Here is a 487,714-nt window from a genome sequence, read left to right on the forward strand (position 1 = left end):
GCGACATGACCTGGAAGCTATACGCCGGCTCCCTCGGCCAATAATGCGAGATGAGCGCGCAACCCCAGAGTCGGTCACGACTGGACCTAATGGTCAGGGGTCCCTTTACCTTTACCTTTACCTTTACCTTTATTGTAGCCAGTCAGTCACCATATTACTAACATCTTCTAATTTCTTCAGTTTTACCTCTTGCTCTGAAAAATCCAGAAGATCTCTGCATGTTCCCCAAAGCTGGTCCATGTCAATCTGTACAAAGAAATCGCTTCCTTGGGTGAGAGCTGCAAGCAGGTTTTTATATTTATCCCATACTCTATATAGATTATTTCTAACTACATGATTTGAGAAGCTATTATATATTTTAGCTTTACCATGCCATAGACATCCATGCCAACCAAATTTAATATCATACCCCTCTAAATCTAACAGCTGAGTGTTCTTCAACAGTATTCACTCCTTCAACCAACATAGACATGCAGCTGGAATATCATCACTTCCACCTGAAGTATTAAAAATTTTAAAAGATGATGCTGTTAAGGTGCTACACCCAATATGCCAGCAAGTTTGGAAAACTCAGCAATGGCCAGAGGCTTGCAGAAGATCAGTCTACATCCCAATTCCAAACAAGGGCAGTGCCAAAGAATGCTCCAACTACTGCACAATTGTGCTCATTTCACACGCTAGCAAGGTTATGCTTAAAATTCTACAAGGCAGGCTTAGGCAGTATGTGGACCGAGAACTCCCAGAAGTGCAAGCTGGATTTTGAAGGGGCAGAGGAACCAGAGACCAAATAGCAAACATGCGCTGGATTATGGAGAAAGCTAGAGAGTTCCAGAAAAACGTCTACTTCTGCTTCATTGACTATGCAAAAGCGACTATGACTGTGTCGACCACAGCAAACTATGGCAAGTTCTTAGGGCCTAAGCAGCCCTGCTTAGGGAAGTTTTTAATGTGTGACATTTTAAGGTATTTTAATCTTTGTTGGAAGCTGCCCAGAGTGACTGGGGAAACCCAGCCGGATGGGCGGGGTACAAATATTATTATTATTATTATTATTATTATTATTATTATTATTATTATTAGGTTCATGCCAGGTGCCAATCAACAGGCATGAAGAGAGGGCAGCCTTTGTATGGGCAGAGGCAAGCTGCAATTGGCTATGGTCTGTGGAGCAGCGGCAAACTCTCAGGAAGAGTGTGAAGACTTGAAGAAGACTTCGAATTCAGACTTGCAAAAGAGGCTTTGGCATCTATTGTTCATTTCCCCCACTTGTCAGTGTCAAGTGCCATGACAGCGGTGGCAGCAACAGAGGTGAGTCCCCCGCATATGTTTGGCACAGACCAAAACAACTCAAGTCAAATCTGTCACTATTTTTTTTATGAGAGAAACCTTTGAATAAGTAGGCCAGTCCCTCAGCTGTCAAAACAGCACCAGTGGACTTTGCTCAGAAGAAACAGACCTGTCTTCCATGGGAAGTTTTGTAGTCACACTAGTCATCATGATCAGACCTGGTTATCAAAGCTTGTTTGTTCATTAGATTTTGCCTATGGTATTTTGCCACCTGGCTATTGTATTACCACGTGGGCGTAGGAGATGCCTTCATGGCTCTCTTTTTTTAGAATTTAATTTTTCATGTGTCGTTTGCTAGCTTTACTCATACAGTGGTGCCTCGCTAGACGAAATTAATTAGTTCCATGGGTCTTTTCTTATAGCGAAAAATTCGTCTAGCGAATCCCATAGGAACGCATTAATTGAATTTCAATGCATTCCTATGGGAAACCGTGATTCGCTAGACGAATTTTTCATAAAAGGCATTCGTCTAGCGAGGTAACCTCCATTTGAAAAATCTTTTCGTTAAGCGGAAATTTCGTTAAGCAGGGCATTCGTTAAGCGAGGCACCACTGTAATTCAAATGCTGAGTAAGAAGCAGGTCTGCCTGGCACAGAGCACATCTCCTTTCCACAGGGCTTGGCCTTTTGACAATAGCATTATATTGTATTTATTTAATAAATGGCTGGATACAGTGACAAGACAACAACAGAATGATTTAAGACCATAGATAAAGAGATGGGAGAGAGAGAGAGTGTGTGTGCATTGGGCCCAAACCATCAAACTGAAATTTAATAGGGACAAATGTAAGATCCTACACTTAGTTTTCCCTTTTCTCGCGAGGAAGCCTATTCAGCATAAGGGAAAATCCCTTTAAAAAAGGGATAACTTGGCAGCTATGTTAGGCAGGAAGAACCAGTTGCACAAATACAGTGGCGTAGTAATGGGGGGGGCAGCAGGCTGGACGGGGCTGACCACCTCCGAAGTCGCCGCCATGGATGAGAAGCCCTGATGCAAGCGAGACTGCCTCACTCCGCGGCTTCTTCGCGGGGTTTGCCGCGGCGCATGCCTCCTGTGCATGCATGCGCGGCGCATGTGCGTGATGGACACCCCACCCCCTGGCGGGGTGCCTTCGTGTTTGCTGCCCCGGGCAGCCAGGTGGCTAGCTACGCTGCTGCACAAATGTGAGATGTGAAATGTGAGATGTGACATGTGAAAAGGATCTAGGGGTCTTAGCAGACCACAAGCTGAACATAAGTCAACAGTGTGAACCCTCCCTTTCCCCTTTATGTTGGAAGGGCTGCAGAAAGCTTGGTTCATTAATTCATGTTTGGTGGGAATGCCCCCATGCTAAAAACCTTTGGAATGGAGCAAGCATAGGCAAACTCGGCCCTCCAAATGTTTTTTGGACTACAACTCCCATCATCCCTAGCTAACAGAACCAGTGGTACCTGTTGCTGTTGTAACTTTCTGTTATATGAGACTGTATGTTATTATTCTGTCTGTTCTCTCACAGTCCACAGCTGAGATGGAGTTGAACTCTGAGAGCTGTCTTAAACAATAAATCTTCTTTGTTTAATGAGCTAAGAAGTCAACGAGATTTATTTCACAGGCGGAAAAGTCGGATAACGCTAACTGCTGCTACGAGCTGTTATCTGCATTTGGGAGGAAAAGTTTCTGGACTTTTGAACAGAGGCTCGAGCGAAAGCGGGCCGGAAATTGTCTGCTACGCAGCTAGAATTGTTTCGTAGGCAGATAGATTTCTCTGCTATCTATTGCCTCACAAAGCTGTGTTATTGATAATTGCCAATTAGACAATTGGACAATCTAATAGACTTAGGCTTCACCCTGCACCATAGAGAACTAGTAGACTTCTTAGTGACCACACCATGATTAGCGATAGCTCACCAAAGGAAGAACCAGTGAAATACCCCTGACTATATGGGAAAATAATATATGGATACAGCAATGTCTGAGCGTCTCACCAGACACAGGAGGGCAATTAAAGGCATACTGAATAGAGACACACTCCAAGGCACATGGGCCCCCTTCTTTAACTCTGTTAATGACCAGAATCAAGACCTTGTTATAGCAAATGCTAAATATTCTCAGTGGAGAGGTTACGCTAAGTAATATGTTTGAATGTTGAATTTGTAGATGTATCTCAACAGACAGTGGATAAACAACCACCCTGAGATATACTGCTGGGTAGGTGTTTGATGGTTATTGTATATGTATTGTGTCAGAGGTTCTTGTGGCTACTCTTGAGTAACGACGCTCCACACCTGCTTGTCTTTAAGGGTTTTTTATTATTATTGTGCATTCTACTTACAGTGCAAAGTCTATGGAAAACATGTCTGCTTAGTCTGAGTCAGAACCTCGCAATGGCTTCTTTCTGTTTCACGCCCAACATAACAGCTTGGGAACTCCAAAGCGCCTCCCCCTTGTCCTACGGGATGCCGTTCGCCTCAATTCAGGCATCGGGGGGGAGGGCCATCCTTCTGACTGCTTTCCCTTTATTTCCTCCCCCTCTCTACTCGGAGTTGAGGCTCTTTGATGCTGCTAGAGCCTTGTCCCTCCCTCTTCTCTGCTTCCCGACTCCTGTAATCTGATCCGCTACTGGACTTACTGCTCTGAGAGGAACTCGATCTGATGGGGGGGGGTGTTCCCTATAAGCCTTCCCCCATACATCCTGTTTTAAAAATCAATTTTAAAAAATTCAACAGTGTGATGCAGCAGCAAAAGAAGCTAATGCTACTCTAGGCTGCATCAACAGAAGTCTAGTGTCCAGATCAAGGGAAGTCATAGTCCCACTCTATTCTGCCTTACTCAGACCACACTTGGAATACTGCATCCAGTTCTGGGCACCACAATTTAAGAAGGATTTTGACAAGCTAGAAAGTGTTCAGAGGAGGGCAACCCAGATGATCAAGGGTCTGGAAACTAAGCCTTATGAGGAGTGCTTGAAGGAGCTGGGTATGTTTAGCCTGGGAAAGAGGAGACGGAGAGGAGATATGATAACCATCTTCAAATATCTGAAGGGTTGTCACATGAAAGATGAGCAAGCTTGTTTTCTCCTGCTCTGGATGGTAGGACACAAACCAATGGCTTCAAGTTACAAGAAAGGAGGTTTTGACTACCGGTAAACATCAGGAGGACATTTCTGACAGTAACTGTTTGGTGGACTCTCCTTCCTTGGAGGTTTATAAGCAGAGGTTGGATGACCATTGTTGTGGATGCTTTAGTTGAGATTCCTGCCTTGCCAGCGGTTAGACTAGACTAGATGACCTACAGGGTCCCTTCCAGTTTTATATTCCTGTGATTATGTGATTCTACATTCCAAATTCCCTCCAGTGGCGTGCAGTTTCTAATCTAACAGCTGCCAGTTGCTTCAGTACCAGATATATGTGGACCCAGAAGCTTATTAACCACTTAACCCAGAGCTTCCCAAACTTCTCATGTTGGTGGCACACTTTTTAGACATGCATCATTTTGCAACACAGTAATTCAGTTTTACTAGCAAACCGGAGGCTAAGCTAACTCCTTTCCAGTCCCAGGAGGAGCGCAGGGAGCATTCATGCAACAGACCTACACACTGCGGACGACACACTAATGTGTCACGACGCACAGTTTGGAAAGCTTTGCCTTAACCCCTTTTCTCAAGATAGATAAGAGAGCAAGCAGAGGTTCAGGAGTGAAGTTGCTGTACGATTGACTAATACAGTACTGGTAAAAATGAATGCCCACTAAGTGTGTCCGCCTTAGTACAAGCCCACCATAAGTGATCTATTAGGGTTCTTTTATCCTTACAGCTTCTGTAACACATAGGAGACAGGCTCTGATTTATAGAACTCAGCCAAACTGGAGTCCAAGCAAGGTGTTCTTGGTTATATTTTCCAGTGCTTTAATGGGCTTAGCGCTGAAGAACTGAAACCTAATTTGATGACTTTGGTGGGAGCCTTAATGTTGAAGGTGCCTACAATCCTGTTGTGGGTTTATATCCCTCCTCCTTTATCTAGAGTACTTATTTCCGGCTAAATCATGTGGCTTACCTTAAAGGCATAAGCCCCTGAGGACAACAGTTTTCAATTGGCAACTCACCTGCACAAATCGAATTACAGGAAAATCTGCAGCCCTCCAGACGTCAGATGCCAGGATCCCCATTCTTGCATTACAGCATGAGCTGGCTTTTCATGAGTCAGGCAATCAAACCACTGCTCTGGATGCAGGTGGATACTTTAGTTGAGATTCTTGCATTGTAGGAGGTTGGACTAGATGGCATGGTCCCTTCCGACTTTATGATTCTATGAATCTAAATGTAAGACCAGATCTTGAAGCTGAGGCTCCAATACTTTGGCCACCTCATGAGAAGAGAAGACTCCCTGGAAAAGACCCTGATGTTGGGAAAGATTGAGGGCACAAGGAGAAGGGGATGACAGAGGATGAGATGGTTGGACAGTATTCTCGAAGCTACGAACATGAGTTTGACCAAACTGTGGGAGGCACTGGAAGACAGGAGTGCCTGGCGTGCTCTGGTCCATGGGGTCACGAAGAGTTAGACACGATTACACGACTAAACAACAACAACAAATGTGAGACCAATTGCCTTTTTTTAAGGGATTGTTTCCACAAATAAAAAAAAGTTACGCCTGAAATCTTTCCTGCTAGGCCAGGATAATGAGACATTTAGGTTACCAAGGGTCTGTTTGAGGTGAATTTCAAATATCGTATCCTTTGCAGAATGTTGTCTACTTTTCACCTATATACCGGTACATATTTAATTAGTCATTTAAGGCTGGGAGAAATCAACTGCGGTTCTTTAAGTTATAATGTTATAATTGACTTTAGTCAAATATTTAACTGATCCTCAGTGGAAGGGACATTTGTATTGGCCAACTTCCCACTCTCCCCAGCAATGTTCAAATTCAAGACAGAGACTTCACACTTAGTATTGGCCCAGCAGGGCTATCTTTCTGCTGGTATTCAGAGAAAATAGCGCATGCAGATCTGCAGCAAAGTTCTCCAGCACTTTGGACAGCTCCATGTGGTAGTTCTGTGAACATTTCAACATGCACAACATGCACAACTGGACAATGCCAAACAAAAATATTACAAAATAGTGGGGAAGCTTTTGAATTCTCCAGAACTCTTTTTCAGGCTGAATGAGGCAAAGTAAGCGGTAGGGGGTAGCCCAAAAGTAGGTATACAAATGAATAAATGAAATTCACCACAACAGATTACAGTCATACTTCATGTTGTGTCTGCTGCAGGTTTCATTTTTCATGATACGAACGAGGCGGACCCGGAAGTGTTTACTTCCGGGTTTTGCCACGCGCACATGCGCAGAAGTGTTCTTCAGGTTGCGGACTTTTCGGGGTGCGAACGGCACCCCGGAATGGATCGGGTCTGCAACCCAAGGTACCACTGTATATGGGTACACATAACCGACAGACAAGAAAATGACAGTTAAATTTCAGACTGGCAGTCAGAAAGAATAGTGGAGTCAGATAAAAGGATTGTTTTTATTTACAGTGGTACCTCAGTTTTTGAACAGCTTAGTTCATATTTTTGAACAGCTTAGTTCACAAACAATTTGGAACCCGAACGCTGCAAAACTGGAAGTAGGCGTTCTGGTTTCCAAACTTTTTTTCGGAAGCTGAACATGCTCCGTTTTGAGTCCCCCTGTGTTTCCTGTTGTGCTACTAATTTGCACTCTCCCCCCCCCCCATTGTAATTCAAGCCTTCCGTTTCCTATTGCAGTGTTCTGAGCTGATATTTGGAGCTGATATTTGGTTCTTTTGTTTTTGCTCTTTATTTTGCATTTTTTGTTTTGAGGCTTTTTCGGTTAATTTGTTTTTGTGATTGTGTGGATTCTAGTTCAGCTACTGATTGTTGTGTGACTGTGGAAATGGATAAAAGCCCCCCCCCCCATCCAAACAATGACTATCATCAGTGCAGGTAAGAATTTTTTTAAAATTTTAATTTTTATAATCTACAATACTGTTTTATTTATTTTATAGTACAGTACATTGTTTATTGCTTTCATTTTATGGATCAATGGTCTCGTAAGATAGTAAAATTCATGTTAAATTGTTGTTTTTAAAAGTCTGAAATGGATTAATCCGTTTTGCATTACTTTCTATGGGAAAACATGTGCTTTGGTTTTGGAATAGACTTCTGGAACAGATTAAGTTTGAGAACCAAGGTACTACCGTACTGATATTGCAAATGATGATAGCAAACTTGAGTCAATAACAAAAAAAAGTGGCTTCTAAAGCAGTATATTGTTGTATCTGTATGCCTTGTCACATAAGCAGAGTGGGGAAATTTTTTGGCTCAACGAGTCAGATGCTTATCAGGATTGCCCTCGTGGGCCAAATTTCATGGGTAGGTGGGACATGATTGACAGGTGAATGGGGGTGCTCACTGGGCAAATGCATGACAATGCAAATCTCTTACCCCCTCCATCTTGGGATTTTAAAAGAGCGATGTGGGGAGACTTGCAAAGACTGTAAGACAAAAACTCCCACTGTCCTGCTTCAGTTGAACTGTGAGGGTTGCCTTAAAGAGCTTCTCAAAAGCGTTTATTGAAGAATCTATCCCCCTTCTCCTTTAAATAAAGGGGGCTGCTTCAAACAGTGATTTGAGAAGTGCTTTAAGGCAGCGCCCATGCTCATGTTTCAGCGGCTAGATGTTGTAGGTCTCAGAATTTGGGGACAAAGAAGCAACATCTGACCTCCACTCATGGGCGTAGGCAGGGGGCAGGAGGGGGAAGTTGCCCCCCTAGAAGCAGGGCCGCTGGCCAGCCTGCCCCGCTGCCCGCCGCCACCCGGTGCCGTCTCCCTGGCTGGCTGTGGGGCGGGTGGAGGGAAAGCCCCAGAGCTGCGCAAAGCGTTTGGCTGGCTTTCCCTCCGCCCGCCCCACAGCCAGCCAGGGAGAAGGGAGACGTCCCTTCTAGCCGGCTGGCTGTGGGGCGGGTGGAGGGAAAGCCAGCCAAAGGCTTTGCGCGGCTCTAGGGCTTTCCCTCCACCCGCCCCACAGCCAGCCGGCTAGAAGGGACATCTCCCTTCTCCCTTGCTGGCTGTGGTGCGGGTGGAGGGAAAGCCTGCTTTCCCTCCACCCGCCCCGGCGATCGCGGAAGGGGAGGAGGGGGTCGTAGCAGCCCGATTTCAGGCTGATCCTGGCGCCCCCTCGCCCCTGCCGATCGCGGAGGGGGAGGAGGGGTCGGAGCAGCCTGATTTCGGGCTGATCCTGGCGCCCCCTTGCCCCTGCCTGGCTACGCCCCTGCCTCCACTTTTGATCCTGGCTACACCCCTGCCTCCACTTTTGGAAACATAAATCCAGCAGTTACCCAGATCTGTCTCCAGCCATAAATGGACGTGCAGGTTCCTTGTTCGGCAGAGAAATTTGTGTGTTTAGATTAACTGGTGGACTTAACCAATCAGCAATAGATCAATGCTCTAGAGTGGGGTGGACAAATACCTTGCTTGTAATACTTGTAATACTTTCTACTAGAACCCCTAGGTAAAGGTTAAGGTCCAGTTGTGACCGACTCTGGGGTTGCACGCTCATCTCGCATTATTGGCCGAGGGAGCCGACGTATAGCTTCCAGGTCATGTGGCCAGCATGACAAAGCCGCTTCTGGCGAACCAGAGCAGCGTACGGAAACGCCGACTAGAACCCTTAGGTCCATCTTGTTCCTCAATTCTAAATGTGTTCTGGCACCTAGGACCAGATTTTTTACTAGAACCCCTCGCTCCAAGTAAAAAAACTGGTCCTAGGTGCCAGAACACATTTAGAATTGAAGAACAAGATGCCATCATAGCTGTCAACTTTCGGATTTGAAAATAAGGGATCAGCAGCAGGGCCGTCTCGAGCAGGTCGGGCGCCCTGGCGCTGAGGCGCGGAGATCGCTTCTGCGCCCCCGCCCTCACAGCACGGCTTCGCCGTGCAGCGCCCCCCCTGCCGGCCCCACGCCCTGGCGCCCCCGGGACTGCACCTAGAGCCGGGCCTGATCAGCAGCCTCACGTGTCCCGGGAACAGTCTACGGTATATCTAACAATCCAGGATAGCAGCGGGAAACGGCGCTGGAATAAGGGAGTTTCCCACAAAAAAAGGGAGGGTTGGCAGCTATGGAAAGGGCAGTGGTTCAGTTGAAGAGAGTCCACTTCACATGCAGAAGCCCCAGTTTCAATCCCTGCCTCCCTCTTTGACAAAAGTCTTTAACCAAAATGTCAAAAGCTGTTTTGAAATGGATTGAAATGGGTCAAAATAATTATGGGGGGGGTACATCTTGAGGAAGGGATGCACCACTGCCCCTTTCTAGGTGGTTGGCACCATCTCATACCAAAATGAGGCATTTGCCACCCAATCAGTCCCCTCCAACTGTCTTTTAATAGCTGAGATGGGCAAGGGTCAAGGGAACAACTCCCTCAAGCTGCTTGTCCATGTCTTCAGGCCACAATAATGAAACTGATCCCAAATAAGTGGACCAGATGGTACTCTGGAACTTCTTTCACACCTGTACTATGTGATGGTAGTCAGATGTTTAAGTCAATATGCAAAAACAAAAAAAACAAAAACCCAGATACTTTTATTTTGGAGCAAAAGCAGTCACACAGTGCCCTAATCAGAATACGCTCCAGATTTGGATTTATATTGTGCACATAATGCTTTTTAGTTCCACAGAATGTGTAAAATACCTTGCTTCTTGCTGCTCACTACTGTGACATGCAATACAGGGCTCATCCAAGCAGATTTTTCTTTTGTTCCTCTGCTTTCCCAGGGAAAACCAGCTGTTTACTTCCGATCAGGTTTTCTGCAGATGGATGTTTGCTCCTGTTCAGCAGCAAGTGTTATTGGGGAAATTGAAGGGACAACAGGAAAACCTCTCAGACTCGTGCCTAGAAGTCACGGAAGCAATTGCAGGAGAAGGGAAGTGTGGATGAGCCAAAAATCTGGATTGTATCGGCTAATTATACTCAGTGCAGTTCTGAGCTATTGGATCCAGTCAGGGCCAGACTGGAGCCATAAGTCACCATGGTCAGCAGCTTCTCTCCAGGGTCAACAGCTTAATAACAATCACAATCTGTTTTTTTTATGCTACCTGTAAGGGGGAGGGCTTATAGAGAACCCTCCCCTGTCATCCGAAGCAGTCCGTCTCCCAGCAGTCATGAGAGCGAAGGGTCTGATGGAGGGAGTCAGGAAATGGAGAGGGAGGGCCAGGGCCCTGGCAGCATCCAAGAGCCCAGACTCCATAGGCAGGAAGAGAGGGAGGAGGACAGGAATAAGTCAGACAGAAGACCCGTCCCCCCGACGCCGGAATTGAGGAGGAGGAGGAAAGGGAGGCGCTTCTCACTTCCGAGGCTTTTATGTTGGTCCAGAACATGGAGGGGGGCAGTGCAGGAATCTGACTTGAGCGGGTAGACATGGAATCAGCAGTCCGTTACACTGTAAATAATGTGCACCAATAAAAACGTCTGGAAGACAAGCATGTGGAAGGTCGTTACTCAAGAGTAGTCACTTCATCCCTGACACTACCCATCTGATTGGATTGCCCCAGTCACTCTGGGCGGCTTCCAACATATTTAAGCACAGTAAAACATCAAACATTGGGACGCGGGTGGCGCTGTGGGTTAAACCCCAGAGCCTAGGGCTTGCTGATCAGAAGGTCGGCGGTTCGAATCCCCGCAACGGGGTGAGCTCCCGTTGCTTGGTCCCTGCTCCTGCCAACCTAGCAGTTCGAAAGCACGTCAAAGTACAAGTAGATACCGTAAGTAGGTACTGCTCCAGCAGGAAGGTAAACGGCCACATGACCTGGAAGCTGTACGCCGGCTCCCTCAGCCAATAATGCGAGATCAGCGCCGCAACCCCAGAGTCGGTCACGACTGGACATCAAACATTACATCAAATCCTATGTAGCCTGAAAGCCTGTTTGCTGCCCCCTTTATCCCAAGTACTTCCCACCTCAATCTGGATGGGCTGATATTTCCCAGTGCTCAGACCAGTGCTGGCCACTCTGTTTTACAAAGCCCAGCACTGTGCCTGAGTTGTCACTGGCAACCGAGAAATCGTATGCCTGGAATAAGGACCTCCAACTCCTTTCCATCTACTGCATTGCAGGCCATGAAGTCTCTGTGGTGTATGCATCAGAATACCCGACAGACCCTGTTGCGGTGCGGAACAAATATCCAAAATAACATTAATTTACTTTCCACATTTACATTTATTTTCCGCCATACAGACCTGGAACCTTATAAAGGCCTTTGGCGAGCGGGGGTATTGTTTCTGTTTGTTGCTAAGTTATGCATTTTTGTGTTTTTATATAACCACCCTGTGATCTTTGGATGAAGGGCAGTATAGAAATTTTAACAACCACCACCACCCTTAAGGGAGATTCTTCAGTTTCTCCTTGCAGGCAGCTCATCAACAGCAGCACCTAATCTTTGCAGCGTTCGCAACAGGAGCAAGTTATCCTCCTACATTTAATTTCCCTTCACTCATCGGTTGTTTCCTTGGCTGTTAACTGGCTCTAGCTTTGCCTTCCTGCCTTCAGGAAACAGTTTATGAGTTTGTTCATCATTTAGTAGAAATGCAATTACTGTGAGTTCTGCCTGCTGGGCATCAGATTATTTGGCTTTAAAGGGAGAGCAGAGAAAGAGATTTGCAGGAGGAGATCCTGTGAATAATGTTTCTTCAGTGCTCAACTGGGAGCTTTTTCTATTTGTCCCATCATCTTTTTGCACCAGGACTTTCCTGATCAGTGCCCTAGCAAACAAGTCAGTGCCCAGCACACAGACTAGGACTGGTTGCTGGATTACAACTCCCACCACCCCTGACCATTCTCCATGCTGGCTGGGCCTGACTGGAGTGGAGTCCAACAGCCTCTGGAGGGCCACAATTTCCCCATCCCTGACACAATGTGGGTTTCTTGATTTCTGGTATCAAAACCTAAGTGTATACTTTTAGGCAACTCTTGCCTGTACTTGTTAAGGCTGCTTCACACACTGGATTTGGAGCAGGCATCCCCAAACTTCGGCCCTCCAGATGTTTTGGACTACAGTTCCCATCTTCCCCGACCACTGGTCCTGTTAGCTAGGGATCATGGGAGTTGTAGGCCAAAACATCTGGAGGGCCGCAGTTTGGGGATGCCTGATTTGGAGGATATGTATACAGTGGTACCTCTACTTACGAATAACTCTACTTACGAATGTTTCTACTTACGAATGGAGCTCCGTCTGCCATCTTGGATGCAGTTTAGATAGGATTTTTTCTACTTACGAATTTTTAGATAGGGTTACTTCAACTTACGGATTTTTTTCTCCCAATGCATTCCTATGGGATTCGACTCACACATTTTTTCGACTTACAAATGTGCGTTCGGAATGCATTAAATTCGTAAGGAGAGGTACCACTGTATATGCTATCAGTGCTGCACACTAGGCAGCCTCGATGGCAGATTTGGTTCTGTACCGGGATAGGGTGCAACTGAGGCAAAGCCTGGTTCTGTCACAGGCAGTCAGATGACGGGGACCAAGGCAGGCTGATACTCAGGATCCAGAGGAAGCAGTGCGGCCCTTTAAGCAGCATGCGCCACACAGCAGTCACAAAGGCCAGAGACACAGATGTAGTCAGAGACAGACCAGAAGTCACATGCCATTTGAGCTGAACCTGCCTGTGTGACTGCTCTCAGAGACAAGATGCACTCACCTAAGAGTATGTGCTTCAAACTGAGGAATTCACATTTCTATAGACCTCCTCCCCCCCCCAAAAAAAAACCAACATGATTTGCATTCAGGATTTATTTGAGAGACATAAGCCTCAGGTCTGCATTTGGGAATGTACCATATATTCCGGCGTATAAGATGACTGGGCGTATTAAACGACCCCCAACTTTTGCAGTTAAAATATAGAGTTTGGGTTATACTCGCCGTATAAGAAATACGACCCGGCGTATAAGACAACCCCCGACTTTTGAGAAGATTTTCCTGGGTTAAAAAGTAGTCTAATATGCAGGAATATACAGCACACATTTAGGGATAATAATAATAATAATAATAATAATAATAATAATAATAATAATAATAATTTTATTACTTATACAGTGGTATCACCTTCCCTACAAAGGTCCGTATAGTTAAAGCTATGGTTTTCCCAGTAGTGATGTATGGAAGTGAGAGCTGTACCCTAAAGAAGGCTGATTGCCGAAGAATTGATGCTTTTGAATTATGATGCTGGAGGAGACTCTTGAGAGTCCCATGGACTGCAAGAAGATCAAACCTATCCATTCTGAAGGAAATCAGCCCTGAGTGCTCACTGGAAAGACAGATCGTGAAGCTGAGGCTCCAATACTTTGGCCACCTCATGAGAAGAGAAGAATCCTTGGAAAAGACCCTGATGTTGGGAAAGATTGAAGGCACTAGGAGAAGGGGAAGACAGAGGACGAGATGGTTGGACAGTGTTCTCGAAGCTACGAACATGAGTTTGACCAAACTGCGGGAGGCAGTGGAAGACAGGAGTGCCTGGCATGCTATGGTCCATGGGGTCACGAAGAGTCGGACACGACTAAACGACTAAACAACAACAACTTCACTTTAAGAACAACCCTGTTTACAAACTATCCAGTTTATGAACTCCGCAAACCCGGAAGTAGTGTCTTGGTTTGCGAACTTTGCCTCGGTCTAAGAATGGAAGCCAAACGGTGGAAGGGCACCGGTGGCGGGAAGCCTTATTAGGGAAAGCGTGCCTCGGTTTAAGAATGGTTTCAGGTTAAGAACGGACTTCCGGAACAGATTAAGTTCGTAAACCGAGGTACCACTGTACCATACCCATCTGGCTGGGTTTCCCCAGACACTCTGGGCACCTTACAGCACATATAGAAACATAGTAAAATGTCAAACATTAAAAACATCCCAGTATAGGGCTGCCTTCAAATGATTTAGCTTTAATAATAAGTACCCAAATTGAATTTGCTTTCCTCTTCCCTCCCCATTGCCGCCTCTGCCCCCACCCCCTAATATATAGAAATAGTGATTCTCTTAGAGATCTTAGGAAGCCACAAGCTTAACATGAGCCAACAGTGTGATGCAGCAGCAAAAAAAGCTAATGTTATTATAGACTGCATCAACGGAAATATGGTGCCCAGATCAAGGGAAGTAATAGTACCACTCTATTTCATCTCTTTACCAGGCTAAGCGTACCCAACTCCTTCAATAGTTTCCCATAAGGCTTGGTTTCCAGTCCTTTGATCATCTTGGTTGCCCTTCTCAGGCACACATTCCAGCTTATCAATATCCTTCTTAAACTTTAGTTACAGGTAGGTAGCTGTGTTGGTTTGAGTCGAAGCAAAATTAAAAAATTCCTTCAGTAGCACCTTAAAGACCAACTAAGTTTTTATTTTGGTATGAGCTTTCGTGTGCATGCACACTTCTTCAGATACACAGATACACTGAAACAGAAGTAACCAGACCCTTATGTATATTCAGAGGGTGGTGGGGGTGGGAATGGGTGATGGGCTGATAGGAGTGGTAAACCTGTTGATGGCTGTTAACGACTGCTGATGACTGCAATAGGTCCTGCAGGGAAAAAGCAAGGGCTGAGGTGCTTCTTAAACTTTGATACCATGATGATGCTCCTGGCTGGTGTGGCCTTTCCCTGTTCATGCAAACATAAACACGCTCATGCAAATTGCCATATGTCACTGCCCCCAAAGCAGATGAGGCAAACGGGTTAATACTCTGTACAGTATTCTCCTCCTTTGGTTTCTGGGGTGCATCTTTTTTGTAACTCATTCAGAGATTGTGGGGCTGAACAGACTAAAAAATTGAGATGAACTGCTTTTTGCTTATTCGTTTATTCCAATGAAATAGTTTTACAGTTTTACATTTATTTCTAGAACTACATCTTACTTGGCAAAGTGGAAATGTACAGTACTTTATTCTCAGCTGTTACAAACACCAAGGTTCCGACAAATGTTAATGATACAAAGTAAGTTTACTGATTTCCATACTGGTTTAGAGACTATAGGACTTATTGTGGCGGACGCCTTCATAGGCAAAATTTGCCATCTACTACCTCATCAGATTTAGAGTATGGATGTGCTTGAGTTAAATTCCTATGGGCTGAAAACCAACTTAAATAGGTTGAAAGTGGAAGGTGCAACCCACATCCTGATTACAGCTATCTGTAGGGTTGTGGGTGTTGCTTTAAGATGACTTGCAAGCATGTTAGCTGAGCAACTAGCTGCTAATCCTGAATACTGTAGTGGTTTCCCACGCAGCTTTGAAAATGTTTGAACAGGGGAGATTATGTGGGAAGGTTACTCTCCGTGCCAGCCTCACCCACCCACGACTAGAACAGAACCATGCCACTCAGCCAGCCCTGATCTCATATCACATTAACCCATAGGTTGTTCTGAACTATAGTTTAATCATGTGATTGAGGAATGTGCTGGTACACGCTGCTAAAAAGACCGGGCTGTACCCCTTCCCTTCTCCTCTCTTCTGTGCAGTGGGGAGCACACAAACAGAGTGCTTGGCTTCTAGCGGCACCATCTTGCCCTCAGGATTGTGGGTGCCTGCCGCTGTAACATGAACGTGGACATCGCATGTACAATGCGCAACATCACATCATATTTTGGGAGGGTGTTGCTGCAGCCGGTGGTGGTGGCTCCTCTTCTCCTCTCTGCAGCCAGCGAGACACAGTGCCGTCGGATGCCGCTCGGGCACCCGGAGCGGCAAACATGATGTGCACCCGGGGGCAGGGTGTCACTACATGCTGTGTAGCGCGCATGCCTAGCGTCATACATACGCTGCATATGCACGCTACATAGCGGGGGGCCGCCGCTCATGTTGCCCCCCAAAGTACAGTGGTACCTTGGTTTACAAACACAATTGGTTCCGGAAGTCTGTACTTAACCTGAAGCGTACTTAACCTGAAGCAAACTTTCCAACTGAAAGTAATGGAAAGTGGATTAATCTGTTCCAGACGGGTCCGCGGAGTACTCAACCTGAAGCGTACTTAACCTGAGGTATGAGTGTAATTGGTTCCGGAAGTCCGTACTTAACTTGAAGCGTACTTAACCTGAAGCGAACTTTCCCATTGAAAGTAATGGAAAGTGGATTAATCCGTTCCAGACAGGTCCACGGAGTACTTAAACTGAAAATACTCAAATCGAGGCGTACTTAAACCAAGGTATGACTGTACGGAGCTGGGAGCGGCCCGCTCCTCCCTGGCTACACCCCTGGCGAGACACCCTGTTCTGTGGGGAGGAGCTTGGACTAATAGATAGACTCTGCCTCCACCCCACCCCCTCCCCGAAAAGGGTGACTCGCTAGCTGGCTGCAGAGGATGGAGCTGAACTGTTTTTCTCTCGGACGCAGCACTGCAGAGCCTCTCTGGCTTTGCTCATTGACTTTGCGGGTGCCCGCCCCCCGCAATGATATTATTGTGGGTGCCAAAGCACCCACGGGCACCTGGAGTTGGCTCCTAGGCTGGCTTCACATCACATGCGAATGAGGAGTCTTAGTTTCTGTTTCCTAGACAAATGATGAGTGGCAAGCCAGGAACAATCCCATCTGCTGACAAAAGGAGCGAGGGAGGGAAGAGAGAAGTCATATTTTCATAATGGAAATGTGCAGAGAAGTTCCCTTCGGATCCTTGTCTGGACTCAGGGATGAAGTTGGCAAGTTTGTTGACGACAACCAATTGTTCAGAAAATGCTCAACCTTAGATTGGTGAGGTGGATGGTCACAAAGTACTGTAGAAGGTTCTTCTCTGTGGTGGCCCCACAGCTATGGAATTCCATTTAATTGGACTTGTGTCAAATTTCTATATTTCAGGCTTTTCAAAAGGACCTCAAAACCTCCCCCCCCCCACTTTGGCTCTCAGGCATGGGGTTTATTGACTGGGTGGAAGAGTGAGTGAATTTTGGCTCTGTTAAAAATATTATGTGGAGTGTTGATCAGTTGCAGTTTCAAGTTCTATAATACTGTATTTCTAAAAATCTTTTATTGTTTTTAAACGTAATGTATTTTGCTGGCATTGTGCTGCCTGCTCCATTATGGGGGAAGGAGGGAGGGGGTTCTTTTTCTTATTGTACTTGGGAAGTTCTGTAAATATTGAGTCTTTAAGAAATAAAGAATATTTAAAAAACACAACAAAACTTAAGTTGCTTCCAGTGAGCATTTGCTCAGAAAAGCAGCCTAAAATGTTTTAAGCAAAGAGATGATGAAAACAACAGGCTACTCTGCGATTGGGCATGCTATTTTACCATCATGCTTTTTAAAATGCAGCCTTTATTGCATTATTATAAGCGCATTGTTTATATGCAATTAGTGCCCAGACCTCAGCATTGTACTTGGTAGGGCACCGCCCCTGACCTGGGAAATGTTCTAGAGGCAAAAGCCCATTAAAAGCAAAGTGGCCAGCCTCAAGTCACCCTGGCCCCAAAGAGCTTAGCGTTAGGAAAGCACAATTGGTGTCAAGTGAGGAGAAATTGTTTTCAAAGGTAAGTTTGCAGACTAGCTGGTGCCTAAAATATGAGAGATGCCTAGAAGCCCCTTCTCAGGTCCGTAGCCAGAAACGGTGTAAGGGGTGAAAGATAGGGAGGGAGATTAATACAGAACAACCGGAACCTAAACACAGGTAGCCCAATACGTTTAAAGTTCTTAAATTTCATTAAAAGTGTACAGTATATAAGTCCCTAATGCAATTCACCAGAAAACCAGAAGGCAGGAACAGTTTTGCATTTCATTTGCCAATAGTGGCTTTCTTCCCAAGCAAAATCAGCTGTTGATCCACTCCTCACACACCCCTGCAGTCCTGATCCTGGCCACCACCCCAGCTGCCATTTATTAAGTGAAAACTAAAGCAATGACAAACCTAGACAGCATCTTAAAAAGCAGAGACATCACCTTGCCTACAAAGGTCCGTATAGTTAAAGCTATGGTTTTCCCAGTAGTGATGTATGGAAGTGAGAGCTGAGCCATAAAGAAGGCTGATCACCGAAGAATTGATGCTTTTGAATTATGGTGCTGGAGGAGACTCTTGAGAGTCCCATGGACTGCAAGAAGATCAAACCTATCCATTCTGAAGGAAATCAGCCCTGAGTGCTCACTGGAAGGACAGATCCTGAAGCTGAGGCTCCAATACTTTGGCCACCTCATGAGAAGAGAAGACTCCCTGGAAAAGACCCTGATGTTGGGAAAGATGGAGGGCACAAGGAGAAGGGGACTACGGAGGACGAGATGGTTGGACAGTGTTCTGGAAGCTACGAACATGAGTTTGACCAAACTGTGGGAGGCAGTGCAAGACAGGAGTGCCTGGCATGCTCTGGTCCATGGGGTCACGAAGAGTCAGACATGACTAAACGACTAAACAGCATCAACAAAAGCATGCAAGGGCTAATTGAAAGCTGACAACTGAGTCAGATTGTGGCATGTTAGTTTTAGACCTAAGCTCTTGGGTAGAATTTAACATGAATGCATTCTCTTATATCATTAGAAGTAAATGGTTGAGACTCTCATAACAACATGTAAGCAAGTCTTGTTGAGAGCCCCCCCCCACTACAGCTCTGTCATGTTTTCTGCTCTAGAAAACATTATACACATCCCTATTATTCATTTAGAACATGCTAACAACGTGAGAAGTCAGTCTTGCAGGGTTAAACTTATGGTTAGCCACAAACTTTATTTCCATTCCCTGTTGACCCAGGCCAGTGGCCTGTTATCAGGGTCGGCCCTTCCATGAGGCCGCTGCCTCTGGTAGAAAATTCTGAGGGGCCGGAAATGGCCAGAAATGTGCCACAAAACCTGGCTGCCAGTCCAGTCAGAGTTTGTGCGCAGAACGGGGGGGTGCACCGTCCTGTCCTTCGCCTCATGCAGCAAAATGACTTGGGCAGCTCCTCCTGCCTCCTCCCTGTTGTTATTCTAGTCCACTTCACACAGCCGCTTCTGGCTTGCCAGGGGCAGAGGCTGCAGTTTGGCCCCAAAGGAAACAAGGAACCTGCTCCGCGCTGAGCTGCGCAGCATTTTCCAGGTCCCGTTTTACCTCCGGCTGCGGCTTCCAGAGGGCTTCCCTCTCTTCCCCCTGGGCGGCGCAGAGCACCGTGGACGGGCGCTGTTAGGAGACGGAATCCTCCCATTAAGAGAATTCGCTTTTCACGCACCCGGGGCATCTGAACGTCTGGCGTCTTCCCCGCAAAAAAAGAAAACACATAGATCGTTCAACCATTAGGGAGATCCAGGAAATCTGGACAGAGGAAAAAAGCCCACTGAGTCTTCCTTCCCGTGTCGCCGCGCCCCGGCCGGCTCGTCTCGGGACCCCACGTAGCGCGTGGCCGGGCGATGTGCCGGCTGACCTGCTCCCTTTCGACCCTGGTCCCCGCTCTGCCCCCGTCGAGCTTCGCCTGCAGCGGGAGCCGCCGCCGCCGCCGCGCACCCGCGCGCGCACATCCACGCGCTCGCGTGCACGAGGGGCTCCCTGCTACGAGCCGCTCGCCGCCCCGTCCGCGGACTTGGGCAAGCGGGGCGCTCGGCAGGGCGGGGTTCCCGAGGCGGCCGCGGGCTGCTGCTCCGACGCCGACGCCGCCCTCTCCTCGGCTCGCTGCCTCGAAGCGCCGGCGGGAAACAAACGGTGCCCGCCCGCCGGCGAATGGGCGGGAAGCGGAGACGGAGCCGCGGGCGTCGCGCGGGATCTTCGGCTGCACTGCAAAGGTAAGAGCCTTGCGGCAGAGAGCAGCAGCGGCCCCGCGGCGCTCCGAGCCCCTTCTCCTCCGCGCCTGCTCCGGGCGCGCTGCGCGGGAATGGGCGAGAGCGCGGCGGAGCGCTTCGCTGCCCGACCCGCCGCCGTGGCTGCGCCAAGCTGCCAGCTCGCTCCCAGCCGGAGGGGTCTTCGCCGCGGGCCCCGGCCTCGGTGGGGCTGCTGGCGAGGCGACTCCTGTCCCCGCTCGTCGCTCGTGGGCCCACGTGGGTGCCCTGGAAGGGGGGGGACGCGCGGGGTGTTCCGTTGGCTTGTACCGCATCCGATTTCAGTCCCGAGGGAAGCCTTCTGTTGGCGTTAAAAACATAATTTCCCCCCTCCCTTGGGACAGACGATGGGTTTCCGGTGTGAGTTGATGTGCTCTGGCGGTGTTGGGCTGCGGAGCTGCAGCTTCATTTGTGTTTCCCCGTGCATACACGTGTAGATGTGTTAAAAGCTGTCACGCGTGTTTGGTGTTGGTATGGGTGGCCGTGGAGTCTAATGCCAGAGGCTTGTCGTTGATTCTGATTCCTTGGAAGCGGGGGGGGGGGGTCCTCACTCAGAAATAGTTTCGAAAGGATCAAGGAATTTCTTCCCCGGTAGGGTGCCCTGCCTCTGAGTATTTTTGACCGTCTCAAGTGGGTTTTCTGTGGAAATCCCCACCCTCCCCTCATTGGTGTAGTGTAGACTACATTTCTGTGGACATAGTCGGGAACTGCGCTTATTTGAACACAGGCCCTCCCTGCCATGTGTGGTCTACTCTTCTAGCCTGTCCTAATGAGGCTCCTGCTGTTAAAATGGGGCAAGCCCCACAGCTCTAGGGGCAGACGTCATGGTGCACTTTCATTATGCCCACGTGTCTGTGTGTTTGCATGTGCAAGTGCTAGATTCACCCCATGTAGGTCGGGGGTTCTGCCTCTGCCAAATTCCAAAGGTTGCACTCTGCAAGCAGCCCCCATTTCCCCATCTGTGTTCTGCACTGTCCAGGCAACTACGGTAGTTATAGGGCCCCTCCCTAGGCACAACCAAGTTTGACTGATGTGTCCCTGGAGGTCTGGGCTTCTACCTTTTCCCACAGTGCTGGGCCCCCTTTTCAGCAGAGGACTATAAAGTCAAAAGTCTGGGCTTTAGGCCAGTTGACTGTGGTAGCTCCCCATTAGTTTGAATCCCCAGTAATATGACAGAATTGAGTTGTGTCAGATCAGATCCAGCCCATTCATTCCAAGCCAGTCTGCTATGCTGTGATTCTCAGAAAGTTCAGTTCAAAGGGGCAATTCTTACTATACCTGTTTCACTGCATGTGCACCCCTGCTCTTGGGAATGTCTCTGCTTTGAGAGTTGGCATTGCTCCGTGAACTTCAGACATGCTCATTGGCATTCCCAGTAGAGACAGCTTTGCCAGAGGCAAAGTGAGGTGGCTGCCCCCAGAGGGCACCATTTGAGGGAATTATTGGAATATGGTCAGGCATGGCTCAGGCAGAATCCCATGGGGAATTTTCCCAGCATAAACTCCATTGAAGTGAATGGAGAGCACCCCTCCCATTCATGTCTACTTTCTGGCGGATGGTGCCTCATATTAAGGAGTGGGTTGGGAGGTGTTTGTGGCTTTTGATTTTTTTTTATTGGGGCAAACATCTTAGGCCAGCTCTGCTTCCCACTTGCCCAGTGCTGTTAGCTTGGCTTCCTGGGCTGGTTGAGGCAGAAGGAAATCCACTTGTTTTTCTCCCTAGCTGTTGATAGAAGGCAGCAGAAGATGGCAGGAACATTATCTGCAAAGCAGGGCTACCCTGCTTTCCCAGAATGCCAGAAGGGAGCGTGTGCTGCATTGCAAACAGTGGGAGCCAAGCAGAGTCTCTTGCACAACAAACTCAACAAGGCACCAGCTCTAGCGAGCTTCATTGAGATCCCCTCCAGCCTGCAAGCAGAGCAGAGGCACACTTTCAGTTGCAGTGGTGCAAATGTAGGATATATTTCTCTTGAAGCTTTCCAGCGGGGGACAGGGGGCACTGAGCCAGCACTGACTATGCTGCTGTTTTCGACAGCTGGCTTGGGATTCCCTCATTACATTGCAGAAAGCACACAGAGAAAGTATACATGTTGTGGTGGTGAAGCAGGATCTGTGCTGGTATGGCTCAGTGGTGTAATCACAGGCCATGCAATGAACATCATGACCAAGTGAGGATTTGAGACAGGGGCACTGTGACTGCCTGGGGTGGGAAGTGAGAGATCAGGCTCAACTGATCCATCTGATTGCTTCACAGCTGTTGATTCTCTCTCTCTCTTCTCCATCCTACCCTCTGGTCAGAGGTCCCTGCTAATCTCTAAAGGCCAAAGGGGGCTCGCTCTCTACTATAAATGCTGCCAGAAATCTGCCTTAGCAGAGTTCAAGTGGCATTATATTGCTACCTGCCGTGTGTTGTGCTCGGTATTCTGTGGAAAATGGAATTACTCAGGGCAAAATATTGGTCTTTTCAAACTAAGGGAGGGGAAGGTCAACTGGCTCTCAGGAACATACAATACAAGGATTTGTCTATGTACAAAATGTCATCTGTTTGAACCAATGCATCAATTCCAGCTCAGTTGTCCCAACCTATCCATCAGTGCAAGCTCAACTGTTGCCTCTGCTGTTCCTCAGTTTTCCTTCTGGTAAACATGTTGTTTTGAAGTCTGGTTTCTTATGGCAAGAGGAGATACCGTATACTCAAAATACCATATTTTTCATGCCATAAGACACACTTGACCAAAAGACGCACCTAATTTTTAGAGGAGGAAAGGGGGAAAGCCCTGGGTTTTTTTTTTATGAGCTCAAAGTTGTGCAGCTTCTTGCAGCTTCTTTTGCAAATGGAGAAAGCCCCGTTTTTGGGTGGATCAGCTCAGTTGTGCAGCTTTTTTTGCCAAAGGGGGAAAGCTCCATTTTTGAGGATCAGCTCAAAGTTGCTTGCAAAGGGAAAAAATCCTGTTTTTATGGGGTTTAACTCACAGTTCTGCATTTTCTTTAGGAAAGGGAGCCATTTCTACAGTTTCCAGACAGATAATCTAATCAGCCAGTCGCATGCTGCTGCAGCCTCCCTCTGCAGAACATTCCACAATGGAGGCCTGGGCAAAGGGGTGGGGCCTGGAAGGGAACTAGAGTCCCTTATCTCCCTCCCCGATCTCTTGCAATCAGCTGCTGAGCGGGTTCCTTTCAACTCCCTCTTTCCCTCTTGTTAGCCTTTAGCTCTTCCGAAAAACAACAACACACAAACACAATCTGCTTTTCGCCCCTGGGCAATCCGGCTCCAGGGACCATGCATTCGCTCCATAAGACGCATAGACACTTCCTCTTACTTTTTAGGAGGAAAAAAGTGTGTCTTATGGAGCGAAAAAGTATGGTATGCATGGCTTAAGCATGGCTCTTTGGGGCTACCCACTCTCTGGGGCAAAAATGCACGTCTGTTTTCTGAATACTGCCTTTGGAAGGGAGGGGTGGGGGAACGGAATATGCAGCTATAAGTGAAATGACCCGTAACTCCATATCAAACTGAGAATGCATTTACTAAGAGGTATTTCTGATTAACAAAGTGCTCCAGCACACCCGAAGAAATCTTTGTGGCTCCATAATGAATGTATAAGAAATGGAAGAAAGGAGAAATCATGAAGGAAGAGTAGCCAACATTCGCAGCGGGAAGGTTAGGTGGGCAAAGCTCAGAATGAACTCAGGCTTGCAAGAGAGTTTAGAAATAATAGTAAAAGGTTTCTTTGACTAGGTTTGGAGCAAGAAAAAGTTCAAGCAAGTAGTAGGTCCCTTGCATGGAGGAGACAAGAGAAATGCTATTGGTTGACTTTGCCTCTGTCTTCACCCAAAAGGAAAGCAGTGCCCAACCTGGTGATAGCAGAATAAACAATGCAAGGAGGGAGCTGCAACCCAAGATGGGAAAAGATGTTGGAAGGGAACACATAGCCACGTTAAATTAATTCAACTCTCCAGGGCCTGATGAGTTGCCCTCTAGAGTACTAAAGGAGCTTGCAGATGTAATCACAGAGCCTCTGTCTATAATGTTTGAAAATCCTTGGAGAACAGGTGAGGTCCCCGCAGACTGGAGGTGGGCAAATGTTGCCCCCATCTCCAAAAAGAGGGGAAAAGAAGACCCAGGTAACTATTGACCTTCGATCTTGACATCAATACCAGGAAAGATCCTAGAACAGATAATTAAATAGTCCCTCTGTGAGCATTTAGAAAAGAATGCTGTGATTTCTAAGACCCGGCATGGGTTTCTCAAAAACAAGTCATGCCAGATGAATATCATTTATTTTTCTGATAGAAAATTTTTTGATCAGGGGAATGCTGTGGACATAGTGTCTTTCACTGAAAAGATTCCAAAGAGGTGTGAAATAAGGCTGTTCACACAACGTATAAATACAACATAAGCGCCAACAGATGAGTATAAACAACATACAGCAAAAAATGAGAGGCATACTACAAACAGGATGAAGGACAGGAATAGTTATTCAATATCCAGAGCTATCTATGTGCTTTTAGCACTGGTTCCCTGGGGATGCTTAAATCTGCTACTGATCCTTAAAGCAGTAAACCTTCCTTTCCACTGTGCTTTCACTAGGGAAGTGCAAACTAGACTCAGTGATGTTGGTACGTTCTGTAAATTACTAGTGGCAAAGAGCTATTTGTGAATGAAATAAGGATAATCCACCCTGGTTGTTAACATTCCTTTCCAGAAAAAGTCTTTTGGCATCTTAAAAATCTTTGCAAACGGTGTGAGGTTTTATGGACTTCAGTCTACTTCATTAAGATGCATGAAGGATTATTCTGAGTTACAGGTCAGGGGAGGGGGTGGAGGAATTGTAAACAGTGAGGTCAGAAGAAAATGAAATGCAGAAAAGTACAGCCAGTTGTAATTGTGCAATTATTGGTGGCAATTCACTAAATAGTTGTTGTCCTGGCAATTAACACATATAGTGCACTAAAAATATTTGTCTCGGTTCAATCCGCAAATGATAGTGTTGTAATTTGGCATTTTTGTGTTACAGTCTCATTTCTCAGCCTATAGTACCCACACAACGAAGTCGGGGGTGGGGGACAGGTCAACAAAGCCAGATGGGAATTGGGGAATAATCTACTACAGGACTGACCTAGAAGAGAAAATTACAGAAAACCACTTGCTGTCACTTACAGTTTCCAGCTGAAAGCACTCAAATGATCTCCCAACTTGCAATGTATTGCCAGGTGAAACCGCCATTGCTCTCTGGCCATCATACAGCTGAGGGAGGAACAAGCTAAAGCTACCTTGGCTGGGGTCGGAGCTCCTTTAAACTTCATGGGCCTGGGGACTCCCTTTCAACATCCTGATGTATCACCAAATCGCAATGTTTGGTGATATACAGGTATGTTGAAAACCTAACATTGTATGGCCCTAATACAGGCAATTTGAGTTTGACCAAACTGCGGGAGGCAGTGCAAGACAGGAGTGCCTGGCGTGCTCTGGTCCATGGGGTCACGAAGAGTCGGACACGACTAAACGACAACAACAAATACAGGCAGAGGAACTGTCCCCAAATCTCCCCCCACAATGCTTATGCAGGAACAAATAATGTCATCCACAACACCAGAAGTTCTTTTGGCTGCTCATCTTCCAGTGTGATGTATGGCATCATCTCCCAGCGTTGTCCTTCTGCATTCTACATAAAACAAACAGGCCAGTTGCTATGCTAAAGAATAAATGTTCACAAATCTGACATCAGAAACAACAGCATTCAAAAGCCAGCAGGGGCGGGGTGATTTCAGTCTCCTAGGAGACTGGTTTTCAACCCGTGTGCCGTGGCACCCTGGGGTGCCTTGAATGATGGTCAGGGGTCCCGTGGGCAACACTGGCCTCTGTCCCTCTTTCCTTCCCTCCCTCTTCTCATGACTCTGCCTCCCAAAGGCTGACATGGCTGTTTGTTGCAGCAGCCCTGGCCATAAGCTCCCCCGACAAATGGGGCTGGTCAGGGGGTGTGGGAGCCCAGCCAGCCACTTGCCATTGGGAATGGACAGAGAAGTCTAAGGTCCCTGTGGGGCAGTGTGAGAAAGCACTTCTCTATGGGGCAAGGGGGGCAGCTCAGAGACCAAAGGCAGCGGCGGTGGCTACCCAGAGGACTCCCAAGGAGAGGGGAGAGGAGGCTGAGGGAACCCTCCACAAGGGAGGGTGTTTGAAAAAGGGTGAGAGGCTGCCAGCTCTGCAGGGAAGGGGTGACATAACTGGGCTCCTGAGCCCCATTGGGGTGCCGCAGAAAGGATGTAGTTGGTCAAGGGAGCCGTGGACTATAAAATCCTAGGATACTCAGTAAATGTCCTTAGAGTGGGCATCTTGAACCAAGGAACTTCATACAGAGACTGAAGTATGAAACCACTGAATTACATCAAGCTGTTCAGTGGTGGAATGAACAGAAATGAAGGATTTTTAGCTCTTTAAATGTGTTAATTGGTTACCACTATCAGGATGTCTGAGTTACCAACAACTGTTTTGTTAATTAAGTAATTAAGCTGATGAAGTGAACTGTAGTCAATTAAAGCTTATACCATAATAAGTGTGTATGTCTTAAAGACTATTTGTTGCAGCAAGAAGAACAAAGATGGTTACCCTTTTGGACATTTCAATTACCGTAGATTGTTGTTCTCACTTAATCCTTGTCCTTTCCCTCAAATGAAACAAAACAAAGACCGAATCTCCGCATTCCATTCTCTGTCCCCCTTGCTGTCCCTTTCCTCTCTCTGCTTTGTTGTCTCCTACTTACATTTACATTTTAAGTGTCTTGGGGCAGAGATCTGTCTCTCCCTTTGCTTATGCAACTTTGTCCAGATGATGATGCTGTACAGATAATTGGAACTGCAGCTTTAGTAATACAGTACAGTTATTTGGAAGTAATTTCTGTCAAACTCCGTGGGGCCGCTGAATCAACCACTCCATAGAAATACAAGAGCTTACCTTGGGAGTTTCGAAGGCTACATTCAGATGAGGTTTTATTGAGTAGGGTGGCTGGATTTCTGTGGTGCCATGTTTATTCTGTGGTTTCAGGGAGGTGGTAGGACTTGAAACGACAAATAATTGGCAACTTTACTTTGATTGCATACAACTTCTATCATTGATTATCTCCCCCCCCCCCCCGGTTTTATATCCTGCCTTACAATGGAAAGTGGTTAAGCAACAGTGCTAATGGAAAAGACAATAAATGTGTTTGTTTTTCTAAATGGGTAACAGTATGGCTGTATGGCTACAGAAAAAGAGAGAGGTCTTAACACAACTACAAGAAGGTGCCATCTGCTAACTACCAGCCTCTGGATCAATAAAAGGAATGTGTGACAGCAAGTAGCTCAAATGGTCAGAGAAAAGCACTTCTCTCCCCTTCAAGCACAGGATAGGACATTAGGACACCTTTTCCCTGCCTTGTCCTCTTGTTCCATCTGAGTGAAGCAAGATCAGGCATGAGATTTGTTTTCAAATGCATTCTTTCAGCTCTGCAGCCAAGAACCAAGGCTCCAGAACAGCGTTCTGTCAGCCAGCCAAGCTCCTTGCAAGTAGCCCCCAAAGTCTTTTTTACAGCAGTTACTGCTTTCCTAGTGTCTGCTGGAGGGTGTTACGGGGCTTGCAACAGTGGGTGTAGCATAAGATGACAGAACTGGTTTTTATTAAATGTTTGCAGAGTAACTGGCATGTTCCACCATGGAGGCCTGGCTTATGGATTTTAAATGGAAATGATCTTCATCTGTAGATGATGCCTTTGCAGGCTGCAGTTCCCTATAGGTCTGTGTTACGTTTTAAGTGAAGAACAAATGATTTGTGCCACCAGCAGGACAGGGGTGGGTGTTGCTGCAATCTCTGTGGCTGTTCTCATCTGAGGAGGACATTCCTTCTTCTCCCTTTGGCTGCCTCCAGCCAGACAACCTGGCGGAAGCGATGACAAGTGACCAAGCAGACAGATCCAAGAGACTTGTGCCATGAACGGTTGCATGTCGGGCGGCAGGAGTTCAGTATCATCACTTAGTGTTTTCTGCCTGCCATGCAGCTTCCCCAGCTCAGTAGTCCCCTGACAGGAGAACCTAATCCTAAATGTCCTCTCCATATCCCTATGCTTGGCTTCATGACTGGTTTTGAGGAATAGGACAATAGACTTGGGCTTCTTTAGGAAAGTGGTAGTGGGGAGAGTTGGTTCCGTGTGTGTGTTGCTTGGCAACAACTAGCTGCTTTCTTTCTTTCATTCTTGCGGTGAGGGGAGAGGAAAGGAAAAGAATGCTCAGCGATCTGGCAAGTGCATCTTTCCAGTCTGCTGAGAGAAGGATGTTGGCTGTCCCTGACCTCAATCTTTGGAAACCGAGCCCTTCTGAACCCCAGCGCAAGGTCAGGAAGAGCCCACACCCATATTTTGAAGCTCAATAGAATGGTAGAGGCCCTCGGCAATAGATTTGGAGGTGCTTGGAAAGCCGGAACAAGACTGCTTCTGAGTGCCTCCAGCCCAGATCCCAGTGTAATGCCAGGGATGAGATCTTGCCATCTCTCTAAATGGCCTCGTTCCAGTATACCTGAAGGAGCATCTCCACCCCCATCTTTCAGCCCGGACACTGAGGTCCAACTCCGAGGGCCTTCTGGCGGTTCCCTCACTGTGAGAAGTGAGGTTGCAGGCAACTAGGCAGACGGCCTTCTCAGTGGTGGCGCTTGCCCTGTGGAACGCCCTCCCATCAGATGTCAAGGAAATAAACAATTACAGCGGACGCTCGGGTTGCGAACGTGATCCGTGCGAGAGGCACGTGCGCAACCCACAGCGTTCGCAACCTGCAGCACCACATCTGCGCATGCGCGGGTCACGATTTGGCACTTCTGCGCATGTGCAAAGCATGATTTAGCGCTTCTGTGCATGCACGAGCACCGAAACCCAGAAGTAACCCATTCCAGGACTTCCTGGTTCGGCGCAGTGCGCATCCCGAAAGCACACAACCTGAAGCGGCTGTAACCCGAAGTATGACTGTATCTGACTTTTAGAAAACATCTGAAGGTAGCCCTGTTTAGGGAAGTTTTAAATGTTTGATGTTTCATCCTTTTTCAAATATTATGTTGAGAGCTGCCCAGAGTGGCTGGGGAGGCCCGGCCAGATGGGTAGTGTATAAGTAATAGGTTGTTGTTGTTGTTGCTGCTGCTGCTAAAGTTGGGGTATGTAGACTTTTTGGCATAGGGTTGGTGACAACAACCAGATCTTGACTGGTGATAGAGGCTTAGCAGAATCTGTGGACCTCTGGGAATGCCAACACCTACTGATCCATTCTTACCAGGCTTCCCCCCCCAAAAAAACCCCCAACAACCGAACACACATATTCATAGTTGAGGGTGGGCGAGTAGTGACGAAATGACCACAAGATTAAGTGACCTTCCCTCTCCACCACTTGAATGTTCCAACTTGTCTCCTCTGAAAACAAAAGTAGCTTTTCCTGCAAGTAAAAAAGGGCTGTCAGAGTTTGGTTTGCAAATTACATTTGAATAGCAAATAGTTAGACCTTCATAGACAGGCACCCCCAAACTGCGACCCTCCAGATGTTTTGGCCTACAACTCCCATGATCCCTAGCTAACAGGACCAGTGGTCGGGGAAGATGGGAATTGTAGTCCAAAACATCTGGAGGGCCGAAGTTTGGGGATGCCTGTTCATAGAGCTGGATGTAACTTCACAGGGGTATACATGCACAGACCACGTGCAAAGCATACTATCGGGGCTCTGAGGGGGGTATACGTAGTTGGCAGGTGCAGTAACAACCCCCACCCTCCTGATGCTTTGTAGTATCTGCACTGGACTAATGTTTTAGGTCTATCTCAAGGATAACAACCACACATACTAAAAGGCCTGTGGAAAAATAGGCATCTTTGTTCTCTTCCCACTCCTGTGCTATAATAAAGATTTAATGCACTGTCCAATCCAGCAGTCATTTCCTTTTCTTGCAGCATAAATATTTAGAGGCCTTCAGGATTTATAGAAAGACAGATATAGCTTTCTGTTCTCCATTGGAGGAGATGACAAGAGGCACAACTGTGTCAGTTTAGGGCTCCGAGGAGGCTCAGTGGAGACAAGAGTGGGCCAGAACCAGGGATCTGGAGCCAGTTCGAAGGTCAAAGCTAAGTGGCTGGCTAACTGCTGAGTACTAGCCATAGTTATCCTGGCCAAAATGGTTGAGCAGGGAACGGCAGAGGGATTTTTCTTTCACAAACCATGTATGCTGGTCATACCCTGTACACAGAAATGGAAAGAAACCCGTTCATCCAAGCAAGTCTCTGTTTAAAAATCATTACAATCACCAATAAATTTATTGTGCTAGCCAAAGGCCATGACAAAAGCATGAAAACACAGTTTCAAATACTAAATGTAAATTAAGGTATAGAGGGCATCACTCCTTCTGGTGCAAGAGTTAAGGAGAACACCGCGACGCAGGTCACGGGGGAGGCTTTTGGGGTGCCCCGACTACTTTGCTGGCGTAAGAACAGACGTATGCCATTGCCGGATTCTGATTCGGAATGAGAGGTCATGTTTTAAGCTGTCTCTGCACTGTAAATACTTTGCACAATAAAAGTCTTTAAAGACAAACTTGTCACGGTCCGGTCGGTGGGTGTCAGGACCAGAGGCAAGATGGTGGTGTAGAAGCAGGAACAGGTGCAGGGCTGAGGGTCCAGCAGCAGGCAGTTGCAGGGTCAAGGAGCAAGGCAGAGACGAAGGTCCACGGGGCAAGAAGCAAGGCAAAGGCTCAAGGAACAAGAAGCAAGGCGAAGGCCCAAGGGTCGAGGAGCAAGGCGAAGGCAAAGCAAGGGTCCAAGGAGCAAGGAGCAAGGCGAAGGATCCAGGAACAAGAAGCAAGGCGACGACAAGGCGAGGGTCCAAGGAGCAGGAGGCCAGATGCAACCAGGCAGGGATAGCGTTGCTGTGGCAAAGAGCTGAAGGGAAATGCTGGGCTTTTATCCCTCCCAGCTCCTGCCACCAGGTGCAGTGAGGTATCAAGTGGCCTCACCTGGGTGACTACTCCTTGCCTCTCCAGCACAAGCTGATGTCTTCACCTGTGTGGCCACGCCTTGCTTCCCCAGCACAAGCTGAGGCAGGCCCCAGTCCTGCAAAGCACTACAGGCCCCAGAGCCTGACTCCTGCCCATACTCCTGACAAAACTGGACCCAAGCAGAGTTACTCTAGAGTAGCCACGACGACCCTCTGACAGGTATCGACTAAAACAGACAGAACAATCTATTTCAAAGAGACTATAACCAGGAGGCCTTCACTGCGATGCAAAGTGCCTTTCAGATTTAGACTGCCAAATCTCCTTTACAGTTCACAGCTATTTTCTCCAGTTCCTCCTTGCTGCCAACGCAGAAAGGGCCACTTTGTGAGTCACTAACACATTAGAGTCACTCGGTAATCGCAGAACCCACTCCATTGGGGGTTGACTGCTTCCTTGAACAAATAAGGGTTTTAGAAAGCGACTCCTTGGGTCTGTGTATAAGGGGCAAAATAACAAATAATGGATACTACCTTCTGCCTGCAATTGCCCGCTTATGCATAGTCTGTCTGCACATGGAATCTTGTTGTAAGGACTATCCAGCACAGCTGAGGGCATTGCTTGAAATCACAACACATTAAAGGCAGATCTTATAGGGACCCAGGTGGCGCTGTGGTTAAACCACTGAGTCTAGGGCTTGCTGATCAGAAGGTCTGCGGTTCGAATCCCTGTGACGGGGTGAGCTCCCGTTGCTTGGTCCCAGCTCCTGCCAACCTAGCAGTTCGAAAGCACGTCAAAATGCAAGTAGATAAATAGGAACCGCTACAGCGGGAAGGTAAACGGCGTTTCCATGTGCTGCTCTGGTTTGCCAGAAGCGGCTTTGTCATGCTGGCCACATGACCTAGAAGCTATACGCCGGCTCCCTCGGCCAATAATGCGAGATGAGCGCGCAACCCCAGAGTCGGTCACGACTGGACCTAATGGTCAGGGGTCCCTTTACCTTTACCTTTAAAGGCAGATCTTAATCTTTACCGGTAGTTAAGTAACTGCCTCTAAAATGCTATGCTTTCAATAGAGGGAAATACAGGAAACAGTTACAGTAGATGTTTTAATCTCTTGTAAGTCCCTTCTGGATTCTATCCGATAAAGCCGATCCCTTAGTTGACGCTTATCCATCTCCAGAACCTCATTCAGCTTCTGCAAGTGATAATACCCAAGATTCCCCGAATGTGTGTTCTCCAGATCCATGTAGGATATGGATGGAAAGTGCTCATTGGGTAGAGATGTAACTCTTTTCAGTAATTAATTAATTAATTAATTACTGAATTAAACTGTGCACAGTCCCCTCTTGCCTTTGTCCAACCTACTTCCGTTTGTAGAAGACCCACTGATGTTCCATTGGGTAAAGAGAATAATCTAAGAAATTGATTCTGCACTGTTTCTAATCCTTCGATTGTGTTCAAGTCATCTCCCCAAATTTCTGGTCCATATAACGTCTGGAGGATCACTTTGCTACTGAAAATTGTCAATGCAGGATCAAACAACTCGCCACCCTCCTTGAAATAAAACCACATCAATGCCCCTGTTGCCTTCTGTGCTTTGCCCTTTATCACTTCAATATCCAGGAAAGGGATTTGCTAAGCAGAATTCTGAGATATTGAAAAGATCGAGTTTGCTCCTGTTCATGATGGTCCAACATTCGTTTATCTGTGTTTTCCAAAAACCATGATCTTAGTTTTGGAGCAGTGTTAGAAACTGGGATAGAAAGACTATTCACCACATGGCTCTTGGAATGTGGGTTACGGGTGCAAAAACATAATGGCTAGCCTTTTGTGTAATTCCCCCTTGATAACTATTTTTAGAAGTCCAAGGGCAGGGCATGGTTTAATTAAAATGGAGAGGAATCAGGAGGTAGGGCTTGTGAATTTAATGTAGAGATTCCTTGCCCCACCCTGCCCAATGTTCGAAAATTCCATTGTTATAGGCACATTTTGCAACAGGGAATTTCATTAGCGCGAGCCGTTTCTGAGCTCTGGGTGCAGTACTACACCTAAGATTTCAGATTAAAACTGTAGAGTGGAAAGAAAGGAGGACCCTTTTTTGCCTCCCCACTTCCAGCTCCCCTCTGAAGACTGGAGAAGAGACTCCCTTAGGAATATTAGGGGGTGGGCAGGTAAAGGACTAGACCTTGTGAAAAATGAACATAATACTTTAGATGTAGTTCATTCATTTTCAGCTTTGTATTCTTGTTATAAACAAAAGCACACCTAGACATTCCATTGTTGCGCCTATAACCTTGAAAGTTTAACGTCCCGTTTAGCTCCTAGCTTGCATATCTCAGTTTCTAACACTGCCCCTGCCCATCTTAGCACTGTGGCCCTCGGGGAGTGGCTGGACTACAGCTCCCATCATTCCTGACTGTAGATCATGCTGGCTGGGGCTGATGGGAGCTGGAGGTCCCAGCAACCCAGGTTCCCCATCACTGCTTTAGCAAACGGAACATGCATTCTTACAAAACTTTATCACAACCATGAGAACAAGATGTGTGTTTCCTCTCTCTCTCTCTCTCTCTCTCTCTCTCTCTCTCTCTCTCTCTCTCTTAAAAAAATCAGAGTTGGAATGCTGATCCTGTTTGGGAGAGAAATACATTAGAGCTAGACCAAAGTGTCAAGGAAACGGTTGTAGCTTTTGTCTTCTGCTGCATTGTTCCCTCTGATTATTCCTGCATGGGCCGGGTGGTTGCTCCAGCTGCGCAAAGCCACATAAGGAAATAGGGAAATAGCATCTGTTTGGGATTCAGATAAAGTCTGCTATGCCAGCATATCACACTTCTCAGAAATTCCCCAGAGGTATCAGATAGGTTTCCTCCTGACCTGGCAGTCAGGGGAGCATTGGAAATACAGCAAGCTCTCTAGATCATGTGCAGATATTTAATTCTTTTTTGCCTGCAGTCTACTGCAAATCACATGCCATGCTGTTTATTGCTGGCTGGGCTGGCAGCCAGCCTATGAATGAGACTAGTCTTTCCCCCTTCGCTTTGTTGAACTACCTCTTCTCTCTAAACTTATGCACCCAACCAAAATCAAGTATCTGCTTCCTAGGTAAGTTAGCAGAGAGTCTTGCACTCAGACATGGGCATGCAGTCAGCTGCTGCATATCAGGGTCAGAGGTCTGGAGCGGCAATGCTAGTATTAGAAGAAGAACCTAGGAAGCTGTTTTATATGAGGTCCATCTAGCTCGGAATTATCTATTGCTCTGACTGGCAGTGGCTTCTGGGGCTACCTGCTCCTTTAAGAAACAAAACACCAACTAGAGATGTTGGGGATTGAACCTGGGAGCTTTCGCATGTGAGGCAAGCGCTCTGCCACTGAGCTATAGGAAGGACCGCACACTGATGGGTATTAGTAAGTTGATATATTAATTACATTTAATCCCCTACAGAGCCACGTGTGGGCTAACACAAAGAAAAATGACTTGTGCCTGTTTTAAAAAACCGCCATAAAGGCAGAGTTTAAATCCTTTCATTAGGTAGAATTTAATTGAAGCCTCACCCCTTTGCCATCCCTTCCCTCGCAGGCTTCCCAAAAAGCTCTTCCCTTAATTGAGGAGGGGCATCTTGAATATACACCTTGAATATATAACGTTGCCTGAATTTGCTTATTTTCCTGTTCCTTCATACACCCTTTCCTTTTCTACCATGTCTATTATAATATAAGACACTGTGCTATTAAAAAAATACATATAGATGATGTATGGAAGTGAGAGCTGGACCATAAAGAAGGCTGATCGCCGAAGTATTGATGCTTTTGAATTATGGTGCTGGAGGAGACTCTTGAGAGTCCCATGGACTGCAAGAAGATCAAACCTATCCATTCTGAAGGAGATCAGCCCTGAGTGCTCACTGGAAGGACAGATCGTGAAGCTGAGGCTCCAATACTTTGGCCACCTCATGAGAAGAGAAGACTCCCTGGAAAAGACCCTGATGTTGGGAAAGATGGAGGGCACAAGGAGAAGGGGACGACAGAGGACAAGATGGTTGGACAGTGTTCTTGAAGCTACGAACATGAGTTTGACCAAACTGCGGGAGGCAGTGCAAGATAGGAGTGCCTGGCGTGCTATGGTCCATGGGGTCACGAAGAGTCGGACACGACTAAACGACTAAACAACAACAATATTGATGATTTATAAATATAGTGGTACATGGGTGTAGGCAGGGGGGCAGGAGGGGGCAATTGCCCCCCCAGAAGCAAAAGGCTGAGGGGCGCAGGCGCGGCAGCCCCAGGCTCCCACTCCCGGCGCGAAGCTCCAGAGGCGTGCGGGGAGCGTAAGCGGAGGAGCGCTAAGCAGGAGTGGGGAGTGTAAGCGGAGGAGGCAGCCATAGGCTCGCGTTCCCCACGCACCTCTGGAGCTTCGCGCCGGGAGCGGGAGCCTGGGGCCGCCTCCTCAGAAGAGCTGGGCGGCTGAGGCAACGTAGCCCCACCCACATTCCCACTGTGGCCCCTCCCCTCCCACCCCTTGCCCCTGCCCATTGTCCCCACTAATTTTTATCCTGGGTACGCTCCTGTAGTGGTACCTTGGTTTACAAACTTAAAGTCCGTTCTTAAACCAAAGCGTTCTTAAACCAAGGCGTGCTTTCCCATAGCAGCGGGAGATTCAATTTACAAATGGGACATACTCAACAGGAAGCGAAGCATGTTCTTATTCCAAGGCAAAGTTCACAAACCAAAACACCTACTTCCGGGTTTGCAGCGTTCTTAATCCAAGTTGTTCATAAACTAAGCTGTTCTTAAACCAAGGTACCACTGTAATAGTAATAGTAATAGATAGATAGGTGTGCTAAGAAGTCAGAATATAAAATATTATATGGTTTCTGTAACTCTAGGAACAATATTGTTAGTTAGGTCAGTATTATAATAATTAGTGCTTTGCTGAAAACTACTGCATTCACCCAACCATTCTCCTTCAATTAAGCATAAAAGAAAATTGAAAATTATAAAGGGGATAATTTATGTGTGTGCGTGTGAAATTCTCATGAGGACAGGGTTTTTGATGCATTTGCCATACTCAAGGGTTGTTTGTAAGTGTCTTTCATTCTGCAAATAACTCCTCCCATGGGGTTCTTTCAGAGCAGGAGTGTAGGCACCCAGGGAGGCTGCAGAATGTTGTAGAATTGTTACAAGATCAACATAGCCCCTGAATTTCTAAAGTGCTCCTGAGGTAGAAGAATGAAGCCTCTTTTTCAGAGGAAGGAAACTTTCAAGAAAATGAACAGATTTTTGGCATAGTAGTACTAGCAGACCTTGTAGCTTAGGTGAATTATATTGGAATAATCACTTACAGTTCCTGGAATTCAAAGGCTTTATTCATGCAGGAACTAGTTACAGAGTGAGTGGAGATGAGAGACAAAGTAGCAAATATCTTCTCTGGAGAGAAGAACAAACAAAAATTGCTCATCCTTTAGCAGTAGAATTAATTTAGACAGAGAACTACAAAAATTGCTGGCTAAATTTCTATATAAACAGTGTCCTCTGGTGTTTAAAGTAACACATGCATTAACCATGAACTCAAGAGAAAGAAATGTATTTGCTTTTCTTCAACAAGTACTACTAATCTGGTGTGTGATTGAGAGTTTACTTCTCACTGAGCTGATAAGCCTGCATCTCAGCTGTAACACTTCAGACTGAAGGTGGAAATTCGCAATACTAAATGTTCCTGTATTTTTTTATTTATTCTTCACATGAAAAAATATCAGGAAGAAAGTCGGTTCCCAGTCATCCTGGCTTTGTATGGATAAATCAATGGATATATTAATAGGAGAGAGAGCTAACTTGGGTTTTAAAGCAAGGTTTGTTTTGGAGGATAAAGTTTAGCACAGTGGCTCAACTGAGGCTTGATCAGATACAATGAATCATACCTGCCAAGTTGCTGTCAGAGAAATAAGGGACCGGGCCGGAAATAGCAGACCGGAAGTAGCGCTGCCGCCATTTTGGAACTGGGCGGAGCATGCTCAGAAGTGACTTTTGATGCTGCTTTGCCCAGTTCCAAAATGGCCACCGCGCCAGAAGTCACACTGCAGCCATTTTGGAACTGGGCAGAGCAGCATCAAAAGTTGCTTCTGAGCATGCTCCGCCCAGTTCCAAAATTGCTGCCGCGCCAGAATAAACCGGGGAAAAACAAAAAAATCCGTTTTTCAGCTAGGAACAGCTGGAAAAACGGGGATTTCCCGGGGAAAACGGGAGACTTGGCAGCTATGATGAATATACAAATAACTTCCAAATTTTGAATTGGTGGATGGAAAGAATGGGTAAGAGAAAAGGACTTAAAAAAAGTGAGGCTGAAGAAAGAAGTGGAGTGGCAACCAGGAGACAGGGAAGAATTTCAGCAGAGAAATGGCGAGGAACCACCTTGACCATTTTGTATATGTTGTAAAGGCTGCAGCCCTATGGACACTTATCTGTACAGGAGGAACCATTGGATTTTCTGAGTAAACATGCATAGAATTGGCCTGAAAAATGGATAGACACAGGGATGGATAGACACTGTTTGCCTGCCTGCCTTTGTGTTTTGGAAAGCAAGCTTGTTCTGCTGAGCACAGTTGCGAAAACATTTTGGCCTTGCCTTCCCCCTGTAGCTTAAGCAATCAATTATTCACAAAATATCTCCTTAATCTTCTGCATAATGCATCGGAAATTGATTTAGAGGAAGAGGGATCTGTCATCTCCTTCCCAAGATACAAGCTTTCTGTAGTTGTTGGGGTTGGGGGTTTTGAGGACTTTTATATACTTAAAAACCAGCAACCCTGAAAGAGAGTTTTTGTCATGCAATATTTATGACATACAAATGGAGGGTGTGGGGGGGAGAGAGAGATGAATGGCAGGTTTGTTCCTTCTAGCCTCAAATATTTCGGAAGAGTGAAACTTAGCTTACTTCCTGATAAACTACCCTTGCTTCCTGTTTCGCCCCACAATTGCTGGAGGCAGACGCCCTAAGGATTTGAAAAAGAAAAATATAGAAGGGGAGCATAGATTGCTGTGGTCAGTTGAAACCAGAAACTAAGATAAAACGAAAAGGAGAAGGTAATGATAAAACAGAGAGGGAAGCAGGATGGTAGCGTGAATAATGATATTTGGCATTGAACGGTTGGTATACCAGACAGGACAGCTGGAAAAGGTCGGATACCTGTAAATATGTCTCTGAAGTAATGTCACATCGAAGCAAATTATTATTGGAGAAAATTGTGCCAGTACGATTTGAATATGGGAAACAATAAAGGTGTTTAGCACCCTTCCCCTACATATAAGGTAAGGTAAAGGTAAAGGGGCCCCTGACCATCAGGTCCAGTTGTGTCCGACTCTGGGGTTGCGGTGCTCATCTCACTCTATAGGCCGAGGGAGCTGGCGTTTGTCCGCAGACAGCTTCCGGGTCATGTGGCCAGCATGACAAAGCTGCTTCGGGCGAACCAGAGCAGCGCACGGAAACACTGTTTACCTTCCCGCCGGAGCAGTACCTATTTATCTACTTGCACTTTGATGTGCTTTCGAACTGCTAGGTGGGCAGGAGCTGGGACCGAGCAACGGGAGCTCACCCCGTTGCAGGGATTCGAACCGCCAACCTTCTGATCAGCAAGCCCTAGGCTCAGTGGTTTAGCCCACAGCGCCACCTGGGTCCCACATATAAGGTAGGTAAGTAATGTTTCAGTATTGTGGGTGAGAGCAAGAGGCTCATCTAGCAAGTTCATAGCAGAGGGGAGATTTAAATCAGGGATTTTCTGATTTTCAAGCTCTCTCATGTAATAGCTGCTGTGCTACACCAGCTCTCGAAATGCCGATTCCTTGCTCCTCAGGCAACGCTCGAAGCATCTTACATTAGCTAATCTGGCAGGGAGTGTTTGCAGCTGCTGGTAGCTGCTCTCAGAGTCATCCTTGCTGTGCCGAGTTCCCTGGAAGCGGCTGAAGGACTCCCTCTCCTTCTCCCACACCCAGCCCTGCCCAGCGTTTGTGCGTCATTTAGGGAGTCCCCATGCTTGGCTGCCTTCCAAGCCAGCATGCTTTGTCAGAAGCGTTAGCAACTCCTGCTTCTTGTTGTGAAGCTCGTGCTGTGATTTGTTTTCTCTCCCCTGTTCAAATGCCCCCTCTGAGTTGTGCATGGAGAAAGGCTGTGGGTAGGATTCCTTGCTTAAGGGCTCTATCCTGCCTGTCTCTATGGCTCAGTGAGAGCATATCCTACCATCATCCTACCATTTCTGAGAGGTTGGCTGTTAATCCTCAGCATTGTTTCAAAGGAGGAACATACTTTCAAAGGCAGAGACTTTCAACCGCAGCTGCTTGTTGAGCTCTTAGCTAAGCTGGTCCACAGCCAAAGTGGGTTCTAATTGAACATTCAGTGTGCTGATTCACATCCTATGGTTGCCACCCCATTGAAGCCCCTTGTAGTGGGATACTCTTGCTGGTTTGGTGCATCCCAAAGGGGCATTTTTGTGAGTTTTCCAGCCAAGGCTGGCTTCACACACCTGCTGTCATTCTGCTGTAATGGTACATATGACATTGAGACAGGCTTGTTGAGGGCGAGGGAGGTGACACTGGGTGTGGCAAGGGCCATGGGCCAAAGGCTGACATCATCAGGCTGATGTTAAAAGATGCCAAAACTCAGTGTAAGTGTGAGACCCAGTGGCATGTCTTTTCTGAAATAGCACAGGTCCTGTTTTCAGGGTCAGAGTTGAGTCTAGGACCTGAGTATGACGTGGGTTAAGGGGCTTTAAGCTTACTAGGTACACATCCCGCTGGGCTTCTTTCGGAGGCAATAAATTTATACCATCATCATCATCATCTGCCCCAGCAGCCTGAGGGAGAAGAATGAAGCCTCTTTCTCAGAGGAAGGAAACTTTCAAGAAAATGAACAGATATTGGCATAGTAGTACTAGCAGACCTTGTAGTTTAGGTGAATTATAGTGGAACAATCACTTACAGTTCCTGGAATTCAAAGGCTTCATTCATGCAGGAACTAGTTATAGGGTGAGTGGAGATGAGAGACAAAGTAGCAGATGTCTTCTCTGGAGAGAAGAACAAACAAAAATTGCTCATCCTTTAGGAGTAGAATTAATTTAGACAAGAGAGCTACAAAAATTGCTGGCTAAATTTCTATATAAACAGTGTCCTCTGGTGTTTAAAGTAACACATGCATTAACTATGAACTCAAGAGAAAGAAATGTACAGCAGCCTGAACCTGATAAAGACCGCTGTGCCTCCAATTTACTGTACTTTAAAATACCATTCACTAATTGTGTGAACTGCATAGTATACAGTTTGACTCTAAGGCTGCAGTCCTTATCTGCAGGTAAGCCCCAGTGAATTTCGTAGGACTTACTTCTAAATAGACATGGTTAAGCTAGCTCTATAAGCGGCTGCATAGCAAGCACCCTTTGGCAAAGCGATAGCTAAGTGATCTTGTGCCCCTAGCAGAACCGTCCAGATTGTGCCCCCTAGCCACGGACAAATTAGCTCTTCTTTCTGCCTCTCCAACCCCACCCCCCAAAATCCATTCAATTCACCCTCTATTAAAAACCTTTTCTTATGAGGCAATAATCAATATTTTTATTTATAGACATATTTGTGGACATATTTTTACCCGATTTTGCGCCCCAGCTCGTCTGTGCCCCTGGCGGGGGCCCATCTCACCACCCCCTAGCTATGGCCGTGCCCTTTGGGTGTCCTGCCTCAGGTGTCAAAATATTGTTAAAGGTTTTTGGGAGGAACCCCCTAAACATGAATGAACAGAATTTTGATTATTTGGGATGTGAAGGGAGATGTACAAGCTGCAGAGGAATTCCTAGGCTAGCCTATGCACAACAACCTGGCCAAGCTACGGCCATGAAGATACAATGCAAGGCTATTGGCAAGGCAAGGCAATGTTCTGCCCTTCTGCCCTAAGGTGTGAGCAGAGACTGGGGATTCAGAAGGTTGCCAGGTTACTGGGTGTGATGTCACAGGAAGGGTCTGGAGCAGGCACCCCCAAACTTCGGCCCTACGGATGTTTTGGATTACAATTCCCATCATCCCCGACCACTGGTCCTGTTAGCTAGGGATCATGGGAATTGTAGGCCAAAACATCTGGAGGGCTGCAGTTTGGGGATGCCTGGTCTGGAGCCTTTGGCACAAGGCTTGGAACAGCTGAAAAATGGCCAGAACAATCTTGGGCTGGCTGGCTGAAGGGAGGCGGGGAGAAATGCCTTGGACACAGCTTGTATCGCTGTGGAGAACAAGCCCCTCTTGAAAGGACCATGCTGCAAGATCTGGACTCCGTGCATACCAAAGGTGTATATATGTGAATAAACCCATATATCTTAAAGCTACGACAGCCTCTGCTGTGTCTTGCATCTCAAACAAGTGCAGACCTTTGCCACGGCTTGGCAGAGATTGGGAGTGGCGCCCAACTTTTGTAACAATCTCTTGAACTGACCCCAGCACTGAGCATCTCAGTCCAACTTGTACGGACCGAATCCTTTGCTGACTTTGCAGTAGAAAGCATCCACCTGCTACCTTAGCACCACCATTGCGTCCCACTTATGATTACTTTCCCCAGCCCCTATTTGCTTTATAGGCTGCTTAGGACAATGTGTTATTATGGGTGAGGAAGTCACCACTTAGCTACTCTGATGTGAGCGGACTGTGTGTCTCCTGGCAGCCAGCTTTCAAGGCTGTAGCTTGTTACTTCTGTTAATAGCTGTACTATTCTGAGAAGTCCCTAAAGGAGCTGGTTGTGTTGGCCTTGTGCTTGTGCTCTCTTCCTCTCTCTCCCTCTCTCTCTCTCCCTCCCCCCTCATTTTCTGTTTTATTTCTTAATACAGAGGTTTTCAACCTTTTTCAGTGCACAGCTCCCTTGACCAAGTACATTTTTTTCCTGCAGCACCCCTGTGAGGAAACGTGCTCCCAGCCTCAGAAGCCCAGTTATGTCACCCCTTTCCTGCAGAGCCGGCAGCCATTCACACTTTTCAAACACCCTCCCTTGTAGAGTGTTCCCTCACCCTCTTCTTCCCCAGAGGCAGGGCTGGCCCTATGGCCACGCTGGGTGGCGCAGGGCACCATGGCGCCGGCCCGCCAGGAGGGTGCCGCAAGCTGCGGCCACCCGCTGGCCGGCCAGTCCGCCGGTTCGCCGCACAGCTGCACCCATGGCACCCGTGCTGTGCCTGCCCGCCCGCCGCGCAGCAGCGCCTGTGGAAGCCGCGCTTCGCCTGCCTGCCCACCGTGCTGGGAAACGGGGCGGGGGGGGGGCGCCGGAGGGATCCGTCACTCCACGGCGCCAGGGGCGCTTAAGACGGCCCTGCCCAGAGGCACCATTCATTCGCCTGGGGAGCTTGTAGCCAGGGCTGCTGCAGCAGCAAGCAGCTGTGCAAGCCTTTGGAAGGCAGAGATGCCAGAGGGCATCAGAGGAGGGAGGGAAGGAAGGAAAGAGAGACAGAGGCCAGATGTTGTCCACAGCACCCCTGACCATCATGCAAGGCACCCTAGGGTGCCACAGCACACTGGTTGAAAACTACTGGGTAAAATGAAGTTCAAGAATGCTCAGTGGAGTGCCATCTCTTCCTGGCCCCCAGCTAGACCTGATCTGAGCAGGTGGTCCAAACACTTCCTCTTCTTCTCAAGCACCTCAAAGTGCAGCTAGGTGAGCACTTTGACATTTGCTCTGAAGTTAAAGGGACCCAGATGGTGCTGTGGGTTAAACCACAGAGCCTAGGGCTTGCTGATCAGAAGGTTGGCGGTTCGAATCCCTGCGACGGGGTGAGCTCCCATTGCTTGGTCCCAGCTCCTGCCAACCTAGCAGTTTGAAAGCACGTCAAAATGCAAGTAGATAAATAGGAACCGCAACAGCGGGAAGGTAAACGGCGTTTCCATGTGCTGCTCTGGTTTGCCAGAAGCAGCTTTGTCATGCTGGCCATATGACCTGGAAGCTATACGCCGGCTCCCTCGGCCAATAATGCGAGATGAGCGCGCAACCCCAGAGTCGGTCACGACTGGACCTAATGGTCAGGTGTCCCTTTACCTTTTTGTCCTATGTGGGGGAAATTCGGGGGTGGGGGGCACACCCATTGCCCTGTGGGAAATGGAGGGGAGGGAAAGTCAGCCAGAAACCTGGGCAGCTGATGTGGGCACCTCCAGCTTTTGTGGCCCAGATGTCCAGATCCAACATTTTTTTCAGGGTCATTATCAATGCGGAGATCTGCTGGAGGGTCCTGCCCCTGCTTGCTTCCCCATCTGAGTAGAACTCATGTTTGAGGTCTCGGCAGGGCTGCACCCCAGCAGATGCTCTGGGCAATGTCGGACACAGGGATAAGAAGCTAGATGCTGATGCCTAAGGATGTGCCAAGTTGCACCTAACAAGCTTACCCAGGGAACAGCCGGCCAACACAAACCTCCCTCACTCTCCTTTCAACACCCACAGATGAAATTTTGCAGAGTGCTTGCATAAGATGTAAAAGAAGAATTCAAGCAGCGTGAAAAGCTTTGTGTGGGATTTACAGTTCCTAGAAGGTGGAGGGGAAAAAATGTAGGAGCAGGAGATAATCTGGTTCTGCTGGAAAGAATATTATGGTTCAGCAGCAAATACTGGGGATCTTGTTTTGGAACTAGTCCAGGGGTCCCCAGACTTACCGCGCAGTGGGCCGGTGCCCACCGCGCCGAACGCGCGGCAGGCCAGAGGGCAGGGGAGTGCACGCGCAGCGGACCGGAGGGCAGGGGAGTGCGCGCCCGTGCGCATGCGCACACGCACACGGGCGGGGGAAAAATCGCCGAAAATCGCTTGTGCGCATGCGTATGGGCCTCCTCCGACCCGGAAGTGCATCGGAAATGACCTCTTCTGGGTCGGGAGAGGCCCATACGCATGCGCAAAAAGGATTTTCGGCGATTTTTTGCCGATTTTTCTGATCGTCGCCACACCGCGCGCTGTAAGATTGGGAGGCCGATTGGGCCGCATCCGGCCCGGGGGCCGTAGTTTGGGGACCCCTGAACTAGTCCTTCTTACAAAGTAATTGTTAAGAAAGGACATTTTTGGGTGAAACTTGGTATTTGGTACAGAATTTGAATCAGAGATCAATTTAGCCCCCCCCCTCTTTATTCTTAAAAATGGATTAGAAGAGGCCAAGGCAAGGATTTTGAAGGCACCAGCATTCAGGGGTTGGCATCATCCTGTGATTACAGTCATACCTCGGTTCAAGTACACTTCGGTTTGAGTACTTTCAGTTTAAGTACTTCAATGGGAAAGTTCGCTTCAGGTTAAGTACGCTTCAGGTTAAGTACAGACTTCCGGAACCAATTGTGTACTTAAACCAGGTACCACTGTACATGGTTAGTTGCACCATGTCCTAGGCACAGGCCCATAGGTAATGGGCACCCCTTCCCTCTTCACAGGAGGGACATTCTTTGCACCAAGTCCAGGTTTGGTAGAAAGTTCTGTTGTAGGGAGAAGTATATAAGAAAGCGTGTAAGTTCGCACCTCTCCCAGGCCACTCCTGTTCTACCTGTTCTACCCAGGGTTCCACCCTATTTTAGCTGTTTCACTTGTACATCTTCACTGGCAGAAGGCTCCACAGGTGTATTTGTTGTGTTCCACTGGCGCATCTTTCATGTGGGTGCTGCATCTTGAGTTTTGGCAGTGCCAGGGGACTTCTGCCAAATCCGAGAGCCTCTTAGCTGGTAGAACTCAAGTGCTGCACAGGAATGCTCCCTTAATCACCTTTCATGAGATCTGTGTATGTTGGAAGTCCATCTGTACCCTGCTTCCAATGGTCTCTCATATTTGGTTCCAGTCCTGGTTTTCTGTCCCAGTCTTACGTTTTCCTCCACCCTTGCTGTGTAGGTGTTTTATCTGTCTGTCCTGTAAAGTGTGGTGGTGATTCTGCTTCTCTTTTCTTGAGAAGTTGTACAGATCACAGGGCAAGTTGCGTTCCGTGTCGGGGGAGGCTGGCGAGAGGTGGCGGCAGGGGAAGGTTTTCCCACGCCGCCGCCTCTCGCCGCGCACAGCTGGCACAGAGCGCAACTTTGGAGACCTCTGAAGTTGCGCTCCGTGTTGGGAGGAGGCAGGCAAGGTGGTGGCTGGGAGAAGAGAGCTTCTCCCCCCGCCGCCTTGCACACAGCCGACATCGGACGGGGCTTCGGAGACCTTCTCCGAAGCCCTGTTGCATGCCGCTGCCAGTCCCCCAGAGCCTATAGGAACGCATTAAGTTTCAATGCATTCCTATGGGAAACTGGGACTCGCTAGACGAAAAATTCGTTACACGAATTGACCCATGGAACAAATTAATTTTGTCTAGCGAGGCACCACTGTAGTTCATCTGGCCCTGGAGACTTTAATACATCTAAACTAGCCAAGTATTCTTGTACTGCCTCTTTACTTGTTCGGGGCTGTGTTTCCCCTGCTGAATCATCTGCTCCGCATTCTTCAGGTCGGGCATTGTTTTCTTTTTTGGAGAAGACTGAGGCAAAGAAGGTATTGAGGAGTTCTGCCCTTTCTCTGTCCCCTGTTCGCATTTCACCATCTTCTCCTCTAAGTGACCCCACTGTTTCCTTGCTCTTCCTTTTGCTACGGACATACCCATAAAAGCCCTTTTTGTTGCTTTTAACCTCTCTAGCCAGCTTGAGTTCATTCTGTGCTTTAGCTTTTCTGACTTTGTCTCTACACGTGCTGGCTATTTGTTTGAATTCCTCTCTGGTGGTTTCCCCCATTTTCCATTTTTTGTACATATCCCTTTTAAATCTTAACTCAGTTAAAAGTTCTTTAGATAGCTACCCTGGCTTCTTTAGGCACCTTCCATGTTTCCATCTCATTGGTATTGCCTGAAGTTGTGCTTTTAATATCTCCCTTTAAACAAACTCCCAACCATCATGAACTCCCTTCCCTTTTAGTATTTCTGTCCATGGGATTTCACCCCGCGTTTCCCTAAGTTTTCTGAAGTCGGCTTTCTCAAAGTCTAGAATTTGAGTCTTCGTATGCTTGGTTGCTCCTTTCCGCTGTATAATAAACTCCGGAAGAACATGGTCACTCCCACTTAATGATCTTGCCACTTCTACCCCACTAACCAGGTCATCACTATTGGTTAGGATCAGATCTAAAATGGCTGATCCTCTTGTTGCTTCTCCCACTTTCTGGACAATGAAGTTGTCTGCAAGGCCAGTGAGGAATCTGTTCGACCTTATGCTCTTGGCTGAGTTTGACATCCAACAAATATCAGGATAGTTGAAATCCCCCATTACTACTATCTCACTTCCTTTTGAATGCTTGGTCATCTGTTCCAGGAAGGCTTCATCTGTGTCCTCAGTTTGGCTTGGGGATCTATAGTAAACTCCCACAGTGAGATCACTGTTATTTTTCTCTCCCTTAATTTTGACCCAGATACTCTCAATATGGCTTTGAAGTTTTAAATCCTGGATCTCTTCACAGGTATACACACCCCTGACATATAACGCCACTCCTCCTCCTTTCCTGTTTGGTCTATTTCTCTGAAATAGATTGTATCCCTCTATTACTACATTCCAATCATGAGACTCATCCCACTAGGTTTCAGTGATGCCTATTATGTCGTATTTAGTTTGCTGTACCAAGAGCTCAAGTTCATCGTGTTTATTTCCCATGCTCTGTGCATTAGTATACAGACATTGAAGACCATTGATCATTCCCCCATGTCTCTTATTTAAGGATTTTTTCCTCCCACCACTAAGTCTGCGTGCTGTTTGCTCCATTTGGTCCTTGACATTTGGGTGATCATCTTCAGCACTTGGTAGACTCCTACCTTCAGGACCACTGTCTCCCTCTCCCACATAAGTCAGTTTAAAGCCCTCCTGATGAGGTTTTTGAGTTTCATGGCAAAAATATTCCCCCCAACCCTTGTGAGGTGCAGCCCATCAGTTGGGACGGTCCGATCTGTGCCAGGCCTCTGAGATTATTTTTTCCTAGTCCTCAGGACCCTCAGAGGTCTTAGGCAATGCCATCCATCTGGTGGGTGGGGCATTTCTTCCTGTTGAGCAGCAACCCCTTCCCTTCATTACTCTTTTTGGATGTTGAGCCCTTAACATTGTGATGTTGTTTGGGTTGTTTTTCAGTTTTGTTCGTTAGGTTTTCTTTTGAGATTGTAAAAAACCACCCTAGCGATTGATAGGGAAGGCATATATTAATGTTTAAAAACAAATTAAATTTAAAGAAGGTAGCTAAATTGAACCCTAGTGCTCAGAAGCAGTGTGCCTCTGGGTGCCAGTTGCTGGAAGAGGAGAGGGGAAAACAAAAGTGGGAGTGGGCTGTTCTCTCCTGCCTGATATGGAAAGAGAGTTCTGGATTTGGGTCAGCTGCAGTGAGGCTCTCTCCATGTTCTTACACACTTGCGGTTGCAGCTTCCACTCCTGCCCTTCGTTGAGTCTTCTGCTCTGCTACAATGTGTGAGGGTGGGGGATCTGTGACCCTCCGGACTTTGCTGTTTGATTCCAACTCCTATAATCCCCAACCATGGGCATAGCCAAGGGGTGGCAGGGGGCAGCTGCCCCCCCACAAGCAAGTAAATATTGTAAATAGAAATACTTAACTAACAGCTTGGTTTTGCCCCCCCCCAACATGTTCAGTTTCTGTTAATTGGTTCTCATGGGAAACTTACAGATTCTTGCTTCACACAATTAACTCAAGGCAGTGTCAATTTACTCTTGGCAGAAAGCCAAGGTCTGCCTGACCTGGAAACTACTCTCTGATTGGTTAATGACCAGCACTGAACTCTATTATCTAGGAATGCTAGCACAGTTGTTTCTTGTTGGGTGTTAGTAGCTGCCAAGTTTTCCCTTTTCTCGCGAGGAAGCCTATTGAGCATAAGGGAATTTCCCTTTAAAAAAGGGAGAACTTGGCAGCTATGTAGGAGTAGGAGTGCTGCGTATGGTTGAAGAGAGAGACAGAGAGGATTTATTTTGCTTTGCTTTGTATGCAGAAACTCTGCTGGTTTTATTTTATTTTAATAAATCCTGTAAATAGTTATTCTGCATCTAGCCGACTAGTCATTTCCACCTCAACTAGCTTCTGCGCTGTGCAGGAAAACTCTGCTACGTTTGGGCTAAAGCCACTAGAGCTATGCCTGACGCTTCAAAATTCTAAGATAACATAAATCCTGGCTACACCAATGTCCCTGACTCTTGGCCATGCTGGCTGGGTTGATGGGAGTTGGACTTCTAGCAACAGCTGGAGGGCCGCAAGTCCCCCATCCCTTAAGTGCTTTGTAGGCATGTGGTTACTTCATAATCCTCCACACCTTAAACAGCTATTTATGTTGTTTCCTTGGCATCCTTTTTTGGTTTGCACTGTTTGGAGCTCTCGGCTTGTTCTGGTCTACTTTATTTAGCAGTGTTTGTGTGATTTGTCTCCTTCCACTGGATCTGTTTTGTCCTCCAGTTTTTACGATCTGCGAGGGCCTTCCCACACCGCCATATTCAGAACCTTTACAAATCTCTTTGAGGTGTCATGCAACTTGCTACGAATAAATGTTAAATATTTCAATGCGAACACCGAATTAATCAGGAGGCAGGCTGGCACTCCCATCTTCTCGTCCCATCAACCATGCAGAGAACTGTCTGGAGAGCCTGTTTGTTAAGACTGTGCATCTCCTACCACAACAGCTTGTCTATGCTCCTTTCAAGATACTGTCATGTTCGCATGTGCTCTGTGTCTGAAGCTGTCATTCACTTCATTTTAATGGAATGTGAGGCCACGGTAGAAATATGTGCTGCGTGCAGAAGCTCCCAAGTTTAAGCAAGCTTCTCTAGTTAGCTTTTTTTAATATAAAAAAGGAAGATCTCTGCCAGACACCCTGAGGAGACAATGCAAAGGGAGCCATGGTCTGACATGGTATGGGGTAGTTTTCATATCTTCCTAAAGGTAAAGGTAAAGGGACCCCTGGCCATTAGGTCCAGTCGTGACCGACTCTGGGGTTGCGCGCTCATCTCGCATTATTGGCCGAGGGAGCCGGCGTATAGCTTCCAGGTCATGTGGCCAGCATGACATAGCCGCTTCTGGCAAACCAGAGCAGCACATGGAAATGCCATTTACCTTCCCACTATAGCGGTTCCTATTTATCTACTTGCATTTTGATGTGCTTTCGAACTGCTAGGTTGGCAGGAGCTGGGACCAAGCAACGGGAGCTCACCCCGTCGCAGGGATTCGAACCGCCGACCTTCTGATCAGCAAGCCCTAGGCTCTGTGGTTTAACCCACAGCGCCACCTGGGTCCCTTCCTATATGCATATAAATCTAAGGTGTCGTCACGCTCTGCAGTTTGTGTGGCTGCCAATAGGCGGCTATGCCAACTGCACCATGAGGAGTGGCTGGCCGGCCCTGGCGAGCTGCTTAACTGAGCGTGGGGCAGTGTGGAGCACCTCCCCGCTTCTTTTAAACAAGACTTAATGGCAGATTTAATCTGGCAGCAAGATTTAACGGAGGGAAGTGCTCCGTACACTATTTCAGCAAGCTACTCTGTGAAGCACCTCCCACCTACTTTGAAAGGGACTTGGAGGGGCTTGGGGTGAGTTGTGGCATGGGGGTGAGGGGTGAGGGTAAAGGGAAGGAATTGGTCAGGCGTGGAGGAAGGGGGGTTGGCAAAGGGGTTGGTGAGTGGAGCAGACCTGGTTGTCCTACAATGGGAGCTTGCCCAGTATATCCTCACAGAACAGTCTCTAGGCCCTTTTGAAGTCTCACCAGTGCCAGATTTACATATAAGCTAAACAAGCTTTAGCTTAGGGCCCCATTCTCTTGGGGGGCCCCCAAAAAAAATTAAAGGGAAAAAAACCTAGATGTACATTTCAAAAATATAAGATAAAAAAAGAAATAAAATAAAACCTACATACAGTTAGAGCTTAATTATTATTTCACTATTAACATACTTCTTTTTAATTGTATTTCAGTTCAATGATTATGTTGATAAAATACATATTTTGTTGCATGCAAATGGCTTTAGATACCTATTAGGTTCATAAATTATCATATAGCATATATTCAACCCAAAAAAACAGCCACAGTTTGTTATTGACAAAGGACAACTGACATATTGTTGTTGTTTAGTCATTTAGTCGTGTCCGACTCTTTGTGACCCCATGGACCAGGAGTCCCCAAACTAAGGCCCGGGGGACGGATGTGGCCCAATTGCCTTCTCAATCCGGCCCGTGGACGGTCCGTGAATCAGTATGTTTTTACATGAGTAGAATGTGTCCTTTTATTTAAAATGCATCTCTGGGTTATTTGTGGGGCATAGGAATTAGTTCATTTTTTTCCTTCAAAATATAGTCCGGCCCCCCACAAGGTCTGAGGGACAGTGGACCGACCCCCTGCTGAAAAAGTTTGGTGACCTCTGCCATGGACCATAGCACGCCAGGCACTCCTGTCTTCCACTGCATCCCGCAGTTTGGTCAAATTCATGTTCGTAGCTTCGAGAACACTGTCCAACCATCTCATCCTCTGTTGTCCCCTTCTCCTTGTGCCCTCAATCTTTCTCAACATCAGGGTCTTTTCCAGGGAGTCTTCTCTTCTCATGAGGTGGCCAAAGTATTGAAGCGTCCCCTTCAGGATCTGTCCTTCCAGTAAGCACTTAGGGCTGATTTCCTTCAGAATGGATAGGTTTAATCTTCTTGCAGTCCATGGGACTCTCAAGGGTCTCCTCCAGCACCATATAAGCACTGACATATAAAGGGCCCCATTACCTTCAGTATCTTAGGGCCTCATCAAACCTAAATCCGGCCCTGAGTCTAACACAAAGGTAACCAATGTGGTGCTCTCTAGATGTTGTCCGACTGCAACTCTCATCATCCATGATCGTTGGGCATAATAACTGGGGTTGATGGGGATTTGGCAACCCAACAATACCTAGAAGGCAGCACCTAGAGGGATTATTGTGATCCTTGGAAGAAGGTCAGTAAAGAAATATTATTGTTACTATCATCATCTCTAAGGTACAGGATGCCCTAAAGGGCAATTTGATACACCGAAGAAAGCCAAACCCTTGGTCAACCCTGCTTCTACAATCCAATCTTCCCCATATATTTTGCTCTTTCTTGAATGGTTAATGAGGTGGTTTGAATACATAGCTTCTAAAGCTGGCATGTACTGGGGCCCCAAAGAGTTGCTTTAGCAGCTATTCTGGTTAAATAAATAAGTAATTAACCATGGTTAGCTGTTTTTAGATCTCTGCATGCAGAGAAAGGGAATGAAACAGCCATGAGGGCCCGTTTCATGCTGCTGAGTGAATACATATGTCATATTGTCAGAGGTTCTTGCGACTACTCTAGAGTAACGACGCTCTGCATGCTTGTCTTTAAACAGTTTTTTATTAGTGCATGCTATTTACAGTGAGCTGGGTATATAAAACATGTCTGCTCAGTCCGATGCAGAATCCAGCACTCCCCCCCCCCACGTGATCTTCTCCAACATAGTAGCCTCGGGACAGTGAATCTCCTCCCTCTCTTTCTCCTGCGTAATTCCGGAACCGGAGGAAGGGGTCTACGCTCCAGGCTTTCATTTTCTCCCTTCTCCCCCTCCCTTTCCTCACTCCTGTGTGGCCGGGGCTCTCTCATGTTGCTGGAGCCCTGGCCCTCTCTCTCCATTCCCTCACTAGCCTCCTCAGAGCCCTTGCTTCCATTGCTGCTTGGGGAGGAGCTACTTCTGATGCAAGGGGGCGGTTCTCTGTACTTTTCCCCCCTTACACATATATTTGAATGAGCCACTGCATATCAAAAATAAGTGACAGATACACTTGCATGTGTGAACCAGCAGCCATCAGTAGGGGGTGGGGGGACGTGGAGCCACCTTATGGCTAAATTTCCCTCACTGACTGTCCCATTGCTGTTCTCCCTTTCAGGCCCCAGGAGGTGGTAGCACACCCATCAATCAGTCGCCAGGCCCTACCTAGAGTCCCTTCAGCCCCAATGGCTGAAGTCTGGTGAATTGAAAAAGCTTCAGCAGAGACGGAATCCAAAGGCCGGCAAGCTGGAGGAGGACATGAAGAAGAGCTGCAGCGTCCTTGCTGTGACTCCAGACGAGGTGAGCAGGGCTGTCATGGTTGCCTTGCCGCAAATTGAGTTGGGTCTCCTGCCTGAGATGTTGTTGTTTTTCTACCCATGAAACTCGGGGTGGAGTGAAGATACGATTTATAAAAGCAAAGGCAGTCGCCAAGTTGATCCATAGAGAAACGCTCCAAAACCCACAGTTGGCCTTTGTTAGGGTCAACCCGAATGTCACAAAGAGAGCGCCAGATTTCCGGTTCTGTTGGTCTCTGAGGAAGCAGGGGATGGAGGGCGGGTGGTCAAGGGTGAGGGAGTGCAGTACAAAATGCACAAATTAGATCTGCAGGTCAAACTGGGCTGAATTGGTCCCTGCCTGATGGAGGCCTCTGCTCAGTTACATCTTGGATTCTCAGAGTGTTTCCTTCAGGTGCAGGTAAGCCCAGTGTCCTCCCAAGCTTAGCAGTTGCCAGTGTGGTGTAGTGGTTAAGAGCGGTAGACTCGTAATCTGGAGAACCGGGTTCGCGTCTCCGCTCCTCCACATGCAGCTGCTGGGTGACCTTGGGCTAGCCACACTTCTCTGAAGTCTCTCAGCCTCACTCACCTCACAGAGTGTTTGTTGTGGGGGAGGAAGGGAAAGGAGATTGTTAGCCGCTTTGAGACTCCTTCGGGTAGTGATAAAGTGGGATATCAAATCCAAACTCTTCTCTTCTTCTTCTTCTTCTTCTTAGCAGTTGCACTGGCTGATGTCATTGTTTGTCTACAAACCCACCAGATCCAGGCTTCAGGCAGGCTTTTTTTTTAAAAGCATTGTAAAGCATCATCTGTACATTTTTGATATTTTTTTAAGAGAAAGCTGCTTGGTGGTTTTTTTTTAAAAAATTATTATTATTAATTGACAACCATACACAATCTTAGGTACATGTACAAAGAAAAGGTAAAACTGATAATGATAGTAATAACAACCTTAAATAATAATACCGCTAAATACTGATTTAAACTTATACTTGTACATGCTCTTTTCTTATACTTTCTAGCTAAACAAAAAGACACCAAAGTAAACATCCAATAAACTAAATTATATCAAAACAGACTTCCCGCCGTTTCCCTATGTAAGTTACATTTACGACATTGAATGTACTTATAACCTTACTCTTACTATAATTTCTAGTACTTTCTTATAACATATCATACCGTTTTTCCTTGTTTAATAGCATTTAATTTACACAAGGGTCATTCAAACGCTGCCATAGATGTTATGTCGTTGTTATATTTTTGTAGGTATTTCTTGAACATACCCATTTTTGCTGTTCGTTGGATTTGAATGGGGAAATTTATTGGTGCCATCATAGGGGACAGTCAGTCGGTGATGTTTGCAGATAGTTTCTGCTGTGGACGTGCAGAACAACCTTCTGTCCCCCTCCCCCCAGATCCCAAAGATTGAAAATCATGCCTGGGATGCAGGGCGTGAGGGCTGTTCCAGAGTGGCTGCACTGCCCTTAAAATGCCTTTAGCTCAGTTGGTAGAGAATGATGAGACTCTTAATCTCAGGGTTGTGGGTTTGAACAAATAATGGGCAAAAGATTCCTGCAGGGGGTTGGATTAGATGACCCCTGTGGTCCCTTCCAACCCTACAATTTTATGACTCTATGGTTCTAATAAGGTTTGGTTGACGTAGGCTCTCCTTTCCGTATCACACGATGTATCTAAAATACCAAAAAATACCTGAATTTTTTACATATAAACTTTGTAATGAGAGAAACGAGTAGCAGATTTACCTGTCCCAATGGAGATGTTTTGGATATGGTATACGCTGAGAGCTATTTATTTCCAACTTTTGTTTTATATGCATATTTTTCTTTCTTTTTAAAGTACTGTACTTTATTGGCTGCCAGTCATAAGTTGTGTCACTTTGTTTCTTTGAAGTGTATAATATTGTTTCAACAGCTGTAAATTCCCCCCCCTTTAATGTCTTAATAACTTAATAAAGATTAATTTAAAAAATAGAATGGTTATGTCTGTCTTCACCTTTCAGGTATACACAAAGTTGTGAAATTAAACTTTGAAACTGACCCACTGAGGACTAAGTGTTTGGTGTTTTTTCACGGTCCCTAGTGGGGAGCAAGAACTGTTCACAAATTATTATTATTATAAACAGGGGCAGGGTATTGGTTAATGTGAGTATGCATTTAAGGCATTTTTTTGTTATTTGAATGTTTCTGCAATTGGGGAGACAGAAATGTTCGGGTTAACATGTAAAAATCAGGACATGGAAATTTGAAGCAGGGAGGCTAACATGTGACTTAGCTGAAGAACAGCTGTCATAATCCCTGACCATTGGCCACGTAGGCTGGGCTGCTGAGCAGTGTTAGAAACTGGGATAGAAAAGCGAGGAGCCAAATGGGTTGTGGGCACCGAAACAGAACGTCTAGTTGCCATCGGTGGGTGGGCTAAACACTTTTTATTTATTATTTTGATAAGCATGAACTAATACGCAATTCACATAAGTGACACATTGTTAATCTCAGATTTTTAGCAGAAATGGTTAATACATGTTTAATTTGGTGTTTACAATAAAAATATTGGCACCGTACTTCAGTTTTCAAAACGCTCTACTCTCTATTGTTAAACTCCTTAAATTGTCTATCCTTAACAGTCTTCGAGGCTTCAAAGCACATATTTCAGTAATCCTTGAATGTCAGCCTGTCGCAAAAAAAAAAAAAGGCACCCAGACCTTTCGAGGTGTTCGAAAATGGAGAATCTTTAGGCACAAAATGCTCCAGGCGCCCTGCTAATTTTGAACCCTGCTGATGAGAGCTGGGGAGATGCAGGTCCACCTCCTCATGACTTTAAAGGTCAAACAGGGACAGAATACCTTCCCAAAGTGGTCCACAGTAAATAAAGAAATTCAGGTTTTTTTTTTTAAAAAACAACAACAACCAAGCATTAAAACATACAATTTAAATCACAATAAAACAACTTAAATAAACAAGTCCAAATCTCAACTAATGAATCCATGACAGATGGCCATCCAGCCTCTGCATAAACACCTACAGTGGTACCTCTACTTACGAATAACTCTACTTACGAATGTTTCTACTTACGAATGGAGCTCCATCCACCATCTTGGATGTGGTTTAGATAGGATTTTTTCTACTTACGAATTTTTAGATAGGGTTGCTTCTACTTACGATTTTTTTCTCCCAATGCATTCCTATGGGAATTTTTTCGACTTACAAGTGTGCGTTCAGAACGCATTAAATTCATAAGTAGAGGTACCACTGACAAGGAAGGAGAGTTAACAACATCCCCAAGGAGACCTTTCTTCCGTCAAACTGCTCTTCCTGTCAGAATGTTCTTCCTGGCGTTTAGTTGGAATCTCCTTTCTTGCAACTTGAAGCCATACATTCGGGTGCAACCTTCCAGAGCAGGAGAAAACAAGCTTGTTCCATTCTCCATATGACTGTCCTTTAGATATTTGAAGATACAGTGTTACCTCTACTTACAAATAACTCTACTTACGAATTTTTCTACTTACAAATGGAGCTCCGTCCGCCATCTTGGATGCGGTTTAGATAGAATTTTTTCTACTTACGAATTTTTAGATAGGGTTGCTTCGACTTACGAATTTTTTCTCCCAATGCATTCCTATGGGATTCGACTTACAGTTTTTTTCGACTTACAAATGTGTGTTCGGAACGCATTAAATTCGTAAGTAGAGGTACCACTGTTGTATCTTATCTTAACCCTTGTGGTCCTTTCCAATTCTATACAGTGGTGCCTCGCTTAACAAACACCCCGTAAGACAAAATTTTCGCTTAAAGAAATGATCTTTCTAGCGGAGGTTGCCTCGCTAGACAAATTCGTTTTACGAAAAATTTGTCTAGCGAATCGCGGTTTCCCATAGGAATGCATTGAAATTCAATTAATGCGTTCCTATGGGCAATTTTTTCTAAAAAAAAAAATTCAATGCATTCCTATGGGATTCGCTAGACAAATTTTTCGTTATAAGAATAGACCTGTGGAACGAATTAAATTCGTCTAGTGAGGCACCACTGTAATGCTATAAAATTCTATGAAAATCTCCTCTCAGTCTCCTCTTTCCCAGGCCAAACATATCCAACTCTCTTGGGGTAGGCTTGGGAGTCGCGGGTGGGCGGCGCACCAAATGTCACCCCCCTCAGCGAAGACACCCGGGGCGCTCCGCCCCCACCGCACCCCCTTCCTCCGCCCCTGAGTGCAGAGCCCCCAGAGGGCAGCCCCCCCATTTCCTTCCTAGGGGTGGGAGGAAACCAGCAACACCTCCTATTTGCCAAGAGGCTGATGTGGAGGCGAACTTGCAGGGGTTGATGCTGAGGAGGTGGCAAATCTGTCCTCCAAGGAGCAGCCTGTTGCTGCCCCGGTGGATCCTGCTGCCTGAGGCAGTCGTCTCATCTTGCCTCATGAGTGTGCCGGCCCTGGTGAGTGGCCATAACGCCTTGCTAATCCATCTCACTTTAACAACTACAACTGCCTCATCGTCCTGGGTCCTCCACCCTCAGTCAAGTCCAGTTGAGCAACAGCCTCTGCCAGACCATGACTTTAAGAACAGCAAAAGCAGCTGGGAAAGAGTTCAGAATTATTATTTTATTTTTACCTTCAATACTTTCATAAGTGATGCGACCTCGTTGCTCAATGCCATCTTTTTTGCGTGGCTTTTAAAATGTATCGCAACTTTGCTGTTATTTTTTATTGATTACGATTTATTGTAATTGTTGAGACTGTATTTCTGCTTGTTGATATTGGAGAGTTAATTTTTGTGCCACATATTCTAATGCCTCATTGGAAATTATTTTTAATATCGGTTGTTATTTTAAGTCATCTTTTTATTATGGATTTTTAAAAATCAAATTGTTATAAGATCTTTGTCGTTTCTTCAGCTTGTATAAACGGCCTTGGGTATGGCAATGTAGAAAGATGATGATCTCTGGCAAGGATCTTCCTGGTAGGAAGAATGACTGCAACCTGAACTTCACAAGCTGAATCCCAGGTTTGTGGCAAGTGCCCACATCCATCCACAGCAGGTAACATTAGCAAAGAGGGAGATGGTACAGGACTGCCCTCTGCTGTCATTACTGCAGGAAGGCAGTAGATAATACCAAGCTATCAGGGCTGGCAAACTTTTTTATTATTATTATTTAAAAAAAGCAATTTATTAGATTTTCCAATTAAACACATTTAAACAAAAACAAACCACACATACAATCACAAACACAACAACACATAATAAACATAATAGACACAAAATTTCTCTTCTTAGCATCTTATCAATCATTCCAAATTTCTTTGCCCTGCCGATCTTTGACTTCCCTCCTTCCCCCCCACTCGGTTTTCTTATTCACTCCTATCTCGCAGTTCCTTTATTTCATCTACTTAAAATCCATTCGTAGGATTTATTTCAGTCCTGCAAGTGTCTTTAAACTTCTGCAGTTCTTCTCCATATAGTCCACAAATTTACTCCAGTCCTTTTGGAACCTTGACTCTCCCTGGTTTCGGATCCTGCTAGTCAGTCTTGCTAGTTCCACATAGTCCATCATTTTCGTCTGCCACTCTTCAATCGTCGGTAACTCCTGAGTTTTCCATTTTTGGGCTAACAAAGTCCTAGCCGCAGTTGTCGCGTACGTAAATAATACTTGATCTCCTTTCATTATCTCTTGTCCTATAATTCCTAATAAAAAAGCTTCCGGTTTTTTGGGAAAAGTATATTTAAAAATCTTTTTCATTTCATTATATATCATTTCCCAAAATCTTTTAACTTTATCGCATGTCCACCACATATGATAAAATTCACCGCCTTTCTCTTTACATTTCCAGCATGTTTTGCTACTCATCCTAAACAACTTAGCCAATTTTACTGGTGTTAAATACCATCTATACATCATCTTCAAGATATTCTCTTTCAGGGTAGTACATGCAGTAAATTTCAGAGTTTGATTCCACAATTTCAACCACGTGTCATATTCAATATTACACCCAAAATCTTTTGCTAGGGCTGGCAAGCTTTGTGCATGTGCACACTTGTCAACATCCAGCTGTTTTCCCCACCCCAAGTTTGAACTATACTGTAAATGATCATGGGGAGAACTGGATTAGCGCTTAGTGGTTAAGGCCGCAATCCTGTGGATACTGATCCAGGAACAACAAGCCCCATTGAACAGACTGTGATCATTTGCTTCTGAGTGAGCCAATGTGGTGCAGTGGTTAGAGCAGACTTCCTCAACCGTGGGTCCCCAGAAGTTGTTGGACTACAACTCCCATCATCCCCGGCTAGGTCAGGGATGATGGGAGTTGTAGTCCAACAGCATCTGGGGACCCAAGGTTGAGAAAGGCTGGGATGGAGTATTGGACAAGGACGAGGGAGACCGAGATGCAAGCCCAAACCCAGTCATGGAGCTCACTGGGTGTCTGAATCTCAGCCTAACCTATCTTCGGAGGGATGTTGTGAGAAAATGGTGGCAACGGAGGACTACGTAGACAACTTGAGCTACGTGGAGGAAAGGGGGGATAAAACGTAATAAGTGTGCATGGGATTGCACCTTAAACTATGGGAATTAAGGAGCCAAATTCAAAGAAAGGGATCTTTTTAAAGCACACCCGTTATATTTTATGAGTTTTATTGAAGCTAAAGGGAGCAGACATAAAGATTTTAAGGAATGGCGCCTTAGTTATGGAGTCCTCTTCTCAGGGATGCTCAGCTGGCACCGACTCTGTTATCCTTTGGGCTCCAGATGAACACATTTCTTTTCTCCTAGATTCTTGTGGATTTTTAATAGATTTTTTTTTATTCTCCATGATGCTGCTGTGATTTCCCCCCTCTACCACTGCCTTTATATTGCTTCTTTTGTTTGTAGTTATTGATTTTGGCTGTTATTCAGTTTGTATAACTTGCTTAATTTTTGGGGTGGGGAGGATGGTGAGCTACTAAGGAAACTTTTGACTGAAAGGGTACCTAAATTAATCCTTTAAATCAATAAAACAAGGCTGTTTGGGAGCCAAGGCTGGGCTGACTGTGGAAGCACCTCGGGATGGAGTGTTCTGATGTCGAACAGGTTTCATATTTTTTTCCATTCCTAAGCTCAGTTCACCCCATTTCTGCATACACTGTGATGATGATGATGATTTTTTTAAAAAGACTGTATGAAAAATCTATCAGCTCTAAAGAAAGCAAACCATACGCCATTACTTTTAAAGGGACAATGGGGTCTTAGATCTTGGAAATACCTACATTTATCATGATCAGAATACACTGGTTAAAAGTGTGGTACTTACTGTAACGACTTCAGCACCCTTTTCTAGAAGAAAAGCAGTGTTTCCATACTGTTGGATGTGTTGGATTTGCGACGTCATCAAACCTTTCTGGAGTGCTGTCTTCAAAGAAATCTTTCTTCTTTGGCGATCACTCGTAGCCAAGTAAGATTGTCTTCCATAAACACGATTTTAACAATGGGTCCGTAAGTGAATGTGGAGACCAAATCTGGATCCACGAGTCCTTCCACAGTGGGGACATTGGTTTCCAGGCGGGAGTTGATCACGGTGTGGATTTGCCAAGTGTGCCTTCCTCTTAGCACGTTTCTCCCTTGCGTCCTGAGATCGAGTTTCTTCAAAGCCCATGACACCTTTGGTAAAGGCTGTTCTCCAACTGGAGTGCTCACAGTCCAGTGTTTCCCAGTTGTCATTGTTTATACTAAATTTTTAAAGATTTGCCTTGAGACAGTCTTTAAACCTCTTTTGTTGACCACTAGCATTACGCTTTCCGTTTTTAAGTTTGGAATAGAGTAGTTGCTTTGGAAGACGATCATCAGGCATCCGCACAACATGACCAGTCCAACGAAGTTGATGTTGAAGAATCATTGCTTCAACACTGGTGATCTTTGCTTCTTCCAGTACACTGATATTAGTTCGCCTGTCTTCCCAAGTGATGTGTAAAAATTTTCGGAGGTACCATTGATGGAATCTTTTGAGGAGTTGGAGATGGCGTTTATAAGTGGTCCATGTTTCACAAGCATATAGTAAGGTTGGTAGTACAATAGCTTTGTACTACCAAAAAAAATAAGCTTGATATGTAACATAACAATTGAAATGTCTCTTGCACCAGCACTACTTGGGTTTACAGCCCCACCCTTTCTAGGTTACCCTAATGATGACCACTTAGCCCAGGGGTCAGCAACCTTTTTCAGCAAGGGGCCGGTCCACTGTCCCTCAGACCATGTGGTGGGCCGGACTATATTTTGAAAAAATAAATAAATAAATAAATTCCTATGCTCCACAAATAACCCAGAAATGCATTTTAAATAAAAGGACACATTCAACTTATGTAAAAACACACTGATTCCTGGACCATCCACGGGCCGGATTGAGAAGGCAATTAGGCTGCATCCGGCCCCCGGGCCTTAGGTTGCCTACCCCTGACTTAGCCTTTCCATTGACAGCTGCCCATATGGAGATAGAGTAATCAAATGAAACGTCCTTACATAGGATGACAAAAGTCTGTAAATATATTGGGGAAAGTTTTTTTGTTTTTTATTGTTGTAACAATTCTTTTCTCAAAATCTTCTGTACCATAAAAAATAAATAAAAACGTTATTTATATTTTTTAAAAAAGAGTGCCAGTTTCATAAGGTGATCCCTAAGTAAACTGCCGCCAAGCTGTTAAGAGCTATACTATCTACTAATACTACCTTAAGCCATGCCCATTTATAACACAAAGTCTTGAGCGAACCAAATGGTTGGGCTGAGTGGCAAAAACTCCTTGTTCTCCTTAGGTGTAATTGCATGCCTTTATAAGTCACCTGTGTGATTTCAGGTCCCCACAGATAGGTGGTCACCTGACATAACCCATATTACAAGCATACCCGAAGCAGAAAGCTGAAACGGATAAAATGAAAGCGCAATTGCAGCCGACACAAGTTGGTGAGCCAAACTGTAGGTGCTCCTTAGCGCTCTGGTTCTCAGATTCCTTCCAGGTCCTCTTGCATGAGGTGTTGGGATGCTGAGATGCTGCTTAGAAGGGTCTGCGTGCGGTTAAGGCAGATCGAGTGGGAGACCTCAAGATTCCTGTGCTGCCTCTTTTCCTTTGATCTCTGTGCTGACCTGTCCTTTGAAGTCCAAGGGATGTATGCATCCCGGTTCACTTTCGTCTCTCCCCTCACACTTTTGAGGTCTTTATGGGTGCCTTTTGAGAGCAAAGAAGGCAACCTGGCTTCTTTGCCCCTCCAGCTGGTTAGTTATCCAGAACCCTTTCCTATGAATTATGCACTTCCCTTGATAAACACCAGTTTCATTATTTTATACAGTGGTACCTCGGGTTAAGAACTTAATTCGTTCTGGAGATCCGTTCTTAACCTGAAACTGTTCTTAACCTGAGGTACCACTTTAGCTAATGGGGCCTCCTGCTGCTGTCGCCATGCCTCCGGAGCACAATTTCTGTTCTTATCATGAAGCAAAGTTCTTAACCCGAGGTACTATTTCTGGGTTAGCGGTGTCTGTAACCTGCAGTGTCTGTAACCCTAGGTACCACTGTACTAAGTCTCAGTTTTCAAATTAAAGATGTGCTCCAAAGATCCATTTCACCAAACTTTACTTCTGCTGTTGCGTACAAACTTCAGAGGCCAACAGGAGATTCCTTTGGGCTTACCATTTACCAGGGCATCAGGGATGTTTAGTTCCTGCACCAGGGATAGACAGTGGGCTGGGCTGTGGGGGGCCAGGCCCAGAAGTCAATTGATCTGCCCCTTCCACCCAGCAACCCTATCCAATCTCTTAAGGCGCAGCTGATACTGTGAAGACTGTGCCACTTGCAAAGAGAGAGAAGAGGCTTGTTTTCAAGAGTTGAATAAGGAAACGGAGAGGTCCTACCAACCCTGTCCAAAGAACAGCTCAACCAGATCAGATCATGGGGCGGAGGCCATTGGGGTGGGGATGCTTTCTTTGGCTTCATTAAGGCCTCCCCAGATCAGAATGTTTATTCGGCTTTACGCCCATCATAAAACACAACACAACAAAATAAATCAAATAAAACAGCGGACTCGTTCAAGCCACAAGTAATATAACACAATTCACAGCTCACAAGGACAAATATTAACAATTAAAAAAGAAAAGTTTAAGATTATGATTAAAAAATTTAGGCACCACGCTAAAATCAATATATGATGTCATTATAGAAAATTCTTATAACTATAAATAATCTGCTAACATTCCATTCCGTCTCTTGTACGAGAGGATGGCTGTTAGGAATTTAGCAACCTGTAGAGTAATATAAGGATCCACATCTTGAAGAACCCAGGCAAGCTGTAGGTCAACTGGTTTGTCAGCCATAGGCTGGATTATGGAATTTAGTATACTAGCACGAGCCGAACTGTACACAGGGCTTGTGGTGGGGGCAGAAGTAAAAGTATAAGGCATGGGGTTAAGGGAGGTCACTACCTGACAGTCTCTCCAAAAGAGTGGAATTTGCGAGGGGATAAAAAGCAGTCTCAGACTCTTAAATGAAGCTCAAGCAGTAGAAATATGACACGAAATGAGATTTCAACTGAATATTAGGGGGAACTTTCTGCGGGTAGGAGCTGTTCAATGGTGGAATGGTTAATCTTGGAGGGTGGTGGGCTTTCCTTTCATTGGATGCTTTTGGGCAGGGGTTGGGTGGTAATCTTTGAGGGATTCGATAGTCATGGTATCTGCATTAAGGTTACCAGATTTTTTTCAATGAATCCGGGGACACATTAATCTACATGTTCGGGACGTTGATGCTGCAGCGATGACGGTGGCAGAGGGGCCGCCGCCGCCTTGACCTCAATCACCATGTATCCCTTTCCTCTGAGGTTTCTATCTCCTTTCTCCATGAGCCCAGGCAGCCCCTGAGTTGTTGGTTGTTCGGGGTGGTGGTGGAGGTGAAGCAGTGCGTGGTGGGTCAGGCATGGAAGGCGGAGAAGGAGGGCCGAGGGCAGCTCGGGCAGCGCGATGCCTCCCTTCCCATTGGAGCAGCCCCATCCCAACTCCTACTTGCGTGCAAGCAGGAGGGGGCGGGGATCCCTCAGCTGGGAAGGGAGGCTTCCTGTTGCCTAACTGAGAGATCCCTGCCCCCTCTGATAGGCAGCATGAAGCCTCCCTTCACAGCTGAGAGAGCCCTGCCCTGCTTCTGCTTGCACGCAAGTAAGAGTCGGGAGGCTGCTCCGATAGGCAGCATGAATCCTCCCTTTGCAGCTTAGTTGCTGGGGTCAGGGAAGGTGGAGGCAGCCCGGAAGCTGCATCTTAGTGCCCCTACACCACCATCAATCATATGGGGACTTCTGAGCAGCTCCTGAAGCCAGCCAGAGCCAACTGCTCTGGGCTGCTGAGACTGCCACTGCTGTGTTTCCCGGGGACATTGGATGGAATCCGGGGACATTCTGGGGATGGAATTTGTCCGGGGACTTATTCGCAAATCCGGGGACTGTCCCCAGGAAATGGGGACGTCTGGTAACCCTAATCTGCATTGCAGCCAGTTTGACTAGATGACCCTTGGGGGCCAATACCAACTCCACAATTCTATGATTTTATGCTGGCACTAAAGACTCAGTTCCTGTCAAATGAGCCTTCCCAACATGGGGAACGACAAGCGATACTCTAGCAGATGATTGCAGTGATCAAGCTGGAATATAAGGGTTCAAGTGGTTGGTTTGTAAGCACTTAGAGAAAGATTCTGTGATTACAAAGACTCAGCATGGGTTTCTGAAAAACAATTCAGGTTATGAGAAAAGAGCATCTGATTAATCATCAGGAATTACTTTCAGACACTAAGAGTTGCTTGACAGTGGAACAGACTCCCACAAGAGGTGGTGGATTCTCCTTCATTGGATGGTGGGATGGCCATCTGTCATGTATGATCTAGTTGAGATCCCTGCATTGCAGGGGGTTGGACCAGATGACCCTCAGGGTCGCTTCTAACTCTACAATTCTGTGATTCTATAATTGTAACACGTGACGGGATGGAAATCACTGCTTTCTTGCTTCCCTTGCCCTACTCCGGCCTCTTTTGACAGTATCCCTAAAGCCGGTCCAAAGGTTTTAGTATGGGGTAGTTTTTGTAGGCTTGCTCTTAAAGTTTCTGCCTTTTGGTGGCCCTCTGTGTTTGAGCGTTGCCTCTCGCTTTGCTCACAGATCATCATTCTCTTTTCCTGTGCCGCTTTTTCCTTTCTCTTTCTTTTGTCCCTGGCACCGTGGAAATTCCCCGGGTTTTGCTTTGGTACAGCAGAGGGCAGTCCTCCCCACCTTCATCCTCTCGCCTTCTTGCTGTAATCCTTTCATATTGACTTAACTTTTCCTTTAATTTGCCTGGCTGGGTTCCCTTGCCATTTAATTACATTTTCTAATTAAAAGGGTCAAGCTTGACTCCAAGTCAGAACTGGGAGTGCTGTGATAATTGTTCTAAGTTGCGTCGCCGCTCCTTGGGGCACGCCTGGGGAAACAGGGGCATCTGAGCCTCTGAAGTGACTGACAGTGGAGAATTGTTTTGGTTCCAGCCTCAGCTGCCCAATGCGCTCCAGGCTAGCGAGGGCATCTTTGCTATGTATGTGGCGAGTCTTCTGGCACATTTGGGGCACTCTTAAGAGCAGTAGAGAGGGAGACACACAGGCTTGTCCTCTCAGCACTATTCAGAGCCACCTCCATGAAAATGAACAATGGGACAGATTTCGGTGGCTCTGTAACTCAAATTTAGGCATTTCTACATCCTTTCATACATTACTGTTTTTGTGTACAGCAGGCATGCTAAAAAAGAAAGAAAGAAAAAGTCCGAAGAGAGGAGGAGACTGTTTACTCTCATGAGCCCCTAAAAATCCTTAAGGACTTGACTTCAGTTGTAGGCATAGAATTGGAGAGTTGGAAGGGACCCCAAGGGTCATCTAGTTCAACCCCCTGCAATGCAGGAATCTCAACACACATGAGATCACACTTGCAAATCAGCAAGGGATGAGGGAATCCCAGCTTCATGGCATGAGTCATGCAGCCAGGATTTTACATGGTACCCTTATTCAACTTTTTCACACTGAAAGGTGATGGGGAGGGGGAATAACTAACATTATTTGGGCTGCACTTTTTACTTTGATAGCAGTTGCCAAGGAGGAGAGGGGACTGAGCAGTTATCTGTTCCAGGTGATGCTCTTTGATCTAGGGATTAGGCTATGGCTAACGGTTGGGTATGTATGGGAAGTTAGGGGAGGAGTAGTAACTCTGCTTGTGAACATGATGTGCTCCTTTTGGGGTAGTTTGTCCATCTTTGGTCCCCACCCTACATTCAGCTCTCACTTGTGGCTCCCAGAAGCTGTTGGCAAGTGAGGGTGACCACACCCCAGAAATGGCTTCGCCTCAAACCCTCGGCGAGCTAAGGGAAGTCTTTGAATGCAAAGACAGCCTCCAGTGGACTGAGCGGACAAGACCAATAGTGGGTCCAATAGCCAAAAAGGCAGTTTAGGTTCTGCATATGCTGTAGAAGGAGGTGAAATGCAGGTGTGGCTCGTCAACTTGGAAAGGTAGCCCCTCTAGGAGAAGGAAAACTCTGATCCTAAGCCTTTTGCTGCCTTGCAGCCATATTCATTCATGAGGAAGCCTTCGGGAATAAGCGCCAAGGAAAAATCTGTACCTGCTGCCTTGCGGGACATCATTGGGAGAAGAAAAGGCTAAGGAGTGAATCCTACGCAGATCCATAGTGGAGTCCTGAATACAGTTGGATGGCAAAAGAAGAAAATGAAAATATGCAAACTGTCATCCACGCATTTTGCAGCTGTATGCTTGCAATTTTCAGAACGTAACTGCGTTTTGAAGCTTGAGACTCTAATTAGAGGTAGAGCAGGACTTGCTGCTCAATAGTGGCACTGACTTCATTTACATTCTTCTACCAGGATTACTGAGCACTTTTGGCACAACCAAGACAGAGTGTTGGAGAGCTTCTAAAAACGAACAAGCAAACGATTGTACAAAAAGAAGAAAAGCCTATGAAGAAATGGAAACGAAACTGTATTGGAGTTACAAAATAATAAATGTATGTCACCTGTTTCCTCGAGAAGCAGCTTTATGCATACGATTCTGAAGCTGCCCACTTTTTGATACGGCCCTGTCCACTACTGGGATGCAGTTCCTGAGAGCTTTCCACCAGAGTGATGTGAGTCATCATCTGAAAAATATTTTCCCCCTCCTGTTTTAAGTGATGACGCAGTTCACATATGCCAAGACCATAGTGGGATGGAGCCTATTGGGAAATGCCAACCAGAGCCTGTTGTGAACATTTGCATGGTAAACATTTTAATGTTGAAGAACCAACTGCCCGTCTCCCACTCCGGCACACCACACCACCATGAGTTTCTGCTTGCTTTGGGAAGGACTGTCAAATATTGAAGCTGTTGCAGGTGTCATGAATTTGAATACCTGCCCATTATCAAGGTTTTACACAGCACACAGTTTTTGCTGAGATGCTGCCTTTCCATAGCTTAAAACTATGCTCAGGGCAACTTGCAACATGAAAAGATCCACACAATTACAAAAATAACAATAAATAAATACATAAAAAAGACCCAACAAAATCAAATAATTTCCACGTACACTGTAGTAAGATCTAAAAATGAAGATACAAGAAATTAACAGAAATAACAGCTACAACAACAACAACAAAAAAAACCCAAATAACACCCCAGCCCAAGAGTCTGCTTTTGTAGCTGGAGTCAGTCAGGTCTCTGCCCTCTCAGGCCAGGTGGGGAAAGCCTGCCAGGCAGGGAGCAGGTATTCCAGGACTCCCAGCCAAGATGCAAAGGGAGGTTTTGCCCTTAGAGGCCCCCTGAAAGCCAGCTTGTCATCGCCAAGGAGCTCTGCTAAGCAACCAGCCTTCCCACAAGGTGGACAAGAGGCAAAAGAGAACTGTGCCTCTCACAGAACAGATGCTCTGAAGGACGCAGGTGGGTTGCTGTTTCTATGGTGCAGCTCTGAGGTGGTGCAGGAGATGATGCCAACAGGGTGTCTTGCCACCGTAAGAGAATACTGCCCTGAACATCTGTCACACACGTGATTTCTGCAAGTGGGATTTTGCACCTGTCTGAGCCTTTTAATAAAGAGATTACAGCTCATTTGCAGAGTGAAAGGGGGGGGATGAAGGATAGTTTCCTAGCCTTCCAGGGAGGCAGGCTCACTGGCCACCTCTTAATTGCTTTCTAATGTAAAATTTGCAACATCCTCCTAAGCCCTTCAAAGTAGATTACAACTTTGTGGGCCATTTATGTGCCATTTCCCTAAGGAAAAGGCGACCTTGGCAACTTGGTCGGCTGACCGTTAAGGAACATTCCCTGCTTTCCGACACCTTGCAAACCCTAAACTCCACACACAACAAAACCAAATTCATTTGTGAAAAAGCAGCAGGGAAAGAAGCAAATTAAGTTCAACAAGCTAAAGTGTTCACAGAGTGCTTCACATACTGTACATCACTGCAGTTACAGTTACATCTACTGTACATCAACTCTGAATGGCAGGTTAATTACAGGAGTAGCCAGCATGATGACCTCCATGTTAAAGGTAAAGGTAAAGGGACCTCTGACCATTAGGTCCAGTCGTGACCGACTCTGGGGTTGCACGCTCATCTCGCATTATTGGCCGAGGGAGCCGGCGTACAGCTTCCAGGTCATGTGGCCAGCATGACAAAGCCGCTTCTGGCGAACCAGAGCAGCACATGGAAACACCGTTTACCTTCCCGCTGTAGCGGTTCCTATTTATCTACTTGCATTTTGACGTGCTTTCGAACTGCTAGGTTGGCAGGAACTGGGACCGAGCAACGGGAGCTCACCCCGTCACAGGGATTCGAACCGCCGACCTTCTGATCGTGTTACCTCCATGTTACTGGACTACAATTCCCTGCCCTGGGAGTCCTCATAAGGGATCTGGTCCTGGAGGAATAACTGTGAGGGGAGAGACTTCACCAGGGAAGGCCTACTTCCACCTGCCTTGCCCCACCCTCCATTCTCTGCTTCTCAATTTGTATTGTATTATTTTATGCACTGTTACTTGCCGTCTTTTTTATTGATTATAGTATAGAAATTATTTATTGTAATTGTTAAGAGTGGATTTCTGTTTAATTTTTATATGCTGATATCATTATTCTATACTATTCTAATGATTGTTGAATCTTCCTTTATTTGATGTAAAGGTAAAGGCGTAAGGGGACCCCTGACCATTAGGTCCAGTCGCAGACGACCCTGGGTTTGTGGCGCTCATCTCACTTTACTGGCCGAGGGAGCTGGCGTATAGCTTCTGGGTCATGTGGCCAGCATGACTAAGCTGCTTCTGGCGAACCAGAGCAGCGCACAGAAACGGCGTTTACCTTCCTGCCAGAGCAATACCTATTTATCTACTTGCACTTTGACGTGCTTTTGAACTGCTAGGTTTGCAGGAGCAGGGACCGAACAATGGGAGCTCACCCCATCGCGGGGATTTGAACTGCCAACCTTCTGATCAGCAAGTCCTAGGCTCAGTGGTTTAGACCACAGTGCCACCCGCTTTACTTGATGTAGGTTGCTTATTTTAAAGCTATGCTTTATTATCACATTTTTGTATTGCATTAGATTGTTATAAGGTTCTTTGTTTCTTCAATTTGTCAACCGCCTTGAGTATCGTAAGATAGAAAGACGGTATACAAATTAAAAGTGGTGATGATGATCATCCTTGACCACTGGGGCCGAGGGGAATAGACACATCACAAAGGCTGCCTTGGGTTCATACTATTCTCTCTCTCTCTCTCTCTTTCTCCCCCCTCCCCCACACAGCGGAATCAGAGGAGGGGAAGGGATGGGAGCAAATACAAAATAATAACTTGAATTTTGGCTAATGAGTGTTGCCATAATTCATGGATTCTGGCTTGCAAGGTACCGTTGGGAGGAGACTGGTGCCAGCTCAAAACATTTTGCTGCCTGAGCAGCAAAAGGACAAGTTGGCACCATCACCCACCCTATTCCATGTGCAGACGCCAGGCAGGGCAGGGCAAGGTGCGTGGGGCAAACAGGTCTGTGTCCCACCTTAACCCCTAATTCTCATGTGCCACCTTCCCCCCCAAGCAGGGGTGCCAACTTGAATAAAATATGGGGGGGGCAAGTAAACCGCACCCCGCATAATAATTGATCAGATGATGGAGCGCACCTACACTATTTGAATGGCAATGCCCATCAACTTGGGGGAGGGAGCCCCCTCAAATATTTGTGGGGGGGTGAAGGGACCTTGGCCCCTAGGAGTTGGCTCCTATACCCCCAAGCACTAGCTGCCTAAGGTGATGAGAAAGAATAAGAATACAAAGGCTGCTTAATTTGTCCCTGCCAGGTCATTCCCAGGGACACCCAATTTCCTGCTACACATAGCAGATCACAAAGCAGAATTGCCTGGAAACCCCACTTCTTAAATGAAGTGTTTGGAAGCCAGGGCTGTTGGTTGGAAGTTAATCGGTTTATGATCAGATTACTAACTAATCCTTATGTAAAGGGACAACACTGAGTAGCAATGAGACTGTTACTATTTTCACTGTCAGGCGGCTGTAAGCTGCTTAGGCAACAGAGATACTTGGCTCTTTGTTACAATATTTGCACTTTATGCATAATGAGTTACTCAGGACTGTCCATTGATACAATTCTGCAAGGGAAATATAATCACATCTATTAAAATTAAATTTAACTAACCTTTTGGAACATACTCTTAGGTTATGTACACATTATATTCCAGACCCTCCAAGTGCCCCTGTTTTCCAGGGACAGTCCTGGATTTACAGAAGCCGTCCTGGTTTCTGATTTGATCCCGGAATGTCTCGCTTTTCCTTAGGGCGTCCCTATTTTCATCAGAGAAATGTTGGAGGGTATGGAGTTATGTGACCCCTGAGCCAAGGAGATAAATAATATACAACCTTTAGAAAACATCTGAAGGCAGCCCTGTGTGGGAAGTTTTTTTAATGTTTCATGTTATATTATGTTTATATGTTGGAAGCCACTCAGAGTGGCTGGGGCAACCCAGTCAGATAGGTGGGGTATACATAATTAAATTGTTGTTGTTGTTGTTGTTGTTGTTGTTGTTGTTGTTGTTGTTGTTGTTATAGAATAGGGTGTCCCTATTTTCATTGGAGAAACGTTGGAGGGTATGTACATTCTGCATCAGTCTCTACAGCAGGCGCTGCAACCTTCTAACTGTTTGACCTCGCCCCTAAAAGCTCACTCCTCCATTGTCTCCCAAGACAGAAGGGTGCCAACCAACCAATAATTTACTCTTGCTTCTGTGGGCTCCTACCATTGGTGATTAAGCCACAATCCATATGTACCCTGCAGTTTCTTGAGAAGTGCTTCTATTGATGTGATTTCCCTAAAACCAGCTTCCATCCAGTTTGAAAATGTAAGCTGCTGTTATCTGAGGTGTGTACATTTCAAGCAGCTGTTGTGCACATGTGCAGATGTCAGTGCCTGTGCAGGTGGCAGAATCGTTGACTGGGCGTCTGGAGGGAGGGGGGTTGTACGTGCCAGGAACAAATCAGGTAATGGATCATTCAGTGAATTAATTCCTGCCCCCCACCCCCGATAAAAACGCAGCCTGATAATGCATCGGGGGAAGTGATCCTGCTGCAAGCCACTAATGTGTACGCAGTCAAAAACATGTTACTGGTCTACAAAAGAATAATAACTTAGGCTTTGTCACGCTCAGAAATAGACAGCAAACCTGCGACTAGGCTGTGTCATCTCAGATTGCAAATTGTTGAGGAAGGAAGGAATCCCTATATGCTTGGGAGAGGCTGGGTTGGGGGCAGGGCCATCTTAAGCATATCCGGTGCCCTGGCGCCATGGTGCGACGGATCCCTCCGGCGCCCCACCTGTCCCGTTTCCCAGCGCGGCGCCCCCCTGGCAGCCTGACGCCCTGCGCCACCCAGTTTGGCCACCTGGTTGGGGGAGCTGATCGAGCCCACATCCTCCAGGTTCACCAACTTTGTAGTATGTATACATTAAATCTATCTATCTATCTATCATCTATCTATCATCTAGAAAGCCTGTGATTATTCTAGTTTTCTTCTAGGTGATTTAAGCAACAACAAACAGGTTAAGAATTTTAAAAGAGTGCCATTGGATTGTGCCAAAGGCCTATCTAATCCAGTACTCTGGAACCCACAGTGGCCAACCAAGTGCCTTTGGAAAGTCTGCAAGCAGGATATGGATGTCCCCTCTGCTGGTGTTTTTCTCTAGCCCCTGATATTCAAAGGCGTAGTTCCTCTGAACCTGTACCCCTCTGAACCCCAAAGCAAATAGCTCTTGAAATCCATGAGTTTTTCTGATCCTCTTTTAAAGCCACCTAAGCTAGCATGTGTCAGTGTGTCCTGTGGTAGAAAATTCCACAGATTAAAAATGTGTTCTGTCAAGGAGTACTTCCTTTTGTCTCTTGCGTATCTCCTGCCAATCAGTTTAACTGGATGACCCTGGGTTCTACTAGTTTGAGAATGGGAGAGAAACATTCTGTCTGCCCAACGTAATTTTATAATCCTCTGTCATGTTGCTCTTCTTCTTCTTCTTCTTCTTCTTCCTCTTCTTCATGAAAATCTGTGTGTGTTGGAACTCTCTGTGGCAGCTATTCATTCATTTTCCTTGTGTGCCCTTGATGTCTCTTCCTCTGTATTGGCAAGATCCATGCTGGAGCTGCTTGGGTGTTGGCCAGGGACGAAGGGGGTGAGTGAAAATCTATATCAGGAACAAGTGGGGAGTGAAGATGTACATTGGGAACAAGCAGGGGAATCACGTCAACCTTACCTGATAGTTGAAGTGGGAATCAGAGCCCTTTGCGGGGTAAAGGGACTTGCTCTGAACCACACCAGGCAGAACCCAGGATGACAGCCCCTGCCATTTCCAACCTAGGGATGGGAGGAGACCAGCAACGCCTCCCATTCATGAAGAGGTATTGAGGGACGGTGCCAAGGAGGTGGTAGAGCCAGCCTCCAAGGAGTGCCCTGCAGTTGTCACCAGCAGCAGGCAATGAATTCCTTGGAGGCCAGATCTGCTTCCCCTGTGGATGCTGCTGCCCGAGGCACTCGCTTCTCCTTGCCCCATGGGTGAGCCAGCCCTGGCGAAAGCCCCAGCAAATTATGCAGCTGCCTGTCAGGATCCTGCTTTCTCCACCTAGATATCTCTGTGAGTGATAGGCCTGAGGGTTTGTTTCTGCGTGACTTGGAGGGATTCACTGCCTGCCATGTCCTCATTAGTCTTGATTGGCATTCTCGAGGGGATTGATTGAAAGGCCAGGACTGAGAGGTTAGAAAAAGAGACTGAACAGAGGCTGGATTTCAAGTAAAGAAGGTGGTACTGTATGTTGTTAATAATAGTTAGGACCCTCTCAATTTATTTACTCAGAAATGTTGCTTTTTATCTTACCATTGTCTAATCCTGTTTTCTATTACTTTTGTTGCTGTTCTTGTCATATATATTGGGAGTGAGGGAAGATGTTAGGAGAACCACAATTCTTCTGATCTGATAGAGCAGGGGTTCCCAACAAAATTTTCTCGAGGACCCCTCATCGAGCCGCTATTGTGACAAGGACCCCCATTAATTCCTAATCCTAAAATTAAAAAGTGAAGCCGACGCGCGCAAAGCATCTTGGGGAGGTGAGTGTTTAGAATGTGCGCGCTGCCTCTTTGCAAAACAGTAGTGTTTGTAAAGCGCCACCTAACGGCATACAGCAGAACTACTGCCTCTATCTAATTCTAGTTTTGCGCTAGACTCTGCTCATGCAGGAAGCGGCCAAAACAAAATATCTGTTATCATACGAAATATATTTAATATATTTTTAATATATTTTTTATTCTAATAGCATCTTGCGGACCCCTCTGGCATAGCTCATGGACCCCTGGGGGTCCACGGACCACCTGTTGGGAACCACTGTGATGGAGAATAAATATGACCGCTCTCTTCTTCCCTGAAAACAGGAATGAATACCTGGTCCTAGGCTATTCCCACACGAGGGAACAGCTGCAGCCAACAGAGGGCCTTTTGCAAAGATAGGTTTCCCTTGAGCAAAGCTGGCTGGAAGATTCTCATTTATTATTTGGGGTTGAAGTCAAATGGCTGTGTTAGTGGCACTCAAGTGAGCTCCCTGGGGCGTAAGGCTAGGGAAAGTTTATGGACGTTCTGGGCTGCCCAGATGACAAGACCTGGCTGACTTGGCTTTGCTGACATGGTCCAAAGGAAAGCAGAGCAATACATTTGGCACCAGCCTGGCTGCAGGCACCACCCAACTGCCTTAGGGACTCCTCTCCAGATTTGTGCAGGGTTTACTCCTTAGCCTTTTGTTCTCCTGAATATATGCTGCAAGGGCTGTGCAGGTTCTATAGTGTCTGCTGATCAGAAGTATTGCTCCAGTCTCTTCCCCAAAACACCCTCCGTTAATTTAGACAAGTTTTATATTGTTTTGGTATTGGGCAACAACAGCAATATATTGTTTAAAGGGAGTCCCCAGTATTTTCCCTGAGATTCTAAGATGGATAAATCTGAATTGATAGAACAGCAAAACATTCACATCAGGTGTGTTCAGTGAAGTGTAATTGTTGGGGTTTTTAAAATGACAGTTTTATGGGCATTTATTTTTCTTGGCTTGTAATGGGAATATTGACTATGATTGTACATTATGGCATATGCATCATGTTTGCTGATGGGTCTGCAAATGAGATTTCTACTGATTGTGTCCATTCTTTTCACTCTTGATGCCTGCTCAGTTTTAGGGGGAAACAAACCTTAGTGGAATATCTCACCAGTTGAGTGAAATTAATGTAACCAACAGCCTAGTCCTAGATATCTTTAATTAGATGTTTGTTTATCAGAGTTTAGTGAAATGTATGTCTTGGGAAATATGTTTAGGATTGAACCCTTGCAGGCAAAACCTGTGCATGTTTGTTGTTGTTGTTGTTTAGTCGTTTAGTCATGTCCGACTCTTCGTGACCCCATGGACCATAGCACGCCAGGCACTCCTGTCTTCCACTGCCTCCCGCAGTTTGGTCAAACTCATGTTCGTAGCTTCGAGAACACTGTCCAACCATCTCGTCCTCTGTCGTCCCCTTCTCCTTGTGCCCTCCATCTTTCCCAACATCAGGGTCTTTTCCAGGGAGTCTTCTCTTCTCATGAGGTGGCCCAAGTATTGGAGCCTCAGCTTCAGGCTCTGTCCATCCAGTGAGCACTCACGGCTGATTTCCTCCAGAATGGATAGGTTTGATCTTCTTGCAGTCCATGGGACTCTCAAGAGTCTCCTCCAGCACCATATTTACACCTAACTAAGTACAGTGGTACCTCGGGTTAAGAACTTAATTCATTCTGGAGGTCCGTTCTTAACCTGAAACTGTTCTTAACCTGAGGTACCACTTTAGCTCATGGGGCCTCCTGCTGCTGCTGCCGCGCAGCCACACGATTTCTGTTCTCATCCTGAAGCAAAGTTCTTAACCCCGAGGTACTATTTCTGGGTTAGCGGAGTCTGTAACCTGAAGCATCTGTAACCTGAAGCGTCTGTAACCCGAGGTACCACTGTAAGTGTACATAGACTTTCAATTGTAATCCCAAAACTGCTATTCTTATTTAGTACATTTATTGTTCTTTATTCATTGCCTGTACAGTATTTATCTTTGAAGACGGTTATTATATCTCCTCTAAGCCACCCTTTCCCCAGGCTAAACATCTCCAGCTCCTTCAACCATTCCTCATAAGGCTTGGTTTCCAGACCGTTGATCATCTTGGTCGCCTTCCTTTGCACATTCCAGCTTGTCAATATGGTGGACATAGTATTCCGGGTGTGGTCTGGCCAAGGCAGAATAGAGTGGTACTATTACTTCCCTTGAGTTGGACACTAGACTGGACACTAGCCAAGTGTCCCCCATCTTATATTTGTGCAGCCGGTTCCTCCTGCCTAAGTGACAACCTGACATTTGTCTACACTGAAATTCATTTTGTTAGCTTGGGCCCAGTTCCCCAATCTATTAATGTCAAATTGCCTTCTGTGGCATTAGCTATCCCTCCCAGTTAGTAAGAAATGGCTTCAGCGAGACATCTTGGAAGAAATGGAAGCCAGTGTGCAGAGAGTTAACAAAATGTGGCGTCTATCAGACAGATGTGATCACCCAAAGCAATTTCAAATGTGTTTGTGGGTGAGAGGTTGGATTGCACATAATTACACTATAGTCGTACCTCGGTTCAAGTATGCTTCGGTTTGAGTACTTTCAGTTTAAGTACTCTGCGGACGCGTATGGAACGGATTAATCCACTTTCCATTACTTTCAATGGGAAAGTTTGCTTCAGTTTAAGTACCCTTCAGTTTGAGTACTCCACGGACTGTCTGCAATGGATTAATCCACTTTCCACTACTTTCAGTGGAAAAGTTTGCTTCAGGTTAAGTACGCTTCAGGTTAAGTACGGACTTCCAGAACCAATTACACTCATACTTTGGGTTAAGTACACTTCAGGTTGAGGACTCTGTGGACCCGCCTGGAACAGATTAATCCACTTTCCATTACTTTCAATGGGAAAGTTTGCTTCAGGTTAAGTACAGACTTCCAGAACCAATTGTGTACTTAAACCGAGGTACCACTGTAGTAAGGAAAAAATAGCAATGAATCCCCACATGGATTTCATTAATTTATTTCTTTGTTAAAAGTGTACCTCAGCCCACCCTCCAAGGAGCTCAGGGCATTGTCCTCCCCCTACCCATTTTATCATTACAACATTACAACAACCTTGCCAGAGTTAGACTCCTCATGGCTGAGTGAGGATTTGAACCTGCATCTCTCCTGTCCTACAGTCTGACACTTTCCCTATTGCACCAGACTGACTCTCATATAAGTGGTTCATATAATGGATGTGTATAGACTTTTGCTTTAGGCACACATTGCTGCCAGGCTCCATACTGAGGGTTTCTTTTAAGCGCATACTTAAGTTTCTCAGCTTGCTACCGTCAGTCACCTCATCCTCTCAGCGCCTGTGCCCCACTCCTGCGACACCTGTCACAGTTAGCTAGTAACAATTTTATTGTGGAGCTTGACCACCTGCAAGGTGGCTGAACTGTTTCAGCTCTCAGACCAGTTTCTGAAGGGGATACATGAAACCCCCCAAAAAAGTATTTGGTGGCTTGGAGCAAGCCATGCTCGCCTGGCTCAGTTTCCCCACCTGTAAAATGAACAAAGTAGGGATTTCGACAGACCATTGTTATGAGAGTGTCTCATGAGGATTGTAAATAACAGGAAACAAACTTTTCGGACCCAGGAGTGGACTTTAATTTCAGCTTGCAATATGGGACCCACTATTAACTTTTTACCATGTATGATTGTCTGTCTTCAGCGAGAACAGTGAGACAGAATATTCAAAACAAAAATGGTCATTATCTTGGGGGTGGGGGTGGGGAATGTTATTCTATGGTGATATTCCCGTTCCATTAGGAACTGGGCAAAAATCCAGAGCAGCATGCTTGCCAATTACCAAAAGCTTTTATGTTGGATTAGCCGTCTTGCTTTGATCAGTTTTAATTGGCCAATTAAAATTGTACAGTAATAAATTAGACATTTAATGAAGTTAACATTTTCGCTTTACTATTTAGCACAGTTTATTGTTTGGAAACAAGTTCCTGGAGCACATGACTCAGCTGGGGTGGTGCCCTTCCGGGCTCCAATGAGCAATTGAGGAGGTCCAGGGGGGATTGTGGGCAGAGAGGCAGCAGCACTCTCAGAAATGGTGCCTTGCATGCAGCTGTCAACCCTTGGCAGAAACACTGACTGAGCCACTTCTCAGTGTGCCACTTCTGAGATGGCCAGTGCCTTACTCCCTAATAATAACGTGCAAATAAGGGATGGATAAAACGGTTTGGAATTGGACTGCATACAGGAGTTGGTTTGGGATTTCCAGGGGCTGGTCACCAGGCGGAGGAGGGGGGATTTTAGAACAGTGGATAAGTGAGATGCTAGAATGTTAATTGTATAATTTTAGTGAACAATTAAGAGGCTAAAGGGAATAATTAGAGTAATAAGAAATTTGTTATGTGATATAAGTAATTTTTATATAAGGTATTATTTTAAGAATTAAATGGAGATGTTAATAATGAAAAATTGCTAAACAGAGGTTATAATTAGACTCGGGAAGGGAGGAGCGAGGAAGTCAAAGTTATGATAGAGTTACGAACATTAGATTGGTTCTTTTTATGTCTTTCTTCTTTGTTTCTTTTTTCCCTTCTTTTTATTTCTTCTGTTTTGTTTTTTGCCTTTTTGCAATTCCCCCCCCCTTCTTTTTCTTTTTTGATGTCTGTTTATGATATGATGTAAGACGGGGATGTGAATGGAAATTTTAAGTTGAAAATGTTAATAAATATAATTTTAACAACAACAACAACAACAACAACAACATTTTATTATGTATATGCTGCCCATCTGACTGGGTTTCCCCAGCTGCTCTGGGCAGATCCCAACAGAAAATAGTAAAAACACAATACGATACACAATACAAAAAGAATGGGCATCTTCCTTCTGCACCAAGCCGCCCTGGAAGAGGATTGTCAGACCTTTGCCTCAGTGTCTGCCCTTTTCCTGGTTCAGTAGGCCAGAGTAGCCGTGGCGAACCTTTGCACCAAGCCATGCCCACTTACACCTGGCATGCTGCATGACATTCGTTAAAGTCCTTATGTTCAAAAGAATTTCAGAGTGATGTACAGAAAAAAATAAATCAAAACACAATAGTAATGAAATGCAATACAACAGTTTCAGAATACAGTGGTACCTCAATTTTTGAATGTCTCCGTTGACGAACGTTGCGGAACTCGGACACCGGAAACCCAGAAGTAAATGCTTCCGTTTTCGAACGCTTCCTGTTTGAGTTTTCCGTTTTGAGCCTTCCGTATTGAGCATTCTGTTTTTGAATGTTTCGGAATTCGAATGGTCTTCCAGTACAGATTACGTTCCCAAACTGAGGTACTACTGTACTATACAAAGTAGAGGTCCAGTACAATACAAAAGAATGTAAAAGTCATGGACAAAATAGAGATCAAATGTAAAAGAGATCAACCAAAATGAAAATCAGTGTAGCTGAAATGCATTTCTTTTTTAAAAAATCGAACAATATACTTACTACATTGGATTTACGGAAGAGGGAAGGGTGTGATGGCCTTATCCTTGCCTTTTTTGCCAATTGATCTGGAAGCAAAATTAAAATTAATGGTGAGGCTAATTCCACACAGACACACTCATGTGGATACCCTCCCTGTCTACTTCATCACGACTAGAACTCTCTCCACTGGCTCTCACAAGATGGTCTGTCCCCAGACCATCATTATTTTGTGCAAGGGATTCAAGGTGTGGGGCAGGGCTCCCTGCCAAAAGCTGTGGGAGGTTTGCAAGCAGCATATATCATATATCAGCTGATCCGCAGTGATAGCAAAGCACGGTGCACTTGCAAGTGCCTGCCATGCAGGAAAAGGAAAACTCACCTGTCCAAAAGGCCTGCTGGGGTTAGGGGATGCGAGGGTCCAGCCCACTGGCTGGATCCAGTTCCTGTCCCTAGGGACTATAGCCTAAGCAAAACTATTTGAAGGCATTTGGACGGTGGGGAAATGCTTATGTTTCCGAGCACAATTCGAAGTGTTGGTGCTGACCTTTAAAGCCCTAAATGGCCTCGGTCCGGTATACCTGAAGGAGCGCCTCCACCTCCATCATTCTGCCCGGACACTGACTGGGCTAGCAGGACAACTGGAACACCTTCAGCTTAATTGGGAAACCAAGGAACCACAATTACCGTGTTTCTCCTAAAATAAGACACGTCTTATATTCATTTTTCCTATAAAAAAACACATCGCGGCTTATTTTCGGGGGATGTCTTATTTTTTATTAAGCATGGTACAGCATTGTTACCGTAAGTATGTTACGGGGCTTTCTTGCGCCGCCCGCTGAGCCCACTGCTGGGTCCCTGGGCTTGACGCGGCGCGGCGCGGCGCGGCTGGGGCTGCTGCTGACCCCCCAACATGTCTTATTTTGGGGGGATGTCTTATATTTTTTTGCCTTTAAAAGATCGTGCCATGGCTTATTTTAGAGGCACGTCTTATTTTAGGAGAAACACGGTAGCCATTGTGAGCACCAACTTCAATAAACGATGGATGCGGCAGTAGAGGTTTTATCCTCATTTTATTTATTTCTTCAAGCTACAGCATATTTGCAGATATTTACAGGCTGCTGTGTGAGTGTTACAAATCCTCACTCAGCCACTCAGTCTTCTTCTTGTCTTTCAGCACAGAGGAAAAAACCACACCCTGAGTGCAGAGAAGAGAACTCAGAGACAGACTCCCTTTAAAGAAAGAGTCACCGCCCCCTTTCTCAATTATCATCAGATCCCCAATTCTCACAGTGGGAGGGGTGAAAATGCTAGCACCTGCATGGGGGGGGTGTTTAAGTAAGACTCCAATAAATGAAATAAGGCTTGCACTAGTTAAAATTTCAAGAGGAAATGCAAATAGGTATCAAAAGGCAAGAGACACCCAGAGACTTGTAATTCAAAATACTGTATCTCTGGACAGGTTGCAAATAATGTACTCATTTAACACCTCCTTTTTTGTTATGTTTCTGTTATGTTTTGTAGGTGGGGTTTGTTTGTTTTTGTAACGGATTGGGCAAAATCTGAACTTTAAAAAGATTGGAGTCTCTCTTCCTCTTGTCACTGGAAGTGAACCATGTTGCAGCAGACCAAATAAAGGACCAGCCTCGCCAGCCACTCTGCTTTTACTCAGTGCTTTTCTTCTAGCAAAAAAGGTGCCAGTATTCCCTTGAGTACCTCCAGGGAAAAAAGCACTGCTTTTACTTAACCTGGTTTCTGCCTCCGATTTTACTAAGACCACTGAGTGAACATTAAGGGGACACAAGTCCCTTGAGCAGGGTTGAGGTGCAAAGGAAATACCTGATTTTTATAACAATCTGGACTGTTGTCAATGCATCCATAGAGCATGGTGAGTCAAAATTCGCCAAAAAACCGAGCATAACTTGGGTGGTGTGTCACTTCGAGAGAAAAAAACACCATAATTTCACGATATTTATAGTTTAAATAACAAAAATGTATAATTGTAATATATAACTGTATTTAATAAACAAAAAACCAATTATTTAACCAAACCAAACCAAAAAAACCTTATTTATCACAAAGTGCCCAGAGTTGTTGAGCTTTTTGGGGGGGAGCTGCTGACCAAAGTTTGGGAGGTTTTTGGGGTGTGTGCAAAAGTTGCTTTGCTTTTTTGGGGGGGTGCCCCAAAGCTGCTGCGCTTTTTTTGGTGGGGGGGGAAGAGAACAGAAATAAATGGTGAATAATACCTTCACTGGAGCTAAAACGCAGCACCGACATAGTCTGCCAAAGCGCCAAAAAACCCAGCACAGAAAGGGTTAAAAAACCAATCTTTGGCTACCAGCAGCAGCAACAACAACAAAGGATCCGGGTTTTAACAGCAGAGACAAGCTGTAGTGGAGACAAGCTGTAGGAGGAGCGGGAGAACAAATGGGGGAAAAACAACAACAACAACAGTGTGAATGGGCCGATGGGGCGCATGCCAGCAGTGAGGGCTCTGCGTGTCACGTCTGACACGCGTGTCATAGGTTCACCATCACTGTCATAAGCAAAGACATCTTCTGAACCTTGCTTCCAGAGCGCAGAGTCTACTCTGTCTCATGCTGTGCTAGGGGAAAAAAGAGAACCGATAAGCTGCTCTCCAAAAAGCTGGAGGGAGGGGGAAGAGAAAATGAGAAAGGAAAGCAGGGAACAAGCCTGTTATGTACTGAGCTGAATCCTAGAACAATAGGATTCAGAATCAGCGGGAGCTACCCAATCCAACTCCAGGTGGAAGTGAATCCGCAACCTGATTGGCCTGCTGGAGCAGCCAATCAGGCGGCTGGCAGAAGTGAATCTGCTACCTGATTGGCCTGTAGGAGCAGCCAATCAGGCTGCAGGCAGAAGTCAATCCACAATATAATTGGCCCACAGGTGTAGCCCTGAAGTAGCCAATCACGCAAGGCCCATTGTGTAAATAATGTATATAAGCAGATGGTTTTGGGAAAAGAGCCATTCGTCTTCTCTTCTCCTCCTTGATGACTATGAGCTGCGTCTTCTCTTCTTCTCCTTGATGAATATGAGCTGAATAAAGAGCATGAAATTCACTCTCGACTCCGAGTATATTTCACTGGCGACGAGGATGGGATCCTGCTGAGCTGACCGCCACCACGCACTGCACTGCAGCACCGCCACCTGCTGCACCGCTGCATCGCACCGTGCATCCAGGCTTCAGCTCCAGGACCCAAGGAACCCAGAATGGCAACCGACAGCAGCTTCTTGCCATTCAAACCAGCATCAGGAGACTGGGAAGGGTACGCCGCCCGTTTCAACTTCCTCCTGCAAGCGAAAGAAGTCACCAACGATGCCATGAAGAGGGCGACATTCTTCAGCGTCTGTGGAGAGGAGACGTTTGAAATCGCCCGGGCTCTCCTTGCACCTAGAGATGTCGCTACCGTCTCTTACAAAACAATAATGGAACGGCTGAAGGAGCACTTTTCACCACAGCCCTCGGTGGTAGCTTGCCGAAATGCCTTCTACGCAAAGCGGCAAGCCCCGGGGGAAACCATAACTGGGTTTGTGACCTCCCTCCGCCAAGCCGCCCGGTTATGCAACTTCTCAGAGTTGGAGAACATGCTTCGTGACCGCCTCGTCGGTGGCCTGAGGGACGAGATGTTGCAACGACGCCTCTACGCCAAAAAAGACCTCACGTTCCAGATTGCTCTGGAGGAAGCCCTGGCAACCGAAGCCGCCGAGAGGTCAACGCAAGAGGCACGACCGGCCCCGCCATCCCAACCGAGGGTCTACCACGAAGACCTCACCGACGAATCCGAATCTGACAGGGAGGAAGTACACCGAGTACAGCGGCGCACTCAAGCAGCACACACACCACAGCAGCCTCGACGAGAAGGAGGGAACTGTGCAAGCTGCGGGGAGAACCACGAGAGGAGGACCTGTTGTTTCCGCAACGCAGAGTGCAGGCAGTGCAGAAAATTGGGACACATCGCCCGGGTGTGTCGGGCTCGACTCACCCGTCGACAAGCATCAGATGACCGACCCAGGAGCCCCAGGTCACACGGCACCATGCACCAAGGCAACTCGACGGAGATCACGGACTACCAGGTATTCCAGTTGCCCCATCCCAGCACAGAGAAAATTTATATAGAGGTACAGATAGAGGGAGCCCCATGCCGCATGGAGCTGGACACGGGTTCAACTCTATCCATAATCTCGGCCCGAACATTAAGGGAACTGTGCCCTAATGGGGGTCCCAAACTAAGGCCGGCCCCATTCACCCTCCGGGACTTCCAGAAACGTAAGGTCCCTACAATGGGGGTGGGGACCTTCAGGGTGCAATATCGAGGGCGAAAGCAACAATTGGACTTGCTGGTAGTTAAGGGCCCCTACGTTAGCTTACTGGGACTGGCATGGTTTGGACCTCTGGGGCTAGCCGTTACCGGGGTGAACCGCACTAGCTTACAAGTGGACGTGGACGCCATATGCAAAGAGTTTCCAGGGGTTTTCGATGGGGCATTGGGACGATATACAGGACCCCCCATTGCCCTACAGCTAGACCCCGCTGTACGACCCATCAGGCACAAGGCCCGCCGGGTCCCGTTCGCCCTGAAACCCCGCATAGACGAGGAATTGGACCGGCTCGTGGAGCAAGGAGTGCTGGAGCCGGTGCCCAACGCCCCCTGGGAAACTCCAATTGTCACACCCGTCAAGCCTAACGGTTCGGTCCGCATCTGTGCAGACTACAAATGCACCATAAACAAGGCTCTCATGGCCCATGCATACCCAGTGCCAGTGGTCAGCCATGTCCTCGCCACCCTGGCTGGGTCAAAAATCTTTGGCAAACTGGACTTGGCCCAAGCGTATCAACAGTTGCCTGTGGACGAAGCCACAGCAGAGGCTCAGACGATTGTGACGCACAGAGGGGCATTCAGAGTAAAGCGGCTGCAATTTGGCGTTAGCGTGGCACCAGGCATATTCCAGAATCTAATGGACTCTCTCCTTGAAGGGATTCCTGGCGTCACCCCCTTCTTCGATGATGTACTGATCGCCGGGCCCACACCAGAGGAATTTGAGGACCGCCTCCGCTCCGTCCTGCACCGTTTCCAGACGGCGGGCCTCAAGGTGAAGCGGGAAAAGTGTTTACTGGGAGTGCCGCAGGTGGACTTTCTGGGATTTAAGGTGGACGCAGAAGGGGTCCATCCAACCGGTGACAAGGTACGGGCCATTTGTGAGGCCCCAGCACCCAAGAGCAAGCCCGAACTTCAGTCATTCTTGGGACTATTGAACTTTTACCATGCCTTCCTTCCCCATAAGGCAGCAGTAGCGGAGCCCCTACACAGACTCCTAGATAAAAGGGCCCCTTGGGTGTGGGGCCAGCGACAAAGGGCCGCATTCCAGGCAGTCAAGGACTTGCTCGTCTCGAACTCGGTCTTGGCACACTTCGACGAGAGGCTGCCAGTGGTGCTGGCATGCGACGCCTCTCCCTATGGCATCGGCGCTGTCCTGGGACACCAACTCCCGGATGGAAGAGAGGTGCCGGTGGCATACTTCTCCCAGACGCTTGCTGCAGCCGAACGAAACTACTCACAGATTGACAAGGAGGGTCTGGCAATCGTGAAGGGCGTAAAAAAATTCCATGATTTCTTGTACGGGCGGCCCTTTACCATAGTGACTGACCACAAGCCGTTGCTTGGCCTGTTTGCCCCCGAGAAGCAGACCCCCCAAGTGTTGTCTCCACGTGTCCTCAGGTGGTCAATTTTCCTTGCCGGCTACCAGTATGCACTAATCCACCGCCCTGGGAAGGCGATGGGCCACGCAGACGCACTCAGCAGGCTACCACTACCAGAAACAGGCCCCGACCCAGCGCCTGCGCAAGAGGTTATGACCCTGGAGCTGCTTCCCGACCGACCCATTCAGGCACAAGAAGTTGCGCACCATTCCACAAAAGATAGGGTCATCTCCCGGGTCCTGGACTGGGTGTGGCGAGGATGGCCCAGCAGCAGCCCCGGGCCAGAATTCGCTGGCTACACAAACCGCAAACATGAACTGTCGGCCCACAAGGGGTGCCTGTTATGGGGAAGCAGGGTTGTTGTTCCCCAGCCCCTCCGCAAAAGGGTCCTCACAGCCCTACACGAGACACACCCAGGGGTAGTGAGGATGAAGGCCCTTGCCAGGAGTTATGTGTGGTGGCCGGGGATTGACAGAGAGATAGAGGCCTGGGTCCAACACTGCCAGACCTGCCAAGAATCCCGCCCGGATCCCCCAAGGGCCCCAGTCCAGCCCTGGGAGTCCGCCCGACATCCATGGTCACGCTTGCACGTGGACTTCGCTGGCCCCTTCCAGGGAAAAACATTCTTCATAGTGGTGGATTCCTACACCAAATGGCTGGAGGTCGCACTGGTACCGTCCACTTCTACGGCGGCAGCCATCCGGGTACTACGTAAGCTGTTTGCAACCCACGGGCTCCCTGACACCCTCGTCTCGGACAATGGAACCGCATTCACGTCAGAGGAGTTCCAGACCTTCACAGCGCAGAACGCCATCCGCCACATCCGCTCAGCACCATTCCACCCTGCCACCAATGGCCAAGCGGAGCGCATGGTGCGGACCACCAAGGACAGCCTCCGCCGCATAACACAAGGGGACTGGGAATACCGCCTTGCCGCATTTCTTCTAGCACAGCACAGCACCCCAAGCACAACGACGGGCCGGAGCCCAGCTGAACTACTCATGGGCCGGCGCCTTGCAACTAGACTGGACCGACTTCACCCCGACAGAGCTCAGGATGAGGTAGTGGTGGGGAAAGGCAGGAACCCCCGGGCATTTGTGGCCCAGGACCCAGTGTATGCAAAGAATTTTGGGGCAGGCCCAGCATGGGTACCCGCCACAGTCACCAAGGTGACCGGTCCCGTGTCGTACGAGGTACTAACGGAAGGGGGGCAATGTTGGCGCCGCCACTGCGACCAGCTACGGCGACGATTCCCAGGAGGAACCCGGGAGGAGAGCGGGACAGAGGGGTCCCAAGGGGACAGCAGGGCAGTGAGGCCTGTAGAGCGAGAGGGGTGGGCAGGGGAAGCAGAAGCAGTAGGCACAGAGGGGCGCCCCGAGGCTGGAAGGACACCGGAACCAGAGTCACAACCTAGTGGTTCAGTGGCGCCAGACCAGACAGCCCCGGCACAGCCAGCAGCCTCGGAACACGAGCCAGAACCAGAACCCCTGACCAAGGAACACCCCAGGCCACAACGCACACGGAGGCGGCCAGCAGACCTTGGGGACTACGAATGCAACTTCCCGGGCAGGACTGGAACTTAGAGGGGAGGGGTGTTATGTACTGAGCTGAATCCTAGAACAATAGGATTCAGAATCAGCGGGAGCTACCCAATCCAACTCCAGGTGGAAGTGAATCCGCAACCTGATTGGCCTGCTGGAGCAGCCAATCAGGCGGCTGGCAGAAGTGAATCTGCTACCTGATTGGCCTGTAGGAGCAGCCAATCAGGCTGCAGGCAGAAGTCAATCCACAATATAATTGGCCCACAGGTGTAGCCCTGAAGTAGCCAATCACGCAAGGCCCATTGTGTAAATAATGTATATAAGCAGATGGTTTTGGGAAAAGAGCCATTCGTCTTCTCTTCTCCTCCTTGATGACTATGAGCTGCGTCTTCTCTTCTTCTCCTTGATGAATATGAGCTGAATAAAGAGCATGAAATTCACTCTCGACTCCGAGTATATTTCAAAGCCTATTTCTTCTCTTCTCCTTTTTTTTTTACAAGAGTGATTTCCTAGCTCAAGAGAAGAGAGGCCCGTTAGTCCTGCTGATGTTATTCTATGGTTGAAAACTTGCAAAGAAAGTGAGGGAAGGGCTGAGCAAGCCTGTGGCAAGGAGTCCGCTCTTTCTCTCCCCATTCCCCTTTCTGGCTAACAGTAAAGAAATAAACTCACCCCGATGATCGTAGAGCAGGGATTGTCAGGTTTTATTGGTGACCCAGAGTCCGAGCCACCATTTTATTAAAACAGCAAGCACCTAACCCTCCCAGAAGAAATCTTGTAGGGAAACATGTGCGGGTACCTTCTAAGGAAATTCTGTGAAAGGAGAGTAAGTGTGCTGTGACCATCTTGTATAGTTTCCTCTGCTATTGAGGAATACTCCCTGCTGTTATTAGACAGCAACAACACTGATGTGTACACGTGCTTGTGCGTAACATCCACATTGTGTGACCTTTACCTTTAAAGGGGAACTTCCAAATTCTCATTTGAAGCAAAGGCATCCTTAAAATTCACACTTATTCAAACTTTGCAGTAAAGTTATGCAACCAACCAATGTTTTACAACAGCATACAAAAATGCATTATATGAGGGGAAAGTGAGAGAACCAAAACCGACAGATCCTTCCATTCCTAAACTTAGCTTTATCTTGCCTGCTTGTATCCATACCTGGCAGGCTGAGCCTGCACTATATAGCTCTTAAGTTTCCGAAACCCTCTTGAATGGAGTAACCCTCTCCCTCTTCTCCTCTGCAGAAGCCCAAGGACACATTGGACCCCAGCTGGTGCAGCCGCTCCTACACTTCCTCCAACATGCTGGGTGCCGACCTGCGTCGGGGACGTAGACGCCTCTCCTCCGGCCTGCAAGTCCCACCATGGAAGCCCGTAGACAGAGCACGCTCACCAGAGCCTGACAATGTCCAGCGGCCGACTACTCTCCCACTACGAATCCCTCCACGAATTTCTATCACCCATGCTGACCCAGACAGGTAAGGCAAAGGGAGATTGTGAAGCAGGGGTGCTGTGTTACTGAGAGAGCAAGTGTGCCGGTGGACATCCTACAGATCTGAGATGCTAGCACACGGAGAATATAAAGGATAGTTATTTGCTGTGTTGCCTTTGGAGCTCCTGGGAAGAGAGGGTTGGGAGTGACCTCTGTAATAATGTGAGGGCAGGGATCCAGCAAAAGAGTTGCGGAAATGGTTCCCCCATCACCCCTGTGTCCCGTTCGTATGTAAAAACTTTTGCTACCGTATAATCAGCATATAATTTACAAGGAATCTCTGGATCCACAAACGGCCAACAGAGGTGGGTTAGAAATTCAATTGCAGACTTACGTTCATATGTGGTGGGGGTGTAAATATGTATAAATTTTTGCCAAAGGGTGTTTAAGGGGATAACTGAAATCACTGGGTTAAAGATGACCGAAAGTCCAGAGGTAGCATTATTATCAATTTACAATGGGGTGGGAGGTTCACAAGAAGGTTATTGACAGCTGCACGAGTTATTATAGCTAGGAAGTGGAAGGGGCAAGCAGAATATAAAATGGAAGAATGGTATAAAGAGGTGTGGGATACAGCTATTTAATTATAAATTAACATGTGCTATTAAAGTAAGATGGGGAATATGCACGAGAAATTATTTTGAGGAGATATGGAAGATGTTTGTAGAATTTGTACTGTTAATACAGAAAGGGGGTCAAACCATCGCAAGAGGTGTTGAAATTTTGGGAGGTTGGATAGTTACAATGGAATGGTCTCTGCGGTGGGGTACACATTTTTATCCTTATTTATTTATTTTTTATTATTTCTTTGTCAAAATAAAAAAATCATTTTAAAAAAAGAAAGAAATTCAATTGCACATTACGGGAGAAATTTCATCTTATAAGTTTGCTTGTTAGTGGCAAGATTGGTGGTGGTGGCCATACTGAACAGAAAAGAAGCAACAGGACCCAAAACCTTACTAAGCCCAAACAGTCCACTGCATAGGATGTCAATAAACAGTGTCTGGTTGCAGTTAAGAAAGAGCAGAATTGATGCAGCAATCCTGGCCTCCGACTTCCATTATCAGCATCAGCTTCTGTTCGTGTTTGCTGAGGAGAAGTTCTGGGATTTGCTCCCTCTTCTTCAGCCAGGCTGTCGAAGTTATGGAGAGATGCTTAGATGGTAGTTCAGATAAATATTCGGGGAAGAGTACAGACTTGGATTCTCTTGTGTTGGCCTATCACAGTAAACTGTAGTTAATGGTTTACTGTGATAGGCCAACACAAGTGTCTGTTCCAGGGCGGATCTAATTCGGCTCGCTGGTTGGTTTAACCGGCTCCCGTGCCAGTTTATTTCCTGGGATAAAATCCTAAAAACTTCAATCAAAGCTCAACAACTAGTTGGCCCTTTGGTTGGCCCTCACAGCCCTTCACTTCATCAAATCTGGCCCTCTTTGAAAAATGTTTGGACACCACTGGTTTACTGTGAATGAACCTGGTTCAGATGTAACACAGCCAAGGATCGTGGTTTGTTTCTCAGCAGGAAGGAGCCATGCAAGGAATACTGGCGCATGAATGGTTAATCCATTAGCTATGGCTAATGAAGCTGACTCAGCTAGCCCTGGCCCCAAGAGCTCAGACCTCCTCCTCCTCTTCTAGGCTGTGATACACCCATTATATTCATTTGTTTATCATCATCAAATGATGAATATATACTAGGATGCTTTTTGAGATGCTCCTGTTGGAATGTAAGTTCTTAATAATGCTAAATCTCTTTTCTTTGTGATTCCCGTTTGGTTGAGTCCAAGTTCGTTTATCTGTGTTTTGCTCTGGCATTTAAGAAACTGCACCCAATTTTCTTCATATGGTTTCTAAACCCCTTAGCTAGTACATATTGTAGTGAGTTGCGAGGTGTGTGTGTGTGTGTGTGTGTGTGTGTGTGTGTGGCCTGCATGATTCTCAGGTCCCTTCCAATTGCTGGGGTCCTGGATCCAGCAAGGCTTAAAATCTAATGGAGGATCCCGTTGTTGAACTAGCCACCTAGCTTCTTGGTGTGTTAATGGGCCTAACTAAACATGGTTGCTAGTATAAGAAAGCAAGTGGCTCTGTGGCAGAGAGCAAAGAGATGGGCCCCCTCCCTCACCTGGCTGATAGAGAGAAGGACAACAGCTGGAGCAATGTATAAGAGAGAACTGGGCAAGAAGCAGGCAGAAGCCAGTGGGTGAGACTCATGCTTGATTTCTGCTGGAATCCAAAGCTATGACTATAGGACAGGGGTTCCCAAACTAAGGCCTGGGGGCCGGATGCAGCCCAATCTCCTTCTCAATCCGGCCCACGGATAGCCCAGGAATCAGCATGTTTTTACATGAGTAGAATGTACTCACTTTATTTAAAATGCATCTCTGGGTTATTTGTGGGGCATAGGAATTCGTTCATTTCCCCTCCTAAAATATAGTCCGCCCCCCAACAAGGTCTGAGGGACAGTGGCCTGGCCCCCTGCTGAAAAAGTTGCTGACCCCTGCTATAGGAGAAGCAAGACCTCTCGGGGTGTTGATGCTGTGAGCCCCTCCATCCTAGGGCCATGTTGTATATATGTGTAAATAAACCATATATCATAAAGACACCACAGTCTCTGCTGTACCTCATTTCAAGGAAACTGAACCCTAGGCATCATGCTATCTTGACCTGCTTTGAGAATATGCAACAATATTAACACTATACCTCAATTAGATGTACAGCAAAAGGAAGACTTGGACAAGGTTGCCATTCAAGCAGAAAAAAGCAACTTGGATGGAGTTTATTTTCTTTTGATCCCGTTGTTAGAAATTTTATTTATTTATTATTAAGTATTCTGCCTCTGGAGTGATTCAAAGAGTTCAAGTCCCAGGCCACTTTCAGGTGCCAGAACTTTTGGTGCCAGGAGTTGTTGGTAACCGCAGGTACTGGTGGTGTCAGCCTAACCTTTGCCCAGGTGAGCAGAGTGGGCTATGGTAAAGTAGAGTGTTGCTAGTGCAATTCAGAATAGGATTCCTTGAATGAGAAGGTAGTTGCTGCTTTGAGCAGCAGCATACCTGGATGGATTGAGGCCAATACTGGATGACTGGGGTGGGGGAGACTTGGAATGGAATTCCGTGGGTAACTCAGTTGTGCCCCCTGCAAGACAGGCATTAAGAATTGTTTGTGTGCTCTCTTTTGTTTCAAAGAGAGGTGGTAGATTCATAGAATTGTAGAGTTGGAAGGGATCCCAAGGGTCATCTAGTCCAACCCCCTGCAATGCAGGAATCTCAACAGAAAAAGAGTGTTTTCTCCCTCTTCCTCTTTGTATGCTCACTACACACATCAGACCATTAGGGTTAATCCAGAGAGATTTATGATTAAATCTGCCTCTGAACTTCCCAACCACACCATCTGTATTAAGTGGCTTATTCAGATCAGAGATATACATTTCCCTGTGACAGAAATTCCCTTTAAAACCTCCTTCATCTCCTTAACTTCCCTCCCGCTCAAGCCACCATTCCAGAGGGGGCCTGTTTAATCCTCTGCGTGATGATCTCCTCTTTGATAATCTCCTGTTTGCTGTGCTTTGAGGGAGCTCTGAGCCCAAAGCCAATGCTGAAAACATCTCAGCCAAAGGATCATGATTAGTTTACAGTAGTACTACTGGCAAGCCAGGTGCCCCTGACCTTATATCTGTGCACTTCTACCTAAGTGTAGAACCTGACATTCATCCCTATTGAAATTCATTTTGTTAGTTCTCCAATCTTCTAAGGTCACCTTGAATCCTGATTCTGTCTTCTGCTGCATTAGCTACTTTCATGGGAAAGGCAATATTAATTGCATCATAGACATCCGCAAAGGGCCGGCCCACCCATGAGACAAGATGGAGCGACTGTCTCACACAGCAGGATTCACAGCAACAACAGCAGATCCCAGATCTTTACTCCCTCCTGGTTCCTGTGTGTGTGTGGGGGGGGGGTTAGTTTAGGACAGGGGTCTAAATCTGGCCCACAGACGATCCGGGAATCAGTATGTTTTTACATGAGTAGAATGTGTCCTTTTATTTAAAATGCATCTCCGGGTTATTTGTGGGGCATAGGAATTCGTTCATATTTTTTTCCAAAATATAGTCCGCCCCCCCCCAAGGTCTGAGGGACAGTGGACCGGTCCCCTGCTGAAAAAGTTTGCTGACCCCTGGTTTAGGAATTCAAACTGCTAGGTTGGCAGGAGCTGGGACAGAGCAACAGGAGTTCACTCTTTTGCGGGGATTTGAGCCGCCGACCTTCCGATCAGCGAGCCCAAGAGGCTCAGTGGTTTAGACCACAGCGCGCCACAACCCCATAGTCACCTTTGACTGGACTTAACCGTCCAGGGGTCCTTTACCTTTTACCTTTTAGTTTAGGAATACACCAGAAATAGTTACCAGCATGGTTGGAAAAGAAATAAGAATCATATACTTTTAGGATTGCTATGCAGTGTCTGGTGTGTGTATACTATGGGAATGTTAGGGATGTGGATTAGGATATATTATTAGATAGATCCTATCCAAGCTTGTGTTAGCAAGCTTCCAATATCAGCAGAGTGACATTCCCCTTTTGTGCGCAGCAAAGCATGTGCGTTAGATTCGCTAGAATCTCTATAACAATATTACACTTTATAGTTCAATATTACACTTCCTGGCAAAGGTCCCCTTTGTCCCTCTTAAAAGAAATACACAACACAGTGTTTATAAAATAAGATAGAGTTTACTTACAGTTTCATCCTGAGTTACAGCATAATCTCAGAAAGGCAGGCTTGCTTAGAAAAGTTACAAGTATATATATATCTAGAGACTACTTAGTAAAGTAAGACTCCATTTGGTCTCACTCTTGGCTGCAGGCCTAGAGTGAGAACCATGCTAACTAGAGATTCTCTGGAGATGTGTCCTCATCGAAGGAGGAAGTAGCTAAGAGAGCGAGTGATTGCAGGCTAGGGGCTTATCTAATCCAACTCATTTGCATGTCTGAGGGAACAGGAACTGACCTGTAGTCAGGTGTACCTCCAGGTGAGTTCCTGTTAGTGGACACTCTAGGAACTGTTGTGACTTGTCTGCCCCAGTGTTCCATCCCACATATACATTGTTTATAGTTATGAGCAGGGCCAGGAAAGAAATTAAAGCATTGAGGAAGTAGTGGGCATTGTTATGTATTATGTATTAAGTTTGACTGCAGTACTCATTCTGGCCACTGTGGCTGCAGTTCTCACTCAGGTCCACAACATGCAAATGAAGGATTGAGACTGCTGTTCATGGATTGGGTAACTAGGGGAAGTTTAATAGAAAAAAATTCCTTCTATTTTGCTTCGACTCAGACCAACACGGCTACCTACCTGTAACTAGGGGAAGTTTGTTACTGTTGCAAGTTACTGAGTACTATATAAGCCAGCCGGCTAAGCTATTGTTCAGTCCAGGACTCAGAGCTGAAATAAAGAGCTGGTTGTTTTAAGAGCTGTGTCTTCATCCGTCTTTCCCACGACTCAACGGGCATGGAAAGAGGAGTAACAGAAAATGACAACTGATCCACTGCCCGCCCCCAAACACTGAAACAAATAGTTTACAGCCCCAAGTGGAGCTGTTTGGAGCTGCATTTTCCTGAATTTACAGGGGGGAAGCATCGGGACCGGTGTTGTCTGAAGGCTAACATCATTTGGACTACACAAATCAAATGGGACTACAAACGGCTGCAAACACGCAGTATACTCCTGTGCATTTGCTAAGTGTACCTTACAATGTTGCGCCAGCCACCTCCATCACCCTCTTGTTAGGGCCAAGCCCCATGTGGTAACACAGCCGTTGTGCATCTGCATTCCTCATGCCTGCATCTGCACTCCCCTGCTTGAGCTGCATTCCGTCCCTGGCTTTGCCCCCTCCAGTTCTGGCAAGAACTTGTCAGAAAGATAACATTCTGGCTTAGCCACAAAAGAACTCTGGCGGTCTGCAAATCTGCTGGATTGCTTGCTATTATTTTACCATTGTGCGGCACAAAGGCGTCAGAGTTAAGATGGTGATTATCAATAATGGGGTGCCTTTTGGATTCCCAACTAACTGCCATGCAACAGATCTCGTGTCTTAATGCTATGCAATTATAGCGAGCAGCATATGCCATCATTAGCACTCCCTGGTGTGCTGGAGAAGGGGTATTAGCTAAAAGCATGCTTATTTTTAGAAGGTCCTTTAAATGTTTCTTTTTTCGAAAGAAAACACCCATAAATAGTCCTTTAGTCCCCAAGAGCCCTATTAGTTGAAGCAGCATGATGTGCCCTGAGATTAGTATTAATGTGCAGCCCACTTTATAAGCTAATCTGGGAATTGTCTTTTTAACACTAGAGGAATATATCCTCAAAGCTGCACATTTCCCAGGGAGTAAGCTGAAACGAAAACCTTGGAAGAGTCTCAGGCTGTGTTTCGCTGCACTATCATAGGTTGCTGTTTTAAGGGCCTCTTCACACATTATATGTTTGGAGGCACACCTGTGATAAGGGACAAGAAGTGTTTTTCAGTCTGAGGGTGGCATTCCCTCATGAACCTTTCAGGGGCTGGATGACTATGGTGCAGGGGTGCCAACTTGAATAAAATATTGTAGGGGCCCAGATAATCTTTTTTAAAAAATTATTTTATTTTATTACTTTTCTATTTAAAGGTAAAGGGGCCCCTGACCATCAGGTCCAGTCGTGTCCGACTCTGGGGTTGCGGCGCTCATCTCGCTCTATAGGCCTAGGGAGCCAGCGTTTGTCCGCAGACAGCTTCCGGGTCATGTGGCCAGCATGACAAAGCTGCTTCTGGTGAACCAGAGCAGCGCACGGAAACGCCGTTTACCTTCCCGACGGAGCGGTTCCTATTTATCTACTTGCACTTTGATGTGCTTTCGAACTGCTAGGTGGGCAGGAGCTGGAACCTAGCAACGGGAGCTCACCCCGTCACAGGGATTCGAACCGCCGACCTTCTGATCAGCAAGCCCTAGACTCTGTAGTTTAACCCACAGCGCCACCTGGGTCCCTATACTTTTCTATCTAAACATATATAATCACATCATTATTATCCGCTTTACCTCTTTGGCTCTTTAGAGCCTGTCAACCTCTTTCCCTCTCACCTCTTAGCTTTCAAAATTAACCTTTATATCACAGCATATTATATATTTTCCAATTCTAATAAGACTTATCACAAAATACCTCAAAATTTAAATAAATGTAGAAAGGTAAAAAAAATTCTCATTACAAGTCTTCAGATACCCCTACTAGTGTTGTTAATTGTTTACCATGATCTTTCAAATATTGTATAAATTTATTACAGTCTTTTTGGAATACTTGATCATGTTGTTTTCGGATTTTTCCCGTCGGCTTCGCCAGTTCCACAAAGTCCATCGTTTTCATCTGCCATTCTTCTTTTATTGATACTTCTTGCTGTTTCCATCTTTGGGCTAAAAGGGTTCCTGCCGCTGTTGTTGTTGTTGCATACAAGAACAGTCTTTTATCTTTTCTTGGTATCTCTTCACCTGCTATACCCAGTAAAAAGGCTTCTGGTTTTTTTAACAAAGGTGTTTTTAAACATTTTCTTTAATTTGTTATATATCATTTCCCAGAAAGCCTTTAGGAAGGGCCCAAATAATCAATCACAAGATGTGGCACACATACACACCCCATTTGAATGGCAATGTCTATCAATTTGGGGGGCCTTGCCCCCCGAATATTTTATTGGGAGTGAAGGGACCTGAGCCCCTAGGAATTGGCTCCTATGCTTTGGTGGATGGGGCCAGAGGCAGACATGACTCTTAATTTCTCCATAGGCAACATACCAGCCAAGTGGAAGTCAGAGGTTTTTCACCCAGCCGCAAGATTTGGCGAGCTTTGGTGGGGCAGCACCCTACTTGCCCTCCTGGACTAGCCTCAACTGGTTTTCTTAATAGCAAAGCTGAAGATTATATTTTCGGTGGTATACCAGGTAAAAGTAAAAAGCCAATAGAAGTTAAATTGCATAGCATCACCTAGTGGTTGGAGGAAATGTATGGTAAGGGCTGGATTCAATGAAATCTATAGTGGAAGTTGTGGGATGGAACACTGGGACAGACAAGTTACAACAGTTCCTAGAGTGTCCACTAAGAGGAACTCACCTGGAGGGACACCTGACTAAGCTCAGTTCCTGTTCCTCCAGATATGCAGATGAGATGGGTTAGCTGGCAGAGAAAAGCCCCTAGCCAGCAGCCATTCACTCTCTTAGCCATTTCTCCTTCCATGGGAACACATCTCCAGAGAATCTCCAGTTAGGATGGTTCTCCCTCTTGGCCTGCTGCCAAGAGAGAGACCAGATGGAGCCTCACTTTACTGAGAGGACTCCAGATGTACATATTTGTAACTTTTCTACGTAAGCCTGCCTTTCTGAGATTATGCTGTTAACTCAGGATGTCATGTGAGTAAACTCTATCTTATTTTAATACTATTGTGTCGTGTATTTCTTTTAAGAGGGAAAAAGGGGGTTTGCCAGGAAGTATAAAATTGAAATATAATATTGTTGCAGAGGTTCTAACAAACCTAACGCTCACGCTTTGCTGCGCACAAAAGGGGAATGTCACTCTGCTGATATTGGAAGCTTGCTAACACAAGCTTGTATAGGACCTATCTAATAATATATCCTAATCCACATCCCTAACATTCCCACAGAAGTCAGTGCAATGGATCTCACTAGGGCAAAGGGGTTTCCTCCCCGTTGCTCCCTCAGATCTGCTCTGGAGAGTCAGGAGAACCCCCAGAAAAGAATGAGGCAGGGAGAGTGATTGTTCCATCTGGCAAGCAGAAATGCTTTCACCGATGGAGCGATCAGAAGCACTTGGTGTTTTAATCCTTCCCTTAAATTAAATTAAATTAAAGTAAAGTAAAGAGTGTGCACTGATTTAACACAGTGGGACTTACTTTTGAGTAAAAACTCCATGAAGTGGTTCACAAGCCAATAGCCCAATTCAGACATCACCACTGTGTTAACCATAGCTCGGAAGTGAAACAATGACCGTTTGCCCGACATGAAAGGGGAGGTGCATTTTGCGCAGTCGCATGCAGCCCCCCTGGGATCCCTGAGGCAGTTCTGGAGTTTGGAAGCTGGCACTGCCTACCTGAGGCTGGAGGCTGGAGTCGCCACCCACTCAGCTAGCCGACCAATCCAGCCAAGGGGAGGCGTGCCAGGGGGATTGGCCAGGTAGGTTCAGGTAGGCTTACCTGCACACAAAGAAGAGGAGCCATTCCTGGGAAGCAGCCTACGGATTCAGAGCTTGCAAATAATTAGAAAAATGTAGAGCTGCTTGTTGATTTTCAATTTCTCTCTGCTTAGCACTTCTTTCTCTAGAGTGGTAGCCTCCAGAGGTGGAGCAACAACTGCAATTATTGTTCAGACATTATGTCAAACCACGGTGAACACAAACCGTGTTATGTAAACCTTCTTCTAACAAAACTTTCTGATTCTGGTTTGCTGGATTGTCAATTCAGTGCACCTTCCGTGACCAAACTCCATTCACTTTTTTTTTGCTTAAGCTTCCAGCTCATTAAGCAAAGTTAATATTATGCTAAGTATGATTGTAGTAACGAGGCCCATGGTGATGCTCAGGAAATCGAAGCAGGCAGCAAAATGTCACAAGTCATTTGTGATACTTGCATCTTGTCAGCACTTAATCCAAGTACAGTAGCAGGTTGTTTAAATTGTCAGAGAATACAACCAAGACTTTCAGAAGCAGATGAAAACCTACCCTATTCCTTCCGTACCCAGTTCCAAGCCTTTATATTTATAACATCAGCTTGAACTTCCCAGGCACACTATGCATCTAATGTAGCAAAAGAGTTAATTTAATAAAAGCTTATAAATTTATCATATGAGGAACAGAAGCAAAATGAGAGCTGGGTCTGGAAGCTGAAGGGGGGGGGGAATCATGGAGAACAGGCAGATTAATGGCAATGAGCCTTTAATAAGAATTAATTAGGTGCATCCCCCCCCCCACTGGCTGCTGTCTCAAAAGTATACATACATTTGCTTGTGTCAGCAGTTCCAAATGGAGTTTTTAGCTGGAATTTAGGAAGTGCAACCCCACAAATGTAGCACGGGAGACTCAATCCTGAGGCAGCATTGCTGCGTTCCTAAAAAGTAAAGCACACAACCAAAACTCTGAAAGTAGCTTCATTGGTTTTCAAGTGAAACCAGAACTCTTCCTGCTGGGACTTATGGATATACAGTTAGAAAAGATCTATGGAATTTTGTTACAATATATGATTATGGCTGTGAGACTTTTGTATGCACAAAAATGGGAGGACACATCCTTACCAACAATGGAAGAATGGCTGCTAAAACTGGTGGACTTAGTTGATATGGCAAAACTGACATGTTTAATCAGAGAAAAGTCATTGTTAACATTTGTTAAATATTGGAATACTCTCATAGACTTTTTGCGTGAAAAACAAAAAGAAAGAATGACATCTGGATTTGAGGATTGAAGATAATGTTTCTTTATAGAAAGTGATTTTGTGGGGTGTTGGATTTGATGAATAAAGTGAATACTGGTATATAGCAGACAGATGAAGAATGGGAAGTTCTGTATTTTCTGAATCTTACTTTTCTATCTTACTATTTTAACCTTTTCTATTTTCTTTCTTTCTTTCTTTCTTTCTTTCTTTCTTTCTTTCTTTCTTTCTTTCTTTCTTTCTCTCTCTCTCTCTCTCTCTCTCTCTCTATTTCTCTCCCCCCCTCACCTTTTTGTGTTTTTATTGTATCCATATAAAAGTCTTGGTTTGGTTTAAAAAATGGGAAAGATAGTAAGTTTTTCCTCTATAAACAACATTTTTTTAAAAAAGAATGTAGTTCCCTGCTGCACTACAGCTCCAGGTTTTCCTTTTCCTTTTCCTTTTCCTTTTCCTTTTCCTTTTCCTTTTCCTTTTCCTTTTCCTTTTCCTTTTCCTTTTCCTTTTCCTTTTCCTTCCCCTTCCTTCCTTCCTTCCCTCCCTCCCTCCCTCCCGCCTGCCTGCCTGCCTGCCTGCCTTTGCCACTGGATAGACACTGATAGCAATGGCAATATACAGAAACAAAAATCTCAAAGTCTACAAATGAAATACAAAATGCAATCTATAACCACAAAACCATTATGGAGGCGATTGAAATGATAAAGTATCTGTCACATATATATCTTATCTAAATCTTACATCATGGTTCTAAGCGTATTCTAATCAGTTGTCCATAGTTGATTAAGATACCAACCCAGCACACCCCCTCCTTGCCCCTTCTGGTAATGCCTTGTATTCTCCAGGGACCTTTGCATATTGAATAAAATCCTGCCACACAGCACTAAAATTATGTGGCTATGCTTTTCCTTGTACAGTGGTACCTCGGGTTACAGACGCTTCAGGTTACAGACGCTTCAAGTTACAGACTCCACTAACCCAGAAATAGTACCTCGGTTAAGAACTTTGCTTCAGGAAGAGAACAGGTTAAGAAGAGTTTCAGGTTAAGAACAGACCTCCAGAACGAAGTAAGTTATTAACCTGAGGTACCACCAGGGCCGTCTTAAGCGCCCCTCGCGCCATGGTGCGCCGGATCTCTCCGGCGCCCTCCCGCCCCGTTTCCCAGCACGGTGGGCGGGCGGGCAGGCAGGCACAGCGCGATCTCTCCGCCGCCCTCCTGCCCCGTTTCTCAGCGCGGTGGGCGGGTGGGCGCAGCGCGCAGCTGCGCGGCGGTCCGGCCGGCCAGCGGGCGGGCGCAGCTCGCGGCGCCCTCCTGGCAGGCCAGCGCCATGGTGCCCTGCGCCACCCAGCCTATACGTAGGGCCGGCCCTGGGTACCACTGTTGTCTTTGTCCATGGAGTTTTTTTGGCAGGGATACTGGAGTGGCTTGCCGGTTCCTGCTCCAGGTGGATCATGTTTAGTCAAAACTCTCCACTATGACCTGTCCATCTTGGGTGGTCCTGCATGGCATAGCTCATAGCTTCTCTGAGTTATTCAAGCCCCGTGGACTGCAAGAAGATCAAACCTATCCATCCTGAAGGAAATCAGCCCTGAGTGCTCACTGGAAGGACAGATCGTGAAGCTGAGGCTCCAATACTTTGGCCACCTCATGAGAAGAGAAGACTCCCTGGAAAAGACCCTGCTGTTGGGAAAGATTGAGGGCACAAGGAGAAGGGGGCGAAAGAGGACGAGATGGTTGGACAGTGTTCTCGAAGCCACCAACATGAGTCTGACCAAACTGCGGGAAGCAGTGGAAGACAGGAGTGCCTAGCGTGCTCTGTTCCATGGGGTCACGAAGAGTCGGACACAACTAAATGACTAAACAGCAGCAACAACAACACCACTGTATCTAACATGTGGATAAAGTAATTTCCACCTGATACTGCTATGCAGTGGTACCTTGGTTCTCAAACGCCTTGGTACTCAAACACTGCAAACCTGGAAGTAAGTGTAAAGGTTTGCAAGCTTTTTCAAAAGTCGAACATGCTCCACTTTGAGTGTTACACTTCCGATTTGAGTGCCACACTTCTGTTTTGTGTGTTTCGCTGAGGTCTGTCTGTTTTTGCTATTTATTTTCCGTTTTTGTTTTTGTGGCTCTTTTTTGTGACTGTGTGGAACCCATTTCAGCTACTGATGGATAGATTGTGTGACTACAGTACATTGTTTATTGCTTTCATTTTATGGATCAATGGTCTTGTTAGATAGTAAAATTCATGTTAAATTGGTGTTTTAGGGGTTGTTTTTAAAAGTCTGGAACGGATTAATCCATTTTGCATTACTTTCTATGGGAAAGTGTGCCTTGGTTTTGGAATGCTTTGGTTTTGGAATGGACTTCCAGAACGGATTAAGTTTGAGAACCAAGGTACCACTGTATATCATATGTTTATCCATAGCAAGTCTTTGAAGACGCATTGTTGAAGTTTCTCCAGTTCTCTACTAATGTTTTTCTAGCTTCCACCAATAAATGTGCTATCAAATCCTTAGAACACCATCTTACGGTATTAGATCCTGTAAATATTGATAAAATAAAAAATTAATGGAGTGACATCTATCAGTGTGTTTGCCATTTTTATCACTTCAACATGAAATAAGGCCCAAAACTTTTCAACATGCGGGCATGTCCTCCACAAACATAAATATACCCTTTTATTGTAGTAGCCTTGCCAGCACTTGGAATCGACAGAAGGCATAATATGTGCCAGTTGGTTCGGCGTAGGATACCACCGGTGTAAAATTTTGAGAGGTATTTCTCTGGTGTTAGCTGATATTGATTTAAATGGTTTGTTTAACCATAAATTACTCCAAGTGGGGCCCTCTATATTGTTTTCAAGATCACCTTCTCCAATCGAACTTAAACCTGTGAGACAGCCTAATTCAGTCTCCAGCCATATTGTAAATAAATCTGAGTCTATGCCTTTTCCACTACCGTATTTCCCCTGTTCTGCTTCCATTACTTGCCTGTGTTTTAATAACTAAATCATTTAACTGATGTATTATTATTATTTTTTGGGGGGGGAAACAACTCAGGGACATATATACGAAGGACACCCAAGGATTTTTAATGGGGAATATATTTAGTGCTATATATAGAATGACAGTTGCAATTCCATTTCTTTCTCCAAATGGGCGAGTAGAGACGAAAGCATGGAGGAGAAAGATGAGATGATGAAGCCTTTCCTTCTGGGCAGGAATCCTGTAGATGGAGTCCAGAGGGAGAGGACAAGCAACCGGGCAGGGGTGACATTGGCAAGGAAGAGAGCCAGTGTGGTGTAGTGGTTAAGAGCGGTAGACTCGTAATCTGGGGAACCGGGTTCGCGTCTCCGCTCCTCCACATGCAGCTGCTGGGTGACCTTGGGCTAGTCACACTTCTTTGAAGTCTCTCAGCCCCACCCACCTCACATGGTGTCTGTTGTGGGGGAGGAAGGGAAAGGAGAATGTTAGTCTCTTTGAGACTCCTTCAGGTAGTGATAAAGCGGGATATCAAATCCAAACTCCTCTTCTTCTTCTTCTACTCAGGAAGAGAGGGCATGGAGGGCATCTAACCCAAGAGCTCCTCAAAACCCAATGAAGCGTTGAGCAACCTTGGCCTCTCTTAACACGTGACAGTTGTGGGATTTCATGGCAGGGAAGGGCAAGGGGGAAGATTTAAAACTGTAGATGGCCATGGGGCTTTTATTGTTTTCTTCTTAGGAGCCTCCGTCACATTTTAGCTTCTAGCTTTTTATTGATCTGAAATAAGCACACACAAACCTCGGGAGGTACCTGCATTCGGACAGGCTTGTGCCTGTTAATGTTTCCAACCCTGGTGTTTAAGGTACAAGTTTCAGAACCACTCACACGTAGGAGGAATAAAAGGCAACCTTCCACTGTTCTCCTCGGGAGTTGGCCCAGGGAGCACTGATATATGCGTCCTCCAGCCCCCTGATAACAAGCTCTTTACTTCTTACCCTCCTTGCATAAATGTGACAAGGCTCATTGAACGTGATGAATGGCGTTTTGCTGAACCACAGATGCAAACCTCTTAGGAACTGTGCTCTTTCATCTCCAGGCAACTGGAGCCATGGCTGCGATTTCCTGATAAGCCTCGATAAACTTCCATGTGCAGAGCACCCTGGAAACCTCTTGCCAGAAGGTTCTTGTTCTGGAGAAGCTAGTTTCTAGTAAACTAGTTTGCGGGTCTTGTCAAGAAAAATTGGACCACTAAACCCGAGGCTGACCCACCTGTTAAGGAAGTTGAGCCCCTTACCTCAGGTGGTGGGTGAGAAGGGACAGCAGATCAGTGTCCCCCAAGCCCCCCATCATTGCCTCCCACCTGCAGACCCGCCTGCCACCATTTTGCTGGCTGGCTGGTTAACTGCCTGACTACTGCTGCTGCTGACCAACCAGCAGCCTGCTCAGAAGCTGTTGTCTAGGCCTCTAGGAAATCACCCCAAGTGGTGGCACTACTCCTTAAGCCCTGTGTTCACCACTCCCACGTGCTTTGGTGTTTTTTCTCAAAGTGAGGCATTATGGACAAGGTGGAGCTGTTTAAAGTTTATTACTATGGAACTTGAAAATGTGCTTGCCTACTCAGCACCCCAGCACCTGACCTTCAGATCTGTCTGTTGGACAATGTGATCTGCGCTTGAGAATGCCAGTCCATGGTGACTCAGACTTGCCCCCATGGTCTGTCCATTATAGCCAGGCTGCACTATGTTTGCACCTGAACATAGAACACAGAAAGTGTTCTTCTTGAGTGCAACTTTCAGCCCAATCCAGTGCATGTGTCAGTCAACTGGGTTGTTTGCCCGACTCCCAAGAAGACGTAAGAATACAGATTGTTTGCACAAATGTGTGTGGAGTGGGAGTGAAGATCTGTTACACATGTAAGCATTTGTAAGGTGGGTTATTATTATGGGTCCCTTGTGATTTTGGGGGGCAATTGAGGATACATCTAGGGTTTCAAGCTTGGTAATTGGTATATATCTGCCGATATTACTCAAGGGAGTCTTGAACCAGCTGATCAGATGCAGTCAAGCCATATTGCCCGATTTATTTACCTGAATCAATCGCAAAATTTCTTTTATTGAATGTGAAACATTAGCAATCCTGCCTTTCAAAGTTATGCACAATACCCACCTACAATACTTCCACCAAACCCTACACTGCTCACAGGGACTGGATAGGGGGAGCCCAGATCTTTTCAGGGGCTACATTTATAATTCAAAATGAAGCATTAAGCCAAAGCAGCACTTCACATTATATTTTTGGTGTGTGTTCCACTTCCACCTAAATACAGCCAAGGCTCTTCCTGAGACCTTTCAGTCTTTAAAATCTGGAAAGATGCTTACCTTTTGCCAGGCATTCACTTTTCTTTGACATTTCCACCCTCTTAGTATTGCACATAGTTACCTGTGCCTTTTTGGGTGGCTGGGTGGGAGGGAGGGAGGGAGGGAGGGAGGAGGCAGCGTTGGCAGATCTTGAGTCAACTTTGCTAGCTAGCAGCACAATCCTAAGCATATTTATTGATGACAAAGTCATGCTATATTCTACGGGGCTTGCTTCATCTTAGTTTGTCTGCTTAGTATGTACAGCCATATGATATTGTTGTCTTTCTTCCATACACAAGGAAGGGGATAAGGAAGGAGTGGCTTCCATCTGCTGTAATATTCGCTCCATCTGGGGATTAAGTGAGGATAGCAGAAGCATGGTCAGTGCGGCTGAAGGAGGATGTGGTGACCTTTCTGCAACCTCCATCCATGCCCTGATGGCCTGGGGGAGCAGATTGGCTCAGGGCATGGGAAAGGGAGAGAGAGAAAAGAAATCCCCCTGCACATTGTATAATAGGTCCTACTTGCAGGCTTCCCATGAATATCTGGCTGGCCACTGCGAGAACGGGCTGCTGGACCAAGCAGGTCCTGATTGTGGGAGTTGGGGATTCTCAGCTGGGCATTCCATACCCTCCAACATTTCTTAGATGAAAATAGGTAAAGGTAAAGGGACCGCTGACCATTAGGTCCAGTCGTGACCGACTCTGGGGTTGCGCGCTCATCTCGCATTATTGGCCGAGGGAGCCGGCGTATAGCTTCCAGGTCATGTGGCCAGCATGACAAAGCCGCTTCTGGCAAACCAGAGCAGCACACGGATATGCCGTTTACCTTCCCGCTGTAGCGGTTCCTATTTATCTACTTGCATTTTGATGTGTTTTCAAACTGCTAGGTTGGCAGGAGCTGGGACCAAGCAACGGGAGCTCACCCCGTCACAGGGATTCAAACCGCCGACCTTCTGATCAGCAAGCCCTAGGCTCAGTGGTTTAACCCACAGCGCCACCTGGGTCCCTTAGATGAAAATACAGACCTTCTAATTCTACATCAGGAAATTTCTCCCGCATTTGATCTCGCTGCACACCTAGACATCACAGTGGTCTCTCATCCTGGGAAAACCAGTGGAAAGTATTGTTAAAGATAAAATACCCAAGCATAAGCAAGCCTTGCTAAAGCAGAGCCAGGAACAAGAGGTTGTTGTTCTTGTTGTTGTTTTATTTGCTTACTTGCTGCCCATCAAACATTAAAAACTTCCCTATACAGGGTGCCTTCAGATGTCTTCTAAAAGTCAGATAGTTGTTTATGTCCTTGACATATGACAGTAGGGCAGGCATCCCCAAACTTCGGCCCTCCAGATGTTTTGGACTACAATTCCCATCATCCCTGACCACTGGTCCTGTTAGCTAGGGATCATGGGAGTTGTAGGCCAAAACATCTGGAGGGCCGCAGTTTGGGGATGCCTGCAGTAGGGCGTTCTACAAGGCGGGTGTAACTACCGAGAAGGCCCTGCCAAGAAGATGTTGATCTAGTGTGCGGCAGTCATGAAAAGGGCAAAATCTATGCTAGGGATCATTAGGAAATAATGCACACACACCCCCGTTCCTTCACTCATCCCTTCTTCCCTGGGTGGGGACGGGGTGCCATGTTGTGGTTTGCCTCAGGTGCAAGAATTTATTGGGCTAGTCCTGATAACCACTACAGAACACTAGCTCTCTGTTTCATCACTTTTGTTGTTGTTGTTTGTCTTGTTTTCTTTAATTTCCATTGTTCTTGTGCATTAGTAATTCTGAACGATTTGCAATCAGCTCCATTCTCTCAAATATGATCCAGTTGTTGAGGCAGGTAATTCCTCCCTATTTCTGAATGCTTATGCTTTTACCATTCAGGCCTTACGGTGCACAGCAACCCAACAATAAGCCATCACTGGCTTGCTGAGAGTGTTCGGTATCATGCTGGATCTGCAGCAATAGAACAACATTCACGTTGGAGCAGGGATAATGCTCTGTGACTACCAAATATATGCTCTGACTCATTTTGCCTGGGCAATTTAAAGGGAAGTTTTAATTTCTGATGATAATAATAGTTCTTCCTAATGTGACATTTTCATTATTTTATAGAATGCATAATGAAGTATGAGACATGTGGCAGCTTTGGAGATGCTATGGACATTGGGTTTAAATCTTTGCAAAGAACTGGGAAAGTGGTGTGTTTGCTTCTGGGTGGCTGTTTTCTTCTCTCTCCTTCTCCTGGGGAGAGGCTGCAATGTAGATTCAGGAACAGATAATCAGACTGAGCCAGATGAGGTCTAAACTCAAGAATGTTGACAAGAGCTAAACAGCTAAGTCAGGATCTGAATCTTGCTAAATCTTTCTGTTGTCTATTGTAGCCTTGCTTTGCATTTAGAATTCTTCCCATATGACACACACACACACACACACACACACACACACACACACACACACCAAATCTAGGCAGCTATCAGCTGTGGACCCGAACAAGGGTGATTGTGTGAACCAATGTGATCACAGTTTTGCAGGAATTAAAAGAGAATGTGTGAACAGAGAAATAGGTTTGCACAGATGAAGCCACCCCTTCACAGATGTCCCCATCCCCAAAGAAGACCTGCATGTGTGAGTCTAGAAGTCTGAAGGGGACTTCTGACAGGATAGGTAGCCATCTGTTATGGATGCTTTAGTTGAGATTCCTGCATTGCACAGGGTTGGACTTGATGATCCTTGGGTTCCCTTCCAACTCTTTGATTCCAAGAGCCAACGGACAGCTTTCAGCTGAATGTAGTTAGAAGTATCCATGTGATCAGGGACCCGCATTATCAGTATTTCGTGTGGAGGAGACATTCTTTAAAGCCCTAAATGGCCTCGGTCCAGTATACCTGAAGGAGCGTCTCCACTTCCATCATTCTGCCCGGACACTGAGGTCCAGCACCGAGGGCCTTCTGGCGGTTCCCTCGTTGTGAGAAGCCAAGTTGCAGGGAACTAGGCAGAGGGCCTTCTCGGTGGTGGCGCCTGCCCTGTGGAACGCCCTCCCAACAGATGTCAAAGAGGAAAACAACTACCAGACTTTTAGAAGACATCTGAAGGCAGCCCTGTTCAGGGAGGCTTTTAATGTTTAAGAGATTATTGTGTTTTATTTTTCTGTTGGAAGCTGCCTAGAGTGGCTGGGGAAACCCAGCCAGATGGGTGGGGTATAAATAATTTATTATTATTATTATTATTATTATTATTATTATTATTATTATGTTCACCGGATTGATATTAGAAGCTCTCTTCAGACCTTCCCGAGTGGGAATTTTGGGGTGTGAAATCTACATGGGATGACAATGTCAAGGGCTGAGCCGGAGATACGCAAAGAAGATAAAATTCCTACCAGAGAAGAATGGCAGATGAAGTTAATGGATTATGCTGAAATGGCTAAAATGACCAGAAGAGTCAGAAATCAGGAACACCAAAAATTTAATAAGGAATGGGGAAAATTTATATCTTATCTTAAAGACCACTGTAAACAGTTAAAATCGTTAGTAGGATTGGAATATCACTTGTAGTTTAAGGGTGAATTCTGGACATAATGGAAGAAGTGAAGGGTTTGGATTGTCATAAAAAGATGTGGGAGGAACTGATTAATAATAGAACCCACATAGGGGAGGATGGAAGTTCAGGAGGTTCCTTGGAATCTTGTTTTTATTATTTATTTTTGATATATCTCTGTAAAATTATAAGTTGAAAAATCAAATAAATGATTTTTTTTTAAAAAAAGAAGACAATGTAAAGGGCAGGGCCGTTGGACCGGCCTCTGTGCTCCCATGCACATTGACACACACAAAAAGCTCTCCACACACTTGGCTTGAAAGCCTGAATAAAGATATAGAAGTTGGTCATTCGGTTTGACCAACTCTAATGGGAACAAGGAACATTATTTTAACTCAGTAACGGTTAATACTGTGTACACACCAAGCAAGTCCAACAGAGTTCAATGGAGCTCATCCTCAGGAAAGTGGGTACAGTACTGCAGGCCTCGCAGAGTTTTAATTTGTGGGAAGTGGATTGAGGATTAAATCTATTGATGTAGATCTAAACCTCCTATCCCATGTGTGTGGGAGAAATACAGAAGTAATCTGGCTGTGAAGCCTTTTCAGCAAAATTACTTATAAAATTTTGCAGCTTATTAAAGCTTAGGAATTAGGCAGTTATTCCTTGTTATGCCCTTCTATTTGCAGTCCGTTGAGCTCCACCTCTTCACTCCCGTTGCATAGAATGAACCACACGTTTTTGTAGGATAAATGGAAAAAGGATTTATTTACATTTCAATGCAGGCAGCAAATACAGCAAAATAGTAAGTGCAAAAGATACTTCTAAGTTACAGTAAAATTAAAGTTGGTAGGCTTAGGTAAGATGGCTGAAAGCAGGAGCTTTGGAGGCATGGTGAAAAGAGAGAGTATTTTTTAAAGGGAGATGGAAATATAAAGGATGGTCTCCTTTGTACCATACGCAGAAGATCATCTCTAGGAAGTTCAAGAACTCGCTTGTGTACTTGGCTTGGGCTTGTCTAGCAAAACATGCATTTGTGATTTTGGCTGCAAACCCCATAGAATTAACTTTTTCTCAGTTATTGCAAAGAAATTGCATAATGGGTGAGGTTTTGTTTTGTTTCTGGGTAGCTTTCAAGAATCTATTTATTTATCAGCAAGGTTCCAGTACACATGAAACATATTGTTTACATTTTATCCATTATAATTCAACAATGTGGAAGATGTTTTCTTATTTTGATCAATTTCCCATGCATAAACATGATGTAAACCCAACAAATGGACTACAGGTATCTTGCTTTCTGTCTTTTGAACATCTTGGCATTCTTTTTAGACCTGTACAGTACTTAGCATGTTCTGTTTTGTGTAACATATGTGTTTTATATATTTCACCGCATTATTGCCATGCTTTGTTCCAATACATTAATATTGTTTGAATATATTCTTTGCGAGTGTAATTTTTCTTTTGCTTCTCAGCTTTTATTTCATTCTTTCTGGGGGTGGGCCTTGTTTTTTCTTATTCTGAGTCAGACTGTTAGATCATCCAGCCTGTTATAATCTACTGACTGGCAGCAGTTCTACATTATCTCAGGCAAAAGTCTTTCCCAGTCTTGCTGCCTGATCTCCATGGCTGCCTTCACGCTGTACCTTTAAAGCATATTCTGTCCCTCCTAGAATCCCGGCCACTGTAGTTTCACCCATCACAGAGTTACAGGGAATGTGCTTTGAGTGCACTTTAAATGTATTGCGTGCCCAGAGCTTAAGGACTGAGCCTGGCACTGTTATGCAGGTGAAGCTTGCGCTCTGCCAGTGAGCTTGGGCAAAACACCTCTAGCAGGTCGTCTAGTGAAAAGAAAGGGTTAGTGGATTATTTTCACAGAGGCAGCAGGCAGGCACACTTGGGTAGAATTGCTCACCTTCTGCAGTTCTGCGTGGGCCCAGAATCAGGTGCAGAAACTGCTCTCTAGGGACCCTTGGTTTTGTTTTACAAAAACATTTCTAGACCTCACGGACATAGAACACACAGGAAAGTAATAGGTGGCTCAAAAATGTTCAGGGCATAAGGTAGAAAAAGCGAATCTTGTGGCAGATTTATGAGAGAAATTGAAAATAAGTATGCATCCAAAAAATAGCAAGGAGAGACAAGAGGGTCTTCTTAAATGAGCAATGCAAAGAAATAGAGGAAAACAATAGAATGGGGAAAACCAGAGATCTGTTCAAGAAAATTGGAGATATGAAAGGAACATTTCGTACAAAGATTACCATAATAAAGGACAAAAGTGGTAAGGACCTAACAGAAGCAGAAGACATCAAGAAGAGGTGGCAAGAATACACAGAGGAATTATACCAGAAAGATATGGAGGTCTTGTACACCTCAGGTAGTGTGGTTGCTGACCTTGAGCCAGACATCTTGGAGAGTGAAGTCAAATGGGCCTTAGAAAGCACTGCTAATAACAAGGCCAGTGGAAGTGATGATATTCCAGCTGAACTATTTAAAATTTTAAAAGATGATGCTGTTAAGGTGCTACACCCAATATGCCAGCAAGTTTGGAAAACTCAGCAATGGCCAGAGGATTGGAGAAGATCAGTCTACATCCCAATTCCAAAGAAGGGCAGTGCCAAAGAATGCTCCAACTACCGCACAATTGCGCTCATTTCACACGCTAGCAAGGTTATGCTTAAAATTCTACAAGGCAGGCTTAGGCAGTATGTGGACCGAGAACTCCCAGAAGTGCAAGCTGGATTTCGAAGGGGCAGAGGAACCAGAGACCAAATAGCAAACATGCGCTGGATTATGGAGAAAGCTAGAGAGTTCCAGAAAAACGTCTACTTCTGCTTCATTGACTATGCAAAAGCCTTTGACTGTGTCAACCACATCAAACTATGGCAAGTTCTTAAAGAAATGGGAGTGCCTGATCACCTCATCTGTCTCCTGCGAAATCTCTATGTGGGACAAGAAGCTATAGTTAGAACTGGATATGGAACAACTGATTGGTTCAAAATTGGGAAAGGAGTACGACAAGGTTGTATATTGTCTCCCTGCTTATTTAATTTATATGCAGAATTCATCATGCGAAAGGCTGGACTACATGAATCCCAAGCCGGAATTAAGATTGCTGGAAGAAATATCAACAACCTCAGATATGCAGATGACACAACCTTGATGGCAGAAAGTGAGGAGGAATTAAAGAACCTTTTAATGAGGGTGAAAGAGGAGAGCGCAAAATATGGTCTGAAGCTCAACATCAAAAAAACCAAGATCATGGCCACTGGTCCCATTACCTCCTGGCAAATAGAAGGGGAAGAAATGGAGGCAGTGAGAGATTTTACTTTCTTGGGCTCCTTGATCACTGCAGATGGTGACAGCAGTTACGAATTTAAAAGACGCCTGCTTCTTGGGAGAAAAGCAATGACAAACCTAGACAGCATCTTACAAAGGTCCGTATAGTTAAAGCTATGGTTTTCCCAGTAGTGATGTATGGAAGTGAGAGCTGGAGCATAAAGAAGGCTGATCGCCGAAGAATTGATGCTTTTGAATTATGGTGCTGGAGGAGACTCTTGAGAGTCCCATGGACTGCAAGAAGATCGAATCTATCCATTCTGAAGGAAATCAGCCCTGAGTGCTCACTGGAAGGACAGATCGTGTAGCTGAGGCTCCAATACTTTGGCCACCTCATGAGAAGAGAAGAATCCTTGGAAAAGACCTTGATGTTGGGAAAGATTGAGGGCACTAGGAGAAGGGGACGACAGAGGATGAGATGGTTGGACAGTGTTCTCGAAGCTACGAACATGAGTTTGACCAAACTGCGGGAGGCAGTGGGAGACAGGAGTGCCTGGCATGCTATGGTCCATGGGGTCATGAAGAGTCGGACACGACTAAACGACTAAACAACAACAACAACAAATGCATCAATCAAGAACAGAATAATATAGGAATGTCTGGAAGTAGGAGAGGGTGGGGGGGAAAGGGGATAGAGGACTTTAATTTTAAGAAAAGGATAATATGGGAATTTCGGGTATGAAAGAGAGAATGAATGCGAGAACTAGTTAAAGATTTTTTTATGATTTAATTTATGATTATGTTTATGTTCTTTATGATTTAATTTTTAATTGCGATTTATGATTATGATTAATGATTATGATTATTATACGATTACGATTATGTTTATGATATGCATGATTTTGTTTGTTTTTTCTGTTTTTGTTCTGTTTGAAGTTTTGTTGCTGTATGTTATGATTTGGACATTTTTGTTTATTTCTCGGTGTGATTGTGAGTGTATTTTTTTAATGTGCAATTCAATAAAGTTTATTTTAAATATATATTTTTTTAAAAAAAGTTCAGGGCATGGGATTTCTGTGCCCTTGCTTTGTGGCCTTCTGTCAGATTGCCCTGCAGTTCTGTCAACCTGTCTTTCATGCACACATGCTTCTCTTTCTCTTGCAACGTATGGTGACTTGTCAGGTGCTGAGGAGGCCAGAGTGCTGCTGGCAAGTGCCGTAACTAGAGAGCAGCCTGCCGCCTGCCAGTCTGGTGGTTGCCCCTATCGAGGAAGCAGAGCAGAGGGCATATGGAAGAGAGCCTTGTGTTGCAGGATCTAACTTTCTGGGATCACCTGGTTCCCAGCCCTAGGCGAATTAGGAGGTGCAGCCATCCCAACACAAACTACATGCTGTTTCTCTCCTATGGGCAGTAACCTTTCCTTCCTGTATGCCGTGGGTCTCATCCTTGGTTGGTGTTCTCAGGCAGCATTATGCCTTCCTTCCTTCCACTGGAGAGAACGACTGCTGTTCTTGTGCTAGGACTTATTGAATAATTACACAGCGGAAGCTTGCGCTCCCAGGGAGGGTTGATTGGAAAATGGTCTTTTCTGCTCAATTAAAAAAGAATTGGCTGTTTGTGGAGAGAATTGGGGTGGGGGTGGGTGGGAAGGGAGCCAGCAGAATGTCCATAAAGCATGGGGATTGCCAGTCAAAGTGGATACAGCTAGTATTCTTTCAAACAACTAAATAAATTAGATTTCTGGTTTCACTGTAGTTGCAAATCGTATGTTGGAGACTGCAGGGTCTGCAATTCCCATCATCCCTGACCACTGGTCCTGCTAGCTGGGGATGATGGGAGTTGTAGTCCAGCTGTTGCTGGAGACCCAAGTTTGGGAAACCCCGCTGTAGAGCCCGGGCAGCAAACCTAGAGCCCTCCAGATATTGTTGGACTCCAGTTCCCATCATCCCTTATGGTTGCCTATGCTGCTTGGGGCTGATGGGAGCTGAAGTTAGGGTTGCCAGACTCAATAGTGGACAGGACCTCTGTGCCTTTCATTGCCCTGCTCTCTTTTGAGTCTGGAAACCTTAAAGAGAAACCAGCAGACACTCTGTTTAATTTCCAAGCAAAGGGTCTGCTGGTTTCTCTTTAAGGTTTCCAGACTCAAAAGAGAGCAGGGCAATTAAAGGCACAGAAGTCCTGTCCTCTATTGAGTCTGGCAACCCTAGCTGAAGTTCAGTAATATCTGGTGGGCTACAAGCTGTCTTTAGATTGAGGTTCAAAGAAAGGGCATCAAATCAGGCAGAGCATACCCTATCATGGGTCTTTTTGAGCTGCCAGGGCCACAGAATCCATTGTATTATCGCAAAGTGTTTTGAAGCCCTCAGATACCTTCAGATACCTGAAGAAGTGTGCATGCACACGAAAGCTCATACCAATGACAAACTTAGTTGGTCTCTAAGGAGCTACTGGAAGGGGAAAAAATTATTTAGTTTTGTATATGCAGGGATTTTGGTTTTTGTACTGAGGACCACTCCATCATACAAGTTGTCAGTTGTATTGAGACTGGAGTTCAAATCCCTTCTGAACTGTAATCAGTCCCAAAGGTTACTGGGTGGCCATTGGCTAGCAACTCACTTTCGGCTAAGGTTGTTGTAAGAATAAAATGGGTAACCGTGAAGAATAACTTGATCAGAATAAAAAACGCAGTAAAGAAACTGTGTAAATATAGATAGAGCAACAGTTCAGTAATGCTTGTAATATAACCTTCAATATACCACAAAAAAACGCCTTTCTGTGAATCTTGCTTCTTCACAAACCTGAAATGGTATCCGTGTCATTGATGGAAACAAGTGTTCTAAACAGCTGGGCAGCTAAAACGAAATCTAGATGTCCTCTAAAGTTTTGTTGGCTACAAAAGGATAAGAATGTCAAAATAGGGGAGGGGTACAAGTTTGCAGGCGTTCTGTTTGCCCAACATGATCAGCACCTTGGAGAGCTTCCAAGAATTCCATAGTCCAGAATTCCTTGCATATATTTCATGTGCTTCAGTTTGCAGGTGATCTGTGCAGTGTAAGGCAACAAGTGCACTGAGAGGAAGCTGTTGTGAGTGACTGATTCACAGCTGTGGAACTCTTTTTTTAGTAGAGGTTTTTCAAAAGTGGAGCCTGAACAGAGCCCACCCACCCCTCATACAAGAACATTACTCACACGTTTAAACGAACACGCTTAACTTGCCCACTTTTATTTAGAAGTACAAACAATCCCAAGCCCCCCAACGTGGAACATGGTCCCAATCCAGAGGCCCTTTGTCAGTTTCTTCCTGAAAATCACTCCCTCCTGCCCGCTTGTTCCCGTCCCCGCCCCCCAATGCTGCTTTATTGCAAACAGCACCTTTGTGCGCAAATGGCAGCCAGAGAGGTGATTTGCAGCCCGATGCAGGGCCCCAATTCAGATTGGCAGCTCATCACGACCCTGCAGCTGCTTTTTCTCCAAGGCAAAAGCGGCCAGGTGAAAGCTTGCTTGCTTAAAAGCTTGAATAAAACACTCGTGAGATTTGGCCCTTAGAAGGGCCTTTTGTTTGGATTGAGATTGTGACGTGCACAGAGCCATAAACAGTGTGCCACCCACACACGGCAGTTGCAAAAGCAGTCATGGTTTTTTTGCGTAGTTTCAGTCCCCCACTCCAGTTTCCCAATTCTCGGTATTTATATTACTTTTTTCCCCCTGAAACTGCAGTATTCTCCAATAACTTATTGAGCTGAAGATGGTAGCAAGGGTAGAGAAATCCTCCATTTCTCTCTTCTGTTCTTTTCCTTTCCCAGCAGTGGGAATGAGCAATGTTGTCCCCCCTGCCATTTGCCTAACCTCACAAGTTGCCATTCATTGCCAGCCTCCATCTCTTGAGAGCCCAAGAAGCACCTCCCAAGGTCAGAGCCTCTCAGATAATCCAGAATGGTGGCGCAAGCTAGAGAGAATCAAGGAGTGATTCTCTCTACAGTCACTGAGTCTGAATAGCAACCTTTTATTCGCTCCCTGAAGGAGATGGATAAATAGATCTGTAGCCTCTTCCACCAGCTTAGCAACCTCGCAAAACCATTACACTGCAGAGTGGGTATTGATTTCATTCCTATCGTTTACCAGCTCCTTTGTCTGCCAGGTGGTGCATTTAGAGAAAAAGAGGATTTAAGCAATTCACAAGGGCTCATACCTGGCTCAGGAGGAAAGTCTTCCCTTAATGAGAAGTTGACCCCGGCTGAATTTGGGAGCAGCTTCTAAGGCTTTAGTGAATCCATGGCTTTCCTGAATATTATTTTGCTTGGCAATATGCCTGCAGAAGCAGGGGTTTGGGAGGAAAGGCTTTGCAGAAGACAAAGTTTGGAGATTAATGCTCATCTGTGGTATTTGAACCATAAATTGTCTTCCTGCAGAACATGTGGGCCCACCTCATACATGACGTACAGTTTTGCATGCAGATTCTTATTTTGACAGGAAGCAGGGCACTGTGTGATCTGTGGACCAGCCTCTTTCTTGATGCCTTTCAGATATTGACAATATACACATTATTTTCCATGTGGAGTTATATCCACATAGGAAAAAGCAACTAACAAACTGCCCATTGGGCTATTGTCTTCCAGCTGCAGCTGAAGTGATAACATGAGAACTGGCTTTTTCATATCCCAGCCCTAGCAAATTTGGCAGGGTAGGAATTTTCCTGAAAAAACACTTTGGATGGCCCAAAAATCCTTCTCAATATTGTTCGGCACCATTGTTTCTCTTGGATCCTGCTTCTTCCTGAATTAGCTATATTTTGTCCAGCTGCCACTCTCAACTGGAGTTGTCCAAGTCTCTGGGTATCTCTGGCACGAGAACCTAACTTTTCCTATTTTATTTCTATGATGTTTTTCTGAGCTGACTCCAACATCTGACACTCTCTTCCTGACCTTCACAAGGCAGGTCACACCTGCTGATGGTTCAACTGTAGGGAATGTAGGGAATAGTGGCACATTTATAGGAACAATGATGTTGCTCAAAATTCAACATAGCATAACAAAATTCTTTTCTCAGCTACTGTTTACCACAAGTCCAGTTTTGTACTGTAGCAGTGAACCAGGAACATACACAGAAAGGTCTTGTGTGGCCATGTCCTTAACAGGACTGAAAATAACAACAACAACAACAACAACAACAACAACAACAACAACAACAACAACAACAACAACATTATCAGCAATGATTGGTTTGTGGATTTCTTTCTTTCTTTCTGATATTATCTCACACATAATGTGATTATTAACTAGGTAGATTCATTCATGTGTTGAATTCAGGCAGAAATAAAAGGAAGCCATCAGGGGAGACAGTGGTGGTGAATAATGTTGGGGTAAGGTGATATTTTCACACCTTAAGTGCTTCTCAATCGTCCCAGTACTTTTACAGTCTTTGGCTCCAATGGAAGACAGAAGCAGCTTTGCTCATTGGGCAGCTGAGTTGCACGTGGCCTGCATATTTCACCTTAGACTTCTGTAAGAACTTATCCACACTTCCTTTTGTGCAATGTTTCTAGGCATAGGTCTGGGCTTTAAAGCTCTGTGTCTGAGCGGTATTTTATTTTATTTTGTCCTGGTGCTTTCCCTGGGATAACCTGCATTTTAACACAGAACTGGAGAATTCTCACTATTATATTCACCTCTTTCAAGGCTGGCACTGAAAAACAGGTGCTGGGGGGCTCAGCATTGCTGGAATGCAGCTAGTCAGCAAAATCCATGCCAGGCTCCCTGCCCTCTTCCCTGACAGACACATGGTATTATTATTATTGTGATTAAGTCCTGTTATTTATTTATTCACTGGGAGGTGATTTCTGAATGGCAGCTGCCAGAGGAACTCATTTATAAGCAGGGAAGTTCTATTAGACCGTGCAAATATTGGATAGATTCAGCAGAGTTACCTCTTTGCGAGCCGAGGCACCAAGAGGACCCCCCAATAACTCACACAGACACCATAATTTTTGTTAAGGTTTTTGGCATTAAAATTTGGCCGCAACTTTTTTTATTAAAATACAATCAATTAAATGTGAGTGGTTGCTTAGTCATTGGTTCACAGCCATCTGTCTCCCGCCTGGGACAGATCTGACTCCCTCTAGCCTAGTAGGGGAGTCAGTAAGTAAGCACCCCCTGAGAGAGGACGGGGCAGGGGGCACAAGCCCTTCTTTGTCCTCTCCCCAGATGCTCCCCGAGGCTCATGCGTGGTCCTGACCCCTAGCGGGGATAAACAGACAAACATGTGGAGCCCGGGATTCCTTTAAGGGAATACTTCTATATGGCAGCAGCAATCACATGAGGGTCAGGCCCAGCCAAAATCCGTACCCCTCGACCAATTATTTGAACCAATGACTAACCGCAACCTTACAAGTTGTGACTAGTTGCAGTATGGTAAGCCAAAACCACCTGACATCGGCCAATCAGTCAAGTGGAAAAATTCCTACCAGGCCCCTGAATACAGGCGACCCCTAGACAGGCACTGCAAGGTCAGGCAAAGGGGCCTAAATAAGCGGAGGGTGGGCGGGAGATTCGAAGCAAGCAGCAAAGAAGTAGCACAAACTGCTCGTTCAGCTTAAACCAAGCAAGGGCTGTCAATCAACAAATAGCAACAAGGAAAACCCCCCAGCAACAATTAAACCACCAATCAAAGCCAAATATCAGGCCCACCCCCAAGGCCCTGGGTCGTCTTGTTAGCCCTGCCGCAACCCATGCTCTCTCCTATGGAGAGAACCTGCTTTTCCAGATATTGAAACTGAAGCTGTACAGCAGAAGTCCCTCTCTGCCTTGATCCTTGCTTTGCATCTATCCCCCTGCCAGGATTGTGCTACCTGTACCAAATGGCACACGTGGCTTCGGATAACCCTCCTGCCACTGGGCTTAGAGGCCATGCATGAAGCCCAGATTGGACGAGGATTGGAGAGGGAAGTGAGCGCATAGGCAAGCTGCCTTGGGGCTGTGACATGTGTGCGTCAGGGCTGCCAGTGCTATATTAAGAGCCGTGCATCGTGTACTTGCGCTTTTAGAAAGATGGTGTTCTCTTTCTCAAAAGAGGATTAACAAATTAATGAATAGCCATCTTAATGGAGTCCTGGGCCTACCTAAGGAAGTGTTCTACATTTTCTCCCATGCCCATGGCCCAATTTTTAAAGGCAAGCCAGATCTTCTGCCTCTCATTGCCCAGGCTTTACAGTGATATGCCATCTGTAACCAATGGGAATCCAGAAAAACAACAACATTTCCCTTGTTTCTGGGTACACAGAAGTGTGTGGAAGTGTGAGCATGTTACTAAAGGTAAAGGTAAAGGGATCCCTGACCATTAGGTCCAGTCGTGACCGACTCTGGGGTTGCGCGCTCATCTCACGTTATTGGCCGAGGGAGCCGGCGTACAGCTTCCAGGTCATGTAGCCAGCATGACTAAGCCGCTTCTGGCAAACCAGAGCAGCACATGGAAACGCCGTTTACCTTCCCGCTGTAGCGGTTCCTATTTATCTACTTGCATTTTGACGTGCTTTCGAACTGCTAGGTTGGCAGGAGCTGGGACCGAGCAACGGGAGCTCACCCCGTCACAGGGATTCGAACCGCCGACCTTCTGATCAGCAAGCCCTAGGCTCTGTGGTTTAACCACATCGCCACCTGGTTACTACCAGTAGTTAAAGTGCTAGAGAGGAGGCTGAACAAGATCTCCAGCTTTGGGGGCTGGCCTACAGTACCTTGCAGAGTTCCTCCTCCTAGTACATCTAGAATTGTGCAAGTGAAAATTAGAATACCTACTCACTTAACTTTGTATAATTTATACACTTTGCAGAGTTCCATTTTTTTCTTAGTGTAATGTAGATTTTTATTTTTCTAATATATACAGTGCCCTGCAGTGTGGCTACCTGATAAAGCTGTCTCTTGGGTAACAGGTTGTAAATGGTGAAACATTAAGCGCAGAGACCGAAAATTTTGGGCTTGACTTACTAGCCATTATTTGTGGTCACTGCCAACAGAACTCGAGAGGTGATTATAGAAATCACCGACGTACCTGGTCTACAACCAACTGGGGGCCTGGAATCTGAGCTTACTTTAAATATATATTTTAAAGTAAGTTTCTAAGCTTCCTGGAAGGAAATGTGAGGCAAAATGTTCAGGCAAACTTCTAAGCAATTTCTGCAAAAGAATCCGCCTGACCTTTCAGTGTTTTAGGCAATGAGTGAAATCAACCACCCATGTTTTCCTCCATGGGGAACACAAGAAAGAGGGTCTGTCTCCTAACCCCCCAAAAATGGCTTTTACTGACAGGCATGATTGTCCTTGTCAGAAGGTGAAAAAATACTCACTGCTGGTGACCAGGCAAGTGGATTCAGGGAACCTTGAATTAAGCATTAGATAGCATTTCCTTCTTTGCAAGATCATGTAGTATAAGATGGTGCTGACCTTTAAAGCCCTAAACGGCCTTGGTCCAGTATACCTGAAGGAGCGTCTCCTCCCCTATCGTTCTGCCCGGACACTGAGGTCCAGTGCCGAGGGCCTTCTGGCGGTTCCCTTGCTACGAGAAACTAAGTTACAGGGAACCAGGCAGAGGGCCCTCTCGGTAGTGGCACCATAGCTGCCAAGTTTTCCCTTTTCTCGCGAGGAAGCCTATTTAGCATAAGGGAAAATCCCTTAAAAAGGGGGATAACTTGGCAGCTATGAGTGGCACCCACCCTGTGGAACGCCCTCCCACCAGAGGTCAAAGAGAACAACAATTACCAGACCTTTAGAAGGCATCTTAAGGCAGCCCTGTTTAGGGAAGCTTTTAATGTTGGATGGATTTCTGTAATTTAATGTTTTATTGGAAGCCGCCCAGAGTGGCTGGGGGAACCCGGCCAGCTGGGCGGGGTATAAATAATAAATTATTATTATTATTATTATTATTTGGATCTGGGTTCAAATCTGGACTGAGTTCTGAATATTTGGAGTATCTTTTGATTACGTAAGTCATTCCAGTGGGAATACCAATGACCAGTTTCCTCATGGGGCTCTTTTAACACTTCATATCCCTACTGTTGAAAGCCCTTTCATGCTGATACTGTAGTCCAAGACGCAGTCACTTGGGAATAAGGCCTGTTGAACTGAACAGGAAGTAGACAAGCATCAGCTTTGCTCTGTGCGCCCCATAAAAAATTGTGAATAGGTGACAAATGGCATTATCAGATGAACGAAGGCTGCTGGCATTAGGGAAAGAGATTTAAAATCCTCAGCAAAATATACCCTGAGCTTCAGCCATCAGCAAATTTATGGTACTAGCCACAGACCTCTGACAACTTTTCAAGCACTCCAAATATATCAGCAGGAAAGTGGAAATAAATAAACAATGAAAAAGTTAAAGACAATTTGATTATGTAAAAAATCTGATAGAGGAAAAGCCAAGTTGCACTAAAACTGAATCAAGCACTTTCTTAAAACTCTCAGGCATGACCTGCAGCAGTCAGTATGAGAAGGTAGAGGTCTGTGACTGGCTGCCTCTCCCCCTTTTGACTGCACCTGCTCCATGGACTTGAGGGTCCCCCCCGCCGCCGCCTTCCTGCCTTAGTACTGCATATGTTGTTTTGGATGGGCTGTAGGTTTCTCCGAGTTTCCAAGCACCGCTGCCAGTGCTTCTTTCCCTCTCTCTAGGCACCTTCTCTGACAACAGCAGATACATACAGTACTGCGAGGGGGAGCATATGGGAAGCAAAATTGCTTCTGAGCAGAATGGGATTTGCCAAGGCACGTGATCAAAGGGTGGGCATTCTGCTTTGCTTCATTGAGAAGAAATCGCCCAGTTTAAAATTAGGCTCCTGCAGAGCAGTCAATGTGCAGATGCTCCTGTAGCTGGCAAGCAGCCTGCGTGCTGCTCGCCACTTCCTCGCAAATACGTTTCTTATTAACAGGTTGCAGGCTGAAGCTTCAGACCCTTTGACTAGCAAAGTCGAGACGCCGGTGGCATCTCGTTTCCTTCTTGTGGTGTTTGCCTTTCTTTTGCTCGGAAATTCAAAATCCTGGCACCGGATCCTGCTTGTAAGGCTGGCCATCCCTTACGCAGGACAGGCAGCCAGATGACTCAGGGTGCAGCCCGTGTTGTATTCCAGCGAAGGCATGAAGAAAAGTGCAAGCAGCTCTGGTCGGAAGAGTACAATGGTGTGGTGTTTGTGTGTGTCAGTGTGCTGCCCTCATCTGAAATACCTGCCTATCAATGACAGAAGTTAGTGGGTGTTTGGGGCATTTGAAGATGTGATTGCTAAGGGGTAAGGTTGTGGCCTTGTTGCTGTGTACATTCATAGCATATGAAAGGTCCCAGGGTCAGTTGCTGGTGCCTTCATGTAGGGCTGGGGGGGGGAGCCCCCTGCCTGAAACCATTCAGAGCAACTGGCTAGTCAGCATAGACCAGGGGTAGCCAGTGCTGTGCCCTCCAGATGTGGCTGGACTATAATAATAATAATAATCATCATCATCATCATCATCATCATCATTATTATTACAGTATTTATTATTTATACCCCACCCATCTGGCCGGGTTCCCCCAGCCACTCTGGGCGGCTTCCAACAAAACATTAAAATACAGAAATCAAACATTAAAAGCTTCCCTAAACAGGGCTGCCTTGAGATGCCTTCTAAAGGTCTGGTAATTGTTGTTCTCTTTGACCTCTGGGGTGGGAGGGCATTCCACAGGGTGGGTGCCACTACCGAGAAGGCCCTCTGCCTGGTTCCCTGTAACTTGGCTTCTCGTAGCGAGGGAACCGCCAGAAGACCCTTGGCGCTGGACCTCAGTGTCCCATCCTCCCTGACCATTGGCTGCGCTGTCAGAGCTGGTGGGTGTTGTGTCCAACAGCATGTGGAGGGCCACCATGGGAGGTACAGTAGATGGAGTAATGGTCCATCTGTATGAAACTGGCACCAGGTTCCAAGTGGGCTGCCTTTTCCTGTCTCCAACCTCCCTCTCTGGGAGCCTTTCTGGGTGCACAAAGGAAGTGCCATTTGATTTTTCACTGGGTTCTGAGAAGTATCCAGGAAGGCTCTAAGGTTGGCACTGGAGAATTGGGCAAGTAGCTGAGGAAGGGGCAGAAACGAGGGCTAAGGTTCTTCAGGAGGGGTTCTCCGTCTGAAGCCCCAGACGGGGAGAGGGGGGTTCGGACCATGGCAGGACCGCTAGCGGTAACCCTGGGGGAGTCCCTAGTTGATGTGCATCAGCAGGGCTCCCCCTACTGGTGGTTAACCCTTCCAAGACTCCTGCAGACGGGCAGGAGTGGTTTCCAACCACTCACATTCTGTAACCAATAAAGTTGTGGCCTTTTTTGCCCATTAACCTAAAATACTGTTTCATGTGTCTTTATTCCACTTCTCGGGAGGGTTTGGGACCTTGCCATGCAGGAGGGGTTCTGGTAACGTAGCAGGTTTTGAGGAAAGAAAGAAATAAAGAGAGGGCAGTACTCTGCACAAGCTCAAAAGCGCTTTAGGTTCTGTGCCTCTCCCATCCTACAAGCACTTCATGCAGGGAAATGTTGTGGACTTGTGAACCACATCCTTCTTCTGTCTCCTCTTTTTCTTCTTGATCCCTCCTTCTGAGTCTACTTTGAGCTTCTTTCCTCTTATTCTGGAGGCTTTAAACATGTAGATTCTCAAGGCACATGAAATATGTTGAACAAAAGTATCCTCTAGACGTCTATTTTTATCTGGAGGGACAGAAATAGCTAAATCGCATCCTGGAACAATTTCTGCTGTCACCTTACCATGTAATGCTTGATTCCCTGCGTGGGATCCTCTTGAGCAAAAATTGATTTAAAGTGAAGCCATGTGTGTATGTGAAGTTGTCTTGGGAGTGAAGTTGTCTTGGGAGAGTGGGCAATAAACCTGTTTTGATGAGACTGTATCTTAGAATTGTAGCATTGGAAGGGACCGCAAAGTTCATCTAGTCCAAACCCCTGCAATGCAGGAATCATTTGCTTCCAAGCCTTTGAAGTAGACAGGATTTTACCAATTCCCTGCAGAATTCAGGAGGGGCACACCCTGATTCTTGCTTGTATTAAATGTGCAGCCAGTATAGCCCAAAGCAGGTGGCCCATCTTACTCATTTTCAAGAGTGGAAGAGGATTAATTGTAGTTAAATGGAACCTCCATGTTCAGAAGTAGTGTACCTCTGAATACCAAACGCTGAGGGCAAATAACCGGGGAGGGCTCTTGCTCTCCTACTCTGTTTGTGGGCTTCCTGAAGCAGAAGTCTGTTGGGCCATTGTTGGAAACAAAATGCTAGATTAGATATAGTCTGATAAGATTAAGAAAGACAATCCTTATGTGGGATACTGACAGAGCTGAACCATGGAAAGAGTTTAGAAGGAAAGCAATATTGTTCACAGACAGCTCTCATTTATTTCAACGAGGGTTGTGAAGGAGAGCTTCCCAGTATGCTAGCTAAGAAGAGGAGGGCTCCCATTTTGGATTTTCCACTGAAATATATCTCTGGCTGCAGAATGCCACCCCACTTATGCTGGTGTACACAAGTCGCCATTAAGCTTTCCTTTTCTCCTATCTGATCCTGCAAGAGACACGGATCGCCATTGCCAATATGGTGGAAGGAGGGGGACATGCCACCGTGCTATTAATAGCCACTTTATTGCTCAATAATGACATTATTTGATCATCACGCAGCTTCTGTGCCAAAGGCTGTCTCTTGGCCACTCGCAGCTGCCCTGCCTTGAAGGCTGGTACTATTTTGGCAGTATCCCTGAACCTTTTCTCTGCTTGCACACCAGAGCTCTGAAGGTGGCACAGCAAAAGCAGCACTGAATCCCAGCAACTGGGTCACAGCAACAAAAGCTGGAAGGACACATTTGGAACCAATGCCCTTGGTTCAGGGCCGGCCCACCTATGAGGCAAGGTCAGGTGACCTCCTCAGTGGCAGAAGATCCCAATGTCAGTACTGTATTTATTCCCTGCTTGTTCCCAATGTACTTCTCCACTCACTCCTTCCTCCCTGGCCGTGTGTGTGTGTGTGTGTGTGTGTGTGTGTGTGTGTGTGCCATTTTGTGCTTTGCCTCAGATGCTAAAACGTCTTGGGAAGGCCCTGCACTGGTTTATAGGCTGCTAAGATCAATTAATTCCTGCATGTGTTGAGGACCACTTCTTAACATCAACAGAATCAAGCGATAAAGCTTTTTTTTTCCTCCTGGACTGCTGCACATGTGTAACAAGGGAGTCAGTTGAATATTCCCTTATTTGAAACAACAACACCCCCCCCACAGAAAAAAAATAGAGCAAATGGCTCAGCCTACCTTCTTTCTCATCATCATCATCAAACTCAAGGTGGCTTACAAATAAAATAAGAACAGCTAAAAACATGGGTGGGGAAAATAATCAAACATTAATAAAATCAAAACTATATATCTATTAAAAACATACAGATAAGTACAATAAAAACAGCACGTCAGTTCTAAAAGCAGTCCGTTCCAAACCCTGTTGGGACAAAAAGGACAGCAAGGAAGGAGCCAGTCTGACTTCTCTAGGGAGGGAGCTCCAGAATCTTGGGAGCAGCCACCGAGAAGGCCTTTATTCCATATGCCCTTTTTCTATGTGTTGGGAGCTACCCCCCACCCCACCCCACACTTTAAAAGAAGATTTTTATTTTATTTTTGCGGGCCACTCCTCTCACGCTAGGAAGTGTTTTGTTATTTACTTCTCCCAGGGTGGCCGCTCACCCTCTGTCGCCCCATACTCGGGAGAGCACCGTTATGCTCCACATGCTTTACCCCAAAGCAGGAAATCTATGTTTCACTGAGACTCGGGAGGCGAACCAGGACCGGGAGTTCTGTTGAAATCCTTACCCCTCATTTCTGAGGGTTAAGACTGACATTGAGACAGCCATGCGAAGGAAGCTCCAGGTCAAGTGTGGACCCAGAGGGAAGGGGGGGCCTGATTGCCTTGCTGGAGACAACAGTTTGGGATTAGATCCAACAGGTGCCTGCGGAGCACTCAATACATGATAATACCTAAGCATGAGGGCACCAGTATTCCTCCACTGTTTGTCCCTAGTGTGTTAGATCCAAAGGTATACTACTCCTGAATGTGGAGGTACCACTTAGTTAAGAGGAGGAGGAGAAGAGGAGCTTGGATTTGATATCCCGCTTTATCACTACTCTAAGGAGTCTCAAAGAGACTAACATTCTCCTTTCCCTTCCTCCCCCACAACAAACACTCTGTGAGGTGAGTGGGGCTGAGAGACTTCAAAGAAGGGTGACTAGCCCAAGGTCACCCAGCAGCTGCATGTGGAGGAGCAGAGACCCCGTTTCCCCAGATTATGAGTCTACCGCTCTTAACCACTACACCACACTCTCTCAGTCCCAACTGGCTTTTGTTGGTGGCTACACTTGGGACAGCGGGTGGTGCTGTGGGTTAAACCACAGAGCCTAGGGCTTGCCGATCAGAAGGTCAGCGGTTCGAATCCCTGTGGCGGGGTGAGCTCCCGTTGCTCGGTCCCAGCTCCTGCCAACCTAGCAGTTTGAAAGCACATAAAAGTGCAAGTAGATAAATAGGTACCACTACAGCGGGAAGGTAAACGGCGTTTCCGTGCACTGCTCTGGTTCGCCAGAAGCGGCTTAGTCATGCTGGCCACATGACCTGGAAGCTATACGCCAGCTCCCTCGGCCAATAATGCGAGATGAGCGCGCAACCCCAGAGTCAGTCACGACTGGACCTAATGGTCAGGGGCCCCTTTACCTTACCTTTTACACTGGGGGGGGGGGTTGCGGAGTGGAAGAGGAAGACCAAGAGGTGCCCAGCTCCCCCCCCCCGCAATAAACTGGACACTACTGATCAGGGCCGGATTTAGGTGTGATGAGGCCCTAAGCTACTGAAGGTAATGTCCAGCTGTCCTTTGTCAACAAATAATTGTGGCAGTTTTATGCTGTATGGACCTAATAGGTATCTAAAGCAATTTGCACATAAAAAATATGTATTTTATGAAAGTGATTGTTGAAGTGAAATACAATTAAGAAGTATATTTTTGGGGGGGGGGCAAGCTATAGCTTGTTTAGCTTATATGTAAATCCGGCACTGCCAGTGCTGATACTTAACGCAGCAAGGCTGATTGTCCTTAGGCCTTTGCTGACGGGAAAAGCTTTCTGTACACGCTCAGAGGCACTCTTGTTCTTTCAAGTACGTCGAGGGGGGTGGACCTGTAAGTAGAAAGGGAGCCGGCTCGACATTGGACGCGAGAAAGCGGCGAAAACTGGCGCGTCTTGGGCGCACGCAGGCAGCCGCGGGCGGGGCTCTCCTGCCGCCGCCGCCGCCGCCGCTCCGGCTCCGTGCTTCGACTTAGTCCGCGCGCGAGCCGGCTGCCGCGCAGGCGGAGCCTTCCTCGGGGAACCGCGGGAGCCTAAGGAGACGCCCGCCCACGCCCGTCTCGTGGCGCCGCCGCCGCAGCCGCCTCGCCAAGCGGGGGATGCCGTGAAGGCGGCGACCCTCGACGCGTCCCCTCCGCCTCCGCTGGTTCCTCCCTCCCCGCAGCCCCGCCGGCGGCGCAGTCCCTCCTTCCCTCCGGCGGCGGCGGCGGCGCCTCAGACGCGCGCAGCGGGGACGCTCCGTCGGCTCCAGGCGCGGGCTGAGCTCGGTGCGTGTTCCGGCAGGCGCCGCCAGTCTCCTCCGGTAGCTGCGGAGCATGGAGGGGGCGTCCGGAGCCGGCGCGAAGGGCCCTGGGCGGCTGCCTCTGCGCTAAGCCTCGCTTGGGATGGTGGCGGCTTCTTGGCGGAGTTTGTGAGACGCTTCCCCGGGGCTCGAGGGGCGGCGACTCGGGTTGCTGGCCGGAGACCGAGACCGAGGCGCGCTAACTCCGCCGCCGCGGCCACCCCGCGACCTGCCCGCCCCCGCGACCGTGTGCCTCGGCAGCTCCGTCCGAAGCCGGCGAGGAGCAGCAGGATGGAGCCGCCGCCGCCCTGCTCGAAGAAGAGCCTGTCCCTGTCGCTGCCCGTGCCGCGGGAGGGTCAGGCCACCCTCAAGCCCCCGCAGCACCTTTGGCGGCAGCCCCGGACCCCCATCAAGATCAAGCACCGCGGCTACTCGGACACGGAGAGGCACCCGCACCGGCAGATCGAGAGGGCGGACGCCATGGACACCAGCGACCGGCCGGGGCTGAAGAAATGCCGCATGTCTTGGCCGTCGTCTTTCCACGGGACCACCAGCAGCGGCGGCGGAGGCGGCCACGCCGGCAAGCGGTAGGCTCCGAAGCGGGGCGTGGGGCGCGCGTCCGGGGTGCTGCGCGGGGAACCGGGGACTGTTGCAACCCGAGGGAAACGCATCCGATTGCTGCTTTCTACTGAGCTCCGGGTTCTTGCCCCCTTCGTGTTTTGACGGCGTCACCCCCTTGACCCGCTCCGCAGATTTTTTGGTTCCCCTGAGGCTTGTGCTTGATTTCAACAGTATTGCCCATCCGTGGGGCTTAGCGTTGCCCATCGCCTGGAGCGTTTGCATCTGGGGAAGCGATAGCTGCTCCTTAGAGAAGTGGGCAGGAGTCCCTTTGCACATGCCTAGAGGCGCACTCCTTCTTTCACAGCTTCCCCCGGTGCAATCTTAACTCCAGCTGAGCTCTGCTTTAGTAGTGTCTTCTAAAGTTATAACCTGCCCAGCACAGAGCACCAGTAAGGATGGGCTTTAGCTCAGTGAAGGTCTCAGCTTCAGACCCCAACACCTGCCAGCAGATTTGGGGAAAGATTCGTGCCTGAAACCCCGAGGAGCTGCTGCCAGTCAGTATATACCTAAACCAGGCATAGGCAACCTTGGCTCTCCAGATGTTTTGGAACTACAACTCCCATGATCCCTAGCTAGCAGGGCCAGTGGTCAGGGATCATGGGAGTTGTAGTTCCAAAACATCTGGAGAGCCAAGGTTGCCTATGCCTGACCTAAACGGAGGAACAGTACAGAGAAACTTCTTGTGTTTGTGCAATTGGCACAGGGCCTGAACCCTAGGCAGGTATAAAATTGTGTTTATCCTTTGGCAATCTCAACAGCCTTAGCTACCTTCTCGCTCTCATCCATACAGTTCATGAAAACAATAATAATGGCTCATAATGTCTTTCCTTCAGGAGAATTAGTAGCAGCTCCTTCCTCTCTCATACAACTCATCTACTGGTTTCTGTGGCATGAAACCAGCATTTCCAAATGACCCTGTTCTTTATTTTAATTAATAATAACAACTCCAAGCCCCATTCATGTATCGTGCGCGAGAGAGGCATGTAAAGCGAGAGGCTCAATGTGCGGAAAAGAGCAAACCCTACAACCTCCCTCTTGAGAACAACAGTGGGGGGAAAGGACTTGTTGCTGGGCTGGCTGGTGGTGGCTGGAGCCCCCACATCACCTGCAGAACCCCACTGGCTCCTTACCCCTCCTTTAGGAAGAGCTGGGGGGGCGCATTGAAGGCATTACCCCACAATCACCAATTTGTCAATAAAAATATGGGCAGCTGATTTCCTTGCTTTCCGAAAGTAGTGGAAGGTTTTTGTTTAGGGCTTGTTAAAGGAAGTTCAAATGGGCATGAAGCCTCCCTGTCCCTTCCTCAGAACTTCCTGTTTTTAGAAGAGAAAGCGTTGAATCGTGCTTTTTGCTTTTATTGTTGTCTGTGGCCTCTTTGGTTCAGCAACTGCCCTTCTCCCACAATGTGTGGCTTCCTTTAAAATCCAATTAACATCTTGTAACAGGCTGAACAGGAGGGTGGGGAGAGAAGGCTCTCAGGAAATTGAAATCTGATGGAACAAGTTGTCTTTATTTATTTTGTGGTAAAATATGAGCTCTTCCAAATTCATGCAAGCCTTATTCCACAGTAAGTTAAATGTCAGACTCTACTGAAATTAGGGCTGTGTATCAGGAGCGGGGAAGCATAGCTTACTAGTCTCTCAAATTTCACTATTTTGTAATGTTCATCTACACAACTCAGTCTGCAAAGCTTTACTCATCATGGAGGTAAATGTCTGCTAAATGCCTGTTTGAAAAGTCAAACCAAACCAGTTAAGCCCACTGGTCATCCCCTATAGGTTAGGCTCCGGGAGTTATGCCTAGTTGGTTGCTTCAAAAAGCAATGTTAGTTCCTGTGGCTGACATTTTAAAGAGTTCTTCGGCAGGTGGAACTGTGCGGAAAGGCTTGAGGAACCCTGTGCTAGTCTTGCCATGATTCATATTACCTGTAAGCTGATGGGACTGGAGTCTGTTGTCAGGGCCACGCAAGATATTTTGACACCGGAGGTGTACCACAAAATGGTGCCCCCCTTCCCCGCCAGGGAATAAAGGGTGAGTGAAAATGTACATCAGGGTCAAGGTGATTGAATAGTCCACATCTCTTCAACTACTCAGTACTAGCTGGTTTCCGTCATTCATACCTTCTGCACAGCTCACTCTTAGGAATTATTATTAAATTTATATACCACCCTTCATCCGAAGATCACAGAGTGGTTTACAAGTGTAAAAACACAAATTACGGAACATAATAACAAACCACACCACCCACACATTTAGAAGGCCATAGATTGTTTAATCAGCCAAAGGACTGGGGGAAGAACGTTTTTGTCTGGCGCCTAAAGATATGTAATGGAGGTGCCAGGTGAGTCTCCCTGGGGAGAGCATTCCACAAACGGGGAGCCACCACAGAAAAGACCCACTCTCATGTAACATTAGCAAGAACTGTAATGGAATCTAAAGGCTCGTCAGTTCCAGACCCACCCACTGCAGCAGGAGTCACTCGTCCTAAACTCTTTCTGAGAGATGCTGTGCTGCTGAGCATGCATTTAAAGGGATTGAATGATTTTCTCACTAGGCAGATTGCTCAGCTGTTCTTGCAGACTCCCTCTAATGTTGAATGTGAAGGTGATTGCAGTCTACCTTCTAGTCGGTTGCCTTGCCTCATTGATCAAGGACACTCTCTAGAATAACTTCAATCATGGCATCAGTTGTGTTTTCTGTGTGGAAGGAATCCTATATATAATTTGCTCACCTGCCCCTGCTTGGCTTTCCAACCAATCCTTCCCCGTCAGCCATTACCAGTAGCTTTCTAAGCGTGCAGTAGTGAAAGTACCTTTGCCTTCCTTTGAAGGGGGTGGCTGCCCGTACAACCCCTGTGTGCTAATTCTTGTTGACAAGCTTCCTTGCCTTCCACTTTTGTCTGATGGGCAGCTCCAACATGGGAGCTCCAGCTGGCACAAGACACTGACATATGTCTAGATGTAGCTGAGAGAAGAATTGGAAGAAGAAGATGAGGGAGGGAGTTGATGAAGTAAGAGGACTGCCATATGGCCACAGGAGATTGCATCCAAACATGAGTTCTGGTTGACTTATGGGGAGGGGGGTGTCCTTCAGCCTGCTTATCCTTGACACATTGCAGAGAGCTGCCTTCTGCTTATAAGTTAGCAAAATGTACAAAGCTCATGCCAGTCATATGCTTAGGTAGGTGGTGCAAACAGTTGTGGGTATGTCTTGCATCAGGGCTGAAAAATTATTTAAGCTGTTTGGAGCACGGAATTATGGTCTCTGATTAATAATACTAGTCATATGTAGCTTTTTGCTTTCTATAAGCTAAGGACAGTGGGGTTGTTGTCCAGTTGGTGCACAGCAAGCATATATATTGGTCTGTTAGCCAACTACTGTGGCATGAGGCAGGTATCCTAAAGGTGGAGACTTGGTCTATATACTCACCGATGAACCATTGAAGACCAAATGTGGTCTTCTAACCAGTAGGTGGATATGAATAATTGTGTCCACTTAAAGTCACCCAGTTCATTTCCCATTATTGGATAACTAGAGAAGCTGGGAATAGTCTAACCTGCAGCAGTGTGGAAGGAGGGAAGGAAGGAAGGAAAGAGGGAGGGAGGGAGGGAGGGAAGGAAGGAAGGATTTATTTCAAAGTGTGATTATTGGACATAAAATCTTACGTTTCACATATCAGTTTGTAGTCCTTGTGGTTGCAAACTGATGTTTAAAAGCATGTTGGCAATACCTTGAAATCTTAGAAGCTGTGTAGGTGATATTTTCTAGTGGTTAGGCAGATGAGTTTAAGTACATCTCTTTGCTCTTCCCCATGGTTAGCAAAACTAGATCACACTGGGGTGATATGATAGCCATTTTCAAATATATAAAAGGGTGTCATATAGATTATAGAGGAGGGAGAAAGGTTGTTTTCTGCTGCTCCAGAGAAGCGGACACAGAGCAATGGATTCAAACTACAAGAAAGAAGATTCCACCTAAACATTAGGAAGAACTTCCTGACAGTAAGAGCTGTTCGGAAGTTGAATTTGCTACCAAGGAGTGTGGTGGAGTCTCCTTCTTTGGAGGTCTTTAAGCAGAGGCTTGACAGGCATATGTCAAGAATGCTTTGATGGTGTTTCCTGCTTGGCAGGGGGTTGGACTGGATGGCCCTTGTGGTCTCTTCCAACTCTACGATTCTATGATTATATGATTCTACACTATACAAAATAAAGGCATTCAAATTTTCACACAGAATACAAAATTCAGCTGTTTTTTTATGTTGAACTTAGGTTGCTTGGGCAAATTTAATTTCTTTTAAGGCATGTGTACATACAGGTAGAACAATATAGTATTTGGGTCACATTTGCTTAGAATTAGTATCTTGCAAGTTTGAAAATTTTAAAACACAATTTCCCTATTGTCTCCTCTCCAGGCCTTCTCCTTCAGCATCTTGTAGAGTTGTCCAATTCTACTAGTGCTTCCCTTGTCTGTCTGAGGGAACAGAGACAGCTTGCTCTTGTAATCCAATGTACCGTATTTTAAACAATGAAATAGAAATTATTTTGAAATAGGCTGCCTTTGGGCTGGCTGAGAGCAGACATCTACTGCCCACAGATAGTCATTAGTTGTAATAGAGCAGCGCTGGCATTTTAAAATGTACGGCTGTGAGAGAGTAAAAGAAATTTAAAAAGCCTCAAAATTTTTCAAGTAAAATTCATCTGAGATTTCAGCAGCAAATCAAAGTGTATAGGGTATGTGGGAATGAGAACATTGCCTCCAATTCCCCTTTATTAATAATTTTTCCTATGATTAACCTTTCTCCCCCCCCCCCACCCTCTTAACTACCTCCAACACCTTAAAGACAATTTTGGAAGAGCATTATGCCCCAGAATGGTGTTCAATCTGTTCTTTCTTCGTACATTAAAAGTTCAGAGGACAGAATTCCCAAATTGGGCACTTTGTGGCAATCTTCTCCTTAACAGCTTGAGCTGTGAACATTGCTAACGGGACACACTGATTGAAACAGATGTGTAACAGGCTTTGTGTAAAAGAAACCCCCAACAACAACCCCTGAGTGTTAGAATGCTGGTTGTGTCCCTCAAACTGCCACCCCTCTTGTTGTGTGGCATTTTAAAGTGATTTCTGCAATTGATTGAATCATACAACACAACTGTAGTTCATGTTGTCCTACTTCATTTTTTTTAAAAAAACACAACAAAAACCTAAAGTTGTTGCATGTGCGAATGTACCTAGCTGTTGGGGCGCAACATAGATGACTGGGCGATCACAGGACAATTAGCACCCTTGGAATCCAAAGACATATGAGGGAAATGATAGGGGGAACTCAGGAGTCTGCCTTACATGAAGTCAGACCATCAACTTAGCATTGCCTACATTGGCTGGTAGCAGCTCCCCGGTGGATCAGGCCCAGAGACTTCCCCAGACCTACTTAGAGATGTTAAGAATGGAGACTGGAACCTTCTTGTCCACCAATGTTCTAGCACTGAAAGGAAGGGCAGTTGGCTGCAATTATATAGCACACTTGAATTGTTCAAAAGGCTTGTGTAATTACCTCACCAATAATTGCAACAGCCTTGTAAGGTAGGCCAGTGTTGTCCTCTACATTTGCAGATGAGGGGCCAGTAATCAACTGAGGCTTGCCTAAGGCCACTTGGCGAATTCATGGCTGCATGTTGGTTTGAACTGGGGTGTGATAAAGGACCCCTCAGCTCTCATATTTGAAAACTCAGGTCCTGAAAGACTTGAATGCATTGCAGTTGTTCTGGTGAGGATCAGTTGAAAGATTTTTTTCAATGCTTTTTATTGCATTGTTATGTAAAGTATGATTCATGCATGGGTGAAGGCTATTTTAATACAGTTGGCCTATGGGGAAAGAAAGAATATCAGCTATCTCGTAGGCCTAACTGATATTGCCTATGGTGAAGCATTCTCTGTGACACTTCGAGGACTTTGCACAGCCTGCAATTTTGCTTGGGGGAAAATGGGACTACTGTAGTTAGTTACCCCATTGGACTAGTCAGAGGTGGCTTGATTGCAACATGAAATACCGGTATCTATGATAAGGGCACGGCTTGGTCTGGCTGAATAAATGTTGGTGGTCTCGAGTTGGAAAGTCCAAATAGACCCCCTCAGGTTGATTCACACAGGGAATAATCCTCCAGGCTATTTCACAGATTCAGTTCACTTCCAGAGAATTTTCCCGTGGATTGTGCCCCAAAGAGCCTATACTGCTCTGCCATTCTGAAATCGAACATTTCAGACAATTTCTCTCTCTCAAAGAAGAGCAATAAGACCTGCAGCAGTTGTAGGTACTTCCAGAAGACTGTGGGAGAGACTAACTATTACTGCCCCCCCCAGCGTTTGCCTTTTGCTACTGTCAGCCTCCTCTGTATGTTATCTAGTCCAGGCACCCCCCAACTCTGCCCTCCAGATGTTTTGGGACTGCAATCCCCATCATCCCTGACCACTGGTCCTGTTAGCTAGGGATGATGGGAGTTGTAGTCCCAAAACAGCTGGAGGGCAGAGTTTGGGGATGTCTGATCTAGTCTATATGCCAGCTGTATATCATCTACTCCCCATCTCTTAACTGTATGTAAGCCAGGCTGCTTGGAGTGGAGCAAGTCCAGTACCAGAACCAGAACATTGTCAGCTGATGCTTGTTCTGCTTAACAACAACAACAATTTTTTATTTATATCCCACCCATTTGTCTGAGTTTCCCCACCCACTCTGGGCAGCTTCCAGCAAAATATAAAACACCAAACATTAAAAACTTCCTGATACAGGGCTGCCTTCAGATGCCTTCTAAAAGTTGCACAGTTCTTTTTCCTCCTTGACATCTGATGGGAGGGCACCATTACCAAGAAGGCCCTTTTTCTGCTTCCCTGTACCTTCACTTTCTGCCATGAGGGAACCACCAGAAGGCCCTCTGAGGTAGACCTCTGTGTGTCTGGGCTGAACAATGGGGGTAGAGATGCTCCTTATGGTACATAGGTATAGGTATATTATGTACTTCAGCCTAGATTGTGGGTGGGTTTCCCTCCCCCTGTAATAATTGAATTTATTCTGTGTTTGCTGATCTTTGTCATTTTTTTAAGTTTACCGACCTGCTCTGTATTTTGTATATTTGTAATTCTATGTTCTGTATTTCTAGGCTCTGGAATTGCTGTAAGCCACTTTGGCCATAGCTCATTGTGGGAAGCAGCATATAAGTAAACTCAGTCAATCGGGGGGGGGGGGCGGCGTTTCTATCATCAGCTTTAAAAAAAAACCTAAAAAGAAAAAGACAAGAAAAGGGAAATGGAGGGAAAGGGTAGAGGAGGGAGGCTTTTCTTTGAAGACCAGAACAAAGTGGTAAGCTCTCATAGGGGCATAATTTTCCTTTCCTGGGCATGTTCTTGCTTGAATAGCAGTTGGTTCTTCCACTCAGTGGTTAGGGGTGGCTGATCCACAGTCCATGGGCCATATATGTTCCCCAAAAAGTTTTATGTGACCCCCCCCAAGAACCCCCCCATTTTTTAAAATATTTTTTTTTAAAAAAATTGCTCTTAAATGATTGACAGCTCTTGTGGTTCTGCTTCTGTGAGTTCATGTTGCCCAAAGGTGAGTCCATTTGTTTCGTTTGTTTTCTTGAATTGAATAATATATTATATATTATGATTTCAAGTACAGTGGTACCTCGGTTTATGAACACAATTAGTTCTGGAAGTCTGTTCATAAACTGAAGCGTTCATAAACCGAAGCAAACTTTCCCCTTGAAAGTAATGGAAAAAAGGGAAAAAATCTGTTTGGATTTGCAGAAATCAGTTTCCTTAAGAAATAGGAGTGTCAAACGATATGTAAAAACAGAGATAGCATGGATTGAATATACACTCTGCGACAAAAAGAGGAGAGTATGCTGATGGAGATAACAGGAAGTCCAAAGATAAAATTTACTTTCTTTTCTTTTCTTTTTTTTCTCCTTTCCCTTTTTTTTCTCTGGGAAAGGAGGATTAGAAATACGATACGAAAAATTGTAACAAACAAACATAAATGTATATGTGTATGTATATGTATGTATATGTATATGTATACAAGCATGAAGAACAATGTTCAGGTTTGGTGATGGGGAAAAACGAATAAATATCATTAAAAAAAAAATGAAAGTAATGGAAAGTGGATTAATCTGTTCCAGACGGTCCGCAGAGTACTTAAACTGAAGCGTTCATAAACTGAAGCGAACTTTCCCATTGAAAGTAATGGAAAGTGAATTAATCCGTTCCAGGTGGGTCCGTGGCGTTTGTAAACCGAAAATTCATAAACCGAGGTGTTCGTAAACCGAGGTTCCACTGTAGTGTAGATTTGCTTGAGGGAAAGCCTTTGGAAAGCAGCCCCGAACTGCAGTTTTCACATGGCCACGGCCACTTTATCGCGCCAGATGTGGGACGCAGAGAGCTAACCATGAGTCAAGGCAACCAGCCCCACTTCCTCTTGCTTCTGCCTCAGGAGCAGAAATGTCTGGGGTCAACCCTGAGGAATGCTTGTTCCAAGATGAGAGTTGGTGTAACTGTAACTGTATGTGCAATATAGTTAAGTCGACATCTGGAACAGTTGGGATGAAAACTTAAATTAGAATAGAAGCTGTATTACCCAAAACCAGGTTTCCTCCTCTTTCCCTTGAAAAGCTAATTTAAGTTTTCATCCCAACTGTTCCAGATGTCGACTTAACTGCTTCTCTGCAGTTATCTGTACTGGGCAACTGGGAGGTGCAATTCAAACACATAACTGCTGGGCGAAATAAAAGATTCATGAATATAATGTGACGGGTATAGGGCTCCGTTGAGTTGTTTATGACTTAATTAGGAGCCTCTGATTATCGCCCGGCGCGCTTCCTCTCCGCTTCTCTGCTTCCGTAGAACCGGGCTGGCAGTAAAACACACACACAGCAGAGTTCTTCTTCTCACACAGCGAAAGCTTGTATAGCCATTGGATAAAAAGCCTCTTAAGAACACACAGAGTCCAAAGTGTTCTAATAACTACTTAAGTTTATTCTAGAGAGAAAATAACAAACAACCTGGTGAGAGCGCAGACATCTTGCGACCGTCTCCCAGGCAGAAACGAAACCAACTGCTACATACAGAAACACTTCTGGTACATTCTGTAACATGATATTCCTCAGTGGTCAGGTGCTACAGTACACAGTTAACTCTTTAGTTACTTGTTACTCATCACACCCCCTCTCACCTGAACACTGGGGATAGCGGGTATCCAAACTTACCCCAAAACCAACCCTTCACAGAATTCCCCATGCCGTTGGAAACTCAAGGGTTTTGTGAACCCATCTGCTAGGTTCTCTTGGCTTGGACAATACCTCAACTTTACCAAGCCTACCTGTATGCTCTGACATACGTTTCGGAAGCGGATGTCTAAGTGTTTGGTTCTGGCTTTGAACTGTCCAGACTCCGCCAGTCTCAAAGATGGTTGATTGTCGCCCCAAACAGTGATGGGCTGGCTACAATCACCCCAGATTTCCTGGACCAAACATCTGTAGTACTCCAATTCAGTGCATGTCGCAGACAACGCACAGAATTCGGCTTCCGTGGAAGACATTGCTATTAGGCTTTGCCTGCGCGACCGCCAACCAATCAGGGCATTTCCAAACTTGACTACCAAACCAGTCACTGACTTCCTGTCCTCCTGATTGGCCCAATCAGCATCTGCAAAACAAGTGAGTTGTGGCTCACCTTGCGCTGACATCTCCAAACAATACTCTTTGGTCTCCTGCAAATACCTAAGCACTCTCTTAATGCCATTCCAAGCATGCATGCTAGGTTTCGATGCTTCTCTACTGAGCAAATTGACTGCAAAAGCAATATCTGGTCTGCTCCATTGTGACAAATACAACAGACTCCCTAGCGCTGACTGAAACACTTCAGGACTCTCAAACGCTACTTTGTCCTTCACTTGTGACTCTTTCACAAAGTTTGTCTCCATGGGTGTTCTGACCCCTTTACAGTCAGACATTCTGAACTTCTCAAGCAAATGTTCAATCTTGCCTTTCTGACTGAGCAAGAAACTTCCATCCTCAGTTCTGTCTATCTGCACACCCAGATAAACATTCACTGCACCTAGATTCTTGAGTTTGAACCTCTTGCCTAGCTCTTTTGCAAACTTCTGCACTTGCATCTGGCTCTTTGCTAAGCAGATCAAGTCATCAACATAGACAAGCAACAGTTCTTGCTGTTCTCCTTCACCTCTGAGATACAGACAACTGTCAGCTAGACTCTTCCTGAAACCTAGGCTCTTCAAAACAGAATCAAGACATGAATTCCAATTTTTAGCTGATTGCTTCAGACCGTAGATCGACTTGTGCAGCTTCCACACCTGACCTGGCACGTCACTCTCAAACCCTGGAGGAGGTAACATGTACAACTCCTCCTGGAGGTCAGAGTTCAAATAAGCGGTGTCCACATCAAAGTGGTTGACCACTAGGCCTCTCTGCGCTGCAGTCGCTAAAAGCATCCTGAAAGATTCCGATCTCGAAGTCGGACTAAAGACATCTGTGTAGTGGATTCCTTTCTTCTGAGTAAAACCTCTAGCCACTAATCTAGCCTTGTACTGAGGCTCTCCAGTCACTGTGGGTTTCAGCCTGTAGACCCACCTACAACTGACTGCTTTCTTACCTTCTGGCAACTGTGTTAGGCTATACACACCAAGAGATTGCATGGAGTTCAACTCTTTCTCCATTGCAACTTTCCACTTCCTAGCTTCCTCCACTGACAACTGTTGCACCTCTTCAAAGCTTTCAGGCTCACACACTGCTAGGTTCGCCCATACACTGACAGCTGAAAACCTTTCAGGTGGTTTACCTTTCGTGGTGCGTTTTGAACGCCTTGGTCCCACATCTTCCCCCTCTAAATCTGAACTGCTTGTCTCTGACTGTGGCTCTCTCGGACTAGCAGCACTGTCAAGAGACCTACTACGCTTTGCAGCCCCCTCTGGGCTTGCTTTGGGTGAAGTGGGTGACCTACCACGTTTGCTGTACTTCCCAGGCTTGACCTGGGGTGAAGTCGGTGCGCTTCTGACTTCTTGCTTCACTTCCCTAGGAGCTACACCACTTGGACCAGCTGCCTGACTTGGATCTGGTCCTGCAGCACCTGGAACTCCAGCATCAGCCACCTGAGTTTCCTCTTCCTGGTCAAAACCTGAAGACCAGTCAAGAAGAACTTCGGGGTTAGCATGAATGCGTCTCCAGCCCTCTTGTTCACAGAACGTAGCACTCCTGCTAATGTGAACGCGGGTTTGGTCCCCCTCTGCTGGTACAAACCTCCAAGCCTTTGAGTTTGGTTCGTAACCACAGAAGATCATTTTTCTGGATCTTGATCCTCCCTTTCTGCGCTTCTGCTTTGGAATTAGAACCCAAGCCTCACACCCAAAAGTTCTGAAATAGTGCACCTTCGGAACTTTGCCATACAACATGTAGTAGGGTGTGTTGTCCACAACTGAATTAAAAGCGCGGTTTGAACAATAATTCACAAATTTATAGCATTCCCCCCAAAACCTCTGGGGTAGTCCTGCATCAAACAACGTTGCCTCCACCAGTTCAGACAGCGTTCTAAATTTCCTTTCAGCTAAACCATTCTCCTGTGGACTAAAAGGAGTGGTTTTTCTGTGCCTAATTCCCTTGCTTCGGAAAAACCCTTGTAGTTCTGCACTCAAAAACTCTCCCGCCCTGTCACTCTGAAAACACTGGACAGTGACGGAGAACTGTAGTTCTACTTCGGCTACCCACTCCTGTATCACTCTGGCAGCCTCCCCCTTCTCTTTCAGTGTTATGACCCAGGAAAAATGACTGAAATCATCCAGAAGACACAAAACATATTTTGAACCACCTAAACTTAACGTTGACATAGGCCCAGAAATATCCAAGTGCACTAACTGAAATGGTTTTGTGCTCTTCCTCTCAGACCTCGGATAAGAGCATCTCTTCGTCTTCGCTTTCGCACATGCTCGGCATTGCAGGTGTTTTTGACATGGCTTGAACCTGCAACCTTTGACAAAATCAGGGGCTTTTTGCACATAAGGAAAAGACATATGACAATATTTCCTGTGCCAAGCATGAATACAATCCTTATGGATAGCGCCCTCTGTGCCCTTTGGGGTATTGGCACTTTTAGCCTGAGCATCACCAGTGTTACTTCCACCTGCTTGCCCCCTCCCATCTAGGACAAACAGACCATCAGACCCAACAGTAACGCTTACCAGCTCAGCCCCATCTCTGGCAATTTTGCAAACACCATTGGCAAAACTTATTTCAAAACCCTCACGCAATAAGCAAGACACACTTAAAAGACCATTTTCCATGCCTGGTACAACATAAACATCAAGGTTAGTGTCTAAGCATTGCATATAAAAAACACCCTTGCTTTTAATTGTTCCAGAAGAACCATCAGCAAGATGCAGGCTCTTTTCATCTTCAAGTGGCCTGCAGTTCAGGATCTGTCCTGAAGGCGGTACAAGATGATGGCTGCTGCCTGAGTCGATAATAAAAGCGAAACTGTCCTGTCCTTTGTTTCGAATCGTTGCTAAGGCAGCAGAAAGACGGCTGACAGGCTTATCTGGAGTTTTCCCACGTCCTCTGCCTCGGCGCTGCTGGCTGGTCCCATGACCACATCCACTGGGTTGCCTGGCACCTGGCTGAGTGACCTTGGCTGCTTCCGGAGCTGGGCAGAATCTCGCTACGTGCCCCGGCTCCTGGCACCGAAAACAAAGCCTTGTTGCGCACGCACTCACAGTGGATTCCTCAGTGCTTTTTACTGCACCCCCACTGGCTTCTCTGCGCCCACGGCCCCCCTTCTCAGCCGATTCTTTCTGGCGTCTCTGTTCCTCATCCGCCAAACGCCCAGAAACGTAAGCAATCGTGAGTTCAGATTCAGGCATTGACTCAAATGTTAAACACAAATGTTCATAGGCGTTTCCCAAACTAGACAGCAAAATATAAACTTTTTCCTTCTCTTTGAACACAAGCTCATGCCGCTGCAGCTTATGGAATGCATCAATCACATTGGCAATGTGCTCCTTAATGGGTTGCCCTGGTCTCAGTCTCAACTCAAAGAGATGCCTCATAGCATGCAGCTTAGCTCCAGCCGTTTTTCTCTGATGGACCCTTTCCAAACTGTCCCAGGCTTCCTTGGCATTTACAGCATTTTGCACATAGGGCAGTTGTGTAGCATCGCAGCTCATGGCAATGGCACATAGAGCCTTATTGTCTTTCCTGGTTTCTGCTGCAAACCTCTGTGCTTCAGCTGCTGAATTATCAGCGACAGGGGTTGGAGGATTTAACACACAAGTCCACAAATCCTTTCCTAGCAACCACATTCTGGCCCTTTCTCTCCACTCTGCATAGTTGTCGCCATTCAACCTCTGGAACGGCACGACAAATGACTCCTGTAGCTGCTCCGCCATCTTGTCCACCCCCGGGCTCCGTGTCTGTGTACTCACTCAGAATAGCTCACGTTGCTCCTCCGGGTAGACTGCGGATCCCAGCCTTCTGGTACAGGGTCTTCCTGCTAGCGAGTGCATCTATTGATTGCCGACTGCAAAACAACAGGTTTCTCCCAGCTAGCTCTTTACACCGGCTTTCTCCAAGGCTTTTACAGCTGCAATCACCTTTTATTGCTTTGGTGATTGATTAGGTTCTATGACCCATAACCTGTGACGGGTATAGGGCTCCGTTGAGTTGTTTATGACTCAATTAGGAGCCTCTGATTATCGCCCGGCGCGCTTCCTCTCCGCTTCTCTGCTTCCGTAGAACCGGGCTGGCAGTAAAACACACACACAGCAGAGTTCTTCTTCTCACACAGCGAAAGCTTGTATAGCCATTGGATAAAAAGCCTCTTAAGAACACACAGAGTCCAAAGTGTTCTAATAACTACTTAAGTTTATTCTAGAGAGAAAATAACAAACAACCTGGTGAGAGCGCAGACATCTTGCGACCGTCTCCCAGGCAGAAACGAAACCAACTGCTACATACAGAAACACTTCTGGTACATTCTGTAACATGATATTCCTCAGTGGTCAGGTGCTACAGTACACAGTTAACTCTTTAGTTACTTGTTACTCATCACATATAATTCCTTCCATCATAATGTAGGAAACCTAGACAACTAAACAGATAAAAAGAAATGTTTTATTTTTAAAGCTTACCCAACCCCCTACTTACTGTCTACTTGTTTTTGTTTAAGGTAATTTATCCTGCCATTGCACTGTAAAAACAATGTTTGGGATGACTCTGAGCCTTGATTCTGCGGTCAAGACTGCATTGACCCCCATCTGCATGTCACAGTAAACTGTAGTTTATTCTGATTGTGGTCAAGAGAGTTCTTTGGCTTCCCTCTGCTCATGCACAGAGGTAACAGCCACATTCCCTGGTTTTACGGGGTGTCCAAATCTAGAATTGTGTTTTGTTTCTCTCCAACAGACTGATCAGTAAGCAAAAAAAACCATGCATCGCCTACAGATTGTGACTTGCTGTTAGGACGTTAGAAGAAGCCAGAGATTGTGGTGTTAGGAGGGAAGAGTGAAAGAGCCTTTCGGGGGGACATTCGTGGCAAGCCATTAACTGTGGTTTACCGCGACATGTGAACTGAGTCATGGCCTGGTTGGAGTGGTAGATCAGGGTTGTGACCCTTGAGCATTCTACTCGGGGCATGTAAACTATACTTGGCTGAGCATGAGGGCTGGCTTCTGGCTGACATGGCTGCTATCTGGAAAATCTTGAAGTCTGCTAGCAGAGAAGCAGACTGGAACTGAACTGAACTGAATGAGGTAAACACAGCCATCCTGTTGATAGAGACGCCAGAGCTCCATGTGCCTGCAGATCGTTCATTCTCTTGTGGGGGGAAACATGTGCTGGTATTTCCGAACGGTTCCTGATATCCTCTACAGATAAGAGAGTTGCAGCTTAGTACACCTGGAAATAAATGTATTAACTGTGGGAATGTTAGGGATGTGGATTAGGATATATTATTAGATAGATCCTATCCAAGCTTGTGTTAGCAAGCTTCCAATATCAGCAGAGTGACATTCCCCTTTTGTGCGCAGCAAAACGTGAGCGTTAGGTTCGTTAGAACCTCTGCAACAATATTATACTTCAATATTATACTTCCTGGCAAATCCCCTTTGTCCCTCTTAAAAGAAATACACGACACAATAGTATCAAAATAAGATAGAGTTTACTCACATGGCATCCTGAGTTAACAGTATAATCTCAGAAAGGCAGGTTTACGTAGAAAAGTTACAAATATATACATCTGGAGAGTACTGAGTAAAGTGAGGCTCCATTTGGTCTCTCTCTTGGCAGCAGGCCAAGAGGGAGAACCATCCTAACTGGAGATTCTGTGGAGATGTGTTCCCGTTGAAGGAGAAAAGGCTAAGAGAGAGAATGGCTGCTGGCTAGGGGCTTTTGTCTGCCAGCTAATCCATCTCATTTGCATATCAGGAGGAACAGGAACTGAACTTAGTCAGGTGTCCCTCCAGGTGAGTTCCTCTTAGTGGACACTCTAGGAACTGTTGTGACTTGACTGCACTTAACCCTTTGCATCCCATATTAACTGCTCTGAGTTTGTGTACTCAGAGCTGTTTGGTTTTGCATCTTATTGATGTGTAGGCTTTTGGAAAGTGCAAGTGGTTCAATGAAAAAAGAAGTGAACTACCCCAAGTGAAATTCTGGAATTACAATTTCTGGTGCACTGTTCAACAGCGTGTGAATGTCTCATATGCTTGCCATGTACACATTTGAACTCCATCGTAGGAAAATTGTAACTTGCTTGTACTGCATGAAATTGAGACAATGCCATATATGTGAACACTGAGGGCCCAGTGGGAGTTTATGGGCTTTTAATGGTGTTGGGCAGGGTCTTGTTCTCTGCATCAGTGTCTCAGCTATGTTGAATAGGAATAGTGTCAGTGAATAACAGCAATCTGAAAAGTTTCCATTTTAAGGGGTAAATTTCACATGCTATTCCCCCACCCCACCCCAGCCCAAATCACAACATGGTGATTTGACACAGCATGCTTGCCATTCCAGGTTTGAAAAATCTTGCGGTCCTAACTCAGTGAGTCAATTTAATAGTTTATTGATTGCTGTCATTCAGCAATGATTCCCATCTTGCAGGTATGAGTTATCTCCAGACTGAATCAGTGAACTCTAATTAAAAAGACATGTACTTTTCATGTTTATATTGGATAACCCACTGCCAGTCTTTAGTGTTGGGAGACAACGTTGGAGTTAGCTGACTAACTATCCGTTACGTAAGAAATGATTTATAAAGAAATTGGAAGTTTGTTGACTTTTCGGCGACCAGTTATCTCTAGTGAGGTAACTGCATTTTGCCCCAATTAGGTACAAAGAAACCTGCTAGTTACCTGTGGCAGAATCCTAAAGATCTGCTGGTGCATGTTCAGGTTTTTGTGTGCTGTTCGAATTCTCTCTGGTGAGTGCCAGTCACTACATTGTGCATCTTCTGCTAGATAAATTGGTTTGGTTCAGATTGTCATTTGAGGATTAAGTGATCTTAGCAAAAACAAAAGGAGGAAAGGATAGAAAGGATCGGTGATTTCTTTGGCTGCCAAGTTGGCTTACCTTCCAAGTCCCGGACTGCAGAATCCGGGACCGGCAGCCGTGTGACACTGGAAGTTGCGTCGACGTAACTTCCAGTGTCGCTTTGCCCTTCTATGGGCACCAAAAATGGCCGCCGCCGGCTTCAAAAGTCGCATCTACGCATGACCGGAAGTTCGTTGATACAACTTCCGGTGTCGCCCCGCCCATCTATGGGCACAAAAAATGACCGACACTGGAAGTCGCGTCTACGCACTTCCGGTCGTGCGTAGATGCGACTTGACTTTTGAAGCTGGCGGTGGCCATTTTTTGTGCCCATAGAAGGGCAAATCAGAAAGAAAAAAATGGCAGGAGAAAAATGGCAGGAGAAAATAACAGAGAAGAACGGGAGACGAAGTGATACAGGGGACCACCGGGAAAAGGTAAGTAAAAACAGGGGTTTCCCGGGGAAAACTGGGTACTTGGCAGCTATGCAAGTTGGTTAGAGGATGTGGCTTTTTTAGGGACTTCTAACTAGTAAATATCCAGAGTTTACATGACGAGAATGTGGGTTTATTTCTCCCTAATTTTCCTCTAGCCACCAAAGCGTTGTGTTCCCCCCCCCCAAATTTCCCCTGATGCATTTGTGGCTGCTGGTATCAACCAGCCAGATGTTAGGTTTTTTTGTGGCTTACCTAGGCATTTTAACATTCTCTTTTTTAATGATGCCCTCTTAATGCATAGTAATCCAAGAAAGGCTGTACAGGAACAGGATATACTTCAGCACCCCAGTATCAGGAATGGGATGGGGGATGACTGCAAGAATTCCCTGGTTTCCATCCACACATGTGCAGCGTCTGATCTGTGTTAGAAATTAGCCGGGTGCCAGGCTTGTTTCACTATTAGCGCTGGTGCAAATGCGACCACATGGAGATCTTTGGATGCCAGGTTGGCTACTGACCTCTCAATCTGGCTGCCTCCTCCAGCTTTCTTAAGCAGGTAAGCAGAAGAGCTTATTTATTGCATTTATATCACACCTTTTTTGTTGAGGACTACATGGTTCACTCCCCATCTCAGTTAATCACTACAATGACCCTGTGAGGGAGGTTAAGAGCCTGTGGCTGGCCCATGGTCACTCAGCGAGCTTCCTGACTGAGTGGGGATTTGAATCCTGATCTCCCAGTTCCTAGTCTGACACTCTAACCCAGGCACCCCCAAACTTTGGCCCTCCAGATGTTTTGGCCTACAACTCCCATGATCCCTAGCTAACAGGACCAGTGGTCAGGGAAGATGGGAAATGTAGTCCAAAACATTTGGAGGGCTGAAGTTTCGGGATGCCTGCTCTAACCACTATAAACCACATTGGCTTCCTAGAATATGGCACCCTTAAATTTTTTAATACATTTTCCAAAATAACAATCCAACATTTTCCAATTTACATTTCCTTGGTGTTCAACGTCCCCTCCACCCTTCCATGGCTTCCTCAGATTATCTATTACTGCTGCACATTTTAGATATTCTATACCATTCCCCCCCACCTTATTGTCAGTATAGCTTTTACTGCTGTCCTTACTCCAAACCTGCTAGTGTTTTAACATGTTTACAATAGTTTTTTTTAATAGTCTACAAACATTTTCCAATCTTCCTTGAAGGCAGTCTCATCTTGCTCTCTAATTTACTGGTTAAGCTTGCTAATTCAGTATATTCCATTCATTTCAACTGCCACTCCTCTTTTGTGGGTAATGTGCCCTCCTGCCATTTTGGAATATATAATATTCCCGCTGCGGTAGTCACATGTAGGAACAAATTCCTTAGATTTTTGGGTACATCTGCTTCAATTGTCCCTAGAAGAAAAGCTTCCAGGTTTTTTTGGGAGAGTTTTCTTAAAGATTTTTTTTATCTCATTGTGTATCATCTCCCAAATACCCTTAGCTACTCTACAAGTTCACCACACTTGGTAAAATGTACCTTCAGCTTCATTACAATTCCAACAAACCCCTGATTCTGACATATGCATCTTTTCTAATTTACTTGGTGTCAAATGCCATCTATAAATCATTTTCATAGAATTTTCCTTCAACCAAATGTCACCTTTCACCTTGGCTGCAGTCACCACAATGGATTGTCTAGGTACCATTTTTCCTCCTAGTGAGATTTATTATTAGTAATATGATGATGATGATGATTCATTCCATTTTGTATACTTTATATTTGTGAGCTGAGAGGGTTAATAGCTCAGCATGTCGTCCTGTGCGTCACGGGGCTTATTCCCATGTAAACAGGAAGTTGTACTTTCTCTGCTATCTATCGGACAATCTATCAATATTTTAAAGAGCAAAGCTCAAAGCAGTTCACAACAAATTAAATTAAAACATCAAATAAAACAATACAGAACAAAAGTAATTCAAGCGCCAAGGAAAATATATCAGATCTTAGTGACCCTTTGCTTTCCCCCATTGCCAACTTGGCACCCAGAGATCTCCATGTGGTTGCAGTTGGATCCTTCAGGGGTTGAACTTAGCTCTGCTTTTTTAAGGGGTGAGTCAGGTCCTTTCTTGTCAGACGGACATCTGGAGCTAGTTCTGCAGTGGGCCCAGCACTACTTAGGGCTTCACCTGGGTCTGTTATCAGTGCAATTTGTTATTGGCACCCAGATGTTGGAAGCATAGTGGTCAGAGTGTTAGACTAGCAGGAGTCAGCAAACTTTTTCAGCAGGGGGCCAGTCCACTGTCCCTCAGACCTTGTGGGGGGCTGGACTATATTTTGAAGGGGGGGGGAGAACGGATTCCTATGCCCCACAAATAACCCAGAGATGCATTTTAAATAAAAGCACACATTCTACTCATGTAAAAACACCAGGTAGGCCCCACAAATAACCCAGAGATGCATTTTAAATGAAAGGACACATTCTACTCATGTAAAAACACCAGGTAGGCCCTACAAATAACCCAGAGATGCATTTTAAATGAAAGGACACATTCAACTAATGTAAAAACACGCTGATTCCTGGACCGTCCATGGGCCGGATCCAGCAGGGCTAGGCAACCTAAGGTCAAGGGGCCGGATGTGGCCCAATCGCCTTCTAAATCCGGCCCGCAGACAGTCCGGGAATCAGCGTGTTTTTACATGAGTAGAATGTGTCCTTTTATTTAAAATGCATCTCTGGGTTATTTGTGGGGCATAGGAATTCGTTCATTTTTCTCTCTCCTAAATATAGTCCAGCCCCCCACATGGTCTTAGGGACGGTGGACCAGCTGAAAAAGGTTGCTGACCCCTGGACTAGGACCTGGGAGACACTCAGCCAGGAGGTTCACCTTGGGCCAGTTTAAATAGTCCCTCAGCTTAACGTACTTCACAGAGTGGCTGTGACCATAAAGTGGAGCGGAGGACTTACCACCTTGAAGGTAAGGTGGGAAATAAATGTAATAGTAAGTAAATAAGCAGGGTGTAGGAAATGCTGCTTAATTATGGACTCCTTCCCCCATAATTTCACATAGGAAGCTGCTCCTTCCCCCATAATTTCACATAGGAATGTGGAGATGCCTTGATTCCATCCTCATGTTGCAGTATCTCAAGGGGTGGGACAAAGTTGCCCCCACAGCGGGCAAACAGGGATATCTTAAAGGCGTGAGTGTTTCTCCAACACTTCTGGAATTAACTTCCCTTTCTTCATTCTTTAACCTATCTATACCAGCCACACTTTCCACTTTAACTGACATAAATGAGGACTCACAGAAAGACAAATCAACAGGCTCTGCAACTCATTTGGAGAAATCTTGGACAGGGTCACCTCTCCATTACCAACAATGTCCTACGTGTCTTTTTGTACATTTTGATGAATGTTAGATGCCTGCCTTGCTGCAAGAATTGTGGGCAGTCGGCAGTTATGTATTAAAACAGTTGCACAAGCCAATTCTGTGTGGATTCGCTCTGTTTGCAAAACAACATGCAGTGGCTTACTGTCAGCTGCTTATACCAGCCCTTGACAAAAGCGTCCCTGTTGTCTGTAAAATGTTGGAAGGTGCATGGGTTCCACTTCAGATGTTGCGATCATACATTGCTTAAAGCCATGCTAAGCAACATGCAGAAGTAGGTTGTTCAGAGTAGTCATGAGTTCAAATAGGTTGTACCTAACTCCATGTGTTGTGTAAAGCTCCAATGGGAAGAGAACAACCCCTAGGCCAGCAATGTATGCGATGAGGTGAGCTCCCATAGCTCTGTACCAGCTCCTGCCAACCTAGCAGTTTGAATGCACACCAGTGCAAGTAGATAAATAGGTACCGCTGCAGTGGGAAGGTAAACAGTGTTTCCATGCGCTCTGGTTTCCATCATGGTGTTCCGTTGCACCAGAAGCGGTTTACTCATGCTGGCCACATGATCCAGAAAACTGTCTGTGGACAAACGCAGACTCCCTAGGCCTGAAACGAGATGGTCCATAGTCGCCTTTGACTGGACTTAACCATCCAGGGGTCCTTTACCTTTACCTTACTGGAGTTAGGAAAGGCACAAGAGTAGCATGTTCCAGTGCAACAGATGGAAAAGTTGCTCTTCAGGACATTTCATGAAAGACCTTTTGATATTGGCAAAACCATGGTCCAAAATGTGTTGAAATCTGTCCACAAGGTGGACAAGTGATTTTGGATTAACCCTTATTCTGTGCTCTTGTTACTTCAGAATCAGTTCATGAGTTAATCCAGATCTGTATTTCTAATCCCTGACAAATTCCTAAATGTATCATTGAGAGCAGGAAATGGGTCCAAGTAAAAAGGGAAGTAATTATTTAATACAAATGCAGTTGATATAAAGCATGTCTTTTACTTCAGAACTGTTGTTTAATCATATACTAATTTATGTGGATCTAATTACATCATTGGATAATCAATTACCCTGTGACATTAGGTAAGTTTTTTTGGTCAGGGTATGATGAGGGTTTTTTTAAAAAAAAAAAACTTTATTTTATTTAAAAAGACCATATACATAAAAACAAAACACACAAAAATAACATATAATCGAAATCAAATAATATCAAAATAATAATATCAAATCATAATAAATCATAACAGATCATACTCAAATCAAATATAAATTAAATCATATTTAAATCATATATAAAACAAAATTTGAATCATGCAGACAAATTAACATTCAAACAAAACTGAACAAAAATAGAGACCCCAACCTTTAAGCTTAAAATATATAAGCAAAAACAAAAATAACTCACAATTAAATAGGTAAATAAATCATATCTAAATCATAACTGAACACAGATTTACCTAATAAGCATACTCATTCTAAAAGAATAACACAAGAAAAAAAGATCAGGGATCTTGAGCCCTCTCTCTCTCCCCCCCCCCCAAAAAAAATTATGTAAAGATTGGAGTTGGTGACTGGAAGTCAGTTTTTTTAAGAGGGTTTTTTAATACTTTTTTGTTCTTGTTTTTATTATGTATTTTGTGTTTCCACATTGTATTTTTATGTTGCAAACCCCCCTGGATCTACAGATGAAGGGCGGTATAAAAGTGTAATTAATAAATAAATACCAATGCACAACTTTTTGTTTTAGTCCGAATCTATTGACCACTGTTGTCAATTGAAGAGGGGCTGACAGGGGTGCTGGATAACAAATGCCAAGGAGCGCTCCTGAGATCTGGCCCATTGTGGCCATCTCACTGCAGCGGCTTATAGATCCTATTTGTTCATGGAATCATTTCTTCACGTGACATGTTCCAGGCGTGGGAGTCATGTTGACCTTACCCCATGGAAATTGGAAAAACAACAAGAACACAACACCCCACAATAACCTCCCTGTGGATAAGCACATATTCAGTGGGGAAGGTGTTGTGGTTGTATTTCTGGGAAGCTGCTCTGTCATTGATGCCTTTATCCTTGCGGAACCTCCACTAAGCTTCTGAGAAAGTCCAGGGATTCTCAGAAGGCGGTTCAAAGACCAGGGTGTGGGTGGGATTCAGTGTTACACTATGGTGAACATCTCATAAGGACAACACTCTGAGGTGTACAGTGGTGCCTCGCTTAACGAATGCCCTGCTTAACGAAATTTCCGCTTAACGAAAGGTTTTTTTCTAGTGGAGGTTGCCTCGCTAGACGAATTCGTTTTATGAAAAATTCGTCTAGCGAATTGCGGTTTCCCATACGAATGCATTGAAATTCAATTAATGCGTTCCTATGGGCAAAAAAAAATCAATGCATTCCTATGGGATTCGCTAGATGAATTTTTCGTTATAAGAAAAGACCCGTGGAACGAATTAAATTTGTCTAGCGAGGCACCACTGTATAGTGGTTGGATTTCTGATGGTCAGCTTTTGAAGGCACAGGAGAACCTTCGGGTGGTGGGGGTGGGAAGGGAGCTAGAGGGGGCAACTATTGGCTGTTTGTGCTTTATCTGATTATTTTCCTCTTTATTCATTGCAGCCTTTAACAGCAAGCCTTGTCAGTTGACTTGAGAACCCCCTGCTCTTGTGCCTTTAACAACCATATAATGTGCAGAAATAAATTGGGATGACTGGATGGCATGGGAACCAACATGATCCCCTGCTAATGCTACCCAGCAAACCAATTGTTGCAAGCAAACAGCAGTGGCAGGCCCCTAAAGTTGGCCATTCCAATAAAGAGGCAAGAGTGTGGTTAGGAGAAAATGATGGGTGACCTTTATTTCTAACCTTAATTCACTTAATAGATTATATACCGGTATTTAAGAGGCATATGTAAGGTTGCATGTGAATTCTTGCTCTTCTAAATGATGTGTGATATCTTAGTAATGAGGTCCCTTCTTTTTTGTCCAATTAGTTTATCGTTTTTAATGTCAAGGTTGCCTTGCCTGATGAGAGAGTTTGTGGGCATGGGCTTCTCAAAATGTAATCAAATTAAGTTAATAAAACATATTAAACAAACAAACAAACAAAAAAAGAATGCTTAAGTGCTTTTCATGTTTGCTCAAACACCAAAATGCTGGGAAATTACACCTGTTAAAGGCCATGTTCCTCCTTCTATAGTGTTGTTGTTGTTGTTTAGTTTTCCACCCTTCACCATAAGGCCTCAGGGTAGGTTGCAACATTAAAAATGCTTAAAAACAAATAATCGTAAGAATAAGGCAGGTCCTAAAAATATAGAAGCATCATTTAGCCAATATTGATATTCTATGGTTGTTGTGGTCTTTTAACAGCTATAATTTCCTAGCATTTTGGAGACTGAGTGAACATGGAAAGCCCTTAATACAACATGTCAAACTGAAAGGTTTTCTTTTGTAAATTGAATATAGGTTGTATTTGTCCCAGTAGCTCTGCAGAACTCCTCTAGACTTTTGGCAGGTTAACACTGCAAGTTGAAGTCTTTCGCATCTCCCAGACCTTTTATAGATGGTTTGGTGAACAATGGTCTACTGAATGAGAATGGGGTGGTGTTTTTTTTTTTTAATCTTCAGATTCCAAGAACAAATTGGCCCCTTGCTTCCTGGTTACAGGGAAAGCTGTGATAATTGTTTCAAGTTCTGGCCTCCTTTCTCATTTTCTTTCACTAATAGTGTTTAGTGCTTCTCTAGGTGCTTTTCTTGCAAAGGTCACAAAATGCTTTGCTGGCAATTAAGTTTTCCATCCCTGATATGTGACGTGCAGAATTTTCTAATATGAGGAGAAGGAGCTGGGAAGGTAACTGACTTCACTGTAGTGTTAAGTCTTTAAAGCTACAGGATCTGTGTCTAGGTCACTTCTTCCTTTTCCTTTTTATTTGTTTCAAATAATAATACACAACCCTATAAATGTGAAGTAAAATAAATAAATGGGAAATACAAAACCCATCATTTAAGCCTATCGTAGCCCACCAACTCCAATCTTTACATCAAATTGTCAAGACTTCTATATTTGCTAAATCACTTGGCTTGTATGTATTCCAAAATTGCACAAAAGGGGTCCAGTTCTTTTTGCGGAGGGAGTGTCTGATGTAGTAGCATTTCTTACCCACGTTGACTATGGATGCAGAGAGACACAGACATCTACACGGTAAGCTGTTCTAAATATTATGGTAGGGCTGTGGGTGAGGGAGTAGAGAGATGGGGTTCTACATTGAGGTAGCACATAGGTGGGAGAGCCAGTATAGTTGGGCTAGAAGCTGGAAGAGCAGGGTTCGAATCCCCACTCAGTCATGAAGCTCCCTGGGTGACCTTGGGCCAGCCACTGCCTCTCAGTCTAACCTCCACCACAGGGAAGGGGAGAATGATGTATGCCATCTAGAGCTCTGTGGTGGGAAAGTGGTATAAAGGTAAAGGGACCCCTGACCATTAGGTCCAGTCGTGACCGACTCTGGGGTTGCGTGCTCATTTCGCATTATTGGCCGTATAGCTTCCAGGTCATGTGGCCAGCATGACAAAGCTGCTTCTGGCGAACCAGAGCAGCACACAGAAACGCCGTTTACCTTCCCGCTGTAGCGGTTCCTATTTATCTACTTGCATTTTGACGTGCTTTTGAACTGCTAGGTTGGCAGGAGCTGGGACCAAGCAACGGGAGCTCACCCCATCACAGGGATTCGAACCACTGACCTTCTGATCAGCAAGCCCTAGGCTCAGTGATTTAGCCCACAGCGCCACCTGGGTCCCTTGACGAATGGCTCCTCTATACGAATGTAATAAATACACACATTAAAATTCCTGTTGAAGTTGTAAGTCAGGGGTAGGCAACCTAAGGCCCATGGGCCGGATGCATGTTTTTACATGAGTAGAATATGTCCTTTTATTTAAAATGCACCTCTGGGTTATTTGTGGGGCCTGCCTGGTGTTTTTGCATGAGTAGAATGTGTGCTTTTATTTAAAATGCATCTCTGGGTTATTTGTGGGGCATAGGAATTTGTTCCTTTCCCCCAAAAAAATATAGTCCAGCCCCCCACATGGTCTGAGGGACGGTGGACCGGCCCACGGCTGAAAAAGGTTGCTGACCCCTGTTGTAAGTCATGCTTGCCATCTCTGACTCAAGTAGGCAGTTAGGTTAGAAAATTCAATACTAAAAAAAAGTGTATGCCACTCATTTAAAACAGATGGGATGGACACGAATGCAGCACCCCAAGCCTCCCTTCTGGCCCTTGGGCCCCTCCCAGCCACATCTCCTACTGGACCTGCCCTTGGCATGTCCCTGCCTGCCCCTCCCTGACTGAAATATTTCTTCTTGAAGTCTAGTAGGGCCTCTTCTTGCTTTCCTGGGTGTCTGCTAGAGAGGGGGGATATGCCAGAATTAGCCAAGAGTACAGCGGTAACAATTTGCATTCATTGCCACTCCCACTTCTGCCTCTGACCCCCATTCATAACTACCATGTGCCCAGAAGAGAATGTGGTCCTTGGGTGGAAAGGTTTCCCACCTCTGAATTGACAATATTTATGGATGGCTGGGATTATCAGCAGCTATTAGCCATGAAAGCTGAATTGAAAACTCATATACAGAAACAGTAGGCATTGAATGTCCAGATGCTGTGGTCTTGTGAACTTCCAGGAACATCTGGTTGGCCCCTTTTTGGAGAAGAACACTTTTGCATTCTGTATATTTTTGCCCAGACTTGCTTTCTGTTTTTGCAGAATAGCCAGAATATGGAAGGAAGCTGTTGAGTTACATGTAACTCCTCATCAGGTAGCCAATTCTCAGCAGTATAAAGAGCAAAATTGATTACAAATGAAGGACGTGATACAATAAGAGGATGGATTGGTTTGTTGCCCAGATGCCTGCATTTATTTTTGGGTTGAAACAGATATATATACTCTGTATTTCAGGAATACAGCTGAGAGACGACTTCTGAGAAATAAAAATGGACTTCTATGGTATTCGATATGGCTGAATTAATTGGCTGTGTAACTTTGAATTTGTCATTTGTCCCTGGTTCATTTGTTCCAGCAGGGGTTTGAATGTCTCCTGCTTGCAAGCATACAGGAGGCATGGCAAGCTGAATGGCCTTTGGTCTGTTTTCAGCAACGTGTTCTTTTTTAATTTTTAAAAAAATAAGTTGCTATTGAATTTTTTCACAAAAACATAAACTACAAAGTAGTACAAAACCACCATAGTGAGAAAAATTGTATGGACAGTGATGCAGTATTAAATAAAAAAAGTTAGCATTCTGAAATCACAGGCCTAGTTAGGCCTATTGAGTGAAGCTGAAGTGAAAGATATGATGATGAAATTCAGAATGTTTTATCTTTTTTATTAGATACCTTATAAATTGAAGCCATATCTTGGAGAACTTGTCTTTGCTTATTTCTCCCCTTGCTTTCTGGCAACTGTGTTAATTTCTCATTTAGAGCCAATGGCCAGCAGTGTTAGAAACTGAGATATGAAACCTAGGAGCTAAATGTCACCTTTAAACCTAGGTTATGGGCGCAACAACGAAACGTCTAGGTGTGCTTGTTTATAACAAAAATACAAAGGTGAAAATGAATGGCTTCAAGTGACAAGAAAGGAGCTTCTAAATCAGGCATCCCCAAACTGTGGCCCTCCAGATGTTTTGGCCTACAACTCCCATCATGGGCGTACCCAGGATCAAAACTAGGGGGGGCAAGGGGGGGCCAAGGCACGGAAGGGGAGGGGCCACAAAGTGGGCGGGAACGGCGAACTCACGCTCCGCCGGGCTGTGCCCCTCCCTAGAAGCAGGGCTGGTGGGCGGAGTCGGAGCCCAGCCCAGCGGAGCACGAGTTCGGCGTTCCCGCCCACCGCGCCACGCTCCCTGGTTCCCGCCGTGCTTGGCCTTGCCTGAGGGCGCGCCGGGGAGCTGGAGGGAGGGTGCGGCGCGGCGGGAATGGCGAACTCGCGCTCCGCCGGGCTGTGCTCCGCCTCTGCCCACCAGCCCTGCTTCTAGGGAGGGGCAGCCTGCGGCCCACTTGCCCTGCGGTGGGTACGCCCTTGTGGGGGGGGCAGCTGGCTTCTAGAGTAGGGCAGCTGCCCTAACTTGCCCCGTGGTGGGTATGCCCTTGACTCCCATGATCCCTAGCTAACAGGACCAGTGGTTGGGGAAGATGTGAATTGTAGTCCAAAACATCTGGAGGGCTGAAGTTTGGGGATGCCTGTTCTAAATAAACATCAGGAAGAACTTTCTGATGGTAAGAGCTGTTTGACCATGGAACAGGCTCCATAGGAAGGTGGTGGATTCTACTTCCTTGGAGATTTTTAAGCAGAGGTTGGATGGCCATTGTTTGGATGCTATGGTTGAGATTCCTGCCTTGCCAGGGGGTTAGACTAGATGACTTACAGGGTCCCTTCCAATTCTACAGTCCTGTGATTATGTGATTCTAAATTCCAAATTCCCTCCAGCGGCGTGCAGCTGCCAGTTGCTTCAGTACCAGATATACGGTATGTGGACCCAGAGGCTTATTAACCCCTTAACCCAGAGCTTCCCAAACTTCTCGTGTTGGTGGCACACTTTTTAGACATGCATCATTTTGCGACACAGTAATTCAGTTTTACTAGCAAACCGGAGGTTAAACTAACCCCTTTCCAGTCTCAGGAGGAGCGCAGGGAGCGTTCATGCAACAGACCTACCCACTGCGGACGACACACTAATGTGTCACGACGCACAGTTTGGAAAGCTCTGCCTTAACCCCTTTTCTCAAGATAGATAGGAGAGCAAGCAGAGGTTCAGGAGTGAAGTTGATGTACTGTACGATTGACTAATACAGTACTGGTAAAAATGAATGCCCAGTAAGTGTCTGCCTTCGTACAAGCCCACCATAAGTGATCAATTAGGGTTCTTTTATCTTTACAGCTTCTGTAACACGTAGGAGACAGGCTCTGATTTATAGAACTCAGCCAAACTGGAGTCCAAGCAAGGTGTTCTTGGTCATATTTTCCAGTGCTTTATTGGGCTTAGAGCTGAAGATCTGAAACCTAATTTGATGACTTTGGTGGGAGCCTTGATGTTGAAGGTGCCTACAATCCTGTTGTGGGTTTATATCCCTCCTCCTTTATCTAGACGGAGTACTTATTTCCAGCTAAATCGTGTGGCTCACCTTAAAGGCTGACCAGCAGTAGCATAAGCCCCTGGGGATTACAATTTTCAATTGGCAACTCACTTGCACAAAATGAATTACGGGGAAACCTGCAGCCCTCCAGATGTTGGATGCCAGGATCCGCATTCCTGCATTACAGCACGAGCTGGCTTTTCATGAGTCAGGCAAGCAAACCTCTGCCCTGGATGCAGGTGGGAGTGCTGGCATGATCTGTGTTGGTGCCTTGGTCAGTGTTCATCCTGGGTGTTTGCAGACCCTTCAAGTGTCCCTATTTTCCAGGCATTTCCGGATTTACAGACACGGTCCCAGTTTCTGATTTGATCCTGGAATGCCCTGCTTTTCCTTAGGACACCCCTATTTTCATGGGAGAAATGTTGGAGGGTGTGGAGTTATCCGACCCCTGAACCATCTCAAGGCAGCTCTGTCTAGGGAAGTTTTATTTGTTTATTTATTAAATTTGTATACCACCCTTCATCAAAAGATCTGAGGGCTGTTCAGAAGTTACTAAGTACAAGTAAAATATTAAACCGAAACAACAATGTTTAATGTTTTATGTTTTTATATACTTTGGAAGCCATCCAGAGTTGTTGTTGTTGTTGTTGTTGTTGTTGTTGTTGTTGTTGTTGTTGTTTAATAGGATGTCTCTAATTTCATGGGAGAAATGTTGGAGGTTACGACATTGTTCTAATCCTGATGTTCCTGCACAGTGTTTCAGGCTGGTTCATTTCATGCCTCTGAACACCAGAAGGGCTGTGGCGCTTCTGTCCTGCTTGTGAGCTTTCCATGGACATCTGATTCTCCACTGTGAGAACAGGATCCTGGACTATTTGGGCCTTTGGCTGGATCCAGTTGTGTTCTTTTGTTATGTTCTTATGGATGCCTATTTACGCAACTGCAGCTGCAACTGACACAGAAGTGTCTCACTGGGAGGAAGCATCTCTGGGGCCAGACCGAGCACTGAATGGTAGGCAAAGAGATCTGAACAATGGGGCAGAGAGTCCACCCAGAGGTTCTGCAGTGGAAGCCCCACAGAAATGAACAGGAACCACACAAGAGCATGCAACATACTTGAGAAGATTGTGCCCTGTGTGTGTTGGTGTGTGTACCTGCCAGTGGGCGGGCGTGGGGAATTCACTGCTCCAGATTTTCTGACTGGGGCACCAGAACATCTTTCTTAGCCCTGAGCCACAGTCAAGCATTCAGGGCTTCAATAAGAGCTATCCCCCTTCTCCACACCCTTAGGCCCCCTCTGCACTATGGATCCAAAGCAGTATAATACCGTTTTAACAATGGCTTCCCCCAAAGCATCCTGGGAACTGTAATTTATTGAGGGTGCTGAGAGTTGTTAAGAGATCCTTATTCCCCTCAGAGAGCTATGGTTCCCGGAGCTCACTGGGAAAAGCAATTGATGGTAAAACCATTCTGAGAATTGTAGCTCTGTGATGGGAATGAGGGGAATTGGAATATTGGATTACAGGTAGGTAGCCGTGTTGGTCTGAGTCAAAGCAAAATAAAAAAATTCCTTCAGTAGCACCTTAAAGACCAACTAAGTTGGTCTACAACTAAGAGATCTACAGCCTCTCCTGGACAATGACAGCTCCCTTTCTCAAGCTCTGGGAGGAAGACCTTTCATTGCCTACAGACAGCCACCCAATCTTAAACAACTCCTCACCCACAATAATACAACCACCAGACTTAACATGGACACTGGTACCAGAGCCTGCAATAAACCCAGATGCCAACTTTGCTGCCACATACACCCGGACAACACCATTACTGGCCCCAACAACATCCAACATACCATCTCAGGACTATTCAATTGCTCATCTTCTAACATTGTGTATGCCATCAAATGCCAACAGTGCCCTTCAGCTCTCTATATTGGACAAACAGGCCAAACCCTACGCCAAAGGATAAATGGACATAAATCTGACATCAGGAACCATAAGACAGAGAAACCAGTAGGAGAACACTTCAATCTCCCAGGACATTCTATACAAGATCTCAAAGCAGCTGTTTTATTACAGAGAAATTTCAGGAACAGACTGGAAAGAGAAGTTGCTGAATTGGAACATTACCAAGCTTAAAACCATGGAGCCACCTGGGATGAATAAAGACATCGGATTCTTACCTCATTATGCATGATCAAGCTTTCTTTAGCGCCTCAGCCCTTGCTCCCCCCCCCAGGACTAATTGCAGCCATCAGCAGCCGTTAACAGCCATCCACAGGTTTACCACTCCCATCAGCCCATCACCCATTCCCACCCACCCCCACCACCCTCTGTATATATATAGGGTCTGACACTTCTGTTTCCAGTGTATCTGAAGAAGTGTGCATGCACACAAAAGCTCATACCAAAATAAAAACTTAGTTGGTCTTTAAGGTGCTACTGAAGGAATTTTTTTATTTTGGAATATCGGAATAACTCTCAGCATGCTTTACAGACTACAGTTCCCAATATGCTTTGGGGAAGCCATGACTCTTCTAAAGTGGCTTGGTGCTGCTGTAAATGCAATTGTGCATGAGTGATTAAGGCAAAGCCTTGATATACCTAACCTTAACCCAACCAGTGCAAGGCCGTATGCTTTCTCCCCACCACCCAAGCATTTAGTAGTCCCTCGGTGTTTGTAACTTTCAGAAGAGAGAGTATGGGGAATGCTAGCTGCGATGCTGAGCCCACGCACCTCTCCTAGCACAGCCTCCTGCTCTCCTAAATGCCAAGGCGATTAGCTTCCTGCTATTATGTAGCCATGACGAATCTATACCGAGCAATGGGTGTGTGTGATTCAAGAGCTAGGCAGAGAAACAGTAATTTTTGAAGGGTTCTTCCCAACCTTGAAGAATGGCCAGGAAAGAACGTCATTCTTGCCTTACCTTTCTTTTTAGCTGCAAGTCCTGTTTCTTCATGACTGACATCTATACAGTATAGCCAGTAACAGCCTGGAAGCAGATGAACTAATTGTTTTCCCCTGCACAGCCAGACAAGGTGTGAAAGAGGTGTGAAAGGTGGGGTGGAATGTTGTGATGAACGCTGCAATGTAGCCTTTTCTGCTTCTGCTTCCAGTGACTGTGAGAGGGGATATATAGGGAAAGAAGACAGACCAGAGGGTGATCTCACCCCCGTCCCGCTGGGATGAAGTGAGCCAACTAGCCAACTACTTACTCGCTTGTCGCAATCACTTCTTTAAAATAAGCAGTGATATTTTTGCAATCTTTCTTCTGCCAAGGAGCCTTTTTGCACTGCCAAGGATTCTGGAGGGCAATTTCATGGTAAACGCAAGCAGAAGGTAGACCTACCGGTAGTTCTCTGGGTGATTTGCTGTAGATTTGCAGAGGTCTCTGACTTCCAATGCTTGCACAATAGCAGCTGCACCTGACCAAAAAAATATCTTTGGCTTAGCTGACCTTTTGCTAATTGTTTCTGTCTTGGTCTCTGCGTTCCTCACTTGTAAAATAGGAGTATTAAGTGGTTGCCTTTGACCCAGATTTTGTGCAAGTCTCCTGGCTGGTTTTACAATCAGTGATCTGTCGTAACTGATTTCCCTTTGTATATACAGGTATTTCCAGCATATGGTTCTTGAGGCGCGGGAAGTCATTGACTCTGCCTTTAGTTGCATTATTATTATTATTATTACTACTACTACTACTACTACTACTACTACTACTACTACTACTACTACTACTATTTGTATCTTCCTCCACTCCCTGAGATGCCATTTTACACCTGGCTCTGGTGGGTGGACCTTGGGGGTCTAATAAAAAACAAAGTGGACCCCACAAGTCTGCCCGTCTCTGCTCTGTGGGACACAAAGAAATGGTCTTAACTGCTGTAGGGAAAGGGTAGTGGTGGTTGTGGAAAAATTAATGGCCTGTCATTGTAAATGCACAGTGATAACTGCATTTACACATACACATGTCCATGAAACACCAAATCCCTTGCCTATAATACCAGGTAATGCAATAGTTGCCCTTCTGCGAATGGCCTGAATAACTCAGTTAAAATGGTAACAAACGTGTATAGATTTGTATTTACAGTGGATGCTTTCACTTAGCCGTTTCCCCAATGAACCCACCAATTTATTGATGAAATACAGTGGTACCTCGCAAGACGAATTTTTCGCAAGACGAATGCGTATTGCGATCTGATGGTGACTCGCAAGATGAATTCGTTTTGCGAAAAATTCATCTTGCGAATCGCGGTTTCCCATGGGAATGCATTGACATTTAATTAATGCATTCCTATGGGCAAAAAAAGAAATTTCAATGCATTCCTATGGGAAACCGCGATTCGCAAGATGACTTTTTCTCAAAACGAATTGACTCGCGGAATGAATTAAATTCGTCTTGCGAGGCACCACTGTACCACTTTTACCAGTAAAACCTGAGCTGAAATAGTACAGAGAGCCATGCGGCAGCCATGTCTGACCCCTTGATTCCTCCAACCACATAGCAGGACATTCTTCCTTAGCCTCCCCTCTGTGAAACTGGTTTAGCAAACTGGTTTGATAACTTTCCAAGCAGTCTTGTCAAAAGAGAAGATATATATGCATGAATGAAACAGGTCTGTGACCATGGATTCTGTAGTCAAGGTATTCACCATTCCTAAAGAATGGTTTAGACTGGCCAGGAATCTGAAAGCATTATCATACAGACAGGAGACAAGTCATAGGTGAAATCTCCAAACATATAAAAAAAAAACTCTGTGAAAATGCTTTTTTAAAAAAAGTTTTGAAAAATACATTGAATTTTGCATAGCTTATATAGTGTCACATTTGTATATTGCACTTTACAACACATTTAAAATGTTTTATTAAAAGGGACCCAGGTGGCGCTGTGGTTAAACCACTGAGCCTAGGGCTTGCTGATCAGAAGGTCGGCGGTTCGAATCCCTGTGACGGGGTGAGCTCCCGTTGCTTGGTCCCAGCTCCTGCCAACCTAGCAGTTCGAAAGCACGTCAAAAGCACGTCAAAACTGCTACAGCGGGAAGGTAAACGGCGTTTCCATGTGCTGCTCTGGTTTGCCAGAAGCGGCTTTGTCATGCTGGCCACATGACCTGGAAGCTATACGCCGGCTCCCTCGGCCAATAATGCAAGATGAGCGCGCAACCCCAAAGTCGGTCACGACTGGACCTAATGGTCAGGGGTCCCTTTACCTTTACCTAACTGAGTCCATAGTCTCAAACATTGTAGACTGCTTCTTTCTGTAACACTTGTATGATGCTTTTGCATGGGCATAACCAGGACTTGGTTTTGGTGGAGGAAAGCTTTATGTTGGAGTAGGGGCGGACCAGAGTTAATTGCTGTGCAATTGATCAGTTAGTTAAGTATTTTTATTTATTTAGTCCCCCCCCCCGCTACACCCATGTGCTTTTAGGTGGTCTTTCACTAAGGGTTGGGGCAATTTCTAATCTCTTTAAAAGTTGTTTCACACCTTTGTTCTGGATCCCCTCGCCTCCTTGCAAGGGGGGGCCAGTGATCTCTGTTGCAACACAAAATAAAGATCTTCCTTGCTTTCCTCAACTGGTTCCTGCTTCCACTCATTCTTAACTGACTGATAATGGACTTATGGGATACCAGGTCCTTCGGTGGGGAGTTGGGATGTAAAAGCCAAACCTCATTTCCCCCCTCTTACATGACGCTGGGAAAACTGTTTGCCAGTGTGTTGCTATTGTTCATGTTGAAGGAATATCTTGACAGGGCTGGCTCTAGGCCCGCCTCCGGTGGCGCAGGGCGCCAGGCCACCAGGGGCGCCGCTGCGCCCGCTGAGAGGCACGGCTGAGGCTGCCCCAGGCGCGTCTCCGCTGTTCAGCGGCTTCAGACCGCTCTCCGGAGGCGCGCGGGCCTGGGGCCGCCTCCGCTGCGCTCAGGGGCGTCGTAACAGGGGGCGGGCAGTGCCCCCTGGCCCAGGGCCGGCCCTACGGCAGGCTGGGTGGCGCAGTGCAGCTGTGCCCGGGGTAGCGGCGCTGCGCGCGGCGCCCGCCCACCACACTGGGAAACGGGGCGGGGGGGCGCCGGAGGGATCCATTGCGCCAGGGCGCTGGGCATGCTTAAGACGGCCCTGTATCTTGATAAGATTTGAAGGACCCCTGCCCCCTCAAAAAAATTCAGCAAAGTGCCTAGCCTAATCTCTGCAGCAGGCTGTTGAGCAGGATTTGAGGGTCCACAATATAGAACACATTGTGGGAATCCTGTGTGGCTATTTACCAGCGAAGGGAGAAACTCCCTCTGGCATCTAGAAGGCAAGCAACAATGCTTTTGTTTTAAGCTGGGAGCAAATGTTCAATGCTAGCTAAAGCATATATGGAAACCTCTTATTGATTGTGGAACATTCTGAGTGAGCAAGAGATGGGTTGTTGTTTTTTTTAAAAAAAATCCCTTTCCTTGTCTTAAAATAATTGAAGGGCCAATTATAAGACCAATTATAAATAAGACTAATTATAAGACAGCTCCACCTTGTGGCATCCGCTGTGGCATGGAGCGCGAAGACTCGTTCTTATCGATGCAACAGTCCTCTTGGACTTGGGGAAGGATAATCTACATTAATGGATTGAAATCATAAATCAAAGGAAAGGTTTCCATGTTCTTTTCATTATTTCTTCATTGACTTGGGCTGGATTTAATTAATGCATCTAAAGGTGTAAGCCATTTCAGATTGTCTCACCTGCTGCTTTGGCTTTCTTTCCCCCTTCCAGTATTCACTATAAGCAATTTTACATCCTGACTAATTTAATCTTCAATTTCCAATGGCGTAATCATTGTGTGAAATGAAATCCAGAATATGTTACAGCTTTGCTTCTCAGGAAGGAGGAGATTAACTTTTGGGGGGCAATGTGTATTTATTTCAGGAGCATGAAGTGTTCTCTCCTCTCTCCCTTGGGAAGTTCAGGTTCCACAGAAGAATTGTGTGGCTGTTGGAATTCTGTTTTGCCATATTATCAGTTTGGGAAGGAATCTATTTTAGACCCTACTGCTCAGCAGGCTTGGAGCATAATAAGCTGATTCTGCCAAACCTCAGCTTCCAACATCTAAAGTTATTAGCATGAATTGCTCCCTTTCCCCTTTGCTCTCAGACTATAATTTTGGGGTGCAACTTTTAGAAAGAGCTATATGCATTTAAAGTTGCTGGATAATGAAAACAGGCAGCAAGGAATGTGAATTTCTCCATGATCTGGGGAAATGTAAAATAATCAGGTGCATGGCTTGATAGAAAATAGCCGTAGACATCCAGATAATATCAGTCAGTGGTGTGTCATTAGGGTGACATCTGGATTTCTGGTCACCAGTCTTAAAAAATAATACAAGAAGGAGCAAATGTTTAGAAAAGGGCAACACAAATGATTAAAAGAAGTGAAGCATGAAACTTCTTCCATAAGCTAAAAAAAAAAAATCTTAGAATACTTAGCGTAGCAAAGAGAGAATAGGAAAGATATGATATAAATAAGTATAAAATCCCAAGCAAGTTGAAGTGGATATGGAAATGGAATTAGGGTATGCGTACTGAAGTGGGTGGAATGACAAAGGCAAGTGCCTCTAGTGTTTTGAACTTGGAAAAAAATATTTTGCTTTGAGAATCCCACTTATCTGAAGCCACCATTAATTGATTCTTTCTCTCTCTCTCTCTCTCTCTCTCTCTCTCTCTCTCAAACTTGGTGAGAGATGGCATGTGCTATTTCACATCAATGGTTGAATGCATTTCATCAGCCCTGACCCATGAAAATTTGTATTGATGTCAAATTTAGTCCTAAGCAACCTGGCAAACAAACAGTCACATAGCTCTGAGAGCACGGTTTGGGAGTTGTGGTAGAGTCAATAGCATGAGAGAAGTCACTGTGGGCTCTACATCCATATTGTATTTTCGCCGTTTGAATGACAGGCAGGCATAGCAGTGAAGAATGTTTGCTTCTCCCTATATTCTTTATGGCATGCCTGCTTTTAAAATGTTGCATGCATGCTTCACCTATTATTATTATTATTATTATTATTATTATTATTATTATTATTATTATTTTAAGTCGCTCTTTTAAAAGTTGCAGATCAGCTCCAGGGATCCAGAGAGGTGTTTGGGCGAAATTGTGTGTGGCAGCCAGTTGGCACCATCCAGAGCTGGCTTTTGGTAGGGCGTCTTAGAACCATGTTCCCAATCATCACTGCTAGGCACAATACGAGGGAAGGGCCTTGTCTGTACTATATATGGTGAGGAAGCTTACAAACCAAACTCACTGCTCTACAAAAGTTACATCCTTCTCTTCAACCAGAGGCAAACCCTTTGAGAACTTTTATAGCGTAGCATAGTGGCTAAACCTAAACTGTGAACCCAGAAAGTCCTCCATTCTTGCTCTCAGATTAGTCTCTGGCTATTCTCTTCCTGTGGTTGTTCTCCCTCTTTTTGTTTATATTTTGTCTTTTTATTACCTGTGTTATGTTTGATTTCCAGATGAAGGGTGATATATAATACACATAATACATAATAATAATGCCAGGGGCCATAGAAAGATTATGAGGCTGCTTCCATTTTACAGGTGTGCAGCAGCATCCCGTTGTCTGCAGGTAAAGGTAAAGGCTAAGTCCAGTCGTGAACGACTCTGGGGTTGTGACGCTCATCTCGCTTTACTGGCCGAGGGAGCTGGCATTTGTCCGCAGACAGTTTTTCCAGGTCATGTGGCCGGCATGACTAAGCCGCTTCTAGCGAACCAGAGCAGCACACGGAAACGCTGTTTGCCTTCCCACCAGAGCAGTTCCTATTTATCTACTTGCACTTTGGTCTGCAGGTAGGGGCTCCCAATCCAGGGCTGCAGCTGGTTGGTGTTCTGGGATTGTTGATGGGTGCAAGGAGTTCAGTTTTGCCTGGAACGGTTTTTTCCCATGGAGACTTTGCAAAACAAGCTGTGAACCATTTTTTAAAAGGTCAATCTGCTTACAAAAGCAGTTGTTTGCTTGAAGATTTGCGCAGGCTTTAAAAGTGGTAGCAACTTCCTAAATCTGTGCATCACAGAGACCAGAAACCTGGGCCGCACATAAGGTACTGCTATGCCATTGTTTATTAAACCATTAGGTTTTCTGAGCCTTGTCTACTGGTTTAACTGGGTTTTTTTTACCTGCCAACAAACCATGACCTTGAGCGTTCCCTGCTATGTTGTTGAAGAAGAAGAGTTTGGATTTGATATCCCGCTTTATCACTACCCTAAGGAGTCTCAAAGCAGCTAACATTCTCCTTTCCCTTCCTCCCCCACAATAAACACTCTGTGAGGTGAGTGGGGCTGAGAGACTTCAAAGACGTGTGACTGGCCCAAGGTCATTCAGCAGCTGCATGTGGAGGAGCGGAGATGCGAACCCGGTTCCCCAGATTACGAGTCTACCGCTCTTAACCAGTACACCACACTGACATGGGATTCATCTAATGAGTGCTGTCAGTGGAAGCTCTGGGCAACGACTTGTGCTTGTGCAACAGGCTCCCCCCCCCACACTGTGCACCCTCTGAAATTGGCTTGTGGAGGAAGAGATTGGGAGAAACTCCGGAACAGCTCATAGAGGAGGAGTTTGGGGATCAAGCCAAACTGCTCCGTGATGGAACTATCACCTTGGTGCAAAATTGAATGTCTCCCCTTACTGTGTTTTAACAATGGCTTTATGTTTAAATGTCAACCCCTCCCCCCCTTCCTTACTCATTGTTTGTTTGGCCACCCCACCCAACGCCAAAGTCATGAAAGACAAAACAAGCTTTGGAGAAGCAAAACATAGTTTGTTTGGTTTGTGGGACAACCTGTGGCTAACTACAATGGCTCGTTGAGCAAACCATGATTTAAATAAGGGTTTCCCTCCCTTTTGGGGTCCTGGGACACATTTGGAAAAATAATAATTTGTCATCATCGTCACAAAATATCTATGTCATCACAGACACAAGCAACACAAACAAGTAACACCCCCCTCAAAACACAGGCAATTTAAAAAACAACAACAACCAGGCACTGCACACATGGCACAAAACATGCCCCCACAAAATAGCAGGCACTGTTCCCCACCGAACAGAAAACACATACAGTACAACCAAAAGCACTCCATACACCCAAGCAGCCAACAACAAAAATGTACCCAACAATGTCAAGGCAGGTAACACTTACACAGTAAGAGCTGTGTAACACTGACAGTAAGAGCTGTTCGGCAGTGGAATTTCCTACCAAGGAGTGTGGTGGAGTCTCCTTCTTTGGAGGTCTTTAAGCAGAGGCTTGACAGGCATATGTCAAGAATGCTTTGATGGTGTTTCCTGCTTGGCAGGAGGTTGGACTGGATGGCCCTTGTGGTCTCTTCCAACTCTATGATTCTATGATTCTACACACTTCCTCAAAACAAAACTTCCAGGAAAATGTGCACCCTGGCTCTCTTGCTTCCCCCAAATGAACTGTTCATCAACAGCGTTTGTATTTTTCTTCTCTAAAGAGTTTTATAGCAGGTAGCTGGAAGGTCAGATACTGGCCTCTTTCCTTCCCTTGGAAGAATGCTTCTGAATCCATATTGGGGACCCTAAACTGTGGTTTAGCGTTTTTTGTGAACCAGACACCTAACTAGGTTGTCTCTTTTGCTGCAGACCAGCACTAGTAGAACCATTTCAAAAAGAAGAAGATACACCTTTGTCACTATTTTGATTTAAATAATAATGTGAATCGACCAGGACCCTGTTTGATCTTCATCTGAGGCACTTCTTTGTATGCCTCCCCCAGGAGAGGTCTGGAGGTGGCAACAGGACACCAGGCCTTTTCTGCAGTGGCTCCCTGTTTATGGAATGCTCTCCCCAGGGAGGTTCGCCTGGCACCTTCGTTACATACCTTTAGGTGACAGGCAAAAACATTTCAGCCAGATGTTTGGCTGATTAACATTCTATGGCTTTTTTAATGTGTTTGTGGGAGCGGGGTTATTGGTTTGTTTGTTTTTGTTTTATTATGTATTTTGTGTTCTTATTTTATATTTTTCTGTGAACTGCCCTGGAATCTTTGGACGAAGGATAGTACACTAATAATAATAATAATAATAATAATAATAATAATAATAATAATAATTCTGTTTTAATATACAACACTCCCTTTAGAATTGTGAGATAAAGAGAAACTTACATTAGAAAAACAACAATAAAATGGAAACTACTCTTCTTTCTATAACCTTCATACTAGACGCATCCCACAAAAGTTCTGTGTTGGGAATCTAGCATTATCTTCTAGTGAGGTCTTTGTCTTAGCCTAGCCTGCTGCATGCAGATCACTGGGACTTCAAATGTCTTCCAAGATAAGATGTTCTACACACCTTCTCTGATTGCCTGCTTATGCCACGAAAAACGGAGCCATCAAAGCCATTCCTTTGTTCTGTGGATTCTGACAGCTATATTCATAGACATTGCATATTCAGGTGCCTTAGATACTCCCCATTGTTAAAGCTAGCCACATGTGTAACTGAATGTATACTGGTAAAAATCAAACTCCATGACCTCACGATCATTGGAACCATTCAGATAATTGAGTGGGGTGGGGGTGGGGAGGGAGTTTGGAATGGGCCACAAATCATTCATACGTTTCATTTGGCATCCTTATGAAAGATATGTGTTGAGCAAATCTCTTGCTTTGCTGTCAGATGCTGTCAGTGCTACTCTTGAGACAAGAGATTGCAATTAATTCACGCTATTCCTGCTCAGACTGTTGGGCTGAATATGACATAACTCTTTAAGGCAAGGAAGTTCTGCACTTCATTTTAGCACCTAACGTAACTTGACTAAATTGACATGACATACATTTTAGCCTTCACCAACACACATTTTGCTATGGGATTTGTTATGCGCTTAGTTTCTTTTTTAAAGTACATTTTTTTGCTTATCTAATGTGTTGCATATTACTGTCTCTGGTATATAAGCAAGTACAGTACTCCTAGGATCTGAGCTTGACAAAAGAGAGAATTCAGGTCTCAGTCCCACCTTCATACAACAAAATGGGTAAACACAATGTGATGTGCATATTGTAAATCACTGGTTGAGTAATTAATCGCGTTGGACATGCACAAGAGAACATCAATAGTTGTATCATCATCTAATCTCAGTATTGTGTAACATTAAGCGTATATTTAAGCCTGGATATAGAATTCCAATAGTGTATTACTGTATTGGAGTTCTGTATCAAGCCATTAAGCAACTGAGCAACTCTCTGCTTGTTCTCCCGGGAGAGCAAATTGCAATAGCATTTAAGAGGTGAATTTAAGTAGGTTCGGCCTCAGTGTGTGGGATTATTATTATTTATTAGTCACCTTCTAAACCACCAGCTTGGGTGATTTACACATAAAACAATTCAAAACAGTTAAAAACATAAAAGCAAATACATTTAAAACAAAACTAACAAATGGACACTTGTGGTGAGGATCCATTTGTCCAGCTGGGAAAGCCTGTTGGAGCAGAAAAATGTCTTCAACTCTTTCTGGAAGATAGTAGTAATCTAAATACTGTACTACTTTTGCAGGATTATTTGTTTAGTCATGGGTGTGATGATCTCGATTTGTATGACTACTAAAAGAAACTTTGCCACGACCATTGTGATATCAATGGACTTGTCGTTCAGAAGATATTTGGTATGGTAGGCTTCAGATTGACCCAGCCGATTTGCCAATAGTGTTTTAATCAATAGTTCTCTAGCTTGATCATGGTGTCCGCAATGCAATAAAATATGCCTCATACAATCGACGTCCTGAGAGCATACCCAGATCCTGTTTTGATAAGGGATGCCTTCTGATCGAAATAAAGGTGAAACTTGGAAAATTAAAATATCATCGAGGATGTCTTGGGAGGAATTGGTGGTGTTCAGGTGAGTTTGGGATGGCATAGGTACCTCGGGTTAAGAGCTTAATTCGTTCCAGAGGTCCGTTCTTAACCTGAAACTGTTCTTAACCTGAGTACCACTTTAGCTAATGGGGCCTCCCGCTGCCACCGCGCCACCAGAACACAATTTCTGTTCTCATCCTGAAGCAAAGTTCTTAACCTAAGGTACTATTTCTGGGTTAGCGGAGTCTGTAACCAGAAGTGTCTGTAACCTGAAACTACTACAGTGGTAACCCGAGTTACCACTGTAGTAGTAGATGCATGAGTTGACTTGCAACCGAAGACTTAAAAAAAAGACATTATGGCTGATTTAAGAAATGCAACAAAGGGATGTCTTGGGAGGAATTGGTGGTGTTCAGGTGAGTTTGGGATGGCATAGGGTACAAAGTTGCTAGTCTAGAGCACCACAATGAGGTTTCCAGCTCAAAATATGATACCTGAGGCTAAAACAAAGAGGTGAATATTGAATGCTGAAGGAAAGCACTGGTGTGTCCATAGTTTTTCCTTGCTATCTTCTTTGTACACAATCTCTGCCCAGAGCTGCTCTTTTCTCTTCCTCCTATTTCTCCTACCTCCCCAGCAGCATTTCTGAAAAAAATAATAATGTTGTTGCCAACAGGATTGGAGAAAACGAGGCAGCAAGAAGGGTGGTGGCGGCAAAACAGAATCTTTGCATGAAAGCTCAAGAGATACTGTTTCGTGTTCTTTAAAAAAATGCAATTTTAAGGCAATTTTGTAAAACCTTGGAGATAAGCAGTAATGCAGAGTAGCCATTTGGGTGACAGTGATTTCCCATTATTCTGTTAATGAAATGATTACAAAACATAATTGAGGGCTGCTTTAAATGAGTCATCTTTGAGTAACTTTTGGTCCATTACCTGCTGCTTGGGAGCCACTGCCTTGCAGAAACTTTGCCTGTCCTGATATCAGAGCCCCCTTCCCTTTTGGAGCTGGGGGTTGCCTTTAATATCTAAAGGTGTGCAGGTGCAGAAAGTGCATGGCTTTTCCAAGCAGCTGCCAAATGTTCCTTAGTTTTCACATTCAGATCTGACAAGGTATGACAATGTACAATGGAAACCCTCAAATGAACAGTAGAAATGTGCACTGATGTGGGGCCTCCCTGCTTCCAGCTGGGAGTGGAGAGCACAGTCCTCTCCATAGCTGCCAAGTTCTCCCTTTTTTTAAGGGAAATTCCCTTATGCTGAATAGGCTTCCTCGCGAAAAAAGAGAAAACTTGGCAGCTATGGTCCTCTCACCCTCTTGTGTTGTAACTTAATGCTAAGCAACAAGCAATGTTAAGCTTTCATATGGAAAGCAAATAGACAAACAATATCCTCCCCTTCCCCAGGAGTGTTGGTAAGTCCAGGTACACAAGTTACCTGGCAAATGCTATGGTGTTTTAAAAAGAGGTAAGCGAAACTGCACCGTAAGAGGACTTGGGAGGCGACTTGCATATGGAGATAATGGTTCCGCACCGATGGTGGTGCTGGGAGGGTGCTGCTTGCAAGCACAACTGCTCACTGAAACAGAAAAGGAAATCAAGCTTGAGCTCCATTACTTTCATATCCTGTGGACAGTTTTGTTCTTTCAAACATAAAAATACATCAAGCTGGAGCAGGTGCATTGCCTAATAAGATCAAAACATCTAGCCTAGAACCTTTGAAAGTTATGCTTGACCTTCCAGAAAGAATAGGCATGTGGGCTTGATATAATGGAATGGAGCAAGGGAGCATTCATAGCTCCTGATCTGTGGAGAGAAAGACAGTGGGGGTTAATGCTGAAAATGTGGAAGGTGGAGCAAAGTATTTTTTGTTCCATAAGACACACCTTTTTTCCGCCTAAAAAGTAAGAGGAAATGTCTGTGCGTCTTATGGAGCGAATGCATGGTCCCTGGGGCCGAATTGCCCAGGGGCTAAAGGGAGATTGTGCTTTTATTTTTTTAAAAGAAAGAGCTAAAGGCTAACAAGAGGGAATGAGCACATTGAAAGGAAACCACTCAGCAGCTGATTGCAAAGAGATTGGGGAGGGAGATAAGAGAGCTAGCTCCCTTCCCGGCCCCTCCCGGCCCCTTGCCAAGGCCTCATTTGTTGTCTGCAGAGGGAGACATGTGACTGGCTGATTAGATTATCTGTCTGGAAACTGTAGAAATGGGTCCCTTTCCTTTGAAGCTGCTGAACTGTGAGTTGAACCCCATAAAAACAGGATTTTTTTCCCCTTTGCAAGGAAACTCAGCAACTTTGAGCTGATCCTAAAAAATGGAGCTTTCCCCCTTTGCAAAAAAGATGCACAACTCTGAGCTGGACCCCCCCCCAAAATGGGGCTTTTCTCATTTGCAGAAAAAGCTGCACAACTTTGAGCTGATCCTTTAAAAAAATGGAGCTTTCCCCCTTTTCAAAAGAAGCTTCCTCAGATATTTAATTGGGGGTGGGGGAGGCAAAGGCACCTAGGCCTCTAGGAGTTGGCTGCTCTGCTTAGGACAATTCAATAAAGCAAAATATTTTTTTCCTTGTTTTCCTCCTCTAAAAACTAGGTGTGTCCTATGGTCGGGTGCGTCCTATAGAGTGAAAAATACGGTGCAAACGCACAAGGCACTCCTGAACTCCCAACCATTTCTCCTTTCCCTCTAAATCCAAGGAAGCTGTCTGTGTTCTAAATCAGTGATAGACTGGATGAGGGTGAACCAGGCTAGCTAGGGCTGCAGCTGCTGCCATGGCACATGATGATGTGCTCTTTCTTGCAAGGATCCAGCTGCAAGCAGTTCTCAGACAGGGTCCCTGCAGCACAGCATTAAAACAAGTTCTGGGCAGGAGAGGGTTGCTGGTGTCCTCTAGCTTGTTTGTCCTTTCTTCCTTCCCTATGGGCTCCAGGTAGGATCTAGAGACATTCTGGGGAAAGGGAAAGATGTCATAAGATGCCTGCGTGCCACTTCCTAGTCACTTCAGCAGCATCCTCGGTTAAAAAGATAAACCCTCAAAAAATTCATTTAAAATGGGAAGGGCAAGGGGTCTGGGCATGCACCAAGGAGCTGTGTGAGATTCCCATGGTGCCACATTGGGAATCATAAGGCAGCCCTGTTCAGGGAGGCTTTTAATGTTTAATAGATTATTGTGTTTTATTCTTTTGTTGGAAGCCGCCCAGAGTGGCTGGGGAGACCCGGCCAGATGGGCGGGGTATAAATAATAAGTTGTTGTTGTTGTTGTTGTTGTTGTTGTTGTTGTTGTTGTTGTTGTTGTTGTTATTATTATGTGGCTTGAGTGGCCATTTTGCCTAGAATATACACCCCCCAAATGTTAGTTGTGTCCTAATAATAATAATAATAATAATATATTTATACCCTGCCCATCTGGCCGGGTTTCCCCAGCCACTCTGGGCAGCTTCCAACAAAATATTATAATACAATCTTCCCTAAACAGGGCTGCCTTCAGATGTCTTCTAAAAGTCTGGTAGTTGTTTTTCTCTTTGACATCTGATGGGAGGGCGTTCCACAGGGTGGGCGCCACCACCGAGAAGGCCCTCTGCCTGGTTCCCTGCAACTTGGCTTCTCGCAGCGAGGGAACCGCCAGAAGGCCCTCGGCGCTGGACCTCAGTGTCTGGGCAGAACGATGGGGGTAGAGACGCTCCTTCAGGTATACTGGACCAAGGCCGTTTAGGGTTTTAAAGATCAGCACCAACACTTCGAATTGTGCCCAGGCACAATACACTTCTCTTGCATTCACAGTTTGAATGCAGGAAAAACAAAGAGAGAAAAATGCATGTATAAGAATGCTGTTTGAAGGTGCACAACGCAGGGTGACTTTAAATGAAACTATAGATGGAACATCAGGACTTAGATTGAAACGTTATAAAAGTAGGCCATGCTAGAAATAGACTTGCATGGTACTGAGTAAATGCCAATATTCCACCCGGCTGCAGAGCAGAAAGAGTGAAAGGAAGAGGGTTATTCTATCACAGTTCAGGAACCTCAGGCCTAGGGGCCAAATGTGGCCATGCCTCTCTGGATTCTTCGTAAGCTCTGCATCTTCTCCAGGCCACACCCCACAAAAGCCCCGCTCTGCCATTCCTAGCCAAAGGCGGCAGATATTAGCACGCTTGGGTTGCTCGCTATATTGGGCTCTATCGCTGGCTCTGAGCATGGTGTTTGGTAGCTGGAGGTTTCTTCCTTAGGGATTGATTGTTAAGTGAATTAATTCCTCTCGCTCTTGCTGTCTTGTCTCTCTGTTTCCCACCTCTGAAGGCTTCCCTTCACACACACTCCAGGTTTCCCATTCTGATCACACTTCCGAAACACTTCTCTAACTTAACAGCTTTGCTTTACTGTATCTGATCTGGGGGTGGTGACAGCCACCATGAAATTATCTAACTTCTGAGAGCACTGGCTGGAATTGAATTAATCTATAACCTGCGGAGTGGGGGGGGGGAATAGAGAGATAGGGAGAAGGAAGAATGTGCTGTTCCTGTATCTCTATCGCTGTCTCCATCCTTCAGATTGCTGTAGGACTTTATAGACATCAGAGGCTTAACTCTGTCCCCCAGAGCTACTTGTCCCCCTAATGACATGCTGGGAATGGGGAAATTGTGTCCTCTGCGTTATGCCGAAGGTCTCTAAATTTGCCTGTGCAGTCTTGTCTCGCTCACATATGCTTTGGCATATTTGCATACTTCCTTCCTTGTGCATGCAAACAAAATGTATCCTTGGATCCACAAGCGCAATCATGTAAACCCTCGCAGGTGTCCAGGCTCTTTGCCATAGCACACTTGGGCATGCTTTGTATTCTGCGTAATCTGCTTGGCATTCACATCTACTAAATCAGACGCGGAGGCTGCAAAAGAAAGTAGTAGATAAGAAGTAATTTTCTCCCCTAAAGGTAAAGGTAAAGGGACCCCTGACCATTAGGTCCAGTCGTGACTGACTCTGGGGTTGCGGCGCTCATCTCGCGTTACTGGCTGAGGGAGCCGGCATACAGCTTCCAGGTCATGTGGCCAGCATGACAAAGCCGCTTCTGGCTAACCAGAGCAGCACACGGAAACGTTGTTTACCTTCCTGCTTGGAGCGGTACCAATTTATCTGCTTGCACTTTGACGTGCTTTTGAACTGCTAGGTTGGCAGGAGCTGGGACCGAGCATCGAGAGCTCACCCTGTCGCAGGGATTTGAACCGCCGACCTTCTGATCAGCAAGCCCTAGGCTCTGTGGTATAGCCCACAGCGCCACCTGTGTCCCCAAAAGCAACAAAAAAAGCAATGCATTCTTTGAATGCATTGTGGCACTCAAAGAAGTATCTCTCCCTTCTCCTCCCTCCGTCTTTCCACCTTCAGCAACAGCTTCCTCTCTGGAACAAACAGTTTTATTACTTTGGCATCTCCTGGTATTTACTCTGGAAACAGAAACCAACCAGGAGCACTTGCAAATCTGGTCAACGACAATAGCCTTTTCACAGTAGCCGTCTTCATGTGTTACTCACGTTTTGGCTGCGGGAGCATGTTGGAAGGAGACTTGGGGGTCCAGCATTTTGCTCTTCATCCAAAATGATGCTGCTCCTGCAGTCCCCCCGCCATTGCCATCATCCCCCCCCAAGCAGTACACACATACGCTCACACCATTGCCCTGATTGCCTGGAGTGGTCAGTCAGGTGCATGAAGAGTCTCCTCCACATCTAAAGGTTCAAACTCAGGACGAAAGGGAGAAATGTGCTAAGAGGAAGGCACGCTTGGCAAACCCTCACCGTGATCAACTCCCACCCGGAAACCTATGTCCCCACTGTGGAAGGACGTGGGGGTCCAGAATTGGCTTCCACAGTCACTTTTGGACTCACTGTTAAAACCATGTTTATGGAAGGCAATCTTACTCGGCCACAAGTGATCGCAGGAGGAGGAGGAGGACTGTTAAGTATGGTATGACTGAGCCACCATTGCTGATTTCTGGTCAGACAGGTTGAGATAAGACTGAGTGGAGCAAAACTGGTAGTGCCATGTGACTTGCAAAAGAGCCAGGTAGAAGTTGGCCCCAAGTTTCTCTTACTCTACCTATCTGGGGCTTTTTCCTCTGGAAGTCTTCCTTGTAGTAGTAGTAGTAGTAGTAGTAGTAGTAATAATAATAATAATAATAATAATAATAATAATAATAATAGAGTTTATTATCACAAGGGCCAGTTGCACAAGGAATGTAGCTGTCAGAAAGTAGGGTCTGGGCAATAAGAGGGCTCCATACGCAATTCTGCAAAAGCATTTTCTGTAACTCTTCAGCACCTCCCTCCCTTCCCTTGTTTCTTTTATCTGCGCAGTTCAGGCTCATTTGTTCTTGGGTCGCTGTTTCCTCCTCTTTGGGGCTTTGTATTTTCTGCCATGCTCTCCCCTGGGCTGAACTTTTGCTCACTCGCCGTTAAACCCACTCCCTCCTCTGATTGAAATCCTTCCAAAACCCATTTTCTTTTCATAATTTTATAACAGCCTTTCCTGGACCACTCCTAGTTTTCTGCCACCTATAACCTCCCTTCATGCACAGTTGCACAGCTCCTTTCTTTGTTCAACGCTGCCTTCAACCATTGCCATATCTGTAAATCTGCTTGGACTCTTGACACCCCACAGTGTACAGTATTTTCTACACACCTAATGCACCGTCGGTGCTAAATAATGCCGGATGTTTAATTTATTGGAAAGATGGAAGAGCGGCAAAGGAAAAGAGTGTCTTGTTTATTATGATATAAATGCCATTTGGGAAGACTAGGATGCAAATAGCATCTGCAATGATGTAGGAGATTGGAGGGCTTGGGAAGGAGTTGCAGAGGGAAGACTAACACTGGATTATTCTTGCCTCGTTTCTTCACAAAAACAAACTGCAACACAATGGAAATGTGGTGTGATCTTTTTCTCTTGGGGTTTTGTTCTCTTTTTGTAAGCTGCTTTCAGCCTCTGAGATAGGGTGGCTTAAATTTTTCATATATGAAATAATAACTACATAGTCTGCAAACACCATTGTGACGGCAACATGCAAGTTCTCTATTTGAAAGGAAGAGGGTTGTGTTATTGTCTTTTTAGATTAGGGATGAGTAAAGGCAAAGGTAAAGGGACCCCTGACCATTAGGTCCAGTCGTGACCGACTCTTGGGTTGCGCACTCATCTCGCGTTATTGGCCGAGGGAGCCGGCGTACAGCTTCCGGGTCATGTGGCCAGCATGACTAAGCCATTTCTGGCGAACCAGAGCAGCGCACAGAAACGCCATTTACCTTCCCGCCGGAGCGGTACCTATTTATCTACTTGCACTTTGATGTGCTTTTCGAGCTCACCCCGTCGCGGGGATTCGAACCGCCGACCTTCTGATCGGCAAGCCCTAGGCTCTGTGGTTTAACCCACAGGGATAATTCTTTTCACACAGAAAACTAGTATGTCTGAGCAAAGATGCTAGTTTATAAATATAATTATTGTTTATTTCTGTACCTCCCTTCATCTGAGGATCCCTGGGCAGTTTACAGTATAAAACACAAAAATACATAACATAATAACAAACAAAACAAAACAATACCACCCCCTCCAGTTTAAAATGTCATAGGTGCTTTAATTAGCCAAAGGCCTGGGAGAAGAGGAATGTTTTTGCCTTCCACCTAAAGGTATGTAGTGAAGATGCTCTTGTGAAAGGGCAATCGTAGGGTTTGGGTTGGTTTGTATAGAGAGAGGGATGGTTCTTGAGGTATTCCGGTGCTGTGGCTTTTAGGGCTTTATAGGTCAGAACCAGCCCTTTGAATTTGGCCCAGAAACAAATTGGCATCCAGTGCAATTGGACCAGGATTGGTATTATATGCTCAAACCATCTTGCTCCAGTGAGCAACCTGATACCTTAATTTTGCAGGTTTTGAATTGTGCAGAGAATGTTTTTGGTATGGAGGATCGTATTCTATTGTTTATGTGGTGCAGCCCTAAAAGGGGTGCACTACCCGAGTGCTGCCCAATATTAGGGTCTTTTTTATTTTCCAGTAATATTTTATTATTAATGTTTTTCATACTACAGTATGATAACAGCTACAAAAAAATACAAATAGAATAAAGAGAATGTGGAATCCTCTCTCAAGGGTAGTTCTTAGACCTTACCACCCACAAGAGGTAGTAAAGGTAAAGGTAAAGCGGCCCCTGACCATCAGGTCCAGTCATGTCCGACGCTGGGGTTGCGGCGCTCATCTCACTCTATAGGCCGAGGGAGCCGGCGTTTGTCCGCAGACAGCTTCTGGGTCATGTGGCCAGCATGACAAAGCTGCTTCTGGCGAACCAGAGCAGCGCACGGAAACGCTGTTTACCTTCCCGCTGTAGCAGTTCCGATTTATCTACTTGCACTTTGATCTGCTTTCAAACTGCTAGGTGGGCAGGAGCTGGGACCGAGCAACAGGAGCTCACCCCGTTGCAGGGATTCGAACCGCCGACCTTCTGATCAGCAAGCCCTAGACTCTGTGGTTTAACCCACAGCGCCACCCCCTCCCAGATCTCACTTGGGATCTTTCCTTTCTCCTCCCAGCCTCTTAACCTGGGAGGCTGACATTTCCCTGCCTCCCCTCCCCCGGGTCTTCAATCAACCATCTACCACCCCCATGAGTATACAATGCCTGGACCTTAATAAAGGCCCCAAGCAGAAGAAGAAGAAGAAGAAGAAGAAGAAGAAGAAGAAGAAGAAGAAGAAGAAGAAGAAGAAGAAGAAGAAGAAGAAGAAGAAACAAAAAGGGAAAGAAAGGGGGGTTCAATCTTTGCAGGGAAGGGCATTTGGGGTGTGCATTCCTGTTAATGAATGGGTTTTTTGGTGTGTGTTTTTACTGGTTTTGAGGTTTCAGGTTGAGGGGTATGATTTATTTCTTATTTATTTAAAAGAATCTATCTAACTCTTAACTGCTGAGTGTAGGCAGTTCCTTTGCCCAAGCAATAAGCAATAAGCAAGTGGAAGAGAAAATGCATAATTTTTAAGAGGCAAAGTCAAAACCTATCTCGGGGTAGCATGCAGGTATAATAAGCAAGCCTTGCCTTTCTGTCTATTAGGGATGATCTGTTGCAGTGTGAGTGAGTCATCCAGGCCAAGATAGCAGTAAAAGAATGTGATTCTGGCAGAATTCTGTCTGGGTTAAATGAAGGTTTCCAATGACTGAAGTAGCCTTTCTGCGAGAGAGAAATATTGCGAGTTTCGAACTCTAGCATTGAGGGGTGGTGGGATCCAGATGGGGCTTAGAGCAGCCAGAATGGGGCTAAATGGAAGAAGGTCATGCTCCTTAGCTTTGAGTAGAGCATGCAAAACTGAAAATTGTCAACTTGTTGTCTGCAAGCTCCTCTTCCTCCCATCACCTTCCCATCTCTGCCTCCAGTTATACTGGCTAAGGTGCTCTGATGTCACAGAGTGTTCTACCTTTATAAGTGAAAAGGTCCAGTTACACAACTCTGCCAAATCACTAGTACTCACACAACTGAATGGGAAGTATAGTTAGACGGGGGGGGGAGGGGGCTCACTCAGGGATGTGTGCTATTGCTGAGCATAACTGAAAGATGGGTATTTGAGAAGGCATGGAGGCACACAGTGCTGGTTTGTGAGGTAGAAATGACAATTACAGTGTTTCCTACATCTTTTGATATCTGCCCCCACAAGACTAAAATTGGAAGAATGTTTAAGTCCTGCACTTTTTTTAAAAAAGTGCACATTTATTTCTCAGCCAGCTTCCAGATCGATGGGCAGACATGCTCCCTACAACTGCAGAAGGAGCTCAGTTTATACTTCTTATTGTGGGACTGTTAGGGATGTGGACTAGGATATATTATTAGATAGATCCTATCCAAGCTTGTGTTATCAAGCTTCCAATATCAGCAGAGTGACATTCCCCTTTTGTGCGCAGCAAAAGTGTGCGTTTAGGTTTGTTAAAACCTATACAACAATATTATACTTCCTGATAAATCCCCTTTATCCCCCTTAAAAGAAATGCACGACACAATAGTCTTAAAATAAGATAGAGTTTACTCACATGACATCCTGAGTTAACAGCATAATTCTCAGAAAGGCAGGCTTGCTTAGAAAAGTTACATTTATGTACATGTGGAGACTACTTAGTAAAGTAAGGCTCCATTTGGTCTCTCTCTTGGCTGGAAGCCGAGAGAGACTCTAACGCTAAGATGTTGCTTCTCTGAAGTGTGTGGTCCAAGAGAGGGAAATGGCTACTGGCCAGTGAATTTATCTGCCACCTTTCGCATCTCATTTGCATGTCTGGAGGAACAGGAAACTGAACTTAGTCAGGTGTTCCTCCAGATGAGCTCCCTTTTGTGGACACTCTGGGAACTGTTGTGACTTGTCTGCCCCAGTATTCCATCCCACACTTCTCAGCATCCTGCTATCCCCTTTGCCCAGCTAGTCAGAAGTCAGAGATGAGGTGTTTGTCTTGGCTTCTACCCCCGAGAGGTGGGGGACTCTCCTTCCCTGGAGGTTTTTAAGCAGAAGTTAGGTGGCCATCTGTCATGTATGATCTAGTTGAGATTCCTGCATTGCAAGGGGTTGAACTAGATGACCTATGCTATAGAACAGGCATCCCCAAACTTCGGCCCTCCAGATGTTTTGGACTACAATTCCCATCATCCCTGACCACTGGTCCTCTTAGCTAGGGATCATGGGAGTTGTAGGCCAAAACATCTGGAGGGCCGCAGTTTGGGGATGCCTGCTATAGAATCCCTTCCAACTGTGCAGTTCTATGATTCTGAGATTCCTTGATGTCTGATAGCCATAACAAAAGTTGCACCAGGGACTCTGGATGCCTTTTTACCTTCACCCTTGAGCAGTGTTAGAAACTGAGATAGGAAAGCTAGGAGCTGAATGGCACCTTAAACCTAGGTTATGGGCGTAACAACAGAATGTCTAGGTGTGTCTTTTCGTTAAACTTGACAGGCACTTGAAGCATATCTCTTGTTGCATTCATAGAATCATAGAGTTGGAAAAAACCTCAAGGGTCATTGTTTCATAGTCCACCCCCCTGCAATGCAGGAATCTCAGCTAAAGCATCCATCACATATGGCCATCTAAGCTGCTTAAAAACGTCCAAGGAAGGAGAGTCCACCACATCCCGATGGAGTCCGTTCCACTATCGAACAGTTCTTACCGTCAGAAAGTCATAGAATCATAGCGTTGGAAGAGACCACAAGGGCCATCCAGTCAACCCCTTGCCTAGCAGGAAACACCATCAAAGCATTCCTGACAGATGACTGTCAAGCCTCTGCTTAAAGACCTCCAAAGGAGGAGACTCCACCACACTTATTGGCAGCAAATTCCACTGTCGAACAGCCATGGGCGTAGGCAGGGGGGGCAGGAGGGGGCAGCTGCCCCCCCTAGAAGCAAAAAATTAATGTATTTTACAGACCATAACCAGCACTTTCCCCCTCCAAAAACTGAAGTGGAAAGGGCTTTGCTTTAGCAAGAGCAGCTACGTCTCCGCTTGCTGGGGGGGGGGACACACAGCTGTAACAAAAACACATCAAATAAATAAAGCAAAGTGGCTACCAGAAGTTAAGCAGTTAAGACAATGGAGCAGATATCCCCAGGCAAGTTTCGATAGCTGACCAATTCACCCTATTGTTCTTGAGTGGGAGTTGTTAATGAGCATTCAGGAATCACATTAAGAGTTCTATTGACGATTTAATGAGGGTGCAGAGGATTCAATTTGACTAAGGTGGCTCTGCAAGGCTAAAAGGAAGTGAATAAGAAAGGGGGGGCTGTAACTTTGACAGACACAGTGATGTTTATAAAAAGCACAGGTGTTCCAGCCTGCCCCTCCTCCTGCATCTGTATACTGTAAATCAGGGGTGGCCACCTCCCAAGAGACTCTGATCTACTCACAGAGTTAAAAACTGGGAGTGATCTACCCCCTTTTGGGGGGTTCAGGTCAAAGCTGTTGAGTTTTTTTAAGGAAGGGAAGCCCTGTTTTGGAGGGTTTAGGTCAAACTTGTTGAGCTTCTTTTAGGAGGGAGGGAGGCCCATTTTTGTTTAGGGCTTCAGGTCATAGTTCAACTTTTTTAAGGGAGGAGGAAAATTTTGGGTGAGCTTTTTTTAGGGGTGCCAGTGACCTACCAGTGATCTACCACAGACATCCAGTGATCTACTGGTAGATCACAATCTACCTGTTGGACGTGCCTGCTGTAAATCAAGCAGAGAGAAAGCTGCTTACAAGACTCCTCTTGCTGCAGAGTTCCAGCATCACAGCGTCACCCAGAGGCACCCACAAATATGAGTTATCCCTCTCTCTATTTCTTCCTTCCTTCCCTCCCTCCTCCATCCTTAATAAAATACTGGGGGGGGGCAGATAAGCCCCACACAGAAAGCCCATCAACATGGGGGGGTGACTCTTTCAAATACGGTATTTACCAGTAATTTGGGGGGGGGAGGCACCTAGGCCTCTAGGAGTTGGCTGCTATGCCTAGGAGTAGGACAATTCAAGAAAGCAGAATGATGCATATGCTATGGTAATATATCAATAGAATCATAGAATTGTAGTCGGAAGGGACCACAAGGGTCATCTAGTCCAACCCCCTGCAATTCAGGAATTTTTTCCTAAGGTGGGGCTTGAACCCAAGACATGGTTGAAATATTATGCTGATATGCAGCAATGCCTCGGAGCTGTCGTGACTGCGGCCATGCCTTGCCTCGCCCTCACCCGCCCTGCCACCCTCTCTTGCCTGCCCGACCCTCCCGTCCTCTTGCTGCAGAGTTCCAGCATCACAGCGTCACCCAGAGACACCCGTAAATATGAGTTATCCCTCTCTCTATTTCTTCCTTCCTTCCCTCCCTCTTCCATCCTTAATAAAATACTGGGGGGGGGCAGATAAGCCCCACATAGAAAGCCCATCAGCATGGGGGGGGGTGACTCTTTCAAATACGGTATTTACCAGTAATTGGGGGGGGGAGGGGAGAGGCACCTAGGCCTCTAGGAATTGGCTGCTATGCCTAGGAGTAGGACAATTCAAGAAAGCAGAATGATGCATATGCTATGGTAATATATCAATAGAATCATAGAATTGTAGTCGGAAGGGACCACAAGGGTCATCTAGTCCAACCCCCTGCAATTCAGGAATTTTTTCCTAAGGTGGGGCTTGAACCCAAGACATGGTTGAAATATTATGCTGATATGCAGCAACGCCTTGGAGCCGTCGTGGCTGCGACCGTGCCTTGCCTCGCCCTCGCTGCCACCCCCTCTTGCCTGCCCGACCCTCCCATCCTCTCCAGCCAAGCAGGGTAGCTGCCAACGCTGCCAGCCCCAGAAGCACAAGGTGGCCGCTGCCGCCGCCGCCACAATGTCATTGGGCCCACTGGCCCTGTAGCCCCGCCCACATTCCCACTTCATGGCCCCTCCCGTGCCTTGGCCCCGCCCCTGAACGACCATGGCTTGCCCCCCCCTAGTTTTGATCCTGGCTACCCCCCTGCGAACAGCTCTCACTGTCAGGAAGTGGAACCTTCTTTCTTGTAGTTTGAATGCAATGCAAACATTCTTGAACTGAAAGGTTGTTCAGTTTTATGCTCTTGTTGAGCTGTAATGGTAACTCGTAGCATTATTTCTGCCTGTAATTTCATACCCCCACTGTGGCAGCACCATGTCTCGCCAAGCAGCTTGATACATATTAAATACCTGATTACTCTCTAATTGGAGGATTTGATGAAAGGCACACGTTAAGAAGCCCCAAGATTAGTTTATTTTAACAGCGAAATAAAAGCTCCCTTCCAGCTTCCCGTTTATAACACCGGCAGGAAAATAAACAAGACATAAACAGCGCCTGCTGATTAACTGATATCATCATGGTGGCTCACGATTGCTTGGCTGCAGGGAAGATAGGTAGATGCTGCTTGTAACGGGATTGTGAGATTGGATTGTGTTTGAGCCTTTGGGGACAAAGTTACCCTAGGACTGCAGGATCAAAGGGAAGCAAGCTCTGGCCTGTGCCATTGGCCAGGGCTTCAAGGAGCACAGGGAAGCTGTACCCCAACACCCCAGGAATAACAACATGATAAGAGGGAGGCCTGCCTGGTTCCATCCATAGACCAACAGAGCAGCCAGCTATTCCAGAGCTTGGTTTCTCTTCCCTTCTTATTCCTTGTTCCTTTTGTATCCTATCTATTAGATAGAGGCAAGGACTGTTTTGTTTTATCCTTTAATACAGGGATGGGAACCTGTTGCTGGCCAGCTGCTATTGAACTCCAAGTCTCATTAGCCCCAGCCAGAACAACAGCATTTCCCCAAAGCAACAAGCAACAGCTCCCCAAAGGTCTTCTCCAGTCCCCCCATGAGATGCTAGGGATTGTACCCCAAACCTTCTGGAGCTCTACTACTGGGTGTTTACCTTCTCCCTTTGAACTGTGATGTTCGTGATAATATTGCTGTCCCACTACTGATCAGGTGGCAAGTAACTAGTTAGGTAGCAATCTCTTATGTTCATTTCATGCTTCTCTGCAGATGTCAGCATCGTTCTCCCTAAAGGTCAGTACTAAAGGTTATCAGATGTGCTGTTGGCTGGCTTCGCTGCCCTGCATATTCTGCATCAGCATTCAAAAATCACTAGGCACATTTTGCACCTGGCTTTCGGCCACCCGCAACCAAGCGAAGATGCCCAGGTGCCAGGATAGTGCCTGATGTCTCTACCATCTGGAGTTGCATGCCTGGGAATCCTGGGATCTGTAGAATTCTGTCCATGATATTTTATCTACACAATCAAAACGAATTTCAGGAACCAAACATGACTTTCGAGCTGTCTGTCCCCAAAATGGCAACTAGACATTTTGTTTTGGTGACTGTAACCCTGGTTTAAGGGGGCCATTTGATGCCCAGATTATATATATCTGAGTTTCTAACACTGCTCTGCATGTGTGAGTGATGCTCCATCCAGGCTGTTGCATAGCTCTGGGCAGACTTTGGGTGGCTTGCATTGCGAATCCATTGGTGCCTCATTAGCTGAAGTGTAGGCTTCACGGCATGAGTTACAATTACAGTAATCATTCTCTCCATTACGATAGTGCTTAAAGCAGCATCAGAGATCTCCTTCTCGACTCTGCCTTTTGCAGAACAATTGTGCAGACCTGACTGTTGCTTCTCATTTATTATTTTAAGCTATAATATGTGGGATCAGGGGAGGTTCATCTGAACCTCCTCTGTCTTTTCTATGGTGAGAAAGCCTCTAGTGTTCAGATTTCTTGTTGACAAATGATGTTGTTAATTCAAATGCCGGGTTTTATTAAGCTGAAAGCTTAATGATGATGCACTTTCATCAAGAGCTTTTTGTTTTGTTTCGCAATTATACTTTCCAATCTCAGCCAAGGGCCCAAGGCCTTTGGTCTTGTATCAGCTGCGTAGAAGATAATAAATAATTCGTCCCATCAATAATTTTTAAGATGATAATGTAGGTGGTGCATTTACAATTGTGTGCTTTATCCGTTGAAATGTTTAAGAAGTCTTTGAACTGATAAAGACACTTGCCCATGTTGGTGGAAATAGTATCTGGACAGTGATAATGAGTAAACATTGGAAACCTGCCCTGAATGCAGAAAGGACTTACAAACTGCTAACCTTTTCTCACTGGAAAGCCTTCTACATATGGTTTTTCATTGTAATCTTTATGTCGACCTTCGTCAACAATTCCTGGACCGGCTCTGCATCCCCAGAAGGAGACCAGAGCGGGAAATCTTACAATTCCTTTTGCTGGGGAAGGACCAGGTCCTCACCAAGATGGTGGCTCAATATCTTAATTTACTATTTTCTCGTCGTTATACCCTGCAGTTGTCTGAATTATTAGAAGCCCCATTGTCGTGAAAGCGGATAGCGGATTATTCCCTTCTCTCTCTTAACACAGCGTTTGCCACAGTGACAGTTTTAATCTGTTATTATTTTGTCTGCAAGTTTGTTTGATGCCAATAAAGGTTTTACTTACTTACTTACTTTTCTCACTGTTGTGGGTGGTGCAGTGTTAGAAATTCCCCAGGTGCATTTTGTGACTGGCAATTGGGTCCAATTGGGTCCACATGGAGATCTTGGGATACCAGGTTGGTGACTGACATCTCCATCTGGTTGCCCACTCCAGCTTTCTTAAGAAGGTAAGCTGAAGCGCTTATTTACTACATTTTTATCCCACCTTTTTCTCCAAGGAGTACATGGTTCACTTCCCCCCCCCCTCAGTTAATCCCTACAATGACCATGTGAGGGAGGTTAAGAGACTGTGACTGGCCCAAGCTCACCCAGTGAGTTTCACGACTGAGTGGAGATTTAAATCTTGATCTCAGAGTTCCTAACCCGACACTCTAACCACTACACCACACTGGTTTCCTAGAGTTCTTTTGCAGTGGGGCAGCTATAAAAAATAAGTAGGTAGGTAAATGAATGAATGAATGAATGAATGAATGAATAAAGGGAAAGCAAAATGTCACACAGAGAAGGATCTGAAATATTTTCCTTGAATCTTGAATTTGTTTGATTCTGTATTGTTTTATTTTATGTTTTAATGTGTTATAAACCGCTTTGAGTTTTTTTCTTTTCAATATAAAGCAGTATAGAAATGAAATGAAAAATAATAACTCTAATGGGGGGGGGGGAATGTCACCTAGACATTCTAGGCTTAAGATGCCACTCAACGATTAGCGTTTGTATATCTGAGTTTCTAACACTGGGCTGGTGATGCAGAGCTATCCTTAGTTGGTGGGGTGGGTTTCCATTATTATAACAGAAAGTGGTTTAATCAAGGGTAAATATTTATTTAAACTTTTAATATAGTTAAATTTGGCAGGCGTGGTCTTCTCCCTTGCGTCAACTACCGCAACAAATAATTCGAAGCAAGCATTTATTATTTCTGTGCAAAGAAAAACAAACTTCTCTGAATGGGTGAGGCTGTCTTGAAGACCTCAGCTGTTTGATATAGGCCCAGTTCGTCAAGGGACCACTTGCATTCCTTCTCATTTAAGAATTTAACGTGACACATGGTGCTTGATTGCTGAGCAGCTTGTTGGAAAAAAAGTTTGCAAAGGTGAAGGGATCGGCAGAAGTGCGCCAACTACATCAGCCTAATGGTGGCATATGTCCGCCCCAAATTAAACTCCAGCTCTCCTCAAAACATGCAGATTTCCCCACGGAGAAGGGAAAGCTTTCTGTACCATTTGTGAAATAGGACACAGCCTTCTTAGAATTAAGATGAGCAAGACAGTGGGTAATGCTTGAGTGGTTCCAAGAATTGCCACCGATCCTTTGCCCCGCAAAAAAACACGACAAGAAGTCTTTCTGCCATTGTGGAGGCGATTCATTGGGAGATTAAAGAGGAAGCATTTGTAAGGCTTTGCCAGCCTTGCCTCCCACAGACTTTAGCTGCAGCTTTTGAGCCTCCAGAGTAAAATCTAAATATAGCAAGGATCAAACCCAGGCTGAGAGAGGAGAGTTTCTTAGTCCTTCTGTGTTGAGCAAGAGCTCTGCGTTCTTGTTCATTGTCCTCTGCTTCTCTCTTCCCTGCTCTTGTGCATCTTTTGTAGAAGCTGTCCTACTGTGAGACAAGGTTGCGGCTGCTACCAGGGGCCTCAAATTTGTCTGGGTATCCTTCAGGATGCAGCAGAATGGGAGGTGTCCATATCTGACCCGGGAGCGTGGTCCATCAGGAAGTTCTCTTGTGCCTTAAAGGTAAAGGTAAAGGGACCCCTGACCATTAGGTCCAGTCGTGACCGACTCTGGGCTTGCGCGCTCATCTCGCATTATTGGCCGAGGGAGCCGGCGTATAGCTTCCAGGTCATGTGGCCAGTATGACAAAGCCACTTCTGGCAAACCAGAGCAGCACATGGAAACGCCGTTTACCTTCCCACTGTAGCGGTTCCTATTCATCTACTTGCATTTTGACGTGCTTTCGAACTGCTAGGTTGGCAGGAGCTGGGACCAAGCAACGGGAGCTCACCCCGTCACAGGGATTCGAACTGCCGACCTTCTGATCGGCAAGCCCTAGGCTCAGTGGTTTAACCACAGCGCCACCTGGGTCCCCTCTTGTGCCTTACTCCTTGGAAATGACACTTGCACAGACGCACTCATGCCAGTGGATCATGCCACTTGTTACTTGCTGTGGGTTCAATTTGGATTTTCTGCCTTGAATGCCGAAATATTTCAGCCAGCACTGACACTTTACTTTATTAATGGTTATGAGTCAGGAATTTCCTAGTATGGATTCATGTCTTCTTCCATGGGCTCTCTAGGTGGCCTTGGGCAAGAAGAGATGCTATTTTACCTATCCCACCTGCAGTATGGAATTTATTTTGTTTTCGTTAGAAGGTTGTTGTACGGATTTCCAGAAGATAATGCATACAAACTGTTGTGTATTGAGTCAAAGGATTTTATATCTGTATTATTATTGTCTGTATTTGCATTAGGATAAAGTAACTGCCTTTTGGTTCCAGAGGGTACAGCTACTATTGGTTCATTTAAGCTGCTGTATTTGGATCCTCTGTCTTATTGGTTTCCTCCAAAAGGCAGCACTGTGATTGCCTGATATTGTTCCCTCCAAAATGTATCCCTTTCTAGCTAGTTTCCTGTCCCTATAAATGTAGCCTTCCTGCCCTCAGTCAGTCTTGTTTACTTTAATAAAGAAGTGTTACTAGAGAACAGTCTCCACACAAACTGTTTAGTTTTATTCCGTTCCTTACAATAAAAATTGTTATTGGTTACTATAACCATTCTGGTGGTTACATGGGTCTTCATAAAATACGCCACATTTTAAACTGAATTTGTAGAGAAATAGATTTTTTAACCCACTGCATCTTTGAAAGTTCTATCTGGGTATTTAAAAACCTAAAACTTTTTTTTAAAGTAAGCATAATACATAATTTAAAATAACTGCCACCAAAACAACAACACAGCAACCCACAGTCCGTTTTCAAGGGTAAGTGCCAGGGACACAAAAGCACAGAAGGATGGTTTGCTCAGTATAAAAGGAGGCATCATTACTTTTATCAGGAAAGCAGTCCTAGTATCTGCAGCCACTATAGGAATACCCTGAAGGAGCATTCTAGCAGGACTGTGTGGAGTACCTGGGGAGATGGAGTCCCATCAAACCCATGCAGAAGTAACAGTTTTAAAGGTCAGAGGTGGTTTAATAACTTTTCTGTGAAGCACAGCACATCTCCATTTCCTCCACCCTGGTTATGCAGTTGTGCTTGCAGAAACTTGTTGCACAACAGATTGTGCAATTGATTGCATACCCTCCAACATTTCTCCAATGAAAATGGGGATGCCCTATTCAATAATAAGAATAATAATTGTTATTACTTTATTTTATTATTTATACCTCACCTATCTTGACTGGGTTGCCCCAGCCACTCTGGGTGGCTTCCAGCATAAATAAGAACATAATAAAGCAGTAAACTTTTTTTAAAAAAACTTCCCTATACAGGGCTGTCTTCAGATGTCTTCTAAAGGTTGTAAAGCAACCTATCTCCTTAGTCCAGGAATCAAATAACTCCAAACCCTCCAACACTTCTCCGATGAAAGTAGGGACATTCTAAGTGCAAGTAGATAAATAGGTACCGCTCCAGCGGGAAGGTAAACGGCCTTTCCGTGCGCTGCTCTGGTTCGCCAGAAGCGGCTTAGTCATGCTGACCGCATGGCTCGGAAAAAAAACTGTTTGCAGACAAACGCCGGCTCCCTCGGCCAGTAAAGTGAGATGAGTGCCGCAACCCCCGAGTCATCCACGACTGGACTTAACAGTCAGGGGTCCCTTTACCTTTTTAAGGAAAAGCGGAACATTCCGGGATCAACTCAGAAAGTGGGACGGCTTCTGTAAATCCAGGACTGTCCCTGGAGAATAGGGAGGGTCTGCGGTTGTGTAGCAAAGTTACCAGCAACCTGCTTATGCATTCGCTTGTGCAACAATGTTCTGTTGGTGCAAAACATCTTGCCAGAGGAACACATATACTACTAATAAGTGACTAACTTGGAGCTATGTTGGATACAACCCTTGATCGCTATTATTACTGGGCATCTTAGAGGCCATAGTTGAGCAACTTTGTAGTGTGTACTCTCTCTTTCTCTGTTATTGTTGTCATATACAGTGGTGCCTCGCTTAACGAATGCCCTGCTTAACTATTTTTCCGCTTAACGAAAGGATTTTTTGAGCGGAGGTTGCCTTGCTAGACGAATTCGTTTTACGAAAAATTCGTCTAGCGAATCGCGGTTTCCCATAGGAATGCATTGAAATTCAATTAATGTGTTCCTATGGGCAAAAAAAAATAAAAAAAAAATCAATGCATTCCTATGGGATTCGCTAGATGAATTTTTTGTTATAAGAAAAGACCCGTGGAACGAATTAAATTCGTCTAGCGAGGCACCACTGTACCAGTGTAGACTCTGGCAGGCCTTCTTCTCCCTTGCTCCAGCTCCTTCTTGCTTTCTTGCTCTGCAATGTTGGAAGGCTAATGAATGCATACTTAGCTTTCAGGCACATACATTTTTTACCATGTAACTGCTGAGCAAACAATAGCTAATTAGTTTCGTGTTTTGTAAAGTGCTGGGAGATCCTAGGGGATGAAAGACACTTCCTGCCGCGTAACACTTGGGCTTTACCATGTAGGAACGGACACCTCTTCTTGTCTCTCCCCCTCCCCCAGCGCAAACACTTACACAGAAACGGGCTGTGAAGCTTAATTAATTTTGATCTTCCAGAGCACTGGCAGATAATACGCAGCACTCACTGTTGGCAATGAACTAGCAGTGAATAATGAAAGTGCAAAGCAGCATCTTTATCAGGTCAAAGCATCACTGTGGAGTTAATGTGCAGCTTAGCGGTAGCCTTGTCAACCACTGAAATTCACCAAGCAGTTCAAGAACAGTTCCCTTGGCCTATCTGCCAGCCGCTGTGATTAGCTGTGATTATCTTCGCATTTCTTGGTTCTTTGAGGGCAAATCTTGTAGTTCCTACAAACATGCCTCATGCATCCTTGTCCAAAAAAGTGGGGTGATAACTGTTTCAAGCACCAACAGAAATGGCTGTCTCAGGTATTGCAATCTCTCCCGGAAAACCTCCAAAATCTGAAACAATAACATTTGTATAATGAAGTGAAAGTACTTACAATAGAATTGAGATCTGACCCTTTTGTTGCTGCTGCTGCTGTTTTCAAGGTTATTTTGTTTTGTATTCTATGGAAAATGGGAATAAAATATTTTTAAAGAATTTCACGTATAATAATAATAATAATAATAATAATAATAATAATAATAATAATAATAATAATAAAAAATTTATACCCCGCCCATCTGGCCGGTTCTCCCCCGCCACTCTGGACAGCTTCCAACACACATCAAAATACATTAAAATATCACAGACTAAAAACTTCCCTAAACAGGGCTGCCTTTAGGTATTTTCTAAATGTCAGGTAGTTGTTTATCTCTCTGACCTCTGATGGGAGGGTGTTCCACAGGGTGGGTGCCACTACCGAGAAGGCCCTCTGCCTGGTTCCCTGTAGCTTTGCTTCTCGCAGTGAGGGAACTGCCAGAAGGCCCTCGGCGCTGGATCTCAGTGTCCGGGCTTAACGATTGGGGGTGGAGACGCTCCTTCAGGTATACAGGACCATAATAGCCATCCACTTGCAAATTTGATGTACACTGAGGCTAAGCCGAGGACCGGGGCTTTCCTAAAATCCCCAAGTGAGGTTGTGGCTGTGGTGTGATTTGAAGCATAGGCTTTTCCTCTTGTGCTCTTAGCCATCACATTAGCACAGCTCAAACAGATGTGCTTCACTGACACCCGGTGTGGACTTTGTTTTGTTTTGTTCGAGCCTAGGCAACCTGTATGCTGCGTTTTGAAGTTTGGAAAGTAGCACACCTTGAGAGCTAGGTTTGCATAGGTAGGCTGAACTATAGCCAGATATAAAATACACTCTGAGTCTTAATTATGTAACTGGCTGTTTCAGCTTAGCCATCCTGGGTGAGCATCCTTTGAAAAGCAAGCAGATACCAGCTAGCTAATGAAATGGAAGCTCCTTCAAAAAACAGGAAGAGGGCATAAATAACAGGTAGAACATATGTGCCTGGAGAATTCCAGATCCCTGGCGATTCCAGTTAGAAGTATTTGGTAAATTGGGCATAGCCATGATTTTTGCTGGGGGGGCAGGCTTTTGTTAGGGGAGGGAGAACCCCAGATTTGTATGGTCGGGTAACATGATGGGAAACACCTTTGACCGAGACCCAGAAGGCCACTGCCAACTGGAGCAGAGACAATACTTAGCTTGAGCAGCAGACTGCAGAGAGGCAGCCCATTGGTGCCGTGAATGTCCATATCTCACAATGAAGAGCTATTCATTCCTGTCATTTGCAACGAGATTGCCTGTTTTTTATCAGACAAGCAATGAAGGATATGAGTATTTGGTAGCTACAGACAACAGTAGTTTGGCTAGTGCTGCCAGATGCCTTGAAATCTGTTAGGCTGAAGCTGCTTTTGTGATTCATGGCAAAGTAAACGGACTTCTGACAATGAAAGAATGTTTGCTTGTATGATGTCGCCAGATTGTGCTGGCATGGAGCTAGGAAGCCTCTATGTATATAGCATTAATTTCCATGCATTCACTGTGTCTACGAAATGACACTTTGCACTTTGTTTACATAGGTACATTTTTAAGCAATTACATTAATCAACTAAGGCAATTGTTGTATTACTTAATAATGGGGTAATAGAGAAAAATGGGATTTATTTATATTCACTATTGTTCTTGTGAACATTGATAAGATGTATCAGACTAATTTATTCACAAATATAATAGTATTTGCTCTGCAGCTTTCATAAGAAGTGGTGTTCAGTGTATTTTTCTTTTTGTTAATTGCAAATCTGGTGTTCTTTGAAACTGTTTGAGCACTTTCTCCTAATCTTCCTAGCAAGTTGCTCCTCAGCTTTGCGATTAACCTCTACATGCTGCTTCCTTTCTCGTCTTACAGCAGGACCATTGCTTAAAACCTGACCTCACTTTTGTAGTAAGTCCAGCTAGGGCAGTAACCCTATATATTCGTAACAAGCTCTGAAAGGGGAAAAAAATGAAAGTTGAACACATCACCTTTTGAACTACCCCTTTGTATCAGGATTTAAGTGGAGAGTGGGAGGCTCCCTCTCCTAAACAAGTACGTTACTACTTGTAAGGAAAGATGTCACTTAAAATCATAGAATTTTAGAGTTGGAAGGGACCCCAAGGGTCCTCTAGTCCAACCCCCTGCAATGCAGGAATCTCAACTAAAGCATCCATAACAGGTGGCCATCCAACCTCTGCTTAAAAACCTCAATGAAAGGGAGAGCCCACCACCTCCTGAGGAAGACTTGCTACCCGGTCAGACAACTCTTATTGACAGAAAGTTCTTCCTGCTGTTAAGTTGGAATATTCTTTCTTCTAACTTGAAGCCATTGGTATGGGTCCTACCTCCAGAGCAGGAGAAGACAAGCTTGCTCCCTCTTCCATGTGACAGCCCTTTAGATATTTAAAGATGGCTAGCACAACTCCTCTCAGTCTCCCCTTTTCCAGGCTTAGAATACCCAGCTGCTTCAACTGTTCCTCATAAGGCTTAGTTTCCAGACCCTTGGTCACCCTCCGCTACATACGTTCCAGCTTGTCAATATCCTTAAATTGTGGTGCCCAGAACAGGGCTCACTATTCCAAGCATGGTCTGACCAAGGCAGAATAGAGTGATAGTATTACTTCTCTTGATCACTTCCAGTTCTCAGAGACCTCACATCAACATTCTATATCAAGCCAATGTTCCAGACCCTCCAAACTATAAAGCACAACGGTCAAATATTCAAGAGTCAAAACCTTAAGTAGTAATTTCATATTACTTTGTTTCAATTGTTGTTGTTTAGTCGTTTAGTCGTGTCCGACTCTTCGTGACCCCATGGACCATAGCACGCCAGGCACTCCTGTCTTGCACTGCCTCCCGCAGTTTGGTCAAACTCATGTTCGTAGCTTCGAGAACACTGTCCAACCATCTCGTCCTCTGTCGTCCCCTTCTCCTAGTGCCCTCAATCTTTCCCAACATCAGGGTCTTTTCCAAGGATTCTGCTCTTCTCATGAGGTGGCCAAAGTTTTGGAGCCTCAGCTTCACGATCTGTCCTTCCAGTGAGCACCTAGGGCTGATTTCCTTCAGAATGGATAGGTTTGATCTTCTTGCAGTCCATGGGACTCTCAAGAGTCTCCTCCAGCACCATAATTCAAAAGCATCCATTCTTCGGCGATCAGCCTTCTTTATGGTCCATTGAACTCAGCATATCACATTAGATTTGAGGAATCACATTTCAATGGTGTGATAAGACCTACCTGTCTGTCCATCATCGCAGGAACCACAGCTGCTGGAACACTTACAGGCTTATTATTTTGTTTTGTTTCACAAAATTTATATTCCGCTTGATTATAATAAAACCTCAATGAGGTTTAAAAGTTTATCCAATAGTACTCTGGCATATGTAAATGCTTTCTTCACGTCAGCAAAAAGGGTGGTTTCATCTTTTCGCACCCGTAAGTCCAGCATTTGTTCTTTTGCAATTATGTGTGCCAAAACATAACAAGCCAAAACCAGAAGCTACGGTTTCTCCTGCATATCTGTGAATCCATTGATTGCTGGCTGAATGCAAAAATCACAATGGAGGAATAATATGACATTGTAATATTGAGGGAGTTTTTTGAGCCTTGCTTATTATAATGACAGTGATAACACATTTGCAGCTGTATTGTAACATCAGACCATTTTGCTTTTGCTTGTCAAAAAATCCTCCCGGTCCATGCCCTGCCTAAGAAACAGATTTGTAAATGAGTGTTACATCCTGGGATATATCGGGGTGTGTGTATGTGAGGGAGCAGGAATTTAAATTACATTTTCTCAGAAGACGATATTTTGGAATAGCTTGATGTTCCTAGTTAACATCAGGTCTGATAGGTGGGGAAGGATGGGGGGGGAGCTGTTGCCTCTAACTACACCATAATATGGAGTTTTTGTGACCCTGATCCTTTTTCTGGATTTCGTGAGATGCCTGCTGTGTTGTGTGGTGGAGACAGGACAGGTTGTTCTCTGCAACTGCTCAGTGCTGGCTCACCTCTCCAAGATGCAAAGTCTTTTGAATACTGACTCATCTGAACTGCAGCTATGAATGGATTTTATAGCAGATGTTGCAATGTGGCACTCCTCCAGACCTTGACCATACAGCATACTGGCATATTATATATTAAATTCTCAAACACAATAGAAAAACAGCACTCGAGGGCTGCCGCAATTATGATTAAATAATTGACTTACCCTCAAACCTAGAGACTTGCATGTGCAATCTCTCTCTCTCTCTCTCTCTCTCTCTCTCTCTCTCTCTCTCTCTCTCTCTCTCTCTCTCTCTCTCTCTCTTGCAGACAATCAGTGAATACATGCCCAGACTTTATGAACTATAGTCTTCTCATTTCAAACTCTTTTTCTTTCTTTTTTCCAGTCCTTTTTTTTTTGGAAGAAACACATTTTAATTGTGGCAAGCACAAAACCACCTTGAGCTATCCATCTGAAATGTGGCAGGATCAGTCCCCTCCTTAGGGGCTACTATGTATCCAAATTCCATGCCCTTAGGTATAAAATAACAAAATTATGGGCATTTTGGTATTGCAATAAAAACTAATGGAATTTTCAAAGTGTTATGTCCGGTTCACAATCTGGGACAGGTCAGAATGGGTCCAGATCAGTCTGGATCAGACCAGATCTGACCTGGATTTGCAAATCAAGGCCACACATTGAATTGGGTTCGAAGGGTCTGTGCACGGCCGTAATGAAATGCAGCCTACAAATGACACATGAGTGGGAGTTACGTAGTGTAGCCATATTGCTGTTTGCTGTTATTCTAAAAACTAAGAATCCGGCCATATGCATCCTCCAGCATTGGTGGTTTGTGCCCTTAGAATGGAAGAGAAAGAGATAAGAAATGTTAGGAGGGCGGGGTTGCTAACTTGTCCCAGTGCCGGCTTTATGTATAAGCTAAACAAGCTATGGCTTAGGGCCTCACTCTCTTGGGGCCCCCAAAAATTTTTTAAAGAAAAATACCTGGATGTACATTTCCAAAATATAAGATAAAAAACAAATAAAATAAAACCTACATACAGCAAATGGCTTTAGATATCTATTAGGTCCATAAATGGAACACGGGTGGCGCTGTGGTCTACTGAGCCTAGGGCTTGCCGATCGGAAGGTCGGTGGTTCAAATCCCCACGACGGAGTGAGCTCCTGTTGCTCTGTCCCAGGTCCTCCCAAGCTAGCAGTTCGAAAGCACATCAAAGTGCAAGTAGATAAATAGGTACCGCTCCAGCGGGAAGGTAAATGGCATTTCTGTGCGCTGCTCTGGTTCGCCAGAAGCGGCTTAGTCATGCTGGCCACATGGCCCAGAAAAAACTGTTTGCAGACAAACGCCGGCTTCCTCGGCCAGTAAAGCGAGATGAGCGCCGCAACCCCAGAGTCATTCGTGACTGGACTTAACTGTCAGGGGTCCTTTACCTTTACCTAGGTCCATAAATTACTATATACTATATATCCAACACAAAAAACAGGCACAATTTGTTGTTGACAAAGGACAGCTGGACATATAAAGGACCCCATTACCTTAGGGCTTCATCAAACCAAAATCTGGCTCTGAGTGTTCCTCATTCTCAACCCCATGTAGGCGAGTGCTGCGCCACTGAGACCATGTGGTTGGGAGCACTGAAATCAGAAGATGCCTAAACTGGAATGTGGCGATGGGAGGACACCTGAAGAAGAACTGTCTTTATGCACCTTCTTAAAAAAATATATGCAGGCAGCACCTCTCTTCTCACACACACCCCGGCCCCCAACATTTGTGTTGCTCAGAAATACTGTTCCTTGCAATCAAAGCATTGGTTCTACCTGGGCCTTATACCTGCGTACATCAATACTGTCCTAGGCAGTATACCTCTCCTTTTTTTTGCTTTTTTTGTTTTGTTTGTTCTTTGTGAAAATGTAATCAAGGTGTTGTTTAAATTGCCCACAACCAGGGTGCCGCTTAGCCAAACCTGGTTGTTCATGGAGCATGGGTGTCATTCCATTTGCTATGCTATTCCTGGTTGTGTTAGGTGGATCGCGTCCCACCTGAATGGCTAGTTTTGAAAATCAAAACTGGTGAATATCCAGGGTAGGTATGGTTTACAAATAACTATGGCATTGGCTGGGGCAGGGAGAGGAGGAAGAGGGCGATGTTGCTCATCACACAGACAGGCATTCTGTGGATGTCTCTCTCGCTCACAAAACGGCAAAAGCTGTGGCTGAGCAATCAGACAATTTTCCCTAGCTACAAAATGTGATGTGCTGAATGCTTAGAAAATGCATTATCACTGCAACCAAAGAGAAACTGGACACTAACCACATTCTATGCAGCAAATAAGTAATTGTACATTTTTATTAAGTGAAAAAGGGACCCAGGTGACACTGTGGTTAAACCACTGAGCCTAGGGCTTGCTGATCAGAAGGTCGGCGGTTTGAATCCCTGTGATGGGGTGAGCTCCCGTTGCTTGGTCCCAGCTCCTGCCAACCTAGCAGTTCGAAAGCACATCAAAATGCAAGTAGATTAATAGGAACCGCTACAGCAGGAAGGTAAACGGTGTTTCCATGTGCTGCTCTGGTTTGCCAGAAGCGGCTTTGTCATGCTGGCCACATGACCTGGAAGCTATACGCCGGCTCCTTCGGCCAATAATGCGAGATGAGCGCGCAACCCCAGAGTCGGTCACGACTGGACCTAATGGTCAGGGGTCCCTTTACCTTTACCTTATTAAGTGAAAAGGAAACAGGGGAAAGGCCCTAAGCACAGTTGGCATTTTCCAGAGTCTTTGTCCCTGTAATCCCTGTCAAAGACCTAGAGTCTGCTATGGGTAGCAAGGTTTGGGTTAGCCATATATCATACAGGAAGCTATCTCAGGGGACAGGTCACCATTCATCCCTATGCCTCTACTGGGCAGAGCAGGATGCCTGGGGGTTTACAATAGTCAGGGAATAAATACTACCATGTGCTAAACCAGGCATGGGGAACCTGTGGGCCTACCAGAAGTTGCTGGACTGGAACTCCCATCATGCCTGATCAACTGGCCATTCTGACTGAGGCTGATGGTGCAAAAAGCAAGACACCTGGTTGCAGTTGTGACTGGTAATTTAGAGTGCTTTGGGGTTGTGGCAGATACCCTCAATATTATTATTATTATTTTTAACAGCATCCCAGTGGTTCTGGCGAGGAGTCACATTTCTTGGCAAATATTTGACTAAACGTTGTGATCTTGGATGAATTTGGATGCTGGCATCTCTCACTGGATTTATTAGAGCAACCTAAATTTATAGTTAAATAGAGAATGAAATATACTGGGTTGTACCCAACTACATTTACTCAGAGTGGTGTTGTTGTTTAGTCGTGTCTGACTCTTCGTGACCCCATGGACCAGAGCACACCAGGCACTCCTGTCTTCCACTGCCTCCCGCAATTTGGTCAGACACATGTTGGTGGCTTCGAGAACACTGTCCAACCATCTCGTCTTCTGTCGTCCCCTTCTCCTTGTGCACTCAATCTTTCCCAACATCAGGGTCTTTTCCAGGGAGTCTTCTCTTCTCATGAGGTGGTCCAAGTATTGGAGCCTCAGCTTCAGGCGCTGTCCATCCAGTGAGCACTCAGGGCTGATTTCCTCCAGAATGGATAGGTTTGATCTTCTTGCAGTCCATGGGACTCTCAAGAGTTTCCTCCAGCACCATAATTCAAAAGCATCAATTCTTTGGCGATCAGCCTTCTTTATGGTCCAGCTCTCACTTCCATACATCACTACTGGGAAAACCATAGCTTTAACTATACGGACCTTTGTCGGCAAGGTGATGTCTCTGCTTTTTAAGATGCTGTCTAGGTTTGTCGTTGCTTTTCTCCCAAGAAGCAGGCGTCTTTTAATTTCGTGACTGCTGTCACCATCTGCAGTGATCAAGGAGCCCAAGAAAGTAAAATCTCTCACTGCTTCCATTTCTTCCCCTTCTATTTGCCAGGAGGTGATGGGACCAGTGGCCATTACTCAGAGTAGGCCCATTAAAACAGATGGACCTCATTAATTAAAGGGTCTACTCTGAGTAGGGCTCATATTGTTTACAACCCATGGATCTGCAAGAGCTACATCAGGCATCCCCAAACTTCGGCCCTCCAGATGTTTTGAGACTACAATTCCCATCATCCCTGACCACTGGTCCTGTTAGCTAAGGATCATGGGAGTTGTAGGCCAAAACATCTGGAGGGCCGCAGTTTGGGGATGCCTGAGCTACATGCATCAGCTTGTGATCTGTATGCCTCTCTGGGGTAACAGGGATTGCCTTTAATAGTTATATGCTTTGTTTATTTATTTTTACGAACACCTCAATACAGGGAAGCTGTTTTGTTGTCCCATTTCAATGTGTTATCTTTGATGCTTTGGGGTGGCAGGTTTTCATTTTTAAAGATAGATGGTTCCCCCTTGTAGTCTCACTGAGGCAGACGGGAAGTAGTCACGCAGGTGTTGTTTTATGGTAGTTATTATCAGACATTCAGTGAATGTATAACCGATCCTCTCATAAGTCAACAACTGACACCTCATGCATCCTGTCAATATTTGAGCAAGGAAAGCCATCACTACTTACTTTGCTACCACAATGTGTTGTCTTTTGTCTGCCTTTATTTCCTTTCACTTTGGTCACCTTTCCCTTCCCTAACTTATTCATTCATAAGAAAATTCCTTCAGTAGCACCTTAAAGACCAACTAAGTTTATATTTTGGTATGAGCTTTCGTGTGCATGCACACTTCTTCAGATACACTAGAAACAGAAGTGTCAGACCCTATATATATACAGAGGGTGGTGGGTGGGAATGGGAGATGGGCTGATGGGAGTGGTAAACCTGTAGATGGCTGTTAACGACTGCTGATGACTGCAATTGGTCCTGCGGGGGAAAAGCAAGGGCTGAGGCGCTAAAGAAAGCTTGATCATGCATAATGAGATAAGAATCCGATATCTCTATTCATCCCAGGTGCTTCCATGGTTTTATTCATTCATGAATCTGTTGTACATATTTACAATGCAATTGATGTGATTCCCTCCACCCGCCCAGTATATTATTGACCCGTCTTCTGTTTAATATGAAATAGATTTCGTGCTGCATAGTTCGTTCAAGCCGTCAAGGCGGCTTGCGGTGACGATACTAATGATTCAGAAAACCCAGCACCAGCAATTAAATATGTAAATAAAACATGAGGAATACTCCACGAGCAGCTTAAAAACCAATAAAGGTATTATAGGTGATCAGCTACAACAGCAAGATAGTAAAAAACCAATTGCTGCTCCCTCTTCAAGCCTTCTGGATTAGGAAGGTTTCCCTGTGCCTCTTCAAAGCATGAAGCAGAGCAGACCTGACAGGCTTTGAACAATTTAAACCATTACGAACAAGATTTAAACCAGAGATAAAGCGCAAAGAAATCTGAGAAATCAAAACTTTAGTATTCTAATCAAACACAATTAAAAGTCAGGCAAAACAACAATACCTTTTTTTACTTCTCGACTAAAAAGCCATCAAGGATGGATCTAGACCAGGCTTCCTGAACCTCGGCCTTCCAGATGTTTTTGGCCTACAACTCCCATGATCCCTAGCTAGCAGGACCAGTGGTCAGGGATGATGGGAATTGTAGTCTCAAAACATCTGGAGGGCTGAGGTTGAGGAAGCCTGATCTAGGCTAACTTATTTCAGGAGGGGATTCCATAGCCAAGTGGCTGCTACAACGAAGCCCCCAGTGATGTTGATAATTTGTGTTGACGGTGACCATGTTTCAAGCCAGTGGCAAGTGCTCTGTGCGCGGTCAAAATTTGGCACAACTCCCTATGCCAGCCCTTGCACTACTAGTTCCTAAAGGTGAGTAAGGAGATGCCTGGCTTTGGCAAGGAAGCATGAGGGCTCTGGCAGGGTCTTAAAGCCCCTTGCTTACTGGGCTTTGAGCTGGTGCCCCTCGCCCTCCACAGCCCTAAATCTGCCCCTGTTCCAGCAGTGGTGAATGTTGGGGTGTGTGTTTATTCTGCGAGTCTAGGGGAAATGATTCTTTGCAGATTTCTTTGGTAATATGCCCCACTTGCTCCCTAGCAACTGTTTTTAGCATAGCAGCCTTTAGCATTTATTTAGGAAAACACCAAGTTAATCAATTTTTAAAAACACAGCGGATGCATTCTAATACACTGATTTAGCTTAGGCATTTAAATGTTGTTGGTGAGGACACACGTTTTTATGTCGAAATATTTATCTAAAGAGCTTTAGAAAGCGCATCTGACAAAGAGTAAATGCAACTTGGTTCCATGGAAATTTGCTCAAACATGCAACCATTATTTGATCTTTTTTTTTTGGAAGATCCTACCTGTTAATTGAAGGAAATGGTTATTGCATGTAGTGTGACATGATAGCCCTGTTTGGGGCTGGCGTGCTATCTCTAATCATTTGACACCTGAAGTAATAAAGAACTTATTAAATACTGAGCCCGAGTCAGGGAAAGGAAATTACATTCTAGAAGCCTCATTAACATTGACAGCCTCTCCAAATGGGCATCTGTCAGGAAAGGTGAGAGTTCAAAGGGAAGCAACAGAATAGGGGTGGAGATTTCAATATCCAGTGGTACGCTGGTTCTCGAACGGCTTAGTTGCCGAACAAATCGGCTCCCGAATGCCGCAAACCCGGAAGTACGTGTTCCAGTTTGCGAACGTTTTTCGGAAGCCAAACATCTGACACAGCTTCTGCTTGAGTGCAGGAAGCTCCTGCAGCCAATCGGAAACCGTGCCTTGGTTTTCTAATGGTTCGGGGAGTCGAACGGACTTCCGGAATGGATTGAGTTTGAGAACCAAGGTACCGCTGTACATTTCAGCTCAAAGGGCAGCAATCTTTGGAATATGGACTCTTTGATGCTGGGTTTTTCCCCACTGCTTGTTTACAGCTAAGATGGCTACAGAATTGAAGCACTGAGCAGTCATATTTCATTGTTCATAACATGCCACGCAGCTCTCTAGCTGTGGAGGTGAGTGTGAGAGGTCTATTCAATTTTAAAGGTGCAGGCAGAGTGCTAGGAAATACTATGCTAAGAATACTGCCTCCATAGTTGGTTCTGGTTACGTTTTCCTCACAAGCACATCTGATTGACCACTGTGAGAAGAGGATGCTGCACTAGATCGGCCTTTGGCCTGATCCAGCAGCCGCCTCTTATGTCGCTAGTCAGACCACGGGTACATTTAGCCTGATGTTCTCTATATTGCCAGGTAGCAGCTCTCCATTGTTTCAGAAAGGGGTCTGTCCTAGCTCTACCTAGAGATGCTAGGGATTTAACCTGGGACCTTTTGCATGCAAATGTGCTCTGAAATTTCCTCCATCCTGTTAACAGAACCATGACAGTTTTTATGTAAGGCGCTGTAAAAGAGTTGGTTCATCAAGACTCCAGTGTTTTAGGGCCTGCTCATGTTCAAACTGGGCTCGTAGAAAAATAGCTTGTGGGAGTCATCGGCACATCACTGAAAACTTTTCAAACGGCGAAGCTGTGCTAGTGGCCCATGAGTGACGCAGCCAGGTCACCATGAGCATATATCTTGAGCCTTCAGATTTTAGTTGCGAACTAGTCACTCTCAAGGGCTTCTATGTCTCACCAGCTCCAGACTGCACCCAGATGGAGCGAAGGAGTGGCAAGTGTTACCCTTTGCGATTTTAAAAAGTTCAAGTTCTTTTTCACTCTCATCATATGCCCAGAACTGTGTGTAATTGATGCTTAAGGAGAGAAAAAGGGAATCAAAATTTAGTACCAAGCTAAAATCTGTGAGCTGTATAAATTTTGCAGATTGTTTTGACTGGCCTCCGGTTTCCCCATGGATTGAGAGGGCGTCCACTTCACCCACATTCACTGCCCTCCCTTTCTTGCCTCCTGTGGAAGCTTATATAAATAGACACTTTAAGCAGGCAGAAATATAATTATATTTATTAGTTTCCCCACAAGCTAATCTTCTTCCTTTTTCTGCCGCAGCAGTTTGGCAGCTATTAATCAGGTCTCTGATTGCTAGCCATACAGTCTTCTTTTGGCAGGGCATTTCCAGGACATAGTTCTCCTTTCCAGGGAAGTGAGCCTGGGGTCCTCCAAATGTCCTTAGACTCCAGCTCCTGTCATCGCTGACCAGTGACCAGGCAGATAGGAGTTTGTGTCCAACAGCAGCAACAACAAGAGGGCCACAGGTCCCCTACCCCTTCCTTAAGCCCTGCTCCTGTTGCGCCATTGCCTACTGAGAAAGAGGAGACTCTGCTTCTTTTTAACCCAACAGAGATACACCTTTGTCAGTGCTGTAGCTATGGGGGAGATAGCTAGGTTTTTGCCCAGGTAAAGCCTTCAGAGGGTCGCCATTGAGGCTTCCAACCTGTGTGTGTGTGCACAAATGCATGGGGTGGGGTGCCAAATTGGGTCTTTGACCTAATAGGCCTTTCTTGAAGGCATGATGAGAATTGTTGTTGTTGTTGTTGTTTAGTCATTTAGTCGTGTCCGACGCTTCGTGACCCCATGGACCATAGCACGCCAGGCACTCCTGTCTTGCACTGCCTCCCGCAGTTTGGTCAAACTCATGTTCGTAGCTTCGAGAACACTGTCCAACCATCTCCTCCTCCTTCGTCCCCTTTTCCTTGTGCCCTCCATCTTTCCCACCATCACGGTCTTTTCCAGGGAGTCTTCTCTTCTCATGAGGTGGCCCAAGTATTGGAGCCTCAGCTTCAGGATCTGTCCTTCCAGTGAGCACTCAGGGCTGATTTCCTTCAGAATGGGTAGGTTTGATCTTGCAGTCCATGGGACTCTCAAGAGTCTCCCCCAGCATCAATTCTTTGGCGACCATGAGAATGATGAGAATACTGTACACAGAAGTCTTTTTATACAATATGAAATCCAGTTTCTAACATTTGTCATAACAGTACAATTACTTAATATTGTATGGTTGGCATCCGTCTGCCTCGGGAGACAATGGAGGAGTGCATCTTTGGGGGTGAGGTCAAGGTGTTGTTGCAGAGCCTGCTGTGACTGTAGAGACTGATAGGGGAGGGACAGGTTTTGTTGCAGCTGGAGCAGATGAAGGCATCCAGTTGTGCTGCTTCAGATGCACCAGGGAGTTTCTTCTCCCTGTGTTCCTCCCAACCATCATTTCTCCTCTATAGATACTAAAGTTGACTGCCTGTCTGCTGGCACTGCCGTCGTCTGCAAGGGATTCCCACATGGCAGAGTTGATGTTGCCACTCTTCACATCACGTTTGCAGACATCTTTGTAAACACTATATTACACATTGCTCCGAAGCTTAATGCCAGAAGCATTACTGAAAGTGTGTATATTTTTATTTCCAAAAAGATAATTATACATTCCCTATCCATGCCACTGCTTTCATGTTCTTGTACATTTTCATATTTTCAGCAGATACAAGTTTTAGTTAATCATGTGCTGTTCGTCTCTTTAAAAATTCATTTCGAAACACAATATTTCAAGATATTTCTTAAGAACTATTTTTTAATATCTCTCTCTTATCAACAAAGGAGCTGGGCTCCAGAGTTGTTGCTGTCGTTTGTTAATTAATTAATTTATATACCTCTCTTCATGGGACTAGATAAAGTCCTACTGCCTCCTTGTGTCACCTGACCTCTGCTGCGCAGAAAACTGCAGTACCAACCTATACTGGTGCTGCAGTATAGTGGATTGCAAAGGCAGTGAAATAGGCAATTAATAGAGAGCACGTAGGAGACTAGGGTTCAAATCCCTGCTCAGCCACAAAGCTCAGTGTGTGACCTTGGGGCAACCACTATCTCTCTGTCTAATTTAGATTACAGGGTTGTGGTGAAGAAAAATTGGGTGGGCAGGGACCATCTACACTGCCTTGAGCTCTTTGGGGAAAGGTGGGATATATAAATATAGCAGGTAATTAAAATAGAGAGCAAGCTGTCGCTCCCTTGGCTTATAAGGCAGAGTCAATGTGATGCAGCAGTTGCAAGAGTCAGACTAGGATCTGGGTGAGTAGGGTTCAAATCATCATTTAATCACAAAGCTCGCTCAGTAACCTTGCATTAGTCGGTATCTCCCCTTCTCACAGGGTTGTTGGGAGCATAAAATGTTGGGTGTTTGTGCAGAGGACCATGTACACCAACTTGAGCTCTTTGGAGGAGAGGCAGTGTAGGAATGAAGCTCAATTGGAGAAGGTTTGCAAATGGAAATTTGGTAACAGCAGTCCCTGTTATGAAGGACCAGGTCACACAAAACCATATATAAGGTGTTGATGGTGGAAAAGGAGGAGTCTTTCCACAGTCCTGCCCCTCCCTCCTCTGCTTCTTGCTTCTGCTATTTGCCTCCCCTCTCCCTTGGTAATTTTTTCTTTGGGTAATCAGTTCTTCTATGATCCACGTTACATTAAAAAATCATTAGCTGTGATAGATTTTCATGTCTGATTATTTCCCCTCATATTTAACAAAACTCGCACTCTTTCTTGTATTCTGATGTAGCCATGCAGAGATTTGAAGGAGTCATTGCCACATATGGAGCTCTGTAAAGATTAACTGTCTTCCCCGGCTTTTGATGGATGTGCAGGAGATAATTTTGGCACAGTGATAAAGTTGGTTAATCTCCCCTCTTTTTCCTCTCTCCTCCTTTTTCTTCCAAGTTTCAGATGAGTCACCTGCTTCCGTTTAAAAGTGATTCACATTTGTTTTAAAAAACGCCCGGATAATATCCCGTTTACTAGAAAATCCCACGCCAGCCGGCATGATGCACATTCTGCCTTCCAAAAATACTGGTTGAGGAGGAGGCAAGGCGCTGTTATTCCCCCCCCCCAAGCCCCCGGCTTTCCTCCCTGCGTGTTGAAAATGCCGGAAGGAGAAGGTGCTGCATCCTGAAGCTTGTCTTTTATTTATATATTTTTATTGGAACTTGCGAGACTGACGGGTGTGTCAGAAAGAGTGGTGATTCTAATGATTGAGTGATTGATTGATTGATTGCATGGTGGCCAGTTAGATTTCCTGATGCAGGCTCTCTGAGTGTTCTCTCTGCAGACAACTTCTGATGCCTCTCATCAGCTGCTAATTACAACCTGAGCTACATACGAACAAGCCCAATCAATCAGTTGAGAACACACACAGGTCCCCAACAATGGAGAGCAAAAAAGAGACACCGCTATATATAAGGTATCACATGCAGTGCTTTAACCCCTCGGCATGGCCTGGCCCAGCGCTCCTCTCCATAAGCATTGCTCCTTCCTGGGAGAGGAACACTGCACCCCCCTGGGAGAGGGGTGCCTGCTTCGTGCTTCCTCAAGAATCCATGCTCAGGGCCACGGCCCCTCTGGCCCCTCCCATGCTACATCCCGATCCGCCCCCCCCAAAACCCAAACCTGTCCCTAGAAGCTTATAGTCTAAATTTCAACCAGGAGGGAGATAAAAGGGAGACGGGAGAAAGGCAGTGACGCAGGTGGCAAAAGATAAACAGGAGCAAATGGAGTTAAGCCCTTCCAACTGTTTCATCTAAATCAACCTTCCTTTTAGGTTACAGTGACTTGTGTAAATGGGAAAGTGTACTAAAAAGCCACACAGAAGCATGTTATTCACGCATGGCTGTTTCTAGAATCAGCTGTCACTACTAGCAACCCACAAGCTGCCGCTGTTCCCTTCCTCGGGGCATGTGACTTAACTCTAGTGGCCTAGGCTAATGGCACAGTGCTCTATGCATGCCATCATATGTATCCGTTAAACAACTGGGGGCCATACAGAGTAAAATCCAAGGCTAATCAATGTTAATGGCTCCCTTCTCCCTCTAAGCATGCAGCCAAACATCTCTAGAAAGGCTCTCACAGCAGGGGGGGGGTAGTTATTGGGTCTTCGGTATTTTGCAGTTTCGTAAGTTGCATTTTATGTTCTGCCTTGGATGCTTGTGGAAGAAAATAGAGGTATACACTGTGGCGTAGTAGGGAGGGCCATGGGGTCTGGGTGCAGAATGAGGGGGGGCATGACTCCCTGCATGTGCCTCCCTTGCTCCCGCTCACCAGCTGATGGGCGGCCCTGTGCGCTGGGCAAGGGTGAGGAGTGGAGAGTGAAGAGCACCCTCTGCCCCCCCCCCGCCTGGTGCGTGAGCATGGAGGGAGCCCTCTGCATTTGCCCAGTCTCTGCCACTGACAGGCAGGTTCTTGTGTGCTGGGCTGGGACAGGGTGTGGAGGGTGCTCTGTTCCCGTGGGGGGGGGCGCTCACACACACCCGCCTCGGGTGCTGGGGGGGGTGCATTATGCCCCTGAGTATACACATGTTAAATAAAATGAACATGGGTTGGATTTTGATTCCAACTCCAGTAGAAATGCAAGAAACTTTATTTTATTTCAAAGAAATCGCTACAGTTTCTTGTTGTCGTCGTTTAGTCGTGTCCGACTCTTCGTGACCCCATGGACCATAGCACGCCAGGCACTCCTGTCTTGCACTGCCTCCCGCAGTTTGGTCAAACTCATGTTGGTAGCTTCGAGAATACTGTCCAACCATCTCGTCCTCTGTCGTCCCCTTCTCCTAGTGCCCTCCTAGTGCCTCAGCTTCAGGATCTGTCCTTCCAGTGAGCACTCAGGGCTGATTTCCTTAAGAATGGATAGGTTTGATCTTCTTGCAGTCCATAGGACTCTCAAGAGTCTCCTCCAGCACCATAATTCAAAAGCTTCAATTCTTCGGCGATCAGCCTTCTTTATGGTCCAGCTCTCACTTCCATACATCACCACTGCGAAAACCATTGCTTTAACTATACGGACCTTTGTCAGCAAGGTGATGTCTCTGCTTTTTAAGATGCTGTCTAGGTTTGTCATTGCTTTTCTCCCGAGAAAAGTTTCTTAGAAAACCTGATTCTGTTTTGTTTTCTACATGGGTGCTATTCCTCCTCCTCCTCCTCCTCCTCCTCCTCCTCCTCCTCCTCCTCCTCCTCCTCCTCCTCCTCCTCCTCCTTCTTCTTCTTCTCTTACTCAGTGCACTTGTAATTATGTACTTCTTATCTTTCAATAAAGAATATAAAAGAAAACCTGTGGTGTTCTTCCTGTCCCCTGTGTAGCCCCTCATTGAGAACTGTCCATGTTCTGGGTTGGGGCAAGGGGGCCTGTAGTCCTCTAGATATTGGTTGGACTCCAGCTCACATCAGCATGACTAATGGTCAGGGCTGATGGTACCTGTAGTGGTACAGTTTTATCTGGAGGGCTCCAGGTCCCCCCCCCGCCCCGTCTGAGAGCTTGTTCCAATACTGCAAAGCATTTTTCTTTTCCTCCTTACCTGTCGCAGACTGGTTGGACACAGAAGAATGGTGGGAAGAACCAGCTGGAACACCACCACCCCCTCCCAGGAAAAAGGCTCAGAGCCTGGGGATCAGTAGTGGGACAAGGATGAGTGGTCAGAGGGAGAAGACCGGGAACAGGAGATGTCAGAAGCTGAACAGGTAACAGGGCTTAGTGAGTGGGGGCAGAAGCGGAAGCAGGAGAGGAGTCAAGCCACGAGATAAAGATGAGCCCAGAAGCTCCCCTTCCCCCTGGTCTTCCAGAACCAGAAGTGGCATGAAAAGGGCAGAGGAGAGATTGGTGACACACAGGGGCAGTCTCCAATTGCTTGGGGTAAACCATTAGGCAGCTGTGGGGAAGTGGGAACATTAAGGCTCCGCAAGGGCTTCACGAGGGCAAGACCTGCAGGAGACGAATTGCTGCGCTCATTAGGCCTGCCACTCCTCTGCAGTTCCTGTTTTTGCCAATAAAGAGTTAACACCGACTTGCTCAGTGTGATTTACTGCTGGCTTGCGCCTGTCATTGACCCTGTGAATATCTCCTCCGTTTGCTCACAGCGGATGGTGGTGGTGTATCATGTTGCTTGGTATGATGTGTCGTGGAGGGTTATGAAAGCTCCAGCTATGGTGTTTGGTTTGATCCGGTGATGGGTAGATCACACCTTCCTGTTGGCAGTGGTGGTCCTCGGAGACGTTATTGTGTGGCTCTGTAATGAAGACAAATTACCCTCCAGCATAGCATCTATTCAGTTAGGCTAATTGATTCTTGGCCTCATTAGCCTCCAGGGTCAACTTAGCATAGAAGGCACTAATGGATGACTTTCCCAGGCTGTAGTCAGATATCACTCGGTCGGGAGTTGAAAAATTATTTCACATTTTGGGCTGCATCAGGTTTCTATGAGCCAACCTCAAGAGTTTTGGCTGCAGCCCTATGAGATGGGAGTGAAGGGTGATGATTGATTAAGATAATTAATGATAGGTCACACTGGCTTTCTCACCTGTGGTGTGAGTCTGGCTTCTGCCCATCTTCACTGTTTGTGTTGCAGGTAAAAGTAAAGGTAAAGGGACTCCTGACCATTAGATCCCATCGTGGCCGACTCTGGGGTTGCGTCGCTCATCTCGCGTTATTGGCCGAGGGAGCTGGCGTACAGCTTCCACGTCATGTGGCCAGCATGACAAAGCCGCTTCTGGTGAACCAGAGCAGCACACGGAAATGCCGTTTACCTTCCCACTTGGAGTGGTACCTATTTATCTACTTGCACTTTGACGTGCTTTCGAACTGCTAGGTTGGCAGGAGCTGGGACCAAGCAACGGGAGCTCACCCCGTCACAGGGATTCGAACCGCCAACCTTCTGATCAGCAAGCCCTAGGCTCTGTGGTTTAACCCACAGTGCCACCTGTGTGTTACAGGTAGGCAGACAGAAAATCAAATATTGTATCGTCTTATAGCCTCCCTTCATTTTTCAAACGGGTTACTTTAAAATAGCAGTCTTTAAATTGCTGCACGTATTTATTCACTTATACTGTACTTTTTGCCTTGCTTAAAGAATAAAACTTTGTTTTTATCTCTGAGCTTGGAATGTGTCATATGGGACAGTGAGGACTTGTCAAATGGTGCTGTCTACCATTGCAGAGTTGTCTGGAACCATGAGGGGTAGGAAATTTCCATTTGGGGAGCAGCTGCAGCTTAGCAGAAGAGTGTGCAGCTGCGTGCAGAAGGCCTCAACCCCAGTAATTTCATTTTTAGTTTGTATTCCACCCTTGCGTATACCACATGACTGTATTTAAGGTGGCCTACAACCTATAGAGGGACGCGGGTGCCGCTGTGGTCTAAACCACTGAGCCTAGGGCTTGCCGATCGGAAGGTTGGTGGTTCGAATCCCTGCGACAGGGTGAGCTCCCATTGCTCGGTCCCAGCTCCTGCCAACCTAGCAGTTCGAAAGCACGTCAAAGTGCAAGTAGATAAATAGATCTACTTCTATTACCTTCCGGCGGGAAGGTAAACGGTGTTTTTGTGCGCTGCTTTGGTTTGCCAGAAGTGGCTTTGTCATGCTGGCCACATGACCTGGAAGCTATACGCCAGCTCCCTCGGCCAATAATGCGAGATTAGCGCGCAACCCCAGAGTCTGTCACGACTGGACCTAATGGTCAAGGTTTACCTTTTACAACCTATAGAGGGACGCGGTTGGTGCTGTGGTCTAAACCACTGAGTCTAGGGCTTGCCGAATGGAAGGTTGGCGGTTCGAATCCCCGCGACGGAGTAAGCTCCCGTTGCTCGGTCCCAGTTCCTACCAACCTAGCAGTTCGAAAGCACGTCAAAGTGCAAGTAGATACCGTAAATAGGTACTGCTCCAGCGGAAAGGTAAACGGCGTTTCCATGCACTGCTCTGGTTTCTCCAGAAGCGGCTTAGTCATGCTGACCACATGACCCGGAAAGAACTTGTTTGCAGACTAACGTCGTCTCCCTCGGCCAGTAAAGCAGGATGAGCGCCGCAACCCCAGAGTCCTTCGCAACTGGACTTAACTGTCAGGGGTCCTTTACCTTTACCTTTTACAACCTATAGAAATGACAAAAGTATACCAAAATCACATTGCCACCCTATAACAGTATATAACTTTAATTAAAAATAAATTTACAAAATTGCAGAAATCTTATTTCGCATAATAGCACTACAAGTTAACAAAATATCTGCAAACAAAAGAAGCCCCATCAGTTGCAAGAAACTGAATAACTGGGAAGAAGCGTCTCTAGATAAAAGAATCTCATATGTTGGTAGCAGAGGCTTAGAAAAGACGTGATAGCTGCTATCAGTCTGAGCAGACAGTAACACTGAATAAGGCAACATAGGGGCAGCTGTGTATGTTGCTATGCATATGTTGTTTTATGTTTCAAAAATATTAATATATAATTCCTCAGCCTGGAGTCTAAGCTGCTAGGTTTTGTGGATGCAATGGTGGCTTGTTGCTTGTTTTAGTATCTCTCTCAACAAAACAACAACAATAATAATAATAAAATTTTATTTATACCCCGCCCTCCCCAGTCAAAAACCAAGCTCAGGCGGCTGACACCAACAGAATTACAATAAAACATAAAAACAATTAATTAAAATACGGACTAAAATACAGTGCAGCCTCATTTCAAGTATTCCATAAATCCAAGCCATGAGGGAGGAAAAACACAGGGGTCAAGCTGAGTCTAACCCAAAGGCCAGGCGGAACAGCTCTGTCTTGCAGGCCCTGTGGAAAGATGACAAATCCCGCAGGGCCCTGGTCTCCTGGGAAAGAGCGTTCCACCAAGTTGGGGCCAGTACTGAAAAGGCCCTGGCTCTAGTAGAGGCCAATCTAGCCATTTTATGGCTCGGGATCTCCAGAATATTGTTGTTTGTGGACCTTAAGGTCCTCCACGGGGTATACCAGGCGAGGCGGTCCCGTAGGTACGAGGGTCCCAAGCTGCATAGGGCTTTAAAGGTCAAAAGCAGCACCTTAAACCTGATCCTGTACTCCACCGGCAGCCAGTGCAGCTGGTAAAGCACTGGATGAATGTGATCAACAACAACTCCAAAGCACTAAAAACAAAATGAAGCCCATGTGCAGGTGATGACCACTTTGCGCGTGTTCAGTTGATGTGCGGCCATTGACACATGGGTCATTTTGGGCCCAGAAGAGTGTCCATGGCGTGGACCAGCTTGGCTTATGCACACTCTGCTGATGCGCACAAATGAGAACGAAACCCCTGCACAAAGGGGGAGTTGCCTGTATAGCAATTCTGAGATCACAATCTCAGCAAGCCACACATAAGAAAGGAGGCTGAACAATTCCTTTGGCAAATGATAGTATCTGTATACAAAGTCATACCTCAATTGGCAGCAGCTACCTCAAATACCGCAGCCACCTTAGTTTAGCTGTTTCTCCTCTGTTATTTAATGAAGAGGCAATTGTATGCTGGATGGGCTAGCTCAAAACCTTCTTTATACTGACATCAGTTGACCTTTTCTGGCAAAGTTATTGTGATGATGAAGCAAGCAGTAATTAGATCCCCAGGTGGTGCCCATTGCACAAACATTCCTAATGCTCCTCACAGCCTGCATTGTCTGAAACACAAGGTTGTAAAAAGCTCATGAAGGAAAGTTTGCATCCTTCACAAAAATGCTTCTCATTAGCCAAAGAAAATGTTTTTCAGTAGTGAAGTTTCTAATTACCTAGTTTGGCAAAGGGATATACTCAGCTTGTAACACTGGGCTGTGTATTTGCACTTTTCGGCAACTGCATGTTAAACAAGCCTCTGAGCATGTTAGGCCAGATTTCAGCAGACCAGGTGCCCAAAGGCTCCCATCAGCCCCATCTAGTGTGGCCAATAGCCAGGGATGCTGGGAGTTGTAGTTCAGCAGCATCAGGAAGGTGGCATATTCTCCATGCCTGCCCTAGGTGAATCTCTCTTCACGAGCTCTTAAAAAAAAGAAAAAGCATTATCAAGCCATCTAACCAAGCAGCCTTTTTTGGGGTGAGTATGTTTGTATTTGGGTGAATTTTATCAGCATGCTGAATAAACATTTCCTGAGATAGATCATAATTACTGAGCCAACTCTGATTCAAGCTGAGGAAAGTCAGCCATCACGAGTTTTCAGTCAGTGAATCCTTTTGCATGCATTGTGTCTTGGCAAAAATTGAACTAGACTAATAAGACTACAAGCATGAAATCACCACAGTTGTGATTGACCCTCAAGTAAATAAAATTCTTTTCATTAAGGTTGGGCAACCCACTCCAGTGCCTTCTGAAGCACAGGAGTTCATCAATATACAGTGCCTTGTGTCCCATATTAAATGCTTTCCAAACTCATCTAGAAATCTAGCCACATGACATGCAACATATGGATGTCCCCCATTTTTCTTAGCAAAGAGATACTGCACATGGTCTTCACTTGCTAAAAATAATAATAATGATGGATCACTGCCTTGTCATGGTGAAGGGGCTTGATTAACTCAGAGAAGCTAAGAGCTATGCCGTGTAGGGCCACCCAAGACGGACAGGTCATAGCTGAGAGTTTAGACTAAATGTGATCCACCTGCAGACGGAGCTGGCAAACCACTCCAGTATTTTGCCAAGAGGACTCCATGGACAAAGATAACAGGCATATAAAAGTTATGACGCTGGAAGATAAGCCCCTCAGGTTGGAAGGCGTCCAACATACTACTGAGGAAGAGCGGAGGACAAGTACAAGTAGATTAAGAGCTGATGAAGCAGCTGTGCCAAAGCCGAAAGGTCGCTCAGTTGCGGATATGCCTGGAAGCAAAAGGAAAGTCCAATTCTGTAAAGAAAAATATTGCATAGGAACCTGGAATGTTAAGAACCATGAACCTTGGAAAGTTGGATGTGGTCAAAAATGAGGTGGCAAGAATAAATATTGACATCCTGGGCATCAGTGAACTAAAATGGATGGGAATGGGCAAATTCAGTTCGGATGACCATCATATCTACTACTGTGGGCAAGAATCCCGTAGAAGAAATGGAGTGGCCCTAATAGTCAACAAAAGAGTGGCGAAAGCTGTACTGGGATGCAATCTAAAAAATGATAGAATGATTTCGATACAAATCCAGGGCAGTCCTTTTAACATCACAGTAATCCAAGTTTATGCACCAACTACTGAAGCTGAAGAAAGTGAAATTGACCAATTCTATGAAGACTGACAACACCTTCTAGAAATGACACCAAAGAAGGATGTTCTTCTCATTATAGGGGATTGGAATGTTAAAGTAGGGAATCAAGTTTGGCCTTGGAGTTCAAAATGAAGCAGGGCAAAGGCTAATAGAGTTCTGTCAAGAGAACAAGCTGGTCATCACAAACACTCTTTTCCAACAACACAAGAGACGACTCTACACATGGACATCACCAGATGGGCACCATCAAAATCAGATTGATTATATTCTCTGCAGCCAAAGATTGAGAAGCTCTATACAGTCAGCAAAAACAAGACCTGGAGCTGACTGTGGCTCAGATCATCAGCTTCTTATAGCAAAATTCCAGCTTAAACTGAAGAAAGTAGGAAAAAACACTGGGCCAGTAAGACACAATCTAAATCAAATCCCTTATGAATACACTGTGGAAGTGGGGAACAGGTTTAAGGATTTAGATTTGGTGGACAGAGTGCCTGAAGAACTATGGATGGAGGCTTGTAACATTATACAGGAGGCAGCAACAAAAACCATCCCAATGAAAAGGAAATCCAAGAAAGTCCAATGAGGCCTTACAAATAGTGGGGGAGAGGAGGCAAGCAAAATGCAAGGGAGATAGGGAAAGATACAGGAAATTGAATGCAGATTTCCAAAAAAATAGCAAGGAGAGACAAGAGGGCCTTCTTAAACGAGCAATGCAAAGAAATAGAGGATGACAACAGAATGGGAAAAACCAGAGATCTGTTCAAGAAAATTGGAGATACGAAAGGAACATTTCGTACAAAGATTACCATAATAAAAGACAAAAGTGGAAAGGACCTAACAGAAGCAGAAGACATCAAGAAGAGGTGGCAAGAATATACAGAGGAATTATACCAGAAAGATATAGAGGTCTCGTACACCACAGGTAGCGTGGTTGCTGACCTTGAGCCGGACATCCTGGAGAGTGAAGTCAAATGGGTCTTAGAAAGCACTGCTAATAACAAGGCCAGTGGAAGTGATGATACTCCAGCTGAACTATTTAAAATTTTAAAAGATGATGCTGTCAAGGTGCTACATTCAATATGCCAGCAAGTTTGGAAAACTCAGCAGTGGCCAGAGGATTGGAGAAGATCAGTCTACATCCCAATCCCAAAGAAGGGCAGTGCCAAAGAATGCTCCAACTACCACACAAATGCGTTCATTTCACACACTAGCAAGGTTATGCTTAAAATTCTACAAGGCAGGCTTAGGCAGTATGTGGACCAATAACTCCCAGATGTGCAAACTGGATGTCAAAGAGGCAGAGGAACCAGAGACCAAATTGCAAACATGCGCTGAATTATGGAGAAAGCTAGAGAGTTCCAGAAAAACATCTACTTCTGCTTCATTGACTATGCAAAAGCATTTGACTGTGTTGACCACAGCAAACTATGGCAAGTTCTTAAAGAAATGGGAGTGCCTGATCACCTCATCTGTCTCCTGCAAAATCTCTATGTGGGACAAGAAGCTACAGTTAGAACTGGATATGGAATAACTGATTGGTTCAAAATTGGGAAAGGAGTACAACAAGGTTGTATATTGTCTCCCTGCTTATTTAACTTATATGCAGAATTCAACATGCGAAAGGCTGGACTGGATGAATCCCAAGCCGGAATTAAGATTGCTGGAAGAAATATCAACAACCTCAGGTATGCTGATGACACAACCTTGATGGCAGAAAGTGAGGAGAAATTAAAGAACCTTTTAATAAGGGTGAAAGAGGAGAGCACAAAATATGGTTTGAAGCTCAACATCAAAAAACCAAGATCATGGCCACTGGTCCCATCACCTCCTGGCAAATAGAAGGGGAAGAAATGGAGGCAGTGAGAGATTTTATTTTCTTGGGTTCCATGATTACTGCAGATGGTGACAGCAGTCAAGAAATTAAAAGACACCTGCTTCTTGGGAGAAAAGCAATGACAAACCTAGACAGCATCTTAAAAAGCAGCGACATCACCTTGCCAACAAAGGTCCATATAGTTAAAGCAATGGTTTTCCCAGTGGTGATGTATGGAAGTGAGAGCTGGACCATAAAGAAGGCTGATCGCCGAAGAATTGATGCTTTTGAATTATGGTGCTGGAGGAGACTCTAGAGGGTCCCATGGACTGCAAGAAGATCAAACCTATCCATTCTGAAGGAGATCAGTCCTGAGAGCTCACTGGAAGGACAGATCCTGAAGCTGAGGCTACAATACTTTGGCCACCTCATGAGAAGAGAAGACTCCCTGGAAAAGACCCTGATGTTGGGAAAGATTGAGGGCACAAAGAGAAGGGGACGACAGAGGACGAGATGGTTGGACAGTGTTCTCGAAGCTAAGAACATGAGTCTGACCAAACTGCGGGAGGCAGTGGAAAACAGGAGTGTCTGGTGTGCTCTGGTCCATGGGGTCACGAAGAATTGGACACGACTAAACAACAACAACAACAGTTCTTTAAGTCCTTGAAGGAATTAATAAGACCTGATGCTGACTGTTAGAAGGAGTGAAATATTGTTTCATTTGGATGATCAAATCCTGGCTAAATTAGCCAAGATATACACAAACTCTGTGTCTGTTACTCCCTTTGCACAAGTAAGGAAAACAAACCAGGAAGACACAGTTAATTGTAGCTTCTCATTTATGTGCAAACTGGAAAACTGTGGTGAATAGCTTCCCAACAAGCCAGGGAGTTTGGGTGCACCTTAAACCAGAATTTCAATCAATCAATCAACCTTTATTACGGTTCAGGGACCCAATAAATCATTACAAGGCAATATACAATTTAAACCAGAATTTGATCATCCCAACCAGGTCAGTGTTCAAAACAGGTTGCTACAAAGCTCATCAGTTTGCTATCACCAAATGTCAATAAATGCATCCTTCTACCTCTCCAGTTACTGAAGACTCAGTAAACCATAGCAGCCAGCTCCTAGGAGCCAAGGTGCCTTTTCCCCCTCCCCCAGCATAAAATATTTGAGGGGGTCAGCCCCCCAAAAGTTAAGGGGAATTCACATTCAAATGGTATGTGTGAGCCATGTCATGTGATCAATTATACATTTTGTTACTATTTTTATTATATAGTTTCTGTGTTTCATATTGTAATTTTATGTTGTGAACTGCCCTGAGATCTATCGACGTCGGGCGGTATACAAATTTAATACAATACAAAAAATAAATAACCTAACACATTGATGGATTGACCTGTTAAAAGCTATCTCATATGGAATCCTTGCACAGCAGAAAATGTCACTTGGGCATCTCATTTACTCAAGTTCAAGCCAATCACTTACAAGAAAAGATCAACTGCCACCCTAACTCATTGAATAGTCGGAAACGTATTTGCAGCCACATATCCCACACTTGTCCAGACAGTGCATTCTCTGAGTGAGCATCATTGCATCTTATAGGACAGTGTTTCCCAAGCTTTGGTCACCAGCTGTTTTTGGACTACAATTCCCATCATCCCTGACCACTGGTCTTGCTAGCTAGGGATGATGGGAGCTGTAGTCCAAAACCAGCAGGAGGCCAAAGGTTGGGAAACACTGTTATAGGAGAATGGGGCAGTCAATAATGGTTTTGCTTTGTTGGCCCCTGAGCCAGGTGTTGCTAACATGTCGATCCCTAGATGACGATGAACTTAGCTCCCTTCATCCTTGAGCACTGGGCATGTTGACTGGATATGATGGGAATCGGAGTCCAACAGCATTTGGCAGCATCACCTAAGCCATGGGTAGGCAAACTAAGGCCCGGGGGCCGGACCCGGCCAAATCGCCTTCTCAATCTGGCCCGCGGACAGTCCGGGAATCAGCATGTTTTTACATGAGTAGAATGTGTGCTTTTATTTAAAATGCATCTCTGGGTTATTTGTGGGGCATAGGAATTTGTTCACTTTTCTCTCCAAAATATAGTCGGCCCCCCACAAGTTCTGAGGGACAATGGACCGACCCCCTGCTGAAAAAGGTTGCTGACCCCTGAGTGTAGTAGTGTTGCAGAAAGGTGTGTGGGAGCTCTTCAACTCTAAGAGGGAGCAGGATTCGCCATGGGCTCTGCTATTCTTTTGCAGAGGCAGGGGCGTAGCCAGGATCAAAACTAGGGGGGGGGCAAGCCATGGTCGTTCAGGGGCGGGGCCCCGAAGTGGGAACGTGGGCGGGGCTACAGGGCCAGCTGGCCTGATGATATCGTGGCGGCGGCAGCGGCCACCTTGTGCTTCTGGGGCTGGCAACGGCGGCGGCTACCCTGCTTGGCTGGAGAGGACGGGAGGGTCGGGCAGGCGAGAGGGGGTGACAGGGCGGGCGAGGGCGAGGCAAGGCACGGCCGCAGACACGACGGCTCCAAGGCGTTGCTGCATATCAGCATAATATTTCAACCATGTTGTGGGTTCAAGCCCCACCTTAGGAAAAAATTCCTGCATTGCAGGGGGTTGGACTAGATGACCCTTGTGGTCCCTTCCGACTACAATTCTATGATTCTATTGATATATAGCCATAGCATATGCATCATTCTGCTTTCTTGAATTGTCCTACTCCTAGGCATAGCAGCCAACTCCTAGAGGCCTAGGTGCATCTCCCCACCCCACCCCAGTTACTGGTAAATACAGTGGTACCTCGGGTTACGAACGCGATCCGTTCCGGGTCACAGTTCGTAACCCGAAAAGTTCGTAACCCGAAAAGGGCCCGAACCGCCGCTTTGCGCATGCGCAAAGCGCTATTTCCGCTATTTTTGAGCTTTGCGCAAAGGCGTGTGTCGCTTCAGCGCACGTGCGCATGGTGAAAATACTTCCAGGTTTGCGAAGTTCGTAACCCGGGTTGTTCGTAACCCGAGGTGTTCGCAACCTGAGGTACGACTGTACTGTATTTTAAAGAGCCACACCCCCCATGTTGATGGGCTTTCTATGTGGGGCTTTTCTGCCCCCCCCTCGTATTTTATTAAGGATGGAAGAGGGAAGGAAGGAAGAAATAGAGAGAGGGATAACTCATATTTGTGGGTGCCTCTGGGTGATGCTGTGATGCTGGAACTCTGCAGTAAGAGGACGGGAGGGTCGGGCAGGCGAGAGGGGGTGGCAGGGCGGACGAGGGCGAGGGAAGGCACGGCCGCAGTCACGACAGCTCCGAGGTGTTGCTGCATATCAGCATAATATTTCAACCATGTCGTGGGTTCAAGCCCCACCTTGGGAAAAAGATCCTGCATTGCAGGGGGTTGGACTAGATGACCCTTGTGGTCCCTTCCGACTACAATTCCATGATTCTATTGATATATTACCATAGCATATGCATCAATCTGCTTTCTTGAATTGTCCTAGGCATAGCAGCCAACTCCTAGAGGCCTAGGTGCCGCCCCCCCCCCAATTACTAGTAAATACTGTATTTTAAAGAGTCACCCCCCCATGTTGATGGGCTTTCTATGTGGGGCTTATCTGCCCCCCCCCCCCGTATTTTATTAAGGACGGAAGAGGGAGGGAAGGAAGGAAGAAATAGAGAGAGGGATAACTCACATTTGTGGGTGCCTCTGGGTGACGCTGTGATGCTGGAACTCTGCAGCAAGAGGAAGATACTGGTACGCCTGTACAGGAGCCTTGCAAGCAGCTTTCTCTCTGCTTGATTTACAGCAGGCACGTCCAACAGGTAGATTGTGATCTACCAGTAGATCACTGGATGTCTGTGGTAGATCACTGCTAGTTCACTGGCACCCCTAAAAAAAGCTCACCCAAAATGTTCCTCCTCCCTAAAAAAAGCTGAACTATGACCTGAAGCCCTAAACAGAAATGGGCCTCCCTTCTTCCTAAAAGAAACTCAACAAGTTTGACCTAAACTCAAAAAAACAGGGCTTCCCTTCCTTAAAAAAACTCAACAGCTTTGACCTGAACCCCCCAAAAGGGGGTAGATCACTCCCAGTTTTTAACTCTGTGAGTAGATCAGAGTCTCTTGGGAGGTGGCCACCCCTGATTTACAGTATACAGATGCAGGAGGAGGGGCAGACTGGAACACCTCTGCTTTTTATAAACATCACTGTGTCTATCAAAAGCTACAGCTCCCCCCCTTTTCTTATTCATTTCCTTTTGCAGAGCCACCTTAGTCAATGCACCCTCATTAAATCGCCAATAGAACTCTTAATGCGATCCCTGAATGCTCATTAACAACTACCACTGAAGAACAATAGGGTGAATTGGTCAGCTATCAAACCTTGCCTGAAGGGATTTTCTGCTCCATTGTCTTAACTGCTTAAGTACCTGTAGCCACTTTGTTTTATTTATTTGATGTGTTTTTGTTACAGCTGTGTTCCCGCCCCCCCCCCAGCAAGTGGAGAGCTGCTCTCGCTAAAGCAAAGCCCTTTCCACTTCAGTTTTTGGAGGGGGAAAGTGCTGGTTATGGTCTGTAAAATACAATAATTTTTTGCTTCTAGGGGGGGGCAGCTGCCCCCTCCTGCCCCCCCCTGCCTACACCCATGTGCAGAGGGCTGCAGATGGAGTTTACCTTTTCCCCCTAGCTATGACAGATTGATTGTGACAGCCAGACATGCATTGTGGTCTCTTTATTGATTATGCATTTTCTTCATGCACGACTTTGCCATCTGTGATGGGGGATCAGAAGAGCTCTGGCTGTGATGGGCATTGGCAAGCTTTCAGACTTGCTGAAGGTGTCGTGGAATCCAGTTCTGCTGTGTCTCCCCACCTTTGCCCTCTTTCTCATGTCAGGTCTGCTCCGCCAAAGGGGGTTATATATAGTCTCATGAAACTTTATTCAATTTGTAAAACATTACAGAAAGCAAAAAAAGCGAAAACCCGTACATAGAATAAAATACATCAACCCAGGAAAAAAACAAAAAAAAGACACAATTATTTCCCTCCGTCTCCCCTTCCCCCTCCCGCCCTCTTCTCTTTCTCCCTTCCCACCCTTGGTGCATTTTATATATTACAGCTGACCTTGTACCATTTCAACCTTCAACCTTTCTTTGTTATTACCAAAATCTCACCCTTTGACTCTGCTTCCTAATTCCTCTGCCTTTTTCTGCAACTGAATTGTAACCAGGCCAGAGTATGCATAATTAAAACAATTACATACAGTGATACCTCTACTTATGAACGTGATCCGTTTCGGGGTGCTGTTCACACCCCAAAAAGTTGGTAAGTAGGGCGCCGTGCATGCACGAAGCGCGGTAGAGTTCATTTGCCCATGCGCGAAACATGCAGGTCGCTTCTGTGCATGCACATGCGGCGGGTAGGTCAGTCGGTTAGAGCATGGTGCTGATAATGCCAAGGTTGCAGGTTCGATTCCTGTAAGGGACAGCTGCATTGCATATTCCTGCATTGCAGGGGGTTGTACTAGATGATCCTCAGGGTCCCTTCCAGCTCTACAATTCTATGATTCTATGAACCCGGAAGTAAACACTTCCGGGTTTGCCGTGTCCGTAACCTTGAAAGCCACAGCACAAAGCAAACGTAACATGAGGTATGAGTGTATTCCTTCTCTGTTCAGTCCTGCCTTCACTTCTTCTGTTGTTTCCCCTGTGTCAGATTATAGATAGCAAGTTCCTCGGGGCAAGGACCTGTGCTGTGTGCACGCTAAATAATAAATAGGAGCCCCATTGATGAGGCTTGCATGCTGCATTCCTTCTTGCTATGTTCTGAGATACTGAGAGTAACCTACAAGTCAACCTACAGGTTGCATTAATTACATGGAGAGCAGCCAAAAGTCTGCTATTTGGCACTCAGTATGTAACGATGGAGAGGCCAAGTAACAAGATCCCCCTTTAGAAACAAAACTTAGTTTAACATGTAAAATCTGACCTATAAATCCAGCTTCCCCTCCCCCACTAGGGCAGATGCTACGGAAGCAGCATTGAAAGGCGTGAGCTGTAATAAACCCCCGGGAAAGAAGGGAAAAATTACTGTCCTCTGTGCTGCAGCCTGGGCAGCACTGGAGAGGTTAGCAATTTGCTGTGCAGCCCTGCCCAGGCAATTTGTGCTGCGCATTGTTCTGGCTTTCTATTTATATTGTATATCATCAAATCCATTTTGCTTTTTAGCTTCACCGCTCAACACAGAGTAGAGCAAATTAACCCTCCGAAAAGGCTGTTTGGTTGTCTGTAGTGCCTTCCACTCAGCCATTTATCAAAGACATACCTGCTTTGACTGTCTAGTAGTGCAGTCGGGTTATGACAGCACTCAAAAAGACCTAATTTTTCAGCACAGAATCATATTGAGACAACCTCTGATTACAAGGAATTTACAGCATAAGGAGAGGAGAGGAGAGGGAAATGACCGTGGATGGGAAGGGAAATAGTAAGACAGAAGAGGCCCATCTCACATAGCTTCCTGCTGCATCCTTCTCCAGTCCACTCAATGAACTTGGAGCGTCTCCACCCCCATCGTTCTGCCCGGACACTGAGGTCCAGCTCCGAGGGCCTTCTGGCGGTTCCCTCATTGCGAGAAGCCAAGTTGCAGGGAACCAGGCAGAGGGCCTTCTCGGTGGTGGTGCCTGCCCTGTGGAACGCCCTCCCATCAGATGTCAAAAAGGAAAACAGCTACCAGATTTTTAGAAGACATCTGAAGGCAGCCCTGTTTAGGGAGGCTTTTAATGTTTAAGAAATTAGTGTGTTTTAATGTTTCTGTTGTAAGCCGCCCAGAGTGGCTGGGGAAACCCAGCCAGATGGGCGGGGTATAAATAATAAATTATTAGTATTAGTATTATTGCACATTCCAGGCCAGCTCACTGTGTCATTTGCAAAGAGCTTGTTGCTGTGCAGAAACATTTGCCTGTGCGGGGGAATTGTTCTGGAAGAACCACGTTCCAAATCGTCAATGCCCTTCTTAAATTGTGCCCACAAAATCTGAATGCAGGCAGATCTTTGCTTCAGGATTCATTGAAGGTACAGTTGAGCTCCGGTTACCTAGTGGAGGCATATGAGGCTATCACCTTGCTGAAGCTAAGGAAGCCTGGGAGGCATGGTGCAAGGTGGAATGCAAATGAAAAAAAAATGTTTTTCATCTTTGCATAGCAACCAAATATCAGCCTCTAGGATAGTAGTGGGTTCTCGAACTTTGGACTGGCTGCTCTTGGGGGTGGGGCCAGCCTACCTTTGAGGCACAGTGAGGTGAGCACCTCAGGTGGCAGGATCCACAGGGGCAGAAGATCTGGCCTCTATTGAGTGAATTGCCCGCTGCTGCTAGTGCCCTACTCAGCAGCTGCTCCCCGATGCCACCTCTATGGTGGCACTGCTGGTCTCCTCCCACCCTCGTGGATCTTCACTCATTCCTTCTTCCCAGGGGGTGTCATTTTTTGCTTTGCCTCCGGTGCCAAAATATATTGGGTTGGCCCTGCTTGGGGATCCTCCCCATTGATTCATCTTGAATGTGACTCCTGACATGATACGGGAAGGGAGATAGACGCCTCTTTGCTTTGTCTAGTGATGTTTCCTCATGCATAGAGTTAGAAATGTCTTACTTGCTCCTCCTTTTAAAGCCAGTGCTGTTTTCGAGCCCTTATCCACTGATCTGTGCACACTACTGTACTCGGCACTTTTCTGAATTTCTCTGCCAAGGAACGGGTGGTTAATCCAGATTGGGGGCCAAAGTTAGACCAAGTTTAGAAGGAGAGGCTAGGCTCCAAAGGTTGTGAGAAAATGATTTTCGTCGCAGGGGCTTTAGCATCCTCTGAAGCAGCAGCTTGACTTTAGGAGAACAAGCAACAAATCCCTTCTGCTTGGATCCTAGTTCTGCCTAGGGTTGCCACACGTCAGGAATTTCCCGGACATAGCCGGTATTTGGCCCTCGTAAACAGCATCCGGGCAGAAATTTTGAAATACAGCAACCCTATGCATGGGAGCAGCAGAGGCAAGATTTTTAGAAGAAGCTCCAAATAATGGGAGTAAATAGGATTGGACCACACTGTGTGTGTGTGTGTGTGTGTGTGTGTGTGTGTGTGTGTGTGTGTGTGTAATCCAGGGGTCAGCAAACTTTTTCAGCAGGGGGCCGGTCCACTGTCCCTCAGACCTTGTGGGGGGCCGGACTATATTTTGAAAAAAGAAGAACAAATTACTATGCCCCACAAATAACCCAGAGATGCATTTTAAATAAAAGGATACATTCTACTCATGTAAAAACATGCGATTCCCGGGCCGTCCGCGGGCCGGATTGAGAATGCGATTTGGCCAGATCCGGCCCCCGGGCCTTAGTTTGCCTACCCATGGTGTAATCTCTTGCTTACTGCACCTCTGATCTGAGTTGTACCCTTGATATGTAAATGTGGATAGTCACATGCACACGTGCCAAAAGTATACATGGCAGCCATGTGCTTCTTGCCTGTCAGTGGCTGCGGGAGATTCTGAATGATAAATGTCACAGGAGGATGAGGGTGGGAGGAGCAAGAACAAGCCTTTGAGTAAGCTTAAGGAGTTCCCTTGCACTTGATTGATTTCTCAACAAAGCAGAGCTGTTTATTTGCCATCCATCACCCTGATCAATCGGCCGCTGTTCTGGGAGATTGCTTGTGTTGCAGACCTCCCTCAAGATTAATTACCAGGAGTCCAAGGCAACAGCCCCAGCACCCACGGCCTGAAAAACGCTTTCAGCCCTCAAATCAATCGCAAACTGTTTTCTTCCTCAAGTCTCGGCTATGAAGGCACTTCCTTTTTTCATTTTAATAACTGGATAAGCATATTGAAGGGCTAACAACAAGTAGGATTTCCTTGTCTATAGAAGGCGGGAATCTGCTTCCTTCCTCCCTGCCTCTCTTCTTCAGAATGACACTGAAGTTGGTTTCTAGACCCCAATTTCTTATTCAACAAAAAGGTTCAGAAACAGACTGAATAAGGAATTGATATTTGCACATTTCTGCTCCACAAAATAAGTTTGGGGTCTCTCTGAAGTAATTTCCTATCTACTTGGAGACCAAAGCTCCCACCTTTCCCAACCCTGCATCATGATGGGAGCTCCTTCCCTGTAATGTGATTCCATGTCATGAGCACCCTGTGGAATTCAAACAACCATGTGGGTTGACAATCACAGCTGACAATCATCCTTTCCCTCATAGAAAGTGAATTGCAAGTGTCCTGACACATTTTATTTTCTGAGCCCTTGAAATGTTTCTGAACAGAAGCTTCACTGCCACAAGTCTACTATAATATGGAAATGTGAAATCAGTTGGTTTCCAGTTGTAGAAACACTTTCTTAAGAATTGCATTCACTATATTCTAATGAACACTTTACCATCGCTTTGTATTTTCTTGTAAGAATTTACTTTTCAGCACACACACAAAATCCCACTTAAACATGCTATCTTGAAAACATACAGTACTTGTCTCCAGAGCAACACTCGTTTAAACTTTGAGTAAGAATTGCTATCCTTATTTATCAAGACAGATTTTTGTGACATTGATCCAAACTGGTTGGCATTTATAGAATGAAACTATTTGCGTTAGCCATCGCCCGTAGCAATAAAAAAAAAAGCGTTACAATGTACACAAAACACAATAAAAGTCGATTATAATAAAACACAGTTTAGGGTCCCAAATCAACAGTCAAACAGTGGATCTTATTCTGATTGCTCCAGCTAAAAGCCTCGCAACCCTTGCTGTTGTCTGCTCTTCCCGATCTGCCATGAGAAAAGACACTATGGCAGTGGTTGGGCAACTATCACTACCGATTTATTTGGCCTTTTTAAATAGCCATGAGTTTTTAAAATGGTAATCCTTCCACAACTTCAATCTGAAGTGATACTGTTCATTCTACTCAAACTTAATAATAATATTTTAAAAATTCCTTCCAGTAGCACCTTAGAGACCAACTAAGTTTGGTCTTCTTCTGTTTCAGTGTATCTGAAGAAGTGTGCATGCACATGAAAGCTCATACCTATGACAAACTTAGTTGGTCTCTAAGGTGCTACTGGAAGGAATTTTTTGTTCGTTTTTTTTGTTTCGACTACGTCAGACCAACACGGCTTCCTACCTGTAACAATTAATAATAATATGTGTTTGTGGGGCAGTGTTATTGGTTTGTGTTTGTTTCATTGTGCATTTTGTGTTCTCATTTTTTCATTTTTATGTTGTGAACCACCCTGTGATCATAAAAATAAATGTTTGCAGGACGCTACCTCCTCATTTCACAGCATATTGGTCAGTCATTCCCACAAGAATGCGCTGCTGGATCAAACCAAAGGCCCATCACAGTCCAGGATCTTACTCTCAGGGTGGTCAACAAAGTTTTCCTGAGACAAGCCCGCAAACAGGGCCTGAGTGCAACTGCAGCTATTCCTCCCCATTTGTTGAACAGGAGGCAGCTGCTATTAAGAGGCATGTTGCCACTGACAGCCGTATCCTTCCTGAATTTGCCTAAGCCCCTTTTCAAGCCTTCAAGTCGGTGATCATCACTCATAGCTGCCAAGTTCCGGCCTGAGAAATAAGGGACTGGACCGGAAGTAGCAGACCGGAAGTAGCGCTGCCGCCATTTTGGAACTGGGCGGAGCATGCTCAGAAGCTACTTTTGATGCTGCTCTGCCCTGTTGCAAAATGGCCGTCGCACCAGAAGTCGCACTGCAGCCATTTTGGAACTGGGCAAAGCAGCATCAAAAGTCGCTTCTGAGCATGCTCCGCCCAGTTCCAAAATGGCCGTCGCGGCAGAATAAACCGGGGAAAAACAAAAAAAAAATCTGTTTTTTCGGCTGGGAACAGCTGGAAAAACGGGGGTTTCCCGGGGAATACAGGAGACTTGGCAGCTATGCCATCACTGCATCTTGTGGTAGCAAATTCCACAGTTCAACTATGCACTGAGTGAAAGGAGGAGGACTTCCTTTTGCCTGTCCTGAATCTTCCAACATTCAACTTCATTGAATGGTCCTGAGTTCTAGCATTATGAGAGGAGAAATAACCGCCCACTCTGATTTTCTAAGGACATTATTAAGAAGATGTTACTGGGAAGTGAGTAAAAGAAGGATAGTGACAGGATTTCCTTGTACAATATCCTGATTTAGGTGAGCAGCTTGCACAGGCCTCGCTTCTTCCATAAGTAATGCCTTCTTTGCTCAACTGTGCTTCAAGGAAATGCAGAATAAAGAAGCCTCATTGTCAGGATAAGCTCCGTTCTGGCCCTCATGCTGGCTGGCTGACTCAGAGCATTTTGGGAACTTTCCACTGAGGATTGTCAGCTGTTTATTATACCATTTGAAACAATAGTTAAGCCCCACGAATGTTGCACCCTGCTAGGAGGCCTTGGGGAGAAAAGCTATGCTGAATATGTGTCTGTGTTAAAGGAAAAACCCTCTAAACTCTGGGACTAGAATGAAATCCACAAATCCCTCCTGTTTTCCCCCAAAAAACCTCTGCTTTGAAGTTTTAGCTTCACATTGTGTATAGACTATGTGTATAGTTATAGACTTAAAAAGGTAAAAGTAAAGGGACCCCTGACCATTAGGTCCAGTCGTGACCGACTCTGGGGTTGCGCGCTCATCTCGCATTATTGGCCGAGGGAGCCGGCGCATAGCTTCCAGGTCATGTGGCCAGCATGACAAAGCCGCTTCTGGCGAACCAGAGCAGCACATGGAAACGCCGTTTACCTTCCCGCTGTAGCGGTTCCTATTTATCTACTTGCATTTTGACGTGCTTTCAAACTGCTAGGTTGGCAGGAGCTGGGACCGAGCAACGGGAGCTCACCCCGTCACAGGGATTCGAACTGCCGACCTTCTGATCAGCAAGCCCTAGGCTCTGGGGTTTAACCCACAGCGCCACCTGGGTCCCATAGTTATAGACTTAGTCGTAACTATATGCTATGCTACGGTAAATGTGTAATGCGAAGCTACAGCCTTTTATTTGCTTCATTAATTGATTAAGTGTGTGTATGTGTGTACGTGTGAGTTCCAGTTCTGATTCGGACTTTATTGCCGTCATTGGCATCCATCTGTTTCAAGAGACAACGGAGTGCGTCTCCAGGGATGAAGTCAAACTGCTGTGTTAAGACTGGGCAGTATGTATGGCGACCTTGTGCTTCTCAGATGACAAGACCCACCCCCTCTCAGCCTCACTGATGTGGCCCAAAGGAAAACAGAGCAAAATGTTGGGCACTAGCTTGGCTGCAGGAGTTGCTGGAAGGAGGCGCACAAGGCGCCATCCAGCTGCCTTCGGGTCTCCACTCCGGATTTGTGTCAGGTTTACCCCTGAGCCTTTTCTTCTCCTAAAGGCATTCCACCGTTGTCTTTCTCCATGGAGTTTTCTTGGCAGGGATACCCATGTAACTAGTCCAGAAAGCATTGCCCTAACTCTGAACTGGCTGGCTAGCTGGCTATCTATATCTATCTATCTATCTATCTATCTATCTATCTATCTATCTATCTATCTATCTATCTATCTATCTATATCATCTATCTATTTTGCTTTCAGTAATGTTGGGTCCAAACCTAGCTATGTAGCATTGTGATGTTCACTGTGTGATCCTTGACTGGCTGTTAGGGGTCAGCAAACTTTTTCAGCAGGGGGCCGGTCCACTGTCCCTCAGACCTTGTGGGGGGCTGGACTATATATATTTTTTTGGGGGGGTTGAACAAATTCCTATGCCTCACAAATAACCCAGAGATGCATTTTAAATAAAAGCAGACATTCTACTCATGTAAAAACATGCTGATTTCCGGACCATCCGTGGGCCGGATTTAGAAGGTGAATGGGCCGGATCCAGCCCCCGGGCCTTAGTTTGCCTACCCATGGGCTATGTTCACTCAAGGGAGAAAGCAAAGTTTCAAAGCAGCAATATACAGAGAAGAAACAATTCAGTGATTAACTGTTTTATATAGAAAAGTGGAAAATTGCATCATATTTTGTTAGGGAGGTGATTGGAAACCTCAAAACTGAAAGAAATATTGGCGTACAGCCCTTGTTTTTAACCCATTTCTTCATCCTGCCATTTGCTTCTCTTCAAGCACCGACAGGATCACCACCTGTGGAGCTTTTCTTCAAATGAAAGGCATTTCAGAAATGGAAGGGTTCGTTCTTATACGCACCCCTGAAATGTCAGCTGCTGCTGCTTCCTGTCTCTTAGAGGAGGGAATTTGCACTATTATTATGCACTTTTCCCTTTGTCAGCTTAATGCGACCGCTTGCTATCCCTGTGACATTTATCAGATGTAGAGCTATGGGCTGTTGTCAGTTTCCTAGGGTGGCTCCTTCCACACCTGCAGTATTCTCTGGATATAATCTCTGGCACACCAGCCTGCACTAGTAGATCAGTACAAAACAGAAAAAGTGTGAGATTTTGAATGAAAGAATGGATGTAGCTCCAGTCTGTTTAAAGCAAAATTTTAACTAGATCACAGGGAGCCTGAGATGCTGCTAAAAAAAGATTTGTCAGAGGAGTCGAACCTGAGGAAAAGTGAGGGGGGAGAGATAGCAAACTCTCAGAGACTTAAATGGCAATGAATGACTCATTCTGCGCCAGGCTGGGCGGTGGGGCGGGGAACACAGCTCTTTGTTTATCATGGTTAGCTAAATAGCACCCAGTGGCTTAGGACAAAATGGGCCCCTCCGAAAATACAGTACTTTTGCTAAAGACTTGTGCATTTTCTGGGCTTAGTTACATGATTGGTGGGGTTAGGAGATGTCATTCTCATGCTGTATGAAATCTGCATGCAGTCTGCCTTGGCTTGCCTCCTGAAATCTCCTTTTGGAGTGTCCGCAGTAATGCAACCTGTTTGTATGGTTCAGTGTGGTTGAGAATGCCATGCCTATGGGCCGCACACTTAATTAAAGTTCCATGTTGTTAATTAAAGTGTTTGCAATATAATTAATGTTATTTAATATACCAAATTAGTTTGTGTTTGTGTGCATTTATTTATTAAACAAATTTAATACACAATCTTGGGCTGAGTTACTAACAGCACGGAAATGTGGGAGAACCCAGGATTGGGGGGTGTGAGATAGAATCTGGCCCCTGAAATCCTGCCAGGATTTCATAATCCTTATCTGAGCATAAAGAAGGCTGATGGCCGAAGAATTGATGCTTTTGAATTATGGTGCTGGAGGAGACTCTGGAGAGTCCCATGGACTGCAAGAAGATCAAACCTATCCATTCTGAAGGAAATCAGCCCTGAGTGCTCACTGGAAGGACAGATCCTGAAGCTGAGGCTCCAATACTTTGGCCACCTCATGAGAAGAGAAGACTCCCTGGGAAAGACCCTGATGTTGGGAAAGATGGAGGGCACAAGGAGAAGGGGACGACAGAGGACGAGATGGTTGGACAGTGTTCTCGAAGCTAAGAACATGAGTCTGACCAAACTGCAGGAGGCAGTGGAAGACAGGAGTGCCTGGCGTGCTATGGTCCATGGGGTCAGGAAGAGTCGGACACGACTAAATGACTAAACAACAACAACATCCGAGCATAAGTCACAAGTCTGAGGTCCCCTTTATTTCTTGGTGTGTGTGTGTGTGTGTGTGTGTGTGTGTGTGTGTGTGTGATTCCTCTGCCCATTTTTTTTCCAAACCTAGGAAAGCACTTTGGGAAAAAGGCAGGAAGACTAGGGCCGGTCCTGCATGGAGCCACCAAAAAAGGCCCACCTGCTGCTTTTGTCCTGGCCATAGCTGCCAAGTTCTCCCTTTTTTTAAGGGAAATTCCCTTATGCTGAATAGGCTTCCTGGCGAGAAAAGGGAAAACTTGGCAGCTATAGTCCTGGCCACATGTTGGACTACTTGATCTAAAGAGTAGGCCAGGCTAGTTCATTGTGTGGCTAGCTGCCACAATAGGGTTTGTTTGTTTGTTTGTTTGTTGGTTGGTTGGTTGGTTGGTTGGTTGGTTGGTTGGTTTTAAAAATAATCCTAAATGCATAGTTCCTAATTTTCATCTGCAAAGTGAAGGTTTAACTCCTCCCTCTGCAGCCACAATCCCAACAAAAACCAAAGCCTGTTCTAAGTGTGGATCTCATTATACGCACACATCCAAAGAGTAGGAAGCATGCAGGGCTTGTGTGGTTCAAAGTGTAAGAATCAGATGCCTTCACTTGTTTATTAATTATTTTCTAAAAATTGTATCTTGCCTATTTTCAATTTTTTTTAAAAAAAAGGAACTTACAACCATAAAATATAAAGCAATATAGAAGCAAAACCATATTTAGAGCGCTGTATTTCCCTTTGTGGTGTAGGGCTGGACTAGCATCCCTATTAAATGCTGAAAACATGTGCCACCCTGCTGCATGAAACTAAAGGTCTGACTCATTTAAGATGCCTGCAACAGCGGCCGATCAGATGTTTTTAGGAAGCTCACAAACAGGACAGTGGAAGGCAGCAGTACTCTCCCTGATGCCTCTTCCCCAAAACAACTGGCTTTTAAAAGTCATTTCTGAGTGCCTTCAGATCAGAACCTATCATTGCTAATGCATTTGCAATCTTAGATGGCAGGGTTTTTTTTTTAAAGGAACAGCTTATGCATTTCAAATATGACACTGGAGATTTATCTCATTATTTATTTTCCTTCCATCATGAGTTATTGCAAAGGCAAGAGCCCTGGTCTGATTTGCACAAATATGCACAAATATATTTTGCTTGTTAATAATCAAAGTTTGTTCAAAAGGCAGCCCTTTACTCTCAGGCTGGCCCTTCTTCTATTTCACCCGGGCACCTCATTATAAAGGAATGGCGATGATAAGAGTGACAGCTTGGCCTTACGCAAAGTTTGGCCTCAGTGGTTGGAGTGTACAGATATGTCAGTAGCATGGACTAGATTGCCAGTGGAGCCAGTGGGTTCCAAAAGCTAGATGGCATTGGTTGCTTATCTCTCAGCCTCGGTTTTCCATGTGTAAAATGGAAACAGCAGCAACTGTTCTAACTAACTTGTTATGAAGACAAGTGCAAAAATATTTAGCATGTTTTGCAAATTATGCTGTTGTTTAGTCGTTTAGTCATGTCCGACTCTTCGTGACCCTATGGACCATAGCACGCCAGGCACTCCTGTCTTGCACTGCCTCCCGCAGTTTGGTCAAACTCATGTTCGTAGCTTCGAGAACACTGTCCAACCATCTCGTCCTCTGTCGTCCCTTTCTCCTAGTGCCCTCCATCTTTCCCAACATCAGGGTCTTTTCCACGGATTCTTCTCTTCTCATGAGGTGGCCAAAGTATTGGAGCCTCAGCTTCACAATCTGTCCTTCCAGTGAGCACTCAGGGCTGATTTCCTACAGAATGGATAGGTTTGATCTTCTTGCAGTCCATGGGACTCTCCAGAGTCTCCTCCAGCACCATAATACAAAAGCATCAATTCTTCGGCGATCAGCCTTCTTTATGGTCCAGCTCTCACTTCCATACATCACTACTGGGAAAACCATAGCTTTAACTATACGGACCTTTGTCGGCAAGGTGAAGGTCATCATCACATCACCTTGCAAATTATAAAGAGCAATTTGAGTGGTAAATATTTGGGTTTTGGTGGGAAAGCCTGTTAAATAAATATTGCAATATTGTATAGTGATATGTAGCTGCTAAATGCAAATTAGATTTTTTTTTAAACGGTGTTGGTACACTTTCATTTGAAGTTATCAAACATGGTGATGATTTAAGTGCACGTGTTGGCTTGGCTCCAGCTGCGGTTGTGAAACTGCAATGAAAACAATGTACTACTTTGAACATCTGTGTTGTAACTTTACACATGATAATACTGAGAAGCCACAGCCATCTCAAGACTCCTCAGTAACATCAGCAGTAGAGACAGCGGGGCTGCCCCAAATACTTTGGGGTAGCTGAGGTGGAAAAGCCAAATGCCAAGCCCCACTAATTAGCAACCTTGCTGAAATGAACAACAGCATGTGCCCCATGTGTTCAGATTTCTGCCTACCTCCCCACCATCCTTAATGGTACCTAAAATGTGCCAGCAGTTGTAGCTGCTGCGTCATACTTTGTGGTGGGGCTGCCTCGTGTGTCCTGCCCACACAGGTAACCCCAGAATAGCCTGAAGGGCGGCCACCCCAAAGGAGATTCAGACAGAACAGCCCTCCCCCATTGTGTGTGTGGGGGGGTGAAGAGATGTAAAATAATCCTATTCCTATAAACATTTCATGCTGAATTCAAAAGAACTGTTTTTGTCTGGTTTTGTTTCTTCCTTCTCACAGTCCATTACGTGATAACTGGTTCGTGCTCATTGTAAGTGGAATGTGGAGCAAGAATTTCATATCTTGTGCCAAGCTGAGGAAAAATGACTATGCTAAAGAAAACAAGACTTACTCAGCCCACAGTCAGCATAAAAACTTCCCACAACTATCTCCTGTTGTTGTTGTTGTTGTTGTTGTTGTTGTTGTTGTTGTTGTTGTTGTTGTTGTTGTTTAGTCATTTAGTCGTGTCCGACTCTTCGTGACCCCATGGACCAGAGCACGCCAGGCACTCCTGTCTTGCACTGCCTCCCGCAGTTTGGTCAAACTCATGTTCGTAGCTTCGAGAACACTGTCCAACCATCTCGTCCTCTGTCGTCCCCTTCTCCAACATCAGGGTCTTTTCCAGAGAGTCTTCTCTTCTCATGAGGTGGCCAAAGTATTGGAGCCTCAGCTTCAGGATCTGTCCTTCTGGGGAGCACTCAAGGCTGATTTCCTTCAGAATGGAGAGGTTTGATCTTCTTGCAGTCCATGGGAGTCTCCTCCAGCACCATAATTCAAAAGCATCAATTCTTCGACGATCAGCCTTCTTTATGGTCCAGCTCTCACTTCCATACATCACCACTGCGAAAACCATAGCTTTAACTATACGGACCTTTGTCGGCAAGGTGATGTCTCTGCTTCTTAAGATGCTGTCTAGGTTTGTCATTGCTTTTCTCCCAAGAAGCAGGCGTCTTTTAATTTCGTGACTGCTGTCACCATCTGCAGTGATCTCCTATGCTCCCCCCAAGCCTGGAATGGCTCACGCTTGAATTGCTGAGTTGCAATTTACATTTTCCTCTAGTTCTACTGTGCTACACTTTATTTGTGGTAGGCCAGGATGTTTTGCTGGGGCTGGGTGGAATTTTTGTTGTTGTTGCTGCTGCTGCTGCTGCTGTGATGGTTTTGGTTACAGTGAGTTGTAGTGAAAGATTTAGAATTCCATGAAAATCCTGAGAAATGAATTTTATCTAGGCAAGTTACAATATGGTCTTGCTGGGCTCACATGAACTCTCCTAATCCCACCTGCCCTTCTGAATAAGGGTCTCTTAATGAACATTGCATGAACTCCAGTCTTTGTCCCTTGTGGCTCAGTGTGGAAAACAAGTGTATTCTCACTGAGGTGGTAAATCTGTGTCTAGACTGTGCCGCTTTAGACTGCAAGAGGGTGTGTGGGCGGGTGGCAGTTTGATGATGGAACAATTTTCCATATAGATAGGTTGAGAGAAAGGTAGGCTTCTTCCAAACATATTTTCAATATGCAGGGGATTTTTGTTTGGCTGTATGTGTGTGAATCTCCACCTGCGCTTTGCATTTGCCACCTGAGTAAGAATTAGACTCATGTTTAGCCTTTCTTTCTCAAGTTCCGATTTGGCCCTGCTAGTTGTTGTCCTTTGCAATAATTTCAATTTTCTCTGATTTTCTTATATCTGGTGCTATTAGATGCTCTGCTGTTCGAGGCATACATCTCCCCCAGGGCTGGTCATACAGTTGAAGTATGCCAAATCTGTTTTGTGGTCTTTTAATAATTGACATTTTTGCTTGCCCAGCAACAGTTTCATAGAGCTTGGACATCCTCCCCCCCCCCATTTTGGGAACACAGTGTTTATGTGTAGCTGGAGAGAAATCTGGACTGATCTTCTGGAGAGAAACAAGAAAACAAGGCTTGCAATATCTAAACAAAAGCTTCCATCATCGCGAAGGGACTCTGTGTTCCTTATGAAAGCATAAACATTTTGTGGAGCATGGAAGTTTCTAAAAAAGCAATGTGGGCAGCTAGGAGCTCTGCAGCTTTATGTTAACGGTATCATTGGTCTGGCAGTGCAAATACTTGTAGCCTGCATCACAGATAGAGCGGGCATATGGTTGCTGTACCGAGAAAATCTAAAATGCAATACTATGCAAATTCTGCTCAAAACGAAAAGGTGATTGGACAGATTAAGCATAATCTGACACAATTTCGGTGTGTTATTCGGAACCCAGAATCCACAAATGCTAAATTCCTTAGGTTGAGTTCTGAGGTAAATACTGGAATTGTTTCCCAAAGTGGGTGATGCTGCCCCTTGGGAGAGCTGGAACAATCCAGGGGGCGGTAGTAGCCTTGAGTGCAATTGGAGGGGCATTGAATAAAAATAAGGGGGCGGTGGAAGCACGCTGATTCCCGGACCATCCATGGGCCGGATTTAGAAGGCGATTGGGCCGGATCTGTCCCCTGGGCCTTAGTTTGCCTACCCATGTGTTATGACACTTACCATCAGGTTGGGTGCTGTTGCGAGACAGCGGCAATGCCTCCTCTGGATAATCTGGCTGTCGTGCTGGAGGTGAGGGGTTTTCCTGGGCTTGGGTGAACCCTTTTCAGCTTCACCCAGGCCTGGGAAGTGACCAACTGTAGGCAGGCTGTGGGTCCCTGGGACGAATTGGACTGAGTCGGCAGGCTTCACTCTGGTCCGCCCCATGGGTTTTTAATCCCAGGGCCTAGTAGATTTCCAGGGGGCACTAAGCAATTATTATTATTTTCTGAAAAGGGGGCGGTAGGCCAAATAAGTTTGGGAACCTCCGGGACAAATAAACAGCATTAAGAGCTCTCAGATAATAAATAAATAAATATTATTTGTACCCCGCCCATCCGGCTGGGTTTCCCCAGCCACTCTGGGCAGCTTCCAATATTAAAATGCATTAAAATGTCACACATTAAAAACTTCCCTAAACAGGGCTGCCTTCAGATGTTTCCTAAATGTCAGGTAGTTATTTATCTCTTTGACATCTGATGGGAGGGCATTCCACAGGGCGGGTGCCACTACCGAGAAGGCCCTCTGCCTGGTTCCCTGTAGCTTTGCTTCTCGCAGTGAGGGAACTGCCAGAAGGCCCTCGGCGCTGGACCTCAATGTCTGGGCAGAACGATGGGGATGGAGACGCACCTTCAGGTATAGTGGGCCGAGGCCATTTAGGGCTTTAAAGGTCAGCACCAACACTTTGAATTGTGCTCGGAAACGTACTGGGAGCCAATATAGGTCTTTCAGAACTGGTGTTATATGGTCTCGGCGGCCGCTCCCAGTCACCAGTCTAGCTGCCGCATTCTGGATTAGTTGTAGTTTCTGGGTCATCTTTAAAGGTAGCCCCACATAGAGCACATTGCAGTAGTCCAAGCGGGAGATAACTAGAGCATGCACCACTCTGGCGAGACAGTCTGCAGGCAGGTAGGGTCTCAGCCTGCGTACCAGATGGAGCTGGTAGACAGCTGCCCTGGATACAGAACTGACCTGCGCCTCCATGGACAGCTGTGAGTCCAGAATGACTCCCAGGCTGCGCACCTGGTCCTTCAGGGGCACAGTTACCCCATTCAGGACCAGGGAGTCCTCTACACCAGCCCACCCCCTGTCCCCCAAGAACAGTACTTCTGTCTTGTCAGGATTCAGCCTCAATCCATTAGCCGCCATCCATCCTCCAACCGCCTCCAGACACTCACACAGGGCCTTCTCCACCTTCACTGGTTCAGATTTAAAAGAGAGGTAGAGCTGGGTGTCATCTGCATATTGATGGACACCCAGCCCAAACCCCCTGATGCTCTCTCCCAGCGGCTGCATGTTGATGTTAAAAAGCATGGGGGAGAGGACAGAACACCCCACAAGTGAGGGCCCAGGGGTCTGAACACCCCACCACCACCACCACTTTCTGGACACGGCCGAGGAGGGAGAGGAACCACTGTATAACAGTGCCCCCAGCTCCCAGCTCCTCTAGATGGTCCAGAAGGATGTCATGGTCAGTGGTATCAAAGGCCGCTGAGAGATCCAGCAGAACTAGGAAACAGCTCTCACCTTTGTCCCCATCCCGCCGGAGATCATCAACCAGCGCGACCAAGGCAGTTTCAGCAGTTTCAGGTACAAGAGAACAAGACTGAAGGATACAGGTAGGTAGCCGTGTTGGTCTGAGTCGAAGCAAAATAGAAAAAAAATCCTTCATTAGCACCTTAAAGACCAACTAAGTTTTTATTTTGGTATGAGCTTTGGTGTGCATGCACACTTCTTCAGATACACTAGGAAGTATCTGCTAGTGTATCTGAAGAAGTGTGCATGCACACCAAAGCTCATACCAAAATAAAAACTTAGTTGGTCTTTAAGGTGCTACTGAAAGACTGAAGGATGTAATAGTTATGAGTTATCAAGACTTGGCACTAATGGAGAAGTTAATGCATGAGATCAGGGTGGTGATGTGAAAGACCTCTGCTTTAGACTCTGGAAATTCGGAGTAGTTCATATTTGGCTGGATAGGCAAAAATCGGTTGGCCTGGGTAGGCAAATAGCCTGGCTACTATGGACTATGGGCAGTAGGCAAGTAAACCAGCTCCTAGGCATGATAGCTATGTTCTACCTCCAGTGTCAGGGGCAGTATACCTCTGAACACTATTTGCTGGGAATCACGGCTGGAGAGAACTCTGTCACACTTATTTCCAGCCTTTCATGGGCATCTGACTGGCCACTGCGAGCGCTGGACTCTGGACCAGATGGGCTTTTTGGTCTGGTCCAGGAGGGCTCTAATTAGATTTTGGAAAGGGCAGCTTCCTGTGCTTTGACAAATGCTTTTAAACGAAAGCTCTGGCAGGGCACCCTGCCTTTACAAGAGCTGCATGATTTGCCCTTTCTTCCCACTCCCTGCTGTATGTAGCTACAGTTCTGCCTATCCTTACGCCCAGAGGTTTGCACTTCTAAGCTGCTGTGTGCGAAATGTTCCCGTAAGGCCCCTGCAGCAAATGCAGATGCCACAGGCCTGAAGGACGGAGACAAGTGGGGGCGATATAACGGCTTCTTTTGAAGTATATAACACCAAAAGTCCAAGTGGACTTCCAGCCACTCCTTGGCACTGAAAACGAGGCAAGGATGGAGTGCTGTTGTTTCCTCTTGACAGTAAAGGTCACAGGACATGAATAGTTGCTTGTTTGCAACACAGCCAGCTAATGGCTCCTCTATGCAAATTGTATAGAGTCTCTGACATTTCAAGAGGGACCCCCCACCTCTTCCTCACTGCTGACCGACAGTTGCCTTTTTATAGCATCCCACTTAAAGGTTAAGATGATGCCTCAGAGAGCAAAGTGGGATGCAATGCACAGTGCATATCAGGGCAAATGTGTGTCTGATGAGGGGCTATCATCTTTATGACATTTCTTCCCACCCCTCCAGCCTTTAGTTCATTCACTTGATATACGGTGAGAACGGGGCAAATAACACTTTTCTCTGTACACATTATTTGCTTTCTTGTATATAAAAAGGAACACTGCCTCTAAATGTCAGAATGCATAGGTAGCTGGAAAGGAGACATTTGCAAGTTTCTTGCAAGCTTGTGTGTTTTAATTGTGATATGTACCTGCTTTAAAAAGAAAAAAAAGGGGGGAACACTTTGGTGGGAAGGGAGGAGGTCTCTTGACCACTTCCCTTCCACCGCTTGTTTCCTCCAAATCACAAACTGGTGATAATTGTGTTCCTTCTGGATTTGTTTACAAGGAAGTTAGTATTGGTTAGTGTGTGGTGCTGATAATTCCAAAGTTGCAGGCTCAGTCCTCTTAAGGGATTGCTGCACATTCCTGCATTGCAGGGGGTTGGACTAGATGATCCTCAGGGTCCCTTCCAACTCTGCAGTCTATGATTCTATGATTCTACTAACCCAGAAGAAAATGGCACATGCTGAGCAAGGAAGGCTCTAATTGCCTTGATTCTGCTCCCAAGCATTTGAACACTGGTGCTCCAAAAGCTCACCCAGTTCCTAAGCACCCTTTCCTTTGTTCTGTGGAGAGGGAAGGGGCGTGGACAGGCGGGACAAGCTGAACTACACATGACAGAGCTTTCTTTACTCTTTTTGAAGTTACAGATGGAGAGAGAGTTGCATAAAGTACTTTGGTGCTTGTGCTGTGTGACTTATGTGGAATGGGGTAGGGGGGAACCTAAAAAAAGTGATGGGAAGAGAATAGAGCTCATTGTTTTGCTGCTGCATCAGGATGCTGTCAGCGGTTCCCGGCTGGTTTCCCAGGAAATTATAAAGACCAGGGAAGGTTTCTTACCGTCCTTTTTTATTCAGTATTTACGGAGAGCAGCTATAGAACCCAGCCTTGCAGTGGGCAGGGGAGACAGAGAGGAGGAAAAACCAGGGAGGGGAAGGTTGATGGGATGTTCGGTAAATAAAAAAGACAGCTGGTTAGCCTACGTAGGAGAAGAAGCTGGGTGTTGGTAGAAAGGCATGCCTGGTAGATTAGTATGAAGAGTCATGCAAATGTGACATCAGCAGTTACCCTTGCTTATGTATTTGGGATTTCAGAGTGCATGTGTGAGCTTCCACTGGCACAGCTATTGGTGCTCATGGATCTGCTGCATGCATTTTAAAATGTGCTTCCAAGATGAACAGCTCTGCAGATGACCATTCTGCTGAATCAGCATGCCAAACAAAGAGAATCAACATCAGGGCTGTGCAGATTTCCATGCTGGTTGCTGTTCAACCTGATGGTGTGCTAGGACAGGTGGGAAAGTACCGTAGCTGTCACACCAAACAGTGGCTGTAGCTTCAGACTCCCAAGCTAGTGCCAGGTCCTTGTTGGTACCCTCAGTAGGTACTTATTTCCTAGTTGATTGCTCCTGCTGCTCCCATACAACTAGTGCTGGGCAGCAATACTGAGGTTCTCATATCGTGTTTTCTGTCCCTATATCTGATTCAATCCTCTAGCTGTACCCTGAAAACAAAAACTAAGAAGTGCCCTTTCTTGGTGTGGTCTGACTTGTGCATACTTGTCACTTATTCTCAGTAACAATCCTCAACTAGAATCCTCAGCTGTGCTCCAGAAAATGTTGCATTGTGGGTGGTGTGTCAGGGTACCAAGTGTGCACCTAGAAAGGAAGTGTGCATTGCCTCTGCTGCTTTTCTGTGCTTGCCAGCTCTTCAGAGCAGATGGTTGGAAGGAGTTTGGAAGGAGCGATTACCAGGCAATTTTGAAATCGGTGACAGAGCTGGCGCGAAATCATTAATGAGTGTGCCCAGTGTGCATGCGTGTGCGTGTGAGAGAGAAAGAGCGCACACTGTTGTTATAAAGCTCCATCATTTTTGTTCTTTCCAATCTGTTTCTTTTGAGGATGCAGGATAAATAGATGCAGAAGTAAACAAACAAAAGACCCAGCCTGCTGCACCAACCTGTTTTTCTGGGAACGTGTTAGATTTCTCCTGCGTGGCTTCTGATGTGAAATGATTGGAAGGGGGTTGTGGGGATGAGGGTTTTTTTTTAAGTACAAAAACAGCCCTAAATGGAGCTAAGATCAGAGTATGTACAGAATCTGTTCTACACACATAGGGATTCAGGAAGGGTCACCTCGGATATTGCTACCAGACGGTTTGCTAAGATCCTTGCAAGAATTTTGCCGGCCGCAGCTAATAGAGAGATGCCTCGATAGTTTCCACAATCAGTTCTGCCACCTTTTTTTAAAGAGATTGATAATTTTGGCATCTCTAAAGTCTGCTGGGATTTCTTCTCTTTCTACTCTACCACACTTTCTACTCCAGGGGTGTCAAACTCAAATTCATCGGGGGCCGCATCAGCAGTTTGGTCACCCTCAAAGGGCCGGTTGTATCTGTAGGACTATGTGTCCACTCTTTATTATCATAAATTATTGTCACTGCATTCAATTATTACTGTTTTTTTGTAATAATGTAAGTAATAACTAGCTCTGAAAGCAGAAACATAGTCAGAATAATGGCAAGTAGATATTCAAATGTACAATTATTGTACAATTTATTGAAAAATGATTTTTGGTAACTGCACTGGGTGGTGGAGGCTCGCTAGGGTTTCATGCAGGAGCTTTGCAGAGCTACTGGTACCTGGAGATGCTGGGGTCCTTCTGCATGCAGGACAGATGTTCTGCCAGTAAGCCACCACCCTTCACCAAAGGGACTGGCTGAGGTTGACTCACTGGAGCTGCTCTCCTGGTTCCAGGGTTTAAGGGCCAGAAGTATAAAGCAGCATCCTATGTTTCTGAGGAGAGGGAGAGGGAGGGGAGGGAAGGGGAGAGGAGGGGAGGGAGGGAGGAAGGAAGGAAGAAAAGAGGGAGTGGGAGGGAAAGAGGAAGGAAGGAAAGAGGGGAGAGAAAGAAGAGTAGGAAAAGGAAGGGAATAAAGAAGGAAAGAAAAAGAAAGAGGGAGAAAAGACGGAAAGGGAGAAAGAAGGAAGGAAGTAGAGAGGGAAAGAAAGAATAAGAATGAGGGAGAGGAAGAAAGATGGGAAGGACGGAAGGAAGGAAGGAAGGAAGGAAGGAAGGAAGGAAGGAAGGAAGGAAGGAGTGGGAGGGAGAGAGGAAGGAAAGAGGGGAGAGAAAGAAGAGTAGGAAAGAAGGAAGGGAATAAAGAAGGAAAGAAAAAGAAAGAGGGAGAGAAGACGGAAAGGGAGAAAGAAGGAAGTAGAGAGGGAAAGAAAGAATAAGAATGAGGGAGAGGAAGAAAGATGGGAAGGACGGAAGGAAGGAAGGAAGGAAGTAAGGAAGAAAAGAGGGAGCAGGAGGGAGAGAGGAAGGAAAGAGAGGAGAGAAAGAAGAGTAGGAAAGAAGGAAGGGAATAAAGAAGGAAAGAAAAAAAGAAGGAAAGAAAAAGAAAGACGGAGAGAAGACAGAGATAAAGAAGGAAGGAAGGAGAGGGAAAGAAAGAATAAGAACGAGAGAGAGGAAGAAAGAAAGGGAAGGGGGGGGCGCCTTGATTCAGCGGCAGAAAAGAGCGCGAAGGGACCCAGGGGCAAAAAGTATTTCCCGTGCAGCATGAGGCAGCGGGTGTCCGTCTTAGCAGACGTGCGTAAAGCCTCAGAGTTGCACGTCCATGAGGCTGAGCCGCTGCTGAGCTCACGTTCATGAGGCTGAGCCGCAGCAGGAGGAGGAGGAGGTGAGGCAAGAGGAGGAGGAGGCGGTTTGTCGGTCGGTGCCCGGCAGCACCATACAGAGTGCCGAGCCTCTGGGACGCAGCAGTGCTCTGTAGCACTTTGAATCCTCCTCCTCCTCCATGCGGCGCTGCTGGGTGCTTTGTCTGTGCTTCAGCAGCAGCAGCAGCAGCCGTTTCCAGGCGCCGAGCCGTGGCAGGAGGAGGAGGATTCAAAGTGCTACAGAGCACTGCTGCGTCGCAGAGGCTCGGGACTCTCCGTGCGGCGCTTCTGGGCGCTGACCTGGCAAGCTGCCTCTTCCTTCTCCTGCTGTGGCTTGGGGCGCTCCACGCAGCGCTGCTCCGGCCGCCTTTCTACCCCCCCCCCCAGGCCCCAGCTGTTTGTCGGCGCTTTGTCAGTGCGGCACTTCAGCAGCAAGGTCCTGCTGCTGGGTCCCGCTGGCTGGGGCGCTCGGCGGGCCACATGACAAGGTCTGGCGGGCCGGATTTGGCCCCCGGGCCTTGAGTTTGACACCCGTGTTCTACTCTATTCCGAACTTAAAAATGGAAAGTGTAATGCTGGTGGTCAACAAAAGAGGTTTAAAGACTGTCTTAAGGCAAATCTTTTTAAATGTAGTATAAACGCTGACAACTGGGAAACACTGGCCTGCGAGCGCTCCAGTTGGAGAACAGCCTTTACCAGGCACCCCCAAACTTCAGCCCTCCAGATGTTTTGGACTACAATTCCCATCATCCCTGACCACTGGTCCTCTTAGCTAGGGATCATGGGAGTTGTAGGCCAAAACATCGGGAGGGCCGCAGTTTGGAGATGCCTGGCCTTTACCAAAGGTGTCATGGGCTTTGAAGACACTCGATCTCAGGACGCAAGGGAGAAACATGCTAAGAGGAAGGCATGCTTGGCAAATCCACACCGTGATCAACTCCCGCCTGGAAACCAATGTCCCCACTGTGGAAGGACGTGTGGATCCAGAATTGGCCTCCACAGTCACTTACAGACCCATTGTTAAAATCATGTTTATGGAAGACAATCTTACTCAGCTACGAGTGATCGCCGAAGAAGAACACACATAGGGGAAGAAGATGAATCTTGAGGTGCATCTACACATCAAGAATTTAAACAGGGGAGGCTAGAAACTGTAGTGCTGTAAGGGTGTCTACTGATTCTACTAGAGCCTCAACAAACTACAGTTTCCTGTGGTTATTCTTTTCTTTTCTTTTCTTTTGTTTTCTTTTCTTTTCTTTTCTTTTGTTTTGTAGGGGATGCCATGATAGTTGCACTGGTAGTAATGTACAGTTATGGTTTCAAATTGGTCTTAAAACCCAGAATACCTGGCAAATTTAAATCATAGGAGTTTGGGTTCTCGGTTCTGATCTGCTCATCTCCTCTCAGAGTGGCTACTGATGTTTCAGCTCAATCTATGTTGCTGCTTGAGCAGCACAATCCCAACCTACCTGTTAGTCAAGCTTGACCACAGCCAATTTATTGTTACGGGCCACCCCAGTCCCTGCTGAGCCGTGCACAGGATTCCAGGGGTCTTGGCCCTCAACCAGGGTCTGTGCTCCTTTGGAGAATTGACGACGCTGCAGAGACTGTTGTAGCTCTAAGAAATAATATTAATTCACATATTTGCACTTGAATTTAGATCAAGGGAGTCCAGATCTTACATCTCTAGAAGGGCTTGTACCCCATAGCAGGGCAGCACTGGAGTGTGAGGCATCTCTTGCCGCCTGCCTTCAGCCTGCCAAGATCTTTCTGCCCATTTCTCAGCTATTCCAAGCCTCCTGCCAAAGGCCTCAAACTCTTCCTGTGTGGCAGCTTTCCAAATCCCCTGTCTCTCTTCACACTTCAGGGGAGCGGGGAGGGCAGTTCTCTTCGCTTGCCAGTGGCTCTCAGTGGCCCTGTATTGTTTCTGAATGGCCCTATCTTGGCCAGGTTGTTTTGCATAGGCTAACCCAGGAATTCCTATGCAGCTTGTATTTTTCCTTCATATTCAATGCAATCAAAATCCTAGCATTTATTAATTTATAGGAGGGTTTTTTTTGGGGGGGGTCCTTCCCGCAAACCTATAGCATTATTTTGGCACTGGAAGCAGAAAATCCCACAGACACCTCTCTTGTCTCCCCAGGAGCTAAAAATACTACAAAAACAATGAGCTGGATAACAATTTACTGCCCTTTGGGGAATCGTGCACCTCTCACAGATCCTAATACAACAAGATTAAAAACCTTTGACACTATCCAGGAAGAATTAGACCTTGCAGCAACTTGGCAATTCCTACAGCTGAAATGCAGCTTAGTGGAAAAATTAAGACCAGATGTGCTAAGTGCAGCAGCAGACACCACAGATCTGATGGAAACTGAATGCTCTGTAGAGTTCTCCAGAAATGTTAACTGAGCCACCTATATTTTTCCAGTATGCAACACAGTAAGCCCTGATGTAGACCCTATCAGCAACAAATAGGGTAACAAACTTAAAACCAAACAAACACCTGCACAGTGGCAAATGGTGCTAACGCAACATTAAGCCAGCCTGTAAACCTGCAATGTTAGGCTAAGGTTAATCCAACGGAAAGTATTGCACTGAGCCTCTTGGACACCAGCATGCATTAAGCTGGTGGGCATTGTGCCCACAGATGAGCACTGGCAATGTGAGCAGCCACAGGCAGACGTGATACATGGAAATGCCCAGTTGTATAGAGTTGTTTTGGAAAGAAGTACATACCAGAATCAACTTGGTTTGGGACATCAACTCCTTGGAAGATAGGAAGCATCAGTGCTATAACCAGTGGCATACCTGTCAAATGGGAGTTGTCAGGACGGGAGGGAATGGGTTCATTAGGTAATGTTAGCAGCAAGATGAATAATCATCCCAGCTCTGCAAATCCCAAATTATGCTGGGCACAGTTGTGCAAGATCTTCTGTAGCTGGCAAACCATGATAAAATCCTGTTTAATAATCTGCAAAATGACATAAGCTTCCAGGAGAGAATTTGGAGAGAATTCCTGGAGCTGTAGAGTTGGAAGAGATCCCAAGGGTCATACAGTCCAGCCCCCTGCAAAGCAGGTATTCCCCAAGTGATTCCTGCAACCCAGAGAATTGGGGGACAGAATGCAGAAATTGGACCCTTTCCAACTTACCCTTTCTGACTCATTTGTATACGTACTTCCTTCCTCACTTGGCTAACTACCTCAGTGCTGTTTATTCACTTCGGTCCCCACCTGATTAACTACCCATTGTGTATCCATTAATGAATCTAGTTGAGATTCCTGACTCTCTGCTGGCTCTCCCCAGACCCTCTTTAACTGCTACAGCCTGTGTGGTCCTCTCCAGTCTTTGATCAACCAAGTGGGGGCAATAACATCCTCCTCTGGATTACACAAATGTGAAGGAAAGGTGTGGTGAAAGGGCTTTCCCTGGATCAAGTCTCACAGATTCAGTGAGTACACCTCAATCGACATTCTGTGGTGGAGTCCCCTAACCAGAATCTCAAACCTGCTTCCAGATTTCCTCAGAATTTGGCAGTGACCCTTTGTTGCTTCGATAATGGTCCTGTGAAAAACAGAGGCTTGAGTGGCTAAGTTCCAGTTCCTGGTTTGGAGTAAGGGCTGGTGGAATCCAGGATGGTTGCTAGATGTTTCTCTCCACAATGAGTGTGATATAATGGGTTATGTGAAGGAAGGTCAGAAAATGAGAAGTTCCAGTTCCTGATCTTCCTGCGTTTGGAAGTCAAATAGGATCACAGTGAATTAAAGTGGCAAGAATGAGAATTAAGTTGCCTTGCCCTTTGCCTCTGGCAGCAAAACGTCTTGGGCTGGCCCTAAATGTAGCAGCATCACTCCCTGTGGGCAATGCCCACTTCGTCTGAGGTTAAAACATTGTGTAAATTTGTGTCCAAATTGCAGTTCATGAAGGGTCGCCACAACTATTAAACCGTGGCTCCCCACAGTGCTTACTACATCCTCCCGCTTCACTGAAGTATTAAAGCCATCCGTCAGAAGCTGCCAGACGGCGCCATTAATAATGGATTGGCAGCACAAATTGTTTGTCTGGAACGGATACTCTGGAATGACAGAGGCAAAAAGCCTGGCCAGGGCAACTGTGCAGAGAGAATTATCTAGGGTGGGTCGGTCGTTTTAAAACATGCCAAACTAGATGTGCCAGCTCTGCCCATGTTGGTTTGTTCATCAGCCTGCCCTTGCCATGTATAAAGGAGTGGGTGGTGGGGAGGATCTGACTGCCCAAGGACCATGAGAGCTGAAGCCTCCAACAGTTCAGTGCTCCATCAATTCAGGCTTTTATTTCCATTTAAAAATAATGTATTTGCCACAGCATATATTTCAAACATTCTCATAATCTTAAAAACCATAAAACAATACATCATGTGTGTTCAATAAAATCACCCCAGACTGCTTAGAAGTTATCGTTTTTCTTTTGGCCTCTTGCTATCCGCAGTTTCTATGTTAGCTTTTCCAACAAAGCTGTCTGCCAGACCACTTCATACCACTTATCCATGGTCAACAGTTGCAATGTTTACAATCAATGAATATACTTTATTCGACCGATAGTCAGAAACAAAAAAACATTTCTCAGTACAAAAATAAACATATAAAACTGAAGGCATCAGAGGGATACATAAAAATATAAAAATATAAAACTGAAGGCATCAGAGGGATACATAAATGGGGTATGACCGCGCTACTAAACCTCCTACAGATAACCCACATCCAGACATTCGATTATACGTTTCCGACACTTGAGCGCCAGGAAGAGGAATTTAGCCACTGAGAAGGTTATTTTCCCAGTGGGCTTGTTTAGCAAATATGCTGCTTGCCGTTCTCTTGGTCGGGAACTAAACTGAGATAAATACGGGTCTATAAGATATTGCCTTAAATCATTATAAAAGGGACAACTCAGTAGAATGTGTTCTGTGGATTCTACCTCACCCAAGGCACAATGGCACATTCTCTGACCGTATGGGACTCCTCCAAATCTTCCCCTCAAAACCGCCGAATCAAGGACATTCAGTCTAGCCGCAGTAATTAGTCTGCAGTATTCCACGTAGTGTATGTCTGCCAGGTAACGGGCTGGTGCAGACCGATACACCTGCTCCCCTAAAAACATCCCAGATTTCACGCGGGCTATGTCCTCCTGTCTGGCGATATCCCCCAATCTCTGAGCGATCATCGCTTTAGCGCGGCTGTATGTCATGGACTCAATATAAAGGGAGGACAGACCACACTTTTGCACTTCCTCTACCACTTCACTTTCCCATGGAGATTTAAAATTATCCCTCAGAATCAGGGGGGCCAAACCCATCGGTCTGAAACATAGTTTGAGCCATAGCCATAATTTCGCTTTCAGGGCCATATATGTAAAGGCTTGGCAACCGGTCTCCAATCTCATGATTGCACCCGCAACAGAAGGAGGGATCCTGAGAATGGCCCTGAGGAATTGTGATTGGATAGATTCCAATCTTACAAAGTCCCTCTGCGAATGTTTACAATGTTCTGGCTATGGTCGTTCTCGTTGCGGTCAATAAATGGGTTATAATATCTTTATTGATGAATCCTGACTGTACAAATTAAGCAATGCGAGTCCTGGGGACATAGGTACTGTCTGCCTTAAAGATATATCTTCAAAGACGTTTTCCCAGAATTTTTCTATTTATGAACACTCCCACCACGTATGTCTGTATGTCCCAATAGTGGGACACCCTCTCCAACACATAGGAGAGCTGTTGGGCTTTATATAAGCTAGACATCCATGTGTTAAGTATTCATGTGCGATTTTGAGGGCTCCTTCTCTTGTCATTTCTGAAATAGATTTATACGGGGCTTTGATCCACTGTCTATTCCATGCCTTGTTTTTTTCTCCTTAGCTCAGCTCACTCCCAGCTTTGTATCCAGTTTGGGAGAGAAGTGTCTATGGCCATGAGCTGTCTGTCGGGGAACAGGTGGCTAAGGCAAGAGAAGAGAAGAGGAGGTTCAGTTCCTTTGACCTATGGGCACTCTGTTGCAAAACTGTCTTAGAACATGCCCACCCCACACTTTCCATGTGAGTGGATCAGACAAGTGAACAGGACTGCCACATCACATCTAGGTTGGCCACAAGGCAGACAGATATGAAAACATATGCCACCTTCCTTCTGTTCTGTCTGCTTTGTGGCCAACCAAGATGTGATGGGGCAGCTCTGTTCACTTGTCTGATCCACTCACATGGAAAGTGTGGGGTGGGCATGTTCTCCCCCAACCTGGATACAATGTTGGGAGGGAAGAGGGAACAAGCTTGGTTTTCTCTTGCTCTGGACTCGGAGGGTAGGACCTGAACTAGTACATTCAAGTTACAAGACAGGAGGTTCTGACTCTGGTAAAGATGTTGCATCTTCTCAGCACTTCTGGGACTTCTCGTGCATCTTAGCTACCGGTACCAGCCCAGCCGCCTGCTAAAACTCTCTTTTCACCTTCTGAAGGGTGACATTTATACCGTAGTAGAACGCTGTTTAACTATTAACAGCGAGTGTCTTGATAAAGCAGTCAACATTGCTGTTGCCCCTGCAAATGTGGCAGATTAAATATATCCCACTATCAGCTTCCCGCAAACCAGGGAGATGCGTAAAGTGATGAATAGTGCTTGTAAGTAATTCAATTGAAAGATGTTTAAGGAGCTGCTCTTAGCACTTCTCAGGTCTGTCTGCAAGAGCGGGGAGCCTCAGGCTGCTCCCTCTGGGAGTTAAGATTTGGTCCTGCATAGACAGGCACAAAACAAACTTTAATCTCTTGTCTGCCATATTCCTCCAAGGAGATCACAGGAATTAGAAATAAAACCTTCCACAAAATATCTCTGCACTGGTCACCTGGCTAATATTTAATTGAACCAAGGTGCTATGGAGCTGTGATGATGAATTCATGGGGAAGGAGAGGGGAAACTCAGAAGTTGCAAGAGAGTCTTCACGTTCACAGAAGCAGTTTCTGATCATGCTTACCGTAGTACCCCATTTTTCTTGTCCCTGGCCAGCCTGGAGTTTGCATCTGCTTCCCAACGCAAAAGGCTGGGAATGGTTCTCACAATGGTGGGTAAATGTGTGTTTGAGCTGTGCCATTTCAGACTGCAGGTGAAGGCTTAGTTGATTGAATGCTCCTTCATAGATTCAAAGTTTCCCTCCACATAGAAAACTAGCATGTCAGGGAGAAAGGTTTTAGCATAGCCTTTTCCTTGGCATACCTCTTTTCTATGGGCAGGTAATGCGTTTGTATGGAAGAGCATTCCATTAAGTGAACCTGCAGGCTTAAGTGGTACAGCCTTGGGGGAAATTAGGTTTTAGTGTCTGGAATTAGATGCACATTCCACATGCACATATTATTGCATTCAATAAGATGTTAACACCACTCCCTCATTCATTTTGCTGCGTGCAGAGTTCTTTTGGCAGGAGCCGTGGTACTTGGTTGCATAAAACAAGACCCTAGCCCTCATGGTGGAGCAAGAAGCAATGTCCTGAAAGTAGACTTCAGTTGCCATTTTCCAGCTATAACACAAAGGGCCATAACACTTTCAAGGAACAGAAAAGGGTCAGATTCAAAGAATTGGCCCTAGCATAGCCCTGCCATGGAGCTGCGTGAAGCAAGCTGGATTCAGGCTGCACCATGGAGCAGGATAGAGGAGGGGTCTGAATGATGCGGCAGGACTTGTGCTGGTCCTTGCATGTGGGTGGGAGGCACCTTGTGGGCTGGGTTCAGCAGCCTTGGGGCCATCCACCCTAAAGGCATTTTGCAGCCCTAAGCAGCCTCGGTACCCCTCCCCGCTCCCCCGCTTGTCATGGAGGGTGTTGGGGGACAACTCTCTGCTCTCCTGTGGCAGTATATGTTTTGAGAGTGGTGCCCCACCACTGTTGGTAAAGAATTCAAGGCATCTTGATGGACAAACCACTCAGATCCTGTCCTGCTTGATTTGTGTTGTCTTCCACCAACTTCAAAAGGTGGCTTGCGCAGGTGGGCTGGCCCTGACTGCTGAAGCCAAATCACAGCCTGTGCCATAAATGGAGGGAGCACTTTCTTTCCATGCAGAAGGTCTTGGTTTCCATCTCCACCATGTCCCCTGCCTGAAACCCCAGAGAGCCTCTCCCTCTCAGTGCAGACAATTCTGAGCTTGGTGGACCAGTGGTCTGGCTTGGTATGAGGCAGCTTCCTATGTTCCGATGCCATGCCAGAGTGCTTAGTTACAGAAACATGGCAGCAGCAGCACCATTCATAATAGTGGGTAAAAGTGCAAGGGCAGCATAGAGACCAGGAAACCCCAGCCAGATTTTGGCTCTGCCAGGAACTCCTCACTGAACTCCTCACCTAGAATCATAGAGTTGGAAGAGACATGGGCGTACCCAGGATCAAAACTAGGGGGGGCAAGGGGAGGGGCCAAGGCATGGAAGGGGAGGGGCCACAAAGTGGGCGGGAACGGCGAACTCGCGCTCCGCCGGGCTGTGCCCCTCCCTAGAAGCAGGGCTGGTGGGCGGAAGCGGAGCCCAGCCCAGCGGAGCACGAGTTCAGCGTTCCCGCCCGCCGTGCCGCGCTCTCTGGTTCCCCGCCGCGCTTGGCCTTGCCAGAGGGCGCGACGGGGAGCTGGAGGGAGGGCGTAGCGCGGCGGGCAGGAACGGCGAACTCGCGCTCCGCCGGGCTGTGCTCCGCCTCTGCCCACCAGCCCTGCTTCTAGAGTAGGGCAGCTGCCCTAACTTGCCCCGTGGTGGGTACGCCCTTGGGAAGAGACCACGAGGGCCATCCAGTCCAACCCCCTGCCAAGCAGGAAACACCATCAAAGCATTCTTGACAGATGGCTGCCAAGCCTCCGCTTAAAGACCTCCAAAGAAGGAGACTCCACCACACTCCTTGGCAGCAAATTCCACTGTTGAACAGCTCTTACTGTCAGGAAGTTCTTCCTAATGTTTAGGTGGAATCTTCTTTCTTGTAGTTTGAATCCATTGCTCCGTGTCCGCTTCTCTGGAGCAGCAGAAAACAACCTTTCACCCTCTTCTATATGACATCCTTTTATATATTTGAACATGGCTATCATATCACCCCTTAACCTTCTCTTCTCCAGGCTAAACATACCCAGCTCCCTAAGCCGTTCCTCATAAGGCATTGTTTCCAGGCCTTTGACCATTTTGGTTGCTCTCTCCTGGACACGTTCCAGCTTGTCAGTATCCTTCTTGAACTGTGGTGCCCAGAACTGGACACAGTATTCCAGGTGAGGTCTGACCAGAGCGAAATACAGTGGTACTATTACTTCCCTTGATCTAGATGCTATACTCCTATTGATGCAGCCCAGAATTGCATTGGCTTTTTTAGCTGCTGCATCACACTGTTGACTCATGTCAAGTTTGTGGTCTACCAAGACTCCTAGATCCTTTTCACATGTACTGCTCTCAAGCCAGGTGTCTCCCATCCTGTATTTGTGCCTTTCAATTTTTTTTGCCCAAGTGTAGTACTTTACATTTCTCCTTGTTAAAATTCATCTTGTTTGCTTTGGCCCAGTTGTCTAATCTGTTAAGGTTATTCTGAAGTGTGATCCTGTCCTCTGGGGTATTAGCCACCCCTCCCAATTTGGTGTCATCTGCAAACTTGCTCAGGATGCCCTCAAGCCCATCATCCAAGTCATTGATAAAGATGTTGAATAAGACTGGGCCCAAGACAGAACCCTGTGGCACCCCACTAGTCACTTCTCTCCAGGATTAAGAGGAGCTATTGATGAGCACCCTTTGGGTTCAGTCAGCCAGTTACAAATCCACTGAATGGTAGCATTGTCTAGCCCGCATTTTACCAGCTTCTTTACAAGAATATCATGGGGCACCTTGTCAAAGGCCTTGCTGAAATCAAGATAGACTATATCCACAGCGTTCCCTTCATCTACCAGGCTTGTAATTCTGTCAAAAAATGAGATCAGATTAGTCTGACATGTCATTGTCCATCTCAGCCTTAACACACACATACTCAGTCTGTAACAATATTGCTCTGCCTCATGGAGCTCTTCTATGGCTATGAAAGGAATATCCCAGCTGGCTCCACCAAGAGAAATGTTGTCCATTTTGATTGGCAGCTGCTCTCCAGTGTCTCAGGCAGCTGCTTCTTTCCAACTTGTGCTATGACATTCCCCTTTAGCTGGAGAATTGGAGTGGATAAATAGAAAGCATGTCTACAGTGCCTACAATCGTTCAAATGGCTTTATATGTGTTCTGGGAAGGAGCTATGGCTCAGTGGCCCTTATATTACTCTACAGGTTGCTAAATTCCTAACAGCCGTCCTCTCGTACAAGAGACGGAATGGAATGTTAGCTGATTATTGATAGTTATAAGAATTTTTTTTAATGACATCAGATATTGATTTTAGTTAGGCGCCTAAATTTTTAATCTTAATCTTAATCCTTCAAGATATGTTTTTTGAATTGTTAATATTTGTCCTTGTGAGCTGTTAATTGTGTTATATTATCTGTGGTTTGTACGAGTCTGCGGTTTTTATTTGATTTGTTTTGTTGTGTTGTGTTTTATGATGGGCGTACAGCCGAATAAACATCTTTGCTTTGCTTGCTCAGTGGAAGAACATGTTTTTCACACGCACAAGGCCCCATGGTGAATTCCTGGTATTTTCTGCCACAATGGGGACATTGAGCAATCTTTTCATTTGGCTTGTGTGACTTAGCGCACCATGTACACCAATATGTATTTCCTGACATATTGATAACGGCACCAGTGATTAATGTGGTTTATAATCCTTTCTCTAGCTATTCATGCATAAGTCTTCCTGAAGTCAGTGGGACTTACCCACAGGTACCAAAAAACGAGGTTGTGCCCATAATAATCTGTAGTAGTATCATATGTGCAGTTAAAACCTTGAGGCATTTATATTGCACTTTTTGTGGTACCCAAGTGGGCATGCGGCATCCTTAAGCATTTTTGAAGGCATGGCCACTAACCTTACTCCCTGCTCCTCAAATAAGGACTTTGCAAAACTGCGAAGCGTTGATCTCCCTGGCTTGGTTCATTGGGAGCAAAAAGAAAGTGTTCAAAGCCAGGATTTTATCTGCCTCTGAATGCGCTGCAGTGGCAAGCAACTCGAGCAATTTGTGCCCTTAATTTCTGTAATAATCCATTGTGCACCATTCGCTTTGGATAAGTCCCAGGCCAATGTTAGAGCCACTCTGGCCGATGGATTAAATCAAGCCAGGCCTCCAATCCATCTTTCCACTTCCTCTGCTTGATGCTTTGTTGCTTTCATTCGGGCAGATGGCTGCATTTAAAGCTTAGCGTTCCGCTTCCTGTGCCACACACATTCTCCCCAGCCTGCACACACCCCAGGGCTGTTAATGCAATAGTGTGATGGCTAAGCCAACTTGAATGTCTCGGTACTAGGCTGAAGAATTTAGAAACCAGATGGCATAGATCAAGCCTCCACGTTTTGGGACTGTGGTAGATGCACCACCTGACCAAACGCTGCCCCTCTAGGAGCCTGGGGGGGGGGGAAGCAGGGGGAAGCTGAAGAGGGAGAGATACAGGCAACTACGTTTGCACACAGAAAAGAATTACCAAGACCTCAGCATCCTCTGTAGCAGGAGTGAAAAACCTGTGCTCTTCCTGGTGTTGTTGGGCTATGACTGTTTTCTTGCTGGTGTGTTTCTGATGTCCATTAACAGTCAGTGGGCCACAGGTTGTTGTTGTTTAGTCATTCAGTCGTGTCCGACTCTTCGTGACCCCATGGACCACAGCACGCCAGGCACTTCTGTCTTGCACTGCCTCCCGCAGTTTGGTCAAACTCATGTTCGTAGCTTCGAGAACACTGTCCAACCATCTCGTCCTCTGTCGTCCCCTTCTCCTTGTGCCCTCCATCTTTCCCAACATCAGGCTCTTTCCCAGGGAGTCTTCTCTTCTCATGAGGTGGCCAAAGTATTGGAGCCTCAGCTTCACGATCTGTCCTTCCAGTGAGCACTCAGGGCTGATTTCCTTCAGAATGGATAGGTTTGATCTTCTTGCAGTCCATGGGACTCTCAAGAGTCTCCTCCAGCGCCATAGGTTCTCTATAGATAAACTAGCAGCTCTGTGCAATGGGTTGTTTGGAGCTCTTGCTGACTGAACTTCTGATAAATAGTTTGATACCTATCGAAACAGGTAGGCCTCGGTCGCCTCTCCGTGTGTGCTATTTTTATTCTCTTCTCTTGGTTAGAACAGTATCTTATTGGCTGTATTGACATTTCTTTCAAGAGGACCAATAGAGCATGAAGAGAAGCTCTTGACTAAAGAGCATGTTACATTCAGCTGTAACAGAAAAGGAAAACAAAGTGATTCCTCGCGGACAGAGTTTCAAAGGCCTCTTGGGAGATTCTGGATGCTGCCTTAAGTTGTAGCCCTTAAACTTTGTTGCAGGGCAGAATATTCTCCTGGTTTGCGTTGTTGACCAGGAGTAGCCCATGTGGTATCCTCCAGATGTTGGTTGACTTCAACTTCTCTCAGCCCCAGCCAGCCTGCCCAGTGGAGAGGGATGCTAGCAACATTGGCATGTAACAGGAAGCCACAAACCATAGTTTAGTAAATTAGCTTGTACAGGAAGTGCAAGCACTCCCTGTTTACCTCTCTGTGGGAAAACAAACCATGGGGCACAGGACTTAGTGATGTATCCCAACTGGTACTTGTGGTTCATGCTCCCTGCTGTATTTGGTTTTTTTTAAAAAAGATTTTTTATTGGATTTTATATAAAGAAAAAAAGAACCATGGAAAAATACAAAAAATAAATAAGGCAATTTCAACAAATCTTATTCCCCAAAATTCTTCACATATCAATAACAATAAAATAGAAAAATAAAAAATAAAAAGGTAAAATAAAAAATAAAAAATTCAACTATATAACTTCAAATCTAAACATTTCGGACTTCCTCATTCCCCCTTCTTGAGTTCTAAATAGTACACTAACTCTTGCAGTTCCCAATTCTAAAATCACATTCTTTTTTCCAAGTTGTAACTTCTTTATTGCTAATAACCCTTCACACTTCACAATGCTATTATTTATCTACTAATCTCTACCCTTTACCCAAAAATATTCCAATTTATCTATCAAAATCTTTTACCCTATTGTTCCACCCACAAAACCGAATCTATCCCCCTTTCCTTGGAATCGGTATCTCCAGAGGCATCAGCCAGTTCCTTAATGCATTCCGAATTCAGACCATTTTTTATCAGTCAATACAGATTAATGCAGTTCTCCCTCAACCCACTCCTAATCTGTCCCAATCCAAATTTTGCCGAACCCTTTCCCCCCTCTTCTGTAATTCCCACGCTTTATTTCCATTCTCATGCTCTTTCTGTCCCCCACCTACTTGCTTCTTCCCCTCTCTCACTGGGGTATTAACCTTTTTGTTCCCCAGTGGGGGGGCTTTTGAATTCCCATCCTGGTGCTCCCTGGTGTATTTGAAGGTAGGTGGATGTGATGATTTGGCCCAAGATGGCTACTGTGTTGCAGGCATATGGACTCTGCTGCTAAAGTGCTGCTGAGACCTGGAAACAGCTGTCCTGATTTCTTTGGTCTTTATGTGTGAGCAGAGCCAAGCTGCATGCCTGTGGTTGTGTTGAAAAATGTTAGTATGATCAGGGGAGTCACTGCAGCCATATCCATGTGCTGGCTGCCCGCTTCACATATGTTTCTCCATGTAAGATGCATTCTGAATATGTATGCTTATATTTATGGAGGTGGGGAAGTAACTTGGGAACATTTTCTGGCACTCGCTGACCTAACCCTGAACAAAAAACTGATTTTGGGGGCTCAAATGTGAAAAGGCAGAAGGGACCCTTGCGCTGTTATTCTGCATAGCACATTAATTGTTGATAGTGCAAGATATATAATAAAGTGTGCGGTCCCTTGTAATCCACCAAGGTAAATGTAGCCCGCCAGCTATATTTGCGACTCACCAGGAACATGATAAATTTGTTTTTGCTGCCTGTCAGGGACTGCCAAAACAGCAAGGTGTGTGTGCTGTCGTACTTTACAGGCTACAGTTCACAAGAGAAGTGCCTCATCTCTTACTTTATGTAGATAGCATTTTAGAAATGCCAGCTACAAACAGAGGGATGATTCTACTTTCCACAGCCTTTAACCCCATTACACCAAAATGCCTCCGATTCTCAGAGCAGTACTGGTTGCAAGTCGCTTCAGGTTGCCTTGAGCAAGTTAAAGCAACTAATAAATTTTAACAACAACAACAACACTGACAGTTGAAACACCTGTTGGCATTGAGAAGAGGGCTCTGGGGAACGTATTCCCCTGCTCCACAAACCAGCAAGAGCGCTGGGATCAGAGGAAGTACTGGTGAATGGGTGGAAGAACTGGAACATTGTAAAACTGAGTTGCATTCATGAGGGTCTGCTCTTTACTTTACTTTCCCACCTCCTGTACTTGCAAAGACATTTTTTTTAAAAGAATAACATTTTTTTAAATACCATGATGGGTAGCAAAGGGCAGGATGCACCCCTGCTTTGGTCAATGGAAGCAAAATGGAAGTGGGGCCCTAGGCAGCACCCACCAAAACATTGCCATGCATGTCAACAAACCTGCCCACACAATGCACCTGAGGGTGCCGCACGCAGGTAACATGTAAATTTATATTGGATTGTCTTCTCTTATTAGATTAGGGTAATATGAATTAATGGTTCCCTGGGACCCCCTTTAAAAAAGAGATCTGGCCCAGCACTCTGTGCAATGCTGGACGACTGTGTCTGTGTGCTGTGTTAATTTCCTCCAGTGCCTCAGGGTGACACTAGGTCTTGTTCTTCCGGATAGATTACCGTATTATACTCAACTGGCTAAGATTAAACTGTGAGTGAGCCTCCTTGGTGCCCAATCTCTGCCCCTCTCCTGCATAATACCACATTGTTAGGAGAGAGACTACAGGCAATGGCCTTACGGGGCCAATTCAGGCTTGGTGTATTAATAATTTACTTCAAAGACTCCCCAGCATCATTCTTTCTATTTTAATAGCATCCTCTTGGATGCTGTTTGTAGCTCTGTAATGGGCTGAAGGGATCCATTGCAACAGCAAATAGGGCACTTGGCGCTGGGATGGGCAACCTCTTGTAGGTTTCATGCTGTTTAATAGCTCATTAGTTCTGCAAGGTAGCACTTTTCTCTTCTTCTTTTTTAATGCATGGGAGATGGAGAAAAGAGTCAGGAAGCAGCTGGTGGAAAACAGCCTTGCCTCTATCCACCTTGTGCTATTTACCAAGTTCCTTCATAATCACTCTACTTCTGCTTACAAGTGGGGCATCTGACAAAGATCCCTGCCGAGTGAATTGTTGCCTCCAAGAAGCTTTTTCTCTCTCCCCCCCCCCTTTAAAGATTTTGGAAAGCTGGGATTATCTGTTTAAAAATAGTGCCTCCCAAATGCTTCAAGCAGGTGCTTTTCTTGTTTTGTCCAAGGAGGTCCTTATTAACTCACCCCAGCCCTGTTTTTAAGTGAGCTTTCCAGTTTGACAGCTGTCATTCTGCACTTTGGAAAATATCTACCGTGTGTGGCTCAAGAAGATTCTAAGGATACATTTTGATGGGTTCTTCAAGTTCTATTTTCTTTTAGATTGCAATGCAATGAGCAAATATTAGGTCATTTTTGTTGACCCACAGGCGATACATATAGCACTTAAATCTGGCTAGGAGCTAAAAAAAATGCTGAGATCTGAACCTCGTTTTCAGTGCCAGCCCTTATCTTAGGGTGGATAAGGAAAGTGCACCTGAACATGCACCCCCCCCCAAAAAAAAAACAGTTTTGGGGTCAGGGCTTCCAGGTCAATGCATCAGAACTGGAATGCAATCTCGTTTCTAGTTTTAGAAGCACATCTCTTCATAACAAGCCCTTTGTGGCATGTAATGATCTGCTTGGTATTTTCTTGTCTGCACATTTAATAGCTTCGGTACATAGAAGGTCAATCAATCAAAGTTTATTGCATTAGCCATATAGCCATAGCACATATAAAAGATCAAACAGGCAACTGTCGCACAACAACATAGAACAAATACAACTATAACATTAAATATAAAATCCAGCTGAGTGCAACTGGTAAGATAAAAGACAAGGCAAGGCGTGTCGACTGTGAGTATAACAGGGATTTACATAGGATGGGACCCAGGTGGCGCTGTGGGTTAAACCACTGAGCCTAGGGCTTGCTGATCAGAAGGTCGGCGGTTCGAATCCCTGTGACGGGGTGAGCTCCCGTTGCTTGGTCCCAGCTCCTGCCAACCTAGCAGTTCGAAAGCACGTAAAAGTGCAAGTAGATAAATAGGAACCGCTACAGCGGGAAGGTAAATGGCATTTCCGTGTGCTGCTCTGGTTTGCCAGAAGCGGCTTTGTCATGCTGGTCACATGACCTGGAAGCTGTACGCCGGCTCCCTTGGCCAATAATGCGAGATGAGCGCGCAACCCCAGAGTCGGTCATGACTGGACCTAATGGTCAGGGGTCCCTTTACCTTTTTTACATAGGACTAGGGCTGGGCCAGTTAGCCAAAAAGGTGGCCCTGAGTTTCAGGGCCTGTAAAATATAGGTGGCCACATCACATGAAACCAAGGGGTTGGCGTCCACCAATAGGTACTTCATGCGGTCAATGTCCCGTGCGATGGTCGTCGGGATTAAAGAGAGAAGCCTGGATCTAACTGAGGCATATAAAAGACAGTAAAAGAAGAAGTGTATATAGTCCTCAATCTTTCTCTCATTGCATGGGCAGAGTCGAAGGTTCAATGGTGTGTTGGAAAAAACGGCATGTAAGAATGCTGTGGGGATGACGTGGAATCGAGCTAGTGTGAAGGTCCTTCTTAACATGGGGTTTGTCAATTCGCTCAGATAGTGGGCCAGAGATCGTAACTGCCTTCACGTGGGGAAGCCATGTAGAGAGTTTGGCCGCTTTAGATTGTGCTAGATCGAAAGCTTCATCCCTAGCTAGGATCCAACTGCGGATTTTATCGTTTGTGGCATGTAATGATCTGCTTGGTTTTTTCTTGTGTGCACATTTAATAGCTTTCTACATAGTTTCTACTATGGGTGGCAAATTTCAAAGATGCAATACATTCAGGAGTGAGCAACTCTGAACGCAGTCAGGCCTCTGCCTTTTCCGCTTGAGTTCAAAAGGCAAGCCTCTGCTGAGACTTAGGGCTTAACCACACTGACCTTTTGCCTCACTCTTTCCAGCCAGAGGTCCATGCTTTAATGCTCCGTGTCCAAGCAGGGAGGGGTTTTTTTTGGGTGTGTGTGTGTGATTTCTTTTTACCCTGAGTTTTCCCTGTGAAACCCCGCTCTTTAAAGCTGAATCGGAGCTGCTGTAGTAAAACTGTATAAGCTTTCAGATTACAAAGAGCCCTTTTGCTTGATGCTTTTGTGTGTCTCTTAAACATGCACCCTCTTATGCATACAGTGGTACCTTGGTTCTCAAACTTAATCTGTTCTGGAAGTCCATTCCAAAACCAAGGCACGCTTTCCCATAGAAGGTAATGCAAAATGGATTAAACAGTTCCAGACTTTTAAAAACAACTCCTAAAACAGCAATTTAACATGAATTTTACCATCTTACGAGACCATTGATCCATGAAATGAAAGCAATAAACAAGGTAAAGGTAAAGGGACCCCTGATCGTTAGGTCCAGTCGTGGACGACTCTGGGGTTGTGGCGCTCATTTTGCTTTACTGGCCAAGGGAGCCAGCGTACAGCTTCCAGGTCATATGGCCAGCATGACTAAGCCACTTCTGGCAAACCAGAGCAGCACACGGAAACGCCTTTTACCTACCTATTTATCTACTTGCACTTTGACATGCTTTCAAACTGCTAGGTTGGCAGGAGCAGGGACCGAGCAACGGGAGCTCACCCCGTCGCGGGGATTCAATCCACCGACCGGCAAGCCCTAGGCTCTGTGGTTTAATCACCCGCGTCCAATAAACAATGTACTGTACTATAAATAAAAGAGTATTGTAGATGATAAAAATTTAAATTAAATTTTTTTCTTCCCTGTACTGATGAGTCATTGTTTGGATGGGGGGCTTTTATCCATTTCCACAGTCACACAATCAATCAATCAATCAATCAGTAGCTGAACTGGGATCTACACAGTCACAACAACAAATTAACTGAAAAAGCCTCAAAACAAAAAAATGCAAAATAAATAGCAAAGACAAAAGCACCAGATATAAGCTCCAAATATCACCTCAGAACATTGCAATTGGAAATGGAAGGCTTGATTTACAATGGGGGGTGTGTGCAAATTAGTTTCCTACACAGGGTGACTCAAAACGGAGCCTGTTCGACTTCTGGAAAAAAAGTTTGAAAACCAGAACATCTACTTCCAGTTTTGCAGTGTTTGGGTTCCAAGTTGTTCGTGAACTAAGCTATTTGAAAACCGAGGTACAACTGTACTGTTTAAAAAGTGATCACCTTACAACATAAAAACTAATGGAGCAATTCTATCAACTGTTTTCAAATGCTGCAAATTCACCTCTTCCCACGCAAAGCACATAAAAAAGTGAGAGCTGAGAGCTGCTTCTCTGGACTCAGTACACCAACTCTAGTCCCTGCAGGCCCTGTGATCTATGGGCACAGCTCTAGTCTTGAGATCTTTCTCAGCAACTCAGGCATCAGTAAAGCATATTGATTGCCTGTTCTTATATACAAGCACAAAGCCACATTTTCTGGTACAGATGGAGCCTTGGGGAGGTGGCTGCTTTTAATCACTGTGCATGCCCAATCAGCCCACGCAGTCCCCCACCTTGCAGCCATATACTGTAATGAAATGCCTGCGATCCTGGCACCTCCAGAGACCGAGGAGGAAGACAAGAAAGCATTCAGGCAGCTGGAAAACTTCTGCTCCACAAACTTAAGGGAGAAACTTCTAAATGGTTTGATTTGAAAGCATCCCAGGTTTCTGAAAACACAGGTGAGCCTCCTTGCAGAGGCTTGCAAGGTGTTCACTCAGGGATGTTCGGGCAAGTGCCTCGTAGACAACCCTCCGCCTCTCACACATGCAACTGCCTGTCTTAACTGAGCCACAAGAGCACTTACAGCACCTGGAAACAACTCGAAGCTATAAAACTGAGCTATTGTCCCTGCCCTAAGCACTTTAACTGAAACCCATGGCTTTCTGTTGTGGTGGTTAATGGAATTGTAGAGTTGGAAGGGACCCCCAAGGGTCATCTAGTCCAACCCCCTTCCTTAAAGAAGCAGTGTTTCTATTTAGGTAGAAAGGGAGCTGTACATTCTGCCACTTCTGAGATGGGAATTGATCATAGCTGCCAAGTTATCCCTTATTTTAAGGGATTTTCCCTTATGCACTTACTCGTGAGAAAAGGGAAAACTTGGCAGCTATGGAATTGATAAACACACAAATAGGGTTGCCAGACTCAATAGAGGACAGGACTTGTGTGCCTTTAATTGCCCTGCTCTCTTTTGAGTCTGGAAACCTTAAAGAGAAACCAGCAGACCCTTTGCTTGGAAATTAAACAAAGGGTCCGCTGGTTTCTCTTTAAGGTTTCCAGACTCAAAAGAGAGCAGGGCAATTAAAGGCACACAAGTCCTGTCCTCTATTGAGTCTGGCAACCCTACGTGACACAAAGGAAGCTGTCCTAGTACAAACAAGGAGAACCTTTACTACTACTACTACTACTACTACTACTACTACTGTTATTAATTTGTGAATCTGTCTCCTGCTCCTGCACGCTATCAGCTATAATACAGTAGTTTACCTATTACCTCATATTGTAAAACAAAGAAACCCAGAGGAAGCCTCGTGAGAAACACAATTTGAAACATGAAATGTTTTAATTCCGGCATCCCCAAACTTCGGCCCTCCAGATGTTTTGGACTACAATTCCCATCATCCCTGGCCACTGGTCCTGTTAGCTAGGGATCATGGGAGTTGTAGGCCAAAACATCTGGAGGGCAGCAGTTTGGGGATGCCTGTTTTAATTCTTGCCTAGCCTATGGCAGTCAGTATTAGTAGCTGTTAAACCTATGCTGTGAGATAGTGTATGATCTTTGCACTGTTTAACTGCTACTTCACTTCATCCTTTAAACTTCCTTATCCTGCTGTTCAGCTGTGGCCTCTTTCAACCTCCATTCCTTACAATATAGTAGCTAACCTCTCAAATGACTCCTGGTGTCCTCCCATCTGAAAGCTTGGTTTCAGCAGCAATGCCTCCTCTGATTCATTTTGTTTGCAGGGAGATTAAACAATGCTGGCTATTTAATGAGCTTCCCAGGAGGTTAGAAGATGACCTTGCGTCATAGCAAGTGCTTTGCCATACTTTTCAGTGCATTTCCCTGTCACTTTCCTGACTGCAATAAGTCTGATCTCTTGGAGCAGCTGGTTTGTTGACCAAGACCTTCCAATCTACCATAATTGCCCATTTGCTGGCGTGTGGTTGCATCTGTAAAGTGACCCTAGAGTTTTATGAAGCCAGGAAGGAGGCATCTATTTTATGTTCTGGGTCTCCAATATTTTGGCATTCCACTTTATATTTAGGGTTGGTCCCTAAATGAAATCACAGATCAGTCATACATTTCCCACTTCCCCTGAAAACTTAAAGCTATATTATGAGGCAGCTTGTCTTGTATGGCTTAGAGATTAGATTATGTTGGAAGGTTACAAAGTTACTTTAAAAGAATAAAATGACACTCTTTAAATAGCAAGCCTCATTATTTGAGACAACCTTGTCATTATAATCATATTTTTTGTTGAGGATGTAATGCTCTTACCATTTTCTGTTTACTGTTTTCTTAATTCAGAAAGAGACTATTTTTAGAGCATAACTTGGGTACACACAAAAAATTCTCTGTGCCCATACACTGCATGAAATCAACACTGCTTTACTAATTTAGATACAGAGCCTTTTCTAACTCAGAGCAGATAATGTAAAATAAGCACTCACTATCTCCCAAGAATGAGCCTGTCCTCCCCCTTAGCTTTCATGTTCCCCCTTCTTCCTCCAGCTTCGCTGCAAAGAGATCAGAAGTCCCTGCTTCTATTTTATATCAACTGCAGTTTGCCACGAGCTGAACCAACTGAGGTTCATCTTAGCTATGATTTCTGGAAATAAGCCAATTTGAGACTATGGTTTACAAACTACAGTGGTACCTTTACTAAATCCAGTCTATTATAAGTCCATTTTGGACTAAGTCCAATCGCAACCTGGAAATGAGTGCTCCGGGTTGAGTCTTTTTATATATATAAGTCTGGCTCCGCTGCTGTTCTAGGGGCTGCTTTTCATCATCTGGTTCCTGTTGAGTGTGTTTCGTTTGTTAATTGAATCCCTCGCTGCTAATCCGAGGCTTCCTGTTGAGTCTGCCAGCTGTTGAGTCCCGAGCACCCACACAACACAGAGGTGATATTTGGAGGTTTTGTTTTTGCAATTTTTTGCGTTTTGGTTTGTGTGGCTTTGTCGGTCTTTTGACTGTGACTTTGTTTTATGAGGCTGACCTGTGACTGTGGCTTGTGGCTTGGTTTTGTGGAACCCAGTTCAGCTACTGGTTGATTGTGTGACTGCAAAAATGGATAAAGCCCCCCCCCCCAAAAACAACGACTATCATCAGTGCACATAAGGAAAAATAAATAAATGTTAATTTTTTTCATCTACAATACTGTCTTATTTAGTTTATAGTACAGTACGTTGATTATTGCCTTCATTTTATGGATCAATGGTCTCGTTAGACAGTGAAATTCGTGTTAAATTGCTGTTTTAGGGGGTGTTTTTGGATCAATCCATTTTCAACTACTTCCTATGGGAAAGCACGCCTTGTTTTAATTCTGCTTTGTTTTAAGACCGGACTTCCGGAACGGATTACGGTCTTAAATCAAGGTACCACTGTATGCTTAAGATTAACCACAGTTTAGGATTTGAATGTAACAGGCACACAGGCACTAGGATAGGGGGCCTTGAACAGCTTGGAATCCAGGCACTTCCAATACTGCCTGGCTCATGCCTCAGGAATTGCAGCGGGAGCCCACATTGCAGCCCTTCAGTGGTTATTATGGCTCCTCTGGTGGTGTTGCAGGGCAGGGTTTTCACCTAGAATCATAGAATCGTAGAGTTGGAAGAGACCACGAGGGCCATCCAGTCCAACCCCCTGCCAAGCAGGAAACACCATCAAAGCATTCTTGACATATGCCTGTCAAGCCTCCGCTTAAAGACCTCCAAAGAAGGAGACTCCACCACACTCCTTGGTAGCAAATTCCACTGCCGAACAGCTCTTACTGTCAGGAAGTTCTTCCTAATGTTTAGGTGGAATCTTCTTTCTTGTAGTTTGAATCCATTGCTCCATGTCCGCTTCTCTGGAGCAGCAGAAAACAACCTCTCTCCCTCCTCTATATGACATCCTTTTATATATTTGAACATGGCTATCATATCACCCCTTAACCTTCTCTTCTCCAGGCTAAACATACCCAGCTCCCTAAGCCGTTCCTCATAAGGCATCGTTTCCAGGCCTTTGACCATTTTCGTTGCCCTCCTCTGGACACGTTCCAGCTTGTCAGTATCCTTCTTGAACTGTGGTGCCCAGAACTGGACACAGTACTCCAGGTGAGGTCTGACCAGAGCAGAATACAGTGGTACTATTACTTCCCTTGATCTAGATGCTATACTCCTATTGATGCAGCCCAGAATTGCAGTGGCTTTTTTAGCTGCTGCATCACACTGCTGACTCATGTCAAGTTTGTGGTCGACCAAGACTCCTAGATCCTTTTCACCTGTCAGATGGCATTTGTGACTCCCCCACCCCCCATAGCTATCATTTCATCACCAGCTAAAAGCGTATCTGTTCACCCAGACCTTTGAGGAAGAGTGGTTGGTGTTGGATTTCTGCTCTCTCCTTTTCTTTGGGCGTTGGTCAACTAAATTTTACACAGAGTAGACCTACTGAAATCAGTGGTCCTAACTTAGTCATGTTCAGTTCAGAGCAGAGTAGGTCTACTCTGAATAGTAGAGGAGGATTTCGGTGCAGGCATTTCTGTTTGCCAGTCCCCCCCCCATGCTCTGTTCTACAGGTTCTCCTGACCCCCCGGGACAGGTTTGGGGGAAGGGGACACGGAGGGAGGAGGCGGGGAAGCCCCTTGCACTAGCTGGAGCCCTTCTGCTGGCATCTGCTAGCACACTGGGTTTGCTGGATCCAGCCCTTTGTCTTCAAAAATGACAGCACTGGGAAATATAAGGAATGGTATGGGGTGTGTGTGCTTTTTTGGGGGGGTCACTTTATTTGTTGTTACATTGAGGCTGGGCATTTAGAACAACCTAATAAACAAAGTAAACCTAATAAACATGTATGGAAGTGAGAGCTGGACCATAAAGAAGGCTGATCGCCGAAGAATTGATGCTTTTGAATTATGGCGCTTGAGGAGACTCTTGAGAGTCCCATGGACTGCAAGAAGATCAAACCTATCCATTCTGAAGGAAATCAGCCCTGAGTGCTCACTGGAAGGACAGATCCTGAAGCTGAGGCTCCAATACTTTGGCCACCTCATGAGAAGAGAAGACTCCCTGGAAAAGACCCTGATGTTGGGAAAGATTGAGGGCACAAGGAGAAGGGGACGACAGAGGAGGAGATGGTTGGACAGTGTTCTCGAAGCTACGAACATGAGTTTGACCAAACTGCGGGAGGCAGTGCAAGACAGGAGTGCCTGGCGTGCTATGGTCCATGGGGTCACGAAGAGTCGGACATGACTAAACGACTAAACAACAACAAAGAAACAAAAGGTCAGACTGGTCAAAAACCAGTTAAGTGATACGGTTCTGGCATGGCCCTTGTACTTTCACCCTTTTGATGAAGCCAGCAACTGCCCAATGGGACCAGAAAAAAGTGCAATTCTGTAAGTAGTTCCACAAATAAGCCACGGTGGTGGTTGTTAGTACCTATTGTTGGTCCCTTCCTTTGATCAGCCTCCCTCATCCTGTCAGTGATTCATGATGGCTGATGAGCTGTATTAATAACCTGTCAGCCCACACCTTTCCCTGCTCTCTGTCCTGTCACCTAGCTGCCAGCTACAGCTGCAGGCTGGCATTTGCATAATGCAAAGTAGTTTATTTGGACTGTCTCTCAACGCCTGTGGGTTTGTGTGAGTTGTGAGCCTGTGCCACAGACAGGGAGCAAGTTAGTTGGAGGGAAGAAGATGGGTGACTTCCGGCCCTCCCCTCCCCTCCTCTCCCCTCCTCATGGTCACCCAATTCTGCAACAAAAAAATCCAGCATTAGTGATGCTCCAGAGATTGGTGAGATTCATTTTTTCTCTGTGACAGCATTAGGAAAATGTGAAAATGTTAAAATAGCGAGAGCCCCTCTTCCCCCCTTGCTCTCTTTCGTGCATTTTCCCATGCCAGATCACAGCCTTTCCCCCCTGGTCTGATACTGTCTGGGGGAGAGAGAGGGGGGGACAGGGTACATTCCCACCACCGAATCAAGGGGACCACATACTCTCTTGTACTCGGATTCACATCCCACTGAAAAGGAGGCAGTACATCAACATGCAGATGTATTTCAGAGCATGACAGAGTGTCGAATTGGTTGCCTTGGCAATGGAGATGTCTCTCCCCTTCCTGGCTGGCATCAGCCTCCTGGCACAAAACATGCATCCTGGCCCTTGTGGCTGTAGGGGAGGGAGGACTGTGGCCCTCCAGGTGTTGTTGGAGTGGCTGGGGCTGATGGGAACTGGAGTCCCAAAACACTTGGTGAACCGGAGATCACCCATCACTGTGTTAGATCCGACTCCTGTGCAATACTGTATATTAGGACCTAGGATTTCTCAGTCTTTGCCTCAATTAATAATAATAATAATAATAATAATAATAATAATAATAATAATTTATTATTTATACCCCGCCCATCTGGCCGGGCTCTCCCAGCCACTCTGGGCGGCTTCCAACAAAATATTAAAATGCAGAAATCCATCAAACATTAAAAGCTTCCCTAAACAGGGCTGCCTTGAGATGCCTTCTAAAGGTCTGGTAGTTGTTGTTCTCTTTGATCTCTGGTGGGAGGGCATTCCACAGGGTGGGTGCCACTACCGAGAAGGCCCTCTGCCTGGTTCCCTGTAACTTGGCTTCTCATAGCGAGGGAACCGCCAGAAGGCCCTCGGCGCTGGACCTCAATGTCCGGGCAGAACGATGGGGGAGGAGACGCTCCTTCAGGTATACTGGACCGAGGCCGTTTAGGGCTTTAAAGGTCAGCACCAACACTTTGAATTGTGCTCGGAAACGTACTGGGAGCCAATGTAGGTCTTTCAGGACCGGTGTTATGTGGTCGGTGGCCGCTCCCAGTCACCAGTCTAGCTGCCGCATTCTGGGTTAGTTGTAGTTTCCAGGTCACCTTCAAAGGTAGCCCCACGTAGAGCGCATTGCAGTAGTCCAAGCGAGAGATAAATAGAGCATGTACCACTCTGGCGAGACAGTCCGTGGGCAGGAAGGGATAAACAGCTGCCCTGGACACAGAATTGACCTGCGCCTCCATGGACATCTGTGAGTCCAAAATGACTCCCAGGCTGCACACCTGGTCCTTCAGGGGCACAGTTACCCCATTCAGGACCAGGGAGTCCTCCACACCTGCCCACCTCCTGTCCCCCACAAACAGTACTTCTGTCTTGTCGGGATTCAACCTCAATCTGTTAGCCGCCATCCATCCTTCAAGCACTCACATAGGACCTCCACCGCCTTCACTGGTTCTGATTTGATTTCTGATCTGATTTCTGCCATATTCCCCAGTGCTGCACAAACTAGCAGGAGCGGCCCATGCCATTGTGCCATCTGAGGTGAAACGGGAGTGTGCCACCTCCTGCCCCTTCCTCCCTTCCACCCCACCTCTTGCTGAAACTTGACGAGAGGGGGGCATTCCACGAGGCCATGTTGCTTGTCTTCTCTGCCCCAGGGGCTAGGAAGTTGAGTGGCAACACCGAGCACCGGAACACACACATTTCACACAACGCTCCGTAGCTGCTGCGAGAAAATGAGAGGTTTGATCGCCGTTTCGTTTCAAGGACATGTTCCAACCGAGCAAAAGAACTCAAGGAGAAGCAGAGCACAACCTGAAGAGGGCGGGTGGCCTGGGGAGCACCCCGGGGGCCAAGTAGAGCAGGCTGAAGGGCCACACCAGAATTCCTGAGTCCAAGCGCCAGCTCAATGCTGGGACGGTTTTGTCTCGCTTGTGTGCAGAATCCACGAAGCCCTCCTGACACTAGGATCAGCTAGGATTCTTTGCCAAGTGAGTCGGTGGGGCTTTAGCTGGCTGGGAAAGAGCAGGGGGAGGGGAGGGGAGGGGAGAGAGTGAGTCAGCCAGCCGCTGACTGCTGGGAGCTTAGGAAGAGCCGCAGGGGCTGTTCAATAAATCATGGCAGCAAGATGTACCCTTGGAAGGCGATGGCATGACCTTTGTGGTGACAAGACAAACAGCAGCTCTGGCTTTACCTGTCAGGCCGCATCCACCTCAAGGGGATGGCACGCTTGGTTCTCAGAAAGAGGGTTTTCTGCCGCCAAGGGCACTGGCCTCTCCTGTCCATCGTGGTCACGAAGGGCCACAGTTCCTTCCTCCTGGTTAGTCGCTAGAGCACAGGAGGATGGAAAGCCAAAAAAGCAACAGTTCTGTGCCTGGTCATCTTATAAGACAGGACTATTTTGGTTTTGGTTTTTTTGTATATATATAAAAAGGTGTTTCCTGTCATGGGGAATGGATATGCTTCGAGACATGCTGTCTCCCTAAAAAAAAGCCTCGTGTGGCGTGCTTTGTACATGTGTGTTGTGCATGCATTTGTGTAATTTATCATACTTAGGTGTCAGAGGTTATTTACGGCTACTCCTGAGTAACGACTCTCCACAAACTTGTCTTTCAGAGTCTTTATTGGTGCACATTATTTACAGTGTGATGAGCTGTCGGTTTCATGTCCGCAATTCCGTGTCAGAATCCGGCACTGCCTCTTTCCGCCCCTTGGACCAACATAAGAGCCTGGGGACAGCGAATCTCCTCCCTTTCCTCCTTCTCCTTAATTCCAGTGCCGGGGGAAAGGGTCTACGCTCCGTCTTTTCCCTCTCCCCCCTTTCCGTCTCTCTCTCTCTTCCCGCCTGTGGAGCAGGGGCTCTTCCCTGCTGCCGGAGCCCTGGCTCTCCCTCTCTGCTTCCTGACTCTTTCCTTCAGACCCTGCGCTTCCATGGCTGCTTGGGGAGGAGCTGCTCTCCTGATGATAGGGGGAGGTTCTCTATACTCTCTCCCCCTTACATTAGGTATGCACGAAATGGTGGCCCTCCCCACTTTGGTTGGCTACACTATTGCTTGCGCCCTGTGCACTACAAGCACATGTGGCAGGTTGACTAAGAGGGAATGTGGCCCTTAGGCCAAAAGGGGCTTCCCATCCCCAGGCTAATGTGAAAGACACTCTGCATCGTGCTAAGAGACACTTAGTGGTCACCAGAGGGTTGGGTTGTTTTTTTAAAACCAATGGTGGCAGAATTAACATTCAAAGTCTAGGGTGTTTTTTTGCTTGTTTATTTGAGACCCGCATAGGATAACAGACACAGCTATAACAAACTGCAGAAGAAATATGGGACCAGGATAAGAGCTGTATGAAGGGATGGGGTTTATTGTGGGGGCAGCTGCGCTACTACATCCCAAAATGTGTGCCACACTGTGTGGGATATATAATGTGCTGCCCTCCATATGTTGTTGGACTCTAGGTGTCACCATTCCTGGTAATTGGGAGTCCGCAGAATCTGCAGGGCACCACACGGCCCACCCCTGACACACACATACAGACCCAGCTCTGATCCCAGCCTCAGAGACCCTGTTTTTTTACTTTTAGAAATTCCCAGATTATGCAAGAACCAGGCCTAGAATCAAGTTCTGCAGCTGGTGTACATTTGGGAAAATTCTGTTATTTAATTTGTATGCTATGAAAAGTGTACACAGTTGCACAATGTGTGTGTTTCTTGGAGACTTTGCCTTCGGAATGAGAGCATATCTGGTATGCCGTTTCAGTGCTTTGTTCACTTTTTTTGTCAAGTAACTGGAAGAAAAATGATCTGAGTCTTAGCAAAGCATGGGGCATGAATTTTGGAAAGGACCTTGGTTCAGTGTTGGAGCCCATGCTATGCATGCAAATGGTCCCGAGGTCAGTGACCAGCCTTTTGAAGTGGGACTGAGAAAGTGCCCTGTCTAGATCTCTGAGCTAGACAGACCAATAATCTGATTTATTATAAAACAGGGAAGAAGATGAATGAGGGGAGAGCGACAGAGCAGAGGACTTTTGAGAGGGACTTGCAGGTGTCCTGAGTACTGAAGTAAGTCTAGTGTTCTGATCAAGAAAGGTCATAGTCCCACACTCTATTCTGCCTTGCCCAGACCACACCTGGAGTCCTGTGTCCAGTTCTGGGCACCCCATTTAAGATTTCCTCATTGACAAATGGAGTGGGAGTTGGGTATGTGTAGCCTGGAGAAAAGGGAACTAAAAGGAGATGTAGGTCTTCAGATATCTCAAGGACTATCACATGGAAGATGGAGCAAGCTTGCAAGAAAGGAGATTCCAACTCAACATCAGGAAGAACTTTCTGACAGTAAGAGCTATTTGACAGTGGAACAGAGTGGCAGACTCTCCTTCCTTGGAGGTTTTTAAGCAGATATTGGATGGTTATCTGCAGGGCCGTCTTAAGCACCTTTGGCGTCCTGGCGCCATGGTGCATCGGACCCCTCCGCCGCCCCGTTTTCCAGCGTGGCGGGTGGGCGGGTGGGCTCAGCGCGCAGCGCGGTCGCTGAGGGCGCTGCTGCGTGACGGGCGGGTGCGCGGGCTTGCTGCGCGGCGGAGCGGAGCGGCCGGTGGGTGGGCAGGCGCGGCTGAGTGGCGCCCCCCTGGCGGGTCGGCACCGTGGCGCCCTGCGCCACCCAGCCTGACCGTAGAGCCGGCCCTGGTTATCTGTCATGGATGCTTTAGTTGGAATTCCTGCGCTGCAGGGGGTTGGAATAGATGACCGTTGGGATCCCTTCCAACTCTACAGTTCTGTGATTCTATTATTCTGTGACTCACTGAGCTGGCAGTCACTGCCAGTTCCATCCCTATGTTAAGAGGTGCTTGAAATTGTTTGATGTGATACTGATTGGCTCCCAGAGATATTGCCACTTCCTGGTCATGCCGTCAAGAGCAAGTGGCAGCCTTCCTAGGTGCAAGCAAGGCATGGCATTTGCGGGTCAGAAGCCACCCACACTGGAATTATCATTTGGGAATGCAAAGTGCCTTTATCACCCAATGAAACATGATGTAAAATGGCTGCTATCTGATACTTCTCTCTTGGGCTGCTTGGCAAAAACACAGCATATAAAAACATGCGCGCCCAAAAAACATGGAGGAATTCCCTCTCCCACCTTATGCCTGGATTAGGCACATGGTGCTTAAGCAGAATGAGATGCATATAACTCAATGTTTAATATTAATATTACCATCCTATATAATAATCCTATAGTAGGATCCTTATGGAGCCAAAATGTCACCACCTGTATATCATCCACAGGCTTGGAGAAACCTCAAAGTTTCTTCTTTTGACTCGCATCTCCCATGATATTATCAGCATTACTCCGGGCAGTGTATATCATGCTTACGTTCTCCCAAAACATAACTATGTTGGAACGGGGTGGGATACCTGTTGCCCCTACAGGTGTTGTGGAATACAGCTCCCATAACTGCTAGCGATTGGCCAATGGCCAGGCTGACTGGGGCTGTTGGGAGTTCCCAGCAACACAACTTCACCTGACTTAACGAATTTGCTGTCACAAGCTGTCATGACGGCTTTTATACAGGATTAGTGAGATTTGCAGATGGTTAGGTCTATCAGCGGGTATTAGCCATGAAGCCTAAATGAAAGCTCCATTTCTACAGAGGCAAGATACCTCTGGATAGCCAGATGCTGGGAGCCTTGCATGTAAGCTTCCTGGGACATATGGTTGGCACTGAACTAGCTAAGGCTTTGGTCCAGTCCAGCAGGGACTGCTCTTAACACTGTTGATATCTTTGATCAGTCTAGTTGTTTTTGGAATAGGCAGGGTATGGAAGGAAGCTGTTGTATTACATAAGCTTCCTCACCAGGTGGCCAATTCTTTAAAGAGCAAAACTGATTACAAATGCCATGATGGACGTGATACAAATAAGAAGAGGATGCATTGGTTTGTTGTCTAGAAATGCATGTATTTTGTTTGGTGCTGAAACAGAGAGAGAGACCCTTTAAAAAAAAGAAAACAAAGAAAAAACCTATTCACAAAACAAGCTGCAATATTTGTTTCTCTTGAAAAGCAGAATTCAAGCTGCACAAGTTTGTGAAGGTCTTCTACGAGACTGAATGCACGATTTAGGCTTCTTCAGTCGGTGGCTTTGCCATTCAGTTCAGATCAGTGACGCTGTGGCAGCGAAGCACAGCCTTCAAATTGTCAAAAGAATAATAGAAACAAATTTCCCTGCAGAGGCAACCTTCCCATGAAGCTGGCTCATTTCTGTTAGCTTTTATTCAGGGCCACAGAGTAAAGGAGGCATGTTTTGGGCCCATGGGGCAGAACCCACCAGAATACTGGCCTGGGCAATCCCCGGAGAAACGAATAAGAGCTGTGCAAGAGTTCTACATACACAGCTCCTGTTCATCTTAATGTTGTGGTTCCCAACGTGGGGCACACGCCCCATAGGGGGTGATTTGATATTTAAGGGGGGCAGTTCGAGAATGAGTTAGACCAAGTTAATGATCTTTTAGGCTTCTTCCACGTGAATAGGAGTTCACTTTTTGAATAATAAGAATTCTATGTCGGGAGGGGGGAATCAGGATTTTAGAGATGCTTAGGTGGGGCATGGCCAAAAAAAAAAGAGGTTGGGAACCGCTGTCTTAATGGAACTTACTTTTATAGGGGAAACGTCCAATCAGACCTCATCAATGTCCATGTGGAATTAGGGTTCTCCCACGCTCCCTCCCTCCGGCAATGTGTAAAATGTTTTCAGCTTTCCTGTGCTCCACATTATCTGGAGCCCAGATTCTGAACCATTCTGATTTTGAATCCCTCTCCTCCGATGTGTTCCTCTCAGTTGTGTAGCATCTTCAGACTGGATGCCCACATTATGAGCACATTCAGGGCAAAGCATTCCTGGAGAACATCCATTGCTTCTTTAATATATGAGAGGCCGTCTGCTAATGCCAGCTCCTCTGCCATCGTGCCGTCTAACCCACATGATAGAAGAAACCAGAAGAATACATTCTTATGTGCCAGGCATCCCCAAACTGCGGCCCTCCAGATGTTTTGGCCTACAACTCCCATGATCCCTAGCTAACAGGACCAGTGGTCGGGGAAGATGGGAATTGCAGTCCAAAACATTTGGAGGGCCGAAGTTTGGGGATGCCTGTTATATGCTGTTGGGGAAGGACATTGGGAATTGACTACTGAGAAACTTTCTAAGGCTGTGATTCTGCCATGCACAACAGCAAACTCTGCGCCTTCTCTGCAACAGCTTTGTATTGTCAGGATTCTGCAGGGGAACAAAGCTGCCATTTCTGTGCTTTCTCATCAAGGAGCCTCAGCTGAAACAAAACACATGGATTTAATGGAACCCTGCCCACCAGTCATGGGTTGGAGCAGTGCTGGAGGGGGTGGTGGTATTTCATCAGCACTTTGTTAATCCTTTCAACTGCTTCCTATTACCCTTAGATTAGTGGCTGGAAAACAATGTGCTTTCTTTTGGAATTGAATCTCTCCCCCCCCCCACCCCACCCACATGAGCTTCTCAGAGCACCCCACCTCTTCAGTGGTTTGATGTTATTTACACAGTGGCTTTATCTGGCCTGCAAGAAGAAAACAGGACACTTGAAGAGTCGTAATTTGAATGGGCACCTTTGGGGCCTGTATCCTAACCCTGGAAGGAGGAAGCCGCTGCCTGGACTGAGAGACAGAAAGGGAAGCTTATGTGTGCACTTTGATGTTGAGTAGAAGACAAGAGCAGCCTCTACTGGCAGATGCTGTTACTTCTTCTTGTTGTTGTTTAGTCGTTTAGTTGTGTCCGACTCTTCGTGACCCCATGGACCATAGCACGCCAGGCACTCCTGTCTTGCACTGCCTCCCGCAGTTTGGTCAAACTCATGTTCATAGCTTCGAGAACACTGTCCAACCATCTTGTCCTCTGTCGTCCCCTTCTCCTTGTGCCCTCAATCTTTCCCAACATCAGGGTCTTTTCCAGGGAGTCTTCTCTTCTCATGAGGTGGCCAAAGTATTGGAGCCTCAGCTTCACGATCTGTCCTTCCAGTGAGCACCCAGGGCTGATTTCCTTCAGAATGGATAGGTTTGATCTTCTTGCAGTCCATGGGACTCTCAAGAGTCTCCTCCAGCACCATAATTCAAAAGCATCAATTCTTCGGCGATCAGCCTTCTTGATGGTCCAGCTCTCACTTCCATACATCACTACTGGGAAAACCATAGCTTTAACTATACGGACCTTTGTCGGCAAGGTAATGTCTCTGCTTTTTAAGATGCTGTCTAGGTTTGTCATTGCTTTTCTCCCAAGAAGCAGGCGTCTTTTCATTTCGTGACTGCTGTCACCATCTGCAGTGATCAAGGAGCCCAAGAAAGTAAAATCTCTCACTGCCACTCCAGTATCCCTGCCAAGAAAACTCCATGGACAAAGACAACAGGCTGTTACTTCTACGGAGTTATTAACCATGGTTTCCAAACCTGATGTAGAATTATTTCCCCCTAAGGGTGGAGGGGCATTTCCCAAAGGTTGTGGAAGGGCGTGGGGGGCCCAACTAGTCCCCCTTCTTTCAGCCCTTGGGAAAAGTTGCTGTTACTTCACCATGTATTCGGGTTCCTTTCATTTTCTTCTTGCTGTTACAGAAAGTTTCTTTAAAATAGCTCTGGTTTCTAGCTCTCTGCTTCTCTGCATTTTCTTTTCTTGTGTGCTTTGCATATGCTTTGTTCTGTTGTCTCCTTGGGGATTCTTGTGACCAAAAGGCAGCACAGCCTTTCATATGTCTGACTGATCAATAGATTTGGTACAACTGCTTACACTCGTATCGATCAAAGATAACATTGCGTTCTTGGATCCTAATGGGGTTTAGAAGCTTTTAAGAGAAGTTAGTCAAAGTTATTGAAATAACTAGAACAAACATTTCAGTGTCTTAAGTCGTGCAGATTTGGGGCCTTATCATCTTTGGTTGTGGAGGGAAGAGAAGATGATACCACAAAACAAGTCGTGCAAGGTTCTTCCTTTGTCCCTAAATCACTTTGGATGATGAGCCGCATGGGAAGGAAAGCTTGTGCAGTGGTTAGAGAAGGATGGGCTGAGAGGCAAGATTTTCGAGTTCTCTGAGCACTACAAGGGAAGTTCTTTTTTTTTTAGTACAAATATTTATTAATTTTCCAGAAAGAAAAAGAGAATTGACAAAAATTAAAAACAATATCGAAAAGAAAAAGGCAATACAAAAATACAGGAAAAAACAAAAAAATAAAAAATAAAAATATAAACCAGTACATCTTATCTTCATCACAGTGTAAATTGAGACCTCCTCGGGTTCCCGTCCCTGTGGTTCTTATACACATTTCTAAATAGCAAATTCTACCTTCAAATAATCACCTTTTATGATACCTCTCTTATTTTCCTGTTCTAAATAACCTCTTCCACTATTCCACAGTTTTATTTACCACTTAATTTCTAATCTAAAATATTACTTTAGCATACTTTTTAAAATACAATTTAAAATCTTTCCACTCCTCTTCAATCGCTTGTTCTCCCTGGTTGCGGATTCGTCCGGTCATCTCAGCCAGTTCCATGAATTCCATCATCTTCATCTGCCATTCGTCAATCGTTGGTAATGTTTGCTGCTTCCAATATTTAGCAATCAAAAGTCTTGCTGCTGTAGTGGCATACATAAAAAAGATACCTTCTTCTTAGGGATCTCCTTTCCTACAATGCCCACTAGGAATGCCTCTGGTTTCTTAACAAATGTGCTTTTCAGCACTTTCTTAAGTTCATTATAAATCTTATTCCAGAAGTCATTCACTAGTGGACATGTCCACCACATGTGGTAAAATGATCCTATTTCTTTCTTGCATTTCCACTACAAGGGAAGTTCTGTTGTTTTTTTAATGGATTGGAGCTGATAGGCTAGATAATTGTTCTATTGGCATTTATCAAAGAAATATTAAGAGGTCGCTTGATCTAGTGTTGACTGAGTGTTAGACTTAGCTCCCATTTATGCTTCGAAAATCACTTTAGGACACATCCCAGCTACCGGTACTTAAACTTTCACAAAGTGAAGGTTTCACACGCTCTAAAAGTCTCCATGCTTCCAGTGACTAAGCATAGGACTGACTCTTGCCCTTCGCCAAGTTCCAAATTGATACAAATCCATGATGATAATATTGGATGCAGAGGATCAATGAGCTACTTCAGACAGAGTACATCCATTTGTAAATGATACCAATAGTGCTTCAGGATTGAACTGCAGCTTATAAATACTGCAGGGCTCTTGACTGAATTAAAAACAGCAATCTTGTACATTTTGAAAGCTCACTCTGGCCTCAGGCATGGGACAACCCCCCCACCCCCACCCCGGCAAGTCTCCGTTAACTTCTACTGGAAAACAACTCGGCCTGTGCTCAGTGCCCATAGCCTGGCAGTGGGAAGGTCTGTGACAGTGGCATTCTTAAAGCCTATCTGTGCATAAATCAGCAACAGCAACAGGGGGTTCAGGTTAGGGGGGGCAGAACCGAGTTTTCTGTGACCCAATTGGTCAGTTAGTTATTTTTCTTTCTTACAGGTAGGTAGCCGTGTTGGTCTGACGTAGTCAAAACAAAATAATAATAATAATAATAATAATAATAATAATAATAATAATTCCTTCCATTAGCACCTTAGAGACCAACTAAGTTTGCCAACCTAGCAGTTCGAAAGCATGTCAAAATGCAAGTAGATAAATAGGAACCGCTACAGCGGGAAGGTAAACGGCATTTCCATGTGTTGCTCTGGTTTGCCAGAAGCGGCTTTGTCATGCTGGCCACATGACCTGGAAGCTATACGCCGGCTCCCTCGGCCAATAATGCGAGATGAGCGCGCAACCCCAGAGTCGGTCACGACTGGACCTAATGGTCAGGGGTCCCTTTACCTTTACCTTTAAGTTTGTCATAGGTATGAGCTTTCATCGAATCATAGAGTTGGAAGAGACCACAAGGGCCATCCAGTCCAACCCCCTGCCAAGCAGGAAACACCATCAAAGCATTCTTGTCATATGCCTGTCATGTGTGCATGCACGTGTGTACCTGAAGAAGTATGCATGCACACGAAAGCTCATACCTATGACAAGCTTAGTTGGTCTCTAAGGTGCTACCGGTAATGGAAGGATTTTTTTATTTATTAATAGTTTATTTTTATTTATTTACTTGAATGGGAGGAGTCAGTCCATGGACCCCGTCACATTTCTGGGGCTGGAAACACAACATGGCTGAATGTTTTCATAGCAATGTAGGAAGCTGCATCTCCCCAGCTTAGACTGTCTCAGAACTGGCAGGGACTCTCCAGGGTCTCATAAAAAGGCCTTTCCTCACCATCCTGCTTCCAGATCTTCTTAAACTGGAGAAGCTTAGATTAAACCTGGGACCTTTTGCAAGGTCACTGAGTGGTGGCCCCTTTCTGGCTGTGCTCTGTGCTGACGAGTGGGGGGTGGGGAATCCATTGAGGCCCTCGTGTCTGTAAACCAATAGTGCAAGAGAGGTAAATGGGAGCAGTCGCAACTGCTCACCCCTGATATAAGAGATCCCAATTCATAGGTCTTCATGCATTATCACTAAAAGCACTTTCCCCAGTGGTTCCAGGGTGAGGCAGTCAGGGAGTTCTGCCTCCTGGTTGACAGAAGACTTTTTAGCAAGGGTTTCCGTTCAGGTCATTGCTTAAAAAGCAATGACAAACCTAGACAACATCTTAAAAAGCAGAGACATCACCTTGCCTACAAAGGTCCGTATAGTTAAAGCTATGGCTTTCCCAGTAGTGATGTATGGAAGTGAGAGCTGGACCATAAAGAAGGCTGATCGCCAAAGAATTGATGCTTTTGAATTATGGTGCTGGAGGAGACTTTTGAGAGTCCCATGGACTGCAAGAAGATCAAATCTATCCATTCTGTAGGAAATAAGCCCTGAGTGCTCACTGGAAGATCCTGAAGCTGAGGCTCCAGTACTTTGGCCACCTCATGAGAAGACTCCCTGGAAAAGACCCTGATGTTGGGAAAGATTGAGGGCACTAGGAGAAGGGGACGACAGAGGACGAGATGGTTGGACAGTGTTCTCGAAGCTACGAACATGAGTTTGACCAAACTGCGGGAGGCAGTGGAAGACAGGAGTGCTTGGCGTGCTCTGGTCCATGGGGTCACGAAGAGTCGGACACGACTAAACGACTAAACAACAAACCGTTCAGGTCCCAGACCAACCCTAGTTTCTAGCATGGCTTGTATTTGAGCTGCTGCTGCAGCAGCTGTTATTCTAATTGTTAACCAGCACAGGAGCCTCACTGGGGAAAGGAAGTGGTGCCCCTGGTTAGAATTAAATGAAGGGTGAAATGAGGTTTAGAGTGGAGTTAAAGGCACTAATTGGGCTCAAGGTTCATGGAGAGAGCAGGGCCAGGGGTTCCAATGCAGAAAGGGTGGTTGAATAGAGTCCTCAAGAGCTGCCTCTGGAAGCAGATTTAAAGAGCACCCTTAGACAAGTCCCTTCCCCTTCTTCTGCCCCCAGATCTGTGGTTCTTAAGTGGTGGCAGCTTTGTTCTGCTCCAGTGACGCACTTTGAGGCTGTTGTGAGCGCAGTGACTCAGCTCTTGGGTCCATGCGCTGGCTGCTACCTTCACCACTGTTGCGGAGTTTCAACAAAAAAGGACTCTGCCCTCTTTGTCAGGAGGCCTGCTCCTAATTGTGCCTCCAGAAAGGCTGAATAAAGGGAAACAAAGGAGACACCTGTTTTTCATAAGCATCTGTGAAGATGGTAATTGGAGGGAGCCAAGAGTATTAATTGCAGAGTATAGTGCATTGTTAGCTTGGCAGGAAACCTTCCTCTTGCTTTGTTGCAACACCCAAAATCAAATCCCTCTGCTGGATTTTGACAGGGGCCTTCTTTGTTCCTGGCTGAAGTAATCTCCATTTGTTTACCTCTGCCTCATCTCAGGTGCTGTCTTGGGGCCAAACACTTTGGGCAGTGTGCAGAATTATTTCACTAGCACTTTGCAGGGTGTGTGTGTGGGGAAGAGTTGTGGATTCAAAAGAAGACCCTCACTGCGCATGGTCAGGCACCACAAAGGGAAAGTGCATACAGTCCAAACCCAAGGGGGGGAAAGAGGTTGAAACAAACACTTCGCTGCAAAATTCCAAGCAGAGATTGTTTGAAACTAGGAGAGGAGTCAAGAGGGAGGCGAGGGAATGTCATTTGCGGTTCGAGGACCCCCCCCCCCCCGTGAGAAATGAAGACACAGTGACACATGGTATTTGAGTTAATGGGTAGAATAAGGCCACAACTTTATTGGTTAGAGCAAGTGAGAGGTATTGGCTTAGGCATTGGACACCCTAACAAGCGTGACTCCACCCCGCTCCGTGGGGGGTCATATCAGGTTAACACCCCGAGGGAGGAGCCTGTTGATGCAAATACAACTGAAAGCTCCCCCTGGTGTCACCGGGGGTCGTGCCATGGCCCTAGCCCCCAACAGGGCATCGGACGGGATCCATGACCGCCGGATCCCTTAAGGGGATACCCCTATAAGAGGAGGGTTGGATGATGGCCAAAACCAGTCCTCAAACACACCAGACAACTCCATATTCCAATGCCGAAAGAAAGTTGTGACAAATTGCTACGAGGTAGGCGAAAAAACCAAGAGGCCGGTGCCAATTAGCCAACTGGATAAAAAACTCCTACCAGGCCCCTTGGGCAACCAAGGCAACCAACCGAAGTCCATAGCAAGGTCAAAGCACATGCACAAATGGAAGACCTAAAGGGAGGGTGGGCGGGAGATCCGTCGAGATGCCGAAGGAGAAGGAGGATTCCCTTGCTGCCACGCCAATTTAAACGTCTGCAAAGCCCGCCCCCCAGCCGGCCCTATTGGCCAGCCAGAGGCTTGGTGCAGCAACAGGGATTGGCTGCAGCAGGGGGCCGATACACGCCCCCCGCTTGCCGCGTGGAGCGTGTCCCGCCCGCAAAGTCTCCCCTCGTGGAGGAGGAGAGATCTTGTGAGCCCAGCAGCTAGGAATTGGGGTAGGTCATCATCATTTTTGCCCTGCTGGTGGTGTTTGGTGGTTGTTTCCAGAATCAGCCCAAGATATTTTGCTGCTGGAGGTGAAGGGACAGGATGGCTCCCCCATTTCATTTTAAAAAGTTGAATAGATAGGCAATATAATCATATTTTGATGGTGGTGGAAATACATTATCCTCCCGAGGACATATAGCCACCGCTCCCTGCACCACCCCTGCCCAGCACCTGCTGCCTGAGGCAGCTGCTTCACTCTACCTAGTGGTAGGGCTGGCCCTGGCTATATCTTCTCTCAACGTGGTGGTACTGGTTGTCTGTTTTCTTCCAAGTGATTTCACAGCTTTCAGACACTGCTCATACAGTACTTAGCTTTGTCAACAGGGCTAAAGATGGTAGAACAGTCAAATTGGAACTTGCCGTATTTATGCGAATCTAATACGACACTGAATCTAATGCACACCTCAGTTTGCAAAACCTTGAAAGAAAAATAGTATTTGCTGGTGAATGTGCACCCTAATTTTCACGACGTAATTTGGCCAAAAAAGGCACGTATTACATTCGAGTAAATACAGTAAGTAGCTGGAGAATCTAGACAACAGATGTGTGTCTTGTATATGCCTCGGCATCAACTTGGATTCAGGTGAGAGCAAATTCGCAGAGCCAACTGTTATGTATGCGATGGTCTGTGTTCGCCTGAGCTTGGGTCTGAACTAGGATTCTGAGCCCTGTGTTCTGATTCGATACATGATATCCAATCATGTATTATTTCCAGGGTTTGGGCTACTGGCATTGGCTCTTACATTCTTGAAGGCCAACATGATTGGCCGTCTAAACCTTCAAGAATGTAAGAGCCAGTGCCAGTGGGGGGTGGCTCAGGCCTTCAGAAATATATATAAGCAGTTGCTTTGCCCTTGTTTGACTGTTCTGTTCTGTTAGCTCAATAAAGTCTCTTGCTGTAATCACAATGTCCTGCCTCATAGAAACCCACGTACACTTTACTGGCAACGAAGGCCGGACGTCAGGCTGGGTAGGCTAGACAGAGCTGAAACCACTATAGAGGGCGAGACCATTGCCAAGGTGCGCTCAGGGCAGAACGTTGTGGCCACTCAGGGCCACATTGATGAATTTGACAGGACGGTCCCAGGACGGTCCCATGCTGCTAAGCTTGAGTTCTACCTCGCAGCCAATAAGGTCACCAACCTGGGGTTCATTCAAGGACATAATGGAGAAACTACAAGAGCACTTTCCACCACAAGCATCAGAAGTAGCCCACCAGCAAATGGACTAAGCTCCAACCAAATCAGTGGCAGCTTTTGCCATTGCCGTTTCCTTGATCTGGAGACTGTGCTCCATGGCTGGTTTGTGTGTGGCTTAATCAACAAGGAAATGCAATGGCGCCTTTTCACAAAGAAGGACCTGACCTTCCAAGCCACGTTTAATGAGGTGTTGGCGTCCTAGGCAGCAGGTATAAGCATCCAAGAAGTTTGACAGTGACGGGCCAACCCTTTCATTTATGCGGATATAAAGGGACATCTTCAAGTGGTATAGCTACTCAGTTGTTCACTAAGAAATAAATGTTTTGGTCAGTGCTTCCAAGGGCATCAGGGTGATTTTGTGGGAAATTGCAGTCAAACATAACTATGCATGAGTACTAGTTAGTTTATGAATGGGTTAAGACCATAGAGTTAAATTCCTAAACTCAGGTCACGCCCCCTCTTTTCCGATGAGGGAGGAAGCAAAGCCTTCTCTTCCTGTTCCCTCTTTCTTTGCGCAATGTAACTGACCAAGGAAGATGTGCCTAAGTGAGCTCCAAGCTTAGAGCATGTGTTTGAAGCAATCTTGTTGTATTTTCTACCTAAGAGTATTCTCCCTGGGTTCTCCTTGCTGCTGCTTGGATAAATGCATGAACCTGACCTTTGGGACTTTTGTAAGTGTTTTAAACTTACTTAACCGTGTGTGGTCTGTTCATTGTAAGAGGGGTAGAAAGAGGGGTGCTGTACACAAGCAAGTGGGATATGAAAAGGGTTTAATAACAAACGTTCCCGCACTATGGTGCTGCTTGACCTTTGCGAGTTAAAACTCTGCTACTGGGGACTCTCCCCTGCTGAAAAGGCACACAGCCATTTTTGCACAGTTGTTATTTACCCCACACATGTGGGTCACAGGGATTCGTTTTTTCCTCCCACAGATTTGGCAGGTGTGCATTGGCACCTATTTATTACTACAATTAAAAGTGGTTTTGTTAAGAGTTATTTAATAACATATATCACTTTAAATATACAAGAGTGTCTCTAGCTCTATTGTCGTTTGCCACTTTGCATCACAGTGCTGCCATCACCACAACCCACACCCCAGTAGCCCCAAAGACTGCTGTACATTCAACAAATGTTCTGTCTGCACGTCTTACTTAACTCCTTTGCTGGTTGCTTATTATGAGACTTGCTTCAAGTTCCCAGGAACATTAAATTGCTGGATATTAGCCAGCCTTTACACATTCCTCCCGCCCTGCCCACCCCACCCCCCGCAGTTTCCTGCTATGACAGTAACTCATAGAGACAATCATAATGAACAAGATTAGTCACAGATGATTTGACTACATACGAGGCTCTTAGGTCATTGATTTCTCCTCTCCTTTAAAAGCCCTTGACAGATGAATTACTTCTGGCCCTCCTGGGAGCATGTTATAATAGTGATGTGGGCAGTTGTGTCTTTATTTGCCCTCAAACAGCCATTATCACTTGAGCAGTCCTGCTCTCTAAGCGCTCATTAAGAATTACATATTAGACTTTAGTATTCTGTGTTAAAAAGGAGATGTGCTCCAGGAGATACTCAAGCGAAGTGGTGGACGGTGGCAGGCCAACTGATCACATAAAGACAGCCTGGTATGAGTTGTGTCTTTAGCAAAAGCTTGATGCAGGTGGAGTTCTTCTCTGCCAACTTGGTGCCCTCCATATGTTTGGGGCTGCAACTCGCTCCATCCAGCACAGCCGGCACCAGGATGTCAAAGGCTGTTCTAATCCATACTTTTCTGTATTTAGAAATGAGAAAAGGGACGCTCTTGGTACGCTTTGCCATGACTTTCATTTTGGCACCAAGCAAAAAACCTATAATTTTGCCCAGGCATTCATGGACTAGTAGTGGTCTGCTTTGTGGCTGTTAAAGGTAAAGGTAAAGGGACCCCTGACCATTAGGTCCAGTCGTGACCGACTCTGGGGTTGCGCGCTCATCTCGCATTATTGGCCGAGGGAGCCGGCGTATAGCTTCCAGGTCATGTGGCCAGCATGACAAAGCCACTTCTGGTAAACCAGAGCAGCACATGGAAACGCCGTTTACCTTCCCGCTGTAGCGGTTCCTATTTATCTACTTGCACTTTGACGTGCTTTCGAACTGCTAGGTGGGCAGGAGCTGGGACCGAGCAACGGGAGCTCACCCCGTCACAGGGATTCAAACCGCCGACCTTCTGATTGGCAAGCCCTAGGCTCAGTGGTTTAGACCACAGCGCCACCTGCGTCCCGTGGTGCCATGTGGTCTGCCTGAAATACCACCCTTCTCAATGCAGGAGATTCTGGAGGAATTGTACAGAAAACAGAGAGACTGAGGACAGGATGGAGAGGAGGAAAGTGAGAAGTCTGGAGGGGGGGGGGAGTAGTGGCTGCCTTCACCCACAGAGCTGCACATATCCAACAGCCAACCCCATTGCCAGGGGGTATGATGACAGAGCTGGAGGCCTACGCTTGCATCCTCAAACTCCGCAGCTAGAGAGAAACTGAGCCGGTTTTCAGGTTTTTTGCCTGCCTCTTTTAAGGAAGCATGTGGGCTGGAGGCAACTGCACACTGGTTTAGGGAAGCTGGTGCGTTCCTCCCCTACCTCACGACCATTCCACCCCAGGTGCCATAATTCCCCCCACAACAAGGGCCGGTGGTGCCCGCTTTGGCCCCACACCGTGGGTGCCCAATGCGTGGGTGCCGCGCTGCGCCATGCTCCAGCGTCGCAGCAGCGTCTAGACCAGGGTCTGAGCCTCTGCCTGAGAACAAGGGGTAAGGCGGTCGCAGAGGGGCAAAGGTTGGGAGGCAGTAGCGCTTGGTGGCAGGGGGCAACTGCAAGGTGGCAGTGGTGTGCGGCAGTGGCAGCGGGGGTGGGGTGGGGCTGGGGGCCAGGCACACACAACAAAAATCTTTGAGTGTCCGGGGGCCCAGGGCCCCCTGGAGTGGGCACCAGTAACAAGGGCTGGTGGTAGGGAACGTGGGATTACATTTGCACTTGGGTGCCCTGTTTCAGACTGCTCTAGATGTTTGGGTGAGGTGTGCGTCATGGCTCTTGGTTTAACAATCAGTTTACCCACACACTCGATTTTTAAATTTCATTACTTTTCCCCCCGGTTTTGAATTTCCCTCCCCCAATATGGCACCCAGCTGGTTGACCAGGGCAGGTATGAGGACGTCTGTCCCCACCTTAGCTTCTTGGGAATCCTTCCTGTTAGGATTTTCCCTCGCTGGAGATCTGACCTGTTTGGATCGCAATGGTTAGGAGAGCAAACCTGTGTCCTTCCTTCCCACTCCTGCCTTTCTCCAATCTCCCCACCCCCCCCCCATGCACATCTTTTCAGAATCTCTTGAGCAAAAATCCCTCTGGGCAGCTCCTCAGACTGCGCTCCAGGCGTTCCTCAGAGAGCTCCATGTACAGTTAGAATCATAGGATCATAGAATCATAGAGTTGGAAGAGGCCACAAGGGCCATCCAGTCCAACCCCTGCCAAGCAGTAAACACCATCAAAGCATTGTTGACATATGGCTGTCAAGCCTCCGCTTAAAGGATAGCTGCCAAGTTATCCCTTTTTTTAAGGGATTTTCCCTTATGCTGAATAGGCTTCCTCGTGAGAAAAGGGAAAACTTGGCAGCTATGGCTTAAAGACCTCCAAAGAAGGAGACTCCACGACACTTCTTGGCAGCAAATTCCTCTGTCGAACAGCTCTTACTGTCAGGAAGTTCTTCCTAATGTTTAGGTGGAATCTTCTTTCTTGTAGCTTGAATCCATTGCTCCGTGTCCGCTTCTCTGGAGCAGCAGAAAACAACCTTTCACCCTCCTCTATATGACATCCTTTTATATATTTGAACATGGCTATCATATCACCCCTTAACCTTCTCTTCTCCAGGCTAAACATACCCAGCTCCCTAAGCCGTTCCTCATAAGGCATCGTTTCCAGGCCTTTGACCATTTTGGTTGCCCTCCTCTGGACACGCTCCAGCTTGTCAGTATCCTTCTTGAACTGTGGTGCCCAAAACTGGACACAGTACTTCAGGTGAGGTCTGACCAGAGCAGAATACAGTGGTACTATTACTTCCCTTGATCTAGACGCTATACTCCTATTGATGCAGCCCAGAATTGCATTGGCTTTTTTAGCTGCCGCATCACACTGTTGACTCATGTCAAGTTTGTGGTCTACCAGGACTCCTAGATCCTTTTCACATGTACTGCTCTCAGGCCAGGTGTCTCCCACCCTGTATTTGTGCCTTTCATTTTTTTTGCCCAAGTGTAGTACTGTGTAGATGTGCAGGTTGTCTTGCACATGGATCCCCTTCACAAAGCCGACTGAACTTGTGGCCGGCAGGAAGTATGGCTAGAGCATGTGGCCAGTCCCCCCCCCCCGTGTCCCCTTACACATCCTGTGAGCCCACTACTCTGAGCCGGTCAGAGCAGGAGAGAAGCGATCCCCGCCTGCTCAACCAGACGCATTTAGGTCCACCAGTCAAAATGCAGCAGTCAAGGCAAAGCGGAGACATTTCTTCCGCTGTTTACGAAATGGGTGTAATTTCAGAGCCTGTTCCTCGGACAGCACTTTTGGCTCCCCTGTTGGTGCAGTGATTTATTTGCTACAGCAGGTGGCAGCACCGTCTCACCGCAAAGTCACATTCCATGGCACTTTGTCAGCTGTGCTGAAATGTTTTTTGATTGCGTATGAAAATCTTTCTGTTTCTTTAATTGAACGTGGTGTGCTTTTACTTTCTGCTCAATAGCCACGTAGAAAGTAAGAGTCTTGTCTCCCGAGCATTAGCCTACTGACCCCCTGATAGAGTTGTTAAAATGCAGCCAAATTTTTTGCAAATGAAACATTTTGGACATACAGATGCAGCGATGATTAAAGCCTCACCTGCTGAATTTCTGCTTGTCAAGCAGCAGTTAAAGGCACAGGAGCCTTCCCTGGAAAAAAAATGGGCAAGCTCAGGCTGTGGGTGAATACAGAAATTTTAGTTATGAGCTTCCTGCCCTCTCCCATACTATGGTTTGTATGGGCCTTGTTTGCTATTAAATTCCTCACTCACTTTGCGTTTGTTGTTTGCCCATCTAGACCAAGGCCAGTTTTTCATTCATTATTTCTTTTCTGAATGGCTCGGTATAGAAATAAATATTTTGTTTTGGGACGTCAGGAGGAACAAAAAGTAGAAATTATTTCTAAAATACTTTTTATAGGAGCAAAATGAGAGCAGATAGGCCCAGATACTTCCTTAATATATTTGTACTATTGTACTTCAGGCATGTGACCAAGGCGTGGGCATCAAGCAAGCTCTGCAGCCCAGAAGTACACAGTTGTTGCTAGGTTAAAGGTAAAGGTAACGGGACCCCTGACCGTTAGGTCCAGTTGCGGACGACTCTGGGGTTGCGGCGCTCATCTTGCTTTACAGGCTGAGGGAGCTGACGTTTGTCCGCAGACAGTTTTTTCTGGGTCATGTGGCCAGCATGACTAAGCCACTTCTGGCGAAACCAGAGCAGTGCACGCAAACACCGTTTACCTTCCCGCTTGGAGCAGTACCTATTTATCTACTTGCACTTCGGCGTGCTTTCAAACTGCTAGGTTGGCAGGAGCTGGGACCGAACAACGGGAGCTCACCCCGTGGCGGGGATTCGAACCGTCGACCTTCTGATCGGCAAGCCCTAGGCTCTCTGGTTTAGACCACAGCGCCACCTGCATCCTGTGTTGCTAGGTTAGCGCCCCCCCCCCCAATTAAGTGTTATCACATTGCTAAAATGCTAACACTGTTTGATGTATGAGGTGAAAACAAGCTTTGTTGCTGCACAAAACCCTTTTTTGGGTAACTTACAGCCTTCATATAAGTTCGAAATGCCAAGACAACTCAATAGAGTTTTTTCTGTTGTTGTTTGCTCTTGGCTGCCCCTTCAATAACCTTACCTGACAGTCACCCACTTTCCAGTTTCAGTGTGCATTTGCTCATAATTGTATATAAATACAAACCTAAAGAGCAGGAGAGAGCTTTATTCTAGCATATATCTACCGGACATCCAACTGAGCCCTCTTCCTGCCTCCCGATTCCCAGGCTGCTTCTGATACCAAGGTGGTTTGAACAGCTGCCTGCCTCCCAACTTGGCTGCTTCTGTAGATGTGGGTGACAGCACCATGGACTCACAATAGCAAAGTGTGATGTCACAAGGCAGGGGTGCAGCTGGAGCAGGAAATGCGAGGGCAGGCCCAATGTCCTAGCACAAATATTACATGTTCCATACTGCAAGTGATGGTGGATTTTAGCAATCAGGTAAGAAACTGTCGCTGAGATTATTTAAAACTTGTGCCACGGGGAGCGAGGAGCTCAGATAAGTAGAATATGGAATTGGTGATCAACCCTCAAAGTCTCATTTCCATCACTGGGACCTAAGCACACACTTAAAGCACTAATTTGAAAGTGTGTGCTATATTTCTCAGGATTGCATCTATAATCATATTCCAATTGAACCCCTAACTTCTAGAGAATTGTTGTTGTTGTTGTTTAGCGTTTATATAGTGCTTAGTGCTGAAAACACTTCAGAAACTTTTAGCATTTATGTAGTGTCGAGTGCTCAAAATGCTTCGCGTAAGCATTATCTTTGCAAAAGCCCTGTATGTTAGGACAGTATTATTATCTCGTTATTGTTAGCTGGGAAGGTGGCTACTGAGGCTAAAAAAATGAGCTTACCTACGACGCGGGTTGCGCTGTGGTCTAAACCACTAATCCTCTTGGGCTTGCCAATCAGAAGGTCAGCGGTTCGAATCCCCACGACGGGGTGAGCTCCCATTGCTTGGTCCCAGCTCCTGCCAACTTAGCAGTTCGAAAGCACATCAAAGTGCAAGTAGATGAATAGGTACTGCTCCAGCAGGAAGGTAAACAGTGTTTCCATGCGCTGCTCAAACTGTCTGTGGACAAACGCCAGCTCCCTCAGCCTGTAAAGCGAGATGAGCGCCACAACTGCAGAGTCGTCTGCAACTGGACTTAGGTATCAGGGGTCCTTTACCTTTCTAAAAGCCACCTAGTGTGTTTTTGGTAAATGTGTTTTTTTTTCCTGCGTTGAAATAAACCTTACCAAATTACTGGAGCTTGGGGTAACTAAAAGCCCTATCCTTGTCTGTGTACTCAAGACTCATCTCTTCTAACGGAGGAAGGTGTCTCCCTTCCCACTGACTGTTTTCCCACTCTAGTCAGCCCCCACCCCACCCCACCCCGGCCCCATAGCATTTCTTCCCACGTAGTTTCAAATGCACCATGAAGTCACTCTCTCTCTCAGCTTCAAGCCATGGAGCTCCCATCTACAACAGGAAGCTAAGAACTGCTAGTCAGCATGACAATACTGAATGAAATGGGCTTGGTATTGAGTAAGGAACTTTCCTATGGGAAGTCCATGATAGGATGTGAGGGCAAAATAGTCCTGTCCCATTGTTGTTCCCCAAATACTGGGTACTGAGCAGCACAACCTGCCTCTGCATCTGGATAGAAGGCATCTCGTCAAACTCTCTTGCCTTACAGGTCTGTTACGAGGCTTGCTAGGAAATGATGCCTATGTCGTGCTTTCAGCATTCTAAAAGGGCTATATAAATGCTAAAGCAGGCATCCCCAAACTGCGGCCCTCCAGATGTTTTGGCCTACAACTCCCATGATCCCTAGCTAACAGGACCAGTCGTCGGGGAAGATGGGAATTGTAGTCCAAAACATCTGGAGGGCCAAAGTTTGGGGATGCCTGTGCTAAAGTGTGTGTGTGTGTGTGTGTGTGTGTGTGTGTGTGTGTGTGTGTGTGTGTGTGTGTGTTTTAATCTTTTAACTTGCTATCTGGCAACCCTAATGACTTGCCCCCAAGTTGAGGGCCTTCTTATCTTTTTCATAAGCTGGTTAGGGCTGAAATAGTTTCCTTGGCTTTCTCAGCTTAGGGTGACCAAGCTGAAAAAGTGAAGATCCAGCAGAGAGATAGCCTGCCGGATGGAGGCAAGTAATGCTGTGCCTCAGAGATACAATCTGTGCCCCCAAAGACCTTGCAAGCTGTGAAAAGGCTGCTGGCCTCAGTCTATGTGAATCTCTTCTGATGTTACTGTTTTGGCGGACCTTCCTTCCAGTCACTCCTGGGATGAAAACGGTCATGCCAGAAGGATTTGCACTTCCTTGTTGGGTGAGATGCAGAAAGGTTAAGAATCCCGAAAGCCAACAAAGGCCAGTTGGGTCCACCAGCAAATAAAATCCCTTCCTCTGTTACAGTTTTCATCCCAGGAGTGACATGCATGAAATAAATAACCACAAGTACAGTGGTACCTCTACTTACAAATAACTCTACTTACGAATGTTTCTACTTACGAATGGAGCTCCGTCCGCCATCTTGGATACGGTTTTGATAGGATTTTTTCTACTTACGAATTTTTAGATAGGGTTGCTTCGACTTACGAATTTTTTCTCCCAATACATTCCTATGGGATTCGACTTGCAATTTTTTTCAACTTACAAATGTGCGTTCGGAACGCATTAAATTTGTAAGTAGAGGTACCACTGTATCAGAAAAGGACTTGCGTGCCTCTATTCACATGGTATCTGCAGTGGAACTGAGATCTTAACTTTTCTCCTTCCCCCACATGGTGCCTTTGACCACAAAACCAGACCTTTCATGTGCTGCTGCAATTTGAAAAGGAGAAATAAAACTCCTGCCAGCTCTGGGTCAAAGCTGCATGTTTATTTGGTTCCCCCCCCCCCAGTGAGGGGATTCAATCTTGCACGGGGCTCTGACCTCCCTGCCTGTTGCTGCCTGCAACTGCCTGCCTGATTGTGTTGGGAGGGCCGAGAGATTAAGATAAGCATTTGTGATTAGCATTAAGCAACACACCAGAGAAGGGAAGTCTGGCATGAAACCCACACGGCTGGCTCTTTCTGCCCATGACTCTTCTAAGGCAGCTGCCGCCTTGTAAGCCAGCTCAGTTTTTTTGTGCGTGCAAGTCTGGATGGTCTTTCTGCTTTCAGGGACCTTCTCCTCGCTTGGCAAGAGAAAGAACATGGTGGGCCTGCTTTGCTGATAGCCAGGCATGCAGGCAGAACAAATCTGGATTGTAGAGACTTGAGCAGGAAGGAGGATATTGCTGGCTCTCTTGGCAGCCTGGATTGAGAGCACGATAAAGAAGAGGATTTTATGGGCAGAAGGAATTCCGTGCACCTGTGACCTCGAGAGCCCCTTTCCTTTGAAAGTTTTACAGCGGCTTACTCTCCCTTCCTCCTTCCAACTCCCCCCACCCATTAAAACCCAAGCAAAACCAAGAGCCCTCTGGATGCATCGCATTGACTAGAAATGCTGCTTCCTGCTACTGCAGCTCCAACACACTCCAGCTCTCAGAAGACCTGGGGAGGAGCCTGACTTCTCCCCTTGCCTCCAGGACAGTCAAGCGGAGCAAGGGAGGTGGGGACACACTGTTTTGCCAGGGCTGATGCTTCAGCTGGGTACCTAAAAAGTGCATCCATCGCATCTCCCTCCAGACTGGACGCATTATGACACACCTGTGGAGCCCTTGCCTTTGGCCTGCCTGAAGAGCTTGTCCCCGAGACCAGCAGAAGCTTTGGCCAAAGACTGAGCTGCACCATGGCTTCCGAAAGACACCCCAACCTGCCCAGCATTCCCGAAGACCCCTCAAGTAACACCGATGATGACGAGGCCTTCCTCCCCAGTGAGTCCAGTAACTCACAGGCCTTAGCCAAACGGGACTCCCTTGGCAGGGGACCCAGCTCTCCAGCTTTGCCTGCTGTCTATTCGCCCAACTACCTCATGAAAATGAAGATGAACAGGAGCGTATATGACTTTAGTCGGAGAATGAAAATGGTGGGGTAAGAACTTGCTTTAACACCCAGAGCTCCTGGTGACAGGGTATGGGGTGGGGTTAGGGACTGTGTTCCAACATCCACAGGAAGCAATTTAGGAGGCTCCCTGAGGCCAGAACACACACAAAAGATGGACAGCAGCATCCTTGAGGCCTGCTTTAAAAAGCCCACATTCTGAAAGGTTGGTTTTTTGGGGGGCCTTGGAATGATATACAGGAAACCTTTTGCAGTGTTTTGCTGGGTTTGTATGCCTTTTATTAGGTAGTGTGAGAGGGTACTCTCTAGCTTTTGCAGAATTAGATTTTTTAAATGTCATACACTGGTATGGGGGGGGGGCAACAAAGATATTTGGTAGGTAAACATGGCTGGAGGCTGTGCTCATTGTGGTCTGAGTGACATGATCTAATTAGGTGTGTGTTGTGGGGAATAAAGCACTGGGTTTGTGTGTTATAGCTGTTTTGCTGTTTAAGCAGGGCTATAGTAACCAGGTGGCGCTGTGGGTTAAACCACAGAGCCTAGGGCTTGCTGATCAGAAGGTTGGCTGTTCGAATCCCTGCGACGGGGTGAGCTCCCGTTGCTCGGTCCCAGCTCCTGCCAACCTAGCAGTTCGAAAGCACGTCAAAATGCAAGTAGATAAATAGGAACTGCTACAGCGGGAAGGTAAACGGCGTTTCCATGTGCTGCTCTGGTTTGCCAGAAGCGACTTTGTCATGCTGGCCACATGACCTGGAAGCTATGCGCCGGCTCCCTCGGCCAATAATGCGAGATGAGCGCGCAACCCCAGAGTCGGTCATGACTGGACCTGATGGTCAGGGGCCCCTTTACCTTTATAGTAAGAGGCTCCAAAGAGCTTCAATGAAAGGTGCATCCCACCCTCCTTTAGCAAGGCTACCAAGGCTACTCCTCTCATTCCTGGATTGCACACTCTCTTAGCAGTCCAGTTCTGCCTTTAGCCCTGCAGCAAGGAGTCAAAATGACAGCAGGAAACCACACAGAGCAAGCTGGAGTTAACTCTTTATTATCCAAAAAAAAGAGGATTTGCACAGGAGTGTCAGGTCTAATGAGCGCAGCAACTGTGCTCCAGCAGGTCTTGCCCTCTTGAGGCAGTTGCAGAGACTGAAGGTCCCCACCTCCCCATGGCTGCCTGTCCCCTCTTTAGGATTCCCCCCCCCCCCAAAAAACAATCTGAGACTGGGCCTGTGTCAAGTTAACTTCTCCACTTTTTTTCATGCCTCTCCTGGTTTTGGGGGACCAGAGGGGAGGGGGAGCTTGTCACAGCAGAAGGGAAACAACCATGTCTCTTCACCAGCCTGATTCATCTCTGCCTCTTACCATCCCTCCTCTCCCACGTCAGCTTCAGCTTCAGCCTCCGAGTCTGGACCGTTCTCTGCCACAGACTCCCCACGCTCACTAAGCCTTGTTACGTCTTCAGGTTCCGACACTCCTTTCCCCTGTCTTCTCCCTCCAACCACTCAGCGTTGTCCCACCCCCATTTCCCAGGCTCTGCACCTTGTTCCCCCGGGCATTCCCCAGCTGGTTTCTCCTGCCCTTTCTCTGTGTCCAACCAGTCCATGACACCAAGAGAAAAAATGCTTTAAATTGCTGCATCTGGAAAAGGAAAGTGCCTAGATATTAGGGGTGGGTGGCCAATAGAGTTGGGGTAGGGAAGAGACATGCAGTGGTGTCAGAGAAGCAGGAGCCTGTTCAGGCTTCTGAAACACCCTTCCCTGACCAGGAGGAGACGCTTCCCCCCCCCCAAGGGTTCCAGTAAACCCAGCCCTGTTTGGATTTCCAGGAAAGAGGTATGTTTTCTTTCCAGGAGATGAAAGCAGAAATAGGATTCTCAAAAATGCCACCTTACATACAGGATACCAGATATTGCATTTGCACAGTCATATGGTAGATTTATGGAATGTGCAGTACTCTCAGTCCTGGAAGACTCTCTAAATAGCAGGAAAACTGGGGCGGGCATTTACAGAGAAGGCTGTGCATGCTCACTCTAGTCCAGTCCCACCCCATGACAGAGACAGCAGTTTTATTTTTGCACAAAACAACTGCTTTCTTCAAAAAGCCCTACTCCAGGCATCCCCAAACTGCAGCCCTCCACATGTTTTGGCTCCCATGATCCCTAGCTAACAGGAACAGTGGTCGGGGAAGATGAGAATTGTAGTGCAAAGGGCCGAAGTTTGGGGATGCCTGCCCTACTCCTTTGTGTAGGACATTGGAACCACACGGGGGGGGGGGCATTTGATCAAATGCCACACTAAATGATATTGAGCTGAAGTTCATGAGAGCTCCTTTCAAAGGAGAGCCAGATATCAGTGAAGCCAGGGATATTACTCTCTCTCTCTCTAGGACCAGGAAGACTTGCATGTTATCCTTGCAAGATATCATAGCCTAATATAGCATACTCTTGGAGGGTGGGGCCTGTGAACAAGGAGAAGAGTCAATATGGAGCAAATGACAGCTACCTACCTACCTATTTATTTATTTGATTGATTTGTTGTTGTTGTTGTACACTTTGGCTGACAGTATTTTTCTATGATAGGCTGGTGACTAGGGTTGCCACTTCTAGCATTGGGTCATCATGTCTGCGGTGGCTTGTCCTTTACCGCAAGATCCAGTTTAGCACCTTTCCTAATGAAAACCCAGCTTTGCTAACAATTATCGTGCTATCTCTTCTCTCACCTGTAACTTCTTTGCCAATCCTGGGCTTCAAAAGGGTGAGGTGGACCCCCATGTCCATCAGATTTGCAAGGGCAGTGGCAGCCATTGCTACTGATACAACAGGCATATAACCAGGGGGTGAAGGTGGCACTGTGGTCTAAACCACTGAGCCTCTTGGGCTTGCCAATCAGAAGGTTGGCTCTTCAAATCTGTGCGACGAGGTGAGCTCCCGTTGCTCTGTCCCACCTCCTGCCAACCTAGCAGTTCAAAAGCATGCCAGTTCAAGTAGATAAATAGGTACCGCTCCGTCGGGAAGGTAAACGGCGTTTCCGTGCGCTCTGGTTTTCGTCACGGTGTTCCATTGCGCCAGAAGCGGTTTAGTCCTGCTGGCCATGTGACCCGGAAAGCTGTCTGTGGACAAACGGCAGCTCCCTTGGCCTGAAGCAAGTTGAGCGCCGCAACCCCATAGTCGCCTTTGACTGGACTTAACTGTCCAGGGGTCCTTTACCTTTACCTTTTTTTAAAAAACCAACTTGAATAAAATATTGAGGGGGGCAGGTAAACCCCACCCTACATTATTGTCAGGGGTTCTTGCGACTACTCTAGAGTAACGACGCTCCGCATGCTTCTCTTTTAACAGTTTTTATTAGTGCAGTCTATTTACAGTGAGACAGGTGTGTAAAAACATTTCTGCTCATTCCGATGCAGAATCCGGCACTGCCCCCCCCCACGTGATCTTCTCCAACATAGGAGTCTCGGGACAGTGAATCTCCTCCCTCTCTTTCTCCTGCGTAATTCTGGAACCGGAGGAAAGGGTCTGCGCTCCATGCTTTCCTTTTCCCGATTCTCTCCCTCTCTTTCCTCCATCCTGTGTCGCTGGGGCTCTCCCATGCTGCCGGAGCCCTGGCCCTCTCTCTCCACTTCCTGACTAGCCTCCTCCGAGCCCTCACTTCCATCACTGCTTGGGGAGGAGCTACTTCTTCCCCTTACAATTATTGATCACAAGAAACACACCATTGGAATGGCAATGCCCATCAACTTTGCGGGGTCCAGCACCCTCAAATATTTTATTGGGGGTGCAAAGGCTCCTCAACCCCTAGGAGTTGGCTCCTATGCAAGTAACATGATCTGAACATCTTGCTCCACGTTTCTAGGCACAGGTCTGGGCTTTCCTAGTTTGGGCCAAGCACTCTTTTTCCCTTCACTGCTTTCCCCACAAAACCTCACTCTTTACTGTTGAATCGGAGCAAATGGCCATCCACAGAAAACCCAACTTGTCCTTTGCTTCGATTCAGCAGCAAAGATTGGGTTTCCCTGAGAAAAGTGGTGGGGTAAAAAGAAAAGAACTGGAAAGTGCAGCCTTGTGCCTAGAAAGCATGGGGCAAAAGGTAAGCGCATCAGTTTGCATCTGCTGCCATTCCTGAAGGGTCTTTTGAAAGGCAGCTTTATGTAGAATAGTTCAGTCTCAATGTCCCTAGCACATGGATGGTGGATTCAAAGTCTGCTCTTTCAAGATGAGCTGGAATGCCAGCTAGTGAAAAGTACTCCTGGCCACTGGTCTACCACTTGGCCATTAAACCACCAAGTCTAGCACTGCTGCCCAACTGCAAACTTGTTCCTTCAAGGGGTGTGCAGTCCTGTCCAATACCACTTGCAAACACCCAACCGCCTTGCCTGTACAGTGGTACTTTGGTTCTCAAATTTAATCCGTTCCGGAAGTCCGTTCCAAAACCAAAGCGTTCCAGAACCAAGGCGTGCTTTCCCATAGAAAGTAATGCAGAACGAATTAATCTGTTCCAGGCTTTTAAAAACAACCCCTAAAACAGCAATTTAACATGAATTTTACTATCCAACGAGACCATTGATCCATAAAATGAAAACAATAATCAATGTACTGTACTATAAAATAAATAAGGCAGTATTGTAGATGGAAAAAATTAAAATTTAATTTTTTTTCTTACCCACACTGATGATAGTCATTGTTTGGATGGAGAGCTTTTATCCATTTCCACAGTCACACAATCAATCAAGCAGTAGCTGAACAGGGTTCAACACAGTCCCAAAAACAAATTAATCGAAAAAGCCTCAAACACAAAAACACAAAATAAGTAGCAAAAATAAAAGCGCCAAACTTAATCAGTTCCGGAAGTCCATTTGACTTCCAAAATGTTCAAAAACCAAGGCACAGCTTCTGATTGGTGCAGGTGCCCCGGAAACAATTGTCGACAGCTGCATCGGATGTTCGGCTTCTGGAAAACGTTTGAAAATCAGAACACTTACTTCCAAAGCATTTGAGAACCAAGGTACCACTTTATTGTGCCTGGATTACACTTTAGCTTGTTCACTCTAATCCAGCCCCAAACTGTTTCCCAGGCGCTGGTTCAAGAGTTCTGTCTCCTCCTTGAGAGTTGCTGGTGGAAAGAGCCGGAAGGGGGTACAGCTGGGTGTCTCCTGCCGAGAGGAGAGCCAATACAGCTGCCAGGAGGAGGTGTAGAATCCAGAGTCCATACAGAAGAGTATTTTCTCCTCAGCTTAATTAGAGTTTATGCTGTTCGCTCAACTCCCATATCCTCCAGGCTCTACCTGTGACCTGCTGCCAGATGCGATGCCATCTGCAATATGCTCCTAGATTCACCTCTGAGTCTCGTGGTCTGAGCCTTAGAAGATTTGGCAACCCTTGAGTAGGGATGGGCAGATCAGTCTGGCTTGTGTCAATTTCACATCTGCTGCATTCATCAGTTCATTCTGTCCCATTTCCACATTACTGTAGTTTGATAGATACTTGAAACAGTGTTTCATCTCAGCTTCCACTTTAAAAAGAATCCAAGTACAGTGGAACCTCGGTTTACGAACACCTCGGTTTACGAATTTTCGGTTTACGAACGCCGCGGACCCATCTGGAACGGATTAATTCACTTTCCATTACTTTCAATGGGAAAGTTCGCTTCAGTTTATGAACGCTCCAGTTTATGAACAGACTTCCGGAACCAATTACACCCATGCTTCGGGTTAAGTACGCTTCAGATTGAGTACTCCACGGACCCGTCTGGAACGGATTAATCCACTTTCCATTACTTTCAATGGGAAAGTTCGCTTCAGTTTATGAACGCTCCAGTTTATGAACAGACTTCCGGAACCAATTACACCCATGCTTCGGGTTAAGTACGCTTCAGATTGAGTACTCCACGGACCCGTCTGGAACGGATTAATCCACTTTCCATTACTTTCAATGGGAAAGTTCGCTTCAGTTTATGAACACTTCAGTTTATGAACAGACTTCCGGAACCAATTGTGTTCATAAACCGAGGTACCACTGTACTGCAGGCCAATAAAGTTGGAGAAGTGCAAAACTCAAAGGTTAATTGCAGTCCAACCCATGTATTATTATCCCAAGAGAGGTGAGTTTAGGTCTGTTCGCTTAAAAATCCAGAGCAAATCAAATTCCCTTCCCACATCCACCCTCCAACCCCCCAACACCCCCCCCCCCGCTGCTGGATTGGTGTAGCTTATTCTAGAACCCAAAGCACCAAAATACAGTGGACCCTTGGGTTACGTTACCTTCAGGTAACATAACTTTCGGGTTGCGAACGCATCAAACCTAGAAGTGTATACTTCCAGGTTTCGCCGCATGCGCAGAAGCGCTCTGCACACTGTGCATGTGTGCAGAAGCAGCTCCTGTAGATGCAGACGTTTCAGGGTACGTACAGACCCCCGGAACTAATTAAGTTTGTATTCGGAGGTTCCACTGTATGTTGAATGGAACCCAGTTCTTACTTTTAAATCTCTGAAAGTAAGGACTGGGCAGTGAGGTACATGAGCCAGATTTGGTGGGTCAGGGTGGGGGATAGACAGAAGAGGCGATTTTGTGAATTTTTCTCAAGGATACAAAAATTGGTCGGGGAAAGCTGCTCTTTCTCTGTAACGTCACAGGTCTAAATATAGTTCCCAGAGCCTGTGGCATGTTTTGTTCAAAAGGGCTAAGCAAGAGGAAGCGAAAGCTGTGGCCAAAGTAGAGGCATCTACGGAAGGGTGGCTGCTTCCTCCTCCTCCTCCTCCTCCTCCTCCTCCTCCTCCTCCTCCTCCTCCTCCTCCTCCTCCTCCTGCTCTTTTCCGGCCCAGGCAGGCCCGGTCTCTTTAACAGCAGCCCTGGGCTTTTCCTGGAATGAAGATTAAAGTGACGTGGCCTGCAAGCAGGCAGGCGGCTGGTGAGGCGGTGAAGCTTCATGTCCTAAGTTTCTGTGTATCGGGCTGCTGGGTTAGCAACAGGGTTGGCAACCCTGATTTGTTTCCCAAAACCTGATATATTTCAAGAATTTCTGTGGTGCTCAAAAGTTCTTTAACCAGAAGATACGGGACCGCCTCTCCCGGTATGCCCCGCAGAGGACATTAAGGTCCACACATAATAACATACTGGAGATCCCGAGTCACAAGGCGGTTAGACTGGCCTCGACCAGGACCAGGGCCTTCTCAGTACTAGCCCCGACCTGGTGGAACGCTCTCTCTCAGGAGACTAGGGCCCAGCCGGAGTTGTCATCTTTTCGTAGGGCCTGCAAGACGAAGCTGTTCCCCTTGGCCTTTGGACTGACTCAGTCTGACCCTGGTGTTACCCTCCCCTAAGGCTTTATCCTGCAGATATTTGTAGATTCCTTGTAGATTCCTAATTTTAAAATTGAATTTTAACTTTGTACTTAATCTGCATTTTAATTGAATTGTTTCTTTTATGCTTGCCATGATATTCTTGTTGTTAGCCGCCCTGAGCCCGGTCTTGACTGGGAAGGGTGGGGTATAAATATGATGATGATGATGATGATGATGATGATGATGATGATGATGATGATACTGGTCTAATTTATAAAACACAGGCTAATTTTCTTTATCTTATCCTTGGGGTCCAAGATGGCAACAGCTAGGTATTATTTATTATTATTATTTATTAAATTTATATACCACCCTTTATCCAAAGATCTCAGGGCAGTTCACAAGATAAAAATACAGGATAAAAGCACAAATAAATAGAACCGAAACGAAACAGTAACCCCCACCCTTCCCACAAGCACATTTAAAAGACTATAGAATATTAATTTGAACCAGCTCTGTCAGCTCAGGCAGGGAGCCAAAGGGCAGCGAGGTGAGTGGTAAACCAGCAGAATCCCTAATCTGTCCTGATTGCCCAATGCGTACCATGGTGGACACAGCTAGGTGAGACTAACCCCACCCTGCTCACCCACCCAGGTCTCGGCGATACATGCCAAATCGACCTCCTCATCCCCAATCAGATCATGGATGAGAGGGAGGTCTGAGCATCTACAGACACGAGGGCTGGCTGATAGGACAACCACAGTTGTCCAGGTTGGAGGAGGGGCGGCTGGCACATGGCACAATCACCCACTAACTGTGCTGTGTACCCCTTACCCAGCCTGCCCCAGCTCCCGCACCATACCTCCCCCTGCCCTGAACTATTGCAAACAAACAAACAAACCCAGCTCTCCCCCAGTTCCTCTCTTCCCAGGCATATTTTTCAAGTAAAACAACACCAACCCTGAATTTAAAAGAATGCAAGTTTAAAAACCCACCCCCCTTAAAACAATAATCTTACCACAAGGGGGTGGCCCCACACCCTCATTCCACCCTCGAAGTGCTTCCCCCAAAGGGACGATGAGTCTTTGGGGGCGGCCCCACCTCCAAGGCCAACTGGCTTTATAGCGCTCCCCCAGCTGGGGCAATGAGGGTGAGGCCGTCTCCATACATGCAGGTGTGCATATTTATTGCTAGGATTTTTTTGAGGTGGTGGTGGTTCTATTTTAACAGATTTTTTAAAACATACCTTTCTAAAATGCACTGGGGCACAACTCATTATTTCCCGTGTTTTGCCTTGTGCTTTACAATTTAGTGGCACTGTAGGTTTGCCGATCAGAAAGTCGGCGGTTCAAATCCCTGCGACGGGGTGAACTCCTGTTGCTCGGTCCCAGCTCCTGTCAACGTCAACCTAACAGTTCGAAAGCACACAGTGCAAGTACAGTGGAACCTCGGTTTATGAATTTTCGGTTTACGAACGCCGCGGACCCATCTGGAACGGATTAATTCACTTTCCATTACTTTCAATGGGAAAGTTCGCTTCAGTTTATGAACGCTTCAGTTTATGAACAGACTTCCAGAACCACTTACACCCATGCTTCACGTTAAGTACGCTTCAGGTTGAGTACTCCGCGGACCGTCTGGAACAGATTAATCCACTTTCCATTGCTTTCAATGGGAAAGTTCGCTTCAGTTTATGAATGCTTCAGTTTAAGTACTCCGCGGACTGTCTGGAATAGATTAATCCACTTTCCATTACTTTCAATGGGAAAGTTTGCTTCAGTTTATGAACGCTTCAGTTTATGAACAGACTTCCGGAACCAATTGTGTTCATAAACCGAGGTACCACTGTAGATAAATAGGTACTGCTCCAGCAGGAAGGTAAATGGTGTTTCCCTGTGTTGCTCCGGGTTCGCCAGAAGCGGCTTAGTCATGCTGGGCACATGACCCGGAAAAACTGTCTGCAGAAGCGGACAAATGCCGGCTCCCTTGGCCTTTAAAGCGAGATGAGCGCCGCAACCCCAGAGTTGTTCACGACTGGACTTTATTGTCATGGGTCCCTTTGCCATTTACCTTTATGAAGTTTTGGCATACTGCTTCTGGTGCTCACACACTTAGCTTTGGAAAACCTTAGTTTGGAAGAAGCAACACTTTGAAGTATGCAACGTATATCTTTTGCCTTGCTGTCACCTTCAGTGAAAAAAGTTTTGCAGACTTTAGAAACAATGCACAAAGCAAGTTAAACCTGTTTGCTAAAAGCAAAAAGATGTACAGCTTGTGTACACACCATAAACAGTGACTACTCTTTTTAAACTGCCTTCAACTCCTTGGAGCGGGGGGGGGGGGAGGGAGTTGCCTGCAGTTTCAGAAGGTCAGATGTTTGCTATAGACGAGGGAGGAACTAATTTTTATTCCTGCTGACACAGGCCTAAGGGTACTGTTACTGATTTTAAAGATCAGGTAAGAAAACGAGATGGGACGCAGGTGGCGCTGTGGGTTAAACCACAGAGCCTAGGGCTTGCTGATCAGAAGGTTGGCGGTTCGAACCCTGCGACGGGGTGAGCTCCCGTTGCTTGGTCCCAGCTCCTGCCAACCTAGCAGTTCGAAAGCACGTCAAAGTGCAAGTAGATAAATAGGTACCACTCCAAGCGGGAAGGTAAACGCCGTTTCCGTGCACTGCTCCGGTTCACCAGAAGCAGCTTAGTCATGCTGGCCACATGACCTGGAAGCTGTACGCCACCTCCCTCGGCCAATAACACGAGATGAGTGGCGCATCCCCAGAGTCGGTCACGACTGGACCTAATGGTCAGGGGTCCCTTTACCATTACCTAAGAAAACGAGAAGGTCCCTATCCCCACACTGGTTCTAGTAGTTTGCAGTTAAAAGCAAAGTCACTCTTTTGTAGTTGTGCTATCCCTGCGCTTCTATAAGCCATACTTTGCTATTCAAAAGACATCTTATGCTGCAGCATGTAAAAATGGTAGGCTGGACATTGCTTTAGCATTCACGTGTGTGCAATGACATGCTCAATATGCATTAGAGCAGTGTTTCTCAACCTTTTTTGGGCCACGACACACTTGTTCCGTGAAAAAAATCACGAGGCACACCACCATTAAAAAGTTAAAAAATTTAACTGTGCCGCCCTATATTATAATTATGACTGTAAGAAACGCTTGCCAAATATTGCTTTCCGGCGGGTCAGCGCTGTATATTGGCAGCCGCCAGGCTCGTTTGCACTGAGCTTTGGGAAAGAGGAGGAGAAATATTGCTTTCCGGCGGGTCAGCGCAGTGTATTGGCGGCCGCCAGGCACGTGACAATGCAAATCGCCCTTCTCGTCGCCGCACGTCGCGGCACACCAGCCAGCGTCTCGCGGCACACTAGTGTGCCGCGGAACAGCGGTTGAGAAACGCTGCATTAGAGTGCAGATGCAAGAGAAAGCCCGCCCACCCACTCCCCAGACAGAGATTTAACTTCTATATACCCCATGGAAGAGTCTGACGCCTGGCAGGTCTGATGCAGATGTTTGCATAATAATGCTTTTTCTCAAAAGCCAGATTCTCCCCACAAGGGAAAAACAGAGAGCAGGGGTGCTAACTTTAATAAAATATTGGGGTGGGGGACCCCAAGGGACCCCTTGGCCCTTAGAAGTTGGCTCCTGTGAGAGAGAGCAGGGCAGAAGAACAGGGACCATTGAGACTGATTCTGCCGCACAGCTGCTGTTTTGGAGATACTGGGGATAACTGGGAGTCACTTCAAAGGCCTTTGGCAGTCTGTGGATTTAAATATAAGCAATTCCCATACAACACACCCAGGCAGAAAATGGGAAGCTTGATGATGTAGAGCAGGCATCTCCAAACTTCGGCCCTCCAGATATTTTGGACTACAATTCCCATCTCCCCTGACCACTGGTCTTGTTAGCTAGGGATCATGGGAGTTGTAGGCCAAAACATCTGGAGGGCCGCAGTTTGGGGATGCCTGGTTTAGAGGTTGCATTTACAATTCAGCAGTATACAAATTCATATACTGTATAGTAAGACTATAGTCTACACTTTTCAACCAAATGTGTAAGTGTGAGACAATGGCCTAAGATAGAGCAGCCTTGGGAAAAACCTACTATTTGTTCTTCCCCTGGTAAAAAGGTAAAGGTATAGGGACCCCTGTCCGTTAGGTCCAGTCGCGAACGACTCTGGGGTTGCGGTGCTCATCTCGCTTTACTGGCCGAGGGAGCCGTTGTACAGCTTCTGGGTCATGTGGCCAGCATGACTAAGCCGCTTCGGGCTTGCACTTTGACGTGCTTTCAAACTGCTAGGTTGGCAGGACCTGGGACCGAGCAACAGGAGCTCACCCCGTCGCGGGGATTCAAACCGCTGACCTTCAGATCGGCAAGCCCCTAGGCTCTGTGGTTTATACTACAGCGCCACCCGCGTCCCTTCTTCCCCTGGTAAATTATGTTTAAAAGCCAGCCATGCCTAGTCTCTGGCCTGTGCTAGCTACTGTGTCATCTGTATGGACTGGTGAGGGGTTTGCTTGGGCTGCAGCCCTGTGCTCTTTGTGCAGACCCCTGGGATTGGGTGCACTGGAGCAGCACCTTCTCTGACACCCCTGAATTTGAACCATGGAGTGTTAGAGTAGCACCTTGCTTCAGTGTCAGATCAGCCCTGGGTGCTGTGCCCTGAACCCTGCGGTTGAAGATTCCTGGAAGAGATGGCTACAAGGAGTGAGAGTGCTCCTGGTCTCCGGGAAACAGCAAGGGCTGTCATCATAAGAGTTGACTCCTAGGGGCCGAGATCCCTTCAACTCCCCCAGTAAAATATTTAAGCCCCCCCCCAATTTAATGAGCATTAGCACTTAAATTGTGTGCATGTGCTGTGTCATGTGATTGATTATGCAGGGCGGGGCTCACCTGGCTCCCACCCCAATATTTTATTCAAGTTGGCACCCCTGGGTGTCATCAGGGGCGACCAGAATGGGAGGCAGGTGGTATAAACAAATGATTAGATAGGTATAAATAAACCTTTACAAATATTTTGGGCAATGCAAAGCATAATATTAACCGAAAGTGAATAGCTTACCCTTTAAAAAATTGTCCATAGCACCTTAGAGACCAACTAAGTTTGTTCTGGGTATAAGCTTTCGTGTGCATGCACACTTCTTCAGATACTTCAGGTATACCCAGAACAAACTTAGTTGGTCTCTAAGGTGCTACTGGACAATTTTTTAATTTTTTAATTTATTTCGACTGTGTCAGAGCAACACGGCTACCTACCTAAAGCTTACCCTTTAGTTTAAGAAACCCTCTCTGATAACGATCACAGACATAATGTTTCGGGATGTTGTTGTTTAGTCGTTTAGTCGTGTCCGACTCTTCGTGACCCCATGGACCAGAGCACGCCAGGCACTCCTGTCTTCCACTGCCTCCCGCAGTTTGGTCAAACTCATGTTGGTAGCTTCGAGAACACTGTCCAACCATCTCGTCCTCTGTTGTCCCCTTCTCCTAGTGCCCTCAATCTTTCGCAACATCAGGGTCTTTTCCAGGGAGTCTTCTCTTCTCATGAGGTGGCCAAAGTATTGGAGCCTCAGCTTCACGATCTGTCCTTCCAGTGAGCATGTTTCAGGATATAGAAAGAGTTGACAGCCCTCGTGATAAGACCAGTGGACTTTAAGCTCACCGGCTTTGTGCCTTTAGACAGCAATCCTGTGCGCATTTTTGTTTTGAGCTCAGTGGTACTTACTTCTGAGTAGTCATCATGTGTAGATTGTGCTGAAGGGTTTATATGAAGCTCCTTGATTGTGGCAATTGATCTAATGTAGGATGAGATGCCCCTTTGCATTTTCTGTATTGTTTTAATATTCGATTGGGAGCCGCCAAATAAATTAGTATTATTATTATTATTGCTTCCTTTCTGCCATTATAACTAGGAACCAGGGGTGCCATCTAAGGGGACCCCCCCCCCAATTCCCACAGTGTCCAGATGGGCAGCTATTGCTGGGCATGAAGCCCACCCGGCTGCTGCCAGAGCCACAAGGACTGCCAGGCTGCCAGCTGGCCTGTTAGGACACATGCGCCAATGCAGAAGGGTAGCTTCCATGGCTCCTCCTCCTTCTGCCACGGAGGGGAAGCAGCCCCCGGCCTGTGGCAGGGGCAGGAGGAGCCATTGGCACCGCTGGCAATGGAAACCGAGCTACCAAGCAGCATCCGGATGTGACGGTCCATAGCTGCCAAGTCTCCCATATTCCCCGGGAAACCCCCGTTTTTCCAGCTGTCCCCAGCCGAAAAAACGGATTTTTTTGTTTCCCCCCGGTTTATTCTGGCGCGGCGGCCATTTTGGAACTGGGCGGAGCAGCATCAAAAGTCGCTTCTGAGCATGCTCCGCCCAGTTCCAAAATGGCGGTAGCGCTACTTCCGGTCTGCTACTTCCGGTCCAGTCCCTTATTTCTCAGGCCGGAACTTGGCAGGTATGATGTGACGTCGTGACGCCACACATGGCATCATGACATCACTCACGATGTCAGCCCCCCAATCTCGATAGGAGCTCAGTGAGTTGCTAGTAGTGATTTGTTTTTAACCAGGGCTGTGAAAGCGTTTCAAGCACATTCTGCCGCTGCTCAGAGAATTGCGGGCACCAGAGCTGGTTAAGGGGTTGCTGGGAGCTGTAACTTTGTGAGGGGTAAACTACAATGCCCAGGTTTTTTTGAGACCACTCTCCCGGGGCTTTCCGAAAGACTGCCAACCTGAAGCCAGCCCTGAGTGTGTCCGCATACCCGCTCTGTAAATTCCCCTGATGAAGACAGCATAGCTGCCAAGTCTCCCGTTTTCCCCGGGAAATCCCCGTTTTTCCAGCTGTTCCTAGTTGAAAAAAACGGATTTTTTTTGTTTCCCCCCGGTTTATTCTGGTGCGATGGCCATTTTGGAACTGGGCGGAGCATGCTCAGAAGCGACTTTTGATGCTGCTCTGCCCAGTTCCAAAATGGCTGCAGTGCGACTTCTGGTGCGGTGGCCATTTTGGAACTGGGCAAAGCAACATTAAAAGTCACTTCTGAGCATGCTCTGGCGGCAGCGCTACTTCCGGTCTGCTATTTCCGGCCTGGTCCCTTATTTCTCTGACAGCAACCTGGCAGGTATGAGACAGCTGAAGTGTGTTGAAGGTTGGCCATTAAACAATCATTGTGTTTTACTGGCCTTTCCTATTGTGTATTTCCTTTCAGCAGTCTAAATACTACCTTTTCACCAATATAATGCAAGGGTTAGAGTGCTAGACTGGGAACTGAAAGACCAGGATTCTAGATCAGCAATAAAGCTAACTGGCTGCCACTGGGTCTGTCACAGTTTCCCATGCTAACAGGGTTAGGTTGATGATGTAATCATGTATGGCCTCCCTGCAGGAAAGGTGGGATAAAAATGCAGGCCCTCCAAGTGTCCCTATTTTCCAGGGACGGTCCTGGATTTACTGAAGCCATCCCGGTTTCTGATTTGATCCTGGAATGTCCTGCTTTTCCTTAGGACGTCTGTATGTTCATTGGAGAAATGTTGGAGGCTATGGAAATATAACAATACATACATTTACAGTACATATACATATACAGTATAAATAAAATCCTGTATCCCCTTTACTTGTAGTAAGCCCCATTTAACAAAACAGGACTTACTTTGGAATAGACATCTATGGAAATTGGCTATTGAATTTGTTTGTACTGGTATTAAACACTGTAAGCCTTTTTGTCCCGTAAACAGCCTTAAAAAAAAACAACTCATAAAATTGACAACAGTAGTAGTGTCCTAAACTTAAATCACAACATAAATTGTCCTCTTAAAGTGATTTCTAATATTAGCTTCTCCATCTTAAGATGAGGAATATTTTTTGATCAGTAAGTAGTTGTCATTTTTTAAAAAATACAGGTTTCTGTAAATTGTTTTCCTTCTTTTGCAGCCTGATCCTATGCATGTTTACTCAGAAGTAAGTCCCACTGAGTTCAATAGGGCCTACTCCCAAGTAAGTATGTATAGGATTGTAGCATTAATCTTAGAGAGTTGGCTTTTATTTTATTTTTATTTTGCTGGCCATAGATGCAAATGCACACGCACAGTGGGAACCCTTAACATCACCCAGTTTGTTACTAACTAACTAAAAACCCACCACCACCAAGAGGCCGTGCAAATCCAGAAGGAAATTCTCCTTAACAAGCCAACTGAAATAAAGGGGAGCTGTAAAGAGGGCTCAGGTAGCAGAGCACCACTCTTAAAGTTGGAAGCTCTGATCCTTATGCAGTGATTGCAGTCTGGGCTAGCTCCAAGTTTCAGGGGATCGCCCCCCTTACAAAGCACCCCTTGGCATAGCTGCCAAGTCTCCCGTTTTCCCTGGGAAATCCCCGTTTTTCCAGCTGTTTTTTCCCTGGTTTATTCTGGTGCGGCGGCCATTTTGGAACTGGGCAGAGCATGCTCAGAAGTGACTTTTGATGCTGCTCTGCCCAGTTCCAAAATGGCTGCAGTGCGACTTCTGGCACAATGGCCATTTTGGAACTGGGCAAAGCAGCATCAAAAGTCACTTCTGAGCATGCTCCGCCCAGTTCCAAAATGGCGGCAGCACTACTTCCGGCCTGCTATTTCCGGCCCGGTCCCTTATTTCTCTGACAGCAACTTGGCAGGTATGCCCCTTGGTAAGCCCTCAGGCACAACTTTCTCCTGACCTGAGGACGAGAAGGCCCTCTGCCTGGTTCCCTGTAACTTGGCTTCTCGTAGCGAGGGAACCACCAGAAGGCCCTCGGCGCTGGACCTACCTCAGTGTCATTTCTAACTGGAGACTGTTAATTGCTTTAAGAAAAGAAACCCGCAAATTTGCACAAATAACAATAGCATCACGTCCTGTTTGGCTCACAATCTATCTGTGCCTGCGAAAGTAGTGGCTCAGGCTAAAGAAACTGTATATGGTCTGGAATCCTGTTGGTCCCTTGAATTCCTTCCCTGCACTCTCTGCCATCTGCAGTGGCGATGCTGAAGCACAGCAGCAAGTAGGGTTGCCAGACTCAATAGAGGACAGGACTTCTGTGCCTTTAATTGCCCTGCTCTCTTTTGAGTCTGGAAACCTTAGGGAGAAACCAGCAGACCCTTTGCTTGGAAATTAAACAAAGGGCCTGCTGGTTTCTCTTTAAGGTTTCCAGACTCAAAAGAGAGCAGGGCAATTAAAGGCACAGAAGTCCTGTCCTCTGTTGAGTCTGGCAACCCTAGCAGCAAGCTGGCTGAGAAGCTGCCTCCCTTGGCTAGCAGCCATATTGGGGAAAAACTGCACTGGCAGAATCCCAGGTTCAAAACCCCTGTTGCCTTACATGGACAGATCTTGCTTTAAAAAAAAAAAAGGATCAGGCCTTACTCTGCAGAATTTACTTGAGGAGTAGCAGGGACAGGAGGCACGATGGATTATTTCCCCCTTGCGGACTGGGAAGATGGAGGTGCAGGGGGCAGGATGGAAGAAACATCTAAGCCCCAGTTTTCCTAGGACATGTTTTCAAGAGGGTTGGTTGCCTTTTGACCTTTCTTGGCAGCCTGAGAACAGTATCTTTCCTTGACCATGGGATAGTGAAGCCAAGAGCATTCCCATCATTCTGATGGTGACAGAAAGACGTCAAACTGGAATCTGTTAGGGCGTTCCAAAAGTTTCTGTGGATATTGCATGTGCATCCTCCTGACAGCGTGTCCTTGTTAGGCAACAGCTCCTGCTTGGGTACCCAAAGTTTCGGCAGGTGCAGTAATAGTTTTCTGTGGACTTCTGAAATATTAAGGTCAAATGTCTTCCTACAGCACACCTCATGTGCAAATATCTACTGTAGTGATTCATACAATAACAATCAATTTCTCTTGATGTCCACTAGGTGGCAATGTCCCCCTTTTTTTCTGGCTACAGTATTTTGTGTGATGACATAAATGGGCCAAACTGCTTCCAGAGGAAAAGCTACTTTGCAGAGGGCACACTTGAGTGAAGAAAATCCAGGAAATGTGTAATTCTTCCCCTGCCAGCACTTCTCCACTTCAAATCTCCCATTCCAATAATATATATTTTTTATTCAAATTTTATTGTTTTTCTTTTTAAAAAAATAATTTTTATTAATTTTACCAAAAATAGAACAAAACAGACATATCAAATTCATCCACCCTTTCCCACTACCCCCCACGAGTCTCCCCCCTGCCACGAGAGATTCCCATGCAGAGCGAGCAGTTGAAGGTGGTCTATTTTGTGGCTGGGTTTATCCCCTCCCCCCTCCTTTCCCCCTGAACCCACCTCTGCCACCAGTGGACCCTAGGGTAAAGAGAGAAGACAAAGGAGGATGTCTAAATTTTATTGTTTTTCTATTACAGAGTCATTTACAAAACGTGTTGTTGCCTTTAAACAAAATGCTAGGTTTTTTAAAAAAGTATCGTATAAATAATACGTTTTAACAATACAAAATAATAGGCTAGGCAGGTTAGATATAGGTATATAATTCTGATTTTTATATTCTCCATTAACTTAAAAGTTATTGACATTTCTGCACTTTGAGCCATGTCTATTTTCCAAGATAAAGCAAAGATACAAGAGAAAGAGAGAGAGAGAGAGAAGAGAAGAGATAGGGAACAAAGAAGGGGGTTACCATTCCAGTAGTATTGACAGTTCCTGAAATAAGAATAACACCACCTCAGCTCTGATACCAAGAAGTGCCATGGATAATAAGCTAGGTATAGGGTTGCTAGTCTTGTGGCCTGCAGGTGTTGTTAGGCTTCCAGCTCCCATTAGCTCCAGCCAGCATTGGGGGGAGGGCAGTGGTCAGGTATGACAAAAGTTTGTCGTTGACATCTGTCTGTCTCGGGAGACAATGGAGGTGTGCGTCTTCGGGGTGTGTGTCAAACTTTGCATTCCACCAAGATCTGGAGGGCGCTGTGTTGGCAACCCTTGGGCAGGTACCTTGGAGAGTCTTGGAGTAGAACCCTCTGGGTCCAAGACAGCAGCACCCAGCAGATCTGTTAGGGGCCGGGTGGGGTGGGGGGCAGGACTCTGCCTGCAAGCCCCGGTTAGCGTTCACTTGCCCGCTAAAGTCACCTAGACTTAAACTGGGAAGCAAGAATGCCTTTTCAGCCATGCAAGTGCCTGCAGGGAAACTCGAAAAGAATGATAAAAGTGGGACTGAACTTTGAAAAGGAGAGCTCCAGAGTGGGGAACATTCTGCGTGAGGGCCCTTTTGGGTTTCCTCATAATGCACTGGGATTACTGCCGTGATGAAGAGTGGGCAATATAAAATAAATAAACAAACAAAAGCAAGCAAACAAACAATAAATAAAATAAAATAACTGAGGCTCACATCATCAGAGAGTCTACTGTTTTAATATTCGATTGGGAGCTGCCCAGAGTGGCTGGGGAGACTCAGCCAGATGGGTGGGGTATAAATAAATTATTATTATTATTATTATTATTATTATTATTATTATTATTACTGTGCATGTCTGCTCAGAAGTAAGGCCTAGTATGCTTAGTGCCATTTAGCCCCAAAGTAGGTTTAAAAAAGGCATCCCCAAACTTTGGCCCTCCAGATGTTTTGGACTACAATTGCCATCATCCCTGACCACTGGTCCTGTTAGCCAGGGATCATGGGCGTTGTAGGCCAAAACATCTGGAGGGCCGCAGTTTGGGGATGCCTGGTTTAAAACAATGCAGCCATATGTCAGTACTGTATTCAGCAAACCAGGATATTGGTCCTCAATAAATCAGGTTTGGGGATGAAATCTGTAGGTCATGGGTAGGCAAACTAAGGCCCGCGGGCAGGATGCGGCCCAATCGCCTTCTCAATCCAGCCCGCGGACGGTCCGGGAATCAGCGTGTTTTTACATGAGTAGAATGTGTCCTTTTATTTAAAATGCATCTCTGGGCTATTTGTGGGGCATAGGAATTCGTTCATCCCCCCCCAAAAAAAATAGTCCGCCCCCCCCACAAGGTCTGAGGGACAGTGGACCCGCCCCCTGCTGAAAATGTTTGCTGACACCTGCTGTAGGCCAATATTTTATTTTATTTATATCTCATCCTCCCTCCCAACAGTGGCAAATATATCTGTGGTAAAAGAGTAGGTTTTTTTATTTAAAAAAAATAGAAATGTATTTAAAACATTTAAAAAAACAAGTGAAAAGATTTTAAAACAATAAACGCGGTAAAACATGAAACAGATTTTTACATAGGTGCATCATGGGCGCATTTGGTTTCTTCTGTGATAAGCAGATTGTTTCCCATGTAATCCCTGTTCAGGCATTCAGATCCTACACTATTCAACACTGCAGGGGTGAGCATGCCTAGCTCCACCTGCTTTGCTTGTCACGGGTCCCATTGCCCCCCATGAGTTGTAGGGCTGAATGTCTACTTCCCTGTTCATGGGGATTCCCCATGCAATTTGGAGCCCTGATATTATAGAATCATAGAATCGTAGAGTTGGAAGAGACCACAAGGGCCATCCAGTCCAACCCCCTGCCAAGCAGGAAACACCATCAAAGCATTCTTGACATATGCCTGTCAAGCCTCTGCTTAAAGACCTCCAAAGAAGGAGACTCCACCACACTCCTTGGTAGCAAATTCCACTGCCGAACAGCTCTTACTGTCAGGAAGTTCTTCCTAATGTTTAGGTGGAATCTTCTTTCTTGTAGTTTGAATCCATTGCTCCATGTCCGCTTCTCTGGAGCAGCAGAAAACAACCTTTCTCCCTCCTCTATATGACATCCTTTTATATATTTGAACATGGCTATCATATCACCCCTTAACCTTCTCTTCTCCAGGCTAAACATACCCAGCTCCCTAAGCCGTTCCTCATAAGGCATCGTTTCCAGGCCTTTGACCATTTTCGTTGCCCTCTTCTGGACACGTTCCAGCTTGTCAGTATCCTTCTTGAACTGTGGTGCCCAGGTGAGGTCTGACCAGAGCAGAATACAGTGGTACTATTACTTCCCTTGATCTAGATGCTATACTCCTATTGATGCAGCCCAGAGTTGCATTGGCTTTTTTTAGCTGCTGCATCACACTGCTGACTCATGTCAAGTTTGTGGTCTACCAAACTTCCAGGGTTTGGGAAGCCTCAATGAGCAGAGAAGACTCTACACTGCAGAAGTCCGCCTTCCCAACAAGTAGAAGGTAGTGAAACCCTTGATCTCCTCCTCATTGGCTTGAGTCTTGAATGCTTGGAGATGGGTGTCAACTGGTCTGCACATTGGCTTGAGTCTTGAATGCTTGGAGATGGGTGTCAACTGGTCTGCAAGTTGCAAAGGATTCATGCTTGGCCAGGTCTCATTTGCATGTGTGAACTGAGAGTGCCATTTAAATCACATTTCTGGAGGTGATTGATAGTGGTGACCAAATAGTCTTTCTGGGAGGTTTGCCCATTGCTACAGATCTCATTCAGGCAGAAACCCCAGTAAGTTTCCAACTTCTCCAGGATTCTCGGGAACACAGTTAACATGGGTTTTCCAGTCCTGGAATAATATAATGCGCATTAGCAAGAGCTGTCCACAAGAGGGCATTGCAATATAATTTGTTGAACTGCATGTGAAGTCCCATATTGCGGAGGTGGGCAAAAGGTAGATTGGAACCTGCTATTAGATTACTGGGTGATTTGTAACAGATCATCGAGGGATTATGACTTCCACTCGCTAGATAATGGCAACAGGGAAAAGGCCTGGGGGAAAAAATCTGTAAGGATCCCGAATCAGTTGCAACTCACAGATTGACTAGTATTTATATATGCAGTTTGTTCCGCTGTGTGACTCATGGTGTGTGGCAGGTGCTTGCCTCCACCTCTCAGCCACCATTTCAGATCTGGCTCCACTTGGTGGGTCTTGGGGTTCTAGTAAAAATAAAACCCAAAGCAGATCCCACAATCATGTAGCTTGCAGCTGCTTGGTGTTCTTCTTCTTACCTTGTAGATTTGGGCCGGGAATGCTTAAATTAGCTTCCTGAAAGATAGCTGTTAAAGAGCCTTAGACTGTCATCCCTGATGGGTTGGTGTTTCAATGTCTTCATCGTTATTTTCTTGGACCCTGATACAGAGCCTAGGGCTTCTAATAACACCTAAAACACCAGATTAAGGTAAAGGTAAAGGGCCCCCTGACCATCAGGTCCAGTCGTGTCCGACTCTAGGGGTGCGGCGCTCATCTCGCTCTATAGGCTGAGGGAGCCGGCGTTTGTCCGCAGACAGCTTCCGGGTCATGTGGCCAGCATGACAAAGCTGCTTCTGGCGAACCAGAGCAGCGCACGGAAACGCTGTTTACCTTCCCGCCGGAGCGGTCCCTATTTATCTACTTGCACTTTGATGTGCTTTCGAACTGCTAGGTGGGCAGGAGCTGGGACCGAGCAACAGGAGCTCACCCCGTTGCAGGGATTCGAACCGCCGACCTTCTGATCAGCAAGCCCTAGACTCTGTGGATTAACCCACAGCGCCACCTGGGTCCCACATTAAAAGCTGAATTACAGCCATAAACTAAAGATTCTAAAATGCAATGCAGTAATGAAAAGAATCAGCAATACAATTCTCAGCCTACCCCTCTCATCGTGCTAAAAAAAAGTAGGGGGGGGGGCTTTTGGAGCAAGAAATAAAGAGCGAAGATTACACATATAAGTTGAATTTGGGGTTTCATGATGTGAGAGGCTTAGATTTGTGTGTGCGATGGTTTCCATCTCTTTGGCTTAAACCACCTGCTAATCTGAGATGGTAATGGTGAGAGTTTTCTTTCTGTCCTGTCCTCCGGCCCATGACGATGGTTTGAAAAGAGGGCCAAGCATGGAAACTGCCTGTTTCCAGATCCATCCCAAAGTTGCCCTGCCAAGCCAGGGAGCCTCTCCCTCTTGCGTGTTTTGGGGGAAAGGGCAGCAGGGAGAGGCAAGGAGTGTGTGTGTGTGTTCTCTGGATTTAGCCCAGAGGCCTGGGAATCCTGGAGGGAATGCTGACCAGGCTCAGAGTAAAAGCACAAACAGTCAGAGCAAGAAGGGTGCAACTTCACACACACACACACACACACACACACACACACACACACACACACACACACACACCCTCAGCAGCCCACCCATGTTCCAGTCAACTGGGATGAACTTTCTTTCTGTGGGAAACGTTCTTATCCCCCTTCCCATAACTGCGCAGCCGAATTTGGACAGTTGAGAGGCTGAAGGAAATGCTTTGCAAATGTAGGGGCTCCCATTGAAGCTGTGGCACTCACTGGCTCTGCATGTTCAATTCAGGTTCTGCCTTGCAGAAATAATGACCCAGCTTCCACGTTTGGTAGCTCTATGGGTTGGTCAGGGGTGCAAGGAGTCCTCGCAGCGGGAGCAGGAGCCCTTGTAAAGCATGCGCCATGGCAGGACAAGCATTTAAAAAATTTCTTCCCCTCTTTGACCGTGGAAAGGTGTGCAGTTGAGACATTAACTAAAGGAGACATTATGATTCCAGAAAAATCACAAAGAAAAGTGTTACAAGCCACTGTTGTGGCAGTTGGAACAGGCTCTAAAAGCGAGGAGGGAGACATCCGTCCAGTTGGTGTAAAAGTAGGTGAGAAGGTTCTGCTACTGGAGTATGGTGGAACAAAAGTTGTATGTACTGGATGACAAGGACTATGGTATCAGGGCCGGCCTTACAGCCAGGCTGGGAGGCACAGGGCGCCAGGGCGCCGGCCCGCCGGGGGGGGGGGGCCTCGCAGCTGTGCCCGCCCGCTGGCCGCTCCGCCTTGCAGCAGTGCCCTCAGCAGCTGCGCTGAGCCCGCCTGCCCGCCGCGCTGGGAAACGGGGCGTCGGGGGGCGTCGGAGGGATCCGTCGCACCAGGGCGCCAGAGGTGCTCAAGACAGCCCTGAGGACTATTTCATATTCAGAGATGGTGATATTCTTGGAAAATACATGGAATGAACAGTTCATCTTGCTGTGTTATCCTTAAGTTTTCATTCCACAAAAAGTGCTCAAATGGTTCTGTTCCATCATGTAAATAATTTCTTTATTTTCTAATAAATGCAAATTCTCCCAAATTACCAAGTATCATAGTGACTTCAAAATAAAACAATGTGTATAGCCAAAATACATTTCTTACTATCTTAAAAAAAAATGACCCAGCTTCAGCTATGCTTAAGGCATACAGAGAAGCAGCAGCCACAACCCAGGGCAACCATGCCAGATGGGCGGGGTATGAATTATTATTATTAAAGAGGCCCACAAAAGTTACTCTGTCCTGCAGAAATGCTTACTAGCCTGCTAGGGGCTGGCAGAGGAAGGAGGGAGGGAGAGTTAGGTACCTCTTCGTAGCAGCCCACTGCATTTCTGTGTTTAACGCAGCCCACTTAACTTGTATGCCGTGTACGGGTGACGGATGATGCACTCTATCCTGCCTTTTCCACCAGTATGCTCACTTGCTTTACGGCTACCAGGCTAGTGTGTAAATGCAAGGGTGGGCCAGGATACCTCAGGGACCTGTGTCATGTCTGGCTGAAAATTTGGCTTTCTTGGAAGCTCAGCTTTTATCTTGAACACAGAGCACATTTCTGATGGCTGTAGAGCAACATTTGAAAACATTGCTAGCACGTTCCCTGCTAAGTGCTGCTTATATTGGTGGGTTTGGCGTTTCTGGGCCTTTTGTGGCTTCTGACTATGCCTGCCTCCCACTGCTTTTCCCAGACATTTTCGGTGGAGGGTCTCCTGGCTATGGAATATTCTACCTAGTGAAACTCACCTGGAATTGTCTTTTCAGCACCAAGTTAAGACTTTTCTTTTCTCCTGGACCTTTTGAGTTCCGGTTTTCAGTCTCTGCGTATGGTTGATGGTTTTCGTTTAGCATTTGCATGGCTATTTTAGTTCTGTGTTGTGTGTCATATTTTGTTACAATGGCTTTGCATTGGGTTTTGGGTTTTTTGCTTGTTTGCCTCTTAAGCTCAAGGTGGGGTTTTACTGTAATATGGTTCTGTTATGTTTTCATTCTTTTTCATCTTTGCATAATGCCTAGAGAATTCATTTCATGGGGCATTTCTTATATGCAGTAAATAAATAGATGCAATACCCATTACAGTAGGTGTCTTAAAGAGCCTTTAGGGCAGGAGGAAGGAAATACTTGTGCTATTACAAGCATACAGGAGTGTCTTTATTTTCAGCTGTGAAAAGTTTTCTAGAACACAACAGAATTGTTTATGTGTGTGCAGGCAGAATATGAATAGCACTCAGATCAACTGCTCCTCTCCAGAACTACCCCCTAATTTGTGTATATTTCTAACCCTGAAGATAATCCAACATTACTTGAAATCCATTGAAATCTGCATGATTTTCTGTGTAAAATCTTTCTGAAGCACCCTTGGGACTTTTGTTTCTTTTTTCAGTAATTTATTTTTAAGAAACGTGATGGTACATCCCCCTTTGACCTTGTTGCTGGATTTCTTTCCTGCCATATCCCCAGGGGCTCAGCATGGATTGCTAAAGTGCTTTCTCACAATTTATCCTTATACCAGACCATATGAGGCCCAGAGACGGAAACTTTCCCAGTAATCTGGATATCGGAGGGTGGATTCACATATTACCTTTTTAAAAAGTTTTGTCCTAATCCCGCCCCCCCGGTGTACCTCTGAAAACACAGGGTAGAATTAAAGGGACCACTAGGTGGGACAATGGGACTTTCCGCCTTCCCGCCCCCCTCTCCCATGCCCCTCAAACCTGTTGTGGGGTTTCCTAAACCCTCTAGAGTAGATTTCCACACCCTTCTATATTTCTGCCATAATCTTGCAGACTGTACACAATATTATACTGTCCCTGAGATGAAAGAACTTCTTTTTAGAAGCCTGCTGAGAGACACTCTGGAAATGGGGAAGCGTATAAGTGGTACCTCGGTTTATGAACACAATTGGTTCCGGAAGTCTGTTCATAAACTGAAGCGAACTTTCCCATTGAAAGTAATGGAAAGTGGATTAATCTGCTCCAGACGGTCCGCAGAGTACTTAAACTGAAGCGTTCATGAACTGAAGCGAACTTTCCCATTGAAAGTAATGGAAAGTGGATTAATCCGTTCCAGATGGGTCTGCGGAGTACTCAGCCTGAAGCGTACTTAACCCGAAGCATGGGTGTAATTGGTTCCGGAAATCTGTTCATAAACTGAAGCGTTCATAAACTGAAGCGAACTTTCCCATTGAAAGTAATGGAAAGTTAATTAATCCGTTCCAGATGGGTCTGCGGTGTTCGTAAACCGAAAATTCGTAAACCGAGGTGTTCGTAAACCGAGGTTCCACTGTACACTGCTTTTACAGCACAGTATATTATACGCTGTGACTTAGCCCCATTTTGCCCTGGGTGTTGTTGTTGTTGTTGTTGTTAAAACTTTTATACCGCCCTTCATCTGAAGATCCCAGTTGTTCACAACAGAAAGATACAAAATGAGAACACAAAATACATGATAAAACAGAAACAAACCAATAACCCTCCTCCCACAAGCACATTTAAAAAGCCATAGACAGTGATGAAAATGTCAAAACCTGAAGCGAGTCCTTTGTACTATCCTCCTGTTGTGGAGCTCTGATATAGCTTATCTCTTATATAGCTTATCTATGATGCCAGCATTTCCCACCAATACTTGTAGTGTGTCTTTAAACCTAGTTCATCCAAGGCCAAACAGCACATCAACAGCACATCACTCTAATGCTGATCCATGAAAAGGATTCCTTCTCCTTCTGAGCAGTGAGTTGGTTGAGCAATTCTAGGGAAATTACAGTCCTCACTTATTTGCCTTGTTAAAGACCCTGGTAAACAGAGGTATTGAAGTGTTTTGGGAAAGGAACTTGGTGTTTTCCCTCTACGCCTCTCCCTTTTCTCTGTCTCCGGGGCTATGAGCTGTGGGATGTGGAGAATAACGTATAACAGCACAGGAAGAAGACTGACTGGGTGGGGGCGGGATAAGGAGGCAGGGGGGTGGGTTTTGTTTGCTTTTAAAGCAAAAACTATGATGCACAATGAAAGGAAGTGACTCGCTAAGGCTCACAGAGTGACTCAGTGGCAAAGCCAGGAAATTGGCACAGGAGGTAGGCTCCAAGCTCCCTCGTTTTTCACTTTTGTTCTCAGAACCAGAAAATAACCCAACCACCCTTATTACCTGATTTTGAGATCCAATCACTAAACTTTGAAACCCACAGGTGCTCATTATTTGTCCACCGTGAACACATTCTGGCATGGTTTTTCCCCCTGCCCCCACCCTCAAATCTCCTGCTCCTCAAGATAAGTTGGACAAACTACCTTAGACCTCAAATTTTTATTTCCTTTTATGCCAAGTTTCAGTGATGGGGCCATGAAAAACCTAGGGTTGCCGTATTTCAAAAAGTAAAAACCAGGACACCCCAAAAGTTGTTAAGATATTTTTTTAGACAAACTTCAAAACACCCCCCAAAAAACCCACATCAATTCCACCTTTGAAATCCCAGGAAAATCCAGGCGTATAGCAGCTCTAGAAAAACCAGGAGTGCCTTTCAGCATATGCAGAGTGCCGCCTTCTCTGTTACTGCAGCCCAAAAGTGCAGAGCAGGACTGGGTTGGAAGACATGGCTTCAAGACTCCTTGTGCATAACGTACAAACTTAAGCCACAGGAGGCTAATCAATCGCACACCCTTGTCAGCGACTTCCGAGAACTGCCAAGCCAAGCCTAAGGCACTTCCTGCTGGTGGAGAAGCATAACTCGCAGGTGCCAATTCAGCCCAGGAAAGCTAGGGAGTGAACACAAACCACAACGAGATAGCCAGCCAGCCTGCCGGCCGGCCTGCTTACCTCCCTCTAACAGGGGCCGTCTTGTGTGGCTCCTGGGCTACGGCACCACCACCAGAAGCCACACAGCGGAGTGGGAAGGCCAGGCTCTCAGGCTGCCTGCTCTCTAGGAGAGACACTCTCCCAGAAACAAAGCAGAGCCATGGCGTGAGATTGGCTTTCCACGTGGATTAGACAGGTTGCTTGGCAAGCTCTGCATCCCACAGGGGGTCAGTCCCCCTGATGCCTCTGGGAAGCAGGGAAGCAGGATATAAAGGCTGTCAGCCACTATTGCTTGCTTCTAGTGTCTGGTATTCAGAGATGCTCCTCCTGCCCAAGGCTAACAGCTGTTTTTTGCTTTTTCTCTTCGGTTTCCCCTGCAGCTGGTTTCCCCCCAAAAATCAAGAGCTATCCTTAGTGGGCTCTCTTGGGGTCGTAACGTCTATGTTCCAGCAATATATGAAGAAGCCTTTTGCCTTTATACTCAGATTTAGGGTGTGTGTGCTAAGAGTCTGGTGTATGTTTCCTAATGAAGTTCTATGTTCAGAAGCCATGCAAGGGACATTCCTATTTTTCCGCCTCACACGGGGAAGCCCTTAGCCTTCTCTACCTCTAGTAAATAAATGGGTGGAACATCCACCCAAACCCCAAACTGGAGAATCTGGATTTGGGCACTAGGAGAACATAAGTTAATTCTTTCCTTTTCTCTTTTTTTTCCCTTCCCAAAACCACTTTCTTCATACTCTCTCCTTATTTGCTTCTTTATCTTTCGTGACTTTCTGAAGTGGTAGAAAGAATTAAGCGTAGAAATCAGAGGGAATAGTTACAGATATGCCATGGCCCCTGGGTTTTTTAATTTGTCGGTTTTTCTATGTATGGGTAATGACCCTGTGCTTATTGGAAAGGCCATTTTAGCTTGCTGGCTAAGAAGCAACATGACAACATTGTTCCGAACATAGAAAATGGAACATAAGCAACTCACATTTTAATAGTCAGAGCAACTCAATCTATTATTTTTGTTTTATTGTATACCCATTTTGACCAACTGGTTTATTTCTTCCATTGCAAGGTGGTGGTGGAACATTTTATGATGTTTTCTACTGTTCTGATAACTGTATTTTAATAAATATATATTTTAAAATTGTTAATTTTCTGTGAGCTGCCCATAGAACATAGGTTATTTGAATGCCAGGTGCTGGGGATGAACAAGAGGGGTTGGCCAGTGCCTTCAAACACTCACTCCTTAGCAGAGACCAGGGGGCTGGCTACTGCTGCAAACAGATTTCGGGACTAGATACACCTTGATCTCAGTGAGACAAGAACATTTATTACATGCTTAATCCTCACTGTGCCCACAGACATTGTAGGATAAAATCCAAGGTAAAATCCAAATCTTTGCCATTCTTTGAAATACTCCCTTAGGGTGTCTTCTTCTTCTTCTTCTTCTTCTTCTTCTTCTTCTTCTTCTTCTTCTTCTTCTTCTTCTTCTTCTTCTTCTTCTTCTTCTTCTTCTTCTTCTTCTATCACTTGTAGCCGAGTAAGAGTGTCTTCCATGAACACAGTTTTAACAGTGTGTCTGTAAGTGACTGTGGAGGCCAATTCTAGATCCACATGTCCTTCCACAGTGGGGACATAGGCTTCCGGGCAGGAGTTGGTCACTCTGAGGGTTTGCCAAGCGTGCCTTCCTCCCTTTGCCAAGTGCGTTTCTCCCTTTTGTCCTGAGTTCGAGCGTCTTCAAAGCCCATGACACCTTTGGTAAAGGCTGTTCTCCAATTGGAGCGCTCGCAGGCCAGTGTTTCCCAGTTGTCGGTGTTTATACTATGATAATCAGGCATTCGAACAACATGACCAGTCTAACAAAGTTGATGTTAAAGAATCATTGCTTCCACACTGGTGATCTTTGCTTCTTCCAGTACACTGGCATTAGTTCGCCTGTCCTCCCAAGTGATGTGTAAAAATTTTCGGAGACACCATTGATAGAATCTTTTGAGGAGTTGAAGATGGCGTTTATAAGTGGTCCATGTTTCACAAGCATACAGCGGTGTATTGCAGCTGATTTCAGATAATGGGGAACAATGGTATGAATGCTCACCATCAGTAAAATGTTCGGGTGTTTGAACTGTGGGCTCATCCAGACTCCCTTTCGCACCATGCTTTTCAGGCACAAGCCTGCACTTTAAAGCTCCCTGCCCAAGTTTCTTTTTTATTTGACCTGGTGCTTTTTCCCTGGGAAAACCCACATTTTACCATTGAATTGGAGCAAATGGCAATGCATGGAAAACCCAACTGCTGTTTGCACAAATTCACCAGTAAAATGCGGGCTTTCCCGGGGGGAAACGCCAGGGACCAAAATAAATAACAAAACTGCTCGCAGGTAGAGCTTTGAAGCCTGGACCCCGTGCCTAGAAACATGGCACAAAAGGAAAACTGGATGAGCCTTGTATGAATGCCCAGGTAGAGTAGTTGGTTGAGAGTAGGTATTCCGGTGGACCAATCCAGTGTGCTCTGGGATTTTTATTGGATTGGCTACATTTGCTGCAGTTAAGAATAAAAATAAAAATCCCAGAAGGATGGAATGCAGGAGGAGGGAGGCTGCTTGCAACCCTGGCTTGTAGAAGACCTGGAAGGGGAGGTCCTTGGGTTGGGTGCAACATGCCTGGATAGCTCAGTTGGCTAGAGAGTGGTACTGATAATGCCAAGGTTGCAGGTTTGATCCCTGCATGGGACAGCCGCATATTCCTGCATTGCAGGGGGTTGCACTAGATGATCCCTGATCTAGTAGGTTGTAGGGGTACCGAAGGTGATTTGTGTCTTGCAGCAAGTGGGTGTTAAGAGACAACGCTGTGCAAAAGCATTCAGAAAACCTTTTGATTCCAGCTAAGGGGTTAGGATTTGGGAAGCTGTTTGTGACTGCTCAGAGGAAGGAGCACTCTGGACATGCTCAGTAACACTTACTTTCCTTCACATGCCCCAGAGCTCAGCTCAGTACTGAGAAGGAAATTCTGGGGGAGTCCTGACCTTAGCAGCTGGATCTGCTTGGCCAGGTGACCACCTAGGAGCGCAAGGCGAGGAGGGCTACAATCCCTGGGGGGAACTCATAGGGAAATAAGCACCAATGGACAACTTTCCAAGAAGGAAGGAACGCAGGAGGGAGGCTGCCTTGCAACAGGTTAGCCAGAGGTTCCCTCCAGCTGACCATTGTCATGCGTAACTCGTGCGTCCTGTCCGGCCGTGGCTCCCCCGGGGTTCAGCCCGGAGCCGGGCGGATTCTACTTAGATGCCGGAGACTGAATCCGGGGGCTTTTGCGCGCGAAGCCCCGGGGCGAGGGCCCTTCCCTTCCAAGGATCCGCGCAGAGCCTGGCGACGGAGAGGAGAGTGGCATCCGCGGGACTGCCCTGGTTGCGCGTGGCGCGGGCGCCGGCTCGCTCTCCGCCCCGCGCCGCCCTTGGAGAATCCGGCGCCGGGGTTTGCAGTCGCCAGCCCCGCCCCGCCCCGCCCCGCCCCGCGGGAGCCGCTCCGCTTTGTGCGGATTCGCGGGAAGATCCGGAGCCCCGCGGGCCGCCCCGGCACACTCCGGGCTACTCGGGAGCGACTTCGAGGGCGCTTTTCCACCTCGGTGCGCGCTTTTCCCCCACCCCGGATCTTTCATGCCGGCCCCGGCCTTCGCGGCGCCTCGCTTCCTCGCGCTGCCGCCGGGTCGCCTGCGCGCCGCCGAGGCGGACATGCATTTCTCCTTCAGCGAAGAGGACATAAAGCGGCACCGGCTGCTGCCCAAGTCGGTGAGGTGGGTGCCTTGCTCGGGGGTCGGCTCGGCGGGGGCTTGGAGTAAAGTTCTCGCACTCCAGAGACTTTCTCCAGCTCCCGAGCGATGGCAAGCCCGGGAACCTCTAGTCGGGGACAAGGGACATTTCCTGGCCCTGCCTCGGGGTGCGGTGGGGATCCTAGAAGTGTCCAAGAGTTGGGACCGCTTAGCGTGGAGTGGCAACCTCCCCTGAGCACACCCGCGGGATCGCGTGCTGTTTCCTGGCACCTTTGTAGGAAAGGAAAAGTTTCCTGGAGGGGTGTGACTCGGGCTCCTCTGTGGCGTTGCTGTGGACGGTGGAGGCGCATCTTTGGGGTTGGCACCCATAAACATTCCCAAGGGCAGTTGCAACCCCGCAGGCTCTGCAGCTTTGGCCCGAGGGTACCTGTCAGATTCTCTGACGCTCTGGACAATATCGCCTCTCCGGATGACGCTCTTGCATTGTTTGTGTGATTCAGGAGTTGCACTCCTTGCCCTGGGTGCCTTATCTGTCGGTTGACTGTATTGTTTGCGGCACATTATTTCCAGTGGTGTGGATAGCCTTGCGGGAAACGCAGTGTGATGAAGTGTGGAGCAAAGTGCATGAAATAAAATGAGTATCTTTTTTGGCCAGGTCAGAGGCATTGGCATTGGGGGGGGGGAAGCTGCCCCCACACCAAGTAAAACAATAGAAATGCTTAACTAACTGACCAATCACATCGGTTCTGCCCCCCCCATGAAAGTCCTGGGGTTGCATGCATTGTAGTGCCCTCCGTTTTGGAGCTGCCAACCCATGCAGATCTTGCTGCTACCTATGAAGCCCTTTTGGGATCCTTACCAAGTGTCTCCCTGCAAGAGCCTCGATCAGTTTCCATGTGCCCATTAGAAGGAAGGTATTTAGGGACGGACACATCTGTCTGCGCTTGTGTCTGCTTCTGGTTTTGATCTTTCTCTGAGAGGTTCCACCCTTTTCCTGCACACATGCTAGGCAGGAAATCTCCCGGCCAAGTGCAAAGGCGAAGGTCTGTCTGGCAGTGGCTGACATAAGGCAGATTCAAGTCACATCTGCCACAGGCCAGTGGGCAGCACAGCTTGCATCCTCCCCTCTCCAGCCACCCAGACGCTGCATGACCCCTCCCTGTCTCTCTTTGAGGCTTTTGGGAATGTGTACAAAGAGCCTTGTTTTTTCCTTCGGGTCTCCTTTTCAGACAGCGCTGCTGCCTTGCGTAAAAGTTAGTTTGGGACTCCAGATAGTGCGTCACCGTTGGCATTAAGTGTCTGGTGCAACTTTTGCATCGGGTGGCTGCATGATACAGAACATCATGATAAAACAGCCCTTGTTTCAGGGGTCATGTGAGGGCAAAGGAAGGGATCGGAATTATTGTAGCTGCGCCGGCAGCTCTACGGTCCGGAACAAGCTGAAAGTTACACGACCAGGAAGGCAGTGGCAGCAGCAGGTTCCAATTGTGGTCCAGCGGATGAAAGAGCAGGATTCAAACCCCACCACAACCTTGGGCACCCTGGGTGGCCTTAGTAAAGTCGTCATCTCCTAGCCTCAATTCCCCATCTGCAAAAGGGAAATTCCAGGGGCTTGCCTCATAGGGCTCACTAGGATACAAATTTCTTATCTTTATGCTTAACTGAGGCTCACTTCTTTTATTCTTCCTCTTTGCAACTGTCTTCATGGGCCAATAGGTATCCAAAGATTCTCAGGGGTGCCCCTGGAATGCAGGGAGAGTCGCCCTGCAGGAGTAGCTGCTAGCTTCTTCTGCCTTGTTTCTTTCAGAAGTGCGGTTAGTGGTGCTTTCAGCAAGATAATCATATCCTGGGAGGGGGACACCTTTGACATTTTGATACCTGAAGTGGATGCCTAGTTTGCCTCCTGGATTGGCTGTCCTGGCTTTCTGACACTCCTATTGGACTGCTTTGGGCTCTTCTCAGTGCCTGCCTAGCATGGTATCTGATGATGGGGTCTCTGTAGGCTTCATTATTGCTGCTGCTGCTGCCGCCACCACTGCCACAACAACAACACAGACTGCTATTAGAGTCATGGGAGAAGCTTGGGGAATCAAACCCCCCACCCCACCAAGTCCCAGTAATCTTCTTCTTCTTCTTCTTCTTCATCATCATCATCATCTTATTATTATTTGGTGCACTTTCAATTTGTATGGTAGAAATATGTTCCAATGAAAGTGTTCTGTGGCATCTGACAAGCTAATCAATATATTGCGGGTATGTTAAAGAACTCGCTTTGTTTGATGCAGCAGTAAAACAATGAGATTTTCAGCAAGCGGGTGTACCTTCCAAGTATTGGGTGGTGGTCAGTTTCTATTTTTCAGGTAGAGATAGGGAGTGCAGGCCTTGATGATGGCTTGAACTTTTCAAGGCAGCAAGAGAAAAGTAATACCATAGATCAGGGGTGTCCAAACTTTTTTCAAAGAGCGCCAGGTTTGATGAAGTGAACATGTGTGAGGGCCGACCAAAGCTGTTACAGTGGTACCTCTACTTACGAATTTAATGCATTCCAAACGCACATTTGTAAGTCGAAAAAAATTGTAAGTCGAATCCCATAGGAATGCATTGGGAGAAAAAATCTGTAAGTCGAAGCAACCCTATCTAAAAATTCTTAAGTAGAAAAAATCCTATCTAAACAGCATCCAAGATGGTGGATGGAGCTCCATTCGTAAGTAGAAACATTCGTAAGTCGAGTCATCCGTAAGTAGAGGTACCACTGTATTAGGATTTTAGTTGTTGGCCTTCTTTTGGAGTTTTACCCCAGGAAATAAACTGCCACAGGGGCCGGATTAAACCGACCGGTGGGCCGAATTATACCCCCGGGCCGGACTTTGCACATGCCTGCCATAGATTCTTTAAAAGGAGCTGAAATAGGTGTGCATCACGTGAGAGTCTGAGGAATATGAAATCTTGCTCTTGAGCACAATCTGCTGGCAAGTTTGCATGTACAAGGCCCATTGAAGTGAATGTGAGCTGAGCCAGAGCACATAGGATGCACCAATAAGCCCATTGGTGCATCTTACGCACAATGACTTCCAGGGAGACCATGCCCCTTGTCTTTTGGAAAGAACAGTATTGTGTTGGTCACTGACGCAATTTGTGTAGAGGCTGACTAATTGCTAGAACTTCGCCTCGAGAGATATTCTGGATGCTCCCATTGTAACCAAGACTGTCTTTCTTTCCAGCAAAGGATTGCCTGTAACCTCCATGCTGTTAAAGCCCACCCCACCCCACCCCCGAAAAAAGGGCTTGGGTTTCTTTTTGCATTGCAAAGCATATTATTGCCCCCCATGCGATGGTAAAATAAATTCTATAAAGCCACACTGTAGGGAACAAGTCCCATTGAACTCTTGCGTGGGACTAGATTCTCCCCAAGGCCGCTGTGTGTAGGGAGCTCTAATGGAATTGGGTCTCCTCTCAAGAAACTTTCTGAATGGTGCCCCTGAATCTGGATCAAGTTACTGTAGTCTTTTGTCTCTTTCCCTCACTGGCAGCATTTCTTGGCAGCCACATAACCAGTGTGGAGGGGAGTTGTCATTGCTACATTGCATGCTCACTTTTGCCAGGACAGAAATGTCAAATGGGAAACCGGAGAAGAGTGGCTATATTTAAGCTCAGGGGAAGCGACCTGGTTTGGTCCTGCTGCATCCCAGTCCTCAGGGCTTCTCGGTTTCTCCAGCAGCTGGGTCAGGATCAATCTCTTGAGAGCCAACTATCCTCTGCTGGCATTTGTTCCTCCGTGTTCTGCTCCGAGCAGTTTGAGAGAGACCTTGCCTTGGATTCCTGTTAGGTTAGAGCGTGTGTGAAAGGCTTGTTTGATGCCTTGCTGCAATTGTGGGGAAAGGCTTTTGGGTTGCTGCCCCCACTGACTCCTGCCTGACCTCTGGTGTAGGCGAGAGTGTGGGTCTCGACATCCAAGCCAGCTGAGATGGAGCCAAGATCCCACTTGGATTGTGCCCAATGGTACTTATGATGACGCACTCAGCTGGAATTGCCTGTGGTATCCCATTAACAGGCAGGCCTGTAGCTAGAAATCTGGTGATGGTCGGGCCTCAGGGTACATTGCAAGTGGTGCGGTGTGGACAGACATCGTAAGTCAGTGCAAAACCTAAGAACAATTAGAGTTGGCATAAGGAAAAGCAGTAACTTTTAAGGGAGTTGCAAGTAGAGTGGTCCCACTGTTGTCTCTGATCAAGCAGTAAGTATTCTTGCCATGAGTTCACCTTTCAAACCAGCATCAGCTATGTTGAAACAGCTACAATCTCTATCCTTAAGTTATTAAATTGAGCAGACAGAACACTGGAAAGTGGGAGGCAACTCACTGAGCAGTTGGGGAGAATTCTACCTATAGAACGTCATTTCCTTCTGTCTCCATAAACAACAGGGTTAGAGACTTTTACTTTTGCACTGGGGCTGATGGGAGGTGGACTCCAACAACACCTGGAGTGTTACAGGTTGCCCATCCCTGAATTAGACAACAGAGCAGTGAAGGTAAAATTCACCTTTGCATGACACAGTAGGCTAGTTTCTACACATGCTCTCAACACCCTCCTCGCTGTCCTCCAGCCAGACAAGAAAATGGCATTATTGGAATCAGGGCCGTCTTTAGCACATCAGGCGCCCTGGTGCAGGGATCCCTCGGGCACCCCCCACCCCCACTCTTTTTTTAAAAAAAAAAACTCTGCACCTCCAGCTCTTCCCCTCCATTAAAAAAAGAGAGAGGGGAAAGCTCTTACCTTCCCTGGAGGAGCGCACCGTCTCCCCCGAGCTGGAAGGCCTTGGGGCGACGCCTCGGCTGAGCTGAGAGCCACAGGGCCGGGAAGGGAGAGTGCAGCCTGCAAAGAGGCCTGGCGTCCCGCCCCGCGGAGCCAGCAGGGCAGCGGGGAGAGTCCTAGACTGTGGGAAGGCATCCGAGCCTTCCCACCAACAGGAACGCCAATGAAACGCAGCGCCGGGGTGAGGGATGACCCTGGCGCTGCAGAGCGGAACAGGGTCCTAGTGCCCCTGCTCCGTTCGCTTAACTCCCTGAGCGGAGATTCTGAGCGGCGCGGCTGGCGGAGGGAAAAGGGAAGCCGCTGCGCAGCTCCTCCACTTGCTGGGGCGCCCCCCCTGAGCGCCCTGGCGCCCCGCGCCACTGGAGTCAATGGGCGAGCCGGCCCTGATTGGAGTTCAGTGACATATTCAGCCAGGCAGAAGTACTCAAGAAGAATGCAAAACAGGGCAGGTGAGAGGTGTGCCCTGGGTAGAGTCACAAAGGACAGAGGGTCTGGCGGGCGGGTGGGTATTCAGCTTCCAGGCCAGAGTTTTCCCCACACTAGCCTAGCTGTAATGGGTCCGCTAGACCCCCAGTTGAAGATGTGTAGTTTAACTCGGAATAAGACAGTTTTCAAAAGTGAGTGGCAGTAGGGACATATGCACTTTGCCCTCTGCATTGCAGCTTAGAATCTGAAACATCTTGAGTTCTCCATTCTTAATGATGAGATAAAAGGTAAAGGCAAAGGGACCCCTGACCATTAGGTCCAGTCGTGACCGACTCTGGGGTTGCGCGCTCATCTCGCATTATTGGCCAAGGGAGCCGGCGTATAGCTTCCAGGTCATGTGGCCAGCATGACAAAGCCGCTTCTGGCAAACCAGAGCAGCTCACGGAAACGCCGTTTACCTTCCCGCTGTAGCGGTACCTATTTATCTACTTGCACTTTGACGTGCTTTCGAACTGCTAGGTTGGCAGGAGCTGGGACCAAGCAACGGGAGCTCACCCCGTCACAGGGATTCGAACCGCCGACCTTCTGATCGGCAAGCCCTAGGCTCTGTGGTTTAACCACAGCGGCTGGTGCTGCAGCTGACCCATAGCAAGCTAGCAGTGGAAGTTAGGCCTTGTAAGGGCTCATCCAGACTTCCTTTTACACCACACTTTCCAGGCTTTAAAGCTCCATGTCTGAGCAGTTGTGGGGTTTTTTGGGGGGGGGGGTGTCCTGGCACTTTCTCCAGGAAAATCCACATTTTACTGTTAAATTGGAGCAAACAGCAATCTGCAGAAAACCCAACTGCCATTTGTTACAATTTAGCAGTAAAATGCTAGGGGAAAGTGCCGGGACAACACACACACACACACACACACACACACCCTCTCTGCCCTCTGGCATGGAGCTTTAAAGCCCCAAACTGTGCTTTGAAACACAGCACAAAAGAAAGTTTGGATTAGCCCTTGTCTAGCAAACACCAATGGTCTGTTTTGGGTCAAAGGCAGAAGTAAGTATGAGGGCCCTTTGACCAAGGAATCTCATTTCTTTCTTCTTTCAGCTCCACTTAGGGTTTTTCTTTCAGCCTGTCTTCTTCCAACAGACAGGATTGCTTCAAGCTTACTGATCAAACACAAAGGCTGAAAAGGAGCCAATATTCTCTCTTTGGGTGGTTTTGCTCCAGCATTAGTTCCTTGTTATGTGTGAACTTTCCCCCTTTTTGCATTGCAGTGACTTGGTTGCATTTGAGTTCCAACAGACCCGTCTCCTGGCCTGTTTGCCACACAATTTCAATGGAGATTTGTCTTGGGGCTGCTTCTTCTTCTTTGGCGATCACTTGTGGCCGAATAAGATTGTCTTCCATGAACAGGAACAGGGTCTTAGCAGTGAGTTCGTAAGTGACTGTGGAGGCCAGTTGTGGATCCACACGTCCTTCCACAGTGGGGACATTAGTTTCCGGGCAGGAGTTGATCATGGTGAGGATTTGCCAAATGTGCCTTCCTCGTAGCATATTTCTCCCTTTCGTCCTGAGTTTGGGCTTCTTCAAAGTCCATGACACCTTTGGCCAAGGTGGTTCTCCACTTGGAGCGCTCTCAGCCTCATCTCCAGTTCTGCAAGATCTCTTAAAACAGGACATTTGTTCTTCGCTTTAATTAACCCCAGGGGTGTTAATCTGTCTTAAACAGGAAGCTGGGCAGAAATCTGCCTAGGAGCATGGTTGCTTTCCATTTGGGAGTAGCTTTCTAGCCATCCCTTGGTGAGAGATTGTTTAGTTGCAAAGGATGTCCAGCACATGCATTGCATGGTGCTCATTACCTGGCATTTGAGCACCTGGCTGGGCCATATGCCACAACAAGTGTACAGTTTTGTTTATGCTCCTGGATATACGGGCTTCTGTTCAGCCAAGTATGTGTCCCAGAAATCCAGCACCTATTGACCCATCTCATGCATTGGCACGTATTCTCGACACAAGCATTATTCTAGTCTTAAATGCACACTCATTCACACTGACAGCAAAAAAACGTATTATTCTACCCGAGCCTTCAAAGGCCAAAATCCTGCCTTTGCTTTGTCTGTATACCTTTACCTACCTGACTTTTAAACCTGCCTTAATTGATGGTTTGCTGTTGGGGATGCAACTTTCTCTCTCGGTTGCAGTGGCTTCGATGCTAGGGAGTTGTTTGTAACGGAAGCTGTAATTGTTCTGTCTGATTTTCATAGGAGAGCTGCCTGCTGAACTACGGTATCAGCTCTCATTAGCACATTCTGAATCTCTGGACTGAGTGGGAAAGCAGAACCCCTTTTGCATAACAAGGAGGTCCCGTGGGAGCCAGGAGTGGCACAACAGTGGAGGGACTTGGCTGCTTGATTGCTCTCTAAGGGAGAAGCAGGGCATCAGAGAACCTGTTTACTCTGCCTCCACGTTCATTTACTTGTGGCTCCAGCTCCAAAGCATTCTGCAAATATTGCCACCTTGAGCTGCAACAGAAAAGTCAAGGAGAGTTGCCCACATTCTCAGCGAGTAAAATGAAAGAATGCTTAGCATTGCTATCACACTTCTGCATAGCCAAAGTACTTTGCGTGCTCTTATATTGTTGCAAATCATAGAATCGTAGAGTTGGAAGGGACCCCAAGGGTCATCTAGTTCAACCCCCTGCAATGCAGGAATCGCAGCTAAAGCATCCATGGCAGATAGCCATCCAAACTCTGCTTTAAAACCTGCAACGAAGGATGCGTAGTTGAGATCTCTTTTCTTGTAACTTGGTCATGGATTCAGGTCCTATCCTCCGGAGCAGGAAAAAAGAAGCTTGCTCCATCTTCTGTGTGGCAGTATTTGAACATGGCTATCATACCCTCTCTCAGTCCCCTCTTTTACAGGCTAAACGTACCCCCACTCCTTCAACAGTTCTTCATAAGGCTTGGCTTCCAGACCCTTGATCAGCTTGCTTGCCCTCCTCTGCGCACATTCCAGCTTGTCAATATCTTTCTTAAATTGCAACGGCCAGAACTGGACACAGATCTCCCAAGTGTGGTCTGACCAAGGCAGAATAGAGTGGTACTATTACTTCTCTCGATCTGGGCTCTGGGCTCCTGTTGAGGCAGTCTGGAATAGCATTAGCTTTTTTGCTGCTGCAACACACTGTTGGCTCATTACAACAACCCTATAAGTTGATGAGTAGGCTAACAAATTTCTTCTTCTTCTTCTTCTTCTTCTTCTTCTTCTTCTTCTTCTTCTTCTTCTTCTTCTTCTTCTTCTTCTCCTCCTCCTCCTCCTCCTCCTCCTCCTCCTCCTCCTCCTCCTCCTCCTCCATATAGCAGATGAGAGCCCTGAGGTTTGGAGTGTAGAGGGATGCCTAGTGAGTTCAGGGCAGAGGAGAGATTTGAAATGGAAACTTGACTGATTTGTAGCTTGGCCAGAAGATATTAAGAATGTGTGGGTGCCCTCCCTTAGGCTTTCCAGATGGTTATGAAATGTACCTCCCTTCATCCCTATTCATTATGACCATGCTGGCTTGTATTGATGGGAGTTACAGTCCAAAACATCTGAAGGGGACCAGGTTGTGGAAACTGGATTCAGGAAAGTTTGTGACACTTTGAGAATGTGTTTCCACCAGCTGTCTCCCCTCCTTTTCTTGATCACTAGCAGGCTCCTCCAAACCCACCCTTCTTGCCTGGCCGGCTGTACCAAGGTAACGTCCAACTTGGTGCCCTAACCTTAAATGAACTCTCTGGGTAAAGAGTTTCTGCGCACCACAAGCCTTCCGAAGGAATAACCACACCCAATACTAATTGGAAACAGAGGCAACTGCAGATTTTGCCAGCATGAGTCTCTGCTTCACTCAGTTGAGTGTTTCCAGCATGTGCCCTCCATAATAATAATAATATATACACTATACTGGGGTTGCCAACCATTTGGGGGGGCCTGCGGGGAATATTTGCAAGTGGGAGGAACTGTGGTGGGCATCACACGTACGCCACAGCCAAGCACATGCGGCAACCTATTCTGCTGCCTTGCAATACGGTACATCCTCACGTGCCTACAAACTCAGGGGAACATCTCACAAGCTGCCTCGCGGTGGTGTTTTTATAAAGGTGCGTGCATCCCAAGCAAACCAGGCTGATGACGCCATAATGCTGCCCTTGAGTATGTTGTTGTTGTTTAGTCGTTTAGTCGTGTCCGACTCTTTGTGACCCCATGGACCATAGCACGCCAGGCACTCCTGTCTTCCACTGCCTCCCGCAGTTTGGTCAGACTCATGCCCTCCATCTTTCCCAGCATCAGGGTCTTTTCCAGGGAGTCTTCTCTTCTCATGAGGTGGCCAAAGTATTGGAGCCTCAGCTTCACGATCTGTCCTTCCAGTGAGCACACAGGGCCGATTTCCTTCAGGATGGATAGGTATAATGACCATATAAAGTATAATGACCATATAAAGCCAAGTGGAAATGCTATTTAGCCGATAACGCGGGCCAAAAAAAAAAAAAAAGCCCACTTTGACCCTGAAGGGACATGCAGGGGCTTGTGGCATGTAGGAGGACTTGCCGCTGCACCTGCTGTCCCTTCATTACATGTGTGGTTTTATTTAATTTTTTAAATATAATTTTCATTTATATGTATTGCAACAATTATTCAATCATAGTTTTAACATTCCAAACTCCGACGCCCCTCCCCTCCTTTCTGTGGTTTCTTTACATTTCTTTTCACCTTCCTGCATACTCCAAAGGATCTCAACATATTCTTTTATATATCCATTCCCATATATATCCCATATATATTTTGAAACTGCAGGCTTTTACATTAATCCTACTAATGTCTTAATCCGTTTACAGTTCCTTTGTAAATACTCAATAAAGCATTTCCATTCCTTTTTTTTAATTGTTATCTTGATTTCTTATTCTCCCAGTAAGTTTTGCCATTTCTGTGTAGTAGTAGTAGTAATTTTATTTATACCCCGCCCATCCGGCTGGGTTTCCCCAGCTACTTTGGCCAGCTCCCAACAGAACACTAAAAACAGAATAAAACTTCAAACATTAAAAACTTCCCTAAACAGGGCTGCCTTCAGATGTCTTCTAAAAGTCAGGTAGTTGTTTATTTCCTTGACATCTGATGGGAGGGCATTCCACAGGACGGGTGCCGCTACCGAGAAGGCCCTCTGCCTGGTTCCCTGTAACCTCACTTCTCGCAGTGAGGGGACCGCCAGAAGGCCCTCGGAGCTGGACCTGTAGCCCATTAACTTCTGTATCCATTCTTCTCTCATTGGGACTTCTTCTTCCTTCCATTTTTAGGCAAATAGCATTATTGCAGCTGTGGTTGCAGCCCCTACATTACATGTGTGGCCTCCATCTGCCAACACCACACGTTGCTAGCAGAAGCTGGAGGCTGCATAAATAATAAGCTGTTTTAAAATGCTATTCTCTCTCAGCTTTCCTATACCCTGTGCATGGCCAGGGTAATAATTTTTAAAATATATATATATATTTTTATTGGTTTTTCCATGTTGTTGTTGTTTAGTCGTTTAGTTGTGTCCGACTCTTCGTGACCCCATGGACCGTAGCACGCCAGGCACTCCTGTCTTCCACAGCCTCCCGCAGTTTGGTCAAACTCATGTTCGTAGCTTCGAGAACACTGTCCAGCCATCTCGTCCTCTGTCGTCCCCTTCTCCTAGTGCCCTCAATCTTTCCCAACATCAGGGTCTTTTTCCATGTATACATCCTCTAACAATATTTCTCTAACAATTTTCCATATTCCAAATATGGACGAGGGTAAATGGCTGGAAACATTATATAAATGAGAGACTGGGGAAAGTAGGGAATGTTGAAGCAAAACACAAGCAGATACTTCTTTCCTACTCCTTAACATTTTTCACCTGGGCACAGCACTCTCCCTCAATTCCCCCTTTCTGCTTCTCTGATTGCAAAATGGTTCAAGCAAGGTTTGTTAGCAATCTGTCCAAACAAACATTTTAAATTTAAGAATGCTTACCGTCTGATTATTTGATTTATACAATTTATAAACTGCTTTTCACCTCAGTGTGATGCCAGAGTAGTGTCCGACACGAAAATAACAATGAAATAAAAACTAGGTAAAAATAGCAGTAGTAGTGCACAGAGACCTAAAACCCCAAAGAAAAATGAATCAAGCAACGCAGAGCCTCCGAGAAACATTGTGTTTTGATTCGGCCCATCAGTGATGTCATTGTCATGAGTGTTTCCAGGGGGAAGGAGTGGCACAGTTGGCACAACAATGACTCGAGAAAGCCCTGCCCGGTCCAGTGTCGCCATGCATCAAGTAACATTTCCCAGTGGTGGAAGAAGAAGAGCCCCTGTTGGGGCTGACAGTCCATCAAGTACCTAGCTTGCACCTTGTTCAGGGGGTTGTTATTAAAAGACCTGTAGCCCATTTAGATCCTGCAAAATAGCTTCAGTAGCACCTTTCCATGGGGTCACGAAGAGTCGGACACGACTAAACGACTAAACAACAACAACAACAACAACAGCACCTTAAAGACCAACTAAGTTTTTATTTTGGTATAAGCTTTCGTGTGCATGCACACTTCTTCAGATACCTATCTGCAAAATCGCTGTTGCATGTCCTCACACTGAAGCAGCAGGCAATCTGGTAGCAGCGTCTTTTCCTAGATCATCTTGAAGGGTAGCCCACATTGAGTGCTTTGCAGTAATCAAGGCGGGAGGTGAGTAGAGTTTCTTTTAAAATCAATTTTCAGACACAAAACAATGAAGAAATTCTTTCCCAAGTCAGTGTTGGCCGTGGCTGAGGTGTGAAACCCACATGTCCTCAGCACCAGAAGAGAAAAAGGCAATGAATGACTCCTGGGTGTGATGTGGGTATGACCTGACTTTGTCACTTGCTTGCCAGTGTAAGTTATTGCCCTTTCCCCCTCATCTGTCTGTGCGCTGATAAGGCCCCCATCACCTTCTTTGCTCTTACGTTGAGATGGTGTCTCCTTAGTCTTATCTGCTTCCATTCCCTCCCCTGTGGGAATGACGTAGGCAGCTCTTGGCATCTGCGCCTTAGCACTCTCCGAGAGGAATTTCTGACTAAGTCAGCAACAAAAGCACGTTCTCACAAAAGCCGTGTGTGTGTTTGTTTCAGCAGAAATCCCTTGTGCAGTGTGCAGAAGTAGCCAAGTTGGGTCTCCTCCGTTTGCTGCCGAAAGGTTAGAGCAGGCATCCCCAAACTGCGGTCCTCCAGATGTTTTGGCCTACAACTCCCATGATCCCTAGCTAACAGGACCAGTGGTCGGGGAAGATGGGAATTGTAGTCCAAAACATCTGGAGGGCCGAAGTTTGGGGATGCCTGGGTTAGAGCAAACAGTTCGAAACGGAAGAAAAGTGCTCTATAGTTAAATGGATATTGGCCTGAAATAAGAGTACCTGTGGAATTTTTAATTTAAATTTTAAAAAAAAACACCAGTTCTGTTCTTGGGTGGAATGAAATTGGGCTAGTACCAGAGGTTGCCATTGCTGGGCACTTGCCAAGTTGCCCACCCAACTGGGGCAGGTGGGCGGGCTGAGCAACAGCCTCTGCTTCTGTTGCCCCATTCCTCTGGGCGCCAATGCAGACTGAGTCCAAAGGAAGAGAGGACAAGCAAACGGGCACTGGCCACAGCAGCATGGAAGAGGTGAGCCCCTGTAGGGAGGGTTTCTACTGAGGGCACCTTGCCCAAGACGCTTCCCCTGCCAAAAAATAACCCAACCCCTGGAGCTATCGCTGAAATGAGGCACGCATTCTTTCTCGCCCTTCTGCTTGCACTGTGCCAGTTTGTCACACTCTGTGCAAAGCTCTTCCGTCCTCCAAGGAAAATCCAAACAGAATGAATGGAAAGCACCTGCTCCAGAGGAGCTACAGTTTGATCCTTTTCCAGGCAAGCAGTACAAAAGGCTTGCTTCAATTAGGAACCTCTTATCTGCCCATGAGTCAGACAGACAACCTCTAAAGCGTCAGAGTGCATTCCTAGAACTCTTACCCTTTGAAGACAATGTAAAATCCCCAGGCTCAGTTCGCATCTGTGCACCTCTTCTTCCTGCACTTCGGTTCCTTTGTTTATGAAATTGGAGTTAAATTTCTTATCAGCAGGACTGCAATGGGAAGCACGGGACTCCACCCATTAGTGTCCCACTCCTGCAGCCGATTGCTTTAAATGCTTATACTCCACCTTCTTTGGCTTGATGGTCTCTCAGCCCAGGGAGAGACCCAAATCCGCTTATGCAGATTGTTGCATAATGTGTTTTGGTCTTGCAGGTCACCTGGGCCACCCACAGCCCCACCTCCTTGAGCAGAGGCAGGGCAGGCTAGAGATGCTCACATCTCTAATACGAAGATGGATGGGGGGGGGTGTTTTCAGTTTCATTAATTTCATGAAATGTTAGTTGGTTCTTTGAAACGTGCTCATCCTCCACTGTTTGAATTTGAAGGAAACTATATTGGAGGCTTTATACTTGGACTGTTGACTGGTAGCTTGAATCGGTACCTTTGCCCAATATGGAAGGCATGGGGATTCCCTCCCTCTCTAAGGGTTGCATAGCAATCCTGGGGAAGCCAACATGTCAGCCTTCTGAAGTGCTCTCTCTGTAAGAGAATATAGGCCTCCTAGTGGCTGCCCTGGGACACGGGTGGCGCTGTGGTCCACACCACAGAGCCTAGGGGTTGCTGATCAGAAGGTCGGCGGTTCGAATCCCCGCAACGGGGTGAGCTTCCATTACTCAGTCCCAGCTCCTGCCCACCTAGGTGTTTGAAAGCACGTCAAAGTGCAAGTAGATAAATAGGTACCGCTCTGGCGGGAAGGTAAATGGCATTTTCATGCGCTGCTCTGGTTCACCAGAAGCGGCTTAGTTAGTCATGCTGGTCACACGGAAGCTGTACGCCGGCTCTCTCGGCCAATAATGCGAGATGAGAGCCACAACCCCAGAGTCGTCCGCGACTGGACCTAATGGTCAGGGGTCCCTTTACTATTTAGTGGCTGCCCAGCTGCTTACAACTGATCTACTCCACCGAAAAAGCTCAGCTGGAGGAGGGCACATGATGATCCAGACCTGTTTGATTCCCAGCATTGAACTGAGGGACATGTTTAAAGCTGCTGTGATTCTAGGTTAGTTTCATGGTTCTTTCTATCATTTCTTAGCATGGTTTTTGTTGGAGCAATGGATATATGTCAGGAGTGAATCCAATAGGACTTTAACATCAAGTTGATATCACCACAGCTGCATGTTCCTTACATTTTTAAGCATCCTTTGTTTTTAGGAGTCAAGACACACACATGTCCATTACAGTCTTTTCCAGGATTTTATATTTAGGAATTTGCTGCTTTCCACTGGCATACATAGCCCCTGATTCAGAATACCTTTAGATCCCCACAACAATATTTTTGTCTAAAGGCCTGAAGAGGTTACTGGGGGGCACATATTCTGGGTTCCAGTCTCCCTAGCAGCTTCTGAGATGTTGCAAGGGATCCTGAGCAGTGGATTGTATGGTGAATTCGCATTGCGCTGGCAAAATTCCTAAGGACTGAACCTGGCTGATCATCTCGAAACAGGAAGCCCTTGGTAGGGGTAGAGAATACTGCAAACATTTTACAAAGGAAAAGCAAATTGGAATTAGCAGATTGCAGTGAGGACAGAGCAGAAAGGTAGAAATTCTAGTAGCTAGAAAAATGGCCCGGAAATGCCAGAATAAGGACCCCTGGGTGCCACGATTCAAGTTTGGGACAAGAACTCTTTGGTGAGAGAACCCAAGCAGAGATTTAAAATTACAAAATATGCAGCAAAGTAAAGCATGGAAATATAGCCTATTGGACCTTTAAAATATACCCTTCTAAGTTCCTTCCAAAGTTTCCCTACATTTACTGTGTAAGAATAATGCAACGGTAAACCCTGCAAGGATCGGGCATGTTGCTGGTGTTGATTCTGCCTCTTCTTTGGATTTGAGTTCTTCTGTTACTGACATGCACCTATCAAATCTCTCTTGCGCACTGTCCTTCATAGCAGAGGAAGGAGCTACAGTATTTGAAAGTAAGCTTACCACTTGATGGATCTGAAACACCCTCCCCCACCCGCTGCAGTCAGACCGGGCTCTTGTTTTTTTTGGGCTTTCTTCCATTTCCTAGGACCCTTCTGAATGTGGATGTATTGAAATAAAGCACTGCGGTCAAGCAAGCAATGAATTTCAGGGGGAGTTCACATTTCCTTTGCCTCTGTAATGGATATCCAGTTGCAGAGACACACGTGTGTGTGTGTGTGTGTGTGTGTGTGTGTGTGTGTGTGTGTTTACGTCCCGGAAGAGCTGTTCTCTCATCTTTAACCGAAACCAAAATAGGCTGGAAGCACAATAAAGAGGAACTCCCTCCAACCCCTTTCCTTCTGGGAGGGTCTGATGGACCTGCTCTGTACCCTCTTGAACGTCTAAGCCTTCTCTTTAGTTGTGCTGGGGGAGACCCTGCCTCCTCATGCCCCCATCCCGAGTCTTGGTTGCAGAGTGGTGAGTCAGCTCCTTACTGCTGCATTTCTCAATTTGATTGCACCAACATCCTCTGAAACGCCTCTGGGCGGGACAAGGGAAAGAGGCTGCTTGACTTCTGCAGGTATCTGGGTCAGGACAGCAGGAAACCCAGACCTCCTCCTCCCCAGCAACAGGGAGGGTGACCTGTGTACACATGGCATGCACCATAAACTGCGTAGCCACCACATCATGGCTCTGCCCAGCCTCCATGTATCCATCGGAAGGTTAGTTGGGCTGTGAGTTATCTGGGCTACGCTTGGCAGGGGGAACTCCACTGGGCAATGATTTTGCACTTGTTCGGTATGTGTGTTGTGGTTGTTTTGCGCCTTCCTCTCTGGCCATTCTGCTGCTGCACTGCGCTGAGCTAAGCCACGGTTTGGTTTCATGTGACATGTGAACCAGGCCAGTATCTCATGTCTGTTGGTGGGTTGACCAACTCGGACTGGGGTGGCAGGGAGGGCAATAGACCTGTGTAATGGTATGCCCGAAGGAGCAACAGTGATTGAAAGACCTTGGAAAGCTTGGATATTAAGGAATTGGTGGATCAGAATTGATGAGAGGAAGTTCTTAGTTTTTGAGAGGGCTGTAGGTTGGGATCAATAGGCATTAGCAAACTTGTTTGGCCCTCCAGATGTTGCTGGACTACAACTCCCATCAGCCCCAGCAAGCATGGCCAGTGATCAGGAATGATGGGAGTTGTGGCTCAGCAACATCTGGAGGGCCAAAGGTTCCCGCTGTGGCTGCAGGTGGCATTTTTGCATTATGGCCTGGCCATGGTCATTCCATTTTGCCATGGCCATTCCACGGCAGCTTTCAAGTCACATGGGTTTCTCACACATGGGCAGGATGAGGGCACTGTTTAACCTCTGCACAGTTATTTGCTAATGCAAACATCTCCAGTCACTTAAGGGGAGACAGTCCAAACCAGGACAGATTTGACAGTCCAAACCAGAGTTTCCCAAAGCTGTGTTTGGACTACATTTCCCATCATCCCTTACCACTGGTCCTGCTAACTGGGGGTGATGGGAGTTGTAGTCCAAAATCAGCTGGATACCCGAGTTTGGGAAACCCTGGTCTAAACTGAACTGTAGTAGATTTAGTAGCTCAAGTACATGCAGAAAACAGTGGTGTACTGACCACTAGGGGGAGATACAAGCAGTGATTAAGAAATGAGGAAGGAAGAGAGAGAATCCGTCAAGGCTGTACTTGTTTATGCTGTGTGTTGGCTGAAAGGCCCAGTTTTTCATCAAGGAACTCAGAGTCCTGTACTGAGAAGTCTAAAATTCAGTAGCCTCAAAGCGAATAAAGCGAGTCAATAAAAACTGGTGCAGGCCTTACTCTTGTAGAGGCATTCTCGGCCTCTGTCCCAAACCCGGTATTTGAGGTTTCTCAGAGTAAGGTTTGGGGCAAAACTAAGCTTTATGTGATAGTGAGAGAGGCAGGGTAGGGCAGTGCAAATAGAGGTGACATGGGAAGGAGGTGGCCATATGGGAAATGGAAGCCATTGTATACAGTATGTGACTTGGAAGCAATGGCCTGCTTGCTTTGAAAAGTATACAGTGGTGCCTTGCTAGACGAATTTAATTGGTTCCAAGGGTCTATTCTTATAACGAAAAATTTGTCTAGAAAATCCCACAGGAATGCATTGAATTTTATTTTATTTTATTTTTTTGCCCATAGGAACGCATTAATTGAATTTCAGTGCATTCCTATGGGAAACCGCGATTTGCTAGACGAATTTTTCGTAAAACAAATTCGTCTAGCAAGGCAACCTCCTAGAAAAATCCTTTCTTTAAGCGAAATTTTCGTCTTATAGGGCGTTCGTTAAGCGAGGCACCACTGTATTTCCACTGAGGGCCAGCAGCTTGCTTTTTAATTTTTATTATAAAGTAAGTAAGTAAAGATTCTAAGGATCCAAAACTAGGCTGACATTGTGGCACAGTCTGACAGTCAACTGCTTACTCATTCCACATGGGTGTAGCCGGGGGGGGGATTGCCCCCCCCCCAAATCAATCAAGTAAATAAATAAAAATACTTAACTAACTGACAAATCGCATCACAGATAGTTTAGGTTCTTCCCACCTCCAAAATAAAGGTCCTGTTCCCCCCCCCAAAAAAAATCCTGGCTACACCCCTGTCACTCCATTAGATGACCAAAGTGGCCCAAAGAGGGAAATGAGGAATTGAATTGTTTTCACCTTTGTAGCGAACTCACTGCAAGTTTGGCTTGCACACTGCTCTAGAAGGCTGTCCAGCTTGCATCTGACTTGCTTACACATAGCATTTGGTCATGGAATGCTCTTTCAGTGGAATTTACCCACGGTGGCTTACAAGATTTTTTTTTTATAAAAAAAACATTTATAGATCTGAAACAATTTGTACAATTGCCATATAAATGGCAAAACAGCCATGTCCAAATGAAACCAGTCTTAAAAGTGTTAACAGTCATTCATCAGCCCATCCTGAGTGTTTCATAGGCTTGCAGCTACAGGTGGAAGGACTTGTTAGTCTAATTTTTTGAATATTAAATTCAATTCTCCACATTTCTGCAGAAATTTGCTATTTTTATATTTAAAAAAACCTCATAAAAATTCTTTAGCATTTTTGTATGAACTTCTCCTAATTTTTGCATGCACTTTTGTTGGAGAACTGAATTGCAAAATTTGGATAAGTGCAACTTTCGGAGGGTAGCTGTGTTTTGGTTCACATTTTGTTTCAGAAAGTGAGAGTTTGCTCACTGAATCACCCAGCCCTACTTGCAGGCTTGCTGTGAAGTTGCTTGGTGGACTTCCATGGGGAGGCAGTTCTTTAAAACAGGGGTTCCCAACAAAATTTTCTCGAGGACCCCTCATCGAGCCCCTATTGTGACAAGGACCCCCATTAATTCCTAATCCTAAAATTAAAAAGTGAGAGCCAAATTAAGAGTCTTTTTATATTTTATATTTATACGTTTTTTACAGTTACGATTTAGGTTCAATGGACACTGACAAGATCGGTTCGAGAGTCATTGACTTACTTGCTTGAACATCAAATGCATTATCTTCCTCTTCATCTGTAGGCCTTTGTCGTTTTAACGAACCACTTTTTAACCAACGGTCCAATTTTACCTACGCAAACTGTAGCTTCTGCAAAAAACGCTTTGTTTACAAACACTACTGTTTTGCAAAGAGGCAGCGCACGCCAGGGAGGAGGGAGGGGAATGGAGAAGACAGGGTACCTGCGCAGTAGCGCACAAATTAAGCCGACGCGCGCAAAGCATCTTGAGGAGGTGAGCGTTAGTAGAATGCGCGCGCTGCCTCTTTGCAAAACAGTAGTGTCTGTAAAGCGCCACCTAACGGCATACAGCAGAACTACTGCCTCTATCTAATTCTAGTTTTGCGCTAGACTCTGCTCATGCAGGAAGCGGCCAAAACAAAAAATCTGTTATCATACAAAATATATTTAATATATTTTTTATTCTAATAGCATCTTGCGGACCCCTCTGGCATAGCTTGCGGACCCCTGGGGGTCCCCGGACCACCTGTTGGGAACCACTGCTTTAAAACACGACACCACTGCCCAAAAGGCTCGAGCTGATCTTGTTGTATGGACAGAAGGAAGACTAAGCAGACCAGCTGGGCACAGCCAAGTCTGGAAATTCAATAGCCCAAAAATGGAAAACGAGCGAGGTCCCAACCGAAGGAGAATGGCAACTTAAGTTGACAGAATATGCGCAGCTTGCAGACTTAGCATATAGAATAAGAGAACAAGAAGAACATACATTTAGAGAAGATTGGAAAACATTTATTGGATATTTGTGTACAGCTGAAAACACTGGCAGCATTAAGATAAATTCAACAGTGTAAATAAGTTATGATGGGTGGAATAATGAAACAATGAATGGTATAAAAAAATTCTTCAGTAGCACCTTAAAGACCAACTAAGTTTTTATTTTGGTATGAGCTTTCGTGTGCATGCACATGGAAGCTCATACCAAAATAAAAACTTAGTTGGTCTTTAAGGTGCTACTGAAGGAATTTTTTTATTTTGCTTTGACTCAGACCAACACGGCTACCTACCTATAATGAATGGTATGGTTTCTGTTAAATATGCAGGGATTTGTGATATGTAAAATGAACCATGAAAACAGAAGAAGAGAAGTCATTGATATTTTAAGGATGTAAAAATGAGTATTTTAAATTGTAAAACAGAAAATTTAATATATATATATATATATATATATATATATATATACAAGTCTGGAAATTCTTTCCACCTCACAATAAAGCAGAGATCTCCCTTTGGCAGCTGCGGGAGATTGTGTGTCTTTTGCATGTTTGCATATCAAGAAGGCCATTTTCTGTTCTTCCTTGACATATGTCCTTTTCTCCTCTTGCAGTTTCGAGGTGGAGAATGGCCCGTCACCTGGGCGCAGCCCGCTGGATCCCCAGGCCAGCCCAGGTCTGGTGCTTCACCCCAGCTTTCCACAGAGCCAGAGGCGGGAGTCCTTCCTGTACCGCTCGGACAGCGACTATGACATGTCTCCAAAGACCATGTCACGCAACTCATCCATCGCCAGTGAAGCGTGAGTTCTCCTCCGTTCTTGGAAGGGCTGCGTGCCCAAGTGCAAGCATATTCTCACCCTAAAGCGACAAACTGAAGAGGGGTTGTGGCTTAGTGACAGAACCCGTGCTTTGCATGCAGACATCCCCAGGCTCAGTCTCTTGGCATCTTCAGGTAGTGTTTACCTAATCGGAAACCTTGGAGAGCCACTGCCAGTCTGTGTAGATTGTACTGAACGGATAGATCGAAGGCAGCTTCTTATCTTCCTGCTCGTAACCCTGTCTGGCAGCAGCACAGCTAGCAGTAGGGTCTCCAGGCAGGTCTGGGGGTGTCCCTTGTCTGAAATCCTGCTGCTGGTCAGGGTAAGACATTGCTGATCTAGGTCGCCCAGTAGCCTGGCCCTGTACAAGACTAGGTTCCAAGTTGCCAGATGCTTAGGCCCAGGTGCAAGAGAGTACCTTTCAGGAGGGCTGAAAGCTCCCAGGCATGTTGAACAGTAAAGGGCCCTTTGTCAGATGGAGGATTTGCCTGTTGCAGCACAGGGTCCTCCTGCCCTTCACCTGCAGGGTAATAACTTAACTGCTGGGCTGAAGATAGTGCAACCAAATCCTATCTGCATGCCTGTGCAGGATTTATGACAGGTAGGATGAAAGACACAAGAGCAGCCAAGTTTTAAACTACCCAGTTTTCTAAAATGGTGATGGGCTGGTAGCAATGTCCAGAATATAGATTGGAATCTCATTAACAAGCCTTTTGCTCCATCTTCATTAAAAGTATGTGGCTTCTTCTTCTACTCAGCAAAAAGATCCCTTAGGCTTGAATTTTCATTTGCTATACATTATCTAAGCCTTCTGCCAGGGAGAGTTTTGGAGTGTGGGGTTTGAGTTTTGCTGTGCTCTGTCATCCCTTCCCCACAAGTCACCTGTACTCGTGTTTTTTTTATCCTTCACAGACATACTGAAGACCTGATAGTGACACCATTTGCCCAGGTATGTCCCAGGTCCCTGTGCGTGCTTAGGTGAGAAAAGTCAGCTTGTCACAGTTGTGTGCTCTGAAAAATTCCTGCCACAATACCTTCTTTAGGCTCCCCAAATTAAAAAGTAGCTTAAGCTTTGAAGCTTTATTTTTTCAGGCTGAAGGTTAAGCAAAAACAAAACGAAAATAAAGCAGGGAGGGGTGATGCTCAAGAATATCTTTTTCGCCCCCCCCTTTTCTTGTTTGTTCCTTCGTTTAACATTCAGCTTGATGAGGGGGTTCTAGTGAATTCAGATTCTTGCATGCTAATTCGTACTTTGCAGTTCATTGAGCTTTGCTATTTTCCTTAAAGTGTAAGAACACCCAACAATTTATTGTTACAATGATTAGCAGTGCTTCTTTTCTTTTAAATAAAAAAAGGTGCTGGTACTCACCATGAAGTTTTTACAGTAAGTGCCACGCTTTAAACATTTGGTGGGGAAAGGCTACAGGTACTACATACCGCTGAGTACCCCCAGGAAAAAAAGCACTGGGATTAGCACATATTTTCTTTCCCGCACAAATACAGAAACAAAGAATATGACTTCATGGTGTAAGCGGGGCGGGATGTAAATTTTATTTTACCCACTTCTGAAAGCTTTTAAACAGGCCAAAATACTGAGTTGCAAATTCGCATCCTAATATTGCATGCAGATGTTTAAGCCCTCATCTCTTCAACAGAGACCAAATCAAACCAGACACTGGGGCTGGGGTAGCGGATGCTACTCTCTCAATTTTATATCTCTCTCTGGTCCACCTATGGAGATGATGAATAGGAAATGAAGCAGGAAGACCAAGTTTTCTTTTCTCCTTGTCCTATTCTCTTATCTGCGGTGCAAATAGTTTAAAAGAGTTCTTCATAATTTGAAGAAATCCTTTTGCCATGCTCCTCGGTACAAGGAGCCATGCACCTTTCTGTTTGGGTACAGAAAGCACTTCCCTACCAGCCCACATTTTTGGCCTCTGGTACTTCCTGGTGAGAGTCAGCCTCAATTTTGTAATTCATCCCACCCCGCTTGTTGTTCTGGGGTCTTCTGTTGGCTGCAAAGAGCAGCTTCATAGCCCTAATGCTCTGTGCCCATTGGCTTCCTATAGGTCCTGGCAAGCTTGAGGAGCGTACGTAATAATTTCTCCATCCTGGCAAACGTTCCTACGCCGACATCCAACAAGTAAGTGTGTGCCAGTTCTGGGGTGTCCAAGAAACACCTAGATGTTACTTGTTTGCAGTTTTAGTTCTTGTTTGGTGCATCAGGCCAGGTGGCACTTGCTGTGCTCAGCTGGATCTTTTCTCTTCCACCACCAACCTACTCCCAAAGACTGCGCCTAGTTTGCTCAGTCCCCTTGTGGAGGGGCTAGAGAAAAAGAGGGAAACGCTGTGTTGCATCCAAACATTACAGCTGACTGTACCCTGCACTGAGATTATGCATTGATAAATGGCAAGTTAAAATATTTTAAATGAAATCTCCAGGTTCAGAGGCTGTGTTCCCCTCAATGCCATATGCTGGAAAAGCCGAGTCAGCAAAGTTTGGGAGGAGGCGAGAACTGCTTCCCACCAAGTCTGGTTTAGTGTTAAATCAGCTTCTGGCTATTCCTGGAGTTTTTAACTCTGAAATGCCTGTACCCCAGGAACTCAGCTTTTATTTTGCGGTGGGGTATACCTTCTTGGTGCCCCAGTCCAGGCCTTGTAGTTGACGCCCTTCTGTTCCTTAAGAGCTGGAGCCTGAGCAGATGCTGTAATTGCACATAAGTCTCTGTATTTATTTTCCCTTGCCTGCCTCTCCTCCCTTCCTCCCAGAACTACCGTACTGTAGGGGTTTAATTAATAAATTACGTTTCCGAGCACAATTCAAAGTGTTGGTGCTGACCTTTTAAGCCCTAAATGGCCTCGGTCCAGGAAACCCAGCCAGATGGGCGGGGTATAAATAAAAAATTATTATTATTATTATTAATATTATTATTATTATTAATGCCAGAGGCAAAGTCCAGAGTCATAGAGTATAAAGCAAGAATGAAAGCCAGCCTCATTCAGACATGCACAATGCATGCAAACCAATATAACTAAACACATACCATCTGCCCTGCTTCAGCTAAGGTAACACCAATGTTACCAATGTATTTGTAGTCAGTTTTATGGCAATTGATTCTCCAGTTATTCTCCTGGTACAGCAGGCTAAGCTGTATCTTCCTCCTAGCAGACATGCAGTTATACCAGGGGTCAGCAAACTACAGTCCCCGGGCCAGATCAGGCCCACCTGGGTCCTAAATCCAGCCTGTGAAGCCGGAACCCGGCGTGAAGCCGAGATTCCCGGCAATGGCAATGGAAGAGGCCAAGCGGTGGCGGCTCTGCCACTCAAAACGCTGTGCCTGGTTTACCTCAGCGGTGTCTGATTGGCAGAGACGTCCCCACACCGCGCTGAGGTAAACCAGGTGTGGTGTTTGATTGGTTAGAGCTGCCGCTGCTCGGCCTCTTCCTCCCGTCGCCGCTGCCACCCTGGTGCTCCTGTGGGCCAGAGAGCAGAGCGGACGAGCTTGCTCTGCCTACCCACTAGAAGCAGAAGCAGCGGTGGTGGCGGCGGCAGCGGCAGTCCCTGGGAAAGTAAGCGCAGCGGCTGGGGGTGGGGAGGAGGACTACTTCCCCCCCTCGCCTCTTCTTCCAGCTCTCCCCCCCCCAGTGCCGCTTCTCTGGCCCGCCACAAGGTCTGAGGGACAGTGGACCAGCCCGCTGCTAAACAAATTTGCCAACCCCTGAGTTAAACTAAAGAGGTAGGAGGCCTTGGTCCCTCAGAGATCAACTGAGACCAGGTTGCTGCTCCCTTCACATCCCACTTAAAACCACTCACATTTCCATCTCAGTGGGTTGGAATGGATTTTGGGTCCCACAGTATCTCCCAAGTTCATTTGCTGCCTGCAAACTTGCAGAGGTGATGTCTCAAGTGGCCAGGGGGGTGGGGTGGGGGGACACGTGCCAGAAAGGGTGCTGCCTGAACCTGATCATCTACCTTTTCTCTCTTCTGTTCCCCTTAGGAGGTCTCCCATGGGCAGCCAGCCAACTGTTTGCAGAGCCACGCTCTCAGGTAAGAGGCTGCTTAGTGTCTAGTACCAAGAGGGTTCTGGTTCTGGAGGAGCAAACAAGGGAACACACACAGAGCCAGCCTCATAGGCCTGGCATCAGGTTTCGGGATCCATGAAAAGTTTAGTGGGTTCCTGCTCCCTCTCCAAGATCTGCAGCTTGCACGATATATCATATAAATTGTCCCTCAAAGGTCTGGACATGCGTAGAAGCAACTTCCGGTGCAGGCACCACCCAATTTCCGGTGCCCAGACATGGGTAGCACGGCACTGGAAGTCGCTTCTACGCATGTCCGGACATGCGTAGAAGCAACTTCCGGTGCCGCTCTGCCCAATTTCCGGTGCCCAGGCATGGGCGGAGCGGCACCGGAAGAAGCGACTTCCGGTGCCATGCTACCCATGTCTGGGCACCGGAAATCGGGCGGTGCCAGGACCCAAAATGGAGCCTCCCTGGCAGGTAGGAAATCCGGGGGATTTACGGGGTTTTTTTCCAATCCGGGCTGCCAGCGGGAAACGGTTTAAAAACGGGAGACTTGGCAGCTATGCCCATTTTCTGCAGTCCCAGGCAGGCAGTGAAAAGAAAAAATCTATCAGGCCCCTGGTGATTTCCGATAGATGACTGGCAGGTCATAGGCTTTGAGACCTTTGGGGGCTTCAGTTGTTTAAAAGAATATAATAAGAAAGAAGAAAACCTCTCTGGGCCAGTGCTGCCTGCCCTGAATATCCTAATATCCTATGCCTGCCCTCAATATCCCTTGGCAATGTGTTCCCTAAGCTATCTGCAGGTGAGGCAAGAGGAACAGAGCTGGCCAAGGGTGAACTTCATGCTTCTCCGTCACTTAAACCTGACGGGCTGTTTTCTTACCCCACTTCTCTTGCAGAAGAAACATACCAGCAGATGGCCAAAGAGACCTTGGAAGAGCTAGACTGGTGCCTTGACCAGCTGGAGACCATTCAGACGTACCGCTCTGTTAGTGAGATGGCATCCAACAAGGTAGGGCTCAGAGCTTGCTTGGCCTGTTCTATGGCTGCCACCCTGGCTTCCAGAATGGTGCCAGCGCCTCCCTTTGCTGCAGCGTGCAGTGCCCTTGTTCTGTGTTTCCATTGGTCAGTCATGCCCACTTGCACAATACTCCATTCCATCAGTGGCGGAGCTTCATGCGGAGTGCAGGCGGGGGCGGGGCTGGCGCGCGTCCCGGGGGTGGAGTGCGCCGCCTGCGTCGGTGTGGCGTGCATACTGGGGGCGTGGCGCACCGCCCGCATGGGCGTGGCACATTGCCTGCATGGGCGTGACGTGCATTCTGGGGGTGTGGCGCGCCGCCTGCAGGGACATGGTGTGCGTTTTGGGGGCGGGGACAGCCGCGATGGCACCCTACCGGGATCGTGCTGCCGGGGACGGCGCACTCTCATCACCCCCCTCTTCCTACACCCCTGCATTCCATTCCCTCTCCCACATGGTTTTCAGTTTCCCTCCCCACTGCAACGGTCAGCCAGCATTCCAAGCCCACTGAGCATGCTCAGTCCTCGCCGGGCTGTTTTGATGCCTCTTGAAGGGTTTTTTTTCCTGAAACCCCACCCCCCCGACACACACACACAAATTTGTACTTCTGCAAACTTTGGAGTCACCCCATGCTTGCTGATACCTCCTTCTTCTGTGGTTATATGGTTCTCTTTTAGCTACTTAAGAATTGGCACCCAGAGAACTAAGTTGATGCGTGCTTTTCTCTGTCCCAGCTCATAACACTCACATCCATCTCTGTAGGTATAAAATAGGTGATGCCTTTTTTCCCCTGTTGCCTTTGGTTGCCTCAATGCTCTAGGGGCCTGGCTGCCCTGGGGGCCAGGATCTGCATGCTCTCAGCCCTGCATCTTTATGGGATCGCATTTGGGAACAAAAAGGGCAAAATTCTTGGGTCAAATTGGCAGCCGCAGTTGATCTAGTTGAGCACAATTCATACTGCCTGGGGGCAGATTAAGAGCAGGTCTGTCCCAGGAAAGCCCCCTCCAGAAATTTCTCTGAGGACTATGAGATTTTTTTAAAAAAAAAAAATCCACTGGAATAATTGTATTCTGCAGGCCAAATCAGACATACGTAGCGCGCGCGCACACACACACACACACACACCTACCCGTCTTGGTCCTTAAATTGCAATGTAATAAATTTCAGTCTTATTTATTAAGATGTTCATATCTGTACTGTACAGGGCAGTTCACAAATGATAAAGCTATAGCTATGGATGGGGAGAGATGGAATCATACATTAGCAACTGTTGACATGCAAAAAGGTTTCTGCCTCTGGTTTGTGCACGGCATAGTTCTTTGTTTCCTGGGCCACAAGAACTATTATGCTGCTCCTGCTATTTGAGTCTTTGCTGAGTAGGGCAGATATGGTTTTAAAGACTGTTGCGAAGTGCTACATCAAAGTGCAGGAGCCGGGAGACTCTCACTTGGGGGAGATCATTCTAAGGCGATTTGCAGGGCAGGGAAATGCAAAGTGGAGAGCTGCTTTGCTAAGAAATTGACAGATGCTGCTTTGCAGGATACATCCTACAGGAGAAATGTGGTCGTTTCTAGATACAAACGGATGAATCCAGATGAGTGAGCTCATAGTCTGGTGTGTGTGTGTGTGTGTGTGTGTGTGTGTGTGTGTGTGTGTTTAGTTGTGTGTTTGCTTTATGTTTCGAGATAATCGGCCTGTGAATCCCTGCTGCAATTGGTGTACTCTCCCTTTTAGCTATATCTCGTATTGTCTTTTGTGAAACTCCGGATTATGTACACAGAATTCCCAGGATGTCTCTCATCCAAGCATTAACCAAACCCACCTGTTTAGCTACAACAAATCCACTATGCCATGCGCCTTTTATATATTCCCAAAGGTCTGTTCTCCCCAAGGCCCCACTCCTTTTCTCTTTGCCACTTCCTGTCTTAAGAAGTTTGTGCTTGCGATTGAACAATCTGAAATTATTTGCGAAAAGGGCTGATCCGGATGCCAAACACATGTGGGGTGTGAGAGATGGAGGACACAAGAACAGCATATATCTGTGTTTTTCTCTCCAACCCCACTGGATCTGCTGGCTCCTTAATGTGTGTGTGTGTTGGGGGGGTGTTATAGCATTGGGGATTAACGTTAAAACCCTCTCCTGTATCACCACTTTCCCATCTTCAGAGCAGTCTCATTCGTTCACACCTTCTTCCCTCATGGAGTCCCTGGCAGCATGTGTAATGGCTGGACCAAGGCCTGCTGAGGTTCTTCAATTTGGTGATCTCATGTGCCTTCAGACTGTTGCCCTGGGACTGAAGTGTGCAGTCATGCAGTAATTAGCAAAATGAAAACCTTATGAGATCCTAATAGCAGATCACTCGAGTCAGGTCTGGTTTGGTCATAGTTTACCCTGTTGTGCAGCAGGCTTCAGCATGGACCTCTGAAGAGTCGCCGCTGGCCGGACGAGGGGAGGAGAGTCTCGAGCTGGCTGCTTGACACAGAATTTCAGCTTTCCAGCAATGCTGCTTCTTTTGTAAGAAGAGGAGCTAGAGGAGCATTTGTGGTGTTGTTGCTGCTGCTGCTGTTTTGTTTTGTTTTGTTTTAAAGTTAGAAGTTAAATTGGTTGACACAGAAGGTGCCTGCTGGAATCTTCTTGGGAGGAAAAGGTCCCCTCCGCTGACCCTGAATACCAGTTGCTAGCCATCACAAGAGGGAAGAATGGAAGTCCTGCCTGCAGGCTTCCGATAGGCATCTGGCCAGCTACTGTGAGAGAGGATGCTGAACTAGATCCAGCAGCTTCTTGTATTCTTAATGAGAGAGTGGCAGTGCACTCATGTCCTGTTTGTAGGCTAGATCCAGCTTGATCTAGCAGGGCTCATTTTATAGCAGACATGTTCAATTGGTCGACCGTGATCGACAGGTAGATCTCCTGGTAGATCGCGGGATCCTTATCGATCATGGGCTTAGAATAACTTCTGAATTAATTCCCCCCCTCGCCCTCCTCGCTCTGTCCCTCCATCACGTCTAGTGGCTGGAGTTTGTTGTTTTCTCATTGCAATGCGGAATACGTTGATCGACTTTAGCGCTGCGTGCGTTTGTTATTTGCGGAGTGTGAGATGAGCGAAGTTTGTCATTCTCCCTTAAGAAAAGCCTAACAACTTTGGTCTCCCCAAGAAAAGTTCAAAAAGCTTTGCTCTCCCCCCCCCCCCAAAAAAAGCTCAACAATTCTGGTCAATCCTCAATGACAATTGGTAGATCACTGCCAGTTTTTGTACACTGGGAGCAGATCTCAGTCTCTTGGGAGTTGGACGGGCCTGTCTTATAGGATTCTCTGATTAAGAGGACTCTGGCAATCTTACTGCTTTATATGGCAAGTTAGGATACCGCCCTGTGAGCCACTATTTCTCAGCCTCAGGCTCCAGTTTGTTGATAATAATGGTAACCTAACTTAATATGACTGTTGCAAGAACAACTGAGAGACGATGCGTGGCAAAATCTTCGACGAACATTTCAAAAATGCACTATAAATGCAAAGTATTATTATTACTTGCAAGTAATCACCCCAGCCTGACATTTGAAGTGTCAGCTTTTTCAGGCAATGCTCCTCCTTATGTCCATCTAGGCACTGGTCAGAACTTTTTGGAAAGTTCCCCATCACAGCTCCCATTTGTTTTAGTGTAGCTTATGCAAGGAGTGTTTCAGAGGTGAGAGGTGAGCTCCAAGAATCCCTCACAGTGTTGCACAGACGGTGCCAATTCACAACCCCCCTGATCTGAGAGTTATTTCCCAGCATTCTTTTTGTGAAATTGCAGTGAATTCTAGGTGTCCCTCATGTATAGTAAGTAAAGGGACCCCTGACCATTAGGTCCAGTCGTGACCGACTCTGGGGTTGCGGCACTCATCTCGCTCTATAGGCCGACGGTGTACAGCTTCCAGGTCATGTGGCCAGCATGACAAAGCCGCTTCTGGCAAACCAGAGCAGCACACGGAAACACCGTTTACCTTCTCGCTGCAATGGTACCTATTTATCTACTTGCACTTTGACGTGCTTTCGAACTGCTAGGTTGGCAGGAGCTGGGACCGAGAATGGGAGCTCACCCTGTTGCAGGAATTCAAACCACCAACCTTCTGATCGGCAAGCCCTAGGCTCTGGTTTAACCCACAGCGCCACCATGGTGCAATTGCTTGGGGCAGCAAAAATGTTTGGAATGGCCATGCTTCAGGAAGTAAAGCTGCGTAGGTTTCGTGTCCTCCTTCCACAGAGAGATGCATGCCTGTGCTTAAGTGAACCAGCATTTATTCTAGCTGGTATGTTTATGTTGAAAATGGGTCACAGTCTGCTCACCTAAAGCTCTGGATACCTTACAAGAGGTTGTTTTCCCCTGAAAAGAGCAAGGGAGAGAGCTAGCAAAGAGGGTGTTGAGGGACTGGGTAACGTTTCAACCAGCCTTTTCTGAAAGGGGAGCAGGTTTGCCGTTAAAGTGTACCTTCTGCCCACTTTATGGCAATGGGTGTATGCAATCATGTTTTGTATTCATGGCACATAGCAGCGGATCTGTGTAGGCTGAGCTGGGGTCTTTCCATCCTTGTGCTCAGATTGTCCTGCTCCAGCAGTGAGAAGGGAGAGCAGAATGTCCCTCTGAAGGGTCTCTTGTCCTGCCTCCGTGTTTTTTATGCTGCCATGTCTAGAACGTGGAGCCCCAAGGGCAGGGTGCCCTCGAGTTGTGGGTTGCAGGAGGCCTAATGCTGAAAGCAAAGGCACTCAAACATAGCTCAGGTGTATGAACAGAAAAATTAGAATGCCCACCGCTAGCATTGGGGGTGGGGGTGGGTGCTCTTGGGATATGTGCATGCGAGCAAGGAGCGAGAACACATTCACCCCTGCAGGTATTTCTTCTATCCCATAATAGCCCTTCAGGCAGTCTCCTGGTCCTGCACCAACTTCACTTTCCCAGGTGTGTTTGCAAGGGAGGGGCAGTGTTTTATGCACTTGGGATTTCCTTCCCTCCCAAACACACAAAAATGCTGGGACAGCTGCCTAGATATATAGGAAGCAAAACCAAGGTTGAAAGCTAGAAGTCTGGTTGTCAGGAGGTTTTGACACGCTTAACCAGAATAGGTCTGGATGGTTGTGTGAATGCAACATGACAGAGTGGAGAAGCTGGTAAAACAGGCTGTTGCTGCGACTGGACCTAGTGCTCTTAGCTTTTCCCTCCCTCCTCCCCCCTCCCATCCCCACCAGGGCAGTTTTCTTAAGTCCCTCACCTTTCTCAAAGCTTGAGATAAAACTGCTACGAGCCATGAATGTCAGACTGAGGTGTCAGCTCTCCGAGAGAGTCCGTGTGTTTTCCTTTCTGCCTCGTTTCCTCCTCCTCCTCCACCACCACCGTGCGAAGCAGAGCTGGGTTACCCGGTCACCTTCCGTGGAGTCTTCCGCCAAGCCCGCCAGGCGTTCTCTGTTGCTGCTGCAGAGGAGGGGAGGCTAGAGCTTCAGAAGCTTTTCTCCTTTCGAGGCCCGGACCTTCCTCTCGCTTCTCTCTTGCCCGGTTTGTTTAGCCAGCTCTTTCTGAGGTGCTCCTTTAGTAACCACCTCCCCCCTCCTCCCCCCCTCTTCCCTCATTTCACTTCCACTCCCCCCCCAGCCGCCGCCTCTCTCTCATTGCCACCTGACATCATTTCCCATCTACCCAGTGCTGCAGTGAGAGAAGAGCGCGCACACACTCACACACAAACGCCAAGCTGGGGATGCAGCTGAGGCTGAGGCCGTGCAAGGAGGTTCCGTCTCCGTGGTGACCGCTGCCCTCGCGCCCGGGAGGAGGAGGTGAGGAGGACGTGCCTCCTAGCAATGCAGCTCCTGCCTTGTTAACTGGATGGCTGCCATGTGGTACCCAGAAGCGGCTGGGAATCTCCAGCCGGCTCCACCTGGAAGAGACCGTTCCTCTTTGCAGTGACTCCGCCTGCTGCCTTCTTCACGAGCGGCTGGACTTTTTTTTTCTTTGCCTCTGCCTCCTGTGCACCGAAGAGAGGGGCTGTGTGTTTTGCTCGTAGCCGGAGCAGCATTGCACTGTGGGTATTTCCTTCCTCATCCGCAGTACAGCCAGAGACGGTGGGGTTTCCTCAGGCTTTGGCCTGCCTTGCCCACCTCCCCGATCCACGGTCCCCTTCTGGGGGCATCAGTGAGGAGCAGCAGAGATGTGAGGGTCCTTGTGCAGGGCGGGTTGGCCAGCAAGAGCCATGCCAGGCCCCAACCCGCTCATGGAAGGAACAGCTCTGTGGGATTAACCCCTTCCTTTCCTACCAACACCAAGGAAAGGGGGCGCCACAGATCGGCCGCTCACCTGGAAAGAGGGAAGACCACGTCGGTGGGTAACCCAGAGAGCTTCTGCCGCCCACTGGCGGAGAACGGAAGATGCCCTTAGTGGATTTTTTCTGTGAGACCTGTGCGAAACCATGGCTGGTTGGCTGGTGGGACCAGGTAATCTGCATATACCTGGGGGGGTGTGGGGGGTGTGGAGGGATGAAATTGGGGGAAGTATGTCTTTTTGTGGGGGTGGGGTGGGGGAGAGAACTTTTCGATGGACAATATCTGATACCCCACCACCACACGGGCAACTGGGGTGGCTTGCTGAGGCAGGTTTAAGGGCGACCAAGAGACGTCTGGTAGCCAGAGCTTTGTTGCCTGCATAATGTTGCTAAGAGTAGCGGGAGAAATGCCTGAATGCCGGAAGGCTCCTAATGCAGTGTGCATCCTGGCAAGGTCAGAAATGGGCATGACTAGTTGGGAGTGCTGCTTGCAACAGCCCGGTCCCGGGAGCGTGGAGTACTGTGTCTGCCAAGAGATATTGGAGGGGGCCTGTGTCCTTCCTGCCTGCCTACAATGTCAACATTCGGGCTGTCGCTACTTCTGTACTGTCCGTTCTCCCCGTGGCTAGAGAGATGTGCAGCCATGGTAGACTCTGATGCTCTGATTTTGTGAGCCTTGGAAGAGAGACCTTACACCATGTGTCTGCTGCCCTGTGTCTATATGTGTCGCATGGACCAACTCAATGGAGCTGTGCATGGCCAGCTACCCTGTCTCTGGAACATGGGATTTTGGGTGGTGCCTCCTTGTGAGTGTGTGGGTCTGTGGAATTGCAGGCGCTTACGGGACTCTTGTCAGTTTTGTTTATTTCAGGTTATGCAGCTTTTTAGAAACACTGCCTTGCCCCGCAGAATTGTGGATATTTTTTCAGGACTGCGTGTCAAGTGTGCTTGTAGAGGTCACAAGGAATATTGGTGTGCATGGATGCTGTTCGTTTCCCCTGGCTTGATTGACTTACTCACTTTCGCTGGATGTGAATTTCAGACAGTGTCTTTTCTTGCCTTTGTGCCTTGGAAATAGAGTGTGTGCACTTTGCACAGGGGCTTGTGCGTAGGTTCCGAGAGGTAGCCCCTTACGTGACGAAAGCTGTTGGTCTTTGGGGGTTGAATGTCATTGTGCTTTTGTAGAGGTCACCCTAAGAATGGCGTTTGAGTCTAGGAAGGAGGCTGTGTGGCTTTGAGTTACCTGCACAGGTGCCTCAGGGGAGCCAAAGGTTGTCAATGGAATTGTGTGCTTTCATGAGATGTGGCTATGTTGAGGAGCCTTGCTGGGATGGTGGGTCTGCATGAGAATGCACCTTGCCAGAAATCTGTATGCATGTGTGCACACGTGTAAACTTGGGTAGAAGTGTTTGCTAAACTGCAGTTCACATGTGTACCATTTTATGGGTGGTGGCAGAAGACACTACAGTACTTCGTTTCTCCTTGCGATAAGTCACCTGATGTAGGTCAACTTCTTATTGGTTGGCCATTGGGCCCCTGAAGCTACAAGGGGGACTTGCTCAAGCCCATGGCTAAGCTACAGTTTGAATGCTAGCCCTCCAGACCATCCAGGAGCCAACACTGGCCTTCACTGGGGCCTTTTTAATTCCCATTTTCCCTTGTCTTTACAATGGCAGCTGCTGCAGGAAGGAGGTAAGATAGTGGAGAGCAAACAGAGCTTTGATGTAAACAAGCCTGCTAGGATATCTCAGTCGGTAGAGCATGAGACTCTTGAACTTAAGAGTTTTGGGTTCTATCCCCACGTTGGGCAAAAAGACCCCTGGATTGCAGGGAGTTGGACTAGATAGCCCTCAGGGGCCCTTCCAACTTTACAGTTCTGTGAAGCCAGTGTGGTAGGGAATGCTGTTAGAGTGGGCAGATCCCAATACACAGACGAAGAGCCCATAGCCCTCCTGGTCACAAGGTGACTGACTGCTGGCCAGTGTTAGGAACTCAAGTATATAAACTAATTCCCAAATGGCACCATAAACCTAGGTTATGGTCGCCACAACAGGATGTCTAGGTGCCTTTTTTGGAGTGGATTTGTTATTATTATTATTATTATTCATTTCATTTCTATACCACTTCATATTTCAAAGGAAAAAAAATCTCAGAAGTGGTTTAAAAAGGTAAAGGGGCCCCTGACAATCAGGTCCATCGTGTCCGACTCTGGAGTTGCGGCGCACATCTCGCTCTATAGGCCGAGGGAGCCGGCGTTTGTCCGCAGATTGCTTCTGGGTCATGTGGCCAGCATGACAAAGCTGCTTCTGGCGAACCGGAGCAGCGCACGGAAACGCCGTTTACCTTCCCGCCGGAGCGGTCCCTATTTATCTACTTGCACTTTGATGTGCTTTCGAACTGCTAGGTTGGCAGGAGCTGGGACCGAGCAACGGGAGCTCACCCCGTTGCAGGGATTCGAACCGCTGACCTTCTGATCAGCAAGCCCTAGACTCTGTGGTTTAACCCACAGCGCCACCTCAATCCAGAATAAAACAAATTCAAGCTTTAAAGAAAACATTTCCGATTCTTCTCTAAGTGACATTTTTATTCCCCCATATTTATTTATCTACTGAATTAATATAGCTGCCCCATAGCCACTGGCGGAGGAAGAGGTGTGCAGGGGGAGTGCACCGCCCCCAACAGATGATCCCGGCTGGGTGCCATCGCGGCTCCCCTCCCCACCCACCCGCGCTGGGCACCCTGCCCCCAGGATGCGCACCAGCCCCGCCCCCGCCTGCTCTTCGCGCCCCCCCCCCCGGTGCTGGAGCATGAAGCTTCACCACTGCCCATAGCAGAACTCTAGGAAGCCAGTGTCGTCTAGTGATTAGAGTGTCGGACTAATAACTGGGAGATCAGGGTTCAAATCCCCACTCAGTCATGAAACTCACTGGGTGACCATGGACCAGTCACAGCCTCTTAACCTCCCTCACATGGTCATTGTAGGGATTAATTGAGGAAGAGGGTGAACCATATACTCTTCGAAGAAGAAAAAAAAGGTGGGATATAAATGCAATAAATATGCCCTTCTGCTTAGATGTCAGTTGCCAACCTGACATCCAGAGATCTCCATGTGGTCACAATTGAACCTGTGCCAGTTGCAAAATATGCCTGGCTAATTTCTAACACTGCTACTGGCCACAGGTTGCCCATCGCTGCCTAATTGGGCATCAGTTCTTGTTTGCTTCAGATGAATTGCTCATGGCGAATATCCCACCCCCCAACAAAAACTCCCGCTCCTCTTGAGTCACAATGATTAGGGGTTCAGGCTCTCAGGAGGAAAAAACCAAGACCTCCCCTTAGATCTGGTGCTCTATTGACACCAAAATAAGAATCCAATAGAGCATGGCAAGTTTTATGGCCTGGTTTCAGCAGTGCTCAGTTCTTTCAAGAAATTAAAAACAGTGTCTTTTTTAAGACGGCAAGTGTGAAGGTGTCCCCTGCCATTCTGTGGTAGCTGAAACATTCAACAAAACAGTGGTACCTCTGGTTAAGAACTTAATTCATTCTGGAGGTCCGTTCTTAACCTGAAACTGTTCTTAACCTGAGGTACCACTTCAGCTAATGGGGCCTCCCGCTGCCACCGCACTGCCGGAGCACAATTTCTGTTCTCATCCTGAAGCAAAGTTCTTAACCTGAGGTACTATTTCTGGGTTATTTCTACTTCCATTTCTACTACTATTTCTACTTCCACCCTCTAAGCCAGTGATGGCAAACCTATGACACGCGTGTCAGACGTGACATGCAGAACCCTCACTGCTGGCACGCGCCCCATCGGCCCATTCACACTGTTGTTGTTGTTTCCCCCCCATTTGTTCTCCCACTCCTCCTACAGCTTGTCTCCGCTAGAGCTTGTCTCCGCTACAGCTTGTCTCCACTGTTAAAACCCGGATCCTTTTTTTTTGTTGTTGTTGCTAGTAGTCAGAGATTGGTTTTTAACCCTTTATGTGCTGTTTTTTCTGGTGCTTTGACAGACTATGATTGGGTGTAACAGCGTTCGTTTTTTTAACCCGTTCTGTGCTGGCTTTTTTGGCGCTTTGGCAGACTATGTTGGTGCTGCGTGTTAGTTCCAGCAAAGGTATTATTTGTCATTTATTTCTGTTCTCTTCCCCCCCCCAAAAAAAGCGCAGCAGCTTTGGGGCACCCACCCCAAAAAAGCAAAGCAACTTTTGCACCCCCCAAAAAACCTCCAAAACTTTGGTCAGCAGCTCCCCCCAAAAAGCTCAACAATTCTGGGCACTTTGTGATAAATAAGGGGGGTTTGGTTTGGTTTGGTTAAATAACTGGTTTTTGGTTGATTAAATACAGTTATATAGTACAATTATACATTTTTGTTATTTAAACTATAAATATCGTGAAATTATGGGTTTTTTCTCGAAGTGACACACCACCCGAGTTATGCTCCGTTTTTTGGCGAATTTTGACACACCAAGTTCAAAAGGTTGCCCATCACTGCTCTAAGTAGCAGTGGCACAGGCGGGGGGGGAGTGTCAAGTGAGGACCCCCACCCACCAATGGCTACAGCTTGTTGTGAGCTCCTGTACTGTAGTATCCTCTGCTCTTTCAACATTTCATCTACTTCGCCACTGGTCTCCAGCCTCCCATAGCTGGAACCTGTCTTTTACCATGAAGTCGTAAAATGGGACTTGGACTTGCTTTTAATTTTTAACAGTATATATCTGTCTTTTAATTCTCCCACTGGTTCTTCTCCTTCCTTCTTTCTTTGGAGACCCTTTATACCGAAACAGAAAAATTGCAGCGGTGCCGCTGGATTCCACCTCCATGAGGTTGCAGGCCAACGCAATGTACCACACTAGTTCCTTGGTTCTAAGCAAAATCTCTTCCTACCCCAGAAAATGGGGGACAGGAAGAAGTGTCACTGCCAACATACTTATCAATAACCTCTTGGAACTCCTGCTTGCTTTTGACCTCTAAATCCCCTTCTATGTTTGTGTCAACTCCTTTTTTTATCAAATTGGCCTCTCAAGTCAGCTTCTACCTGCTGATCTGCAGGTAGTGTGTACCCCAAGGTTTCCCCCCACCCCATCCCCGATCCCTCACTTCCTCTAACACAGTGGACTGTGTTTTTCTACTGTGAATTTTGACCTAGCTTGCTATGAGCATCACCAGACTGCAGAACCCAACATAAGCTATGTGCTCTCTTAGTATTTCTGGGAGTTTTGCCTCCCTGCTCCTACCTCCCTGTATATACCTGTCTGAGCGTCAAGGCATGCAGTCATGGGGAAAAGGCATACAGTTTCTATGTGTCTCTGTTATTTTATGCCTTCTGCATGTTCATTGGATTCCATGTGGTGAGGAAGTCTTTGCAGAATGCAGCTGTGTTTCCTTTTTGTTTGGGAGGGTTCAGGGGGAAGGGGAGGGGATGGTTGTATCATAGCTGCCAAGTCTCCCGTTTTCCCCGGGAAACCCCCGTTTTTAAAGCCATTTCCCGCTGTCATCCCAAATGGCGAAATATCCCGTAATTCCCCCAGATTTCTTCCGGTGCTTCTCTGCCCATGTCTGGGCACCGGAAATCGGGCAGCGCCGGCACCGGAAGTTGCTTCTACGCATGTCTGGACATGCGTAGAAGTGACTTCCGGTGCGGACGCTGCTGATCCCATATTTTTCTAACCGGGACTTGGCAGCTATGGGTTGTATATGTGGTGATGAGGGAAGGGAGAAATGTGCTAAGAGGAAGGCACGCTTGGCAAATCCACACCGTGATCAACTCCCGCCCGGAAACCAATGTCCCCACTGTGGAAGGACATGCGGATCCAGAATTGGCCTCCACAGTCACTTACGGACTCATTGTTAAAACCGTGTTTATGGAAGACAATCTTACTCGGCTACGAGTGATCGCCAAAGAAGAAGAAGAAGATGAGGGAAGGAGAAATAGAACTGCTGTGTTCATAAAAGGAGATGCTGCAGGTCTTTCCAAATGAGCCGTCAAAACTTGACCTGGGCACTGCTTAGTTTTTGCAGTTTAGTCACTCAGGGCCCAATTCAAGTTGCAGCATGAGAAGCAGAATGTGGGGAGGGAAGAATAGCATTGTTTCGGTGTGAACTGCTGATCCATTGCTAGCCTCTTATAAAATTAAAGACTTGCAGTGTTCTAGTGTGGCAGCACACAACCTTCAAATAACTAAACTGACTTAACTGCTCCTGACTCCCAGTTCTTAGCATCCCACTCTGTGCAGTGGGGTGTTTAGGGGAGGAGCAGTATCTCTGGTGAGGGACACGTCATGCTCCTTCTGGGGTAGTTTGCCCACCTTTGGTGCCCACCCTGCATTCAGCTCTCAGCTGTGCCTCCTAGAAACTGACAGCCCCCCCCCCCCCAGAAATGGCTTCAACTGGCCAGCTACCCCAGGTTACCATGGGTGTTAAACCCTCAGTGAGTCGGGCGAGTTAGGGACTTGTCTATCCCCTGCATGCGAAGACAGGCTCCGGTGCATTTCCGAGCACAGTTCAAAGTGTTGGTGCTGACCTTTAAAGCCCTAAATGGCCTCGGTCCAGTATACCTGAAGGAGCGTCTCCACCCCCATCATTCTGCCCGGACACTGAGGTCCAGCACCGAGGGCCTTCTGGCGGTTCCCTCGTTGCGAGAAGCCAAGTTGCAGGGAACCAGGCAGAGGGCCTTCTCGGTGGTGGCGCCCACCCTGTGGAATGCCCTCCCATCAGATGTCAAAGAGAAAAACAGCTACCAGATTTTTAGAAGACACCTGAAGGCAGCCCTGTTTAGGGAGGCTTTTAATATTTAATAGATTATTTTATTTCATTTTCTGTTGGAAGCCGCCCAGAGTGGCTGGGGAAACCCAGCCAGATGGGTGGGGTATAAATAATAAATTATTATTGTTATTATTATTGAGCATAATGGGTCTAATGGTCAGGAAGGCAGTTTCTGCATGTGCCAAAGAGAGAAATGAGGGGCAGGTGGGGCTCACCATCCTGGGAAGGTAGGTCTTCTAGGGGAAGGAAAACTCTGATCCTAAACCTCCACTGCCTTGTGGCCATCCTCATTTGTGAGAAAGGCTTCAGAAGTAAACCATGTGGAAAAACCTATACTTGCTGTCTCCTGGGACATCTTTGAGTGAAGAAAGGGCCAAGGAGTAAACCCTACACCAGCGGAGTCCCTAAGGCGGTTGAATGGTGCCTTGTGTGCCTCCTTCTGGCAACTCCTGCAGCCAGGCTGGTGCCCAGCGTATTGCTCTGCTTTCCTTTGGTCCACACCAGTGAGGCTGAGAGTCTTGTCATCTGGGCAGCCTGGGACCTTCATACACACTGCCCTGGCTTGCGCCCCAGGGAGGTCACTTCGGTGCTGCTAATGCAGCAAAAACAACGCGGGAGACAGCAGTTTCAGCAGGCCCTCTGTCTCTTCATCCCGAGGCGTACCCTTACGTGGTCTCCTGAGACAGGTGGATGCCAACCGACCACTCTGTGGTTTGGGCTCTTGGAGAGAGAGTGTGTACCAACATGCACACACATGCACACTTCCTTTACGGCTGTCTGCTCCTACTGCAGGGCCAGCTTGATAGAGGATAGGCTGACGCTGAGCTCAGGTCACCACCTGTTCTGATGGTGGGCGATAGGAACGGTAGTAGAGAGGAACCACGCCAAAGGCTTGGATTGGTACAGAGCTTTTTCCCTCATCTGCCAAGCCAGAGATTTGGGATGTGATAGAGGCTTGTCAGTGTTGGCACCCGTCTCCCTTTGCACACCATCGATGTGACACCACCTGATACACATGCGGAAGGCGTTCTTTATGCTTGCTCGCCCCAGCTGCTGCCCGGCTCCTGGGTTCCTGGGCTGCCAGGCAGAAGCTGGGACAAGTGAAGGCAATGATTGCCCTCCCTCTTCCCAGCCCCCACGTGGCGGCCCCCTCAATTTTGGGGGTGGCACAGACCCCTGCCCCCAAATATTGGAGGGCTGGAGCCCCTTGCGCCCCATATACCCCGCACTCCTGATTACAAGATAGCCCACTGTGGCTAGTTTACATTTAACTGGAACGTTGCATGCCCCTTATCCAACCCACTTGCCCTCGGACAGGATGTTGCACTCTGAAATATTCCCAAAATACAGAGGGCGGCGTTTGAAAGTCATGCTGTTGGTGTAGCTGTTTGGACAGCAAGATGTCTTGGACGCTATTCTCTGATTGCTGGGGCTCATGAATGCACCTTGGGCACTTCCTACCCATGCAAACCAGATGTGCCAGGTGTTTCAGCCTGCTCTTGATCTATTCTGAGATACTGGGCTCTACACTAGGGATGGACAAGAGGTGAATTGATCTCTGGGTAACTTGTAAATCAGCGAAGGTTTCTGTTCAACAGTAGCAACAACTATACTGTAAGTCTCTCTCTTTGGCTGCTGAAATGAAGAACATTTAGAGTGGAATTTTGTATGAGAAGACTGAGACGAAAGCAAATTCCTGGGATGAGCATGTGCTCAGAGGCATCCTTTTACCCTTCTTTAATTCTTAACTTTACGTTTGCCCCGCTGAACCGCTTTGCAAGTATTTGGCTTCAGTTTGTGGGTCCTGTTGAAAAGAAAGAGGGTAGTCTGCCCACCTCTGCTCTCCAGCTTGCACAAATCTGGTGCCCTCCGGATGTGTTGGACTCCCACTAGCCAGCATGACCAATGGTCAGGGATAATGGGAGTTCTAGTCCAGCAACATCTGGAAAAGCACCAGGTTGAAGGAAGCTGCCTGGACACTTCTGGCATTCCAAGGTTGGGTGATTTTAGAAATTGGCTACACATGCCTTTCCTCCCTTAATAAGTCATACCGGTAGCATTTTTTTCTCCAGAGAAGACAATGAGTAAGCTGTATTTCATAGTGTTTTGCTTAAGAAGCTTACTAAATGATCGTTTTATAGGGCAGCAGAAGCACAGCTTTGCCCATTTGGTACATGGGACCGAGATATTGACTCTTAAGGAAGAGCTTCTGTTTCAGAGGAACCCCAATTTGCCTAGCCCTAGATCCGCAGTATGATTCGGAAAGTGTGGTATATTGGGAAATTGATATTATCTTTCCATATTTTGTTGTGTTTTGGAGTGTTCTCTAGTATGTGGCTGCATAAGCATCTGCGGCAGCTGGAGAAGGGAGGTATGTACTGCATACTTTCTTCTTTGGCAATCACTCGTAGCTGAGTAAGAATGCCTTCCATAAACACGGTTTTAACAATGAGTCCGTAAGTGACTGTGGAGGCCAATTCCGGATCCACATGTCCTTCCACAGTAGGGACATAGGTTTCCAGGTGGGAGTTGATCACGGTGTGGATTTGCCAAGCGTGCCTTCCTCCTCTTAGCACATTTCTCCCTTGCATCCTTCAAAGCCCATGACACCTTTGATAAAGGCTGTTCTCCAACTGGAGCGCTCACAGGAAAGTGTTTCCCAGTTGTTGGTGCTTATATTACATTTTTTTAGATTTGCCTTGAGACAGTCGTTAAACCTCTTTTGTTGACCACCAGCATTACACTTTCCATTTTTAAGTTCGGAATAGAGGAGTTGCTTTGGAAGACGATAATCAGGCATCCGCACAACATGACCAGTCCAACGAAGTTGATGTTGAAGAATCATTGCTTCCACAATTGGTGGTCTTTGCTTCTTCCAGTACACTGGCATTAGTCCGCCTCTCTTCCCAAGTGATGTATAAAATTTTCCGGAGACACCGTTGATGGAATCTTTCATACTGCATAGTGCTGGTGATGTCACTAATGACATAACTGCTATTCTCAGGCACATGTTGCCAACTTAAGTGGCACTCAACCTGCAAAAGAGAATTGCGTTGCAAAGTATTGCTCAAGAGAAGACTCTAGATCAGTCCCCCCACACAATACATAGAGGCAATCAGCTTTCCCACTTGACTTTAAGACTTCCAGGGATACCCCCACAGATATGAAACAGAAAATGGCGTCCCCCAGACTTGGCTGTTGATGCTTGCCAGTTTGAGCATCCTTGGAAATCCCTTTGTATAGACTGAGCACTTCCCTTTTTTGTGCCTTTTTAAAAACAAGGAGAGTGGGAATAGCAGTACATCTCCCACATATGTATTCCATACTTCACCCTCACCAATTACTTGTTAATGGTTGTTGTGGTTCTAGGACCCGCCCCCCACGAAAAATAAAGACACAGTGACACAAGGATTTAAGTTAATGGGTAAAATAAGGCCACAACTTTAGAGCAAGTGAGAGGTATTGGCTTAGGCATTGGACACCCTAGCAAGCATGACTCCACCCCGCTTAGCGGGGGGTCATATCAGGTTAACACCCCAAGGAAGGAGCCTGTTGATGCAAATACAACTGAAAGCTCCCCCTGGTGTCACCGGGGGTCGTGCCATGGCCCTAGCCCCCAGCAGGGCATCCGACGGGATCCACGACCGCCGGATCCCTTAAGGGGATACCCCTATAGGAGGAGGGTTGGATGATGGCCACAACCAGTCCTCAAACACACCAGACAACTCCATATTCCAATGCCTAACCACCAAATATCGAAAGAAGTTGTGACGAATTGCTACGAGGTAGGCGAAAAAACCAAGAGGCCGGTGCCAATTAGCCAACTGGATAAAAAACTCCTACCAGGCCCCCTTGGGCAACCAGGGCAACCAACCGAAGTCCATAGCAAGGTCAAAGCACACACACAAAGGGAAGACCTAAAGGGAAGGTGGGCTGGAGATCTGTCGGGATGCAGCAGAAGAAGGAGGATTCAAATGCTGCCGCGCCACCTTAAATGTATGTAGACCCCGCCCTCGGGCCAGCCCTATTGGCCAGCCCAGAGGCTTGGCGCGGCAGCCGGGATAGGCTGTAGCAGGGGGCCGATACACGCCCCCCTGCTTGCCTGCAAAGTCTCCCCTCCCGGAAGAGGAGAGATGTTGTCTTTTAGTCAGGGGTTTCTTTCCTCCCCCAAACAGCTTAAATATGGCAGGAGTGGGATTTGAACGGACTGCCTGCTTAATGCCATAATAATCCAATCCTGAACCTGTTCACTTAGAAGTAAACCTCATTGACTACTAGAAAAGAATGCAGAATCAATCCCCTACCTTCCTTTCTAGTATTGGGAGACAATTACTAATATTGTATTTGATTTGATTTTCTCTGGTTCTTTTATACCTAGTTCTTTCAGCCTTTTCTTGCAAGACGTGCCTTTCTGGCTCATCAATAACCCTCTTGAGTCATGCCCAGAGCAGAGACCTTCAAATAAAATCATGCCAGCATTGAAAAATAGCAGTATTATAGCTTCCCTAGTCTTAGGAATAGTGCTGTTATGAACAGAGCCTATAATGATGGCGTTGGCACTTTGTATTTCACAAAACTCCACTTTTGGACAGTTTATACCAGGGGTCCCCAGACTTACTGGCGTTTGGGCCGGTTCCCACTGCGCCGATCACGCGGCGGGCCGGAGGACGGGGGGAGTGCGTGTCTGTGCGGGCCGGCAGGCGGGGGAGTGCGCGCCCGTGCGCATGCGCACGGGCGCTTACTGGCGCGGCGGCACGCTTCCAGGGTGGAAAAAGCGCTGAAAATCCGTTGTGCGCATGCGTATGGGCCTCCCCCGACCCGGAAGTGCACCAGAAATGACCTCTTCCGGGTCGGGAGAGGCCCATACGCATGCGCACAGAGGATTTTCGGCGCTTTTTTCCCGACCCGGAAGAGCGCTACCGCGCTGCGCGCCGTAAGAGCGGGCAGCGGGGGTCGTCGCGGGCCGGATTGGCAGGCCAATTGGGCCGCATCCGGCCCCCGGGCCGTAGTCTGGGGACCCCTGGTTTATACTTTCAGCAGCATCAAATTGTACAGGTTTTTTCCTGGACTAGATTGCTTCAGGCAGCGCCAGAGTGAGCAGCTGTATACGAAATAAAGATGTTACAAAATAAAGATGTTGATGAGAAAGCCATGCTGAGCGCTTCTCCCTCTTGGTAGTTTTGTATGTACAGTAAGCCTGACCACTTGATTCTGGTGAGGGTTTACTGGCCTCAGCTGACTCAGGTTCATTTTGTTATCAAATGTGACTCTTACAACCTTATCAGAAGTGTTGCTTCCTAGTCAGATTCCTCTCTTACAATGGTGCATTTTGTTTTTCATACCTATACGGAACACTTTGCATTTGTCCTTGAAAAAACTTCATTTCCTGTCTGTGTGCCCAGCTCTTCAGTTTTTGAGAACTTTTAATTTTTAACTTATCCTCTAGGCTGGGGCAGTGGAGCCCGTGCTCCCCACCCCCCAGTTCCTGCTATGCAACAACTCCCATCAGCCCTGACCATTGAATCATAGAATCATAGAGTTGGAAGAGACCACAAGGGCCATCCAGTCCAACCCCCTGCCAAGCAAGAAATACCATCAAAGCATTCTTGACATAAGCCTGTCAGGCCTCTGCTTAAAGACCTCCAAAGAAGGAGACTCCACCACACTTCTTGGCAGCAAATTCCACTGTCGAACAGCTCTTACTGTCAGGAAGTTCTTCCTAATGTTTAGGTGGACTTTTCTTTCTTGTAGTTTGAATCCATTGCTCTGTGTCCACTTCTCTGGAGCAGCAGAAAATAACCTTTCTCCCTCCTCTATATGACATCCTTTTATATATTTGAACATGGCTATCATATCACCCCTTAACCTTCTCTTCTCCAGGCTAAACATACCCAGCTCCCTAAGCCGTTCCTCATAAGGCATCGTTTCCAGGCCTTTGACCATTTTGGTTGCCCTCCTCTGGACACGTTCCAGCTTGTCAGTATCCTTCTTGGAACTGTGGTGCCCAGAACTGGACACAGTACTCCAGGTGAGGTCTGACCAGAGCAGAATACAGTGGTACTATTACTTCCCTAGATCTAGACGCTATACTCCTATTGATGTAGCCCAGAATTGCAGTGGCTTTTTTAGCTGCTGCATCACACTGTTGACTCATGTCAAGTTTGTGGTCTACCAAGACTCCTAGATCCTTTTCACATGTACTGCTCTCAAGCCAGGTGTCTCCCATCCTGTATTTGTGCCTTTCGGTTTTTTTGCCCAAGTGTATAGTACTTTACATTCCTCCCTGTTAAAATTTATTTTGTTTGCTTTGGCCCAGTTGTCTAATCTGTTAAGGTCATTCTGAAGTGTGATCCTGTCCTCTGGGGTATTAGCCACCCCTACCAATTTGGTGTCATCTGCAAACTTGCTCAGGATGCCCTCAAGCCCATCATCCAAGTCATTGATAAAGATGTTGAATAAGACTGGGCCCAAGACAGAACCCTGTGGCACCCTACTAGTCACTACTCTCCAGGATGAAGAGGAGCCATTGATGAGCACCCTTTGGGTTCGGTCAGTCAGCCAGTTACAAATCCACTGAATGGCAGCATTGTCTAACCATTGGCTGTGCAGTCTGGGACTGATGGGAGCTGGAATCCAGCAACAGCTGAAGGGCCACACGTCCTCCATCCCCACTCCAGACTCTTTGTCATTCGCCACAAATTTGTGTCATTTACAGAACTGATAGCTGTACAGTCATACCTCAGTTTAAGTACGCCTCGGTTTGAGTATTTGCAGTTTTAAGTACTCCACGGACCTTTCTGGAATGGATTAATCCACTTTCCATTACTTTCTCTTTTTTTAAAAAAATCAATTTTTATTCCACTTTCCATTACTTTCAATGGGAAAGTTCGCTTCAGGTTAAGTACGCTTCAGGTTAAGTACAGGCTTCCGGAACCAATTACACTAATACCTCGGGTTAAGTACGCTTCAGTTTTAAGTACTCCACGGACCGTCTGGAACGGATTAATCCAGGCATCCCCAAACTGCGGCCCTCCAGATGTTTTGGCCTACAACTCCCATGATCCCTAGCTAACAGGACCAGTGGTCAGGGATGATGGGAATTGTAGTCCAAAACATCTGGAGGGCCGAAGTTTGGGGATGCCTGGATTAATCCACTTTCCATTACTTTCAATGGGAAAGTTTGCTTCCGGTTAAGTTCGCTTCAGGTTAAGTACAGACTTCCGGAACCAATTGTGTTTGTAAACCGAGGTGCCACTGTACTCGTATCAAGCCTCATTCCAACCTGATCTTGATCCATATGTGATTTCTCCACCAATCTGCATATTCATTTTAAAATACAGTAGTTTCTTCTAGTTCAGTGCTCCCCAACCTTTTTATCACCGCGGACCAGTCAACGTTTGATAATTTTACTGTGGCCCGCTGAGGGGGGGGGGCGTTTATTGTTTATATTTTATTAAGATTGTTTTGATTTAATAATTTTAATTTAATTGTATTTAATGATCCTTAGGCGGCCCGGTACCAATTGATCCACGGACCGCTACCGGTCCGTGGCCCGGGGGTTGAAGACCACTGTTCTAGTTCATATCTTCCAGACTTCCACGCCTGGCTCTCATGAGGGACTAAGGCCTCCAAAGAATTGCACAAATAGAATAGAATAGAATAGAATAGAATAGAATAATTTATTGCCCAAGTATCAACCATTGTTGTTGTTGTTTAGTCGATTAGTCGTGTCCGACTCTTCGTGACCCCATGGACCATAGTACGCCAGGCACTCCTGTCCTGCACTGCCTCCCGCAGTTTGGTCAAACTCATGTTCGTAGCTTCGAGAACACTGTCCAACCATCTCGTCCTCTGTCGTCCCCTTCTCCTTGTGCCCACCATACTTGGCATTTTGCTTCGACTACTGTACATTGCAATGTAAAGAAAAAACGTACCTCATACAAACACTATTCCCCTCCCAATACAACAGCACAGAGGAAAAACCCCATACCACCATATGTACCTGCGAGGTGTTCCTTGCCTGCTAAATCATTTATTTTTCAAAACAGGAAGTTAGGATGGTGTAGGATGTGTACTTTAACAACAATAAAAAGTTGAAAGCTGGTTGTTCATAACCCATTTTCTTCAAAATGTTTATGAACTTACTTATTGTAACATCTTTCCCAGCATTGATGCTTGCAGGTGCATAATTCCATGAGTAGTTCTCCCTTCCCCCTTTTAAAAGATATGTGTTCTTGTGCTTCTCTTCCGTCTTGAAGGGCCAGGTATGTTTCCCATGAATTGTCAAGTATGGCAGCTATTATTTCTGAGATTTGCTTACTTAAGTTTCTAATTCGTTTTGATGCCTGAGGTAGAAAACTCAACTGTTAGTTACCTCCACCCACACTCCCTTCTCTAATTAATATGGGACGCAATCTGTCAGGATGTTTGCATTGGCATGAATGGGAAGTGTGCAAGAGCATTACTGTGCAGTTCTTCCTGTTCATTTCAGTGGGGCTTGTACAGGAGAGCTTCCCCATAGTTTGCTCCTTGTAACAGAGATCAGTCTGCCACCCTTAATGGGTGTAGAATCCTCTGGGATTCCTTGGATAAAATGCTGTCTTAACTCTGCTGAGTTAGACAATTTAGATTGTCTAGGTCAGTGTTTCCCAACCTTGTGCCTCCAGCTGTTTTCGGACTACAATTCCCATCATTCCTGACCACTGGTCTTGCTAGCTAGGAATGATGGGAGTTGTAGTCCAAAAACAGCTGGAGGCACAAGGTTGGGAAACACTGGTCTAGGTGATCCTTTATTTCACTGACTTTTTGTCTTTATCTGTGAAGTATTGCTGCTTTCCTTCTTCATCAAGATGGAAAGCATTCAAGCTTCGGCCGGCAGCCCATTCCCCACAGCATGGTTTCAACCTATAGTAAAAGGTGTACAGTACTCTTGGTAAACCAGACTGGAGTATCTCCTCCCCACAAGCCCATAAAAGGAAAAAACCATAATCCCTGGTTTATGTCTGAACCCAAAACATTACGGTTTGTTTCACTCTCAACAAACCACTGCCAGCAGGCCAGGAGAAAACCTTAGCTACAAATCATGGTTGGTTAGGAGCAAAACAAACCTCACATCCAAACCAGTGGTATCCGCAAAGCTAGGAGCCGTATTTTTGCTTCAGTGGTGTTTCTCATGTACCTTGACCTGAGTTGAGCAAGTTCTAAAAACCAGTGTTGTCATTTCCAAAGAAAGAAAGAAAGAAAGAAAGAAAGAAAGAAAGAAAGAAAGAAAGAAAGAAAGAAAGAAAGAAAGAAAGAAAGAAAGAAAGAGGGGTGGGATAATATCACCCCTCTCACCCTCATGCACATGCCTAACTAAGTCTTGTACTCTTGGTATATTCAAGCGTGGCCAGTCTTCAGATACTGTACTTCAGATATTTGTACTGCCAGGTTCAGGCCCAGGGTCAGCAACTGACACCCTTATGCAGGACCCAGTCAGAGGCCCTGACGCTTAATCTGAGTCCCCTTGGTGCTCAGCTACAACCTGCCATTTTAAACTTCCCCACACTACCCTGGAGCAACACTACAACCGAGTGCTTTGTTAACCTACAGTTTATGAAAGTGCAGTCATGGTATTGCGGGGGTCTAACCCGCTTAGGGGGACCCAGGTGGCGCTGTGGGCTAAACCGCTGAGCCTAGGGCTTGCCTAGAGTCGGTCACGACTGGACCTAATGGTCAGGGGTCCCTTTACCTTTACCTTTAACCCGCTTAGGAAAACAAATAATGGGGTGGAAGGAAGCGCCAGGTGATTTGAACCGTTCCAGCCCCCCCTGCAATGTAGGAATCTCGACTAGATCGTACATGACAGATGGCTATCCAACCTCTGCTTAAAAACCTGCAAGGAAGGAGAGTCCACCACCTCTCGTAGCACTGCTGAACAGCCCTTACTGTCAGAAAGTTCTTCCTTGTGTTTAGTTGGTGTTGGTGTTAGTTGTGTTTAGTTCTTTTAACTTGAAGCCATTAGTTCAAGTCCTCCAGAGCAGGAGAAATCAAGTTCCGTGTGACAGCCCTTTAGATATTTGAAGGGTGGCGCTGTGGGTTAAACCACAGAGCCTAGGGCTTGCCAATCAGAAGGTTGGCGGTTTGAATCCCTGCGACGGGGTGAGCTCCCGTTGCTCGGTCCCAGCTCCTGCCAACCTAGCAGTTCGAAAGCACATCAAAGTGCAAGTAGGTAAATAGGTACCGCTCCGGTGGGAAGGTAAACACCGTTTCCGTGCACTGCTCTGGTTTGCCAGAAGCGGCTTTGTCATGCTGGCCACATGACCTGGAAGCTGTACGTCGGCTCCCTCGGCCAATAACGCGAGATGAGCGCCGCAACCCCAGAGTCGGTCACGACTGGACCTAATGGTCAGGGGTCCCTTTTCCTTTATCTTATCTCCTCTCAGTCTCCCCTTTTCCAGGCTAAGCAACCCCGGCTCTTTCAGCCATTCCTCATAAGGCTTGGCTTCCAGACCCTTGATCATCTTGGTCACCTTTCTCTGCACACATTCCAGCTTGTCAATGCCCTTCTTAAACTGTGGTGCCCAAAACTGGGTGGGAGACACAACAGCAGCCACCTGGCCTTCTTGCCATACCACAAACCTGCCTGACTCCCTATGAATGAGGCAGATGTGGGAGCAGCACAGAAGGGAAAAGAGAGGATGTTGTTAATCCTACCTAGGTGGAAAGAGCCTTCAGCTTGGGGGCAGAGAGGGGAAATGGAAGCTTTTCTTACTCTGTCTCAGATTGCGAGGGCATTTGCCGCTGCTTGCCTGAATTTTGGGTTTCTGGAGAGACTGTTTCCCCGAAAGATCAGTAGGGGTATATGTGTTTAACATAATATAAGGGTAATGGGTTAAATCCAAGGGATTCTATCCTGCGTTTGGAGGGTTTCCTAGAGACCCGGTCCTCTGGTCTGAAAATGGGGGCAGTTGCTAAGGAGACTCTTGTTGCTATGGAGATAGCTCTGGGACGCAGTGGATTGGCTGCCAGAGATGACGAGGATGCCACTTCTGTTCCCCTTTTCATGTCTCTTCTCTCCCCCCCCCTTTTGTGGTTCCGCTATATGCAGCTTTGAGGAAATGTGTGATGGTAAGCAGGAGGGGAGGGATCGGTAGCTTTGCTAAGGGGAGAAAAAGATGAAATCAAAGCAATGGAGGAAGATGTTTGGGACACGTGATCCTGGGGCAGAGGCTGGAGAGAGAATGAGCTTGTAGGCTTGGAATGGAAGAGGCCAGAGAAACTGGGCCTCAGCCTGCACTAGCATGGCAAGGGAAAATGGGACACCCTAGGTGCAGCTGATCAGAGTGATTAAAATGTGTCAGGCTGACCTTGCAGCCAAGAGAAGTGGGGAAGGAGCTTATTGACACACTGGTTAAGTTCTCACACATATAAGAACTCCATCTTTACTTGTGAAAACTTGGGACTGCCCACAAACACTGCCCCCGCTTCGATCTCTGAGCACAGCCACAAACACTCGTTCTCGAAGGTGGACTTAGCTATTAGCAGCCGAGACTGAAGCACAGGACCAAGTTCTCATGCAGAAGGGCAATTGAGCTGGTAGACCTGTGCTGTGGACCATACCACTTTAGACTGCTGGAGGATGTTTCACACGACAGAAAGGTTCCCTACAGGGGGTGGAAATTCCTGCACATATAAAATTGGCAAGTCAGAGGGAAAGGTGAGCTAGGATCCTGCTTCCTGGCATGCTAATTGGCTGTGTCCTGGGAATTTTATTTATTGCATATGTATCTCATGCAAAAAATGGTCTGAAGCTCAACATCAAAAAAAACAAGATCATGGCCACTGGTCCCATCACCTCCTAGCAAATAGAAGGGGAAGAAATGGAGGCAGAGAGAGATTTTACTTTCCTGGGCTCCTTGATCACTGCAGATGGTGACAGCAGTCACGAAATTAAAAGACGCCTGCTTCTTGGAAGAAAAGCAATGACAAACCTAGACAACATCTTAAAAAGCAGGGACATCACCTTGCCGACAAAGGTCCGTATAGTTAAAGCTATGGTTTTTCCAGTAGTGATGTATGGAAGTGAGAGCTGGACCATAAAGAAGGCTGATCGCTGAAGAATTGATGCTTTTGAATTATGGTGCTGGAGGAGACTCTTGAGAGTCCCGTGGACTGCAAGAAGATCAAACCTATCCATTCTGAAGGAAATCAGCCCTGAGTGCTCACTGGAAGGACAGATCCTGAAGCTGAGGCTCCAATACTTTGGCTACCTCATGAGAAGAGAAGACTCCCTGCAAAAGACCCTGAAGGGGTCGACAGAGGATGAGATGGCTGGACAGTGTTCTTGAAGCTACAAACATGAGTCTGACCAAACTGCGGGAGGCAGCAGAAGACAGGAGTGCCTGGCGTGCTATGGTCCATGGGGTCACGAAGAGAAGGACACGACTAAACGACTAAACAACAACAACAATCTCTTGCTATTCCATCGCCTTTCATCTGGCACGATACAGCCCAGGCATAGTTTGACTACATCACCTGCTATTTGGAAGCAGTAGGCCACAATTTAGCAAGCGGTAACCTATCAGGGTTACATTCCATGAAACAGGATGCCATTTGTCTACAGTGCCTGGTCCAGTGTGTGTGGAGGGGAGAACACGGCCACAGTTATGGAATAAAAATATCTCCTTACAACTTCCTTACTGGGACAGTACAAACAACCCAGTGGCAAGGGGCATGTCTTGGGCATTAAGTACTTAAGGAAATGTCATTTATAGGCACCCATAATAGTTGTTGCACCAGAGGGACAGGGAGTCCTGTTTGAAAGGAGGGTGGGCTAGGAAATAGCTGAAAGCCTACTCTTACAGGTTATGCCCAGCTTCAAAACAAGGGTGGAGCTAAGTGAGTGAAAGTTAGGAAATGCTGGCTCTATATGTAGTTGTTCCTCAGCTGGGCAGCAAAAGACATGGTTGGAGGATTCACAGCAGATATGGGACACCCCACCCCAAGCCCTCTGCCCATATACTTTGTAATGCATGGGCGTAGCCAGGATTTATGTTGGGGAGGGGCAGACTTCAGGTTAGGGGGCAGAACTTCCATTCGTTAAGTATTTTTATTGGTTTACTTGCTGAGGGGGCAGCTGCCGCTCCCCTACCACCACCACCACCGGGGGGGGGGCTATGCGCATGTTGTCATGATGGCCGGATACTGAGAGCAGTGGGCATTTGGCAGTGGCGGTGCAATTTTGTTGACCTTTGTTTCATGCTGGAGAATAATCATACCGTGCCCGGGGGGGGGGGCGTTAAAGCCAAAATGGCACATGCATTTTAAAGTACTTTAATTATCACTTGGGAATCTACCCTCGCTTCAGTTAATTCACCAACACTGTTTGCAAGCTTCCTGCTTTAAATGTTGACATGCAAGCAGAGAACTAAAAATACGCTCCAGATGGAACGCTTCTGTTCACAGGTGATGCACAGGCTAAAATGCACCAAATGTGCACCACTAAAATGTGGTTTTTTTAATCCACCTTCTCAGATGGTCATCAATTGATTTTTAAAAGCTTAATACACTCACATATTTAAAACTGCATTTCTGTCTTTTACACAAGCACACCAAGCTCAGGAAAGAGGCTTGTAAGTGCTTTAAGTGGTATGGGTGAAAGCAACTTAATGCAACCACCTGCATATCTTCATTTGGTGGGAGTGAGCATGTAAGGGGGGGGGAAGTACTTTAACCACTTCCGCTCACTTACAGAAGAGTTTGGGGGGAGGGGTAAGGAAGTGTAGTGAATAGAGCTGAATCTTAGGAGCCATATATGCATGCGGGTATGTTCTGGTAGTGGGTCCAGTGACCCACAACAGAACCCAGGCCAGGAGTGCAGGTCAAACCCAGCTTGATTCTTAGCAGATGGAATTTCCAGTTTCGGAGAGCTTATTTAACTCCAACTCCTAAAGTTCATTCCTTTCTTTCTTTCATATAAGTGTGTGAATGCTCTTCACACCTATGGGAGACAAGTGAAGGGTGCAAAAGGTAAATCTGCCTTCTGCCCCACTGTAGGGTGGCGTGGCCTTCATGCACAGGGCTCCCACAGAGGTTTCAACATGTGCTTGTGCACAGAAAACATGCAGAGACCTACATAAACCCCTCTGCCCTCATCCGCCCTGTCTGTCGTAACGATAGGTGGTTTGCTAGCAAATGATAAAAGGGAGTTGAGCAGAGGAATCTGGCCAACAGCAAAAGCTAGATTGCAGGTGTCACAGTTCGTGTGCCAGCACTTTTCAGATATGCTCAAGCAGGGGTCGGCAAGGCTTACTGGGCATGGGCCAGATCACTCCCACAGAGATCCTCCATGGGCTGGACCAGCGCAGTGCGATGCCGAAAATCGCATCTGCACATGTCTGTGGCACTGGAAATCGCTTCTGCGCTTGCCCAGAAGCCAAAAATCATGCAGGCGCGATTTCTGGCATCTGGGCATGCGCAGAAGTGATTTCCGGCACCACAGACATACGCAGACGCGATTTCCGGTGTCTGGGCATACGCAGAAGTGATTTCCGGAGCCGCAGAAGAGAGTTCCTGCACTGCACTGCTTCAGTTTAGTGCAACGTGCGGAGACTCGCCGAGCTAGTGGCTTGGTTCAGGGGCGGCTTGTGGGCCAGTTAAACAGCCTCCGTGAGTGCTTCCGGTCCACGAGCCTTAGGTTGCTAACCCCTGTGCTCATGGGTATAGATTGCATCCAAGGGTCTTGTGGCAAGGAAGTCTGCCTCCCAAAACACTTCCTGATCCTAAACACAGGAAGCTCTTTTATGCTTCAAGGCAGGGTCTGGTCATGGCTATAGTCAGGGGGGGGGAGCAGGGCAAATCCTCAAAAAGTATCAAAAAGCATTAATAACGCTTAAGAAACTGAGGTTCTCCCTGCCCAACAAAAACTCAACAACTTTTGAGGCAATCTCTCAAAAACAGCTCAACAACTTTGGGGGCGATTTCCCCCCCCCAAAAGCTCTACTCCCCCCCCCAACAAAAATCCTGGCTATGCCCATGGATCTGGTTGAAGCTACATTCAGCTGACTCCACTCCAGACACGATGTGTTGTTGCTGGCCAGCTTCCCTTATGCAGGGGGGAGAAAGTCTGGCTAAACACTTGAGAAAGATGTGGGTGGAGGGAGAAGATTGTACTTGTGACAGTACCTGGGTGGTTTAACTCTCGGTACTCTCAGGCTAAGGACATGCCTAGATGGTAGCTACTCATTTTTCTACTTGGCTGTGGTAGCAGACAACCAGCGGTGTGAAAAGCGTCTTGGAAGAAGGCAGGAAATCAACACACACACACACACACACCCCTCCTTCTTTTGGAAAGCTAGCTTGGCAAGTTGCATAGGCAAGTTGTCCTCATCAGCCACAGGGCTTTGGGGAGATCAGCCTAACTTGAAGCAGGTGCTCTTCAGGGATCAAATACACTAGTACCTGATGTTCCTGGCTTGCTCCTTAAGAGCCGTGTTGGCAATGCTCAAACATGCCCCTATTGCGTCTTCACACAAGTAAAGCAGCAGCGATTTGGATCATTTGTCCGAGTTTGTATTCAGCCCTTTCCCCGGGATGCACAGAGAAGCACATTGACCTCTCAAGCGCCCTGCAGCAAGGAAAGGGCAAGTTTGAATCAGGAAGAGGAGCAGGGTATAAGAGGCATAGCAATGAAGGACAAGAGTTTCCATGTAGGCTCTAACCGGGTATGTGTGGGCAATGCTATTTTTCTAGAAAAAGAGGTGCTGGGACTCACCATGAATGCCTCCCTTGTTCTCTTATCATGGCAATGGTGCCCACCTGAGAGGTGCCAGAACTGAGTTCTGGTGATTTGCAGCTAAAGAAAAGCCCTGGGAGGGGGGGGATTGGCAGGGAGAGGGCAAGCGCTTCTGTCTGCAGAGCTTTTGCATGCCTGGGTGAGTCCAAGCAAAGGAAGAAGGGGTTTGTTTTTTGGTTGTGAATCAGAGAAGTGCAGGCCTTCCACATAATAGCATCCTGACCCCTAATCAAGAGCAGCTGAATCAGCACTGTGGAAGCCCTCCTGTCCTCCTGGAAGGTGGTTTCCCCCTTTGGTTTCTTCCTGAGGCTGCTGCATCTGGGCGGTCTGTAGCATTACCCATGTCTTGGCTGACGAGCTGATGAGTCACCTCAACCCTTCTGCCAGGGAGCAGCATCCGGGAGTTTTTTTCAAGGACAAAGTGGGTTTTGAAATGACAGCAGTGTCAGGCACCGAACTGGAAAAGCCAGTGCCTTTGCCCCCAAATCCTTGGTGCTGAGTTTCGTAGTGCTGGTTGCAGGAAGGGATTAAGCTCCAAGACTACCAAGGGGGTACCAAGGCTCTAGAAATGATAAGATGAAATGAAGTAGGTCTGATGCAAGATTACCAGAGAATGTGTCTGTCTGCCCCCCTCCCCCCAAAAAAAACACCACAATTTTTTTGATGTCCAATGAGCCCACCACACTTTTTTTCAATGCTGGGTATGAAAACCTGCTACCACATCATCTGACATTTGGTGTATCCATCCATTGTGGCCTTCCAGATGTTGCTGGACTCCAACTTCTGACAGCATGGTCAGTGTTCAGGGATGCTGCAAATTGCAGTCCAGCTGCATCATGAGGGCCACAGGTTTCCCACCACTGATCTAGACCGTGGACCAGCTTAGATCCACCCCCACCTGTCCCAATGAGATCACACAGAAACCCCTGTATTTTTAGAACATCTGTTGTTGTTGCTTTTCTTAAAAATGTAATACTGAATGTAATACTAAATGTAATACTAAAGATACAACAGTGTCATCAACATGGATTTAAAAAAATTGAACTTCTTTATTGAAACTAGGGAATTTGTGCCTTTGGTGTGCGTACTCAATATCAGGAGCCATTTCCATTACTCTGTTTATGAACACAATTGGTTCCGGAAGTCTGTTAATAAACTGAAGCGTTCATAAACTGAAGCGAACTTTCCCATCGGAAGTAATGGAAAGTGAATTAATCCGTTCCAGATGGGTCCGCGGCGTTCGTAAACCAAAAATTCGTAAACCGAGGTGATCAGAAACCGAGGTTCCACTGTACAGTTACTCGGTACAGTTATGCGGATGACCCTAAGGAATTATTCCTGTGCAGTGATTGCATATGGGTTGAAACGCCAGCTTGTGGGTGAGGCGTGAGTGGGTCAGTGGATGAGATGACCTTCCTACCCTCTCTGTGTAAATGATGTCCCTGTGCCACAATACATTGGGGTTTCACTAGTGAAACCCTCTTGAACCTGAGGTGTTTTGAGAGTCTGCACACATTTGCAAGTCAGTTTTCCAGACTCTGGGTTGCACTTGGGCTAAAGCATCATGTGTCCATGTATGGCAGGTCCCTTGTATTGTTATTGTATTTGTATTGTATTGTTACGGATATGAGGTAACAGAGTCTATTCGTGAATAGTAGAAATTAATAAACGGTAGGATTTTGATGATTTGGGATATGAAGGGGAAATAAAATTTGTGGAGGAATTCCTGGGCTAGCCTATGCAGAACAACATGGCCAAGCTCGGACCTTTTAAGAAACAATGCAGCCCATTGGCAAGGCAAGAGAACACTCCTGCCCTTCTGCCCTGAGGTGTGAACAGAGACTGGGGATTCGGAAGGTTGCCAGGGTAACTGGGCGTGATGTCACAGGAAGAGTCTGGAGCCTTTGGCACAATAGCTGAAAAAAGGCCAGAATGATCTTGGGCTGGCTGGCTGAAGGCAAGTAGAGAGAAATGCCCTGGACTCAACTTCTGTACTGCTGTGGAGAACAAGCCCCTCTTGAAATGGCCATGCTGTAAGATCTGGGGTGGATCTAGACCAGGCATTCCCAAACTTCGGCCCTCCAGATGTTTTGGACTACAATTCCCATCTTCCCTGACCACTGGTCCTCTTAGCTAGGGATCATGGGAGTTGTAGGCCAAAACCTCTGGAGGGCCGCAGTTTGGGAGTGCCTGATCTAGACACAGGGGAAAAAACCCACTATAAATAAGTCAGAAATTAGAACATTATAACAAAAGGGGGGGAAATCTCTATGGAAAACTGTGTTTTACAATTTCCTGCTCTCTGGCGCCATCTGGTGTTACATCTTTAAACTGCTGTTTCTTTACTAATGTAGCTGAGTTCCTGGACTCCACACAGATTAAAAGTATATATATGTGAATAAACCATATATCTTAAGGCTATGACAGCCTATGCTGTGTCTTGCATCTCAAACAAGCAGAGACCCTGGAACCTCCCCAGAATCTTGCCATGGCTTGGCAGAGATTGGGAGTGGTGCCCAACTTTTGCAACAGTATTAATAGAAGTCTGTGAGTTCTCATGACTGCGTATCAATGCATTACATGCTTGCCCAAGCGTTCTTGTGCAGCCGAGACACTGTACCCCCACATCCACACAATAGCATCTCCCCGCACGGGAAAATCTGAATCCCAGTACATGCGTGCTTGTGTACTCACATGAAAATATATGCATGGGCAGTGGTAATGTGTGATACTAAGAGTGTCCGTTGTCAAGCTTCTTACCCCAATGTAGGTTTGTCCGCCAGTGAATCCCTGCATGTGTTACAAAGGGTTCTGGTGCATGTTATTGGGGACAAGAGAACTGGCCAGGCCACTTGAACCTAGCTGAAGAGGTCTAGCATGGTCAGTGGGCAGGAGATGATTGGAAGTGGTAAAGAAGCTTATTTGCAATTTTCTCAGTAGGAAGCCCCCTTAGAAATGCTGTAATTCCTAGGAAGACAGCTTGAAATCCATTGCACTGGGGTGGGGAACCTATTTTTACCCACCCCACCCTACCCTGATGTTGGTGGACTCCAGCTCCCATCAGCCCCACACAGGATGGCCAGGAATGTTGGGAACTGGTGTCCTAACAGCAACAGAAGGACCAAAGGTTACCCACCCCTGGAATAGAAGAACACACATGATTCAAGATGTGGCACACATGTTTATTCTCACACACATTTACTCACAGGTAGTGGCTCGCAGGCATTCATGGACCATGAGGCTGCCATTGTCTGGCCATCATGATTGCCTCCAGAGTCAGAGGCAGTTGCATTCATCTTTTGCTTCTGGACTTCCCATGTGACTCTTGTTGGCCAACCAAATGTTGGACTAGATAGGCCCTTTGTTCTGATCCAATAACGTCTTCTTTTGTTGTCGTTCTCTTTCTCAAAGCCTATGTTTAGGGAAGCTTTTAAAGTTTAATAGACTACAGTGGTACCTCGACGTACGAATAACTCTACTTACGAATGTTTCTACTTACGAACGGAGCTCCGTCCGCCATCTTGGATGCGGTTTAGATAAGATTTTTTTCTACTTGCGATTTTTTAGATAGGGTTGCTTCAACTTACGAATTTTTTCTCCCAATGCATTCCTATGGGATTCGACTTACAATTTTTTTCGACTTACGAATGTGCGTTTGGAACGCATTAAATTCATAAGTCGAGGTATCACTGTATTGTATTTTAATATTCTGTTGGAAGCTGCCCAAAGTGGCTGGGGAAACCCAGCCAGATGAGCGGGGTATAAACTATTATTATTATTATTATTATTATTATTATTATTAATGCATACATATTCAAATTCAGACTGTCCTATAAGTCATATACAGTGAAACACAATTGCATGACCTGTTCATACCTGTGCATGTGACAGAAAACCCATGTTAACTCCTTCCTCTTCTCTCTTTCCCCTTCTGTCTGGCAGTTCAAAAGAATGCTGAACCGTGAACTAACCCACTTCTCTGAAATGAGCCGCTCTGGAAACCAGGTCTCTGAATATATTTCCAACACCTTCTTAGGTGAGTGCAAAGGTTTGACTGTTCAGGCCCTGAAGGAAAAAGAAAACAATAATAATATATTAATGCCCAGTATAATTTTCTTTTGCAGCACAGGATAGGCAAATAATAATACAGTCATACCTCGGGTTACGGCCGCTTCAGGTTGTGTGTTTTCGGGTTGAGCACCGTGCCGAACCCGGAAGTCCCGGAACGGGTTACTTCCAGGTTGCGGCGCTCGTGCATGCACAGAAACACAAAATCGCACTTTGTGCATGCGCAGAAGCACCGATTCGCAACCCGCGCATGTGCAGATGCGGCGCTGCAGGTTGCGAACGTGCCTCCCACACAGATTACATTCACAACCCAAGCGTCCACTGTAGTAGTAGTAGTAGTAATAATAATAATAATAATAATAATAATAATATAATTAACAACAACAACAACAACTAGCATCAACTTTCCTCATTGCACATACATCACCATTACACTACACAATTTGGCTCTCAGGATTATTAGATACAGGTAGGTAGCCGTGTTGGTCTGAGTCGAAACAAAATAAAAAATTTCATTCAGTAGCACCTTAAAGACCAACTAAGTTTTTATTTTGGTATGAGCTTTCGTGTGCATGCACACTTCATCAGATTCATCAGATGAAGTGTGCAAGGATTATTAGAGTTCTTTAAAGTGTTTAAAAAGTGTGTGCAGGGCATGGGGGTGATTGTTCTGAGATATAAACATATATTGTCTGGCCTGCATGAAAAAATATTTAATTTAAAATTCCATGGCAAACATTAAAGTTGTACATTTCTTTAAGGTTTCTGATAAAAGAGGAATTGAATCTTAAATGGAAAGTTCAGAGCTTTGCCATAAGTCCTGTAGGATTTTTAATCTCTCCAGTCCAATGTTATATGTGCTCTGATCAAAATGTATTTAGGTCTGTCTGCATAGCTTGGCTGTAATCTAAGAATGGCTCTCATTTTACCTGTCTGAGTCTAACAATGAACTAACCCAAAATTAGTCAGGCATCTCTCTTTAGGGTTGTTTTCCTTAGAGTTGAGCTCAAATGCAGAGGTGAAGTTTTATGAATATGTTCACATATATAACCCACAAAACACCCCCTTTTTTATGATTGGCGAGGCATTGAATGGATGGGGTGGGTGGGATGAAGATACTTCTAGTTCCATTTTCACATAGTTCCCCCAAACTACTGTGAGAATGTGGCTGGAATTGCATGTTCAAGCACACACACCGTTGAAAGTAATGTAAAGAGGGCAGAGGACATCCACGTTCATATTTGCCTCCAAGAAACTTACTACTTTGCTGTCCTGAGTTACAATTCAACAGCTCAGAGCCAGTGTGGCGTAGTGGTTGGAGTGTTAAGAGTGTCGGACTAGGACCTGGAAGAGCAGGGTTCGAATCCCCACGCAGGCATGAAACTCGCTGGGCCAGTCACCATCACTTAGCCTAACCTACCTCACAGGATTGTAGTGGGAATGAAATGGGGAGGAGGAGAACCATGTTCACCACCTTGAGATTCTTGGAAGATAAAGGTGGCATATAAATGTAAAAAATAAAATAACCTCCCTGGAAAGGCAAGGAGCATCCCTGGTGATGGGGCAGCTTAGTTGCCTTGGCAACAGAGAGATTCCTTCTGCTCCCTAACCCACAAAGAGGGCAAAAGCATTGACTTTGTTTACCTCCCCCCCCCCATGATGCTATCACATAGCCAAGTCTTATCGGCTGGGATCGCTGGGGAAGAATAAAGCGGGAGGGGGTGGATGGGGGGATGGCACCAGAGCAGCAGGAAGAGGAGAAGAAGATGAAGACGAGGAGGAGGAGGAGGAGGAGGAGGAGGAGGAGGAGGAGGAGGAGGAAGACAGGGACTGAAAAGAGCTCACCAGGATGCAAATGGCAGAAAAAGCCCTGCTGGAACTTGCAGGATCTCCAAAATACCCCCTCTCACCTTAAACATGTGAGAGTGAAACTTTAGTACACCTCTTTCCCCCCCTCCCTTTTCAGTATCACTTCCATCCCGGCTCTGTTTGTTTCTTTTGCATTATCTTGTTTGAACATTTTGCTGCAGTGTTTTTTTGTTTCAAGGTTAGGTGTGGCTGAGCTTTGCTAGTAAGCTTAGTGTTCTGTAGGCAGTGCATAACCCCACCTTGCGCCAAGGTTACATGTCCATTTCCAGGTTCAGATTACAGTGGTACCTCGCAAGACGAATGCCTCGCGCAACAAAAAGCTCGCAAGACGAAAGCGTTTTGCGATGTTTTTGGTGACTCACAAGACAAAGTTTTCTATGGCCGCACGGTTTTTGTTGTTATTTTGCCGCGCGCTTCACAAGACGAAATTATCGCAAGGCGAAGCGACTCGCGGAACGAATTACTTTCGGCTTGCGAGGCACCACTGTACTTGTCCTGCACAGTGAAGTTCAGCTGTTGGAAACCTCTGGGTGCGAGAGCTGGAACCAGCACCCCTGGGGGCTGTGCGTCCTCTTTGGCAATGGGCTTTAGCGCCTCCTGACACAGGATCCAGATTCCTGCGTTTGATGGCTGGGCCATGCCATGTGAGGCTGGACAAGCTAACGCTCTCTTTCCATTTGCAGATCAACAGTGGAAGTTTAGATATTTCCACTCAGAAGTAAGGCCCTTTGGGTTGAGTGGGACTTAACTCATTGGCGAGCGAGTGTAGGATTGGAGCCTAAACCATTTACTCTGATTAAAACACCCTGAAATCCGTGGATAAGGAGCATAGGATTGGACTGTGAGACATTTCAGACACCGCATGAACACATATTATGATATGCAAACACTTCCCCCCCCCCAGGGACTGTCGTGGACACAAATCCATGCTGCGCACCTCACATTCTGTGTCGTTCACCGTTGACATATGAAAAACAGTGTCTAGACTAGCACATTCATGTATATGTGGTCATTCGGGCACTTGCTGAGTTGGAGATTCCTCCCTGTATCTCTCTTCAACAGACCCACATGCTCCCCTGAGCCTGAAAAAGGCAGTCAGTAGCTGAGGACATTCAAGGCAAACTCCCGGGTGCCTCCATTAACCGAGTTCCCAAGAAGCCAGGCCTCCATTGACGTCAGCAGATGCAAATACCCAGCCTTAAGCAAATGTTGATGCAAACGGCCCCTTCAATGGGAGCCTTGTGAGAGAGCCGGAACTTAGGCTGAGGGCTGAGGCCAACGGCAAGTTGTGCTGGGGCCAGAATTCACACTCGCTCTTCCTCCACATAAGCAACTGCGGCATGTCCTGCCGAGGTCAGGTGGTGGGGCGTTAAAGGCTGCTGAGGTGCAAAAGGTGAGCGAGATCAAAGAAAGAGAGATCAAATCTAGGCTATTGGTATTTAGCTGGTTGGCCCAGAGACCAGACTATTTTTGCTGGCATAGAGCTGCTGCGAGGAGAATCACAGAATCATAGAATTAAAAAAATCCTTCCAGTAGCACCTTAGAGACCGACTAAGTTTGTCATAGGTATTAACTTTTCTTGTGCATGCACACTTCTTCAGATACCAGAAGGTAACACTTTCGGGTATCTGAAGAAGTATGCATGCACACGAAAGCTCATACCTATGACAAACTTAGTTAGTCTCTAAGGTGCTACTGGAAGGATTTTTTTATTTTGTTTTGACTGTGTCAGACCAACACGGCTACCTACCTGTAACTAGAATCATAGAATTTTAGAGTTGTAAGGGACACCAAAGGTCATCTAGTTCAACCCCCTGCAGTGCAGAAATCGCAGCTAAAGCATCTGTGACAGATAGCCATCCAGCTCTGCTTAAAAACCTTCAAAGAAGTGCCCACCACCTCTCAAGGGAGTTCGTTCCACTGCTGAACAGCTCTTACCGTCAGAAAGTTCTTCCTGATGTTTAGTCGGAATCTCCTTTCTTGCAACTTGAAGCCATTGGTTCGAGTCCTACCCTACAGAGCAGGAGAAAACCTGGGTGGTTTCTGATGTTGGCAGAGGAAGTTGTGTTTAGCAAGACAGAATAGGACTGCATCTGGGAACTGCTGGAATATTTGCATCCCATGCTTGGCTGTGTGGAAACAGGAGAGGGATTACATTGTAGGAAATAGCCAGGACTTCTGAGTTCTTCCTGGCTCAGAGTTGGGAGAGGGATTTACCAGTTGGGGTGAGGAAAAGAGAGGAACCTCTTCTGTTCCCATCTCTGCCTGTGCCTCTTTCTCTGAGCTGATTGTACCGTTCAGGCAAAATAGGCCTGCAAGTCAAAGGAGCACTCACCATACCGGAGGCAACCCGTGGAGTCTTTTTATGTCCAGCTCACAAGCAAATCCCAGGATGCTCTTGGTCACCCAGGAAACTGTCCTGTTGTGGAAGATGGGTTTGAATCTGGCCTCTTGCCCTGTCTACATAAAAGGTGGCTCCATTAGCAAATCGGCTATGGGAGGTTCTGGGCCACTGTCTCTCTTTCCGTGAAGGATGTCCTCAAGCACTCTGCCAGTCTTGGTAGAAAGCCACATCTGATTTTGTGCATGTGATCTCATAAACTGAGCTTCAGGGGGTCTGGGAGCTCCGCATCTTTTGGAAGTGTTTGGATGAAGAAGGGCCCTGGAGAGAGACAGAGGTGGCTCCACAAAGGCCTTCTGCTTTGCCCTCGCGAGAAAGCCCCCCTGCCTGCTGGTTGGCTGGGTGCTCTGAAGCGTCACAATCCTGCTTCTTAGCAACCCACTCTAGAATGCAACCATGACTTGTGCACTGCTTGCCCCAGGGCCTCTTGCCCCCCTCCCCACTCTACCATGAGGCCCCCCTGCCGCTGCTTCTCCCGAAGGTACACTTGGGGCATAGCTCTGCCCTGCCATGACGTGACCCGCTCTCACTTCCCCCTCACCTTGCGCCCTCCCCACTTCCTGCCCCCGCTGGGCTCACCCACGGCTCGCCACCAACCCCTGGGCAGGCTGTCCCCACCACCTCCTCTCTTCTCCCAGTGGGTGCCCCCCACCCGTGACTTCTTGCCCCTGGAGACGGTCCTTGAAGAAGGTGGGGGAACGAGGCCCTGCACTCCCGAGGGTGAGTCTCTCCACAAAACTGCTCCACGGCCTTCTTAGAGGCCTCTAGCCTACAGCCCCTCAATCACTACATCCTTGCCCCCGACCGTCTCGTGAAGCACCAGTGTGCACATTTCCTGAAAAGATCAGTGGAGCCCTCTAGTCCTGGCTGAATGCAATTGCGTGATACCTCACCCACAGGTAATAGATTTCAATGAATGGATGAAATGGGGGGGCGCAGGTTGGATGGGGGGTTACTGCCTTGCTGCTTTCTTTTTAAAAATAGGCTAGATTTGCTACACAAAGAAAGAAAGAGAGATGGATAGAGGAAGCATTTGGAGAATTGAATCAATGTGTGGTGACAAGTTTTTGTATGGGTGGAGCTAGAGTGGAGAGTTGTGCTGCTTAAAAATGTAAAGGTAAAGGGACCCCTGACCATTAGGTCCAGTCGTGACCGGCTGTGGGGTTGCGGCGCTCATCTCGCATTATTGGCCGAGGGAGCAGGCGTATAGCTTCCAGGTCATGTGGCCAGCATGACAAAGCCGCTTCCGGCAAACCAGAGCAGTGCATGGAAACGCCGTTTACCTTCCCGCTGTAGCGGTTCCTATTTATCTACAGTACTTGCATTTTGGCAGGCTTTCGAACTGCTAGGTTGGCAGGAGCTGGGACCAAGCAACGGGAGCTCACCCCGTCACAGGGATTCGAACCGCCAACCTTCTGATCAGCAAGCCCTAGGCTCAGTGGTTTAGCCCACTGCGCCACCTGCTTATCTTTCACTAATTTAGTCATTTTTGACAAGTGGGCCTGCAGTGGCGCCACCCCTTTCGCAACCCTCCCTGCATTTACCCTGCCCGCTGCAACTCCTCTCCCTCCAATCTGCCCTGGGTTCCACTGCCTTGAGCAGAGCAGGTGGCAGGATGAGGCCAGATCTTCCAAACCTGTTCCTCCCTGCTCATTACACCCTCAGTCTAACCACAGCCTCCGGCTGCCCCAACCACCTTTCTGTGAAGTTTGTCAGGAACCTGCATTCATAGTGGGAAGTAGATGAGAAAACGCCCTGTAATGCTTTCTGAAGCCAGCTCCTGGGTTTGCATTTCACACGCACACACACCCCTCTTGGGGGCCTGAAGTCCATGGTCAGTTTGAGAGTACAGTACAGGAGGCTGGGTCAGGTTTGGAAAAGCAGGCCAGCTTCTGACCCTTGCTCTGCCAATTGCAGGGGGTGGGGGTGTAGAAGAGCATTGGAAATACATTGCCCTCCCCTTGCTCCCCAACCCTGGCTCCCGGTGGAGTACAGGATCAGGTTTAAGGTGCTGGTTTTGACCTTTAAAGCCCTATGCGGCTTGGGACCCTCGTACCTACGGGACCGCCTCTCCTGGTATGCCCCGCTAAGGTCCACAAACAACAATATTCTGGAGATCCCGAGCCATAAGATGGCTAGATTGGCCTCTACTAGAGCCAGGGCCTTTTCAGTACTGGCCCCAACTTGGTGGAACGCTCTTTCCCAGGAGACCAGGGCCCTGCGGGATTTGTCATCTTTCCGCAGGGCCTGCAAGACAGAGCTGTTCCGCCTGGCCTTTGGGTTAGACTCGGCCTGACCCCTGTGTTTTCCTTCCTCATGGCTTGGACCTATGGACTACTTGAAATGAGGCTGCACTTTAAATTTTAATACTGTATTTTAATCTGTATTTTAATTAATTGTTTTTATGTTTTATTGTAATTCTGTTGGTGTGAGCCGCCCTGAGCCCGGTTTTTGACTGGGGAGGGCGGGGTATAAATAAAAATGTACTATTATTATTATTATTAACCCCTGAGCTGCCTTCGGGAGGGAGAGAGGGGACATCAGCATTACCTGTTTATTGCATTCTGCCCTTCCTCACATGAAGCCCGGGGGGGGGGGGTGTTATCAGATTCCACAAAGTACAGCATTAAAAACAAAGTTAGAACCATAATCTACAACACAGTATAATAATCAATGCCATATAGCAACTAGTGGCGCAGCTGTTATCAGTAGGGTCACTCCCATGAAGGATGGAAGCCCTGCATAAATAAATAGATGTTGCCTGAATTAAAATAGTGTGGTGGACCACCAGATCCGTACAGGGAAAGACTCCCAAAGGCAGGGTGCCACCCCTGAGAAAGCCCTGCTCTGTTATGGCCTACAGATCTTACAGCACTTGGTTGGTTGGTAATAGGGAGGGTGTTCCTTCAGGCACTTGAGTTCTAACCTATTCAGGGTTTTATGCATTAATACCAATAACTTGAATTGCCCTAGGTAGCACACCGACAGCAAATTAAAGCGCTTTCAGGATCAGTATAATATGATCCCACCTTGCAGCGGCGTTCTGAACCAGCTGCAGTTTCCAAACCAGCTTTGAGGGAAGCCTTTCAACAGGATTTGCTTGGACCGCAATGTTCTCCTTAAGTTCAGCATTTTACTATTCATAACGGCAGCAGTTGTTTTAAACGCTCTCATAAAAATGGTTTCCCTGCTGCTTCCAACATTGATACTATCCAATAGGTAACTCCAGCAATCAGACCAAAGCATGCACACTTTTATTGCAGCACCACTGGTTACACTTTCTGAAAGCCCTGGAAAAAACCTGGTATGACCGGAGACCACGGTGGGGCAGGACTAACTGCACCACAATGGCTTCAAGGTACAAGAAAGGAAATTCCAATTAAAAACCAGGAATAACTTTCTGACAGTAAGAACTGTTCAGCAGTGGAAGGGTCTCCCTCGGAAGGTGATGGACTCTCCTTCCATGGAGGTTTTTCAGTATCTGTCATGGATCCTTTAGTTGAGATTCCTGCACTGCAAGCAGTTGGACTAGATCAGTGTTTCTCAACCAGTGTGCCTCCAGATGTTTTGGGACTACAACTCCCATCATTCCTTACCACTGGTCTTGCTAGCTAGGGATGATGGGAGTTGTAGTCCCAAAACATCTGGAGGCACACTGGTTGAGAAACACTGGACTAGATGATTGCCAGCGTCCCTTCCGACTCTACAGTTCTGTGATTCTGTAACTGAAGGTTCTACATAATAAAAAAAATTCCTTCAGTAGCACCTTAAAGACCAACTAAGTTTTTATTTTGGTATGAGCTTTCGTGTGCATGCACACTTCTTCAGATACACTTGAAGCAGAAGAGTCAGACCCAGAGGGTGGGGGGGGTGGGTGGGAATGGGTGATGGGCTGATAGGAGTGGTAAACCTGTTGATGGCTGTTAATGACTGCTGATGACTGCAATTGGTCCTGTGTGGGGGGGGAGCAAGGGCTGAGGTGCTAAAGAAAGCTTGATCATGCATAATGAGATAAGAATCCTATGTCTTTGTTCATCCCAGGTGGCTCCATGATTTTAAGTTTGGTAATGAGTTCCAATTCAGCAACTTCTCTTTCCAGTCTGTTTCTGAAATTTCTCTGTAATAAAACAGCTGCTTTGAGATCTTGTATAGAATGTCCTGGGAGATTGAAGTGTTCTCCTACTGGTTTCTCTGTCTTGTGGTTCCTGATGTCAGATTTATGTCCATCTATCCTTTGGCGCAGGGTTTGGCCTGTTTGTCCAATATAGAGAGCTGAAGGGCACTGTTGGCATTTGATGGCATACACAATGTTATACCAAAATAAATCATACCAAAATAAAAACTTAGTTGGTCTTTAAGGTGCTACTGAAGGAATTTTTTTATTTTGCTTCGACTCAGACCAACATGGCTACCTACCTGTAACTGAAGGTTCTACAATACCGCCTCCCAAGTCCCTTGAGAAATTATTGCCCATGTACAGTCTTTAACCCAGCATCCATAGACCACCCATCCCTTCTTGGACTATCCTGGCTTCTGTGCAGGGCACTGACTACAAGAAGAATGGAACTGTTGGCCTTTTTGCCTCCAGGAGCTCAGGCTAGGGAATATGTGAGCTAGCGAGGAAGCTCTGCCTGATGTAGGCACTGTTGTTGTTTTGGAGAGATGGAGCGAAACTGCACCCACGTTATGTTAACCCCTTGGTGCACATTTGCCCAGAGAGATTCTTGCGCAGGTCAGACAGTGGCACCTTCAGTCTTTCGCCCTTGTCCTCTTTCTCTCTCTCAGATGCCGTCTCTTTTCATCCTCAGACAAGCAGAACGATGTGGAGATTCCATCCCCAACACAGAAAGAGCGGGAGAAGAAGAAGAAGCAGCAACCCATGTGCCAGATCAGCGGAGTCAAGAAACTCATGCACAGTTCCAGCCTGACCAATTCCAGTATTCCCCGCTTTGGGGTCAAAACTGACCAGGAAGAGCCGCTCAGTAAGGTGAGATTTCCCATATTGTGGGAATCGGCTGGTGTGGAAAGTCAGAGGTTATATCTAGCTTTGAAGGGGATTCTGGGTCACAGATCACAATTAAGGGACTCTGGCAGGACTTCTGGGAAGGCGGCCTTTCTTTGTATCCAGTTTTGCTCTGTTCTGGTTCCAGAACCAACGGTACTAGGGCTGCCATATTTCAAACAGTGAAAATCCAGAGCTTCGTTTTTGGCAAAGCTGTTGAGCGTTTTTTGGCAAATTAGCAAAGAAGGAGTTTTTGAAATCCCAGGCATGTGGCAACAGTACTTTATTGCCTTTTGTAGTAGAGAGAAGATATGGGAGCTCTCTCCATTGACCCAGAACAAAACTAATTGTTTTGTCTTTGAGCCAATATTTCTCCATCCCCTGCAAGAAAAATGCCTACTTAGTTAATTTGTTAATGGACGTGACATTCCAGCTACCCCCCCTTGATACTGCCCAGTTTCTGAGTGCTCCATTCCCTCCCTCCCCCCCCCCCAATAGCCAGTTTAGCGACAGCTTAGCAACTAGACAATAGATGGTCACGGCAGAACAGGTGCAGGAAGTGAGAGGTTGCAATATGCCTGGACAAGAGTGGGTATTGCAGAGTCAGGCCTGTATTCTTCCTTGCCTCTCCAGCACTGTCCTGCTTCTTACTCCCAGGCTCAATGGGCTAGAGCAGAGGTAGGCAACCTAAGGCCATGGGCCACAAGCAGCACGCAGGTGTTGTTTAAGCGGCCCACAAGCCGCCCCTGAAACTAGCTGCCCGCTAGGCGAGTCCCCACACACGGCGCTAAACCAGCGCGGCGCAGGGACTTGCTTCTGTGGCACCGGAAATCACATCTGCACAGATGCCGGAAATCATGGGCACGCGTGCAATGCGGCCCACGGAGGGATCTCCGCTGGAATGAACCGGCCCAGGCGAGGTAAACCTTGCCAATCCCTGGGCTAGAGGCAAAAAGGAGGGGGTCATCAAAGCATGCAGATCTGCATGTGTAGCACTTTCTATAGAGGCCTCGTATTTCCTCATACTTTGGGCTTGACTTGTGGCACACTTGGCCAGAGAGGTTTGCCACCACTGAGTTTGCACATTCCTAGCCAGTTCGTATTGGTTGGGACTTGGCTTTCTGTTTCATCAGCCCAAGACGGCGCAGCTCTTTACCTTTAAAAATGATGTAAAGGACCTGCTTGGAAGTAACGTTCTTTAAGCCGAGAATGTTAGCCATAATTCATAAAGCCAGTTACAAGCATTTCACTCGCCGCTTCCCATTCATGTGCTGGTTTCCTTCTTTCAGTCTCGGTCTCTTCAACCGCAGTTGCCTGCTACGTCCAAAACTGGGAGGTGTGGTCTATTTTTGATGTAACGAGTGACAGTGGTTTAAAATGACCTGGGTTGAACTGCTGAAGCTGCAGCACGAGGAAGCAGGCAGCCTCAGCGCTTGTAACCCGGGAATGTCATTTCCAGACTCAGTCAATACCTCTTGCCAGGAATTCACAATCTTAGGACAGTTCCACCAAATATGTCCTTAACTTACACTAGGAAGGCCACCTCATTATGTGGCGGTGTGCACCCAGTGCTTAGGCACATCTCATGGACTAATTTAAGTTTATTACTTTGTCTTGGCTGGAGACCATAGCAGTACAGTCAGAAGCAGTAAGTACGAATATAAGTGTAGTCATAAACCTTCAAAGGGATAGGCAGTGTGGTTGGGCTCCCAGCTGCCACAAAAGCCAGCATGGCCAAAGATCAGGGATGAAAGGAGTTGCAGTCTCACAAAATATGGAGAGCGCCACAGAAAACACTATTTATGCACTTAAAAAATTAAAACAGGGTTGTACAAATTATAATCTACCCCAAAATACTCAGTGCTATCTCAACACCGCAAAGGCAACAGAAGTCAATGTTTCTGAAATTACCATGCCTATATTTCAGGGGCACCATCGGGGGGCAGGGGGTGAGGCCCACTAATATTTTCAAGGAGGGGGCTGCCCCCTAAATTCCATAGTGATCCTCAAAAGGGCGCACCAGGGTGAAGGGTCTTCGCCCTGGTGCGTCCCTTTCATGAACGCAAGGTGGCTGGCAATGGGTGGGTGGGGGCTGGCGGGCAAGTTGGCCTGGCCTCAGTGCATCTGCTATATTTGCAAATAAGTATTCGCTTTTTGGAAGGGGGGGTGTTAAACCAGTAGCCGCACCCTATGAGTAACCAAGACAAAAAGTTGGATTTGGCATCTTTGAAAGTCAAGCTCCGGAGTGTTAACACCCTTAACACAAATACAGTGCTGTTGGCTGAAGGAAGTGGTCCAATAATGTCCTTTTATAGCAGCAGGGAACATTTGCTGAAATGTAAAAAGAGGAAATGTTTCTCTTGGTGCAGGTGGTTCTCAGACTCTGGTCCGCGAGCTTCATCCAGGTGGTCTGCGGCACTAAATATTCATCTTGATTTAAAATTACAGTATATTTTTTATTACTTCTTTGATTTTACATTGTATTTTATTGTATTACAATATGAATTTTGCGGGATTCAGATTTTCATACGATAAAGTACAGTGTAAGAAATAAAAAAAGTGATTAAAATGGAACTTCAAATCATTCGGCATCCAGCTCAAGTGCATTGGAATTACTGCAATAGACATAAAAAGGATCAATGAGCCAGCTAAGACCCTCAGCAATATTCAGGTGGTCCACACAGCAGGGAGATATTTGCAAACCACCGCCTTAGCAGAAAATTCCTGTTTAAGTAGTTTGCATAATTTAATCACAGCATACGTAATCATGGAGTACCAAGGAGCTGTCTTCAGACTGGCAGAATGAGAAGAAAGGATCATGTTGGACCTATGAATTTTTTGTTCCGTTTTTAAATTCTCGTGAGCTACGCAGCTTTAGAAGAAGCTCAGCTGCTCACAGGTTTGATTTCTAAGCCAGCTGCATGAGGTAATTAAAAAAAAAACCTTATTGCCCAAACCTTGCTGCTTCTGTATCTCTAAATTTTAGTGTTGCTGGTGACTGTACTCAAAACAGATGAGCAGCTAAACTAGGCTTCCCACCCTAGTGAGCTCCAGATGTTTTGGAGCCCCAGCCTTCCTGGCTGGTGGTCTGGGATGAATGGCTGTTGCAGTTGAGCAATGCCTGGAGGGCACCAGGTTGGGCAGGAATGATCTAAACACTGCCTGGCTTCCAGGCCCCTAAATGGCCTCTTAGATTGATGCCAATGTTGGGTGTTCTGGAGCAGCTGCAAGGGCAGTGTTCCTAGTCTCCTTGGTGACATGGTTTTTCAGTCTTGCCATCGGTAATGTCCCCGGTGTGGAAAGGCGGCTCAGGCTCCAGCTGGACTGCCAGGGAGAGCACACTGTTCTACATCTCTGCTCTCATGACCTCCTCCCCCCTTGAAACCCCTTGTGGCAAAGGAGTACCAACTGTTTCCCCCACTACGCTCTTACAGGAACTGGAACACCTAAACAAGTGGGGCCTTAACATCTTCCGGGTCGCCGAGTACACCAACAATCGGTCGCTCAGCTGCATCATGTATACAATATTCCAGGTACGTGTGCTCGCACTGCCGTGTCCTCGTCCCATGCCCACACCCTCCTACTGGCTTGGGCTGCAATGTTGTCTCGATATACAAAGACTTGTGTATGGAGCTGAAGCTTGAGGTGTGCCTTTCTAGGTCAGCTTTGGATTCACTATTAGGTATCACTTCAATGCATATGGAGTTGTACACAAGAAGCAAGTTTAAAAAAAACCAAGGAGGATTGCACAAAAAGTGAAGGGGTGGGCACTTTTTGCTGGGAGTGTGTCAATTTCGGGAGAGTTCTTGCATTTAACAATTTCATCTCCCTGAGCACTTTTAGTGTAAGAGGTGCCCTTTTTGCAGCTTGTTTGAGACTTGGCTGTTTTCTGAGTCAAATTGTTTTGTCTCCTGGTAGACGACACTTCCACGTCCTCTCCCTGTCCTCAGAGGGGACATTTAAGGAGAGATCTGGCTGAGTTGCAGGTTGGTGCTCCTGGTGGCGCCATAAAACATTTAGTCAATATATTTATTATAAACTTCCATGGACTTGAGCCTACCTGGATCCGTTGCATTGACAGAGTGGCTCCATTCCGCAAATGCTTTTGTCACAATAAATAAGATCGCTAGCCTGCAATCCTACATCTGGCCAGCAGCAGTGGGGCTTGATCCACAGCCCAACCACTTGCTCTGGCCAGGGCAAAAGCGGGCGGCTGGCACAGCAAAGAGGCCAGGATTGGGGCTTGTTGCCATAACTTGATGGTAGCAGTGATCCAATGGATCCTGGGCTAGCCCCCCCCTGCCCCCCCTGTGGGACTGGATTGAATAGAGTAGACTGTCTAAGGTGAGAAAAGGCAGATCTATTTCTGATTAATGTTCCCATGAGATTGTCAGTCAGAGAGAGGGCCCCTTTTCTCCTCTTCCTTCCTCCCCTCCCTCCCTCCCTCCCTCCCTCCCTCCCTCCCTCCCTCCCTCCCTCCCTCTTTCTTTCTTTCTTTCTTTCTTTCTTTCTTTCTTTCTTTCTTTCTTTCTGTAGAGTACTTGTTGTTGTTTAGTTGTTTAGTCATGCCCGACTCTTCGTGACCCCATGGACCATAGCAGGCCAGGCACTCCTGTCTTCCACTGCCTCCCGCAGTTTGGTCAAACTCATGTTTGTAGCTTCGAGAACACTGTCCAACCATCTCGTCCTCTGTCGTCCCCTTCTCCTTGTGCCCTCCATCTTTCCCAACATCAGGGTCTTTTCCAGGGAGTCTTCTCTTCTCATGAGGTGACCAAAGTATTGTAGCCTCAGCTTCAGGATCTGTCCTTCCAGTGAGCGCTCGGGGCTGATTTCCTTCAGAATGGATAGGTTTGGTCTTCTCGCAGTCCATGGGACTCTCAAGAGTCTCCAGTACTTAATATGCTTTAATCTACGTTGAATGGTGGTGTCTAGGAAGGGGCTCTGGTAGATGGAAGAGAGAGCTCTGGCTCAGTGGGTGGGCAGAAGCCTTTCGCTCATCCTCTCTTGGTGTATTGCCATTGCTGCTCAAGATTCCACAAGTTTCTGTCCCTCGCTTTTATCTTTTCCGCTACGGGAAAGAGAAAGATAACGGCACTCATTTGAGCAACCTTTTTTAGGTGGGGGCTGATGCCAGACTTTCCCAGCAAATGCTTCACTCCTCTTATTCCACCCCACCCAGGAAAGAGACTTGCTGAAAACTTTCAAGATCCCCGTGGACACATTAGTCACTTACATCATGACGCTAGAAGACCACTATCATGCCGACGTGGCCTATCACAACAGCCTCCATGCTGCTGACGTCACGCAGTCCACTCACGTTCTTCTGTCCACACCAGCCTTGGATGTAAGGGTTTGTCTTCTGTAGCTGGTGAATTGTGTGAATGTGTGTGTGCGGTAATTGGGTAGTCCACCTGCCTGCCTATTTGGGGTGGGGAAGATTGCTCACTGGGTACCTGTAGCCAAGGATTCTCTTTGTGTCATGAGCACAGGGACTGTAGTGCTTCACTTGGACTTGGCAGACCTGGCCTTTGAGGAATCTATGCTTAGGCCCAAATAGCCTTTGAACAAGTCACTATTTCCCAGCCTAATGTTTCACAGGGCTACGAGGGTTCAAAACATCTGGATTCTGGTGTATTAAGTGGTGAATCCACTGACTGATTGGCTCCACTCCTGCCAGCCTCAGGGTGGATATCTGTGGCCTGGAGGGGCCCTGGCTGCCATTGGCTGAACTGCTCTGATTTTAGATACTGGCAGAAGATCCTAGGAGAGGATGGATAAAAATGAAGTAGGGGCCTAAAGTCTGGGGGGGTGGGAGAAGCAAGGTGCAGCAGAATGAGAGGGAGAGGAGAAGGCAAGAGCCAGGAATCGGAAAGGAAAACTAGGGCAGAAAGGAAGCAGAGAGGAAACTTGCTTGTGGCCAGGAGCTGCAAGATGGAAGGAGGGCAGCAGACATTCACATATTGATCTGGAGCAGACAAGAGAGATTATTGGCCGCAGAGCTCCAATAAATATTGCAAGACTATTTGCAAGTGCAAGAGATTACAGTATGTTTGCAAACCTGCTGCCTGCCTAATCTTGTCGCTATGGAACATTACGGAGGGCACAGTGTTTAAACACCCAGAGGAGGCAATATAGTGCACCACTGATTCCTGGTGCTGGGGGGCCACAACGGGGTGGCGCACTCTCCCAATCATGCCCATGTTATGGGCTTCCCAGATGGACCTCTACTCTGATCTAGCCAGGCAATTCTAACAACTTCATGTGTGTTGCAAAACACCATAGAAATGGTAATGCTTCCTTTTGGGAGGCTAGAAAAATTAGCCCCGTTGATATTATTATTATTATTATTATTATTATTATTATTATTATTATTATTAATTTCTGTTTTTACATCCGAAACCATGAGTTAACCCATGAGTTAAAACCTCTATGGCTTTCCAGATGTTGTTGGATTCCATCTCCCATCAGCCGCAGTCGGCACTGTCGATAGTCAGGGTCGATGGGATTTGTAGTTCAGCAAGATTATCACCAAAGGTTAGCTACCTTTGCTCTGTACCAGTCTACCGCAATGGCTGGCCGGCCTGGGATATGAGGAATTTTTGGGTGCCAGGGTCTTTTCCCCAGGTAGAATGGGGAGAGGAGGTCGGCATCCCATTAGAGTTGCGTGTGCATTGGGGGCCTGATACGGTATGTACTTACTCCTGTCCAGGAAATGCTCTGGCCTGTAAGCTTCAGTGGGTTCCCTCACACAGCAGCAACACACAAATCTTTGGGGTTTGGGATCTCGCCTCGCTCTCTCTCCTAGCAGTGGGCCCCTTTCATAAAGATGCACCTCTCCTCGTTAGCGAAGCACCAGCTTCCTCCACGAAGCAGGACAGAAACACCATCCCTCTATAGCAGCTTCTCTCTCTTTCCTTTGCAGGCTGTCTTCACTGACCTCGAGATCCTGGCTGCGATATTTGCTGCTGCCATCCATGATGTGGACCACCCTGGCGTCTCCAACCAGTTCTTGATCAATACCAGTGAGTAGCACAGGGGGATTGGGGGCAAAGGGGTGTTGGGGGGAGGGGAACATGAGTGGGCGGGGGGAGGGGGTACGCATGTGTGTCAAATATGGAGGAGATATTGGACGGGAAAGGATTTGAATGTGCCTCTTTTGCTTGCACCTTGTAATGTGTCACCTTATCATGCGTGAGGCTGAACTGCTTTTCTTCTGACACGGTTGCTATAGGGTTGTTGCAAGAAAAGAGACTTATAGGGAGAAATGCCTCTCCTCAAATGCCCACAAGCAGCTTTGGGGCAAATGCAGCCCAATGTTCTGAAGCAGGGCTTTGTTTCCCTTCATTCCCTCCCAGTTCCACTTCCCCAGGGCTCCCCGGCAACTTACCTTGAGGCAAGAAAATGCAGAGAGAATATCATCAGTGAAGGCCAGTGTCAGGGTTGTTATGACTACTCCTGAGTAATGACCTTCCACATGCTTGTCTTTCAAAAGTCTTTATTAGTGCACATTATTTACAGTGTAGCGAGCTGCTGGTTTCATGTCTCCTCATTCCGAATCAGAATCCGGCACTGTCCCCTTCCGCGATTGGGACCAACATAAAAGCCTCGGGACAGTGAATCTCCTCCCTTTTCTCCTCCTTCTCAATTCCGGTGTCGGGGCGAAGGGTCTATGGTCAGCCCTATTCCCGTCCACTCTTCCCGCCTCTCTCTCTTCCTGCCTGTGGAGCAGGGGCTCTCCAGTGCTGCCAGAGCCCTGGCACTCCTTCTCCATTTCCTGACTCACCCCTTCAGGCCCCTCGCTCTCATGACTGCTTGGAGATGGGCTGCTTCTGATGGGGGGGGGGTTCTCTGTAATCCCTCCCCCTTACATCCAGGGAGATAATTCGGACTACATCCCAGATTCCCCAGCAAGTGGAATCTTGACATACCATTCCCGCTGAAGAATGCTGCACAGCACCCTGTACGCACTGGGGAGGATGGGACCAGTCGCTGTCCCTCTCCACAGTGGGAGTTGGTGTTCACTCGCTGTTAGCAAGAATGCAATCTGCGCAGACTTAGCAGAGTGTCAGGCCTAATGAGCACAGCAGCTCATTCCTGGTAGGTCTTGTCTCAGGGAATCAGTTGCTGAAACTGAACTTCCCCACATCTGTCTCGGTCCCCTCCTCTCCAGGGTTTCCCCCAAGCAATCAGAGACTGCACTTGCATGAGGCCAAGCCCTCCTCCTCCCCTTTCATGCCTCTTCTGGAGACCACAGGGGGAGGAGACACCCGTGGCTCTTCATCATCTGGACTCACCTTTGCCTCTTGGCCTCCCTCTTTCCACTCACCTGCTTCAGCTTCTGATTCTGGACTTGATATAAAGAGAAAGTCTTACTGCTTTCTATAACAGGTGGTGGCAGCGGCAGGTGTTTTAAGGAAAGTCTGGGCTTGGCAAAGTAGCTGCAGGACTTCCTGGGGACAGGTGCTTATGAGGGACTTCTGGGAGCATCACAAGGTCCTTGACAGTAGTTTCCAAACATCAGATAATGGTATCTGAAGAAATGTGCATGCACACAAGAGCTCATAACCAATGACAAACTTAGTTGGTCTCTAAAGTGCTACTGGAAGGATTTTTAAAATCAGAAAATAAGTTGCTCTTCAAATCCGTTGTGGATAGGGCAAAGAGCTGCTGTAAAATTTCAGAGAGGTGCATAACTAAAAAGCGCTGCCTTCCTGTACTTTGGGTTATTCGAGGGCAGACTATTCTTGCGGGTTGTTGTTCTGCTCTTCCTCCTTCTGTAGATGGTTTGCTTCTGTAGGACTTATGTGGCTTCTTTGTTCTGGTGTAGCATATACGTAGCTTCAAGCCATAGCCCAGGCACCCCCAAACTGCGGCCCTCCAGATGTTTTGGCCTACAACTCCCATTATCCCTAGCTAACAGGACCAGTGGTCGGGGAAGATGGGAGTTGTAGTCCAAAACATCTGGAGGGCCGAAGTTTGGGGATGCCTGCCATAGCCAAAGGTATGAGCAGGCAGGCAGAAGGCAGATGCAAGTGTGTGCATGGACCTCAGGGATAGAATTTACAAATCCAGCTGCCTGTTGATTTAGTCAGCAGAGGCCTTGTTCGTGGTGGCAATACAGTTGTTGGTGACACCGGTTAGGGCTGTGGTGCCTAGGTTGTTGATCTCGCTCACCTCACCCCCAGAGAGCCATATGCCTCCCAGACTCCATGTATTCAACAAGCCTTGGTTTTGAAGACTCTTTTGGTTTATTGCTGCCTTTTGTTTCGTCATTCATTTCTGCTGCCCTGGGCAATTTCAAATTGTTTGATGGCTTCATTTTTTATTTCATTTGTTTTTTTCATCCTGTAAGCCATATGCTGATGTAAGCTACTAAAATGAAATATACGTTCCTGTTCTCCGTGACGCCGACTAACGTGATCCTCCTTGGCAGATTCGGAGCTGGCACTGATGTACAACGACGAGTCAGTCCTGGAGAACCATCACCTGGCGGTGGGTTTCAAGCTGCTGCAGGAGGAGAACTGTGACATTTTCCAGAACCTGAGCAAGAGGCAGCGGCAGACTTTGCGGAAGATGGTCATCGACATGGTGAGCCTCGGAAAGGAGAGCAGTTGGCTGCTTCCAAGAACAAGCCTGCCTTCCCCCCCCCCCTCCATCCCTGGGCTGGGTCTCCCAGTTTGAGGTTCCATTCCTCATTTTTTTGCCTTGGGAAATTCAGTTGTTTAAAAGCAGAGGTATGAAACTTGCTGCTATATTTCTCACGATGACGCCGCACAAGGAAGGAACATCATCCCTGTCAGGCTTTCTGCCTGAAGTACCAAGCTTGGTGGACCTTCTAATGCAGTGTTTCCCAACCAGTGTGCCTCCAGATGTTTTGGGACTACAACTCCCATCATTCCTGACCACTGGTCTTGCTAGCTAGGGATGATGGGAGTTGTAGTCCCAAAACATCTGGAGGCACACTGGTTGGGAAACACTGTTCTAATGAGCAGAATAATTTTGATTTGTCTCCTGTTGTTCCTTTGCTGCCCATTTCATGGCAGCAGTTGTATGCAAAGACCAACACAGGAGCAAATTGTAGTTACACCTCAAGCAGGGAAATGTGACCAGGGATTTGAGGAACGGGGGGCAAGGCTGATCCTCTGTCTTAGTGCAGAAACTGCCTTCCGTCTCGCTGGCTTCTGTGTTGGTCCCCTCTGCTCTGGTTCCCCAAAAGCAGGACTCCATAATTTGAAACAGTGGCATACCGTGACTCTGGCATATTGACCATGGTAGCGCAAGGCACATCGCTGCCTAAGGCACATTCCCAAATGGCACCAACGCCCAAAGTTCAGATACACAGCATCCAAGGCTGAGGCAGAGAAACCAACAAGCAGCCCTCCCGCTCCCCGGCAGTGAAAAGAGGGTGGGTGGAATTCCATGTTGCATGACGGCACATGTCCCATTAGCCCAAGCATTGCAGCTTGCCAGGCAGAACAATGTCCCCTCTCTCTGGGGGTTCCCCTTCCCTCCTCCTCCATCCTTCCTTTTTCTAGATCAGCAACCCCTTTGTAGACTGCTCTGGCAACCCCAGTCGGAAAAGGCTTGGCCAGTCCGTGGTTTGTGGGTTGGAGGGATGGTGTTATCAGAGCAACTAGAGCACAGGCATCCTTGGCAGCTGACTGCTGTGTTGATGCCCTGCAGGCCCATAATTAATAATAATAATAATAATAATAATAATAAATTTTTATTTATACCCCGCCCTCCCCAGTCAAAAACCGGGCTCAGGGCGGCTCACACCAACAAAACCACAATAAAACATAAAAACAATTAATTAAAATACAGATTAAAATACAGTATTAAAATTTAAAATGCAGCCTCATTTCAAGTAGTCCATAAATCGAGGCCATGAGGGAGGAAAACACAGGGGTCAGGCTAAGTCCAACCCAAAGGCCAGGCGGAACAGCTCTGTCTTGCAGGCCAGGCGGAAAGATGACAAATCCCGCAGGGCCCTGGTCTCCTGGGAAAGAGCGTTCCACCAAGTTGGGGCCAATACTGAAAAGGCCCTGGTTCTAGTAGAGGCCATCCTGGTCCCGTCTCCCATGAGCCCCAAACAGGCACACTGGCTCTGTATAATATTTGAGATAGAGCCAAGTGGACTAAAATGTGTCGCTTGCAAGGGTCATTTTTTTTGCCAACTATTCCAACAGACGAAGCAGACTTTTTGCAAGATTTGCTTAAATGCCAGAATATGCAGAACCCCGCAGCCCCAGCCTGATTTAGGAGGAGCTTCTGTTGTTTCAGAGAAAATCCTGAAGGTGGGGGCGGGGGGGAGAGATTAGCTCATTGGCGTTATGATAATGTTCAAACTCATGTAAATTTAGTTGATTAAAATAATCAGTTAAAAGGTCCCTGATTAAGTAATCTAAAAATGGTTTCATCAGCTGACAGCCCTGGTGTTTCTTCAGCCTGCCTCTCCTCAGAACAGATATGGTAGAACAACCTCAAGAGCACTAAGGAGGGGACTGTGGAAGCCCCCCCCCCCCTGGAGAGTGGCAGTCCAACAGTCACTAGGCTTCATGGAGTGGCTAGGCCAGTGGTTTTCAGCCAGCGTGCTATGGCACCCTGGAGTGCCTTGAATGATGGTCAGGGGTGCTGTGGGCTACGCTGGCTTCTGTCCTTCTTTCCTTCCATTCCTCCTCTGATGCCCCCTTGAGTCTCTGCCCCCCAAAGGCTTGCATGGCTGTTTGTTGCAGCAGCCCTGGCTACAAGCTCCCCAGGCGAACGGTGCCTCTGGGGCTGGCCAGGGGGTGCTGGTTGCCAGGAGCTGAGGTGGCCTTAGAGTAAGCAGCCAACAGGTGAAGGAGTCCAGCCAGCCTGTCCTTCAGCTCTTGCTGTTGGGAAGTCCTAGGCCCCTGTGGGGCAGTATGAGGTGGCATCTCTCTTTGGGGCAGGGGCGCAGCTCGGGGACCACGGATGGCGGCAACAACTGGAGGACTCCCAAGGAGAGGGGAGAGGAGAGGAGGCTGAGGGAACCCTCCATAAGGGAGGGTGTTCAAAAAAGGGCGAGAGGCTGCCAGCTCTGCAGGCAAGGGGTGACCTAACTGGGCTCCTGAGCCTCACATGGGAGCTGCAGAAAGAATGGAGTTGGCCAAGGGAGCTGTGAACACAAAAAGGTTGAAAACCTCTGGGCCAGATGAAAGAAAACTACACTGGGTTGCTGTCTGTCTGCACAGGAGCCTAAATTCCCTGAGAGGAAGGACGGAGCACGAACAAAGGCATGGAGCCCATTGTTAATGGAAAATCTGAGGGCTCCCTTGGACAAAAATGAAGACTCCAGCCAAGAATATCAGAGCAAAATAGCAGCCAGTAGGCTTGGTCTTTATTTAAAAAAAAAAATACTGTCACGACAACAATACTGTCACGTGCAACAAGGTGAAGCAAGATGGAGACCCAGAACAAAAGAGAACCTCCACTTTTACCAGTTTTCCCATCACCAAGAAACACCCCCAAAATACATCATTCCTACATCACAGCTACGTAATCCATACCTCACAAAAAGGGAGGGTTCAAGGTAGAAATCTGAGCAACTTTGACACCTCTCCTAGTCCTCCTCTCACCCCTCCCCAGGTGTGAATTCCTAAACACAAAGAGAAATTAACAGTTTCCTAAGAGTTGAGGAGTCTTCCATTGTGAATGAGATGGCTACGTAGCAGTCTGGCACCATTGATGGGGAAATGTCCATTTGGCAGAGCCTCCTGCCTAGTGTTGTAAGGCTTAGAGGTTTATGGCTCCCCAAGTCCCCCTTTCGATAGTCATGTGGAAGTGTGTGTGTGTGATTCAGTGGGGTGGGGTGGGGAAATTCCTACGACACCATGAAAGTCGAAACACGGAGTGATCCCCCTTCCATTATCAAAAATTCTGGCTTATACTTCTGCAGGTCCTGGCTACCGACATGTCCAAACATATGAGCCTCTTGGCCGACCTCAAGACGATGGTGGAGACCAAGAAAGTGACCAGCTCTGGGGTGCTTCTGCTGGACAACTACACTGACAGAATACAGGTGGGCAAGGCTGGATGAAGCCCTGCATGCTACAGATTGGGAAAGGATGGTCAGGTCCTCTTGTCCAGAGGCCCAGCCCTGCCCAGGATAAGCAGGAAGGAGGTCAGTCCCCACCACAGTGGCAGACTGGGGAGGCAAAGGGCAGCTGGTCCCGGAACTGGCATTAGGATAAAATGGCAACAAGGAAGCTGGGAAGCAGCTGCAAGGGCCGGCTGACAGCAGCTTTCTCTCAGATGTGTTGCTCAAGCTGTTGAGCCAGTCCAGCATCTGAGGCTTGGGCGGGGGGGCGGATGACATTGTTTTATTTAAATTGTTCGCCTGCTGCCTGACAACAGCCTTTCAAGGAAGCCTTCAAAAAAAGAAAATATAAACACACAATATATACAATATTAAAATTTAAAACACACACACACACACACACACACAGAGAGAGATAACACAGTTAAGACTGGGGAAAGGTCCTGTGTTTCAACTGCTGCTCCATAAAGTTTGAAAGCATGCCAGCGCAAGTAGATAAGTAGCTGTGCTGCAGCAGGAAGGTAAACGGCATTTCTGTGCGCTCTGGCTTCCGTCACGGCGTTCCTTTGGGCCAGAAGTGGTTTAGTCATGCTGGCCACGTGACCCGGGAAGCTGTCTGGAAAAACGCTGGCTCCCTCGGCCTGTAAAGCGAGATGAGCGCCACAACCCCATAGTCGCCTTTGACTGGACTTAACCATCCAGGGGTCCTTTACCTTTTACCTACCTTAAAGATCCTGCAGGCAAAAACAGCCTGGGCATACAAACACATGCATAATTGTGCTGGAGCCCCTCCTTTCGGGGGACTGGACAATCTGTGGCTCCCTGTATCTTCCTGGCAGTAGTGACAAAATAAAAAAAAATCCTTCCAGTAGCACCTTAGAGACCAACTAAGTTTGTTATTGGTATGAGCTTCCGCGTGCATGCACACTTCTTCAGATGCACACGAAAGCTCATACCAATGACAAACTTAGTTGGTCTCTAAGGTGCTACTGGAAGGAATTTTTTTATTTTGTTTCAACTACGGCAGACCAGTAGTGACGACAATGATAGTGTTCACTGCCCGCTCCCCAGACCTTAGAAAGCCCATTGGCTTCTTTTGTCACCTGACAACTGAATAAGCTGAAAACCCTCCTTTGGGCCCTCTGCGCTGGTGTTGCCCATGCCACGTAACGGACCAAGAGGGCTTTTTACTGCTGTGGTGGTGCAGGAAATTAGCCACATGGGATCCTTTGCTTCATTTGCACAGTCCTTTTCTTAGGTTTCCCACTCGCCAACCTCCTTAGGCTCTGAGAGGAGAGGGAGGCTGTTTCCGTCTAGGTCTTTTCTCCCTCTGCACAGTATGTCCGCACACACGCAGACACACAACACTCACTGTTTTGCTTCCCAAGGGTTTGGTGCTCAGCTGCACAGCATTGAGAATCAGCAAGGAGCTGCTGCCGCATTCTTGCCTCTCTCTGACTGTCCTTGCGCTTCCTGACCCCCCAACCAGGTCCTGCGGAACATGGTTCACTGTGCGGATTTGAGCAACCCCACCAAGCCGCTGGAGCTCTATCGGCAATGGACAGACCGGATCATGGAAGAGTTCTTCCGGCAGGGAGACAAAGAGCGGGAGCGGGGCATGGAGATCAGCCCCATGTGCGACAAGCACACGGCCTCTGTGGAGAAATCGCAGGTGCGTGATGGCCAAGTGGGATAATGTTCCGGGGGGGGCAGAGAGGGATCCTTTTCCCCCTCCTGCTGCTACCAAGGCTAGGAAAATTCATAGAATCATAGAATCATAGAGTTGGAAGAGACCACAAGGGCCATCCAGTCCAACCCCCTGCCAAGCAGGAAACACCATCAAAGCATTCTTGACATATGCCTGTCAAGCCTCTGCTTAAAGACCTCCAAAGAAGGAGACTCCACCACCCTCCTTGGTAGCAAATTCCACTGCCCAACAGCTCTTACTGTCAAGAAGTTCTTCCTAATGTTTAGGTGGAATCTTCTTTCTTGAAGTTTGAATCCATTGCGCCGTGTCCGCTTCTCTGGAGCAGCAGAAAACAATCTTTCTCCCTCCTCCATATGACATCCTTTCATATATTTGAACATGGCTATCATATCACCCCTTAACCTTCTCTTCTCCAGGCTAAACATACCCAGCTCCCCTAAGCCGTTCCTCATAAGACACGAGGTGGCTGCTGTCAAAACCCACTTTATCTTTGGAGCATCATCATGCTTCCATCCCTGAGTTTCAGCAAAAATGCAACTTCACAAAAAGTTGGGGGGGGGCAGGGAGGAAGTAGGGAGTAAACATAGCCAGCCCAGAAGGCGAAAGGAAACCCTAGATCCATTACAGGAGAAAGGAGAGCCTGCCATGTCCATTGGAGGACAGCAGGAATCTGGCACTGGGAGGCAAGCAAGCTGCTTTCCTGTGACTGTGAGCCAGGAGCTTATGGCTTCCAGCATAGCTGAGTCTTTTACAGGCAAGTGTATTTTTGTGCAAGGAATTGGCGACCGTGAGTTGGCACAGAGGATCCATTGCCAGAAACTTGTCTTTTCCCTGTAAGAAACTTCTGTTTTAAAACAAAAAGAAGCTGCTTTATGCTGTCAGACCGTGGGACCACATAGCCTGGTGTGGCCTCTTCTGTCAGGCTGGCTGAAGCCCTCTTAGCTTCCTGGGCCCCCTTTTTGACTGGGGATATCATGCAGGGGTTTCCAAACTAAGGCCCGGGGGCCGGATGCGGCCCAATCGCCTTCTAAATCCGGCCCACGGACGGTCCGGGAATCAGCATGTTTTTACATGAGTAGAATGTGTCCTTTTATTTAAAATGCATCTCTGGGTTATTTGTGGGGCATAGGAATTCATTCATAAAAAAAAAGTCCGGCCCCCCACAAGGTCTAAGGGACAGTGGACCGGCCCCCTGCTGAAAAAGTTTGCTGACCCCTGATATCATGGATTGAACCTGGAGCCCCTCTGCCTGGCTCCCTCCTTGTGGGAACTGGGAATGTGCTCTTCTTCCCACAGTTACTAGGTCATTTATGATTGTGCTGTGTGCTTTGTGGAATGTGGGTTGGCAAAAGGCACATGCACCTCTGGACTAGAAACTGTGCCATCACACCCATGTCTGCGCCATTGTTAAAGGATGCTTTATTTTGCTAACAGAGAGCTCCCTGCTGTACCATTTTGAAAGAGAGAACCCAGCCAGCTATAACAAGCCCCCTACTCTTCCATAGCACTGCCCCACTGTTTGTTGAACCAATTGTTCTATTGCCTTTTCGAAACACTTTAATGTACCTCACCCTTTCAGTGCTAGAGAGGACAGCTGTTAGGGGAAGGGGGGGTTGTTAGTTACAGTTTAGCTAACTTCCGCACTCCTTTTAGCCGTAACGGGAATAGTTGGTACAGGGAACGGAGCATGTTGTCTTACGGAAAGCCTCTAAGAATTTTGGCAGAATGCTATTTTTCTAGTCCTCATGACTTTGGAGAATCTTGAAAGGGCAAAGCTACGGCTTATGCTCAAAACCCAGAGATGAGGATGCAAAGACATACCTAGGGGTTAGCCAGGCTGTCCCCCACCAAGGGCACAGGCTCAAGGGTGCAAAAATCATGCCCACCTATCTGGATGCTCCCCAGGCCATTCCTCCACTGTCCTGGATGATGACTCTGGGCTAAGAGAAGTTAAACATTCCTGCCCTATCCCTGCATTATTCTAGCGCCTAAATAGCCACCCCTTTCCCAAACATCTTTGCACAATGTACCTGGTACAAAAGCATCCAGGCCTTTTTCCTGTGGCCTGAGAGAGCACAGGATGAGTCCATGGCATAGCTGCCAAGTCTCCCGTATTCCCCGGGAAATCCCCGTTTTTCCAGCTGTTCCTAGCTGGAAAAAACGGATTTTTTTGTTTCCCATGGTTTATTCTGGCGCGGCGGCCATTTTGGAACTGGGCGGAGCATGCTCAGAAGCGACTTTTGATGCTGCTCTGCCCAGTTCCAAAATGGCTGCAGTGCAACTTCTGGCGCGGCGGCCATTTTGGAACTGGGCAAAGCAGCACCAAAAGTCACTTCTGAGCATGCTCCGCCCAGTTCCAAAATGGCGGCAGCACTAATTCCGGTCTGCTACTTCCGCCCGGTCCCTTATTTCTCCGACAGCAACTTGGCAGGTATGGTCCATGGGTGTCCCTTAAGGGCTCACTGTTCTGTTACCAACCCTCTTCTTTCCCTGCCCCTCGGTTGTGTTTCAGGTGGGCTTCATTGACTACATCGTGCACCCGCTGTGGGAGACGTGGGCGGACCTGGTGCACCCAGATGCACAAGACATTTTGGACACCCTCGAGGACAACAGGGACTGGTACCACAGCATGATCCCCCAGAGCCCCTCTCCCCCTCCGGACGACGCGGAGAAGGACGACGAAGCCTGCCTGGAGAAATTCCAGTTCGAGCTGACTCTGGAGGAAGAGGGGGAGGACTCTGAGCAGTCTGAAAAGGACCACAGCAGCCCCGGCGACGAGGACAATAGCTACTACACAGCCACAGAGGAGCAGCAACACGAGTCCCAGGAAGGGCAGGACAGACTAACGGACGACACAGTGAACGACACATCGCCCGGCACATCATGACTTTGGGGAAGGGACAATTGAAAAAGCAAAAAAACACACACGAAAGTTTTCATGAGGGGGGGGCAGGGATAAAAAAAACAACGAAAAAAACTCATTTTTTATTTTTATTGTATTTTTTATAAAAAGAAAATCAACAAGAAAAAAAAGGGAAATATACACAGCAACTGTAGAACCAGGTTGGCCCAAGCAAGGGACAAGTAGCCCTGCTGCTTCAGTGAGCGGCCCAAGCACTCCAGAAATAATCTTACCTTTAATTTTGCTTTCTTTTTCTTTCTTTCTTCTCTGTTGTTGCTGAGTGGGGTTTTTTATTTTCCTTTGCTGCTTTTTTTTTATTAAAAAAAAGACTGGTGCCATCAGGAACAGAAGGAGGGCAATGATGATGAAAAGCATGTATGAAGTGGTGGCAAAGGCCAAGCAGGTGGAATAATAATAATAATAATAATAATAATAATAATAATAATAATAATAGTATTTTAAGCCATTTGTAGTAAAAACAAAGCGGAGACACTGCAGGGGCTCCAATGCCAAAAACCAGTAATAATTTTCACACATGCCCCTTCTGTTCATCTGGCTCCCTTGCTTCAGACATGCCCTCCTGGGTCGTTTGGTGCCTTTCTTCTTTTGCTCATCGCAGCAAAACCCTCCCAGCTGGAAAACAGGGTGTTCAAAACATTGGGGATTTTTTTTGGGGGGGGAGTTCTAATAACTTGGATTTTTTTAACTTATTTTTTTAAGCTACTGCTAATTTATTTTTGTGAGTTTATTTTTATTTGATCGGACTGGTAAGAAGAAAGGACTTTGCCTCCTTTCTTTCTTTCTTTCTTTCTTTCTGATGCACTTTTAAAATAATAATAATAATGGTTTGCAGGTGGGGAGTTCCTTTTTTTTTTTTGCCTGTGACGCCATAACATTCTCCCAGAAGCAAATGGGAGAAGACATTACTTTTAAAGAAAACAAAAGGGAACAAGAAATCAAACAAGCAAAACATTTTTATCTGAGTTTCCAAATAGCCAAGTCTTCCTCCGTTTATCATTTTGCACAAAAAAAAGAAAGAAAAGGCAATATGGCCAGGATTGAATGGGTGTAACTGGCCAACTTGCCCAGACAGCACCATAGGGGACCTCAGGGGTGAGTACAGTGTTCCTCTCCCAGTAATGGGGATGGGATGGAGAGAAGGGGGTTGGTTTGCATCCTTCCTAGCCCAATAATAAGAGGAGAGACTATGTTTTTCAGTGATGATTATTTAAGGACTGATTTGCAAGTTACCACCATCTTTCTGTCTGAAAACCTGTGATTTGTTAGTTGACGAATCTCTAAACTGCAGTACCCCTCTTCCTGTTTACAAGTTTGTCAACTAGGAAATACAAGTGTACTGACCACAAACAAACAATTTGCATGTGCCTCTAGGCACATATTTTTTCTCACAGGAGGCTTGATACAAGCAGAGTCTGTTTGAATGAAAACCAAGTCTTTATTTCTGTGCAATGCAGTGTAATGTGGCTGGATCACATAGATTGACTTGTGAAGTTTGTATGCTGGGGTGGGGGTGGGGCTTTATTAAGTTCAAAGGGTAGAGGCTCTAACACTCTTGGTTCCAGAGGTGAGGATCCACCTCAGACCACCACCTTCCTAGGAAAATTATGTGTTTACATGTGCCCAGAAAACCCACACCATTCTCTCACTGCTGTGACATAAGTCAATAGCTTTTTTTCAGATCCTGGGTCTGGTTGCAGAGAAGCTCCATCTCTCAGAGCTCAATCAGATCTACAGAAAATCCAGCCAAAAGAGGAAATCTAAGCAGTATGCAGGTTTATTACTTTAAGGTCACTTGCCTTGAAATGAAATACAGAGGCAGCTTTGCCACATGCATGAAACCGGCCAGAGAAAGGGCATCTGAAATGTGCTTTTCTTTCCCTCTGCCGGGCCGATCTTGCTATACAAATCTCCATGCCAGATGCTGCTCTCCTGACAATCTCTTCCCCCTGCTCCATTATTGGGCACGGAACAAGGAGCCCAGGCCGCCTTCCGACAGTTCTCCTAGAGAAGCAGGGCCTGCTGCCTCACCCTTGCACCAGAAATCACCATGAGAGAAAAGAAAAGAATCTGCTCTGTGGAATATCAAAAGGAGATCTTTTGGGCTGCTTTTATTCTTTGCCTTAACCAGCCAGCGGAGTATAATTTGCTAGTAATCCTGCATCATTGTCCTGGCATGAAGAGGGCGAACTTTTCTCCATCCACAAATGCCTTGCCCTGCCCCTGGATGGACGTTCTCCTTAGCTCTGGGGACATCAGATAATTTCCATGGACAAGCAGTGCTAGGGAATCCAGTCCTAAGAACCACAGGAAACAAGCATCCTGGATCCCTTTTTTCTTGTGCCTCTGCCCAGTTGGGGAAGCTGTAGCCTGGTCCTCGGCTGGCTGGATTCTGGGGGATCACTTGCCACCCCACTGGCTAGAGGGCCCAACCCCTCTTTTTGGAGGCGGAGGGAGAGGAAAGTGGGAGAGCGACAACACAAGTGAATTGTGAGCGGATTGGCCTTTCGGCAATGTGAGACTTGAGTGAGTGGACCTGAGCCAGCGTCTCTCCCACTTGAGGTGAGGCCAGGACCGGGATCCCCTTTATTTAGCCTGTCTTACGTGGCCATTCAGGGCTGGCATTGCGCCTACCCTAATCTCTCCCCTCCATGTAAAGTGGTGAAGCAATAACAAGCGAGTTCCCATTCCCATCACCACGCTGAGCTTTCGAACCAAAGCCATGTCTCCTCTTTTGCAAAGTTTCCATCCCACCCACTTTGCATTGACTTCTGTTTGGCCGGTTCTCCTAGTACGTAGGTTCAGGCAGGTGGCAAGGAGCCTTCCGGAACTGTTCCAACCCAAGCACGGTAGGGGACAGGGGGATAACGGTTGGAGAGGTGTGCTAGCTATTGCAAGGCGGCCAGCCCCTAAAACGCCTGCCAGCCGCTGCAGCCCTGCACCTGCATTGCTGGTCTCTGCTCAAAAGCCAGTGTAGGGCACCTCCTTCCTTACCCAAGGAGAACATGGCCATTTCTGAACACAGTACTGTAGCCATTTTCTTTGTATTTTTTTTCACTTTTCTTTTTCGAAGCCTCAATTGAAGAAAAGAAAAAAAACGGGGAAAGAGAGAGGAATTCTTTCTTTCTGATTTGTGTATAGCTTTTATTTTTGTACGCAGTTCTGTTCCACGAGTTTGTTGGGTCGGGTTTGGACTGTACATAGTTGTGAATAAGCAGATTGTAAATTATTCTAAAAAAGAGTAAAAGAACCTTACAAACAATACCCCTCCCCCCTTTCCCTCCCGGCCTTGCCTCGGTTTCTCTCCCCAAACTCCTGCCGTAGGACCTGTGCTTGGGGGCGCATTTGTGGAGAGCAGTGAGGTCTCCGAGAGACTCTCCAGCTGCATCCTCTCATCGAGAGCTCTGGGACGCAGGCCCTGCCGCCGCCCCTGCCGTTTCTCCTGTCTGTGTATTTATGGTGTAATATAGACACATTGGAAATTGTAGAATTGTCATTTTTTTCCTTGCAGTGTCGTTAATCAGCTGTTACAATGTTCTCTCTCGAATGTTACCAAAACCGTTCAGCAGCCGAGCTCACAATAAACCAGGAGAAAGGGAGTCTTTTGTGCCTGTGACCTTGACCTGCCTTCTCTGCAAGGCTGCAAGAGGTGTGAGTGTTTTTTTCAATGCCTTGGAGGCCAAAAGGAGAGGGGAGGAAAGCCAGGTCCACCCTACCATTGGGCAGACCGAGGCAGCTGCTACAGGCATCTCATTTTGGGTGTCGTAAGAGGGCAGCAAGGGACCCAGGTGGCGCTGTGGGTTAAACCACTGAGCCTAGGGCTTGCTGATCAGAAGGTCAGCGGTTTGAATCCCTGTGACGGGGTGAGCTCCCGTTGCTCGGTCCCAGCTCCTGCCAACCTAGCAGTTCGAAAGCACGTCAAAATGCAAGTAGATAAATAGGAACCGCTCCAGCGGGAAGGTAAACGGCGTTTCCGTGGGCTGCTCTGGTTCGCCAGAAGTGGCTTTGTCATGCTGGCCACATGACCTGGAAGCTATACGCCGGCTCCCTCGGCCAATAATGCGAGATGAGCGCGCAACCCCAGAGTCGGTCACGACTGGACCTAATGGTCAGGGGTCCCTTTACCTTTTACCTTTAAGAGGGTAGCAAACTCTAATATTCTATTGCTGTGGGTGCCCTGGCCCTGGAGGTGCAGGCATGGGGGGGGCATGAAAGGGATCTGTTGCTTTGCCTTGGGCAGCAAAGTGTCTTGTGCTAGCTCTGGACAGGAGCCAAGGAGCCCCGCAGGCACTATTTTAATTCAATCCCAAGGAATGCCAACTCTTTCCAGGCGAGACGGTGCTATCTTCAAGGGGCTCTTGGATTGGAGTATCGACACACTCGGCGCAGCTCCAGAGACTTTTGACATTAACGCTGTGCCTCGTCCCGTGGGGTTTTCACTCTTCTCACAAGCTCATCCCCTTTTCGTGTCTACCTTGAACACGACACTCTCAGGCTACCCTGATTACAAGCCACTGTGATCTATTTTGACACACAGACAACAGCTAGAAATGTAAAAAACAAAAATAGACCTATATAAAACATCAAAAAAAATAAAATGACTTGCAATTAATGCAACATGCAGGAAGCCAGCAATTAACAAAAAGAGCAGTCAAAGGCCTTTAGAAAGATGGACTTTTTGCCCCCTTCAGCAGGAAAAGGGAACAAAGGATTGCCACACAGCCATGGAGCAATAGTAATATCAGGTTCAGCTACCCATAGCATGACTGTCCTTCACAGAGTGAAAGCACCCAGAGCGGGGCCTACACTGCAAAGGCTAAGTGCCACTTCTTGAAATAAGAGAGGCAGTCTTGGGCAATGCAAGGTCTTCATGGTTCATTCAGCATCTTGAATTGGGTCTGGATGCTAATTGGCAACTGTTGATGCTGCTGCAAATCAGGGCAGCTGTGTGCCATTAGGTGGTGAGCAGCAGACATTCTGTTTCTGCAGCGTCTTCTTCGAAAACATCACTCTTATATGGTGCATTGCTGTGATTTATTCTGGAGGCTACCAAGGAAAAGATAAACAAGGTAAAATCTCTTTCCAGAAATGGGGCAATGTCTTACCTACCTGCTGCCATCTTCTGGACACTTTGTGCAACAATGGGCTATTGAACAGCCATGGTTCCTGAAGGCTGAGCAGTTTGGTTGAACTGGTTCAAGGCGTGGCACACGCTCCTCCTGCCATCCTCTTGGAGCGTCTTTGTAATTGTAACGTTTTGAATAAGACCCTTTATTTGCTGCTTTCTGACTAATTGTTTTTAGTCAGTTGCATTGTAGCAAAAACAACGAAGTTTCTGGTGGCTCCGAGAATCATTAGCAGATTTGTAATCACCCCTAAGGGACCCAGGTGGCGCTGTGGGTTAAACCACTGAGCCTAGGGCTAGCTGATCAGAACGTCGGCGGTTCGAATCCCTGTGACGGGGTGAGCTCCCGTTGCTCGGTCCCAGCTCCTGCCAACCTAGCAGTTCGAAAGCATGTCAAAGTGCAAGTAGATAAATAGGAACCGCTACAGTGGGAAGGTAAACGGCGTTTCCATGTGCTGCTCTGGTTCGCCAGAAGCAGCTTTGTCATGCTGGCCACATGACCTGGAAGCTATACGCCGGCTCCCTCGGCCAATAATGCGAGATGAGCGCGCAACCCGAGTCGGTCACGACTGGACCTAATGGTCAGGGGTCCCCCTTTACCTTTACCTAATCACCCCTAACCAGCTTATGAAAGGAGAGGGGTGGATGTTAAACTCTTGTCCTGTGAATCATGGAATCACAGAACCGTTGAGTTGGAAGGGACCCTGAGGGTCATCTAGCCCAACCCTCTGCGATGCAGGTATTTCAACAAATCATTAATGATACATGGCCAGAACTGATCTCTGCGCCTGTTTTCTTCTGCAGGACAAATAGCAGTGGATGAGGTGGGTTGCATCAGGAAAATGATCCAGGTTTAGAGGAGGAAAGGATGAACACCCCCATCCTCTATCTCCATAGCCCCAAACCGATTCTAAGGCCATTTATTACAGTAAAGTAACTCAATAAAAAAGTTGAATCGGGGCAGAATGAACTTAAGTGTTTGGTAAGGGGTTGAAAATACCTGCCTCATAACTGTGTCACTGTCATAATTGGCTTGATATAAATCAACCAAAACGTAGTGTTTTTTTTTATTATTTGTATGTTTGATTTCTGACCCACTGTTCGTCAGTCAGTCCCAGTTTCAACAATATAAAAATACAATATTCAAACAGTTTTACAGCTCAGAAGATTGAAGCATATTCCCCAACAAGGGGGGTTGACACTGGGGGGGGGGGTTCAGTCTAGAGAGGGGCAGGGGAGTCAGCTGTGGGGGCACAAGATTATAAAAACGATACATGGTGTGTAGAAAACGGATGCAGCCTCTTTTAGAACACACTGGCATGAAGTCAATCTGTGCCTTTCGTCTGCCCTCTGCTGGACAGTTTACAGAATTAACAAAACAGCAATCAAACAGATCACACAAGATACAGCAATGTGTTAAAGGATTTAATACAGCCATACAATCAAAACAAGAGTGCATATGCAGGAGGCAGAGCATTCGTGTTTGTGGAACACTGCATTCTGGATTGTGAGAAATTTGCTGCAGTGCTATACAGTACTCACTTGCCTGGGTATGTCCCTGTTTTACCACCCAGCCCAGTTGATATGCAAATGATTCTCCTGTTAATCAAGAGGGAAGGGAGCGAAAGTGAGTCCTAAGAGCCTACCTTGGGATGACAGATTGAACTGCATGTATATTTTCTATGTATGTTTACCAGGGAGAAATTTCCGCTGAGCCCAATGGCATGAGTTTGCAACCTCAGTCCTTCAATGCAATGTAGACAGCCACATACTATAAACTCCACATACTATAAACATTCACTGAAAACTGGCCAAACAATCGCAATAATAATAATAATAATAATAATAATAATAATAATAATAATAATTGTCCAGTAGCACCTTAGAGACCAACTAAGTTTGCTCTGGGTATAAGCTTTCATGTGCATGCACACTTCCTTCAGATAACTTCAGAAGTATCTGAAGAAGTGTGCATACACATGGAAACTTATACACAGAACAAACTTAGTTGGTCTCCAAGGTGCTAAAATGTTTTTTAAAATTTCGACTGCGTCAGACCAACATGGTTACCTACCTGAATTAATAATAATAATAATAATAATTGTTATTTATACCCCACCCATCTGTGGGCAGATTTCAACAGAACATTAAAAACAGAATAAAACTTCAAACATAAAAAACTTCCCTAAACAGGGCTGCCTTCAGATGTCTTTTAAAAGTCGGATGGTTGTTTATTTCCTTGACATCTGATGGGAAGGCGTTCCACAGGGCAGGCGCCACTACCAAGAAGGCCCTCTGCCTAGTTCCCTGTAACTTCACCTTGCAGTGAAGGAACTCCAGAAGGCCTCGGAGTTGGACCTCAGTGTCTGGGCTGAAAGATGGGGGTGGGGATGCCCCTTCAGGTATACTGGGCCGAGGCCGTTTAGGGCTTTAAAGGTCAGCACCAAGACCTTGAATTGTGCTCAGCAACGTACTGGGAGCCAATGTAGGTCTTTCAGGACCGGTGTTGTATGAACTGTCCCTTATTTGGAATAATCACATTAATTACTTGCACACCTTACAATTTCTGTGTCTCTTTCTCTCAGGGGACACTTCCGTCAAAGCAACCACATACTGCACTGAGTAAGTAGTACGTATCACACACAACTCCCTCAGCGAACTTAAGAGCTCTGCCCTGGGACATAAAGCCTTTCTGGTCCTCTTCACAAAGTGCTCTGTATGCTTTGAAAGTTTCCACAACCCCTCATGGCACCTTGGAAAATGGACTTTGTTGCAAGAGGTTGTGATAGTTTCCTGATAGTGCCTGCCCACAACTAAGTCACTTTAATATAAGCAGTTTTCTAGTAGCATCTATACTAGAATATACTATATCTATATAACTATATACTATATCTATATAACAAGTCAACTAGTGCAAATTAATGCTAGGGGTTGCAGCCAATGCTAATCCTACTCAGAGTAGATCCATTGAAGTTAATAGAAACAACTTAGGGGCCCTTCTCAGTGGTGGTGACTGCCCTGTGGAATGCCCTCCCATCAGATGTCAATGAAATAAACAACTGACTTTTAGAAGAGATCTGAAGGCAACCCTGTATTGGGAATTTTTTAATGTCTAATGTTTTGCCATTTTTTATGTGCTATAAGCCACCCAGAGTGGCTGGGGAAACCCAGCCAGATGGGCAGGGTATAAATAATAAAATTTATTATTATTATTATTATTATTATTATTATTATTAATTTATGTGGCTCTGAGATGAACATAGTTGGATACAACCCTAGATAATAAAATCTGACTCTGATTTTGCAGTTAAAAACATAAGGATCAGGCCAGTGGCCCACTAATTTGCCTGATTCGATGCTCCCTGCGGCATGTACAAGACACATACGGTATATGGCACCAGGCACACATACATGTTCTCCTTGCTTTGGGTAGGTCTATTTCCATATAGTGGAGCAGAGGATTTTTGTAACTTTAACCTTCCTTGCCACAGTGGAGGACTCTCACTTCTTTGTCCTGAAGGATGTCAGAGGTTTGGCAAAAGGAAGCCGAGCAATGCAACACCGATGACTTGCTTCTTTCCTCTGAACACCAAAGACTTCTCTGTGACTCAGTAGCACATGATCTTGTAATCATTACACGGGGCAGTTTCTGTTCTCCGGCGCCACGTTCCTGGTAAATCATTCTCCCTAATTTATAACCATCTATTTTTATCATTGTAACCTGCCCCAGGACTTCAGGCAGTCGGACAAACAATTTGACTGTATCCTTCCAATAAAAGGATTTGGGCATTGTGGGTAATCAACTACTATACTGAGTCTCATGAAGAACCACAATTTTAATTCTTTTTCCAGCTGACTGTCTCAGAGGTTTTTGATACATTCTGCAGGACTGCTTCGCCCCTCATGCTATTTTAAGATTTACATGAAACCACAGAGTTAGGCCATCTGTGTACAGTGGTACCTCTGGTTAAGAACTTAATTCGTTCCGGAGGTCCGTTCTTAACCTGAAACTGTTCTTAACCTGAGACACCACTTTAGCCGCAGCACCGCCGGAGCATGATTTCTGTTCTCATCCTGAAGCAAAGTTCTTAACCCGAGGTACTATTTCTGGGTTAGTGGAGTCTGTAACCTGAAGCGTTTGTAACCCGAGGTACCACTGTATTTGGGGTAACGTGTTGTCGGGGCTCTGCTTCTCCTTTTCCTCAAATCCTGGCTAATCTGGGGATGTGCTGGACCAGTGGGGACAGTAACAGGTTGCATGAAGGCCAACAAACAGAAGCTCAATCCCTGTAAGATGGAAGTGCTGTCGGTAGGCAGATTTGTCTACCTAGTGGTTAGAGCAGTGTTGCTTTCTGAAGGGTCAGGTTTGTGATTTTATCCAACTTTTAGCTGTGACACCCCAGCTATGGAATGCCCTCCCTAGGGGCAATTGCCTACAGTATTTTTGGTGCCAAGTTTCAATTAGCCCCCACCCCCCCTTAAAAAAAGAGGTGCAGATTTTTAGGCTGCCCACTTGCCTAGAAGCCTAATGGCATACAGTGGTGCCTCGCTAGACGAATTTAATTCATTCCACGGGTCTTTTCTTATAACGAAAAATTTGTCTAGCGAATCCCATAGGAATGCATTGAATTTTTTAAAATTATTTTTTTTGCCCATAGGAACGCATTAATTGAATTTCAATGCATTCCTATGGGAAACCGCGATTCGCTAGACGAATTTTTCGTAAAACGAATTCGTCTAACGAGGCAACCTCTGCTCGGAAAATCTTTTCGTTAAGCAGAAATTTCATTAAGCAGGGCATTCGTTAAGCGAGGCACCACTGTACAGTGAAACTTGATTCTGAGTGAATATGCTGAGGATTACTCATTTAACTTCATCTCCTCCTCTTCTTAATTGTACCAGTTTTATTGAAGTCCCGTTAGCTATTCCAAGAGACCCTTTGGCTGCAGAGCAGCAGACTAAGAAATGTCCAAAATTAACAAAGATGCGTAATGAACAGGGAAGGTGAAAAGGTCACGTTTCAGTTAACTCCTCTTGGGTGTGTGTGGGTGCCTGGCATCAGGAGGTGAAGACATAATGTTCCAGTTTTGACTCCAGAAAGCTGGGGTCACCTTTGTGGTGCAAGTGGGCACAATGGCAGCTTGAAGAACTTGTCCTCGTGCCTGTGTGAAGTCTGGCCATCAGCCCTCCCCTGCTTCACATGGGTGACTCACTCTCTCCCCCTCCCCCTCCTGAAAAGCACATAGAGGTGAAGGAGGAAGTGGGAAGAGCAGCACTCTTTCCCACTTCCTTTTCCAGCTCGAATATGCTTTTTAAGGCTCAGATTGGCACCTGAGCAAAAAAATGAAGCAACTGAGAGTTAAGAAGGGGAGCATCCCAGGACACTGAGAGGGGCAGGGAGGGAAATGGGCCATCTGGAGGAAGGAGGAGAGAAAAAGTGGGCTCAAGATGGAGAGAGGGAGTCAGGAGAAAAGCTGAATGCACACCCACTTGCATCTCAGACCAAGAAAGGATGCTCTTGAAACTGCGTAATTTTTTAACTGACACCCATCCCTCCACTCCTCAAACCACCATCAAATCACAGATTGCTTTCTGCCTATATTGACTGAAACCATGACCTGTTGCTTTCAAGCACTGTTAAGGTGGCAAAAAACCTGACTCTTGAGGCAATGGTGCTTCTGCAAGTTTATTTGTTGCTGCTATGAGGATATTTTATTGCTTATAGTTGGGACTACCATCTTCATTATCGTAAACTGTCCAGAGACATTTGTTGTCTAACAGCATGTAGAATGTATTATCAATCCAAATCGAATGTCCCATCAGTGCTTGGCGGATCTGCCGTATACCCTCCGAGCTGATTTGGGAATGGGGAGCAAGAGGGGAGCCCTTTTGCAGGACCCAGGTAGCGCTGTGGGTTAAACCACAGAGCCTAGGGCTCGCTGATCAGAAGGTCGGCGGTTCGAATCCCTGCAACGGGGTGAGCTCCTGCTGCTTGTTCCCAGCTCCTGCCCACCTAGCAGTTCGAAAGCACATCAAAGTGCAAGTAGATAAATAGGGACCGCTCCGGCGGGAAGGTAAACGGTGTTTCCGTGTGCTGCTCTGGTTCGCCAGAAGCGGCTTTGTCATGCTGGCCACATGATCCGGAAGCTGTCTGCGGACAAACGCCAGCTCCCTCGGCCTATAGAGCGAGATGAGCGCCACAACCCCAGAGTCGGACACGACTGGACCTGATGGTCAGGGGCCCCTTTACCTTTTACCTTAGGTGAATCCTGCCAACTTGAATAAAGTTTAATAAAGTAATAGCCAGGGGCAGCGCTGTAGCTATGGGGTTGTGAGGTGGGCCCCAGCCAGGGGTACAGTCGAGGGGAGGGGTGCAAAATCGGCTGAAAAATATGTCCATAAATATGTCTGTAAATGAAAATATTGATTATTGCCTCATAAGATAAGGTTTTAAATAGAGGGTGAATTGAATGGGGGGGTTGGAGGAGAGGCGGGAATAATAGCTAATTTGTCAGTGGCTAGTTCTGCCACAGGCGCAAGATCACCTAGCTACAGCTCTGGCCTGGGGGATGCAGGGGGCAGTTTGCCCCCCATCAAGTAAATAAATAAAAATACCTAACTGATTGAGCAATTGAGTCGCAGATCGCTCGGTCCTGCCCCTCTAACATAAACCCTGGCAATGCCCATAAAATTTGGGCAGGCAGACCCCCTCAAATATTTTATTGGAGGAAGCGAAAGGACCTCGGCTCCTATGGTTGCAAAGGCTTTATCCAAAGCTGTTCTGCTTGCGCTGCGCCCTTCCGCGTGCGCAACGTTATTGCCCCCTTCCCCGCTGGCACCCTCAAAATCTGCTCGAGGGCTGGGACGACCCATCCGGAGCAGCAGGGGAGAGAAAGGAAAGTCGCCTTGAGCATTGCTCGCTATATTAACTGGAAGGTTGTAGCTGTCTGCGGACAAACGCCGGCTCCCTCGGCCCATAGAGCGAGATGAGCGCCGCAACCCCGGACACGGCTGGACCTGATGGTCAGAGGCCCCTTTACCAGGGAGAAAGCCTCCCCCAGTCCCCACGGCGGACTCAGTAAGACACGCGTCGGATTGCACCGCGCGGCTAGGAGCAAAGGCAGAGCGCGTCGCATCTGCTTGCACGGAAGGCTGCGATCCTACGCCTATTTCCCCGGGAGCAAGACCCGCTCCGGACGGCAACGGAACCTGTTGCTACTTGCGCATGTTTTCAAGAGCAGCTGCTATTTCGCAACCCCCCCCCCTCCGTCCTCCCCCCCTCCCTCCAGCCTTTGCCCAGGCCCGATTCTCCGCCCTCCCTCCGCGTCCGCCCCGCGCCTCCTTCGGCCAATCCAGGCGCGCCCGGGCGAGCTGCGCGGCTCTGGGCTGGCCGGAGGGGGACTCTTATTGTGAAGCGGGGCGGCCGCTTCCCTCTCTTGCTTAGTCATGCTGACTTACAGCCCCGCGCTCCGCCCTCTCCTCCTCCCTCCGCTCCGCGCTCCTGCTTTCTCTCCGGCGGTGGCGGCAGCGGCGTGCGCTATGGAGGGCGAGCGGAGCGCCCGGGCGGGCGGCGGAGGACGGCGAGGGAGGCGGCGGCGGCGAGGAGGGCAGCCGCGGGCGGGTGAGTGGTGGTCGCCGGTGCTCCCCGCGCCGCTTTCTGCACATGCACAGGGGGCGGCGCAAAGGGCCCATCCTGTTGCTTCCTACTCTTCTTTCTGGTCCCCAACCTGTGTGGGCCCGCCAGGCGGCTGCTGCTGCTGCTGCCGGTGGTGCTGGGCTCAGGCCCGAGATGTGGGTTTCCCCCATAGCTGTGGCCTGGCGGGGGGAGCCATGCTGGGGAGGCCACAGCTGTGAGGAGCCTGGCTGGGGAGGCCTTCTGCTCCGCTCTGGAAGGCCCCTACCCTTAACTTCCACCAACAAGAGGCGTCCTGATGCAGCTGAAAGTGAGCGGAGAGCCGGGGAGGGGGCATGTATGGGGTGGGGGCTCTCAAGCGCTGGGGCCTTTGTCGAATTGGTTCGGTGCGGGAGGTCGTTTTGTTTCAGCTCTTTGCACCTAGTGGGAAGGTGCATCCTAGCCAGAGTTGTGCGCCTTTGTTATGGGGCAGGTAGGCGAGCTGAAGAGGGTGGCGGGCTTAGGGGAGGCGCCTCTTTGGGCCGTGGGATTGTAAGAGGAGGGCCCGTGGGGCGGGGCGGGGAAGTGAGAAAGTTAGGGCGGGCTTGGCGGTGCTTGTCGGGGTCGGGCGCAACTCGCTGCGGAAGCGATTTCAAGCGGGCCATCTGGAATGGCAGTATTTTGAAGGGTGTCCCATGTGATGGGCGTGGCCCGGGATCCCTGGTGATGTCATCAAGGGAGCTTGCTTGGGGTGCAGGATCCTGGAGGTGCATCCAGGGCATACGTGTCTCAGGTTGTAGTAGGGAGTCAGCTCCATCTGTTGTCGCACTGACTCCATCTCCCCAGACAGCATGGCCGGCAGGGAGGGAGGAAGGGTATAGGCTCCCCTTGTGTGTCTCAGAAATTAATTGGGGAAATCTGGGCGCGCGAGCCTAAGTCTTTCCTTTCGAGTAGGCTTGTGGCATGTAGAAGAAACTGCTGGATGTGTACATAGTCCTCGGTGCTCTTTACGCTGGGCTGCAGTTCCGTAGCAGGAGGATGGTGGTAGGCCTTTGCCAACCACAATTAAGCAAGCACACAACCCCCCCTCTTACTCTCCTGCACCTACATGCAGTGCCCCCCCCCCAAAAAAACACTTGCTGCCCACTGAGGCTTGAAAGGAAAAAGCGGTCAATGGATTTTATAAGAATTTTTTGTAAACTAAGTACCTGCCTTTTGCTTGACTTACAGTTAAATATAGTTACTTAAATCACGTATAGGCTGTTTCCACACACATCATCATCATCATCATTATTATTATTAATTTATACCCCGCCCGTCTTACTGGGTTTCCCCAGCCACTCTGGGCGGCTTCCAAAAAATATTAAAAATACAATAAAACATCAAACATTAAAAGCTTCCCTAAACAGGGCTGCCTTCAGATGTCTTCTAAAAGTCAGATAGTTGTTTATTTCCTTGACATCTGATGGGAGGGCGTTCCACAGGACGGGTGCCACCACTGAGAAGGCCCTCTGCCTGGTTCCCTGTAACCTCACTTCTCGCAGTGAGGGAACCACCAGAAGGCCCTCAGCGCTGGCCTGAACGACAGGGGTTGAGACGCTTCTTCAGGTATACTGAGCCGAGGCCATTTAGGACTTTAAAGGTCAGCACCAACACTTTGAATTGTGCTCGGAAACGTTCTGGGAGCCAATGCAGGTCTTTCAGGACCGGTGTTATATGGTATTGGCGGCCACTCCCAGTCACCAGTCTAGCTGCCACATTCTGGATTAGTTGCAGTTTCCAGATTGCCTTCAAAGGTAGCGCCACGTGGAGCGCATTGCAGTAGTCGAAGCAGGAGATAACTAGAGCATGCACCATTCTGGCGAGACAGTCCATGGGCAGGTAGGGTCTCAGCCTGTGTACCAGATGGAGCTGATAAACAGCTGCCCTGGACACAGAATTGACCTGCATCTCTATGGACAGCTGTGAGTCCAAAATGACTCCCAGGCTGTGCACCTGGTCATTCAGTTTGTTTGCAATGAACCAGTGTAATCTCTGGATAAAAAGAAGGGGGGGGAACTATGCTTCTACGAAGTGCCTCTTGGTCAGTGGAGTAATGCTTGCCATTGGAACAGTCTTAAAACTACCTTAGAGACCAGCAGGGCTCATCTACTGATTTGTAGCGTTGCACAAAAAACATGCCGTCGTGAAGAAGCCTACAAAAGTTAGTACCCCTCTGACATTATTTTTTCTAGAATCAAAACCCATCAGAATGAGAGTAAGGCTGGGAGAACATTTGAGTCCTTACTTCTATGTAGCTGCTGCTCTTCCTTGCCCAGTGTGATGTCTGTACCTCTGATGCTGGGAGTCCTTGATAGTCTGCAGTTTCTTAGAGCCCTCCAAGCACATTTGATGGGCTGAAAAGATGCAAGAGGTATGCCCACAGGTAGTTGTCTGGCAGAGCTTTTCCGAGTTGTAAATGGGCTTCTGTCACCTGGCCAAGAGGGTGTAGCAGTTTGCAGTATCCGAGGTTTGCAGTATCAACTTACAAGACACTTTGAGGACAATATTGCTTAGTTTCGGACAGACTAGGATGCCAAGTCCCATGGAGGTGTCTAGAGCACTGTGTTCATCTATACTGGATCAGTTTTAGAGATTATAGCAGCCTTGACCCTTGGTCATCTTGGCTTCTTAAAACTAGCCACAGGGCGTTGGCTGGGAGTGGTTGATGCTTCACTAGAGAGAAGGGAAGTGCCATCTGCCTCAAATGAGGCGTTGGTGTGCCCCTTCCTTAAACAGACCCCCCTGGACCCAGAAGGGTTAAAACAACTACCACCCTTTTTGAGTGAGGTGGTTGAGAATGTGGTGGCAGTTCAGCTTCAGGCATGCTTGGCAGGGTGGATTTGATTTAAATCAAACTGATTTAAATCACGATTTAAATCACGATTTAAATCACTAGTCAGTAAGGCTTGATTTAAATCATAGTTTTCTACATAAAGACTAATTCTTGCTGGTATAACTTTAATATGCAAGTAGATGAAGATTTTTAGAATAACAACTTTTCATATTAGTTTTTTATCCCCAGTTTAATAAGTTAATCATTCATATTTGGACAACTTTACTGTTGTACTTAGGAAGGAGAAAAATAATCATTACCTTAATAATAACAATTTAAATAGATTTATTCAACTGAAACAATAACATTACAGCATATGTTATTTGCTTAAACAAACATCCATGTTTGTTAACTAATTTGGCTAAACAAAAACAATATATATATATTTTAAGAAACTTAGACTGTCAGCCCAGCCTACACATGAAAAACTTAAATACTGTCCACTCCAAACAATCAGAAAAATATTGTTTCTATTCTATTCACTGAACTTCTTGAAACTTAGCACTGAAGGGGTTGTTTCTGTATTCATAGGTTTGTAGAACAATAGGATTAAGGTCTTTTTCTCAACTCTGTTCATGTTATAACATTTTTGCTGTGAAGAAGAGGCATGTGATCTCTGTTGAGTCAAATTCAGTTTTGAGAACTGCAAAAGTAAACCAAGCATCTGTGATAATATCTTGTAGGCAGAGAAACTGCCCAATAATCTTACAAAAACCTCTGGAAGAGCATGACATTGTGAATGGATTAATGGAATTAATTTACCCCAAAATTAAACATATACAACCTTATTCTACATAATTAAAAAACTAATCTTTATTTCATGATGGAATAACCTTTGGATGGTAAAATATTTTCCTCAAAAAGCATTTTATTTTAAAAAATCGATTTAAATCAAAAAAATCGATTTAAATCAAAAAATCCGATTTAAATCAAAAAATCCGATTTTTTGATTTTTTAAAAAAAAATCATTGATTTTTATCCACCCTGATGCTTGGAGAAAGCGGATTACAGTACGTACTTGAATCTACTCCAGACTGGATTCAGATGACTTGGAAACTTCGGTCGGTCCAAAATGCAGCAGTCTGATTATTGGTGGGAGTTCCATTTAGATCGCATATAACTCCTGTTTTAAAATAGTTGCATAGGTTGACAATTTGCTTCTGGGCTCAATCCAAGGTGCTTGTGTTGGTGTTTAAAGCCCAACACAGCAAAGGATGTTTAAGGTCAGCAAAGGATTTTGACCAATACCTATTATTTGTTGTTTCTATTGTTTCATGTTATTTATGTATATCAGCAGAGGGGTCCCTCTTGGTAGTTTTTCTGCCCTCAGAAGTTTGCAGCTGCTACTGGCCCAGGAGAGGACCTTCTATTATCATTATCATCATCATCATCATCATTATTATAATCATCATCATTTATACAGAGGTACCTCAGCTTGGGATGCAGGTGGCACTGTGGGTTAAACCACAGAGCCTAGGGCTTGCCGATCAGAAGGTCGGCGGTTCGAATCCCTGCAACGGGGTGAGCTCCCGTTGCTTGGTCCCATCTCCTCCCAACCTAGCAGTTTGAAAGCACGTCAAAGTGCAAGTAGATAAATAGGTACCGCTACAGCGGGAAGGTAAATGGCGTTTCCGTGTGCTGCTCTGGTTTGCCGGAAGCAGCTTTGTCATGCTGGCCACATGACCTGGAAGCTGTACGCCGGCTCCCTCGGCCAATAACGCAAGATGAGCGCGCAACCCTAGAGTCGGTCAGGACTGGACCTAATGGTCAGGGGCCCCTTTACCTTTACCTTTACCTCGGCTTACAAACACTTTGGGTTACAGACTCTGCTAACCCGGAAGTAGTAGCTCAGGTTAAGAACTTGACCTCAGGATGAGAACAGAAATTGTGTGGTGGCAGCGGGAGGCCCCATTAGCTAAAGTGGTGCTTCAGGTTAAGAACGGACCTCCGGAACAAATTAAGTTCTTAATCAGAGGTACCACTGTATAAAATCTCACAAAATACATAACAAAAATAAAAGCAAGAACAGCCCAGTAACCCCATTCAAGTCGCATCTCTTTATTCTGGCTTTTGACATTTGATAGGTATATTTTTAGGACCTAAACTGTTTTCAATGTTTTAATGTTGTAACCTGCCCTGGGGCCTTAGGGTAAAGGGTAATTAATTAATTAGTTAATTAATAATAAAATGCAAAGGTTATCTAGCCTTACTGAAGGACTTAAGAGGGCATGCCAGTGTGGACTTGTCAGGGGCCCCCATAGCAATTCTGTCCGCTGCTGCTGTGTTTTGCTGCATGTTCATTGTGCAACCTGCATGAACCTTTGTCAAGTGTGGACTTCTTTCTCAATAAGCAACTTTCTTGTCCTGTGTATGATCTTGAGTGTTAGGAGACCCAGTGGATTTCTTGGCCTCTGTGAATCCAAGGGCTGATGCCATTTGGGTGGGGCAGCGATTGTAAGGCATTGATGGACTATTGTCTCCACATAGGCAAATGTTTGTCATTGGCACTGATTCTCGAAGAGGAAAAGGAAAAGGTCTGATGAAGAAAGTGTGAGTGGCAGAAAAGATATTTTGTAGACCTTGGGCAAATGATTGCCACACACACACACACACACACATATATACAGTGGTACCTTGGGTTACAGACACTTCAGGTTACAGCAGGCATTCTCAACCTCGGCCCTCCAGAAGTTTCTGGCCTACGACTCCCATGATCCCTAGCTAGCAGGACCAGTGGTCAGGGATGATGGGAATTGTAGTCTCAAAACATCTGGAGGGCCGAGGTTGAGGAAGCCTGGGTTACAGACTCCGCTAACCTGGAAGTAGTACCTCGGAGTAAGAACTTTACCTAGGATGAGAATGGAAATCGTGCGGCGGCAGCGGGAAGCCCCATTAGCTAAAGTGGGACCTCAGGTTAAGAAAAGTTTCAGGTTAAGAATGGACCTCTGGAATGAATTACGTTCTTAACCTGAGGTAACACTGTGTGTGTATAATCAATTTTAAATTTCTTTACTTCACTTAATCTGAGGACCACAGGACAGTTTACAATAGAAGAACACAAAAATGCCTAACATAGTAATAAACAAAAACAATACCCCACCACCACCACCACCAAGCCTTTGGTTTCCCATCCCAACTTTTGGTCTGTATTTGTAACTCGAAAAGACTTTTACATGCTTTTAATTGGCAAATATCACCCAAAATGTGATGTGGCAAATTGCAGGAGTAGCAGCTGCTTCACTTGAAAGTGAATCTTTATGACCAAAATGTAGGGTTGCCATACAGACATGTCCTTGTTTTTTGGGGGGGGGCAACATGCTTATCCGGGTGGATTTTTACATTTTAAAGGAAATGTCCAGATTTCCAAGTTTGGGGGGGGGGTTGTTCATGCAGCTCGGAATCAGGCTCCTCTGCATGCCACGGCCGCTGCCAGTCCAAGCTGGGGAAAGAGGCTTGCAGGCACGGCGGCGGCCCTGCGCACCCCTTTCCCTGGCTCAGGCTGGCAGCAGCTCAGGCCGTCTTCGTTTTCCTTCTTCCAGCTATGGCAACCCTACCCAAATGTTAATCCAAAATGTTCCTCTCAAAACCAAGTGTTTATTTTTGGAGATTTTAACATTTGCATTTTGGAGTCACGTGAACTTTAGATTTCTCAGCAGCCTTTGAATTTTTTCACAGCTCTCGTTTTGCATCGGATGTAGCAAGAGCTTAGTCCGGTTGCTTCATCGGCCTTAGGAGCCAGGAGTTCTCCTGCCCCACTTGCGGAGGAACTCCTCGCACAGTGCCCAAGTACAGTGTAGGATTTCGGTGGTGTCTGCCAGTCCTGGACTTATCGCCTTGTTATTCTCCAACATCCCGGTACTTTCTGCTGGATTTTCTGGCACTTAGTAAGATCCTTTTGCACATCCCTACCCCACCCTTCTGACTTGTTTCTGTTTTTCATGCCTCCTTCTGAGGCATTCTGTATCCCTTGCTTCAAGTGACTCTGTACTGGATGGAGCAATGAAGCAGAAGATAAGGTTGTGACTCCATAGGGCCCTTCGTAGGCCCCTTCCTTTCAAGAAGGGCAACACAGAGATTGAATCTTTGCAAAATGCCCCAAGTGGCCAAGCCTTTGTTTGCTTAAGTTGGGACAGAGAGTGCTTCTGATCCTCTCAGCCGGTCCGATGTTGGTCTCATGGTCTTTGCCTTCCCAGCTTAAGAGGGGCCTCTTGATAACCTGGAGAAGGGCGGCCCAACTTTTCGTACCACGTGGGCCACAAGAGTACTTCGACATGGAACACTGCCTTGTTGCAGAGGGGCAGGGGAGAGAAACGAGGCCAACATTTGACGCCCGCCCTCATCCTGCCAGTTAAGCAGGGTGCCAGGCTTTGGGAAGGCAGTGTGAGAGCAGGGGTGGGGGGTGGGGTCAGATGTTGCTGAGGGCCGTCAAAAAATGCATTGAGGGCCGCATGTTGAACCACCCTGACCTGGAGTGAGGTGTGGGTGGCTGAGAGAAGTTCAGGGAATGATTTCCTGCCGGTGAATAGTGTCCGGAGAAACTGGGGCAGGAAACTGAAGAGAGCCAGGAATGTGTGACGGCAAGGCAGCTAGCCACGCTTGCTGAGTGAGAGGTCGCAACCGTCTGTAGGGGACCCTGATGGCTGTGTCGCTAGGAGGGCAGACAGGAACGGGAACGCAGCTTTTGATGTGGCAAAACTGCATAGGCGCACCATGCCATGCGCACGCAGTTCCGTATTCTCCTTTCCCATCAGTTTCTTTGGCGCTTCTCTCTCTCTCCTTGCCCAGATTTGTCAGAGTCGTCAATAGGAGACCTGTGGACAAATATTTAAATTTTAAATCCTTGAGCATCTGCATCGGAGATCTGTCTCCGTTTTCCCAAGTTGCTTTTCTAGTGTGACATCCCCCCCCCCCAGAAAAGGGGGGGCTCTGGTCAGGGGCTGGCACTGGAGGTATTCAACAGGCCTCTGGCTCATCCCAAGGACCCCCCCCCTCTGTTTAGTACACACATTGACCCCTTCCTTCTGAACTGCCTCTTTTCCCACCCACATTCATTTCTTGGTGAGAACAGCAACTCTTGGCTCTCCCCTCCCGGGAGGTGAGACAGGGCAGAGACTAGTAAACAGTCAGCTGAGGGGCAGGGGGACCCAGGTGGCGCTGTGGGCTAAACCACTGAGCCTAGGGCTTGCCGATCAGAAGGTCAGCGTTTCGAATCCCTGTGACGGGGTGAGCTCCCGTTGCTCGGTCCCAGCTCCTGCCAACCTAGCAGTTCGAAAGCACGTCAAAATGCAAGTAGATAAATAGGAACCGCTACAGCGGGAAGGTAAACGCCGTTTCCATGTGCTGCTCTGGTTTGCCAGAAGCGGCTTTGTCATGCTGGCCACATGACCTGGAAGCTATACGCTGGCTCCCTCGGCCAATAATGCGAGATGAGCGCGCAACCCCAGAGTCGGTCACGACTGGACCTAATGGTCAGGGGTCCCTTTACCTTCACCTTTTATATCAAGGGCATGGGGGCCCGCAGGTTAAAGGGAAGCTTTTGCTTGTTCTCTGGGGTTCATCCACACTTTCCCGTGATTTCTAAGACACAGGTCCAAGACAGGTTTTTTTGGTCCCACCGCTTTCCCCAGAAAACCCATGGTTTTACTGCTGAATCAGAACAACCATCAGCCCGCAGAAAACCCAATTGACGTTTGTTCCATTCATTGGTAAACAGTGGGTTTTCCTAGGGGAAGCGGTGGGGCGAAAGAGGACGCATGCCTAATGGAAGTGTCGACAAACCCCTGGTTTTGCTCGAGGGAACTCGCAGAGGTAGAAAACACTGCTTCCCCCACAGATATGAAGAACTGGTTGCCAGCCACAGGTGGAGACTGGCCTGCTCTCCCCACTTGACGCCTGCCTGTTTTGCACGCAGCCTTGTCTCTGCTAAGGAAGCAGGGAGGGGGGTTACGCACCGTTTGCACAATTTCCTCCCCCAGTGAGCTGCTTTTCTCTTGTAGGAAATCCATCCCTTTTGAGGTGTTTCAGCCAAGCCCAGAGAGCCCCTTAATCCTCCCCTTTTATTCTGCTCCTAATCACACGGGCAATGGGCTCCTTCCTACAGAGGTTGCAGAACGCGCGGGGCAGAAAACCCCCCACAAATAACCGGGCCTGGGCAGCGGAAGGGGGGGCTTGTTTCTTCCAAAGCGAGATACGGCACAGAAAGCTGGCTTCCTATTATCTCACTCCTTTACCTTGGGCGAGCCATTTGGGGGCAGATCCAGCAGCACCTGTCTGCCACTGAGCTTGCCCTGCTGGTGACGTCATCTAGTGGGAGCAGCAGGGCTGCAAGTTGCCTGCCCTGTTTATTTCCCACAGGGGAAATGAATGAATCAGTTTGGAGCAGGGCAGAGGTGGATGGGTGCATCATAATTTCTTAACTCCTGGCAGCACCCCAGAGCTGTGTAAGGTCAGGGGGCACTGCATATAATAGAACTGGTTGTCTGTTGCACACCCGGCCGCCTGCATGGGGCTCCCAGGTCCTGCTGGTGCACAGGGACCCATGGCAGATTCATGAGGGTACCTGAAGGTGAGCACTGCAGCCAACCCCCCCCCAAACCCGGCCTTAGCTTCTGTGCCCCTTCCTCTGGCCCTCTGCAGTCTTTAGCTAATAAGAAAGGCACACCTAATAATAATAATAATAATAATAATAATAATAATAATAATAATAAATTAATAATAAATTTTTTATTTATACCCCGCCCTCCCCAGTCAGAACCGGGCTCAGGGCGGCTCACACCAATAAAATTACAATAAAACATAAAAAGCAATTAATTAAAATACAGTATTAAAATTTGAAATGCAGCCTCATTTTGAGTAGTCAAATCCAAGCCATGAGGAAGGAAAAACGCAGGGGTCAGACTAAGTCCAACCCAAAGGCCAGGCGGAACAGCTCTGTCTTGCAGGCCCTGCGGAAAGGTGACAAATCCCGCAGGGCCCTGGTCTCCTGTGAAAGAGCGTTCCACCAAGTTGGGGCCAATACTGAAAAGACCCTGGCCCTAGTTGAGGCCAATCTAGCCACCTTATGGCTCGGGATCTCCAGAAGATTGTTGTTTGTGGACCTTAAGGTCCTCCGCGGGGCATACCAGGAGAGGCGGTCCCGTAGGTACGAGGGTCCCAAGTCGCAAGGCTGTTGTAAGTTTGCTATGCACAAAGCGCTTTGAAACGGGGGGGGAGCTATATCTGTAGCAAGAAGTGATGATGACGATGACAAGATTTGGGGTGGGGGGGACGCAGCACACAGTTTGCCTTGGTGTCGAAGCTATATCTATACTGCTGGGTTACTCACAATTTGAGGTTGGCTGTTCAGGGACCTTTATGTTTGTGTCCTCTCTAGAGTGCATTCTTAGTGTGAGCTCATTCTCATCCATGTAATAATAACATTAGTATTTGTAAGAGATTAAACACTGAATGGACGGAACAGAGAGAAAACACTTGGAATGGCGCCCTCGTACTGAGGGCATGAGGAGCTTCAGTTAGCCTCTGGCATGGGTCTCCTCCTGGAGAAGAGAAGGGGTCCATATGTCTTGCTAACCTGAGAGCTGCATAGGACGTCCTCCTCTGTCAAAGGAGGACTTTGGATATGTAGCTCTGAGTGTAGAGATCTTTGTTTTGAAGCTGTGTGGGGTTTACTCATGAGTGTAGGGAAGAATAGGGAAAGTAAAGAAAGACAAAGACGAGCTTTTGACCAGCAAGAAGCCCTGAGAGAGAAAGAAATGAGAATGAATCTCCCTCTCCCTGCAGGCTATTTTTATTATAATCAAGGTGGCAACCCAAAATTCAAACGCTCCAATAAAATCCTAGTACAGTGAATAATTAACAAAGACTATCCTGAAATCCTAGGGACCCAGGTGGCGCTGTGAGTTAAACCACAGAGTCTAGGGCTTGCTGATCAGAAGGTCGGCAGTTCAAATCCCTGCAACGGGGTGAGCTCCCATTGCTCGGTCCCAGCTCCTGCCAACCTAGCAGTTCAAAAGCACATCAAAGTGCAAGTAGATAAATAGGAACCGCTATAGCGGGAAGGTAAACGGCGTTTCCGTGCGCTGCTCTGGTTCGCCAGAAGCAGCTTTGTCATGCTGGCCACATGACCTGGAAGCTGTCTGCGGACAAACGCCGGCTCCCTCGGCCTATAGAGCGAGATGAGCGCCGCAACCCCAGAGTCGGACCCGACTGGACCTGATGGTCAGGAGCCCCTTTACCTTTATCCTGAAACCCTAACCGCCTCCCAACATCTCCCTTATCAACACTACAAATCATTTTCCATGCATACATGTAAACAGGAAAGAAGAGCAATAGGGATTCCAGGTTTTACCACCTCCAGGATCTCCTTCAAAGGATGTTCACAAAAGGAGAAATGCAAAATGCCTCTTATCACCAAATGTTTAGACCAATGGTTTGTGCCTGCTCAACCCAAATGGTTGTGCTTGCCTGAAACCATCTCAGGTTGAAACGTGATTTTCCAAGTCATGTATAGAGAAATGGAGACTTAAGCTTCCTGTGGACTTTATATCGCAAATCATACATTCTATAATCCAGGTGGAAAAAGTCTGACATATTGAACGACGAAATTCAAGTCATCCTCTTCAACCACACACATGATCATAAATCTATGATTTCTTTCAATAAATCCCTGGGATGCTACTGCTACAAAGCTGCTTTTCGATCGCTCAAATCCAGTGTTAGAAACTCAGATATATAAGCTAATTGCCAAATGGCACCTTTAACCTACCGTGTTTCTCCTAAAATAAGCCATACCCCGAAAATAAGCCATACCCCGAAAATAAGCCATAGTGATAGGCAGTTTAACCTTGTAGGTTAAACTGTACCATACTTAAAAAAAAAATAAGACATCCCCTGAAAATAAGCCACTGTGTGTTTTTTTGAGGAAAAATAAATATAAGACAGTGTCTTATTTTTGGAGAAACACGGTAGGTTATGGTCACCACAACAGAATGTCTAGGTGGCATTTTTGGAGTGGATTTATTAATAATATTATTCATTTCATTTCATCTTTATATTTCAAATAAGAAATCTCAAGTGGTTTGCAACACATTAAAACATTAATTATTTAATGTGTTGCAAACCGCTTTGAGATTTTTTTCTTTGAAATATAAAGATGAAATGAATAATAATAATAATAATAATAATAATAATAATAATAAATCCTCTCCAAAAAAAGGCACCTAGACATTCTGTTGTGGTGTGTGTTGCTTCCTTTCCTTTCATTCAGCTGCATTGGGTGTTCTTGGGGTTTTTTAGTACTGTATAATAATAATAATTTATTATTTATACCCCGCCCATCTGGCTGGGTTTCCCCAGCCACTCTGGGCGGCTTCCAACCGAATATTAAAAACAATACAGCATCAAACATTAAAAACTTCCCTAAACAGGGCCGCCTTCAGTTGTCTTCTAAAAGGAAAATAGTTGCTTAATAATAATAATAATTTATTATTTATATTCTATGAGGTGGAGGAAAAACTCTTTATCTACTTTTGCCACCCTGTGCATAATTCCTCTATCATCCCACCCTCTCTCTTTGACTCACCTATTTCCCCCCCTAAACTAAAAGGCTTCCTCGTACTTGGGACTGTCCTTTGCCGAAACCAAAAGGGCTGAGGAAGAAGTGGGTGGAAACTTGAAGGGGGAGATGTTCCCCGTGGCTTGACACCTCACCTCACCAGACGTCTTGGCTTCTCTGTCCTTTGTGCAGGTGCAGAGACATGGCTGCTTTCAGGGGCCCTGTAGACAGCTGCCTGGCCGCTTGCGCCACCACTGCTTCTTCCTCTGTTCCCTCGTGCGATGAGTGTGCGGCCGCAACTGTGATGTACTCCCCAGAGTGCAAGGCGGAGGTGACTCCCTCGCACAATGGCAACCACACCTTCAGCTACACGCTGGAGGACCACACCAAGCAAGCCTTCAGCATCATGAACCAGCTGCGCTTGAGCCAGCAGCTCTGCGACGTCACCTTGCGGGTCAAGTACAAGAACATGCCCCCGGCCGACTTCCAGGCCCACAAGGTAGTGCTGGCCTCCTCCAGCCCCGTCTTCAAGGCCATGTTCACCATGGGACTACGGGAGCAGGGCATGGAGATTGTGCCCATCGAGGGCGTCCACCCCAAAGTGATGGAGAGGCTCATCGAGTTTGCCTACACGGCCTCCATCTCGGTGGGCGAGAAGTGCGTCCTGCACGTCATGAATGGGGCCGTCATGTACCAGATTGACAGCGTGGTCAAGGCCTGCTGCACCTTCCTGGCCCAGCAGCTGGACCCCAGCAACGCCATTGGCATCGCCAACTTCGCCGAGCAGATTGGCTGTACCGAGCTGCACCAGCGGGCACGGGAGTACATCTACATGAATTTTGGGGAGGTGAGTGCCCGGGCAGAGGCAGGGGCAGGCCTTTTCAGCATCAGGGTGGAATGCTCTAGGTGTGGGGGAATGTTTGGTTGCACGAGAGAATAATAATTAATAATAATTTATTATTTATACCCCGCCCATCTGCCCGGGTCTCCCCAGCCACTCTGGGCGGCTTCCAACAGAAAAATAAAACACAGTAATCTATTAAACATTAAAAGCCTCCCTGAACAGGGCTGCCTTCAGATGTCTTCTAAAAGTCTGGTAGTTGTTTTCCTTTTTGACATCTGTTGGGAGGGCGTTCCACAGGGCAGGTGCCACCACCAAGAAGGCCCTCTGCCTAGTTCCCTGCAACTTGGCTTCTCGCAACGAGGGAACCGCCAGAAGGCCCTCGGTGCTGGACCTCAGTGTCCGGGCAGAATGATGGAGGCGGAGACGCTCCTTCAGGTATACTGGACCAAGGCCATTTAGGGCTTTAAAGGTCAGCGCCAACACTTTGAATTGTGCTCGGAAACGTACTGGGAGAACTGCTGCTGTTCCAGGAGGAGTATGAATTGGGCTGCCTTTTGTCATGTATTCTGGTACTCCTCTTCATGGAGGAACACTCCCCACCTCCTTGAAATTCTCCAAGCAGTGCTTCCAAGCTGTCATATTCTGCCTCTGCAACCACAAGGGAGTCTCCTTCTCAGACTCCTTAAACTCGTGAGAAGCTGAATTCTGTCGCCACCCCTGCATTCTGCCCGTTTTCCAAACTTGGTGTGGAAATGTGGGGCTGCAACATGTTCTTGTTTGTGACAACAGGGTATCGTAACTGAGAAGCCAAAGCCTGGCTCAACAGGAAAGGGAAGTAAGGAGAAATAGTTATGTAGGTTGAGAACACTTAAGTGACGGCAGGAACAAGCTTATCCCTCCCCAAAACTTGGGGCGTGCAGGCAAGCCATTTCTTAAATGACTTTCTAACACCATTGCTTCTGAACCTGGTGCCATTGCCTCATGCAAGTGCTTTAGTCTTAACCAGATATGTAGATCCTCCTCCACCGGTTCTAAAATTTGTCTTCTTTTTGCAAGAAGATGTCGGCTCCTATGGGAAGTTCTGTGAACACTGACGCTCTACAGGGATTTGCCTAAAGCGGCAATGGTTTAAAAGTTTACAGAGGAGAAAGGAACATTGGCAGTTGCCTTGTACTGATTCCAACCATTCATTTATTTTGCTCAGCATTGTCTGCCTGGACTGGCCACAGTTCTCCAGGGTTTCAGACAGAATCTTCTCCTGTCTCTCCCCATAGATTCCAGGGACCTTCTGGGTGCAAAGCAGCCCAGTGCTTCTTTCCCTAGAAGGAGTCAAGCTCTACCCTCAATGGGGGTCCCCCAACACGCTGGCTCCTCCTGGCCTTTGCATGTTGGGCACAAAGGTCTCGTGGCTGCTTCCATGTATGTGCCTTCCAGTGGATGCATTTCAAAGCCTCTGCAGGATGTGGAAGTCTGCCTTATCAGGATTCCCTATTTTGCCAAGACTTCTGCACATATTCAGCAGAATGTGCTCAGAGGTCCCCTTTGCACTCAACACACATAGGTTTGAGAGGAGCTCCTGCCCCTCTGCATAAGTCTTAACAAGTTCCGGCAAATGCCTGGGGAGAGCTCATGAGGGTAAGAATTTGGTAGGTTCTCTTTGAGTAAGAAATAAATGTTAAATATTTAAGAACATTTAAAGAATATAAGGACTAGTGTAGATGTGATGAAGATGGAGCACCTCTGTGCTTATGATAGCCCAAAAGTGTGTTGTTAAATAGGTGTAAGCATTTATGCTACTATTTCCAGCATATGCATTTCCACCATGAGGCCTGAGTTGATAGAAACCACCTTCCAACAGCCCAACTTTTAACCCTTCTAACATATGCAAGGACTGGGGAGTTAAAATCTTTGTTGCTGACTTAAGCTGCCACCCAGGAAATGTGGGTCCTTGGTTTCTTATGTCTGGGATCAAATATTATAAATTTCCCTCACACCTGAAAGGTGAAAGAAGTACTTGATTAAATACCAAATACTGTACAGTAAAAGAAGTGCCATGTCAGAGATGGGCTGGTTTCTCAGATGTAAACAATCCAAGAAAATATGCCAAAAGTCTCTGTACATTTTTCAGATTCTGCTTATGGTCCCCCTGGTCCCTGGTTTTGGAAGGTGAATTCGCACCAAATTTAAAAAGTTGGGGGAGTATTACTCCTTGCAGGCTGAATCTAATTTACTCCTCGGCATTGATCTGATGTGCTTGGGAGCAGCCCCCCTGCCCCATAAGTTATGCTGGCAAACATGCTGATGAGCCCATTGCCATTGTGGTGACTCGGCTCAAGCAGTGATATAGCAAAGACGGCAACAGCTTCACCATTGCCTTCCATGAGTTATCTCAGGCGGATGGCACAGCAAAGTGGTAGGATCAGTAATGGTAGGATCTGCTCCTTCACCTCCTAGGAATGCACTTGCAGTCCTTTTAGCAACTCCAGTATCTAAAGGCCTTGGAATAAAGGCTAGTTCCATAAAACCACCGCCAGCAGCTTTGTAACATAATCTCTCATGCAGCCCCTCACTCATCTGAGAGCTCTCAGAAATCTCATGCCCCACCACTCCATCTCAGAACTCTCTTATTTGGCCAGGGGGTGGAGAGGAGAGAGAGAAGGGTGCTCTAAACTTGGTCTTCTCCTGCACCACTCCTTGTGGTCTCACTGTAGCACCAGAAGACACTTTGCCCCCCCTTGCAGAGCGGTCAAGGAAAGCATTGTATGTTGAAGGGCTGTAGCTTCTCCTGCAGAATTGTGCTGTCATGTCCTGGGTCTCTCTCTGTTGGATTTTTTTGAATAGTCAAGTTACTTTAGAGCCGGTCTAATGTAAATACTGTCTGTTTAAGAGAAACAGGTGCTGGTGTTTCTGTTAATTGCTCACAGGCGTGGGCTCTGCTTCTTGTATATAAGGCTCTGCCAGAAAGCCTTCTGCATCTCTTAGTTAGATGTTTCAGTTTGATTCATCTCTTAGTAGATCACTCTCTCAGTTGTTCTCAGTTTAAGAGATTCCTTAGTTGAATCTTAGTATGAGAGTTGCTTAGTTATAATGCTAGTTTGCTGTTAATTCTTGGGTAGTTTTGTGGGAGTTTTGGAAAGTGGGTAGATAACATTGCTAAGAGAGAAAGCATTTATCTTTAGTTTAAAGTCTCTTTAGAGTCAGTTTGCTTTTCAGTTAAAGAAACCCAACCGTTTGTATTTTCATCTGCATACTTTTACAAGTGTGCAGCTAGTAAGGGGTTTCATATAAGGGAGATAATTCCCTACACTCTTGGTGGTGTTTTCTTAGCCAGGTCAACTTCTGACTGCGTATACTCTGCGTGAAGCGTACTTTAAAGGGCCGCTGGAAACTGGGATATATGATTTAGGTTAAGCAAGTTTCAATACCCAGTTTTCTCCAATATTATTCTTATTATATATATTATTCTCCAATACTCTCCCCCCCCCACTGCAGGTTTCCAAGCAGGATGAATTCTTCAACCTCTCACATTGCCAGCTGGTGACGCTGATCAGCAGGGACGAGCTGAATGTGCGTTGCGAGTCGGAAGTCTTCCACGCCTGCATCAACTGGGTGAAGTACGACTGCGAGAGCAGGCGGCTCTACGTCCAGGCACTGCTCAAGGCCGTGCGCTGCCACTCGCTCACCCCTCACTTCCTCCAGATGCAGCTGCAGAAGTGCGAGATCCTCAAGTCGGACTCGCGCTGCAAGGACTACCTGGCCAAGATCTTTCAGGACCTCACCCTCCACAAGCCCACCAAGGATGTGCCTTGCCGTGCGCCCAAGGTGGGGCAGCTCATCTACACAGCGGGGGGCTACTACCACCGGTCCCTCAGTTACCTGGAGGCCTACAACCCTTGCGACGGCTCCTGGATTCGGCTGGCTGACCTGGAGGTGCCCCGCAGCGGCCTGGCCAGCTGCGTGGTGAGCGGACTCTTCTACGCGGTGGGCGGGAGGAACAACTCCCACGACGGCAACATGGACTCGAGCGCCATTGACTGCTATAACCCCATGACGAACCAGTGGTCTCCTTGCACTCCTATGAGCGTGGCACGTAACCGGATTGGTGTGGGGGTGATTGACGGCATGATCTACGCAGTGGGCGGCTCTTTCGGGAGCAACCATCACAACAGCGTGGAGAGGTAAGAGCTGGGTGCGAAACAGGACCCTGCAAGAGTACTTTGCTCCAGAGCAGCAAATCCAAGGCTGCAGGGGAACAATCACGGTTGGGGTGTGTGTGTGTGTGTGTGTGTGTGTGTGTGTGTGTGTGTGTGTGTGTTCCTGCTTCTTCCTTTGCAGCTGCGACTTTACCTTTGGTGCTCTTTAAATTGGGCACCTTCTCTCCCCCCCCCCCCGGCGCTTTTGGAAAGGGAAAGATACACTGGGGAGGACTGGGGAGGAGCTGAAAGGGAGAGAAGATTGCAGGAATGGGAAGGCAGTCAGTTCAGACCTCTGGCAAGAGTGATCTGCCCCTCCTTGGGCAGCCTGGTGGGGAGAGGGGGGGGGAAAGGGAAGGTGATGTCGAAAAGAAAGGACCCACCTTTCGCGCAGGCCCTGCTTACACCTGGTTTTGGCCCCACCCACCACTGCCATGTGGCTCCCTATCCTTTAAGGAAATATAGCCATGGGCATAGCCAGCAGAGGGCAGGTGCCCCCCCCCCCAGATCAAGTAAAACAATAGAAATGCTTAACTGACCAATCACGCTGGTTCTGCCCCCCAACCAATTCCTGCCTCCCCCTAACAAAAATCCTGGCTGATAATAATGATGGAGTTACTTTAGTGGTGGCTGAGTTTTTGTGCTCGGTTTATGCAGAGAGATTCGGCCACTGTGGAGAGACCAGGGGATGCTAATTGAAAATTGATATATTGTTCTAAAATATTAATTCAATTAATATGTATTTTATTTCATGAAGTTTATAATGTGAATGTTTTATTCATAATTTTGTTCTGAAGCTTCTGAACTTGTCATGCCTAATAAAGGTTATTGATTTGAAAATCCTGGCTATGCCCATGAATATGACCCAGGCAGGAAAGGGGGCTGAGTCTAGGGAGGGATGGCCAACTCTGTGGCCCTTCATACATTGCTGGACTTCCAACTCCCATCCAGTAGTGGCCAATGGTCACGGATGAGGGGGATTGTAGTCCATCAATGTCTGGACGTACGAAGGTCCCCCATCCCTAGTCTGGGGCATCTGCCCTTCTGGCATGACCCTGTGGGACTCTGCCCTGCACAGGTACTGGGTGGGTGGGTGGCAAGGGCCCGTGGGTTTTCATGAGGCTGCTGTCTGTGCCAACTCAAAGCATGCACAACTCAAAGCTGATGGCAAGTTGATGACCTCATTGCAAAGGCAACAGGGTTGCCTGGGTGCTCTTTTTCTCCCAGGTGCCTGCAAGTGAAGAAAATTCAAGAGGAAGGTTATTTTGAGGGGGGGGGGGAGAGGAAGTGGCTTGGCTTCAGAATTGCTGATAACTGAAAGAACCGCAAAGGAAGCCCCGGCACTCTGCCCTGACCTGGAAGAAAGTACCTGCAAACCTGCTTCCCTCAATCTGAGGTGTCGGGGAACCGACATAAGATACCCAAGAGTGAGGAAATAGCAGCCGTTTTGATTGTCCTATTTCAGACAGAATGGAGGTCAGAGGACAGTAAGCAGGGCTACAGGTGGTTCCCCTCTGAGTCGGGAGCAAAAAATCAGTTGTTTTCTGTCGCTCTTTCTGCACCATTTCTCACCATGGCCCATGATCCTTGCTTTTTCAAAAAAGGAAAAAACAGAGAGGATGCACTCTAAAACCCAAGTTTTAAGCATGGGTGCCAGATATACAGAGTGGCACCCATGACTTTTAAAGTAGGACTTTGCAACTTTTCAGAGGGAGGGGTGGCAGTGTGTGGAATGCAGGTTCAGACTGTTTAGACACCCCTGAAAAAGGAGGTGGGGGCAGAGCTGGTGCCAGCAGAGAGGTCTCTGGCGAATTGTCCAGGAACAGACATTTGCCTTTCAGTTATTTCCTTGCTACTTTGAAACCAGGAGGGTTTTGATCATCTCTTCAAATGGAAGTCAGATATCTAGTTCTGTGGTCACTGTTAACAATCTTCCCTTGAGTTTTGGGGAGACCTTTTGGCTACACAGGGGCTCTGCTCACCTGCTGTTGTGACTGTGACCTTTTGGAGAAGGTCCTAGGAACAAGATGGTGGTGGCAGCTGCTTATTTGAAGCTGAACAGGTGTGAAATGCAGTCTTTCCTGGCGAGCAGCTAGTTTTATGGAGTGGTCGCTTTGTGGAAGGGCTGGAGCAGGCATCTCCAAACTTCAGCCCTCCAGATGTTTTGGTCTACAATTCCCATCTTCCCCAACCACTGGTCCTGTTAGCTAGGGATCATGGGAGTTGTAGGCCAAGATATCTGGAGGGCTGCAGTTTGGGGATGCCTGGGCTGGAGCAATGGTGGGCCCAGGACCTTGTGCCCCAACATGGACTGCAAGCATGTCCTGTCTTTTGCAGCTGCCCCTCCCTCCTGCAAGCTCCTCTAGGTGCAGGAGCCAAGATTTGGTGCCCTCCTCCCTGCAATTGCTTATCTCTGTGCTAGCCTGAGCCCCTTGGTTATGCTCTAAGGCGTCTCCTCCCCTCTCTTCCTCCAGGTACGAGCCAGAGCGGGATGAGTGGCAGTTAGTGGCGCCCATGCTCACCCGTCGCATTGGTGTCGGGGTGGCTGTGCTGAACCGTCTCCTGTACGCGGTGGGGGGCTTCGATGGCAATTGCCGCCACAGTTCAGTGGAGTGCTACTACCCTGAGCGGGACACGTGGGAGATGATTGCCCCAATGAAAACCATCCGAAGTGGAGCAGGTAAGTGTGGGGATGGAAAGGAATTGGGTTCCTGTTTCCCAGAACCTTCACCAAGGCTGTCTTTTCTCTGCTGGTTGCGCCGAGATTAGAGGTGCGCCCCCTTCGCTCTCATCTGGCCATATGTGCTGCCTGGGTCGAGGGATCAGACTTGGTTTTACTCTCTGAATTTCCCAACTGCTCTTGTTCTGAATGGGCATCCTAGATTGACAATGGAAGATAGTAGTAGTAGTAATAATAATAATAATAATAATAATATAGGCCACCCATCTAACTGAATTGTCCCAGCCGCTCTGGGCAGCTCCCAACAAAATATTAAAACAAAATCAAACATAAAAAACTTCCCTCTGCAGGGCTGCCTTCAGATGTCTTTGAAAAAGTGTCCAGTTCTTTATCTCCTTGACATCTGATGGGAGGGAGTTCCACAGGGAGGGCGCCATTACCGAGAAGGCCCTGTGCCCAGTTCCCTATAGCCTCGCTTCTCGCAGCGAGGGGACCGCCACAAGGCCCTCGCTGGACCTGTTTCTGGGCTGAGCGATGGGGGTGGAGACGCTCCATCCAGTATACAGGGCTGAGGCCATTTAGGGCTTTCAAGGTCAGCACCAACACTTTGAATTGTGTGCTCGGAAATGTACTGGGAGCCAGTGTAGGTCCTTTAGGATATATGGTCCTGGCAGGAGTTCCCAGTGATGAGCTAAAGCTCGGGTGGAGAAACCTGTGGCCTGCCAGATGATGCTGGACTCCAGCTCCCATCCTTGCTCATGGGCCAGCCCTCCTGGTGCAGAGCCCTGTGCAATAGTAATGCAGCCGTCTCCTACTGGCAATAGGTCAGCGAGGTCTTGGTCACCTTATTGCTGATTGCCATGCAAAAATGGGTGGGGGGTACTCTGGGAAACAGTGTCTTATGCTTCGTTAGGTAGGCCCAAAAGACTTCACACGTACTGCTTGAAATGAGACCCTGCGTAAATATCTGTGGGGCCTCCGAATACGGTGGGATGAGTCGGGGCCAGGCTAGTCTGTCTTAACATGGCTGCTTCCTCCCACAGGGGTTTGTGCGCTCAATAACTGCATTTATGCCATGGGGGGCTTTGATGGCACACTACAACTCAACAGCGTGGAGCGTTACGATGTGGAGGCAGGCACCTGGTCTTTTGCAGCACCCATGAGCCATCGCCGGAGTGCGCTAGGGGTCACTGTGCACCAGGGCAAGATCTATGTCTTGGGTAAGCTTGGCCAGGGTAGCTCTCTGCTGGGAGGGAGGTGGCAGAAGGACAAATAGCTGCGGAGGGCATGGTTGGCATAGCTTTTTTGCCCCCACCCCCCTTAGCATATTTATACTTTTAGAAGAGAATATGATCATGTGTATGGTGGATACACACTGGGGGGAATTCAGTGTAGGGCTAAGCAGATTGCTCCATCAGCTTGTGTGATGAAACCATCTCCCCTATGCTGTTCCCAGGGTTCTCCCAAGCCAATATGGGGGTGTCACAGCTATTGCGCTAACACAAGTCTACTGGCGCTGTGGTATAAACCACTGAGCCTCTTGGGCTTGCCGATCGGAAGGTTAGCAGTTCAAATCCCCACAACGGGGTGAGCTCCTGTTGCTCTGTCCCAGCTCCTGCCAACCCAGCAATTCGAAAGCACACCAGTGCAAGTAGATAAACAGGTACCGCTGTGGTGGGAAGGTAAACGGCGTTTTCGTGCACTCTGGCTTCCATCACAGTGTCCCATTGCGCCAGAAGCGGTTTAGTCATGCTGTCCACATGACTCGGAAAGCTGTCTGTGGACAAACGCCAGCTCACTAGGCCTGAAAGCAAGATGGGCACCACAACCCCATAGTCGCCTTTGACTTAACTGTCCAGGGGTCGTTTAACTTTTTACCTAGGCACAGGCATGGTGGGAGCAATTAGTTGGACATGGTCGCTTGATTCTCGTGTGTGTTAATTGCTGGCTTTCTCCCCATGCAGGTGGCTATGATGGTCACACCTTCCTGGATAGTGTTGAATGTTATGATCCCACCACTGATACTTGGACCGAGGTGACCCACATGACATCAGGCCGGAGTGGGGTGGGGGTGGCTGTCACCATGGAGCCATGCCGCAAACAGGGCGATGAGAACTGCCATTGCTAAGAGAGAGAGTGCAGAGTTCCCTTTCAAATGGAGGAAAGAAAACAAATGGGAGAAGATTCAGTATTAAGACATGCCTAGTGCTAAGTTCTGTTCTGCCAGGACCAAGGAAAAGTGCCAAGGATGAGCAAAACTTCAAAACTGAATTTGAACTACCTATGAGGGGCAGTGACTGCGAAGAACTGTCCCTGCTCTGTGCTTTTATCAGAGTAGTGTATCTGGTGATTTACAATTGACCCTGCCTCATTCTAGTATTGGGAATCGTCTTAAAAAGGAACCTGCCTATGAGAATTGCAGAAGAGAGCTTGATGCTCACACAGTGCCCTTCTTTCCAGATCTCTGGCAAGGAATAGTCTAATTATTGGGGGTGGGGGGTCTCCTTTGCATGGAACAGTTGGGAATATCTTGTAAATAGAGCATTCCTGCCCATTTGAAATGTTTATTGAACAGACAGTTTGACATCAAATTCAAGTCGGGATTTTTCTAAAGTTCTCTCTCTGCCTATTCAAACTGGTAATTTTTGACAGACCGCTTCAAAAGGAGGAAAGCCGGGCAGACTGTTTGCTCTTGTGTGGCTGATAGATCTGCAAGGTAAGTGAACATAGAACAGGACCTAAAGAGACTTCAGGTGGGCCCTGGCTACTTTTGAATTATTACCACCCCATGAGACGTGCTTGTCCAGGGTGCTTCCTGTATTGATTGGTTTTGTTTTTGTTTTTACCATCAAACTTACTGGCTTGAAATGAACTGGTTTTTAAATTACACTTCTCACACAAATAAAGCAACTTTTTGCGATTAGTACAAAAGTTTATTCTTGCTCTCTATTTACAGCTCTGACAAAAGTTACAACAGGGAAAGAAACACCGGTTGCCTATAATACACTGTACATTCATGTCAAGGGTCATCTCCTTCACCAGGCGGTGCTCACAAGGTTCCACAGATAGTCGCAGATGAAGCTGCGGGAGTGTTGGCTGCTGTCAAGATTGATAGGCTGAGCAATGTCTGGCCCGTAATGAACTGAAGGCAAAAAGGGTTAAGGAAAAACCATTATGTCTCCCCCTCCCCGCAAGGAACCCCTATTTGCCTGCAGTGGAAGGATACTTCCTTTGACTATTGTTGGCTCACAGGAGAAGTCCCAGTCAATACAGCACATCTGGTAATAAAGATGCACAATATACCTGTAAGAAAAAATTGAACATATAAAGCTTCCCAGATCAGATCATTGCCCACTCTGGCACTTGTAGCTGAGATCCATTATATATACTACAGCCCCTTGAATATAAAAATCCTACCTGTGTGATCTCAATGCTACTTATGTACAATACTGTACTACTAATAGTAGCGCTTTCAAGTGTTCAAAGCACTTCATAAGCCTAAGCTGGTTGTCATCCTTAGAACACTGTAAGGTAAGTCACTAATTACTCAGTTTCCAGTAGTGGAGGGGGCAGAGGCCAAGATACAATGTGGGCTATAATGCCTAATAAAGGTTTGGTGAAGTAAATAAGCACGTCCCTTAGGGTGGGGGGGAAATATCCCAATTGCACCCACTGGACATTAAAAAGTGAATAGTTTTATCCGAGCTTATTACCCAAAATCCTCAGGGTTCTGAGGTAACAAAACCGGGTTCTGGTTTACATAGAACTCTTAAACCAGTTCAGTGTCACAGGACAACGAAGAAGCCACGAAGGGACAAAGAGAATACACGCAGGCTTATGCCTCATTCCCAGTCCAATAAACCATAGTTGCATTAGACCGGAGATCAAAATGTCTGAATTGAGCCACTGTCTATACCTGGACCTGGGATACGATGCTAGGCCAACACTTCTGTACAGACCATTCACAATCACTCCATCTCATGATACAAGCAGGAATCTTCTTGTACTTAAAAATGTTATTGAAACTGCAGCTGGCAGAATTCTGCCTCTAACTCACTGGAAAAAGAAGCAGAGGTCCTTGTCACTGGCTTGGGCAGCTTTTAAGAAACATAAAGGGTAAGTGACACAATAATCTACCTTTTCCCTAACCAATTCACAAGACACGGCTTAAATAAAAGGAGCAGAGGGAGGTCTCTACTTACATAGCCGATTTGGAGACAATGGCGTCGTTCTCTGCACTCTTCTCTTTCTGCCTGATTTCTTCTTTCAAAGCCTCCAGTTCTTTTCTTAAATCGGTATGATGTGAGTTAAGGAATAATAACTATGATGCATTCCCCAAACCCAACAGGGGCTATTGATTTCAGCAAGGGCAAATTACTCTGAAATAGTTATTTGTCCTCTGAAGAAGGGCAACGAGGTACCATGAAACTTCCTGATCTACTTGACTGCCTGTACAAAAGAGCAGACTAGAAATATAACACAATGCAATGAAGCAAAAGGGTCTTTCCTTCACATGGTGGACAGCTGAGCTGGATAAGCCTCTCTCCATCTCAACTTAGAAGAGGGAACAATTAGGAATACTGGGGATTGGGAACCTATGGTTCTTCAGATGTTGTTGGGCTACAACAACCATCATCCCTAACTTGGTTATGGTGGCTGGGGATGATGGGAGTCCAATAACACATGGAAGACCTCAGGTCTCCCAATCCAAGGCTGAGGTGCCTTCAGCAAAGTGTCTCTTGACTTGATTTTGTTCATCCCAAAATATATAAGCGTGTACAGAGGAAAGGAAAAGCTGAGGGTAGTTAAGATGCACACTCGACTTTAAGAAATCTGATTTCAAAAAGCGAGACTCCTGAGTAAATAAAGAGTTGCTTCATCAAGCCCAATGGTGTCTACAGTGGTACCTCGGTTTAAGTACACAATTGGTTCCGGAAGTCTGTACTTAAACTGAAAGTACTCAAACCGAAGCGTACTTAAACCGAGGTATGACTGTACTTTGAGAAGCAGTGTCTCCCTGAGATCTCAAGGGCAGGTCTTCCTAAGCCCCAGTATTGAAGGTCCTTTTCGTGAGGTTGCCAGGGATTGAGCGTGGGACTTTCTATATTCAAAGTAGGTATTCCTTCCCATAAGAAGGGTTGGGGAAAAGGTAAAGTGCAGTCAGTCAAAACAACAGCTGTTATCCCTGCTTGGTGAAATCAACAGTTCTGGGAAAGACACAGTGAATAACTCACCAGAAATTAGCAAGGACATGCAACTTAAAAATAGAGCTGTAAACCAGTCCAGACAAATCACCAAGTTAAATCCACTCAGTTGGCTAAACACGAGTAGGCATGCCCTGCCTTGCTGAACCAGGGTGGAATATACACCTTCACTTAGAAAAGTTACCAAACCTTGGCTGGTCTGTAGTATGCTATAGAAGGGGAGAAATGTTTGAGGTATTGACCTCCCACCAGGGGATGTTTCGATTTGGCACCAGATGCAGACGGGGAAGGATATTTGGTGCTGGACCTCAATTCAGCAGCCTTCTCATTTGCCTGGAGCAATTGGTCTTCAATTTTCTGCAGCTTTTGGAGGTTTGCATTCAGCTGCTGTTCACTGTCGCAAAGTTTTTGGGCCGCTTTCTCCTCTGCAGTCATGAGATCTGTCATAAGGAAAGGATAGGGTATCAACATTATAAAAGCGCCCACTTCAGTTCTCCTGTTGATATTTAGGTAGCAGTACAAAGCAACCTTCTTCCAGAAAACTTTTGGGCTCATCTGTTCTTTTATGACAGCTGCTTTTAACAGATTTCTACTGTCAGGAATGTACTACTTTTGACTTGATTTTGTATTAAATTGCGTGTGAGACAAACAGACATATAATTGCACATATATTTGCTACCTATCGTATTTTTAACAAAATGCAGCCTATAAATGTTTATCAGCAAACAAACATTATTATTACTAATGACTAGCACATCTCCTTTAAATCCAATACCTCTTCACTTTGGGTTTACAGTTGAGAGACTTGCACTGCTTCTGCAAAGACCCACTGGAATCAAACAGCCCCACTGAGAATCCATGAACATGCGGATATATTTTTTAAAGAAGACCCTCCAGATCCTTTCCAACTCTACGATTCTACAGGTGAAACTCGGAAAATTAGAGTATCGCCGAAAAGTGATTTATTTCAGTAATGCAACATTATTTTTTCTTTTTCTTTTAATTTTTACAAATGCTTTCTTTTGGAAATTCCACAGTAATAAAACAAATAGTTACAATAATACAAAAATAAACATCGCTATTACATTTCATTACATCCCATTTATAATTGACCTGCCTAACGACAAATAATTACAACAAATAAAGGCTTGACATATGCCTATTGTCTTTGTCCATGGAGTTTTCTTGGCAGGGATACTGGAGTGGCTTGCCAGTTCCTTCTCCAGGTGGATCACGTTTAGTCAAAACTCTCCACTATGACCTGTCCATCTTGGGTGGTCCTGCATGGCATAGCTCATAGCTTCTCTGAGTTATTCAAGCCCCGTGGACTGCAAGAAGATCAAACCTATCCATCCTGAAGGAAATCAGCCCTGAGTGCTCACTGGAAGGACAGATCGTGAAGCTGAGGCTCCAATACTTTGGCCACCTCATGAGAAGAGAAGACTCCCTGGAAAAGACCCTGATGTTGGGAAAGATTGAGGGCACTAGGAGAAGGGGACGACAGAGGACGAGATGGTTGGACAGTGTTCTCGAAGCTACCAACATGAGTTTGACCAAACTGCGGGAGGCAGTGGAAGATAGGAGTGCCTGGCGTGCTATGGTCCATGGGGTCACGAAGAGTCTGACACGACTAAACAACTAAACAACAACAACAACAACAAAGGCTTGACATATCTTGCTTTGCATGTCATGCATCTATCTCATATATTGGTTTCACCTTTTAAGTTGCGTTACTGAAATAAATGCACTTTTCGACGATATTCTAATTTTCCGAGTTTCACCTGTATGCCTTAACAAAAAGATCAGTTGGTGAGGTTTGGGAATAACTACTATTCTTGAATGTTTCCAAGTTGTGGGAAGTGAGTTACCAGCTAAAATATTGTGGCCATTTGTGGAACTGTTTGTTCCTTAGATGCTTTGTAAAAGGATGCGGAGAATCCATCAGGGCCAGAGATTTTCCCACCTTCAAGTTTTTAATTACTTCCTTCATCTCCTCTTTTGATATTTCCTTTTTCATATATTTGCTGTCCTCCTTTGGTATAGGTGTCTTAAAAATCTTCATTTCTTTTAGAGGGGAGAGGTGAAGGAGTACAGAGGAGAAACACTTTCTAAATTCTGCAGATATTAATTTTGCTATGACTTATTTATTTGTGTAATGGCCTAAGCCATTACAAAAAGCAAGATACATAGGACAAAATACAGCTAAAATACAGCTAAAATAATTACTAAAACCAGGCATTCTATCATATAAGAGTTTGCTCCCATGAATAATGTTACTTATCATCCCCTCAAACCTTTCTCCTTAAAATTACCACTCTAAGGCAAAACAAGCAATTTTTTTTCTAGAAGTGTAGGAGGACTTGGCCCCTAATAAAAAGTTAATCAGGTACCCAATTGATCTCTCAGCTACGGGATTTGCACACACACAGAATTAAAGGGAAGATGAGGCTGGTGACAACTACTTGAAATGACTGGATAGTATGCCAAACCAACATAAGGTATCTGTGAGGGACGAGGGATACAGGGAAGTCCCTCCCATCTTAAGTTCCAGCCCATCCCCAAGCGCGGGAGAGAGTAAGGAGAGCTCTGCCTCCAGCGGAGAGTCAGGAAGTGGTGTCCGAGGCTCAGGCAAGGTTGTGGAGCCCAGGCCGCAGGTGGGACAGGAAGTTGGACGCACAGGGGGGAGGCCAATTCCCCCAACTCCCGAATTGCGACGCAAACGTAGGGGGAAGAGGTTGGGTCTGCTAAAGCTGTGGTGCTGGAAGAAAACGCGCCAATCGCCATTCGGGAGTTCAGACACCTCACCTTAAGGATGCATTTTCACTGCTCTGAACACTGTAAATAATCAGCACTTAATAAAAACCTTAAAAGACCATGCTGGAGTCGTTACTCTATAGTAGCCATACCAGGCCCTCTGACAGCAACTCCCGAATCTTTTTTTGGCTACTTTGGAGTGCAGCGATGAGCGCTCAAGAGGCTGAGCATTGGAGGCTGGAGGCCGAGGCAGCGAAGCAGGAGCTGCAGAACCTCACAGCGCACGCACAGCAGCAATTGCATGCCACTCAGGAGGAAGCGCGAGGGGCGCAGGAGGAGCTGAACAAGCTGGTGGACCAGGTGAGGACAAAAGAGGAGACTGAGAAACAGCTAAGGGTGATGGTTTTGGACCTACAGAAAAAGTTGGAAGAGGAGAAAGCCGCTAGAGGTGGGGGGGTGCCCCAGCCGCAGCTAGTCCAAGTAAGAAGGGGACAGAGCCTAGTCACCAAGTTTAGCGGCGACCCTAGGGAGTACCTAGGATTCGAGACAGAAATAAATTATGCGCTGGAATTGCATGCAGCAGAATTCCCAGATGACGCGCACAGAGTCTCCTTTATCATAGAGCATTTGACGGGGGCCGCCCGAGAATGGGTAAGACCGCTCATCGCGCAAAAAAATCCTTGCATGAAGAACGCAAAACTATTTCTAGAAGCTTTAAAAATAATGTACGCTAGTGACAGTGAAATGGAGGCCACTAAAGAGGAGCTTCATAACTTAACACAAGGAAAATCGACAGTTAGGGACTACTGGGCGAGATTCACCATGCTGGTGCACAAACTGGGGTGGGATCTGCAAAGTGAGCCAGTGAAATCAGCCTTCTACATGGGTTTGCACGCAGACGTTAAGGATGAGCTGGCAAGAGGTCCCAAACCGCGAACTATGGATGAGTTAAGCAAAGCGGCGCTAGCGGTGGGGGTGAGACAGGAATCCAGATGGAATGACAAACAAGCGACGCGCGCAGCAAAACCTTGGTTCCCACGCTCCCAGGACAGACCACATCACCAAACCCCACCCCAGGGCCCGCCCCCACACCCGCCCAGGCCAAGCCCAGAGCCGGAACCGATGGAGATCGGAGGAGCGCGCGCGCGGGCTTTTCAAACCCCGGCGGCGCCAAGACGCAAGGAGGGAAGAGGCGGGAATTGCTTTCTCTGCAACTCCCCCCGGCATCGCGTCAGAGACTGCCCTCATCGCAGAGAGTGGCAAGGAAAGGCGGGAACGGTGGTACCTTCCCCAGCTGACGCAGCACCACAGCAGGGAAACGAGACAGCCTGGCTGCAGGAGACAAGGGGGAGCGGCCAGGCACAGTCAGCAGACAACAGCCCCCGCCCGCCCACCCGCACAGAGAGGAGCACAGCCAGCCCACCCCTCCCAGAGCAGGAGTGGTTCTAGAAGTCACGCTCACGCTCCCAAATGGCTATCCCCTGACAGTCCTCGCATTAATTGACAGTGGGGCCTCAGCCAACTTCTTCTCGAGAAACTTTGCGGAAGAGCACCAGATCCAACTTCTGCAGCTGGATTTTCCCCTGCACGTGGCCACCATTGACGGCAGAGAGCTGCTGGGAGGGGCCATCACGCATCAAACCCCCCCCATGAGAATGACGGTGGGAAGGCACTCAGAGACACTGGCTTTCAACGTCACAACCATCTCAGACCCCCCCATCGTCTTGGGCATGAGCTGGCTGACGCGCCACGACCCCTCCATAAGTTGGCACCAGAGATGCATCACTTTTGGATCGGACTTTTGTCTGGAACATTGCATGCAGCACCAACCAGGGGAGGGGCCTCCGATAGCCACGGTGGCCACCATGCACGTCAAGGGGGGTGAGGCAATACCCAAGCCGTACTGGGACCTGCAGGAGGTCTTCAGCGAAGCGGAGTCCGACCACCTACCCCCACACAGGCCTTTTGACTGCCAGATCAACCTGGTGCCAGGGGCAACTATACCCCCAGCCAAGCTGTACGCCATGTCAGATCAGGAACTGGAGGATCTGCGCGCTTTCATCGACAAGAACCTCAAGCGGGGGTTCATCAGAGAAAGCAAGGCAGCAGGGGGCAGCCCGGTCTTCTGGGTGGACAAGAAAGACACGCAACAGCGCCGTCTGGTGGTGGATTTTAGACGGCTGAATTCGGTGACAGAGCCAGTGGCTTTCCCCATGCCCAGAGTGGATGATCTCCTGACAGCGGCACGCAGGGGCAAGATCTTCACCAAGCTCGACCTGAGGGGGGCGTACAACTTGATTAGGATCCGGGAGGGTGATGAATGGAAAACCACGATGTTCACGCCTCTGGGCTCTTTTGAATATCTGGTGATGCCCTTCGGGTTGCAAGGGGGCTCAGCATGCTTCCAGGCCTTCATGCACCACGTCCTGGGGTCCCTCCTCTTCAAGAACTGCTTGGTCTTTCTGGATGACATCCTTATCTACTCCAATGACCCAGTGCAGCATGTGAAGGATGTCAGGGAGGTGTTGCAGCGCCTGAAGGACAACCACCTGTATGTGAAGCTGGAGAAGTGCAAGTTTCACACCAAAGAAGTGGACTTCCTAGGCTACAAGCTGTCAGACAAGGGGCTGGCGATGGACAAGGACAAGGTGCAGGCCGTCCTGGACTGGCACAGCCCCAGGACGCGCAAAGATGCCCAACGCCTACTAGGCTTCGCGAACTTCTACAGGAAGTTCATCAAGAACTTCTCTCGCGTCACGGCTCCTATCACCGACTGCCTGAGAGGCAAGCAGAAGTTCCGGTGGACACCAGAGGCGCAAGCAGCGTTCGAAAGCCTCAAGAGGGTATTCGCTTCAGACCAGCACCTGTTCCACGTGGTGCAGGATGCGCCCCTACGCCTGGAGACAGATGCTTCGGACAAGGCTCTGGGAGCGATTCTGTTGCAACTGGACGCCAACAGAGAGTGGAGACCCTGTGCCTTCTTCTCCAGGAAGCTGACCCAGCCGGAACGCAACTACACAGTGTTTGACAGGGAACTTCTCGCGATCCACGCTGCGTTCCAGCACTGGCGACACTTCCTGGTGGGCGCCAAGCACCCCATCCAGGTGTGCACAGACCACAAGAACCTGGAGTTCTGGAGAACTGCCAGGGTGCTCAACCAGCGGCAGATACGGTGGGCAGAGTTCTTCTCGAACTTCAACTTCTCCATCCACTACATCCCGGGAGAGCAGAATGTCAGGGCGGATGCCCTCTCCCGCAAGCCAGAGTACATGGAGGAGGAGTTGCCACCGGCACCCAGGCATGTTTTCCCCCCATCAGCATGGTCCTGCGGAGCAACAGTGGTGAGCGAGGCAGAACTCACAGCACTGACAGCAGCTGATGAATTTGCCACCCGCATCTTCAGAGAACTGAGAGGGGGGGGGAGCAGGCCAAAGACTTTGAGGAAAGGAGGGGTTTGCTTTTTTACAAGGGAGCCCTGTACCTGCCAACCAAACAACTGAGAGGTAAGGCCCTCAAGCAGATGCACGACAACCCAACGGCGGGTCATTTTGGAAGGGACAAAACCACTCACCTAGTCATGAGACACTTCTGGTGGCCAGGGGTGCGGGAGGATGTTCGGGATTATGTAAGGGGATGTGACACCTGCCAGCGAGCAAAGGTGGTCAGAGCGCCACCAGCAGGTTTGCTGGAGCCCTTAGCCACACCGCACAGGCCGTGGGAAGTAGTGTCCATGGACTTCATCACAGACCTGCCGTCGTCCAGGGGCAAGACCGCAGTGTTGGTGGTGGTGGACCTCATGTCCAAAATGTGCCATTTTATACCGTGTGCCAGGGCGGTCTCGGCAGAAGAGACGGCCAAACTGTTTGTTGACCACGTATTCCGACTGCATGGATTGCCTTTAAGGGTTATTTCGGATCGTGGCCGCCAATTTGTTTCCAGGTTCTGGCGGCGGCTCATGAACCTCCTGCAGGTGGAGGTCAGCTTGTCGACGGCTAGGCACCCGCAAACCAATGGACAGGCGGAGCGGGTCAACGCCATTCTGCAGCAGTACCTGAGATGTTACGTCAGCCAGAGGCAAACGGACTGGGTGGATCGCCTGCCACTGGCAGAATTTGCCTACAACAATGCGGTGCACGTCTCCACAGGGGTGTCGCCCTTTAAGGCCAACTACGGGCGCGACCTCAGATCTTTCCCGGAGAGGGAGGGGGAGGAGGAGGAAGAGGGCCCACAGGCAGAGGATTGGGCAGAGGACCTGGAGACGGTGCACCAGCAGCTCAGAGAACACTTGGAGAGGGCCAAGGAAGCGTACAAGAAGGGGGCAGATCGCCACAGGCGACCGGGAGAGGTCATCAGGGTGGGGGACAAGGTTTGGTTATCCTCGGAAGGTCTTCCCACCAGGGGGCGATGCAAGAAGTTAGCACCCAGGAGGCTGGGCCCCTTCACGGTCACGCAACAGGTCAACCCGGTAGCCTTCAGGCTAGCACTGCCGGAGGACATGAGAGTGCACCCAGTGTTTCATAGATCGCTGCTGTCGCCGTACAGGGAAAGTACCAGGTTCAGGGACAGCGATCAGCCTCCAGAGGGAGGGGGGGAGACGGGAGACGCCCGACAGCTCAATGAGGCAACTGAGATTTTAGACTCAAGGAGAGGGGTGAGAGGACTGGAGTACCTGATAGCATGGGAGGACACTCCGCCGTCCCACAATGAGTGGATACCGGCCACAGAAGTACCTGAGGAATTTTTAGTGGAAGAGTTCCACGCCCTGTTCCCCCACAGGCCCAAGCCCTGGCACATGGAAAGGGTGGGAGAGGGGGAGGGGCAGGAGGAAGGGTTAGCAGGCAGCAGCTCTCCATGGAGATGGGAAGCGGAATTTGAGGACACGGAAGAAGAGGTGTGGGTTTCACCGAGGTCAACGACGTCAGAGGCAGGAGAGGACTGGCAGAACATTTTTACTCCCACCAGCTCTGACGCCACTGACTTCTTGGGATTCCCGTCTTCTCAGGGGGAAGGAGAAAGATCGCAGGATTGGGGGGAAATTTTTACACCCACAGGCTCGGATGCCACAGACTTCTTGGGGTTTCACTCGTCCCCAGCAAGCGGAGAGCCACTAGGAAGGGGGGGAGAGGAGCCTGGGAGGGGGATGGATGTGAGGGACGAGGGATACAGGGAAGTCCCTCCCATCTTAAGTTCCAGCCCATCCCCAAGCGCGGGAGAGAGTAAGGAGAGCTCTGCCTCCAGCGGAGAGTCAGGAAGTGGTGTCCGAGGCTCAGGCAAGGTTGTGGAGCCCAGGCCGCAGGTGGGACAGGAAGTTGGACGCACAGGGGGGAGGCCAATTCCCCCAACTCCCGAATTGCGACGCAAACGTAGGGGGAAGAGGTTGGGTCTGCCAAAGCTGTGGTGCTGGAAGAAAACGCGCCAATCGCCATTCGGGAGTTCAGACACCTCACCTTAAGGATGCATTTTCACTGCTCTGAACACTGTAAATAATCAGCACTTAATAAAAACCTTAAAAGACCATGCTGGAGTCGTTACTCTAGAGTAGCCATACCAGGCCCTCTGACAGTATCCCTTATAATAAACCCCAATTTCATTAAGAGAAAAAGCACCCAAGAGTGAAAGGATGAGATTGGTGTTAGCCTGATCAGTGTCTAGATGAGAACTCCAAACTGCAAAGTGCTAAACTGAGCTGGTAGGAAGCTACCCATCCAGCAAATAGATAATAATAATAATAATAATAATAATAATAATAATAATAATAATAATTTTTTTATTTATACCCCACCCTCCCCAGTCAAAAACCGGGCTCAGGGCGGCTGACACCAACAGAACCACAATAAAACATAAAAACAATTAATTAAAATACAGATTAAAATACAGTATTAAAATTTAAAGTGCAGCCTCATTTCAAGTAGGCCATAAGTGGCTGACACCAACAGAACCACAATAAAACATAAAAACAATTAATTAAAATACAGATTAAAATACAGTATTAAAATTTAAAGTGCAGCCTCATTTCAAGTAGGCCATAAATCCAAGCCATGAGGGAGAAAAACACAGGGGTCAGGCTGAGTCTAACCCAAAGGCCAGGCGGAACAGCTCTGTCTTGCAGGCCCTGCGGAAAGATGACAAATCCCGCAGGGCCCTGGTCTCCTGGGAAAGAGCGTTCCACCAGGTTGGGGCCAGTACTGAAAAGGCCCTGGCTCTAGTAGAGGCCAATCTAGCCATCTTATGACTCGGGATCTCCAGAATATTATTATTTGTGGACCTTAAGGTCCTCCGCGGGGCATACCAGGAGAGGCGGTCCCGTAGGTACGAGGGTCCCAAGTCGCATAGGGCTTTAAAGATTCAGAATAGTTCAGGTTTTGAACATAACTTCACACTTTCACCAAATTCCAAACAGCCCTTCTCTCTTCCTTTCTCTCCCCATCTCCCACGATGCACTTGTGAATCAACAAAATTCAGCTATCTCCAACCATGGAGTTCCTTTTTAAAAAATTGTAATATTTATTAAATTTTCCATTTTAACAATCCAATAACAACCACATTCAAACATTCCAAATTATAATACAATCATAAAAGCCAAATATTCAATGCCTGTCTGTCCGCCATGGTTAACGGCTGTGCCCATTCCAGCAAAGGATAATATGGGAGTAATTATCCTCCAAAAAAAAAACCAGGGCCGGGGGGGGGGCTGCTCCACCCGCAGATCATCCGATTTCTGCCACTCGTCTTGAAGGAATGCGGGGGGAAGGGGGCACTGCGTGCAATACACCGCACGTTTTGGCAACTCTCCAAAGCTGTTGCCATGAGTGGAGGGCACCTGTTCTTAAGATGAAATTTGGACTTACGGTAATTAACAGGCATACTCTGAACTAGAAGGGGTAAAGCATTCTGCTAATTGAATCAGCCACTGAGTGCCAAGGTGACTCAGCCACCCGAAGAATGACTTTCATTGTGGTCGGATTGGTATGTTGGGGGAGGTGAGCCTCCATTATTTTCTCTTGATATATATTGCATTTGCTGTTTATTCGGCAAATCTCCCCCGCAATGATCAGACTAACACCTGATAGTTAATCTTCAGTAGTGGATTAGGAACATCTGGTGCTGTAATGTTCATCCAACCCCAAGCAGGTGCTGGTCTATACAGGGTTTCAATACATTAGAGCTGGTATTCAGCTAAGTTTTGCTGAGGGTAAAGTTAAAGGGACCCCGCTCATCTCCGGTTATTGGCCGAGGGAGGCGGCGTATAGCTTCCAGGTCATGTGGCCAGCGAACCAGAGCAGCGCAAAGAAACGCCGTTTACCTTCCTGCCTATTTATCTACTTACACTTTGATGTGCTTTCGAACTGCTAGGTTGGCAGGAGCTGGGTCCGAGCAATGGGAGCTCACCCCGTCGTGGGGATTCGAGCTGCCAACCTTCTGATCGGCAAGTCCTAGGCTCTATGGTTTAACCCACAGCACCACCCGCGTCCCATTTGCTAAGGGTAGACGCTCCATAAGACGCACTTTTTCCCTCCTAAAAACGAAGGGGAGATGTCTGTGCGTCTTATGGAGCGAAGGCACTGGACGGCGGCGGGATCCCTCGAGTGGAGGGGTGCCTCTGCCGCCGGAGCCATGGCTCCCAGCGGCGGGACGAGCAGCCTGAAATCAGGCCGCTCCACTCCCTGCTGCTGCCGCCACCAGCTGCAGAGCGGCAGGGGAGGGGTGAGCAGCCCAAAATCAGGCTGCTCCCCCCGCCGCCGAAGCCGCCAGCAGCAGCAGCAGCAGAGGGGCGGGGAGGAAGGAGCAGCCCGTTTGGGGGCTGTTCGTTCCTCCCTGCCCCTTTGCCGCAGCCACCGACAGAAGCAAAGGGGCGGGGGCGGGACCAGCAGCCGAAAGGGCTCCTTTCGGGCTGCTGGTCCCTCTGCTGCTCGCAAGAGCCGACATAGGAGGCGTGGTTGGGAGAGGCGCAGCGCAGCACCTCTCCCAACTGCGCCTCTTTCGCCTGCCCCAGTGAGAGGCAGTGGCAGGACCAGCAGCCCGAAAGGGCTCCTTTCGGGCCGCTCGTCCCTCTGCCGCTTACAGGCTGCGCGCGGCTCTCGCTAGCAGCCTCCTTTCCTCTGATGCCCCAGGGAAGGTTTGGGAGTGGTGGGCAGGCTGTTCACCATTGCCCCGTGCTCAGAATATTTTTTTTTTTGTTTTCCTGCTCTAAAAACTACAGTAGGTACGTTTTATGGTCAGATGCGTCTTATGGAGCGAAAAATGCATGTCATGTTCATTAATTTCAAAGGGTGCACTGTAGAGTAAAACTTAGCTGAATAACACCCTATCTGTTTTATACAATTTAGATATTGGTGTTCCAGGCCCCGATGTTCGTAAGCATAAAATCACATAAATGGGAAGCACTCTCTAAAGAGCCTCTTAAATGGTCGCCACCTGTAATAAAATTAAGAGATACATACGGTAGTATCACACCCAGTAACATACTGTACTCAATCACAACTGTTGCTATGCAGTTAGAGGGAAAGGTGTACCTTTCAGCAGCTGGGCTGTGCTCTTTTGGGTATCCCAGATCTTGTTGAGTATCTGCTCCTCTTTCACTAGACTCTGCTTCAGCATTTCTGTCTCATCGGCTCTTGTCATCATTTCAAGCAGCTGCTTGGTCCTTCTGTCTAGATGTAACTCTTCACTGAGGGCAGCCATTGCACCTATTAATATGCCAAGCTAAAGGGCAGGGAGAAGAGGGTCAGCATTTGGGGAATTCTAAGGCATGCAATCTCCCAGCAATTTCCAGAGGAAGAGTGATCTCCTGCTTGATCCCCACCCCCACCCCAGGTCCCTTTGCATAAATGCCAAAAGTGACAGGAAGTTATGGGCAAATAAGGGTGGAAACAGCTGTGTGCCTTACCATTTCTACTGTTCCCAGTAGGGAAAGATAAAATACCAAACCATTATTATTATTATTATTATTATTATTATTATTATTACGGTCATACCTCGGGTTGAGTACGCTGCGGGTTGCGTACTTTCAGGTTGCGTACTCGGCGGACCCGGAAGTGTTTCCACCCTGCACGCATGTGCAGAAGCGTTCTGCGCTCTTTGTGTATGCGCTGAACCGCTCCATCAGTGCTTCGCGCATGCACTAAAGCGCCACTAGGGTTAAGTACTTTTTGGGGTGCAAACAGCACCCCAGAACGGATTGGGTACTTAACCGGAGGTACCACTGTACACTGTATTAAAAAGTCTCAGCATATATCTGCTACCCAACAAAGGCTTTCTACCAGTTTTTACAGTATTTGGCTACCCAACACCAATGTAGCCAAATACACTTGTAAATCATCATCATTATGAAATGGATTACCCTCCGAAGCATACAAAAGCTTCCAAGCATGCATCACCCTGGGATTTTGTTTCCTCTTATTAATATATTTGTTTTCTTGCAACCACAAATTTTTCCCCATGGAACACCCTCCCATCAGATGTCAAGAAGATAAATAACTATACAACTTTTCAGGGGCGTAGCCAGGATCAAAACTAGGGGGGGGGGGCAAGCCATGGTCGTTCAGGGGCGGGGCCAAGGCACGGGAGGGGAGGGGCCACGAAGTGGGAATGTGGGCGGGGCTACAGGGCCAGCGGGCCCGGTGACATTGTGGCGGCGGCGGCGGCCACCTTGTGCTTCTGGGGCTGGCGAGAGGGGGTGGCTACCCTGCTTGGCTGGAGAGGATGGGAGGGTTGGGCAGGCGAGAGGGGGTGGCAGGGAAGGCGAGGGCGAGGCAAGGCACGGCCGCAGCCACGGCGGCTCCGAGGCGTTGCTGCATATCAGCATAATATTTCAACCATGTCGTGGGTTCAAGCCCCACCTTAGGAAAAAATTCCTGCATTGCAGGGGGTTGGACTAGATGACCCTTGTGGTCCCTTCCGACTACAATTCTATGATTCTATTGATATATTGCCATAGCATATGCATCATTCTGCTTTCTTTAATTGTCCTAGACATAGCAGCCAACTCCTAGAGGCCTAGGTGCCTCCCCCCCCCCAATTACTGGTAAATACCGTATTTGAAAGAGTCACCCCCCCCATGTTGATGGGCTTTCTATGTGGGGCTTATCTCCCCCCCCCCCCGTATTTTATTAAGGATGGAAGAGGGAGGGAAGGAAGGAAGAAATAGAGAGGGATAACTCATATTTGTGGGTGTCTCTGGGTGACGCTGTGATGCTGGAACTCTGCAGCAAGAGGACGGGAGGGTCGGGCAGGCGAGAGGGGGTGGCAGGGCGGGCGAGGGCGAGGCAAGGCACGGCTGCAGTCACGACAGCTCCGAGGCGTTGCTGCATATCAGCATAATATTTCAACCATGTCGTGGGTTCAAGCCCCACCTTAGGAAAAAATTCCTGCATTGCAGGGGGTTGGACTAGATGACCCTTGTGGTCCCTTCCGACTACAATTCTATGATTCTATTGATATATTGCCATAGCATATGCATCATTCTGCTTTCTTTAATTGTCCTAGACATAGCAGCCAACTCCTAGAGGCCTAGGTGCCTCCCCCCCCCCAATTACTGGTAAATACCGTATTTGAAAGAGTCACCCCCCCCATGTTGATGGGCTTTCTATGTGGGGCTTATCTCCCCCCCCCCCGTATTTTATTAAGGATGGAAGAGGGAGGGAAGGAAGGAAGAAATAGAGAGGGATAACTCATATTTGTGGGTGTCTCTGGGTGACGCTGTGATGCTGGAACTCTGCAGCAAGAGGACGGGAGGGTCGGGCAGGCGAGAGGGGGGGGCAGGGCGGGCGAGGGCGAGGCAAGGCACGGCTGCAGTCACGACAGCTCCGAGGCGTTGCTGCATATCAGCATAATATTTCAACCATGTCGTGGGTTCAAGCCCCACCTTAGGAAAAAATTCCTGCATTGCAGGGGGTTGGACTAGATGACCCTTGTGGTCCCTTCCGACTACAATTCTACGATTCTATTGATATATTACCATAGCATATGCATCATTCTGCTTTCTTGAATTGTCCTACTCCTAGACATAGCAGCCAACTCCTAGAGGCCTAGGTGCCTCTCCCACCCCCACCCCCAATTACTGGTAAATACCATATTTGAAAGAATCATCCCCCCATGTTGATGGGCTTTCTATGTGGGGCTTATCTGCCCCCCCCCAGTATTTTATTAAGGATGGAAGAGGGAGGGAAGGAAGGAAGAAATAGAGAGAGGGATAACTCATATTTGTGGGTGCCTCTGGGTGACGCTGTGATGCTGGAACTCTGCAGCAAGAGGAAGATACCGGTACGCCTGTACAGGAGCCTTGTAAGCAGCTTTCTCTCTGCTTGATTTACAGCAGGCACGTCCAACAGGTAGATTGTGATCTACCAGTAGATCACTGGATGTCTGTGGTAGATCACTGGTAGGTCACTGGCACCCCTAAAAAAAGCTCACCCAAAATTTTCCTCCTCCCTAAAAAAAGTTGAACTATGACCTGAAGCCCTAAACAAAAATGGGCCTCCCTCCCTCCTAAAAGAAGCGAAACAAGTTTGACCTAAACCCCCCAAAACAGGGCTTCCCTTCCTTAAAAAAACTCAACAGCTTTGACCTGAACCCCCCCCCCAAAAGGGGGTAGATCACTCCCAGTTTTAAACTCTGTGAGTAGATCAGAGTCTCTTGGGAGGTGGCCACCCCTGATTTACAGTATACAGATGCAGGAGGGGCAGACTGGAACACCACTGCTTTTTATAAACATCACTGTGTCTGTCAAAGCTACAGCCCCCCCCTTTCTTATTCACTTCCTTTTAGCCTTGCAGAGCCACCTTAGTCAAATTGAATCCTCTGCACCCTCATTAAATCGTCAATAGAACTCTTAATGTGATTCCTGAATGCTCATTAACAACTTCCACTGAAGAACAATAGGGTGAAGTGGTCAGCTATCGAAACTTGCCTGGAGATATCTGCTTAACTACTGGTAGCCACTTTGCTTTATTTATTTGCTTTATTTATTTGATGTGTTTTTGTTACAGCTGTTTCCCCCCCCCCCCCCAGCAAGCGGAGACTTAGCTACTCTTGCTAAAGCAAAGCCCTTTCCACTTCAGTTTTTGGAGGGGAAAAGTGCTGCTTATGGTCTGTAAAATACATTAATTTTTTGCTTCTGGGGGGGGCAACTGCCCCCTCCTGCCCCCCTGTCTACACCCATGCAACTTTTAGAAAGACATAAAGGCAGCCCTGTGTAGGAAAGTTTTGGGGGCAACCAAGTCAGATGAGCGGAGTACAAATAATAAAACTATTTTTTTCTCCGGGTTTCCGCTCATTAATGCCGTATTCGGAGCTGTCAGTTCTTACTGCTTCCCTGGTGAAAGATGCACGCCATACTCGGAAGGAAACGACAAAGGGGCTGCTCGCGGGCACTGGGCGCCCCGCTATTGCCCTCCCCCCCCCCGCGGCCCTTCTCTTCCTGGCCCACCAAAACCCCAGGTTCGTCGCCGGCACACTGAACATGGTCTAAGAAGGCGCGCTTGACTGAGCTGAACCTCGGGCAACCAGAGCAGGCCCAGCGGACGCGGGTATGGGCGTGGTTCCCCCCCCCCAAAAAAAGAAGAAGTAAATAAACAAAAATACCTAAATGCCCAATTGCATGCCAGATAACTGGGTTCCCCCTGCCAACACACACACACACACACACACACACTAGGCCTAGCCCACCTCCAAGTAAATTCTGGCTGCGCCAAAGGACGGGGACGGAGACACGCCTCACACCGAATGGCGGGGTTCAGAAGTGAAGAACCCTCCTTGTCTCCTCACTTGCCTTCCAGCGTCGTCCGCGCGGATTCCGAACTCGGCGCCTCTGAAACGCTCAGCAAACGGTCCGCCCCGATTGGGCGCCGCCGAAACTCGCGAGGCGCTGATTGGCCGCTTCTGGAGTGCCGTCACATGCACGGCTCCGTCATTCCCCTCCAAACTCTAGTGATAGGGAAAATACAGCGGACTCCGCTCAAAAGAGGATTAATGGCCAATGGCCGTTTTCGACCCCCTCCCCCGGAAGTCCATATCGTTGCGACACTCTACACTTTTCCTCCATAACTTTGTGATTCCCGCCCCCCCCCCCGCGCCTCAATAGCGACAGGCTTCGTTACTCAAAGCGCATGCGCGCGACCGTTACCAAGCCCAAACGTTTTTCTGCCTACCGCTTGCGCACGCGCGCACACGCACACACTCATTTCTTCTCGTGCGCATGCGCTCATTTCCTCCTCGCCCTCCTTTCCTGCCCCGCCCCCCGAAAGCGCCGAGCTTCCACGCGGCCGACGCCTTCACCGCGAAGAGACGCCAGAGGGCGCTGCTCTACCCCGACTCGGTTCCGCGATCGAAGCTGCTTTTCCATATACAGAGCATTTAATGGAGTACTTTTCAATTTTTAAAATTTCTTTTAACATACTTTCTAATATAAAAAATAGCTGCAAGCCTCGCTTTTCTTGTAAACCACATTTGCACAAACTGACCGCACCGAAAGCTTTGTAGAGAAGAGGGTCCCAAAGGAGCGCAGTTTTGCTTGCATAGCTTAACAGCTATGGGTCAGCAATAGTCTGAGCAGATTTTATCCTTCTTTTTCTTTTCTTTTTTACTAAGCAAGCCCTATTGGTCAGGGAGACCAGCAGAGAGAAAACACAGCGCAAGACTGAGCCTATGAAAACCTATCATGAAGATTCAGTGTCAAAAGCCCCTCCAGCAGATCAAGGAGCAGCTGGTTGCACTGTGAAGACAAAGGATCAGTCCAGCACCCCTCCCCTACATGCACTTTAACACATTTCATAGAATTATAGAATCACAGGAATTCTAGAGTTGGAAGGGATCCTGAGGGTCATTTAGTCCAACCCCCTGCAATGCAGGAATCTCAGCTACAGCACCCCTGACAGATGGCAATGCAACCTCCGATTAGAAACCTCCAGTGAAGGAGAGTCCACAACTTTCCAAGGGAGTCCATTCCTGTCAGACAGTTCTTTCTGATGTTTATTCAGAATCTCCTTTCTTGTAACTTGAACTAAACATACCCAGCTCCTTCAACCATTGCATATATTTGTTTAGTCGTTTAGTCGTGTCCGACTCTTCGTGACCCCATGGACCATAGCACGCCAGGCACTCCTGTCTTCCACTGCCTCCCGCAGTTTGGTCAAACTCATGTTGGTAGCTTCGAGAATACTGTCCAACCATCTTGTCCTCTGACGTCCCCTTCTCCTAGTGCCCTCAATCTTTCCCAACATCAGGGTCTTTTCCAAGGATTCTTCTCTTCTCATGAGGTGGCCAAAGTATTGGAGCCTCAGCTTCACGATCTGTCCTTCCAGGGAGCACTCAGGGCTGATTTCCTTAAGAATGGATAGGTTTGATCTTCTTGCAGTCCATGGGACTCTCAAGAGTCTCCTCCAGCACCATAATTCAAAAGCATCAATTCTTCGGCGATCAGCCTTCTTTATGGTCCAGCTCTCACTTCCATACATCACTACTGGGAAAACCATAGCTTTAACTATACGGACCTTTGTCGGCAAGGTGATGTCTCTGCTTTTTAAGATGCTGTCTAGGTTTGTCATTGCTTTTCTCCCAAGAAGCAGGCGTCTTTTAATTTCGTGACTGCTGTCACCTTCTGCAGTGATCAAGGAGCCCAAGAAGGTAAAATCTCTCACTGCCTCCATTTCTTCCCCTTCTATTTGCCAGGAGGTGATGGGACCAGTGGCCATGATCTTGGTTTTTTTGATGTTGAGCTTCAGACCATATTTTGCGCTCTCCTCTTTCACCCTCATTAAAAGGTTCTTTAATTCCTCCTCGCTTTCTGCCATCAAGGTTGTGTCATCTGCATATCTGAGGTTGTTGATATTTCTTCCGGCAATCTTAATTCCGGCTTGGGATTCATCTAGTCCAGCCTTTCGCATGATGAATTCTGCATATAAGTTAAATAAGCAGGGAGACAATATACAACCTTGTCGTACTCCTTTCCCAATTTTGAACCACTCAGTTGTTCCATATCCAGTTCTAACTGTAGCTTCTTGTCCCACATAGAGATTTCTCAGGAGACAGATGAGGTGATCAGGCACTCCCATTTCTTTAAGAACTTGCCATAGTTTGCTGTGGTCGACACAGTCAAAGGCTTTTGCATAGTCAATGAAGCAGAAGTAGACGTTTTTCTGGAACTCTCTAGCTTTCTCCATAATCCAGCGCAAGTTTGCTATTTGGTCTCTGGTTCCTCTGCCCTTTCGAAATCCAGCTTGCACTTCTGGGAGTTCTCGGTCCACATACTGCCTAAGCCTGCCTTGTAGAATTTTGAGCATAACCTTGCTAGCATGTGAAATGAGCGCAATTGTGCGGTAGTTGGAGCATTCTTTGGCACTGCCCTTCTTTGGAATTGGGATGTAGACTGATCTTCTCCAATCCTCTGGCCATTGCTGAGTTTTCCAAACTTGCTGGCATATTGGGTGTAGCACCTTAACAGCATCATCTTTTAAAATTTTAAATAGTTCAGCTGGAATATCATCACTTCCACTGGCCTTGTTATTAGCAGTGCTTTCTAAGGCCCATTTGACTTCACTCTCCAAGATGTCTGGCTCAAGGTCAGCAACCACACTACCTGGGGTGTACGAAACCTCCATGTCTTTCTGGTATAATTCCTCTGTGTATTCTTGCCACCTCTTCTTGATGTCTTCTGCTTCTGTTAGGTCCTTACCACTTTTGTCCTTGATTATGGTAATCTTTGTACGAAATGTTCCTTTCATATCTCCAATTTTCTTGAACAGATCTCTGGTTTTCCCCATTCTATTGTTTTCCTCTATTTTTTTGCATTGCTCATTTAAGAAGACCCTCTTGTCTCTCCTTGCTGTTTTTTGGAAATCTGCATTCAGTTTCCTGTATCTTTCCCTATCTCCCTTGCATTTTGCTTGCCTCCTCTCCTCCGCTATTTGTAAGGCCTTGTTGGACAGCCATTTTGCTTTCTTGCATTTCCTTTTCCTTGGGATGGTTTTCGTTGCTGCCTCCTGTATAATGTTACGAGCCTCCATCCATAGTTCTTCAGGCACTCTGTCCACCAAATCTAAATCCTTAAACCTGTTCCTCACTTCCACTGTGTATTCATAAGGGATTTGATTCAGATTGTATCTTACTGGCCCAGTGGTTTTTCCTACTTTCTTCAGTTTAAGCTGGAATTTTGCTATAAGAAGCTGATGATCTGAGTTACAGTCAGCTCCAGGTCTTGTTTTTGCTGATTGTATAGAGCTTCTCCATCTTTGGCTGCAGAGAATATAATCAATCTGATTTCGATGCTGCCCATTTGGTGATATCCATGTGTAGAGTCGTCTCTTGTGTTGTTGGAAGAGAGTGTTTGTGATGACCAGCTTGTTCTCTTGACAGAACTCTATTAGCCTTTGCCCTGCTTCATTTTGAACTCCAAGGCCAAACTTGCCAGTTGTTCCTTTTATCTCTTGATTCCCTACTTTAGCATTCCAATCCCCTGTAATGAGAAGAACATCCTTCTTTGGTGTCATTTCTAGAAGGTGTTGTAGGTCTTCATAGAATTGGTCAATTTCACTTTCTTCAGCTCCGGTAGTTGGTGCATAAACTTGGATTACTGTGATGTTAAAAGGTCTGCCTTGGATTCGTATCGAGATCATTCTGTCATTTTTGAGATTGCATCCCATTACAGCTTTTGCCACTCTTTTGTTGACTATGAGGGCCACTCCATTTCTACTACAGGATTCCTGCCCACAGTAGTAGATACGATAGTCACCCGAACTGAATTCGCCCATTCCCTTCCATTTTAGTTCACTGATGCCCAGGATGTCTATATTTATTCTTGTCATCTCATTTTTGACCACATCCAGCTTACCTCCACTCATGGTTCTTACATTCCAGGTTCCTATGCAATATTTTTCTTTACAGCATCGGACTTTCCTTTCGCTTCCAGGCATATCCGCAACTGAGCGTCCTTTCGGCTTTGGCCCAGCCGCTTCATCAGCTCTGAATCTACTTGTACTTGTCCTCCGCTCTTCCTCAGTAGCATGTTGGACGCCTTCCGACCTGAGGGGCTCATCTTCCAGCGTCATAACTTTTATATGCCTGTTGTCTTTGTCCATGGAGTTTTCTTGGCAGGGATACTGGAGTGGCTTGCCAGTTCCTTCTCCAGGTGGATCACGTTTAGTCAAAACTCTCCACTATGACCTGTCCATCTTGGGTGGCCCTGCATGGCATAGCTCATAGCTTCTCTGAGTTATTCAAGCCCCTTCGCCACGACAAGGCATTGATCCATGAAGGGGATTGCATATATATATATATATATATATTGGTTGCCCTCCTCTGCACACATTCCAGATGGTCAATATGCTTCTTAAATTGGGTGCATAACTGGACACAGTATTCCAGGTGTGGTCTGACCAAGGCAGAATAGAATGGTACTATGACTTTCCTTAATCTGGACACTATACTTCTGTTGATGCACCCTAGAATAATATTAGCTTTTTTTGCCGCTGCATGGCATTGTTGACTCGTGAAGCTTGTGGTCCACTAAGACCCAGGGCCGTCTCAAGCAGGTTGGGCGCCCTGGCACTGTGGCGCGGAGATCGTTCCGGCGCCCCCGCCCTGGTGGGTGGGTGCAGCACGGCTTCCGCACGGCTTCGCCGCGCAGCGCCCCCCCTGGCGCCCGGCGCCACCATGACTACCCCTAGAGCCGGGCCTGCTAAGACCTCTAGATCTTTTTCTGGTAAGCTACTGGTCCCCCATCTTATATTTGTGAAGATGGATATTCCTGCCTAAGAGAAGAGCCTGACATTTGTCTCTATTTACATTCATTTTATTAGTTGGGGCCCAGTTCTCCAACCTATTAAGGTCCCAATTGTGTCTTCTGCGGTGTTAACTACCCCTTCCTGTTTGGTGTCATCTGCAAATTTGATGAGCATCCATTCAATTGATTCATCCAAGTTGTTTATAAATATGTTGAACAACACCAGGCCCAGGACAGAACCCTGCAGCTCCCCACCTTGTCTCTTTTTTCCAGGATGACGAGGCACCAAACATGAGCACTCTTTGGGTTCGGTCAGTCAACCAAGAATATGTCTAGCAAATGGGGAAGGAATTCAAGAGAAGAGGAACTGGGGAAGCTAACCTGAATGTCTAAATGACACACAATTAGAGCAGGAATTAGGGATTCAAATTCTGAGAGAATAAGAGAAGATAGTGAGGGGTGTGTGTTGAGAAATAATTTCCAGTCATGCAGAGAGAGGTAGTGAGAAGGGGAGAATGGAATTCATATGGAGAGAAAGAATGACCCTGGCAGCCCCATGAAAGGAGGTAACCAGATACACATATTTCATTTGGGGCTGGGGGAGTAGGAAAATGAAAATAAACCATTGCATAGGTTTGTTGGTTTGCTATCTGTGTGTGACTGACATCTGCATATTAAGTTTTAGGCAACACTTTCATAATAGATAGGCTTAGCAGAAATTCCAGCCCCTGTAGTTTTCTCCACATATGTGGAGCTGACATACCCACAATGCATTTTGTACACCACAAAACCCTTTCAATAATAAAAAGATTTTTTTAAAGGAACAGTAATCCAAACAATGAAAATACAAAGATAGCCCTGGTGCTCTTATTTTTTGCATATGTACAGCTCCCCTAAGCTGGGCAGCTAACGCCAGGTTTCATGCAGATTCCCAGCAAGCATCCTTTCTCGCCCTCCTTGCATGTCTTCACGTAGAAACAGGAGAAGCCTAGCTATGCTCCAGCACAAACAGCTTCTGGGAGATGTGAGCGAAGAGCCAAGCAGTTCAGTTACCATGGACAGCGACCAAGGGCAGCTGAGAATGGGGTTCTGTCTTGCTCTCCATCCCTCTCGCTTCCTCTGCGCAAGGATCGCCTCCCAGGGTTGGATTTGCTTCTGCAAGAAAGGAGTTTTTTGGAAACAAATCAAGTGGGTGTATCTCCGTCTGGCTTTCATCAAACTGAGCCCAGGCACAATGTACAAACTCAGGGCATTTTCACAAATGATACTGAAGATGCTCGTGCAGGATGGAAAACGGAAGGGAGACATGTCCACATTGCATGCACATTGTAGCCTGTGTGGGATGTACATATATGGCAGAGGGAACAAGAAGGGGACATCTCATCAGGCATCTCTCATGAAAACAGCCTTTGTCTGGTCCAGGAGATCAGAGCATATTACTTGATTTTGTATCGGCTACACCCACTGCAAGAGGGGACATGGGTGGTGCTGTGGTCTAAACCACTTAGCCTCTTGGGCCTGCTGATCAGAAGGTTGAATCCCTGCGACGGGGTGAGCTCCCGTTGCTCGGTCCCAGCTCCTGCCAACCTAGCAGTTCGAAAGCATGCCAAAAAAAAGTGCAAGTAGAGAAATAGATACTGCTCCGGCAGGAAAGTAAACGGTGTTTCCATGTGCTGCTCTGGCTTTGGTGTTCCATTGTGCCAGAAGCGGCTTAGTCATGCTGGCCACATGACCTGGAAAAACTGTGGACAAATGCTGGCTCCCTCGGCCTGTAAAGCGAGATGAGCATCGCAACCCCAGAGTTGTCTGTGACTGGACTTAACTATCAGGGGTCCTTTACCTTTGGGTTATTTTTTTTACACCCACTGCAAATTGGTTTCTCTGTGTTAGATTTTATTGTTACAGCTCTAAATGTCCAATCTATCTCTGGAATTGCCCCCTCCCTTATTACTTGAGAAGTCTACTCCTCTTTGGAAATCCCCCTACCTGTTCTCACATGATTTGAGACATAAGTGCCCACAAGAAAGAGCCTTCTCAGTTGTGGTGCCCAAGCTGTGGAATAATCTGCTTAAGAGAAGTTCACCTGGCCCTCTGCTGTTCACCTTTCAACAGGCATTTTATTTATCTGAGTGTCTTTTAAGTATAATTTAATGCTGCTGTTTATATTTTATTTCCTTTTGTCACTGTGCACTTATTGGCTCCGTGTTTTTGTGAGCCCCATTGAATGCATTTGTTGGGGGAAGGCAGGGCAGATATCCTTGCAAGAAAGCAACAGACCCCATTGAATAGAGGCAGGCCTCAACAGCTTCGTGGCCTCCAGCAGTTTTATCTAGACTATAATTCCCATCAGCCCTGGCTGGTATGGCTTTGCTGGCTGAAGGCAGAGGGTGTTGCAGTCAAAAACATGGCGGGCATCCATTTTGGGGAAGGCTGGGATAGAGGGACAGTTCTTTAGACTTTATTTGCGGCCTGCTTGCCAGGGAAAGTTAAAAAATGGCTGTCTACCACTACTCTAAGCATATATAAACAAAGCACATGATAGCTTGCTGCCACGGGCAACAACATTTCCACATACTTAGTATCTATTGATTGCCCGTCTCCAACATAAACAGTTAAGAGACAGAGAGCACCCAGTGCAACAGGCACATGCTTACCTTGTAGCTGCATGCTATATCGTCATAAAGATTTGGCTCATTCCCTGCATACATGCTGAGACTATATTGCTGGCTAGAATTGCTCTAGGCAGCTTCGCTAGGGCTAGCTGTGCTTCTTGGACCCATCAATGCCAATTGATTTCCTTAAATGCCCTGCATTAGGCTTGCTCTTATCACCTCTGTAATTCCCATTCAATATATTGATCTTGGCCATCTTCTGGCTCTGTTTGTCAAGGCTGCTGAAATGGTGTTTTTTTTTGGGGGGGGGGTGCTAAGCCCTTTGTGAGCACGTAACTGTAGCCACTCCTGTGCTCCACTTCCATAGCTCTCACTTCCCTGATTATTATTGTTGCTTATTGCATTTATACCCCCCTCCCCTTTTTTCTTCAAGGAGCTCAAGGTGGCCTGCATGGTTCTTTCTCCTCCTCCTCGTTTCATCTGATGGCACAAATCCTCTGTTCTTAAATACGGTATTTCTGTTTGCAGAGCCTCAAGGATACATATGGACTTTGAAAGTGAGGCTGCAGGGTTGCCAAGGAGATTAATGCTCCACATCCCCCTGAAAATTCACACTTATGTTTACTCCTTAAAATATAACCCTAACATTTGGCAGAAATCTATTTTTCACTAGGGCTGCCACCACCCAATTAAGGAAATCTTGGTCAAATAATCATAAGTCCTTTAATTGATTGATGAATCTATTATTTTTGTGGGGCACACACAAATAACTTTAAAGTGGGGGAAAGCATACTTTGGGATGGATCCAGACTTTAGATTTTAGTAGACCTGTAGATCCATGACACCTGTCTGAATCCAACCCCATTTTTAGATCAGGCATGGCGAATATTATGGCTCTCATAGAATCATAGAGTTGGAATTTTATAATTGTGAGGATCCTCTAGCCCAACCCCCTGCAATGCAGGAACACGCAGTTGTCCCACACAGGGATTGAACCTGCAACCTTGGCATTATCAGCACCAAGCTCTAGCCAACTGAGCTATGCTCCTGAAGTCCTTGGACTCCCTTTCTCATCAGTCTCAGCCAGCATGCGGAGGAGCTCAAGGGTGAAAGGCCTCAGCCAACAACACCTGGAGACTCACCCCGTGTTAATTATGTAAATTTGTCACAGCAGGCGTAATCTTAAAGGAGGCATCCCTCTTTTTGTCCCAGACAGAGGGATGCCTCTACTAAGATAGCAATTGCAACCTGTGGTCTTTATGAGTATTTACTTGCTCCACTCACCAACTCCCCAGTCATCCCCCCACATTAACCTCCTTGAGCATCTTCTTTCTACCCCATGCAACTACTTTGCTCACTTTTCACCTTCCTGATCCCATTTTCTAAGCACTTCTCTCTTCTTTTCGGCAGACCCACTTTGCACCCATTTCCACCTTCACACCCATGTCCATGCTTCCCTCCTCCTTTGGGGCAACCACCTTCATGGCAAATCCCCGCATCTTTGTTCTGTGAACCACCCTGAGACCTCCAGGTGTAGGGCAGTATATAAATACAAAATAATAATAATAATAATAATAATAATAATAATAATAATAATATTCCTCCTCCCACACGGTGCAACTCTGGTGGGTACCGGACTCAAACCAATGGATTCAAGATATAAGAAAATAGATTCCAACTGAACATCAGCAACAACTTTCTGACAGTAAGAGCTGTTTGACAGTGGAACGGACTCCCATGAGGTGGTGGTCTTTCCTTCATTGGAGGACAGAGGTTGGATGGTCATCTGTCATGAATGCTTCAGTTGAGATTCCTGCATTGCAGGGGGTTGGACCTCAGGATCCTTTCCATGATTCTATCAAATATACAGGGAAGGAAGCAATAATAATAATAATAATAATAATTATTATTATTATTATTATTAATACCCCGCCCATATGGCTGGGTTTCCCCAGCCACTCTGGGCGGCTTACAACAGAAAAATGAAATAAAATAATTAAACATTAAAAGCCTCCCTAAACAGGGCTGCCTTCAGATGTCTTCTAAAAATCTGGTAGCTGTTTTTCTCTTTGACATCTGATGGGAGGGCGTTCCACAGGGCAGGCGCCACCACCGAGAAGGCCCTCTGCCTGGTTCCCTGCAACTTGGCTTCTCGCAACGAGGGAACCGTCAGAAGGCCCCCGGTGCTGGACCTCAGTGTCCGGGCAGAACGATGGGGGTGGAGACGCTCCTTCAGGTATACTGGACCGAGGCCATTTAGGGCTTTAAAGGTCAGCACCAACACTTTGAACTGTGCTCGGAAACGTACTGGGAGCCAATGTAGATCTTTCAAGACTGGTGTTATGTGGTCTCGGCGGCCGCTCCCAGTCACCAGTCTAGCTGCCACATTCTGGATTAGTTGTAGTTTCCGAGTCACCTTCAAGGGTAGCCCCACGTAGAGCGCATTGCAGTAGTCCAAGCGGGAGATAACCAGAGCATGCACCACTCTGGCGACACAGTCTGCAGGCAGGTAGGGTCTCAGCCTGCATACCAGATGGAGCTGATAGACAGCTGCCCTGGACACAGAATTGACCTGCGCCTCCATAGACAGCTGTGAATCCAAAATGACTCCCAGGCTGCGCACCTGGTCCTTCAGGGGCACAGTTACCCCATTCAGGACCAGGGAGTCCTCCACACCTGCCCGCCTCCTGTCCCCCACAAACAGTATTTCTGTCTTGTCAAGATTCAACCTCAATCTGTTAGCCGCCATCCATCCTCCAACCGCCTCCAGGCACTCACATAGGACCTTCACTGCCTTCACTGGTTCTGATTTGAAAGAGAGGTAGAGCAATGCACTTACAGAGATGGGGCTGCCCTCCAAGCTGCTTTCATTACCCATCCCATACACAGCACACATAATGATTACACTGCATGTGCTCCAGAGACCGGAGGTGCACTCCATTGTCTCTCGGGACAGACGGATGCCAAGCGCAAGCTCCTGTGGCACAAACAATAAAGACACAAAGAATTATTGTAAGCATAAATCTGCAGCTCCAGAGACTACCCTGCTCACTTCTTACAAGAATGTTTTTGACTGAACAGTATAAAAGGAAAGAAGATAAGGACAGAGCACCCAAATAGTTCCATCCCCCCCCCAAAAAAACCTGCAGATAAAGTACCTATTTGACGTCGTGCAAGGGTTCAAGAGGCACTAAGGGGGGGGGATAGGGACACTTGGAGGGTCTGAAGTGTATATGAAATATAAAAGGAACTTTACACTCTGCAGTGACAATAGATCTATGATCTCAGATTCCCTGGCAAGCCTATTACTCTTATTTTCCCCGGGGACGAGAGGCTGCCTGCAAGCAGATACGCATCTAGCCTTGTCTCCTTGGCAATGAAAGACCCATGTTCTCAAATCTGCTCTTCTGTGAGAGACCCATGGTTTCAAATTTCCACAATATCTAGGCCTCATTTATTTGAATCGTAAAGAAATGTGCAGGGAATGTGTTGCGATGGCCGCGGAAAGTTTAGGCTTTGCCATTGCTTTTTTGATTCCATAGCAACAACTCTGGTGTTGCAACACTCCCTTAATGATGCCTTGTGGAGCTCAAGAGACTGTTGCGTCTGAGGTGGAGGTAGTAAGTTTCTTTACACAAGTATGGTGAGCCCTGAAGAGACCCAAAGCAGGTGTTTGGCTTGTTAAATTTGCCTGCCTGTTCTCACCTACTTCCCCTGCATTTTCCATCTGTCCTACAGCCACACACAGCTACCATTCTGAATAGAATTCATAAACAGATATGTAGATCAGTGGTTGGAGGAATGGGAGCAGGGGTGGCAGGAAGCAGGACTGCTCAAATGCTTGGCTCTTGAAAGAAGCTCCTAGGCCAGATTCATCCTGGCTTTGGATACCCCAAGCACCTTGAACACCAGACCCTCCCAGGGTCCCAATTTTCCAGGGACCTCCATACATACTGCCTAGGCTTGTGCCCCAGGGAGGTCACTTTGGCCTGCTAACACAGCGGTTTGACATCACCCCTGGAGGCGCACTCCATTGCCTCTTGAGACAGAAGCTTGCCCAAAAATGCTCAGAGCTGTACAATATTGGTGTGGCAATCAGCCTAAAGTTAAGCCAGGTTACTAAGGGTTAATCCAAATAGAACTTTTTAGAACCCAAGGGGGTGGGCTCTGGCAGAGTATAAAAACCCCACCCCTGGAGTCAGTTAGTCAGTTTGTGAGGGAGTTGAGTTGGCAGTCAGTTGGTCGGTTAGTGAGAGTTCGTGAGGTAGTTGGTTGGTTATTAGTAGAGAGAGAGCTGGTTTTAAACATTGAGGTGAAGCATAGATGGTGGATTATCATCAGTCAGGATAGAGAGTTTGTGAGCTTATTTACAAATATATATTTAGTTGTCTTTAGCGGTAATAGGCCGGTAATAGTATTAATTAGAGGTGATAGGCCGGTATAGGAAACACCTGTAATTTGGAACATTCTAAGACTTATACTGAAACCATTACGCTTATGTACGCACAATAAAGCAACATCTTTTTACTTTCACATTATCCTGGTCTGAAGTGTTTTGAGTGACAGCAGATATTTATTTTGTCGTTGGCGCATCATCAATAGACCATAAAACGTCCGGGGGTGTTGCGCAGGTCAGGGTGACCGCGACAATTGGGCTCAAGCAGGCATCGGGCCACGACTCACGTTTAAGGCATGCATGGGTCACGGCCACACATTTAAAGTGATCTAACAGTCATGACTGCCTGCAAAGAGTCCTGAGAACCATAGTTGAAGAATGCCAGGTTGTTAGGCGTCTTTTCACAGAGCTACTGTTCCTAGCACATTCAACAAATTACTGTTCCCAGGATTCTCTGAGGGAAGCCATGACTGTTAAAGCGGGTTGAGGGTGCTTCATATATATGGTGTGAATGTGATCCTAGTTTACCTCTGGCACTTGGAGAAGCCACACCTTTGGAAGCTTTCCTTGGCCCTCAAGCCCCCACTTCCTGCACCAAATCTTGGCGAGTGAGAGCTCAATCTGTGACCAATGTGGCAGGTAGGTAGAACTCCTTGTGTTAACTTATCCCCGTTGAGCTGGGAGCAGACTCTCCAAGTGTCCTTATTTTCCAGGGACGTCCCTGATTTAGAGAAGCTGCCCCGGTTTCTGATTTGATCCTGGAATGTCCCACCTTTCCTTAGGACGTCCCTATTTTCATTGGAGAAATGTTAGAGGGTATGGAGTTATCCGTCCCCCAAGCATAGCTGCCAAGTCTCCTGTTTTTCATGGGAAACCCCCGGATTTTAATCCATTTCCCGCTGTTATCCCGAATAGAAAAAAATCCCGTAAATCCCCCGATTTCCTACCTGCCAGGGAGGCTCCTTCTGCGCATGTCTGGACATGCACGGAACCGATTTCGGGTGCTGCTCTGCCCATGTCTGGGCACTGGAAGTTGCTTCTACGCATGTCCAGACATGCGTAGAAGCGACTTCCGGTGCCGCGCCTCTGCTGATCCCAGATTTTTCAATGGGAGACTTGGCAGCTATGCCCCCAAGCCATCCTGTACAGTATAGGGCAGTTTTAAAATGTTCAATGTTTTATTATGTTTTTATATATATGTTGGAAGCTACCTTAAGTGGCTGGGGGCAACCCAGGAAGTGGTGTGGGGTATAAATAGTAAAATTACTTTATGGAAGGGGACATCCCTATTTTCATTGGAGAAATGTTGGGGGTTATGTGGTAGCCATCTGCGATGGTGTCCCTGTAGCATTCAGAAAACAAGCCAGAAGCTCCCTACTCTTAAAGTACTTCCGCTTAGAGCAGAATGATACCACGGTAACATAGAAACCAGGCCACTGGGCTTTGAGGCCCCAGGCACCTTCCATCCTGCTGCTCTGTCTCCATGCTACTTTAGTTGGTGCTGTTGCAATCAAGCTTATAAGCCCCAACGAATTTCAGTATTTTTAAAGGGGAGGCTGTGAGCCACTGGGGTTCTGCTTGCTAACTAAGCCCCCTGCTTGTAGTCCCTGGTACCCTGTTTCTCCGAAAATAAGACGTAGCCATAAAATAAGCCATAGCAAGATTTTTAAGCATTCATGGAATATAAGCCATACCCCAAAAACAAGCCATAGTGTTTCTGGTTTTTTTTTGAGGAAAAGTAAATATAAGATCAGGGCTGATTTCCTTCAGAATGGATAGGTTTGATCTTCATGGACTGCAAGAAGATCAAACCTATCCATTCTGAAGGAAATCAGCCCTGAGTGCTCACTGGAAGGACAGATCGTGAAGCTGAGGCTCCAATACTTTGGCCACCTCATGAGAAGAGAAGACTCCCTGGAAAAGACCCTGATGTTGGGAAAGATGGAGGGCACTAGGAGAAGGGGACGACAGAGGACGAGATGGTTGGACAGTGTTCTCGAAGCTACGAACATGAGTTTGACCAAACTGTGGGAGGCAGTGCAAGACAGGAGTGCCTGGCGTACTATGGTCCATGGGGTCATGAAGAGTCGGACACGACTAAACGACTAAACAAAAAAAAAAAAGATGGTGTCTTATTTTCGGAGAAACACGGTACTTGCAAGCCGATATGAAACACACAAAACAGACTTGTGGGGGACAAAGGGCCTTATCAGAGTTATCCAGAATATACAGCAAGTTACTGATTACTGATCAGACACCTCCAACCAAATCTACTTATGACACTCGTTTTCTTTCTTTGATAGAGAAGAGACTGATGTACAGCTCAAGGAAATTTTGGTCGTCTTTTTTGTGTAACTGCAATAACAGTTGGCTAACTAATAGACAGGGACTCGGTGGATCCATATAGACAAATACAAATTTAATAAATAATACACAAAACTATAAATAAATAAATACGGTCAGCAGCATTGATTGAGATAGGTCAGAGCAGGGGTTCCCAACAAAATTTTCTCGAGGACCCCTCATCGAGCCGCTATTGCGACAAGGACCCCCATTAATTCCTAATCCTAAAATTAAAAAGTGAGAGCCAAATTAAGAGTCTTTTTAAATTTTATATTTATACGTTTTTTACAGTTACAACAGAGTACTCCATCAGTATACAGTTAGTTTTAATTTTCAGTTCTTAATGAGATGAGTTAAATCTGTCCTTTGAGTCTATTATTTCTGACATATTAGGTTCCAAACTTGAAACTTTCACTCTGAAATCCGACTGCATGTCGAGCCGATTCCTATATTTGTTTTTCATGAAACACATGGAAGAAAATGCTTGCTCACACCGATATGTGGTTGCAAATGAAAGGATCTTTTTCATTGCCTTATCTCCAAGTTTCTTGTAGTCCTTGCATGCTGATGCAAGGTTCGAGAGTCACTGACTTACTTGCTTGAACATCAAATGCATTATCTTCCTCTTCATCTGTAGGCCTTTGTCGTTTTAACGAACCACTTTTTAACCAACGGTCCATTTTTAACTACACAAACTGTAGCTTCCGCGAAAAACAACGCTTTGTTTACAAACACTACTGTTTTGCAAAGAGGCAGCGTGCGCCAGGGAGGAGGGAGGGGAATGGAGAAGACCTGCGCAGTAGCGCACAAATGAAGCCGACGTGCGCAAAGCATCTTGTGGAGGTGAGCGTTAGTAGAATGCGCGCGCTGCCTCTTTGCAAAACAGTAGTGTTTGTAAAGTGCCACCTAACGGCATACAGCAGAACTACTGCCTCTATCTAATTCTAGTTTTGCGCTAGACTCTGCTCATGCAGGAAGCGGCCAAAACGAAAAATCTGTTATCATACGAAATATATTTAATATATTTTTTATTCTAATAGCATCTTGCGGACCCCTCTGGCATAGCTCGCGGACCCCTGGGGGTCCCCGGACCACCTGTTGGGAACCACTGGGTCAGAGCATGGGAAAATATGGGGACAGCTCCAGGCACGTCTCATTAACAATGGTCCTGTTTTATTGTGTGTAGCTCACACAAAGAAAACAATTGCTTTCCATCATTATCATATAGTTTGCTTTGAAAAGTTCTTCTAGGGCAATTTGCAGTTTTCACATTGTGGTATATAGGGCTGTATGGTGTAATTTTAACTCTTACCGGGCTGGTTATTGTTAAATATTGGATATCTGTTCTGTTAATTGCTCTTGTTACCTGAAATCAAATAAAAACTTAAAGTTAACCAGAAGATATCCTCTGAACATAAGAGTTCTTAAATATGTTTACTACTGGAGCTGAGATGATGGAATCTTTTTTTGTTTACTAATAGAGTGACAATCCTGGGTTTGTGCATTGACTAAGTGCCACTTTTATTTTGAGGAAATATCATTTACAGATACACCTTTACAGATATTTACAGATACACCTGGGACCCAGGTGGCGCTGTGGTTAAAAAACCACTGAGCCTAGGGCTTGCTGATCAGAAGGTCGGCGGTTCAAATCCCTGTGACGGGGTGAGCTCCTGTTGCTTGGTCCCAGCTCCTGCCAACCTAGCAGTTCGAAAGCACGTCAAAATGCAAGTAGATTTACAGCGGGAAGGTAAACGGCGTTTCCATGTGCTGCTCTGGTTTGCCAGAAGCGGCTTTGTCATGCTGGCCACATGACCTGGAAGCTGTACGCCGGCTCCCTCGGCCAATAATGCGAGATGAGCGCGCAACCCCAGAGTCGGTCACGACTGGACCTAATGGTCAGGGGTCCCTTTACCTTTTTATCATTTACAGAACTTGTTCTAGATCCAAAATAGGGCTCCACCGCAATTTCCTGCTGAACGTAACCCCCTTGCTATCAACAAGAACGAGAGATAAAAAGCAGGCTATGATATTCAGCAGGATCCTGCCACAGGGCTGTGGTCTGGACTGGGAGCACATTTTCCGGGCAGGTCCGCACAGCTGCTTTTCCTTCAAAATAAAAGTGGCCAGTAAGCATGCTTTTGTAAGGGCATGAAAAATGTCATATGCAATTTGTCCCATAGTTTATCCAGGCAGTGGTGTGAAGAGAAATCCTAGGTATATAATTGAAAATTTATTTTATTGTCTTTGTACACTAGGAGCAAAATGGCAGCTGATTTACTCACAGAAAGCACCAGCTTGCTGCAGGAGGCAATAAATTCAGAACTACCTACACCCTTCTGTGGTCTCTGTCTAATAATAATAATAATAATAATAATAATAATAATAATAATAATAATTTATTATTTATACCCCACCCATCGGGCTGGGTTTCCCCAGCCACTCTGGGCGGCTTCCAACAAAATATTAAAATACAATAATCTGTTAAACATTAAAAGCTTCCCTAAACAGGGCTGCCTTAGATGTCTTTTAAAAGTAAGATAGTTGCTTATTGCCTTGACATCTGGTGAGAGGGCATTCCACAGGGCGGGTGCCACTACTGAGAAGGCCCTCAGCCTGGTTCCCTGTAACTTGGCGTCTCATAGTGAGGGAACTGCCAGAAGGCCCTCGGAGCTGGACCTCAGGGTCTGGGCAGAACGATGGGGGTAAAGACGCTCCTTCAGGTATACTGGGCCGAGGCCGTTTAGGGCCTTAAAGGTCAGCACCAACACTTTGAATTGTGCTCGGAAACGTACTGGGAGCCAATGCAGGTCTTTCAAGATCGGTGTTATGTGGTCTTGGTGGCTGTTCCCAGTCACTAGTCGAGCTGCCGCATTCTGGATTAGTTGTAGTGAATGATGTCCTTTTCTCCTTAGAACAGTAAACTCCTCTGCCCAAATCAGTGTTCCGTAAGATGAGCTTTTATTTTACGCAAGTAGCATTAGCTAAACCACCTGCCTAAAGTTTCAAGGTAGCCTCTATATTAGATGTGTGAGTTTCAACTGGAAATTGGTTCACAATGTTATGCTTTGGAAACGTAATACGCAGAGCCTCTGAGAAGGAAGATCTGGGATTGGTTAGAAATGATGTCACCCAGGCCTTTGTTGCATTCTAGAAGGAAATATTTGGCTCCTGCCTTTGAGGCTGACCTGGTCTTTGACTTGCTTCAGTGCAGATGGAACATCACCGACTAAAGGGCAACGAGACTGCTGTCTTTGGGGGACCAAAGCAGGGGCAGCCGGCTTATGCTGAGATAGACTAGAACCTGTCTGAAAGTGAACATGTAAAAACATCGGCAGCATGCTAATTTAAACCACGTGCCTGAGCATTAGAAAGCCCTATAAGTCCTGGTGTGTACGCTTAGAATCCAAAGCTTTTAATAGGTCCCTCCATCTCTCTCCAGAAAGCAATTCAAATAATGACTTATTGATGTGTGTCGGCATCAGACAGATCTTCTTGGTAAGGAAGACGATTTGCAGTTCTGTGAGGCTGTCCAGACAGGATCTGGTTCATATGAAGCATATGTGAACATTACCACATCAACAAAGGGGCGAAGTGTTCATGATGGAGACAGACACATCCTTTTGTTCATTCATTCACCTATTCTTGTACAAAGCAGCAGGTGGCATACTTATTGCCAACGAAAGGTGCATGCGCAAAAGGGGAGCTGATCTACCCCCCCTCACAGTTTGTCTGCCCAAGCTCATTTTTCCAGTATCAGATATCCAGGTTGGGGAGAATGCTGGTGAAAAACTAGGAGGGGCAGCAGAGGACGAAGGGTTATGCTTAGCACAGCAGCACGTCCTTTTTGGTTTAAAAATTAGACCTTGCCCCACCTTTTCTCTTGTTTCACATATGAATGGGGCAGCCCTTCATTCCAAGGAACCCGAGCCTGGGCAAGCACCTGGAACCTCTGAATTCTCTCACTACTCACTGCCTTTGTGGTTTTATTTACACATATATACAACCTGAGCATAAGATCTGGGGGGTGGAAGGGATCACAGCATTAACACCCCAACAGATCTTGCTTCTCCACGAGTCACAGCTTTCGATCCAGCACAGATCAAACATGTCTCTGGCTTCCAGCTGAACCAAACATAATGTTGTTGGCTAGGAAAGGGAGTACGACACATGACAACGGAACTTATTTTAGAAGACATCTGAAGGCAGATCTGTTTAGGGAAGCTTTTAATGTTTAACAGACCATTGTATTTTAATATTTTGTTGGAAGCTGCCCAGAGTGGCTGGGGAAACCCAGCCCAGATGGGCGGGGTATAAATAATATATTATTATTATTATTATTATTATATTTTATGGGCAGTGGACAACCCAGTCCTCCCTCCTCCCTAGGTTCTCCCCCAATAACAACTTCCTCTGTCAGGGGTAGATTAACCATTAAGCAAAATAAGCACGTCCTTAGGGCACCAAGGGAAGGTTGGCACCACAGAAATTTTCCATTTCCATTTTTAACGTTAATGGTCACAAATTTCTCAGCTGAGCATTCATTCTCTCAGTTGAAGTATATTAAAAATCCCAACACAACAACTATGCAACAAGTGGAAGTATACACAAATAAACATTATTTTCCATCTTACTGTAGGTTTCGTTTCATTTCAAAAAATAGAATGTTATTTTACAGTTTATTATTGTTTATATTTTGAATTAGATACATACGGTGGCACCCAAATATTGTAAGTGCTTAGGGCCTCTGGAGGTCCTAATCCAGCCCTGTCCCCTGTGTTCCACCAGGTTTACTCTAAATTTGTGTGCATATGGCTGCACGGACCCAGGTGGCGCTGTGGTTAAACCACTGAGCCTAGGGCTTGCTGATCAGAAGGTCGGTGGTTCGAATCCCTGTGATGGGGTGAGCTCCCGTTGCTTGGTCCCAGCTCCTGCCCACCTAGCAGTTCGAAAGCACGTCAAAGTGCAAGTAGATTAATACCGGGTAGGTACCGCTACAGCAGAAAGGTAAACGGCGTTTCTGTGTGCTGCTCTGGTTCGTCAGAAGCGGCTTTGTCATGCTGGCCACATGACCTGGAAGCTGTACACCGGCTCCCTCGGCCAATAATGCGAGATGAGCACCGCAATCCCAGAGTCGGTCACGACTGGACCTAATGGTCAGGGGTCCCTTTACCTTTACCTTTAAGGCTGCAGATCAAGGCAGTGGGGTTACTGCCAAATAAATGTGGATACCTGCAGAACTGAGGCACATCTTCACATACTGAACATCTTCATATCTGAACAGCCTTCTCAATAAAATGGAGAGGGAGTCATTTCTTTACTCTTTCTTCTTAAAAAATTAATGTCTGACCTACGTGCTTGCGGGATTTTGAAAGTGGAGCAGCTGCAGCAATGATTTTGCAGCCTCCATCAACCAGGAATGATACATGGCCGTCTGCTCTGAGTGTAGCAGGCTGGCTACATCCTCGTCTGTTTCCCTCCCCTGTTGCTTAATGGCGGGTCATAGGCCAAGCTCACTTTCTTCCATTCTGGAGACTGCGCTGCCTCCTCTTCTGGCTTTAATAATATATCACTTGCATGAATATTTCATCAAAGCTAATTTTGCAAACATGGCTGGGGCTGTTCTGACTCCATTTGCTAGGGACATATGGGTCTTGATTTTTCTGGGGCACAGGAAAACTGCTGGGCATAGAAGCAGCAGTCCGTCCTTCCGCTGCTGCCTCGGAGCGCTCTCATTTTAAAGGTGTTGCTGGAGGCAGGAAGCTGAATGTAAGATACCATTTGTAGCATAGTGGACATGGGGGTGAGCTCTGAGTCAGGCCGTTCGAGGTTCAAATCTCACCTCAATAGGTGGCCTTCTCAGGACACAGCCAACAAACCCTCCATCTGCAAAATAGGGATTATAATACTGCAGGATTTTTGTGAACAGTTACTCTGACATGCTTTGAAGACTCAAAACCTGTAGTATGAGTGGGAGATATTATTTTACTATATAACTTCAGGATGTGCCAGACACTCTGCATGAATTGTGATTTTATTGAATGGTGTAGCATGTTACAGAAATTACATGGGGTGGGGGGTGGGGCGCATCTTTAAAGTTGTTAAATGTTATAAATATTATGCCTGAATGTATCATTTCAACTTGACAGCTCAGGGAAGACACCTAGCTTTATAAATCATAGAAAATCAACCCCTTTGCCAATTTCCTCCATTCCAACGCCAGTTTGCCCTTGGAAAAAGGACCCCTTTCCCTGCCACCTCCCGCCATAATCCTTCAAGTGTGAGGACATGTATACACACACACCCCAGGGGTGACAATTGCTGAGCTGATTGTTGGCCAAGGGAAGCCAAATCTCATCACTGGACTTGCCTCGGGGTCCAGACATGCAAAGGAAGTTCCATTTTACTTTGGGTGGTGGGTACTTAACTATGCTAATCTTATACTTGCGTGTTGCCCTGACATATTTGCCTATGTTAATCTTGTATAAGGGACCCAGGTGGCGCTGTGGGTTAAACCACAGAGTCTAGGGCTTGCTGATCAGAAGGTTGGCGGTTCGAATCCCTGCAATGGGGTGAGCTCCCGTTGCTCGGTCCCAGCTCCTGCCCACCTAGCAGTTCAAAAGCACATCAAAGTGCAAGTAGATAAATAGGGACCGCTCCAGCGGGAAGGTAAACGGCGTTTCCGTGCGCTGCTCTGGTTCGCCAGAAGCGGCTTTGTCATGCTGGCCACATGACCTGGAAGCTATACGCTGGCTCCCTCGGCCAATAATGCCGATAACCCTCCCCTTTCTGACGTTTCAGTGATGTAGCAATGACGTAGCAATGATGCTGTACAAACTTTATTCTGGGATATGGTGGGAAAGTTTTAAGAGTCAGTGTCGCCCCATGTTCTGGGTTCACTCGCTGCTGTTTGAACCTGTTGCACAGCAATAAAGGATCTAAGTCCTTTTAAGGGGGGATTGCCAAAAATCACTCACCCCCCTGACCTACGCTGCCATTCGCGAACATCACAAATGCTGCCTATCCTCTGTCCAATCACCGGCAGAAGCTGCCTATTGCCCACCCAATTGTCGCAGCGACAGCCAATCAACACCAGCCCTTGCTGCAGCCAACAACAACACGCCCGATAGCCACTTAAAATCTCGACTCACAGCAGCAACCAATCCCACACCCCCACAATGCATTATCTGTGTATAAGACGACCCCAGATTTTTAACATACTTTTTAAAGAGAAAAACTTATACACAGAAAAGTACGGTATATCGCAAAGTGGCTATTTGAACACCCCGCCAGGACTCCAGTCCCTGGTTTATCACACTGCCATGTTTGTTTTTTGTTTTTTTAAATAATTATATTAATCACAATTATGGAGAAAGCTAGAGAGTTCCAGAAAAACATCTCCTTCTGCTTCATTGACTACGCAAAAGCATTTGACTGTGTCGACCACACAGCAAACTATGGCAAGTTCTTAAAGAAATGGGGGTGCCTGATTATCTCATCTGTCTCCTGAGAAATCTCTATATGGGACAAGAAGCTACAGTTAGAACTGAACATGGAATGACTGATTGGTTCAAAATTGGGAAAGGAGTACGAGAAGGCTGTATATTCTCTCCCTGCTTATTTAACTTATATGCAGAATTCATCATACGAAAGGCTGGACTGGATGAATCCCAAGCTGGAATTAAGATTGCCAGAAGAAATATCAACAACCTCAGATATGCTGATGACACAACCTTGATGGCAGAAAGTGAGGAAGAATTAAAGAACCTTTTAATGAGGGTGAAAGAGGAGAGCGCAAAATATGGTCTGAAGCTCAACATAAAAAAAAAAACTAATATCATGGCCACTGGTCCCATCACCTCCTGGCAAATAGAAGGGGAAGAAATGGAGGCAGTGAGAGATTTTACTTTCTTGGGTTCCATGATCACTGCAGATGGTGACAGCAGTCACGAAATTAAAAGACACCTGCTTCTTGGGAGAAAAGCAATGACAAACCTAGACAGCATCTTAAAAAGCAGAGACATCACCTTGCCGACAAAGGTCCGTATAGTTAAAGCTATGGTTTTCCCAGTAGTGGTGTATGGAAGTGAGAGCTGGACCATAAAGAAGGCTGATCGCCAAAGAATTGATCCTTTTGAATTATGGTGCTGGAGGGGATTCTTGAGAGTCCCATGGACTGCAAGAAGATCAAACCTATCCATTCTGAAGGAAATCAGCCCTGAGTGCTTACTGGAAGGACAGATCCTGAAGCTCAGGCTCCAATACTTTGGCCACCTCATGAGAAGAGAAGAATCTTTGGAAAAGACCCTGATGTTGGGAAAGATTGAGGGCACTAGGAGAAGGGGACGACAGAGGACGAGATGGTTGGACAGTGTTCTCGAAGCCACCAACATGAGTTTGACCAAACTGCGGGAGGCAGCAGAAGACAGGAGTGCCTGGCGTGCTCAGGTCCATGGGGTCACGAAGAGTCGGACACGACTAAACAACTAAACAACAACAACAACATTAATCATGTGTAATAAACATAATTTTAAATACAATGGACACCAACAATATCAGCTAGTCTGTCATTTCTTGGAGAAAGGCATACACAGAGAGCCAGTGTGGTGTAGTGGTTAAGAGCGGTACACTCGTAATCTGGGGAACCGGGTTCGCGTCTCCGCTCCTCCACATGCAGCTGCTCGGTGACCTTGGGCTAGTCACACTTCTCTGAAGTCTCTCAGCCCCACCCACCTCACAGGGTGTCTGTTGTGGGGGAGGAGGGGAAAGGAGATTCTTAGCCGCTTTGAGACTCCTTCGGGTAGTGATAAAGCGGGATATCAAATCCAAACTCTTCTTCTTCTTCTTCTTCTTCTTCTTCTTCTTCTTCTTCTTCTTCTTCTTCTTCTTCTTCTTCTTCTTCTTCTTCTTCACAATACAAGTTTTTGAAGTCACCAAAGATTGAAAAATTGGATCCTGCACACTAGTTTTTTTGTTTGTTTGTTCATTCACAAAATTTATGCACCACTTGATTGTAAAAAACAACAACCCTCAAAGGAGTTTTCAAAAAATAAAACAGTCAAACCAAGAAAGATTTACAACTCTAAAGCATACAAAAATTAAAAATACTGAAACAGATCCTCAACATTGCAAACATCTGGGTAGGCTTGTCTAAACAATAATGTTTCTAGCAGGTGTTAGAAGGTAGAGAAGGTTCAGAGTACAGTAAAGATATTTGATCTCAATAGGCAAGAGAGTAGGTGCAGCCACATTACTGTAAATGATTGAGCTCTTACAAATGTGGAATGGGTATTATGTCGCACTTGTAGTAGCACCAATTCCACCAAGTGGGCACATGGTGCTGTGAATTGGCAGGAAGAATCCCTGACCGGAGAGACCTGTCCAAAGGAGCTTCTGCCCTTTAACCCCACAGGGCTTTGCCTGAAGTGCCACTTTGGACAGGGGTGGTTTACAAGATGGGACGCCTGACAAATTCTCCTCTGGCTTGCCCTATGTGTTCAAAAGCATGCCAGTGCAAGTAGATAAATAGGTACCACTTCAACAGGAAGGTAAACAACGTTTCTGTGCACTCTGGTTTCCGTCACGGTGTCCCGTTGCACTAGAAGCAGTTTAGCCATGCTGGCCACATGACCCAGAAAAGCTGTCTGCGGACAAACGCTGGCGCCCTCGGCTTGAAGGCGAGATGAGTGCCACACCCCATAGTCACCTCTGTCTGGACTTAACCATCCAGGGGTTCTTTATCTTACCTTACCTAACAGCTCCATCACTCTCAGGTTAGGCATAAGACCTCACTTCTCCACAGTGCACACCACACAATGATACTTGTGAAATGTATGGGTTTATTACCCATTTCATTTGATCTTATAGCACACCTTACCTTAAAGGATTCAGGGCAGATAGCAAGCATGATGCACAGGGTTTAGGACCCAAGACAAATGGTGCACAAGAGAACAGGAAGGCAATTCATGCCACACACACACACACACACAGAGAGAGAGAGAGAGAGAGAGAGAGAGAGAGAGAGAGAGAGAGAGAGACTCCACACATTTTTAATTCCTATTTCCACCTGTTTTCTGGCCAGGATCCAAATAACTGCTTGACTAGTTCTACAGACTCACTATCATAACGGCTGTCAACTTTTAAGCCCTGTTTTTAGGCCCTGGCATGGCAGCAGTTTGTTCTGCAGCAATTAGCAAGAGAGAATGCTTAGCTCCGTGCCATGTAAAAGCTTCCCCAGCTATCGATTTCTGCATTTCAAACTTTTGTTGCAAGGGACATCAACAGGCCAGGCTGCTCCCACCCACCCCCTCCCTCTAGGCGGTTGGCAACCCTAGCGAGAGACCCCACTGAAGATGCCTGAGGCCCTAGGAGCTTCTGAAGTCATCCTTTGGACCACAGCCATGGTCTTCATCACAATCCCGCCCTGCCCTACTTCACTTCTTATTGATTAGCCCTTAAAGCCAATCCTTCTATCCTCTGAGGTTTCGTCTTTACAATCAAGTGCTATATAAATTTTGCAAAATAAATAAATACATTGTCTCCAACCCCATCCGTTGCCAAACCATGAAAACATCAAGCAGAGATTGCAGCCTTGGAGGGATTTGATAATGTGGGATGAATGAAGAGTTATAAATTTGTGGGTGCCAGAGTTTGTGGGTGCAAGTGACCCATAATTTATAGATTTGGTGAGTGTTAGAATTTAATCAAGGTTTGGGAAGTTAAGCTGCAAACCCCGACCTCCCAGATCCAACAGGGATTCAAGTTGGAAATAACACAGGCCAGCTTCCTCATGAGGTAACCGCCTGATAATGGCTGAGCCATCAGGACATTCAGTGCTGGGCAACAAGGGGGGGTGGAGCCCCTCCTCCAGCTGTGTGTTAGTGGGCAGAGACAAAAAGGGTTTCGGATTTCAGCTTGGATGATGTGGGTTGGAGGGGAATCGTTTCACTGGGCTAGCAACAACAAGGGACAAGAAGGGGGTCGAAGAGCACCATGTTGATCGACTGAGACAGGCTGTAACAAAGTGACAGAGAGCATGGCTGATTTTTCTGCTCTGAGCCTCAAGCCTGTTGCACCCATGCGAGAAGCAAGGGACCCTCTTGGAGTGTAGTGTGTTGAGCCCCTGGATTCAGGTTTTATATGTGTGTGTGTGTGTGTGTAAATAAATTTTAAAAAACCACTACAGTCTCTGCCACACCTCGCTGTCCCTGGGTAAAGTGCTCCTGGAATGCCTGGAATCTCGCACCACTTGTGGAAATTGGGGTGGCATGTAACAATACTTTTTCTCTCAGCCACCGTCACCAAATACTCACACCCCTTTAGGGTCTGCTTAACAGATAAGGATAGAGTGTTGACAGTTTTGGCGCTTCTCCCACCCGCTCCCAGCCCCCACTCCCCCTGGGACTAGGAACCAGAGGCTGATCAATAATACAGCAAAGCTCTTAGCATATGTCAAAGATACTGTGATGGGGGGGGGGGGGACAGGACATGGATGAACCTTGTGAAAAAAGAGCCAAAAAAACATTTCCTTAAATGTCATTCTCCCCAGACACATTAGCTCATCAGACTAAATCATCCCATTTCTCCTACCCTCTCCTTGTCCGCTATGACCCATAACATATTAACATGTTTCTTTGGGATGAGAGAGGGAGAAGCTAGAAAGAAAGAGAAGCAAGGCGTTGGGAGATCTAGATGTGAAAGTGTCAATGATTGATCTTGTCCTTAATCCCAGTGCCATTAGTGCCCAGAGAAACTCTTGCTTTACAAAGGACTAGTTCTTACTGAGAATGTGTCTGAGCGAAAGTGGTGTTATAAGAATTTTAAGGTCATATATATAATAATTGTCATAAAACATGTACATGAATGTACAGAAACATGTCTGAAGCAGCACAGGAAGACAGGCCTGACTGACACCATTTTGACTCTCTCTCTGACCAGGTGTTCCTCTGCAAGGAAGAAGGGGGGTGGGGGGAACCTTCTCATTGTCTCAGGAATTAAAGTGATAATCCCTGGCATCCTGATACCTGGGTGCCAGACAAAAGGGTGTGATTAACTTGGCTGGGAAACACTGAAATGTAAATATATCTCTCTTTTGTTGATTAGGTTTTGGGGGCAGGGGGCAGGGTCCAGGATGCTCAGATTACTGCCACCAGACCTCCCCTTTCATGATGTACCTATGATGAATCTAGGGAGAGGGGTCTTGGGCTACACCCCTTCTGTGACATATGGATGATGCTTCTGGGGGGTGGGCTGAAACCAATTTCAAATTTCTTTTTAAGGGCAGGACACCTTTGTTTGGGGTTCCTTCCTTGTTCTCCTGCGTGAGAGGAAGGACCCTGTTGCAACAGCGAAAATAAAGGCTTTGCTTCTCAAACTTCTCTGGTTGGCCTCTGTTATATTCTCCAACCGATGGAGAACCCAATAAGGGAATAAGGGCAGATTTTTGTCTATATCAGAGGGGACTTGCTTGCATAATGGAACACTCCTCATTCCCTGCACATAGAAAACTGGCATGTCAGGGATAGAATCCATCTCATTGACATGCAAGTTTTCTATGTAGAGGAAGGGAAAAAGTTGTATGGAGGAGCATAACTCACCACCACCTATAGACTGACTGACACAGCCCACAGTGAACCTTCCTGGAAGTAAGTCCTATTGAACGGAATGGGGATTAAGTCATACCTCGGTTTAAGTACGCTTCTGTTTGAGTACTTTCAGTTTAAGTACTCTGCGGACCCGTCTGGAATGGATTAATCCACTTTCCATTACTTTCAGTGGGAATGTTCGCTTCAGGTTAAGTACGCTTCAGGTTAAGTATGGACTTCCAGAACCAATTACACTCATACTTCGGGTTAAGTACGCTTCAGGTTGAGTACTCCGTGGACCCGTCTGGAATGGATTAATCCACTTTCCATTACTTTAAATGGGAAAGTTTGCTTCAGGTTAAGTACGCTTCAGGTTAAGTACAGACTTCCGGAACCAATTGTGTACTTAAACCGAGGTACCACTGTACTTCTGAGTAGTGTATGGTGTGAGCTCTGTGGCTGCTAATAACACCTGTACCAATTCACATACCTGCCAAGTCCCAGCCTGAGAAATAAGGGACTAGACCGGAAGTAGCAGCCCGGAAGTAGCGCTGCCGCCATTTTGGAACTGGGCGGAGCATGCTCAGAAGCGACTTTTGATGCTGCTCTGCCCTGTTCCAAAATGGCTGCCACACCAGAAGTCGTGCTGCAGCCATTTTGGAACTCAGCAAAGCAGCATCAAAAGTCGCTTCTGCGCATGCTCTGCCCAGTTCCAAAATGGCCACCGCGCCAGAATAAACTGGGGAAAAACAAAAAAAATCCGTTTTTTCGGCTGGGGACAGCTGGAAAAACGGGGGTTTCCTGGGGAATATGGGAGACTTGGCAGCTATGCCAACTCAATGACATAAGCAACAAAGTAGTTGTTTCAGGAGCCAAGGAATCTGCAGGATTGCTGATCTCCAAGGAAACAGGGACTTTGTCAAGGAGATATAGATATGGGGTGCACCAAAGTTTAGTTTGAGGTTCAGGAACACATAGATCTTCAGGGCCGGCTCTTCATAGACCCCCGGTGGCGCAGTGCACCATGGCGCGGGGCTGGTAAGCTGGGCGCCGGCCTGATACCTGGTGGGTCAGGGGTGAAATCTGATTTCAGAGGAAATTGGCAAAAATTCTCAACCGAACTTCTCACCACCCAGTCACGGCTTTAAACTCCTTCCAGTGCTCAGTCTTTACCTTGAAAACCAATTGCGCCCTGCGAGGGCGGGGCGGGCGGCGGAGCGATCTCCGCCCCTCAGCACCAGGGCGCGCGATCTGCTCAAGACGGCCCTGTAGATCTTAGTTCATTTTTAAAGTTCTTTGATGGTGTTGTATTTGAACTTTCGTGCAAATAAGGAACTAGGAGCCAACTTCAGTGTCCCCTGGATGTTTAGGGCTAACTTCTGAAGCAAGGCCTTGTCTGTCCTGAGACCATAGGAAACCAATGCCAGGTGGGAAGAGAGTATGCTAGGCTGCATCATGGACCCATGTGGCATAAGGCAGCTTCGTATGCTCCTATGGCAGCAGTGGCCCACAAGACACCATCTGGGAAGTTTTGCAAAGGATTAGCTCCTCCACAGCTCCCACCAATTTTAATGCAACTTGTATAAAGAGAATTTACCAATGCATTGTGTCCCACGTGGGAGAGTGTGTGCCACTTAAGATTTTCTGCTTGTGCCAGCCCTGTGTACATTTAAAATATATTCTCATACAGTACCAATATATTTCTCTGTAACCTACTAAAGCACATTTGTCAGACCACGACACTTTATCAACTGCCATTGGCCGATGATGAGCTGGATTTGATTTAGCTGGCAACTGGAATGTGTGGCATATGGGTGCTAGAATCTGATATTACTTCCCCACCCTTTTAAAGGCAGATCTTCAGTTCAAGGAGATTCTGACTAAACATCTGGGAGAACTTTTTACAGTAAGAGCTGTTTGACAGTGGAACAGACTCCCTTGGGAGGTGGCGGACTCTCCTTCCTTGGAGGTTTTAAAGCAGATGTTGGATGGTCAACTGTCATGGATGCTGGACTAGAAAACCCTTGGGGTCCCTTCCAACATTACAATTCTATGATTCTATATAATATTCAGTCAGGGTAGACCGGGGGGGGGGGGGAATGGAATAAAATATTGGGGGGGGGAGGTAAGGGAGCGGGTGCAGCGGTGGAGCTTCATGCTCCGCCACTGGGGGCGGAGAGCAGTTGCGCTGCCCCCAGTGACGTGGCGCGCATTTTGGGGGGAGGGCGCGCCGTGTGCAGGGGCGGGGCACGCATTTGGGGGCGGGGCGGGGGCGCGCAGGGGCGGGGCACGCACTTTGGGGGCAGGGCAGGCAGCGCCAATGGCGCCCCTGGGATTGCGTTGCTCGGGGCGCACCGCCCCCACCGCCCTTATCTTCCTACGCTCCTGAGGAGGTGCTGCTGTGGTCTAAACCACTGAGACTCTTGGGCTTGCTGATCGGAAGGTTGGCGTTTTGAAACCCAGCACGCAGTTTCTCACCGCGGCAGGTGGTCACAGCGCGCAGTGCTGCTGCAGCGGGCGCATCCACGCAGCGTCCCCTGGCGGCCCTGCGCCACCCGGGCTTGCCTTAGAATAGAAGCTCTATTCCAGCTTCTGCCAGCCTAGCAGTTCAAAAGCACACCAGTGCAAGTAGATAAATAGGTACCACTGCGGTGGGAAGGTAAAAGGTGTTTCCGTGCGCTCTGGTTTCCCTCAGGGTGTTCTGCTGCACCAGAAGTGATTTAGTCATGCTGGC

The 487,714-nt window shown here is 46.7% G+C and overlaps 4 protein-coding genes across 8 annotated transcripts; 3 read left to right on the top strand and 1 right to left on the bottom strand.

The window, feature by feature from the left end:
* The first annotated feature begins 51,914 nt into the window (after positions 1-51,914).
* LOC148683355 (3',5'-cyclic-AMP phosphodiesterase 4B-like) lies at positions 51,915-87,743 on the top strand. Its single transcript, XM_088658690.1, has 2 exons — positions 51,915-52,096; positions 86,684-87,743. The coding sequence occupies exons 1-2, from the start codon at positions 52,055-52,057 to the stop codon at positions 86,918-86,920; spliced, it is 279 nt and encodes a 92-aa protein (XP_088514816.1). The 5' UTR covers positions 51,915-52,054; the 3' UTR covers positions 86,921-87,743.
* Positions 87,744-124,902: 37,159 nt separating this feature from the next.
* Positions 124,903-407,609, top strand: PDE4A (phosphodiesterase 4A). Of its 4 annotated transcripts, none has more exons than XM_035141219.3 (15): positions 124,903-125,752; positions 339,393-339,578; positions 340,509-340,545; positions 341,666-341,739; positions 343,595-343,644; positions 344,521-344,633; positions 377,404-377,497; positions 386,608-386,786; positions 390,236-390,334; positions 391,981-392,145; positions 393,724-393,823; positions 396,235-396,389; positions 399,721-399,843; positions 401,351-401,533; positions 404,082-407,609. In XM_035141219.3, the coding sequence occupies exons 1-15, from the start codon at positions 125,457-125,459 to the stop codon at positions 404,454-404,456; spliced, it is 2,229 nt and encodes a 742-aa protein (XP_034997110.3). In that variant the 5' UTR covers positions 124,903-125,456; the 3' UTR covers positions 404,457-407,609. The 4 variants fall into 4 exon arrangements, with proteins under 4 accessions (XP_034997110.3, XP_034997113.2, XP_034997115.2 ...); XM_035141222.3 differs by lacking the exon at positions 124,903-125,752 and adding an exon at positions 287,769-288,486; XM_035141224.3 differs by lacking the exon at positions 124,903-125,752 and adding an exon at positions 318,966-319,249.
* Positions 407,610-417,067: 9,458 nt separating this feature from the next.
* KEAP1 (kelch like ECH associated protein 1) lies at positions 417,068-440,302 on the top strand. The gene is made up of 6 exons (XM_035141087.3): positions 417,068-417,235; positions 429,847-430,501; positions 433,991-434,676; positions 437,166-437,371; positions 438,415-438,591; positions 439,336-440,302. The coding sequence occupies exons 2-6, from the start codon at positions 429,857-429,859 to the stop codon at positions 439,497-439,499; spliced, it is 1,878 nt and encodes a 625-aa protein (XP_034996978.1). The 5' UTR covers positions 417,068-417,235; positions 429,847-429,856; the 3' UTR covers positions 439,500-440,302.
* SPC24 (SPC24 component of NDC80 kinetochore complex) lies at positions 440,283-458,423 on the bottom strand. Of its 2 annotated transcripts, none has more exons than XM_035141088.3 (6): positions 457,996-458,423; positions 453,843-454,032; positions 442,871-443,015; positions 441,574-441,666; positions 440,598-440,674; positions 440,283-440,513 (listed from the first exon to the last, which is right to left on the bottom strand). In XM_035141088.3, exons 2-6 carry the CDS (start codon positions 454,009-454,011, stop codon positions 440,407-440,409), a joined length of 591 nt encoding a protein of 196 aa, XP_034996979.1. In that variant the 5' UTR covers positions 454,012-454,032; positions 457,996-458,423; the 3' UTR covers positions 440,283-440,406. The 2 variants fall into 2 exon arrangements, with proteins under 2 accessions (XP_034996979.1, XP_088514817.1); XM_088658691.1 differs by having other exon boundaries at positions 458,099-458,330.
* Between the last annotated feature and the right edge of the window lie 29,291 nt (positions 458,424-487,714).

Source organism: Zootoca vivipara, chromosome 15 (genome assembly GCF_965207765.1).
Source record: "Zootoca vivipara chromosome 15, rZooViv2.hap1.1, whole genome shotgun sequence".
Taxonomy (NCBI): domain Eukaryota; kingdom Metazoa; phylum Chordata; class Lepidosauria; order Squamata; family Lacertidae; genus Zootoca; species Zootoca vivipara.

Bases quoted from the DNA above. Each gene is read 5' to 3' on its own strand.
- LOC148683355 (XM_088658690.1), top strand. From the start codon at position 52,055: ATGAAGAAGAGCTGCAGCGTCCTTGCTGTGACTCCAGACGAG. The intron at 52,097-86,683 runs GTGAGCAGGGCT...TCTCCTCTGCAG, and splicing joins TTGCTGTGACTCCAGACGAG to AAGCCCAAGGACACATTGGA.
- PDE4A (XM_035141219.3), top strand. From the start codon at position 125,457: ATGGAGCCGCCGCCGCCCTGCTCGAAGAAGAGCCTGTCCCTGTCGCTG. The intron at 343,645-344,520 runs GTAAGAGGCTGC...CTTCTCTTGCAG, and splicing joins TTGCAGAGCCACGCTCTCAG to AAGAAACATACCAGCAGATG. The intron at 399,844-401,350 runs GTGGGCAAGGCT...CCCCCCAACCAG, and splicing joins ACTACACTGACAGAATACAG to GTCCTGCGGAACATGGTTCA.
- KEAP1 (XM_035141087.3), top strand. From the start codon at position 429,857: ATGGCTGCTTTCAGGGGCCCTGTAGACAGCTGCCTGGCCGCTTGCGCC. The intron at 430,502-433,990 runs GTGAGTGCCCGG...CCCCCACTGCAG, and splicing joins TCTACATGAATTTTGGGGAG to GTTTCCAAGCAGGATGAATT. The intron at 437,372-438,414 runs GTAAGTGTGGGG...TTCCTCCCACAG, and splicing joins AACCATCCGAAGTGGAGCAG to GGGTTTGTGCGCTCAATAAC.
- SPC24 (XM_035141088.3), bottom strand. From the start codon at position 454,011: ATGGCTGCCCTCAGTGAAGAGTTACATCTAGACAGAAGGACCAAGCAG. The intron at 440,675-441,573 runs GTAAGTAGAGAC...TTTTTCTTACAG, and splicing joins ATTGTCTCCAAATCGGCTAT to GTATATTGTGCATCTTTATT. The intron at 440,514-440,597 runs GTATCCTTCCAC...TTTTGCCTTCAG, and splicing joins GCCAACAATAGTCAAAGGAA to TTCATTACGGGCCAGACATT.